Source organism: Corella eumyota, chromosome 1, assembly GCF_963082875.1.
Source record: "Corella eumyota chromosome 1, kaCorEumy4.1, whole genome shotgun sequence".
Taxonomy (NCBI): domain Eukaryota; kingdom Metazoa; phylum Chordata; class Ascidiacea; order Phlebobranchia; family Corellidae; genus Corella; species Corella eumyota.
Genome location: NC_137490.1, coordinates 16,397,913 through 16,860,825, shown reverse-complemented (window position 1 = coordinate 16,860,825; position 462,913 = coordinate 16,397,913). Strand labels below are relative to the sequence as shown.

At 29.9% G+C, this 462,913-nt stretch overlaps 98 protein-coding genes, 2 long non-coding RNA genes, 4 other non-coding genes and 2 pseudogenes across 131 annotated transcripts; 67 read left to right on the top strand and 39 right to left on the bottom strand.

Annotated features, from left to right (window-relative positions):
* Nucleotides 1-1,837: 1,837 nt before the first annotated feature.
* On the top strand, nt 1,838-3,693 carry LOC145763605 (uncharacterized). Of its 2 annotated transcripts, none has more exons than XM_082575089.1 (7): nt 1,838-1,954; nt 2,187-2,378; nt 2,532-2,696; nt 2,891-2,997; nt 3,058-3,186; nt 3,271-3,388; nt 3,531-3,693. In XM_082575089.1, exons 2-7 carry the CDS (start codon nt 2,279-2,281, stop codon nt 3,578-3,580), a joined length of 669 nt encoding a protein of 222 aa, XP_082431215.1. In that variant the 5' UTR covers nt 1,838-1,954; nt 2,187-2,278; the 3' UTR covers nt 3,581-3,693. The 2 variants fall into 2 exon arrangements, with proteins under 2 accessions (XP_082431215.1, XP_082431216.1); XM_082575090.1 differs by having other exon boundaries at nt 3,327-3,388; nt 3,531-3,672.
* A 245-nt stretch (nt 3,694-3,938) lies between these two features.
* On the top strand, nt 3,939-10,281 carry LOC145756528 (uncharacterized). Of its 2 annotated transcripts, XM_082572374.1 has the most exons (15): nt 3,939-4,213; nt 5,421-5,578; nt 5,793-5,963; nt 6,249-6,396; nt 6,695-6,807; nt 6,977-7,082; nt 7,247-7,392; nt 7,499-7,581; nt 7,747-7,842; nt 7,993-8,240; nt 8,377-8,541; nt 8,969-9,075; nt 9,242-9,382; nt 9,493-9,607; nt 9,751-10,281. In XM_082572374.1, the coding sequence occupies exons 1-15, from the start codon at nt 4,153-4,155 to the stop codon at nt 9,810-9,812; spliced, it is 1,920 nt and encodes a 639-aa protein (XP_082428500.1). In that variant the 5' UTR covers nt 3,939-4,152; the 3' UTR covers nt 9,813-10,281. The 2 variants fall into 2 exon arrangements, with proteins under 2 accessions (XP_082428500.1, XP_082428501.1); XM_082572375.1 differs by lacking the exon at nt 3,939-4,213 and having other exon boundaries at nt 5,465-5,578; nt 5,787-5,963.
* Nucleotides 10,282-11,352: 1,071 nt separating this feature from the next.
* Nucleotides 11,353-15,438, top strand: LOC145759811 (solute carrier family 22 member 4-like). Its single transcript, XM_082573666.1, has 11 exons — nt 11,353-11,563; nt 11,713-11,833; nt 12,107-12,198; nt 12,530-12,633; nt 12,812-12,966; nt 13,329-13,497; nt 13,910-14,143; nt 14,287-14,501; nt 14,715-14,897; nt 14,973-15,111; nt 15,210-15,438. The coding sequence occupies exons 1-11, from the start codon at nt 11,390-11,392 to the stop codon at nt 15,286-15,288; spliced, it is 1,665 nt and encodes a 554-aa protein (XP_082429792.1). The 5' UTR covers nt 11,353-11,389; the 3' UTR covers nt 15,289-15,438.
* A 1,094-nt stretch (nt 15,439-16,532) lies between these two features.
* Nucleotides 16,533-17,729, top strand: LOC145745170 (basic phospholipase A2 homolog 1-like). Its single transcript, XM_082563179.1, has 4 exons — nt 16,533-16,638; nt 16,854-17,026; nt 17,219-17,340; nt 17,534-17,729. Exons 1-4 carry the CDS (start codon nt 16,549-16,551, stop codon nt 17,674-17,676), a joined length of 528 nt encoding a protein of 175 aa, XP_082419305.1. The 5' UTR covers nt 16,533-16,548; the 3' UTR covers nt 17,677-17,729.
* LOC145745154 (zinc finger C3HC-type protein 1-like) lies at nt 17,214-19,861 on the bottom strand. The gene is made up of 7 exons (XM_082563157.1): nt 19,631-19,861; nt 19,391-19,538; nt 19,077-19,306; nt 18,851-19,002; nt 18,514-18,709; nt 18,272-18,379; nt 17,214-18,134 (listed from the first exon to the last, which is right to left on the bottom strand). Exons 1-7 carry the CDS (start codon nt 19,859-19,861, stop codon nt 17,889-17,891), a joined length of 1,311 nt encoding a protein of 436 aa, XP_082419283.1. The 3' UTR covers nt 17,214-17,888.
* On the bottom strand, nt 19,852-20,516 carry LOC145745181 (ragulator complex protein LAMTOR3-like). Its single transcript, XM_082563190.1, has 3 exons — nt 20,341-20,516; nt 20,057-20,208; nt 19,852-19,989 (listed from the first exon to the last, which is right to left on the bottom strand). Exons 1-3 carry the CDS (start codon nt 20,440-20,442, stop codon nt 19,866-19,868), a joined length of 378 nt encoding a protein of 125 aa, XP_082419316.1. The 5' UTR covers nt 20,443-20,516; the 3' UTR covers nt 19,852-19,865.
* Nucleotides 20,517-20,519: 3 nt separating this feature from the next.
* On the bottom strand, nt 20,520-22,081 carry LOC145745163 (osteopetrosis-associated transmembrane protein 1-like). The gene has a single exon (XM_082563168.1). It carries the CDS (start codon nt 21,888-21,890, stop codon nt 21,036-21,038), a length of 855 nt encoding a protein of 284 aa, XP_082419294.1. The 5' UTR covers nt 21,891-22,081; the 3' UTR covers nt 20,520-21,035.
* A 568-nt stretch (nt 22,082-22,649) lies between these two features.
* On the bottom strand, nt 22,650-33,585 carry LOC145763946 (leupaxin-like). Of its 3 annotated transcripts, none has more exons than XM_082575503.1 (11): nt 33,433-33,585; nt 29,313-29,431; nt 28,032-28,137; nt 27,778-27,904; nt 27,479-27,599; nt 26,726-26,858; nt 25,573-25,685; nt 24,946-25,119; nt 24,415-24,645; nt 23,914-24,034; nt 22,650-23,735 (listed from the first exon to the last, which is right to left on the bottom strand). In XM_082575503.1, exons 1-11 carry the CDS (start codon nt 33,443-33,445, stop codon nt 23,581-23,583), a joined length of 1,413 nt encoding a protein of 470 aa, XP_082431629.1. In that variant the 5' UTR covers nt 33,446-33,585; the 3' UTR covers nt 22,650-23,580. The 3 variants fall into 3 exon arrangements, with proteins under 3 accessions (XP_082431629.1, XP_082431627.1, XP_082431628.1); XM_082575501.1 differs by lacking the exon at nt 33,433-33,585 and adding an exon at nt 31,289-31,435; XM_082575502.1 differs by lacking the exon at nt 33,433-33,585 and adding an exon at nt 29,833-30,008.
* Nucleotides 33,586-34,344: 759 nt separating this feature from the next.
* On the top strand, nt 34,345-37,670 carry LOC145763947 (uncharacterized). The gene is made up of 3 exons (XR_014288471.1): nt 34,345-34,530; nt 34,884-35,020; nt 37,284-37,670. It is a non-coding gene; the product is annotated as an uncharacterized LOC145763947 (long non-coding RNA).
* Nucleotides 34,379-38,586, bottom strand: LOC145763945 (condensin-2 complex subunit H2-like). The gene is made up of 14 exons (XM_082575499.1): nt 38,419-38,586; nt 38,072-38,229; nt 37,804-37,879; nt 37,278-37,417; nt 37,006-37,154; nt 36,784-36,926; nt 36,622-36,675; nt 36,272-36,473; nt 36,091-36,164; nt 35,911-35,965; nt 35,538-35,669; nt 35,257-35,441; nt 34,881-35,030; nt 34,379-34,621 (listed from the first exon to the last, which is right to left on the bottom strand). Exons 1-14 carry the CDS (start codon nt 38,533-38,535, stop codon nt 34,493-34,495), a joined length of 1,764 nt encoding a protein of 587 aa, XP_082431625.1. The 5' UTR covers nt 38,536-38,586; the 3' UTR covers nt 34,379-34,492.
* A 98-nt stretch (nt 38,587-38,684) lies between these two features.
* Nucleotides 38,685-42,133, bottom strand: LOC145750850 (importin-9-like). The gene has a single exon (XM_082566926.1). It carries the CDS (start codon nt 42,050-42,052, stop codon nt 38,984-38,986), a length of 3,069 nt encoding a protein of 1,022 aa, XP_082423052.1. The 5' UTR covers nt 42,053-42,133; the 3' UTR covers nt 38,685-38,983.
* A 1,310-nt stretch (nt 42,134-43,443) lies between these two features.
* Nucleotides 43,444-49,211, top strand: LOC145757127 (uncharacterized). The gene is made up of 22 exons (XM_082572418.1): nt 43,444-43,565; nt 43,629-43,713; nt 43,851-44,031; nt 44,121-44,279; nt 44,400-44,489; nt 44,577-44,747; nt 44,916-45,026; nt 45,150-45,359; nt 45,494-45,597; nt 45,712-45,934; nt 46,023-46,140; nt 46,209-46,381; nt 46,521-46,734; nt 46,972-47,057; nt 47,193-47,316; nt 47,450-47,569; nt 47,672-47,803; nt 47,874-48,013; nt 48,095-48,147; nt 48,218-48,352; nt 48,506-48,620; nt 48,763-49,211. Exons 1-22 carry the CDS (start codon nt 43,466-43,468, stop codon nt 48,820-48,822), a joined length of 2,904 nt encoding a protein of 967 aa, XP_082428544.1. The 5' UTR covers nt 43,444-43,465; the 3' UTR covers nt 48,823-49,211.
* Nucleotides 49,212-49,443: 232 nt separating this feature from the next.
* LOC145741531 (kelch-like protein 9) lies at nt 49,444-54,344 on the top strand. The gene is made up of 18 exons (XM_082559165.1): nt 49,444-49,548; nt 49,706-49,900; nt 50,004-50,156; nt 50,247-50,393; nt 50,489-50,601; nt 50,812-50,995; nt 51,143-51,279; nt 51,342-51,449; nt 51,546-51,634; nt 51,763-51,955; nt 52,106-52,233; nt 52,324-52,430; nt 52,519-52,603; nt 52,716-52,867; nt 53,021-53,154; nt 53,284-53,421; nt 53,591-53,794; nt 53,980-54,344. The coding sequence occupies exons 1-18, from the start codon at nt 49,474-49,476 to the stop codon at nt 54,068-54,070; spliced, it is 2,433 nt and encodes an 810-aa protein (XP_082415291.1). The 5' UTR covers nt 49,444-49,473; the 3' UTR covers nt 54,071-54,344.
* Nucleotides 54,345-55,966: 1,622 nt separating this feature from the next.
* On the top strand, nt 55,967-59,815 carry LOC145763987 (neuronal acetylcholine receptor subunit alpha-7-like). The gene is made up of 13 exons (XM_082575547.1): nt 55,967-56,078; nt 56,397-56,509; nt 56,582-56,682; nt 56,977-57,080; nt 57,321-57,487; nt 57,732-57,818; nt 58,174-58,286; nt 58,370-58,499; nt 58,585-58,688; nt 58,766-58,836; nt 59,109-59,164; nt 59,221-59,364; nt 59,473-59,815. Exons 2-13 carry the CDS (start codon nt 56,398-56,400, stop codon nt 59,694-59,696), a joined length of 1,413 nt encoding a protein of 470 aa, XP_082431673.1. The 5' UTR covers nt 55,967-56,078; nt 56,397; the 3' UTR covers nt 59,697-59,815.
* Nucleotides 58,966-59,037, top strand: Trnaw-cca (transfer RNA tryptophan (anticodon CCA)). Its single transcript has one exon. It is a non-coding gene; the product is annotated as a tRNA-Trp (tRNA).
* A 61-nt stretch (nt 59,816-59,876) lies between the features above and the next one.
* On the bottom strand, nt 59,877-63,859 carry LOC145763986 (C4b-binding protein-like). Of its 2 annotated transcripts, XM_082575546.1 has the most exons (12): nt 63,189-63,859; nt 62,952-63,122; nt 62,788-62,830; nt 62,509-62,643; nt 62,126-62,323; nt 61,849-62,022; nt 61,587-61,766; nt 61,176-61,352; nt 60,852-61,031; nt 60,426-60,599; nt 60,099-60,279; nt 59,877-60,013 (listed from the first exon to the last, which is right to left on the bottom strand). In XM_082575546.1, exons 2-12 carry the CDS (start codon nt 63,093-63,095, stop codon nt 60,004-60,006), a joined length of 1,596 nt encoding a protein of 531 aa, XP_082431672.1. In that variant the 5' UTR covers nt 63,096-63,122; nt 63,189-63,859; the 3' UTR covers nt 59,877-60,003. The 2 variants fall into 2 exon arrangements, with proteins under 2 accessions (XP_082431672.1, XP_082431671.1); XM_082575545.1 differs by having other exon boundaries at nt 62,952-63,859.
* A 20-nt stretch (nt 63,860-63,879) lies between these two features.
* Nucleotides 63,880-66,411, bottom strand: LOC145763988 (chondroitin sulfate synthase 1-like). Its single transcript, XM_082575548.1, has 8 exons — nt 66,068-66,411; nt 65,864-65,965; nt 65,420-65,556; nt 65,063-65,216; nt 64,720-64,903; nt 64,555-64,636; nt 64,216-64,378; nt 63,880-64,071 (listed from the first exon to the last, which is right to left on the bottom strand). The coding sequence occupies exons 1-8, from the start codon at nt 66,217-66,219 to the stop codon at nt 63,885-63,887; spliced, it is 1,161 nt and encodes a 386-aa protein (XP_082431674.1). The 5' UTR covers nt 66,220-66,411; the 3' UTR covers nt 63,880-63,884.
* Nucleotides 66,412-66,706: 295 nt separating this feature from the next.
* On the bottom strand, nt 66,707-70,879 carry LOC145763989 (bifunctional methylenetetrahydrofolate dehydrogenase/cyclohydrolase, mitochondrial-like). The gene is made up of 8 exons (XM_082575549.1): nt 70,671-70,879; nt 70,280-70,464; nt 69,872-70,003; nt 69,368-69,511; nt 69,104-69,211; nt 68,792-68,884; nt 68,443-68,568; nt 66,707-67,814 (listed from the first exon to the last, which is right to left on the bottom strand). Exons 1-8 carry the CDS (start codon nt 70,796-70,798, stop codon nt 67,699-67,701), a joined length of 1,032 nt encoding a protein of 343 aa, XP_082431675.1. The 5' UTR covers nt 70,799-70,879; the 3' UTR covers nt 66,707-67,698.
* A 283-nt stretch (nt 70,880-71,162) lies between these two features.
* Nucleotides 71,163-79,718, top strand: LOC145745239 (uncharacterized). 2 transcript variants are annotated; one of them, XM_082563261.1, is made up of 23 exons: nt 71,163-71,490; nt 71,579-71,692; nt 71,793-72,265; nt 72,393-72,616; nt 73,250-73,980; nt 74,116-74,241; nt 74,369-74,497; nt 74,707-74,773; nt 74,936-75,576; nt 75,689-76,083; nt 76,188-76,350; nt 76,444-76,563; nt 76,658-76,848; nt 76,921-77,072; nt 77,233-77,313; nt 77,447-77,509; nt 77,587-77,701; nt 77,782-77,877; nt 77,975-78,133; nt 78,280-78,383; nt 78,576-78,728; nt 78,895-79,034; nt 79,189-79,718. In XM_082563261.1, the coding sequence occupies exons 1-23, from the start codon at nt 71,376-71,378 to the stop codon at nt 79,305-79,307; spliced, it is 4,671 nt and encodes a 1,556-aa protein (XP_082419387.1). In that variant the 5' UTR covers nt 71,163-71,375; the 3' UTR covers nt 79,308-79,718. The 2 variants fall into 2 exon arrangements, with proteins under 2 accessions (XP_082419387.1, XP_082419379.1); XM_082563253.1 differs by having other exon boundaries at nt 74,110-74,241.
* A 343-nt stretch (nt 79,719-80,061) lies between these two features.
* On the bottom strand, nt 80,062-83,585 carry LOC145755390 (uncharacterized). 2 transcript variants are annotated; one of them, XM_082571626.1, is made up of 6 exons: nt 83,370-83,585; nt 83,096-83,261; nt 81,407-82,010; nt 81,068-81,231; nt 80,743-80,856; nt 80,062-80,659 (listed from the first exon to the last, which is right to left on the bottom strand). In XM_082571626.1, the coding sequence occupies exons 2-6, from the start codon at nt 83,181-83,183 to the stop codon at nt 80,577-80,579; spliced, it is 1,053 nt and encodes a 350-aa protein (XP_082427752.1). In that variant the 5' UTR covers nt 83,184-83,261; nt 83,370-83,585; the 3' UTR covers nt 80,062-80,576. The 2 variants fall into 2 exon arrangements, with proteins under 2 accessions (XP_082427752.1, XP_082427744.1); XM_082571618.1 differs by having other exon boundaries at nt 83,096-83,585.
* A 1,127-nt stretch (nt 83,586-84,712) lies between these two features.
* Nucleotides 84,713-86,464, bottom strand: LOC145741104 (lambda-crystallin-like). The gene is made up of 8 exons (XM_082558670.1): nt 86,409-86,464; nt 86,192-86,299; nt 85,938-86,064; nt 85,696-85,860; nt 85,403-85,597; nt 85,149-85,254; nt 84,983-85,089; nt 84,713-84,820 (listed from the first exon to the last, which is right to left on the bottom strand). Exons 1-8 carry the CDS (start codon nt 86,462-86,464, stop codon nt 84,713-84,715), a joined length of 972 nt encoding a protein of 323 aa, XP_082414796.1.
* Nucleotides 86,465-87,185: 721 nt separating this feature from the next.
* On the bottom strand, nt 87,186-89,202 carry LOC145755161 (lambda-crystallin-like). Its single transcript, XM_082571388.1, has 8 exons — nt 89,046-89,202; nt 88,871-88,978; nt 88,624-88,750; nt 88,308-88,472; nt 87,945-88,139; nt 87,768-87,873; nt 87,586-87,692; nt 87,186-87,480 (listed from the first exon to the last, which is right to left on the bottom strand). Exons 1-8 carry the CDS (start codon nt 89,099-89,101, stop codon nt 87,373-87,375), a joined length of 972 nt encoding a protein of 323 aa, XP_082427514.1. The 5' UTR covers nt 89,102-89,202; the 3' UTR covers nt 87,186-87,372.
* LOC145755170 (uncharacterized) lies at nt 89,137-90,115 on the bottom strand. Its single transcript, XM_082571399.1, has one exon. The coding sequence runs from the start codon at nt 89,753-89,755 to the stop codon at nt 89,291-89,293; it is 465 nt and encodes a 154-aa protein (XP_082427525.1). The 5' UTR covers nt 89,756-90,115; the 3' UTR covers nt 89,137-89,290.
* A 308-nt stretch (nt 90,116-90,423) lies between these two features.
* On the top strand, nt 90,424-91,918 carry LOC145748865 (NEDD8-activating enzyme E1 catalytic subunit-like). The gene has a single exon (XM_082564991.1). The coding sequence runs from the start codon at nt 90,438-90,440 to the stop codon at nt 91,761-91,763; it is 1,326 nt and encodes a 441-aa protein (XP_082421117.1). The 5' UTR covers nt 90,424-90,437; the 3' UTR covers nt 91,764-91,918.
* Nucleotides 91,919-91,989: 71 nt separating this feature from the next.
* LOC145741088 (peptide chain release factor 2-like) lies at nt 91,990-92,469 on the top strand. The gene has a single exon (XM_082558669.1). The coding sequence runs from the start codon at nt 91,990-91,992 to the stop codon at nt 92,467-92,469; it is 480 nt and encodes a 159-aa protein (XP_082414795.1).
* Nucleotides 92,470-92,613: 144 nt separating this feature from the next.
* On the top strand, nt 92,614-95,256 carry LOC145748849 (polycomb protein suz12-like). Its single transcript, XM_082564990.1, is given in 2 exon segments — nt 92,614-93,308; nt 93,311-95,256. Coding segments are annotated over 2 exon segments (2,301 nt in total). The 5' UTR covers nt 92,614-92,626; the 3' UTR covers nt 94,930-95,256.
* Nucleotides 95,257-95,284: 28 nt separating this feature from the next.
* Nucleotides 95,285-97,477, top strand: LOC145748833 (dihydrofolate reductase-like). The gene is made up of 5 exons (XM_082564989.1): nt 95,285-95,407; nt 95,542-95,716; nt 96,391-96,498; nt 96,816-96,934; nt 97,019-97,477. Exons 1-5 carry the CDS (start codon nt 95,313-95,315, stop codon nt 97,101-97,103), a joined length of 582 nt encoding a protein of 193 aa, XP_082421115.1. The 5' UTR covers nt 95,285-95,312; the 3' UTR covers nt 97,104-97,477.
* A 247-nt stretch (nt 97,478-97,724) lies between these two features.
* Nucleotides 97,725-113,764, bottom strand: LOC145741072 (uncharacterized). Its single transcript, XM_082558667.1, has 53 exons — nt 113,758-113,764; nt 113,626-113,685; nt 113,200-113,262; nt 112,454-112,552; nt 112,154-112,326; nt 111,905-112,053; nt 111,611-111,819; nt 111,369-111,493; nt 111,085-111,301; nt 110,848-110,967; nt 110,638-110,749; nt 110,234-110,489; nt 110,072-110,141; nt 109,877-109,999; nt 109,595-109,771; nt 109,251-109,436; nt 108,934-109,080; nt 108,769-108,859; nt 108,479-108,657; nt 108,276-108,402; nt 107,993-108,131; nt 107,749-107,856; nt 107,454-107,642; nt 107,072-107,323; nt 106,814-106,970; nt 106,563-106,728; nt 106,347-106,465; nt 106,076-106,215; nt 105,712-105,910; nt 105,495-105,629; nt 105,229-105,386; nt 104,940-105,092; nt 104,577-104,766; nt 104,372-104,497; nt 104,223-104,263; nt 103,889-104,078; nt 103,654-103,761; nt 103,473-103,510; nt 103,199-103,382; nt 103,050-103,087; nt 102,696-102,882; nt 102,457-102,552; nt 102,211-102,302; nt 101,962-102,117; nt 101,652-101,886; nt 101,337-101,561; nt 100,970-101,170; nt 100,751-100,833; nt 100,493-100,598; nt 100,282-100,383; nt 98,383-100,119; nt 98,033-98,165; nt 97,725-97,881 (listed from the first exon to the last, which is right to left on the bottom strand). Exons 1-53 carry the CDS (start codon nt 113,762-113,764, stop codon nt 97,725-97,727), a joined length of 9,030 nt encoding a protein of 3,009 aa, XP_082414793.1.
* Nucleotides 113,765-114,254: 490 nt separating this feature from the next.
* LOC145763503 (pyridoxal kinase-like) lies at nt 114,255-117,014 on the top strand. The gene is given in 7 exon segments (XM_082574961.1): nt 114,255-114,459; nt 115,232-115,391; nt 115,483-115,566; nt 115,656-115,799; nt 115,914-116,041; nt 116,166-116,352; nt 116,438-117,014. Coding segments are annotated over 7 exon segments (906 nt in total). The 5' UTR covers nt 114,255-114,378; the 3' UTR covers nt 116,560-117,014.
* LOC145763498 (T-complex protein 1 subunit theta-like) lies at nt 116,954-120,126 on the bottom strand. Its single transcript, XM_082574955.1, has 12 exons — nt 119,876-120,126; nt 119,712-119,802; nt 119,499-119,578; nt 119,321-119,414; nt 119,068-119,175; nt 118,839-118,967; nt 118,617-118,742; nt 118,389-118,537; nt 118,138-118,311; nt 117,819-118,025; nt 117,531-117,734; nt 116,954-117,444 (listed from the first exon to the last, which is right to left on the bottom strand). The coding sequence occupies exons 1-12, from the start codon at nt 119,933-119,935 to the stop codon at nt 117,223-117,225; spliced, it is 1,644 nt and encodes a 547-aa protein (XP_082431081.1). The 5' UTR covers nt 119,936-120,126; the 3' UTR covers nt 116,954-117,222.
* A 988-nt stretch (nt 120,127-121,114) lies between these two features.
* LOC145741056 (uncharacterized) lies at nt 121,115-122,049 on the top strand (annotated as a pseudogene).
* A 297-nt stretch (nt 122,050-122,346) lies between these two features.
* LOC145741040 (uncharacterized) lies at nt 122,347-122,811 on the bottom strand. Its single transcript, XM_082558666.1, has one exon. It carries the CDS (start codon nt 122,809-122,811, stop codon nt 122,347-122,349), a length of 465 nt encoding a protein of 154 aa, XP_082414792.1.
* Nucleotides 122,812-123,479: 668 nt separating this feature from the next.
* On the top strand, nt 123,480-124,974 carry LOC145763501 (NEDD8-activating enzyme E1 catalytic subunit-like). The gene has a single exon (XM_082574959.1). It carries the CDS (start codon nt 123,494-123,496, stop codon nt 124,817-124,819), a length of 1,326 nt encoding a protein of 441 aa, XP_082431085.1. The 5' UTR covers nt 123,480-123,493; the 3' UTR covers nt 124,820-124,974.
* Nucleotides 124,975-125,045: 71 nt separating this feature from the next.
* LOC145741024 (peptide chain release factor 2-like) lies at nt 125,046-125,525 on the top strand. The gene has a single exon (XM_082558664.1). It carries the CDS (start codon nt 125,046-125,048, stop codon nt 125,523-125,525), a length of 480 nt encoding a protein of 159 aa, XP_082414790.1.
* Nucleotides 125,526-125,669: 144 nt separating this feature from the next.
* On the top strand, nt 125,670-130,205 carry LOC145763495 (polycomb protein suz12-like). 2 transcript variants are annotated; one of them, XM_082574953.1, is made up of 4 exons: nt 125,837-125,916; nt 126,005-129,556; nt 129,691-129,865; nt 130,130-130,205. In XM_082574953.1, the coding sequence occupies exon 2, from the start codon at nt 126,043-126,045 to the stop codon at nt 127,984-127,986; it is 1,944 nt and encodes a 647-aa protein (XP_082431079.1). In that variant the 5' UTR covers nt 125,837-125,916; nt 126,005-126,042; the 3' UTR covers nt 127,987-129,556; nt 129,691-129,865; nt 130,130-130,205. The 2 variants fall into 2 exon arrangements, with proteins under 2 accessions (XP_082431078.1, XP_082431079.1); XM_082574952.1 differs by having other exon boundaries at nt 125,670-129,556.
* LOC145741008 (dihydrofolate reductase-like) lies at nt 129,683-131,538 on the top strand. The gene is made up of 5 exons (XM_082558663.1): nt 129,683-129,854; nt 130,093-130,301; nt 130,540-130,647; nt 130,965-131,083; nt 131,168-131,538. The coding sequence occupies exons 1-5, from the start codon at nt 129,683-129,685 to the stop codon at nt 131,250-131,252; spliced, it is 693 nt and encodes a 230-aa protein (XP_082414789.1). The 3' UTR covers nt 131,253-131,538.
* A 335-nt stretch (nt 131,539-131,873) lies between these two features.
* Nucleotides 131,874-148,416, bottom strand: LOC145740992 (uncharacterized). The gene is made up of 52 exons (XM_082558662.1): nt 148,410-148,416; nt 148,278-148,337; nt 147,852-147,914; nt 146,302-146,474; nt 146,059-146,207; nt 145,765-145,973; nt 145,525-145,649; nt 145,241-145,457; nt 145,004-145,123; nt 144,794-144,905; nt 144,390-144,645; nt 144,228-144,297; nt 144,033-144,155; nt 143,751-143,927; nt 143,407-143,592; nt 143,090-143,236; nt 142,925-143,015; nt 142,635-142,813; nt 142,432-142,558; nt 142,149-142,287; nt 141,905-142,012; nt 141,610-141,798; nt 141,228-141,479; nt 140,970-141,126; nt 140,719-140,884; nt 140,503-140,621; nt 140,237-140,376; nt 139,860-140,058; nt 139,643-139,777; nt 139,377-139,534; nt 139,088-139,240; nt 138,725-138,914; nt 138,520-138,645; nt 138,372-138,412; nt 138,038-138,227; nt 137,803-137,910; nt 137,622-137,659; nt 137,348-137,531; nt 137,199-137,236; nt 136,845-137,031; nt 136,606-136,701; nt 136,360-136,451; nt 136,111-136,266; nt 135,801-136,035; nt 135,486-135,710; nt 135,119-135,319; nt 134,900-134,982; nt 134,642-134,747; nt 134,431-134,532; nt 132,532-134,268; nt 132,182-132,314; nt 131,874-132,030 (listed from the first exon to the last, which is right to left on the bottom strand). Exons 1-52 carry the CDS (start codon nt 148,414-148,416, stop codon nt 131,874-131,876), a joined length of 8,931 nt encoding a protein of 2,976 aa, XP_082414788.1.
* Nucleotides 148,417-148,933: 517 nt separating this feature from the next.
* On the top strand, nt 148,934-151,596 carry LOC145763502 (pyridoxal kinase-like). The gene is made up of 7 exons (XM_082574960.1): nt 148,934-149,110; nt 149,883-150,042; nt 150,155-150,238; nt 150,328-150,471; nt 150,586-150,723; nt 150,828-151,025; nt 151,111-151,596. Exons 1-7 carry the CDS (start codon nt 149,030-149,032, stop codon nt 151,230-151,232), a joined length of 927 nt encoding a protein of 308 aa, XP_082431086.1. The 5' UTR covers nt 148,934-149,029; the 3' UTR covers nt 151,233-151,596.
* Nucleotides 151,597-151,632: 36 nt separating this feature from the next.
* LOC145763499 (T-complex protein 1 subunit theta-like) lies at nt 151,633-154,828 on the bottom strand. Its single transcript, XM_082574956.1, has 12 exons — nt 154,544-154,828; nt 154,380-154,470; nt 154,167-154,246; nt 153,989-154,082; nt 153,736-153,843; nt 153,507-153,635; nt 153,285-153,410; nt 153,057-153,205; nt 152,807-152,980; nt 152,475-152,695; nt 152,206-152,401; nt 151,633-152,118 (listed from the first exon to the last, which is right to left on the bottom strand). The coding sequence occupies exons 1-12, from the start codon at nt 154,601-154,603 to the stop codon at nt 151,897-151,899; spliced, it is 1,650 nt and encodes a 549-aa protein (XP_082431082.1). The 5' UTR covers nt 154,604-154,828; the 3' UTR covers nt 151,633-151,896.
* Nucleotides 154,829-155,773: 945 nt separating this feature from the next.
* LOC145740975 (uncharacterized) lies at nt 155,774-156,708 on the top strand (annotated as a pseudogene).
* Nucleotides 156,709-156,851: 143 nt separating this feature from the next.
* On the bottom strand, nt 156,852-157,830 carry LOC145763507 (uncharacterized). Its single transcript, XM_082574966.1, has one exon. It carries the CDS (start codon nt 157,468-157,470, stop codon nt 157,006-157,008), a length of 465 nt encoding a protein of 154 aa, XP_082431092.1. The 5' UTR covers nt 157,471-157,830; the 3' UTR covers nt 156,852-157,005.
* Nucleotides 157,831-158,138: 308 nt separating this feature from the next.
* On the top strand, nt 158,139-159,633 carry LOC145763500 (NEDD8-activating enzyme E1 catalytic subunit-like). Its single transcript, XM_082574958.1, has one exon. It carries the CDS (start codon nt 158,153-158,155, stop codon nt 159,476-159,478), a length of 1,326 nt encoding a protein of 441 aa, XP_082431084.1. The 5' UTR covers nt 158,139-158,152; the 3' UTR covers nt 159,479-159,633.
* Nucleotides 159,634-159,704: 71 nt separating this feature from the next.
* LOC145763505 (peptide chain release factor 2-like) lies at nt 159,705-160,338 on the top strand. The gene has a single exon (XM_082574965.1). It carries the CDS (start codon nt 159,705-159,707, stop codon nt 160,182-160,184), a length of 480 nt encoding a protein of 159 aa, XP_082431091.1. The 3' UTR covers nt 160,185-160,338.
* On the top strand, nt 160,188-162,969 carry LOC145763497 (polycomb protein suz12-like). The gene has a single exon (XM_082574954.1). The coding sequence runs from the start codon at nt 160,342-160,344 to the stop codon at nt 162,640-162,642; it is 2,301 nt and encodes a 766-aa protein (XP_082431080.1). The 5' UTR covers nt 160,188-160,341; the 3' UTR covers nt 162,643-162,969.
* Nucleotides 162,970-162,972: 3 nt separating this feature from the next.
* LOC145763504 (dihydrofolate reductase-like) lies at nt 162,973-165,159 on the top strand. 3 transcript variants are annotated; one of them, XM_082574963.1, is made up of 5 exons: nt 162,973-163,120; nt 163,255-163,429; nt 164,073-164,180; nt 164,498-164,616; nt 164,701-165,159. In XM_082574963.1, exons 1-5 carry the CDS (start codon nt 163,026-163,028, stop codon nt 164,783-164,785), a joined length of 582 nt encoding a protein of 193 aa, XP_082431089.1. In that variant the 5' UTR covers nt 162,973-163,025; the 3' UTR covers nt 164,786-165,159. The 3 variants fall into 3 exon arrangements, with proteins under 3 accessions (XP_082431089.1, XP_082431090.1, XP_082431088.1); XM_082574964.1 differs by lacking the exon at nt 163,255-163,429 and adding an exon at nt 163,663-163,834 and having other exon boundaries at nt 162,978-163,120; XM_082574962.1 differs by lacking the exon at nt 163,255-163,429 and adding an exon at nt 163,663-163,843 and having other exon boundaries at nt 162,978-163,120.
* A 247-nt stretch (nt 165,160-165,406) lies between these two features.
* Nucleotides 165,407-183,445, bottom strand: LOC145740959 (uncharacterized). Its single transcript, XM_082558661.1, has 54 exons — nt 183,439-183,445; nt 183,307-183,366; nt 182,881-182,943; nt 182,815-182,835; nt 182,511-182,711; nt 179,846-180,018; nt 179,597-179,745; nt 179,303-179,511; nt 179,063-179,187; nt 178,779-178,995; nt 178,542-178,661; nt 178,332-178,443; nt 177,928-178,183; nt 177,766-177,835; nt 177,571-177,693; nt 177,289-177,465; nt 176,945-177,130; nt 176,628-176,774; nt 176,463-176,553; nt 176,173-176,351; nt 175,970-176,096; nt 175,687-175,825; nt 175,443-175,550; nt 175,148-175,336; nt 174,766-175,017; nt 174,508-174,664; nt 174,257-174,422; nt 174,041-174,159; nt 173,770-173,909; nt 173,393-173,591; nt 173,176-173,310; nt 172,910-173,067; nt 172,621-172,773; nt 172,258-172,447; nt 172,053-172,178; nt 171,903-171,943; nt 171,569-171,758; nt 171,334-171,441; nt 171,153-171,190; nt 170,879-171,062; nt 170,730-170,767; nt 170,376-170,562; nt 170,137-170,232; nt 169,893-169,984; nt 169,644-169,799; nt 169,334-169,568; nt 169,019-169,243; nt 168,652-168,852; nt 168,433-168,515; nt 168,175-168,280; nt 167,964-168,065; nt 166,065-167,801; nt 165,715-165,847; nt 165,407-165,563 (listed from the first exon to the last, which is right to left on the bottom strand). Exons 1-54 carry the CDS (start codon nt 183,443-183,445, stop codon nt 165,407-165,409), a joined length of 9,153 nt encoding a protein of 3,050 aa, XP_082414787.1.
* Nucleotides 183,446-184,052: 607 nt separating this feature from the next.
* Nucleotides 184,053-189,976, top strand: LOC145740943 (pyridoxal kinase-like). The gene is made up of 8 exons (XM_082558660.1): nt 184,053-184,104; nt 184,675-184,731; nt 184,823-184,906; nt 184,996-185,139; nt 185,254-185,386; nt 185,500-185,649; nt 189,362-189,405; nt 189,491-189,976. Exons 1-8 carry the CDS (start codon nt 184,053-184,055, stop codon nt 189,610-189,612), a joined length of 786 nt encoding a protein of 261 aa, XP_082414786.1. The 3' UTR covers nt 189,613-189,976.
* Nucleotides 189,977-189,992: 16 nt separating this feature from the next.
* LOC145763543 (T-complex protein 1 subunit theta-like) lies at nt 189,993-193,176 on the bottom strand. Its single transcript, XM_082575011.1, has 12 exons — nt 192,893-193,176; nt 192,720-192,810; nt 192,510-192,586; nt 192,367-192,460; nt 192,117-192,224; nt 191,886-192,014; nt 191,664-191,789; nt 191,436-191,584; nt 191,186-191,359; nt 190,869-191,073; nt 190,584-190,789; nt 189,993-190,497 (listed from the first exon to the last, which is right to left on the bottom strand). Exons 1-12 carry the CDS (start codon nt 192,950-192,952, stop codon nt 190,276-190,278), a joined length of 1,641 nt encoding a protein of 546 aa, XP_082431137.1. The 5' UTR covers nt 192,953-193,176; the 3' UTR covers nt 189,993-190,275.
* Nucleotides 193,177-193,896: 720 nt separating this feature from the next.
* On the top strand, nt 193,897-195,096 carry LOC145740927 (uncharacterized). Its single transcript, XM_082558659.1, has 6 exons — nt 193,897-193,942; nt 194,029-194,163; nt 194,237-194,398; nt 194,468-194,595; nt 194,673-194,823; nt 194,921-195,096. Exons 1-6 carry the CDS (start codon nt 193,897-193,899, stop codon nt 195,094-195,096), a joined length of 798 nt encoding a protein of 265 aa, XP_082414785.1.
* A 552-nt stretch (nt 195,097-195,648) lies between these two features.
* LOC145763621 (zeta-crystallin-like) lies at nt 195,649-197,111 on the top strand. The gene has a single exon (XM_082575107.1). The coding sequence runs from the start codon at nt 195,760-195,762 to the stop codon at nt 196,768-196,770; it is 1,011 nt and encodes a 336-aa protein (XP_082431233.1). The 5' UTR covers nt 195,649-195,759; the 3' UTR covers nt 196,771-197,111.
* On the bottom strand, nt 197,034-201,323 carry LOC145763619 (ribosome biogenesis protein bop1-A-like). The gene is made up of 17 exons (XM_082575105.1): nt 201,203-201,323; nt 201,015-201,072; nt 200,781-200,887; nt 200,556-200,675; nt 200,321-200,475; nt 200,105-200,222; nt 199,915-200,016; nt 199,715-199,834; nt 199,478-199,591; nt 199,234-199,395; nt 198,946-199,096; nt 198,671-198,812; nt 198,336-198,549; nt 198,015-198,200; nt 197,784-197,886; nt 197,513-197,705; nt 197,034-197,295 (listed from the first exon to the last, which is right to left on the bottom strand). The coding sequence occupies exons 1-17, from the start codon at nt 201,257-201,259 to the stop codon at nt 197,142-197,144; spliced, it is 2,256 nt and encodes a 751-aa protein (XP_082431231.1). The 5' UTR covers nt 201,260-201,323; the 3' UTR covers nt 197,034-197,141.
* Nucleotides 201,324-201,939: 616 nt separating this feature from the next.
* On the top strand, nt 201,940-208,189 carry LOC145763620 (mannosyl-oligosaccharide 1,2-alpha-mannosidase IA-like). The gene is given in 13 exon segments (XM_082575106.1): nt 201,940-202,111; nt 202,201-202,331; nt 202,470-202,658; nt 202,815-202,915; nt 203,033-203,174; nt 203,406-203,581; nt 203,875-203,975; nt 204,456-204,572; nt 204,762-204,877; nt 205,654-205,867; nt 206,028-206,200; nt 206,611-206,726; nt 206,928-208,189. Coding segments are annotated over 13 exon segments (1,836 nt in total). The 5' UTR covers nt 201,940-201,948; the 3' UTR covers nt 207,025-208,189.
* An 849-nt stretch (nt 208,190-209,038) lies between these two features.
* Nucleotides 209,039-212,186, bottom strand: LOC145743977 (partitioning defective protein 6-like). Its single transcript, XM_082562065.1, has 5 exons — nt 212,072-212,186; nt 211,740-211,965; nt 211,351-211,536; nt 211,048-211,229; nt 209,039-210,932 (listed from the first exon to the last, which is right to left on the bottom strand). Exons 1-5 carry the CDS (start codon nt 212,147-212,149, stop codon nt 210,477-210,479), a joined length of 1,128 nt encoding a protein of 375 aa, XP_082418191.1. The 5' UTR covers nt 212,150-212,186; the 3' UTR covers nt 209,039-210,476.
* Nucleotides 212,187-215,821: 3,635 nt separating this feature from the next.
* LOC145753338 (uncharacterized) lies at nt 215,822-217,826 on the top strand. 5 transcript variants are annotated; one of them, XM_082569772.1, is made up of 3 exons: nt 215,822-216,799; nt 216,929-216,981; nt 217,060-217,826. In XM_082569772.1, exon 1 carries the CDS (start codon nt 216,001-216,003, stop codon nt 216,724-216,726), a length of 726 nt encoding a protein of 241 aa, XP_082425898.1. In that variant the 5' UTR covers nt 215,822-216,000; the 3' UTR covers nt 216,727-216,799; nt 216,929-216,981; nt 217,060-217,826. The 5 variants fall into 5 exon arrangements, with proteins under 5 accessions (XP_082425898.1, XP_082425906.1, XP_082425891.1 ...); XM_082569780.1 differs by having other exon boundaries at nt 216,929-216,992; XM_082569765.1 differs by having other exon boundaries at nt 216,929-217,825.
* Nucleotides 217,827-218,371: 545 nt separating this feature from the next.
* Nucleotides 218,372-219,461, top strand: LOC145743921 (RISC-loading complex subunit tarbp2-like). The gene has a single exon (XM_082561997.1). It carries the CDS (start codon nt 218,511-218,513, stop codon nt 219,459-219,461), a length of 951 nt encoding a protein of 316 aa, XP_082418123.1. The 5' UTR covers nt 218,372-218,510.
* A 61-nt stretch (nt 219,462-219,522) lies between these two features.
* LOC145743931 (serine/threonine-protein kinase 16-like) lies at nt 219,523-221,655 on the top strand. Its single transcript, XM_082562008.1, has 8 exons — nt 219,523-219,793; nt 219,923-220,028; nt 220,128-220,241; nt 220,335-220,477; nt 220,576-220,696; nt 220,810-220,905; nt 221,060-221,184; nt 221,299-221,655. The coding sequence occupies exons 1-8, from the start codon at nt 219,690-219,692 to the stop codon at nt 221,411-221,413; spliced, it is 924 nt and encodes a 307-aa protein (XP_082418134.1). The 5' UTR covers nt 219,523-219,689; the 3' UTR covers nt 221,414-221,655.
* Nucleotides 221,656-221,775: 120 nt separating this feature from the next.
* LOC145745718 (uncharacterized) lies at nt 221,776-226,177 on the top strand. The gene is made up of 4 exons (XM_082563873.1): nt 221,776-222,018; nt 222,117-222,239; nt 222,786-222,902; nt 223,466-226,177. The coding sequence occupies exons 1-4, from the start codon at nt 221,872-221,874 to the stop codon at nt 225,683-225,685; spliced, it is 2,607 nt and encodes an 868-aa protein (XP_082419999.1). The 5' UTR covers nt 221,776-221,871; the 3' UTR covers nt 225,686-226,177.
* Nucleotides 226,178-227,059: 882 nt separating this feature from the next.
* LOC145745729 (kelch-like protein 12) lies at nt 227,060-230,867 on the top strand. Its single transcript, XM_082563883.1, has 13 exons — nt 227,060-227,314; nt 227,438-227,570; nt 227,651-227,807; nt 227,918-228,044; nt 228,246-228,456; nt 228,533-228,682; nt 228,834-228,930; nt 229,086-229,183; nt 229,302-229,485; nt 229,642-229,785; nt 229,860-230,021; nt 230,151-230,301; nt 230,384-230,867. The coding sequence occupies exons 1-13, from the start codon at nt 227,199-227,201 to the stop codon at nt 230,481-230,483; spliced, it is 1,830 nt and encodes a 609-aa protein (XP_082420009.1). The 5' UTR covers nt 227,060-227,198; the 3' UTR covers nt 230,484-230,867.
* A 1,364-nt stretch (nt 230,868-232,231) lies between these two features.
* Nucleotides 232,232-263,219, top strand: LOC145763772 (transcription factor 7-like 2). 3 transcript variants are annotated; one of them, XM_082575287.1, is made up of 13 exons: nt 232,232-232,604; nt 235,983-236,043; nt 236,514-236,638; nt 257,327-257,414; nt 258,009-258,099; nt 258,333-258,581; nt 258,655-258,844; nt 259,381-259,488; nt 259,568-259,613; nt 260,395-260,449; nt 261,162-261,234; nt 261,407-261,661; nt 261,749-263,219. In XM_082575287.1, the coding sequence occupies exons 1-13, from the start codon at nt 232,425-232,427 to the stop codon at nt 262,268-262,270; spliced, it is 2,043 nt and encodes a 680-aa protein (XP_082431413.1). In that variant the 5' UTR covers nt 232,232-232,424; the 3' UTR covers nt 262,271-263,219. The 3 variants fall into 3 exon arrangements, with proteins under 3 accessions (XP_082431413.1, XP_082431412.1, XP_082431414.1); XM_082575286.1 differs by having other exon boundaries at nt 260,395-260,464; XM_082575288.1 differs by having other exon boundaries at nt 232,232-232,625; nt 258,676-258,844; nt 260,395-260,464.
* Nucleotides 263,220-265,955: 2,736 nt separating this feature from the next.
* Nucleotides 265,956-269,893, top strand: LOC145755909 (uncharacterized). Its single transcript, XM_082572146.1, has 5 exons — nt 265,956-266,263; nt 268,079-268,263; nt 268,428-268,662; nt 268,774-268,874; nt 268,967-269,893. Exons 1-5 carry the CDS (start codon nt 265,985-265,987, stop codon nt 269,553-269,555), a joined length of 1,389 nt encoding a protein of 462 aa, XP_082428272.1. The 5' UTR covers nt 265,956-265,984; the 3' UTR covers nt 269,556-269,893.
* Nucleotides 269,894-290,965: 21,072 nt separating this feature from the next.
* On the top strand, nt 290,966-294,031 carry LOC145740911 (protein unc-93 homolog A-like). The gene is made up of 10 exons (XM_082558658.1): nt 290,966-291,056; nt 291,141-291,248; nt 291,421-291,615; nt 291,790-292,160; nt 292,240-292,392; nt 292,649-292,832; nt 292,993-293,270; nt 293,376-293,509; nt 293,653-293,753; nt 293,814-294,031. Exons 1-10 carry the CDS (start codon nt 290,966-290,968, stop codon nt 294,029-294,031), a joined length of 1,833 nt encoding a protein of 610 aa, XP_082414784.1.
* Nucleotides 294,032-294,223: 192 nt separating this feature from the next.
* On the bottom strand, nt 294,224-298,064 carry LOC145760689 (ADP-ribosylation factor GTPase-activating protein 3-like). Of its 2 annotated transcripts, XM_082574528.1 has the most exons (8): nt 297,922-298,064; nt 297,688-297,827; nt 297,235-297,366; nt 296,679-296,795; nt 296,074-296,295; nt 295,285-295,384; nt 294,884-295,078; nt 294,224-294,598 (listed from the first exon to the last, which is right to left on the bottom strand). In XM_082574528.1, the coding sequence occupies exons 1-8, from the start codon at nt 298,021-298,023 to the stop codon at nt 294,584-294,586; spliced, it is 1,023 nt and encodes a 340-aa protein (XP_082430654.1). In that variant the 5' UTR covers nt 298,024-298,064; the 3' UTR covers nt 294,224-294,583. The 2 variants fall into 2 exon arrangements, with proteins under 2 accessions (XP_082430654.1, XP_082430655.1); XM_082574529.1 differs by lacking the exon at nt 294,224-294,598 and having other exon boundaries at nt 294,986-295,121.
* A 1,096-nt stretch (nt 298,065-299,160) lies between these two features.
* Nucleotides 299,161-302,918, bottom strand: LOC145763776 (uncharacterized). The gene is made up of 5 exons (XR_014288452.1): nt 302,583-302,918; nt 302,373-302,497; nt 301,689-301,898; nt 299,755-299,855; nt 299,161-299,295 (listed from the first exon to the last, which is right to left on the bottom strand). It is a non-coding gene; the product is annotated as an uncharacterized LOC145763776 (long non-coding RNA).
* On the top strand, nt 300,133-301,880 carry LOC145763775 (uncharacterized). Its single transcript, XM_082575294.1, has 4 exons — nt 300,133-300,258; nt 300,389-300,528; nt 300,762-300,912; nt 301,100-301,880. Exons 1-4 carry the CDS (start codon nt 300,190-300,192, stop codon nt 301,337-301,339), a joined length of 600 nt encoding a protein of 199 aa, XP_082431420.1. The 5' UTR covers nt 300,133-300,189; the 3' UTR covers nt 301,340-301,880.
* Nucleotides 302,919-303,182: 264 nt separating the features above from the next.
* LOC145763773 (2-aminomuconic semialdehyde dehydrogenase-like) lies at nt 303,183-310,052 on the bottom strand. The gene is made up of 10 exons (XM_082575290.1): nt 309,627-310,052; nt 309,196-309,287; nt 308,904-308,982; nt 308,491-308,663; nt 308,076-308,268; nt 307,679-307,879; nt 307,227-307,388; nt 306,789-306,998; nt 304,497-304,596; nt 303,183-303,895 (listed from the first exon to the last, which is right to left on the bottom strand). Exons 1-10 carry the CDS (start codon nt 309,744-309,746, stop codon nt 303,753-303,755), a joined length of 1,473 nt encoding a protein of 490 aa, XP_082431416.1. The 5' UTR covers nt 309,747-310,052; the 3' UTR covers nt 303,183-303,752.
* LOC145763774 (uncharacterized) lies at nt 304,162-306,544 on the top strand. Of its 3 annotated transcripts, none has more exons than XM_082575293.1 (5): nt 304,162-304,871; nt 305,035-305,174; nt 305,465-305,597; nt 305,811-306,057; nt 306,260-306,544. In XM_082575293.1, the coding sequence occupies exons 1-5, from the start codon at nt 304,803-304,805 to the stop codon at nt 306,265-306,267; spliced, it is 597 nt and encodes a 198-aa protein (XP_082431419.1). In that variant the 5' UTR covers nt 304,162-304,802; the 3' UTR covers nt 306,268-306,544. The 3 variants fall into 3 exon arrangements, with proteins under 3 accessions (XP_082431419.1, XP_082431418.1, XP_082431417.1); XM_082575292.1 differs by having other exon boundaries at nt 306,155-306,544; XM_082575291.1 differs by having other exon boundaries at nt 305,811-306,544.
* Nucleotides 310,053-310,969: 917 nt separating the features above from the next.
* Nucleotides 310,970-315,710, bottom strand: LOC145747682 (uncharacterized). Of its 4 annotated transcripts, XM_082564903.1 has the most exons (14): nt 315,624-315,710; nt 315,438-315,533; nt 315,168-315,311; nt 314,774-314,890; nt 314,555-314,646; nt 314,279-314,453; nt 313,989-314,077; nt 313,801-313,891; nt 313,570-313,689; nt 313,273-313,411; nt 312,923-313,093; nt 312,626-312,809; nt 312,416-312,560; nt 310,970-312,337 (listed from the first exon to the last, which is right to left on the bottom strand). In XM_082564903.1, the coding sequence occupies exons 2-14, from the start codon at nt 315,513-315,515 to the stop codon at nt 311,639-311,641; spliced, it is 2,244 nt and encodes a 747-aa protein (XP_082421029.1). In that variant the 5' UTR covers nt 315,516-315,533; nt 315,624-315,710; the 3' UTR covers nt 310,970-311,638. The 4 variants fall into 4 exon arrangements, with proteins under 4 accessions (XP_082421029.1, XP_082421028.1, XP_082421031.1 ...); XM_082564902.1 differs by having other exon boundaries at nt 315,438-315,631; XM_082564905.1 differs by lacking the exon at nt 313,989-314,077 and having other exon boundaries at nt 313,853-313,891; nt 315,438-315,631.
* Nucleotides 315,711-316,194: 484 nt separating this feature from the next.
* On the bottom strand, nt 316,195-320,131 carry LOC145747728 (uncharacterized). 2 transcript variants are annotated; one of them, XM_082564906.1, is made up of 13 exons: nt 319,881-320,131; nt 319,545-319,715; nt 319,357-319,473; nt 319,191-319,282; nt 318,852-319,026; nt 318,707-318,795; nt 318,515-318,605; nt 318,302-318,418; nt 318,082-318,220; nt 317,731-317,901; nt 317,392-317,584; nt 317,107-317,251; nt 316,195-317,022 (listed from the first exon to the last, which is right to left on the bottom strand). In XM_082564906.1, exons 1-13 carry the CDS (start codon nt 319,956-319,958, stop codon nt 316,528-316,530), a joined length of 2,073 nt encoding a protein of 690 aa, XP_082421032.1. In that variant the 5' UTR covers nt 319,959-320,131; the 3' UTR covers nt 316,195-316,527. The 2 variants fall into 2 exon arrangements, with proteins under 2 accessions (XP_082421032.1, XP_082421033.1); XM_082564907.1 differs by having other exon boundaries at nt 319,257-319,282.
* Nucleotides 320,132-320,755: 624 nt separating this feature from the next.
* LOC145740895 (tyrosinase-like) lies at nt 320,756-323,801 on the top strand. Its single transcript, XM_082558657.1, has 9 exons — nt 320,756-320,989; nt 321,128-321,322; nt 321,394-321,581; nt 321,677-321,785; nt 321,875-322,065; nt 322,219-322,490; nt 322,681-322,845; nt 322,923-323,363; nt 323,479-323,801. The coding sequence occupies exons 1-9, from the start codon at nt 320,756-320,758 to the stop codon at nt 323,799-323,801; spliced, it is 2,118 nt and encodes a 705-aa protein (XP_082414783.1).
* A 211-nt stretch (nt 323,802-324,012) lies between these two features.
* On the bottom strand, nt 324,013-327,288 carry LOC145748881 (large ribosomal subunit protein uL3-like). The gene is made up of 8 exons (XM_082564992.1): nt 327,241-327,288; nt 326,392-326,584; nt 326,021-326,189; nt 325,542-325,677; nt 325,098-325,284; nt 324,907-325,026; nt 324,546-324,688; nt 324,013-324,348 (listed from the first exon to the last, which is right to left on the bottom strand). Exons 1-8 carry the CDS (start codon nt 327,241-327,243, stop codon nt 324,070-324,072), a joined length of 1,230 nt encoding a protein of 409 aa, XP_082421118.1. The 5' UTR covers nt 327,244-327,288; the 3' UTR covers nt 324,013-324,069.
* Nucleotides 327,289-327,672: 384 nt separating this feature from the next.
* LOC145746408 (protein phosphatase 1A-like) lies at nt 327,673-331,755 on the bottom strand. The gene is made up of 5 exons (XM_082564695.1): nt 330,857-331,755; nt 330,644-330,761; nt 330,272-330,398; nt 329,806-329,947; nt 327,673-329,628 (listed from the first exon to the last, which is right to left on the bottom strand). Exons 1-5 carry the CDS (start codon nt 331,697-331,699, stop codon nt 329,626-329,628), a joined length of 1,233 nt encoding a protein of 410 aa, XP_082420821.1. The 5' UTR covers nt 331,700-331,755; the 3' UTR covers nt 327,673-329,625.
* Nucleotides 331,756-333,066: 1,311 nt separating this feature from the next.
* On the bottom strand, nt 333,067-334,754 carry LOC145746419 (protein lin-7 homolog C-like). The gene is made up of 4 exons (XM_082564704.1): nt 334,584-334,754; nt 334,298-334,450; nt 333,928-334,137; nt 333,067-333,651 (listed from the first exon to the last, which is right to left on the bottom strand). The coding sequence occupies exons 1-4, from the start codon at nt 334,656-334,658 to the stop codon at nt 333,487-333,489; spliced, it is 603 nt and encodes a 200-aa protein (XP_082420830.1). The 5' UTR covers nt 334,659-334,754; the 3' UTR covers nt 333,067-333,486.
* Nucleotides 334,755-335,029: 275 nt separating this feature from the next.
* LOC145748946 (oxaloacetate tautomerase FAHD1, mitochondrial-like) lies at nt 335,030-335,925 on the top strand. Its single transcript, XM_082564996.1, has one exon. The coding sequence runs from the start codon at nt 335,123-335,125 to the stop codon at nt 335,780-335,782; it is 660 nt and encodes a 219-aa protein (XP_082421122.1). The 5' UTR covers nt 335,030-335,122; the 3' UTR covers nt 335,783-335,925.
* LOC145748930 (uncharacterized) lies at nt 335,856-337,766 on the top strand. The gene is made up of 2 exons (XM_082564995.1): nt 335,856-336,144; nt 336,281-337,766. The coding sequence occupies exons 1-2, from the start codon at nt 335,980-335,982 to the stop codon at nt 337,124-337,126; spliced, it is 1,011 nt and encodes a 336-aa protein (XP_082421121.1). The 5' UTR covers nt 335,856-335,979; the 3' UTR covers nt 337,127-337,766.
* Nucleotides 337,767-338,910: 1,144 nt separating this feature from the next.
* LOC145750973 (uncharacterized) lies at nt 338,911-345,413 on the top strand. Its single transcript, XM_082567045.1, has 5 exons — nt 338,911-339,696; nt 342,087-342,271; nt 342,709-342,836; nt 343,092-343,233; nt 343,394-345,413. The coding sequence occupies exons 1-5, from the start codon at nt 339,528-339,530 to the stop codon at nt 344,291-344,293; spliced, it is 1,524 nt and encodes a 507-aa protein (XP_082423171.1). The 5' UTR covers nt 338,911-339,527; the 3' UTR covers nt 344,294-345,413.
* An 8,627-nt stretch (nt 345,414-354,040) lies between these two features.
* Nucleotides 354,041-360,540, bottom strand: LOC145756988 (uncharacterized). Its single transcript, XM_082572408.1, has 24 exons — nt 360,478-360,540; nt 359,888-359,959; nt 359,685-359,768; nt 359,426-359,519; nt 359,110-359,274; nt 358,841-358,931; nt 358,620-358,750; nt 358,361-358,487; nt 358,209-358,279; nt 357,967-358,111; nt 357,796-357,868; nt 357,540-357,691; nt 357,247-357,416; nt 356,944-357,152; nt 356,657-356,820; nt 356,289-356,414; nt 355,998-356,137; nt 355,819-355,894; nt 355,676-355,736; nt 355,495-355,599; nt 355,034-355,396; nt 354,741-354,878; nt 354,444-354,665; nt 354,041-354,294 (listed from the first exon to the last, which is right to left on the bottom strand). The coding sequence occupies exons 1-24, from the start codon at nt 360,478-360,480 to the stop codon at nt 354,208-354,210; spliced, it is 3,069 nt and encodes a 1,022-aa protein (XP_082428534.1). The 5' UTR covers nt 360,481-360,540; the 3' UTR covers nt 354,041-354,207.
* Nucleotides 360,541-360,878: 338 nt separating this feature from the next.
* LOC145745677 (BOS complex subunit NOMO1-like) lies at nt 360,879-368,299 on the bottom strand. The gene is made up of 25 exons (XM_082563819.1): nt 368,139-368,299; nt 367,798-367,887; nt 367,680-367,725; nt 367,491-367,591; nt 367,228-367,401; nt 366,951-367,109; nt 366,638-366,807; nt 366,299-366,432; nt 366,008-366,141; nt 365,694-365,895; nt 365,545-365,621; nt 365,156-365,343; nt 364,835-365,009; nt 364,428-364,701; nt 364,290-364,324; nt 363,814-363,940; nt 363,495-363,651; nt 363,257-363,383; nt 363,040-363,156; nt 362,877-362,939; nt 362,733-362,797; nt 362,294-362,639; nt 361,875-362,105; nt 361,627-361,719; nt 360,879-361,517 (listed from the first exon to the last, which is right to left on the bottom strand). Exons 1-25 carry the CDS (start codon nt 368,271-368,273, stop codon nt 361,428-361,430), a joined length of 3,510 nt encoding a protein of 1,169 aa, XP_082419945.1. The 5' UTR covers nt 368,274-368,299; the 3' UTR covers nt 360,879-361,427.
* Nucleotides 368,300-375,560: 7,261 nt separating this feature from the next.
* Nucleotides 375,561-378,883, top strand: LOC145763418 (fatty acyl-CoA reductase 1-like). The gene is made up of 13 exons (XM_082574862.1): nt 375,561-375,702; nt 375,807-375,992; nt 376,123-376,298; nt 376,407-376,501; nt 376,600-376,738; nt 376,803-376,926; nt 376,999-377,155; nt 377,273-377,353; nt 377,720-377,831; nt 377,932-378,027; nt 378,113-378,242; nt 378,333-378,451; nt 378,560-378,883. The coding sequence occupies exons 1-13, from the start codon at nt 375,688-375,690 to the stop codon at nt 378,723-378,725; spliced, it is 1,596 nt and encodes a 531-aa protein (XP_082430988.1). The 5' UTR covers nt 375,561-375,687; the 3' UTR covers nt 378,726-378,883.
* A 464-nt stretch (nt 378,884-379,347) lies between these two features.
* On the top strand, nt 379,348-380,033 carry LOC145746081 (biogenesis of lysosome-related organelles complex 1 subunit 2-like). Its single transcript, XM_082564271.1, has one exon. It carries the CDS (start codon nt 379,437-379,439, stop codon nt 380,031-380,033), a length of 597 nt encoding a protein of 198 aa, XP_082420397.1. The 5' UTR covers nt 379,348-379,436.
* Nucleotides 380,034-380,196: 163 nt separating this feature from the next.
* LOC145746072 (ethanolamine kinase 1-like) lies at nt 380,197-382,879 on the top strand. The gene is made up of 9 exons (XM_082564259.1): nt 380,197-380,326; nt 380,523-380,645; nt 380,751-380,887; nt 380,959-381,075; nt 381,367-381,512; nt 381,604-381,687; nt 381,892-382,058; nt 382,239-382,312; nt 382,407-382,879. Exons 1-9 carry the CDS (start codon nt 380,213-380,215, stop codon nt 382,465-382,467), a joined length of 1,023 nt encoding a protein of 340 aa, XP_082420385.1. The 5' UTR covers nt 380,197-380,212; the 3' UTR covers nt 382,468-382,879.
* Nucleotides 382,880-384,707: 1,828 nt separating this feature from the next.
* Nucleotides 384,708-388,086, bottom strand: LOC145740879 (fatty acyl-CoA reductase 1-like). The gene is made up of 13 exons (XM_082558656.1): nt 387,970-388,086; nt 387,639-387,827; nt 387,372-387,547; nt 387,152-387,246; nt 386,918-387,062; nt 386,651-386,774; nt 386,254-386,479; nt 386,026-386,172; nt 385,761-385,839; nt 385,439-385,528; nt 385,234-385,363; nt 384,989-385,122; nt 384,708-384,843 (listed from the first exon to the last, which is right to left on the bottom strand). Exons 1-13 carry the CDS (start codon nt 388,084-388,086, stop codon nt 384,708-384,710), a joined length of 1,788 nt encoding a protein of 595 aa, XP_082414782.1.
* A 1,176-nt stretch (nt 388,087-389,262) lies between these two features.
* LOC145757195 (fatty acyl-CoA reductase 1-like) lies at nt 389,263-393,452 on the top strand. The gene is made up of 14 exons (XM_082572424.1): nt 389,263-389,584; nt 390,121-390,184; nt 390,277-390,465; nt 390,529-390,704; nt 390,777-390,871; nt 390,960-391,098; nt 391,250-391,373; nt 391,500-391,713; nt 391,932-392,033; nt 392,115-392,193; nt 392,359-392,448; nt 392,554-392,683; nt 392,853-392,980; nt 393,125-393,452. Exons 2-14 carry the CDS (start codon nt 390,125-390,127, stop codon nt 393,258-393,260), a joined length of 1,662 nt encoding a protein of 553 aa, XP_082428550.1. The 5' UTR covers nt 389,263-389,584; nt 390,121-390,124; the 3' UTR covers nt 393,261-393,452.
* Nucleotides 393,453-393,675: 223 nt separating this feature from the next.
* On the bottom strand, nt 393,676-398,304 carry LOC145757211 (glutaminase kidney isoform, mitochondrial-like). The gene is made up of 13 exons (XM_082572425.1): nt 398,178-398,304; nt 397,594-397,725; nt 397,341-397,503; nt 397,125-397,243; nt 396,841-396,979; nt 396,668-396,747; nt 396,319-396,482; nt 396,006-396,097; nt 395,304-395,429; nt 394,870-395,103; nt 394,661-394,760; nt 394,463-394,587; nt 393,676-394,392 (listed from the first exon to the last, which is right to left on the bottom strand). The coding sequence occupies exons 2-13, from the start codon at nt 397,719-397,721 to the stop codon at nt 394,318-394,320; spliced, it is 1,545 nt and encodes a 514-aa protein (XP_082428551.1). The 5' UTR covers nt 397,722-397,725; nt 398,178-398,304; the 3' UTR covers nt 393,676-394,317.
* A 64-nt stretch (nt 398,305-398,368) lies between these two features.
* On the bottom strand, nt 398,369-401,524 carry LOC145751387 (synapse-associated protein 1-like). The gene is made up of 10 exons (XM_082567522.1): nt 401,222-401,524; nt 400,955-401,144; nt 400,740-400,834; nt 400,556-400,619; nt 400,405-400,481; nt 400,139-400,278; nt 399,528-399,731; nt 399,319-399,382; nt 399,085-399,240; nt 398,369-399,001 (listed from the first exon to the last, which is right to left on the bottom strand). Exons 1-10 carry the CDS (start codon nt 401,342-401,344, stop codon nt 398,915-398,917), a joined length of 1,200 nt encoding a protein of 399 aa, XP_082423648.1. The 5' UTR covers nt 401,345-401,524; the 3' UTR covers nt 398,369-398,914.
* Nucleotides 401,525-401,949: 425 nt separating this feature from the next.
* On the top strand, nt 401,950-404,181 carry LOC145740711 (small ribosomal subunit protein eS4-like). 2 transcript variants are annotated; one of them, XM_082558541.1, is made up of 7 exons: nt 401,950-402,007; nt 402,213-402,290; nt 402,562-402,742; nt 402,968-403,065; nt 403,189-403,360; nt 403,732-403,889; nt 404,066-404,181. In XM_082558541.1, the coding sequence occupies exons 1-7, from the start codon at nt 402,005-402,007 to the stop codon at nt 404,150-404,152; spliced, it is 777 nt and encodes a 258-aa protein (XP_082414667.1). In that variant the 5' UTR covers nt 401,950-402,004; the 3' UTR covers nt 404,153-404,181. The 2 variants fall into 2 exon arrangements, with proteins under 2 accessions (XP_082414667.1, XP_082414668.1); XM_082558542.1 differs by lacking the exon at nt 401,950-402,007 and adding an exon at nt 402,078-402,100.
* On the top strand, nt 402,375-402,441 carry LOC145740805 (small nucleolar RNA SNORD18). The gene has a single exon (XR_014280915.1). It is a non-coding gene; the product is annotated as a small nucleolar RNA SNORD18 (small nucleolar RNA).
* Nucleotides 402,823-402,889, top strand: LOC145740804 (small nucleolar RNA SNORD18). The gene has a single exon (XR_014280914.1). It is a non-coding gene; the product is annotated as a small nucleolar RNA SNORD18 (small nucleolar RNA).
* Nucleotides 403,500-403,566, top strand: LOC145740806 (small nucleolar RNA SNORD18). Its single transcript, XR_014280916.1, has one exon. It is a non-coding gene; the product is annotated as a small nucleolar RNA SNORD18 (small nucleolar RNA).
* A 192-nt stretch (nt 404,182-404,373) lies between the features above and the next one.
* On the bottom strand, nt 404,374-410,325 carry LOC145740710 (E3 ubiquitin-protein ligase listerin-like). The gene is made up of 2 exons (XM_082558540.1): nt 405,814-410,325; nt 404,374-405,677 (listed from the first exon to the last, which is right to left on the bottom strand). The coding sequence occupies exons 1-2, from the start codon at nt 410,174-410,176 to the stop codon at nt 404,785-404,787; spliced, it is 5,256 nt and encodes a 1,751-aa protein (XP_082414666.1). The 5' UTR covers nt 410,177-410,325; the 3' UTR covers nt 404,374-404,784.
* Nucleotides 410,326-411,043: 718 nt separating this feature from the next.
* On the top strand, nt 411,044-412,796 carry LOC145751242 (sorting nexin-12-like). Its single transcript, XM_082567350.1, has 4 exons — nt 411,044-411,263; nt 411,400-411,495; nt 411,699-411,826; nt 412,084-412,796. The coding sequence occupies exons 1-4, from the start codon at nt 411,096-411,098 to the stop codon at nt 412,187-412,189; spliced, it is 498 nt and encodes a 165-aa protein (XP_082423476.1). The 5' UTR covers nt 411,044-411,095; the 3' UTR covers nt 412,190-412,796.
* A 380-nt stretch (nt 412,797-413,176) lies between these two features.
* LOC145753700 (protein DGCR6-like) lies at nt 413,177-417,605 on the bottom strand. Its single transcript, XM_082570128.1, has 6 exons — nt 417,470-417,605; nt 417,301-417,383; nt 417,117-417,194; nt 414,110-414,231; nt 413,820-413,939; nt 413,177-413,637 (listed from the first exon to the last, which is right to left on the bottom strand). The coding sequence occupies exons 1-6, from the start codon at nt 417,571-417,573 to the stop codon at nt 413,581-413,583; spliced, it is 564 nt and encodes a 187-aa protein (XP_082426254.1). The 5' UTR covers nt 417,574-417,605; the 3' UTR covers nt 413,177-413,580.
* Nucleotides 414,524-417,232, top strand: LOC145753684 (uncharacterized). Of its 2 annotated transcripts, none has more exons than XM_082570117.1 (6): nt 414,524-414,771; nt 415,073-415,253; nt 415,394-415,579; nt 415,707-415,861; nt 416,054-416,232; nt 416,298-417,232. In XM_082570117.1, the coding sequence occupies exons 1-6, from the start codon at nt 414,572-414,574 to the stop codon at nt 417,041-417,043; spliced, it is 1,647 nt and encodes a 548-aa protein (XP_082426243.1). In that variant the 5' UTR covers nt 414,524-414,571; the 3' UTR covers nt 417,044-417,232. The 2 variants fall into 2 exon arrangements, with proteins under 2 accessions (XP_082426243.1, XP_082426235.1); XM_082570109.1 differs by having other exon boundaries at nt 416,051-416,232.
* Nucleotides 417,606-417,873: 268 nt separating the features above from the next.
* Nucleotides 417,874-418,831, top strand: LOC145740863 (ADP-sugar pyrophosphatase-like). Its single transcript, XM_082558654.1, has 2 exons — nt 417,874-417,955; nt 418,110-418,831. The coding sequence occupies exon 2, from the start codon at nt 418,112-418,114 to the stop codon at nt 418,829-418,831; it is 720 nt and encodes a 239-aa protein (XP_082414780.1). The 5' UTR covers nt 417,874-417,955; nt 418,110-418,111.
* A 2,116-nt stretch (nt 418,832-420,947) lies between these two features.
* On the top strand, nt 420,948-422,781 carry LOC145743245 (uncharacterized). The gene is made up of 5 exons (XM_082561168.1): nt 420,948-421,055; nt 421,210-421,316; nt 421,467-421,600; nt 421,733-421,917; nt 422,003-422,781. The coding sequence occupies exons 1-5, from the start codon at nt 421,041-421,043 to the stop codon at nt 422,615-422,617; spliced, it is 1,056 nt and encodes a 351-aa protein (XP_082417294.1). The 5' UTR covers nt 420,948-421,040; the 3' UTR covers nt 422,618-422,781.
* Nucleotides 422,782-422,992: 211 nt separating this feature from the next.
* On the top strand, nt 422,993-425,097 carry LOC145743229 (uncharacterized). Of its 2 annotated transcripts, XM_082561156.1 has the most exons (6): nt 422,993-423,095; nt 423,667-423,884; nt 423,974-424,104; nt 424,213-424,367; nt 424,488-424,830; nt 424,932-425,097. In XM_082561156.1, the coding sequence occupies exons 1-6, from the start codon at nt 423,078-423,080 to the stop codon at nt 424,985-424,987; spliced, it is 921 nt and encodes a 306-aa protein (XP_082417282.1). In that variant the 5' UTR covers nt 422,993-423,077; the 3' UTR covers nt 424,988-425,097. The 2 variants fall into 2 exon arrangements, with proteins under 2 accessions (XP_082417282.1, XP_082417275.1); XM_082561149.1 differs by having other exon boundaries at nt 424,488-425,097.
* A 175-nt stretch (nt 425,098-425,272) lies between these two features.
* LOC145743264 (large ribosomal subunit protein bL9m-like) lies at nt 425,273-426,240 on the top strand. The gene has a single exon (XM_082561191.1). It carries the CDS (start codon nt 425,374-425,376, stop codon nt 426,037-426,039), a length of 666 nt encoding a protein of 221 aa, XP_082417317.1. The 5' UTR covers nt 425,273-425,373; the 3' UTR covers nt 426,040-426,240.
* On the top strand, nt 426,240-427,846 carry LOC145743210 (tRNA (guanine(6)-N(2))-methyltransferase THUMP3-like). Its single transcript, XM_082561129.1, has one exon. The coding sequence runs from the start codon at nt 426,260-426,262 to the stop codon at nt 427,712-427,714; it is 1,455 nt and encodes a 484-aa protein (XP_082417255.1). The 5' UTR covers nt 426,240-426,259; the 3' UTR covers nt 427,715-427,846.
* On the top strand, nt 427,813-430,631 carry LOC145743255 (uncharacterized). Its single transcript, XM_082561180.1, has 6 exons — nt 427,813-428,069; nt 428,296-428,378; nt 428,513-428,586; nt 428,705-428,882; nt 429,050-429,197; nt 429,682-430,631. The coding sequence occupies exons 1-6, from the start codon at nt 427,898-427,900 to the stop codon at nt 429,840-429,842; spliced, it is 816 nt and encodes a 271-aa protein (XP_082417306.1). The 5' UTR covers nt 427,813-427,897; the 3' UTR covers nt 429,843-430,631.
* Nucleotides 430,631-432,990, top strand: LOC145743220 (bile acid-CoA:amino acid N-acyltransferase-like). Its single transcript, XM_082561139.1, has 6 exons — nt 430,631-430,721; nt 430,928-431,014; nt 431,192-431,290; nt 431,461-431,561; nt 431,637-431,898; nt 432,029-432,990. Exons 2-6 carry the CDS (start codon nt 430,933-430,935, stop codon nt 432,841-432,843), a joined length of 1,359 nt encoding a protein of 452 aa, XP_082417265.1. The 5' UTR covers nt 430,631-430,721; nt 430,928-430,932; the 3' UTR covers nt 432,844-432,990.
* A 613-nt stretch (nt 432,991-433,603) lies between these two features.
* LOC145753294 (acyl-coenzyme A amino acid N-acyltransferase 1-like) lies at nt 433,604-436,502 on the top strand. Its single transcript, XM_082569707.1, has 6 exons — nt 433,604-433,638; nt 434,573-434,661; nt 434,770-434,868; nt 434,969-435,069; nt 435,155-435,416; nt 435,554-436,502. Exons 1-6 carry the CDS (start codon nt 433,631-433,633, stop codon nt 436,336-436,338), a joined length of 1,344 nt encoding a protein of 447 aa, XP_082425833.1. The 5' UTR covers nt 433,604-433,630; the 3' UTR covers nt 436,339-436,502.
* Nucleotides 436,503-437,842: 1,340 nt separating this feature from the next.
* On the top strand, nt 437,843-438,534 carry LOC145740847 (uncharacterized). Its single transcript, XM_082558653.1, has one exon. The coding sequence runs from the start codon at nt 437,843-437,845 to the stop codon at nt 438,479-438,481; it is 639 nt and encodes a 212-aa protein (XP_082414779.1). The 3' UTR covers nt 438,482-438,534.
* A 3,182-nt stretch (nt 438,535-441,716) lies between these two features.
* Nucleotides 441,717-443,022, top strand: LOC145740815 (acyl-coenzyme A amino acid N-acyltransferase 1-like; the record flags this gene model as incomplete). The annotated part of the gene is made up of 3 exons (XM_082558652.1): nt 441,717-441,788; nt 441,878-442,136; nt 442,232-443,022. Coding segments are annotated over 3 exons (1,122 nt in total), but the record flags the coding sequence as incomplete, so codon positions are not given.
* Nucleotides 443,023-443,243: 221 nt separating this feature from the next.
* Nucleotides 443,244-454,012, top strand: LOC145757169 (exportin-4-like). 2 transcript variants are annotated; one of them, XM_082572422.1, is made up of 23 exons: nt 443,244-443,484; nt 443,962-444,103; nt 444,258-444,402; nt 444,568-444,684; nt 444,841-444,988; nt 445,216-445,331; nt 445,466-445,623; nt 445,800-445,971; nt 446,259-446,424; nt 446,595-446,715; nt 446,895-447,019; nt 447,246-447,399; nt 447,497-447,668; nt 447,875-448,044; nt 448,325-448,496; nt 448,695-448,881; nt 449,049-449,155; nt 452,020-452,200; nt 452,314-452,434; nt 452,604-452,717; nt 452,830-452,947; nt 453,124-453,243; nt 453,610-454,012. In XM_082572422.1, the coding sequence occupies exons 1-23, from the start codon at nt 443,325-443,327 to the stop codon at nt 453,778-453,780; spliced, it is 3,357 nt and encodes a 1,118-aa protein (XP_082428548.1). In that variant the 5' UTR covers nt 443,244-443,324; the 3' UTR covers nt 453,781-454,012. The 2 variants fall into 2 exon arrangements, with proteins under 2 accessions (XP_082428548.1, XP_082428549.1); XM_082572423.1 differs by having other exon boundaries at nt 447,497-447,656; nt 453,610-454,011.
* LOC145763689 (uncharacterized) lies at nt 450,033-451,725 on the top strand. Its single transcript, XM_082575194.1, has 5 exons — nt 450,033-450,058; nt 450,187-450,278; nt 450,345-450,568; nt 450,748-450,984; nt 451,342-451,725. Exons 1-5 carry the CDS (start codon nt 450,033-450,035, stop codon nt 451,531-451,533), a joined length of 771 nt encoding a protein of 256 aa, XP_082431320.1. The 3' UTR covers nt 451,534-451,725.
* A 25-nt stretch (nt 454,013-454,037) lies between the features above and the next one.
* LOC145757227 (small ribosomal subunit protein uS9m-like) lies at nt 454,038-457,238 on the top strand. Its single transcript, XM_082572426.1, has 12 exons — nt 454,038-454,187; nt 454,282-454,415; nt 454,697-454,787; nt 454,967-455,029; nt 455,115-455,145; nt 455,359-455,527; nt 455,652-455,687; nt 455,841-455,922; nt 456,048-456,176; nt 456,284-456,435; nt 456,615-456,838; nt 457,024-457,238. Exons 1-12 carry the CDS (start codon nt 454,116-454,118, stop codon nt 457,113-457,115), a joined length of 1,275 nt encoding a protein of 424 aa, XP_082428552.1. The 5' UTR covers nt 454,038-454,115; the 3' UTR covers nt 457,116-457,238.
* A 452-nt stretch (nt 457,239-457,690) lies between these two features.
* LOC145763544 (prostaglandin E synthase-like) lies at nt 457,691-458,617 on the bottom strand. The gene is made up of 3 exons (XM_082575013.1): nt 458,416-458,617; nt 458,183-458,265; nt 457,691-458,102 (listed from the first exon to the last, which is right to left on the bottom strand). Exons 1-3 carry the CDS (start codon nt 458,536-458,538, stop codon nt 457,856-457,858), a joined length of 453 nt encoding a protein of 150 aa, XP_082431139.1. The 5' UTR covers nt 458,539-458,617; the 3' UTR covers nt 457,691-457,855.
* Nucleotides 458,618-462,913: the final 4,296 nt, after the last annotated feature.

The window sequence follows — 462,913 nt, the reverse complement described above, 5'->3', positions numbered from 1 at the left end:
ATAGATGGTTCATATAATTACTATCTTTTCAACGATTCTTACAACTATTTGTACTACGAATATGAAAACGATTACTATTCAGATCTAAAAGCAAAGGTACGAAGACAAAATTAATCTTTTTTATTAAACGCATTTAAAAATGTTTTCTATTTACAGTGTGTCATTTACGACATTAAACTAAACAGAACACTCTACGAAGGCGACATAAAATTTTTCATTTTTTTTTATTAAAAGCATTTAAAAATGTTTTCTATTTACAGTGTGTCATTTACGACATTAAATTAAACAGAACACTCTACGAAGGCGACATAGAATTTTTCATTTTAAATGTTACAGTGAACTCGTCAACAAAATATCAAATTGTTTTTGAGGTCAGAACTTGTTTGTTTTATAGCTTAAGTTTATAAAAAATTTAAAAACTATATAATTGTGTTTAGAACACTTATAACAGTTCGAAAATATATATTTATTTTTGGTAGATCAGTCAAGAAAATGCTGAAAATTCGGCCTGCTGGACAACGACGATTGAATTGAATGTGACAAATTTAGTTGAACAAACTTGCAAGGAACATGCACTGAGTTATAATGAAAACATTTTGGTTGCTGCAGAATATAATCAACCGTTTATAGTACAGTGTTCAGGCAAAAAAACTTGTTTTATACTAATTTAAATAATATATTTCAATAGATTTATAAGATAATATAAGAATACATACCGTAAAATTACCACTACTATTTTAAACTATTTACCAATTGCCTAATACTTTAGTTTCCGACACAACCATTGAACAACTAAATGTGACTTTTAAATGGAAATTAAACTGCAAGGAATTGCCAGAAAACTTAGATTACAAATTGAACAAAAATGGATTTGAGGTATTTTTTGATAAAATTTGCAAAACAGTTATTTTTTCTGCCATATAATTTTAAACGTGTTATAAATAAACATATTTGTTTGATATATTTTGTTTATTGCAGATAGAAATAAAAAATGTTTCCTTTGAGCATGCTGGCCTATACGACTGCACAGTTATCTACAAGGAAATGACAATTCACTTTCAAAACAAAATTTGTGTCAAGCGTAAGTTGCATTTCACAAAGTAGAGCAATAGGTAATTTAAAGGTACTATGACATCATAATTTTCCCCAAAAAACGTAAATTAAATAAAAAGGGTAATTTTCTATTATCTAACCGTCATTTGACGGCCAGATAAAATAAATTGTAAGATCTAAATCTAATTAAAGCAATACAACTTCTAACCAATCCCTTGGTCATATGCAATTTACCCAAAAACTTGGTCAAAGTTGGACAAGACGTTGAAATAATTTGTTTTGGTTATTTGGGAACTGGAACTTTTAACTCCAATCAACTGATCGCTATATGGGAAAAGGTAATCATAAATTTTTAAACAATTATGCCTTTTTTAATGTTGATAGTTCAAAAAACGGTTTTGGACAAAGTCTTAATAAAAAGATCACCTTTAATATGTAGTTCGCAGATATTGGACAAAAATGGATATTTAGAAATGTTGCTTTTATTTTAGATTGGTTCATCTAATCACGAATGCCAAAATCTTAATACAGGTTTTAGCGGAAACGATCAAGATTTCAGAATTACTTGCAACTAGTAAGAATTTAATTAATGCTAAAGCTTTTAAATAAAATTACTTTAGATTTTCTAAACTCTTTTTAAAGCAACGCTTATTTTACCAGTTCTGTTTTCCTTTATAGCTTTTATGAGGATAATTGTTACACGGAACCACCTACGCCAACAGAAGTGACGTCACTGGAAGGAAGCAATATTCGAACTGAACATCGGTATACAATAAGGTAACAATTACAATACTACTGTAATGTGAGAAATAGATCGCAGAACAGTTTGTGTATTTGTTTAGAAATGCACAACCCGATGATTTTGGTGAATACAGAATAATCTTGGACTTTAACTTAGAAGGTTAGTGACTTCGAATAACTTAATAAAAATATTTATAAGAATAAGCGTTTAATAAAATAATTATAAGAATACAAAAAATAAGGCTATAAAATTTACACGTACAAAATTTTCAACTTTTATTAGCACTGCTTTGCAATTAATAAGCACTGCTTTGCAACTATTAAAATTCTTGTCTGAAAAATATATTTCTTACGTTTTTTAATTCAAAATCTCATAAAGTATAAAATTTTAGACTCTAAGCTCGCTATTGCAAATTTTACGATTGCCCAAAACGTCGCAGTTGCCTATCAACAAATTGTCGTCATTCTCGCTATTTGTATTCCAATGATATTTACCTCGATATTGCTCTTTTTCGCCATCTTGTGGTTGAATCGATTTTATATCCGATTATATTGGAAACGAATAATTCGGAAACCAAAACACGGTAAAAATAGTTAGTTATACTGGTTAGTTATTTAGGCTTAAGTTTGCCAAACTAAAACAGCTTTTTAGTAGCAATTTTTTTTACAACCTAATTATGATTTTGAAAATAAACGTGTTCTTTTTATATTTTTTTATAAATAGTATGTTTATGTAGATGATAAGAAGTATGGGGCTGCCTTATCATATTATTTTTCCAACGTGGAAATGAAAAAGTCTGCGCAAACTGAAACAATTTCGATGGTTCAAGATACAAAAAAAGCCTTAGAAGAACTTGAATTTAATATATTTGACCCTTTTCAAGCATGTGAATCTGGCCAATGCAAGTTTTTTTTTAAGTTTTTAAAAATATTAAAAATTTAAAACTAAAAAAAATTTAAATTTAGAAAATATTCTTTAGCGTATAAATTTTAAAAGTTGGTTAATTTTTTTAATGTTTTTTAAAATTTTTTATCTATGTTTAATTATGGCTTGTTATAAATGTTTTAATCTTTGTTTATCGAAAATACTTTTTAGTCGAAATGGAACAAATCAATGAAGCTACCAAAAACAGTCATCGCGTCGTACTGTTCGTGACGTCACAATATCAAAATAGCGACTCGGACATGGCAAACTTTTTTGAAGTAAAAAAAACCTTTAATGTAACAACATAGCATTAAAAATTACCTTTTTTTTAATTTTAGGCATTTAAAGCTACTATTGAATCTCGTTGTGAGTTAATATTTATTTTGCGGAATAGCGTGAAGCGATCCATCAAACAAAAGGCTAAATCTGGAAAAAAGGAATTCATAACTACTAACCGAGCAATACAGGTTAAAAAAAACAGATTATTTTTAAACATTTAAACATTTTTGTATAAGAAACGCTACCGAAAATTTGAATAAAATTAAATTTAGAACAATACAACTATACGGTGGTCTTCCAAAAAGAAATTTAACCTTAAGAAATTTAGGGACCAATTGGAACTGGCCATGCCAAAATTAAGAAAAAATAATGCCCGACTTTCTAATGCAAGTTAGTACAATTAAATAAATAACAATAAATAGGTTTGTAATAACATTTTAATTAAATCTGTAAAAGTATTTTAAAAATATTGTTTTTTTTTTGTTGAACCATATTTCATTAAAAAGCTAATTTTATTGACTAACATTTTTAGCTGTGAATACAACAGCAGCAAATGAAGAAATAGTGTTGAGACAAGTTTAAAGTTTATGCAAAATGCAAATTTTATTTGTAATACAAAATCACGATCAGTTTTGTTGTATTTTGTTCATGTATATTTTTATTATAATTCTAAAATAAAACACGTTTAAAGTATCGTGTTGGGTGACCTTTACCGGGGTCCAATTAAGAACAAAATTTTCTAATAAAGAAATCTCTTAAAGTCGTTTAGTTTTAAAAAGATTATTTGTTCAATTTTAGACATTTACGTAAATGATGAGTTGGGAAATTCAGCTAAATCGCTAACAAAAAAAATGTTTCCCTGTACGAAGGGAATTTCTCCTTTACCACAAAAACTCAGACATAACTGGTACAACAAAAAGGATTCTTTGTTCAAGGGTTAAGCGAGACGTTTAATATAGATATCTCAGGTATAGGAAAGTACGCGCGCAAGTAAAAAACACACAAAAATAAGAAAGGGAAATTTTTCAGGGTTTCAAAATACCAACTTTTTTATTAATTTTTGTTATGTATTGACTCGCCTTTAAAGCATAGCGCAAGTTATATTTATGTAGAGTTTATTGGAAGCTGTTTAGGTTAAGCTTTAAGTTGGAAATATGAATTTTCGAAAGGTTTTAACATATATTGCATTGATATCAAGTGTTTACATCAGTGCAGGTAAGAATTTAAATTTACAAATATTAAAGTAACATTGAATAACTACAACATTTGATATTATTTTTTCATAATACATGTTAGGTATCTAGTATTGTTATTGTACCACTTAATATCAAATTTCAAAATATTTGGTACTGTTGGTATGAACAAAAAAGCGTTAGTTAAATTTTTATTACATTAAAATATTTTTTTATATATTTTGTTATTAGTTACCTTTTTATAATACTTCATCTTTGTTTAAAATCTAAAAAAGAAAAGTGCTTTTTTTGTCTGTAAACGACAAAGTGCAATTTAAATACCCCGCTATACAATAGCATTTTTTTTAAATGCTGACCGACTTTTTGGGAGTTGAATTGGTATTGTAAAAAAATCTGAAAATCGAAAAGCTTTTGCAAAAATTTAAAAATGCTATTCTGTTCATACGCACATATTAAGCATAATACATCTACCATTTTGTATCTGTTTTTATAATTTTTAAATACTTTTACTTGCTTTAAATCCGATTTCGTTAAAATTAAGATTTCTAAGCAAGGTTAAGTGTTTGGTATGTTTACGCTTTATTGAATCACGCGTGGCTCGATGACGTATTTTGAGTAAGATCTTTTATTGCATATTTGTTAAACGAAAAAGGTTTTGTTACATGTTTGGTAAACGAAAACAACTTTAGAAAGAACTTGTTTGCTTAAATAAGACGTCAGACGTTAAAAGTTATGTAAGTTATAACAATAAAACACGTAAACACATTAGTGAGGTATTTTTGTCACAATGGAATTGTGAAACCCCCATTTATTTGTTCACTTGAATTTGAAATATGATACCACAAAAGATATTTAAAAAAAAACGTGTTTTTAAATAAAATTCTATAAACGGTGCCAGGGGTTTGCCCATCTATTTTTTTTAAATAAATGGTGTAATGTTAAGGCATTTTAGCCAAGTTTTTCTCGATTGGTGGTTGAATGCGTAACAATGTCGGCTTTTGTTACATCACAGTATAAAAAGCACGTGATACAAAGTACAACAACATGGCCTAAATTCCAGTAAGCTCGTATTTTCAGTCAAACAAAAATATTCCATGCATTTATTTCAAAAATTAAAAACATTGTAATCAGTTCTTTGTTTTTTTTTATCAAATACAATACAAAAGTATATTTTTTTAAATTCCTAAACCATTAAAACATGCTTAATGTTACTTGAATTAATATTTTAGATGCAAGTTTAGAAAGATGCACCACTATCACCAATGTGGAAACCATAGTCGAACCAGTTTATTATGGTTGGCCATTCACCCTAGATTTTGATATATTGTTTGATGGTCGCCTGATGTCGGGTGACCATTATACTTTAGAAAATGCGCAAACTATTGAGGTAATATTATTTAATAAATAAAGAATAAAAACAAAAGTTTAGTAATTAAGACTACAATAAATATAAAAAAACTAAACGAAAACTAAGTTTAAATTTACATTTAATCAGAAAGCAATCTCTGTATTTAAATTTTAACTCGTGAAATGCGTAATATGCAAATTACAGCTTTCTCCATTTTTGTGGTTAGTTTTTTTTATGGTTTCTTGAGTTTTAGTTGCTCGTTCTGGCAGGAACCGAAAACACAACTGTTTTTAACCAAAGCGAAATGTATGGTACTTTTCCAGACGACGAATATCCAGTTTACCCTAGCGAGTTACTGAGCAATCACCAATACATCTTCAACGTATCCCAGAGTTCCCCCTCGACGTACTATCTTATTCTTGTCGTGAGTTGTTTTTGTGGCAATAGTTAAAATTCTTGATTTGAACCGTTTGTAACAAAATCACGGGTAATTTTGCTTGGATTGTTTAAAGTAGCAATGAAAAATTTTAGAAAGATACCCAAAAGGATATGAAAAGTTTCAAAAAGTTTAATTTACATAGTATGTGAATACTCGTAATATTTAAGCTACAAAATGTCTACAAGCCTATATGAAAACTTTGATAATTTACTTAACTAAAATTTAGTTTATTGTTTAAACTGTTAAATATAATTTTACACAAACTTTTAGTTCCACGAAACAAATTTCTGTTTATCGATTACCTACAACTTAAATGCAAGTAATTTTATTCCGCGAACCTGCGCTCAGTCCTTGGCTCAAAACATGACAGTATTTATTTCGCATTCTAATGGCGATTCTGTGAATTTACCTTGTCAAGGTTAGTTTAATATATAAAGCGTATATTATATTTGTTGTATTCAAATTGTAAAATCCTGCATAATTTTGGTTAAAATATCATTACTTAAACTGTAAAGTATTTACTTATTAAAGAAAACCTATACAAAAACACATTTGTCATCAAGAGGTTTAGGCTTAAGTTTAATTATAATTCTAACCTGGCCCTCTTAATAAAATATTAAGATATTTCTCAATGAACACTATTAAATATCGTGTTTGACTGTCTGACATCTAGAAAATTGTGAAATTAATTATTTATTTTTATTGGTAAAATTTAGCGCCGGTTAGCCAGCTTCCTAGATTAAATATTCCATCTTCTGCTACTTATAGGTGGACAAGAAATTGTGGGGAATTACAAGAAAACATAAGAGACCAGCACAATAATAGTGTGGTAGGCCAAAAAATTTATCCAACAAAATAGTGATTTTATATAAATTTGTAAAAATTATAAAGTTACTAAAATAGTGATAAAAAATGAGAAGCGTTATAAAACTTTACGAGCAAATTTTTAACATAACAAAAATAATTTTAATTTTATATCCTCAATTTCATTTTTTTAGCTAAATATTGCCCTGGTAAGCTACAATGACTCGGGCATTTACGACTGCGCGATTGAATACAACGGAATAACAAGATATGTCACACATATCGGGATTTGTGTTAGAGGTAAATCAATTTAGTTTTATTTATACGTGATTACAATTAAACAACCCTAAACGTGATACCGCATAAGGTTTACATTCTTAAAATAATAAAAAAACACAACTTATTTCAAGTTTATGTTATTTCACCTAATAAGTGGAAAGTTCAACCATAAAAATATTTTAAAGCTGCCTCGGAATTAACACGACCAGAAGTCACGTGTAATACTCAAACATTGATACAGGAGTTTGGCAATGACGTCATACTCAGATGCGTTGGAACGGTTGGCATAGGAACAACAGATTTTCTGCACCTGACCGCATCATGGAACAAAGTAAAAAAATTGGTTTTTGATAATAATGCTAACATTTTAAACCCGAAAAATTTAAATTTTTTTTAAATGGTGAAGACTTTAAAATAATAAAATAATTTGCATTTAGTCGGACTCGAGCGATTACGAATGCACTCATGCAGGAGATTTAAATGAAACATTTATCCAGAATAACCGAGTGTCTTGTAGATTGTAAGATTTTTATTTTTATTTTATTTTAAAATTTGAAGGACCAACCACTTTTGCGTTTTAAAAACTATGCTAATAAAAATATAATGCAATTTTTATAGCTAATAACGTATATAAAAGATTCGGTTTTTATAATTTTTTATAAATTTGAATGTTAATAATTTACAGCTTTTATGAAACAAATGAGAATACTTGTTATAACAATCCCCCTTCTTACAACCCAGAAAATTCAATTCGAAGATTGGTGTACGAACTGAAAATAAGGTAAATTTAAAATGTTTTAATAAAATTATTAAATTTCTTGATCAAGTAAAAACTATAATGAGACATACTCAATTATTTTTAAACGCTCTACATTTGATAAAAAGTCCCCACAATTTACAAATTCTTACCAATTTTACTAAATGGTTTCAGAAATACACAGGAAGCAGACATAGGAGTTTACACGTTCACTCTAGAAAGTAATTTACTAGGAACAAACGCGACGAACGGAAGAATTTTTTTGGGTTTGAATCCAACACCAGAACAGGAAAAAATTGCAAAAATTGTTGGTTCTTGCCTTGGCGTTCTCTTTGTGTTATTGCTCTTGGGCGCCGTATTGTGGTGGAAACAATTTTATTTAAAGTTGTTTTGGAAACGGAAATTTGCAAAACCAATCACAGGTAATGTAAAAGTGAAAGCTTAAAACATACTTGAATTAAATAATTTACATCAATCCTTTAAATGTTGCAAATCACACTTTACTTTTATCCGCAATTGGGTTATAAGGAAAGTTAAAATTTAGCTTATAATACTTAGATAATATGACAAATCATGCCTACTTATCCTACCATTACGAAATAAACATGCCATCACAAGAACAAGACATAATACGAGGAGTACGAACGTTAACTGTTGGCGTGTTAAATGATCTCGGGTATGACAAAATATTTGACTCAATTAGACACAGAGAAATAGGAGGTGGTAAGTTTGCTAATTTTATAAAAAGAATTACGTTGAATATTTGTGTATAATGTACATATCTTTATCCTCGATGTGGTAAGGTCGAATGCGCGACCTAAACATAGAGTAAGAACTGTTACCCCGAGCCAATCTTGAGTTGCCTGTGGTAGTTTGGTGCTAGCTTGGCAGAAATTTATACCGTTTATAGCGCCTTAGACATTAGCGCTACAGCATAAGAGCAGTCGGATTGAACCCACAACCTCATCTTGTGTAGCAAGTGTTTCGCACCACTACACTAAGCTGCCGGTTACTACACCAAGTTGTCAGTTAATAACGTTTTTTTATTGCTTAAATTAAATGGCATTAAGAACAAAAACAAAGTTTTAAGTGTGTTGTTTTATATAAATTGTATTGGCACCCTTTATTAACAATTGAAATTGTATTTTAGATAAAGCTCAGGGTATTCGAACTGATATTCGAGAATCTCATCGACTTATTGTAATTTTAACTACAGAATATATGAGAGAGGATCAACACTTATCAGAACTTTACGAAGTATATTAAAATTGGTTTATTCTTTTCCCTAATTAAATTATCTAACACGAAAGATAGAAACCAAAAAAAACTGTAATCGAGTTGTAAATTCGACATTTACTCAAGGGTAAAAAGTAACCGAAATTTGAAAAAAAAGGGTTTGTTCTAAAAACTTTTTTTTATGCAGGGTTTACTTGTATTAGTGCAACTCGGTAAAGAGATCATATTCATTTTACCTCGCGGCGTGAGAAGATTTATCAGGAATCGATCCAGGATTGATACACGACCTGGTCAAACTCAATTTCAAACAATACACCGAGCACTGCAAGTAAATATATTAAACAATAAAATTTACCAATATTTTTTTAAATCATTTTTTTTGTTAATTTTTTTCCAGTAAATTTACTGTAATAATTCAAATTCAAAACTCATTTATAGCAAGGGCATGTAGTTGAATGGTCAAATGGCAGCAATTTTGATGAAAAATTATTTAAGGACAAGTTAGAATATTACATGCCTAAACTTCAACGCAATAGAGTCGAATTAAATGGAGGTAACAGCAACACGTTAATTTATTTGTTATATTTAAGAATCAAATAAATAACATGCATAAAATATAAAAATTAATTTTTTTTTTAAGTTTTAATAACTTAAAAAACTTGCTTGTTTTTAATTAATGGAGACTTTTTTGTTTAGGGTACAACAATCGTTATGCTTATAACAATCAAGCAATGGAAATCGAACTACAGCAAGTTTAGAAACTAACACAAAACAATAAACATTTGTTTAAACTGTAAAAATTTTATAATAACTAAAGTCGTATGTTTATATTAAAATAAATATTACCACTGCCGTTATTGTTTTGACTTGTAGATTTTAACTTAGTTTAATAAGATTAGAATTTTTTTTAATATAAGGCCATCTAAACCCTTTAAATGACTGGCCAATTTATCTTTTTTTTTTTGTATATATCTTTATCCTCGATGTGGAAAAGTTGAATGCACGACTTAAACATAGAGTAACATAAGTTACTCCGATCCAGTGGTGTAGCAAGAGTTCTTACCACTACACCACTCTGCCGGTCTTATAGTCCATATGCCAGACTTTAATAGATAAACTGTTGGTACCATACAAAAAGAGTGTGGTATTTAAATTTTTTAGAAAATTTTACTGGAATACTTTTGCAAAAAAACATAATAGCAATTTATTGCTCTTGGCTATAACTTTTTAATTACCCGGTAAACAATATTTATTAAAAAATTAAATTTTTGAAATACATGCTCGATAAGTAAAAAACATTTTTGTGGTGGTTTTATTCAACAAAATGTTTATTTTATTACATAACAATAGCATTTTAAATTATGACCAAACTTGTTTTTATTTAATTTATAACTAAAAATTATCCAACAAATCAACCTTTGTTTTAATCAGTTGACCTTTTTTTAAAAGTTGTTTTAACAAGTGAACCTTTGTCACAACAAAAAAATTAATATTCAACGTGCATGTGATTTTTAAATGGTAAAAAGGGACGAAAAAGAAAAAAACTACCCTGTATGAAGATGTAAAGAAGGTTGAGTGTTAAACCGATAAGCGTCTTACTATAGCCCTCATTATACGATTCGTAGAAAAATTAATAGCTAAAGAAATTTGTCGTATTTACTACGAAAAAAGTGCCTTTAAAGTGCCTATCCCACAGAAGGTGCATATGTGTTTCAATCAACACATGCATTTAACCCTTAATAATTTTTACACGTAAGTATGGTCAAATACCAATGTTAATCACTCTCAGGTAACAGATAATACAATGATTCCTGTTAATATAAAAATCGTCAAATTATGCATCATATTTAAAAAAAATATAAACAAATCAGGGATTTTACATATTCACTGGAAATCGGAAATGTTTTTATGAATATTGACCAAAGGTTTGCATACAATTTTTTAAACGCATAACGAGAGATAAAAAAAAACGTTGATATTCTCTCTACCGCGTTAACGGCTCTTGAATTGATAAACAGTTTTATTTTTACCGGGTAGAGGGCAGGCAGATTACAGCCATTGTTTATTTTGCTAGGTAGACATGGATAAACACCGCAAATTAAAAAAGAAAAAAAGAACAGTAGCTACTTGGAAAATAAAAAAGAACAGTAGCTATACTTGGTACGATTACTGATATGTTAACAAAAAGATAAAAACATGAAAGCGTAACTTTGCAGAATAGGACCAATTTTACGAAACGTTTCAGTGAAATAGTTATCGATTTTGTTGTTTTAGATTGTCAAAATATTACCCAGCTAACAATAAATTTTCTGAAAAAAAAATATTCTCTAAAATAATGGAAACAAAAAATGACGAATCTAAGAAAAGAACTGACTTTGGGTATTATGAAAAACGACTTTGTCTGCTAATTATGTTGTCTACCATCCCCAATTCTTTATCGACATTTCAAGTATTAATAACACAGTTTACACCACCTTTTCATTGCGACGTTGAAAACATTTATAGTGGGGTAAGATGCCAATAAAATTAAAAACTTAAAATTCCTAAAAAAAACAAGAAATTTTATGTACAATTTTAACTTTATGTATGTAGAAAATATAAACCTACAATTTAAGAAACACAGATTTAGTTAAACAACAGTTCCCAAAAAAATTTTAGTATGAAAATACTTCAAATATTTCAACCGGCGAATTTTTGAACAGAACACTTCCCTATATTCAAAATGAGAATAATGAACTGGTTAGAAGTTCGTGTACATATTACAACATCAGTTTAAAAGGTAGGTCACACGCTATATTAAAACAATATTATAAACAAATAATAATACAGGTTAAAAATACTAAAATAAACCAAATATTATTGCATGTAAAGCGTTTATTGTTGTTATTGCAAAAAAAGGCTTAAATTGGTAAATTTTTGAATGCTTAATAGTAATATTTAATACTTTATAGTAACTAAACTAGTTGTCATAAAAATAAATTTATTTTATCTAAACCGTAAATTTTTATTAAACGATTGCGGGAGGTTTTTACCATAAAAAACATGTTTATAGACTTTGCAAGTTTTAACACATCAGATAATAACGAGGTAGTAAAATGTTCAAAATACAAGTTTTATGGGCCAACAAAATCAGCCACAATGCAGGTAAATGTATTTCAAGTTATAATTTTTATTTAAGTGAAAAGTTAATAATTTTCTACATCATAAATACCGAATATTAAATAAAGTTATTAAGTTTAGGAACTATAACTTACGTTTTATTACAGTATTAGACTTACTTTATGACTTAGTTTGGTTGCTGTACCAACACAATTTCTGCATAACTTACAACATCTGAGACTCATATGACCTTTTATTAATTTCATTAAGTGTTTATTAACAACTTTGGGTGTATAATAAATATTTTAAAATCTACCCAATTTAAATATTTGTGAAAAATGCGAAAAATGGAAGGGTGATCAAATTTTTTTTTTAGTTTAGCATGGTGTGCGATCAAGCACACCTTAAACCAATGATGACGTCACTTTTTATGCTGGGAAAATTGGTGGGTGGTTTAATTGGAGGTGCCATATCCGATAGGTATCTAACTTAACTAAGTCAAACTTCAACAACATAGTTAACGACGACCACTTTTTAACAAAATCTTTATAGATTTGAAGTCCAATAGTGTATAACCTCTTTGGCAAATATGCAAAGTTGTTAAAATTTTACGAAAAATGTAAAATTCCATAACTTGAAGCTTTAAAATATATTTTAGGTTTGGGCGCCGTCCTTGCTTTCTGATCTTTACAGTCTACCAACATGTTGTCTCAATTCTACAAAGCTTTGCTGGTGATTCAATTTCCTACGGAATTTTAATGTTTTTTAATGGGTTTGGGGCTTTAGTCAACTACATGGCAATTGCAATACTTGGTAAAAATTTAACTTTAAAATCAGCAACATTTAACAATAAAATCAACATTTAATTTGCATGCTAATTATGCTTAGCTGCATTTCGTATCATCGCATCTAATTTTTGCAATTTAATCAAATATTAGTCATCTAAATAAGAGTTTTGGAAATTTAACCCCTTGCATTACCTTTAATAAACCATCGCCAACAATCATAAAAAATTAAATATAGTCAGCAGTCTTAAAATTTTACTAGTTACAACATAAAATAATTTTTAAATAACTTTTTTTTAATAAATAAAATTAGTAAAGATATATTTAAACACAATTTTTTTAATAAATAACAATTCAGATATTTAATTGAAATTTGCTTTTTTTATGAAGGGACCGAGTTTTTACCGCCTCGCCTTCGCCACGTGGCTCTCTTTCTTAACACTGCTGGATATGCAACAGGCTACATGATTTTGCCTCTACTTGGTTATTACATTGTCGATTGGAGATGGTTTTTAAGATTCAGTGGATTTATTGGTATCTTTTACCTTCCTTATTTTTGGTAAGTTGCAAAATATGAGGGTGTATTTGTTCAGTTTTATAAAAGTCTTGCCCGCAATTGTAGTTGACTCGGACAAAATATATTGTTTAAACACCAAGTTTAGCGTTAAACTGAAATATTTATAAAATGATATTGATATTTTTGAGTTCTTACGACTCGTTAGTTGTCGTTTTTGGCGTCCAGTCTGCAGCGTTGTTGTTTTAAAATCGTGGTTGTTAACTTAAGGCCTCCACGGTCGATTAACTTTTGTATTTGTACAGAAAACATCGAGAGAGATCTGTCATAGAAAGATCCATAAATATGGTATTCACTTGTTATAAATGTAAAAAACGCTTCTAGTGGCTAGTCTAAAGACGAAACTTTATAATCATAACTTTAAACCACCTTTAACAAACTTTTTTTTATGCATCAGGCTATTGGATGAGACACCCTATTGGCTTTTATCTAAAGGAAGGGTAGATGAAGCCAAAAAAGTTTTATTAAAAGTTGCTAATCTTAACGGTTCAAAACTTGACAATGATGAAAACTGTGACAATTTATTGTCATTAGAAGACCCCAACGAAACTATAGATGTTATAAAGTCTTGGCTTGTACTTTTTAAAACAAGAAAGCTTCTTTTCAGGCTAATCATCATTTCCTACTCGTGGTAAAAAAAGATTCAAAATTTTTTTTTGACTTGCCGCATTTAAATAAATAGTCATAAAACTTAATACTTAATGTCTGTAAAAAAATCAAAAACTAAAACACTTAAGTTTTTGTAGTTTTGTAACCGATTCTTTATATTTCAAGGTTTATGGTAAGCATTGTGTACTATACGATTGCATATGGTACCAACCACTTGAGCGGTAATCGGTTTATGAACATGTTTTATGCATCTTTGATGGAACTATTTTCTGCTTTCGTTTACTTTTTTGCTTCGTTTAGATGCGAACAAAGAAACACTTTTATTATCTTTACAGTAATTTGTGGAGTTTGTGTGACACTCTCACCCATTATCAGAAGTTGTGAGTTTTGGATGTTAAATTAATTGCATTTAATTTAAGATTCTAACGAAATAACCTGACTGTAAGAGGTATTGCATGTATATGACATATTTTCCAAGTCTATTCTCGCGAAGAATAGTGTTGTTAAATAAAGTATTTCTTACACAAATAGTTAAAAAACAAAGTAATAAACATGCTTCTGGTCACAAAAATCAATGTATTTAATTTTTGTAGGGAACCTTAGTGTTTCTATTGCATTGGTCATGATAGGTAAGTTGGGTTCAGCCGTGATATTTCAGGTCGTCTACACCTACACAAGTGAAATATTTCCTACAGCTATCAGGCATTCGGCACTCGCTACTGCCTCCATGTGTTCAAGATTCGGTGGTATTGTGGCACCTTATTTACTATATGCCGGTAAAATTTTGAATTTAACTTGAATAATATTAACTTGCTTTGGACACTGACCAAATTAAATTTACTACTGTTTAGGACAACGTGGACAAGAAGCAACCTCAACTATAAGCATTGGAGTGATGGCATTTATCTCGGCTATTCTTTACCTCAAACTTCCGACAACCAAAAATCTACCTCTTCCAAAAACGATTGAGCAAGCAAAACAGATGAATAGGTAAGAAAGGAACAGTTTAAATTAAATTTGTATTTTTTAAATAATTTATGTAGATTTGTTATATAATATGCATTACAAAACAAGTTTAATATTTTTAGGGGTGTTCTTTTTCAATGTAAGAACAACAAAAACGTTAACGTTTCTGAGGATATAGAAATTAGTAAAGATCTTGAATAAAAATCATCATTTTTCTACCTTATTATTCATATAATCTCTTATTTATATATTTAGACGTAAAGTTAACCTTAATAACAAACAACATTTACTGCATGTTATAATTATTGTTTTGAAGCATGTTAGATAATTCTATAACTAGTTGTTTTTACGAGAGACTAGCATTACTAAATAAAATCAATTCCATCAATGATTTTATGATTGTCAAATAGAAATAATAACAAAAAATAATTCAAAAGTTCATATTTTTGCCTATGTGCTAATGAAAAAATTCCCGCAATTTTACAACAAAAGTTTTAGTAAGATTAGTAATAAATCAAAAACGCTGACATGCGTAAATTACTATAGTGGACTGAAAAAAGGACATATTTGGAAGTCCCTGACCAAAATATACAATGTATGCAACCCTTGGTATAGAAATAGACATTATGCATAGTATGAATTTTTATAATATTTTTAATCAAACTAATTCTTTTTATCTATTCTATAAAATAAACACAATTCTAAAAACAAAGGGTTGTCATTTTGCAAGCTATGCTATTTGAAAGGTACTAAAATAACATTATTATATTCAGCAATTGGAATGTAACGTACCTTTAATTTTATTATGCCTTTATAGCATGTTAGATTTTAGTATTATTGACACGTTTAAAAACAGTTAAGATACCGAGAACACCTGAAACCATAAAATAATAACTTATGTTTCGATACACAATTTAAAAAACTTAGAAAAATAGCCGAAGGTAGTATATAATTTCTGTATTAAAAATACCTTAAAATATACGTAGGCGTATGATATAACGCTTATAAAAGGTCGTTTGGCTTTAAACCACAAAGTTGTAGGTTACCGATGTTAAAATGATATAATTCCAGAAACTTAACTTGACCTTTATGGTATAAAAGTCGCGCGTATGCGTCATTCAAAATCAAAAGTTTTTCCATATTGTTTCTAGATGGCTGCCGAGTGCCAAAGTATAAAAATTAAGGGTTGGAATTTTGTTAAAATAAGACATTAAGCATACAATATAAAATTCGCTGCATTTATATTTTTTAAAAAAAGCAATGATTAATAATATTGCGGACAGTTCAAAAGTTTAACAAAGTGAATAATTTTTAAAATATGTATTTAGTTTATTGTTAAAAAAATATCGGATTTATAGAAATAATATTGACTAACTAACAAAAGCTCTGACTTATAAACTCGACTCAGAAATATGTTAAAATAGTTCTTACTTCCAGGTGTGAAAAGTTAAATACAACAAAATGTTGAGGTTCGGTATTTTAGTGTTAGTTTGTTTAGTTTTGATTACTATTTTACCCAACTTAGCAAGCAGTATGGAAGAATTAAAGACGGTAAATATTTTGCCTAAATTTTATAAATTTACGTTTAGTTTATTAATTTTTTTTACATGTAATGCTATTTTGTTTTCGATATTATTATTTTAAACGGGCATTTTTTTTAGACATTAGTTTAGTCATATAATTAAACTTTACTAAACAGAAAAAATGGGTAAAAAAGGGTATCGTAAAATTAATAAATATTACTGAAAGATTTTCATTTTCAACAGAAAACCAAATTTCTATCCCGACATAAGCGAAACGCATGGCAATTCGGTTTGTTAGTACAATGCGTTGAAGGCATAGATTGCCCTTTACCTTTATGGAGCTATCAACGTTATAATAACTACGGGTGTCACTGTGGAATTGGAGGCCATGGTGACCCCTTAGATGAAATTGACAGGTTAACTCAAAAAAAAAAACGTTTAAAAAAATCGAAATAACATACATATTAAACTGAATATATCTATACTGGATTTATTATAAAAAAATGTCTCATGTTAAATCTGTTTAAATGTAGTAACACTTTCTATTTTTTATTAATTAACGACCTTTAATTTTTTTTTTAAATTATTATATATATACTTTTATTTAGATGCTGTTACAACCACGATATGTGTTACGATGGAATAAAAAACAAATATCAAATATGGCAGTGGATCGTATACTTTACAATATACGAATACACTTGCCACGAGGAAGGAAAAATCCAATGTGGTATAAATTATTACTTTATCTTCATTCTTTTCAAGATTAACAATTCAAAATGCCATTTTCTATATGTAACAGCCTAAAGCAATTTCGTATGCAGGCCAAATTTTAAACCTGAATTATTACATAAGCAAATTTATTTCTGATAATCAAAAAAATTGTTCTAAAGGAAAATCAAATCTATCAAGTATTTTTGTAGATGACGTCACAGAATGGAAAAGAGAACTGTGCGAATGCGACGCACAAGCAGCAAGATGTTTTTCTGTAAACGAAGACTCTTACAACCTTCTGCATATGGACATCGACAAAGATCGTTGTTTTTATGGAGATTCAATCTTGTAACACGTCGGACTTCCACGTCCAACAAAATTTTTATTTTTTAAATAAATAATATCGATATACATCTTTTATTATCATACGTTCGTGTTAATATGGTTAGCCAAAGAAAGATAAGAAATAAGAAGTATATAATGACGTCACTTTCTACAAGAATGACGTCACTATTAAGAAATATGAAATGACTTTCCACAATAGTGACATAGTGACGTCACAATCTACAACGATGACGTAGAAGACCATTCGCGCAACATTCGGCGAGCCTTATGAACGGCAGCACGCGGCAGCGTTTTGATCCTTATCTTGGGAGATTCGTCCTCCCGCTCGCCGGTGACCGAAGGCTTTTCTGCCGCAAAACCTGCTTCTTCTTCCCGGTCTGTCGTCTTGTCGCGAAGTAATAAATCCTTAACAACTTTCCAACCAGGGTCTTTATCATTTCGAGTGGGATTTGTTATTACATTGAACTAATTAGATGTAACAAATTAAAAGTGGTGTTCATAAAAATTAGATAAAGTAGTTTAAACTAACGTTGATATAGACATGAGTGGAAATATATTAACGAAGGGCTGCTTAAAAATAATCATAAAATTTAACTTAATACCTTGATATTTTGTAAATCGGTGGATGCAGGGTGAAGTACAGTTACCCAAGGTGACCAAATATAATGTTGGTTTAAAGGCTCAAAGTATTTCATTTCCTTTATGGGAGACTGTAACAAAAATATAAAAAAAACATTGATAGAGGAAAGAACTACATACCAAAATCATATAAAAAACTACATTAGGTTAAATTTTACAGAGTTGTTCTGAAAGAGTCTTATTAATATAATTGGAAAAAACATACTTGAGAGGTTTTCATTTTTTTAGCTGGGGTTTCATCATTTTCAATTTGTTTATTTTCATCATTTTCTTCCTGCAACACTTCTCCAATGTTTTCCTGTTTTTTTTGTTCGTCAAAAATTGAAATAAAATTCCATAAACCAACATTTCTTCCACTTTCCTCGCAAAACAAACTCAAATTTGTTGCACATTGGTCTGACCTAAAAAGTTTAACTTTATAATTTAATACCTAGGCTAGCAAAAGTTAATCACAGATGTGTTTTTTTGTGTGTGAAATCCTTTGTTAAATATAAAATAATATTTTTTTTTGCAATGTTTTATTTTTTTTAGTTTACTTTTACCTTGTATCCCATCCACATATTGCAAGAACAACTGAAGAACTTTGAATATTTTTATTTAAATTTTCCATTTTATTTTCATCACCATCATCACATTGTTGGGTTAGAAGACAACTTTTCTTTACAATTGCGATAAGGTTTGCAGAAGTTATTTTCTAAACATATAATTTAAAATATATATATGATTATTTTTTTAAATTTTTTTATTTAAAAACTTCACGAAACCTACCAGTTTATCCATAATTTCTTGAGATAGAAAAGGTAACTTTTCCTTTAGAGCATATAACCTCAACATTCTTTCCTGAAATTGTTTGATGATTAATTGCTTGTCATCCACCCCTAGGTAGTCGAGGTCAAAAGGTGAAACACACGAGTTGGGTGAACACGAACTTGGCCAAGAACAGATTTTCATGTGACCATCAACTATTTTTTCCCGTGCTTTCAGGCATTCTGATTGATCTTGAAATAAAACATTTACCAAATTTACTGTTTTCGATTATAAAATTGGAAAATTTTGGCATAAAATATTAAAAGCCTACTTACAGTTAGTAGAATTTGGCCAGGGAAGTCTTATAGTGATTATAGCCGAACAAGAACAGCATTTTATCACATCTTCAGCAATGCACACCCAGCCATATTGTGCTAAGATTGAGGGGCTTAAACAAAGGGGCTTGCCACACCAAAATCTCAACTTCATTTAAAAAGGGTTGTTTAATATTTATTTAATACAAAAAAACACCTTTATGTATGGGTAGAAAATAATAAATATGTAAAAATACTTACAATAAAGCTTTTTACTCTTTGACGAAATGCTTCTTTTGATCTTAATTTTTTTGAATTTCTAAAACTTTTCTGGACAATTCCATTTTCTTGCTCACTTTCATTGTTTTCGCTATCACCCAGTGTTGCACTGATTAAAGTATTTAAAGTTGATTTAACTTGGCCTACCACATTAATTGGGGGCCTCTGATCTGAAGAAATGTCTTTAACAGGAATTCGGTCAATTTCAGTCATGGTTTTAATCTTTCACAATTTTTTTCAGGTCGTCAATAGATCTACAGAATTGAGGATCTGATCCAAGATTCAACAGCAGTCCAGTATTGACACTGCTTGTCGCTATAAAACTTACTGTAAGTGGTTGCCTAAGGAAAAACATAAAACTTTACTAAATAAAACACAAAAAACAACGTCTTATAAAAGATGTTTTACCTGTTAAAATGTATGATAGTGTAGTTACTGTAGGAGCAAATAAAATATTCGTTTTTTCCAAGACCCAACTTTCCACACAGCTCAGAAGCTAAAGGGTAGGTACTTAGATAACCCGATCTAAGCGTGAACTCTGGTGCTTTATCGTTTTGAATCTGTTAGCAAATCAAAAGTTAAAAATTTAGGACACAGACAAAAAATGCCTAAATAGTACTGTTATTGTTATGTGAATTTTAAAATTAAAAAATTCATCTAATAATTAAATTTATTTTTAAAAAAATGTTCACCTTTATAACTGGAACGCCGTCTCTGTCAGATGCAATAATTGCACACAATCCTTTTATACTTGCAAGTTGCCGGTATAAATATTTCACTAAATCTTCAGACATTCTCAAGATTCAAAAATTTGTTGTTGCTATTTCATTACAGACAAAAAAAGCTATGTAATATTTTTACCCTGATACAATCTGTTAAAAACAAAACATAAAATTAGTTTTTGTTCGTAACAACAAAGCAAGTACAATTAGAATAAAATGTTTACAAATTGTAGACAGTTTTTAACACTTCAATAATGAATGTACAAATTAATACAATAAAAATATGAATCATTGAAGAAATAAGAAAATAAAATCATTTATATCAGAACCACAAGTATCTTAAGCCTAAAAATACTAAACAGTAATAACACAATAAAAGTAATTTTAACGTATTCAAACAGGTTTAAACTAAAATGAAACAAGTAAAAACTAGGACCATTATTAAGTACAAGATGCTAACATTATTACAGTAATAAATAAAATAAATCCAAAATATTGTTATCAAGCATTAATTAAAAATTCCTACAAAACCACAAAGTAAAAGGCTTAAGCCTCCATTAAAAAACAAAAATTGCACAATAGTTTAGAAAATGTTTCATTAAATTTATCATTTCCATAATTTTAAAATAAAAAAATAATTGAATTTATTCAGTATCAAACACTATTTATGTCTGTAGACGTGGCCTTATAGCATGAAACCAAACACCTATGTAAAGTATAAGAGGCAGTGCACAAACCACAGCTGCAATCCCCCATATCTCTCCTTCATCTTTTCTTGAAATTGTGCAGTTATATTTCTGACTCCAATCCATTCTTGTGTAGTTCATTGAATCTATTAGATCACTGCATAGTTTTCCATTATCTTTAATCTCAGAATAAAAATCATTTGCACTGCAATATACGTCTGAGCATAAAACACACACTGAAGTATTTGAAATTCTTTCTTTCTTATGTATACATTCTAAAGTTTGATTTACCAGAGTTAGCATTCTCACAGTTGCGTTAGAAGGCTTATAAATTGTCGTGCCATTGATTTCACTGATAATAAAACAGTTGTCGCAAGTCGACTTCCGCCAGACCTCAACTACAAAGTTATAAGTCATTAACACAACTTGAATATTGTCAGCCCTCAATATTTGTTCTTTACAATTAGTTGTTCCATAACCATCGTCTTCAAAAATTATACTGTAAACATTGGTCACAGATAAATATTCGCTAACGCATTTTTCACAATAGTGTAAAGGCCTTGCGTTTAAAATTGTACAGTTAATAAACTTTGATGTGGCAACGCTAAATTGTATTAAATATGCCATGCATATTGGCGATACTTTCCCTTCATCGGTTTTATTGTGGCTTATTAAAGTTGTGGGCCATGATTGTTGAATAAAGGTTGAAGGTAAGCCATCTTTTCCAATATATGTGCTTTTGTGTAAAACTGGTTTAGCGTATTGTGCGTTACTTGGTAAAATATTCCAACATTGAAATAAAAATAAAATAGATAACACAGATTTCTTTATCATTTTAAATTGCCAAACGTCATTCTACTTTACATTCTATGCTAAAAATACGTGAAAAAATCAAATAAACAGCCTACAGGTAATACAAACGTTTAATGGTTAGCACTTTCAGCAAGTAGTACTACTCTACAGTCAACACTAATATAATCTTTAAAATATTTATTGTTTGTTTATAAGATAGAATAAAACTGGCAAAAAATTAACAAACTGTCTGACTGTGAAAGAAAAATATCACATGACTTGTTATTTGCAAAAAAGCAATTTTTGCGTAAGTAGAAGTTGTAACTGAAACATGAAGTAGTTCCAAAATTATAGATTTTAAATTTTTTTTATATAATTTTATCCTCGATGTGGAAAAGTAGACTTTACGACCTAAACATAGAGTAACAACAGTTACCCCAACCCAGTCTTAAGTTGACTTTGGCTGTGGGATATAATAGATTATAATCAATAATTAGCTTCTAATTAGATGCTGGCTCAGCAGGAGTTTATACAGTTATAGTGCCTTACTCAAGGGTGCTACAGCATGGGAGCATTGGGTATAAAACTCAGAACCCCATGTAGTGTAGAAAGTGTTTTGACCACTTCACCCCCTTGTTGGTTAAGTAAGTTATCTTTAGAAATTTTAAATTTGGTTTATGCGATTTTTAATGCAGTACTAGGCTATTTTGTTTCAAATATAGAAACAAGAAAACAAGATAAATGCCTAATCCTGTACCTCTTTAGCCCCCTGTATTACTTATCTACAAACACACATTTTGCAGTATAAGATAATTAATTTAATTGTGGTTAATAAAAATTAAAAAGGCATATTCCACTACACAAGAATCACCATATGCACGATTAGAAAGCGCAACAAAAACAACTTTACATTTCAACAAAACATTAAAGTGTTGCTCAACACAGAAGCACAATAATACAAAACACTCATCTAAAACAAAAATATAAACTTGGATGTTTCAGTTAATATTAGTTCATAATACATTCTTTAGATATTTGATTCTTCCATTTCTAAAATATATTAAGACACTCTTGTGAGATATATTTTAACACTCTTTTGTTGATAATTTAATAATTAGGAATAGTAAAAACAGAAGTATTGTAAGCATGATTAAAAAACTTTTGTGCACCTTTTCTTATGTGCAATTCGCAGTGGGTCTGTTTACATAGTGCATATAATTAAGCAAATTAAAAAGTGAACAACACATAATAATAATATTTACTAAACTAATTAATTTACTGCGACTAACTGAATTCCATACAAATAAAATAGTAAAAAATTAGGATAAAAATTATAAGGCAGTTATTCACAACTTACTGAAAGATTACTAAAATTGAAAATATTTTAATTAAAAAAAGTAAGTCAACTTGCTAAAGTATGCGATTTATCGCTTAAAACATTAGCTTCTTATGCAGTAACGAAATTTACAGCAAAACCTAAGACACAAAAAACACTGAAAAGACACTTTTAAACATTTGAATTTAAAATTTTGGTGAATTTATCTCAAAATACTAACAAAATTTTAAATCCAAGACAGTTATTAAACATATAAAGTAAGGCAGAAGATTGCTACCATTTTAATAGGCATCCCATCTCAGATTTTTTAGGACTAAGCGCCTATGACCCTCTTTAATAAAAGTCAAGCCAATATTTGCAAAGGATTGATGCACATGGTTTTAAACAGTTTTAACCCTAGTGTGGAACTCCGAACAGCTTGGAAAAGCATTGGTGGCAGTAGGGTTTGTCATTTTGTTCCTTAAAGGTACCTTTGTTGAGTTGTTTCAAGCAGAAAGCACAAACAAAATGCTCAGGGTGAAATTTCTTGCCCATGGCGGTAATACATCGTCCTGAAATAAATAAAAACATTAAATCTAAGATCCTAAAATTTAAGACCCAAAATTACCTTTTTTTCTTTTTTTTAAATAGACTTTAGCAGGTTAAGCTTTTTAAATAAATATAAAATAAATATGCATAATACTTACAGAAACAATGATTAAAACTAATACAGTGAAGTGAAAAACTTACCAGTAATTGGTTTTTGGCAACCAGAACAGAGTGAACCTCTAAGTAGATGGTAGTGAGTCTCACAATAAGGTTGACCGTCCATCTCAAAAAAACTTCCATTCGTAAATGGAGCTAAACATTCCTAAAATTAAACACAGGTTCAATTAAATTTACAAATAAAAAGTCATTTTAGCCGATAAAATATGTTTTTATTAAGTGGATTTGAAGTATAAATACAGTATGTTTTAAGATACAATGAAGTCTTTAGAATTTTAGAGTCAGTGTATGCTTGTTTACAAAACAAAGTATGTTATTTCTGGTCTGGACATTTGAAACCTGAGTATATGTGGTCAAAAAAAGTCAAATTAATATTAATTTAAAGTTAAATGACAAACTGTTTATATTTTTAACCATTGTGCTTACAAATTTTTTTTAAAAAAGTCTGTGAAAGAAAGTATTAAAAAATCATGTGTTGTAGGTTAAGCTTTAAAAATTAATAAATACATAAAAATAACTACTTACCCTGCAAACAAAGCATTCAGGATGCCACTGTGCATTGAGAGCTGATATATAGTTGGCCAATATTGGCTTCATACAACCTCCACATTTAGGAGCAAACATGTTGTAGTAATCAGCTCTGCAATAAGGTTTGCCCTCATATTCATGAAATCCTTCATCTCCAAAGAAATTGCTGCACATTGCACAGAAGAAATGCTCTGGGTGCCATGTTTTGTTTAATGCCGTGACACATTGCTGTAAAAAATATTTAATAAATCTTATGTTATTTTATGTAAAAGGTATATATGTTTGCTGACTTAAAATTTGTAATTTTTACCCTGCAAACAAACTTAAAAATTATAATTTTTAAATCTTAATTAAAAGGTAGAAACCTATATGACCAAAAATATAATAGTTTTAACTAAATAACTACAACACTGGACTTGCGCAAAAAAAAATTGTTGATTATTTTTTTAAATTTCAGTTAAAATTACTTCAATGAAAAGTAAAACACTATAGCTTATATTAAAACCACCAAGTAGCACTTTAACATACCCCGAGGACAGGCTGACTGCAGTAAGCACAAGTGGGTGAGAATAGTTTGTGGTAATCAGTTTCACAGTAAGGCTTTCCATCTCTCTCGAAGAAGGTTTTTGTTCCGATTTCTTCATCACAAACCGCACAAACAAAATGTTCGGGATGCCAGACTTTTCCTAATGCTGTGGTAACCTTTAAAAATATAGAAATAATAAAGTAAAAATCAGCAATAATTTTTTGGGGGTTTAAAAATTTATACAGTAAAGGCCAACTAACTTTACCTGAAAATTTTAGGTTAAAAATTATTTAAACTTACAAAAATTTACATAGAAAATCACTTTACAATGGCATTAAATTACAAAACCACATCAACCTAAATATGCCTTGAGCTAAAACTGTATTTAATAAACAAAATAGACCAGATGGTATTTAACTTTAATTTAATAAATTTTATGCCATACTAAGGTTCCTTAAAATGCCTTAAAATAGATTTACAGTAAATAGGGGCTTTGTAGGCCTTTGGTAATGATATGTAAATCTTGGATTTTCTGTAATTTCGGCATCTGCACATATGGTGTCTCGTATTTATATACGTGTATTAATTCATACATTTATTACTGCAAAATTAATTTACATTGTTTTTACCTCTCCCATAACAGGCTTTCCGCATGCTCCACAAATCCCCTTTGATGCTGGAACAATTCCTTGTTTTCCCAAATCAGTGTTCATATCATTCAACATCTTGTCCAAATCACTTGCTACAAGGAAAATTTTAGTATAGTTCAATGACAAAGTTTATTTTAAACTAGAAAAGTATTTAGAAATCGTGTTCATATTTACTTTAAAATCTTCAAGTAACAAAAAATAAGTTTAATCAATCCATTTTAGTTTTTTATTTTTAAGATATATGTTTAATACCAGACTTTCTTGTAATTCAGAAATAAGCTAAATAAAATTTTAATATGCATGGAAAATATACAAGTCGATGCTTAATTATAGTCATTATCAAATAAAATTCAAATGCATTAGTATGTTAATTACTAGGTCCATTACATTTACATATATCATGAATGCCTGGGCTCATACAAAACCATGGTTTAAAAAAACAATCAAAATATATTATGACAATAAAGACATGTTTGTTTAACTTTATAAGGTTGACAAAAAGTACAAAGTTGAAAAGACCACACTAAACTTAACATTAATTCAGTTGTGTCAAAGAAAATTAAATGGGAAAAAATTGCAAAATTAATTCTGCAAAATTTTGCAATCTGTCAATAACCTTTTTAATATTTATGGTAAAAATAATGGTAAAAATAATGATTAACATCATGAAGCGAAGTGTCTAGATTTATTTTGAGTCATTTGATTTAAAATTTCTGAACAGGATAGGAAACAATAATTTCCTTTTTTATACCAATTTGCATCATTTGAACCCATATTTACAAACCAAATGACTAATCCTAATTAGTAAAAATGGTATTCTGTATTTAAAATCTGTGCATGTTATTACAGTTGTGTTGTTATGTGAAAAATACTGAATAATGAACAAAAATTTTGTTACAAATTGCACCTTAAAGAATGTTCAACCACCCCAGAAAATGTTGTATACATTTAAAAATTTGCATGTCAAAAACATTTATTGTAATCTGCACATCAAAGCTCTACAAAATTTACCAAAAATCCAAAACATTTCCAAACTTTACAACGAAAAACTAAATACTAAACCTAAAGATATATAAAACAGTGAATTATAACATTTTCATAACAGATCAAACACTTTTTGATATTTACTTACGATTTGATTTAGGAACAGTTTGAGCAACTGGTTTTGGTTTTGCATCCAATGGAGAAGTCGGTTTGGAACGATTTTTATCTGGTTTGGCGTAAGGTGGATCACTCTTATCACTTGCTATACTTCCTGTGGAGTCCTGAAAATAAATTGTTCAAGTTTAATTGCTTATCAATATGCAAATTTAGTTGATGATGTAATCTGTGTACATTTCGTGTAAGTGAAGGCTTACAATTTTTATTAGAGATTTAATAAAAAATGCAGCTAAATATAAATGTATCAATAATATTAACTTGTTTTACAATTTTTCTATTATTGTTGAGTCTGTTGGTTTGGTATGTATAAATGTTTTAGGTATGCATTAGGTCTTTTAAAATTTTAACTTTACAAACCAATCAAAAAAATACATATATATTTTTATATATACAGAAAGTAATAACCTACACTGGCATACAAAATGTTAAATAGGAAATGACATCATATTTGAATCATATAAGCAACTAGTTACCTAGGCAGGAAATATTAAACACAGAACTTTGCTTCGTTTTCGGTGTAAATAAAAGTTTTAAGCAGTTTAATTAGTTTTTTATTTTAAAAATATTTTCAATTTTTGGCAATGAAAAAAAAACTGTCTTGAAAAAAATTACAAAAAAAATTTGTCTGATACCCAAACCAATGTGACTCGAAAAAACTTTATTTCAGTAAAGTTATAATACACAAAACATAACTAATAATTCTACTAATTACAACCCAACCTACCCTATCTACTTGAAATCCAACCAAAGAGGCCATGAGATCATCAAGTTGTTGGGCAGCAGATGAGGCAGAAGCAGTTGGGGAATGTTGTTGATCGTTGTGAGAATTTGTTCTGACTGATGACCTAAAATAATAAGTAGTAAAATAAAATCAAACCATTAAATCAGGTAATTTCCTGCATAAAAACATTTTTAAACTTATTAACATAACGTTATCAAATTTTAAATAACATTTATTACATACCGTTGAAAAATATTTTTGCATAAAATAAACCATTTTTATTATTATTAATTTAAACTTACAATGGGTTTGGTTCATTACTTTCCTCATCCAGCTCGTTTATTAAATTATCAATGTTGACAAATTTCTTGGGTTCTGCAGGTTTTGGGGGAGCTGAATCAACTGGGGGGAAACTTGCTGGGGGTGGGGCTAAAAAGAAACAAAATATTACCTTGCACAACCAATAACTTAATTTTCAATACAGTTAGTGTTAAACAAAAAATAAAAGTGTAATAAACCGCAAATACCTATATAAATTTTATGGTTACAAAATCACCTTTTTTAGCTGGTGCAGGTTCTTCTGTGTTGTACAAGTCCTCAAGCAAAGAATCCAACTCACTCAAGTTCCCTTGCAAAGCTGACATTGTGTTCGTGGTGTTATTCTAATGATATACAAATTATATTCTTTTATCCCTATTTGAACTACCAGAATATTATTATAAAAGCTAACCCTATCTTAGCCATCTTTTTTTTCTAAAACAAAATCTGTATTTAAAATAAATTTTGCAATCTAACTTTTATACACTATTTTGCATAATTTCTTTAAAAATTACTTAATTAAAATAACAATCATTGTTTATTGCCAAATATAGTCCAATTCTCTTTCTAAAACACAATCGCCAGAAACTGTGCATGTGGCAATTGGCAAATTTTTAAGCTCTTACTCAGATTGGGCTGTAACCACATATCACACACACACATACAAACTCTATTGAAAACTAGTCAACCAGACACCCACATAATGGCAGTATTCGAGCAAGTGGGTGCAAGCGTTGCAAGCCAGGAAGTTGAGGTTATTTAAGAGGTATCTATTTGTAAATGACTGGTCTATAGACACACTGTATAACTTTAAAGAGAAGCAGGCAGAGCATTGTTTAGTCAGTGCAGTTCCAGACATAATAATAGTATGTGATAAAGACATAAAGTTTATATTTACAGATTATGTGGAATTAAAATAGTATGATTTTTTTAACTGGCGATATTATTTTTAATATGTTAAATTTATTTATTAGTGGGTCAGTTTTCTGTAAAAAGCTTAAATAAGGATTTATATACTAATTGTGCCACTACACTTTATGATTCACAAATAAAATTTAAAAAATCAGATCTAAAATGACAGCAATATCAGTAAACAAAAAACCTATTAAATAAGAAAATTATTGTTTGTTTTGGCTACTTATAACCTATTCATAAAATAAACAGGGCAAGTATTTTTTATTTGCACAGCTGTGGTCAAACTTTAGTTAGTCTTTGTTAGGTCTTCTTGTCTACAAAACCTAAAACCTTTTATAGGCTAAACCTTCTTTCATATAACCCATGGAACGAATAAAAAGTTAAAGGTTTAAACTTACTTAATCACCCAAACCACTTGCTAAACTAACTACCTGTATTTTATTTGTCGTTACCAACATTTTAAATTACTTAAAACAAACCTTTAACCCAAACATCACATTATAAATCACAGGCAAACTTTTTAACAACAAACACATGACTTTAACATAATTTGCTAAACACTGACAGCGGATACATTGCTTTTCAAATAAATCACTAAAATTACCTGTTTAATTCCGACGTCAGGTTGAAAAATGACTCCGTCCTGTTGTTGTGCTATAGTAGGTTCGGGTCCATAGTTGACTGGTTGTGGTATTGTGGCCTCTAAGTCCTGAAGTAGGGCATCTAGATAAAAAAATTAAATAATAAATTTGTTATTGTTTTAATAATATTAATGCTTTTGTAATTTGAGTTTTTGTAAAAAGTAAATTTTGTTAATATGGAGTAATGTAGCACAATTATTATTCAATACAAATTAGAAAAAGTTTTATTTTTTTAATGTAAGGTTGTGAATATCACAATGTTAAAGTTAATAGCACAAGTAGATGTAGAAGAGTTTAGTTAACAGGTTAACGTATTATTTTATACAATAGTTTTTAGTAAAAAAGTTTAAATTCAGGTAAAAATTCATTACAACATATTTTACTGAATACCAATTAACATATTAACTTTAGCGATTAATGATATGGCACCAATATTAACAAAACAAAAAAGTTAGTTTAAAAATAGCAACATAAAAAAATTACCAGAAGGTTTGTACATGTTTATATATAGGCACAATTAACCAGCAATTGTTGAAAATTAGAAATATCCAAGAATTATTTTTGGAATAGTAAGTAACAAATTATCGTTGGTAGACCCATTATTACAACAATTAAATCATTATGCTCACAAATTAAAAAAAATTAGCGCTAAACATAGAAACCAATTAACGTTAAAAGGTTTATTGTAATCTAAAAAATTATTTTTTAAAAATAGTACTCCTTTTTTTGTTGACGCGCAAACTGAATAGCCAGGCAAATTTCGCGTTTTTTTGCGCAATAAATAGCAGTTTAACTACACAAAATATACACACACCATTGCTTATTCACTCTCTATTTTCGGAAATAAACAACGTAATAACATCCGCAGTTAACTTAACTTCGAATACATCAAGGTTTAAAATAAATCCCGCGACGTCTCGCTACAATTATTAGCTTAAAAATAAAACCGGGTTCACTATCTTAATCTAAAAAAACTGCGTTGTTCATTTCAAGTTTACAAGAATTGGCTAAAATTTTGCCGATGTACACTAAGATAGGAAACGTATAATAACTACATGTGCTTACCTACAGCGATATTGGATTTTAAACGTCTTGAAAGGCTTTAAACTTTATGCCTTTGATGTATGGTACACAACTACAAATAAATCATCAAAAAGTATTTGAATTTAAAAGTGGATTTTTGTTTGCCGTATTGTATTTACACAAAGTGAAGAATTGTAGATTAAAATTTTTGATACTTAATAGCGTTTAGTCCAAAAAAAAGTTGGATAGAAAAATAGTTTAAGCCAAATAAAAGCAACGCAGAAATTTTTTAACCTTATTTCGCCGAATTTTTTTTTTTAATTATTAATTTTTCTTAGAAATGTCAAAAATTAATTTCTGACAAAAATTCCAATTTTTATTAAAATTTACACCCTTTGGATCGGGTCCAAAAAACAATGACGTAAGAACTTGAAACTATGACGTAACACTATAACGACAATTGACTTGAGCGATGACGTAATCCAATAAGAATTTCAAGTATTTTGATAAATGTGTCTAATAGACTGAAACTAATAAACATGTCTGAGTATGTTTCCTTGTACGTTGAAAATCGCGTTATTTCGAAAGAATCCCATTACCAAAACACGTTCTGGACAAGATATTTATTTAATCTAATTGGGGAAATTTTATTAAAAAAAATAATAATGGAAACATTAAGAAAAAAATTCCGTTAATTTTACGGCGCAGACATTTTTTGTAACAAATTAACAAGATTCTAATTCATAAAATATGTAACAAAGATATCGTTACTGTTTATAGATAAAAACTTTTAAAAATACACACTCTTACTATAAATTAAAGGTGAAATGATAATGACAAAGCAAAAACGATATACAGTTATAAAGAATGACTTAAATTAAACGTGATAAATAATATTAAAAGTCATGATTTATACCTTGCTTAAGTTTCCAGGGGCTTAACTTAACGACATCAACCATTATTGCATTAAATATTCTTAAATTAAATTAAATTTTAAAACAAGCGCGTTATAAAGTCCAAATAAGTTTATAATAGATTTACGGTATATACAATTAATACGTGATCTAAAATCAAAACAATTAAAACTTCCAATTAATTGCCTTAAATCATAACAAACGCTAGGTTAAGAAGTTACTACTTTATTCTTCTTTTTTTTAACTGTGGTTTAGTTTGTCATTTTTTATTTATACAAAATATTAATAAATAATACGCGGGTATATCACTTCGTCTTAAAAAATTAGCGAAAAATAAACTGTTTACATTTCTTAACGTCTACCAGCATCCACTAAAAATACTTTCTGAAAAAACTTTTTTCAAGGCAATTTTACGCGAAAAAAATTGTAAAATGTCATAATGGGCGTAATCAATCACATAGTTTTAAGTCGTGACCGAATCAAATATTTTTACTGGCTCGATTTTCGCATAAAACGAAAGCTTAGCACGTACCTGTACTACCCTTAATTTAACCTTTTAACTATAAGTTTTAAACAAAAACATATAAATATTTTGATGTAACGTTTTTGAAAAAACCTTAATGGTACCTGCTAAAATAAATACCGACTGTAATGGATTTGTTAAAAGAATTCTAACTACATTTAATGCTGACCTATTCCGTTTAATGTAATTCCTATTTTTAGAACTTTATCCAAAACAACGATTTTTGTAAAAAACACATTTTAATGTTAAAACATTTTATCTAAATAACGTCTTGAAAAAATAACGTTTTTTTCGGTCTGCACACCGCGAAAAATACGAAACAATTTTCCACGAAAAATCGAAAACAATACATATAATTACAAGCTGGCAAGTATGTTAAATACTGTCTATGTTTGGGCTGGCTTCTTAGCGTAAAACAACAAAAATGTATGACGCCAAAGGCATCTTTCAAGTATGTTTGGCCTTTCCTTATTAAGATAAAGTTCAACATTTTTTCTCTCGCTCATTTTTGCGCATCGCCTTATTGCAGGTTTTAGATTGAAAATACGTCAAAAAGATATAGGCGCGATACGCTACGCCAATTACTCTTCGAAAATCTTCGGTTAAATATCACCTTTTATGGGTAGATACCTATAGGAAAGTCTGCAAAGGTACGTGCAATACCTAGAAGCCAGTAGCGCGGTAAACTGTGTATAAGCGAAGTTGGTGGTAATTTAGGCTGAACTAAGCTAAGTGCTTAAACAATTGACACTTTTTTGCAACGTATGTCCTCATCTTACATGAAAATGTAACTAATTTATTTTACCAACAATTTTTCTAACTAACTGCTTAATGGTGACTTATTATTTTTTAAATATCAAGAACAGTAAAATGATTGAGCTATTTTAAAATAAAAATCAGTTTATAATTTGTTTACATAATCGCAATTTTAAAATATCTAAAATAACTTAGAATTTAAAAAAATAACCCTGAAACAGCACCTAAAATTATTACTTTTTCTTATACATGTAAGTAGGCAAACTTGCATGAATATGAATTGATTACCAACACAGTAGGCCAAGAAAAACTAATACAGGATATATTAAAAATAAAAAAAGAAATGTAAACGACATTATAAAAGTTGTTACTCATATTCACTTATTCACACACGATCTTTAAATAATTTTTTGAAACTAACAGGACATTTAAAGTAAACTTATTGCCAAAATATGTAAACATGTTTAATAGTTGTTGCTATTCTATAAATAACAAATGGTAATCACTTTTCAGCCGGCAAGATACAAAAGCATGAATGGAATCTATTTTTAAACCCATCACTGAACACAATCTTTCCACATAACTACACTTAAATTAACTGTTTGTGTTTGTGCTTAAATGCGAATTAAAAAAAACCTAAAATATAACTAAATTGATTTTTAACAAAAATATGCATTAACGTATTATTAACTGCTATTTACCCAAAAAATTATGCTATTTATGAAAGAATAGTAATTTAAAAATCGATTAAAAATGTCAAGATTTTGATTTGACAATTAAAATAGTATAGGCTTATACTTTAATTGACATTTTTTATGCTAAAAAATGCGTTAGATTATATAACGAACAATAAATAAAAAAACTAACCTAGATCATCCATTTTAGTAGTAATCCACTCCTCAAAAATTAGAATAGGCTTTCCCCTTAGACAAGAAGTGTTTTCAATAGTGTGATGTTAAACAATTTTCAAAGAATCTAAGATATATTTAATATGTAAAAGATAATTCAGTACAGGTAGTTAATAAACCAGATCACCAACAGTTTTTCCTATTTTCAATATTAATTCTGTAAAAAGATCATAAAAAACAATGTTAGCAGTTTAGTCTATTATGTTTAGTTGGCATTCCTTAGACTAGTAGACAGTTAGATATTCAACAAAACAGTAAGTCTGGCTGCCTACTGCTGACGGCTAACGTACAGAACCTAAGTCAATTTTAAAGGTTACCTACTATAAAATGTATTTTTGCCATTAGACTATTTTAAATTAGTTATTTGTTTTGGTTTTGTAAAACTACTTTTCTCTTTCTTTACAGATTAGCTGTGACTTTAAAAGTGACTTTTATACGTTTGAATAAGTCACAAATTTTATACTATCCCAACAAAACGCAAGCAATCAGACAGTCAAAATATTTATTATTTACCAAACCTCCTTGCCAGTTTGTTATTTTCTAACCATATTGTAACAAAATTAACTTCAGTTAACGTATCAAGGTAAGACGTTTAATAAAAACAAATTTTAACCTAATAAATGAATGAATGGAAAATGATTAAATTCACATTAAAAGATTCAGGGTTGCCAAATATTTAAATCTCAGTTAACATAATTTTATTATTTTCTTAATTATTATTAATAATTAGAATAAGATTATTTATTATAAGCTGTATTTATTAGATATTTTTGTTTGAATTAAGAGCAATTACATCTTTATTTTAAAGCTAGTTAAACGTAATTATACAAACTTTCTGTAAGTGAATTAGTTGCTTTTTTACTAAAACATTTTGTTGTTATTTTATTAGAAAACAAACATTTATATACTTCTTTTTATTAAAAATCAACATATAAAAATAAAACATGATTAGAAAATATTAAGATAGTAAGAAAGAAAATATTTGAAAACAAAGACTGAAAAGTAAAAAGTATTAAGTATCAAGCATGATTGTATTCAGCCAATCGATCTCTTAAACGTAAGTTTGATAAAAGTTTTAAACTAAGAGAATTCACACAACTAACTGTTGTATCACCATCACTTTGTAGAAGGAAATTGCCATCATTTGCCTAAAAAATTTAAAAAAATGTATTTTTTGGATATTAAACTTCAGATGTTGAAAATCTACATATTAAAAAATATTTAAAAGTTATATTAAAAATTATTTATTTAAACAATTGTATTTAGTCTCTGTTACGAAGATGTTAAAAATAACTATTTCACAAAATAACAGATGTGTATCTAACCAAAATTGTTACTAAATCTTATTTTAAACAAAACTTCTGGCAAACATGGTTTTAAAGCAAATTTTAACAATATCATTTTTACCAGTTGTAAGGTAGCAGCAAATCTTCTGCAAATTGACCAAGTTTCCTCCTTGCTGTTGACATCACGAAATAGTTTCTGTTCTCCGACATCATTAAAGTTGGATATTACTTCATCCCCGTATTTGTGGATATCAAACTCAGGTCGTTTGTTCTAAATATTAAATAACATATTTATTACCTAAGTTTTCCTTGTATTTATAATACTTAATTCCACAAAATTTTAAGAAACCTAAAAATGAAATATTATGTAAACTATGCACCACTTTTTTCAAGGTTTTAAAATAAATAAATAAAATCAAAATGTGGTACAGCCATTTAATACAGAACACAAGATGTTTCACAATTTAATTAAAGCAAAAATTGATTAAAGTACATACCTGCACTTCCATATAAGGTGTTATGTCTTTTTCCCATTCTTTAACTCTTTGTGAAAGTTGACTTTCTATTCTTTGTTCATTTGCTATCTTATAATATCTCTGGACATATTGAAGTACTCGATCCTCATATGATAAACCAGTAGGGTCAATGATATCATTTAGATCTTCAATATTATCTTTTTCAGCTACAACATAAAAACAATAAAAAAAATAGAAAAAAAAATAAAATTTAACAACAGATTATAAAGTTATAATTAATGGAAAATGATAGAGTTGTTTACCATTTATTCCAATGTTATCAACAAGATCATTAATATCGTGAAAGTCATCTTCATCAGAATTATTATCATCATTATCATGAAACACATCATCATTATTATTTTCAATATCTTCTCTTTCTTCCATGAACTTACCTGTAAAATATTTAATATTAATCTTATTACTAGTAAAGGATAGGTAAATGATATAAAATAAGCAAACCATTTTTAATTAAAAATTTATTTTATGATCTATATACCATTAAAAGAAGAATTTAACAATCAGAAAGGGGCTTTAACACTAGATTAGTATTTTAAAGGCAGTTAAAAAACTTTACCAAAATTTTAAAGTTAGTTAAATATAACAAAATTAATTAAAACACTTTTAAAAACTTACGTTGTTCCTTTTCTAGGCCATTTTTTCTACAATGCTGTAAGTGGGATAATTTCAACTAAAAAATTTTAAAAAAGATAATAAATCAAATGAAAAAAATTGATGAACAAAATATAAAAAAAATTAAAGTTATATATATTTATATTAAACATTAAATCAAAATACAATAAAAAGTAAAATTACAGCTTTCCATAATTTATCCAGTCTTTTATTTTCTATTTCTATCGCTGATTCTTGATAATTTGCACCTTTTACTTCTAAAGACACAAAAATATACAATTTTTAGGTAAATAATATAAAAAAAATCTAACAAAAAAAAACATTAAGCATCGTTCAAAAAATTTAATTATTTAAAAACACATACTCATTTTCTTAAAAAAATCGGTGATTGATGAAATCTGTATTAATGGGGCTTCTTTTTTTCTCTTTCTTGGGTTAGATTGTAACGAATTTGGTATTCTTATCGTCTTTTTACTCTGGGCTAACATTGGTTTAGGAGTCCACACATCACATAAGCAATGTTCATCTAACAATGCAGTTGGAATGTGACTTTCTTCAACCATAGACTAAAAATGAAATTTAACAAATATTTTAAGAAATTCGAAAAAAAACATTTTTTTAAGAATTGATAAACATAAACAAAAAAATTAACCCTTTAGAATTTAGAGATTTACAAGTTTAGAAAAGTTTTTATTTTTATTTATAAAATCTTACCATTAATTCAGGTGTAGTTGACACTCTTCTTTGTCGTAACTGCCTCTCCTCAACCTAAAAAAGTGATCAATTTTTAGGTATTTATTGCATACCATTTACTACACAGATATGACCGACAAACAAACCCTTTAAAACAAAAAATGTTTAAACTATTAAACTTACTTGTTCTTCAATAATTTCATCGAAAGCTTCCACCCCTTCATCATTATGATGAATATCATCACCAGTGTCATGACAACTATCATCATCATTCATGATGTCATCCACAATGTCATCAGCGTGATCATTATTTCCATCACCATTTTCTAAAATTTTAATACCAAATTTTATATGTTAAAAGCTTTTCGTAGTACTTGTATATAAGTTTTAATTAGGGCAACTTACCTTCGGCTGTTGAAATGACTTTTTCAAATTCAGGGTAGGACATTTTTTCAGTGTTAAAGGGATTTCCGATTATTTTTAAACCATTGGGTAATGCTGAAACTCGATTTGCCCAAAAGTCTAAATAATAATTTACCACCTCTCCCAGGTCACTGCAAAAATAAAATAAAATTTTTAAATTTTTTGCACATAAATGTTGCAATTTTATACAAAATTTAGTCGATATAACACAATTTAAAACAAACTGGCTAGTGGCTATTAAAAATTGTTTATACCAATAGAATAAAGATCCTCGATCAATTGGAGCATCGAATAATTGAATTGCCATCTCCGGAAACAAAACAACATCATCTTCACTATTTTGTGGTGTCATGTACTTTCTAGGACATGCTGTTAAGTCATTCAATTCAATAAACTAAACAAAAATATTAATTACTAGAAAATTTGTTAAAGAAATATTTGGCAACTAATTCGTAAAAATTAAATAACATATTGCCTTCTAATTGTCAACTTTTATTCAAATTCAAAATAAAATTATTTTTATAATACCATTTATTTCAGGGCATAAAAATTATAATCAATAATTTTTTTAGTTTGTTTTTTTTTTAAATATATCCTTTGTTGTAAAAGGCTATAATTGGTATCAAATTATTGCCTATGGGTATAAGCTAACCTACACTTTTGGCAATTACTAAAAATAAATATTGCACTTAACATACTCCACAAAGTTGTTTTTATGTAGTAACAAATTGTATATATATTATTTCTATATGTTTTTTTTTAATTTCTGAAAAAGTAAACCTTGTCTTCACTATCATCAAATTCATCATTTTTTCCTGTTTCCTGATTTTCGTTAGTAGAAGTTTGCTTGTCTTGTCTGCAAACAGAATGGGTATTAGTTCAAGTTATACACAATACTATGTAATCTAAATTTACACATTTGAATTTCATTACAACACAAAATAACTTATTAAAATTTTTAATTTTTTTGTATATATATATATTTTTTGAATAAAAAAAATTATAAAGCAAAGTTACTTTTCAGATATTGAGATCAAGCATTACTTACTTATTTTTAGTAATAATATCCAGCGTTTGGTAAACCAGAGCGTTCAAATATTCCACTTTTCTACTCCAAACACAAGCTGTACCTTGGATTAACATTGAGGCTTCGGCAAAATTTAAACTGGTTTGTCCTTCATTGAAAGTAAAAGTCATTCTGCTCACCTAAAAAGTTAAAAATCAGATTAATTTTACATAGAAAAATCTATAAGCTTTTACATTAACATACAGTTTTACATAATTTGCAATGCTTTAGTTTCTATATATTAGGCATAAAAAAAACAAACTAGCAGAAATAAAATTTAATGTTGTAAAATTAAAAAGCATATATAACAAAATATTCCGTAGATAAACCTCATCTATATAGTCTGTGAGCACCGAAGCTATATCTACATTCCAATTCTTAGTTAAATCTTTGATTGGGTGAAATAAAAAGTCATGTTTTTGATATAAAACACTGCCTTGAGACATATTCCACTAAACTACAATTTGTTTAAAATTTTATAAATTTGCAGCAGTAACTTTCCTAATCTATAAAAAAATAATAATTAACACCAAGCATTGTATATATATTATTATTAATTGATAATAATTTAAAATCAAAAATTTAACATGGTACCAATAAATTTCCTAAATTTTTGTTACATGCGATATGTACACACAGCTACTAATAAACAATTTAAATTTAATTAAACACAGTTTAAAAATTTTTATAAAAGAAAATAAAAATTGTAGTTACGCAGATATAACCATAATAATTTGGCAACCTAATACAGAACTTTATTTCAAAAACTACAGCACAGAGCAAATATTTCACATTAAAAACTTAATTAATATCACAATTTAAAATAAACAATTACATAATTTAACATGCTGGCAATTTATTTTTTAAAATATATAAAAACGTGTTAGTACCAATTTACTTGTACATCTGGGTTAAAAATTCCTTTTCGGATGAACTTAAATGTGAGGCAAAAAAATTGTTATGCATATCAGTCCTTGAGAATTCCAGAACAAACGATTTTAAATATTCCTCAATATTAATCGAATTTAAAGGGTCCTTTGCAGCATCTTCGTCATCCTCACTAAACTCATCATCATCTTCATATCCTGCTTCGATGACAGAGTTCTCATTTAGAAGTTCCTCCAGAGTTTGTCTTCCATCTTCGGAATCAACATCGTCTTCCTCATCTGACCCATCCTCCCACTGAAAAAAATTGTTTTCTTTCGAGTTGGATTCAATTTGATTGCGAAGCTCGCCTAACAAAATTTTGTAGATTTTAATAAAAAGAGGAACTACAGTCCATTTTTCTGGTTCTTTTTGAGTTTTTGAACGAGTTCTTATTCCTTCTCCATGAATTCGATCTCCTCGAACTGTAATTTGTTTAAGAAGTTCGTTATTTGATTGCAGACCATACTGTAGTAGTTTTGCTAATGCTGTAATGCTGACTTTTTTATCGTAACTCCCAAAAAATAAGTTTTGCTTATCACACCATTCACTCATTACAAAAAGCAGAGCAGAATCACCCGAAGGCCCTGGAACCGTCGACAAAAAGGTAACAACATTTTCTATTTTGCTATGCATCAGATGTGCAAAAATTAGAAGAAGTGATTGTGCAACAGTAAGAGTAACACTTTGTTGAAGCTTGCTTAAAACTGCCCTCAAAATTATGTCAATATCATCAATTGATATTTTGTCATTAGCTTGAGAAATGAATACAGAGACCAATCGACCAGCAAACGAAGCACTATACTCTGGCAATTTGTTACTTAACAGAACTGAAATAAGTTGTAAGCAGTAGTAGGCACCTGAATGACCATCACTATCGTGCCATAAAAATAGTTGATCAATTGCAATCGAGATATAAGCTCTCGCACATTCACCTGCACTTTGTAAGATTTCGTTATCGTCTGAATTTATTGCACATTTGATAAGGGCAGGAAAGGCACTGCTCACAAAAACAGGTGAAAGAGGTTTGATCTTACGAACAATACTACATAAAATATCCATTGCACTTGATATTAATCCGGTAGGCACTTTTTCGGGCGGTGAATTTAAAATGCTTACAATAGTTGGTAGTACCTTTGATTGTACTTGTTCACTGCATTGTTCGTGAGAAGCAATTTCTGTTATCAAATCAAATGCAAGTGATGTAATAAGGGGATCGTGAGTGTATTTTAAAAACACTGCAGTTGCAAGAGGTATGACCTGGTCTTGATACTTAGTAGTTATTTCACTATTTTTTGATAAAACAATCTGCAGAGTTTCCAAAAGCAAAGATAAAACCTCAACAGTTGCTCGAGTGGCCATGTATAACAAACCTTCGATAAAACTTGGTAAATAGTGAAACAACAAAGGAGAAATTTGTGAATCTTCTATATGGTCACAGTAAGCAAAAACAGCCCTTACTGCAGAGATTTTAATTACTGGAGACTGTTCTGGCTGAAGACCATGTACAGTGGCTTCAAAAAATTGCTTCATTATTTCCGGAGACATTAAATTAGAAAAACGACTGCCCACCCATAAAGCCCTTCCAGCTACAAATGGTGATTCTTTAAGATCACTTAAAACAACTTGGGTTAAAAATGAGTTAAAGTCAAACTGTAAAATTGATTTTTTGGAATATTCTTCAAGTAACATTCGAACTGATCCCATTGCAAGATAACAAGATTCATGCAACTTCCACCAATGTGGATCGCCGTTGTTCTTTTTAGTTTGGGCTTCATTTAAAAGTCTATGTACAGCACCAACAATGGCTGTTGCACTCTCTTTTTTAAACTCCTTGCAACAAGCCATGAAAAGGTCATGTGCAGAGATACGAACACTAAATGAAAAGCTTTCCTCATCTTCATCTTCTACAAATTGATCTGGGTTTTGCATCCAAACCGAGACCTGATCTTGGGTGATTTGCATGTAGATAATAAGATAATAAATAAGCTCCGACAAAGAATTTTTGACTATCTTTCTCGATCGCCGAGAATCCAATAAACTTTCCACAAAGTCAAAAATTGAGTAAACTAAGTTTCCGAAACTTAAAGATTCACCATCTGAGTCAATTACTGTTTCAGAATCCTCTTCTGAGCAGTTAACCTCACGCGAAACAAAATAACTTGCACCTTGGATTAATTGTTGCCACACCGCAGATAAAACTTGAGGTACAGCTTCACCCATTTGTTGGGGAACAAACCTCATCATATTAACCAAGGTTTTGAGAACTTCTTTTTTTAAACCACAATCAGAAATTGGACCGTTAGGAATCTCAATAGATTTTGCAAATGCATGTGTAAACTGTGTTACAAATTCGGTTTGCAATAAGTTTCGTGTTTTAGTGTCTTCTGTTGAGTACACAAGATACAGACAGGTATTAAATATTTCAACTGCTCTTGAACGAGTTCGAATACTGTAAACATCATGTTGTATAAAAATTTTAAACAACTCTGGTAAAATAATTGGAGCAATTTGTGGCATTTGTTGGTCCGTTAAATCTCTACTAAACTCTGTTAAAACTCGCATAGCACCATGCACCCAATTTCTTTCACCACTGGTTATTGCTTCCATCAGTTGAGGAAAAAGATCTTCCCAATCTTCTGGCCAATCCCAATGTGCAATGGCTGACATGGCATAAGCAACACTGGATCGGATTTTGCTACTATTATCACGCAAAGCAAGAGGAAGCATTTTGCGTATTGCCATTTTCGCAGGCTGTGAAGTGACAGGGGAGATAAACTTAATGCCCAAATTAGACCAGTGAGTTGTTACATATTGCTTTAAAATTAATGAGGCAAGTTGCCGCACAGCCAAATCTCCGCTGCTGTCCACTGTAAGCTCGGCCAAATGCACTCCAATATCTTCAGTCACATCCAGAACCTTTAGTTGTTGCTCAGCAGCAACTCTGGCATTTTGATCAGGAGATAAAATGGCTGAAAGCACAGACAACAAATGTGCTCGGAAGTTTGCTTCGTCAGCATCAGGAATTTGTTGAAACATTGTTGATTGTAAAAGTTGCCAATTTTTGTTTTAAAATATTTTAAAGTTTTAGCTTTAGCTACTTTTTACCAATTAATTACCAGACTGCTGTATATACCCTAAAAAACATTAAATTGTTGCAACAAAAATTTGTGTTTAGCATTCAATTATTTAACTTTAGTCTTAGATAATCAGAGCTCAGAGGTTACTGCATTATTTTTGTATGATTATAAAGTTATGCGTCGTTATAGTAGTATCTGTACTGTACTTCCTGACTTCTGTATGTAGTTATCTTATCTGAGTATCAAAGTACAGAAGTATATGGTTACGTCTGTACGTACAGACGTAACTGAAATGTAACTTTCTTGCCTTTCAAATCTGCCGATCATTGACCACTTCGCCGCGCTGCCGCTGCCAAAGGCTTCTACTCACCTATGCTTTGCTTATTTGTTTGTATGTCGGCTTTTTTGTTAAAACATAACGATTTATACAACATTTTGGTAAAGTAAACACATCGTGAAATTATTGCAAAACATTTCTTTTCTAAAAACGTATTGGCGCGATTTATAGATTTTTGCAATAAAATAAGTTTATCCCCAAATAAATTATAACTTTTTAAAGTACTTACACATGTAAAAGGAAAAATGCGATAAGCATTACCAAATTAATAACAAATAGAAATAAAAGGGCATCTTATATCTCTATACCACACCATTAGTAAATTGACAAATGTAACAAAACATAATTCGCACCACAACTGGTAATTTTTAAGATTGTTTTGTGTGTTTGTATCGGCGAGTCCGTGAATATTAAACTAACAGATTAAATAAAAATTAAATTCGTATAAAACAGCTATTATTCTATAAGCAAAATTAATTAAAACCCGTATAAGAACTTTCAAGCATCTTTTATAAAGTAAATAAGGCAAATCCAACATCCTACTTAACAATGCTTATCATAATTAAATAACCAACAGTTTTTGTTACAATGAATTAAAAAATTAAAACAATAAATAAAACTATTTGCTCATTGTTGGCAAAGAAGGTTTAAATCATTTTACAATTAATTTTATGAATCGCGCTTTCGTTTTCAATGTGTTATCGCAAGTGCTGAGACAATGAAAGCGTCGCGTACTATACATAACCCAGTAAGGCGATATGTTGAATAATATGTCTGCGAAATAATTGAGAAGTCATAAAAGTTTGTATATCAGCACCGGCCTAGTTAAACAATATCGACTTGTTAAGCTTAACTTGTTTAAAAAAAGAGTGATATAAGTTTAGGTTTTTAACATTAATTATTATAGTTTTTATAAAGTTTTTATTTGCAAAAAACTTGACGAACCCTTTTTAGGCGCCTATGATATTGTAAATTTGTGTTGTAACACCTGTTTTTCATGTGTTTCAGTAACTTTGTTTTACTCACAGAAAAATTATGAGACAGTTTAGTTGGTCACCTATCTTATACGTGGGCCTATTTAAAATGCTGCAAAACAGTTTTATTCTGTTCATAGGGTTATTTTTTATTACAAAAGGTAAGTTAAATGTTTTCTTTATCGGCACTTTTATATGTTTTAATGTTTGTTTTTTGGTATTAGGCTGTTACGGTAGACGCGTTTGCGAAACCAGAAATGGAAATTCAGAAAAATTATTCAGCGTTTCGAGTGAAAGTCCAGATAGCAGGTAACCTGAACTTAGAACAACTGTATACCGACCCAAAGCAATGACGTAGTAATTGCCTCTGTTACGTATAAATTTGTGCAAAAATATAATTAATATTGTGTTTTATTATAAAAATTTATAACAGTATTCTTATGTAGTTATATTGGAACATTGGATATAATAGGAGTTTCTTATGAACCACAACAAACAATTTCACTTAGCATTGCACCTAATACACAAATGTGTGGCTCTAAATTATGTAATAAATGGGTTAACTTTAACACCAACACACAGACTCTAACCCTTAACAGAAAAATCAAAGAAGACATAAACACAAAGGTAACTTAATAGCAAAATCACATCTTTGTTTACTTAAAAATACCTCAAATTCAATGCAATAGCCTAAACTTATAATTTGTAAACGACAGGCATCTTTAAGTGACATTGACGCACTAGAAATAGTGATAAATTGTAAGTCAGTGCAATTTTCATACCAAGTTGATATATTAGTTACCATTAAAGTGGAATATAAAGACGACGTAGAGCTAGTTTTTCTTAGACAACCTTACGAAGTTTATTTAAGCGAGGTGAGTAAAATGCAAGAAATTAAAAAATGTTTTGTAAAGCCATTTTCTGTTAATAAGTTGTTCTAATTTATTAATAGATAAAAAAAGAGTTATGACTTAAATCCTGTTTTTGTCACTTAGGTAACAGAAATTGGAGTGTCTGTAATAAATGTTACAGTTGAAGATTTAAAACTTTTAAACCTTGTAACGTATTATATTTTACAAGGATCGGTAAGTTTAATATTTGCTTTAAAAAAAAGGGTATATTTACCAAAAATATAATATTTTAGTTTGTAAGTTTTACAATATTTTATTCAGCTGGGATCGAAATATTTCGAAATTCCCAATCCCCGACGTGGAGATATTCGTGTTAAAAATAAATTTGATTACGAGGAGCTTGCAGAAATAAATCAAACCGAACTCAAACTTGACGTGGAGGTTAGATATCGGGGAAAATATGGCGTAATTACATCACAAACCGTTGTCACAGTGAGTAACAGGACACGTTAGCTCTATATATAAATCTATGTTAAAAATTATAAACATAGGCTATCTAGTTACATAGAGTTATATTGGGACTACTTTCTAGTAGAGGGCCTATTTCGACAATTTTCTTCAACAAACGATCATAAAAAATCAAATTACATTAACATACAGATTAACGTAGAAGATGCGGACGATCAAGCACCAATATTTCAGCCAGATGTAATAAAAGCTGGCGTCCGTGTTAACCCAGTATATGAAGCTTACGTACAACAAAATACCAAGGTGTCCAAATTTAAAAAAAAATTCTAACACCACAATTGAATTTTTTTATTTATCATAATAAACCTTAAGATTTTGTAAAACTTAACAAGCAAAAAATACTAAGAGTAAACAATTTTTTTCTAGGATCTGACTACACTTGACATAAAACCTGGTCCTATAGTTGCTATAGATTATGATCTCGTCGTAAGGGAAAGTATAGTTTATTCATTTAAGGGAGCATTGCCCAGTGAATGTTTAAACTATTTTAGCATTGATCATTTAACTGGCGCAGTTTCAACATTAAAGGCATTGCCTGCCAAAAATATGGTCCCTAAATGTATTTTTAATGTCCAGGTAGGTTGTACTTTTAACTTAAAGTATACGAAACACAGTTAAGTATTAATTTTTAAAAAAATGTGTAAAAATTGATCTAAAACAGAGTTATTTAAGAAAGATAAATTTAGCATGTTGATTTATATTTTACACAGGCAACACAGAAAAACAATGCCAATATGTTTAGCATAGCTAAACTACATGTTAGTGTGGTGCAAAAATTAATAGATTTGTACAAACCAGTAATCATAAGTGACAGGTATTTAATATTACTTAAAAGTTGAAAAAATAATTATAAGTAACCATGGTGTATATAAGTTATGTGTATATAACGTTTAGCGTACAAATAACTTATTTTAAACCAAATTTTCAGAGAAGCATTTTTGGATCCTACAAACCACAATGACGTCCAATTTCTACAAACACAAAACAATGAAGTATTCAAAGTTGTTGCTACTGACAAAGACTACGACATCAACGACCAGCCACTGTTTAAACTGCAAGTGGAACCTTCCAATTTATTTACAATCCTAAAAGGTGGATATATTGCTGTACATGCTAGAACTGCAGATCTTAACTCGGATTTAAATATTCAAGTAGGTTAAAAAATATCAAAGTCATAATTAATCGAAAAATTTTACAAATTTTTAAGAAATTAAAAACACGTTTAAGTTTGTATTTAAGGTTATTGTTGAAAATCTAGACTCGACTGAGCCAAACAACCGATTTAGTGACATCACCTTTATTCGAATTAGCTTTAAAGAAATAGTTCAAGCCAATAAACTTACCAGAAATACAACAAGTATAAACATCGGTTATGCATAACATTTCATAATAATTTTTTTATTTTATTTATTTATTTATTTTAAGATTGCATTTCCGATACAACGATTCCTACGAGTAATGACGTCACGGGGGCATACGTTGCCATGGGAATATTTATTGCACTGTTTTTGGTTAGCTTGATAGTAATAATGATTCTATTTCTTAAACTGCGACGATATAAAAATTCATGCTTAGAGGCCGAAAAAAGAAATTTTGAGGTAAAAACATAACTTTTGGACAATTTGTTAAGCAATATAGTTTAGGGTATATATATAATTTAGGCTGTTGGTAATATTCTTCATTAGACACCATATTCTAAAACAATCAAACTAAACAATTTTTAATTTTGAACATTAGTTAAATCAATCAGTTGGTGACAAATTCGACGAGTTTGGGTATAACAACAAAGCATATAGTGTAGATTCTGTTTCCTTTGCAAATTCTGGAAAAAGTATAGTTGGGTACAAACATACCGTCGACCTTACCAAGCAATATGGAAACGTCATGCGATTACCCTCGATCGAAGATGACGTGTCACACATAACACCACTAGATGTCAACAAACTAAAAGGTAGATTTGTACAACATACGTTTTCTTTTATGTACGTCAGGTAGTGTTAAATATTGGTCATGGCTTCGGATTGCAAGCCGAAAGATTTCACTATTCGTCTTTGACCCTAATCGTTTACAGACAGCACAAACAATTAAGTTAGAAAATGCACTTTCTATAAAATAATACAAAACCTTACACATTAATGTAATACAAAAAAGTATTCACTTAATTATAACCAGTAGAGGTTTATTACAGAGTTCACAGAGTTAAACAACGAAAATATGCACTGCATAGTTCCATACGGTTCTTCTACTTTGCTTCAAGAATGGGAAAACGTGGAGGTAATTTAATGTTGGGGTACATTTTTATTTTTGATTTTAAATTAATATTAGTAAAAACGCATTACTTTTTAATCAAACTCACAAACTTGAACATTTTTTTTAATTTTTAACAAAAATACACTTTTATTTGAAAAGAATTCGCTGGACTTTAATCAGATTAGAGTTGAAAATTGGTTAAGCGAAAACGAAGAGAAAAAATGCGGGGTTGGAGAAATAAAACTTAACACATACAAGCCCTGCTTCGTGAAAATATTAACTGGTATACACTTTAGTATTAATAAATAAAATAACTTAATATTTTAACATAAATACCTTTGCAGTATTCAAATTTTACTATGTCAAAATAATAACCAACATTTCTTGTAATTCGGGACCTAAATTATTATTCGCAGGTGAATATTCTGATAAAGAAAGTGCTTCTGATGACGTCAAAGCAATGAGACAGTTACTGTATTACAAAAATTGCGACAACAAAAATATAATCAAGTTTTATGGATGCTGTGTTGAGGATGGTAAACTGATGCTGTTTTAAATTCAAGCCCTAATTCATTACATTTATTTTTAAACATTAGCTATTCTTATTTCTTTTATCTGTGAGTCCGTTTATGTTGCAGATTGTTTATATATGGTAAGCGAGTTTGTATCGTCACGTGATATGCGCACTGTGTTACTGAGCAGTAGAATGTTGGAGCACTCTGCTGTAATCTCGACTCTATCAGGAACCCAACTAATGAATTTTATTATTGGTTAGTAAAAGTTGATATTGAAGTATGCAAAAGTGTTAAGACATTTTTACAAATTACTTTATTTTTTCAGGAATTGCAAGCGGAGTAGAATACCTCCACAACAACAACTATGTTCATGGAGCGATATCTGCCAGAATAATAAGAGTGAACGACAGACTCGTACCTAAGATCGCGGAATGCTGTGGCAGAAACTCGCAGAGATACAGATTGGTAAACAAACGATATAACAACATATGCTTTAAATTCTATAGTCAACGAAGTAAGGTTAAACATTTTGCGTTTATTTTATAGAAAAGTAATCGGTGGGCTTCACCGGAATACAAATATTCAGAAAAATCGGACGTGTAAGTATCGTGGTATTAAAACTATGAAAAACTATTTTGTTGTGACGTCAGGCTTTTGTTTATGACGCAGGTGGTCATGGGGCGTGGCAGCATGGGAAATTTTATCGTTAGGTGGATTACCCTTCAGTGATTTAGAGGAAAACCAAGTCAAGGGTTTTGTAAAAAGACAACTTCAAACCGGAGGCTCTTTGTTCCCAGTAACCAGGTAACCAGGTAACCAGGTAACCAGGTAACCAGGTAACCAGGTAACCAGGTAAAACGCTCATTTAAAATTACGCAACGTTTTAACTTACTATGCAAGGTGTAACAATCATGCGAAGTTGTGTTTATTCATCCAATCTTTAAATAATTTTTTTAGAAACACCACGAAGAGATTATGGGTACTTCTGCAAAATTGTTGGTCGGAAGATCCACTGGACAGAGTTTCAATGTCCGAAATCGTCCTTAGGTTAAACAAGATGAAAGAAACCTCGGTAAGTTACAATTAAATATATTTACGTCCAGGCTTTGTTGCCAAAAATTCTAAACCTAGAAAGCTATATTAACAACTGGTTTCACATGCCCTTTATGTCGTCGAAATAATAATAAAGTATTTATTATGTTGTTGTTTTTCAGAATCCCATTACAGTAGCAAGAGCGCCTGGATATCATTTCTTTCCTTCAAGTTCACATTAGTTTAACACATGAACGTTAAAAAACTTGAACTATGTTTTTTGTATATAGAATTTAGAATTGTATTCTTTTTAATGTTATTTTTTTGTTAACTGAACGTTAATTTTTGGTGTGGATCAAAAAATAAAGAGCAGCATTTGGTGCATATTGCTATTTCGTTACATATAAACAAGATTAACAATTTTAATTGCAACATTATATTAATTGACTAGAAAAATAATTATCTACAACAAAACACCTTATTTCCTATTATAACTTTAAAAAGATTGCGTCGAAATATACGTGTCTAAATTGCCCAAGGCGCTTAGTATACGTATGTCTCTTGAATAGTTTTTCAATTGAAAAGTTTATTTGCAAAAGTTTTTTTAACTACAAGATTGAAAATATAATAATAAAAAGTATATATTTTGATATTGTTTTAATGTGCACTAATGCAATTTTAAAAAAGTGGTAAGATTTTTTAGACTAGCAAAAATACTGTCGGCACATAAATGTGTAGATGAAGTGGTAGTAAGTTTTAGAATATCAAGTTTCATATATTTTTAAGCGATTTTATATGTTATAGTTTACTATATTATGTATTGTTGTTTTTTATAATTGCCTATCAAGTATTGCGATTTACTTTTTATGTAGAGATCTTGTAGTTGAGTAAGAATGGCAGGTTTAATTCCACAAAGAAGTGTATCAGGCACTATCCCAGGCTCGCTTGGCAGGAGACCAGAATATCAGGTAAGCAAATATCTACCAAAAAAGCAATAATATAAGTAACACTACAAATATTCAAAGTCACAAATCGTTATTCATTTTATGTATTTTATTCTAACCTAAAAGAACGATAGAATAAAAGTTATTGGTACGTGTTTAAAGCCTTTGTAATTTGTTTAAGGTTTACAAATCGAATAGTCACAACAACGCAGTACTTGGTGGACTTAATGATTTGCGACAAGACAAAATCTTGTGTGATGTTACACTTGTAGCCCAGGAACAGCCTTTTTTGGCCCATAAAAACGTCTTGGCTTCGTGCAGTCCCTATTTGAGGAATTTGTTTAACAGCGAAGATGGGATCAAAAACGACCATGAGGTATAAAAACAGAAATTAAATGATTGCAAAGTTAAGCACTATGTAAGTGTCTAAAATATATATTACCTACTGCACAAATTAGTAATTATTTACTTTCTTTAAGGTTGTTGAAATAAGAGGTGTAAGTGCCGAAGGATTACGTCACGTGGTTGGATTTATATACACATCTGAGCTTCAACTTAGCATGAAAAATGTGCACTGCGTTTTGTCGGCTGCTGGACATATGCAACTTAAACAAATTCTCAATTTTTGCAAGGTAGGATATTTTAATAAATGTACAACCAAAATAGGTTTAGCCATTTGTACCCCAAAAAAGTCATAACAATCAAAATGGTTATGTTTTAAGGCCTTCTTAATAGCCGAGATCTCAGTTTACAACTGCGTTGATATTATTCATATTGCTGAGAAATATCAACTGGGTGGGGTCGAAGATAAAGCATATAGTTTTATTGCAGAGCATTTAAACGAACTTGTTAAAACCGAAGAAATACAAGTAAGATTTTATATATTTGAAGTGCAAAATTAACCAATTACCGTAACATATAAAATCGTCATTTTTCACATATTGGACTTTTATTATTTTGGTAGAAACTGACAGTGGACAATATGAGCTTATTGTTGGATTCTTATTCACTTAAAAACGTTTCGGAATTGGAACTTTTCGAAGCAACTCGACAATGGCTTCTATACCAGACAAACAGGTACAATTATATAAAACTTTGATTTATTTTGTTAATGTAGATGCCATTTTATTTAAAGAATTTCAAAATGTAATCGGCTCTGAATGGCCTTCGGCTATAAATTAGTTAGTGGTAAAACAAGTTTTGATTGTACAGGTTGACCTTTCGAAGAATTCGTCTAGAAATTAAAATCAATGACATTGTCGAAATATTGTTATATTTATGTTATAGGTATCAGAATGTCAGAGTTCTTATGGAAAAAATTCACTTTCCCCTTATTCCACCACGTGACTTGCTGAGGTATGTGAACTTTGTGGAGTTCATGAGAGTAGAATGCAACTTTCTGCTTTTGGAAGCTTCCAACTATCACATGTTGCCACATTCACAACCGATTTTGCAATCTGTCAGAACTCAGGTTAGTTAAAGTCAGTTCTTAATTTGCATAGTAAGTAAAAATATTTGATTTAAAGAAATTAATGCATTGAGATAATTTCTTTGTTCCAAAAATAATACCCTGAATAAATATGTTTTATCTAAATCTAATACATTAATAATTTTTTAGGTTCGTTCCAACGACAGGAGAATGGTGATTATTGGTGGTGTCGATCCACATGATAGAGTATCTAATCAATTATTTGCTATCAACAATGACATTTCAAAATCTGATTTTTTACCACCAATGCATGAAGGTTTATGCAGGTAAGTTTACATTTATTTTAAGCTTGAATTTTAGTTTTACTTATTTAATTATTTTACAACAGCCATTGCTCATGCGTGCTTAACAACTTCTTGTACGTTCTTGGAGGTCAAAACATGTTTGACGAACGGGGCACAACTGCTGTTAATACTGTCATTCGTTACGACCCGAGGTAAGAATATTATTACAATAACATTATGACAAAATTATTTAGTTTAAAAACAATCACAAAACTTTATTAATTGGTAATAAAACTTTTTTTTATTAGATTTAATATCTGGATGAGAATTGCTCCAATGAACGACCGAAGAGCTGGATTTACTGTAAGCGTTGTTGACAATCGCCTGTATGCCTTGGGTAAGTAATTAATAGACTTTAAAATTTGCTATGTTACATAAGCATTGTATTTAAAATAAGGAATCATTTTTTATAATATTAGGGGATACAGTTCTAAAACATTGTATTAAAATGATATTTTTTCCCAGGTGGTGTTAACGCCAACGGTCGCATGTCATCTATGGAGTGCTACTCGCTAGAGGATGACAGATGGAGATATGTAGCCTCGGTGCAAACTGGGTTATGTGATCATGCAGAGTCTGTACATGGAAACCTGATCTATATCAGTGGGGGTTTCAAAGAGGGAAGGTTCACCAATCAACTATTGGCTTATAGTCCTAGGTATGTCAACGTGATTTTACAAATATAGGCTAACATTAAAAGGATTTTTGTCGGAAAACAAACAAAAATACTATTTTAAATTTTTTATGATAAAAAACACCAGCCAAAAAAATATTTTAACAATAAGTTTTACTGTAAATAAAAATTTAGACACGACACTTGGCACGAGAGAACGCCAATGCATTTCGCCCGCGGTTGGCACGCCATGGTTGCATTTGGAGACAGTATTTTTGTAACTGGTGGCAACGCAGGACTTAACAAAAGAGTTGATATCCACGGTATGCATCATTCACATTTATAACCAAAATTAAGAGCATTCAAAACAAAACCTTGTTTTTACAAATAACAACAATTTTAACTGTAAACAGAGACGGAAATCTACAATGCAATGAGCGACCAATGGACATTAGTGGCACCTTTGCCACTTCCACATAGTGAAGGAGGTTGTGAATATTATGAGGGAAAACTTGTAGTGGTGAGTTAATCCAACAATTTCAGAACACTGTTTTTTCTAGTCTAAATAGCAACCAAATAAATATGATAACATACATGTTTATATTTAGGTTGGAGGTTATAGCTGGGCACAACAGAAGTGTTTGAGTACAATTCAGTGTTACGACCCATCAAAAGACACTTGGGAGAATTCAGGTAAATATTGTGCAAATAAGTCAAGTGTTAGGTTGTATAGAAATATTTCTATAACAAATTTAAATCAAAAACTCGCTAATATACAAATTTAAACCTTTTTTAATAATTCTAGGAAATCTTCCGATTGAACTATCAGGCGTTCGACTTTCTATCCTTACTATTCCATACACAGTATCTCCTCGAAGCGGATTGGCTCCCGGTAGTCACGTGCCACTTTCGTGGCCACATAACCAGGGACAAGGGCAGGGAAGATTTATTGAACAGGTAAAACATCAATACAGCCTTTAAAAAACAAGAACTGTAAAAATAAAATTTTGGCAATGAAATATTGGCTATACTAAGAATATCCAAATTTTAATTAACACATTTTTTTCGAAAATTTAGTAATAAAATATTTCTTTGATCTTTTTAAACTAGGATCCTCGTATGATGGTAGAAAACTCATTATACAACGCAGGAAGTCAACCTCCGATAATGTCGGGATTTATGGATCCGTTCGCAATGTCAGATATGAGAGACTCCATGTCACATTACTCGCAACCTAGCTCCAAGTATGTAGATTGCAATGTTAACAAAGTTTACGTAAATTTATTTTACTTGATTGGTGAAATTACATTGCGTTTTGCTGTTTTTTATGGTTTGTATAACGATTTAAAGTTAGTTAATTAATTTTTTTTTAGATTTGCACCCCAAATGACAATGGGACGACCAATGGATCCCCGATATATGTCAGCTGGCAAAGATTACAGGGCCCCATTGTCAAGGGACTTGCCTCCTGATTCTAGACTAGAAAGCCAAGATGGTGGAAGTATTTACAGGTAAAGGTTTATGTTTTGTATAAGCTTAAAACAAAGTAGAATTCATTCTTAATAAACGCAAAGGTAATTGTAGGCCCAAACATAAACAAGTAAGGGCACATTTAAAACATCACAAAAAGGCTAAGTTCCGCAACAGGAAAAAAAATAATTTTGTGTAATTTAAATGTAGTCACCCAAGAAGTACAAATATCGACGACACGAGGTCGTTTGCGTCACCTGTACCAAGCAGCAACTACTCGAAAGACGAAACAGACGCATCTGAAACAACTTCCGTGACGTCATCCATTAAGAAGGGTGACTCGCTTAAAAGCGCCAGCTTTCGGCCACAAGACAACGAGAATTGGAAGAAAAATTCGCCCAGTGAAACTTCGAGGTAAAAACTTTGTGACCAATATAATGCTAATAGGTCTTAATAAAATCAAACCAAAGCATATAAACACTGGAATTAATAAACTTTAAATTTGTATATTGATCAAGTCTTCACACAACATTGTTGTACAATATATTAAAACTAAATACTTTTTACAAATATTACAACAAACCTTGTTTTTATTTTAGTGACAACGAAGACGAATTAAAAGCTGGACCAAGTACCATTTTGCAAACAAACCAGGGCGACCAAGACAACGAGATTCGGGCCTACCGTTAATCAGGCACTTTTAATTTCCTTATTCTATTCTTGTTTTAAAAGATTAATAATTCCGTTTTCGATTTTTAATGCTACTTAATGAATGAGTGTTAAATATAGTTGACACTGAATATTGTCTCTTGAGATAATTTTAAAATAAATACACATGTCTTTACTTCCGCGCTTGAATAATTAAGCGCGACTTGAATTAAATTGCTTAACTGATTGATTGCTGTAAAAATATATATGACGCTATCTAAACAAAACAGGTTTATTATATTTAAATGAATAAATAACAAAAATATTATTCTAGTGTTTTATTTCGACTTAATTAAAGTTGTATGGTTTAGTTGACTGAAGTGGTAACTGATAAATAGGATTACTATATTACTTTTATCGATTTTCTATTATTATATGACATCTGAAAATTTAACAATAATAGTTTGTTTTTATAAAAACTTGCAAAACAACCCGATTAAAATATAGTCTTACGCATAAACAAAGCTATTTAGACAGAAGTAGTTTCTTTTAAAAAAGTAAGAAAAAATCTTTACAAAAACAGTAGCAATTTCTGAATTTTAACGTTATCTAAATTGTTTTACAAGACATGTGGAGATAAGAAATAATTTATGCAAAGCTTTATTTTTATCTTAAAATCGAGATTCAAATGCGAAGGAAAACAAATTTCATACATAATTTATCTAACTTCAGGGATTATGTTCAAAAAATGAAAACTTTAAAAAAAATGCTAACGGAAAGTGCAATGTATATTAATTAGATAAAAGGCTAAGTACGTGGCCAAATAAACGTGTTAAAAACGGTCAAAGCGTATTAACTGGCGCAGGTCGATAACTATTATAAAATAGCCGAATACTGTGCAAACGAAAATTGATTAGGTTGAATTAAGAAGACAATTTTCTTATTAGAATTTAGTTGCAGAAAAAAAACATAAAAAACGTAGCTTTTTTATATTTTAGTTAAACGATATTATATGTCAGTAAAAAAAGTAGTGTTTTACAAAAAAATTATTTTCGAAAATAAAATTATAAAATTTATTTTAATACATAGTTAGATCTAAGTTTGGTTTAGAACTAACATAATTAGACAAGCATTTAACATAAAAATTTAAAATAAGATACATTTTAGTATTAGCTAAGAAAAAAATATATGTCAACATGAAATCAAAAATATTAATATATCTGATGTTTTTAACTGCGTTGCATTGTCAAGGTAAATTAAGTTAAATCAAGTATATACTTTTAAAAATTGTATGCAAATACCTCGTATGTAATAATACGTGTTAATGAAATGTATTTTTTATTAAAAACTGTTGTAATCTTTGAAATGTAATCTTTGAAATTGATCAATTATGTCGTTAAGTCTGGAACACAAAAAAGCAAACGATGAGTTTGGCATTAAAAATGCACGAGACCTCTCGTTATTATGCGACAAATTTTGTAAACATACAAGAGGAAAATACTTTTTCCGACAACCTAATTTCAAACACGATATAAAGTTCCTTATTGCCCATTAAAGAGACATTTAGGATATTAATATTTATAATCTCAAATTTTTAATTTGATTTCTTATAATATGACCAAGATTTTACCAACAAACCTTTTTTGTTAATTGTACCAAACAAAATTTATTTAAAAATTGATAAAAAATATTGTTAATAGTTTTAGGAGATCCAGTTGAAAAGAAACTGATCGAAAAAATTCTTTCAAATTATTCTATGCTAGAACGACCTGTTTTACATCACAGCCAACCATTGGTTGTTGATATCAAGTTTACCCTTCAACAAATCGTAGATGTGGTAAATTTGAGCACAAAAATATTGAAGTTAAATTAAATTATCTAAAAGCTATCGATACAATTTTGTTTTTTTAAATAAATATGTTCAACAGGATGAACGAAACCAAATAATTACAACAAACGCTTGGCTTGATCTTAAGTGGCATGATTATCATTGGATTTGGGACAAGAAAGACTATGACAACATTACCAAAATACGAGTACCATACAAATAGTAAGCAAAAGCTGTTAAATGTTTTCAAATAAACTTTTAGTCTGATCAAAATTTTAATTATGTAAAGAAGATGTGGTTTTAACCGCAAATTAAATATTTAAGATAAAACGTAATTGTTTATTAAACAATGCATTTCCATAAACCAATACAACTCAAAACAAAGCACTTGCATAAATATAAACTAATCAATATACTCAAAAAATGCAAATTATAATATATAACTTACAGTAATACAAAGAATAAAATATACATGTCACCACTAATATTTGGCTTATTTGCATTTATATAGTATGTGTTTTATGCAATTTTAATCTACAGCATGTGGACACCGGATATATTATTGTACAACAGCGCAGATAGCAAATTCGATTCTACAACTCACACACCTATTGTAATTGGAAATAAGGGAGACTGTTTATTTGTACCACCTGGTATGTTATTTACAAATTGGTTAAAATTTAAAGTTTGTAAACATACTCTAACAACTATATTTATTGTCCTAGGACTGTTTAAATCAACTTGCAAAATCGATGTAAGCAACTTTCCATTCGACGAACAAAAATGTACGATCAAGTTTGGGGTGTGGAGTTATAATGCCCAGCAGGTAATTATGTTTTAAAATGTTGTTATCAATTTTAACTAATTTTTCAGTATTTTTTTAAAACTGTTATTTTAACCCACCTGACAAATAAATCATCATTACAAAATCTTAAGTTATAGTATGATCGCAACACAACGAATGTTGCGGACCACAACTGGTGATTTTAAAGTTCTTTTTTTGATAAATGTAATTATTATACAGCTCAACAATAAATATTTAGTCTAGTCCTTAATTTATCTGACCCATGTACAAATATAAACGTAATTGCTACTAAAGTAAACATTTGACTTGTTTTAGGTTGACTTACGACTACAGTCTGGTGGTGGAACTGATTTAACGGAATATATTGAGAGTGGGGAATGGAGATTACTGGAGGTGATTGCTACCAGAAATGAACATGAGTGAGTCTTTGTTAGACATGTAACAAATGTTGCGCTTATTCTCTAACAATTAAAAAAAAAGAACCAAAAAAAAAATTTCATTTAACCAATATATATAAAGGATTTTATACAAGTTTAATTAATTGTGTGATTCTAAAGGCTTTGTATAAAAAAAATAAAACGCCATTAAAAGAAAACAAACATATAAATTCTACTGTACCTTCGTGTAATTTTAAATAAGTAAATTAACGTGTCAAACAGGTATGAATGTTGCCCTGAAAGTTACGTCGATGTCACGTTCATCCTTGTCATGCGTCGACGCACAATGTATTACGTCATAAATTTAATCTTACCTTGTATTCTGAATTCCATCTTGACATTGCTGACTTTTTTACTTCCAGCGGCAGCAGCCGAGAAAATTACTTTGGGTAAGCCAAAACATTATGACAAATAACGACCATGTTTTATGAGTGGTACACTCTTTTTAATATTTTATGAAGACCCAATTTACTAAATGTAAAAATGAAATAACGCTAAACAACAAAATATTAAATGCGATGATTCATCAGGAGTAAACAATTATTTATTCATGCAATCTACATGAACATATTTTACTCCTAATAAAACACTTTTTAAAACGCTATAACAAATCACTTTTTGTTGTTCTTACAGCTATTACGGTTCTACTAGCTCAGATTGTTTTTATGTTACTGATAATGGAAACCATGCCACCTACATCAGATGCTATACCTCTTATAAGTAAGTTTATAAAATGTATTACAAAAAACAATGTTTAATCTATAAGGGTAAACTGCACAACTACAAAAACATAAAAGCTAGTTGGCAAACCGTTTGAACCAATTTTTCATTAAGTCAAAACTATTTACAGCAGACTCAGTTAAAGAAGCCTGAGCAATGTTTGGCTTAACCGTATGTTGCCTAAGTCTGTTTCTTGTTTTTTCCATTTTTTAGCAACCAAAGTGCTTATAAATAAAACAAAAATCGCCTAAACATATAATAACGTTAAAGCGTAAAATTGCTTACTTTCCAACAACGTTTTAGTTGAATCTACAGTCCTTTTTTTATACTCTTTTAATATTTTTTGTTTATTTAGGCAAATATTTTGCATGTAGTCTAATGACGGTTTGTGCTTCGGTAGGGGGAACCGTGTGGGTTTTGTCTTTTAATTACATATCCCCTGAAATTGACGGAAGCCTTTCACCAAGGGTTAGCCAACGAAATACATTTTTTTAGTTTAAACTTTACATGTTTTAATATGAGTTTTATCTTTTTTTTATTTGCTATACTAGCTCAAGAAATTTCTTTTGTACACTGCACCTAAGTTTATAAGCATGCCACCTTTTCCTCGCAAACTTACCAACACTAGTATTAACAAAACCGCATCAAACTACGTAAAAACACTTCGAGAAACTGATATAGGTTTGTTCCGACTAAGTTTAATTTTTTGAGCATACCTCCATAATTCTTTATTTTTGTAATATATTAAATATTGTATGTCTCTAAGGTGAGAATGTGCCTTTAAACAACAGTTCGAACAAAGGCTTGATTTCAGAGAAATCCCAACGATTATCGTCGGTGCATAGCAACAACAAAGTTACCAGAAAATTGGTAAATAGTGTATAACTTAATTACAAAGTTTTGTCGACAAGATATGTACTAACGCTATGTAATATTAACGTGTACAGAAACAAAGTTTTAGTCAAAATGAAAGAATATTTTCAGACTCGTCAGTTTCGCCAATAGCAGAGAATGCAAGGTAATCTACATATTATTTATCAAATTTTACCAAAACGCTACAACGCGTCAATAAGAAAAAGGCGAAATAAAACGCGCGATAATTTCCCGCCGAACTATCCCACGCAATGATTGCGTTGTTTTGTCAGCTGACTCCGTGGCGCAACGGTAGCGCGTCCGACTCCAGATCGGAAGGTTGCGTGTTCAAATCACGTCGGGGTCAATTTTTATTTCTTTTCAATTTTGGTTTAATCACACATTTGCGATTCTATAAACCATATTTAATATTTTTAGAAGCACTACTACTGATAACAAAAACTACACCCAAGAATTAAAAGACCTATATTTTAGTAAGTTTTGTGTGTAGAAGCTACAATTTAAGTTTTTAATGAGTTATATTTTTAAGGTATAAACAGTCAACATAGCGTGGAATGTGGTAAAAGTACTTGTAATGGTCAACCAAGAAATGCTGGCCACCACCCGACATTTAATGCACCGTACTGTTCGTGCTCTGTCCGACAAAAGTTGTGCAAAAAACAACTTTCAATAGGTAGTTTTTTTAGAATGATTTAAACAAAATTGTTATAGCCTCTTATAAACTTTAAATAAAAAAGTGTTATTTTTGTATGTCCTTTATTTAAATACTTGTTTCCAACAGAATCAAAAGATATCTCGCACATTCAAGATATATTGCGTGACGTCAGATCAATAAACAGCAAAATGGAAGAAAGTAAACTAAGGGAAGATATGATGTTAGAATGGCAATACGCTTCAAGAGTGTTGGATAAAATTCTGATGTGGGTGTTTTCATTGTTTGTCGTGGGGACAACGTTGGCAACTTTGTGTGCTGTGCCCAACATTTCAGAAGCATTCTCGATGTAAATATTTAAGCAGCCACCTTACTTAAAAGAAACGTTATAAAGACTGATTGTGTAAGCTGTATAAAGATAACTTTTTAAACAATCTGTGACTTGTTGGTTCAACTGACAAATGCTTTAAGAAACTGCAAAATACATATTAACAAACTTCACGCGCGCTGATTGATAAGAATTTCATACAGCCTACATTCACCACGCGAAGCAATTATTTTTTTATACATGACATGAATTTTATTTGAACTTTTCACATATTTGAATAAAAAACTTGGTTATCAACGCAGCCAAACTTTGTGGAATCTTGATATGTATCTTTAGAGCAACCTGAAGATATAAAAATATTGACTAAATATAACTTAAAACCTTATTAGACAAAAATTGTTTTACCAAATTACTTAAAGAAACCTACATGCAAGTTGGTATTTCTTCTGGTTCGAATACGGTACCGGTACAAACAGCGATATCTGAACCCAACAAAGTTGTTGTGTTTGAAACGCAACTGTAGGCAACTGTTTCACCGGGCAACCACATAGTTTGATTAGAAGAAATACTAATAGTTGGTTCAAGAATTATTGGTCTTGAGCAAAACTCTAAATAAAATCAGACAATTTAAATCAACTGTTAGGTATCCCAAGAAGACTGATATTAAATAGAAAAAAGTAAAAAAAATTATACACATCTCTTGTTTAAATGGATTTAAGTAACATTTAAAATTGTATTACAAGTAAAGTTTTACCTAAACAAATCGGAACAAGAGGAAAATAAACCCCAGATGTACAGGTAACTAAACTTTCCCCAATTAAAGTGAATCCGTCATCGCAAGTAAAAGTGGCGGTGTCACCTTCAACCCAAACGTCTCTTGGTGGAGTTAAATTTCCGTTAACAAAATCTCCAGTCGCATTGCACATCTCTATATTTAAAAAAAATAGATTCTTAGTTGTAATAGTACAATAAGACTTAAATACAGAACGTATCATTATAAACAAAGAAGGTCTTCTTATTATTACAAGTTTTTATGATAAGTTAATTCTTTTTAAAACCTTGTTAAAAAATCCAAAGTTTAAAGAGTTCAAGTTAAGCGATATTAAATATTGAAAGAAAAATTGTTATACATTTTTCCTTAATACTGCTTCTTAACTTTAAAATTATTAAACACACTTACCAGCGCATGTTGGAGGTGGAGATGAATAGGTTCCTGATGTTGTACAAGTTGACATTGCATCACCAATCAATGCAAAACCGTCTGAACATTCATATTCGACTGTGTCGTTTACATTCCATACATCTTGTGCTGGTTCATAAGTACCATTAATGGGTGCGGTTGGTTGCTCACACGTTGTTTCTATACACAAAAAATAAATTATTATGTAATAAAAAATAAACCATCAATAGTTTGGGTAACAGTCGAATATGAATGTTCGAAAATGTTTTAACTATAGTTAAAACAACTTGTTTATTATAATGACCTTAAACAAATGTGTTTTACCAATGCATGTTGGAAATGAGGCAGAATAATTTCCTGATGATTCGCACGTGACTGAAGTTTCACCAACGAGTGTATATCCAACATCACAAGTAAAATCAGCAACATCATCGACAACCCATTCCTCTTGGCTTGGTGAATATTGACCGTTCTCCGGGGCTACTGGCTCCATGCAAGAAACTGTCAAAACATAAAAAATTTGTTTTTAAACACAGATTTAAACTACATCGAAGAATTAAAAAAACAAGCTGTTACTGCTACAACGAGACCACATGTTACAATTAAGATTTACGTTTTACTTCAATGTCTATATGTAACATTAAGTTTACTGCATCAGCCTGCTGTGACACTTAAAAGTATGTTAAATGTGCCTTTTATACCGGACCAAATTTAATATATTTATAAAAGACATACCAATACAAGTAGGCTGAGGTGTAGAAAAAGACCCACTGGCCAGACACGTTGCTTCGCCATCCCCTCTCAGTAAATATCCATCGTTGCAGCTATATGTAACTGGGTCGCCTATATTCCAAACCTGTTCCGATGGTGTATAACCACCATTAGAAGGTGCCATTGGTTCCTCACAAGTTGTCACTTTTAGAAAAAAAGGGCGACAAAATTTTAAAATATTAAAAAAACGCAGCAAATCAAGAACAGTTTGAATGTTTAAACATACCAACACATGTGGGTCTAGGTGACGAAAATCCGGATGACTCACACGTAGCAACACTTTCACCAACAATTGTATAACCGTCGTTACAAGAATAAGTTGCAGTCAGACCTCGCCTCCAAAACGGTCGACTTGTTACCTGGCCGTTAGTCGGAGCAACAGGATCACTGCATAACGGTCCTGAATATAAAATTAAAAGAGATTGCGTTAAGGCGAGATTGCGTTATTTTTTAAATCTATGGATTTTAGGTTTATTTACCCAATTTTATAATAAAACACTTACTTTGACAAAATATTGAGCTTCCCGCAAAAAATCCTAATCTACATGTTGCGCTTGTAACACCACGACCTATATCAAAAGGTTTTAAGCCAGATTCACATGAATAAGTTACGGTAGTGCCCCTAGAATAGTGACTACCGCCTACATTGGGTCTAGGCGATATAAGGGTTCCATCTGATAAAAAGGGCGCACTGCATGTCCCTGTATAAATATATATAACTCCTAAAAAAATTGTTTATACCTTTTTCCTGATCAAGCTGGTTTTAAAAAAAATAATAAAATTGGTTCGTAAGTAGGCTATAAGTTCTAAAACAATTATAAGCAAAATTAATTTTACATTACAAGCCTTAAAGAAATAATTGTTATTCTTTATTAACGAAACTTACTTTCACAATTTCCTCTAGTTCCACTACCAGAATATCTTGGACTGTTGCATGTGCATATTGCACGTCCTAGAAAACTAGATCTACATGACGCGTTTATGTCACAAGGCCGCCTCCTTGCGAAACAAGGATTGGCCCCTGCAAAATAATATAAACACTTCACTTTTACTATTTTTGCAATCACCGAATAAGAAAATAGTGTTACGATAATATAAGAGTCATTTAACATAAATTTTTATACAAGAATTAAAAAATTGCTAAAATTTTTTTCGCAAAACATACCGACTTGTTTTTTCAACTTTTTAAAATCATATTTTCGAATAACCTTCAGTCAAAAAGTATTTATTATTAAATAATTACATAACACTATAAGCATAAAAAGTTTAAAAATTTATTATTCGTTATTGCAGAACCTGGAAGTTCCAAAAATAATGCAAGTTACTTACGTTCGCATCTAGGTGGGCTGCTCCACCGTTGGTTTGAACAAGTAATAAAAGAAAGTCCATGTAATTCGTAACCACTGTCGCATGTATATGAAGCAACGCTACTTGGTATACCAAATCTCGAAGAAGTGAACCTAAATCGACCATTGGAAATCCTTGGAGGAACACTACACACTAAATAAATTATTGTTAAGTTAGTATTATTCTATTACGAACAAATATATACTATTTGCTACTTACATCTGCTCGTTAGGATGCTAAAAATATCCAAACTAGGCCTCCTAAATTGGCAATCCACAAAATAAATTTGCAGAATGCAAATCAACAAAAGTGATAAGTACCTCGTCATTTTGATACCCAGCATAAAATGAACCAACTTTTTAAATCAAACGACTTTTATACTAATCTCTTGATGACAAAAAAACGTAGCCGTACTTTCCAAACAGCGCGATCGAAAACAGTTTCTGATTAAATCGGATTGAGCAGTTTCTATTATTGTTTAAAACACATAACAAAAGAAGTATTTTCAGGATTAAAAGTCGCCAACCACCACCAATTAATAGGCTTAAATTTTCCAGTCATCACTTGTTTTGGAAAATAATACCATAATGTATACAGCAACAGCAAAAAAATGTACTTTATTTCAGCTTTAGGCATTATTAAGCTGCAAACAACCTTGTTGTATATTTTAATAACTTATTGCTTATAACCCGCGGTTATAACTGAATAACAAAGGACTTAAACGCGAAAAAAACGTGAGAGAAAAAGTTGGTCAATATGGCAAAGGTAGGAATTAAAGTATGACTCATGAAAAATAACAAAATTTTTTAACGATTACTTTGCAAAATGCGACTACGCTGCAATGTTAACTTAACACAAAAATAAAAACGTTGCGACTGAAATTAAAAATAATAATATTTCAATAAAGAAAATCATTTAATCAAATAAATCAAACTCTTCCGAAAATTTAATTTTTTTAAAGTTTATTCTGTTTTTGAGCGGATTATATTCATGGGAGTTACTATTTTTAAAACCTAATATCACGTTTATTTTGTAAGGTACGGTGGCTTGCAAATACCCAAACTCTAAATTCCATGTTTCGTTGTGAAAATCTTTAATTTTCCTAAACAGTCAACATAAAAATAAAAAAATAAACAAAAAAGGTTGTTGCATATTAAATAAAAAACAAATAAACAATATAACTAATTTAAATTAAATGTTTAATTTTTACAAAAAAATTTCAAATATACCCATTTTTTACACTTACCAAATAATATCAGAATATACACTTGACAACAAACTAGTGCTATCTGTTCTTTGAATAATCCAACTACTGTTTTTAATGAAAATATAATTCCAAACAACATTCTTTCGAAAATGTTTCGCATTTTTTGTTGTAATCGTTTTTGTTTTTAATTTGGGTGGGGAGCCTAAAAAATTAAAAAAAAGTCTTGTATTCTATTTGCCTTGTAAGAGTTAAACACTGTAAAATAAAACAAATAGGCTATAGTAAACAAAATAAGTAAACATGAAATGTAGATATGAAAATTTAATTTATTAAATTTATTTAAATTTTGGATTACCAATATACATTAAATTAACTTACTATAATTCCCAAAAGAAAACTTAAGTACAGTGTCCATATTTCTATAGATAAGATTAAGATTTCGAATTTTTTCCAGTAAATCCTAAATATAACACTAAATGAAAGAACAATAAAAGAAGTATAAAATTGTTTAAACCTAATTTTAAATTAAAATAACTATCTTACCTGTAATTTTAACATGAGTACATTTTTGTGCATACTAAACATAAGTGATGAAATTTTAATAGGGTGAAAAGTGATTGCTTTTTTTAATGTTTTTTCTTTAACTTCTTCAATATTCGATCGCAACCTTGTGATGGGGTCATAGGATTGATAAAATAATTCTAAGGTTTCATATGCTACTGTAAACCTTAACAATAAGTAAATAAATTAATTTATAAAATTAAAATCACTTCATAAAAATATTTTAAAAATTATGCTACAAATGAAATTTTAGTAATTAACAAGCCATTTTTTATAAAACAGACAATTAATTTTTTTTATGTGCCAAATAGTCCTAAATTTTTACCTAGCAGAAGTCTTTTTCCAAATACACCGTCCAATTTCAATATCTTCATGTCTTGACAACATGTTCCGGATGCAGGAGCTTAAATGAGGTCTTGCATCTTGTAAAGCTCTTCGACTAAATATCATACCTAGTCCTCCCTGATAATATGTCATTCCTGGGTTTTGAAAGTTAGTTGTATGTAAAAAAAAACAAATAAAAGTTGTTTTATGTTCAAATTAGTCATTTAAAGCAGTTGATCCATATTAATGACAATTACTTTATTAGGAAAATAAATTTAACTCCCACTTTTTATTTTTTAACAGGTTATATTTACTATATTAAACTACAATTTTACCAATTTTTCCATAATAAAATCACCTAATTGCATAGAATCTGAAGGTTTTACACCGAAACCAGGTTTTCCAATAATATAAGGCAAATTGCAATCTAACCTAGAAATAATTTTGTTTAATTGTTTCCATTGCAAGTAAGAGTCATCATCTAATCTTATGTACCTAAAACAAGTAAATAAATTAGGTTAAAAGTTTTTATATAAAATAAACACAACTGTTTTTTGTAGAAATAATTTAAAACCAAACAATCTAAAAATAACTTAGATTTGTTATTATAAATCCAAAAAAATTGTAAGTGATTCCTAGTGACAAAATTAGGGATTCAAATTGAAACTAAAAATACAATAATGCAACAAAAAAGTGATAATAATTGGCCCACAATAGTTCCACACAAACATTTACACATTGTATACTATTCATAAACAAAAAAACACACATCTTAATTTCCCACATAACAACAACATCCTACCATTCATAAGTATTGGCTGAATCATGCGCATCATGCATATGTCGTAACATCATAAAACTCTTTTTCTGTGGTGGATACCGGTAATCATCAACTCCTGGTAATCTAAATTAAAATTATGTTTTAAAAATATAAAATTATACTTCAGTTGCAAATTTATTTTTAGGCAAAATATATGCAACTTAAATTTTTTTTTAAAAGACTAACCTTACCAACTTAGCATTAACATTTTTGGTCTTAAATCTGTTAAAAACTTCCTCGTTTACATCAGCATAAACCCCTATAGTCCACATGGGGTTTGGTGCCCAAGTGTTAAACAAAGTATGTATTCTTGTTTGCAGAAATTCATCATTGGACATTAAACCTAAAAAAAATTATTTTTAACATAAAATTATTATTGTAATACTTTATTGTTATTAAATCAATGTGTACATTGTATAATAAAAATAGTTAAATTTGTTGCATAGTATCTTACTTACCTATGTACACTTTGGGCCTTTTTTCACTCGAGTTAAATTTTTGTTTAAAACCTGGGTTTATAAGTATATCCATTTTAGAATTACAGTCTTTTAGCAAATACCTTCTACATTCAGGCAATACTATAATCCCAAATAGAAAACCAAAAATGTAGGATAAAACAAAATAAAACAACTCTTGAAATTTCATGTTTCTTTCATGTCATTACTTGTTTATTGTCAATGGTAAAACTTTAATTAATAAAACAAATTCATTGTTTAAACATTAAAAATCTTTAACTTCGTTACTGAAAAAAAGGTTTGGTTTTAATAAATTTTAATTTTTTTAACTTGGTTTTTATGCATTTTAATAAAACAACACCACAAAATATTAAAATTATGTATTTTTTAATTCATTTTACCAGCTCCATTTAAAACAATTACAGCAAAATTAATTAATACAGCAATATAAGAAATTAGGCTAGACTAAGCTAGATATTGACATTTTAAGTAAAAAAAAACAACACTTAATTAACCGAAGTTGTTATGCAAAATATAGTTCTTTAAAACACATAAAAATTTAAAAATGTGCACCATTAAAAATTTAAAAATGCAAAGATTGTTTAAAACAGAAAAAAAACATACGTATCAGTTGGAACAAAATCATAATACTGAAAATTGTGTTAAGTTATAAAATCTTTTACAATTGTGGAACAAAATATAACAAATATATAAATTATATTATTGATTGCAAATACCATTGTCAAAACAGAACTTCTATATACATTGTTTAGATATGTTTCCAATTTGGATATTGATACAGTATTTAAGTTTATAATGGAACTACAGTTAAATGTGCTTTACGTAAATTGATATTACAGAAAACATTAGGCACATATTACTTAACCAGCACTAAGAATAAATATTGATTAAAAACAATTGGCAATTTTCAACATTTTAACAATATTGTTTGTGATTTAACTTTTTTGTGTATAATCGGCATAATGCTGAAAACAAAATATAACACACCAAACAAATTTCATGATAAAAAATATTTAAAAACCTTTACATCCAAAGGTCACGCAAAGGAGCAAAAATAAGGCATTCTTTGATTTTAGTTCTATTTACAGAAATAGTTAAATCTTTAAAAATGTAAAAAAAAAAATTGCAAAATATCTAACTGAAAACAAATTGTACAAAATTGTTGCTGAAGTTTGCTTTTATCAATTAAAAATTAATGAAACATTGAGGTATAATTAAAGAAATTATTTATGCTTAATTTTGTAAAAAAAGCTAAAAAAGATTGACCTAGGATTACCAATAAAGTTCTAAATTTTAAAAAAAATAACACAATTTTGCTACAATACCCTGATGACTGGGGACTTAGTAATGTACACTTTTCTTGGCTGCCATCAAGGTATTTTTACACAACATTGCCACTGTCATTGGTCCAACACCACCCGGCACTGGTGTTATGTGGCCTGCCACCTTCTTTACACCTGACACAAGATTGTCATATCACTTATTTTATTTTAAAATTATGTGGAATAGTGGAAATTTAGCAAAGTTATAAAATGATTTTTTTAACAATATTAAAATTTTGACATTAACATATTTAAAAGCGAATTATAAAACAATTTAGAAGCAATTAAAACTAACTTAGTCCTAAATTATTATTTAAATCTGAACCTGGCAGTAAAAATTAAAATTGATCAAACTATTATCTTTCTATAAATTAAATTTTCTTTTAAGTTGCTTCACAAGACTAAACATAACATTTATGAGACTGGTATAAGGGTAACAACCGTTGTTTAAATAAACTTTATCATATAAACCATATTGTTTCCTGTTGACTATTGTTTTATATCAGACTGTTAGTTGGATATTGTTTACACATCAATGTTGGGTGTTATACATATTAATAAAATATTTGTTTGTAAATTAAGATGTTGTGATAAAAAATAAATATTTGTGTTAAAAAAATATTTTTTAAAAAAACTAATTTTATTAGGTTAAGTTATTTTTTTAAATTTGATCTAATTTCTTTTAACTTTAGTTTTCTTAAAATGCTTTTTATAATATGAAGTTATAGTTTTATGTTTATTTTAAATATTTTTTTATATTTACCTTCAAAGTCAACATCACCAACAAGTTTAAACTTTCCAGTTTTTTCATCTTTCACCCGATTTATTCCAACATCAATCACACATGCTCCATCTTTTATCATATCTGCTGTTATCAAACCTGGAATACCTTAAGCAAAAAAATCACTAGTTTAACATTTAAAAAAATTTAACTACAATTTTTAGTATAATCCATTGAGATTGAAATCCAATAAGTTCAGTATTTATTTAAATTACTATAACAATATGTAAATGGGGTAAATAATTTAATATATGTCGTATTTTTTGCAACAGTACAACATAAACAAATATCCATGAATAAAATAGAAATATGTCAAATGCATTTTAAATACCAGCAGCTGCTATCACAATGTCAGCTGTCTTGGTAAACATTTTCAGTTGTTCCTTAGGTGTATATCTGTGTGTTTGTGTTACGGTAGCATCACCTACACAATATATTGTATTAAATCACTAATTTAATCACTAATTTAATCACTAATAATAAGGACAGTATACATCAAAACACTATCTACACAAGATTGCAAATTGTTTAGGTATAAATGTTTTATCTTTAATCGCTTAAAAAAAATATTTATTATACCTTTTTCAAGTTCAGTGAACTTGACATTACATTGAGAAAAAACTATTAAATTACGTATGCATACCACCAGGTCTTTCATGTCTGTGATCAGTATGTAACAGCATGGCCATTGGCATTCCAACATTTTTAGATCTACCACATACCACAGCAGTTTTCCCAAATGTCTCAATACCTTTAACAAAAATATAAAAAAGGGTTTTAAAAAGATGTTAAATTCAATGTAGTGCCTTTTTTTAACAACGTTGTTAACAATTAAATATTTATTATATCTATTAAAAATTCCCAATGATCAATTTAAATTTATTTTTTGGAAAAAAATTCAACACACCAGTTCTTCTAATCATCTCCCAGACCCCAGCAGGAGTAGCAGGTAACAAACATTGTTGATCAAGACACAATCTTCCAACATTATTGATATGAAATCCATCAACATCTTTGTTAGGTGCAACTGCATTGCATACTGTTCTTTCATCTAATAAGGGCACAATAAAAAATAAAGCAAAGTTTATTTACTTGTGAAAATCATTCATAGATAATCAAACATGTATAGTTCAGTTTTAATAGTAATTTTTACTCCCTTATGACTTTAAATTGTTTAATAAAAAAAGTCTTACAATGGATATTTTAAAATAGAATAAAAAAGTGCAAAAATAACTATTATAACTTAGTTTTAAAACATTTCCTCAGAGAAAATTTGTATTTAATATATTTTACTTTAAAAAGTAAAAAAAAAATTAACACTAGCCATATTATAAAAATTGAATTTTTTTTATCTAGGCCTACACATTTTAATAAAAAAAACTAGATGTATAAATACAATAATTTTAGTTACCTATATGGTCAGGTACTGGCAGTTGTACCAAAATTCCATCAACCTGATCACTTTTATTTAATCCTTCAATTATATCTAACAACTCTTGTTGACTAATATCCTTGGATTTGATCATAGTTTCACTAGTAATTCCTTTAAAATATTGTAATTTTAATTCCTGTTAATTATGCTTTCGGCAAAAATAATTTAAAATTATTATTTGAGACCCTATTAATAAAAAGCAATAAAAAATTTTAGTACCTAACTTTGATTTAATTTAATATGCCTATTCAAGAATTAAATTTTTTTTTGTAAAATAATAATTATAATACCAAATTTAACTATAAAAAGTCATTTCTATTTTACTGTAAATAGTTAATTGCAGCAAAAATAAAAATTTTACAAAAAATAAAGCATTTGATAACATACCCACATTTTTGCATGCCTTCATTTTATTTTTAACATAAGTTTGGCTGGCTGGGTCCTCACCCACTAACACAACTGTTAAATGCGGGGCACGGCCCCCATTATTGACCAGGGTCTCAATGTCAACTTTGACCTCTTTTTGAATATCAGCTGCTAACTTTTTACCACTAATTAATTGGGCTTCTAATCTGTTATTAAAAAAAACATTTAAAAAATAAAATTTTTGCAAAACTGTAAAAAAACGCGATAACATCAAACAAATATGTTAAATATATATTTTTAAGAAGTAATAAATCACAATGGGTAAGTCAAATTTTTAAATTTAGTTTAAACATGCATTTTTACAAATGTTTATTAATATTAATTGAAAAAATAACAACAATTTATTGCTTACCGATTGCAGCTTGTAGCAATTGTTCTAGTTGTTATTAATGCAACCTTCGATACATCCTGAATTAATTTTGCACTACTATTTAGAACTCTTGCCTTACTACAAATTGAAATAAATTGTTTGGACAGCATGCTTTTAAAATTTATTAATTTTGCCAAATTTCCTAAAAAAATCAGTAACCTACAACAAGTAATATATAAAATAATTACTTTAATTAAAAGAATAAATTTAAAAAGCATTTGTACTACCTTACTATATTTATTAAAGCATTTATTATTTCTTGACCTTGAAATAGCTTAACGCCGGTACCACAAGCATAGGAAAATTTTCCAAATATTTCCGTATAAGAAAAAAGTTTCGTAAAAGTAACTCTCGTAACGCTTTTTTCACTCGATAAAACGAGAGAAATGAAGTCATGCGTGAGAGTTTCATTTGTTTACTAACGAACACCTCGTGGCCCAAAAATCTACGTAATCGATTTTTACAAAATATAATAGTATAGCTAACAGGGGGATATTGCATCATTGTTTTTTAGCATTGTTTAAACAATATTGTTGCTTTAATACTAGCGTAGATAACACTGTATTAGGATAGGACGTCCATGCAGTCAGTCTGCCAAAAAGTACACTCCGACGGTATGTAAAATTCATAAATACGGATGTTTATTCCAATATCCTAAAAACCCGAACTGAAATATATGAAGTAGCAATGTCGCAAGATACTCAAGGAAACAATGATTACGTATTTGCTCAACTTCAGGAAATGTTTCCTCAAGTAGAGGCAGATGTGGTTTACATGATTTTGACAGAAACTCAATTTCAAAGTAGGTTTTATATCATCTTAAGTGTATAATATTAAAATCTCATTAAAGTCTTGATTTTACATACTGTTTGACAATATATGTTTTTTAGTAAATGAAGCGATAGAAATGCTTAGAATTTTATCCCAACCTTCTGAAAATTCAATTACGAGTACCAGTAGTAACAATACAACTAATTTTAAATTAACACCAGATATTAAAACCGGTAGGATGAAAATATTTTAAGTAAACTGAAATTTTATTTATTTTGTTTTATATATATAATCTTTTTTTAACTTAAATAATTTATATATAAATAACTTTAGAAACTGAAAATAAGAAATCTACTGAAAAGTTTAAAAAAAAGGATATACAGAAAAGCAATGTAAAACAACAAAACAAAAATGTGAAAATTAGTGACGCAAAAACTGGTAACATCAACAATGCAAACAAAATGGACCATGCAAACCCCAAAAACATTGTAAAACTAGAAAGCATTGACAAATTAGCGGGCACTGTCAATCAAGAAAACAATGCTAAAAGCAACCCGGTTAAAAAATTATCCAAAAGTCAGAGAAAAAGACAAGCTAAACAACGAAGAGCTCAAAATCAACAAAAAACATCCAATTTAACTCAAAATAAACAAAAAACAACCAATATAACAGAAACTCAAAATAAAACTACAAAAATCGATGAATCTGATTTTTCTAAAAGCGCAACACCACCTAGTACGTCTGATAATGATGATAACAAAGACAACAATTTGGTAACTGAAGGACAAAGTGATTCTCCTACAAATGCAAGTACCATGTTTAGTTGTGTACATATATTTAGCTCTATATTAGTAATAAATAAATAATTTTAAAAGGTGTACAAAAACCTCAAATATATAAGTAAGGGTAATGTTTATATTATACATTTTATAGGATGAAACAAACCCCTTTAAAGCTGTGACCAAGTTTGATTTAAAGACACAAAAATTCAATACTAATTGTAACAAAAAATCGTTTGAATTTATTACTGTTTTGTCATATGTTGGTGTTGGTAAATGGAATGGTTTAAGACTCATTTTTGCTGGAAATGGAAATAGGACTCCAGAGGTTCAAGGTTTAAACAATGTCAAACAACCTGTTTCAATTTTTCAAAAAAAGTAATTATGTTATTTTTGTATATGTGGTTGAATGATATGATTAGATGCTTTAGCTTACTAGCATTTACATAGTTATAATTTAAAGTAATTACAGTACATACTTAATTACTAAGATTTTTTATTACTTCTTAATTTAATAACGATTATAATCTTATCATTTAAAAACCAATTTAGTGAGTAGTTTTATTTTGTAGTATGCAATTATCTAAAACAAACTAGCTAACTATATTTTAGATTGTATGAATATGCTGTTAATTCCTAATCTTAAATTTGATCACTTTTAGATTGTAAATTTATTTTCTTTTCAATATGATGTTGTGTTTAGACTGCATGTGCTTGTATTCTTTAAATGTGATTTTTGTTTCTATTTGAACTGTTTAATATCTTCATTACACTAAAGTGTATGTGACTTTTTATTTCTTTTCTTTACCTAAAATTGTAATTTTAAAATGCATATCATATTTAATAGTATAATGAAATTATATATAAGTTATTTATTAGATTATTTAATTTAATTTAGGAATCCTAATGTTATAGAGATTTTGTGTATGTATTTATTTTATTTAAAAAAATAAGATTCTTATCTTATAGTTGAAGATTACATTTACAAAATGCATTATTATATATTTTTAGACAACTTTTGAATTCTAAAGATAAGTTATATGTTAAAACGCAAACCAAAGAAATTACTGAAAATTTACCAAAGGACATTACTTCTGAAAATATAAAAGAACTTCAAGATATAAATAAAGCTGAAACAAACGAAGACATGTCGTCAGAATTTAAATTAAACTCATCCACAAATGAACGACAAAAAATAGTTACAGCCTCATTTTCAACACCTACAGTGACAACCATCCTTAAATCCTCAAGTTTAAATGTAACTGATAGTCCCATATCCACTGTGTTAGGTTCATCTACACCTGTATTTAGCAAATTAACCACCACGAGTAATTCTAGTGTATATTCACCAGAAAATTTAAGTGAGTTTGGCAAAAATAGTGACCCGCCTACCGTTCAGCGCTCAGTAACATCAGCTGACGTGTTAGGTTTTCCAACAAGTCCCCCAGTTCTACTTCAGCAATTTCCAATGTCAGTTCCACCTCCTCCTCTTATGCCAATGTTTCCACCTCAACCATTCCAACAGGTTTTACATCATCCCCCACCGGGTTATGCTGTTCCACCTGGGTTTGCAATGTACCCAATGCCACACTTTCATTCCATGCCAATGTATTACGAAATGAGTCCTGAGCATCGTGTGCACATAGCAACACCTCAGCCTGTTGTTGCCAAGGAAAAGATTATGTATATTTTAAGGGGTCTACCTGGAAGTGGAAAATCTTATTTGGCTCACCAACTAAAAGGTAAAACTTAACTTGTTAAATTTGTGCTACAATATAATGGTTATGCAAAAAAAAGTAATTATTATTATAGTTTTTTTATTTTTGTAAAGTTTTTGTTAAAATGTATGTATTAAATTTTAACATTTTAAGGCAAAGATGGAGTCATCTTAAGTACAGACAATTATTTTATTCAACAAAATGGAAGTTATCAATTTGATCCAACCCAGCTTGGTATTGCTCATCAGTGGAACCAAAATTGGGCAATCAAGTATCTTCAACGAGGTAAAAAATTAAATTTAAATTAATGTAAGTTTTTTTACTGTTATGTAAATCAGTTTGGTCTTTTTATTATGCAATACTTAAAAAAGATGTCACAAAATATAAAACTAGCAAAACATTCGTTTTTTAGAGCGATCACCTATAATCATCGACAACACAAACATAACAGATTGGGAAATAAAACCGTATGTATTAGGTGCCCTTAATCACAACTATAAAATTGAAATAAAAGAACCTGAAACTTGTTGGAAATATAAAGGTTACATTTTTTATTTTTTAACATATTTATAAAACAAATAGGCTATGCTTTGCTAAGATAACTATTTTAGTGTTATTGTGTCATGTTAATATCGTAAAATTCTGTTTTTATTTTTATGATTAAAATTTTAAATTACCTTTATCAGCTAATAGTCGTATACCTACACGAACTTTGTTATTTTGTGTTTAAATTTTCTTTGTGTGTTTTAGTGTCGGAATTGGCTAAAAGAAATTCACATGGGGTCACTAAGTATACAATAGAAAATATGAAACTTAGGTAAATTTAATTTTAAGTTCTTTCTTAAATAATCAGGTTTACTTACGCGCATAAGTGTAATTTGAATGTTAAATTATAGAAGCTTTATGTGGTGCACTTTGTTGTATAGCGTATAAATTTAAAATTAAGAATAGCTATGCAAATAATTCATTATTATTTTAGATTTGAAAAAAATGTCACTGTTGAAAATGTAGTAAAAAATTTTGGATCCAAAGTGCAGATACAAAAATTTCTAAATTTCCAAAAGCAAAATCAAAACAGTGACAATGACCAAGAAACCATCAAAGGCAATGAAAATAATTTTCTTAAATCTCCTGCACAAGAAAAATCAGAAGAAATTTCCCCTTCTTCACAAATTAAAAACTTACTAGGAATTGAGAAAACAAATTTGAAATCGGAATCAGAAAATGAAACCAAAATTGAAGAAAACAATGTTGAAAGTGTCAAATCATCTAGTGATAAGAACCTTAATGCTAATTCCAAATCTAACAATAGTTTTAAACCAAAATCAGCAAATACTACACCGAAAAATCAAAATAATGTTTTTCAAAAAACTTTGAAATCTAAAACTAACAATTTTACCCCGAAAACGGTGAACTCATCTGAAAAATTAAGAAATGAAAATGCTACTCCCAAAAAAGAAATCACCAAACCAACAAAAACACCCAATTCAGGTAAAAACACTGCCAAAAAAGATGTTTACAAAAGTGATGTTGAAAGAAATTTGGCACGAATTAAGTCGCAACTTGCTGCAGATAAAAAGGAGACAGCAGCTTCTACCCAAGCTTTAAACCAAAACAAAGGTTTGTGTTTTTATAAAAGTTAATTTTGCTTGAAGTGTGATTATAAATTATAAAAAATTTTGGATTATTACTTAAAATGTTTTTTATTCTGTAATATTTAAATAAATTTTAGATTCTCCAAAAACCAAAAAGCGTAACAGACCTTCCAAACCACCTGTTCCCAGACTTTTACCTTCACCACCAGGTAATAGTAAAGATCAAAGATCTCCAAATTGGAGTTCATATTTCACTGATGTTATCTCTGAAAAACCTAATGGTAAACCTGTGGAATCTCGGAAAAAAAAAATTCAAGCAAAATCAAAAAATTCAGTTTCGACTTTTACGAGTGAAAATGACTTCGTTATTTTGTTGAAATCTAACAATAATCTAAACTTTAAACCAAAAGGGTTTGTTGTTATTGGAAAGAATGGTGATCGATTTAAGCCAAGTCCATTAAGAGTACAGCAAGGCAACTATGACAACTTGGTTCTGGATAAAGGCACATCTACAAATGATTTAAAAGAAACGGTAAAAAAGTTTATTAAAGAGTTTATTTTTTTTAAATTTATATTGCCTATATGAGTAAAACAACTTGTATAACCAGTTGTTTAGTAAACTTTAATAAATTTTAGACCATAGAAACGGATCAAGATGTTGATACCCTACATCTGCTGTTTCCCGATCTTAAAAGAAATCACTTGATTGATATTTACAAGCAATGTGGAAATAATGTCCACTGGAGTATTGATGTGATTGCCACATCAACTTTATATGGAGATAATGACAGTTTGTCTGGTAAATCTTACTTAAAGTGTCTTTTACAGTTTGATATTTAATTACCAGTTATTTAAAAACTAGGTCCTAAAATTAAACGGAAATGTTTTACAGAAAGTCCAACTAAAGATTCATGGTCACCAGCAAACAAGGAAGAATTTGTAAATGGTTTAGTGGTGACAAGCACAGAAGAAAACTTGAACGATCTTGATAATAATCTGGAATCAGATCATGGTAAACCCAAAATTGTTTAAGTTTTAAATTTTTGTATAAACTAACCTTTTAATATTTTTAAAAACTTTCAATTTATTTCTATGTTCGTTTGTAGGCGAGTATCTTGATAATGATGAAAACGAAGTAGAATGTCTTACTCTCCCCAAAGAATTTCTAGAAACCATTATAAAAATGGCAACTGGGCAAAGTAGAAAAGTTGATCATTGTGAAATTAATGTCTCCCAAAACCTAGCCTTTCAAATTTATTCAGCATGGAAAAATACTAAGCAAGTTTCTACCGAAAAGGTAAATCAGAGTTTGCCAATTTTGTAGAAAAAGGGAGTAGATTTTCTTAGTATTTACTTGTTAATTTTTTAGGTTTTACATTCAAACATTTTAAGCAACGGGGAAAATTCGGGATTAACAGAATTAAAACAAATCTTTGCTAACACTGAAAGTTATCAAGATATTAATGAAAGCAATGACAGCAAAATAAATCAAATGAAAGAAGACGAATTGTTAGCTAGAAGGTAAATAATATTTATTCAAAAAAAATTTTATAACTATTTTTTATTTTCAAAAAAAGGAAAAACAATCTTTGTAGTGGTCAGCCCATTTAAAAGAAGTTTAAATGGTACTTTAGGTAATTAAAATAATATTTAAGTCTTTAATTTTTTTGTATTTACTTAGATTACAAATGGAGGAGGAATGCAGATTAATTGAAATAACAAAACCTTCATTAAACAAAAACAGAAAATCCCAAAAAGAAGGGTAGCAACTTCAAGATATTCCATTTTTATAGATTTAAAAAGTTTTTTTATTAAGTTTATGCTATAAATTACAATGGTTGAATCTTCTTTTAAATAAAGTGTGTTGAATTCTTAGTTTATTTAATTGTTTATAGGTCAAGAAAAGATCCACATTTAGTTGGGGTTTCAACTTCTTTACCTAATCTTAGTAGCAAAAGGTAATTTTTTATTATGTTTTTTATTATGTAAAAACTAAATCACTGTCTGGTGCTTTAAATTCTTTACTTTTTTTAAGTGGTTTGCCAAAAGGTCAATGGGCAACTGGATCACATAAAAAATCACAAAATTTGTTGCAAATAATAAATGAAGAAACAGCTGCTGCCAAGTCGGAAAACCGACAAAAACATTTGGTAAATAATTCTCCAACTAATTTCTATTTTAAAAACTTCTAAAGGCTAGTCTAAAAAACAAATATTATTTTATATTTTAGAATCAGATGAAATACTTAGGTTCACAAATGAAAAGAGAACAACTACATGCTTTGCATCCAGGTGTTCCCCATACATTACTTGATGATATCTTCATAGTACGTCCATTTTATCATTAATTTTTTAACTTTTTTTTGCCAGATTCTTCAAACAAAAATTGTATATAAATTTTTTTAACTTTTCTTTTGTTTTTAGGCAAATGGATGCAGATTTGATGAGACTCTTCACATTGTAAACTCAATGTTTTCTGACAACGATGATGACTTTTACACCACTGTCAAATCACTTTCTTCCTCCGAAGATAACAAATTGCTCGAAAGAATTAAAAATCAGAGTTTTAATAAAATAAAAAAGGTGCCAGTTTTGTATGCGAATTTAAGTTAAACCTGTTTAAACAAAGACATTGTTACTAGAATGATTTACAAATGTTTAATTAGTGTAAAATATTGGTTTATTTGGAAAAAGGTTTTTCGGTCTTTTTATTTTTGACTTTTTAACAGAAAAATCTTGAAAAGTCAGATATGGACTCGATTGAACAAATTGATTTAGAAAGTGAAGCAAAATGGAGTTACGAAAAAATAAGACTAGAAGCTGAAACACAAAGGTTCATATTCAAAATCTTTATTTGTATAATATATCCTTTGTTGTTGGTGATGTTTATTCAAGCATATTTTAAATTAACTATTAAATTTTTTTATAATATCTTGTTTAAAACTATTGGTGTTTTCATAATTGCAAGGAGTTATTCTATAAGTTTTCTAATTATTACTTTTACGCCTTAAACAATGTCCAAAAGAAAACAAATGTACGAGAGTTATCGGAAAGCAACACTTGCCAACCACCAGAAAAAGGGTCACTTGGCAATGTATTATGCACAACAAGCCCAACTTCATAAAACTAAATTAAGGGAAGCCAATAAAAGGGCTGCATCATTGACCTTTTCACGCATGTAAGTCTCAGTTAAAGTGATCAAGATATTTTCCGTTAAAAAAAATTATTGCAAAAATTTTAAATAAATTGATAATCGGTATTAAAAAAAGTTTTTATTGGAATTAAATGTTTTGCTTAGAATGGTTTAAAAGAAATTATTTTTTTTTGTAATTTGATTTCTATAGGAATGAAAGCAGGTCAGCAGATGAATTGGACTTACATGGTTTACATGTTGATGAAGCAATTGACACCCTAAAAGATGTTACAGCAAAGAAACAAGCACAAAAGAATGGATCAAAACATCTTTATGTTATAACAGGCAGAGGTAAATACAAATCCTTTTTAGCAGATTTTACATCAAAATTTAATCCTCTATTTTTTGCAAAGTTTTAATAGAATTGGTTACCTTTAGCGGTGGTTTAAATTTTATAAACCTGAAACCTTTAGTTTTTATAACTATTTTAAAATCTTATTTTTAGGTGTAAACAGTGCAGCTGGTGTACCAAGAGTAAAAAATGCTGTAATGCATTGGCTTGAAACTAAAAACATGAGGTACACACTTGTTAATGATGGCTATCTTAAGATTAATCTTCATTAATTATCTGGTAAATACAGTTAAACAAACTTTTAAGTTGTAGATATAAGTTCTCTGATTTTAAAAACTTGTTTTTAATTCTTTAGTTCAGATGTTTTTAATTTTGTTATTTGATTGTATTGTGCTCATGTAATATTTGTAAATATTCCTAAAAATATTTGTTTGTCATTCAGGTTTTGTATGTATTTCGTTCATTGTAAATATGTTTGTTTTTTAACTGGTTTAGTGGTCTATGATATTGTGTTACTCATAAGGGTAGTTAAAAAGTTGTGGCATCTATATATTTTACACTCTAAGGTTTTTTTATCTCTGCCTTATTAGTGCTTCAGAGATTTGTTATTAGAGTATTGTTGCCTTTCCATTAGAGTATTGTTGCCTTTAATTCTATGCACAATTTAATTAATTTTAGTTGGTATGCCAAATTGTTTTTTGAAAATTCTTGTAAATAGTAATTTCTTGTTTGTTTGTGTTAATTAAACTTTTTTAGTCAATATTTAAAATGGTTTGTGAATATTTGTATATGGTTAATAGGGTGAACTAGATAGGGCCCCACCCAGTTGACTAAATTAACATTTTTGGTTGATTACTTTTAAAGGCATATGTATGGGACATTAGATATACCAACTTAACTATTAGGTTTTGCTATATATAAAGTTGCTAACCTTAATCATTGTTCTAAAATAACTGCAACAATTTGCAAAATTAGGTTTGCTATATTCTAGTATAAATTACAATTTAAATTAGCATAAATGTTATAAGGGTATTTCCGAACTAATAGGATTAGATATGAAACGAAATATGATTTTACTGCATAAAAAATGAAATTGCATAAATTGGGAACAAAAATTGGTATAATAATGGAACAATAGAAATACTATTGAAGAAAAATGTATTATATACAATAAAACTTTAAAAAGGCTCTGCAAAGAAAAAAACAAAAAAATTGTCATAAATAGCAAAATAGTGTTTTAAAATAATTGAACTAAAACACTTTTGACACATTATTTTAAAGTTTGCAATCATAAACATTAAAAAACCTATTTATATAAAAAGCAAGTTGTTAAGATTTTTTCGAATTAATGAAGTATTTAAAATATTAATCATGGCTGTATTATAAGATTAAGTAGTACCAATATAATCTAGTAAAAAAGTGATTAATTCTAATTGAGTTAGACGTTTATAACTTGCACAGTCAGTAGGGTTAACACATGAAAGCAATATGAAAGAAAATATAAAAGGTTTAAAATTTAATACTTTTGCACTGATAATTTGTTACTGGGAAGAATGAGGGACTTCCCCAAACACAGAATTGTTATCAGCGTCTTCAGATGTCTGTTGTCTTTCCCTTGCCAATTCTACACAATAACAAAAAAAACAGAATTAACATAAACCAACCTTTATAAAAACCCAAATTAGGCTAGTTCTTTAAACAAATTACCTAATTCCATAAGTTCTTTAAATTTGACAGCGTCATCGTAAGTGGGTGGGGCAATACCGCCAAATGCTGAATATGAGCTTACTCGAGAGACTGTTTGATTTTCTGTAACTTCAACTGTAAAAATATGCGTTTTAAAATAGGAGTAAGTTTGGTAATATTTTAATACAGGCCAAATAATAGCACAAGTGTTATTATTTAGTGTGATATTTTGTTGACATTGGAAGATATATACGGTCTTAGATACTAAGTGGTTAAACGGTATACCTGTATTTTTTGACCATATAACAATTGCCGCCTATATTTGAAATAAATAAAAATAACTTACCTTCAAAACCCAAATTATTATATGCGGGAGGAAGGTCGGGTCCAGGTAGAGTTGTTCTTCTGTGAGCTGACCCTTCATCAGCACTTCGATGTCGTCGACGAATGGCGTTTAGGCGCTCTAATGCTTGTTGCTGTTGGTTACGAGCCATTCGCGCATACCTCCATCTATATAATCAGTTTTAATTGGTAATATATGAACAACTTCGTTTGTTACAAGTCTCTTTTTTTTGTAACTTTTTCCAGAATATATCCTAATGACTTAGCTATTAGAAACATAATAACAATTTTCAAAGATTAATGGTCGTTTAACAAGGGTTTATAATTTCAATAAAGTTCTTACCTGTTTATGGCCATACAGCAAGGAGGGAAACTGACAAGTAAAAACAAAACTCCAATATAAGTCGGAAGGTTGGTAAAATGTACTACAAATACCACCCCTATCGCGAAAAACACCAATCCGGTAAAAATACCGGACACAAACTGCCACATCCAGTGATGGCCTGTATTTCTGGCGCCAATTGCGTTTAACTGTTCCACTTCGCGTCGTCGGCGTCTTCTGCGCGCTCTGTTGCGCCGATGGGAAGCTGAGTCACGTGACTCGGGCCCCGAATCGTTCCCGTGGAACACGTGCTCTGGAAACTCGTAATCCAAGGTCACCCCTATTTCATCTTCCGGTGACAGACGAGGGGCTTCCCCGTCACTGTCCTTATTGCTTTCGTCCGACGACTCAGCGCTTACAACGTCATTTCCGTTTGTATTCGAGTTGTCGTTGGGAGGGGATGTGGCCTCGGGTATGTCATCGTTCGACTGCGTGATGACGTCATCAGTGTTTGTGTTCACTTCAGAAGCACCGTTGGTGCTCGAACTTGTGACATCAACTTCGTCAATGTCGTTCATGACGTTGTTGTTGCTGGATTGTGAGGCTGTTTGTAGATTTGTTATTTCTAATACAAGAAAGTTGTTACAAAAAACATTAACCTAAGATCCATGTTACAAAACACAACACCTAATTCTCTAAAAATGAACAATTTAGTTTTGTAAAAGCTCTGTTTGGTATAAATTTAAACTAATCTCGGACAGGTTGTTTTAGCATAATATCGTTTCCTTTAATTGTAATGCAGTCAACTAATAGAATTAAAACATTACTGTGGTGGAAACATTTTTAACAATTAATCTGCGTTTGACAGGTTTGCTTCATTGTTAGGTGACCATACCATAATGTACTATAAAATCTTTGTGTAAACATTATTACTTTTGGCATGTTTTAAATCATTAAATTGATTTTGTCATTTTTTTCCGTCGCATTGTTGTAATATTAATTGTATATCGTATTTATTATTTACTTTTATCAATGCGCGAAAAATCAAAAAAAAAAATATATATATTGGTAACATAGAATTTATAAAAATCACTGCGTTTTTTGCTTATATATGTTTATACTAGTTGAAATTTCTATCTGTTTAGTTTTGACAGTTTAAATCTCTGTTTAGAATCTGACCTATGCCTATGTACTAGTTCACTATATCAACACACCAGAGTTAGTTCCGTTGTTTATGTTAAATTTCCAACCCGTTTAAATTGGCAAATGACAGATACTTAACTTCCTTTTTAAAAATTTAACTTTAATTTAACCAGTTAAACATTTTAAAGGGCATTTATAAATGTTTATTTAAATATGCCTTAAAATCTATATTTTGAATGTCAAATACTGATTCTTTTGTTTTCCATTTAAATTTGATCTAGTATACTCTCCATACAAACTTATGGGCAGAAATATTTTAGGTAATATACGTCATTAGTCGTGTTAAAACATCCAGTACGCAGAAACCCAACCAAAGCGTGACTTGCCAAATATAAATAACATTCACACTATGTTTAACAGCACTGGTTACTTTTTTAAAAGTGCGTCAATCTAAAAAATATGTTAGGTAAAGCAAAGACCTACTTTTTATACCGAACGATAAGCAATTCTTGTTTATGAGATTAATTGAAAAAACTCCCTTACTTTGCTATTAGGTAATAAACACACCTTGTTCAATTTGTAGATTTTGTTGTCGCGTATTAGACCGCACTGCCGCCAAATGTAGATTTACTAAGGTGATGTCACGCATAGCCATGTTTAAATATATTTTACATTGAATTCAAATTTTAGTGGACAAAAATCACTCTAGAAAATCTAAGTTTCTTACTTTTACCTGTAAAATGTTAATAAAAATACATGTAAAAACTAAGTTAAAAAATATTCTGGCTATGGTTGGATAGTTTAAAAAGTATAGTAATAAACATATTGCTGCTATACTGACCTAATATATTGGCAATGACCTATCTTTACCCCTAAGTTAAAATTAAATTCAAACTATTGGTCTTTTAATAAAACAGCTTGTACTATTAGCATATCCGGTTGACTGATTCCTATAAGCCAAATAGTAAAACATTTTAACTTTTTTATGCTTCAGTAATGGGGTGTCTGAAATAACTATAAAAATAAGATAAAATTCATGGTCAGGTAGAATATCTTTATGCAAACGATATTTCACTTCTAAACTGCCAAGTCTTCAAAACTTATGTTAAAAGCTTTGCATTTTACGCCTGGCTTGTTTATCTAAAACGATCTGCTGTGTGGCTTACCTAATGGAAGTAATACGCTTGGTTACCCTATTATTTAAACATTAACGTCACAGCAATAACGAATTGTTTTCATAAGATCATTTACTAGCAAAACATGTAAATACTATAAGTCTATAGTTTTTCTATTACTAATGCTGTTTAAAGTCAAAACTGCCTAACTTTTAAAAAGATCAGTATATTTCGCTAATACATGGAATTAGGCCTATCTAAACAAAGACAACGTGACAAAGACAGCAATTCCCTTATCAGAAAATTTTCTAAAGAAAAAAAAACATAATAGACGAAAGAAATTTTAATAACAAACAACACAGGTTTTCTTTGTGTATCTGCCTATTTTACAGTTAATAAAAATACTGTACTATTGGCTGTTGCTCGTCAAGCGAAATTAAAAAAGGAAAAAGTTAATCATTTACAGTAAAGCCATGAAACTATCAACTATAAACTCGAAAACACGATCGTTACATAACTGTTTATTTTACAGCCGTGTTTATTTATAACTCTAGTATAGCCTACTCTTAACGAAATTGACTTAAAATCTTTTTAACAAACTTGTGCAATAAACTTACTAAGCATATTATTATATATTGCATACAATTGGCACAAACCTTCTCTAAACACTAAGAAAGCGTAAATATTAGACATTTCGATACTGTATTGATGTAGGTTTTATTGTTGTAGATTGTTGAAACTACATAGGGTAACTTTTCTCGTTCTCTCATTCTTTTTATACGATCCTCGCCTATTGTGAAATTACAATCGCAACAACGCTACCTTGTTTCTTTTCTTCTTAATATTGTATAAGTTAAAATCTCTATTTTTAAAGTCAAACTTTAAAATTAAATTGACACCTGTAAGAAATCATATTATGATCTTCATATATTCAATGTACATAAAAAAGGACATTTAATTATGGACAAACTGTCTTGTCCGTGTTAAAACCTAAATGACGATATCACAATTATTTTCTGTGATGGATATAAGATGACAAATTACACAAAACAATTTCAAATAATTCGTTTTAGTTCATTTGTTTTTTAAGTTTTGACAGAGCAACAAGTCGTTGGTCTCGCCATTGTCTTCTTTTGTTTAGTTCTTCGGGCGTGGAAGCTATACGCGATGACATTTGCTAAAATTAAAAAAGGTCATTTTTAGCCGCTTTTATTAAAATGACCACTTAAATTGCAATGACCGTTATGTCAATAAAGGTGCTTTTTATAAAAAAATGTTTTTTTTTGTTAAAATTTTGATGAAAAATGATGAAGAAGGTTGAGTTTAAATGTTAGTTTACCCTGTCAACAACTTCAAGCCCTTCACCCTCAAAAGTAGGGACTTCGCCAAACGTGCGACTCACTCGCTTGATTGATTCTTTGTATCGGGTCATATAATTACGGGTACCTGTTGTTCATAAAACATTTTTGTTACCTAATTAAATTAATTGCATACATATATTTTACCCTCAGCGTTAAGGTGAATAGTTTCAAACGGGCCAATGAAAGCATATCTCATTCCGAAACCGCTCGTGAATATTTTGTCAACACCTTCAGTCGATATTACTCCATCCTTTTAAAAATATAAACTGTATATACAATTATTTAAAAAAAAAAACTTATCCAAAAATTTGTTAAATTTGGCTTTGGAAATGTAATGAATGTGTTTAAGTAGACAAGAGTTTAAATATGTAGCGTTAAATTTAAATTGTTTAACTTACAGTGACTAATCTCCATGCCTCGTTAATCAAGGCATACTGCAATCTGTTAGCCGCAAACCCCTCTATTTCTCTAGTTACCATAACAGTTGTTTGACCAATTTCCGTAAAAAAATCTTCAGTTTTTTTGATAGTTACTGGGTCAGTTTTGGAATGGGGAATGATCTCAGTTAATGGACAATAATATGGCGGGTTGCACTAAAACATATTTGATTAATATTATAATAAAAGCAATACATATCTTGTTTGTGATAAGCAAAACCAAATTTAAGTCCTTTAGAATGTTGACATCTTACCGGGTGACCGATAATGCATTGTGCTACTCTTGACAAACCAGTAAATATTTTGGAAGGAAGAATACAAGAAGTTGAACTACACAAAATCGTGTCATCACTTGTGCATGCGTTATTTATTTGCTGAAACACGTTTTTCTTTAACTCCAAATCTTCTGGAACACATTCCTAAAAACACATCTAGATTTGTGATTTAACTTTACTGGAAAATATAAATAGAACCAGGCAACTGAAATATTAAGTACTTGAACATGTATAGCTCCTTCTACAACATCTGATAGTTGGTTAGTTGTACTTATCAGACCGTATTGTAACTGTGCAGAAAGTGTACCTCGTAGTAACCCTTGACTTTCCAAATCATGCAACTGTTCTCTGGTAAACAAAGAATAAATGGCACACTTTATAGATTGAGTCATGAAAATATAAAAAAAACAGCAAATGCAAATCAAATCAAACATAGTTAACCAGAAAAACCAAGTTTTATAGGGTCGTATATTACTTGATTGATGTCATTGCTCCATCTAATTGTGTTTGAACAACGTCGTACATAACAACTTTATACCCAGCCCCTGCAAATAGCATTGCCCAACTTCTTCCTATGAGACCACTGTTAAAACACGTTGTGATAAATTATTGTAAACATGATATTTATTAATAAAAAGCATTGTTAAAATAATTAAATTAATTCAAAAATATAGTCGTAAATTTGTTCTTGCCTTCCTATAACTCCAACTTTTTTAAGTTTAGTTATTTTGCCAATTTGTGCGGACATTTTGATTTTATTTTATGCAAATAACAATAGCCTAGGTTTCCTTTTTAAAATTACTAATTTACTGAAAAATTTATAATATATGCTGATAAAGAAAAGGCAATTAATTTACTTTTTTGTTTCATAAAAATATGTTAAATTTGCTTTAATATTCTACTATCCTAACCTAATTTAGTCTAACATTCTTTCCGTAACTTTAAAAAAAAAATAATAAAATTTTCTTGGAGCTATAAATCCTTTAATTTTTCAAATAGGCATTGAAAACGTCCTTACACTTCGGAAAAAAGATCTTGTGATTGTGCATTTACGTCATTTGGAAGCAAACCAAAACGTGCCATGTTAAAAATAGCTAGACTTAGTCTTAATTAGTAATGATTTAATATAAATTTTCTAACCTAATATATTTTGGGTTACATACAAATACTGCCAACCTTAAAATGTTTTGAAATTTTTATTTTAGCCTTAAGACAAATTGTCATCTTTTGGGCACTGCTTATTAGCCTAAATATTTTTAATACCCTTACCTACCTAACCCATTTAACAAACATGGCTTTGATTTTTGCTCAATCAACAAAAATTTAACGTTTTTCAAGCACAAGTTAATATTTATCATCTTATAAATCTGCATATTTTAAAAATCCTTTTAAATCAAATTAAACCAGCAGTATTATGATTTATATTTGTATTTGCAAATTAAATAAAAACAGTACAAACAATTGCAGCCTTATATGATACGATTAATACATAATTGTAAAATTCGAGTAATTTTTAAAAGTAAAAACACTGTGAAGTTACAAAAAAGTTATGAATAAAATTAAACTAGCAAAAATGGCATAGGTAGGTATAATTATAAATAGGTAGAATTAAAACAGTAATGCCTTTAATTAACTAAGGTCATAAGAATTGAATGTTTAATCCATTTCTTTTTTCAGTTTTGAAAGAGCAATGAGTCGTTGGTCTCTCCATTGTCTTCTTTTGTTTAATTCCTCTGGGGTAGCGGGTATACGTGATGACATTTCCTGCAAAAAATGAAAATTAACTACAAGCTTTTTATTAGTTCTTATTTATTTTTAGATAAAAAAGTAATAGCCAAAAACAAAAACAAGTAAAAGTTATAAATTTACCTTGTCCACTATTTCAAGTGTTTCACCATCATATGTAGGAATATCCCCAAACGTGCTAGTCACTCGCTTGATTGATTCCTTGTATCGATCCATATAATTACGAGTCCCTGTATAATTAAAATTATTTTAAAAGTCTGTCAATAAGATGGTTTACAGTTTTGTTAAAGGATATAACTGTTTACCCTCAGCGTTAAGTTGAATAGTTTCAAATGGGCCGATAAAAGCATATCTCATTCCTAACCCACTCGTGAATATTTTATCAACATCCTCCGGCGACATTATTCCATCCTAAAAATAGGTTGATAATGTACATAAGAATAAATATGTAAATTTACTTTTTATGTGACATTAAAACTTACAGAAACTAATCTCCAAGCTTCATTGATTATAGCATACTGCAGCCTGTTTAACGCAAATCCGTCGACTTCTTTGGTCAAAACCACTGCAGTTTGTCCAATTTCTGTGAGTAACTCTTTTGTTTTTTGAACCACTGCTGGGTTAGTTTTAGGGTGAGGAATAATCTCAGTTAGAGGACAGTGATATGGAGGGTTGCACTAAAAATGTATTTTTTTTAGTTAAATATATAAAATTAAATGTTTGTGTTACTCTAATACCGTAGTTGATGTCTTCCAATCTACATTGCTAACTCTACATTGTAAAGTGTAGGCATTGTGTAACAAAAGCATTATTAAAAATTTAATTTGAAATTATTTACAACTTACTGGGTGAGCAATAATGCATTGTGCTACCCGTGGTAACTCAGTAAATATCTTAGAAGGAAGAATACAAGAAGTTGAACTGCACAAAACAGTTTCATCACTCGTGCATGCGTCATTCATTTGCTGAAACACTTTGAGCTTTAACTCCAAATTTTCTGGAACACACTCCTAAAATTAGAAAAAAAGTTACATTTATACATGAGGTTAAAATTTTAAATGACTACCAAACTAAGGATACTTAAACTTAGTTTACTTAAAAGCACCAAATTTCATTTCAAAAAAACTGTTAAAAAATGTTGGCAAAATCGCTTCAAGCTACCTGTACATGCTTGGCATCTTTTACAGCATCGGTTAAATTATTTGTTGTACTAATTAAACCAAATTGTAACTCAGCTGAAAGAGTACCTCTTAGTAATCCTTGTTTTTCCAAATCAAATAACTGATCTCTGTAAAATATTCAATAAATAAGTTGACCAATAACTTACATTTTCACCAAACCTATACACAATAAATAAAAAATTGTTAAAATTTATAAATTTATTAACGTTATGTTTTTATTTAATTACCTGATTGATGCCATTGCTCCATCTAATTGTGTTTGAACAACATCGTACATAACAACATTATACCCAGCCCCTGCATATAACATTGACCAACTTCTTCCAATAAGACCACTGTTAAAAATGTAAGGGATTAATATGGGTTTGATATTGAGTTAGTTTCATGTGGAAGTTATTTTACCTTCCAATAATTCCCACTTTTTCGGTTTTAGTTCGTTTAGCTACCTGTTCAGACATTTTGATATTTTTACTAAACTGATAAATTTAAAAAATCTAAAGACAAAATGCAAGTTACAAAAAGTTGAATTTATATCTAGATGATAATAATTGCAACATTTTAAATAATTAAATATTTAATATTAGTTAAACCCAAAACACATTTAAAAGCTATTTTAATGATGGGTTAAAATATGAACAGGTAAACTTTTAGATTTTTTTAAATGATCTTCCCATATCGTTGTTGGGAATTTTAACTCTTTTGACTGGAGAAAAAGAAATCAAATTGTTTTTCTTAATATTATAAGTCTTTTTATGCACAGGATTTGGGTAACTTTTTAACAAATCCCTTGCTTCATCAAATTTTAAATTTCCTTTTGGAAGCTTAACCTGAACTTCTTGTCTTTGAAAGTTGGCTTTAACTTTTTTATCACATTCCAGATAATTTTTTAACTCTGGCTTACAATTCGCATCCAAATAATTATTTTCTTTTAGGCATAGGAACAAAGCTGCCACTTGATCGCTGCATGAAATTTTATTTCTCTCTTGTCGAACGTTTACAAATTTAGTGTCCTCATTAATTATAATAGGTCGTTTTACTTTAAGTATTGGTCCAGTTTTCCGGTTTGTGATGTAAGATATTTTAGCATTTATATCTGAAAATCGTTTTGACATTTCTGATATTGCTTCTTTCAGTCTTTTACATAGAATAACAGACAGTGATGAATTATAAATTTTTCCTACTATTTTTCCAAGATTGTAACTTCATAAGTTATTTTATTAATAAACGAACTGTATTTTACGCAACAAATGTAAAACAAAAGTGAACAAATCTTAACTAAAACTATGCAATGCTTAGCGCTGATTTCGTTTTACCGGTGGAGCAAGTTGGCAACGTGCGCATAGTAAGCACATCGTCATTACGTTATTACTATCTGACGATCCCGATAGTAAGCAAAGTGACACACTGGAACTGCCGTTTAAAAACCGCTAATTGTTCTAAACTGAAAAAAAACTTTTGTTTGTAAAAAGTCTTTTCAATTTTCAGATTGATTTAAAAAGGTCTTTATTTTTGTTGAGGATAACGTTTTGAGATCGTAAATCATAAAAATGAGCATGGTGCAGTCATGCGTATAAAATATCTTCTACAAAGTAAACTTTTTAAAAAGATTAAGCAGTTTTGAGGTTATTTATTAATTAAAAAACATTGTTAGATTGTTACAAATTTTTTAAATTAATCCATGAATGATAAAGTATATAGTAGTAAAGTTACACAACTTATCCATGAAAATAATTTTTCCCGCGTTTAGTAATTTTTCTATTGTTTAATACGTTTTAGAAAAATATTTGGGGTAAAATGGACATTTCTTCACCAAGAGAAACAACTACGTGGCCTGGAAGATGGAAAAACTTAGAAAATATTGTTGGGCGTCCTAGTCCATTTGCTCACCCTGATTTTGAGCCAAGTCTCGATATACTTCAGTTTATGTTAAACAATTGTAAAATCCTTGTAATTGGGGCTGGTGGTCTAGGTTGCGAACTCCTTAAGGACTTAACCTTAAGTGGATTTCGTCATATTCATGTTATTGATATGGATACAATAGATCTGTCAAATCTAAATCGTCAATTTTTGTTTCGTCATAAAGACATTGGTAAGGGAAAAGCAAAGGTTGCAGCTGAGTTTATTAACAATCGAGTCAAAGGTGCGCAAGTTGTACCTCACTTTTGCAGAATTGAAGATTATGATGAACAATTTTACAAGCAGTTTCATGTTGTTGTTTGTGGTCTTGATTCCATCGTGGCACGGAGATGGATCAACGGGATGATAATTAGTTTATTAGAGTACAATGATGATGGTTCATTAGATCAAAGTTCTATTATTCCCATTGTAGATGGCGGCACAGAAGGGTTTAAAGGAAATGCCAGAGTAATATTACCAGGCATGTCTGCATGTATAGAATGCACATTGGACTTATACCCCCCTCAAATTAACTTTCCCATGTGTACAATAGCTCATACACCACGGCAACCTGAACACTGTGTTGAGTATGTCAAAATGTTTGGATGGGAAAAGGAAAAACCATTTGGAGATGTACCTATAGATGGTGATGATCCTGACCATATTAAATGGATTTGTAATTTGGCAAGTGAAAGAGCAAATGAATTTGGAATAGAGGGTGTAACATATCGGCTCACACAAGGTGTTGTTAAGCGGATCATACCAGCTGTTGCTTCCACAAATGCTGTCATTGCTGCAGCATGTGCAACTGAGGTTTTTAAGCTTGCTAGTAGTTGTTGTGTTCCTTTAAACAACTACATGGTATTTAATGATGTGGATGGTGTTTATACTTACACTTTTGAGGCCCAAAGAAATGCAAATTGTTTGGCATGTAGTCAGAAGCCCCAAGTTTTAAAGTTTTCTTCTGGATCCACACTTCGAGATATTTTAGATTATTTGCGCGACTCAAATTTATTACAAATGAAAAGTCCTGGTATAACTGCAGTTATTAAAGGGATGAGCAAAACTTTATACATGAAAACAGTTGCTTCAATTGAAGTTGCTACTAGACCTAATTTATCAAAAACTTTAAAAGAACTCGGTATTGAGAATAATCAAGAGTTGATTGTTGCGGATGTAACTTCCCCCAATTCTCTTTTGTTTACTGTAAAAATAACAGAATAATTTAGACTTTAAAAAAGTTGCTTGTATTTAACAATCAATGGTATAGTTAAACTGATTAAATAATGTAAAACATGTCAGAGTTATATTTGATGTTGTTTATTAAAAATGTAAAGTTCAATTTTAATATATATAATCTATTTTTTGTTTTATTTTAGTTCTATACAATAAGCGAATTGGTTAACACACATTTAAATAACTTAATCATAACTAACATGTTAAAAAATAAATGTTAAAGGCATTTCAGTTTGGTTTAATACCACAAGCAAACAGTTCGAGTCATCATAATGTCAACAAAGTACGGGAATATATGAAATACTTTAACAAAATTGACAAAATTGGAAAAGTAATTCAAATTGAGAAAAAGGATCTAAGAGTTATTTATATGCCACCAGGCACCAAAGGAGGCCAAAAAGCGAATAAAAAGAAATGTAGAGTCCACATCACTCATGTACCTACAAAGACTATAGTGGATTGCAATGAAACACGAGTTCAACTAAAAAATTATGAAATTGCTTTGGCAAGAGTTCGTGAGGCAGTTGACATTAAACTGAAAAAAGAAGAAAGTATTTTTGTTCAAATCGAAAAAGAGAGAGTCAAAAAAAAACAAGAAGAAAGAAAAATGTCACAAGAAAAACATGCCATATTAAAAGAACGTATGCAAAAATTTGCAGAGATAATTAAAGAGCCAGATACACTTAAATATTAATTTGTTAAGTAAACAAAATGGTTTTACACATAGTATACATATCAATAAATTTATTTGTTTTTTGTGATCATTTTTGAATTTTATTTTTTATTTCTTTTGCAGCATTAAGAATAAATTAACACAGTAATTTAGGTTGACTTGTTAAAAATCCACCAAAATGCCAAGGCCAAAAAAAGAGAAGCCTGAAAATAATGAAGTCATTCTTAATTTGCAACAAGACCGAGAAGAATTTATGTCTGCATTTGAAAAACCAACTCAAATTTATAGATTTTTGTATGCCAGACATTTATTTTCTCCCATCTTTCTGCATAGGTCAACATCCTACATGCTTCATCGCTGTTCCAGAAATAATAAACGCCGAAATCTTTTCAAAGTTGATGACATGCTTGAGGTGGCAAAACTTTCTCGATCCAAATTAAATGGAAAATCGAAAAAGATATTTGATGAACTTAAACTAGAAATTATTGGGTTTTTTACAGATCCCGGTGTAGACTCGGACAATTCTTCTCCAAAAAGAATGCAAAATGTTGAAGTTACAATATCTCTGCATAACACCTCACAAAGTCGCAGAAAAAGTGGTCAAAGTGTTGAATCTGAAAATATTGTTGGGTCGACAGAAGTAGCGGTTAACCCAAGAACGGTTAATTATCATTCTGTGGTTTCTTTGTCCATGTCTGATATCCAGCAGCCCGATGATAGTCTTCTGATCAAAAACTACACTCTTGTTTTTCGTGTGTACGAAACAAGAGACAGCTGCAGTGAAAGTAATTCAGAATATTCTGATGAAGAATCAAGTGCTGAAAGTGACAATGATGATTATGATGGAAGAAAAAAAAAAAACTAGAGCAAAATCCTGCCGCAATTTCTTTGCATAACCTTACCAGTGGCCCCCGAAAACGAAAAAACCTTGCAGATGACAGTTCTGAAAAAAGTAATTCTACCACAAGAGAAAATCCTCCAAAATTTGGAAAAAATTCAAGAAAATATCTTTCAGATCAATCCATGCCTGGAGTTGGAGTCATATATGAGGCAGAATTAGCATTATTTAATAACGACCATGAAACTTGCTTGTTAAATGGAGAATATGAGCTAGCTATGGCACGACAGACTACAGACTCTATTAAAAATAAAAAGAACTCAACCTGGGAAGCTTTGGATGGTGGAAGAGATATCAAAGTTTTAAGTTCCATGAATGGCACTGCAAACTTAAAGATGAAACTTACTTGGATTGACTCGAAAAATTCTGATTCTCTTGATAACAATGGTAGAAAATCTGTAGAAAGAAATGACATTGAATCAATGGAATCAGAGCCAAAAAGACTATGCAGAAAGAATAGTTTGGTCAAAAGCTACAGCGAAGAAAAAGACCCAGAAGCTGTTGTTTCAGAAGAAAAAACTGAAAAAATGATTGACAAATCTCTTTTACCTTACCAAAAAGTTGAATATCGAAAAATCTTTAAAAAAGATACAACATCTTCTAACATATTTTATCAGTTTATTTATAGCACCGAAACACACCAGCAAACCGAAGCAAGAGAAGACTGTCTATGTCCTTGGTGTTTACTTAATTGCATGAATCTATATGGCTTGTTTAAACATTTAAGATATTGTCATCCTAGGTTTAATTTTGTTTATTCAATACAAACACATGGGGTTGTCGTTGAGGTTTCAGTAAATGAATGTTATGATGGGTCTTACAGTGGTAACCCTCAGTTTATATTTGCCCAACCTGGAATGGTGTTCAGCAGAAGAGGTCCTGTGCATCGAATCCCAGCAACTGATCTCCTTGTTTACAGATCACAAAAGGCTAAGCAATGTGCTAAGATGGATATCAACGAAATGCTAGAAAAGGAGGATAATTTAGAGTCAAGTGCCGCCCAATATACAGATGGTCATCATCGTCTGTATTTTCACAGTAGAACGGCTGTACCCATCCGACCATGTGAATTTGACAATGATTCTGAGGACGAGACCGATCCTGATTGGCTGAGATCTCACATTCGGCACATGCTTGACGAATTCACTGATGTCAATGAAGGGGAGAAACCCATTATGAAAATGTGGAATTTGTATGTAATTAAACATTATTGCATTTCTGATTCCCAGGTTAATGTCAAGTGCAGATTGTTTATAAACCTGCATGCTCCTTTAATAGCTCAACATTCCCTAAGACGAAATCTACTTCTACATCTTGTCACCTTGGTTGATTTTGGGGTTCTTAAAGCTTCAGCACTTTTGTCCTTGATGGAATATTATGACAAAATTGTAAAAGACCTGAACTTGCCAAGCAATACCGAAAGTAATATAGACTTCGAAGGTGAGAAAATGTCAAATGGCGATGGAGATAAAGAAAAAGTTAAAACTAAACCTAAAATATGGGATGTTACTGACATGGATACAAGTTTACAACTTTTGCAGAATATGATTGATGATGGGCAAAATGCAGAAAGCCAAGACTAATCATTTGTTTTAAATAAAGTAATACTTTTAAATAATAATCTGCATTTTCTATACATGTTTCAAAACTGTTACTTAGAATTTATTTTTAGTTGGACCAAATATTTTTAAATTTGTTCAGCAAGCACTTTATCTTTTAGATATGTTGATTAGATGGTAACAGCCTGCCTACGCATTAAAAGAAAATTATTTTTCTTTACTTTTTGTTGTTTTTAACATTACGCAGAATCAGATTTTTTTGTTTGCAAAAATAACTTGGTTTCATTGTTAATATTATTTTACTGCCACAGTTTTTGTAAAATTCAGACAAATTATTATTGTTTGTACATAACTTACCTTTTGTACTCTATTTAGAAATAATTTTTTGTAATATCTGTTACTTTAAAATGGGTGTTGAAAAGGAGTTAAAAATTCACACAGTTGTTGCCTGCTGCAAAAGTTGGGGAATAGGAAATAAAGGAAATCTACCATGGCATTTACCGTAAGTTTACCAAAAATTAAACTTTGATTTGTACAACTTTTATAATTTCACAGTGTGTTTATATTTTTCCCCCTGTCTATTATTGCAAAAATTTAAAATTTTTTAATAAAATTTGTTAAACAAAACATGTCTAGAAAAGAAGGCAAACATTTTTCTGCACTGTCAACGGGTAACCCCCCAGAAGGAAAAAGAAATGTTGTTATTATTGGTCGAAAAACCTGGGACTCAATTCCCCAAAAGTTACGCCCACTAAAAAATCGAATAAATATTGTGTTAAGTAGATCTAACATGGAAGCAAGTAAAGGCATGGTATGAATTTCGGAAGCTTTTTTTTTATTTAAAAAAAATTTAAATCTGGCTGAAACTTAAAAATTTGAAATGGACATATTAAGAAACTTTAGCATTTTTATATCACAAAAACAATATTGTTCATTTCTAGAGTTTGCATAACCCATGTATAAAACCCTACCCTGATAAAAATACAAACATACTGCGGATTATAAAAAAAAAGTGTCCAATAAATAAATTGTTTCAAGATTTATGTCGACATTTAAAACCTTATGATAATTTTAGAAACGAATATCAATATTTTAACTCATTTGTAAATGGAAATCCCTCTCATGGAAAATTAAATGTTGTTATTTCCGGCCGAAAATCTTGGTGTTCAGTGCCCAGAAAAATTCAAAAAGATCGTATTAGTGTTGTCTTAAGTAGTTCTAAGACTTTTAAAGATTTTAAAGAAGCTGTAAGACATGTATAGTATACCTAAGGGGTGTTGCTTTCCATTTGCCCTTTTGTTATCTAATTATTTTTACAAAAAAGCAACTCTATTAAAAAATCATGCCAAATTACATGATAATTCAAAATACATTAATTTTTATGCTTAATTTAAAGTGTAACATATAAATTTTGTTTTTGAATCAACTTTAATTAAAAAAAGCTAACAAGGGTTTTTTACTTACCTTAATTTTTTTTTAAATTAGGATGCCGTAGTAGGATCTCTTGAGGAATTGGTTCAACTATTACAACAAGATAGTTGGAAAGAAAAAGTTCATGAAGTATTTAATGCGGGTGGAGTTTCTATTTACAATGTAAAGTGTTACCCTTTTTATTTTTAATCAATAAATTTATTTAAATCGACTTAAGTACTAGAAAGTTTATAATAGTATGTCCCTTATTGCCTGTTCAACATACACCAGTGTTGTTCCAGAATATCAAAATGGGTGCTGCCTTAGTATGTGACCAAATAATCATACTATTATACTTAAAATGCAAGCAGTTTGGTGCACCTAAAGCTCTCAGACATGAAAAGTTATTTACAAATTTAATTCACACATTGTTATATATACCTCTATAAAAACAACTGGATTATCATCATATATTTAAATAATTACAATTTAATGTTAAGCTTGTTCATAACTCACCATATTGTGGAACAGTATACCTTACAAGGGTATTGGGTGATTTTGAATGTGACACCTTCTTACCTCCACTTGATGATACATTTTATCAAGTCCCAACAGAAGAGTAAGTTATCAAATTTCAATTACTTTTTTGTTTCTTTTATGTTATGGCAATATATTAAAATTTATTTTTATGATTTTATTTAAGTTATGCAAATGTACCTCAAGGAATACAGGAGGAAAAGGGAATCCAGTGGAAAGTTGAAGTTTACAAAAAGAGAACTTTAAGCTAACACTGGGGTTAAATAAACAGATTTACCATTCAGCCTTACAATGCGCTTTTTTAACTCTTCACTGCTTCTTATGCTTCTTATACCTTTTATTTTAATGTGTTTTTTTAAGTAAGGATGTTGACATGTAGATGTACAGTTTTTTAAGTAAGAATGTTGACATGTAGATGTACAGTTTGGGTAAATTATTCACTTGACAATGTGCAATTAACTTTTCCATGCCAAATGTTTTGCTCGCTTTTTTACCATAATGCTAATCCGGTTGCCATTAATATTATATAAATTATTACCAAAAAACGATATTTTTCTTTTTGATTGCTAAGAGAAAGTTTGTTTTTTGTTAAATTTTTAATAGAAGAGTACATAAAAATACACATTGTATGATATAGAGGATATTTATAATATAAAACAAAGATTATAAAATAGAAGCACCATTAAATTAGAACTTTAGGTATGTAAGAATATTTTTGGCCACATTTAGGTAATATGAAAGCATACAACTGTAATTTATGTTGTAGCTAACATACATTTTTAATTTAGTAAATATTTTTTTAATAGCACCAAAAAAGATTTTTTTGTGGATAGATATAATAAAGTGCAGAATATTTAAATAAGATTAAAGTATTACTCTACACACTCTGTCTCAACACAAGCGCAAGTAGTTGCGTAATCGTATTTCTGTTGGAAAGTGGTTCCATTGGAACAAAGAAGATTTGCTAGTCTTACTTCAAAAGTTTTCATCTGGCAACATCGACATTGAGACACAAATGTTTTGGTAATGCTAAAAATAGGAATTTTTTAAAGAATTTACGAGTTTACCAATTTTTTTATATTCTATTTTAAAGATGCTCATAACTATTTTAATACTTTTTGCTAAATATAAAAACAAATTGTTTGCTCTACTAATACAAATTTTTACAGTTTTTGATTACATGTTAAATCTCGAGGAAGTAATACAAGCTCCTTCACAAGTTGGTATATTAACTTCGTTTTCAGCTGTGCAGTTTATTCCGTTGTCACTTACAGTCAACTTTCGCATGATGGGTGATTGAGAACAAGTTGTACCTGAAATTACAAAAAAAGTATGATTTAGGTAAATAAAATAGTTTATAAATTAATCAAAACAATATGTTTTGTGATAAATTGGGTTACTGCACGTCTTTGTTTTATGTGTTTAAAATAATTATGGGCGTTGTTTTTAAAATTTTAAAAACTAACTTGTGTCGCAATAGCAGTACTCTACAGGGCAACAATCAGAATAAGTTCCATTTTGAAAACTAACCTGGTCCACAAGTTTGCATATATGCTGCACAAATGGATGAGGATTCCACTTCATAATCGCACACAATTTTGTATGGTTGACAACATTCAACTGTTGGTCCATCTTCAACAACTATTTCACCAAATTTTAATTCACTTTCCCAATCAGATTTTTTCTTGTAATCAACAGAGCAAGTGGGACAAACACAGGTTGTATTTGGACAGCACAAGTAATCGAGGGGATTTTCTGGCAATGGTGAGACAGATAATATTTTTGAGGAATTACAACCATCAATTAATGTCTGATATTGAATAACACATGATGGGTTACATACACATTCATATTCTGGGCAACATTCATCAAATGAGTTTGTCCTATTTTTGAAATAATTTTCTCCACAAGCAAAGTTCCATTGAGGACATTCAGTTCGTAATTCGTTGTCGGGTTTACATTCACAATCATAATTTGGACAACAATTCTCGGTATCAGTTGGAGAAAATGAGGTAGAAACTTTTTGATAAGTAGGACATGATATATTTGGATCTGTACTAGGCCCTGGACATACATTTCTTTGACATTCATATTTTGAACAAGTGGAATTGCAATCCCCAACAATAAATTCTGTGCTAACTTCCACAGAATAATAACATACAGCGCAAGAGGGTTCCTGTTCACACGGTGATGGATCAGCAACACAAGTAGCATTTATAACACAACCACATTCATCTCTTTCTTCAGCGACTGGTCGACATCCAGGCTTACTCGTACAGTTAATAACTGGATCCAATGGACAATTGTCAGGACATTTGCAATACTTAGTTGGACAGATAGTTGTAGTATAATCTGGTACTTTAGGTGACACACAAACCAGGCTATTATTAGATGGTGGACATACACACTCATATGTATTACAACATGAATCTGTACTTGATGTAATGTCTAGATACTTTGGTAGTGTACAAGTTGGAGGGCTGTCACATGAACTTGTATCACAATAACAGTACTCTACAGGGCAACAACCAGAATAAGTTCCATTTTGAAAACTGCTGTAACCTGGTCCACAAGTTTGCTTATATGCTGCACAAATGGGTGAGGATTCAACATCATAATCGCACACAATTTTGTATGGTTGACAACATTCAACTGTTGGTCCATCTTCAACAACTATCTCACCGAGTTTTAATTCACTTTCCCAAACAGATTTTTCCTTGTAATCGATAGAACAAGTGGGACAAACACAGGTTGTATTTGGACAGCACAAGTAATCAAAGGTATTTTTTGGCAATGGCGAAACAGATAATATTTTTGGGGAATTACAACCATCAATTAAAGTCTGATATTGAATCAAACATGATGGGTTACATACACATTCATATTCTGGGCAACATTTATCAAATGAGTTTGTCCTGTTTTTGGAATAATTTTCTTCACAAGCAAAGTTCCATTGTTGACATTCATTTTGTAATTCGCTATCAGGGTTACATTCGCATGAATAAATAGGGCAGCAGTTATTGGAATCAAATGATGAATAAGTTGATATTCTTCTCTGATAATCAGGACAAATCAAATCTGGGTCTGTATGGGGTGGTAGACATGTTGCTTTTTCAAAAAAAGCCTGCAGAAATTCACAGTTTGCTTCTTGGTCGGAGGAATTGAATGCAGGGCACTGGTATCCACCACATATTTCTGGAGCGGATACAAATTGCCCAGGAGTCATTAACATTTCAGTGACAGGATGTTTACAAGTGGGAGAACATACTGTTTAAAAAAGATGCGATATTATAATAATTTATTCTTTAAATCCGAGCTTTATATAGAAATTGATAAAGGTGTATGCTTGTATTTGTAACGCTTCATTAAGATATTACCAATACCCAGTATACTTTTCATCAATGATAAGAATGGAATTAGAAAACTTACCACATCGGTTTGTATAAATGATGCATCCACAATTATCTGTACCATTTTGGACTGGTTGGTAATTGATTCCCTCCTCACAAACAGGTGGGTCAGAACAACAACCTAAATTTACATATTTTTAATTTTTTATATATTTTATGTCAAACCCAGTTTTATTTCTAAATTTAGTAATGTTCTGGTTTTTAAATAATATAGTGTCTAGCAAACATACATTTTTCAAGGATGCAAGTCCTGTTATCTGATGATTGCAACACATATCCACTTGGACAAGTACATCCTGAAACTAGAGTACCTCCACATTTTACTGGTGCCCCAGACTAAAATAACAAAAGTTTTTAAATATCAGATTCTATGTTAAACAATTATGAAACTTCAGATAACATGACCAGACTTTACTCTAGATAACATAAACAGATACTGAAAATCTTTTTTAGTCAAAATTTTGCTAAAACAATTATGTTTAAAATACTTTAATGTCATCACAGGTTCTGTCCATCAAGCAATAATCAACACAAAGCCCGTACTCTTGAATACCCTCACATTCTTCATTACCTTGCAAATTAAAAAAAAAATGTTATCCCTGATATTTAATTTTCAGCAGCTATCATATAACTTTAATTTCACAGATTTCAAAGCTGTGACCAAGTATCTATTACAAAATAATTCTTCCACATTTTACTTCACTTACCGTTGTTACAAGAAAAAGGATTTGTGTAATCATTACAAAACCCTTCCTGTTGGCAAGATATAACATGTTTTAAAAAAAAAGATGATGTACATGTATCACATTGTTCTTCTACAATAGATCTGCTCTCGTTTTGTTGAAAACATTGTTCAGCTTGACAAAGTCTTGCAAGTTCAGCAAAGTTTTTGTTAAAGTGACAAGAATCTGTGAATCAAAATATTTAAAATAATGAAAATTGCTTGTTATCAGTAAACCATTACAATAAATATCATTGCTGCATAATAGTATAGAAAATACAAAAAAGGTTCAGCAACATAAAAAAATTAAGTGAAAAGTAAATCTTTAAAATTTATTTTTTATGGATTTTTACCAAAAACCGAATTGCTTAGTGCATCACATGGATCAGGTAAATTAAAATAGGAGCAATTATGGCATACACCACAAGAACCAATTCCTTTACAACGTGTTTCATCGCAGGTATTATTGTTTCCACATGGAATGGGACAAGTTACATCTTCAATGTACTCTTCTTGGTAAATGGGTATTAATTCAGGGCAAACTGTCTCATTTTGGCTTTGATTCAAATGACAATTACCTACAAACAGAAATGTTTTATAAAGGTCTGTTACATTGTAAACAAGGTATTATCATAATACAAAGCAGAAAATTTTTATTTAAAACCCACCACACAATCCATAAGTTCCTTGTTCGCTAGATGCTGATACTTCAACATTATAAATTCCAATTGTGTCAGGGTTATTTAAAACATCTGGATGAGTGTAAGTTATAACCAAACCAACAAGATCTAATTCAAAGCGTATTGATGAAACATATTTTAGTGGTTCAATACCAACATGAATAACTTGCAGTTGCACTCCACCAGTATTGCTGTGTTGAACTATAAAATCGTCAACTTTAACCTAAATTATGTAAGAACATTAAAAATTGTATTAATTTTTAATATAACTGTTTTACAACTATAAATACAACTATACCTCTCCATTTTCAGAGCAAATTGTATAGGTTTTATTGTTGTACCAAATAATCAGCTTTTTTATACACATTTGGTTGATGGCATAATTCCAATTCGGAAATATTTCTGTGCAGAATTTTTGCTCTGCTGAAACCTGATATAAGTCACTTCCGATTGTCTGCAAAAAAGCTCTTTTAAACCTTAATGACTTAATTTAAAAGTTCTAAATCAAAAAAATTTAGAAATCTGTTAAAATAATGCAAAAAATTACCTTGGTAACAAGATATGTACAATTTCCAGTAAAGTCAACATTTTCACTACATTGAAAAGTGTTGATATTAAGCTGGCCCAAATCACACGAACCTAAATTTTACCATGTTGTTTTATATAAATAGTGTGTACACATCAAAATTTCAAAAATTGTAATTTAACAGACATAAAAAAATCAAAGTTTAACTTAAAAAAATTGCTTAAAAATGTAACCTAAAAAAATGCTCTCTTTAAATTAATAACTTACATATACAATCATAAGTGGTACAACATGTTGTATTGGATACAACTACTCTTTTTTGACCAGCTCCACATTGAACTGGTGTTGGACAGTATTTTGGTTCTGTTAAAATATATGAGTGATATTTTTAAATTTGGGACTGTTAAATTAAATTCTTTATATTTATTGCTTTTATTTGAACCCTAAACTAATCATAAATAAGATGACTTCTCATAGCTTAAAATATAAGAAAGTGAATATCCTACCACATCTGGTTATGTTGCCACAACAAAGTGTTTCATTAACAAACACAGTTTCCTCACATTCTCCACACACATCATTACTGGCACATGGTGGTGTATAGGGTTCAACCTCTGGACATAGCTTATTTGTTTTTATAACACGCATTGTTGAACATAGCGGGTTCAATGGGTTTGGGTACTCGTAACCAATCTTTAACAAACAATGTTTAGTTAGTCCAAGTTCTAGTTTGGTATTTATTGTCATAAATTGAAAATTTAACCCAATAGGCTACACTTATTAATGCATATTTCTGTTAAATTTAAATAAATGATCCTTTACAATTCAAAACTTTTTTTTTATTAAAATATTTTTCTTACTGCTTTGTTTTGACCATCAACTTTAGCATATTTACAATCTGAAATAAACAGTTAAAATTTTTATTATTATTTTAACTTAACAAACATGCCTATCCATTAAGTTGTAACAATAATTGTTAATTTTTTTAAATTTAAATCCTAAAAGTTACCGCAATAATGATTTATGCAACACCCAGCATTATCAGTTCCATTCTCAATTCTAACATATTGGTCATTCGGACATGTAATAGGAACACATTCGGTTGTTATTATCACCGTAGCATCGTATAAGTAAGTAGATTCGTTGTAAAAACAGCTGTAAGTCTCACGTCCATCAATCCATGTTTCATTGGGCTGTTGGTAAAAATAGAAGTTTACTTACTGCAAAAAGTATATGACTTTAGACTAAAATTTACAAAGACTAATAATGGTGAGTGAAAATACCTGAAAAAATTCTCCTTTATAGGAACATCTAACACTATCTAAAAACATAAAAAATATATCTAGTAACACTGGAATAATTTAAAGCAATTTTTTTGTAAGATAATCTCTTTTACTACTAGCACTAAAAAAACTATTTTTATATTTATTTAGCATCAAAAGTTTTTTAGTTTTCAAAACTTACTGCAAACATAGGTGGCACAACAATTGTAAAAGTTATCAGCCGGTTGGACCAAAACCAAAGACTCAACTTCAGTACATGTTGGTACAGCACAAGTCCTGTTGTCACATACTTAAAACGACAATTAAATTTTTTTCAATACGAACCAAGATAGTTTTTAAAAACAATTAAAAAGTAAACATTTTTGTTACAAATATAGCTATGTAAAAAGAATATTAACAAAATTTAAAAAACTCACCGCAATCAAATTCATAACAGCATGGTTTGTTGGGATTCTTAGTTACTTTCATAAGAGATTTGTGTTGTGCATGAGAACAAGTATAATTACAAGTTGACTGATGACAAGTATCTGTCACATGCACAGGATCTTCATCATCAAAACACTCCCGCTCACAACATTTGCCTTCTAACTGGTAATGCACTATGCCCTTAATAGAAACACAGCAATTTTATATTCAAGGTTTAATAGGTAAATTTTAAACAAATAGTAACTTAATTTTTAAATATTAAATTAGAATTTACATTATGCACCCATTTACTTCTATAAAAATAAGAAATTGTTAAAAACTTACTGTAAAAGGCAGCCCTTCTGGAGTAAGACATAACTGTGGTACTGAATAATAAAAAAAAACAATTTTAACACACAATAACACTATTTAAACATTAAAAACATTTCGCAACACTGTTTAAACATTGAAAATATTAAGCAATAAAAACTTACTACACTGAAAAGAGGGACAACACAGGTCGCTTTCGTTGGTGTATCCAAGAAATTTCTTTGTATAGTTTGCCTGGCAAGAAAAGTCAGTCCATTGTGCACAAATTTCTGATACATTTTGCTTGCATACTACAATAAATGTAAAAGAAAATTAAAACAACAAAAATTGCTTTAAAACTACAAACAAAGTCTATGTTGTAACACTAACCGCATGAATAAACTGGGCAGCATTCAGAACTGTCATGAAAAAATGATTCAACTTGTATTTCTTGATATTCTGAACATTCCATAGTTTTAAAAGATTGTGGGCATTGTTTTCCTGGTAGAGAAACATTGCATTGGCATTTAAATTCTGGACAGCATGTGTCAGGGTCATCAGTAGGATTAGTATAATAAACCTGTAATGAAGGCAAATATACATATGCATATATTATTTTATTGCAAGTATAGTAAAATGTATTTTCTTTTAACACAAGTCTAAAACTGGTAGACTACTTTTTACATGATTAAACTTTATTGTGCATCTTCAAACATAAAATAAACCTAACAATTTAAATTTAATTAAAATTACTTCCTGAAGTTCTTCATGTGAAGTACAAATGTTAGGATTTGGTGAGGTACAAGCATCATATTTGTTAACCAATATCTTTACTGTTGGACAAGGTGAATTGGGTTGACAGTGTTTAGTAATGCACCCATCATTTGTACTCCACGTACCACCAGTCTGTTTAAATATTAGTGCTAGTTGTTGTTGTTTTAACAAATTACAGGATCAAAAAAAATATTGTTTTTGGAATTACTAAAAACGTCCATTTTAAAATCCTTCTTTAAAAGAAAACGATTTTTAAAATTATACATACCAACTGTGTAGAGTTATCAGGTAAAACACAATCTTTACATGGACAAGTATAAACAGGACAACAATTTAAGGTAGAGTTTAATATTCTTTCTTCTCCGATACCACACTGCAAGTCCCAATTTGGACAGTTCAGAGCAAGATAAGTATCATTTTTACAAACTGCAAAATTTAAACTAAATATTAGGCTTAACTTTATATTGCGTTAAGAAAATGAGCCTAGCGAAGTATTTTATTGATTTACAAATGTTAAAAAATGATACTACTTACCACAGGAAAGATCAGGGCAACAACCATCGCTGTCAGGATAAATACCAACTTGCTGAATTTCCTGGGTTGACTCACAAGTAAATGTGGTTGGCCATTCAGGACAGGATGATGCAAGTTTAGTGTCATTATTGCATACTAAAAGTTAAAGCATGAACTATAACTACTTTAAGGCTTAAAAACAACTTTTCTTATAAATTAAATATTTTAAACCACTTACTACAATGCATCTCATCACAACATGGATCTGGGTCCAATGATGCATTTGCATAAACAATTACACCTGAGTGTTGGTATAGGGAACAGTGGATGCTAAATACGCAAGATGAGTTGGACGTCTTTTTTACAGAAGGGCAGTCTGTTTCAAAAAATGCACATTGCTGTTCATCACAAAATTCATCAAACCAAATTTCACCTGGCTGTATAATAAATATAAACAAGATTACCCATCAAAACCTTATTCTAAAAAAAGATAAAAAGAACTACTTTTTAAACAATAAGTTTAACAGAGTTCAAAAGCATAATTTATTTTTCTCGAAAAAGTTAACTCGAGCATAAATCTTATTTAACAACAATTACTTTACCGGTCTAGCATCTCCATTACGATCAATGCAATATGTCGGACAAAAAGAAGGAATTGTAGGTCCTACTACTGGTAAAACAGCAGTTACTGCTACAGTAGTGGTAGGCTGAATAGTTGCATTGGTTGCAGAAATAGTAGTAGCTGATGTATTAAATAATAAAATGTATTAGACATTTTTTAAAAATAAATTTATAATTTTTACCAAATAAAACATATATTGTTTTAAACAAAAATAGTTGCATTTTTAAAATGTCTTTGAAATATTTACATACCTGTTGTTACGGTAGTTTGAGTAACCACAGTTGTTGGAGACACAGTAGTTACAACTGCTGTTGTTGTTGCTGCACAAGTTGGACAGCTTTCCTCTGGAATACATGTTTGCAAATCCGGACTAAAAACAATTTATAGTTATTTTCTACCAAACAAATTAAACGCAAAAATTTATCTTGGATTAATTGGGTTGATTTTATTTAGAAATTTTTTTTTACCTAAAAACATGCCCAAATTGGCATTTAGGATGACATCCTTCCAAACATGGCAGGTGGCAGTTATATTGATTATTTCTATTGCAACAAGTATCAGGACAAGATGTACCACAAGGCTCAAATTCCCATTCACAAGTGTCATTTTGATTGTATTGCTCACACATTGTAGCTAAATTAAAAGTAATTCCTAAAAATCTACTTCAATTTTAGTACAACTAAGTAATGTTTTTAGTAAGTTTGTGAATTTTACTTACGACAAACAGAAGGTGACCTCCAACTAACTAGTATTCCATGATGGGCACAAGTATGAGCATAACTTGCTACTGATGTACAAAAACACTCACAATCACCACCGGCTTCACATCCACATGTGTCTGACATACAATGTTGGTAATATTTCTCATAATCAACCTACAATACACAATTTTATAACATGAATGTATACTATGTATGGCAAATATGAGAAACTACTTGTTTATAATTAAATTTAACAGTTTAAAAGTAAATATTACTTCTTGTCGACATTCTGTAAATGCAGGTCCTTTCATAATATTACATTGCCTTGTTGCCCATGACTTTCTGTTTGGATATAACTCACACAAATCAACATTGTTTGTTTGATTTCCGCTACTAACAGGACATGATGCTTTTAATCTCCAATTGTTTCCGAAAGCGACGCTACTGGTTACAATATCCAAATTTCTCAACAAAAAGTCATTGTTTTCATCTCCATTGAAGTCGCCACAAAGACCACAAACCTTCCCCTGTAATAACAAAATAATTTATTATTAATGGATAAAAAACCAATTCGTTTTGTCCAACATTTTTATATATTGATTCAGTTTTTACAATTTCAGTTTAAAAATCTTTGGATATTATTTAAAAAATCATTACCATGTGAAAATTTGCAAGTTCCAAATAAATCCTAGTTCCATGATCCCACATAAGAGTAATACCGGTAGCAGTTGATACAACGGTAAAAAATCCACTTTTGGTTATCTCATAAGGTATATCATCATCTGTAGAGTCAGCTATTGATGTTTCTTCTGGAGGTAATCCAGAATCAAGTTGAATCTGGTTTCGCTAAAAAATAAAAACAAATATTTATATGGCTAAAATAACCTTAACAAGTTATTGAGAAATTAACAACTTTTAAAAGTAGTAGTTATCTTTGATAGGATGAGCTTACCCCAAGAATTATAGTGATTGTTCTGGTACAAATATAACCAAGTGTTTCGCATGGGTTGGATTTAAAATAGATCATAAAATGACTATCACTATTTAATCCACATTCATCCTTTAAAATAAAAAAAGTTATTTAAAAAGGAAAAAACATTGAAAGATTCTGAATGGGGTAAACTGATACATCAATACTTTGTCATTAATTTCTTTGGTGATGTATTGACACCATTTCAAACATTTTTATAACTTACAGTTGCAAGTATGTATTCACAATCCCCATTGAAATCAAACCACTTTTGATCGAATGTTAAAAAATGAGATTCTCCAGTTAAACTACATTCACCTCCACAATGATTACCAGTACAAGACCACTGGCCTTTATTACATGTGCTAAAAATGTATAAATATATGCTTAATCTTAAAAGCTAAATTGACTTAAAGATATTAGCAATTTTAAAATACAACATTTTAAAGTGATTCAATCTGAAATGTTTCTTACCAAACATTGCAATTTTTTTTATAAGTGTTTCTTACCAAACATTGCACTCAACATTTAAAGTTTGAGTGTCGTTGTAGGCCTTATTATTATGTAAGCAAGGGCAATAATCTGGATCAATGCAACTATCTTCATACCAAACATAACCGATAGGACATGTGCAACCTAAACAATAAAATCAGCAGAGTAACTTACAATAAAGCATTTTAAATGGCTATTAAAAAAAGTCACTTAATTTTACCTGGTTGGCATAATGTTTCTGGACATGGCAAATCTCTATTTTGGCAAGTTTTTGAACACTCGGCTCCATATTTTTCGCCATCATACCCCTCTGAACAGTTGTGGTACACTTGCCCAATTGGACAGCTTGATGGAAGGGTGCCTTCACCTTCACATTCCAACCTTCCTCTTACACATTGACTTAAATAAAAAGTACAAACATCTTAACTAATGGTTTAAGCTGAACAAAATGTTTTTTTATTTTTGCTCTATTTAAATCGAAATCAGGAAACTTTTTTTTAAAGCACCTACCATAAAACTCCTGGTGTGTGAATAGTTTGTCCAGGATTGTACCAAGTACCAAGGTGGTAGCACGGACACATTTTATCCTTAACACAAACACCTGCACATATTTTGCAATGTTACCTTAATCCATATTAAATTATGTAATATTTCCTTAACGTTAACTAAACTTACCCATTGGATCAAGATAAAGCCCTTTGGGACAGTTACATCCCTCACAACATTGATTTTCACAGGTCTCTGGCACTGACAATGATCGACAGTTTTTTCCACAACCCGAAGCACATCGAGCATATTCTTGCCCCCCTTTACATATCATTTCTAATACAAACAACAAAAATACAACCCTTAATTATAAGTGATAAAAAACTATTAAAAAAAGGGATAAATTAAGTTTGTTGTATTTATGTTACATTAAAGTAGTTATTAAATTAAAACCATATGCAGCAACTTACCACAGAAATCTGGTGATCTCCAATTTAATAAAATACCTTCTTCAGAACATTTATGAACATATACAGTTAATGAATCACACATACACTCTGAGTTTAAAGCCTTTGTGCATTCACAAAACTCATATCTACAGTTCTTATAATATTGATCAGGATCAACAACATTATGACAAGCTACAAACTTTGAACTATAGATATTTTCACAGGCCTCGGTAGCATAACTTGCTGTTGTCCAAAAATAAACATAACAGTTATTCCTATTTAAATGGTTTAACATAAACTATTTTATTAAATAGAATTGGCAATAGTAATATTAAAAAATTGGGTCAAAAGTGCCAAGCATAGAAACAAACAAAACAATGTAATGCTTATTTAAAATTTACCTTTATCACTGTGTACTTCACATGGATGTGTTTCCTCTACAGGAACATTCGGGCAATCTTGGTTTAACTTCCAGGAATTTCCAAATGAGGCAGCTGTGCTTTCAATCATATTTTGTGATGAAATGAAATCATCTGCAGCATTTCCATTGTAATTTCCAGCAACTCCACAGACTTTACCTGCTCATTTATAAAGGTTACATTTCGTTTTTTTTTTGGTTTTTTTTATGGTTACATTTCGTTTTTATATGTTTTACAATATAAAAATGTAAATTTAAAAGCGACCTCTATATTTTTGTGGAATCGTAAGAAAGATGGTTTTATGTCCATCCCAAATTACTTGAATTCCTGTAGCTTCATGTTTAACTTCCACATACAAGGATGAAAGTTGAAATATGTGTAAGTCACCTAAAATAATGTTTTTTTATTTATATGGTTGTGACATATTTCCTTATGGGTTTTTAGAAAAATTTTACTTACCAGATTTGTAAGGTAAATGAACTTCATATCTGTTAATGTTTACAACATAATCATCATTCAACGAAATTTCCTAAAAATCAAAGTGCAATTTGTGAATTAAATATATCACATAATAAATGTAAATTTTTATTTAATAAATAAAATTAACACTAATAAAATTACCTGAGTTCTTCCATGAATATGAAGTAAAATGGTAAAAGCTTTTACACAACTGACACCAGCATCTACACCACATTCACAATTTTCCAAATAAGTTGAAAATGTGTTGTCCACACAATCTTTTGCAAAAATATACTGACACCGCCCATTAAATGTGTAGGATTTTTTGTCAAATGTTTCAATATGACCATAACCTTGAACAGTAGCTGTTCCAGGGCACATAGATTCAACGCAATTCCACTGGCCAGATGAGCAAGTGCTAATATCAATACATTTTAATAAGTAAAGATTTTTTTGCAATTAAGAATAATATGTAAAGGTTTTTATGCAATTAAGATTAATATGTAAAGATTTTTGTGTAATTATTAATAAAATAAATATTTATTCACTAAAATGATATAGTTTACCAGTTATTGCATTGATGTATACTGGCCTCACTACCAGGTCTGTATTCTATATCTCTGTGGATACAAGGACAGTTTGACAGCACAGTGCATTCTCTTCCATTTGCATAAAGATCTGGGATAAAAATTTGAATTCAATTAAACTGTTTGAGTACCACCTATTTTGTTAAACATACAAATAAACGCTACTGATAACTAAAGCACATATCTTACCACTTGAACATTGACAACGATCAAAACAGTTTTGGTTAGGAACTAAATGTTGCATCATACAAGTTGGAGGAGATTCGACTCCACATTCATGCCAATCTTGAGCTCCTGTACATGTTCTTACTGTAAACATTAAGTTGTTATACACAATGGAAAGCAAAAATTCTTTTAGTATAACCGAATAAGGGAACATGTAATGAATAAAATTACAATTTTATATATACACTATGTGTAACTTACAGCAATGAGTTTCTGATCTCCAGTTTGGTGTATGCCCCCCAGCTACAGCACACTGCCTTGAATAAAGGGACACGACATCACACTGACAATCAGGTCTAGTTTTGTAGCCACACAAACACAGCTCAGTTTTACATAACTCATAAAATTTGCTCGGGTTTAAGTAGTTATGGCAATCAAGGAAATAGGCCCAAAGAATGTTGCAAATCAAAGCAACCTCCTAAAAAACAAAAGTTGCAAAATAGTTTGTGACATTTAAGTTTAGTTTGATATGTTTAACAATTTACATCTGTTGCTATGCAATCTGTGATATTTTGGTGAATCATGGCAATATCGTAACACGTTTCATCCACATCTTTTTCAATCCAGGTCTTTGCAACAATATGACCTTCAGACCATACCACTGTTTCTCCTAAATATAAAAAAATTTTTTAGCAATGGATGCTTGTAAGAAATATATATATATAGATATCTCTTGTCAATTCCAATGCTATTGTTGTTTATGTAAAAAATGTTGAGGTTATTTTACCTTGCCTAGAAACTAAATCGTCTGAACTCAACCCGTTGTAGTTGCCACAAAGACCTGTAGTCTTATTTTGGTAAAGGTCAGGCGATAAGATAATATTAACTGATGATGACACAACATCATATCGAAGAGTCATGCCTCCGAGTGTCATTATCACATAGGGATTGATACGAGAAACCATAATACCATATCCATCATATGGAAGTGAGATTCTGAAAACAACTGGTAATTATTCAAAAAAATTAATGTTTACTTTATATATCTTACAAAACACCTTTTAAATACAGTATAACTTACGGTGCATCATTAATTGCAACTGATAATTCAGAGATTGTGATCTTTATATTTGCGGAAGACACATAAACAGTCACTAGACTGATGCAGTTACCATTGGAGTACACATATTTATTGTTTTGGGTACAATTCGGGTTCTTACGTACCAAAACCTATTAAACAATAATGGTTTACAATTTTTTTAAATTTAAATTAAAATAATTTTTCATTCACAGCCATTTTTTTATTTGTTTAAAACCTGGTAGGGCATACCTTGAAATCTACTACATCTGTTACTGATACCATTTCATATTGACACTTTCCTGGAAAATCATACACCAAACCATCAAATGTAATAACATTACCAGGACCAAACATGGTACAAATTGAACCTGATGTTTCAACTGTTGTGTCTACAACATCACTTTGGTTTTTGTCATAACCATCTAAAAAAATGTTGCTTCTTGTTTATTTTACAAAGAAAAAACTTGCAATAAATTACTGTAGTATGTAACGAACGTAACAAATATATTTAAGTTAATGTTAAAAGTACAACGTTATACATTTGCTTACTATATTGACACCGAAAGCCGAAAAACATTGGGGAACAACGACATTCGTTTATTTCTATACAGGTGCCGCCGTTCAGACACGGTTGTTGATCGCAAGAACCTGTTAAAAATGTAAAATCAGCTCAAATATGTTAAAAACAGTTCAGGTTATTAACATGTGCTAAAATCTTAACTTTTTAAACAGGGAAATCCCCCAGTTTGGTTTCTTTTATAGCTCTTGTTTTAACCTTTTACAATCTTTGTGGGCCTATGTAAAAGGTGGAGTGCTTGTGCGGAGTGCGGAGTACTTTTTGCCTATGTAAAAGGTGGAGTGCATGTGCAGAGTGCGGAATGTTTTATTTTTTAATGACGTCACGATCTGCGTGGGGGACGTCATTAAAATATTATTTCATTGTGTTTATAGCATAAAATAAATATTAAAACAACCGTGATATTCAAAATGTAAAAACACATTCGAAGCAGTTTATGACTTATTATAAAAGTTTTTGAGCGGAAATGACGTCATAACCCCTCTGTGCCACATTTTTATTGCCCCAATCTTAAAGTAAATTTAATTTTCAATCGAATTTTGCTAACTAAAAGTTGGCACAAAGGGGATAAAGGGGTCAACGGGAGCAATATTTGACGAAAATACGTATTTCGATTATCAGTTTTTGAGCGGAAATGAAGTCATAACCCCTCTGTGCCACATTTTTATTGCCCCCAATCTTAAAAAACGTTTTTTAGTCTAATTTAAAATACACTTACTTGGCGGTTCAGATGTAACAGAGGATGGGTTAGCAGTTGTTGCTTCATTTATTTGTCGCTTTTCTAATCATATATCCAATTTTAATACATTTTATTTTAAAGTATATAAAAAAAGTTACTTTACCAATCTTTTTTTAGATGTGAATAACATCGTTATGTTAGTTGTTGGTGAAAAAAACTTACCTACATCAACAATTAGATCTGTTTGAGCTCCGATTCTAAAATAAAGACAAATGTGCAGCGACATTTAAAAAATATAAACATTTTGTTTAATTTTAAAATTAAGATATACGTACTTATTTAAATATTCATCTAGAGTCGAAGCTCCATTTTGAATAACACTTGCTACAAAATAAACAATGGCTTGTAAAGAAATACTCTTAAGATAGCAAATTATACCGCACTAAAAAATATCTCGAATTGTACCTGTTAGTATAATCAGCAACCCACTTAATCGAAATTCGTTTACCATAATGTGATTATTTTCTAAAAAAATGTTAAAAATTTAACAAATTTGGTTAACAATGCGCTATTTTAGAAAATTAATTTATTTCATACTAACCATTTTAGTCTTAAACACCTTTAAAATAATTTGCTACTTTGCATAACGTCCTAAAAATTGGTTTAAAAGTTATTCATATCCAGGAACTAAGCTAAATTAGCCAGATTCGTAGTAATTATTTCCGTACATTACGAATAAAGTTCAAAAATCCAAAGTTTGCACGCAAAAACAAGCGGTTTATTGCGTGATAGATAATTTTATAAAAAACGATATTCAAACCTTTTGCAATAAAATAATGTTAAATCTTTAAAATTTTTGTTACAATAACTGTTATTATAACAATTTTAGTACCACTCAATTCCTTTTATTATTTTTTTATAGTAACTTATATGTTGGGGATAAAAATCATTCACGTGATTTGGCAAATCATGCGTAACAACGTGTCAATGATTTATTGATTTCAGTTTGTTTTGTTTTTGTCTTAAGTGACGAATTATAGTTTTAAGTTGTGTTGATTAAAGTTTGTAGGTCAAGTTTTTGCTGAGTTAACTTATTGCGTTTTGTAGTCTTGTTGTTTAAATATTTTTGTTAATTTACGTCTACTCTTCTTTAAATAGCTGAATAGAGTTTAAATAACAAATTTAAAAAAGACAAAGTTTAAAATTTCTTTCACAAAAATGACGACTCGGGTCTTGTCCATTCAAAGTCACGTCGTTCGTGGATATGTTGGTAATAGATCTGCTGTATTTCCACTTCAGGTATAGTTATTTGTTATGATAATTTGTAATAAAAAGTGTTGAAATTTATTGTTTAAATTTCAATATGTTCGGTCTAATAAGCTAACATAGCCGACAGCGTGGTGTAGTGGTAAGAACACTTGCTACACCACACATGAGGTCGTGGGTTCAATCCCCACTGATCTCATGCTGTAGCACCCTTGAGTAAGGCGCTATAAACGGTATAAACTCCTGCTGAGCCAGCACTTAATCAGCAGCATAATTACCGGGCAATTATAGTCTCTATAATATCCCAAACTGCCACAGGCAACTCGAGACTGGGTCGGAGTAACTTATGTTGCTCTATGTTTAAGTCGCGCATTCGACTTTCCCACATCGAGGATAAAGATATATACAAAAAAATAAAATAAAAATAAAGAAATGCACATGAACTTTATTAACATACTTCCATAACAACAAATAAAATTTAATATTATACTTTTGTGATATTTTAATTTTTAATAAAAATTCTTTTTTAAATGTGATTTATTATAAAATGCAACATTTCTTGTTTTACAAAAAGGCCCATATGCTTTTTGTTTCCTGTTTGTCTGAGTTGTAAATTTAAACTTATTAAAAATAGCTAAAATAAGTAAGCTACGAAAACCTGCTAAAATTATTTATTTATGTATATTTTTAAATATATTTACTCTGTGTGTTTATAGCTTATACATTCTATATATAATTAAATTTTAAAATAATAATATTAAAACTATATACCAATTATTTATTAAAATTCTTACTTGCATTGTAGTTATTGGGTTTTGAGGTCGATTTTATAAACTCAGTTCAGTTTTCAAACCACACTGGATATCCACATTGGAAGGGACAAATTTTACACTGTGATGAAATTGAGGAATTATATGAAACTTTAAAACTAAATGATGTCATTCGTTACGATTATGTATTAACAGGTTTGTTCTAAAATCTTTTGAATACTTTATGCCTTTTCTTTTTTGAATGAATGAGTAGTTTAATTAATATCTTAAACTTATTCAATTTTAGGTTACTGTAGAGACAAATTAATGTTACGAAAGATGGTAGAAATTATTAAGGAGTTAAAAGAAAGAAACCCTAATTTAATTTATGGTAAGATTTATGTGTAATTTTGTTTTTGAACTAGTCTTTAAAATAGTTACGTAAAATTATCCTATTTTTTATTTTTATCCGATTTTTAGTGTGTGACCCTGTGATGGGGGATACTTGGGATGGAGAGGGAAAAATGTATGTTCCTGAGGAACTTTTACCAGTATAAAGAGAAGAAGTTGTTCCAATTGCTGATGTGTTGGTTCCAAACCAATTTGAAGCTGAACTTCTGACAGGTAAATTGTAAACTATTATTTACGAATTATAGTTACACATTTTTCATGATTTGTTTATTTTTTGTTTTAAATTTTTTTTATTTAGTAACTTAGTTGTTTTTACGTTGTTTTTAGGAAAACCTATTACAACAGAAAAAGAAGCTATACAGGCAATAGATCATTTACATTCCTTAGGACCAAATCTTGTTGTGATAAGTAGTTCAACTTTAGGTGGAAAAGACTCTCTTATCGGTTATGGAAGCAAACAATTATGTAAGATTTACAAACATAAATTATGTATTTAGAATCTAAAGCAGTTGTGCCTTGGGTTCTTAAAAATGATTATGTATTTGTGACAAATTTTTGTTTTTTATCAGTAACTAATGGACATACATGTCAAAAATAAAACTTGAAATGCCACTGATTGGTGCAGCATTTGTAGGGTCAGGTGACCTCTTTGCTGCCCTCCTTTTGGCTTGGACACACCAGCATCCTGATGACCTGAAACTTGCTCTAGAAAAAGTTATTTCAACTATGCACAATGTTTTAATACGAACCCAAAAAGCTGCTGAAGGTAAGTTTACCGAAAATCAATAAATTAGAAGGTTATTCTACTAAAAATCAATGAATTAGTTAAATCTTTTTAATTTATTTATTAGATGAAGTACCTAGTGGTACAAAACCAACTTTTTCAAACCTTGAACTAAGAATGATTCAAAGCAAGCGAGATATCGAAAACCCAAAAATGTGCATTAAAGGTTCTCATATAGAAAACGGTTAATGTATAATTTGAACATGCTATTTTAAAATAATTCTCTTGTCTGGAAAATTATGCAATGTTTAATCTAAAAAGCATTTCTAATTGTACATTTTATCAATTATTTTTGTAGTAGTTAATTTTAATTTAATGTTTTTATATAAAACTTCTTATTTGTTTAACATATATTAAGATGCTCTTGGACCAAGTTTTTTTCTTTTAGTTTAAATTTTATTGAATAATGTTAATAAATCCTAAAATGCCAGCATACAAACATATTTACTAGCTTGTGTATTGTATGTTTATGCAAGGCTAAAAAATACAGGTGATATCTTTTTGTTACTGACTACCTTGTATTAAATTAATCTATAGCACCTTTTTTCTTATAAATAAGAATATATTTCAATTAATCAAAAAGTCATTGCAAACAAGGAATTTTTATTTTCTTATTGTGGAACTCTGATGTAATTCCAACAATTCTGAACAGCAACAAAAAATCTACGAAAGGAAAACTTCCTGGTTACAATATGTACAAGAAATTTTTAACATGCAAAACAGTAAATATGTGAATTTAAGAGCAGCAAAAATTTTGCCGTTATTAAATTTAAACTTAAACGCCTTTAATCTCGAACAGTTTTGAATTTTGACCAAATTTTTTTTATTTGCCTAATTTTTATGAAAAAAAGCTTATTCATCATCGTCTTTATCCCAGTCTCCTCCCTGTTTAGGGGGCTTTGGGCCTCCTGCTGGTTTTGCCATAATAATTTGATCCACCCTAAGAACAGTGACTGCTGCGTTGGTGGCCAGTCTTAAAGCCCAGTGCTTAACCAAGTAGGAATCTGTTATACCAGCTTCTACAGAATTAAGAACTTCACCTTCTTCAATATCAACTCCATTTGATGCACCATCCTGAAAATAAGTATTCATAATAAAGTAACACCAAAAAGATTATTTTGCAGGTTGCTAGAATAGATACTTGGTAATCAATAGTTTACCTGGTGAGCTGCATACAGTTTGGATACAATTTCAGTTGGGTTAAGCCCTGCATTTTCAGCTAATGCCCTGGGGACAACTTCCAGTGCTTGTGCATACTTCTTGATAGCATATTGCTCCAAACCGGGTTGGGATTCACCGAATTTCTGGATTTGTCTTGCGAGTTCAATTTCTGTAGCTCCAGCTCCTGGGACCAGTCTGTTGTCCTATAAAAATTGTTTTTTTTTTTAAACATAGAAGCTTTGTAGTGGGTTGTTAAATTCTTGCTAGATTAACACTCTAATACTTACTCTAGTTAGAACTTTGAAATTGTTGACGCCATCATCAACTGCACGTTCCAAATCATCCATAATATTAGGTGTAGCTGCACGGAGAGCTAGAGTGCATATCTTGTTTCCCTCATTAGACAAATGCTCGAAGATGACCACACTTCGGTCACCAACCTCATCTTGGCGAACAATTGCACAGTGACCTATTTCATCTGCTGTGGGTGGGGTCTATACAAAACAATGCAAATTATTAAAAATTATGTACATGACAAAAAAAGTTTGTCTTCATTTTTGCAACAAAAGTGCACAAAAATTAACATATTTTTTTTTAAATTATTACCAGTCTTGGAAGAGGAGTGGCATTGATGGTTTTACACAATCTTCTAATATCCCATTTTGAGTTGAGGCGAACGACCATCAATTTATATTTATTGGAGAAATGGAGAGCAAGATCTGAAACTTTGCCTCCAGATACAATCACGTTTACACCAGTGTCCACGATGGCTTTAATTTGCTAAAAGTAACAGAAATATTATAAAATATATTTAAAGTTGTATACTTCATGATTTGTTTTTTTCAGCTCAAACTTACAGCATCCAACATATTTTCTTCTCCAGTGCTGAACTCTTTAAGTTCTTTGGCGTTTTTGATCAAAACTGTGCCCTTGGTTTCAGTGTTGAGCATGTCAAAAGGGCAAGAAAATACCGCCACCTTGGCATCTTTCATCATGTTTAAGTCACCTATTATCAAAAAAAATATGAATAATTTCTGATGTAAGGGATACCTTAAAGAAAAATTACTGTTTTTGTAAAAAATTACTTTCACATTCCCGCAAGAAAACCATTCCATTAATAACTTTTGAAGAGTGAACTCCTGCTCCCATTAATTTGGCAACTCTGACACTATCCACACTAAATGACAATTTGGTTGGTGGAAGAATTGAAGCTACAAAATAGAAAAAAGCGTTCTGAGTAAACCTGTTTTTGTTGGTTAGTGAGGAAATCTCTTTTTAGTTTACTAGTAATTAAAATATAAACTTACTACACGCTTTAGTAATCAACTTGGAAAGAAAATCTTCATTTCCATATTGTTTACTTGCGATACAAGTTCTTAAAGCTTTTGTTACCATTTCTTCATTCCTTAGGTCTTCTACGCTTGAACATACTAGGTCTAAATATCAACCAAATTCAGGTTTAGTTGGTAAATAAGCTAAAGAGAGTTTTTTAACATTTACAAAAAAGTGGGAATAATAGACGCTAAATTTATTTACCAGGTAATATTTCAATTGCTTTTTCACAAGCCTGTTCATATCCTTCAATTACTTCAGTAACAGATAAACCCAATCTTAACAATTCTTCTGCTTGGCTTAACATAGCTCCTATAAATAAAAATTGGAGAAGTAAACATTAGATTTTATTTAGAGATATGTCATGAATTAAATTTGCAAGCTCAGATGATATCACCACCTTAAATTATCCATCACATACTGCAATTTTTATTTAAAATTTATAACTAATTTTTACCTGCAAGGATAAGAACGAGATTGGTTCCATCTCCAACTTCTTGTTCACACATTTGCGATGCAATGACCACCATCTTTGCTGCTGGATGTTGAACCTAAAAAGGTTATACAAATAAAAATAACACAGAAAAATAAACCATATTAGTTTAATTGTTGAAAATTTAAGAAAAAATAAATACCTCCAACTCCTTTAAAATTGTAGCTGCATCATTTGTAACAAACAGTTTTTCAATATGGTTAATGACCATTTTGTTCATTCCTAAACACAACTATATTGTAAATCCTATTTATTTGGCATATTTAAAGCTTGGTATTAAATTACAAATAATTACACCATTAAGCATTCTTTTGTTTTAACACCATTTATATATTATATTTTACATAAAACTTACCATGGGGACCAAATGCCGTTTTGGTGGTTTTTGCTAATTCTTTGCAAGCATTAATGTTTCTGTATACTGCTTCATCTAAACCTTGGTAATGCTAAAAATTAAATTAAAACATTAAGTATTTTTTTCAAAAATGTTAAAGTTAGAAGTAACGCAATTTAACTTACTCTTGCCCCATCTTTAAGCATTTGTGAGAATCCTGGTGCTTTAGGTACATGGAAAGCCATTTTGTGTAATTTTTAGATTTTAATAATTAAAAAATATTGATCCTGAAATATAATTTTTTTAAATACAAATACCTAAAACGTTATAAATATTAACAACTAGCTTAACTTAATATACAATAAAAAAATTAAATTAAAAATAATGTATTAATGAACAGCTTGATTGCATACACACCCTGGGTTTAAATATATCACATTGACTGATAGATAACTAGAATTTATTTTCGAACATTCTAGCAAAAGCATGCCTAACAACGATTCAAATAGATTCCGTTCGATTTCCCTTTTTTTCATCAACCATGTGAGACTTGTTCCGCTTGAATAAATCTTAACGTCAACCGCTAAAGTTACTCATTTTCCATTATAAATTTAGCTCGTTTTTAAAAAAAAGTAATTTGATCAGTCAATTTTTTTTAATGTTGTTCTTAGTCAAACAAGTTTTTTTTTTTATTTAAATTTTTGCCTTTACTTTAACAAAATAGTGCACTTTTACATAAATTTTGGCTTTGAGGTAAAGATTGTTAACATTTTTAAATTTGTACTTTAGAATTCTGCTGCTTTTATTATTTTTTGTAATTATGGAAAAATAAAAGGTCGAAATGAACAGAATTGGCCGTAGGCCTAATATACAAATAAAATTTCCATTATATATTTTGCCAAAAAATGTTTTTTTCGTGGTATGACAGCGAGTTTTCAGTTTTGCAAACTACTTGCATTGCTGATTGGTTTTAAGAGGTATAGCCAGCCGGGTAGTTGTTATAAAACAAATTGGTACAATTATATTATAACAAAAATACATGACAATGTCCTACTATACATGGGTAAAAGTTATTTGATGCTGTTTTTGTTTTTATTTGTGAAGTGCCTTATATCAATAAGTCAATTTAGTTTTATTACACGCTAACGCTGTTTTAAAAGCAAACATATTATTTATTTTTGAGTTAAATTTTAGAAAGTGTTAATGTTGATCTTCCGACGCATAACACCAAGCCAGGTTTACCGTATTAAGTTTAGTTATAGTTAGACAGTGTGTTTAATTAGCAAGCAACGAATTTATTTTTAAATTTAATGTAAGTATTCACACATGTTCATTCACACGCATGTATTTACTATATATAGGGTAACGTTTGCAAGTTCAGTAATTTTACAAATAGGTTACGTTTCTGCACAGCATTAGCAAAAATGATTTCGCGTTTGGTTCTTATTTTTCTAGCGACGGGAGCTTTAGGTAAAACATGTCAATTAGTTTAACACAAAAATTACAAAATTTATCAAAATCTGATTTAATGTAGCATTACGCATTTGCAATTTTAGCTTCCGATTTCCAGTGCACATCTAAAGGCGGAACATGCGTCGACTATAGATACTACGTTTGTAATGCTGGAGTCGAACAAGGAAAATGCGATGGAGATTCTAACCGTCGTTGCTGTTTAAACTGCGACGCCATATGTAACTTTTAAGCGTTTTACAGTAAAATTTATATTTGACGTAAAGCTAATTATTTTATTTATCTGTTATCCAGGTCAAGCAAACGAAAATATTTGGTCCAGTTCCGATTCAGCGTGCGATAGTGTGTGCGGAAATTGCTAAGACAACAGCAACTACTGCTCAGGCTCGTATTCTAGTGGAAAATGTGGCGGACCCTCAGAAAGACAGTGTTGTGCAAGTGGGACTTCATCAGGAAGTAACAGTTCAATGAAATATACTTAAAAATATATTTACACTTCAGTTGTTTAATGATATCTGCGTTTAGGCTGCTCACTTATGACATATAGTTCCACCAGGATAAAGGGATACAATGGCCTCACTGTTGAGGTAGAACCATCTTTTTATTCCAAAATGGATACGATACACGTATTAGCGGCCCAGTGCGGTGTGACGGTAAAATTTTTTTATTTTTTTATTTAAAATAATAACAATTTAACACACTGTAAAAGATAAATTAAATAATGTTACAGGTTTGGGTTACGCATGCTTACCGAAAAGAAGGACAAAACTTGGGCGGTACCGTTGTTCCACCAGCTTCAAACTCAGAATCGTACATAACAACGTTATACCCAGCCCCTGCATATAACATTGACCAACTTCTTCCAATAAGACCACTGTTAAAAATGTAAGGGATTAATATGGGTTTGATATTGAGTTAGTTTCATGTGGAATTTATTTTACCTTCCAATAATTTCCACTTTTTCGGTTTTAGTTCGTTTAGCTACCTGTTCAGACATTTTGATATTTTTACTAAACTGATAAATTTAAAAAATCTAAAGACAAAATGCAAGTTACAAAAAGTTGAATTTATATCTAGATGATAATAATTGCAACATTTTAAATAATTAAATATTTAATATTAGTTAAACCCAAAACACATTTAAAAGCTATTTTAATGATGGGTTAAAATATGAACAGGTAAACTTTTAGATTTTTTTAAATGATCTTCCCATATCGTTGTTGGGAATTTTAACTCTTTTGACTGGAGAAAAAGAAATCAAATTGTTTTTCTTAATATTATAAGTCTTTTTATGCACAGGATTTGGGTAACTTTTTAACAAATCCCTTGCTTCATCAAATTTTAAATTTCCTTTTGGAAGCTTAACCTGAACTTCTTGTCTTTGAAAGTTGGCTTTAACTTTTTTATCACATTCCAGATAATTTTTTAACTCTGGCTTACAATTCGCATCCAAATAATTATTTTCTTTTAGGCATAGGAACAAAGCTGCCACTTGATCGCTGCATGAAATTTTATTTCTCTCTTGTCGAACGTTTACAAATTTAGTGTCCTCATTAATTATAATAGGTCGTTTTACTTTAAGTATTGGTCCAGTTTTCCGGTTTGTGATGTAAGATATTTTAGCATTTATATCTGAAAATCGTTTTGACATTTCTGATATTGCTTCTTTCAGTCTTTTACATAGAATAACAGACAGTGATGAATTATAAATTTTTCCTACTATTTTTCCAAGATTGTAACTTCATAAGTTATTTTATTAATAAACGAACTGTATTTTACGCAACAAATGTAAAACAAAAGTGAACAAATCTTAACTAAAACTATGCAATGCTTAGCGCTGATTTCGTTTTACCGGTGGAGCAAGTTGGCAACGTGCGCATAGTAAGCACATCGTCATTACGTTATTACTATCTGACGATCCCGATAGTAAGCAAAGTGACACACTGGAACTGCCGTTTAAAAACCGCTAATTGTTCTAAACTGAAAAAAAACTTTTGTTTGTAAAAAGTCTTTTCAATTTTCAGATTGATTTAAAAAGGTCTTTATTTTTGTTGAGGATAACGTTTTGAGATCGTAAATCATAAAAATGAGCATGGTGCAGTCATGCGTATAAAATATCTTCTACAAAGTAAACTTTTTAAAAAGATTAAGCAGTTTTGAGGTTATTTATTAATTAAAAAACATTGTTAGATTGTTACAAATTTTTTAAATTAATCCATGAATGATAAAGTATATAGTAGTAAAGTTACACAACTTATCCATGAAAATAATTTTTCCCGCGTTTAGTAATTTTTCTATTGTTTAATACGTTTTAGAAAAATATTTGGGGTAAAATGGACATTTCTTCACCAAGAGAAACAACTACGTGGCCTGGAAGATGGAAAAACTTAGAAAATATTGTTGGGCGTCCTAGTCCATTTGCTCACCCTGATTTTGAGCCAAGTCTCGATATACTTCAGTTTATGTTAAACAATTGTAAAATCCTTGTAATTGGGGCTGGTGGTCTAGGTTGCGAACTCCTTAAGGACTTAACCTTAAGTGGATTTCGTCATATTCATGTTATTGATATGGATACAATAGATCTGTCAAATCTAAATCGTCAATTTTTGTTTCGTCATAAAGACATTGGTAAGGGAAAAGCAAAGGTTGCAGCTGAGTTTATTAACAATCGAGTCAAAGGTGCGCAAGTTGTACCTCACTTTTGCAGAATTGAAGATTATGATGAACAATTTTACAAGCAGTTTCATGTTGTTGTTTGTGGTCTTGATTCCATCGTGGCACGGAGATGGATCAATGGGATGATAATTAGTTTATTAGAGTACAATGATGATGGTTCATTAGATCAAAGTTCTATTATTCCCATTGTAGATGGCGGCACAGAAGGGTTTAAAGGAAATGCCAGAGTAATATTACCAGGCATGTCTGCATGTATAGAATGCACATTGGACTTATACCCCCCTCAAATTAACTTTCCCATGTGTACAATAGCTCATACACCACGGCAACCTGAACACTGTGTTGAGTATGTCAAAATGTTTGGATGGGAAAAGGAAAAACCATTTGGAGATGTACCTATAGATGGTGATGATCCTGACCATATTAAATGGATTTGTAATTTGGCAAGTGAAAGAGCAAATGAATTTGGAATAGAGGGTGTAACATATCGGCTCACACAAGGTGTTGTTAAGCGGATCATACCAGCTGTTGCTTCCACAAATGCTGTCATTGCTGCAGCATGTGCAACTGAGGTTTTTAAGCTTGCTAGTAGTTGTTGTGTTCCTTTAAACAACTACATGGTATTTAATGATGTGGATGGTGTTTATACTTACACTTTTGAGGCCCAAAGAAATGCAAATTGTTTGGCATGTAGTCAGAAGCCCCAAGTTTTAAAGTTTTCTTCTGGATCCACACTTCGAGATATTTTAGATTATTTGCGCGACTCAAATTTATTACAAATGAAAAGTCCTGGTATAACTGCAGTTATTAAAGGGATGAGCAAAACTTTATACATGAAAACAGTTGCTTCAATTGAAGTTGCTACTAGACCTAATTTATCAAAAACTTTAAAAGAACTCGGTATTGAGAATAATCAAGAGTTGATTGTTGCGGATGTAACTTCCCCCAATTCTCTTTTGTTTACTGTAAAAATAACAGAATAATTTAGACTTTAAAAAAGTTGCTTGTATTTAACAATCAATGGTATAGTTAAACTGATTAAATAATGTAAAACATGTCAGAGTTATATTTGATGTTGTTTATTAAAAATGTAAAGTTCAATTTTAATATATATAATCTATTTTTTGTTTTATTTTAGTTCTATACAATAAGCGAATTGGTTAACACACATTTAAATAACTTAATCATAACTAACATGTTAAAAAATAAATGTTAAAGGCATTTCAGTTTGGTTTAATACCACAAGCAAACAGTTCGAGTCATCATAATGTCAACAAAGTACGGGAATATATGAAATACTTTAACAAAATTGACAAAATTGGAAAAGTAATTCAAATTGAGAAAAAGGATCTAAGAGTTATTTATATGCCACCAGGCACCAAAGGAGGCCAAAAAGCGAATAAAAAGAAATGTAGAGTCCACATCACTCATGTACCTACAAAGACTATAGTGGATTGCAATGAAACACGAGTTCAACTAAAAAATTATGAAATTGCTTTGGCAAGAGTTCGTGAGGCAGTTGACATTAAACTGAAAAAAGAAGAAAGTATTTTTGTTCAAATCGAAAAAGAGAGAGTCAAAAAAAAACAAGAAGAAAGAAAAATGTCACAAGAAAAACATGCCATATTAAAAGAACGTATGCAAAAATTTGCAGAGATAATTAAAGAGCCAGATACACTTAAATATTAATTTGTTAAGTAAACAAAATGGTTTTACACATAGTATACATATCAATAAATTTATTTGTTTTTTGTGATCATTTTTGAATTTTATTTTTTATTTCTTTTGCAGCATTAAGAATAAATTAACACAGTAATTTAGGTTGACTTGTTAAAAATCCACCAAAATGCCAAGGCCAAAAAAAGAGAAGCCTGAAAATAATGAAGTCATTCTTAATTTGCAACAAGACCGAGAAGAATTTATGTCTGCATTTGAAAAACCAACTCAAATTTATAGATTTTTGTATGCCAGACATTTATTTTCTCCCATCTTTCTGCATAGGTCAACATCCTACATGCTTCATCGCTGTTCCAGAAATAATAAACGCCGAAATCTTTTCAAAGTTGATGACATGCTTGAGGTGGCAAAACTTTCTCGATCCAAATTAAATGGAAAATCGAAAAAGATATTTGATGAACTTAAACTAGAAATTATTGGGTTTTTTACAGATCCCGGTGTAGACTCGGACAATTCTTCTCCAAAAAGAATGCAAAATGTTGAAGTTACAATATCTCTGCATAACACCTCACAAAGTCGCAGAAAAAGTGGTCAAAGTGTTGAATCTGAAAATATTGTTGGGTCGACAGAAGTAGCGGTTAACCCAAGAACGGTTAATTATCATTCTGTGGTTTCTTTGTCCATGTCTGATATCCAGCAGCCCGATGATAGTCTTCTGATCAAAAACTACACTCTTGTTTTTCGTGTGTACGAAACAAGAGACAGCTGCAGTGAAAGTAATTCAGAATATTCTGATGAAGAATCAAGTGCTGAAAGTGACAATGATGATTATGATGGAAGAAAAAAAAAAAAACTAGAGCAAGATCCTGCCGCAATTTCTTTGCATAACCTTACCAGTGGCCCCCGAAAACGAAAAAACCTTGCAGATGACAGTTCTGAAAAAAGTAATTCTACCACAAGAGAAAATCCTCCAAAATTTGGAAAAAATTCAAGAAAATATCTTTCAGATCAATCCAAGCCTGGAGTTGGAGTCATATATGAGGCAGAATTAGCATTATTTAATAACGACCATGAAACTTGCTTGTTAAATGGAGAATATGAGCTAGCTATGGCACGACATACTACAGACTCTATTAAAAATAAAAAGAACTCAACCTGGGAAGCTTTGGATGGTGGAAGAGATATCAAAGTTTTAAGTTCCATGAATGGCACTGCAAACTTAAAGATGAAACTTACTTGGGCTGACTCGAAAAATTCTGATTCTCTTGATAACAATGGTAGAAAATCTGTGGAAAGAAATGACATTGAATCAATGGAATCAGAGCCAAAAAGACTACGCAGAAAGAATAGTTTGGTCAAAAGCTACAGCGAAGAAAAAGACCCAGAAGCTGTTGTTTCAGAAGAAAAAACTGAAAAAATGATTGACAAATCTCTTTTACCTTACCAAAAAGTTGAATATCGAAAAATCTTTAAAAAAGATACAACATCTTCTAACATATTTTATCAGTTTATTTATAGCACTGAAACACACCAGCAAACCGAAGCAAGAGAAGACTGTCTTTGTCCTTGGTGTTTACTTAATTGCATGAATCTATATGGCTTGTTTAAACATTTAAGATATTGTCATCCTAGGTTTAATTTTGTTTATTCAATACAAACACATGGGGTTGTCGTTGAGGTTTCAGTAAATGAATGTTATGATGGGTCTTACAGTGGTAACCCTCAGTTTATATTTGCCCAACCTGGAATGGTGTTCAGCAGAAGAGGTCCTGTGCATCGAATCCCAGCAACTGATCTTCTTGTTTACAGATCACAAAAGGCTAAGCAATGTGCTAAGATGGATATCAACGAAATGCTAGAAAAGGAGGATAATTTAGAGTCAAGTGCCGCCCAATATACAGATGGTCATCATCGTCTGTATTTTCACAGTAGAACGGCTGTACCCATCCGACCATGTGAATTTGACAATGATTCTGAGGACGAGACCGATCCTGATTGGCTGAGATCCCACATTCGGCACATGCTTGACGAATTCACTGATGTCAATGAAGGGGAGAAACCCATTATGAAAATGTGGAATTTGTATGTAATTAAACATTATTGCATTTCTGATTCCCAGGTTAATGTCAAGTGCAGATCGTTTATAAACCTGCACGCTCCTTTAATAGCTCAACATTCCCTAAGACGAAATCTACTTCTACATCTTGTCACCTTGGTTGATTTTGGGGTTCTTAAAGCTTCAACACTTTTGTCCTTGATGGAATATTATGACAAAATTGTAAAAGACCTGAACTTGCCAAGCAATACCGAAAGTAATATAGACTTCGAAGGTGAGAAAATGTCAAATGGCGATGGAGATAAAGAAAAAGTTAAAACTAAACCTAAAATATGGGATGTTACTGACATGGATACAAGTTTACAACTTTTGCAGAATATGATTGATGATGGGCAAAATGCAGAAAGCCAAGACTAATCATTTGTTTTAAATAAAGTAATACTTTTAAATAATAATCTACATTTTAGGGATGGGCCAATCGAATCCGAGTCCGAGTACTCGGCCCGAGTATTAAGCATATTTTAATACTCGTGCTCGTCGAGCATTTTTTAGTACTCGGACGCCGAGTAATAATTTGTCATTTAAGATCGTATACGATTTACTAAACATAAAAAACACGAGGTTTGCCTTTTTCTAATAATTTATAATCTACTCTCAATTGTATTACGTTTTCTAAGCAACAATTGCGCAACTAATACACTTTTTACTACACTTTTTTTACTAAATTTTACGCATAATAAATTTGAGACTTAAACATTTTTGTTTGGACTTAAAATGATATTGCTATCAGCGGTAAGTAGTTTTGCCAACGTTAAACCTTTTATAATCCATAAGTACGTGTTTTTTGGCAAATTTTGCAGTTTGAAAATTATGCGGGAAAGATTCTCGTGAACAGTTATATACGTTTAAATGACGTCATAACCGAGTACTCGGACTCGGTCGAGTATCGCGACAAAATACTCGGGCTCGTCGAATCCGAGTAATTTGGATTTCAGCCCATCCCTACTACATTTTCTATACATGTTTCAAAACTGTTACTTAGAATTTATTTTTAGTTGGACCAAATATTTTTAAATTTGTTCAGCAAGCACTTTATCTTTTAGATATGTTGATTAGATGGTAACAGCCTGCCTACGCATTAAAAGAAAATTATTTTTCTTTACTTTTTGTTGTTTTTAACATTACGCAGAATCAGATTTTTTTGTTTGCAAAAATAACTTGGTTTCATTGTTAATATTATTTTTAGGGATGGGCCAATCGAATCCGAGTCCGAGTACTCGGCCCGAGTATTAGGAATATTTTAATACTCGTGCTCGTCGAGCATTTTTTAGTACTCGGACGCCGAGTAATAATTTGTCATTTAAGATCGTATACGAATTACTAAACATAAAAAACACGAGTTTTGCCTTCTTCTAATAATTTATAATCTACTCTCAATTATATTACGTTATTTAAGCAACGATTGCGCAACAAATACACTTTTACTTGGTAAAATTTTACGCATAATGAGTTTGAGACTTTTACATTTTCGTTTGGACTTTAAATGATATTGCTATCAGCGGTAAGTAGTTTTGCCAACGTTAAACACTTTATAATCCATAAATACGTGTTTTTTGGCAAATTTAGCCGTTTTAAAATTATGCGGAAAAGATTCTCGTGAAAAGTTATATACGTTTAAATGACGTCATAACCGAGTACTCGGACTCGGCCGAGTATCCCGACAAAATACTCGGGCTCGTCGAATCCGAGTAATTTGGATTTCAGCCCATCCCTAATTATTTTACTGCCACAGTTTTTGTAAAATTCAGACAAATTATTATTGTTTGTACATAACTTACCTTTTGTACTCTATTTAGTAATAATTTTTTGTAATATCTGTTACTTTAAAATGGGTGTTGAAAAGGAGTTAAAAATTCACACAGTTGTTGCCTGCTGCAAAAGTTGGGGAATAGGAAAGAAAGGAAATCAATCTACCATGGCATTTACCGTAAGTTTACCAAAAATTAAACTTTGATTTGTACAACTTTTATAATTTCACAGTGTGTTTATATTTTCCCCCCTGTCTATTATTGCAAAAATTTAAAATTTTTTAATAAAATTTGTTAAACAAAACATGTCTAGAAAAGAAGGCAAACATTTTTCTGCACTGTCAACGGGTAACCCCCCAGAAGGAAAAAGAAATGTTGTTATTATTGGTCGAAAAACCTGGGACTCAATTCCCCAAAAGTTACGCCCACTAAAAAATCGAATAAATATTGTGTTAAGTAGATCTAACATGGAAGCAAGTAAAGGCATGGTATGAATTTCGGAAGCTTTTTTTTTATTTAAAAAAAATTTAAATCTGGCTGAAACTTAAAAACTTAAAATGGACATATTAAAAAACTTTAGCATTTTTATATCACAAAAACAATATTGTTCATTTCTAGAGTTTGCATAACTCATGTATAAAACCCTACCCTGATAAAAATACAAACATACTGCGGATTATAAAAAAAAAGTGTCCAATAAATAAATTGTTTCAAGATTTATGTCGACATTTAAAACCTTATGATAATTTTAGAAACGAATATCAATATTTTAACTCATTTGTAAATGGAAATCCCTCTCATGGAAAATTAAATGTTGTTATTTCCGGCCGAAAATCTTGGTGTTCAGTGCCCAGAAAAATTCAAAAAGATCGTATTAGTGTTGTCTTAAGTAGTTCTAAGACTTTTAAAGATTTTAAAGAAGCTGTAAGACATGTATAGTATACCTAAGGGGTGTTGCTTTCCATTTGCCCTTTTGTTATCTAATTATTTTTACAAAAAAGCAACTCTATTAAAAAATCATGCCAAATTACATGATAATTCAAAATACATTAATTTTTATGCTTAATTTAAAGTGTAACATATAAATTTTGTTTTTGAATCAACTTTAATTAAAAAAAGCTAACAAGGGCTTTTTACTTACCTTAATTTTTTTTTAAATTAGGATGCCGTAGTAGGATCTCTTGAGGAATTGGTTCAACTATTACAACAAGATAGTTGGAAAGAAAAAGTTCATGAAGTATTTAATGCGGGTGGAGTTTCTATTTACAATGTAAAGTGTTACCCTTTTTATTTTTAATCAATAAATTTATTTAAGTCGACTTAAGTACTAGAAAGTTTATAATAGTATGTCCCTTATTGCCTGTTCAACATACACCAGTGTTGTTCCAGAATATCAAAATGGGTGCTGCCTTAGTATGTGACCAAATAATCATACTATTATACTTAAAATGCAAGCAGTTTGGTGCACCTAAAGCTCTCAGACATGAAAAGTTATTTACAAATTTAATTCACACATTGTTATGTATACCTCTATAAAAACAACTGGATTATCATCATATATTTAAATAATTACAATTTAATGTTAAGCTTGTTCATAACTCACCATATTGTGGAACAGTATACCTTACAAGGGTATTGGGTGATTTTGAATGTGACACCTTCTTACCTCCACTTGATGATACATTTTATCAAGTCCCAACAGAAGAGTAAGTTATCAAATTTCAATTACTTTTTTGTTTCTTTTATGTTATGGCAATATATTAAAATTTATTTTTATGATTTTATTTAAGTTATGCAAATGTACCTCAAGGAATACAGGAGGAAAAGGGAATCCAGTGGAAAGTTGAAGTTTACAAAAAGAGAACTTTAAACTAACACTGGGGTTAAATAAACAGATTTACCATTCAGCCTTACAATGCGCTTTTTTAACTCTTCACTGCTTCTTATGCTTCTTATACCTTTTATTTTAATGTGTTTTTTTAAGTAAGGATGTTGACATGTAGATGTACAGTTTTTTAAGTAAGAATGTTGACATGTAGATGTACAGTTTGGGTAAATTATTCACTTGACAATGTGCAATTAACTTTTCCATGCCAAATGTTTTGCTCGCTTTTTTACCATAATGCTAATCCGGTTGCCATTAATATTATATAAATTATTACCAAAAAACGATATTTTTCTTTTTGATTGCTAAGAGAAGGTTTGTTTTTTGTTAAATTTTTAATAGAAGAGTACATAAAAATACACATTGTATGATATAGAGGATATTTATAATATAAAACAAAGATTATAAAATAGAAACACCATTAAATTAGAACTTTAGGTATGTAAGAATATTTTTGGCCACATTTAGGTAATATGAAAGCATGCAATTGTAATTTATGTTGTAGCTAACATACATTTTTAATTTAGTAAATATTTTTTTAATAGCACCAAAAAAGATTTTTTTGTGGATAGATATAATAAAGTGCAGAATATTTAAATAAGATTAAAGTATTACTCTACACACTCTGTCTCAACACAAGCGCAAGTAGTTGCGTAATCGTATTTCTGTTGGAAAGTGGTTCCATTGGAACAAAGAAGATTTGCTAGTCTTACTTCAAAAGTTTTCATCTGGCAACATCGACATTGAGACACAAATGTTTTGGTAATGCTAAAAATAGGAATTTTTTAAAGAATTTACGAGTTTACCAATTTTTTTATATTCTATTTTAAAGATGCTCATAACTATTTTAATACTTTTTGCTAAATATAAAAACAAATTGTTTGCTCTACTAATACAAATTTTTACAGTTTTTGATTACATGTTAAATCTCGAGGAAGTAATACAAGCTCCTTCACAAGTTGGTATATTAACTTCGTTTTCAGCTGTGCAGTTTATTCCGTTGTCACTTACAGTCAACTTTCGCATGATGGGTGATTGAGAACAAGTTGTACCTGAAATTACAAAAAAAGTATGATTTAGGTAAATAACATAGTTTATAAATTAATCAAAACAATATGTTTTGTGATAAATTGGGTTACTGCACGTCTTTGTTTTATGTGTTTAAAATAATTATGGGCGTTGTTTTTAAAATTTTAAAAACTAACTTGTGTCGCAATAGCAGTACTCTACAGGGCAACAATCAGAATAAGTTCCATTTTGAAAACTAACCTGGTCCACAAGTTTGCATATATGCTGCACAAATGGATGAGGATTCCACTTCATAATCGCACACAATTTTGTATGGTTGACAACATTCAACTGTTGGTCCATCTTCAACAACTATTTCACCAAATTTTAATTCACTTTCCCAATCAGATTTTTTCTTGTAATCAACAGAGCAAGTGGGACAAACACAGGTTGTATTTGGACAGCACAAGTAATCGAGGGGATTTTCTGGCAATGGTGAGACAGATAATATTTTTGAGGAATTACAACCATCAATTAATGTCTGATATTGAATAACACATGATGGGTTACATACACATTCATATTCTGGGCAACATTCATCAAATGAGTTTGTCCTATTTTTGAAATAATTTTCTCCACAAGCAAAGTTCCATTGAGGACATTCAGTTCGTAATTCGTTGTCGGGTTTACATTCACAATCATAATTTGGACAACAATTCTCGGTATCAGTTGGAGAAAATGAGGTAGAAACTTTTTGATAAGTAGGACATGATATATTTGGATCTGTACTAGGCCCTGGACATACATTTCTTTGACATTCATATTTTGAACAAGTGGAATTGCAATCCCCAACAATAAATTCTGTGCTAACTTCCACAGAATAATAACATACAGCGCAAGAGGGTTCCTGTTCACACGGTGATGGATCAGCAACACAAGTAGCATTTATAACACAACCACATTCATCTCTTTCTTCAGCGACTGGTCGACATCCAGGCTTACTCGTACAGTTAATAACTGGATCCAATGGACAATTGTCAGGACATTTGCAATACTTAGTTGGACAGATAGTTGTAGTATAATCTGGTACTTTAGGTGACACACAAACCAGGCTATTATTAGATGGTGGACATACACACTCATATGTATTACAACATGAATCTGTACTTGATGTAATGTCTAGATACTTTGGTAGTGTACAAGTTGGAGGGCTGTCACATGAACTTGTATCACAATAACAGTACTCTACAGGGCAACAACCAGAATAAGTTCCATTTTGAAAACTGCTGTAACCTGGTCCACAAGTTTGCTTATATGCTGCACAAATGGGTGAGGATTCAACATCATAATCGCACACAATTTTGTATGGTTGACAACATTCAACTGTTGGTCCATCTTCAACAACTATCTCACCGAGTTTTAATTCACTTTCCCAAACAGATTTTTCCTTGTAATCGATAGAACAAGTGGGACAAACACAGGTTGTATTTGGACAGCACAAGTAATCAAAGGTATTTTTTGGCAATGGCGAAACAGATAATATTTTTGGGGAATTACAACCATCAATTAAAGTCTGATATTGAATCAAACATGATGGGTTACATACACATTCATATTCTGGGCAACATTTATCAAATGAGTTTGTCCTGTTTTTGGAATAATTTTCTTCACAAGCAAAGTTCCATTGTTGACATTCATTTTGTAATTCGCTATCAGGGTTACATTCGCATGAATAAATAGGGCAGCAGTTATTGGAATCAAATGATGAATAAGTTGATATTCTTCTCTGATAATCAGGACAAATCAAATCTGGGTCTGTATGGGGTGGTAGACATGTTGCTTTTTCAAAAAAAGCCTGCAGAAATTCACAGTTTGCTTCTTGGTCGGAGGAATTGAATGCAGGGCACTGGTATCCACCACATATTTCTGGAGCGGATACAAATTGCCCAGGAGTCATTAACATTTCAGTGACAGGATGTTTACAAGTGGGAGAACATACTGTTTAAAAAAGATGCGATATTATAATAATTTATTTTTTAAATCCGAGCTTTATATAGAAATTGATAAAGGTGTATGCTTGTATTTGTAACGCTTCATTAAGATTTTACCAATACCCAGTATACTTTTCATCAATGATAAGAATGGAATTAGAAAACTTACCACATCGGTTTGTATAAATGATGCATCCACAATTATCTGTACCATTTTGGACTGGTTGGTAATTGATTCCCTCCTCACAAACAGGTGGGTCAGAACAACAACCTAAATTTACATATTTTTAATTTTTTATATATTTTATGTCAAACCCAGTTTTATTTCTAAATTTAGTAATGTTCTGGTTTTTAAATAATATAGTGTCTAGCAAACATACATTTTTCAAGGATGCAAGTCCTGTTATCTGATGATTGCAACACGTATCCACTTGGACAAGTACATCCTGAAACTAGAGTACCTCCACATTTTACTGGTGCCCCAGACTAAAATAACAAAAGTTTTTAAATATCAGATTCTATGTTAAACAATTATGAAACTTCAGATAACATGACCAGACTTTACTCTAGATAACATAAACAGATACTGAAAATCTTTTTTAGTCAAAATTTTGCTAAAACAATTATGTTTAAAATACTTTAATGTCATCACAGGTTCTGTCCATCAAGCAATAATCAACACAAAGCCCGTACTCTTGAATACCCTCACATTCTTCATTACCTTGCAAATTAAAAAAAAAATGTTATCCCTGATATTTAATTTTCAGCAGCTATCATATAACTTTAATTTCACAGATTTCAAAGCTGTGACCAAGTATCTATTACAAAATAATTCTTCCACATTTTACTTCACTTACCGTTGTTACAAGAAAAAGGATTTGTGTAATCATTACAAAACCCTTCCTGTTGGCAAGATATAACATGTTTTAAAAAAAAAGATGATGTACATGTATCACATTGTTCTTCTACAATAGATCTGCTCTCGTTTTGTTGAAAACATTGTTCAGCTTGACAAAGTCTTGCAAGTTCAGCAAAGTTTTTGTTAAAGTGACAAGAATCTGTGAATCAAAATATTTAAAATAATGAAAATTGCTTGTTATCAGTAAACCATTACAATAAATATCATTGCTGCATAATAGTATAGAAAATACAAAAAAGGTTCAGCAACATAAAAAAATTAAGTGAAAAGTAAATCTTTAAAATTTATTTTTTATGGATTTTTACCAAAAACCGAATTGCTTAGTGCATCACATGGATCAGGTAAATTAAAATAGGAGCAATTATGGCATACACCACAAGAACCAATTCCTTTACAACGTGTTTCATCGCAGGTATTATTGTTTCCACATGGAATGGGACAAGTTACATCTTCAATGTACTCTTCTTGGTAAATGGGTATTAATTCAGGGCAAACTGTCTCATTTTGGCTTTGATTCAAATGACAATTACCTACAAACAGAAATGTTTTATAAAGGTCTGTTACATTGTAAACAAGGTATTATCATAATACAAAGCAGAAAATTTTTATTTAAAACCCACCACACAATCCATAAGTTCCTTGTTCGCTAGATGCTGATACTTCAACATTATAAATTCCAATTGTGTCAGGGTTATTTAAAACATCTGGATGAGTGTAAGTTATAACCAAACCAACAAGATCTAATTCAAAGCGTATTGATGAAACATATTTTAGTGGTTCAATACCAACATGAATAACTTGCAGTTGCACTCCACCAGTATTGCTGTGTTGAACTATAAAATCGTCAACTTTAACCTAAATTATGTAAGAACATTAAAAATTGTATTAATTTTTAATATAACTGTTTTACAACTATAAATACAACTATACCTCTCCATTTTCAGAGCAAATTGTATAGGTTTTATTGTTGTACCAAATAATCAGCTTTTTTATACACATTTGGTTGATGGCATAATTCCAATTCGGAAATATTTCTGTGCAGAATTTTTGCTCTGCTGAAACCTGATATAAGTCACTTCCGATTGTCTGCAAAAAAGCTCTTTTAAACCTTAATGTCTTAATTTAAAAGTTCTAAATCAAAAAAATTTAGAAATCTGTTAAAATAATGCAAAAAATTACCTTGGTAACAAGATATGTACAATTTCCAGTAAAGTCAACATTTTCACTACATTGAAAAGTGTTGATATTAAGCTGGCCCAAATCACACGAACCTAAATTTTACCATGTTGTTTTATATAAATAGTGTGTACACATCAAAATTTCAAAAATTGTAATTTAACAGACATAAAAAAATCAAAGTTTAACTTAAAACAATTGCTTAAAAATGTAACCTAAAAAAATGCTCTCTTTAAATTAATAACTTACATATACAATCATAAGTGGTACAACATGTTGTATTGGATACAACTACTCTTTTTTGACCAGCTCCACATTGAACTGGTGTTGGACAGTATTTTGGTTCTGTTAAAATATATGAGTGATATTTTTAAATTTGGGACTGTTAAATTAAATTCTTTATATTTATTGCTTTTATTTGAACCCTAAACTAGTCATAAATAAGATGACTTCTCATAGCTTAAAATATAAGAAAGTGAATATCCTACCACATCTGGTTATGTTGCCACAACAAAGTGTTTCATTAACAAACACAGTTTCCTCACATTCTCCACACACATCATTACTGGCACATGGTGGTGTATAGGGTTCAACCTCTGGACATAGCTTATTTGTTTTTATAACACGCATTGTTGAACATAGCGGGTTCAATGGGTTTGGGTACTCGTAACCAATCTTTAACAAACAATGTTTAGTTAGTCCAAGTTCTAGTTTGGTATTTATTGTCATAAATTGAAAATTTAACCCAATAGGCTACACTTATTAATGAATATTTCTGTTAAATTTAAATAAATGATCCTTTACAATTCAAAACTTTTTTTTTATTAAAATATTTTTCTTACCGCTTTGTTTTGACCATCAACTTTAGCATATTTACAATCTGAAATAAACAGTTAAAATTTTTATTATTATTTTAACTTAACAAACATGCCTATCCATTAAGTTGTAACAATAATTGTTAATTTTTTAAAATTTAAATCCTAAAAGTTACCGCAATAATGATTTATGCAACACCCAGCATTATCAGTTCCATTCTCAATTCTAACATATTGGTCATTTGGACATGTAATAGGAACACATTCGGTTGTTAATATCACCGTAGCAACGTATAAGTAAGTAGATTCGTTGTAAAGACAGCTGTAAGTCTCACATCCATCAATCCATGTTTCATTGGGCTGTTGGTAAAAATAGAAGTTTACTTACTGCAAAAAGTATATGACTTTAGACTAAAATTTACAAAGACTAATAATGGTGAGTGAAAATACCTGAAAAAATTCTCCTTTATAGGAACATCTAACACTATCTAAAAACATAAAAAATATATCTAGTAACACTGGAATAATTTAAAGCAATTTTTTTGTAAGATAATCTCTTTTACTACTAGCACTAAAAAAACTATTTTTATATTTATTTAGCATCAAAAGTTTTTTAGTTTTCAAAACTTACTGCAAACATAGGTGGCACAACAATTGTAAAAGTTATCAGCCGGTTGGACCAAAACCAAAGACTCAACTTCAGTACATGTTGGTACAGCACAAGTCCTGTTGTCACATACTTAAAACGACAATTAAATTTTTTTCAATACGAACCAAGATAGTTTTTAAAAACAATTAAAAAGTAAACATTTTTGTTACAAATATAGCTATGTAAAAAGAATATTAACAAAATTTAAAAAACTCACCGCAATCAAATTCATAACAGCATGGTTTGTTGGGATTCTTAGTTACTTTCATAAGAGATTTGTGTTGTGCATGAGAACAAGTATAATTACAAGTTGACTGATGACAAGTATCTGTCACATGCACAGGATCTTCATCATCAAAACACTCCCGCTCACAACATTTGCCTTCTAACTGGTAATGCACTATGCCCTTAATAGAAACACAGCAATTTTATATTCAAGGTTTAATAGGTAAATTTTAAACAAATAGTAACTTAATTTTTAAATATTAAATTAGAATTTACATTATGCACCCATTTACTTCTATAAAAATAAGAAATTGTTAAAAACTTACTGTAAAAGGCAGCCCTTCTGGAGTAAGACATAACTGTGGTACTGAATAATAAAAAAAACAATTTTAACACACAATAACACTATTTAAACATTAAAAACATTTCGCAACACTGTTTAAACATTGAAAATATTAAGCAATAAAAACTTACTACACTGAAAAGAGGGACAACACAGGTCGCTTTCGTTGGTGTATCCAAGAAATTTCTTTGTATAGTTTGCCTGGCAAGAAAAGTCAGTCCATTGTGCACAAATTTCTGATACATTTTGCTTGCATACTACAATAAATGTAAAAGAAAATTAAAACAACAAAAATTGCTTTAAAACTACAAACAAAGTCTATGTTGTAACACTAACCGCATGAATAAACTGGGCAGCATTCAGAACTGTCATGAAAAAATGATTCAACTTGTATTTCTTGATATTCTGAACATTCCATAGTTTTAAAAGATTGTGGGCATTGTTTTCCTGGTAGAGAAACATTGCATTGGCATTTAAATTCTGGACAGCATGTGTCAGGGTCATCAGTAGGATTAGTATAATAAACCTGTAATGAAGGCAAATATACATATGCATATATTATTTTATTGCAAGTATAGTAAAATGTATTTTCTTTTAACACAAGTCTAAAACTGGTAGGCTACTTTTTACATGATTAAACTTTATTGTGCATCTTCAAACATAAAATAAACCTAACAATTTAAATTTAATTAAAATTACTTCCTGAAGTTCTTCATGTGAAGTACAAATGTTAGGATTTGGTGAGGTACAAGCATCATATTTGTTAACCAATATCTTTACTGTTGGACAAGGTGAATTGGGTTGACAGTGTTTAGTAATGCACCCATCATTTGTACTCCACGTACCACCAGTCTGTTTAAATATTAGTGATAGTTGTTGTTGTTTTAACAAATTACAGGATCAAAAAAAATATTGTTTTTGGAATTACTAAAAACGTCCATTTTAAAATCCTTCTTTAAAAGAAAACGATTTTTAAAATTATACATACCAACTGTGTAGAGTTATCAGGTAAAACACAATCTTTACATGGACAAGTATAAACAGGACAACAATTTAAGGTAGAGTTTAATATTCTTTCTTCTCCGATACCACACTGCAAGTCCCAATTTGGACAGTTCAGAGCAAGATAAGTATCATTTTTACAAACTGCAAAATTTAAACTAAATATTAGGCTTAACTTTATATTGCGTTAAGAAAATGAGCCTAGCGAAGTATTTTATTGATTTACAAATGTTAAAAAATGATACTACTTACCACAGGAAAGATCAGGGCAACAACCATCGCTGTCAGGATAAATATCAACTTGCTGAATTTCCTGGGTTGACTCACAAGTAAATGTGGTTGGCCATTCAGGACAGGATGATGCAAGTTTAGTGTCATTATTGCATACTAAAAGTTAAAGCATGAACTATAACTACTTTAAGGCTTAAAAACAACTTTTCTTATAAATTAAATATTTTAAACCACTTACTACAATGCATCTCATCACAACATGGATCTGGGTCCAATGATGCATTTGCATAAACAATTACATCTGAGTGTTGGTATAGGGAACAGTGAATGCTAAATACGCAAGATGAGTTGGACGTCTTTTTTACAGAAGGGCAGTCTGTTTCAAAAAATGCACATTGCTGTTCATTACAAAATTCATCAAACCAAATTTCACCTGGCTGTATAATAAATATAAAACAAGATTACCCATCAAAACCTTATTCTAAACCTTATTCTAAAAAAAGATAAAAAGAACTACTTTTTAAACAATAAGTTTAACAGAGTTCAAAAGCATAATTTATTTTTCTCGAAAAAGTTAACTCGAGCATAAATCTTATTTAACAACAATTACTTTACCTGTCTAGCATCTCCATTACGATCAGTGCAATATGTCGGACAAAAAGAAGGAATTGTAGGTCCTGCTACTGGTAAAACAGTAGTTACTGCTACAGTAGTGGTAGGCTGAATAGTTGCATTGGTTGCAGAAATAGTAGTAGCTGATGTATTAAATAATAAAATGTATTACACATTTTTTTTAAATAAATTTATAATTTTTACCAAATAAAACATATATTGTTTTAAACAAAAATAGTTTAAACAAAAAAATAGAAATATTTACATACCTGTTGTTACGGTAGTTTGAGTAACCACAGTTGTCGGAGACACAGTAGTTACAACTGCTGTTGTTGTTGCTGCACAAGTTGGACAGCTTTCCTCTGGAATACATGTTTGCAAATCCGGACTAAAAACAATTTATAGTTATTTTCTACCAAACAAATTAAACGCAAAAATTTATCTTGGATTAATTGGGTTGATTTTATTTAGAAATTTTTTTTTACCTAAAAACATGCCCAAATTGGCATTTAGGATGACATCCTTCCAAACATGGCAGGTGGCAGTTATATTGATTATTTCTATTGCAACAAGTATCAGGACAAGATGTACCACAAGGCTCAAATTCCCATTCACAAGTGTCATTTTGATTGTATTGCTCACACATTGTAGCTAAATTAAAAGTAATTCCTAAAAATCTACTTAAATGTTAGTACAACTAGGTAATGTTTTTAGTAAGTTTGTGAATTTTACTTACGACAAACAGAAGGTGACCTCCAACTAACTAGAATTCCATGATGGGCACAAGTATGAGCATAACTTGCTACTGATGTACAAAAACACTCACAATCACCACCGGCTTCACATCCACATGTGTCTGACATACAATGTTGGTAATATTTCTCATAATCAACCTACAATACACAATTTTATAACATGAATGTATACTATGTATGGCAAATATGAGAAACTACTTGTTTATAATTAAATTTAACAGTTTAAAAGTAAATATTACTTCTTGTCGACATTCTGTAAATGCAGGTCCTTTCATAATATTACACTGCCTTGTTGCCCATGACTTTCTGTTTGGATATAACTCACACGAATCAACATTGTTTGTTTGATTTCCGCTACTAACAGGACATGATGCTTTTAATCTCCAATTGTTTCCGAAAGCGACGCTACTGGTTACAATATCCAAATTTCTCAACAAAAAGTCATTGTTTTCATCTCCATTGAAGTCGCCACAAAGACCACAAACCTTCCCCTGTAATAACAAAATAATTTATTATTAATGGATAAAAAACCAATTCGTTTTGTCCAACATTTTTATATATTGATTCAGTTTTTACAATTTCAGTTTAAAAATCTTTGGATATTATTTAAAAAATCATTACCATGTGAAAATTTGCAAGTTCCAAATAAATCCTAGTTCCATGATCCCACATAAGAGTAATACCGGTAGCAGTTGATACAACGGTAAAAAATCCACTTTTGGTTATCTCATAAGGTATATCCTCATCTGTAGAGTCAGCTATTGATGTTTCTTCTGGAGGTAATCCAGAATCAAGTTGAATCTGGTTTCGCTAAAAAATAAAAACAAATATTTATATGGCTAAAATAACCTTAACAAGTTATTGAGAAATTAACAACTTTTAAAAGTAGTAGTTATCTTTGATAGGATGAGCTTACCCCAAGAATTATAGTGATTGTTCTGGTACAAATATAACCAAGTGTTTCGCATGGGTTGGATTTAAAATAGATCATAAAATGACTATCACTATTTAATCCACATTCATCCTTTAAAATAAAAAAAGTTATTTAAAAAGGAAAAAACATTAAAAGATTCTGAATGGGGTAAACTGATACATCAATACTTTGTCATTAATTTCTTTGGTGATGTATTGACACCATTTCAAACATTTTTATAACTTACAGTTGCAAGTATGTATTCACAATCCCCACTGAAATCAAACCACTTTTGATCGAATGTTAAAAAATGAGATTCTCCAGTTAAACTACATTCACCTCCACAATAATCACCAGTACAAGACCACTGGCCTTTATTACATGTGCTAAAAATGTATAAATATATGCTTAATCTTAAAAGCTAAATTGACTTAAAGATATTAGCAATTTTAAAATACAACATTTTAAAGTGATTCAATCTGAAATGTTTCTTACCAAACATTGCAATTTTTTTTATAAGTGTTTCTTACCAAACATTGCACTCAACATTTAAAGTTTGAGTGTCGTTGTAGGCCTTGTTATTATGTAAGCAAGGGCAATAATCTGGATCAATGCAACTATCTTCATACCAAACATAACCGATAGGACATGTGCAACCTAAACAATAAAATCAGCAGAGTAACTTACAATAAAGCATTTTAAATGGCTATTAAAAAAAGTCACTTAATTTTACCTGGTTGGCATAATGTTTCTGGACATGGCAAATCTCTATTTTGGCAAGTTTTTGAACACTCGGCTCCATATTTTTCGCCATCATACCCCTCTGAACAGTTGTGGTACACTTGCCCAATTGGACAGCTTGATGGAAGGGTGCCTTCACCTTCACATTCCAACTTTCCTCTTACACATTGACTTAAATAAAAAGTACAAACATCTTAACTAATGGTTTAAGCTGAACAAAATGTTTTTTTATTTTTGCTCTATTTAAATCGAAATCAGGAAACTTTTTTTTAAAGCACCTACCATAAAACTCCTGGTGTGTGAATAGTTTGTCCAGGATTGTACCAAGTACCAAGGTGGTAGCACGGACACATTTTATCCTTAACACAAACACCTGCACATATTTTGCAATGTTACCTTAATCCATATTAAATTAAGTAATATTTCCTTAACGTTAACTAAACTTACCCAATGGATCAAGATAAAGCCCTTTGGGACAGTTACATCCCTCACAACATTGATTTTCACAGGTCTCTGGCACTGACAATGATCGACAGTTTTTTCCACAACCCGAAGCACATCGAGCATATTCTTGCCCCCCTTTACATATCATTTCTAATACAAACAACAAAAATACAACCCTTAATTATAAGTGATAAAAAACTATTAAAAAAAGGGATAAATTAAGTTTGTTGTATTTATGTTACATTAAAGTAGTTATTAAATTAAAACCATATGCAGCAACTTACCACAGAAATCTGGTGATCTCCAATTTAATAAAATACCTTCTTCAGAACATTTATGAACATATACAGTTAATGAATCACACATACACTCTGAGTTTAAAGCCTTTGTGCATTCACAAAACTCATATCTACAGTTCTTATAATATTGATCAGGATCAACAACATTATGACAAGCTACAAACTTTGAACTATAGATATTTTCACAGGCCTCGGTAGCATAACTTGCTGTTGTCCAAAAATAAACATAACAGTTATTCCTATTTAAATGGTTTAACATAAACTATTTTATTAAATAGAATTGGCAATAGTAATATTAAAAAATTGGGTCAAAAGTGCCAAGCATAGAAACAAACAAAACAATGTAATGCTTATTTAAAATTTACCTTTATCATTGTGTACTTCACATGGATGTGTTTCCTCTACAGGAACATTCGGGCAATCTTGGTTTAACTTCCAGGAATTTCCAAATGAGGCAGCTGTGCTTTCAATCATATTTTGTGATGAAATGAAATCATCTGCAGCATTTCCATTGTAATTTCCAGCAACTCCACAGACTTTACCTGCTCATTTATAAAGGTTACATTTCGTTTTTTTTTTGGTTTTTTTTATGGTTACATTTCGTTTTTATATGTTTTACAATATAAAAATGTAAATTTAAAAGCGACCTCTATATTTTTGTGGAATCGTAAGAAAGATGGTTTTATGTCCATCCCAAATTACTTGAATTCCTGTAGCTTCATGTTTAACTTCCACATACAAGGATGAAAGTTGAAATATGTGTAAGTCACCTAAAATAATGTTTTTTTATTTATATGGTTGTGACATATTTCCTTATGGGTTTTTAGAAAAATTTTACTTACCAGATTTGTAAGGTAAATGAACTTCATATCTGTTAATGTTTACAACATAATCATCATTCAACGAAATTTCCTAAAAATCAAAGTGCAATTTGTGAATTAAATATATCACATAATAAATGTAAATTTTTATTTAATAAATAAAATTAACACTAATAAAATTACCTGAGTTCTTCCATGAATATGAAGTAAAATGGTAAAAGCTTTTACACAACTGACACCAGCATCTACACCACATTCACAATTTTCCAAATAAGTTGAAAATGTGTTGTCCACACAATCTTTTGCAAAAATATACTGACACCGCCCATTAAATGTGTAGGATTTTTTGTCAAATGTTTCAATATGACCATAACCTTGAACAGTAGCTGTTCCAGGGCACATAGATTCAACGCAATTCCACTGGCCAGATGAGCAAGTGCTAATATCAATACATTTTAATAAGTAAAGATTTTTTTGCAATTAAGAATAATATGTAAAGGTTTTTATGCAATTAAGATTAATATGTAAAGATTTTTGTGTAATTATTAATAAAATAAATATTTATTCACTAAAATGATATAGTTTACCAGTTATTGCATTGATGTATACTGGCCTCACTACCAGGTCTGTATTCTATATCTCTGTGGATACAAGGACAGTTTGACAGCACAGTGCATTCTCTTCCATTTGCATAAAGATCTGGGATAAAAATTTGAATTCAATTAAACTGTTTGAGTACCACCTATTTTGTTAAACATACAAATAAACGCTACTGATAACTAAAGCACATATCTTACCACTTGAACATTGACAACGATCAAAACAGTTTTGGTTAGGAACTAAATGTTGCATCATACAAGTTGGAGGAGATTCGACTCCACATTCATGCCAATCTTGAGCTCCTGTACATGTTCTTACTGTAAACATTAAGTTGTTATACACAATGGAAAGCAAAAATTCTTTTAGTATAACCGAATAAGGGAACATGTAATGAATAAAATTACAATTTTATATATACACTATGTGTAACTTACAGCAATGAGTTTCTGATCTCCAGTTTGGTGTATGCCCCCCAGCTACAGCACACTGCCTTGAATAAAGGGACACGACATCACACTGACAATCAGGTCTAGTTTTGTAGCCACACAAACACAGCTCAGTTTTACATAACTCATAAAATTTGCTCGGGTTTAAGTAGTTATGGCAATCAAGGAAATAGGCCCAAAGAATGTTGCAAATCAAAGCAACCTCCTAAAAAACAAAAGTTGCAAAATAGTTTGTGACATTTAAGTTTAGTTTGATATGTTTAAAAATTTACATCTGTTGCTATGCAATCTGTGATATTTTGGTGAATCATGGCAATATCGTAACACGTTTCATCCACATCTTTTTCAATCCAGGTCTTTGCAACAATATGACCTTCAGACCCTACCACTGTTTCTCCTAAATATAAAAAAAAATTTTAGCAATGGATGCTTGTAAGAAATATATATATAGATATCTCTTGTCAATTCCAATGCTATTGTTGTTTATGTAAAAAATGTTGAGGTCATTTTACCTTGCCTAGAAACTAAGTCGTCTGAACTCAACCCGTTGTAGTTGCCACAAAGACCTGTAGTCTTATTTTGGTAAAGGTCAGGCGATAAGATAATATTAACTGATGATGACACAACATCATATCGAAGAGTCATGCCTCCGAGTGTCATTATCACATAGGGATTGATACGAGAAACCATAATACCATATCCATCATATGGAAGTGAGATTCTGAAAACAACTGGTAATTATTCAAAAAAATTAATGTTTACTTTATATATCTTACAAAACACCTTTTAAATACAGTATAACTTACGGTGCATCATTAATTGCAACTGATAATTCAGAGATTGTGATCTTTATATTTGCGGAAGACACATAAACAGTCACTAGACTGATGCAGTTACCATTGGAGTACACATATTTATTGTTTTGGGTACAATTCGGGTTCTTACGTACCAAAACCTATTAAACAATAATGGTTTACAATTTTTTTAAATTAAAATAATTTTTCATTCACAGCCATTTTTTTATTTGTTTAAAACCTGGTAGGGCATACCTTGAAATCTACTACATCTGTTACTGATACCATTTCATATTGACACTTTCCTGGAAAATCATACACCAAACCATCAAATGTAATAACATTACCAGGACCAAACATGGTACAAATTGAACCTGTTGTTTCAACTGTTGTGTCTACAACATCACTTGGGTTTTTGTCATAACCATCTAAAAAAATGTTGCTTCTTGTTTATTTTACAAAGAAAAAACTTGCAATAAATTACTGTAGTATGTAACGAACGTAACAAATATATTTAAGTTAATGTTAAAAGTACAACGTTATACATTTGCTTACTATATTGACACCGAAAGCCGAAAAACATTGGGGAACAACGACATTCGTTTATTTCTATACAGGTGCCGCCGTTCAGACACGGTTGTTGATCGCAAGAACCTGTTAAAAATGTAAAATCAGCTCAAATATGTTAAAAACAGTTCAGGTTATTAACATGTGCTAAAATCTTAACTTTTTAAACAGGGAAATCCCCCAGTTTGATTTCTTTTATAGCTCTTGTTTTAACCTTTTACAATCTTTGTGGGCCTATGTAAAAGGTGGAGTGCTTGTGCGGAGTGCGGAGTACTTTTTGCCTATGTAAAAGGTGGAGTGCATGTGCAGAGTGCGGAATGTTTTATTTTTTATTGACGTCACGATCTGCGTGGGGGACGTCATTAAAATATTATTTCATTGTGTTTATAGCATAAAATAAATATTAAAACAACCGTGATATTTAAAATGTAAAAAAACATTCGAAGCAGTTTATGACTTATTATAAAAGTTTTTGAGCGGAAATGACGTCATAACCCCTCTGTGCCACATTTTTATTGCCCCAATCTTAAAGTAAATTCAATTTTCAATCGAATTTTGCTAACTAAAAGTTGGCACAAAGGGGATAGGGGGGTCAACGGGAGCAATATTTGACGAAAATACGTATTTCGATTATCAGTTTTTGAGCGGAAATGACGTCATAACCCCTCTGTGCCACAATTTTATTGCCCCAATCTTAAAGTAAATTCAATTTTCAATCGAATGATACTAACTAGAAGTTGGCACAAAGGGGCTAAAGGGGTCAACGGGAGCAATATTTGACAAAAATACGTATTTCGATTATCAGTTTTTGAGCGGAAATGACGTCATAACCCCTTTGTGCCACATTTTTATTGCCCCAATCTTAAAGTAAATTCAATTTGCAATCGAATGATACTAACTAGAAGTTGGCACAAAGGGGATAAAGGGGTAAACGGGAGCAATATTTGACAAAAATACGTATTTCGATTATCAGTTTTTGAGCGGAAATGACGTCATAACCCCTCTGTGCCACATTTTTATTGCCCCAATCTTAAAGTAAATTCAATTTTCAATCGAATTTTGCTAACTAAAAGTTGGCACAAAGGGGATAAAGGGGTCAACGGGAGCAATATTTGACGAAAATACGTATTTCGATTATCAGTTTTTGAGCGGAAATGAAGTCATAACCCCTCTGTGCCACATTTTTATTGCCCCCAATCTTAAAAAACGTTTTTTAGTCTAATTTAAAATACACTTACTTGGCGGTTCAGATGTAACAGAGGATGGGTTAGCAGTTGTTGCTTCATTTATTTGTCGCTTTTCTAATCATATATCCAATTTTAATACATTTTATTTTAAAGTATATAAAAAAAGTTACTTTACCAATCTTTTTTTAAATGTGAATAACATCGTTATGTTAGTTGTTGGTGAAAAAAACTTACCTACATCAACAATTAGATCTGTTTGAGCTCCGATTCTAAAATAAAGACAAATGTGCAGCGACATTTAAAAAATATAAACATTTTGTTTAATTTTAAAATTAAGATATACGTACTTATTTAAATATTCATCTAGAGTCGAAGCTCCATTTTGAATAACACTTGCTACAAAATAAACAATGGCTTGTAAAGAAATACTCTTAAGATAGCAAATTATACCGCACTAAAAAATATCTCGAATTGTACCTGTTAGTATAATCAGCAACCCACTTAATCGAAATTCGTTTACCATAATGTGATTATTTTCTAAAAAAATGTTAAAAATTTAACAAATTTGGTTAACAATGCGCTATTTTAGAAAATTAATTTATTTCATACTAACCATTTTAGTCTTAAACACCTTTAAAATAATTTGCTACTTTGCATAACGTCCTAAAAATTGGTTTAAAAGTTATTCATATCCAGGAACTAAGCTAAATTAGTCAGATTCGTAGTAATTATTTCCGTACATTACGAATAAAGTTCAAAAATCCAAAGTTTGCACAAAAACAAGCGGTTTTTTGCGTGATAGATAATTTTATAAAAAAACGATATTCAAACCTTTTGCAATAAAATAATGTTAAATCTTTAAATTTTTTGTTACAATAACTGTTATTATAACCATTTTAGTACCACTCAATTCCTTTTATTATTTTTTTATAGTAACTTATATGTTGGGGATAAAAATCATTCACGTGATTTGGCAAATCATGCGTAACAACGTGTCAATGATTTATCGATTTCAGTTTGTTTTGTTTTTGTCTTAAGTGACGAAATATAGTTTTAAGTTGTGTTGATTAAAGTTTGTAGGTCAAGTTTTTGCTGAGTTAACTTATTGCGTTTTGTAGTCTTGTTGTTTAAATATTTTTGTTAATTTACGTCTACTCTTCTTTAAATAGCTGAATAGAGTTTAAATAACAAATTTAAAAAAGACAAAGTTTAAAATTTCTTTCACAAAAATGACGACTCGGGTCTTGTCCATTCAAAGTCACGTCGTTCGTGGATATGTTGGTAATAGATCTGCTGTATTTCCACTTCAGGTATAGTTATTTGTTATGATAATTTGTAATAAAAAGTGTTGAAATTTATTGTTTAAATTTCAATATGTTCGGTCTAATAAGCTAACATAGCCGACAGCGTGGTGTAGTGGTAAGAACACTTGCTACACCACACATGAGGTCGTGGGTTCAATCCCCACTGATCTCATGCTGTAGCGCCCTTGAGTAAGGCGCTATAAACGGTATAAACTCCTGCTGAGCCAGCACTTAATCAGCAGCATAATTACCGGGCAATTATAGTCTCTATAATATCCCAAACTGCCACAGGCAACTCGAGACTGGGTCGGAGTAACTTATGTTACTCTATGTTTAAGTCGCGCATTCGACTTTCCCTCATCGAGGATAAAGATATATACAAAAAAATAAAATAAAAATAAAGAAATGCACATGAACTTTATTAACATACTTCCATAACAACAAATAAAATTTAATATTATACTTTTGTGATATTTTAATTTTTAATAAAAATTCTTTTTTAAATGTGATTTATTATAAAATGCAACATTTCTTGTTTTACAAAAAGGCCCATATGCTTTTTGTTTCCTGTTTGTCTGAGTTGTAAATTTAAACTTATTAAAAATAGCTAAAATAAGTATGCTACGAAAACCTGCTAAAATTATTTATTTATGTATATTTTTAAATATATTTACTCTGTGTGTTTATAGCTTATACATTCTATATATAATTAAATTTTAAAATAATAATATTAAAACTATATACCAATTATTTATTAAAATTCTTACTTGCATTGTAGTTATTGGGTTTTGAGGTCGATTTTATAAACTCAGTTCAGTTTTCAAACCACACTGGATATCCACATTGGAAGGGACAAATTTTACACTGTGATGAAATTGAGGAATTATATGAAACTTTAAAACTAAATGATGTCATTCGTTACGATTATGTATTAACAGGTTTGTTCTAAAATCTTTTGAATACTTTATGCCTTGGTTATGCTAAAAAAAATGTTTTCTTTTTTGAATGAATGAGTAGTTTAATTAATATCTTAAACTTATTCAATTTTAGGTTACTGTAGAGACAAATTAATGTTACGAAAGATGGTAGAAATTATTAAGGAGTTAAAAGAAAGAAACCCTAATTTAATTTATGGTAAGATTTATGTGTAATTTTGTTTTTGAACTAGTCTTTAAAATAGTTACGTAAAATTATCCTATTTTTTATTTTTATCCGATTTTTAGTGTGTGACCCTGTGATGGGGGATACTTGGGATGGAGAGGGAAAAATGTATGTTCCTGAGGAACTTTTACCAGTATACAGAGAAGAAGTTGTTCCGATTGCTGATGTGTTGGTTCCAAACCAATTTGAAGCTGAACTTCTGACAGGTAAATTGTAAACTATTATTTACGAATTATAGTTACACATTTTTCATGATTTGTTTATTTTTTGTTTTAAATTTTTTTTATTTAGTAACTTAGTTGTTTTTACGTTGTTTTTAGGAAAACCTATTACAACAGAAAAAGAAGCTATACAGGCAATAGATCATTTACATTCCTTAGGACCAAATCTTGTTGTGATAAGTAGTTCAACTTTAGGTGGAAAAGACTCTCTTGTCGGTTATGGAAGCAAACAATTATGTAAGATTTACAAACATAAATTATGTATTTAGAATCTAAAGCAGTTGTGCCTTGGGTTCTTAAAAATGATTATGTATTTGTGACAAATTTTTGTTTTTTATCAGTAACTAATGGACATACATGTCAAAAAATAAAACTTGAAATGCCACTGATTGGTGCAGCATTTGTTGGGTCAGGTGACCTCTTTGCTGCCCTCCTTTTGGCTTGGACACACCAGCATCCTGATGACCTGAAACTTGCTCTAGAAAAAGTTATTTCAACTATGCACAATGTTTTAATACGAACCCAAAAAGCTGCTGAAGGTAAGTTTACCGAAAATCAATAAATTAGAAGGTTATTCTACTAAAAATCAATGAATTAGTTAAATCTTTTTAATTTATTTATTAGATGAAGTACCTAGTGGTACAAAACCAACTTTTTCAAACCTTGAACTAAGAATGATTCAAAGCAAGCGAGATATCGAAAACCCAAAAATGTGCATTAAAGGTTCTCATATAGAAAACAGTTAATGTATAATTTGAACATGCTATTTTAAAATAATTCTCTTGTCTGGAAAATTATGCAATGTTTAATCTAAAAAGCATTTCTAATTGTACATTTTATAAATTATTTTTGTAGTAGTTAATTTTAATTTAATGTTTTTATATAAAACTTCTTATTTGTTTAACATATATTAAGATGCTCTTGGACCAAGTTTTTTTCTTTTAGTTTAAATTTTATTGAATAATGTTAATAAATCCTAAAATGCCAGCATACAAACATATTTACTAGCTTGTGTATTGTATGTTTATGCAAGGCTAAAAAATACAGGTGATATCTTTTTGTTACTGACTACCTTGTATTAAATTAATCTATAGCACCTTTTTTCTTATAAATAAGAATATATTTCAATTAATCAAAAAGTCATTGCAAACAAGGAATTTTTATTTTCTTATTGTGGAACTCTGATGTAATTCCAACAATTGCACAACAGCAACAAAAAATCTACGAAAGGAAAACTTCCTGGTTACAACATGTACAAGAAATTTTTAACATGCAAAACAGTAAATATGTGAATTTAAGAGCAGCAAAAATTTTGCCGTTATTAAATTTAAACTTAAACGCCTTTAATCTCGAACAGTTTTGAATTTTGACCAAATTTTTTTTATTTGCCTAATTTTTATGAAAAAAAGCTTATTCATCATCGTCTTTATCCCAGTCTCCTCCCTGTTTAGTGGGCTTTGGGCCTCCTGCTGGTTTTGCCATAATAATTTGATCCACCCTAAGAACAGTGACTGCTGCGTTGGTGGCCAGTCTTAAAGCCCAGTGCTTAACCAAGTAGGAATCTGTTATACCAGCTTCTACAGAATTAAGAACTTCACCTTCTTCAATATCAACTCCATTTGATGCACCATCCTGAAAATAAGTATTCATAATTAAAGTAACACCAAAATGATTATTTTGCAAGTTGCTAGAATAGATACTTGGTAATCAATAGTTTACCTGGTGAGCTGCATACAGTTTGGATACAATTTCAGTTGGGTTAAGCCCTGCATTTTCAGCTAATGCCCTGGGGACAACTTCTAGTGCCTGTGCATACTTCTTGATGGCATATTGCTCCAAACCGGGTTGGGATTCACCGAATTTCTGGATTTGTCTTGCGAGTTCAATTTCTGTAGCTCCAGCTCCTGGGACCAGTCTGTTGTCCCATAAAAAAATTTTTTTAAACATAGAAGCTTTGTAGTGGGTTGTTAAATTCTTGCTAGATTAACACTCTAATACTTACTCTAGTTAGAACTTTGAAATTGTTGACGCCATCATCAACTGCACGTTCCAAATCATCCATAATATTTGGTGTAGCTGCACGGAGAGCTAGAGTGCATATCTTGTTTCCCTCATTAGACAAATGCTCGAAGATGACCACACTTCGGTCACCAACCTCATCTTGGCGAACAATTGCACAGTGACCTATTTCATCTGCTGTGGGTGGGGTCTATACAAAACAATGCAAATTATTAAAAATTATGTACATGACAAAAAAGTTTGTCTTTATTTTTGCAACAAAAGTGCACAAAAATTAACATATTTTTTTTTAAATTATTACCAGTCTTGGAAGAGGAGTGGCATTGATGGTTTTACACAATCTTCTAATATCCCATTTTGAGTTGAGGCGAACGACCATCAATTTATATTTATTGGAAAAATGGAGAGCAAGATCTGAAACTTTGCCTCCAGATACAATAACGTTTACACCAGTGTCCACGATGGCTTTAATTTGCTAAAAGTAACAGAAATATTATAAAATATATTTAAAGTTGTATACTTCATGATTTGTTTTCTCAGCTCAAACTTACAGCATCCAACATATTTTCTTCTCCAGTGCTGAACTCTTTAAGTTCTTTGGCATTCTTGATCAAAACTGTGCCCTTGGTTTCAGTGTTGAGCATGTCAAAAGGACAAGAAAATACCGCCACCTTGGCATCTTTCATCATGTTTAAGTCACCTATTATCAAAAAAAATATGAATAATTTCTGATGTAAGGGATACCTTGAAGAAAAATTACTGTTTTTGTAAAAAATTACTTTCACATTCCCGCAAGAAAACCATTCCATTAATAACTTTTGAAGAGTGAACTCCTGCTCCCATTAATTTGGCAACTCTGACACTATCCACACTAAATGACAATTTGGTTGGTGGAAGAATTGAAGCTACAAAATAGAAAAAAGCGTTCTGAGTAAACCTGTTTTTGTTGGTTAGTGAGGAAATCTCTTTTTAGTTTACTAGTAATTAAAATATAAACTTACTACACGCTTTAGTAATCAACTTGGAAAGAAAATCTTCATTTCCATATTGTTTACTTGCAATACAAGTTCTTAAAGCTTTTGTTACCATTTCTTCATTCCTAAGGTCTTCTACACTTGAACATACTAGGTCTAAATATCAACCAAATTCAGGTTTAGTTGGTAAATAAGCTAAAGAGAGTTTTTTAACATTTACGAAAAAGTGGGAATAATAGACGCTAAATTTATTTACCAGGTAATATTTCAATTGCTTTTTCACAAGCCTGTTCATATCCTTCAATTACTTCAGTAACAGATAAACCCAATCTTAACAATTCTTCTGCTTGGCTTAACATAGCTCCTATAAATAAAAATTGCAGAAGTAAACATTAGATTTTATTTAGAGATATGTCATGAATTAAATTTGCGAGCTCAGATGATATCACCACCTTAAATTATCCATCACATACTGCAATTTTTATTTAAAATTTATAACTAATTTTTACCTGCAAGGATAAGAACGAGATTGGTTCCATCTCCAACTTCTTGTTCACACATTTGCGATGCAATCACCACCATCTTTGCTGCTGGATGTTGAACCTAAAAAGGTTATACAAATAAAAATAACACAGAAAAATAAACCATATTAGTTTAATTGTTGAAAATTTAAGAAAAAATAAATACCTCCAACTCTTTTAAAATTGTAGCTGCATCATTTGTAACAAACAGTTTTTCAATATGGTTAATGACCATTTTGTTTATTCCTAAACACAACTATATTGTAAATCCTATTTATTTGGCATATTTAAAGCTTGGTATTAAATTACAAATAATTACACCATTAAGCATTCTTTTGTTTTAACACCATTTATATATTATATTTTACATAAAACTTACCATGGGGACCAAATGCCGTTTTGGTGGTTTTTGCTAATTCTTTGCAAGCATTAATGTTTCTGTATACTGCTTCATCTAAACCTTGGTAATGCTAAAAATTAAATTAAAACATTAAGTATTTTTTTCAAAAATGTTAAAGTTAGAAGTAACGCAATTTAACTTACTCTTGCCCCATCTTTAAGCATTTGTGAGAATCCTGGTGCTTTAGGTACATGGAAAGCCATTTTGTGTAATTTTTAGATTTTAATAATTAAAAAATATTGATCCTGAAATATAATTTTTTTAAATACAAATACCTAAAACGTTATAAATATTAACAACTAGCTTAACTTAATATACAATAAAAAAATTAAATTAAAAATAATGTATTAATGAACAGCTTGATTGCATACACACCCTGGGTTTAAATATATCACATTGACTGATAGATAACTAGAATTTATTTTCGAACATTCTAGCAAAAGCATGCCTAACAACGATTCAAATAGATTCCGTTCGATTTCCCTTTTTTTCATCAACCATGTGAGACTTGTTCCGCTTGAATAAATCTTAACGTCAACCGCTAAAGTTACTCATTTTCCATTATAAATTTAGCTCGTTTTTAAAAAAAAGTAATTTGATCAGTCAATTTTTTTTAATGTTGTTCTTAGTCAAACAAGTTTTTTTTTTTATTTAAATTTTTGCCTTTACTTTAACAAAATAGTGCACTTTTACATAAATTTTGGCTTTGAGGTAAAGATTGTTAACATTTTTAAATTTGTACTTTAGAATTCTGCTGCTTTTATTATTTTTTGTAATTATGGAAAAATAAAAGGTCGAAATGAACAGAATTGGCCGTAGGCCTAATATACAAATAAAATTTCCATTATATATTTTGCCAAAAAATGTTTTTTTCGTGGTATGACAGCGAGTTTTCAGTTTTGCAAACTACTTGCATTGCTGATTGGTTTTAAGAGGTATAGCCGGGTAGTTGTTATAAAACAAATTGGTACAATTATATTATAACAAAAATACATGACAATGTCCTACTATACATGGGTAAAAGTTATTTGATGCTGTTTTTGTTTTTATTTGTGAAGTGCCTTATATCAATAAGTCAATTTAGTTTTATTACACGCTAACGCTGTTTTAAAAGCAAACATATTATTTATTTTTGAGTTAAATTTTAGAAAGTGTTAATGTTGATCTTCCGACGCATAACACCAAGCCAGGTTTACCGTATTAAGTTTAGTTATAGTTAGACAGTGTGTTAGCAAGCAACGAATTTATTTTTAAATTTAATGTAAGTATTCACACATGTTCATTCACACGCATGTATTTACTATATATAGGGTAACGTTTGCAAGTTCAGTAATTTTACAAATAGGTTACGTTTCTGCACAGCATTAGCAAAAATGATTTCGCGTTTGGTTCTTATTTTTCTAGCGACGGGAGCTTTAGGTAAAACATGTCAATTAGTTTAACACAAAAATTACAAAATTTATCAAAATCTGATTTAATGTAGCATTACGCATTTGCAATTTTAGCTTCCGATTTCCAGTGCACATCTAAAGGCGGAACATGCGTCGACTATAGATACTACGTTTGTAATGCTGGAGTTGAACAAGGAAAATGCGATGGAGATTCTAACCGTCGTTGCTGTTTAAACTGCGACGCCATATGTAACTTTTAAGCGTTTTACAGTAAAATTTATATTTGACGTAAAGCTAATTATTTTATTTATCTGTTATCCAGGTCAAGCAAACGAAAATATTTGGTCCAGTTCCGATTCAGCGTGCGATAGTGTGTGCGGAAATTGCTAAGACAACAGCAACTACTGCTCAGGCTCGTATTCTAGTGGAAAATGTGGCGGACCCTCAGAAAGACAGTGTTGTGCAAGTGGGACTTCATCAGGAAGTAACAGTTCAATGAAATATACTTAAAAATATATTTACACTTCAGTTGTTTAATGATATCTGCGTTTAGGCTGCTCACTTATGACATATAGTTCCACCAGGATAAAGGGATACAATGGCCTCACTGTTGAGGTAGAACCATCTTTTTATTCCAAAATGGATACGATACACGTATTAGCGGCCCAGTGCGGTGTGACGGTAAAATTTTTTTATTTTTTTATTTAAAATAATAACAATTTAACACACTGTAAAAGATAAATTAAATAATGTTACAGGTTTGGGTTACGCATGCTTACCGAAAAGAAGGACAAAACTTGGGCGGTACCGTTGTTCCACCAGCTTCAAACTCAGAATCGTACATAACAACGTTATACCCAGCCCCTGCATATAACATTGACCAACTTCTTCCAATAAGACCACTGTTAAAAATGTAAGGGATTAATATGGGTTTGATATTGAGTTAGTTTCATGTGGAATTTATTTTACCTTCCAATAATTCCCACTTTTTCGGTTTTAGTTCGTTTAGCTACCTGTTCAGACATTTTGATATTTTTACTATACTGATAAATTTAAAAAATCTAAAGACAAAATGCAAGTTACAAAAAGTTGAATTTATATCTAGATGATAATAATTGCAACATTTTAAATAATTAAATATTTAATATTAGTTAAACCCAAAACACATTTAAAAGCTATTTTAATGATGGGTTAAAATATGAACAGGTAAACTTTTAGATTTTTTTAAATGATCTTCCCATATCGTTGTTGGGAATTTTAACTCTTTTGACTGGAGAAAAAGAAATCAAATTGTTTTTCTTAATATTATAAGTCTTTTTATGCACAGGATTTGGGTAACTTTTTAACAAATCCCTTGCTTCATCAAATTTTAAATTTCCTTTTGGAAGCTTAACCTGAACTTCTTGTCTTTGAAAGTTGGCTTTAACTTTTTTATCACATTCCAGATAATTTTTTAACTCTGGCTTACAATTCGCATCCAAATAATTATTTTCTTTTAGGCATAGGAACAAAGCTGCCACTTGATCGCTGCATGAAATTTTATTTCTCTCTTGTCGAACGTTTACAAATTTAGTGTCCTCATTAATTATAATGGGTCGTTTTACTTTAAGTATTGGTCCAGTTTTCCGGTTTGTGATGTAAGATATTTTAGCATTTATATCTGAAAATCGTTTTGACATTTCTGATATTGCTTCTTTCAGTCTTTTACATAGAATAACAGACAGTGATGAATTATAAATTTTTCCTACTATTTTTCCAAGATTGTAACTTCATAAGTTATTTTATTAATAAACGAACTGTATTTTACGCAACAAATGTAAAACAAAAGTGAACAAATCTTAACTAAAACTATGCAATGCTTAGCGCTGATTTCGTTTTACCGGTGGAGCAAGTTGGCAACGTGCGCATAGTAAGCACATCGTCATTACGTTATTACTATCTGACGATCCCGATAGTAAGCAAAGTGACACACTGGAACTGCCGTTTAAAAACCGCTAATTGTTCTAAACTGAAAAAAAACTTTTGTTTGTAAAAAGTCTTTTCAATTTTCAGATTGATTTAAAAAGGTCTTTATTTTTGTTGAGGATAACGTTTTGAGATCGTAAATCATAAAAATGAGCATGGTGCAGTCATGCGTATAAAATATCTTCTACAAAGTAAACTTTTTAAAAAGATTAAGCAGTTTTGAGGTTATTTATTAATTAAAAAACATTGTTAGATTGTTACAAATTTTTTAAATTAATCCATGAATGATAAAGTATATAGTAGTAAAGTTACACAACTTATCCATGAAAATAATTTTTCCCGCGTTTAGTAATTTTTCTATTGTTTAATACGTTTTAGAAAAATATTTGGGGTAAAATGGACATTTCTTCACCAAGAGAAACAACTACGTGGCCTGGAAGATGGAAAAACTTAGAAAATATTGTTGGGCGTCCTAGTCCATTTGCTCACCCTGATTTTGAGCCAAGTCTCGATATACTTCAGTTTATGTTAAACAATTGTAAAATCCTTGTAATTGGGGCTGGTGGTCTAGGTTGCGAACTCCTTAAGGACTTAACCTTAAGTGGATTTCGTCATATTCATGTTATTGATATGGATACAATAGATCTGTCAAATCTAAATCGTCAATTTTTGTTTCGTCATAAAGACATTGGTAAGGGAAAAGCAAAGGTTGCAGCTGAGTTTATTAACAATCGAGTCAAAGGTGCGCAAGTTGTACCTCACTTTTGCAGAATTGAAGATTATGATGAACAATTTTACAAGCAGTTTCATGTTGTTGTTTGTGGTCTTGATTCCATCGTGGCACGGAGATGGATCAACGGGATGATAATTAGTTTATTAGAGTACAATGATGATGGTTCATTAGATCAAAGTTCTATTATTCCCATTGTAGATGGCGGCACAGAAGGGTTTAAAGGAAATGCCAGAGTAATATTACCAGGCATGTCTGCATGTATAGAATGCACATTGGACTTATACCCCCCTCAAATTAACTTTCCCATGTGTACAATAGCTCATACACCACGTCAACCTGAACACTGTGTTGAGTATGTCAAAATGTTTGGATGGGAAAAGGAAAAACCATTTGGAGATGTACCTATAGATGGTGATGATCCTGACCATATTAAATGGATTTGTAATTTGGCAAGTGAAAGAGCAAATGAATTTGGAATAGAGGGTGTAACATATCGGCTCACACAAGGTGTTGTTAAGCGGATCATACCAGCTGTTGCTTCCACAAATGCTGTCATTGCTGCAGCATGTGCAACTGAGGTTTTTAAGCTTGCTAGTAGTTGTTGTGTTCCTTTAAACAACTACATGGTATTTAATGATGTGGATGGTGTTTATACTTACACTTTTGAGGCCCAAAGAAATGCAAATTGTTTGGCATGTAGTCAGAAGCCCCAAGTTTTAAAGTTTTCTTCTGGATCCACACTTCGAGATATTTTAGATTATTTGCGCGACTCAAATTTATTACAAATGAAAAGTCCTGGTATAACTGCAGTTATTAAAGGGATGAGCAAAACTTTATACATGAAAACAGTTGCTTCAATTGAAGTTGCTACTAGACCTAATTTATCAAAAACTTTAAAAGAACTCGGTATTGAGAATAATCAAGAGTTGATTGTTGCGGATGTAACTTCCCCCAATTCTCTTTTGTTTACTGTAAAAATAACAGAATAATTTAGACTTTAAAAAAGTTGCTTGTATTTAACAATCAATGGTATAGTTAAACTGATTAAATAATGTAAAACATGTCAGAGTTATATTTGATGTTGTTTATTAAAAATGTAAAGTTCAATTTTAATATATATAATCTATTTTTTGTTTTATTTTAGTTCTATACAATAAGCGAATTGGTTAACACACATTTAAATAACTTAATCATAAATAACATGTTAAAAAATAAATGTTAAAGGCATTTCAGTTTGGTTTAATACCACAAGCAAACAGTTCGAATCATTATAATGTCAACAAAGTACGGGAATATATGAAATACTTTAACAAAATTGACCAAATTGGAAAAGTAATTCAAATTGAGAAAAAGGATCTAAGAGTTATTTATATGCCACCAGGCACCAAAGGAGGCCAAAAAGCGAATAAAAAGAAATGTAGAGTCCACATCACTCATGTACCTACAAAGACTATAGTGGATTGCAATGAAACACGAGTTCAACTAAAAAATTATGAAATTGCTTTGGCAAGAGTTCGTGAGGCAGTTGACATTAAACTGAAAAAAGAAGAAAGTATTTTTGTTCAAATCGAAAAAGAGAGAGTCAAAAAAAAACAAGAAGAAAGAAAAATGTCACAAGAAAAACATGCCATATTAAGAGAACGTATGCAAAAATTTGCAGAGATAATTAAAGAGCCAGATACACTTAAATATTAATTTGTTAAGTAAACAAAATGGTTTTACACATAGTATACATATCAATAAATTTATTTGTTTTTTGTGATCATTTTTGAATTTTATTTTTTATTTCTTTTGCACCATTAAGAATAAATTAACACAGTAATTTAGGTTGACTTGTTAAAAATCCACCAAAATGCCAAGGCCAAAAAAAGAGAAGCCTGAAAATAATGAAGTCATTCTTAATTTGCAACAAGACCGAGAAGAATTTATGTCTGCATTTGAAAAACCAACTCAAATTTATAGATTTTTGTATGCCAGACATTTATTTTCTCCCATCTTTCTGCATAGGTCAACATCCTACATGCTTCATCGCTGTTCCAGAAATAATAAACGCCGAAATCTTTTCAAAGTTGATGACATGCTTGAGGTGGCAAAACTTTCTCGATCCAAATTAAATGGAAAATCGAAAAAGATATTTGATGAACTTAAACTAGAAATTATTGGGTTTTTTACAGATCCCGGTGTAGACTCGGACAATTCTTCTCCAAAAAGAATGCAAAATGTTGAAGTTACAATATCTCTGCATAACACCTCACAAAGTCGCAGAAAAAGTGGTCAAAGTGTTGAATCTGAAAATATTGTTGGGTCGACAGAAGTAGCGGTTAACCCAAGAACGGTTAATTATCATTCTGTGGTTTCTTTGTCCATGTCTGATATCCAACAGCCCGATGATAGCCTTCTGATCAAAAACTACACTCTTGTTTTTCGTGTGTACGAAACAAGAGACAGCTGCAGTGAAAGTAATTCAGAATATTCTGATGAAGAATCAAGTGCTGAAAGTGACAATGATGATTATGATGGAAGAAAAAAAAAAAAACTAGAGCAAGATCCTGCCGCAATTTCTTTGCATAACCTTACCAGTGGCCCCCGAAAACGAAAAAACCTTGCAGATGACAGTTCTGAAAAAAGTAATTCTACCACAAGAGAAAATCCTCCAAAATTTGGAAAAAATTCAAGAAAATATCTTTCAGATCAATCCAAGCCTGGAGTTGGAGTCATATATGAGGCAGAATTAGCATTATTTAATAACGACCATGAAACTTGCTTGTTAAATGGAGAATATGAGCTAGCTATGGCACGACAGACTACAGACTCTATTAAAAATAAAAAGAACTCAACCTGGGAAGCTTTGGATGGTGGAAGAGATATCAAAGTTTTAAGTTCCATGAATGGCACTGCAAACTTAAAGATGAAACTTACTTGGGTTGACTCGAAAAATTCTGATTCTCTTGATAACAATGGTAGAAAATCTGTGGAAAGAAATGACATTGAATCAATGGAATCAGAGCCAAAAAGACTACGCAGAAAGAATAGTTTGGTCAAAAGCTACAGCGAAGAAAAAGACCCAGAAGCTGTTGTTTCAGAAGAAAAAACTGAAAAAATGATTGACAAATCTCTTTTACCTTACCAAAAAGTTGATCGAAAAATCTTTAAAAAAGATACAACATCTTCTAACATATTTTATCAGTTTATTTATAGCACCGAAACACACCAGCAAACCGAAGCAAGAGTAGACTGTCTATGTCCTTGGTGTTTACTTAATTGCATGAATCTATATGGCTTGTTTAAACATTTAAGATATTGTCATCCTAGGTTTAATTTTGTTTATTCAATACAAACACATGGGGTTGTCGTTGAGGTTTCAGTAAATGAATGTTATGATGGGTCTTACAGTGGTAACCCTCAGTTTATATTTGCCCAACCTGGAATGGTGTTCAGCAGAAGAGGTCCTGTGCATCGAATCCCAGCAACTGATCTTCTTGTTTACAGATCACAAAAGGCTAAGCAATGTGCTAAGATGGATATCAACGAAATGCTAGAAAAGGAGGATAATTTAGAGTCAAGTGCCGCCCAATATACAGATGGTCATCATCGTCTGTATTTTCACAGTAGAACGGCTGTACCCATCCGACCATGTGAATTTGACAATGATTCTGAGGACGATACCGATCCTGATTGGCTGAGATCCCACATTCGGCACATGCTTGACGAATTCACTGATGTCAATGAAGGGGAGAAACCCATTATGAAAATGTGGAATTTGTATGTAATTAAACATTATTGCATTTCTGATTCCCAGGTTAATGTCAAGTGCAGATCGTTTATAAACCTGCACGCTCCTTTAATAGCTCAACATTCCCTAAGACGAAATCTACTTCTACATCTTGTCACCTTGGTTGATTTTGGGGTTCTTAAAGCTTCAACACTTTTGTCCTTGATGGAATATTATGACAAAATTGTAAAAGACCTGAACTTGCCAAGCAATACCGAAAGTAATATAGACTTCGAAGGTGAGAAAATGTCAAATGGCGATGGAGATAAAGAAAAAGTTAAAACTAAACCTAAAATATGGGATGTTACTGACATGGATACAAGTTTACAACTTTTGCAGAATATGATTGATGATGGGCAAAATGCAGAAAGCCAAGACTAATCATTTGTTTTAAATAAAGTAATACTTTTAAATAATAATCTGCATTTTCTATACATGTTTCAAAACTGTTACTTAGAATTTATTTTTAGTTGGACCAAATATTTTTAAATTTGTTCAGCAAGCACTTTATCTTTTAGATATGTTGATTAGATGGTAACAGCCTGCCTACGCATTAAAAGAAAATTATTTTTCTTTACTTTTTGTTGTTTTTAACATTACGCAGAATCAGATTTTTTTGTTTGCAAAAATAACTTGGTTTCATTGTTAATATTATTTTACTGCCACAGTTTTTGTAAAATTCAGACAAATTATTATTGTTTGTACATAACTTACCTTTTGTACTCTATTTAGAAATAATTTTTTGTAATATCTGTTACTTTAAAATGGGTGTTGAAAAGGAGTTAAAAATTCACACAGTTGTTGCCTGCTGCAAAAGTTGGGGAATAGGAAAGAAAGGAAATCTACCATGGCATTTACCGTAAGTTTACCAAAAATTAAACTTTGATTTGTACAACTTTTATAATTTCACAGTGTGTTTATATTTTTCCCCCTGTCTATTATTGCAAAAATTTAAAATTTTTTAATAAAATTTGTTAAACAAAACATGTCTAGAAAAGAAGGTAAACATTTTTCTGCACTGTCAACGGGTAACCCCCCAGAAGGAAAAAGAAATGTTGTTATTATTGGTCGAAAAACCTGGGACTCAATTCCCCAAAAGTTACGCCCACTAAAAAATCGAATAAATATTGTGTTAAGTAGATCTAACATGGAAGCAAGTAAAGACATGGTATGAATTTCGGAAGCCTTTTTTTTATTTAAAAAAAATTTAAATCTGGCTGAAACTTAAAAACTTGAAATGGACAAAAACAATATTGTTCATTTCTAGAGTTTGCATAACCCATATATAAAACCCTACCCTGATAAAAATACAAACATACTGCGGATTATAAAAAAAAAGTGTCCAATAAATAAATTGTTTCAAGATTTATGTCGACATTTAAAACCTTATGATAATTTTAGAAACGAATATCAATATTTTAACTCACTTGTAAATGGAAATCCCTCTCATGGAAAATTAAATGTTGTTATTTCCGGCCGAAAATCTTGGTGTTCAGTGCCCAGAAAATTTCGAAAAGATCGTATTAGTGTTGTCTTAAGTAGTTCTAAGACTTTTAAAGATTTTAAAGAAGCTGTAAGACATGTATAGTATACCTAAGGGGTGTTGCTTTTCATTTGCCTTTTTGTTATCTAATTATTTTTACAAAAAAGCAACTCTATTAAAAAATCATGCCAAATTACATGATAATTCAAAATACATTAATTTTTATGCTTAATTTAAAGTGTAACATATAAATTTTGTTTTTGAATCAACTTTAATTAAAAAAAGCTAACAAGGGCTTTTTACTTACCTTAATTTTTTTTTAAATTAGGATGCCGTAGTAGGATCTCTTGAGGAATTGGTTCAACTATTACAACAAGATAGTTGGAAAGAAAAAGTTCATGAAGTATTTAATGCGGGTGGAGTTTCTATTTACAATGTAAAGTGTTACCCTTTTTATTTTTAATCAATAAATTTATTTAAATCGACTTAAGTACTAGAAAGTTTATAATAGTATGTCCCTTATTGCCTGTTCAACATACACCAGTGTTGTTCCAGAATATCAAAATGGGTGCTGCCTTAGTATGTGACCAAATAATCATACTATTATACTTAAAATGCAAGCAGTTTGGTGCACCTAAAGCTCTCAGACATGAAAAGTTATTTACAAATTTAATTCACACATTGTTATATATACCTCTATAAAAACAACTGGATTATCATCATATATTTAAATAATTACAATTTAATGTTAAGCTTGTTCATAACTCACCATATTGTGGAACAGTATACCTTACAAGGGTATTGGGTGATTTTGAATGTGACACCTTCTTACCTCCACTTGATGATACATTTTATCAAGTCCCAACAGAAGAGTAAGTTATCAAATTTCAATTACTTTTTTGTTTCTTTTATGTTATGGCAATATATTAAAATTTATTTTTATGATTTTATTTAAGTTATGCAAATGTACCTCAAGGAATACAGGAGGAAAAGGGAATCCAGTGGAAAGTTGAAGTTTACAAAAAGAGAACTTTAAGCTAACACTGGGGTTAAATAAACAGATTTACCATTCAGCCTTACAATGCGCTTTTTTAACTCTTCACTGCTTCTTATGCTTCTTATACCTTTTATTTTAATGTGTTTTTTTAAGTAAGGATGTTGACATGTAGATGTACAGTTTTTTAAGTAAGAATGTTGACATGTAGATGTACAGTTTGGGTAAATTATTCACTTGACAATGTGCAATTAACTTTTCCATGCCAAATGTTTTGCTCGCTTTTTTACCATAATGCTAATCCGGTTGCCATTAATATTATATAAATTATTACCAAAAAACGATATTTTTCTTTTTGATTGCTAAGAGAAAGTTTGTTTTTTGTTAAATTTTTAATAGAAGAGTACATAAAAATACACATTGTATGATATAGAGGATATTTATAATATAAAACAAAGATTATAAAATAGAAGCACCATTAAATTAGAACTTTAGGTATGTAAGAATATTTTTGGCCACATTTAGGTAATATGAAAGCATACAACTGTAATTTATGTTGTAGCTAACATACATTTTTAATTTAGTAAATATTTTTTTAATAGCACCAAAAAAGATTTTTTTGTGGATAGATATAATAAAGTGCAGAATATTTAAATAAGATTAAAGTATTACTCTACACACTCTGTCTCAACACAAGCGCAAGTAGTTGCGTAATCGTATTTCTGTTGGAAAGTGGTTCCATTGGAACAAAGAAGATTTGCTAGTCTTACTTCAAAAGTTTTCATCTGGCAACATCGACATTGAGACACAAATGTTTTGGTAATGCTAAAAATAGGAATTTTTTAAAGAATTTACGAGTTTACCAATTTTTTTATATTCTATTTTAAAGATGCTCATAACTATTTTAATACTTTTTGCTAAATATAAAAACAAATTGTTTGCTCTACTAATACAAATTTTTACAGTTTTTGATTACATGTTAAATCTCGAGGAAGTAATACAAGCTCCTTCACAAGTTGGTATATTAACTTCGTTTTCAGCTGTGCAGTTTATTCCGTTGTCACTTACAGTCAACTTTCGCATGATGGGTGATTGAGAACAAGTTGTACCTGAAATTACAAAAAAAGTATGATTTAGGTAAATAAAATAGTTTATAAATTAATCAAAACAATATGTTTTGTGATAAATTGGGTTACTGCACGTCTTTGTTTTATGTGTTTAAAATAATTATGGGCGTTGTTTTTAAAATTTTAAAAACTAACTTGTGTCGCAATAGCAGTACTCTACAGGGCAACAATCAGAATAAGTTCCATTTTGAAAACTAACCTGGTCCACAAGTTTGCATATATGCTGCACAAATGGATGAGGATTCCACTTCATAATCGCACACAATTTTGTATGGTTGACAACATTCAACTGTTGGTCCATCTTCAACAACTATTTCACCAAATTTTAATTCACTTTCCCAATCAGATTTTTTCTTGTAATCAACAGAGCAAGTGGGACAAACACAGGTTGTATTTGGACAGCACAAGTAATCGAGGGGATTTTCTGGCAATGGTGAGACAGATAATATTTTTGAGGAATTACAACCATCAATTAATGTCTGATATTGAATAACACATGATGGGTTACATACACATTCATATTCTGGGCAACATTCATCAAATGAGTTTGTCCTATTTTTGAAATAATTTTCTCCACAAGCAAAGTTCCATTGAGGACATTCAGTTCGTAATTCGTTGTCGGGTTTACATTCACAATCATAATTTGGACAACAATTCTCGGTATCAGTTGGAGAAAATGAGGTAGAAACTTTTTGATAAGTAGGACATGATATATTTGGATCTGTACTAGGCCCTGGACATACATTTCTTTGACATTCATATTTTGAACAAGTGGAATTGCAATCCCCAACAATAAATTCTGTGCTAACTTCCACAGAATAATAACATACAGCGCAAGAGGGTTCCTGTTCACACGGTGATGGATCAGCAACACAAGTAGCATTTATAACACAACCACATTCATCTCTTTCTTCAGCGACTGGTCGACATCCAGGCTTACTCGTACAGTTAATAACTGGATCCAATGGACAATTGTCAGGACATTTGCAATACTTAGTTGGACAGATAGTTGTAGTATAATCTGGTACTTTAGGTGACACACAAACCAGGCTATTATTAGATGGTGGACATACACACTCATATGTATTACAACATGAATCTGTACTTGATGTAATGTCTAGATACTTTGGTAGTGTACAAGTTGGAGGGCTGTCACATGAACTTGTATCACAATAACAGTACTCTACAGGGCAACAACCAGAATAAGTTCCATTTTGAAAACTGCTGTAACCTGGTCCACAAGTTTGCTTATATGCTGCACAAATGGGTGAGGATTCAACATCATAATCGCACACAATTTTGTATGGTTGACAACATTCAACTGTTGGTCCATCTTCAACAACTATCTCACCGAGTTTTAATTCACTTTCCCAAACAGATTTTTCCTTGTAATCGATAGAACAAGTGGGACAAACACAGGTTGTATTTGGACAGCACAAGTAATCAAAGGTATTTTTTGGCAATGGCGAAACAGATAATATTTTTGGGGAATTACAACCATCAATTAAAGTCTGATATTGAATCAAACATGATGGGTTACATACACATTCATATTCTGGGCAACATTTATCAAATGAGTTTGTCCTGTTTTTGGAATAATTTTCTTCACAAGCAAAGTTCCATTGTTGACATTCATTTTGTAATTCGCTATCAGGGTTACATTCGCATGAATAAATAGGGCAGCAGTTATTGGAATCAAATGATGAATAAGTTGATATTCTTCTCTGATAATCAGGACAAATCAAATCTGGGTCTGTATGGGGTGGTAGACATGTTGCTTTTTCAAAAAAAGCCTGCAGAAATTCACAGTTTGCTTCTTGGTCGGAGGAATTGAATGCAGGGCACTGGTATCCACCACATATTTCTGGAGCGGATACAAATTGCCCAGGAGTCATTAACATTTCAGTGACAGGATGTTTACAAGTGGGAGAACATACTGTTTAAAAAAGATGCGATATTATAATAATTTATTTTTTAAATCCGAGCTTTATATAGAAATTGATAAAGGTGTATGCTTGTATTTGTAACGCTTCATTAAGATATTACCAATACCCAGTATACTTTTCATCAATGATAAGAATGGAATTAGAAAACTTACCACATCGGTTTGTATAAATGATGCATCCACAATTATCTGTACCATTTTGGACTGGTTGGTAATTGATTCCCTCCTCACAAACAGGTGGGTCAGAACAACAACCTAAATTTACATATTTTTAATTTTTTATATATTTTATGTCAAACCCAGTTTTATTTCTAAATTTAGTAATGTTCTGGTTTTTAAATAATATAGTGTCTAGCAAACATACATTTTTCAAGGATGCAAGTCCTGTTATCTGATGATTGCAACACGTATCCACTTGGACAAGTACATCCTGAAACTAGAGTACCTCCACATTTTACTGGTGCCCCAGACTAAAATAACAAAAGTTTTTAAATATCAGATTCTATGTTAAACAATTATGAAACTTCAGATAACATGACCAGACTTTACTCTAGATAACATAAACAGATACTGAAAATCTTTTTTAGTCAAAATTTTGCTAAAACAATTATGTTTAAAATACTTTAATGTCATCACAGGTTCTGTCCATCAAGCAATAATCAACACAAAGCCCGTACTCTTGAATACCCTCACATTCTTCATTACCTTGCAAATTAAAAAAAAAATGTTATCCCTGATATTTAATTTTCAGCAGCTATCATATAACTTTAATTTCACAGATTTCAAAGCTGTGACCAAGTATCTATTACAAAATAATTCTTCCACATTTTACTTCACTTACCGTTGTTACAAGAAAAAGGATTTGTGTAATCATTACAAAACCCTTCCTGTTGGCAAGATATAACATGTTTTAAAAAAAAAGATGATGTACATGTATCACATTGTTCTTCTACAATAGATCTGCTCTCGTTTTGTTGAAAACATTGTTCAGCTTGACAAAGTCTTGCAAGTTCAGCAAAGTTTTTGTTAAAGTGACAAGAATCTGTGAATCAAAATATTTAAAATAATGAAAATTGCTTGTTATCAGTAAACCATTACAATAAATATCATTGCTGCATAATAGTATAGAAAATACAAAAAAGGTTCAGCAACATAAAAAAATTAAGTGAAAAGTAAATCTTTAAAATTTATTTTTTATGGATTTTTACCAAAAACCGAATTGCTTAGTGCATCACATGGATCAGGTAAATTAAAATAGGAGCAATTATGGCATACACCACAAGAACCAATTCCTTTACAACGTGTTTCATCGCAGGTATTATTGTTTCCACATGGAATGGGACAAGTTACATCTTCAATGTACTCTTCTTGGTAAATGGGTATTAATTCAGGGCAAACTGTCTCATTTTGGCTTTGATTCAAATGACAATTACCTACAAACAGAAATGTTTTATAAAGGTCTGTTACATTGTAAACAAGGTATTATCATAATACAAAGCAGAAAATTTTTATTTAAAACCCACCACACAATCCATAAGTTCCTTGTTCGCTAGATGCTGATACTTCAACATTATAAATTCCAATTGTGTCAGGGTTATTTAAAACATCTGGATGAGTGTAAGTTATAACCAAACCAACAAGATCTAATTCAAAGCGTATTGATGAAACATATTTTAGTGGTTCAATACCAACATGAATAACTTGCAGTTGCACTCCACCAGTATTGCTGTGTTGAACTATAAAATCGTCAACTTTAACCTAAATTATGTAAGAACATTAAAAATTGTATTAATTTTTAATATAACTGTTTTACAACTATAAATACAACTATACCTCTCCATTTTCAGAGCAAATTGTATAGGTTTTATTGTTGTACCAAATAATCAGCTTTTTTATACACATTTGGTTGATGGCATAATTCCAATTTGGAAATATTTCTGTGCAGAATTTTTGCTCTGCTGAAACCTGATATAAGTCACTTCCGATTGTCTGCAAAAAAGCTCTTTTAAACCTTAATGTCTTAATTTAAAAGTTCTAAATCAAAAAAATTTAGAAATCTGTTAAAATAATGCAAAAAATTACCTTGGTAACAAGATATGTACAATTTCCAGTAAAGTCAACATTTTCACTACATTGAAAAGTGTTGATATTAAGCTGGCCCAAATCACACGAACCTAAATTTTACCATGTTGTTTTATATAAATAGTGTGTACACATCAAAATTTCAAAAATTGTAATTTAACAGACATAAAAAAATCAAAGTTTAACTTAAAACAATTGCTTAAAAATGTAACCTAAAAAAATGCTCTTTAAATTAATAACTTACATATACAATCATAAGTGGTACAACATGTTGTATTGGATACAACTACTCTTTTTTGACCAGCTCCACATTGAACTGGTGTTGGACAGTATTTTGGTTCTGTTAAAATATATGAGTGATATTTTTAAATTTGGGACTGTTAAATTAAATTCTTTATATTTATTGCTTTTATTTGAACCCTAAACTAGTCATAAATAAGATGACTTCTCATAGCTTAAAATATAAGAAAGTGAATATCCTACCACATCTGGTTATGTTGCCACAACAAAGTGTTTCATTAACAAACACAGTTTCCTCACATTCTCCACACACATCATTACTGGCACATGGTGGTGTATAGGGTTCAACCTCTGGACATAGCTTATTTGTTTTTATAACACGCATTGTTGAACATAGCGGGTTCAATGGGTTTGGGTACTCGTAACCAATCTTTAACAAACAATGTTTAGTTAGTCCAAGTTCTAGTTTGGTATTTATTGTCATAAATTGAAAATTTAACCCAATAGGCTACACTTATTAATGAATATTTCTGTTAAATTTAAATAAATGATCCTTTACAATTCAAAACTTTTTTTTTATTAAAATATTTTTCTTACCGCTTTGTTTTGACCATCAACTTTAGCATATTTACAATCTGAAATAAACAGTTAAAATTTTTATTATTATTTTAACTTAACAAACATGCCTATCCATTAAGTTGTAACAATAATTGTTAATTTTTTAAAATTTAAATCCTAAAAGTTACCGCAATAATGATTTATGCAACACCCAGCATTATCAGTTCCATTCTCAATTCTAACATATTGGTCATTTGGACATGTAATAGGAACACATTCGGTTGTTAATATCACCGTAGCAACGTATAAGTAAGTAGATTCGTTGTAAAGACAGCTGTAAGTCTCACATCCATCAATCCATGTTTCATTGGGCTGTTGGTAAAAATAGAAGTTTACTTACTGCAAAAAGTATATGACTTTAGACTAAAATTTACAAAGACTAATAATGGTGAGTGAAAATACCTGAAAAAATTCTCCTTTATAGGAACATCTAACACTATCTAAAAACATAAAAAATATATCTAGTAACACTGGAATAATTTAAAGCAATTTTTTTGTAAGATAATCTCTTTTACTACTAGCACTAAAAAAACTATTTTTATATTTATTTAGCATCAAAAGTTTTTTAGTTTTCAAAACTTACTGCAAACATAGGTGGCACAACAATTGTAAAAGTTATCAGCCGGTTGGACCAAAACCAAAGACTCAACTTCAGTACATGTTGGTACAGCACAAGTCCTGTTGTCACATACTTAAAACGACAATTAAATTTTTTTCAATACGAACCAAGATAGTTTTTAAAAACAATTAAAAAGTAAACATTTTTGTTACAAATATAGCTATGTAAAAAGAATATTAACAAAATTTAAAAAACTCACCGCAATCAAATTCATAACAGCATGGTTTGTTGGGATTCTTAGTTACTTTCATAAAAGATTTGTGTTGTGCATGAGAACAAGTATAATTACAAGTTGACTGATGACAAGTATCTGTCACATGCACAGGATCTTCATCATCAAAACACTCCCGCTCACAACATTTGCCTTCTAACTGGTAATGCACTATGCCCTTAATAGAAACACAGCAATTTTATATTCAAGGTTTAATAGGTAAATTTTAAACAAATAGTAACTTAATTTTTAAATATTAAATTAGAATTTACATTATGCACCCATTTACTTCTATAAAAATAAGAAATTGTTAAAAACTTACTGTAAAAGGCAGCCCTTCTGGAGTAAGACATAACTGTGGTACTGAATAATAAAAAAAAAACAATTTTAACACACAATAACACTATTTAAACATTAAAAACATTTCGCAACACTGTTTAAACATTGAAAATATTAAGCAATAAAAACTTACTACACTGAAAAGAGGGACAACACAGGTCGCTTTCGTTGGTGTATCCAAGAAATTTCTTTGTATAGTTTGCCTGGCAAGAAAAGTCAGTCCATTGTGCACAAATTTCTGATACATTTTGCTTGCATACTACAATAAATGTAAAAGAAAATTAAAACAACAAAAATTGCTTTAAAACTACAAACAAAGTCTATGTTGTAACACTAACCGCATGAATAAACTGGGCAGCATTCAGAACTGTCATGAAAAAATGATTCAACTTGTATTTCTTGATATTCTGAACATTCCATAGTTTTAAAAGATTGTGGGCATTGTTTTCCTGGTAGAGAAACATTGCATTGGCATTTAAATTCTGGACAGCATGTGTCAGGGTCATCAGTAGGATTAGTATAATAAACCTGTAATGAAGGCAAATATACATATGCATATATTATTTTATTGCAAGTATAGTAAAATGTATTTTCTTTTAACACAAGTCTAAAACTGGTAGGCTACTTTTTACATGATTAAACTTTATTGCGCATCTTCAAACATAAAATAAACCTAACAATTTAAATTTAATTAAAATTACTTCCTGAAGTTCTTCATGTGAAGTACAAATGTTAGGATTTGGTGAGGTACAAGCATCATATTTGTTAACCAATATCTTTACTGTTGGACAAGGTGAATTGGGTTGACAGTGTTTAGTAATGCACCCATCATTTGTACTCCACGTACCACCAGTCTGTTTAAATATTAGTGATAGTTGTTGTTGTTTTAACAAATTACAGGATCAAAAAAAATATTGTTTTTGGAATTACTAAAAACGTTCATTTTAAAATCCTTCTTTAAAAGAAAACGATTTTTAAAATTATACATACCAACTGTGTAGAGTTATCAGGTAAAACACAATCTTTACATGGACAAGTATAAACAGGACAACAATTTAAGGTAGAGTTTAATATTCTTTCTTCTCCGATACCACACTGCAAGTCCCAATTTGGACAGTTCAGAGCAAGATAAGTATCATTTTTACAAACTGCAAAATTTAAACTAAATATTAGGCTTAACTTTATATTGCGTTAAGAAAATGAGCCTAGCGAAGTATTTTATTGATTTACAAATGTTAAAAAATGATACTACTTACCACAGGAAAGATCAGGGCAACAACCATCGCTGTCAGGATAAATACCAACTTGCTGAATTTCCTGGGTTGACTCACAAGTAAATGTGGTTGGCCATTCAGGACAGGATGATGCAAGTTTAGTGTCATTATTGCATACTAAAAGTTAAAGCATGAACTATAACTACTTTAAGGCTTAAAAACAACTTTTCTTATAAATTAAATATTTTAAACCACTTACTACAATGCATCTCATCACAACATGGATCTGGGTCCAATGATGCATTTGCATAAACAATTACATCTGAGTGTTGGTATAGGGAACAGTGAATGCTAAATACGCAAGATGAGTTGGACGTCTTTTTTACAGAAGGGCAGTCTGTTTCAAAAAATGCACATTGCTGTTCATTACAAAATTCATCAAACCAAATTTCACCTGGCTGTATAATAAATATAAAACAAGATTACCCATCAAAACCTTATTCTAAACCTTATTCTAAAAAAAGATAAAAAGAACTACTTTTTAAACAATAAGTTTAACAGAGTTCAAAAGCATAATTTATTTTTCTCGAAAAAGTTAACTCGAGCATAAATCTTATTTAACAACAATTACTTTACCTGTCTAGCATCTCCATTACGATCAGTGCAATTTGTCGGACAAAAAGAAGGAATTGTAGGTCCTGCTACTGGTAAAACAGTAGTTACTGCTACAGTAGTGGTAGGCTGAATAGTTGCATTGGTTGCAGAAATAGTAGTAGCTGATGTATTAAATAATAAAATGTATTACACATTTTTTTAAAATAAATTTATAATTTTTACCAAATAAAACATATATTGTTTTAAACAAAAATAGTTGCATTTTTAAAATGTCTTTGAAATATTTACATACCTGTTGTTACGGTAGTTTGAGTAACCACAGTTGTCGGAGACACAGTAGTTACAACTGCTGTTGTTGTTGCTGCACAAGTTGGACAGCTTTCCTCTGGAATACATGTTTGCAAATCCGGACTAAAAACAATTTATAGTTATTTTCTACCAAACAAATTAAACGCAAAAATTTATCTTGGATTAATTGGGTTGATTTTATTTAGAAATTTTTTTTTACCTAAAAACATGCCCAAATTGGCATTTAGGATGACATCCTTCCAAACATGGCAGGTGGCAGTTATATTGATTATTTCTATTGCAACAAGTATCAGGACAAGATGTACCACAAGGCTCAAATTCCCATTCACAAGTGTCATTTTGATTGTATTGCTCACACATTGTAGCTAAATTAAAAGTAATTCCTAAAAATCTACTTCAATTTTAGTACAACTAAGTAATGTTTTTAGTAAGTTTGTGAATTTTACTTACGACAAACAGAAGGTGACCTCCAACTAACTAGTATTCCATGATGGGCACAAGTATGAGCATAACTTGCTACTGATGTACAAAAACACTCACAATCACCACCGGCTTCACATCCACATGTGTCTGACATACAATGTTGGTAATATTTCTCATAATCAACCTACAATACACAATTTTATAACATGAATGTATACTATGTATGGCAAATATGAGAAACTACTTGTTTATAATTCAATTTAACAGTTTAAAAGTAAATATTACTTCTTGTCGACATTCTGTAAATGCAGGTCCTTTCATAATATTACATTGCCTTGTTGCCCATGACTTTCTGTTTGGATATAACTCACACAAATCAACATTGTTTGTTTGATTTCCGCTACTAACAGGACATGATGCTTTTAATCTCCAATTGTTTCCGAAAGCGACGCTACTGGTTACAATATCCAAATTTCTCAACAAAAAGTCATTGTTTTCATCTCCATTGAAGTCGCCACAAAGACCACAAACCTTCCCCTGTAATAACAAAATAATTTATTATTAATGGATAAAAAACCAATTCGTTTTGTCCAACATTTTTATATATTGATTCAGTTTTTACAATTTCAGTTTAAAAATCTTTGGATATTATTTAAAAAATCATTACCATGTGAAAATTTGCAAGTTCCAAATAAATCCTAGTTCCATGATCCCACATAAGAGTAATACCGGTAGCAGTTGATACAACGGTAAAAAATCCACTTTTGGTTATCTCATAAGGTATATCCTCATCTGTAGAGTCAGCTATTGATGTTTCTTCTGGAGGTAATCCAGAATCAAGTTGAATCTGGTTTCGCTAAAAAATAAAAACAAATATTTATATGGCTAAAATAACCTTAACAAGTTATTGAGAAATTAACAACTTTTAAAAGTAGTAGTTATCTTTGATAGGATGAGCTTACCCCAAGAATTATAGTGATTGTTCTGGTACAAATATAACCAAGTGTTTCGCATGGGTTGGATTTAAAATAGATCATAAAATGACTATCACTATTTAATCCACATTCATCCTTTAAAATAAAAAAAGTTATTTAAAAAGGAAAAAACATTAAAAGATTCTGAATGGGGTAAACTGATACATCAATACTTTGTCATTAATTTCTTTGGTGATGTATTGACACCATTTCAAACATTTTTATAACTTACAGTTGCAAGTATGTATTCACAATCCCCACTGAAATCAAACCACTTTTGATCGAATGTTAAAAAATGAGATTCTCCAGTTAAACTACATTCACCTCCACAATAATCACCAGTACAAGACCACTGGCCTTTATTACATGTGCTAAAAATGTATAAATATATGCTTAATCTTAAAAGCTAAATTGACTTAAAGATATTAGCAATTTTAAAATACAACATTTTAAAGTGATTCAATCTGAAATGTTTCTTACCAAACATTGCAATTTTTTTTATAAGTGTTTCTTACCAAACATTGCACTCAACATTTAAAGTTTGAGTGTCGTTGTAGGCCTTGTTATTATGTAAGCAAGGGCAATAATCTGGATCAATGCAACTATCTTCATACCAAACATAACCGATAGGACATGTGCAACCTAAACAATAAAATCAGCAGAGTAACTTACAATAAAGCATTTTAAATGGCTATTAAAAAAAGTCACTTAATTTTACCTGGTTGGCATAATGTTTCTGGACATGGCAAATCTCTATTTTGGCAAGTTTTTGAACACTCGGCTCCATATTTTTCGCCATCATACCCCTCTGAACAGTTGTGGTACACTTGCCCAATTGGACAGCTTGATGGAAGGGTGCCTTCACCTTCACATTCCAACTTTCCTCTTACACATTGACTTAAATAAAAAGTACAAACATCTTAACTAATGGTTTAAGCTGAACAAAATGTTTTTTTATTTTTGCTCTATTTAAATCGAAATCAGGAAACTTTTTTTTAAAGCACCTACCATAAAACTCCTGGTGTGTGAATAGTTTGTCCAGGATTGTACCAAGTACCAAGGTGGTAGCACGGACACATTTTATCCTTAACACAAACACCTGCACATATTTTGCAATGTTACCTTAATCCATATTAAATTAAGTAATATTTCCTTAACGTTAACTAAACTTACCCAATGGATCAAGATAAAGCCCTTTGGGACAGTTACATCCCTCACAACATTGATTTTCACAGGTCTCTGGCACTGACAATGATCGACAGTTTTTTCCACAACCCGAAGCACATTGAGCATATTCTTGCCCCCCTTTACATATCATTTCTAATACAAACAACAAAAATACAACCCTTAATTATAAGTGATAAAAAACTATTAAAAAAAGGGATAAATTAAGTTTGTTGTATTTATGTTACATTAAAGTAGTTATTAAATTAAAACCATATGCAGCAACTTACCACAGAAATCTGGTGATCTCCAATTTAATAAAATACCTTCTTCAGAACATTTATGAACATATACAGTTAATGAATCACACATACACTCTGAGTTTAAAGCCTTTGTGCATTCACAAAACTCATATCTACAGTTCTTATAATATTGATCAGGATCAACAACATTATGACAAGCTACAAACTTTGAACTATAGATATTTTCACAGGCCTCGGTAGCATAACTTGCTGTTGTCCAAAAATAAACATAACAGTTATTCCTATTTAAATGGTTTAACATAAACTATTTTATTAAATAGAATTGGCAATAGTAATATTAAAAAATTGGGTCAAAAGTGCCAAGCATAGAAACAAACAAAACAATGTAATGCTTATTTAAAATTTACCTTTATCACTGTGTACTTCACATGGATGTGTTTCCTCTACAGGAACATTCGGGCAATCTTGGTTTAACTTCCAGGAATTTCCAAATGAGGCAGCTGTGCTTTCAATCATATTTTGTGATGAAATGAAATCATCTGCAGCATTTCCATTGTAATTTCCAGCAACTCCACAGACTTTACCTGCTCATTTATAAAGGTTACATTTCGTTTTTTTTTGTTTTTTTTTTATGGTTACATTTCGTTTTTATATGTTTTACAATATAAAAATGTAAATTTAAAAGCGACCTCTATATTTTTGTGGAATCGTAAGAAAGATGGTTTTATGTCCATCCCAAATTACTTGAATTCCTGTAGCTTCATGTTTAACTTCCACATACAAGGATGAAAGTTGAAATATGTGTAAGTCACCTAAAATAATGTTTTTTTATTTATATGGTTGTGACATATTTCCTTATGGGTTTTTAGAAAAATTTTACTTACCAGATTTGTAAGGTAAATGAACTTCATATCTGTTAATGTTTACAACATAATTATCATTCAACGAAATTTCCTAAAAATCAAAGTGCAATTTGTGAATTAAATATATCACATAATAAATGTAAATTTTTATTTAATAAATAAAATTAACACTAATAAAATTACCTGAGTTCTTCCATGAATATGAAGTAAAATGGTAAAAGCTTTTACACAACTGACACCAGCATCTACACCACATTCACCATTTTCCAAATAAGTTGAAAATGTGTTGTCCACACAATCTTTTGCAAAAATATACTGACACCGCCCATTAAATGTGTAGGATTTTTTGTCAAATGTTTCAATATGAGCATAACCTTGAACAGTAGCTGTTCCAGGGCACATAGATTCAACGCAATTCCACTGGCCAGATGAGCAAGTGCTAATATCAATACATTTTAATATGTAAAGATTTTTTTGCAATTAAGAATAATATGTAAAGGTTTTTATGCAATTAAGATTAATATGTAAAGATTTTTGTGTAATTATTAATAAAATAAATATTTATTCACTAAAATGATATAGTTTACCAGTTATTGCATTGATGTATACTGGCCTCACTACCAGGTCTGTATTCTATATCTCTGTGGATACAAGGACAGTTTGACAGCACAGTGCATTCTCTTCCATTTGCATAAAGATCTGGGATAAAAATTTGAATTCAATTAAACTGTTTGAGTACCACCTATTTTGTTAAACATACAAATAAACGCTATTGATAACTAAAGCACATATCTTACCACTTGAACATTGACAACGATCAAAACAGTTTTGGTTAGGAACTAAATGTTGCATCATACAAGTTGGAGGAGATTCGACTCCACATTCATGCCAATCTTGAGCTCCTGTACATGTTCTTACTGTAAACATTAAGTTGTTATACACAATGGAAAGCAAAAATTCTTTTAGTATAACCGAATAAGGGAACATGTAATGAATAAAATTACAATTTTATATATACACTATGTGTAACTTACAGCAATGAGTTTCTGATCTCCAGTTTGGTGTATGCCCCCCAGCTACAGCACACTGCCTTGAATAAAGGGACACGACATCACACTGACAATCAGGTCTAGTTTTGTAGCCACACAAACACAGCTCAGTTTTACATAACTCATAAAATTTGCTCGGGTTTAAGTAGTTATGGCAATCAAGGAAATAGGCCCAAAGAATGTTGCAAATCAAAGCAACCTCCTAAAAAACAAAAGTTGCAAAATAGTTTGTGACATTTAAGTTTAGTTTGATATGTTTAAAAATTTACATCTGTTGCTATGCAATCTGTGATATTTTGGTGAATCATGGCAATATCGTAACACGTTTCATCCACATCTTTTTCAATCCAGGTCTTTGCAACAATATGACCTTCAGACCCTACCACTGTTTCTCCTAAATATAAAAAAAATTTTTAGCAATGGATGCTTGTAAGAAATATATATATAGATATCTCTTGTCAATTCCAATGCTATTGTTGTTTATGTAAAAAATGTTGAGGTCATTTTACCTTGCCTAGAAACTAAGTCGTCTGAACTCAACCCGTTGTAGTTGCCACAAAGACCTGTAGTCTTATTTTGGTAAAGGTCAGGCGATAAGATAATATTAACTGATGATGACACAACATCATATCGAAGAGTCATGCCTCCGAGTGTCATTATCACATAGGGATTGATACGAGAAACCATAATACCATATCCATCATATGGAAGTGAGATTCTGAAAACAACTGGTAATTATTCAAAAAAATTAATGTTTACTTTATATATCTTACAAAACACCTTTTAAATACAGTATAACTTACGGTGCATCATTAATTGCAACTGATAATTCAGAGATTGTGATCTTTATATTTGCGGAAGACACATAAACAGTCACTAGACTGATGCAGTTACCATTGGAGTACACATATTTATTGTTTTGGGTACAATTCGGGTTCTTACGTACCAAAACCTATTAAACAATAATGGTTTACAATTTTTTTAAATTTAAATTAAAATAATTTTTCATTCACAGCCATTTTTTTATTTGTTTAAAACCTGGTAGGGCATACCTTGAAATCTACTACATCTGTTACTGATACCATTTCATATTGACACTTTCCTGGAAAATCATACACCAAACCATCAAATGTAATAACATTACCAGGACCAAACATGGTACAAATTGAACCTGATGTTTCAACTGTTGTGTCTACAACATCACTTGGGTTTTTGTCATAACCATCTAAAAAAATGTTGCTTCTTGTTTATTTTACAAAGAAAAAACTTGCAATAAATTACTGTAGTATGTAACGAACGTAACAAATATATTTAAGTTAATGTTAAAAGTACAACGTTATACATTTGCTTACTATATTGACACCGAAAGCCGAAAAACATTGGGGAACAACGACATTCGTTTATTTCTATACAGGTGCCGCCGTTCAGACACGGTTGTTGATCGCAAGAACCTGTTAAAAATGTAAAATCAGCTCAAATATGTTAAAAACAGTTCAGGTTATTAACATGTGCTAAAATCTTAACTTTTTAAACAGGGAAATCCCCCAGTTTGGTTTCTTTTATAGCTCTTGTTTTAACCTTTTACAATCTTTGTGGGCCTATGTAAAAGGTGGAGTGCTTGTGCGGAGTGCGGAGTACTTTTTGCCTATGTAAAAGGTGGAGTGCATGTGCAGAGTGCGGAATGTTTTATTTTTTAATGACGTCACGATCTGCGTGGGGGACGTCATTAAAATATTATTTCATTGTGTTTATAGCATAAAATAAATATTAAAACAACCGTGATATTCAAAATGTAAAAAAACATTCGAAGCAGTTTATGACTTATTATAAAAGTTTTTGAGCGGAAATGACGTCATAACCCCTCTGTGCCACATTTTTATTGCCCCAATCTTAAAGTAAATTCAATTTTCAATCGAATTTTGCTAACTAAAAGTTAGCACAAAGGGGATAAAGGGGTCAACGGGAGCAATATTTGACGAAAATACGTATTTCGATTATCAGTTTTTGAGCGGAAATGACGTCATAACCCCTCTGTGCCACATTTTTATTGCCCCAATCTTAAAGTAAATTCAATTTGCAATCGAATGATACTAACTAGAAGTTGGCACAAAGGGGCTAAAGGGGTCAACGGGAGCAATATTTGACAAAAATACGTATTTCGATTATCAGTTTTTGAGCGGAAATGACGTCATAACCCCTCTGTGCCACATTTTTATTGCCCCAATCTTAAAGTAAATTCAATTTGCAATCGAATGATACTAACTAGAAGTTGGCACAAAGGGGATAAAGGGGTAAACGGGAGCAATATTTGACAAAAATACGTATTTCGATTATCAGTTTTTGAGCGAAAATGACGTCATAACCCCTCTGTGCCACATTTTTATTGCCCCAATCTTAAAGTAAATTCAATTTTCAATCGAATTTTGCTAACTAAAAGTTGGCACAAAGGGGATAAAGGGGTCAACGGGAGCAATATTTGACAAAAATACGTTATTCGATTATCAGTTTTTGAGCGGAAATGACGTCATAACTCCTCTGTGCCACATTTTTATTGCCCCAATCTTAAAGTAAATTCAATTTGCAATCGAATGATACTAACTAGAAGTTGGCACAAAGGGGATAAAGGGGTCAACGGGAGCAATATTTGACAAAAATACGTATTTCGATTATCAGTTTTTGAGCGGAAATGACGTCATAACCCCTCTGTGCCACATTTTTATTGCCCCAATCTTAAAGTAAATTCAATTTGCAATCGAATGATACTAACTAGAAGTTGGCACAAAGGGGATAAAGGGGTCAACGGGAGCAATATTTGACAAAAATACGTATTTCGATTATCAGTTTTTGAGCGGAAATGACGTCATAACCCCTCTGTGCCACATTTTTATTGCCCCGATTGCAAATTAAATTTACTTTAAGATTGGGGCAATAAAAATGTGGCACAGAGGGGTTATGACGTCATTTCCGCTCAAAAACTGATAATCGAAATACGTATTTTCGTCGAATATTGCTCCCGTTGACCCCTTTATACCCTTTGTGCCAACTTTTAGTTAGCATCACTCGATTGCAAATTAAATTTACTTTAAGATTGGGGTAATAAAAATGTGGCACAGAGGGGTTATGACGTCATTTCCGCTCAAAAACTGATAATTAAAATACGTATTTTTGTTAAATATTGCTCCCGCTGACCCCTTTATCCCCTTTGTGCCAACTTTTAGTTAGTATCATTCGATTGCAAATTAAATTTGCTTTAGGATTGGGGCAATAAAAATGTGGCAGAAAGGGGTTATGACGTCATTTCCGCTCAAAAACTGATAATCGAAATACGTATTTTTGTCAAATATTGCTCCCGTTGACCCCTTTATCCCCTTTGTGCCAACTTTTAGTTAGCATCATTCGATTGCAAATTGAATTTACTTTAAGATTGGGGCAATAAAAAGGTGGCAGAAAGGGGTTATGACGTCATTTCCGCTCAAACACTGATAATCGAAATACGTATTTTCGTCGAATATTGCTCCCGTTGACCCCTTTATCCCCTTTGTGCCAACTTTTAGATAGTATCAATCGATTGCAAATTGAATTTACTTTAAGATTGGGGCAATAAAAATGTGGCACAAAGGGGTTATGACGTCATTTTATTAAAAAAAAATCTATGAAATTCTGTAAAACCTAGTCTTCCCGTAAATTGCTGATAAAAAATAAAGAAATAATACTTACGCGCGTGAGGTTCATGCTCGCATCCCGGAACTTCGTTTGCAGGTTTGCAAATACGATCTCCTTTGTGAAAAGCATTACCTTCCTGACATTCAGCTATGTATACTTGACCCATCAAGCAAATATGAAACTTCTTGCAAGACCCCTCAAGTTCAAATACATAAAACTGTTTGGCGACACCATTTTCATCGAAACATTGCGCACCTGTAAATTAAAATGGCTTTCTTCTTATATTTTATCGATTAATTTGTCTAATAATTTTACAAAACATGACATCGTACTTAAACTGATATTACGCAAATTTTACCTACAACCTTGTGCAGTAAAACTTGAAAAAAAAAACGTTTTTTAGTCTAATTTAAAATACACTTACTTGGCGGTTCAGATGTAACAGAGGATGGGTTAGCAGTTGTTGCTTCATTTATTTGTCGCTTTTCTAATCATATATCCAATTTTAATACATTTTATTTTAAAGTATATAAAAAAAGTTACTTTACCAATCTTTTTTTAAATGTGAATAACATCGTTATGTTAGTTGTTGGTGAAAAAAACTTACCTACATCAACAATTAGATCTGTTTGAGCTCCGATTCTAAAATAAAGACAAATGTGCAGCGACATTTAAAAAATATAAACATTTTGTTTAATTTTAAAATTAAGATATACGTACTTATTTAAATATTCATCTAGAGTCGAAGCTCCATTTTGAATAACACTTGCTACAAAATAAACAATAGCTTGTAAAGAAATACTCTTAAGATAGCAAATTATACCGCACTAAAAAATATCTCGAATTGTACCTGTTAGTATAATCAGCAACCCACTTAATCGAAATTCGTTTACCATAATGTGATTATTTTCTAAAAAAATGTTAAAAATTTAACAAATTTGGTTAACAATGCGCTATTTTAGAAAATTAATTTATTTCATACTAACCATTTTAGTCTTAAACACCTTTAAAATAATTTGCTACTTTGCATAACGTCCTAAAAATTGGTTTAAAAGTTATTCATATCCAGGAACTAAGCTAAATTAGTCAGATTCGTAGTAATTATTTCCGTACATTACGAATAAAGTTCAAAAATCCAAAGTTTGCACGCAAAAACAAGCGGTTTATTGCGTGATAGATAATTTTATAAAAAAACGATATTCAAACCTTTTGCAATAAAATAATGTTAAATCTTTAAAATTTTTGTTACAATAACTGTTATTATAACCATTTTAGTACCACTCAATTCCTTTTATTATTTTTTTATAGTAACTTATATGTTGGGGATAAAAATCATTCACGTGATTTGGCAAATCATGCGTAACAACGTGTCATTGATTTCAGTTTGTTTTGTTTTTGTCTTGAGTGACGAAATATAGTTTTAAGTTGTGTTGATTAAAGTTTGTAGGTCAAGTTTTTGCTGAGTTAACTTATTGCGTTTTGTAGTCTTGTTGTTTAAATATTTTTGTTAATTTACGTCTACTCTTCTTTAAATAGCTGAATAGAGTTTAAATAACAAATTTAAAAAAGACAAAGTTTAAAATTTCTTTCACAAAAATGACGACTCGGGTCTTGTCCATTCAAAGTCACGTCGTTCGTGGATATGTTGGTAATAGATCTGCTGTATTTCCACTTCAGGTATAGTTATTTGTTATGATAATTTGTAATAAAAAGTGTTGAAATTTATTGTTTAAATTTCAATATGTTCGGTCTAATAAGCTAACATAGCTGACAGCGTGGTGTAGTGGTAAGAATACTTGCTACACTACACATGAGGTCGTGGGTTCAATCCCCACTGATCTCATGCTGTAGCGCCCTTGAGTAAGGCGCTATAAACGATATAAACTCCTGCTGAGCCAGCACTTAATCAGCAGCATAATTACCGGGCAATTATAGTCTCTATAATATCCCAAACTGCCACAGGCAACTCGAGACTGGGTCGGAGTAACTTATGTTGCTCTATGTTTAAGTCGCGCATTCGACTTTCCCACATCGAGGATAAAGATATATACAAAAAAATAAAATAAAAATAAAGAAATGCACATGAACTTTATTAACATACTTCCATAACAACAAATAAAATTTAATATTATACTTTTGTGATATTTTAATTTTTAATAAAAATTCTTTTTTAAATGTGATTTATTATAAAATGCAACATTTCTTGTTTTACAAAAAGGCCCATATGAAACTTTAAAACTAAATGATGTCATTCGTTACGATTATGTATTAACAGGTTTGTTCTAAAATCTTTTGAATACTTTATGCCTTTTCTTTTTTGAATGAATGAGTAGTTTAATTAATATCTTAAACTTATTCAATTTTAGGTTACTGTAGAGACAAATTAATGTTACGAAAGATGGTAGAAATTATTAAGGAGTTAAAAGAAAGAAACCCTAATTTAATTTATGGTAAGATTTATGTGTAATTTTGTTTTTGAACTAGTCTTTAAAATAGTTACGTAAAATTATCCTATTTTTTATTTTTATCCGATTTTTAGTGTGTGACCCTGTGATGGGGGATACTTGGGATGGAGAGGGAAAAATGTATGTTCCTGAGGAACTTTTACCAGTATACAGAGAAGAAGTTGTTCCGATTGCTGATGTGTTGGTTCCAAACCAATTTGAAGCTGAACTTCTGACAGGTAAATTGTAAACTATTATTTACGAATTATAGTTACACATTTTTCATGATTTGTTTATTTTTTGTTTTAAATTTTTTTTATTTAGTAACTTAGTTGTTTTTACGTTGTTTTTAGGAAAACCTATTACAACAGAAAAAGAAGCTATACAGGCAATAGATCATTTACATTCCTTAGGACCAAATCTTGTTGTGATAAGTAGTTCAACTTTAGGTGGAAAAGACTCTCTTGTCGGTTATGGAAGCAAACAATTATGTAAGATTTACAAACATAAATTATGTATTTAGAATCTAAAGCAGTTGTGCCTTGGGTTCTTAAAAATGATTATGTATTTGTGACAAATTTTTGTTTTTTATCAATAACTAATGGACATACATGTCAAAAAATAAAACTTGAAATGCCACTGATTGGTGCAGCATTTGTTGGGTCAGGTGACCTCTTTGCTGCCCTCCTTTTGGCTTGGACACACCAGCATCCTGATGACCTGAAACTTGCTCTAGAAAAAGTTATTTCAACTATATTGTCGATGGCATTTCAGATCACTTTCCAGTAGTTCAATGTACAAACATAACTAGAAACCAAAACCCAACTATTAATACTGAAACCTACAGATGCTATAATCCAACAAATCTGGCCAAATTTAATACTAACCTTGAAAATCTAAAAACAGACCAAATATACTCATTTGAAGACCCAAATGAAGCCTATAAAGAATTTATAACATCCTATAAAAAAACTTTTGACCAAAATTTTCCTTTAAAATCTAAAAAAAAATTAAAACAAGACAATCCCTGGTTTTCTAATATTCTAAAAGAACTTAACAAAACAAAACAACTGGCTTATAAAAAATGGCTTCGAAAACGAAACTCTAAAAATAAACTGGATTATAACCTCAAAAGAAATAAATATGAAAAATCAATGAAATCTGCCAAATTTGAGTATTACAAAGGTCTGTTTAATAAATTTAGGTTTAATATGAAAAAAACTTGGACTACTATTAACTCTCTTATTGGTAAATCTAAAAGAAAAAAACATCAAGTCAAATTTAATATCAACAACAGTCCAACCTCGGACAACAAGATAATATCCAATCATTTTAATACTTACTTCACATCAATAGCAGAAAAACTGGTTAAATCTATACCCTCTACCAACCTGACCTTTAATTCCTTCCTCAAAAAACCTATATTGAAATCAATTTTTATTAAACCCACCTGTCCAAGAGAGATTGAACTTATTTTGGCATCAATGAAACCCAAAACTAGTTATGGATTGGATGAAATACCATCAAAAATTGTTAAATCAACTCCTCAAAAAATTATAGAAATACTAAGTCATATTTTCAACCTTTCGATTGCAACTGGCATATCAATAAATGAATTTAAAACTGCCAAAGTAATTCCTATTTACAAAAAGGGTGACCTCAAAGAAACTAAAAACTATAGACCCATTAGCCTTCTACCCTGTTTTTCAAAAATACTAGAAAGAATTATGCATAAAAGGGTATCATTCTTTCTTGAACAAAATAATTTTTTTTTAAACAACAATTTGGATTTCGAAAACTTCATTCAACTAACTTAGCTGCAGCCCTGTTAATAAGTAAAATTACTGATGCTTTTGAACAAAAAAAAGCAGCACTTGGAATATTTTTGGACTTTTCGAAGGCTTTTGACACTATAGATCATACAATACTACTGCACAAACTACAATACTATGGAATAAGAGGAATTGCCCAAAACTGGTTTAAACATTATCTGACAAATAGATCTCAAGTCGTCGAATTTAATGGCCAGTTATCAACCAATAAGAATAGAATTACTTATGGTGTACCTCAAGGCTCAATACTGGGACCTTTACTTTTTTTAATTTACATAAATGACCTTCCCAACTCCCTGCTAAAATCTTCCCCTGTAATGTTTGCAGATGACACCACCCTTCTTTTAACCGATAAAAACCCTGAGAACTTAATTTTAAATGGTAATAATGAACTAGCCAATTTACAGCACTGGCTCTCTGCAAACAAACTATCCCTCAATATTGGAAAAACCAAATATATAATTTTTAAACCAAGTAACAACCAATCCATCAAACAACTTAAAAATCTGACAATAAGTAAAACAGTCATTGAAAAAGTTCATGAAATTAAATTTCTTGGACTTACCATCAGCCAAAATCTCTCTTGGAAATCACATATGAAAAACATACTTAAAAAAATTCGACAAAACCTTGGAGTTATTCGAAGAATTCGGCCAAATCTAAACCAAAATGCAATAATCTCCTTATACCATACTCTAATTTTAAGTCATATCCGTTATTGTATCCCCATTTGGAAACATGGTAGTTTGAAAATTCAATCCCAAATTCAACATGTTTGCAAAAAATACCTTACTTTGATTTCTTATTCTTATAATACCAACCAAGATAAAACTTCTTTGCCCACACATTTACTATCTCTTGAAGATCTTTTTACCCTTGAAACTAGCTCTATAGTTTTTCAATACCTAAAAAACTCCCTCCCATCTTGTTTTGATAATTTCTTCTCTAACCCAAGCAACATTCACTCCCAAAATACCCGATACAAATCTAAACTGTCAACCCCATATTTTAGCAAAACCTTGACACAACAATCAATTAAGTACATTGGTGTTAAAATCTGGAATAAATTACCTGATAAAATTATTAAGCTAAACTGTTCAAACAAAACCTTCAATAAAAAACTCAAAAACCATCTATTGTCCGAAATTATTCATCCTAACCTTAAATAATAATTCACACACAGATAAGCACCTATACTTATTTGTGCATGCTAACCACCATTTCTCTTACTACATATTCACTGTTAGATTTGCTTGTGATGTTTTTATTCTTTCAACAAAAAAAAACACATTATTTTATTCTTTATTGTATTTATTTTGTACTTAAAATATTCACTTTTAAACAAGGCAGTCCATGTATTTAAACAGGTCATGCCTATGCCACCGTAATTTTCACTGTAAGTGTGCTGTGAAATAGTTTGTTGTTCCAAAAGGCAGTCCATGCTGATAACAGGTCATGCCAAACTTGTGAAACAGTTTTATTTCCTAATTTATTTTTTACTAACCTTTTCACTAAATTTGTAATTGCATTATTCCTTGACTGCACCTCAGTACTCACAATAAATGTATCTATTTTTTTTTGTTTTTTTTTATGTATTTTTTATATATTTTTTTTCTGTTACACTGTGTGCTACAATTCCAGAACTCCTCTGCTTAATTACCCTTTAAAATTTTGCCAAACCCAATGTCAAAACACCAAAGTAGCATCGTTTTCAATAAATTACCAGTAAATTATCCTTATAAATACATTAACTAAGAACTTATTACTGCCGAGAATTTTTTTGTTTTTTCAGACTGGGCTCTCAGACCATATACTTCAAAAAGCAACACCAACCTTACCATATTCCTCCAACCACCCTGAACAAATAATTTGGACCATACAAAGCTACTTATTCATTCAGCTACTCTAACACTTTGCGTCACAAACTTAACTTAATTATGCAATCTTTCTTTAAACTATCGATGTAATATATTTTAATTTATCAAGTTTCCTCTTTCTTTTCTACTATTAACTAGTTTTAAACATTTATATTTACTTACTCTATTTACGTGAACCCCCACTAGTTGGTGGGTTGTTTAATATTTTTGTGCGTTGTATGTGATATACGTTGTGAAAGGCCATTCTGGGACGTTCTTTCTTTAGGTAGGTTTATTTCGGTTAGTCCCTTTATCACATGCAATTTATCGTGACCAGTTCGTGCTTTCCTACTAGAGCCATACTGGGTTATATTAAATGTAATTATTATTTTCTTTAAGTCATTTTTTACACTGTAACTACCATCGACAGTGATTGCTCTACTATTATAAATCAAATGTGTCGTAACTTTCTTTTTTTTTCGTTCAATTTTATTTTGTTATTTCGTCACTCCTTTGTTATAGTTTTATTTTTTTGGTGTATTTTGTAAAATGTATTTTATATATCGCATTTATTAATAATATAATCTATACTGGGTTTGGTGACCATGCCATAAAATAATTAAAATCTTCATGTAAACATTAATACTTTTGACATGTTTTAAATCATTAAATTGATTTTGTTATTTTTTCCCGTCGCATTGTTGTAATATTAATTGTATATCGTATTTATTATTTACTTTTATCAAGGCGCGAAAAAAAAAAAAAAAAAAAAAAACTATGCACAATGTTTTAATACGAACCCAAAAAGCTGCTGAAGGTAAGTTTACCGAAAATCAATAAATTAGAAGGTTATTCTACTAAAAATCAATGAATTAGTTAAATCTTTTTAATTTATTTATTAGATGAAGTACCTAGTGGTACAAAACCAACTTTTTCAAACCTTGAACTAAGAATGATTCAAAGCAAGCGAGATATCGAAAACCCAAAAATGTGCATTAAAGGTTCTCATATAGAAAACGGTTAATGTATAATTTGAACATGCTATTTTAAAATAATTCTCTTGTCTGGAAAATTATGCAATGTTTAATCTAAAAAGCATTTCTAATTGTACATTTTATAAATTATTTTTGTAGTAGTTAATTTTAATTTAATGTTTTTATATAAAACTTCTTATTTGTTTAACATATATTAAGATGCTCTTGGACCAAGTTTTTTTCTTTTAGTTTAAATTTTATTGAATAATGTTAATAAATCCTAAAATGCCAGCATACAAACATATTTACTAGCTTGTGTATTGTATGTTTATGCAAGGCTAAAAAATACAGGTGATATCTTTTTGTTACTGACTACCTTGTATTAAATTAATCTATAGCACCTTTTTTCTTATAAATAAGAATATATTTCAATTAATCAAAAAGTCATTGCAAACAAGGAATTTTTATTTTCTTATTGTGGAACTCTGATGTAATTCCAACAATTGTGAACAGCAACAAAAAATCTACGAAAGGAAAACTTCCTGGTTACAACATGTACAAGAAATTTTTAACATGCAAAACAGTAAATATGTGAATTTAAGAGCAGCAAAAATTTTGCCGTTATTAAATTTAAACTTAAACGCCTTTAATCTCGAACAGTTTTGAATTTTGACCAAATTTTTTTTATTTGCCTAATTTTTATGAAAAAAAGCTTATTCATCATCGTCTTTATCCCAGTCTCCTCCCTGTTTAGTGGGCTTTGGGCCTCCTGCTGGTTTTGCCATAATAATTTGATCCACCCTAAGAACAGTGACTGCTGCGTTGGTGGCCAGTCTTAAAGCCCAGTGCTTAACCAAGTAGGAATCTGTTATACCAGCTTCTACAGAATTAAGAACTTCACCTTCTTCAATATCAACTCCATTTGATGCACCATCCTGAAAATAAGTATTCATAATAAAGTAACACCAAAATGATTATTTTGCAAGTTGCTAGAATAGATACTTGGTAATCAATAGTTTACCTGGTGAGCTGCATACAGTTTGGATACAATTTCAGTTGGGTTAAGCCCTGCATTTTCAGCTAATGCCCTGGGGACAACTTCTAGTGCCTGTGCATACTTCTTGATGGCATATTGCTCCAAACCGGGTTGGGATTCACCGAATTTCTGGATTTGTCTTGCGAGTTCAATTTCTGTAGCTCCAGCTCCTGGGACCAGTCTGTTGTCCCATAAAAAATTTTTTTTAAACATAGAAGCTTTGTAGTGGGTTGTTAAATTCTTGCTAGATTAACACTCTAATACTTACTCTAGTTAGAACTTTGAAATTGTTGACGCCATCATCAACTGCACGTTCCAAATCATCCATAATATTTAGTGTAGCTGCACGGAGAGCTAGGGTGCATATCTTGTTTCCCTCATTAGACAAATGCTCGAAGATGACCACACTTCGGTCACCAACCTCATCTTGGCGAACAATTGCACAGTGACCTATTTCATCTGCTGTGGGTGGGGTCTATACAAAACAATGCAAATTATTAAAAATTATGTACATGACAAAAAAAGTTTGTCTTTATTTTTGCAACAAAAGTGCACAAAAATTAACATATTTATTTTAAAATTATTACCAGTCTTGGAAGAGGAGTGGCATTGATGGTTTTACACAATCTTCTAATATCCCATTTTGAGTTGAGGCGAACGACCATCAATTTATATTTATTGGAAAAATGGAGAGCAAGATCTGAAACTTTGCCTCCAGATACAATAACGTTTACACCAGTGTCCACGATGGCTTTAATTTGCTAAAAGTAACAGAAATATTATAAAATATATTTAAAGTTGTATACTTCATGATTTGTTTTCTCAGCTCAAACTTACAGCATCCAACATATTTTCTTCTCCAGTGCTGAACTCTTTAAGTTCTTTTGCATTCTTGATCAAAACTGTGCCCTTGGTTTCAGTGTTGAGCATGTCAAAAGGACAAGAAAATACCGCCACCTTGGCATCTTTCATCATGTTTAAGTCACCTATTATCAAAAAAAATATGAATAATTTCTGATGTAAGGGATACCTTAAAGAAAAATTACTGTTTTTGTAAAAAATTACTTTCACATTCCCGCAAGAAAACCATTCCATTAATAACTTTTGAAGAGTGAACTCCTGCTCCCATTAATTTGGCAACTCTGACACTATCCACACTAAATGACAATTTGGTTGGTGGAAGAATTGAAGCTACAAAATAGAAAAAAGCGTTCTGAGTAAACCTGTTTTTGTTGGTTAGTGAGGAAATCTCTTTTTAGTTTACTAGTAATTAAAATATAAACTTACTACACGCTTTAGTAATCAACTTGGAAAGAAAATCTTCATTTCCATATTGTTTACTTGCAATACAAGTTCTTAAAGCTTTTGTTACCATTTCTTCATTCCTTAGGTCTTCTACGCTTGAACACACTAGGTCTACATATCAACCAAATTCAGGTTTAGTTGGTAAATAAGCTAAAGAGTTTTTTTTTTAACATTTACAAAAAAGTGGGAATAATAGACGCTAAATTTATTTACAAGGTAATATTTCAATTGCTTTTTCACAAGCCTGTTCATATCCTTCAATTACTTCAGTAACAGATAAACCCAATCTTAACAATTCTTCTGCTTGGCTTAACATAGCTCCTATAAATAAAAATTGGAGAAGTAAACATTAGATTTTATTTAGAGATATGTCATGAATTAAATTTGCAAGCTCAGATGATATCACCTTAAATTATCCATCATATACTGCAATTTTTATTTAAAATTTATAACTAATTTTTACCTGCAAGGATAAGAACGAGATTGGTTCCATCTCCAACTTCTTGTTCACACATTTGCGATGCAATCACCACCATCTTTGCTGCTGGATGTTGAACCTAAAAAGGTTATACAAATAAAAATAACACAGAAAAATAAACCATATTAGTTTAATTGTTGAATTGTAGCTGCATCATTTGTAACAAACAGTTTTTCAATATGGTTAATGACCATTTTGTTCATTCCTAAACACAACTATATTGTAAATCCTATTTATTTGGCATATTTAAAGCTTGGTATTGAATTACAAATAATTACACCATTAAGCATTCTTTTGTTTTAACACCATTTATATATTATATTTTACATAAAACTTACCATGGGGACCAAATGCAGTTTTGGTGGTTTTTGCTAATTCTTTGCAAGCATTAATGTTTCTGTATACTGCTTCATCTAAACCTTGGTAATGCTAAAAATTAAATTAAAACAGTAAGTATTTTTTTTTTGAAATGTTAAAGTTATATGTACTGATGTAACGCAATTTAACTTACTCTTGCCCCATCTTTAAGCATTTGTGAGAATCCTGGTGCTTTAGGTACATGGAAAGCCATTTTGTGTAACTTTTAGAATTTAATATTTAATAATTAAAAAATATTGATCCTGAAATATAATTTTTTTTAAATACAAATACCTCAACAGCCTGACAGCTAAAGCTGTAAAGCGTTATAAATATTAACAACTAGCTTAACTTAATAAACACTAAAAAAATTAAATTAAAAATAATGTATTAACAAACAGCTTAATTTCATACACACCCTGGGTTTAAAATTATCACATAAACTGATAGATAACTAGAATTTATTTTCGAACATTCTAGCAAAAGCATGCCTAACAACGATTCAAATAGATTCCGTTCGATTTCCCTTTTTTTCATCAACCATGTGAGACTAGTTCCGCTTGAATAAATCTTTAACCGCTAAAGCTACTCATTTTCCATTATAAATTTAGCTCGTTTTTAAAAAAAAGTAATTTGACCAGTCAATTTTTTTAAATGTTGTTCTTAGTCAAACAAGTTTATTTTTGCCTTTACTTTAACAAAATAGTGCATTTTTACATAAATTTTGGCTTTGAGGTAAAGATTGTTAACATTTTTAAATTTGTACTTTAGAATTCTGCTGCTTTTATTATTTTTTTAGCGCACCTAAACTTAGTCTTAATGTTGTTGTTTATTAATTAATTACGACTATCAATAAGTCAATTTAGTTTTATTACACGCTAACGCTGTTTTAAAAGCAAACATATTATTTATTTTTGAGTTAAATTTTAGAAAGTGTTAATGTTGATCTTCCGACGCATAACACCAAGCCAGGTTTACCGTATTAAGTTTAGTTATAGTTAGACAGTGTGTTTAATTAGCAAGCAACGAATTTATTTTTAAATTTAATGTAAGTATTCACACATGTTCATTCACACGCATGTATTCTCTATATAGGGTAACGTTTGCAAGTTCAGTAATTTTACAAATAGGTTACGTTTCTGCACAGCATTAGCAAAAATGATTTCGTGTTTGGTTCTTATTTTTCTAGCGACGGGAGCTTTAGGTAAAACATGTCAATTAGTTTAACACAAAAATTACAAAATTTATCAAAATCTGATTTAATGTAGCATTACGCATTTGCAATTTTAGCTTCCGATTTCCAGTGCACATCTAAAGGCGGAACATGCGTCGACTATAGATACTACGTTTGTAATGCTGGAGTCGAACAAGGAAAATGCGATGGAGATTCTAACCGTCGTTGCTGTTTAAACTGCGACGCCATATGTAACTTTTAAGCGTTTTACAGTAAAATTTATATTTGACGTAAAGCTAATTATTTTATTTATCTGTTATCCAGGTCAAGCAAACGAAAATATTTGGTCCAGTTCCGATTCAGCGTGCGATAGTGTGGGCGGAAATTGCCAAGACAACAGCAACTACTGCTCAGGCTCGTATTCTAGTGGAAAATGTGGCGGACCCTCAGAAAGACAGTGTTGTGCAAGTGGGACTTCATCAGGAAGTAACAGTTCAATGAAATATACTTAAAAATATATTTACACTTCAGTTGTTTAATGATATCTGCGTTTAGGCTGCTCACTTATGACATATAGTTCCACCAGGATAAAGGGATACAATGGCCTCACTGTTGAGGTAGAACCATCTTTTTATTCCAAAATGGATACGATACACGGATTAGCGGCCCAGTGCGGTGTGACGGTAAAATTTTTTTATTTTTTTATTTAAAATAATAACAATTTAACACACTGTAAAAGATAAATTAAATAATGTTACAGGTTTGGGTTACGCATGCTTACCGAAAAGAAGGACAAAACTTGGGCGGTATCGTTGTTCCACCAGCTTCAAACTCTAACCATCTCGTTGGCCATGCAATTGATATGAACGTGGATACTCCAAATGGCTGGTGCAATGGTGATTGCTTGTACGGTAAGCTGTGTTTTTTATTTGATCAATTGTATTTTATAGTTTTAACCGGTATTTCATTACTGCTAAACTTTTCAAAAAAAAATATTTTTTTTAACAGCGGGATACAACTCAAACGCAGAGTGTTTTGTTACCGCAGTTATGAATGCCGGACTTCGATGGGGTGGTGTTTGGGGTACACCTGACCCAGTTCATATTGATGACGGGCTTAACGTGTACAACTACAATCAGTGGGAATCATTGTACTACGAAGTTCAAGGAAGTTGCAACAATTAGGCCACTTTCTTAATGTCTTAAATTGTCAGTAATTATAACGGCAGTGGTGATTTTATTAATTTAAAACGAAATAAATAATTCATAAATTCTGTATATTTTGGTTTTCTCACGTTTTCTTACGTTCACCGGCAGCGTGGTGTAGTGGTAAGAACACTTGCTACACCACACATGAGGTCGTGGGTTCAATCCCCACTGTTTTCATGCTGTAGCGCCCTTGAATAAGGCGCTATAAACGGTGTGAACTCCTGCTGAGCCAGCACTTAATCAGCAGCATAATTACCGGGCAATTATAGTCTCTATAATATCCCAAACTGCCACAGGCAACTCGAGACTGGGTCGGAGTAACTGATGTTACTCTATGTTTAAGTCGCGCATTCGACTTTCCCACATCGAGGATAAAGATATATATACAAAAAAAAACAAAAAAAAAAAAACATCCAAAGTTCTGTAAAGAGGATAAACATCAAAATCATAAGTGTTTACGCTTTGATGCGCAGCAAAATATTCTTTTTTAGTCAATCTCTCAAACTTTCACATGGGATCTAACATAGAACATATGATCACTTTCTGTTTATAAATAAATATTAGATTGCAGCTTGTGCAAAGCAAAGTTATTGCAGTTGTCCTTAAGATTTATAAAAAAGTTTAGATTAAATTTAAAATATGCTGTCCTCTAAAGGCCCATTGTTATCAACGAAAATCATGCGTGCGATCGTTGTATCGAAATTTGGCGATCCCGATGTTTTAGAATTACGCCGAGATGTGCCAATTCCGGTACCTGGCGCTGACGAAGTTCTTGTAAAAGTTGGAGCTGTAGGAATAAATCCTGTTGACACCTACATAAGGTCAGGTCACTATGCACGTTTGCCAGAGTTGCCATATATTCCAGGTAATGATGTAGCTGGTATTATTATGGTTGCTGGTTCAAATGTAAAGCGTTTTAATGAAGGCGATAGGGTAGCTTCCTTTATGCATGTAAAAAGTGGAGGTTATGCTGAGTATTGTGTAGTTCACAAGGACTGGTTAGTAAGACTACCTGATAAATATGATTTAAGAAAAGGAGCTGCAGTGGGAACACCATATTTTACGGCATATAGAGCTTTGTTTCAGAAAGGGAATGCAAATCCTAAAGATCTTGTATTAATTCACGGAGCTAGTGGTGGTGTTGGTATGGCTGCTATTCAGTTAGCTGCATCTAGAGGGATTATGGTAATTGGAACAGCCGGTTCTCCTGAAGGAGTGGAAGCAGTTAAAAATCAGGGAGTTGCTAATGTATTTAATCACAAAGAAGAAGGATATACAGAATTAATTAAAAAATGCATGAATGGTCGAAGGCCCGATTTAATTCTAGAAATGCTTTCTAATGTGAACCTTAATGTTGATCTTGAATTGCTTGCACAAAATGGAAGAGTTGTAGTCATTGGTTGCAGGGGGAAAATAGATATCAACCCAAGACTTATGATGGGCAAAGAAACATCAATTCAAGGAGTTGGGTTATTTGCTGCTACAAAGGATGAATTTTCTGAAATGACGAGAGTTATTGCAGCGGGGCTACACTTGGGTTATCTTAATCCAAACATTGGGGTGGAAATGTCCTTAAATAGTATTCAAAAAGCTCATAATGATATTATTCACAACACTGGTGCAAGGGGAAAAATGATAGCTATAGTTTAAATTATGTAATTGTCAATGTATGTAATATTAACACATTTAAATGATTACCAAATTAACGGATAAATTTTGATATTTATTTTGGTTAATGTATCAAGCCATTACTTTTAGATTTAATGTAACATGCTGTCATATTTTAATTTTAACATTTAATTCTGCTTAATTATGCAATATTTAATTTTTAATAAATTTTTATGTTACTGTTCTCACACTGTATATATATGTTATTATTAAAAAATTGTTAAAATGTTTTAAGATTGTATTGCAAATTTTTATAATACAGATTGGTTAGTAACGCTATAACTGATACCTTGATTTACAAATTAATCATACTTATTTTCTTTGTACAGGGGATTTATTTAACACAATATTAGTTAAGTAAAAAGTCTGATAGTGTTGTCAGCAGCGGATGAAAATATCCATGGTTGGTGTGGATGGAAGCAACAATCCAAAACACCAAGATTCTTTTCAACTCGATGACCTTTAAGCACTTTTACTGGCACTATAAGTGGGTTTTGCATGAGGTCCCTGCAAATATAAAAAATTGTTAATTAAGGTAAGTTTATTAATTATACCAATTTATGCTAATTTAAAAAAGCTTCAATGTGCATTACCCAGCCTTCTTCACATCTCGAAATGTATATACTAAGTTAAAAATCTTAACGTATATACCCCATAACAACTAAAACATATATTAATCTTTTTCCAAAACAAGCAAATTATAAATTTTAACTTAGCCTCTTACCCATACACCATTCCATGGCTTACAACCACTGTCCCATCATCAGCCCCCGATGCAAAAAGTGGATACTTTCTGTGGAAACAACAAGCTCTTATTGCCCTTTTGTGATACCTCATCGTTCTATACGGTTTAGTTGACAAGTCCATATCAAACCAGGATAATCTGCAATCGTAACTTCCTACAATCACATTATCCCCTGCAAAAACATACATTTTATTAGTAAAATCTTACTTGTCAAAAATTTAAATTATTAATAAAAAATGATCTGTGATACCTCCAGGATGAATAGCAATGCTCGAGATCCACTTGGCATTGGTCATAAGCTTTTTCGATAATTCTTGCTTTACAAGATTGTACATTCGAACATATCGTTGCGTCTAAAAAAAGATTTAGTTTTTACCATGGTCTTGAATGCAGGTATATAATAAATAATAATAAAGACATAATTTAATCTCTTACACGTAAGATATTTGTTACAAATTTATTTCCACAATGTAATTCTTACCGCAACTAAGAAATAAGGCCGAGATGGATGGAACAAAACACATTGAACAGCTCCCTTGCACTTGGTGAAAGGACATTGAGATCTCCTCTTAGTAAGTTGGTGTAACAAAACTTGTGTGTTTCCATTTCCTGGTAGTGTAGATGCAAAGTAATCTCCCTTTCCATGCCATGTCACTTTTGTTACAGCCTGTCAAATTTAAAATGTTTTTTTTTTTACTTTTCATTTAACTGTTTGGTCCCAAAACATCTCTTCAACAAAATTTTGCAAAAAAAATCCTGAAGAATACTTAAGGTGAAAACTACAAAAAAAAGTTAGCCTTACCTTGGGATGAGTTATCACCAGTCTTTGGCCATCATAATATTCTGGACCAGACTCTACAGTCTTCCAAGGATCTAAAACTTTCTTTTCGGTTTTTGATGTTTCTTCTTCACCATCCTCTTCATTTGGAGCTTCATAGGATTCTATGAGGTTGTCGGTAGCTTGATACACCAGGCGATCTCCAATACTCGGATTTAATATGACTACTGTTGTGCCACTAAAATGAACAGCAACATACATTAGAAAATGCTTTGCCACAATTTTTATGCTTATTATTTCAGGTTCTTATAAGTTAAATTAATAAAGTGCATTTCTTCCAATATTGCAAAGTCTCTTACCTAGCAATGGCAAGTAAACACACATTAACATTCGGACACCATGCAACACATTTGATTGGGTTACCATTCCCAACAGTTCTAAACTCTCTTAAACATCTTCCAGATGCTACCTCCCATACTCTTACTATTCCATCATCAGCACCTGTTGCCAAAAAAAATTAGTTTAAAATGAAGCTAATGAACATTTTCAAAATTATTTTCTCTTGAATTTATTTTTTAGCATCATAAAATTATTTTTTTTAGCAGTATATACAATAAAAATGTGGTAATTTTACCTGATGCAAGCCATTGTCCCGTGGAATCAACTGAAATGGTTCTTATTAAAGCCTTATGTCCTCTGTAGCATAATGACTGTACGGTTGGAAAGGGTTTTAAGTCACTCGGCTTGGGAAGATTAGGAATTAAATCTTCTGGATTAACATTAACCTAAAAAATTGAAATTAAATTTTGTAATCTGAAAATGGATTTCGTGATTTTTAAATTCGAAATTTAATTTGACTTTGTATAGAAAAATAAATAAGTTGGTTAAAAAATCTATTCTTCTAGCTAAATCAAAAATTTACCTTCATTTTTCGTTGTCGTGGACACAAGTAAAGATCAAGACATCTAGCAAATCGCTCTTGAATAAATTGCGGATATTGTGGTACTTTTCTTAAACAGTCATACTTTTTAGGAATAAAATCAAGTTTTCTGTCTTCTGGGTGATCGCTCTCCCATTCATCTATCTATTTACCAACAACAATTAATTGAACATGCCATATAATATCTTATGATGTGATCTGTGATAACTTTAATTTAATATTATACCTCTTCTTGTGTTGGTAAATACTCAGGAGGTGGGTTAAAGGATGCTTCATGACCCGGTAATTTGGCTTTTGGGGCTGGTATGTGCATCTTCTGACGTGCTAGTTCACTATGAGTCTGTAAAAAGTTTAAAAAAAGATAATTTTTTTTATTGTAAACGTAAGAATACTTGGACCACTTTACTTTAAAATGTTTAAGCGAAACAACAATCAGAAATTGTTAAATCTTTAATATTTTTACCTTTTTTTCATCTTTAGTGTCAGCCCATAGATCATAAAATTTTACTTCTTCATCCTCTTCAGTTTTAGGTTTACGGGGTTTCAACCAACCCATTTTGATAGCATGAACCAGTTTACCAACCTTAGTTTTTTACAATTTTTTATAAAAATTTAATAAGCAATTATGCATTTATTATATATAACTTAAAACAAAATAATAACCTTTCTTTTTTCTAAAACAGATGGAATGAAACTCCTTTTGTGTTCTGGGATGTTGTTAACCGGATGAATCATTTTTTCATGCGTAAAAAAGTCAACGTACGGCTAAAATTACACGAAATTTTTTAAACATTGTTGTCTTTAGCATCATAACTTTATAACATTTTAAAATTTAAAATAAAATGAAATTTACCTCATATGGGTCGTAGTTTGAATTAGAAAACTGTCCTTGTTTCAAGCGATTAATAAGCTGCACTTCATCTTCCGTTAACACATGATCCCTACCAGTTGATTTGTCATAAATCGTTTTCCTTTAAGGAAACAAAGTTGGATAACATTAATTAAATACAACAGGTAAGTTTGATTTGACATATTATTTTTCCACATGGTTTTACATTTGATTTATTACCAGTGGTCAGGATTTTCCATTTTATCCAGAAATTTATCAAGTTCATCTTGATTTCTGATTGGTTTTAGAATAGTTTTTCCATCTAGATCATAACCGATATGTGGAAAGTCATCGTACCATTGCATTGGTATATTTCCAACTGTGTTCCGAAGGTCCTAAACATAAATCATAAAAAAAATTTATATTCTATTAAGAAATTTAAAAAAATATTTACTAAAAATTATGTTTAATTTACTTCTTCATCTGATGAATCCACATCATCTTTGTTGTTAAAGGTAATAATTTTTCCGATTAAATCTGTATCTAGTGATTCTTTTTTGTTAGCAGAGGGTGTTTTTTCGGTTGCTTGTGAAACCTGTTTTTGAAACAAATTGAAATCATTTCTTAAAATTGTTTTTTCTATATAATAATGAAACTCGATTTTATTACGTAATAAATAAAGTATTAAAAAAACACAAACTTCTTCGTCTTGCTCAATTTCATCTTCGTTTCCGGAGGAGATTCCAGTGTCACTTCCAGAATCTTCATCTTCCCCCAATCCAGAATATTCACTCGCAGTTTCATCATCTGTTTAAAATTAAATAATTGTCATTTTTTCAATTTTTTGTGTTAAAGTTATTGTTACTTGTCACTTCAGTCTGTCAGTACTGTTATATTTTAATTTAAAATTATAGGCTATTCAAAATGCCCAAACCTTCAACTTCTTCATCAGAAACGTCATCATTTATCGGGAGATTTGTGAAAAGAATTTCCTAAACATTAATTTGACTGTTTAACATAAGTTTATATGTTGAAAGTAACATAAACTTTCAGACAACGTATAGCTGTATAGCATGAATCTTAACCAGATCAGTACACGTTAACTGTCTTGTTATATCTTACTTCGTCACCAACAGGTTTTGTTTCCACTCCTTGCCATGGCCGTTTCTTTTCCTTCATTTTAGTGGTTAAAGTATTGTAAAAATTAATTTCTTGTGTTAAAAAATTATTTACATCTACAAGATTTTACGCATGAAAGCACCACGCGTGTTTAACAAGCTTTTTTCTTTTTTTGTAAATTCTCTCGTATTAAAAAGTGTTATTATTGAGTCGCTAGACGGTGTACGTGAGCTTAATTCAATAAAAATATCATTTTTATATTTTAGAATTGTTAACGCTACAAATAAGTTTTTAAAATTGTATAATTTTTACATTAAAACGTAAAATGTTATGTTTACGTAAGGGTGTTTACTAAAGTTATTTTAAAGTTACAACTTTAGTTTATATTTACGTAGTTTTTTGTTGCCACGACACAAATGAGTCAGAAATAGTAATTTTTGATTGATCGCGAAACAGCAAAAAGCTGAAACAAAAGTATACGTGTAACGTAATTTATGTTTTAAAAAAATTTCTGTAATAAACTGCTATAATACAGGAAAAGCCTTTGTAACTTTTTGCGGTTAATTTGTCTTACATGCCTGTCCCTGTCAGCTTGTCTTTAAACAAAATGTAATTAAAATACGTACAGTACGTAAGGCAGTCACAATTTACATATGACTGTATGATAAAATGTGAATATGACGTTGCCGTACTTTCTGTACGTTTGCTTACATTTTATCATATTTTACTTATCAGATTATTTAATAAGAATGGCTCTGCTCAAAATTAAGAAATTAATATTTTCACTTGGATTGTTTACAATTGGATTATTTTGCTACACGATAGTATTTTTGCTTCCAAAAAATGAAAATTTGGATATAAGGCCATTGTTTGAACATAGCCATGACAACCTTCCCCATCTTGAGAAACACGGTAAGATTAACAATTTATTACTTTGGTTAGTTATTTAAAATGACTATTCATAAAATTAACATTTTAAATTTTTTTGTTCATTTTTTCAGACGAATTTATCAAATCCAATTTGGATGGATCAAATGAACCAATATTGTTTAATCCTAAAGATGCAAATCAAAGAGCTCAGTTAGATGGGTTTCAAGATTCGCACAGAGAAGCTATTGATAAAGCAAATGAGGTATTTTTATATAAATATGAATATTTTTTTAAATTAAGTAAAAAATGTAAAGTAATATTTGGTTTTTAATAACAAAAATTGCAACCAAATCAATTTAAGATTGTTTTGCTTATTTGGATTTTTTAAATATTTTTTTAGATGATTAAAATCAAGAAAGAAATTGATGATGAGAAAAAAAGATTAGAAGCTGAAAGGGAGAAAGAAGAACAAGAAAAACATCTTGCCCAACTTCAACAAGGAGTTGGAAGCAAAGTTCAACCTTATGATAGCTCCCGGGGAGCTCCAAGTGATCCGGATGTTAAATTGAAAAGGGACACAGTCAAAGAGGTATGTTTTTTATTTACAATCCTGTTTTTTTAAATATTTTTAGTTTAGCTAAAACTGTAAATTGTGTTAGAGTTGGTTTATTAATAGTATGATTATTATGTTTTGGTTTATATTATGTAGGTTGGTAATAATAATTATTATTTGTTGTTGTTTAAGATGATGAAAAAAGCATGGAATGGATATCATCAATATGCATGGGGTGCAAATGAGCTAAAACCTATTGCTAAAACTAAGCACTCAGCTAACATATTTGGAAGGTAACTGTGGATTTTTTTTTAATTTAAATTAAAACTTAAATTATTAATGTTTGTTCTATTAAAAAAAAAATTAATTTTTTTTACAAAGATGTTAATAATTTTCATGTTAAATGTTAGTTTTTAAACAAATGTCTTAAATATTAACAGTGCAGACACAGGGGCCACTATTATAGATGCACTTGACACACTTTATATAATGGGACTTCATGATGAATTCAATCAAGCTGTCGAATGGGTTCCTAGCTTAAACATGAACTCGGTGAGTGATCATTAAATTTGGTGTTTATATAAATTAGTCATGTATTTACGGAAAAGTTAGCATAATGGTTTATTATTGATATTGTATTTATCTACTATTATTAATTGTGTTTGTGTTTTTAAAACTAAAAAAACTTTAAAATATATTACAAATATGATTAACTGAAAAAAAATTCATGATTCTCCTTTATAAAAAAAATTGTAAAAAATATTTAAATATTTATATTTTCAGAGAACAGATATTTCTGTGTTTGAAGTAAATATCAGATTTGTTGGCGGTTTATTATCTGCTTATTTTTTGTCTGGAAACGATGTTTTAATTTCACAAGCGAGAAATATAGCTGACAAATTGTTGCCGGCCTTTAATACAAAAACTGGCATTCCTTACGCCCTTGTTAACCCAGTAACGTAAGTTCATGTGATATATATTGAAGTGTTTTTTTAAATGTTTGAGTATTTTTTTAGATTTATTTTAAATAAAGTATTAACGTTAGTTAAATTAATTTTTTATAATTGTAGATAATTTATTAAGTGATTATGCTAGTTAGGTAATGTTAAGTTATAATCGAATGACCTAATTATAGGTCACAAAAATGTTAAAAATCTATTTCAGATATAAAGTTGATAAAGTAAAAGAATTTGTAAAAAAGAGTAATTTAAAACTAGGGAATTAATAAATAAATAAAACACTTGTTATTTAGTGGAAATGTACGAAATTGGGGATGGGCTTCAGGGGGAAGTTCCATTTTGTCTGAATTTGGAACCATACATTTGGAGTTTTCTATGCTTAGCAAATATACTGGTAAATTAAAACACCCAAAATATTTATCAAATAAAATTTTATAAAAAATCTGCTAATAAGTTTTTGTTGCCACCCCATTACTAGATTTTTTTAAAATAATTTAATTTCAAATATTATTTAGTTTTAAAAGTGTTACATTTTTTTACTTATTATCTTAACTCTTGTCCTGTTAAGGCTTTTAAACGGAAATCACCAATGAACCATGTATTATGTATGGTTTGCCTGCCTAGTGTTTAGTACTGAATAAATTTTATTAAATTTGAAAAGAGAAACGACCATAGTGGAATTTTTATTATCGATTTATAATTAAATGCATTAAACATTTATTGGAAAAATGTTCTTAAACAAAATATTGTATAGATTGCTTTTAAAAACTTGTTTTAATAACATAAAAAAAACTATTAATAAAATTAGGTTGTAAAGCTGCATTCATTTACTGCTTTTATAACTTTTTTTAAAATTATTTTTGATTATTTTTAGGGGATGAAAAATATCTTCAAAAAGTTATGGAGATTCGAAAAGTGTTAAAGAATGCAGATAAACCGAATGGATTGTATCCAAATTATATGAACCCACAGACTGGTGCTTGGGGACAAAGTAAATTTAATTTTAAAGTGTTTTTAAAATTTTTAATTTTATTTGTTAAATTATGGACTAAAACAGAAGGTATACATTATTGTCATAGTATAGATCAATTCTATACAATAAGCCCTGTCAAGTTAATTTACCAACTTTTAAAATTTTTTTTTTTTTCCAAGTTGTATTAACTTTTAAAAATTTGTTTAGGACATGTATCAATGGGAGCACTGGGTGATAGTTTTTATGAATATTTGCTCAAAGCTTGGTTGTTGTCTGGCAAAACCGACACGGAAGCAAGAACGATGTATGATGAAGCTATGGAGGTAATTAACCTTTGTAATTTATTTAAAACCAAATTTATGTTGACTTCCTATGTAACTATACCTAAAGTATTCAACCTGTTGGTGGTAGCATCAATATCAGCATAAATTATATTGTGGCTGTGTTATAGCAACCATATTTTATTGTGGTAAAAAAATATTTTATTATGGTTTTTGTTATTATAACATTGTTAATATTTGTTATTTTAATAATTATAAACACTATATATTGACATCAGTGTTAAAAAAAGAAGTTTGTTTGTTTTAAACAGCTGGCTAGAAGCTGTTTCTTGTTTTTGTTTATTTAAAAACTTAAAAAAAAGATAAGCCTATATTTAGCAGGCTAATATTTGGTAATAAAGAGAACAATAAGTTTTTTTGTCTGTATTTGTCTGATGAGGAAGTAAGTATAACTGCTATGCATAAAATAATAAAAAAGCAATAAAGTTTTTATTGATAAAGTTCCATTTTATAATAGGTCGATTTAAAAAATTTTTAAACTATCAACTGATACGAATAAGTTACTTGATGCTACAAAATAATAAAATATTTGAAAATAATAAAATATTAAATTATTTTGTTAATTTTCTGTTTTGAAAGCCACTTCTTTTATTCAAAAGGGACATTACTGAATCTTTAAATCTTCCAGAAACATTATTAGTCATTTTCCGGCTTAACAATTTCAAATTACACTTACACTACATCAACTATCTTATCAAGATATCATGTTACCAATATTTGAAGAAACCTTAATGTGTATTCATATCCATTTATCACAGGCTGTTGAAAAGCACTTGATTGGCCATTCTAGCAGTGGAATGACATACCTCGGTGAATGGAGGTCAGGAAGGTTGGAAGCAAAGATGGGACATTTAACTTGCTTTGCTGGTGGAATGTTGGCACTTGGAGCTGAAGGCTCAAAAGACAAACAACATTATATGGACCTTGGAGCTGAAATTGCCCACACTTGTCACGAGTCTTATGATAGATCGTGTAAGTGTACAAAAAGTCTATTTGTAACTTATGGGTTAATTTATTAAAATTGTTGTTTTAATAATATATTTTCCTGAATTTAAATTCATATTTGGTTGATTAAAGAATATGTTATTTTTTACCATTTACCCACAATTAAAATCTTTATTTTTGAATGTAGCCACAAAGTTGGGCCCAGAGGCTTTCCATTTCTCAGGGGCAAGTGAAGCGGTAGCAATGAGAGCCAACGAAAAGTATTACATTCTTAGACCAGAAGTAATCGAGACATATTTTGTGATGTGGAGACTTACCAAAGATCAGAAATATAGAGATTGGGGCTGGGAAGCTGTTCAGGTAAAATCTTTTTTAAGTTTAATTAAAACTTTTGGTTTTTAACACATGTGATTGTAAAATTGTAAATATTTGTTTTGTTTTTATATCACTTAGCTTACTGCTTGTTTAATATTTATAAGTGCTAAACACCCATAAAAAAGGATTAAATAGTAAATGGTTGTTCAAATCTTTATGGTTTTTGTCTGAGCAATTTTCAAGTGTACCTTTTTTTGACAAACAATTGGTTTATTTTCCAATTGTGATATTTGTCTTAAATTAGCAAATTTCTTATTATTTCCATTGCTAAATTCTTTGAAATTTGATGTTGAAATAATAATATATATAATACTATGTTGGAATTTTAGATAAAGAAAATTTATACTGAATGAAATGTTAAAATTGTTAATTAATTTGTGTGTTATATATTTTAGGCGTTAAAGAAGAATTGTGAAGTAGAGAATGGTTTTAGTGGAGTGAAAGATGTTTATGCTCCCAAACCACAGTATGATGATGTACAACAAAGTTTTTTCCTTGCTGAAACCTTAAAGTATGTTGTTGTTTTTTTGTATTTTTATTTAGACAATATAATGGCAAAATTAGACTAATATTTTTTTAAATTTATATTATTTTAATAATAAACTTAAGGTTTATTTTCAAGTTAGGTTTTAATATCAAAAGTTTTAAATTTTGCGTAATTTTTTTGTCTGCAACTAAAACTTTAATAAATAACCAATATTGTAATATTTAGATATTTATATCTTCTTTTCTCTGATGATGATTTAATAAGCTTGGATGATTGGGTATTTAACACAGAAGCTCATCCTTTTCCAGTTACTAAGTCTTAAAAATCCAATTTCTAACTTCTCTAAAAAACTAATAAGAGAAAATTACAAAACACAAATGCATAGGCAATTGGCTCAGTTAAGCTGCCTAGACTAAATTTTTTTGACGAAAAAGTCAAAAAAGTTTAAAATTCTTTGTCTAAAATATCTTAAAAAACTGAGTTTTTTAAGTTTTTCAAACTATTCCTAGAGAGCAATATGTGAAGTATGCTGATAACTTCATTAAAATTTTCTATGCAGAACTTAGGCATTGTGCTGTCAGTCTATTTTCTTGATCTAGGGTTTGTAATGATTTCTTCTAACAAATTTATTACAAACATAAAAGATGATATATGTTTATTTCATTTTTTACTTAAACACATCTTTTAATGTTTAGCTTGAAGATTTCCGATTTTTGGAAAACTTCGGTTTTCTCATTTTTTTCTTTTTTATAACAACCTATGATTATTTTATTTTTTCTCTAGTAGGAAATTACTATTTGTTAATTGTTTTTCAGTTAAACTTAAAATCAGCCTTTTTTTTAAATTTTTTTTTTTTTAATTATTTTGACTATGGCATTAGGGCTTATGCCAAATATACCTTTGCTTCAAAAAAGAAGCAAAAATATATATTTTATAAATGTAATCAGATTTAGTACATTTTTTTGAAGTGTATTTTATTGACCCAAACATAATAAGTGCCAAATTACCCTTTATTGTAACATCTTAGAGTATATATTTATATATGAATTTAAAGTTACTAAATTGTTTTTTAAATTCTTGCGATCTTACATTCAAAATATTGTTTTAATTGGTTGTATGTGAGAGTTATTGTATCAGCATTTTACCAGTATTATTATTATTCAAAACTTTATAAATATTTTAGGTTATGTGGTCACTTAGATTTAAAAAAAACAGGTTTACTATCATTGACATTTAAGTCTACCTATTTTAATTTCTATATATCAACGGAATATAATTTTTTTTTGGTCAAGTAGTTTTCTTTTTCCAGTAGGACATTAGGTTTAATTTGATGCCTCACATGCGCTTAATTGAATCTATCTGAATTTACAACTTTCTCTCTTTCCTTGTTTTATTATGACTGTGTTGAAATGAGCAGTAGACTGTTTGTTGTTATACTGATGTGGGTTGATTTTTTTAATATGTAAAATAATAAACAACTTTTTTTATTTAAGAAAACATTATAACACGTCAACAATTATTAGAGTTTTATTTAAGTTTTATTAATATGTGATTATTTATTTCAATAAAATATTTGTATATACCAGTGCTAATATAAATGATACCAAATATTAAATTGTGCATAGGTTGCTATCACACTATTTTTACTCTCAGTTTGTATTTATTTATCATGTAATATTTTTAGCTGTGTTGAAAGTTTAAAGACAAAGAATATTTTGGTTAAAATAGTTAAGTAAAACTAATATTTACTTAGCAACTAGCCAGTTTTTTTTGTTTAAGTAATGGTCAATTACCTATCAATGAACTGTGATAGCTGTATGTATAAAGCAATTTTATTTGGGTACCCATAAACTATACAGGATCGAATGGAACAAAAATATTGCATAAATTAAACCCTAACCCCGACCCTCAACCATTCAGAATAAGCATAATGTATGTGATCCATTCGATCCATTTCGTTTATTCGAAAACCATTTGTGTTCGAGTACATTCTATTTATTCGATCCATTCGATCCTGTATAGTTATAGGTACCGATTTTATTTTACAATCAATTTGTGGTGATTTATTAAGAGCCATAAAAAAGTTACACTAAGTGTTTTAAAATTTAATTATGTTAGGGTATATAATATGTATGTGGTTTTATTATCAAATTAACTAGCAATGTTTAAGTTTTGCAAAGTGCAATTTCTCCAATACATATATAACCCTTTAATATAATTTAATTAGTTAAATTTACAAGATCTCTTGCTATTATTAATATTTATTAGATATGTTAGTTGGAGCGATAAACAACTTTTAACACGATAAAAACTACAACAATTTTTAAAATCATCTCATGAAAAAATAAACACAAAAATACGTTTGTTCGATTAATAGTAATATTGAAAATAAAATAGGACTTTCCCCAAAACATTTATTTATTACTAAGGCACTGTTATTATTTTGAATTATTTGTATAGCTAACTTACAAAATTAAAAAAAAACATTACCGCGATTTATTTGATAGGTTAAACGAAAAGAAAAACTAAACACAATGTGAAAGAAAAAAACAGAATTCGGTTTCTATTTGCACCGACTTTAAACTAATATGTCACGATGAAAAAATTTTATAATTCTAAACTATAAATTATCTACGAGGTATAAAACAATGAAAATTATTGTTATGCATGCGATCTCTAAACGTAAATAAAAAAAAATTATTTTAAAAGTAACCAATGGCTCTTAACAAAACAAATACTTATCGTATTTGGGTTAACACTAATAGAAAATACTAAAAGTTTTTATTAGTAAGCTTGAATAGAAATATTAAACATTATTTCAATAGCACAATGTGTCAGTACAGGAGTAAATACAATGATTAAAATGTTGTCTTATACCTTTGTTAGATTGCAATGTAAATTATAAAACATAATATAAAAACATAAGGTTGGTGCTAGCATAACTTTGTTACAACAGAGAATTAAATTTTTGTATCAAATTAAATGTTGAATTTTATATTAGTTGATGCACCGCTTTTTCTGATTTAATATACGTAAAATTATGTAACTACAAAGTATCGCTTTTGATATGGTTTTATAATAATTTTCACAATATATACCATACAATAAAAGTAGAAGAATGTAAATTGCAAATGCCTTGAACTGCAATATACACATTAATGGATGTTCCATTATAAAAAAAAACACACACAAAAAATTGGTTACATAAAATTTTAGCACATGCTCTATAACATGTTAGTTCATCATTCACATAAACATTGGTAATGTGTTAAATTTGTTTTTGCTTAGAAAAATATATACATAACAGGAAATTCTTGAAAAGTGCACTTAAAGCTGCAGAATAATCATAAAACCATATATAGACCATCATTAGTTTTGTTATGGCAATATTGAATAAAAACAACTCAGTGGAAAATTAAATCACATTAACCAAAACCAAAAAAGTTATCTAAAAACATTTTTTTTTATTGGTGTACAAAAATATAGAGGAAAATTGAAGAATTAAGTATAAGAAGGGCCCTTTGTTTTCAAATTTCACAATTTCATTTTAAAAAAAAACCTGACACATTTATTGCTAAGCAAAAACAATATGCTGTTTAAAGCACAAGTCTTGTTATTTAAAAACGGTAAAAGCATTATTTCAGTGATGGGTTTTGTTACTTAGCAAAATACCAACACGACAGCAAGCTTATTTAATATAAGCACAAACAGGTTTAAGCACCATTTTGTAAAAAGATAAAAGAAGATAGAAAAAGCACAGCGGTTAATTAGCATTTAGAAAGTTATTGTGGAAGTATTATTACTCTGGTTAGAGTCATTGCTGTGTTTGGCTCGGAGCGAGTCGCGACCTTGTTTTCCCTTGTGGCCACTGCTACGAGCAGGTGATGCTGCAACCTGATGAATCGGAGAGTTTTTGGTTGATAGTTCGCTGGCTCGTTGCAACTTGGGAGAGGCTTGATTGCGGGGGGACATATGCGGCGATTGCTTTAGCCTGCGACCACTATCACTACTTTTTGCTGATCGATCCGAGGACCTTGATTTTGTTGAGGAAAGATCCTTAACAATGTCCGAATCATCGTCTTCTTCATCAGAGTCATAAGCTTGGTGATGTGCAGAAGTAGCAAGACGCTCCTGGGGTCGGGACTTGGTTGCTGACAGAGCGTTTCGCATACTTGCTGGTTTAACCGTTATTATCAGATTTGAACTATTTGCTACCATCATGTCAGTTACCTGTGTAACAAAGATAAGATTACCTACAAATTGCCTCAAATTATTTGATCAAGCCTTATAGCTAATTGGCATCGGCATAAAAACAGATTTTAGACAGTGTATAAAAGCTACATACTTGGTCAAGAGATTTTCCGCCAACTTCAATACTGTTTACTTCCAGAACTTCATCGTTTACAGCAAGCAATCCAGTCATTTCAGCCAAACCTCCGTGTACCAACCTTGATATAAATATTCCTGGCACCTTCTCTAATCCATTGTCCGACATTCGAAGACTTACACCATCCCGAATAAAAAATCCTATAAAATTGAAAATAAATCTTATCATTTGCACTTTGTTGAAAAGTCATACCTACTTTTACCAGAATACTAAAAAAGTGAAATTTAGTTTGTACAATTGTAAAAAAATTGAAAGACCTACCCAATGGTTTGTTTATTCCATGATTATGCAAGCGCACACGCCTTAAAGTTTCTGGTAGAATATCAACATCAATTATGGCAGAAACTGGCCGGAAATCTTCAGGAAAACTTATTTTAGGAACAGATTTCTTTCCTTTTTTTCTACGAACAGTTGACTGACCAAAGCCATTCATTACACTAAGATTATCTAAAACAAAGTGAAAAAGAAAATGACACTACTGCAACCTTTTTTTAGTGCAATAAATCTAAATTTTGAAATAAAAGACAGCTAAAATGTGCACAATTATATTTTCATCAACTTTCAAGTAACAAAAACTTCACCTAAAACACAAAACAAGAACAAGAATTTTATAACTAGTTGCAACAACCCTTGGTTTTACAAATATTCACCTTTTCTGTGAAGGTAAACTCTCATTAATGAGTTCACACATGACATTTTGGCTTTCGCAAAGTTTTCTTCATTGTTTATTGGCAGCAAATCTCCGTGAACCGGATCCGTGTAAGTTATAACAAATTCAAATTGTGTAATGTGATGCAATGACTCTAAGCGATGAAAGAAATCTTCAAAATGATCTCGATCGACATTTACAGGAAATCTTCTGAACTCGGCTTGGTACTAGATGACAACATAAAACAAATTTAACGTTGACAAAGTAATATTATAACAATTACTTAAAAATCAAGTTTAAATCAAACAAACAAAGTGAAATGTTCACACCCACCTTGCTTTTAACCTGGAGTAAAGGTCCATGGTTTATTGAAGGTGAAGAGGACCTGGATCCAGTTGAAGACTTATCCATTAAATATTTAACAAGCAGGCAATACTTACTGGTGATTTCTCTATTAAAAAAGTTAATGTATGGTCAGATTTTGTCGTTTTACAATGGAATGTTAACTGCCTGACTGCGTTGCTAAACTGCGCCCTTTCGCTTGTAAGCATACTGTCAATCGCCTACATGCCCTTAATCATTATATATTGTAGTTAAAATTTAAAAAGAATGCATTAAAAAAAGTGCTTTTTATTTCAATAAAGGATTCTTACTATTTAACTAACTATAATTTTATGAACAAACACCGTTTATTATAACTCAATATTTAAGAGATAAGCCCAAAACAGGAACAGGCGTTATATCTGAAAAATTCTCAATAATGGCAGTTTTATAGCTAAAAATAAATTTATTAATAATTTTATTTTAAAAATTAAAATTTATTTATCAATAGTTGAAAAATATTTTTGGCATTTTTAAAAAGAAAAAAAAGTTAAAGAAAAAAATATTGCGACATCACTCACAAAAAAATAAAATTAGGTGTTTCCCCTTATGATTTCTTTGTTTACGTTTTAGTTGCGCATGTGTTTGACTTGTGTAAAGTTACCTGGACATAACATAGCAATAAAAAAAGTGATAGCTCATTCAATAGTTTGCCTATGATAGCTCTTGGGTAGTATATAAGTATATTATTTTGTTAAGCTTGTGTGTTTATAAATCACAATACAAATAGCTACGAATAATAAAAATTAACACAGCTTTAGCTGATTTAACTATAAGTCGCCATAATTTTTCAAAATTGTTTACAAACTAAAAAATTGTTTGGCGGTAAATTCAGTATGCAGTCAAATGACAATTCTGATGTCATGGATCTTTTATTTTCTGAAAGCAACAGTCGAATTTCTGAATCTGGGGCTGGATCAGAAACTGACAACAACACAAATAAACTTGTATCTGTTTTTGATTGTGAAAATACGAATCATCGTGTTACTAAGAAGCAAACTCAACCCAAACGAATTATTCGACCACATGCTAATTATAATACTCAATTCCGTGCAAAAAGAAAAAATCTAATTAAAAAAATGGAACATGATCTTAAATCCAAAAAATTAAATATTTATGAATTAAGACTTCGATATAATTCTATGACAAAAATTGTACATGACTTAAAGAATGAAGTTAAATTTTATCAACAAACTTTAAAAAACCAAAAGCAGTATGTACAAGTTGTTAAGGAAGCTAGTTTAATTGAAGGAGTGGAACTAAAGACCTCATTTTTTAATAAAGAATATAATGATGAAGTACCTTTAACTTTTTATTATAATCAATGGGAAAGTAAAATTAAAAACAGCAGTTTTCCCAAAATTTGTTTGCATAGATTGGGTTGATTGACTTTTACAATTTCATTTACCTGATTTGATTTCTTTTTTTTGTTAAATGTTTAATTATACTAAACAGTAAGTTAGCATGTTTTATTAATATTTTTTGTTTGTTTTAGTATTTATTTTAATGTAAGTATGTTCATCATTTAAAAAAATAATTTTAAACACTAGAATTCAACAATGAAACCTATATCAATGCTGAAAAAGGAATCTGAATTTCCTGATTTGGAAAACATTTCGCATGAAAAAGATGGTCCAATAAAGTTGGATGATTGCCAAATTAAAGCACCCTGTATGTCATACAATGCTATTCAATGTCGTAAAAAGCGGTTAAGAAAAAAAAAAACTTTTAAAAAATTGCAAAAAGATCTTTGTTCTGCAACAAAAGAAGAAAACCGATTAAATAATTTAAATACTAAACTTCAAAAAATGATTAAAAATCTAGCAAAAGAGGTTATTGTTTTAAAAAACAAAATCTCAAATAACAGTGAACTATCAACAACTATTGCCTGTTTAAAATTAAGTAATAATAATATTGACATTAACAACAATTCCAATTTGATTTTACAAACATTTACTGATAGCTAATCAATTTAATTTAGTCTAAAAATAAATTTAATGTAATAATATTTTCTTTTTATGTGTTAGTTATTTATATTATTTTGTTGTCATGTAAATTTTTAAGTTGTAATATGTTCGTTTTTTACTAGATATTGCATTTACAAGTTCAAGTTTATTTATTTTTACCATACACATTTTTGGTTATTTTAAATAAAGATTAAGTTTACTTCATATTTTTAAGATTTAATTACTTTTAAATTATAGTGCAAGTAAGGCGACGAAAAATACAATGCTTTATTTTTAAGAAAATATCTCAAACTAGATTTATTTGATAAATAAATGATGGTTCGAAATTATTTGATTATGTTTAGCATAAATTTTTATAAATAAAAAAAGATATGCATAAACATTAACTAATAATATTACATATCTTTGATTTTTAATAAACAAACAAGCATTTAAATATATTGTACATACAAAAATTATTATTTTAATCCAGTTTTAAGTTGTTAATATTAGGATATACATTATACTAAATTTTAAATTTATAAAATTGATTTTTGATTTTTATTAAATAAACAAGCATTTAAATATGATAAATATACGCAAATAAATTGTCAAATATGTTTTTCACTTACTTATATTATAAAATACATTATACTAAATTTTTAATGCTTATTATCAAACTTTTTTTTAATAAACAAACAAGTATTTAAATATAATAAATAAGAATTAATTTTTAATTTATTTTTTAATTATAAATATTATAATATATAACTGACCAAAATCTAAAAACCTTATAACAATATTTAAATTTCAATAAACAAACACCAATTAATTAGTAGTCATTCATAAAAATTAAAATTTCAATTCATATTTAAGTTACTAATATCATGATATATAATTGACCAGGATTTGAAAAATTTTTAATGTAACAAATCCGCCAAATTGTTGTTTACTAAGGTCGACCTCTTAAGTCATATCTATTCTATGTCACATGTTTACACCTAGAGTCTCGTCTTTACACCTTATCATTATCACGTGTTTTGTATCACGTGACTTCTTGCTTTAACTGTTTAATTGTATTGTATTACAATAGTATTCGTGTCGTATTACGAGTTTGTGGACGGTTGCTTAAAATGTTACGCAGTAAAATGCTATAAAATATTTTAATACGGCTTACTTTACAAAAGACTATCAGGCAAAATCGTAACAATAACAACTTTTAAATTTTAATAAACAAACACTTATTAATAAGTAGTTAGTGATAATTAAATGTCGTTAATAGGAGGTTTGCGACACATTAGGATAATAACATCCATAATGAAAATTTAGAACTTTTAATTTTAAAGAACAGAAGTACTTTATCGTCTTTCAAAATTCTGACTAAAAAGATAAAAAAAAAATAATGAACACGTTATAACGATGTTTCAAAATCTAAAATTTCGAACCATAAATAAGATTTCGGACCATAATAAGTTCACGACAAACGGAGTATATGAATATTCGATAACAACCAATAACCAAAAAAACTTTATGCCATTCTTGTACCACTCACTCTTAGGTAGTTTAATTAGTTTGTAAGTACTAAAGTATTAAATATATGAGTAATAAAGCAAATCACGGTGTTATAATATTTTGTTTAGAAATATAACATATTTACAAAAATTATGATATCTATGGAGAATTGCGCAACGTCTGCGCAAGCGCAGTAAATTTCTGCCATACCCAAAACGTTTTCACTACGTAGTTAATTCTTTTGTTTTGGTGTTCACTTTTGTTTTTGTTTATTTAGTTATTTTGAATAATATAGGATTGCTTAATATTTAATTAGTTATTTGCAAAGGTCGACTTCAAACAGTTTTTGTAGAATTTTCACGTATTTTTGATAATTTTACAATATTATTGAGCGTTTAAATATAAATCATCAGCTTAAAAGCTATGGAACTTAATTGCAAAAATTTTAATATGAACAGTTTCGATTATGATTTTACTTCTATTTTAAACAGCGAGGAAATGTGGTCTCCTAGTAACGTATTTGTGTCTGGATGTACACCACCTTATGATGGTAGTGAAGTAGAAGAAGATAATAGAGAAGAAAATGACTTTGGGTTGTTTGCAGATTTGAAAAATGTCAATGCCGATGTTATGGATTTGGAACAGTGCATAACACTTAATCAAAGTCACCTTAATGCAACAGATGAAACACCAAAGCCAGTTAAAAAATGTAAATCACAAAATGCTATCTCTGCAAAAATATTTCGTGAAAGAAAAAAGGAGCGCATGTTGAAACTAGAAAATGATCTTAAAGCCGCCAACAAAAAAGTTAAAATGCTTATAAAAAACGAGCTTGCTTTAAAAACAATGACTATGGAATTACGAAAAGAGGTTGTATATTTAAAAAGTGTCTTGTCAAATGAAAGTCAGTTGTGCAAAGTTGTTAATGCTGTTTCTAAAGTTCCGGGAATAAAAGTCAAACGTGAAATTCTGCACAAAGATCACACTTATCATGTGAAACCTGTTGAACCCGAAACCTTAGAAGAGGAAGAAAATGATTTAAAATCATTGGAGTCAAATCTGGATGGTGGCATTTGTTTACATGTTTCTGATGGCAATTTGTCGATTGAATTATGTTGCAAATGTAACGAGCAAACTAAATCCGCTTAAGCAATTGCACGAGCAGACAGGGCACAAACTAGTATGGATTGGACAAATCAGTCTAATTATTATCAAAAAAATGGTCGGTTACTTTTCTACTAAAGAATTATCGTTTTGCATAAATAACTGTGTTGATGAAGTTCTTTAAACTCTGTAATGTTCAATTGAGTGTCTTTTTTACTTTTGTTATGCTATTGTTTTATTTTACCAGGTTGGAAGATGATCATGGCCGACAAAATTCATTCTGCGCACCACCTTTAAAATGTTGGTTAATTGTATGTTACTAAATACTGTATTTTCTGATATTCGAACATTTTTCATAACATTATTTGTTTGAAACAGGTAGTTTCTTCTTCTGTTTCAAATTAACAATAACATTTTCAAGCAAATTGTAAAGCTATATCAGGGAAGTATAACTGTATCACATGCCCCTTAACCACAATTAGTCTATAATTCAAAGTAAATCTTAGTGTATCATCTTTTTTAATAATTACTAATATGAACCCTGAAACAATTCTAATTTCTTTATCAAGTTATTTTGCAGAGTATTGGGAGTTCAGCATTTTGTCAAGATGTTCAAGTCCAAGCTATGGTATGTGATGTGGTTAGTCACATGTGCCATTTCATTGGATCAATGTATATATGTACTGCCTTTTTTGTATATATATTTTTCATAGACAGCAGATTTTTGGCAAGCAGTTCACACCATGCCTGCCAAAATGTGTTGGCTATGATTTCTTTTATCGTGTGTTTGATGCTTTGTATATATAGTAGATTATGTTTAACATTTTACATCTCAAATAGGTGTGTAATGTGTTTAAATTGGTTATATAAAAATTTCCTTTTAAAATATTTTCATTTACTTTTAAACTATTTTTTGAACTTAAAAAGAACAACCAATACTCATTATTTTGGGGTGTAAAATAACTTGTAGTTTTGCAATCCCTTTGTTTATTATTTCAAATACATTTTTTAAAGAATCTTTAACTTAACAATCTATTTAATCTAGTAAGTTTATTAACCAAAGTAGGTATGGAGGAATACAATTTAAGGTACATGCTTCTGGAAAGTTGGCAATATACAACTACACTTGAAAAATTGTTCTCTTTTTGTATAAAGAACGATCTTTAGGAAGGTTTTTTTCGTATATGTCTTTATCCTCGATGTGGGAAAGTCGAATGTGCTACTTCAACATAAAGTAACATCAGTACTCCCACCCACTCTCGAGTTGCCTGTGGCAGTTTGGAATATTTTAGATTATAATTGCCCGATAATTAAGCTGCTAATTAAGTGCTGGCTCAGCAGGAGTTCATACCGTTTATAGCGCCTTACTCGAGGGCGCTACAGCATGAGATCAGTGGGAATTGAACGAACGACCTCATGTGTGGTGTAGCAAGTGTTCTTACCACTACACCACGCTGCCGGTTCAAGGTTATGTGTTAAGGCAATTTCGTTAATAATTTGCACATGTCAAGTGATTACTTCAATACGGATTTTATAAATAGATCTTTGGTTTGGCTTCTTTTATTGGTATTAAAATTTATGGAGGATAAATAATAAAAAAAATCACGCTAATTTAATGTTACGCTTGATACTACTTGTGACGTCATTTTTATAAAATCCCCTGACAAAAGCCCTTTTAGGTTATGTATAATGTTTATGGGTACAGATTAGCGTTTTTAAGGTACTAAAAGTTTAACAAACATAACAAATTTTTCTAGTAAAGTTGTGCATTAAGAGGTGGGGCTAAATATAACATCCTGATAGTGGTATTTTTTTTTCGACCCCAAAAAATGAGCAATTCCGATACTGAAAGTGTGTCGGGTTTAGGCGGAGCCGACATTGACGAACAGGAACAAACATTTAAAACCCCCATTTCAACGTTACAAGAGTATTGTCAAAAGTTAGGAAAAACACCACAGTACGACCTTACTGCGTTAGAAGGTCGTGCACATCAACCCCAATTTGTTTATAGGTGTATTGTTGGCGACGTCATTTCAACTGGGCAAGGAGGTAGCAAGAAACAAGCAAAACATGCAGCTGCTGAGTCTGCTTTAAGGGCACTTACAGCTGGTTTGTTACCTGAAGGGGAAAAACAGAACATTTCAAATCAAGTTGTTAATGAAAATGTGCCTGAAGTTCTGCAAGAACCAATTGATGATAATCCTGTAGGTTCACTTCAAGAACTTGTTGTGGCTCGCGGTTGGAGATTACCAGAATATTCTTTAGCACATGAGACTGGTCCTGCTCATAAAAAAGAATTTATTATCTGTTGTACTGTTGAAACATTTAAGGAATATGGTTCAGGTTCTGCAAAAAAACATGCAAAGAGGCTTTCGGCTTCAAAAATGTATCACAAAATTGTCGGATTGCCACTTGAAACGAAAGAAAGTGTCACCAGTCAAAGTCGTGAATCAAAAAACAAGATATCATTAGATGAAATTTGTAACTCTTTGGGTGAAAAAATAACAGATTTAAAATTATCTGATGACAATTCCAAAGTTACACAGTGTAAAATGTTAGACGAAATTGCTAAAAACAATAACTTTGAAGCAATCTATAAAGACTTTGATTGTAAAACGTCAACAGGTCTAGTTCAATGTATACTAGAACTTACAACACAACCAATAAGTATTTTCCATGGCTCTGGTGAATCTAAAACTATAGCATATGACAAGGCAGCTTATAATGCTTTGCAGTTTTTGTATTTATTTTGCAAAGATTCTGAAATACACAATGATTAACTTTTGTTTGTACTATTTAAATTAATGTTATACAATCTATGCAAATAGTTGTTTACTATTTTATTGTATCACCTTTACGTGGTAAGTAGAAGTGTTAACACAAAATTGTTAGTAAATTTAAAATAAATCATAACAAAATTGCATTGTCGACATTTTACAGAAATTTAATGCAACAGAACCAATTTATTTAAATTTATAAAAGTTTAATGTACTGAAGCTTATAATGCCATGATGGGAGCTGCGTTATCATCCTTTAATGCATGTGTTTGTGGACGGGGTTTATTAAATGTTAACAACAAGCGTTATATTTTTCAGGAGAATATCGGTGAAGGGTTAGTGTAAAATAATCAATTCTATTTTATTATCAAAAAGTCTTTTAAAAAAAAGTTTTGTAAAAATTTATACAAATTAAAAGAAGTTTGTAAAAAAATTATAAAATAAAACATTTTTTTTAATTGCAGTGGATTCAGTTATGTTGATTTATTAGAAGAAGTAAAATCAGGAGAATTCATTGCCTTGAAACGAATTATTTGCCATGACAAAAAGGCAGAAAATGAAGCTTTAGAGGTAAAAATCATAAATTTATTTGATAAGTAAACAAATAATCTTAATTATACCTAATAAATAATAGCTATTGTAATTTTGTATATATTTTAATTTATACAGGAGGCAGAATATTGTAGAAAATTTCAACATGAAAATATAATTCCATTGATTGACAGTTGTGTTAAACAAAAGAGGAACTTAACTGAAGTTTGGCTATTATTTCCATTTTATAAGGTAAGTTATTTTAACAAGCAATTGCACAAAACATTAGGTTAAAAAATCTCCTGACTTGTTCCATATGAACTTTTGTGTTATTTTAAATTATAGAAGGGAACTTTATTTGATGAATATCAACGATTGACAACAAAAAAAGAAGTAATGCCCAAGGAAAGGGTGGCCTCAATATTTTTAGGTGTTTGTAAAGCTATTCAAGTTTTTCATAGTTTTGTACCGGAACCATTAGCACATAGGTAACTATAATTACATTCAATTAACAAATATAGTTGGAATAACTAATTTATACTTGTCATAAAACAATATAAAATGTTTTTATCATATAACGTTTTAGGGATATAAAGCCAGCAAATGTGTTATTAACAAATGGTGATGTTCCTGTTTTAATGGATTTGGGTTCAGTTGCACCAGCAAAGGTTGAAATTAGAAGTCACAAAGATGCACAAACTTTGCAGGTGTTTATATGATGAGAAAAACATTTTTTTTTATTATTGCCCTCGAAAAACGTATTTTACACTTAAGTATTTCCATTTAAATTTAGTGATGTTACTCTGTTTTTTAATTGTAGGATCTGGCAGCTGAGCGATGTACAATGCCATTTCGAGCTCCTGAGTTATTTCAAGTACCAATTCATACCACAATCGATGAAAAAGTTGACATTTGGGTGATTGGATAAGTTTTATTATTAACAAATCCTTGAAACTTATAGAATATTGTAACTAATTTAAAAAAAATATGTACCAAAGTGTTAAAACTAATAATTTTTTTTGTGTTTTTATAATTTTTAGTTTTATTTAATTAAAAAAAAAATTTTGCAGTCTTTAGGTTGCATATTGTACAGTCTAATGCATTTAGAAGGTCCCTTTGATCAAGTGTGGTTAAAAAAGGACTCGGTTGCTCTTGCTGTTCAAAACAAAAATATACCACTACCAAACAAAAATAGGTATGTATCATGAATTATACCATTGTAACAATTTGTTTAAATATGAAAATGTAATAGCTATATCTTTTTTTTTTACTATGGTATGAACTTTTAGTTTGATAATTATTTTTTTAGTTACCCAGAATCTTACAGCCTTTTGGTAAAATCAATGATGGAGATTGAACCATCTGTTAGACCAAATATAAGATGGGTTCTAAATGAAGTGGAAAAAATGAATCAAGACACTTGAAAATTTAAAATTTTAATAAACATCTTTATTGTGGGTGTTTCGAGAAATTTGATTTGAAAATTCAAGAGTTTTTTTAAAGAACCTGTGTTGGTGAAAAGTGAAGACAAATATTTTTATTTAGTTACTTTTTTTATAATACATTTTTAATTATGTTTTAAATCCCTTTTTGTTGTTGTGCAATAAAGTGCTTTAAATATCTAATGAAATGCAATTTTGTATGATTATTTATCCACTGCTTTTTCAAAAATAAATTAAATTATTTACGGATGTTTGTCCTCAATAATTTTAAAAATTCCGCTAAGTTAACAAACTGTTGCCATGGTGACAAACTACTTGTTATTATTTTCGAGATTAACTTTTCGTAAATGTTCGGTATTGATTTTGAAAGCCTATCGAGTATTGTTAATACATTCAAAATTTTAGGTTTTTAAGGTTATAGCTTATCAAATAAAATTAAAATGGATTCAGAATATCTTAAAAAACAACTCGGATTTTGTCTAACCGAAGCACTGGCAGAGGTGGCAGAGAAGAGACCAATGGATCCCATTGAATACATTGCGCACTTTCTTTACAAATTTAAGGAAAACGAAAGTTTTAACAAAAAGGTAAATAAATCATGTGCAACTAATAAAGGAGCGTTTTAAATTATGTACAAATACACGAAGAAAATGCCTATCACAATTATCTAATTATTTATTTTTAGTTATCCGAAGAACGAAAGATAAACGACCATGAGTTACAAGCAGCCGACCAGGAAATTTCAACAACAGCGAAACTTGAGGAAGAAGCTAAACTTATTAAACAAAGGGAAGAGGATGCTATTAAGGTCTAAATTTATTCTCTTTTTTCGACGTTTTATCAAGAAGAAAGTTATTTTAGTTTTCTAGTTCGAAAAGAATTGCAAAATAAAATGACTTAGTTCAGTTTACCAAAAATAATTTTAGCATTTCTCGTAAATGTAAACAAATTTTATTTAAAGATATGGGTTATTTTCATAAATTATTTCAAAAAAGTGCAGTTTTCTACTTTTTATAATATATACAGAAAAAATAATTAAAAACAGACAAAGTGTATATAAAAAAACAGTATATGCTTAATTTAAAAAATAAAAAGAGGCAAATCATGTAAAAAATTGCTTGGCTGTAAAATGTATTGGTAGTCCTAATAATCTGCAAACAAAGAATATGAATTCAGCAATCAAAAGAAAGAATACAGAAAGATATTTAGTAAAGACACAAACTTATTTTAAGGTATTATGAGGTTAACAATTCGATTTCACACAGGTCTTTTTTTAAGTCTAATGTTTATTTTAAGTTATGTTAAAGTAACAATCGGTCAAAACATTCTAAAGTTATTTATGTACAAATTTTAGGCACGTAGAATAGAAGACAAATCACCTGAACCTACGCTAAAGGATTTAAGCAATAAACCAGGTGCTCCTAGTTTAACTTCAGTTGTAGAAGCTGAAGAAACAACTTCTCCTGTTGGGGTAAGTGTATTTTTATTTGCATGAAAGGCTAATTCGTCACACATTGTATGCACTTTATCGCTTATTATAAATTGGCTTGTCCAATTATGCATAGAATGCAAAAACTGTTTTATAAATAATCATCGAAATTTACTCATTTGTCAGACTGTTAATTAGTTATGAAACTGGTGGTTTATGTTTGTTGTAGCCTAGCTTTTAGATTTTGATTTGTTATCAGAAAAACTTTTTATAAGAAAAAAATTATAAAAAATCCTAATTTACAAGCAAACGTAGGACCACTGAAGAAATCGAAGTTAGATAGAGACAATAAAAATTGTTCATTAATGATTACTGGTTACTTGTAAAACATTATTTCAATCATTGCTGCATGATAGTAGTATTTGTAAAGCATGAACTATAAAGATATCAACATCGCATGGCTTATGGTAAGTAAATAATTTATCTTCTTGCATGATCTATAGAGTTATAATCAATAAATTTTATATTTGAGATTGGTTTTAAATTATGTTTTTTACAACCAGCTGAAAATTGCTGCTTAATTAAAATAATATATGATTTTATAGATGCCAAAGAGGCAGGTAGTTTTGATAGCAACTCGTTTAACAGAAGAAGATGTAGAAGATAATCTTCAACATAGCGATATTCCAACTCTAAGGATCACTGCTAACACCCCTACTGTGGAGGAACTGGCTCTACAACTAGAAAAGGAAAGTGAGCCTGAAATAACTGGTGAGAAAAAAACAACTAATGAAGAAGGAACAACTGATGAAAAGGAACCTGAAACTGAAGATGTTATATCACCTTACCCCAAACTTTATCCTGATTTGCCCAGCTTAGAAACCACTTCTGACACCAAGAGTGATAAAGATGATGTTGATGCTGTTAGTATTACTGACACCACTGTTTCAAGCCTTGATTACTCAGCACCATCTACTTCAAATTTTCAAGAAAAAACAGAGGACGTTAAAATTGATGCAGATATTGCAAAAGAAGATGCTCAAGTATCGCTTCGGACTGTCACTTTTTCACCTAATGTTCATCAGCGCGAGATTCCACCAGTCGGGTTTGAAGAAAGTTTATTCGCTGAAGATATTGGAGTCAAACCAATGAAAGCAGGAGATGATGAGGAACATGAACCAGAAGTTATGACTATCCCAGAAGCAGAAAACTCAAATACGAAGGATGATTTAGAGTTGGATAACAGTGATAAACCAGAAGTTGAACAGAAAGAAGATGACTATCTTTTAAATGAAGCGACTGAGCAAGTAGGTTCCAATGTAGACATACCCGAAAAATCTGAAGTTGATAATGCCCACAATGAAATTTATCAAAATGAAAAAACAGCTCAAGATCAAGAAGCCTATATTGAACCTGTAGCTCCAGTTAGTGAAAATATTACTGCTGGCTCTGACCAAAAAAACATGCACAAAAAGCAGTCCAACGAATCCTCAATAGACACAGATATACAAAAAGCAGTCTCTCCTGTTGCTTTCGATAAATTAGAACCAGAGGAGATAAAAGAATTTGAAGAAACTCAAAGTACTGAGGAAATTTCTTCTTTTGCTCATGCTTCTTATTTACACAACACAGCTAACCTGGAGAAAACATCTGATGTTAATTCGGAGCAACAAAAGCTTGAAGAAATACCACATCAAGAAAGCACAATAACCATGATATCTGAGCACACTTCCAAAAACATTGGAGAAGAAGTTGTTCGTAAAGGAGAAGGCAGTCCTAGTCCTGAGGTTGCACAAAATATCAAGATACCAGAGTCGAATTATGAATCCAATAATATTGAGGAGGAGGGTTTTCCTAAAAAAGAAGACAGTTCTAGTCCAGTGGTTCCACAAAATAACAAGAAACCAGACCCTAATTATGAATCCAATGTTGTTAACTATACACCAGAAAATGATACAGAGACTTTTACAGCAGAGGAATATAATGAAGATAAGGTTAGCAGTTTGATTGTAAAAGATTCTGAAGCAAGTCAGGATTCAGAAGCTAAAGTTAAAGAGAAAGAGCTTAAGGATGATGAACAAAAAGATTCTGATTTAAAAACATATTTGGACTTTACTGCTACCAAGTCTCTTACCCCTTCAGCTCCATCCATGGAGGTTATTAATATTGATAAAGATCTTCTTCAGGATAAAAAATCAGATAATCTCAAGGAAGAGCCCCGATTAGTACCTTCGCCACCTTTATACCCAAAACCTGATAAAGTGAATGTACTGGAACAACAACCCACAAATTTGCCAAATGAATCTTATGACTCGGAAATGAATGTAGAAAAAGGTCAACAACTAAACTTAAGTTCTTTTGCACCGATTCCCCCACCTATGGGCTACAGCTCTGCAGAAGAGGTGCCACATAACAGTGTTGTTACAAGTGACGTGGCACAACTAACACAACAAAAAGAAAATGATGTTGTAGAGAAAACTACAGATATAAACTCTACCTTAGAAAACCAAGGTAATCCAAAAATACAAGATTCCTTTTATTTTGCAGCTCCGTTTTCACCTGAAAATGTTAGTAATGTTGCTTCTTCTGCAACTTCATCATATGCTCCAGTTCCAACTAAATATGTTGCACCTTCATCACCTAAGGAGACAATTTCATCAATGGCACCAGTCATTGATGTCCCATCAGAACAACCTTTACGTGAGAGTGCTGATGAACCTGCAACTTACAACAGTTTAGCTTCGTTTGAGTTTAATGAAGAAATGTTGGAACAAATGATTCACCAAGAAGATGAAACTGAAGATGTACAGCAAGATCAAGTTTGAATTTATTTTATTGAGGATTTTATTGTTTGTAGTATTTGTTTTGTTAATCTTGGTTTAATGTATATACCTTTTATATAATTTCTATATCCACCCAGCTTTATGTATAGTTACATAGGTGTAGTTATTAGTTTTACATACTATACATTTTTATTAATTTTGCAGTATTATTCTTACTTTATTTTGTATATTTATAATTATAATAAAACTTCTGTGTTGTTCTATTACCATTTTAAAACTGCTTTTAAAAGTATTGTAAATATAAACACATAAGTATTTTCCAATCTTCCACAATAAATAGTTAAAAACGGTATTTTAAGTATTTAATAAAATCATCTAATCGCTTTAAAGTGACATCCAAACGAGCATTTTATGTAGACTTAGTGCAGTGCTAGTCTTAAAATATATTTAACGCTGCTCTAATGCAAACGTTCGAAGTGTGACTAATTAGCCTCTTTTAAATCCAGAGTTGTGTATTTATTTTATGATCTTGTCAATATTAGAATGAAACATCGGTCAATAAAAACGAAGCCGCCGCCGATTCCGAAGATTTACCACAAACCGCGGTAGATCCTGAAGAAACTCCTCCGAAAGTAGAAGAAACAACTCCCGCTGCTCCAGCAGAAGAAGAAACTCCCGCTGAAACAACTGAGGCACCTTCAGCAGAAACAACGGAAGAACCTTCTACAGAAACTTAACAAACTCTAAATTTAGTTTTAGATCATTACCATTATTAATATATATACCCTAGGAAGTTAACTACAAGACCCAATCTTAACAACAAAGCCCTAAATTTTAAGTGGACCTAGTGTATATAATAATATGTTTTTTATGTTAAATAATGCTTTTTATAAAGTTTAAAGCCATATTAATTACATTAGCAGTATTGTACTGTTGGTTGAAAATTTATAAGCGGTAAATCTGTTTGAATACCGTATTGGTATCTATACTTGAATGAATAAATATTTGTAGTTTATTAAACATGCATATACCATGTCTTACGTTTTTTTACGTGTTCAAAAAATTTATGTAACCATAAAAAAGACTTTTCAATAAAGGGTTAGCAACAAATATACTTTTGCATTTTCCTTTGGTGATAGGAAACGTTTACTATAAAACATTGGAAAGAATAACTCTTACAGCCCTAACACACGATATAAATTGGATAATTTGGATGTAACTTATTATTTATGTTAACTTATTATAAATGGTTATAACCTTTTAAGTATTAATTAAAAAATACATGAAGACCTGCTACATAGCGAGTGTAAGCAAATTGTAAAAAAATAACAAGACGTATATATTTCGGGAAAGTACCCTTTAAAAAATTGTTCTTGTTAAATATTTTCTCTTTACGTTGTTGTTGTTATAGAATTGATGAAAGTGAAAATTGAAACTTATTGAATGTGTGTCTACAGTTGTTAGTTTATAATCTTATTTAGAATTTTACTGAAAGGTTAGAAGCATAGTTCATTACTTTTTTTATTTCAAATGTTGACTATTTACGATTGTTTCAATGGAAAACCATCAAGTTCTTTGTTCTGCTTTAAAATTAGGTATCACCAAATCAATTCCACCAATTGTTGCTACAACAAGCCACCATTTTTCATGGATTATACACTCACTTAATCTGTAAGTTTAACTTCAAACTAACATAATTTTAATTTAAAAACTTAACCTTAATGTAATTTGAGATTAAATTCTAAATTGTAATTTTTATGTCATCATAAAACTCTAGTATTTATTATGTTTTAGAGACCGACTTACAAAACAAACGTATTGTGATGTGTTCATATATGCAGATAAGCTCATATTTCCTGTCCACAGATGCATTGTGGGAATGTTCACCGATTTTCATGGGGCTTTGTTGCCTAATCCACTAACACCAGTAAACTTCTGAACTATATTTTGTTCATCTTTTTTTGTGTCATTTTTCACAATTTTTTTAAAAGCTTTTTTGTTTTGCAGCCAATTTATCTTTCCAACAAGCTTGTAATTAACACAGTTGGAATTCAACAATCAACGATGGGTGTTATTCTTGACTTCATTTATACATCGCTAATAACAATTACCAAAGAAAATGTATACAATGTTCTGCATGCTTCTGATTTTTTATCTATTGCTCGTATGTATTCATATTTGTTTGTTTACAAATTTTATTTGTTATATTAAACACCTATCATTATAAACTATATTAATAATATATACCTGTTCTTGTGCATACTATTTTTTTAGCCCTGAAAAAGACCTGTATGGATTATCTTATCCAAAATTCTTTGGAAATAACTTTTATTAATCCTTTGAATATGGAACAAGTTGATGAAAGCACAAATGAACAAAATACTTCAGCCCAACCAGTAGGGTAAATATTTTATTTAAATATTGTTATTTTTTGTATTTACTTATCTTTTGGGTTTGGGTTTTACAGTATGGAAGAATTGGGTATCAAACCTGGTGCCTTATTTATAAAAGCCTAGTGTAGTTGTAAAGCTAATTGCAGTACCTTAGTTTATGGTACATCATTAACTAATAAATTAACACATGTTTTGAATTCTTTTTAAAGATCCACTTCGGATATTCAGTCAGTTTCTACAACACCTGGACAATCACCTGATAGAATCCAATCTTTAAATAACTCAGATTTTGTTGACTCTAATACTAGACCTGAAATCAACAACACAGTGAAAAAAATCACAATTTGTAGTAGTTGTTCACCACACAAAACCTTGAACTTGGATGTGATAAAAGTGTTTAAGGATATTCAAAAGAAAACGGTAAATATTTTAACAACCTGTAATTTTGGTTTTATTTTTTAATATGTTATTTATTTAAGTTTTAAAATTTTTACAGGAAAATGATAATAAAAAAATGTTTAAAGAAATAATTTCCTGGGTTAAAGTTGATGAAAATGAACGCAAAAATGATTTTTGTTTGCTCTTTTCCGAAATTAATTTAAAAAGGCTTGGCAAATCTTTTATTCAGAATTATGTTATGAATGAGGTACATTAATATTTTTTTTGTTTTGTTGAAAACGTCATTCGATATGTTTAGGTAATATTATACCTTTTGTTTTTTTTTGTTTCCTGGAATTACCAATTATAATACTGGGGTACAACTAAACCACATTTTGAATAAAAAAATCTATTAATAGAAACTAATTCAAAACTGTGATCAATGTCAAAAATTAGTTCTGCCACTGATACAAGATGATATTCCATCTCCAGAAAAAAAACTTAACAAAAAACTAGGTATCCTATTTTCTATTTTTATTGTTATTCTTTTATTAAATATAGTTATAAATTTCAATATATTTTTAAATTTTTTTGTATGAAATTAAGTCAAGTAATTTTAAATTTGTGATTTAAATATTAATTGTTGCTTTTTTAATACTTTTTTGTTGTAGAAAATCCTTATGAATTCATAGTTTATGGAGGTGGGTTTTCGAAAGAAAAATCGGTGCAAAAATATGATATTATCACAAAAAAATGGACTACTATGGAGGTTTTTGTAAATTCTAATAGGCCTATATTAGATGTTATTTAAATTATACCTGCGATCAATTAAACAAATATTTTTTAACAAAGGTAAACTTAAAAGCAATTGTTGTTTACAATAACAGAATTTGCCAGAGGGTCATTACGGTTCAACTGCTGCAAAAATAGGTGATCATATTTACTTGTTGGGTGGTGAACATTTTCTTAAATATGTTACTCGTACCAATGTAACAGATCCAGAGAAAAGATGGAAAGCAGTTTGTTCAATGAATGTTGAAAAACAATGTACTGCTTGTGCTGTTTTAAATGGTATTTTTTCTTTGTACTTTTTTTTTTTTTTTAGCTCAATATTTTACCTTCCAAGTTATTAAAAAAATAAATTTAGGATACTTGTATTACAATTTACTGTGGTTTACCTGCAATAAGCTGATACATTGCTGTTGTAATTTTTAAAAATTTTCTTAGATTGCATTTATGTTGTTGGTGGGCATGATAAAGAAGGAACTGCAATATCATGTGGAGAATTTTATGACCCAAAAGTAAATGAATGGGTGAACATTGATGATATGAACTGTAAGAGAAGTGGATTGGGTTTTGCAAAGGCTGGAGGTAACATCACAGACTGTAGGCAGTTTATATAAGCCTATCCTTTTTCACTAACTTAACATTGTTTCTTTAATTAGGATTACTTTATGCTATTGGTGGAATAGACAACAATAAAAATGAACTTAGTTCTGTTGAATGTTACAATCCATCCAATGGGAAGTGGATAAATGTGGCGTCAATGACATTTCCTCGTCACAGATTTGCTGCAGTTGGATATAATAACATGATTTATGCGACTGGTATGTAGTTCATATTAAATTTATTGTATTCAAAACTACAGTGCAATAGGTGCATTTCAAACATAGAATATTCAATGGGGAATCTTCGTTCAAACAACGATATAGGTAAAAAATTAAACAAATTTTTAGGTGGACTTCACAACAGCAAACGCACCAACTTAGTGGAGTTGTATGACACGGCAGCTGATATATGGGAACAAGTGGCCCCAATGACCCATCCACGTGCTTATCATTGTGCTTGTGTGTTAAACAACACAATTTATGTTGTTGGAGGAGCAGAGTTAGTAAAGTTAACCATAAAATTTTATTATATAAAAGTAAAATCATAGTTGTGCTAATTACTTACAAATAACTTTTTTTAGGTCTTTGGCCATTGAATTGTACGATCCAAAAAGAGATCAGTGGAAAATTGAGAAAGAAAAAATTAGTCCTAGATTCGGGTCTGCGCTTGTTGTTATTTAACTTTCATGAATTTATTTTTGGACTGATATGTGTTTAGCTTGTTTGCACTTTCCTTCTCTTTAAAAACCTATGCTTTGTTAGGGGTTAATTATTTTTTTTTACTTATTTTTATTCTACATAAAATTGTAAAGTTTTAGAAGCCAAAAGTTTTTTTTTACTATTTTTATAAATTCTTTTTATAACTTCCTTAATTGTGCTTTATTCTTAGTTCCTCATTGTATTTGTAATAAATATAAATAGAAATTTTCTCTTTTGGCTTGCATGAAGCACCGATAAGGTGGTGTAGTGAATAAAAACTTGGATTCACTACTTAAAGTACATGGTTTAATTTGAACTGCTTCTACGTGATGGCGCTCTTAGGTAAGGTCTTAATAAACCGTGTCAACTGTTATCAAACAAATACTCATTTTCCTAACAAAAATAAAACCTAACACGTTTAGATTAAAATAAAAACAAATACTCATTTTCCTAACAAAAATAAAACCTAACACGGTAATTAGATTAAAATAAAATTATTTCTTATTGAATAACGTTGTAATTAGCATTGATTCCAATGGTATAAAATATTACTGTAGTTATTTAACAATAATGAACTACTGATTTGCAAAATAAATTTGTACTTATTTCGTTATAAGTAGGAAGCTTATTGTTTTTTTAGTTATATTAACTTTATTAGGCCGACGATATTCATACATCAAAACAGAAGATTAAAATAAACATTGTCGTCATTCCTTGTAGTCACGTGACTAAACCACGTGATGTTAAAGTCTGAACTGTTTGTAAAAGAGATAAGTGATCGGCGTTCTTTATTTTTTATTTAAATAAAATTAAAACGGAATCATTAATGAGGTCAGTTACATTGTCTTTAATTGAGATTACTATTACTCTTTTGTTTAGAGTTTGAGCCTAGGGTGTAACTAGTTCGATGAAACAGGTGGTCATATTGACAGTGTTATTGCTGTTTTCACACTTGTGTTTTGTTTGCAGTCGATCTTGAAGTTCGAGTGGATAGCCTTTGTTGTTAAATGTTTAATTTTTTTATATTACGCTTTTAGTTAATGTTATTTAAAAATTTATAGGACGTGATCAATTTTAAAATGTAAGCCTACGCTAATACAAAAAAGTTAAAGTCAGCAACTTTTCTAGATTAAAGTGAAAATTTAAAAAGGTTTGGATTTTGTAAGATGTAATAAATTTAAGCTGCTGGACAGAAGCGTGCCGTATAATGTAAATTTATTGTCAGGAAAGATTAAACTCTGTAAGGATTCTTTAAATATTAGGATAGGATATTAAAGAGGTTAAAATGGTCTGAACTGCGTGATTCGGATTAAAAGTTATTAAATTAAGTGTGTATCCACAGAATTAAACCCAGAAAGTGTTTTACACATTTTTTCTTCAACTCTTGATGAGATGTAAATCAGAAGGCGTGATACAGTAAACAGACTTATATCGAGTTTTGTGAAGAGTAGACAATTAAACAGACGTTAACTTTAAGTATGAACTAAAAAATTACTGTAACTTTTGAAATGAAATAAAAATTTCTAATTTTTACGGGGTTTAAAGAAATGGGGTTTGTTAAATCTTGTAAAAACGTCATTGTTAAGATTTTCCACCTGTTTTCGCGAGTATTTCAAACAACGAATTTCCTTTATTCGTTTAAATTTTATCAAATAAACATCTGGAACTATGTTGTAATATTCCATACGTAAATAGTGATTCGGAAATGCTTTTATTACAGAGTGTATGTCAACTACCGGCAATTTGTGAGCGCAATCGTTGTGAATAGCTTCCGGTATAGGGCGCTGTTGCTGTCTCTCGTATTTGATAGACGCTCGGCATTCGTATTGATGAGAACGACAGTCTGGTTGTGTGATCATTTCCAGCACTAGCTTTTACTTTGATAGCGCAGAGATTAAGTGAGATCGCTGGATAGTCGTAAATATGCCTCAATTAAACTCGGATGAGGCTGCAAATGATGAGCCAAAGACTTATAATGATGAAGCAATAGGCGAAGATGATTGTAGAGGTTGGAATAGTGTTGAAGCTGAACTTGCAGATTTAAAAGGCGATTTGGTTAAAGATGATGACGTTGAAGGCGTGCAAAGGCGCCGTTCTTATGACGTAAGTACCAAAGTTATAATTGTTTTTTTTTAACATTTCTTCAACGATTTGCTTTTGTTGTGCAAATGTTTTAACATAAGCGCCATATTTGCATGTCTTGACCTCGGGGTATTTTTTGCACAGCTGCCCGGAAATTTGCGTTCGTTATACCGCAGAATAGTTTCAATTTAGTGATGCTTTTTTTTCTCAGACACCGTTTTGGATAATAATATTAATTAAACCAGGACATTTTTGAAAGTAAACATTTAAATAATCTGTTTTCTACATGTACTAATGTTTGGTGCTTCTACAAATTAATAAGCTCTATTAAACCACATTAAATTTTTTTACTTAAAAGTAAGATTAAAATCTTTTATAAAAACTTGACATTTTTAAATTTAATAAATTATCCAAGTTAGTGCAATTATATCCAATATATCCAATGCATATTTATGGGTATTAAATTAATAGGTAAACCATGTGTCAACTGCAATGATAATGTTTTTGCAGCTTAACACTATGTGACTGGATTGTCATATTTTCACACATTCATTAACCCATTCTCACACCTTTAATTAAGTAACAACACTGCTTAATGTATCATGGTTAGCAATCTGTTTACATGGGACAAGTTATGCTAACACAATGACAGATATTTTAATCTTGATATGCATTTGTGTATTCAATTTAACTAGAACTAAAAGTGTTAAAAAGTAATTTTTATTGGTTTGTGGTATTTGACAATTTTGTCTTTTAACTAAGTATTATTGAATTGCTCACGAAAGTGGCCCTTTTTATCAAATCAATCATATTTTATTTAATACTGATTTGTGACAATTTTATGGCATATTAAATATGATATTATATACCTCACTGATCATCAATTTTTTATAATGGTTTTCATTTGATAACCCGGTTCATATTTTAGTGGCCAATTTGTTTGTTCAAATTTTAACCCCCAATATAAACCCAGAGAGTCATCAATATTACTAATGCCTGTCATTGGCTTTATATGCTATAAAACGTGGTCATATCATGAGGCCAATGCACATAGTTTTTTTTATATAAAAATGATGAATAGCCTGTTGACATAAGAGTTTTACATTCATATAGTTATTTACAACAGTAGGTTTATAGTGATTCTGTCATTAAAGGCAGCATAAAGGCTGTCCCTTTTAGAGAAAAAACCTTTTATATCAAGAAACACAATTGAGTTGGGCAAACATAACAGGGGTGTATTTATTTGAGCAGCTTATCTCGTCATGGTTGGCTGGTCGTGTGTTATCAGTGTTTTGTGCTGAAGTAAGGCAGTTCACTAATAACCGAAAAAACTAGAGCCTCATGACATTATTCGAGATAATATAAACTTTGACATAAAACAAAGTTCCTAAAATTTTTGGCTAATTTTCAAAGCGAATTAATTATTTTGTTGAAATGCTAACTTAAGTCATCTTAAATTGTTTTGTTATTTCTGTGTGTAAAATGTTTCAAATCCATCATAATAAAGAAGGTGTGAATAGTGATTGATTGCATTTTCTTGGGTTTGCCAACAAATTAATTTTCCTAATCTCACAACTGCAAAAAAAGTAAAATAACATTACCCAGAAACTGAAACTGAATTCTCCAGATTAAAAATATTAAATAAATTAAACGGTATCATTTTGGGTTAAATTTGTAATTGAAAACTGTCTAATATCAATAGCTATATGTGTCCAGTAAGGTGCATATTTAAGTGTCAAAAGTGTATCGTTTCACAGTTAAATTGCAGCGTCGATTATCATTCTTAGTAACTAAAGAGCATATTTTAATGGTTGAGTGGCTTTTTGGAAGACATTTATAGCCCGGGGTCACAACGAAACTATTGGCCATCTGACTTTGAGTTATTTTTCGGTGTCCTATTACGTCAAAAACCTTGTCTGTATGTCATCGAGTCTCTCTTTTTTTTAAAAAAGTTATCTAGTGGGTAATCAAGATTAATGTGGTTCATTGTTTTTAAAAATATTCTGCAAATATTGTTTTAAAATTGATACATAACTGTTATTTTTAAGTAATAATTTAGCATGCGTTATTTAGTAGAAATAAAATTTAAAATAAAATTTTAAAATTTATATATATACTTGAATTTAAAGTTTGTTATTGTTTGGTTTTAATATCACAAAACCAATGCTATTTCCCACTTTTTAATTATTCATTTATTTTATGAAAAATTTGTATTAACCCAATCTCTTTAAACACAAAATGGAACTCAGTGAGTAAACTTACCTGAGATTTAACGGCTTTTAGGTTGTTCATTCTTGTGTTACCTTCACATTCTCGGTCTCTACTCGGCCATAAAGTGTGTTGTAGCTTGTAAAAACGGCCCAAAACTAGCATAAAAACAACTAATTGAGCCATTTTTTACCTGAGCATACAGTAATGCTTTTAACACAGAGACTCCGCTCTTTGAGTTAAATGTTATTACATAAACAAAGGAAATCTTAAAAGTTTTTAAGCCCATAAAAGCCTTTTTTGTATATTTTTATTAAATTTACAATATGTGTTTGTGAAACAATGTAAAGTAATTTAAATTATGAACATAGTTAAAAAAAATATGAACTTTGTTTTTTTTGGCATAATACCTCTGGCTTAAAAGAAAATCATTATGTTTAGCGTAAAAAAATATTTTTTGTATAAAAAAATAAGCTATCTAAGCTATAGTCTAAACAGCCTTGTGTGTTTTCAAGATAACCACTTGGCAAGCCATTTTTATTATAATAATAATCTAAGCATGTTATAAGTGTAGGTATATTTATTACAACATAAGTCCAGTCCCATGGGACTAAGTCTTAGTCGGTCCTCGATTTAGTTTCAATTACTCTATGTGGGTTTCCTGTAAACTCTATGCATCAACTTTTATTGCCGTGGTAGGGCCTTAACTAGACTGCAAACAGCTGATTGACAGCAATATGCTACAGCTGATTTGAACTCTTATTAAAAATTAGATTTTTATAGCAGTTTTGGGATTTTTTTAAATTGTATTTAAGATGAAATTTAAATAAGTTTTTTCTTAATTTTCACTACAACAGAATTTGTTAATTTCTTTTCCTGTGACATTAAATAAAAGGTTGTGTTTGTTTTTGGTTGAAATATAGAGCAAACTTTGTGATTAAAACCATGGTGCTATTAAATCTTAGTTTGTATAGCTGTCTGATTGTCTAGAATCATAATTTACAACTTCACAAACAGAACAAAATTTTACAAAAGTTTCATTTGGGGAAATTCTTAATTAAATTTCAAGTTTTTGACATTTTACTTGACCCGTTTTTCGTATTTAGAATATTTTAAAATTATATATTTCATTCTGTATAGGTTTAATTTTTATTGCAATCATAAACTCATAAATTCTTTTGTTTTTTTTAGAGCAAAGGCAATTCACATCATAATGATACAAACCATCGACATAAAGATGATTTGGATAGAGGTATTTTTTGTTATTAAACTAAAACTATAATTTATGTAAGATAATATTTTAAAAGTTTTTCTTGCAATATTCTAAACTTTTTAGATACAATAGAAGCATTGATATATAAGTGATATTTTTTTGTTTATCAGTCTTAGTCATCGTCTAGTACATTGTTTTGTACTTAAACTATTATACTTTAAAACTTTAAACTACATGTATATACCTTCTTTAAATAAAACCATGTGAAAAAAATATAAACTCAAAATTTTTATTTTTTATTTTACACTCTGTTAACTTAAGTCGAAACCAGATTAAATTTATTTATATTTCTTAAACCATGGACAAAGCTTTTTGACATTTTATCTTAGCCTTGCCTTTATCCTGGTTTATCCCTACCCTAGCCTATCCTATCCACTAATGAAAGATCAGCAATTTTTTTTGAATTAAATCGAAAAGTATTAGCTAAATTGTTGATTGATGGTTTTCAGATCTGAACAATGATTCGTCTCGGCTAGGGGGCTTTCCCTATGCTCAACAAGAAATAGGAAGAGTACCCAGTGTCTCAGGGATTAGCAATCCTCTCTTCCCAAACGTGATCCTTCCTCCGTCATCTGTAAGTTTCAATTAATTTGAAAAATTTTAAAATAAATTTAACTGTTAATAGTTGTAATATATAACGGTATTGGTTAAATTGTACACCCTAATTGATAAAAATGAAAAGATTATTGATTGATTTTTTAAGTTATTTTAACTAGTGCTTGATGGTATACCAATTAGTTTAATTTTATTAATTTTGTATAATTTTAAATGTGGGACCTTTAAACTGGTAAAACATACCATTATTGTAGTTGATTGATTTTTATTATTGCTGGGTATGTGTTATAACAGTTCAAGGCGTTAACATATTAACCTTGTGGTCTGTGGGCTTCATTTCTATTTGCAAAGAACTAGATATAAATTCTGAATCTGCTAAAAGATCGGTCGAGTTTTAATTACGTTTTCTTAGGTACACATTAAACTTTTGTTTGCTTAGAAACTACCGTACAGTTCAGCCATTGATAGTGTATTTAGTGTCATGTATTCGAACCCACGATAATAACATTTTTCTTTGTCATTTTTATAGTTTTCCATTAAAAATATATCAAATATTTTGTTGACTTCGTAGTTTTTTTGCTGTTTTTAGCCTGGTTAGGGTTATATTTGCTAATTATTTATTGTTTTGTCTTACGCTCACTTGTGGTTGTGTTAAGAAATGATTTGTGAATAACTTGCTTATAACTGACACATTTTCATTCCTTTTTAATGACCCTCCAAACAATAATAACAACGTCGTAAAAACAGTGCTACGCGATAAAATCTCGCCATTAGCACATGTAGAGCGATCGAAATTAATCGTCTAGCCAAAATTTTCGAACCAGATTTGCGCTCGAAAATTGACCTAGCCATGTGCTTTTGTCCGGTTGGGAGTTAAGCTAAGCCGTTGTTTAGTATATCCACGCCGCACTCGTGTTTTAATGAGGCAAATATGTTTCGACTTTGATAGAGGAGGTAAATGATTCGACCGCCGCTCTATCTTTCTACCTCTGATATTTACTGTTTAAATTTCGGCGAAAATTAGCGAGGTGTTATGACATTCCAGTTAATTTATCACTTTATTTTTGTATAAATATACGCCTAAAATTATTGTTTCTCCAGTATTTAAACTGTGACCATTCTGTACCAATATCTAAACTGAAAAAATATATATCTTGACTGGGTAAATAGATCTGACTTACAAATTTGTTTAAAATAGTTAATTGTATTTGATTTATTGTCCATAAGTTGACAAAATGATTAAATAATTGTTTTCTGTGCCCATATTTTGTCGTTGAAGCAGCGAGTCTCCAAATGTATAAGTGCGTCTATTTTGTATAAATGGACTAAAGCAGTGGCGATAACTCATAATCCCCATGGGTAAGCAAAAATACTACGCAAAATGGATTTTAACAAAAAAAAATGTGGCTAAGGCGAATATGTTAAAGTTTAAACCGTTTCAGGTACATTAATTTTATACAAATTTGTATAAATTTGTTAGTTTTTAGAGACGCTTAAATGTATTTGCCTTCCATTTATTTTACGCCTATGCTTTAAACTGAGAGGTCCCGTTAAGCCTTAACGCACCCGTTCTTCGTTAATCTACCGTGTCGGGCCGTCTATTTACCAATTTAAACAAAGCTACAAGCCTGTGTTGGCTTATCAAGACAAAAATTTGTCTTTTCTGGCTATTATATCCCGCAGTGAATGTGTGAGTAGGAATTTTTTTCTGAATTTGTCTCGTTTTTGTATGTGTTTGATTTTTAAACGTTTTAAAAATTGGTTATATTTCGTAAAATTTTAGTTATGTAATTTTTAGTAAAATTGATACCTTATAAATTAAATAAACGTTAAAATTTAAATGTGAAAAAATTATGTTAAATTCTGTAATAGTTTGCTTTTTTATTAAAAAATTGTCAAGATATTCTTCAATGATTTTAAACGGTCTTTACATACAATTACCCAATACAGGCAATCATATAAGTAACCCGATCTCTCTTTAACAAGTCTTACCGTTTTACACCAAGGATCGTTTACACACAGTATACTGTTATTGGGGGTGGGATATCTTCCCTTTATTGTTGCGTAACAATGGCTGCTGGCATCGCGGGATCGAGTTAAGATCAAACTAAACTTGTACAAAAACAAGAGTTGATCACAGGCAGCGATGTAGCTAGGCGGTACAATGGTATTTGGCATTTAGACAATTGAGTTTTTCGCTGTATTCGTTGCTGTCAATCCTTAAAAAGTTTGCCCTTCGTGGGCATTAGTGTATAAGGCGCCTGTATAATATGGTTATTAATATTGCGTTAACAAAAACTTTGCTGTGTTCGTTAATTATTCCTTAATTTGACGTTATTTCAAGTGGTTACTTTAACCTCTCGCTTGACTATGCATAAATACGACCCACTCGGTTCTCGTTTTTATTGTGACGTCATAGAGCGTGGTCGTCGAAGCGAGGCTAAAATCTAATTACAGCGTTCGCACCTAGCCAAAAAATGGAATTCGATAAAACCGTCAATTTTCGGATTCGTAAATAATATTTTTAGAAGCCCGTCGTTGTATCGGGCCTTGCTAGAGTAGCTGTGACGTCACAATGTCCATTGTTCACGTCTTACACAAAGTTAATGACGGGTTTTCGTATACAAGTAGCAGATTGATGAATACCTAAAATACAACAATTTTTGAGTAATTTACAAACTTTTTTGTTTTGTTGATTTTTTTACCCATTTTCGGGGTAGGTCTGCAATTCTTGCAATTTCAAAAAGCCTAGGTTTTTAAGGAAAAAACGTCTAGATGCCCTGTAAAAAGTCTGCTGCGAATAAAATTTTACAACTTGACGAATGTTTACGATTTGTGGCGTCGTTTGTCTCTCGAATACAAGCAATAAAATATTTCAAACTGGGTTCGGAATTTCTATTTAAACTCTGACAATTGTTACCAAAATATTTTCAAATTTATATTTGTGGATTGGAATTTTGTTATTTGACCTTTTTATAGAGATTTATCTATAGTTGGTATCGCTGAATTTAGCATTGCAAATCATATCTATTTAATTTTACACCTAAAATTTCGATTTTTTATATTTTTGCAATTCAAAGTTTATTTTAACCTAAAAGTGAATGTATGTGAATATACTAAATTTATTTTATGTGTAAGCTAATGTCAGCAGAAAGAATTTCTGTTAAAATAAGTTTGTGAATGATTTACTCACACTTGAAAGTTATTATTTAAACAATACTCTTCTCATATACATAGGCGCCCAAGAAACAACCTTAGTTGAATATAACTTTATTTTTCATTAATAACTTTAATAATTTTTTGTTTTTACTGCGATTCACGTTTGCAAATCGGACATTTTATGTCACTTTTATTGCCCTTAAGTTAACACTTAAAAAAATGGCAGAACCAAATTTAAAACAAACACGTTACATTCCTATATGTCAGTTTTCAAATGATTTATTTAATTGAACCGGTTGTTTTAATAATTTAGTTTCACTTTATTAAGTTTTTGGCGCTTTCGGATGATATTTTATGGAAAATTCTACGATTGCTTAACCCATATTTTAACGACATTGCGCTATATAAATAATTGTTTTGGAAAACTCATAAAAAAAATTGTAAGATTAAAATGTTTTACGTTTTTGGCATTTTTTGTTAAATTAAATTCTTGTGAATTAGCATTTGAAAGCATTTACAATGAGCTTAAAAATTTACAAATTTGTTATTTTTGCTAAAAAAATCTCTTTCGTTCAAACAAAAAGTAAATCCGTTAAGTCCAAAGTCAAATTTCAATCGTCCAACTTTTAAAAGATCTACGGTTTAATGATGGGAAATCCTTTGCAACAATTACAACCCTTTTCAGATCACAATTTTTCACTTCAGAAAGCGATTAACCCGACTTGACGTGGTGTCAAAGTTACCCGCACCTGTCAATCAAACTCGGGGGCAGACCCGGGTTTCCGACTTAAAGAAATGACTCAACTTTTTAGCAGACATTGACGCCTGATTCGCATTTTGGGGGCGTTGGTAGAAAAATTAGGCTTTAATATAAAATTTTGGATATTTTTTAAAGTAAAAAATTTTTTATTTTTTATTTTTTTTGTAGGGGGGGTAGGAAAGATAGGCATTAATTATTAAATTTAAAACTTCGACTTAACGTTTTTTTAATTCAAAGTTAGATAATTTTATAAGATTTTATCTTTATAAACTGAATAAACAGCGCAATATCTATTCCTAAATCGCTGAATCATTCCGTTTATAAATTTAATAAACACGCGCCTTCATTTCTTGACGTTAATTACCATCGCAAATATACAATTACGTAAATATTTCTCTTCAGAGCAATTTGTTTAAGTTTTTAAATAGTCTAAACATCACCGAAAACCGTTTAATTTTCCGCGCAATTAATCGTTCGGTCTCAACGTAAACATACAAAGTGGTTTGTTAGCACGAATCTGTTATTGTAACTTGTGTGTTTATTTCTTCTAATTGACGTAAACAAATCGACAAAATGGCGTAAAAGCATTTGCTCGTTAAATAATCACGTTTTTTTAAATTAAAAAAAAAATAAATTCATTTTTTTGGATTTTAAACATCATTAATTTTGTAAATGACGTAATCTTTTTTTGAAACATTAATGATGTCAGCCGTCACTATAAATTCCACTCTATTGAATTGAGCAGTTTCAAATCGCATTATAATCCTCTTTATAACGACGCCAAATCAATTGAGTGCTTTCATATCAATTCTGTATCGAATCTGGTGGTTTCCCGGTTTAACCTAGATAGCTAAGCGTCGTAAAGAGCAGTGTGTATTTCGCTTCACACGTTAAAACACCGGTGAGAAATTCCACAATAGGCTTGCTCTAATTAGGGATCGAAAACTTGTGAAACCCTTACCGACGAAAACGTACATTTTCCCGCTTTTAACACTCGAGAAATTCACTCAGGTGGTCGTGAAAGGGTTACCGTTAATAGACCAGCACACATTGCAAAGTGCTTAAAAGTTGCCAAGTCCTTTACAACAATGGGACGTTTTCTATTATGTTACAGTTTGAAGTGTCATCGAGGGAAACTAGTCGTTACTTTTTGCTGGCTTGTCTAACCGTATACACGCGTTTCTTTTGTTTTCTTAGCCGGTTTTCGTAGGGTTTCTTCAATTAGGACGAACCCTCGAAACTTTTTCGTGTCAATTGGATCCTAGCAAGAAGTAGTTGTTTTAAGGGATTAAATTTTTGTTCGATTTAAATTGTTTTGTAAAAGTGTCAATAGGTTTTTTATGTTTTTTTTTTCATTTTATTTTATTTTTTTTAAATGAAAAAAATGCTGTTTTTTTTAATTTTGGTTTTGCGCACACAAAAATTTCAAATTTTTAAGGTTTATTTTTTTCGTCTATTAAAATATTATTTGACCGCCATAACAACCATTAATCAACTTTAACACATACTTAAATTGATTCTGTTCATTCTGGCAACCACAACTCCACACGATTTTTATGAGGTTTTCTCAATTTCCGCTTGTAGGAGGTGGATTGGCAGCGGGTAATATGCAAAAAATATGGCGTATTGTTAACAAAAATGGTTAAATTTTTGTCTTTGGTAGGGACAAAGCGGTTAAATGTAGTTTGTAATAATTTTTGGATAAAATTGCTTTATTTATAATTTTTTTTTGAAAATTTTTTTTTGGCGTTTTTAGATTTTCCCTTACTCTGATGCTTGTCACTCCTTACGTTATTTTAATTGACTCATACACTCTTGTGACGTCATAAAAGACTTCGTATAAGTCGCAAGACAATAGGGGCGCGGGGTTATTTGGGTGCATTCGAGCATGTAATGTCACGTGGTAATTAATTGACGGGCGCTAAACTGTGATTTGAATTGAACTTTATTCTTTGTTCAGAATTTTTTTTATAAATTTTTTTTATTGAAAAATTCAAAAATAGAATCTAAAAAAAAATTGTTTGTGTTCTTAAGCTAAAAATAAATAAATAAAAATAATTTTCAGGCCCCAAATAGCTTTAGATATCGTGCTTCAATATAATACGCAAAAACGGAAAAACCTCTAACTTCAATTACATATAAGATCGAAATACACAGCATTTAAACTCGTTATTCGTACTCTTATACGATTGCTATTTCAAGTCACTTATAAACACTCTTCACATTAAATTCCTATTTATTCTCGCTCAGATATCCGCCCATATTGTACACAACGTTCGTAGATAAGTACTTCGCAATAACGTCGTAGTTATGATTAATATTAGGTATTGTGGTGTAGCATATTGGCCATTCTGGCTTTGTAAGTGATTAAATTAACGATAAGGTAAACCGATTTGAACTTTGTTTTTTGTGTTGTTAAATTTTCTTAATCTGTCGTTTGAGTAACGACCTTTTACCGCATATTCTTTTCGGGCCTAATGAAACTTTGGCGTTTTTCTTGAAGAGTATTTACGTAAACGGCGTTTTAATCCACTTGTAGGTTCGTATAAACTTGATATACTGGTGCCATTTACACTTGAACCCTGAACTTTATACGTGGAAGTGTAGATTAATTTGGTTATATATCCTAACCATATGCACTTTAAATTTATAAACATGTTTTAGTTTACTAAAGGTAAAAATTAATTTTTTTTTTTTAAAAGTCTTATAAATATAGTATTTAAATAAATTCTGGTTTGTACTTTAAAAAGTAAAAAAGTATATTTTAGTAGTTTGCTAATGATAAATTACGTTTTTAAAAAACGCCCTATATAAATAGTTAAAATAAGTTCTGGATTGCATTTTTTTGGTCGCTATTATGATTTATTTTTGTAAATAATTTTGTTTTGACGTTTTCGTTTTAGCGCATCGAATTTGAAAATAAAGTTTCATCGGAATTTCGTGAATCAATTTTACGGCAAATTCCATGAACGATTGATTAACTTTAAGACGTTCAAATTTTGCCATTAAACTCCTACTTAAGTTACAGTCGAAACTTTATAAACACTGCCTTGGGCTCAAACTGTGTGCCTGTGTTTTTTTATCGAGTAAATGTAGCAGATTTTTTTCAACTCGTTGCACATTTCTCTTAGGACGTTTTTGGTTTGCAGTGTTGATTTCGTGACAGTTTTGATTGTTTTTGGTTCCAAATCGGTAACTTAATTCCGTGTTTTGTTGGTGTATAAGTAACTCAATGTTTATTATGTTAAATATATACAACCTGCACACGTATAGCACAGCGAACTTAACCTTTATCGTTATAAACATAAACATAACAAACGCACATATAGTGTGGGTAGGCATAGGCGCCTAACCTAAACCTGTTTAGTTGTCCGCCATTTTTACTATTCAAGAAAACACTTATTTAAATTGCTAGACTTATCAATACGCCTATGCGTGTCATTTATCGTAAGCGGTATTCAAATAACGCAGGATATGTAAGTTAAGTAAACGACATTAATACAACTTGTAATTGTGACAAATTTACAACGACAGCAACCAACACAGGCCGTCAAGTCAAGTTTCTTTAACATGTTATCTCCGGTTTCGGTTGCTTGTATTTATTTTATAATTAGCCAAATTATTTATTTTGAGCGTGAAATTGAATTAAACACGTTTTAGATAACATTATCTAAATTTATAAACAAATATTTTTGCTTTTAAAGGGCAACGAAATTTAAATATAAAAATTTATTTTCGTTTTTAATATTTATCAATTCTGGTTTAAAAACATGTTGCAAAAATATGGTGTTTTGTAAAAAAAATGGCTACACAAAATCTTTAATCCAATTTAATCCCAAGTTAAGTCGGTTGTATTTGAAAGCAGTGTTGTTAATGATATATGGGCTTTAAAAGAGTAAGTGTGTGTTGTATGTTAACAAAGTGGATGGAATCGTGAATTTTGTACGGGATTAGGTACAGGTGGTATAAATATAAGTAACGACACTTAACCTAATTATTTGGGTTCAACCCGACTTAATGACTTTGGGCCAAAATATCAAATTCTTTCTCCTTAATCAATAATAAAATATTTTTAAAATAATTTGAATCTTAAAGCTTAATCTGTCATTGTTTTTTCGGAAAATAATTTTTGAAGTGATTTTGGCGCCAGAATTATATTTTATATTTTTCTTTAATTGCAGATTTTCTTAAAGTGAAGTGATTGTTTAATTGCAATTTATAGAAAAATTGAATTTTAAATTTGTCCGTTTCCGTTAATAATTGTCGACATTAAAACACTTACGGCCTACACACAACATACTCATATTAATTTCAATCCTAAATTTTATAAACCTAATTATTTAAAAAAAATATTACAAAAATATAATACCTCTTTAAAAGACAATATCATAATCTTTTTAAAAATTTATAAACGAAGCGGTTAAGTAAGAAAAATAATAAATTGTTGATAATTTTCTATAAAAACAATGATATTGATTGATAAATTGCATAAGTGCGTGGTCACATTCGTTTAACCTTGAAGATTTTAACTTCCGTACTTCAACCTTAATCGAGCCAGGCCTAAGACAACAATTCTAATCAAGCAAATCGCCTCTATGAGTAATCATAGGCACCTATGAAAAACCACAAAAGGCAGGTCATTGGATAATTTTGAATATAGACAATTAATATTTTGTATTGAAATTCAGATTTTGTTTGCATTTTTCAACGTTTTAAAGTACCAGTAAAAGTGTTTTGCATGAGATTTACAGTTTCTGTCAATAAGGTATGACAATTGCTTTGGTCGCGGTGTGCCTATAAGATTATATACGGATAATACTTTAATTTATTTTACATACCGGTAAAATACAATCACTTCAGAACGAGCCATAAACTATTGTGGTATAAGCCATATCACTTGCAATTCAGCATTCAAACCTGCCTACGGTTGCCATATTTTATCAAAATAAATTTTTCAATTGGACTATATATTTTTTTTTTATAAATAATGTCTCACGTGGCCAATCACAAAGTTGGCATTGTTTGATTGATGTGACGTAACAACGTAAATATTCACGTGACTATTTGAGTGACAGTTCTAATCTTTTCCGGTCATATCCGACCACGTGACAACTCGCAAGTAATTAATATGTTTACAAGAGTATTTAAAGTTGTTATTAATAAATAAATAAAAAAGTCAAAAATACCTTTTTAAGCATAGGTATATGTAGCTATGGTACAAAGCAATATAAAACATGTGCAGTCTCAAAAAAACTAAGTATTTTGATAATGGTGTTTGGGATAGTTAAGTTATTTTACTAAGTCAGTTGTCGTCTACTTAACTATTGGCCTGGAAATAAACAAGGATTGTCTTAAATTTAGCGAATCGTTATTCCCCGATTACTTTAAATCCCTAGGATTTTGAATACGAGTACATTTAATAATTTCCATTAAAAGATTGTTTATGTTATTAGTGTTCTGGTGCATAAAACAAGATCAAAAAAAGTGTTTTTTGGATAGATAATAATTACAAGTAATAACAATAGCTTATACATTGTTTAATTAAATTATTTTTTTTAGCGTTTACGTGGCAACTATAACGTTGGTCAAAAATAAAGTTAAATTCCCACGGTTAAATTGCTTGTTTGTTTATAGTATAATACAGTTAGTTTATTTTTGTTCTAATTTTTAAATATTTTTTTTTCATTTTGCAAAAAACATTGCGATATTGAGTTAAAAATCAATGCGTTAAAATACCAGTGATTTTTTTCTTGAATTTAAGTAAAAATAAACCCGTCAAGAGTAAGAGACGTTAAAATAACTCCCGCCCTTTTTCGCCGCACCGAAACACGTGGCATATTTATCTTTGCATTAAACACTCGAGAAAAAATTTTGCTCCGACGATTCGGCAACAATCGAAATTATTCGGCAAACACTTGACGCAATTTGTTTGCGTTAATCTTTTCAGCTTTCCGCTCGTCGCGCATGGCAAACAAACAAGTGACGTCATCAGTTTTTTTATTATTGTGACGTCGCCGCGTTATCTGTATGTCAATTGTGAATTCAATGAATTGTAATGATGGGTTGCGATAAAAAATTTCGGGATTTTTCGAAATATAAACCTATATTAAAAACGGAAAAAATTTAAAAAAAGAAGAAAAAAATCGTCTTTCCAACTATTAGTATTTAAAATGGCTTATGTGCTCGTAAAGCTGTAAAATCGTACCAAATTTTGCAGAACGAATTCTCGTAATGTTTTATTACTCCAGTAACATTATCTTTTCTAGTCAGTAGCCTTGTAATAAGGCTGTTAACACAGTCTCTTATACAAACCAATAAAATACTTGTTTGTTGGCATTGTTAATTAAAAAGGAATGCGATAATTTATTGGGTATAAATTTTTAATTTTAAACTTTGTATACATTTAATTATTCTATTAAAATACTATATTTGTGTATCTGAACTTGTGAATTATTTAAAATTTAACAACATTCTTTTTATATAATAAAACATATATGCAAAGTTTTAACATTTTTTACCTAATAAATTAGGCCATTGTGTTAAAAACAGTTTGTTTTATTGGCTTTAAATTTTTTGTGATAGCATTGTAACTTTGGAAGTAAATTCGAAATCGAGTGTTAAAGTTATGTATTCTACCAATTTAAATGCAATCGTTAGACTAACGTGATGTTTTTAATGACATTTATTTGATTTTAAATAGCAGTAATCTTTAGAAATTGCGGCCTGAACGATTATTAAATTTCTCATTTGAATTTTACAATAACTGAGCGCACCTAACCAAATAAACGTTATCATTGGATATTAAATTTAAGTATAGAATTATGTAAATATTAATTCAAGGTCGAATAGGATCACTTTTTAACGAAATAAAAATAATTTAAAAACAATGATTAAACAATTTTGTAACATAGTTTTTTTTTCTTAAATTTTCTGTATTTTAATTTTGCAAAATATTTCAAAAAAAATGCCTGAAAAAGCTAAAAATAGAAACTTTTGACCTTAGAATGGGATTGTTGCTTTCAATTAACAATGCCGTTTAAGTTTGTGTTATTTTTGTTAATCTAATTAGTAACGCCTTGTAAAAGTTCAGGTTTTGTTAAGTATTAACACATTGTCAATCAACGTGTATAAGTAAAGTGCGAATTTCTTTGTTTAGAATATTATTTACACGTATATTGGACACCTATTAGGTCACGTGATTTCATGACGTTGTCATTATACCAAATTTGGTGTTAGCTTGTTTTTTTGGGGGATAAATTTTTATTCGAAAACATTAAAAATATTTATAGGTATGTACAATCGCCCTTTTTCTTTTTTTTGTTAGTTGTTAAATATGCTGTTTAGAAAAAAAATACAGAGATCAATAATAACTGCAAGTCGCCAATTCTTTTGACTTTTTTCAACTTTAAATGTCGCTTATTCTTTTATAAACATTTTGTGTTTAAAATTTTTAAAGACCGGGTTGGGTTTCTATCTTAAAAAAGTTTTTTTTAAACTTTGTTTTAAATGTGATTCCGCCGTTTACGATAAAATGTATCACATCACGATCTTATGTTTACGTAAATTTTCCCAACCAACAATCGAAATAAATGTCTCGTATACCTTTTACCCATCACTCTATTTATAACACACGGTCGAGATACGCGGCCACATCAAAGCCGTAATCCCGCTGGGTCATGGTTACTTGTGTGTGAATAAGATTGCTTAATGTTCCAAGATCAAACGAAGCTCGTCTCGCGAGCGTAACATGCGTCATTTTGTTGCAAAACTTGGAGATTTTTATCGTGTTTTCGTTGCCGGCAAATTTCGGGCCCGGTTTTCAGACTCTCGTGACGTCACCTTTTTTCTCGCGGCGTGTCGTGTGCTGGCCGACGTGACGTCATTTGCAGATTGGATTACCTGGTTGATTTGCATTGAAATTGTACACGAAAATTACGATTTTGTGATCTTGAAAAACCCTGTTTTTTTTACTTGGATTTTTCTAAAGGTTTTTAAACTAATATGGACAGAAAAATGTTTATATTACAAAAAATTCTCCTCTCATTTTATTCTTAAAATAAAAAAAGATCTTGGCTCCAATCAGCTATGATGTAATTGTTATGGTTCCATTTTTCACATCAAGGTGATGATCAAAACCAGAATTCAATTTCCCTCCAAATTTGCTTGTTGTTTAAATGAATCATTCGTTTATACCTGGTCCAATTAAATTTGAACTTTCGGCTAATTTTGAAATTGACTTAAACGCCACGAGGGCAATTGAAGTCACGTGACTTAAGGTGATTGACAGAAAAACGTAGCCAACACCTACTCTTTAAAATAAACGATAAAATTAATAAAAATTCCTGAGGATATTTTGTAATAATTAAATATTTACGAATTTCTTTAAAAGTGTAAAATAAATTGTTTAGAGTTTTGTTTTTATTAATAGTTTGCTTCCACCCACCTTGTAATTAGTTGTAAGTTGTTCTTAGAAACAAATTAACAGTGTCATTAAATCATTAAAATATTTGCCTTAATCACTGTCATTTTCCTATCACAATTTACTTCAATGCTATCTTAAGATTGTAGATGCTATCTGACCATCTTACTGAAAACCATTTCACCAAATGGACATTAATAACTTAAATTTTGGGGACAAAGTTATTACCGAATATTGGTTCAAACTTTTTTTTACAAACTAAAGGCATTTTTTATAGGAAAGTTAGGCTAAGAAGTCAAAGAAAAATTTATTAGTCGGTAAAGTCGTTTTTTGGGGGCATATATTTTGGTAATATGTCAGTAATTTATCATTTTAAAAAATTTACTTTTTTATTTGTCGATATTTAAATTAAAAATTTTACTTTTTCTTTCTAAAATGTTAATTTGCTGCGTTAATTTAAATCCGTTATTCCGGTGTATAACCGCTTTGTTTTTGTTGCACTTTAGTTCAAAGGAAAGGTGCTATCCGTTAATTAAATTTAAAAAACAATTATCACTTTCTGTTAATTGGACGGATGTTTGTTTATTGATTCAACTTAATTTTCTTCCGACCTGAACCAATTAACAACTCGTCGTAAATCTGTGTTTATGTTGTTGTTGTTATTATTTTATTAGTTTTCGTTTTTGAATTTAATTAATTAAAAAAATCGGTAAAATCGTTTTCCTTTTCAATTTTTTTTGCCTTTTAAAATGGTCTTTTTCTGATCCCAAATTTTTTTAAATCTTTTTTTGATTTTCACATCGTCAAAACATGTGAAAAAGTTGCCTCGAATTTCGACAAAATTAGCGGCCAAGTAGCAATATAAGGTCCAGGGTTGTATGAAATAATCATGAAACAGGAAACTAGATAGTTCTATATTTAACTTGTTTATATTAGGAACGTGATACCGTGTTCTTTTTTGGGACCAAATTATGGCACTTGTTCTTTAAACAGGAAAAGGTTATGGAATATTAGGTAAATTATGAATTGAATTTGAAACAATCTTAAGGTTGTAAATTTGAATAGAGTTTGTTATTATAATCTTGAATATATTTTTTTATGCGTTTTTTGTACCAACTCGATTATTTTACTGTCTCGTTTTTTCCATAAAAATGGCGTGGGATTTTCTTGTCAATTTCGAACAAAAACTTCTCGTTTTCCTTCCCCACATATCCTTCCATGTTGTGTTGTCAACAGAATTAAACCTACCCATTCGCGTATCGGTTAATGAGTTTAAATGGGAAATAACCGCATTGTGTTATTCCATACCCCTTCGTCAATTAAGAGATCTGTTTTGCCCCAAAAGTCTCGGATTTCTGCCCCTTTCAAAAAGCTTAGACAATGAATCAATGCTTAAAGAACCCTTTAACCCCATCAATTTTCTATAAACACGTTAAACGTTACCAAAACGCGCGCCCTTGTATGTAAAGGGTTTTTAAATAATTGCGTAAGTATCGAGGATTACAGGCTCGGCTTGATTGCTTGTTTATTTACTTTTAAGCAATGATCTCATTCACAGATTTCGTCGAAAAGTTGATCGTTACTTTCGATTCGTATTCTCTTTTTTGTATGGCAATTCGTCTTAAAAGTCAAAATTGTAAAGGCTGTTGGGTCCCCGGGTTTTTGTATTGTTCTCTGAAACTTAATGCTTAAATAGGGGTTTCTTAATATGGGTTCCTGTTGTGGTTAAGAATGAAGGGAACATTCCATAAACATTACAAGTCTTTTATGTGTAATTATATACATCTGTAGCACACTTCTGTAAGAAATGCATTTTTAGAAGAATTATTTTTTGTTATCATTTTTAAAAAAAGTTTTGCGTCGACTAAAATAACAATATATGTATTTCCTATATTATATATAAACACAAACACATGCTTATTTTGTGCCACAATTTCTACCATCGTTTAACTAAATTGAGGCACGCGATTTGAATAAAACACGACTTACAACGGGAAGGGTTTGTGAAGTTTGTTGATATTTTTAACTTTTAAACACTCTTAGACCTCTAGCTTTTCGGTATGTCATAGTTTTTAAGCATATCAAAACAGGGCCGTTCTGTTTTTCGCGTGCTCACCCTATAAGTATGTGTGTGGTTTCGACTTGTAGATTTTGTGCTGGCTTTTGTTTTTATATCTTTTGTAGTGGAAAGCCGGTTTTAACATAACAGCCTTGACTTTCAACATTAGAAATTAAAATGTTGTACCCTAAACGCGATTTCTAATACCTGCTTTCAATTGAGTATTACGTGTTTATTTGTATGTTTGATTAGTACAGTTTATTTAATGTAAATTTACCTATCCATCAAAATTAAACTCTATAACCCTAACACAGGGAAATCAAACCACCCACCCTTTTTTTAGCACCACACCCTTTTTATATTATCACGTCGGAATAAATCATGCCCCACTGCTATTGTAAAGCCATTTCGATGTGGCGTCTATAGAAAAAATTGCGCCTAAATTAATTGCCGATAAAGGAGCCTAGGCGTTTCGCTAATCGTTCAATCAGGTTTTTGTTAACGAAACAGGACACTGGGTTAGGATGCTTTATGCGTTGCCTAATCGTACGTGTATAGTTACCAATAATTGAAAGGCGTGGAAAAGGGAAAATTGATTACGGACACTGGTTTTACAACGTCTTTTTACCCCTATTTTGTGTTGTAAGCACGCGTTTTTCGTGTAGTGTTAAGATGGTATAACTATATACGGGTAGCCGATTTCAAAATTTGCCTGAGGTTTTATACTTTTTTAAAAAATATTGTTATTTTTGTACGAACTTTATTTTTAAATATTTTTCTTTATTGTTGATTAAGCGTTTCATTTTAGTTATTCACGTTAGGTTAGCGTGATGGGGTTATACATTTACTTTAAAGTGTAAAAGGATGTTGTTTCAAAACACCTACGCGATCACTTGACACGCCTTGAAAGCATATTGCGCGTAGGTATTGGGATTGTGTGCTTGAGGTCGTGGGTTCGATTCCTATCCAAAATATTTTTTTATAAAAATGTAAAAATAAGCGTTTTTGTTTTTAAATTAAAAATTTAAGTTTGTTTAAGTTAGATTTGAAAACTAGTTATTTAGTAAAACTTTTAATGATTTAAAATTTGATTGTTTTGATAAAATTTTTTGTTGTTTTCGTATCGTCGCTTTTGGCCCTCGTAATATTTTGCCCCCGGCGGGAACGGAAGGTCACAGTTACCTCCCTCTCATGGCATCTGCCGATTAAGCCTCATAACTGCTCGTTAACATTGCGTTGTTTTTAAGCTCATCTCACACATCGAATTTTTGTCCTTACAGTTTATGAACTTTTTTAAGTCCTTACTTGGAGTTTGTCATTTAACGCCAAATTTTACGAAAAAGGCCAAAACTTACCATTTGTAAAAAAGTTGACTTAAATTTTATTTTCGCGGTCCCGACGTCAAAATCCTTGTTTTTTCGCGTCGAGAACGCCGGGAGAGGTTTGTTGTATTAGCGGGCAACGCGTGGGTCCCGAGGGAGGTAAATAATCCGTAAAAAGTTGAAAAGAAGTGTTTTGATAGCTCGGCTCAAGCATTTTAAGTTACGCCTTCTGTTTGATTGTTACATTTGCTCGGCGACTCTATTGAGATTTAGGCTGTACCATTGTCCCCATATTAGGCTGTTAGCGTGCCAAGTAGTAGCTAATAACTGTATAATGTAACGCGCAGTGTATGGAGGTATCAATCACTTGAATTAAATAGTAGTTTTGTGTGTACGCATTGTCGAAGACTTAAAAATCGCATTGTCGAAGCGTGTATTTATTTCGCCATTTTGATATTTTGAACAAATATGTAAAGCCACACTCTTTCTATAGATGCCACACGTTTGTTAATAAATCATTTTTTAGATACCACACATACATACATAAGTTGCAAAAATTTAAATATTTTTCGATATTTTAATTTTAAAAAAGTCACGTAAAACCAATCGACACTTTTCTCCCCAATTTGTTCTCCGTTGACCCCAACCAATTAGATTATCGCACTCTGAATCGCGGTTAAAGTCAACTGCGCTGTAGATCCAACCTAGTCTATAACAACAACAAGTTTATTCCGTAGACAAGTTAAAAATAAAAAAACTTTATCACGCGTTAGACGATTTTGTAAACAATTGTGTTTGTTTTATAAAATTTTATCGAGTTAAATAATCAAAGATTAGTGTGCGAAGATTAAAGTTGACATTTAAGAAAAAAAATTTACAAACCCCAATTTTTTATTTTTAAATTTTAAAAATTTAAATTTTATCCCAAAAAATTAAAAAAACTTTAAAATAAAAAAATTAATTTTCCATGCTATATAGTTGAAAATGGTTTAGAATTATGCAAGAAATTCCGCTTTTATTTTGAAAAACACAAAGACTACGTAAAATGTTTTATCATCCAAGATCTACGACCAACAACTTAACTTAACGGGTTTTGATAAAATCTTCGTTTCGCTGCCGTTTGTTTAATTTAAGGCAAACTTTTACCTGATTCATTACGTTTAAATCGGGAGTAAAATCAGTGAAAGTAATATTTTGAGGATCGATAAACAATTGACGTGACGTATCGTCGCCAATACTCGTGTTAAGTTGTCTGATAGTTGACCGCATTTTTATAAATATAAATTTTATTTCTTTACCCCGCAGTAAAAATTCACATTTTTTTGCATTTATGTTTCTTTTGAAATGTTTAATGTTGTGTGTTTGGCGGTCAAGTTAATACCGGTAACACGTTTTTTTTTTATTTACATTTGATCTTTAAAATTAGTTTAACATTTTTGCTTACCCTTTTTCTGTATTTACATCAACGTGAATAACACCATAAGGAAAAAATATTAATAAAGTACACAATCAAATTTGCGCAAACTGGCGTAAAAATCGTTAGGAAACAATAACACTAACAAAATCTTCCCGATAATTCGACCGTGTTATTTTCACACCGTTTCGAGCGCGCTCGTCAATTAACGCCTTCACCTCGTGCATGGGCTGGTGTCAATTTGATCATTGACAGCTTATCACTGTTGCTTGTCTTGTTTAATATAGCAAGAAATGTAGCAAAGTGTTTAAGCCTGTCACTTAGGCATAGACAGACCGACGTTGCTGCTGCTTATAGGCGCCAAGCAGCTACTGCAGATTGGGCGTAGACAAAAAATAGGCTCATTCTTATCTTAAAAATATGTTTTTAGATAAACACGTGCATAGATTGTTAATACACATTTGACTTTTTATTTTCCAAGTTTTGCCTAATAATTGTCTAGTGTGTATCCTTTTACTGTAATTTAAACAACATTTATTGCATTTGGCTTAGCGGTGTGCTTCGCCTGTGGACGACTTAATTCAGTCACGTGATCCACCTTGTTCGCTGTAGCGTGAAATCTGTTATCTAGCGTTTTCTTGCCAGGTTTCCGGTTAAGCGAATATCCTTAACCTAACATGTGGACGTTTGTTGGCTTTTATCGTGGTGTTAAAGTGCGTTGACACTTGTTTTCAACCACCTTGCTTGTTTTAAAATCATTTTGTTCACCCGACCGAATAATTGTGTTTTTATTTTACCTTGTAACCACGGAGTCGGATTTGTAGAAGGTTGTTTCAGAGATTTAGATGATCTGGGATTATGCTGATTCACTTAATAAGTAAATAGATGTTTTCCGGCTTATTCCTAAATAACAATTTTTCTGAACTAAACCTAATTTAAATAAACATTTTAATACAGTTTTAAGATAAAAAAAATCGATTTTTCAAGACGGAGATTTTTTCTTTATTACGTCATCATGTTCGTTTGTTGTCGGTTGTTTAAAGCACTTGTGTCACTAATTAGCAAGTTTCATTGTTACATTTGACAACTTTTTTTGCTCTTGATCATAGGGGGTCATAGGCGCTGCTTAAGAAACAAAATATAAAAACTGCCAAAAATTTGAAATTTGGGAAATTTGCTGGACAAATTCGAATAGCAAAGAGCTAATCTTTTTAAGAAATAAATTATCAATTCATTTTACATATTTGTAAATTTTTTTATTTTAAATAATTATGGTAAATTAAGCGTCCCATTCAATATATGTTTTAGTGCCTATGTGCTTTTATTTAATGTTTACTTTTTGGCTTTTGTTGGCGCGAGTTCTTTTCAACATAGGGATACAGTGAAGCATGCTTGAAAGTTTAAGGTTAATTTCCTAATTGTGTTCAACACCCTTACCTTAAACCTGAACTAACAATGTTTTGTAGTCAATAAATGGTCTGTTCTTGCAGCGTGCTTTTAAAAGACAATTTTGGTGATTTTTAGCTATTTAAAAATATGTATTTTTACATTTACTTTAAAGATTTTTATTTTAATTTAATTTTATTAATATTCGATAAAAATTTTGACGCTCTGTACTTACCGCCAGTGCACTGTGACTAACACATCGTAATTAAGCGGTCGTAACACACCATGCAACCTCGCACCTGTATACTGTACAAACATTTGTGACGTCACTCTTGTTGTTAACCAAACAACTTGCATTTTAAACCACTCGAGGTGGCGTAATTCGACTCTTAATTGACCACTGATATTTAAGTTTTTGTTAGTTAATTGGCCAATTAATTTCTAAATTTTTATGATTTTTAGTTTTAAATGAAAAAAATATTTTAAAATTAGGCAACTTTTTTTTTTTAATTGAGCATCTACAGGTTATTAACCTTAACTTAACACGTGACTTGTATATTTATGCAAATCCAGTGCAGAAATTGCAGCAAAGAAAAATCAGGAAGTTTCATTTTCGAGGATTTTTTAGCGAAATTTAGAGCTTTTCTGGTCGAGTTAGAAGAAAGAGAACATTGTAGTGAAACCATAAGATTAATTCTAGATTTTATTGCAGTCTACCAGGACAGTTTAAAGGTGGTATAATAAGAAAATTTTAAGCATTTTAGTTATAATATAAAGTTGTTTATAAGAAGCTAGTTGTTTAGGCATTTAGATTTAAGATTAGATATTTAGACTTTGCCAAAGAAATACTTTAGAAATACATATTTAGCAATTCAATTCAGCAAATGGTAAAAACTGGATTAGCATATTTCGTAAAAGTGGGTGGTTAGTTGTTAAGGAAACGCTTAGGTGTAAATTGACAGGAAATTAAGACCACCAATGATGTGAATTAATTGCCACCTATAGGACTTAAACCGGTGTCATAAAACCTGCCTATTATAAGCTCACGTTCTCACCTTTTTACTTAAAGGTGACTTATTTATTGGATTATTAAACTAATTGTTTTTTTTATATAGTGGATTTTTTATAGTCTTTTTGTTCAATTTTGTATTTTTTTTTCTAGCATAATTTATAATACGTATAATTCCTCAGTTAAATCATTTTACATTTAATTGTTTTTAGTGTTTTTATATTTATAAAATTGAACTTTCAATTTACAGTTGATTTAAAAATTAATTTTACCTGTATTAATTAAAGAAAAATTCGCTCAGTTTTATTTAGATTTAACTTGCTCGCATGCGACGCTAGTGTTAAATATGCTCAACACTTAAAATGCCTGCTTAGGCTAATTCAAATATAATGAGCGCTGTAGCTTTGATTGACAGCTTAATTCGCGCCTGTCAATTTTACTCTTACTGGCTTACTTGCTGGTCTATAACGCTTAGCCATGCAGCATTTTTGACGCCGAGAATGGAAGAAAAGTGTAAACACGAATTATCGGATTCCGTCGTGTTAAATGAATGTAATTTTGTCGGATTATATTGGACCCGCGAAAATATATTTACCATGACGAATCGACATTGTAATACTGTTGTTAAATGCCAAATAAAATACAAATATTTCAATTTAGATTTTTTTTTATTAACTTAAGAATTTTTGCACCAAATGATGTTATATTTTGATTCACTACATGGCTATATATACCTGTATATATAAAAGAGCATTACTTGCTATTAGGGTTGATCTCTTTTAATAAATGCCATCGATTTCTAATCTGTTTACAAGCAATTACGCCGTCATAACGTTGTAGAATAAGATTTAAGCCAAACCACTGGGGATTATTCAACTAAGTCGCATCACCTCCTTGTATGGCGCTTATTGCTTGACTTAACGTCGAGTTTGCTTTGAATAAATTGTAAATTTGTTAAGGATTTTGTAAAATGTTATTTTGTGTGGTTGGCTAGTAAAAAAAAGCTTTACAAAGTTGATAATTTTTCATTTATAATGATAATATTTTTTTAATTTATGGGAATACAATTTAATCATTACCATATGTTTCAATTTCCTGTGTTTTTACATTTTTAAAAATATCTTAGTTTTGAGAAACTTAATTGGGTCCACATTTTAAACTATTGTTTTGTTTAAACAGAGTCAAGTCCCATTCAACCCCTATCATGCTGCTATTCACCCACTTTTATATGGGGCTTCTTCACCCACTGATATGGAGGGAAAACTGGGTAAGATATTTAAATATTTTATTAAATCATAATTATCTGTAACATTGTTGTCCAAAAAAAAAATTTGTGATTTATTTGAAATACAAACTAAGTCACTGGTAAATTTTATACTTTGCTATATTGAAGAATTAAATTTACTTTTTAAATGTCTGTGGGTATTGAAAGTATTTTTCAGTTTCAACAATACTACTATTCATTATTTGCAATCTATGTTATAGCATATTAATCAAATGACATTTGATTATATTTGTGTAGACCTTAAAATAAATTTTCCATTAATTTTCCTTAAAATAATATTTGATCAAACGTTAAGAAATAAAGCCCGTATGTTGACTTATAAAATACTGAAGGCTTGATATGAGTAATGTTTGAGTAATGTGTACATTCTTCCTAGCGGTGGTCATTATATAACTATTGTTATCAATTTCTCTCGAGTATTAACTATGCGGTGAATTCCAGCTTAAACTTTTAATAAAAGTTAATGAATAATAAATTGCTAGTTTGTAAATACATTTGTAGGAGAATTGTTTTTATTTTTTATTAGTAAATCAAATTCTTAAAGATTTATAAAAAAAATTTTTGTTGTTGTTGAAGGAATCTCACGTGGTGGTCATCCAGATATCCCAACCATGTATTCTCTACCTGGACAACTTGGCCAAATTCCCAATCCCTTAGCTCCACACTGGTATGTTGTTGATAAAAAAACTATTGTTTATTTACCCTTATTAACTACCAATTAATGAAGTGCAAATCATCTATTTTCTACTTCAACACTACTTTCAATTAAGAGTCCCTGTTAAATTTTAAAAACATTAAACTAATTATATTATATTGAAGTATAGGATTTTATATTTAAATTTATGATTTTTAATTTAGGTTTTATTAAAAAATTATCTAAAAGTTTAATTTTTAATTAAGGTCATCAGGAGTTGGGCCCATGTACCCAATGTGTACAGCCAGTGCAATGGCATCCATGTTAAGATACCCTTACCCCTTCGGGAGTTATTCTACTACATCTGGGGCTATGAGTAATGTGTCTCCCTTCCCGTTGGTCCCACCACACCCTGGCGGCCTTCACCCAAGCATGTTGCAACACAGGGGAATACCCGGATTGCCACCTCATCTTGCTAATGGGCAGAATGGCCCTAAATCTATGCCAGAGAAAAAGTAAGTTTGAAAGTTTTTCAACATTGTTTAAATAGTTTTAACTTATTTTATTTAAAATATTTTATCAACTTAGGGGTAATGAATCCAATGAAAGAGAGAGAGGGGGTGGAAAAAGGAGAGAAAAGGGAGAAAAAGGTGGGCACCCCTATGTAAAGAAACCTTTGAATGCGTTTATGTTGTACATGAAAGAACAAAGAGCAAAGGTTGTGGCTGAATGTACGCTGAAGGAAAGTGCTGCAATCAACCAAATACTTGGTCGCAAGGTAAAAAAAAAATAATTTTTTAGTTTTTTTTTTAATTCTTGCTACTTCATCATATTTTAGACCATATAAAGTATTGGTGACAATGAGTAATATATTGGTATTGTAAAGGTGTTGCAATCTATCAGTACTTGATACTAAAGTAAAACTAATTACCCAATTAAACACACACAAAACAATTCCCTACTTATCAAAACATATATTTCGATTTGTTGGTATTATTCATAACCAACATGAGCATTACGTCATTTTTGTTTAAACAATCTAGTGCAGAGGGTTTGATGAGATATGCTCAAGTGTCAGTAAAAGATGTTTTGATGCTTACTTTTTATTGATCACACATATGAAAGTAGTTGTTCACTTTTAATGAAGTTTTCAGTTTTCATGCTTTGATGAAAATATTTGGGGATTTTTTTCAATGAATTTTTTTGGAATTTCATATTTATTTTTCTTATATCCTTTTTTTGTATATAAACATAAAGTTTTATATACATACTGTAGTTATTTTATTTATATAAAATTTAATTTATTTTTCACAGTGGCATAGTTTGAACAGAGATGAACAGCAGAAATATTATGAGCTTGCAAGAAAAGAAAGACAACTTCATATGCAAATGTTTCCTGGATGGAGTGCTAGAGATAATTATGTAAGATTATTTAAAAAAAATTATTTTACTGTTATTTTTATTTTTTGAGAATATTTTTATAATTTTTTTTATTTTTTAGGGAAAGCGCAAAAAGAGAAAAAAGGAAAAGACCCAAGACTGTACGGGTAAGAAAAAAATTATTAAAACATTTTTCTAAATATAGTTTTAATATCCCAAACCTTAGTTGGCTGATATGTTTTGATTTCGTAGTCAGTCTGTGACGTTTGTTATTATACTGTCATAATCCTTTTTTGTTTTCGGCCATTATTTAACCAAACTATGTTTACCCCAATGCTAAGTTTGTTTCATAACATAAGAACGACCTTGTAAATTCAATCAGGTGGTTGATTATAATCCTATTAGTACATCACACCACTTAACCCTTTCAATTCCGTTTGGCATATTTTGTATTAAGTTTTGGATAGGTTTCTAGGATTTTAGGTCTATAAGGTTAATTGTTTGTCTTTGTTTTTCTTCTTTTTTAAACAACTCCATTAATCATTAATCAGATTTATAAAAAAAAATCACGATTAATTTTTTATTTCTTGCTTTATTTTTTATTTCATTATAATATATTTTTATTATATTTTTCTTAAAACTTTTAGCTTCTTATTATGGCCGAATTGGCCCCCCTTTTGCCTCTTTCTATCCTCCTACCTTGTCTTTACCTAAAAGGTAAAAATTACTTAATTTTTGTTTTTTCTTGCATCTTTTTTGTTCTTTTTTGCTTCTTCTCTGCATCTTGTATTTTTCATATTTCAATATTTTTCCAAATAATTTATTTTTTTTTTTTTTATTTTTTTTTTGCGTTTTACGAATCACTTGCACCGCTACGACAACAACACCATTGCGCACGCATGACTTTGATGACGTCATAATCAAACATATGTGACGTCACGAATACAGCCCAGAACCCGAAGAAGTGCCGAGCCGTGTTTGGATTGGAACAACAGCAATTATGGTGCGCACCATGCAGGTAGAGGGTCGTTTAAGTCCCGCCCCTCGTCGCTGTCAATCAAACTAACGCGCGTTTCTCATTGGTTTTGATTTTCGGTTGTAATAATGTGCAGTATAATTAAGACTAACGTGTAAATTCGCATGTTTAATGCTTTAACCAAAGCAAATTAACCATAATCAATAAAAAATGTCTTGAATTTTACATAAGAAGTTAATCTTAATTTGGAAATTTAATTTTAAATTTTACTTTTAAAAATCTAGATAAAGGTTGTTACTGCACATTTTACAACTTTTAACATTGCCTTAAAATTTCAATTTTGTTTAAATTCACACTGACAGCGGCTTGGTTGGTATGGGCAGAATAGATGTGCTGTGTTGAATTGCAGTGAAAATAAGGGGTTGTTGCACAGTTTTGATTTTGAGTGTCACACTTTTAATTGCATGATTTAAATTAAAAAGTTTTGCGCCTAAAATTTTTTTTTACTTTGAGCTTAAAAGTCGAAAAAGAAATTAAATTATTGTAATTTTTTGCCATATTTTTTAGATTTAATAACTTTTTAGCGAATTTTACAATTTTTAAGTAATAATTTAAATTAAAAAAAAAAATCTTATTTTTTTTCAGTATAACCACATAGTCAATAAATAATTCGTGCATGCACAATATAAAAATGTACTTTAAAGTAATTACAATATACAAACCATGACATTTTATTTAGGAGGAAAAAGAAGTGTGTAAGATATCAACATGACGACGATTCAGACGATGATTCAGATGGATCTCCATATCAGGTTTGTACAAAATTAGTTTTTGTCATAACGCCACTGTTATAAAATCTTTAAATATAAAATATTTTAGAGTTTACAATTTTATTTTATCATTGTGATAGTTTGGAAGTTTATTTATTTTACTTCAAAAATTAAAATGCTAAATGATTTAAAATTGAAACAATATTTTTTTCAGGCTTCTCCGGATGGTTCTTACGCACAACCCAACTCAGTCGGAAATCACTCAACCGTGTTTGATGCGAACGAGCATTCTGTTCTATCTGGTGGAGCAAGTAGCAACAGTTCTAACCAATCAGGATCATCGTTGCTATGCGACCGATTGAGCCCACCACAAGGTGTAGTAGGAAGCGAGGGGATTAAGAGGGAAAATGGAACACCACCTAATAATAATAACAGCGGGGACGGAAAAACGAATAACAATAATAATATGGTAAGTTAGGCAACAAAATTAGAAAAAGTTATTCTGTTGTTAATTTTTTTTTTACTATATAAAATAACAATATTCTATAAAAAACAGGAAATGTTTCATCCTTCCTCTTCGTCCACTTCCTCCCACACCGCTTCTTCGTTTTCCTCCACGCACTCCTCCGAGAGCATCCCGAAGAGGTCGCGCAAGGAGCCCAGCAAATCTTACTCGGATACCAACTCGTTTCGTCCCGTGCCGAATCATCACCCTAACCCCGGCAAAAATAACACAGAACCTCGGGCCAAGAGGTCGCACTCGCAGACCCTTCCCTCACCTATGCACCCTAATTTATTCAACCCCATGTTGTCCCCGACAAGTATGGGGCTCAATTCGCCCCACGGAAATCCCCATCCAGCCTTTTTTCCGCACATGCCACCTTACTTGCAGATGAGCACCCTAGCGGCCGCTGCCAGTATGCCAGCTTCACCCCTAGGTGGGTTAATGGGTTTCACGGGGCTGGGTTTATCCTCCCCAATGAGTATGGGTATGAGTGGTGCCGGAGCCACGCCCGGGGTTCATTCCGGGTCGAACCCATCCCGACACGCGACCTCAGCTTTAGAAGGAAAATCCTGAATTTTTTAATAGAAAAATTTAGGAAAATAATTTTTTATTTTCTTTGTTGACGGCGTAACCCGCGCGGGCAGCGGAGTGGAACGATCACGTGGTTTTCTCCGAATGACGTATTTCGGTGCAATGACGTCACTGGAAAAAATACTTTGTGCTACTTTTTAGACTTTCTAGAACGTTTTTAATATTTTTGTTGCTTTGAAATCGGTGCCAACGTTTTTAATTGCTAGTTTGCCAAGACTTTTAACGGATCACAAACGTGCCTACCTTTTTACTTCCCGTTTAACTAATTTGATTGAAAGGTGCTTGATAATTTCTACGCAATAATTTGTTCACCTCCTTTGTCGTTTTTACCAGTTTTTATCATTTTCTATTGAACTCAAATTACTTTGTTTTAGACCGACGGTCGTTTTAGGACTTTTAATTTCACTCCCAAACTTTATTGAAATTGCTTTATTTTTTTTAAGATGAATCGTATAAACTTTAATAAATTTAGAAAATAATGTCGGACATGCTCAGCACAGGAAATTTTGCTGATTTTTTCTGCTAGATAACCATTTTCCTTTTTGTTCCATGAGGCGAATGTCCACTTTTAATCGGGTTTTGTATTTTTGATGTTATTTTAGATAGTTACTTTTTATGTCTTGCTGCTGTTGTTTTTTGTGTATTTTTTGCCTTTGTCAATTTTCTTGACGAATAATAATAATTTAAATCAATTCTTGTAATTATAAAATTAATTTTGTTATTTCAAGTGATAACAAATTGATAATACGTCCATTTTTAATTGAAAAAAATGTTGATTTTTGCAGTATTTTTAACTTCTTGTTTAGTTGTAGCAAGAAAACTGACAGAATACTGTTAACCGAAGTAAACAAAAATTGATTTTTTTCTTTTATCGTTTTACGTTTTTGCTCATTCATTGCAGTTCTTTAAATACAAAAAGATCTTAAATTGGCTCTAAAGTAACTTTAGACAATATCAAATATATTTTCATTTTATTTAAATATATGTTTCTCCAAAATATGGTTTTAACTTTTAAACAAAGGTTACTCTTTGATTTAATATCTAAAGCCGTGATTAACATAGACTTAGAATTTTCTACTTTTTTATATTCAAATCTTACTACAATGCATTTGTTTTTAAACAACGAAAAGTAATTCAAAAAGAAAATCAAAAAATTAAGCCTTCCACGTCCAAACAAAATGCAATCTGATTGTAACATTTTTTTTAATAATAAATGTCCTACAAATATATATTTTTGCATTTCTTCAAAGGCTACAATTTGTTATTTTCACAACGTTTAATGCACTGTAGGCAAACGTCAACATCGTTAATTGATTTTTGTTGAAAAACGCATTGAGGACATTTTCCTTTTCCTGCGTCGATCGCACAAAGAGCAAGCTCCAAGTACAGGTTTGTTCCACTTGAACCTTCTATAACACAAAACATATGTTTAAAACAAATTTTGGACATCTGACAAGTGAATATCTATCTGAGGTAGGTGCCGCCATACTAAAGCACAAATAGGAAAAATACTTAAAAAACTTAATGATCTTACCACATGTGTCTAAAATGCATCTTCTACACTCAACAGTTAACCAGAATGCTACTCTTCCCATTTCTTTGACAGAAGGGCATTGTAAGTTACAAGAAACTGCGCAGTTCCACGATAATTCGTAACCTAAGAATATTAAGAAATTTCATATTTTGGAAAAAAATTTTACTTAAAAATATTAAGGTAACATAAATGTAATTTTTATTCATAGTTTAACTTAACTCACTAATTTTTTCTACCTAAAGATTTCTGTATATATAGAAACCCAATAAGTATATATATGCAATTGACTTTACTAAGAAAATAACTCATAATTTAAGTTCCGATCTCAAGTTTATTTGCTTTTTTGTATTTTCTTCCAAACTTGACCGTCTGGTTGAGAGAATATCAACCAATTTTTTAATATGAAATGTTTCTATTTTAACAGTGGACGGCGACAAATATATCAATGTTTATTGTTTTTTGGGGTAAACGTAACCTAATTTTGTTTCCGTGGTGACGTCATTAATATTTACTCAACAGTTATGAATATTAAAAGTAAACAAAAAAGGATTTCGATGCATTTTGCAACCAATTCAATTTATGAAAATTATGTCTAGAATATTTTTATACCTTATAAAACCTTCAAATTTGATTCTTATGACATAAAATATCTAATTTATTACAATTAGTTGAATGGCTTGGTTAAAATATTTGTCAAAATTAATTTATTTTAATTTGAGCATTTATTACACGTCGGAAACGTCACAATAACTTAATAGAACCGCACATTTTAATGTCTGCATTTAACTAAAATTGACATTTTGCTATTTAAGGTAAATGTCGTATTGGTTAAAAAAAGTTGACGTCTACCTTTAAAAATATTTGGTTTAACGCAACTTTTTTTTTTATTGAACAAAAATGCAAAAAAGCTGTGTTTTTTTTATCGGAAATTTGCATCGTAAAAAATGTAAGAAAATTTAGTTTGTGGTTTATAACGTCACAGTTTTTAAGCATTTGATGCTCAATTATATAAACATAACAGTTTTATATAGTGATTATTAATTACTTCTATTGTAAGTTGTTATGCCATTAAATAGGCTAAAATATACTGTGGTTGATTTTATTAAATCGTGTTGTATGTCATATCCTATTTTCGACACAAATTCAGAATATAAGGATACAAGTTGCCCTTTTCAGTTATTTGATTAGTGAAACCAAGTAATAAAACGTGATATTGGCAGGGTTAAAAAAATTCAAAGGGTTTATTTCGTTACATTTAATAAGCAAAAACAGGCCAAATATTAGTTACAAAAGAAGGTTGTATTTGAGTTTTGCTACTAAAGTTTGTGTCTAATACTTTTGACAAATAATTTTTTTGTATATTTAGTCAAGCTATTTTTTTAAGTTGATAGGGTTGATTTTCTTACTTTTTTAGGCTAGACTCGCATTTAGTGCTTTTTTAGAATGTAAACATGTCAGACGGACGGATGCGGAAATTTTTATTGTGTCAATGTAGAGACAGTTGTCACACGCCTTCTTTATTACGTCATCAAAATTTCCGCCTTTTTCTTAAAATAGCTTTTTGGGTGCAACAACAAAAATATTAAGTTTCAGTAAAATAGAGTTTTTGTTCGGTTCAGACTTCGCTGTATACAGGAAACAATTTTAAATTTCTAATTATCAAATACCACCGCCTTCTGGCCAATAATGACTAGTTATGACGTCACAAAATGCACAGTCTGTGATGAAATAAATGTGACTCGCCAGAATTTAGAAATAGGCAAATTTTTGGCTTTAGGTTTTTGTTTTCAAAACTCAGAGAGCTTATCAAGCTGTGGTTTTCAATATACTTAGTGAAGTAAAATGCACGTCAACAGCATAGTCTTTAAACATTATATAAAAAATGCAATGTTTTGTTTTAATTGTCTATACGGTTAATATAGCAGTCTTTCAAATTCGTCATTTCAGGAAATAAAAGTCAGGACTTTAATGTTTTAAAGAATATTGGACGTTATTGCTAACATTCTAAAAAAGGCCCTTTATTTGTTCATGTTATATTCGCGTTTTACTATTAATTTTTTTTTAGTTTTAAATTTTTTAATATCAAGTATTTTCAGTTTTAAATTTTTTAATATCAATATTTTAACAGAAAAAGTTAAGTTAAGTTGAGACAAAAGTTTAAAATGTCTGGAAATTTTTCCGATGACCTTGAACTACGTTGTGCTACTGAATCAGCAGATTGGAAGACTCTATTGGTGTTACCTTTACCAGTTGGATCCCTACTTTTAAATATTCTTCTGTTCGTGGCTGCCTCTATAAATCGTCGTAAACTCCAAAGGCAGAACTACATATATGCTTGCGTTACCAGCACCCTATTGAGCAATGTACTTTATCTGTTTTTCCAAGTTTGGATTTTGATTGATCATTTTGTTGCTCCTGTTTACGGGCCTAACATTGGAGAAGTATGTTTATTATTGTTTAAAAAATTCTTAATTTTAACTAAAACAAAACTGTTGAATAAATTTAAAGCCATACAGGTTTATAATGTTTAAGAAACATAGTGATATTTTATCACAATTTTAACGTTAGAGCCACTCTTTTTAAAAAAAAATAGATTTCCTTAACTATGTTATAAATATTTAACGAAATACAAATAAGTATGCGGTTTGGTATATTTCGTTTTGGGTTGTTGTTAGTTGTACTCTAAGTGTTAAAAATATAACGAAAACATATGGACTGCTTAAATTTTCTCCTTGTAAACATCGTTTGCGGTCGCGCAACCCGACGTAAGCTTCAATTATTTCCTTTTCTTTATCTGATAAACGTTGATGCGGTTTATAATATGGGGCGTTCACAAATTTAGAAATTACGAATCAGGTTATTTAAGAGTGTATTAGAGTTTTTTGTTCCTGATTTTAATGGAAAAAATGTTTTAAGTCTAATGTTATGCTGGTATTATTTACGTGTATAATAAGCTGCGTGAACTTTTTATGATTGTTGCTTTAAAGTAACAATTTTCTATGGTTTGGTGGACAAGAAAAACTTTAAGTAGTTTGTGTAACTCAGCGTAAATTTTTTGCTAAAAACAAGTTAAATTATATAAACTACCCTTTTTATGCGGCCACGTTGCCATAAAAATTTAAACAAAAGATATAAACAAAACATATAAATTTTAATGAGTTTTTGGATTTTGACAAAGTTATTGCAAAACGCTGTTAACTGACCCATGGCTTTAGTAGGCTATACAGTGATTTTCTTATTACATCGATAGGCGTATTATCCCCAATTTCATTTGGCATTTGCAAATATAGTTTTGTTTTTATGACACATTCATTGAGCACATGTTTTTATTTTTAACATATCGGTTTTATATATGGAAGTCCCAGTACATTTTTTCCGAAAATTTTTAACAGCAAAAATCAGATCAATATCACAACAGATTTTGATCACTTTTAGCAAACGTGACCTGCGACCTGCGTTATGACGTCACAATTGCCTTCCTGTTTCGTCACAATAAGGAAATATCAACTGTACTCGATACCGAGATTGTGAAAACGCAACACAATTACCAAAGTTCAAATTAACAAAATTGTGATTTAAAATGTAGATATGCATTACTAAAAAATTGCAATATATATATAATACTTTTTAGACTGTAAAATTTTCCAACATAAAATTTCGTGGAAAAATGGAAAAAAAATTCAAATCGTTTAATATCACGAGTTCGCCAAGTTTTGAGAGTGACGTTTACATGCAACTTCCGCTTAATTAAAAATAAATCAAAAAAAAATAATAATAATTTTTCTTATTTTTTTATGTAAAAAAAATTAATTAAAAATTAAATGCGAAAAAAAGAGATTACTCACAATAAAAATTACGTAAGTCCGTTGTTATTACTCATAAAATACTTATGTTTTTCTGATATAGTAAGAAAATTAAATTTGACGTCAATTTGTGACTTACAAACAATAAAACATGACAAAGCATAATCAATGTTTATTAGAGTCAGAATGATATGAAAATTTGCTTGCAAATATTTTTGATGGTTTTACGTCATACTGCTTTATTTGATTTAGTTTCACGTGATAATTTTAAAGAAGATATATTTTACCAATCATGATTATTTGCATATTGTTAATGTTAAAAAAAAGAAAATAAACATTAAACTAAAATTTTTATATATCACACTTGAATTGTATTAGCTTCAAAAATATACCGCCAAATTTTTAAAAATAATTTTTAAAATTCTCACTTTTTATTACAATTATATTTCATAGAAAATTTGGATTGTATGCCAAACTGCTGTGGTGTCCACCCAGTTTGTAATGTGTGGGAACATATGTGCTCTGTTGTTTGTTGTACTGGATAGCACTTATTTTGTGGGTAGAAGTGTGAACAGAAAAGCTTCTGAATTCGCAAAGGAATTCGTCTCCGATATTGAAGGGGTTAGAAAGCGTAAATGGTAAGTTTTCCTGATACAAAGTATACTTTGTTGTGTTTATTTTTTAATATTTGTGCAAAAAATCACAAAGATTTAAGTAAAACAAAGTAAGATCTGTCTGCGTTTTAAGTATTTAAAAACTGACATCTAATATATGAAAGTTTTTAATGTAAAATGATTTCCAGGTTGTTAAGTGCCAAGCGACGACGTGCCATCCTACTTATAACTCTCTCGTGGCTAATTCCATTTTGTTTAACTATTGTCGCTGCCGTATGGTGGAATTGCTTGGATCAGTGTATTTTTTGTTCTGGGGGATACCCCGTCGGTGACGTATGCATAGCTGGAAGTAAATGTTCGAGAATTTGGCCGCCAGTCAGCAATCAATACTTAGCAGTCAATTTTACGCTTTGGGCTTTGGAGGTACAACTTTTTTTATTAACATTTTGTTTGTTATCTCGTATGATTTTAAATAATGGTATGCAGAATTTAAGTGAAACAAAATTGAGGTATAAGTTTACCTGTTTTATTTAGTTGCTGGGATTAGTTTGGATCATTATATCTGGAATTCGTTCGTTTATAGAAGTTATGTCACCAGCTCTTCAAAAGAAAAGTGATCCAAGCAAGACTGACGAGTAATATTCGTAAACAGTTATTTTGGTTTTAAACTTTCGACTGAATATATTGTTAGATTATTTTTTTATTTAAATTTTTTTACCTTGTATAGTAAAAGTCAAGAGGTAAAAACGATCGATTTAGACATTTCTGCAAAGAATAACAATGGGTCTGAATCTAACATCAATGAAAACAATGCATATAGCGATAGCAATGATGCAAAGAAAGCAGACGTTGAAGACAGCGAGGTTCAAAAGGCAACAAAGGGCGAAGAAACTGGAGATTTTTTTGATCTGGGATCAGCTCCAAGGAGTCGCACTCTTACATTTGAGAACACTTTTCAAGATCATGAAGCAATGAAAAAACGTCGTTTTGCCATTTTTAAAATTCACTCACGAATTAAGTTCATGATTGTTATTACTGTTACATTCTTTGTCTGTACCGTGCCTATGCTTATAAGCTTTTTGTTAGACGCTGCTGGACAATTTGTTATTCTGTACAATGCAGCCTTGATCAGTTCAACTGTAGCCTTGTTCATCTACACAATAGCATGTCCAATTATTTTGATGAAGTATTTACCAAATTTAAGATCAGCTATGATTGTCATGTTTCGAAATTGCTCTTGTTCAAGAGTTAAGAAATATAACAAAAGCACAAATCGGAAAATAACGAGCCCGCCAGGAACATGTCCAACAAAATAAAGATGGTCCTCACATGTAAAAGCTAAAAAAATTGTATTCAATTTTTACGTTTATCCGAATATAATATACAGAAACTTAAACCTAATTGATTTTTTTACCTGAATTGAAGGGATTAGTAAAATACACACGTTTTATACTTTTTTTCAAATTCGTTTTACTTTTACTATATATTTAGTTGTTTGTAGGTGTTTTTTTAGTTGTATTTGTTTTTTAACTAAGTTTTATTTTATATAATAAAACTTTTTTTATTTCGACTTTATTTGTATTTTTACGTTTATTTGTTTTGTCATAAACCATTCTAAAACAACAGAACAAAGTGCTATTTTTTGAAATATAATAAAAATGTAAATATTATTTAAATCTTTATTTTCAAATGGGCTTAAAAGAAAAAATTAGAAGGTCGTCTGTAGGTCGAGTTCTTAGACGCCACAAAAACGAATATTATGATCCTGATGATGACGAAAAAGTAGTAGTCAAAACTGTATATCTGAAAGCCAAAATATTGTGGGATAGTATTGAGCCTAAATATATAGCTCATTTGTTGGGAATTTCTTTAGATGGCTTGAGTGGTAAAGAAGCAAAGCAAATGCTATACAAGAAAAAGGCAATTCCGTTTGACATTTTACAGTCTACCAACTATGCTAAGCTTTTAACTGACTAAAGTTATTTATTTATTTGGAGTTTTAAAATTACTAAAATATAATTAATTACCAGGTATGGCCATATTACTACCCCGATCTGTCTGCTTATAAAAAGTTAAAATTTGACAAGTATCCCTTGGACTTAATGCTGCCCGAATTTGAACCCTTACCCAAAAAAGAAAATTCTGCAAAATTAAAAAGAAAATCTAAAATATTAAAAATTAATAAAAAGTAATAAAACAATTAATAAACTACTGTTCGTGCATATCAATAAGCGAATAAAACAACATTTAAAACTAGATTTATTTGATAAATAAGCTATGGTTCGAAATCATTTGATTATTATGGTTCGAAATCTTAGATTTCGAAACATATTGTTATTGTCAGTGTATTTATTGTTATTATTGTTTTTATTCTTTCTAGTCAGAATTTCGAAAGACGATAACTTTTGTTCTTTAAAACTAAAAGTTCTAAATTTTTGGTATGTTTGTTATTATTCCAACGAATCGCAAACCTCCTATTTACGACATTTAATTATCACTAGTTACTAATTAATAGGTGTTTGTTTATTAAAATTTAAAGGTTGTTATTAATTTTTTAAATCTTGGTCAATTGTATATTATGATATTACTAACTCAAAAATAAATTAAAATTTTAATTTTTATCACTAATTACTTAATAATAGGTGTTTGTTTATTAAAATTTAAAGGTTGTTATTAATTTTTTAAATTTTTGTCAATTGTATATCATGATATTAGTAACTCAAAAACGAATTTAATTTTTATTACTAATTACTAATTAATAGGTGTTTGTTTATTTAAATTTAAAGATTGTTATTAGGTTTTTAAATTTTGGTCGGTTTTATCTTATAATATTTATAATTTGAAAATAAATTAAAAAATAATTCTTGTTTGTTTTTTATATTTGAATGCTGGTTTGTTCATTAAAAATTAAAGTTCGACATTAAGCATTAAACATTTGGTATGATGTATTTTATAATATAAGTAATTAAAAAACATATTAGAAAAATAATTTTCGTTTATTTATCATATTTAAATGCTTGTTTATTCAATAAAAATCAATTTTATGAATTTAAAATTTACTATAATTTATATCCTAATATCACCAACTTAAAACTGTGTTAAATATTAGTTTTTGTTTGTATTATATATATAAATGCTTGTTTGTTTATTAAAAATCAAAGGTTTGTAATATTCTTAGTTAATGTTTATGCATATCTTTTTTTATTTATAAAAATTTATGTTAAAAATAATCAAATATTTTCGAACCATATTTTATTTATCAAATAAATCTATTTTTTTATTAATACAAGTGCTTACTTAAGCTATGTATACAATTTTGCATCATTGAAAGGAAGTGGCAGTTAGCTCAGTGCGAAAGGCCCACAACTCTCAGTACTGAGTTCCGAGGTTTGGTTCCCAACTTAGACTCCTCAAAATATTCAACTTACCAATTTTTTGTATTTTGCGTACATAGAACCGGTCATATGATCACGTGACCTAGCACCCGAGTAAAAAAGTTTTAAAAATTTTTTTTTTTTTTTTAAATCAAAAGATAACTATACCAATAAAACCGCACTGTTCTAACAGCCGTGCTTGCAAAATTTTTTTAGCAAACATGAATATTTCCGAGAGTTATGACAAATTTATGACATTGATTTTTAAATTTTTTTAGAACTGTTTTGGTATAACTAATGCACAAGATAAAGAAATTTTCGAAAATAATTAAAAGAACAAAAAAACATTTTTTTATTTCGCGTACATTGAATTGTTCGCGCGACCTTTTGACCTAATTTAACCCAAAATAAAAATTACCTCAAACTTTTGTTTTACTGAAAATTTTCGCGAAATGTTTTATCTTGAATGTTAGTTAGGCCAATGCGCGTCTAATAAAATACAAAATTTTAGGTTTTGAGATTTCATAAATTTTTAATAAAAGTTTCATAACTTTTATGAATACTAATATTTTTGAAAAATATTTTGTAAACACGGTAATTGGACCTGTGCGGTTCTAACACAACAATTATTTTTCGATTTAAAATTTTAAATTTTTTTTCAAAAAATTTGTATGCAATATCATTGGCCAAAAATATCACGTGACCTAATTAAACCCAAAATAAAAATTACCTCAAACTTTTGTTTTACTGAAAATTTTCGCGAAATGTTTTATCTTGAATGTTAGTTAGGCCAATGCGCGTCTAATAAAATACAAAATTTTAGGTTTTGAGATTTCATAAATTTTTAATAAAAGTTTCATAACTTTTATGAATATTAATATTTTCGAAAAATATTTTGTAAACACGGTAAATGGACCTGTGCGGTTCTAACACAACAATTATTTTTCGATTTAAAATTTTTTATTTTTTTTCAAAAAATTTGTATGCAATCTCATTGGCCAAATATATCACGTGACCTAATTTAACCCAAAATAAAAATTATCTCAAACTTTTGTTCTACTCAAAATTTTCGCGAAATGTTTTATCTTGAATGTTAGTTAGGCCAATGCGCGCCTAATTAAATATAAAATTTCAGATTTTGAGATTTAATAAATTTTTAATAAAAGTTTCATAACTTTTATGAATATTAATATTTTCGAAAAATATTTGTAAACACAGTAATTGGACCTGTGCGGTTCTAACACAACAATTATTTTTCGATTTAAAATTTTTTATTTATTTTTTTTAAATTGTATGCAATATCATTGGCCAAAAATATCACGTGACCTAATTAAACCCAAAATAAAAATTACCTCAAACTTTTGTTTTACTGAAAATTTTCGCGAAATGTTTTATCTTGAATGTTAGTTAGGCCAATGCGCTTCTAATAAAATACAAAATTTTAGGTTTTGAGATTTCATAAACTTTTAATAAAAGTTTCATAACTTTTATAAATATTATTATTTTCGAAAAATATTTTGTAAACACGGTAATTGGACCTGTGCGGTTCTAACACAACGATTATTTTTCGATGTAAAATTTTTTATTTTTTTTTTTAAATTTGTATGCAATATCATTGGCCAAAAATATCACGTGACCTGATTAAATCCAAAATAAAAATTACCTCAAACTTTTGTTTTACTGAAAATTTTCGCGAATTGTTTTATCTTGAATGTTAGTTAGGCCAATGCGCGCATAATTAATATAAAATTTCAGATTTTGAGATTTCATAAAATTTTAATAAAAGTTTCATAACTTTTATGAATATTAATATTTTCGAAAAATATTTGTAAACACAGTAATTGGACCTGTGCGGTTCTAACACAACAATTATTTTTCGATTTAAAATTTTTTATTTATTTTTTTTAAATTTGTATGCAATATAATTGGCCAAAAATATGACGTGACCTAATTAAACCCAAAATAAAAATTACCTCAAACTTTTGTTTTACTGAAAATTTTTGCGAAATGTTTTATCTTGAATGTTAGTTAGGCCAATGCGCGTCTAATAAAATACAAAATTTTAGGTTTTAAAATTTCATAAATTTTTAATAAAAGTTTCATAACTTTTATGAATATTAATATTTTCGAAAAATATTTTGTAAACACGGTAATTGGACCTGTGCGGTTCTAACACAACAATTATTTTTCGATTTAAAATTTTTAATTTTTTTTTTTTAAATTTGTATGCAATATCATTGGCCAAAAATATCACGTGACCGAACTAAACCCAAAATAAAAATTACCTCAAACTTTTGTTTTACTGAAAATTTTTGCGAAATGTTTTAACTTGAATGTTAGTTAGGCCAATGCGCGTCTAATAAAATACAAAATTTTAGGTTTTGAGATTTCATAAATTTTTAATAAAAGTATCATAGCTTTTATGAATATTAATATTTTCGAAAAATATTATGTAAACACGGTAATCGGACCTGTGCGGTTCTAACACAACAATTATTTTTCGATTTAAAATTTTTAATTTTTTTTAAAGATATTTGTATGCAATCTCATTGGCCAAAAATATCACGTGACCTAATGAAAACCAAAATAAAAATTACCTCAAACTTTTGTTTTACTAAAAATTTTTGCGAAATGCGTTATCTTGAATGTTAGTTAGGCCAATGCGCGTCTAATAAAATACAAAATTTTAGGTTTTGAGATTTCATAAAATTTTAATAAAAGTTTCATAACTTTTATAAATATTAATATTTTCGAAAAATATTTTGTAAACACGGTAATTGGACCTGTGCGGTTCTAACACAACAATTATTTTTCGATTTAAAATTTTTTATTTTTTTAAAAATTTGTATGCAATATCATTGGCCAAAAATATCACGTGACCTAATGAAAACCAAAATAAAAATTACCTCAAACTTTTGTTTTACTAAAAATTTTTGCGAAATGTTTTATCTTGAATGTTAGTTAGGCCAATGCGCGTCTAATAAAATACAAAATTTTAGGTTTTAAGATTTCATAAATTTTTAATAAAAGTTTCATAACTTTTATGAATATTAATATTTTCGAAAAATATTTTGTAAACACAGTAATTGGACCTGTGCGGTTCTAACACAACAATTATTTTTTGATTTAAAATTTTTTATTTTTTTTTTTAAATTTGTATGCAATATCATTGGCCAAAAATATCACGTGACCTAAATAAACCCAAAATAAAAATTACCTCAAACTTTTGTTTTACTGCAAATTTTTGCGAAACGTTTTATCATGTATGTTAGTTAGGCCAATGCGCGTCTAATAAAATACAAAATTTTAGGTTTTAAGATTTCAAAAATTTTTAATAAAAGTTTCATAACTTTTATGAATACTAATATTTTCGAAAAATATTTTGTAAACACAGTAATTTGACCTGTGCGGTTCTAACACAACAATTATTTTTCGATTTAAAATTTTTTATTTTTTTTCAAAAAATTTGTATGCAATCTCATTGGCCAAAAATATCACGTGACCTAATGAAAACCAAAATAAAAATTACCTCAAACTTTTGTTTTACTAAACATTTTTGCGAAATGTTTTATCTTGAATGTTAGTTAGGCCAATGCGCGTCTAATAAAATACAAAATTTTAGGTTTTGAGATTTCATAAAATTTTAATAAAAGTTTCATAACTTTTATAAATATTAATATTTTCGAAAAATATTTTGTAAACACGGTAATTGGACCTGTGCGGTTCTAACACAACAATTATTTTTCGATTTAAAATTTTTTATTTTTTTTTTTTAAATTTGTATGCAATATCATTGGCCAAAAATATCACGTGATCTAATGAAAACCAAAATAAAAATTACCTCAAACTTTTGTTTTACTAAAAATTTTTGCGAAATGTTTTATCTTGAATGTTAGTTAGGCCAATGCGCGTCTAATAAAATACAAAATTTTAGGTTTTGAGATTTCATAAATTTTTAATAAAAGTTTCATAACTTTTATGAATATTAATATTTTCAAAAAATATTTTGTAAACACAGTAATTTGACCTGTGCGGTTCTAACACAACAATTATTTTTCGATTTAAAATTTTTTATTTTTTTTCAAAAAATTTGTATGCAATATCATTGGCCAAAAATATCACGTGACCTAATTAAACCCAAAATAAAAATTATCTCAAACTTTTGTTCTACTCAAAATTTTTGCAAAATGTTTTATCTTGAATGTTAGTTAGGCCAATGCGCGCCTAATTAAATATAAAATTTCAGATTTTGAGATTTCATAAATTTTTAATAAAAGTTTCATAACTTTTATGAATATCAATATTTTCGAAAAATATTTTGTAAACACGGTAATTGGACCTGTGCGGTTCTAGCACAACAATTATTTTTCGATTTAAATTTTTTTATTTTTTTTTTAAATTTGTATGCAATATCATTGGCCAAAAATATCACGTGACCTAATTAAACCCAAAATAAAAATTACCTCAAACTTTTGTTTTACTGAAAATTTTTGCGAAATGTTTTATCTTGAATGTTAGTTAGGCCAATGCGCGTCTAATAAAATACAAAATTTTAAGTTTTAAGATTTCATAAATTTTTAATAAAAGTTTCATAACTTTTATGAATATTAATATTTTCGAAAAATATTTTGTAATCACAGTAATTTGACCTGTGCGGTTCTAACCCCTCAATTATTTTTCGATTTAAAATTTTTTATTTTTTTTCAAAAAATTTGTATGCAATATCATTGGCCAAAAATATCACGTGACCTAATTAAACCCAAAATAAAAATTACCTCAAACTTTTGTTTTACTGAAAATTTTCGCGAAATGTTTTATCTTGAATGTTAGTTAGGCCAATGCGCGTCTAATAAAATACAAAATTTTAGGTTTTGAGATTTCATAAATTTTTAATAAAAGTTTCATAACTTTTATGAATACTAATATTTTTGAAAAATATTTTGTAAACACGGTAATTGGACCTGTGCGGTTCTAACACAACAATTATTTTTCGATTTAAAATTTTAAATTTTTTTTCAAAAAATTTGTATGCAATATCATTGGCCAAAAATATCACGTGACCTAATTAAACCCAAAATAAAAATTACCTCAAACTTTTGTTTTACTGAAAATTTTCGCGAAATGTTTTATCTTGAATGTTAGTTAGGCCAATGCGCGTCTAATAAAATACAAAATTTTAGGTTTTGAGATTTCATAAACTTTTAATAAAAGTTTCATAACTTTTATAAATATTATTATTTTCGAAAAATATTTTGTAAACACGGTAATTGGACCTGTGCGGTTCTAACACAACGATTATTTTTCGATGTAAAATTTTTTATTTTTTTTTTTAAATTTGTATGCAATATCATTGGCCAAAAATATCACGTGACCTGATTAAATCCAAAATAAAAATTACCTCAAACTTTTGTTTTACTGAAAATTTTCGCGAATTGTTTTATCTTGAATGTTAGTTAGGCCAATGCGCGCATAATTAATATAAAATTTCAGATTTTGAGATTTCATAAAATTTTAATAAAAGTTTCATAACTTTTATGAATATTAATATTTTCGAAAAATATTTGTAAACACAGTAATTGGACCTGTGCGGTTCTAACACAACAATTATTTTTCGATTTAAAATTTTTTATTTATTTTTTTTAAATTTGTATGCAATATAATTGGCCAAAAATATGACGTGACCTAATTAAACCCAAAATAAAAATTACCTCAAACTTTTGTTTTACTGAAAATTTTTGCGAAATGTTTTATCTTGAATGTTAGTTAGGCCAATGCGCGTCTAATAAAATACAAAATTTTAGGTTTTAAAATTTCATAAATTTTTAATAAAAGTTTCATAACTTTTATGAATATTAATATTTTCGAAAAATATTTTGTAAACACGGTAATTGGACCTGTGCGGTTCTAACACAACAATTATTTTTCGATTTAAAATTTTTAATTTTTTTTTTTTAAATTTGTATGCAATATCATTGGCCAAAAATATCACGTGACCGAACTAAACCCAAAATAAAAATTACCTCAAACTTTTGTTTTACTGAAAATTTTTGCGAAATGTTTTAACTTGAATGTTAGTTAGGCCAATGCGCGTCTAATAAAATACAAAATTTTAGGTTTTGAGATTTCATAAATTTTTAATAAAAGTATCATAGCTTTTATGAATATTAATATTTTCGAAAAATATTATGTAAACACGGTAATCGGACCTGTGCGGTTCTAACACAACAATTATTTTTCGATTTAAAATTTTTAATTTTTTTTAAAGATATTTGTATGCAATCTCATTGGCCAAAAATATCACGTGACCTAATGAAAACCAAAATAAAAATTACCTCAAACTTTTGTTTTACTAAAAATTTTTGCGAAATGCGTTATCTTGAATGTTAGTTAGGCCAATGCGCGTCTAATAAAATACAAAATTTTAGGTTTTGAGATTTCATAAAATTTTAATAAAAGTTTCATAACTTTTATAAATATTAATATTTTCGAAAAATATTTTGTAAACACGGTAATTGGACCTGTGCGGTTCTAACACAACAATTATTTTTCGATTTAAAATTTTTTATTTTTTTAAAAATTTGTATGCAATATCATTGGCCAAAAATATCACGTGACCTAATGAAAACCAAAATAAAAATTACCTCAAACTTTTGTTTTACTAAAAATTTTTGCGAAATGTTTTATCTTGAATGTTAGTTAGGCCAATGCGCGTCTAATAAAATACAAAATTTTAGGTTTTAAGATTTCATAAATTTTTAATAAAAGTTTCATAACTTTTATGAATATTAATATTTTCGAAAAATATTTTGTAAACACAGTAATTGGACCTGTGCGGTTCTAACACAACAATTATTTTTTGATTTAAAATTTTTTATTTTTTTTTTTTAAATTTGTATGCAATATCATTGGCCAAAAATATCACGTGACCTAAATAAACCCAAAATAAAAATTACCTCAAACTTTTGTTTTACTGCAAATTTTTGCGAAACGTTTTATCATGTATGTTAGTTAGGCCAATGCGCGTCTAATAAAATACAAAATTTTAGGTTTTAAGATTTCAAAAATTTTTAATAAAAGTTTCATAACTTTTATGAATACTAATATTTTCGAAAAATATTTTGTAAACACAGTAATTTGACCTGTGCGGTTCTAACACAACAATTATTTTTCGATTTAAAATTTTTTATTTTTTTTCAAAAAATTTGTATGCAATCTCATTGGCCAAAAATATCACGTGACCTAATGAAAACCAAAATAAAAATTACCTCAAACTTTTGTTTTACTAAACATTTTTGCGAAATGTTTTATCTTGAATGTTAGTTAGGCCAATGCGCGTCTAATAAAATACAAAATTTTAGGTTTTGAGATTTCATAAAATTTTAATAAAAGTTTCATAACTTTTATAAATATTAATATTTTCGAAAAATATTTTGTAAACACGGTAATTGGACCTGTGCGGTTCTAACACAACAATTATTTTTCGATTTAAAATTTTTTATTTTTTTTTTTTAAATTTGTATGCAATATCATTGGCCAAAAATATCACGTGATCTAATGAAAACCAAAATAAAAATTACCTCAAACTTTTGTTTTACTAAAAATTTTTGCGAAATGTTTTATCTTGAATGTTAGTTAGGCCAATGCGCGTCTAATAAAATACAAAATTTTAGGTTTTGAGATTTCATAAATTTTTAATAAAAGTTTCATAACTTTTATGAATATTAATATTTTCAAAAAATATTTTGTAAACACAGTAATTTGACCTGTGCGGTTCTAACACAACAATTATTTTTCGATTTAAAATTTTTTATTTTTTTTCAAAAAATTTGTATGCAATATCATTGGCCAAAAATATCACGTGACCTAATTAAACCCAAAATAAAAATTATCTCAAACTTTTGTTCTACTCAAAATTTTTGCAAAATGTTTTATCTTGAATGTTAGTTAGGCCAATGCGCGCCTAATTAAATATAAAATTTCAGATTTTGAGATTTCATAAATTTTTAATAAAAGTTTCATAACTTTTATGAATATCAATATTTTCGAAAAATATTTTGTAAACACGGTAATTGGACCTGTGCGGTTCTAGCACAACAATTATTTTTCGATTTAAATTTTTTTATTTTTTTTTAAAATTTGTATGCAATATCATTGGCCAAAAATATCACGTGACCTAATTAAACCCAAAATAAAAATTACCTCAAACTTTTGTTTTACTGAAAATTTTTGCGAAATGTTTTATCTTGAATGTTAGTTAGGCCAATGCGCGTCTAATAAAATACAAAATTTTAAGTTTTAAGATTTCATAAATTTTTAATAAAAGTTTCATAACTTTTATGAATATTAATATTTTCGAAAAATATTTTGTAATCACAGTAATTTGACCTGTGCGGTTCTAACCCCTCAATTATTTTTCGATTTAAAATTTTTTATTTTTTTTCAAAAAATTTGTATGCAATATCATTGGCCAAAAATATCACGTGACCTAATTAAACCCAAAATAAAAATTACCTCAAACTTTTGTTTTACTGAAAATTTTCGCGAAATGTTTTATCTTGAATGTTAGTTAGGCCAATGCGCGTCTAATAAAATACAAAATTTTAGGTTTTGAGATTTCATAAATTTTTAATAAAAGTTTCATAACTTTTATGAATACTAATATTTTTGAAAAATATTTTGTAAACACGGTAATTGGACCTGTGCGGTTCTAACACAACAATTATTTTTCGATTTAAAATTTTAAATTTTTTTTCAAAAAATTTGTATGCAATATCATTGGCCAAAAATATCACGTGACCTAATTAAACCCAAAATAAAAATTACCTCAAACTTTTGTTTTACTGAAAATTTTCGCGAAATGTTTTATCTTGAATGTTAGTTAGGCCAATGCGCGTCTAATAAAATACAAAATTTTAGGTTTTGAGATTTCATAAATTTTTAATAAAAGTTTCATAACTTTTATGAATATTAATATTTTCGAAAAATATTTTGTAAACACGGTAAATGGACCTGTGCGGTTCTAACACAACAATTATTTTTCGATTTAAAATTTTTTATTTTTTTTCAAAAAATTTGTATGCAATCTCATTGGCCAAATATATCACGTGACCTAATTTAACCCAAAATAAAAATTATCTCAAACTTTTGTTCTACTCAAAATTTTCGCGAAATGTTTTATCTTGAATGTTAGTTAGGCCAATGCGCGCCTAATTAAATATAAAATTTCAGATTTTGAGATTTAATAAATTTTTAATAAAAGTTTCATAACTTTTATGAATATTAATATTTTCGAAAAATATTTGTAAACACAGTAATTGGACCTGTGCGGTTCTAACACAACAATTATTTTTCGATTTAAAATTTTTTATTTATTTTTTTTAAATTGTATGCAATATCATTGGCCAAAAATATCACGTGACCTAATTAAACCCAAAATAAAAATTACCTCAAACTTTTGTTTTACTGAAAATTTTCGCGAAATGTTTTATCTTGAATGTTAGTTAGGCCAATGCGCTTCTAATAAAATACAAAATTTTAGGTTTTGAGATTTCATAAACTTTTAATAAAAGTTTCATAACTTTTATAAATATTATTATTTTCGAAAAATATTTTGTAAACACGGTAATTGGACCTGTGCGGTTCTAACACAACGATTATTTTTCGATGTAAAATTTTTTATTTTTTTTTTTAAATTTGTATGCAATATCATTGGCCAAAAATATCACGTGACCTGATTAAATCCAAAATAAAAATTACCTCAAACTTTTGTTTTACTGAAAATTTTCGCGAATTGTTTTATCTTGAATGTTAGTTAGGCCAATGCGCGCATAATTAATATAAAATTTCAGATTTTGAGATTTCATAAAATTTTAATAAAAGTTTCATAACTTTTATGAATATTAATATTTTCGAAAAATATTTGTAAACACAGTAATTGGACCTGTGCGGTTCTAACACAACAATTATTTTTCGATTTAAAATTTTTTATTTATTTTTTTTAAATTTGTATGCAATATAATTGGCCAAAAATATGACGTGACCTAATTAAACCCAAAATAAAAATTACCTCAAACTTTTGTTTTACTGAAAATTTTTGCGAAATGTTTTAACTTGAATGTTAGTTAGGCTAATGCGCGTCTAATAAAATACAAAATTTTAGGTTTTGAGATTTCATAAATTTTTAATAAAAGTATCATAACTTTTATGAATATTAATATTTTCGAAAAATATTTTGTAAACACAGTAATTGGACCTGTGCGGTTCTAACACAACAATTATTTTTTGATTTAAAATTTTTTATTTTTTTTTTTTAAATTTGTATGCAATATCATTGGCCAAAAATATCACGTGACCTAAATAAACCCAAAATAAAAATTACCTCAAACTTTTGTTTTACTGCAAATTTTTGCGAAACGTTTTATCATGTATGTTAGTTAGGCCAATGCGCGTCTAATAAAATACAAAATTTTAGGTTTTAAGATTTCAAAAATTTTTAATAAAAGTTTCATAACTTTTATGAATATTAATATTTTCGAAAAATATTTTGTAAACACAGTAATTTGACCTGTGCGGTTCTAACACAACAATTATTTTTCGATTTAAAATTTTTTATTTTTTTTCAAAAAATTTGTATGCAATCTCATTGGCCAAAAATATCACGTGACCTAATGAAAACCAAAATAAAAATTACCTCAAACTTTTGTTTTACTAAACATTTTTGCGAAATGTTTTATCTTGAATGTTAGTTAGGCCAATGCGCGTCTAATAAAATACAAAATTTTAGGTTTTGAGATTTCATAAAATTTTAATAAAAGTTTCATAACTTTTATAAATATTAATATTTTCGAAAAATATTTTGTAAACACGGTAATTGGACCTGTGCGGTTCTAACACAACAATTATTTTTCGATTTAAAATTTTTTATTTTTTTTTTTTAAATTTGTATGCAATATCATTGGCCAAAAATATCACGTGATCTAATGAAAACCAAAATAAAAATTACCTCAAACTTTTGTTTTACTAAACATTTTTGCGAAATGTTTTATCTTGAATGTTAGTTAGGCCAATGCGCGTCTAATAAAATACAAAATTTTAGGTTTTGAGATTTCATAAATTTTTAATAAAAGTTTCATAACTTTTATGAATATTAATATTTTCAAAAAATATTTTGTAAACACAGTAATTTGACCTGTGCGGTTCTAACACAACAATTATTTTTCGATTTAAAATTTTTTATTTTTTTTCAAAAAATTTGTATGCAATATCATTGGCCAAAAATATCACGTGACCTAATTAAACCCAAAATAAAAATTATCTCAAACTTTTGTTCTACTCAAAATTTTTGCAAAATGTTTTATCTTGAATGTTAGTTAGGCCAATGCGCGCCTAATTAAATATAAAATTTCAGATTTTGAGATTTCATAAATTTTTAATAAAAGTTTCATAACTTTTATGAATATCAATATTTTCGAAAAATATTTTGTAAACACGGTAATTGGACCTGTGCGGTTCTAGCACAACAATTATTTTTCGATTTAAATTTTTTTATTTTTTTTTAAAATTTGTATGCAATATCATTGGCCAAAAATATCACGTGACCTAATTAAACCCAAAATAAAAATTACCTCAAACTTTTGTTTTACTGAAAATTTTTGCGAAATGTTTTATCTTGAATGTTAGTTAGGCCAATGCGCGTCTAATAAAATACAAAATTTTAAGTTTTAAGATTTCATAAATTTTTAATAAAAGTTTCATAACTTTTATGAATATTAATATTTTCGAAAAATATTTTGTAATCACAGTAATTTGACCTGTGCGGTTCTAACCCCTCAATTATTTTTCGATTTAAAATTTTTTATTTTTTTTCAAAAAATTTGTATGCAATATCATTGGCCAAAAATATGACGTGACCTTAATTAAACCCAAAATAAAAATTACCTCAAAATTTTGTTTTACTGAAAATTTTTGCGAAATGTTTTATCTTGAATGTTAGTTAGGCCAATGCGCGTCTAATAAAATACAAAATTTTAGGTTTTAAGATTTCATAAATTTTTAATAAAAGTTTCATAACTTTTATGAATATTAATATTTTCGAAAAATGTTTTGTAAACACAGTAATTGGACCTGTGCGGTTCTAACACAACAATTATTTTTTGATTTAAAATTTTTTATTTTTTTTCAAAAAATTTGTATGCAATATCATTCATTGGCCAAAAATATTACGTGACCTAATTAAACCCAAAATAAAAATTACCTCAAACTTTTGTTTTACTGAAGATTTTTGCAAAATGTTTTATCTTGAATGTTAGTTAGGCCAATGCGCGTCTAATAAAATACAAAATTTTAGGTTTTAAGATTTCATAAATTTTTAATAAAAGTTTTATAACTTTTATGAATATTAATATTTTCGAAAAATATTTTGTAAACACAGTAATTGGACCTGTGTGGTTCTAACACAACAATTATTTTTTGATTTAAAATTTTTTATTTTTTTTCAAAAAATTTGTATGCAATATCATTGGCCAAAAATATGACGTGACCTAATTAAACCCAAAATAAAAATTACCTCAAACTTTTGTTTTACTGAAAATTTTTGCGAAATGTTTTATCTTGAATGTTAGTTAGGCCAATGCGCGTCTAATAAAATACAAAATTTTAGGTTTTAAAATTTCATAAATTTTTAATAAAAGTTTCATAACTTTTATGAATATTAATATTTTCGAAAAATATTTTGTAAACACGGTAATTGGACCTGTGCGGTTCTAACACAACAATTATTTTTCGATTTAAAATTTTTTATTTTTTTTTTTTAAATTTGTATGCAATATCATTGGCCAAAAATATGACGTGACCGAACTAAACCCAAAATAAAAATTACCTCAAACTTTTGTTTTACTGAAAATTTTTGCGAAATGTTTTAACTTGAATGTTAGTTAGGCCAATGCGCGTCTAATAAAATACAAAATTTTAGGTTTTGAGATTTCATAAATTTTTAATAAAAGTTTCATAACTTTTATGAATATTAATATTTTCAAAAAATATTTTGTAAACACAGTAATTTGACCTGTGCGGTTCTAACACAACAATTATTTTTCGATTTAAAGTTTTTTATTTTTTTTCAAAAAATTTGTATGCAATATCATTGGCCAAAAATATCACGTGACCTAATTAAACCCAAAATAAAAATTATCTCAAACTTTTGTTCTACTCAAAATTTTTGCAAAATGTTCTATCTTGAATGTTAGTTAGGCCAATGCGCGTCTAATAAAATACAAAATTTTAGGTTTTAAGATTTCATAAATTTTTAATAAAAGTTTTATAACTTTTATGAATATTAATATTTTCGAAAAATATTTTGTAAACACAGTAATTTGACCTGTGCGGTTCTAACACAACAATTATTTTTTGATTTAAAATTTTTTATTTTTTTTCAAAAAATTTGTATGCAATATCATTGGCCAAATATATCACGTGACCTAATTAAACCCAAAATAAAAATTACCTCAAAATTTTGTTTTACTGAAAATTTTTGCGAAATGTTTTATCTTGAATGTTAGTTAGGCCAATGCGCGTCTAATAAAATACAAAATTTTAGGTTTTAAGATTTCATAAATTTTTAATAAAAGTTTCATAACTTTTATGAATATTAATATTTTCGAAAAATATTTTGTAAACACAGTAATTTGACCTGTGCGGTTCTAACACAACAATTATTTTTTGATTTAAAATTATTTATTTTTTTTTTTTAAATTTGTATGCAATATCATTGGCCAAAAATATCACGTGACCTAAATAAACCCAAAATAAAAATTACCTCAAACTTTTGTTTTACTGCAAATTTTTGCGAAACGTTTTATCATGTATGTTAGTTAGGCCAATGCGCGTCTAATAAAATACAAAATTTTAGGTTTTAAGATTTCAAAAATTTTTAATAAAAGTTTCATAACTTTTATGAATACTAATATTTTCGAAAAATATTTTGTAAACACAGTAATTTGACTTGTGCGGTTCTAACACAACAATTATTTTTCGATTTAAAATTTTTTATTTTTTTTCAAAAAATTTGTATGCAATCTCATTGGCCAAAAATATCACGTGACCTAATGAAAACCAAAATAAAAATTACCTCAAACTTTTGTTTTACTAAAAATTTTTGCGAAATGTTTTATCTTGAATGTTAGTTAGGCCAATGCGCGTCTAATAAAATACAAAATTTTAGGTTTTGAGATTTCATAAATTTTTAATAAAAGTTTCATAACTTTTATGAATATTAATATTTTCAAAAAATATTTTGTAAACACAGTAATTTGACCTGTGCGGTTCTAACACAACAATTATTTTTCGATTTAAAGTTTTTTATTTTTTTTCAAAAAATTTGTATGCAATATCATTGGCCAAAAATATCACGTGACCTAATTAAACCCAAAATAAAAATTATCTCAAACTTTTGTTCTACTCAAAATTTTTGCAAAATGTTCTATCTTGAATGTTAGTTAGGCCAATGCGCGTCTAATAAAATACAAAATTTTAGGTTTTAAGATTTCATAAATTTTTAATAAAAGTTTTATAACTTTTATGAATATTAATATTTTCGAAAAATATTTTGTAAACACAGTAATTTGACCTGTGCGGTTCTAACACAACAATTATTTTTTGATTTAAAATTTTTTATTTTTTTTCAAAAAATTTGTATGCAATATCATTGGCCAAATATATCACGTGACCTAATTAAACCCAAAATAAAAATTACCTCAAAATTTTGTTTTACTGAAAATTTTTGCGAAATGTTTTATCTTGAATGTTAGTTAGGCCAATGCGCGTCTAATAAAATACAAAATTTTAGGTTTTAAGATTTCATAAATTTTTAATAAAAGTTTCATAACTTTTATGAATATTAATATTTTCGAAAAATATTTTGTAAACACAGTAATTGGACCTGTGTGGTTCTAACACAACAATTATTTTTTGATTTAAAATTTTTTATTTTTTTTCAAAAAATTTGTATGCAATATCATTGGCCAAAAATATGACGTGACCTAATTAAACCCAAAATAAAAATTACCTCAAACTTTTGTTTTACTGAAAATTTTTGCGAAATGTTTTATCTTGAATGTTAGTTAGGCCAATGCGCGTCTAATAAAATACAAAATTTTAGGTTTTAAAATTTCATAAATTTTTAATAAAAGTTTCATAACTTTTATGAATATTAATATTTTCGAAAAATATTTTGTAAACACGGGTAATTGGACCTGTGCGGTTCTAACACAACAATTATTTTTCGATTTAAAATTTTTAATTTTTTTTTTTTAAATTTGTATGCAATATCATTGGCCAAAAATATGACGTGACCGAACTAAACCCAAAATAAAAATTACCTCAAACTTTTGTTTTACTGAAAATTTTTGCGAAATGTTTTAACTTGAATGTTAGTTAGGCCAATGCGCGTCTAATAAAATACAAAATTTTAGGTTTTGAGATTTCATAAATTTTTAATAAAAGTTTCATAACTTTTATGAATATTAATATTTTCAAAAAATATTTTGTAAACACAGTAATTTGACCTGTGCGGTTCTAACACAACAATTATTTTTCGATTTAAAGTTTTTTATTTTTTTTCAAAAAATTTGTATGCAATATCATTGGCCAAAAATATCACGTGACCTAATTAAACCCAAAATAAAAATTATCTCAAACTTTTGTTCTACTCAAAATTTTTGCAAAATGTTCTATCTTGAATGTTAGTTAGGCCAATGCGCGTCTAATAAAATACAAAATTTTAGGTTTTAAGATTTCATAAATTTTTAATAAAAGTTTTATAACTTTTATGAATATTAATATTTTCGAAAAATATTTTGTAAACACAGTAATTTGACCTGTGCGGTTCTAACACAACAATTATTTTTTGATTTAAAATTTTTTATTTTTTTTCAAAAAATTTGTATGCAATATCATTGGCCAAATATATCACGTGACCTAATTAAACCCAAAATAAAAATTACCTCAAAATTTTGTTTTACTGAAAATTTTTGCGAAATGTTTTATCTTGAATGTTAGTTAGGCCAAGGCGCGTCTAATAAAATACAAAATTTTAGGTTTTAAGATTTCATAAATTTTTAATAAAAGTTTCATAACTTTTATGAATATTAATATTTTCGAAAAATATTTTGTAAACACAGTAATTTGACCTGTGCGGTTCTAACACAACAATTATTTTTTGATTTAAAATTTTTTATTTTTTTTTTTTAAATTTGTATGCAATATCATTGGCCAAAAATATCACGTGACCTAAATAAACCCAAAATAAAAATTACCTCAAACTTTTGTTTTACTGCAAATTTTTGCGAAACGTTTTATCATGTATGTTAGTTAGGCCAATGCGCGTCTAATAAAATACAAAATTTTAGGTTTTAAGATTTCAAAAATTTTTAATAAAAGTTTCATAACTTTTATGAATACTAATATTTTCGAAAAATATTTTGTAAACACAGTAATTTGACCTGTGCGGTTCTAACACAACAATTATTTTTCGATTTAAAATTTTTTATTTTTTTTCAAAAAATTTGTATGCAATCTCATTGGCCAAAAATATCACGTGACCTAATGAAAACCAAAATAAAAATTACCTCAAACTTTTGTTTTACTAAAAATTTTTGCGAAATGTTTTATCTTGAATGTTAGTTAGGCCAATGCGCGTCTAATAAAATACAAAATTTTAGGTTTTGAGATTTCATAAATTTTTAATAAAAGTTTCATAACTTTTATGAATATTAATATTTTCAAAAAATATTTTGTAAACACAGTAATTTGACCTGTGCGGTTCTAACACAACAATTATTTTTTGATTTAAAATTTTTTATTTTTTTTCAAAAAATTTGTATGCAATATCATTGGCCAAAAATATCACGTGACCTAATTAAACCCAAAATAAAAATTATCTCAAACTTTTGTTCTACTCAAAATTTTTGCAAAATGTTTTATCTTGAATGTTAGTTAGGCCAATGCGCGCCTAATTAAATATAAAATTTCAGATTTTGAGATTTCATAAATTTTTAATAAAAGTTTCATAACTTTTATGAATATCAATATTTTCGAAAAATATTTTGTAAACACGGTAATTGGACCTGTGCGGTTCTAACACAACAATTATTTTTTGATTTAAAATTTTTTATTTATTTTTTTTAAATTTGTATGCAATATCATTAGCCAAAAATATCACGTGACCTAAATAAACCCAAAATAAAAATTACCTCAAACTTTTGTTTTACTGCAAATTTTTGCGAAACGTTTTATCATGTATGTTAGTTAGGCCAATGCGCGTCTAATAAAATACAAAATTTTAGGTTTTAAGATTTCAAAAATTTTTAATAAAAGTTTCATAACTTTTATGAATACTAATATTTTCGAAAAATATTTTGTAAACACAGTAATTTGACCTGTGCGGTTCTAACACAACAATTATTTTTCGATTTAAAATTTTTTATTTTTTTTTTTTAAATTTGTATGCAATAGGCCAAAAATATGACGTGACCTTAATAAACCCAAAATAAAAATTACCTCAAACTTTTGTTTTACTGAAAATTTTTGCGAAATGTTTTATCTTGAATGTTAGTTAGGCCAATGCGCGTCTAATAAAATACAAAATTAATTTTTATGTACGTAAAAATGCAACACCTGATTGTGATGTCGTAATGGTAAAATGGTTAGGGTGTTTGCGTTTAAATCCATTTACTTGGGTTCGAAACCAGCTGGCGTCAGTAACTTTGCATTAAGTTAAATAACAAAATATAATTTTAAATATTCCAATTAACTTCTTTAAATAAACTAATTACTGTCACGTGACCAATCAACGAACCAATTTGTTTTAATATAAAGAAATTAAACAATGAGTTTAGAAATTAAACAAAAAAACATGAATGCATGAATTTATTTATGTGAAAAAAATAATCGATATGTTTAACAACAGGCAGTTTCAAATTTGTCTTAAAGCACTGTTTTCGTGTTAAAAACCTGTAAAAGTAAAGTAATATTTTATTATTATATTTTTAATGTAAATTAGTAGAAATAAAAAGTGTACTAATTTTTGATCTAATAAATATTTACAAAAAATGTTTTATTTTTAATCTTAGTTACACCAATAATGTTTCAAAAAAATGTGAAATATGAAATTTCACGATTTTGCATAAATTTGATAAATTTGTCATAACTCAAGTAGATATTAACGTTTTGTAAAAAGGGTGTGTTTATATGGGGCGATTATAATAAAATAATTATTTTATTAAATTTAAAAAAAAAAAATTTTTTCAAATTTTTTGTTGTATTTGCTATTGCCAGCCAACCAAGTAGTTCGTAAGGTCGCCATCGGCAAAGTGATACACGAGTTATACAAGTGCTCAGGTACGCTTTGATAAACACACGGTTTTTATGTTTTTTTTAATGAATAAAAATTCTTTCTTTTTTACTGCTTAAATATTTTAGTCAAAATATTTCAAAATATATTTTTTATGTAATAATTTAGAATTTTAAATACAGTTTTTTAAATGTGATATGCAGTAAGTAAAACAAATTACTGTCATTTGATTAAAAACATAATTATAGAGAGTTTTTATTAGTTACTATTACTTCAGCATTGTCATTTGTAGTAATCCATAATAACAAATACTTCGTAATATTAAGTTTTGTACATTTCTGTCGTTTTGTTTTGTACTTTGATTTGTTTCTTTTTCAAGTACAACTTTGATTGCATTTTTTTTAACTAAAAAGAACTGATGTGATAACATGTTCGTTGTTTACATTTTTTCTTAAAACCGAAAAGTCAATAGTGTGGAACCAAAATAAAAATAATTTTTCTTTTTCTTTTTTGCATTGTATTTGGTACATAAAAACTTACGTATGTAAAATTAATGAAATTCGATAAACATAAAATATATATTTTTACCCACATTTTTTTAATGTTAGATTTGTTAAATTGATTTTACACGTTTGAGCTAAAACATAAACCAAGTCAGCATAAACATTTCTTGACGTACGACAGCGATTAAGAAAATAGGAAATCAAACTTCTTTGTCGTTTACATTTCCCGATCAAATATAAACACAACATTAAAACTATTTAAAAAAAAAATTGAGCATATTCTCATTCTAAAACCTATAGTAAGTAATGTGTCGAATACATGGCAATAATCGATATGTCAGTCCTGTCAATAAAAGCAGCTATAATTATTTTTAATCAGTAATTAGCAAATAAGCCGTCTTAAACAAAATCAGCATTTGTAGGAAATTTTATTTACAAAATTTTTTCATTTTATTTATAAAATTAGTTTAATCGAACTTAGTTAAAATATTTTGTTAAATAACATGGATGTGGATATTAACGAAAATACGGAACGGACAAGTCCGTACTTGAAATACTTTCGGCCACGTCAAATAAGTATTGAACCGAAGAAGGGTAAATATTAAAACGACGACTAAGTTAAATTTATGTATTAAATTTCATTATTTTTACTAGTCGTAATTAAAAACAAAATTTCAGAAAAGAACACGGAAAACGCAGCGCCGATAGAAGATACGGGATATAAGATATACAGACAACTTCATATTGCTTCTTTAGGAATACTTTTAAATATATCAGCTTATTACGGTAAAAACAGTTAGACTATATTAAACACAAACATTTTAAATCAACTTATCATTGTTTTAATATGAAATTTTTTTTCTAATTCTTAGCAGGTGTTCAAATGTTAAATATATAGTTTTATATTAAAACATATTAATATCATACGCCACATACATTTATTGTTTTAATGCTTTAGGTTTAATCAATCTTCAAAGCAGTATTAATATACGAGATAGTCTCGGGACAATTGGCCTTACCGTTGGTTATGTGTCTTCCGTTTTGTGGGCCTTATTTTTGACACCAATTGCGATTGATTATTTTGGAGCAAAGACCTCGTTGATTATAAGTGAAATGACTTACCTGATATATTGTGCGGCAAATTTCTACCCAAGTATGCTTCATAGCTATATACACACCTAAAATTATGTACTGACTTGTATATATAAAATAGCGTGGCAATTTTGCAGATATTTGAAAAGCGGTTTTTCCTAAGTAATATCAATTTCATTCCTAAATATATCGCCTGTTTAACCGAATATGTAAAACAGATGTTGATGTTTTAAAGGTTTTTACACTCTCATTCCATCAGCTGTGATTTTGGGCTTCGGCGAAGCTTGCTGCTGGGCCTCCATGTCTGTACTAGTGACTTACTACGGTGAAAAATACTGGAAACTCAAGCAGTTAAAACAATCGCAGGCCACCTTTTCGATTACGTCATACATGACGTCATCGCACAATCCGGAACACGCAAATTCCGTGTCAACATACGGAGGAATGAACCTAAGTTCTGTGACGTCACCCGCCGATTCGGCTATGGCTTGGGTGAATAGGAAAAAACACGCAAACGAATCTTATGTGAACAACATACCGAAAGGCAAAAGCGCGATTCTAAGTCGGTTCTTTGGAAGATATTTTTCGATTGTCAAAGCTAGTCAGGTTAAATAAACAGCTTAAATTTATTTAAACAAGTAAGTTTGTTAAAAATGCTATGCTAATGTAACAAGTATGTATACAGGTTGTTGGAAATGTGCTGTCTTTTGTGGCATTGGGAGATCGGTCATTTCTAATGGGTACCGAATCTTTAAATATAACATATCTTAACGAAACCAATGAGTTTTCCGCAAAGAATTTTACTGACATGAGCATGTGTGGAATCGCTGAATGTGTGGTAAATATTACGTAATTAAGATCATTACGTCATATAAAATCTGCGGATGACGGTAAAACGGATTTAAAATCGCTATTTACAAAGTATTAATAACAAAACTCTTCAGTTATGGTGGGAAATAATAACACCAACTCTAAACACATAATTTAGTATCATTTAAGCTTTAGAACTCGTATTAACCCAAACACAATTTTTATTTGACTATAAACAAAGTAATTTCCTATCCGTTTGTGTTTATCTTGAACGCGTATTTAAGGTTCGAATGGACAACATGCCCACCTCAGAGTTGTCCCGATATACTGTTAAGAATACGCTAGGTGTTTATTTATTATTTGGCGGATTTATTGTGATGCATATTACAGCCATGCTTATACATTATTACCTTTTGGATCCCATGCCACGTCAAACCCAAAGCATCAACAAAAAGCAACAACGAAAAGGTTTGTAAAATTAACTTGTTTATTTATCGTTTTCCTATACGTCATTGTACGATTTGGTGTTATGCCTTTACAAAATATACTTTTATCACTTAACATTAATTGGACCAACCGAAAGTTTAAGACGTGTAAAAAAGTAGTAAAAAGTTTGTTTTTTTGTTAGAAAATGGATCTTTCAAAAGTCGATATGGATTTCCTAATGCAAATAACAAAACGAACCCATTTCTTATTGAAACTTCACTTGAAAATAACAACGGCCAAAAACGTAAACCTGAAAATCGTCCAAAAGTTATTAAGAGTCTTTCTGCAGTATTTAAGCAAATGATATCAATTCAACAACTTTTAATATCCCCAATTTCGCTTTATTTTGGAGTGTTTCTCTCTTACTGCTTATCCGAGTTTACCAGAGCGTTTATATCATGCACAATGGGTGTGTCTAGCGTAAGTTATATTAATTCTATTACCATTGAATGAGAAAATATATATTTTAGCCGTAATTTAAAATATAAGATTTTAATTTTTTTAATCATGAACAAAATGTTTCAGGTTGGATTGGTTATGATAGTTTTCGGCACATCGAGTATGACGTCATCTTTTTTATTGGGGAAAGTTATGCCGAAATCCGGACCGCATTTATTGTACATGGTTGCTGCGATAATCGACATTGCTAACTATATTTGGTAAATTTGGGATTTCTGTTAAAACGTTAACTAGCTTGTTAGTTATTAAAGTATATTGTTTTCACACTTAAATTGTCTTTAAATATGATAATAAAAAAACGTATGGGATTTTGCGTTTTGTCTAACCTTATGTACTTTTGCAGGACTTTTAAATGGACTCCTGATCAAAATGATTTGATTTCAGTATACGTAATGGCAATTTTGCTTGGCTTTAACGCTGGATTATGGGAGCCACTAATTAACAGTAAGTGGTAAAATAAAATATCATTTTACAAACTATTTATTTAACAATATTTTTTCCCAGGTACTTATGCGAAGTACTTTCCACGTAATACAGCGGCAGCATTTAGTTTATGGAACTTCTGGGCGGCGTGCGGAATATTTATCGGATTCGCTCTCAGTGCATCAGTATGCTTGATCTTTAAACTTTATTTGTTGATTGGTACATTGATATGTGGTATACTGTGTTATATTGGGGCCGAATACCGATTTCACAATAACTGTGTTCACATAAAGAACTGACCGGCAAAAAAGTTAAAGAAATAAAATTTTGTGTAAATATGAATTGGGAATAATAAAATTAAATAAAATTTCCATTTGAACTTTTTCAACGTAATCACAATTTTTTTTAAATAATTTAAAAAGAATTTGCAATGCACCCTTTGCAACTTACAATAAAACACTCATTTTAATCTCTGAAAAACTTGTATTATATCAAAGCAACAGATATAATAAACATCTTTTTTTCTCTTTTAAAGAATAACAACTGTATGAATTTTAATAAAGGAACTACAATAAGGCTTTAACAAACACTGTTTGACCTCTCAAAAAAACAATGCATAAAATAAAGTTCATTTACACAACAACCAAACAGGTAACAAAAAAATAAACTTAAATAAATAAATCTTAATTTCATTTAAACAGTACAACCACCAAATTTAAAACAAAAAAACTGTATCACCTCACCATTTTTAAACACTAAATTGCAGAAAAAAAGCAGTACTAGAGACAGTATACTAATTGCAATGTTTTAAACTGCATGCTGGGTAGTAGTAGAACACGTACTGCAAAAGATTAACCATAGCGGTCCTGTGATAATAAATTTAAAGCTTGTTTATTTTAAATGTTGAAATAGTAAGGTACTTAAACATCAGTAACACCCTTGTACTTTTAAACCAGTACAACATTTAATACGAAAACATTATTTGAGTAACCAATTGGATTTTTTTTACCATTACTAAACTAACAAAAGAAAACTTCTAAGTTTATATTTCTAATCTACATTCTAAAATGCCGCTACATATATTTATTAATCTAAAAAAAAATTTTACTAATTTTTAACCATAAAGTATTTTAAAAATTTTTAAAACTAACCTGAATAGTGTTAGCAATCCCTGAAGCCAAAGACGATAATTTTCCGGCAACACTTCTGACCCCTTCTTTTACCCCATCTCTTACCTCACCTACCCCAGGGACATGGTTTGTTGATCGTGTGTCCCTCCCATAAAAATCATCACTCGATATCGAGCTACTACCCTCAAACCTTCGCATGTTAGCTTGGTTAGAATACTAGAAACATTTTTTAGTGGGAATTTAGTTTCGAAGATTATTTCTAAATGATAGAAACAAAAAAAAATTTTTTTAATAACACTTTAACTAAAAAGCATATTCCACACTGATTTAGTAGTGACTTTAATTAAATTAAAAAAAAATTTTATTCAAAAATTAAACCAAAATGTAAATAAGTTTAGAACCAAAAAAAAATTGCAATTTACGTTTTCGCTGTTGTCTCCAAACAGCATATCAGAAGAAATCGATTTTGCACCTTTATATTTTTCCCCAAATGATTCCTCATTTTTAGAAGTTGCTTTAACGCTGTTAAATAAACAAAAACATTTTTTTTAGTAAAAATCAAGTTTCACCTACCATTTTCTTATCATAAATTAAAATAGTTTGCCATTAAATTTTAAAGAAAATTTTAAACTTTTCAAAAAACATTTCTAATGCAAGTAGTAACAAAAATATTTAAAGCATAAGAGATATATGCCATACAAAGGTCAAGTTCTATGTAAATAAAACAGCTCAAAGTCCAATTTAAATTACATGATTTGACTCTGACCAATTAGTTAGTTTACACAAAGAAAAAAACGAAAACAAATGTTTTTTTGAATGCTGTTTTATTGACATATATATGACTTTTAACAAATTTCAAATAAAATCAACAATGCAAATAATATGGAACAATCTAACCTGACATATTCTATTTAATAAAAAAAAACACAAGGTGTATATAAAAAAATTATGTGTAGGTTGTATGGTTATATGATGCAATTAGACATTTGAGCATATTAGGTAGTTAATTATACTGTTAATTAAATGACCTATGATATTATTAAGTCTTATAAAAGTTTAAAAAAAAATAGGCCTTAGCACTCTATATGATTATAATAAATTCAAAGTTAACTAAATCATACAACAAAAGGGTTCCAAGTGCCTTGCTCATACAAAAAGATAAGTAGTACATTTATTAATGGATAATTAAGTATAAAAATATTCAAACCTACTTTCTATGCCTATTGTTTTTAGGTTCAGCGGTTTTGGTAGAGGATAGAAAGACATTGTTTCCTGAATTCATGTGTGATTCAATTGGAGTTATTGAGCTGTAAGAAGGAACTTTGTGATCGACTTTAGAGCCCTCCGAGTAGGAGAAATCGGATCTTTTAGATGTTGATTTAATGTCCGAGTCTGAGTCACTCTCACTTTCCTCCCACCGATTTTTTCGACTTCTAATCATGCAGTTTAAAATTTAATAATTTAAAAATAAATAGTACAAGATTTAAATTTAAAATTTTTCTAATTTAAATTTAAAACGTTTAATTTTTGTTAGTAGCCTACCATACATAACAAAAAAAATATTTTATTGTGTGTTATAAATACTACCTTCTTAAGTATAAAATTAAGGTCAACGAGTTTGATAGTAAAACAATAAAGAAGCAAATAAAAGTGTTGCTTTATAGCTGTACAATTTTAAATAAACAACTTTTTCAATCTTGCAGTCAGTTTACAAATTTGGTTGCAAACATCAAACAAAATATCAAAAACATAAAAGGTTAATCTGCTAACGTCTAATAATCTAAATAAACAAATTATTTTATAGAATTTGAATTACCTAGAAGAAAAAGAATCATAAAAAGTATCTTCATCATGTTTGTATCTTCCTTTTCTTGAAGATTTTGTTGGATTTATTTGGTCGATTGTCACCATGCTTAACATATGTGATACATCCCTGTTAAATATAAACATAAAGTTGTTTTAAATTTTTCTAAATTAATAAAAGTTTTATGAGAACACAATTTCTTATATATACAATTATTCCCTACTGCCCTTACAATGATAAAATATTTAAAAAAAATTTTTTGTGGTTAACATTAAAAAAATAGATTTTCCTACTGCATATGTAACACTTAAATGTGATTTTAGTCAACTACAGTACTCTTACACAGTAGGTAAAATGATTTTTTTCAATAGGTAAAATGATTTTTTTTTTCTGATTTCTGAAAGGAAGTAATTAATTTTACAGTTTGTTGAACTGCTTTTAAAAACAAATCGGGATTTTAAGATTGAAAAAAATCAAACTATTAATAAAGTTTAAAGTGTACCGCATTGAATATTGCAATAACATTTATTAAATCTTAAATAAAATAACAAAGTTTTAATTAAATTACTCTGTTTTTCCCATGCCCATTCCTAAGCGTTCAGCCTGATGTTTTTTGCTACTGTCCATTTTGTTAAGTTTCATGTTGTCATTTTTTTCCTTGTTTGATATATCCTGGTAAGCTAACCTTAGTGACTCAGTACTGCGAAAATATATTAATAAAAAAGTTAGCACATTCTTATAAATAACACAAGTACTGTAACTAACACCTTAAAATAAATTGATCATGTTAGGTGGGCTATAAAAATCATAATTATTCATCTCAGCCAAACAAATTTAAATTAAAAATTTAGGTGCCAATATCTAACAAAATTGTATAAATTTTATTTAACTCTTTTAGTTTTTGGGTTTTGATTTATTCTTAATTCAAAAAACTGACAATATAGATTAAAAACGAGATAAAAACAATTCTGTTTTAAACCAGGTTAGATATTTTAAATTTTAAACCAGGTTAGATATTTACTTTTCTATAGAAGATGATGATTTTCTTTCATGTCCAAGGTTCGGGTTTAAAGATGTCTGATCTGCTTCCTCAGCATTTTTTTCCAATAGCGCAAAGTCAGCTTTCGATACTTTCTGTGATCCTAGTTTTTTGGTTCCAAGCTACATTTATGAAAATTAAAGTTTAAAATAATTTTTTTTAAATCAAAGTTTGTAATACAAGTTTTCTGAAAAATATTGGTAATTGGCTGCTTACCCCTTTTTTAGGTTTTGGATTTCTCTTTTTAGTGATAGTGGATTTGGGAGCACTTGTTTGTATCGAACTTGCTGGGACGGCATGAACAGTTAGATCACTCATTTTGTTTTATTTACAAATTCTTTAATTTACTTTTAACCTTCTTAACCTAATCAAATAAAAAATTTATACGTTTAAATCTACCGTTTAGTTTAACACTGTAGTCTTAAGCACTAGAATTATTTTAATACTAATTTACTTAAATAATTTTATTATCATCTTAGGCAAGCTAAATTTACTAAGAAAAATATAATAAGTTTTTCGTTATACAACTATATGCTACGTCGATGACTGTTGATCAGTCAGTTCACAGCTGACTGTTAACTCTAAAGCGCCAACATGCGATTAAAATTATATTTTAAAAAAGGTAAAATAAATTAGTTGGGTCAATGGTCATAAAACCATAATCATTGTTTTTTTATAATCATTGGCTGGGTGCAGTTTAAGCGCATGCTTATATGTTGGTCTAAAGAGGTTTTTTTAATGCGACTTAAAACATTAATTAGCTTAAATAAAATATTATCATACTTCCATAAATTACTTGACATTTGTTACAAAACCCCAATTAGCGCTATTAAATAACGTTTGGATTACCTTTAAAATACTTAATGAGAATTTCTTTCATAACTTGTATAACAAAAACAGTTTACTGTTATTGCAGATTTATTGGCGATGTAGGTAATTACGAACTTGAAGAAAATTGCATAAGTAATACATATGAACGTATTTATATAATTTTTCGAACGTAAAACACACACTTTTTTTTAAAAACCAGTATAAAAGAATGCAAAAAAGTGATTGCTGACATGATAAATTGTGTAACTGTTAAGTACTCTTTGTTATTGCGAGTTAAATAAGTGTTAAATAAAAAGCTTGTTATATAATTAGAAACTATACCGCTAATCTAAAGAGACTACGCACACTTTGTTAGTTGGCTATATCCGACGAATAATAAATCAACTTTAGTAATATAGAGTAGTATACTATTAAAGCGAAAAATACACTAAATTGAAATTTAACTAACAAAAAGTCAACCTAGAATATAAAACACCTAACCCAATGTTTAATAATGACTATAAAAATTTTTTCCCCCAAGTTATATTTGACTAATTAAAACCCTGCACAAATTACACCATACATTTTATTGAGTTATAATTAAAGGTACACAGTCTCTAAATTTGTTCACCATGGTTTAGTATTTAATACAAATACATTTCGCCTCGGTAAAGAATTCATGCGAATCCTTGGCACTTTCCCGTCCCATTCCGGATAATTTCATCCCACCAAACGGCATACGTAAGTCCCTTACTAGCCAGCAGTTAGTCCATATAGTTCCTTGACAAAAAAAGGTAAGTTATATATTATATTCAGTAATTCACTGATGACGAAAGTTATATATTATATTCAGTAATTCACTGATGAACCAAACAAAATATTACGCTATCTTAAGTAGTTATGCAAGGCGAAGTAAGGTCTGTGATAAAAATTTTTAAAAATTTCCATGCTATTATGGCATGGTGTGGAAAGTTATTTTAAATATTTGAAGAAAATGATTTCTAATTTATAAAGCTACACATATAAAATTATAGTTTTTTAAAAACAAAAGTTTTAGTTTATCAGCTAGTCCATTAGTCAAAACAGTACAATGTTTAAATATTTTTAAAATGACAAAGAAAGTTTGTTACGACTAATACAAGATCTCCCAACTTGTTAAACAAATAAAATCAACGATTGCGCCACTGCTTTGTGAGTGTGCAAACAAAGTTTAATAATATTACAAAGACAGTCACCTACCTAAAATTGAATTAACGTGCTACTCAATGAGCTTTTGACAAATTTTGGGTCCAGAGCGTTGCACAAAGTTCATATTTCACATTTTTAGGTCGCGAAATTACCTGTAATATAAAAAAAACTTAAAGTTTATAGGCATGATTAAAAAAAAAATCAAAAAATGTATATACTTTATATTATTTGATCTGGCCGTAAATTTATGTGTATTACATCTTGTTAAGTTTATTTATTAAATACATATTTAATATTTTAACCTTTTATGTTTGTTGCCCTTTTTCAATGGCTAAGTTCAATTTAAAAAAAATAAAATGGGAGGGGGAGATAAAAGGGAAAAACCCTAAAATAATTATAGGGAAAAAAAGTTCATTCAGGGAATTCATTCCCTGCTTCTTTGTTTTAAAGTGAATGAAAAGACCCATTAGCTAGATTTATGTTAACATGAAGTTGGGTATAGTTCTTATTGTATTAGCTGGAATTATAAAATATGGTTACTGCAGCAGAGTTAAGGTAATTTCTGTTTAGCTAGTTTACTAAAAATAAGTTTATGTCATTGAAAAAAAGCAGAAAATAAAAACTAAGTCTTGGTATATATGCCATACAGAATAACAAATAAGCAGTTGTTATATCATTTTTACAGTGTTTAGTGGAGAATGAAAAAGGGGTGATTGAACCGGGTTATTGCCCAGCTGATCATTTCAGAAGAAATACCAAGTGTTTAAAATGTTTTGGCAAGTACACAAACTGGAAACCCTCGTGCCGCAGAAGATGCTTAGACAGGTTAGTTTAATAAAAAGCCCTATTGTTCAAAATACGCCTTAAATTATTGGACTTAATTATATAGTTATTTATCAAGTAGCTGTTACAGTAAGTCTTAGAAAAATATACCTAAGTTGGTATAAAAATACACTTAAAACATTTTTTGTTAAAGTAAAATGTGTATTTATATTTATAAAAGAAACACATTTAATAACAGATAAATAGGTATAAAATATATGTTTTTATCTCTTTAGAATTTACCAAAATGAGACCAGCCCAACAGATCCGACAACTACAACTAACACTGCCATACATACTACTTTGAATCTGGACACTGAACAGACTGAGAATGCACAGAATGAATATACAACAATGACACATTTCACATTTGCTTCAACTTGTCTGGTAAGTTAAGAAAAGTGGTAATGTTTTTTTTGCATAGCAGTAAACTTTAAAACTGTTGGCTAACACTTTTTTGTTGGCTAACAAAAATTAATGGTAAATTTTTATCAAAAATGGCAATTTAAATTAATAATAATTTGTAAAATTTATTATTTAAGTAAAAATTCTATTATGGAATGTTTTTTCTTAGCGAACAACTAACATTTACTCAACAAACCCTACACCAACCATTAAGCGTATAAAAACCACAACAGCCACAAAGCCAAGCACAAAACCTACAAGTAGTCCAATAAAACTTAATTTAAATCACCGAACTATGAAAAAATGGAATGTTAATTCTTTTAATGCACATTCAATTTGGATTTTACTCTTACCCATTTCTTTACTACTGTGCATTATTATTTATGCTAAAATTTTTAAAAAAGCATAAAAAAAAACTGAAATACTATAGTTTAATGTCTCACTTTTACCAGTTTTTAATTTTAATTTAAAAAAAACATCAATTTACAAAAAAAAAAGTTTGTTTTAAATTAACATGTTTTTTTTGTAAAAATTTTTTTGTAAAAATTTTAACATAATTAAATTGGTAGCCTCTTGTTATGTAGCCTAAGCATGTACACATTAGTTTTATGATGGAATGTAAACTTTAAAAAGTGATTTTGTGTTTTGCTATAATAATTTTTCTCAATTAATTAGACTGAACTTAAGTGCAAAAACCTTAAATAAAAATCTGTTGTTGTTCTTTTTTTTTTCGTTTAATATTTAACCACTGGACATACCTTGTTCTCTGTTTTAAAAGATGATAAGCAGACACCAGGGCCAATAATTTCTTCTTGATTACATGCACAGTTATCATTGAGGCTGGTTATAACATTGGGTAAAATATAATATCCTGATTTGCAGTGTTCTGGTAAGTTTAAAGCATCAACACCATCTCCACATTCGATATTTCCACCACTTTTAACAGCTAGGTCATTATATCCCTTAACCTGAAAAATTAAAAGAATTTTAAAATTTTTTAATAAATCTTTGATAGGCTAACTTGTTAAAGTGTTGTTCGAATATTTAAAAGTTGTAACAAATTGGTTAAATAAATCAAAAACCAGGCTAGTTATATCAATAGAAGAATTTATACATATTTTGGTCATAGAATATCAAAGTAGTAGAGTCAAAACATCAATTTCAAGCATTCAGCCTGATGTTTTTCGCTACTGTCCATTTTGTTAAGTTTCATGTTGTCATTTTTTTTCTTGTTAAATATTTATTTATAAATAACATTTTATTACATAACTAAGACCTTAAAATAAATTGGTTAAGTAGGCATAGGCGCAAATATCTAACAAAATTGTATAAACTCTATGTGAGTTTTGATTTACTTTCGAAACATAGGGTTGGCAATATAACCTTAACATTAGATAAAAACTATTCTGCTATAAAAGTTTTATACCAAGTTGGATATTTACTTTTCTAAAGAAGATGATGATTTTCTTTCATGTCCAAAAAAAACTAGTACTAAAGATGTTTGATCAATAATGCAAAGTCAGCTTTTGATACTTTTTGTGATCCTAATTTTTTAGTTCCAAGCTACCTACATTTATGAAAAAATTTTATATTTTAAAATTCCAAAGTTTGTATTATAAGTTTCTGAAAAATATTGATAATTGACTGCTTACCCCTTTTTTAATGTTTGGATTTTTTTTTAGTAATAGTGGAGATGGGAGCACTTGTCTATATTGAACTTGCTGGGACGGCATAATAGTTAGATCGCTCATTTTTTATTTTTTTTTTATTTTGGTTTTTCGCTTGATAAAAGTAAATAATAAATATGATATACAATTAATATTACAACAATGCGACAGGCAAAAATGACAAAATCAATTTAATGATTTAAAACATGCCAAAAGTAATAATGTTTACATAAAGATTTTAACTACGTTATGGCATGGTCACCAAACTTAATATAAATTGAATCAATATTAATTACGATAAAAAATGTACAAAATAAAATTGCTGACTGTACCTTTCAAGCGCCAACGTGCGGTTGATAGTTTTTAATTTAAAAAAATATCTTCACTGGTTAAGTTAAAGCGCACGCTTATATTTCGGCCTAAACAAGGTTTCACAATGGACCTTAACGACTATTTAGTGTAAAAAAAAATTACATGACTTTCGTAACAAAACCATAATTAGCGATGTTACAAACCACAGAGATAAAGCAATAAATACGTTTCAATACCATTTAAATAATTTAAAAATACTGAACGAGAATTCTACCGTGACTGTATAACAAACACAGTTTGCTGTTATTGCAGATTTATTGGCGAAGTAGGTAATTATTAACTTGAAGAAATTGCATAAAAAATACACATGAATGTTTGCATAATATGATCTAAAAATTTTTAAACATATAAACATACAGTTTTTTTTAAAACCAGTATAAAAAATTTCAAAAATGATTGCTGACATGAAAAATTGTGTAACTGTATAGAACTTTCTGTTATTGCAAGTTAATTAAGTGTTAAATAAAAAGCATGTGATACAAATAAACACCACACCGCTAATCTAAAGAAACTACGCACGCTATGTTAGTTAGGTGATATCCAACCACTAATAAACCAACTTTAGTAATTAGTATAAAACTAACGCAAAAAAATATAAAAAACTTTAACCAACAAAAAGTCAACTATGAATGTAGAACACATAACTTTATTTGTTTAATGCTTTTACGAATTAATTTTTACTTAAAGTTGTATTTGACCAATTAAAACCCTGCACAAATTACACCATACATTTTATTGAGTTATGATTAAAGGTACACAATCTCTAAATTTGTTCACCACTATTTAGTTTTTAATACAAATACATTTCGCCTCGGTAAAGAACTCATGCGAATCCTTGGCACTTTCTCTTCCCACACCCGATAATTTCATTCCACCAAACGGCATATGTAAGTCCCTCACTAGCCAGCAGTTAGTCCATATAGTTCCTTGACAAACAAAATTTAAATTCATTGTTATACAATGTAAGAAATTGTTTCTTGGTTGTGTTAATTAAAATGATATTTTACAGTTAACACCTGTCTTATTACGCAATGGCTTACTACCAACGGAGCATAACATTGGGAATAGAGTAAGCAATATAAGATGGAATAAGACTTGTCATGGAATTTTTTAGAAAATTTTCCATATGGTACGGCAGACACGAATAGTATAAAAGACGTTTCAAAATAAACAGAACTTTAAAATACAAACGCTTAAGAGTTAAACAGTAATTAATTTAAGTAAATACATTTTGGACAAGTTTGTAAATTAAAGTATAGTGTAGGACAATTATTCAGAAAAAATATTAGTTAACATTTATGTAAAGAAAGAAAATTGTACAAATAACAAAGTTCAGCGTGCATACGAGTTAAGTAATTCATACGTATACGGCGTTGTTAAGGTTTTCGGCTAACAAAAGAGAGTGATTCAATAAATAAAATTGCACGACTTTCGAAATAATGGCGTAATAAAGTTAAAATCCGTAACCAATACATATTATTTATCTAAAATTATTTTAATTATAATAATAATTAAACAACTAAATACCTGCTTTCAATTTACTAGCGACTCGATGAGCTATTGATAAATTTGTAGTAAACAAAGTTGCACACAAACCGTACCGCACATTGTTTGCTCTAGCTATAACCTGGGGATAAAATAGGGGAATTTATAGGGAAAGTGCATGAGGCTTTAATGAAAACGTCCTAATCTAATTGAAATCTGTTTTGAAACCACACCTTTGATTATTCAGTTTGCAGTTCATCATTATCAAAGCGAAAAAATAGAAAAATCTATTAAAAAAAATTAACAGAATCTACTTGAGTATAAACAGAAAGATAGAATATCTACTCAATGAGAGTTCGGATTACTGTGAAAATACTTATTACAATAATAGCTATTAATCTTTACTGCTGTCAAGCTGTAAGTAACATTTTGACTACATTTATTAGCCAATGTTTATTTTTGGTCTAGTTTGCATAGCATTAAAAACTGTAGTTAAAGCCATATAATCAAGAGAGTAATAGTATTTGGGGTTTAAAATATCAGTTACAAACCAAAAAATTAAAAAATATAAACTTAACAGTGCCTTGTGGAAAATGAAAATGGAAAAGTTCAGCCGGGAACTTGCCCGATAAATTACAGAAGAAAAGGGGTAAAGTGTATTGAATGTATTGGAAATTACACGAATCGGAGAAGGTCGTGTCGTAGTAGGTGTTTGGATAAGTATGTATTATCTTTATATTTGTTATGTTAATTTAATCAACTTTCAATAAATTCCACATAAAAAATCAATTTTTTGACACAGTAATAACTAATGCCAAACTTTTTTTTAAACCTTACTGCCTTTATTTAACTTATGTTGGTATAGTAAATTAAAAATTGGGGCAGGTTTGTAAGGGTAAAACAAAAATTAGTGTAGGATAAGGTAACAGCTCTAATAAGTACAATGTCTCACAACAAAAACTTTAAGTACTGCTGCATTATGTTACAACTACTTTTTCCAATTTGTATAGAAAATTTCAAAACCACATAATCGAAGATAACCCCGCAAAACAAACTACAACCATTGCACCTACTACTGATAAATATACACCCCCGACCGACCCCTTTACATCAACATCCATAACTTTCACTACCATTTCAACAGTAAGTTTTTAAAAATATATTGAACAGAGTTATAATTTAAGTTATAAAATTGTATTGCTAGCTTGTATAATTTTATAAGTTATACTGTAATGATAAAAATCTTGCTGTAGAATGTTTTCCTTATGAAGCATGTGATATTTAAAATTTTTAGATAAATATATATATACCAAAAATGAGCAATCATTTTAAATTTTTGTACTCTTCTGTTATCAGACGACTACTAAACATGACACAACCACTGTGAATGTAGAATCGAAAACTATTCCAACAACACGACAGCATTACACTACTGTTATTGCAAAGCCATTCACGACACATGCAGCTAAGAAAAAGGATGCCTCATCTGAATCCGATATAACATCATTTAATGCAAGTGCAATAATAATGTTACTGTCAGGATTAGCAATTATCTCTATAGCTTTTCTAATTGCCAAATTGTATTCAAAATGCCGCAAATCAGGTAAAACTAATGCTGCTAGTTGCTCGGTTTTAAAAACGATCAGAATTATTAAAATTTAAAAAAAGTTAAACCCAATAAAAAAATTTTTGCATTTTAGGTTCCAATACAACTGTTTAATCTTAAATAGTATTAAATAGTAAGTTACAAATTATTAAAAAATATAGTTTTCATTTTACCAAAATTCGTATTAACTAATTTACAGACACATAGACACCATAAACAATTGGTTATTCAAGTGGGATTTTTAATTACAAAATATATATACACAAGGTACTTATTATAATTGTAATACAACTGTTTTGTTCAACCATTAGCGGTACCATAACAAAAAATCATGAGACATACAAACAATTTATATGTTTAAATATTCCGCTATCAAAAAATGAACAACACCATTACTAGTTTTGTAATTTGAACTGTTCAAATAATGCAATTCCAAATTTTTATTGCAATTGGATGTGTTGTCTACTCGTAATTAAATAATTTTAAAATACAGGTTGGGGTTGTTTTTTTTTGCTCTTACATATAGGCTTTTTAAATAAATGTTTAAACATAGCTTAGCTGAATACTTAAATTAAAGTTGCTTATAAAAAAACAGGTTCTTATGTTATAGGCATATATAAAAAAAAGTCCAATGAATTACAATTTAAAAAAAAAAAAGTCCAATAAATTACAACTTTTTTAAAAAACAACGGACTTTTATTTTAAATTAATTATATTATTGCACATACCTCATTCTCTGTTTTAAAAGAAGATATGCACACCACAGGCCCAAAAATTTCTTCTTGATTACAGGCACAGTCATCATCGAGGCCAGTAACAACTGTGGGTAAAATATAATATCCCGATTTGCAATGGTCTGGTAAGTTCAGAGCATCAACTCCATCTCCACATTCGATATTTCCACCACTTTTAATAGCTAGATCAATATATCCCTTAACCTAAAAATAAGTAGGAAATATTTAAAAAGCCTTATCTTAAAATTGTAAAAAAATTAAATAAATCAAATAACAAATCATGTAAATTACATTAACCGCAAAATTTTTTAATTTTTTTGGAAGATACTTAAAACAAAATATCAAGAAAATAAATAACAATTTTTTCATTTGAAATAAATAGCTAAAAACTTCAACACTGAAATTGTGTGCTAATTTTATTAATTTACCGACCTTTTTGAAGTGTTGAAGACTGATAAGAGCTCCCATGTTAGTTTTCGAATCTTTCGGATCTCCTACTTTAATGAGTTTAGTTTGACGAACGAATTCTTTTAAAAATTTATCGTAAATATTCTCCTGAACATACAGGCGACTCGTACACAAACAAATTTCACCCTGAAATACAAAAATTATTGTTTTATTATGTACAGTTTAACCCTATATTATTTAACAAACTTGTATTTAAAATCATATATTTCAACAAAAATAACAGTAAAAAAAATGTAGCATATTCTAACTACTACTCATTTCACAATTTTATTTAAGTCTAATAAATAAGAAACAAAGATGTTTTAGAGCACTATTAGACTAGGCCTTGAATGAATTCAAAGGCAATGCTTTTAATAACATTTCCTAGACACAAATTCGAAAACAAATTAAAAAGTAAATATTTTATAAATACAAACCTGATTGGCAAAACTAGATGTTATGCAAGTCGCAACACAATTTTCAAAATCAGCATCATCAAAAATAACCCCAGCATTTTTACCACCAAGTTCAAGAGATAATTTCTTAACAAAGGGTGCAGATTTGGCTGAAATGTTCTGACCAATCAGAGTGCTTCCAGTAAATGATATTAATGGAACATCGGGATGAACAACAATTGCCTAAAAATAATTTTTAGTTTAAAAGCCTTTGAACATACTTTGAATTAATAGAAATAAATTTTAAAAAACAGAGGGCGTACAGAAATAAATACAATTTACCAAAAAAAAATTTTTTTTGCAACAAATTTAAAAAAATTCAAGTTTAAAATGCAAAGTGGAATATTTGTTAAAATATATATCTTTTTTTTAATGATACCTCTCCCACTTCTGCTCCATATCCAAACACAACATTAACCACCCCAGCTGGCAAACCTGCCTCCTTCATCACCTCACATAACATAAATGCAGTCACACTTGTGAACTCTGATGGTTTTGCAACACAAGTGTTTCCAAATGCGATGGCTGGCGCTATTTTCCATGTAAGTAGATATAAAGGCAGGTTCCAGGCACTGAGATAAAAAAATAGGATTAATTATTAAAACTTAACATTTCTGAAATTTGCCTTCAAACTTTATTATAAAATTATGCTTGATAAGAAATATAATTTTGCACAAAATAAAGTTAATATTTTTAGAAAAAAAATTAAAAAAAGCAAATTTAATCTCAAATTGTCCCACAGTACCTCTTAAGCAACTTAATATTATTCAAAATTTAAATAATTAGTTCTGTACCTTATTAAACCAGCCACTCCAACTGGGACATGTTGAACATAATTTAATGCTTTGGTAGGTTCATAAAGTTGAGTACAATCAGATACAGTGTGCAAGATTGTGGAAGCAAAAAATCGAAAATTCAGGACACATCTTGGAATGTCAACCCTTTTTGCCAATGAAACTGGTTTACCCTATAAAACAAAATCAAAATTACTAAACCAAACAGTTCATCAATTCTACTATATTTACATTATGCATGTTTTTCATTGTCAATGGAAACGTACCATCTTAAAGTATAGAGTTTAAACTACTATATACATAAAGCATTTATTACGGTTGTTGGATGATTTCGGATATATGTAATAAGTAGTATATAATTGCTACAATATTGTGCCTGTATTTATATTATTTTATTTGAATTAAAAATTTACTTGATCTTCAGACTCAGCAACAGCAAATTCATCCGATCGAGATTCTAAAACATCAGCAATCTTCATCATAATTTTAGATCTGTTTCAAAAAAATTGATCATAAAATAACTAAAAGTATTATAGGTTTAAAAAAAGTTATATGTATCTATTTAACATAAAATGATATATAATTCATTGTACAACTTTAGTGCCCCATCGCAATTAAATAAACTAAAAGCTATGCTTAAGAATATATATACATACTCTTTTTATTTACCATAAACAAAAACGTTTTAGAATTAACATTTTATACCTATGTTGAGGGCTTGATTGGGACCAACTTTCAAATGCATTTTGGGCAGATCGGACAGCTTTGTTGACATCATCTTCCGTGCTCGACGGAATCTATGAAAACAACATTTATAAATTATGACACAATGCATATAAACAAAAAACAACATGTTACAGCAAAATATAAAGAGCCACATGAACTAAAATTCACTTCTGCAAAGCCAAACTCTGATAGTTTTGGAAATGTCGATTCCCTAATATTTACAAAAGAGGGGGGCAAGGACCAGCGAGGGGAAAATGTAATTCAATTCAGGCTTGGTTTTCATTTTCGCTTTATATAGCCAAATGTAGGTCCTGTGCATTTTACATGCATGCTAATATAAATTATATTTACACCCGCATATTTAAAGCGTCAAACTATATCAACATTCATATAGTAAAAAATGAACGTACCTTGGCATATAGCTGACCAGTAGAAGGATTTAAACTGTCAATGTAGTTCCCCAAAATTGGGCAAACAAATTCACCATCTATGTAATTTCTAACATGTTTTAAGTCATCTTTAGTGGACATTTTAACTTTTATTAAACCTTAACACAATATAAGAATTCATAGTTTAATTCTTTATAGAAAACTGTTTTTGGCTATCTATCTTCAGATCTTAGAATTGCCTTAAAAATAATAATAAAATGTTAGCTATGCTAAACACTTATCTGCTTATTATTAACCATTATGTACACACAAATTAAAATTGTTCAAATGTTTAGCTTTTAAATAAAAACATGACAGTACTCGAACTACAACACTTAACCAGCAGCATGGTCAAAAAACTTGGCTTCACTACATGAGGTATATGATCCCACTGCTCTCATGTTTAAGCAGTAAGAAAGGCGCTGTAAAATGTGTAAATTTCTGATAACCCGACAAAGCAGCTTATATTCACAAGGCAAGTAAAATGTATAATATTCCTAACTGCCAAAAGCAACTCAAAACTGGGTCGGGGTCAAAGTATAAACATATATGCTTCAAAGTGTATACTTTGGTCGGGGTAACTCATGTTAATTTATGTATTATATCTCTTTTGTCAAATATGTCGTGAAGTCAATCTAACCCATATCGGGGATAAATTAACATAAAAAAAAACTTTAGATTAATTTACATACTATTTATATGTAGGTAATTGTATAAAAAACGGGGGAAATGGTAATATAAATGTTAGGTAATCAATTCAGGTGGCTGATTAACGGAATAAAACGCGTCTGTTTATTAATGTAACATAAACAAAAATGTGCTAATAGAAGACTACGTTTATACACTAACACTACGATATTAAGCTACTACATCCTGCGACTATTTTAAAACTTTTAAACTAAATAGTATTCAAACTAAAAAGCCAACAATATTATAATAACTGCAAAACCGACAGGAAGTCAGTTTGCGTTTTTTACATTAAATTCAAAGTTCAGTTCTGTATTGGGCACAATATTTAACCGTTAAAGTCAAAATTTAAGTTGGTTAGAAAGTTATTAACGTTTTGTTCTCCTTGCGAAATGGTACAGTACAACCGTTTGGCTAAGAAAGCCTTTGCTATTGCAGTGCGCTTTCCTTCATATGTTACGAAGTTTGTTTTGTCCCGGTTTCCAAAACGAAGGCATTTATACTCGTTAATGATTATCCAACCGTTTGGAATTTAAGTTGATTAAACTCATAAAATTCATTAACAGTTTTGAACTCCGGTAATTATTAAGCAAATCCGAGAATTTTGACTGACAATAATTAACATACCAGAAGTAAAATAATCTTGTACGTCGTATACTTTACAGGCAAGAAATACACATTAATTTTTAATATACGTTGACGAGTCAATACGCAAAACACACACTATAATACGGTTTAATTATGATTTGTAACAAATTTAGTCGTGGTTATTTGCTTGGGTTAGGGTTGGGTTAGCTTAAGACTTGTAGATTATCCCAAGATATATTAATGCCAAAAAACTATTAAAAAAATGCTTTGTAAAAGGCAAATACTTGAAGAAAGGGTTGCGTCATATGGTTAAAACAAACAAATCCAATTTAGGTTTAAAGGCGAGCAAGACCAAAAGTCTGGTTAAAAAATAAGCATCTTCCAAACATTGTTCATGACATCTTTGTAAGGTTTCCAGATAGATTGAAGCTGAGATGGGATAATATCCAAATTCCCCTGCCATGGCACTTTTTTTTCAATTTCCCCACGTTTTAGAAGTTTGACCGCCTTTTCCTTGTAGTTATGGTTAGTTTGGAGTTCCTTTAACTGTTTTTTTCTGTGTTAAAGCTCATGTACAAGAAATAATTACAAATTTTAACAACTAAATTCGATAAACAATTTGTTTTAACCCATACGATTAACGAAAACCACTACAATACCATCAAAAAAATGCTATTTTTAAGTTTGTTAACGTATTATGTTGCAAAAGATTGTTTTTTTTAGAGCTTGCTCAAGCTTTCTTCCAATTTTGCTACATTTAGTTCACGGCGTTCAAGGGCGTTTTCTCTGTAGCTTAAGTCAAGCTGAAGTTCCATCAGTTGTTGTTTAAGTTCATTCTCTTTCACTGTAAGAGACATTTCACGCATTTCCAACTCACGTTCTTTGCGCTTCATTTCGTTAGCTCTGCTCAAAGCCAGTTGTATTTTAGTAATTTTCTGCATTTTTTCTTCAATCTCCAAATACAACCTCTTTATTTTATCTTCTTTGCTGGTACGCCATGCTTCATCTTCTTTTCTTTCTTCCTCCTTTCTTTTTTCCTCGTCTTTTTGCTTTCTTATTTCCTCCTTAACTTTTTTGGCCCTTACTTCTATTAAAATTTCTTCTTCTTTTTGTTTTAATTCCCTTTCTTTCCTTTTTAATGCTTCTTCTTGTAGCTTTATTTTTTGTCTCCTTTCTTCCTCTTTTCTCTTCTCTTCAAGGCGTTTCATCTCTTTTTTTATATCTTCTACTTTTCTTAATTTTTCTTCCTCCTGTCGTTTCATTTCTTGTCTTCTTTCTTCCTCCTTTCTTAATCTTTTGATTTCGCGCTGTTTTGCTTCTTGTGCTAATCTTTTTTCCTCATTAAGCCGTTCTTGCTCTTTCTTTTTTTCTTCTTCTTTAAGTTTTTGCAGAAGAATGCGTTCTTCTTCTGGAAGATTCTAAAATTTTAAATCTTTTAAAAATGTTAAATTTCTTTAATAAATTCTGCCTTTAAACAACTTTCTAGAAATTCATACCTGAACTTTAATTTCCTCCATTTGTTCCTTGATCTCAGATGGCATAAAAAGTTGAACAACATTAGAACCAAACACACTCGGAGCGGTGGGCATTTCTGTCTCGATCGATGACGTCACAGCATTGATGAGAGAGAGCCCAGCTTCGCTAACAATGCAATTATTCCCAAATTAAGTTTAAAATTCTCATGCCGAACACACAGTTATAAATACCTGTCCATATCTGTTTGGGTCACCAATTCTTTGCTGACTTCCAAGGTTTTGACCAAAAAATTTACTTTTTTGTCAAAATTTCGTTTTACCCGTTGGTTATCTTCAATAACAGTTTCGATAGTTTTTATTGCTTTTAAAATTTCTAATTTTGAATTTTCAAAATCTTCGACTTGGGTTTCGTCATCTAGAATTAACTTTTTTAGTTTAAATAAAATTAAATGCATAGGTTAAAGAATATCTAAAACCAAAAAAAAAATTATTGTAAATGTAAATATACAAATAAAATAGTTGAATTACCAAAATTTTTTTGAGATTTGTTCAGAGTTTCGATAACTTTAGTCCTACACTCTTCTTGTGTTACACTTGCAAACGACTCTTGTGCAGCTTTCCAACTTTGTTGAACCTTCTCCCCAATCATTGAATATGCTGCTACACTTTTTAGAAGTTGTACTGCGTTACTATGAATACCTGAAAAACTTATAATTTGTAAGTTTCTTTCTATGGTAACTAGATTTACTAATATTTTTTGCTTGTAAATTTATTTTAGTAGTATAAGAAACTAACATTTGTATGTTTGAATTAAGCATATTGGGCTATAATTTTCTACTAAAATGTAAAAATAAGATTATCAAAAATATTTATACTACCTTGCGTTGTTCCTTTTTCCTTAAATCTTACTTCTTCCATAGTTGTAAAATGAAGTTCAATGTAATCAGTTGTTTCTTGTCGCTTGTTAAAGGAATTTTGAAATGAACGCTGGATTTTTAGTACATGAGTATCTCGGGACTGTAATATAACACTTTTAAATAGGCTACCTACAAGATGTCTGTATAAATAAGATTATACTGCTTTACTTTACATGAATATAACCAATTTAAAAATAAGTACGTTTTAGATTTAAGGCCAACGTTTATAAACCTGCCATATAATTGTAATTCACATACCCTATACTCTTTCTGTTGTGGTAGTTTTATCACAAATGGAATATTTTTTTCGGTATTCTTTGGAATGTAATGAATAAAATATTCCAATCCAACTAATTTACCCAATTCTGAAGTCGTATCCTTTTTAAAATATTAAATAATTAATATTGGAAAAAAATTACTGCACTCTTTTACTTACAATATATAAAAGTGAACTTATTTTAACAATTTATCTAATTTTTTTTAGTTTACTTTTAAAAATTTTGATTGTTTTTTTGTTATGTACACTCCGTCATACAAGCACCTTATGTTTAGGTATATGTCTGTCAATGGAGACGAAGTTCTGTAAAAATAAAATAAAAAAAAGTAGAAAAGTTTAGATTTAGCGTTTTTATCAATTCCAAAGCGTTCTTTAATATAAATATAAGATTTATGTTCACCTTAACAACATTGGTAGGTGCATGACACTTTCAAAATCATTATTTTCTTTGATGACGTAAATAGCGTCACTGCCAAGCTCTTTTATTACCTTTAAATAATTACTGGTAATATTTGACTAAATAAACAACACTACAAAAACATTTTTTCGAGTATGTAATTGTAGGGTGCTAATAAAACACGAATTATATTCTGTGAATTTCTGACGCAGTAGATGCCAAAAAAACTGTAAAGTCTTTTTTTAAAATCACACTTCTTTGTCTGAAATTTTTAATTTAAATTGAGTGTCCACCTCATTTAAAAAATCTGATCCACAACCTTCTATTGTAATTGCTGAAATCGGAATGTTACAGATACGATTCAGGTCTTTCATTTTACTTTTAAACTCCGAGATAAATTGAACTGGATTTTCAGTTGTTTCTCCGTCAGTGAACACTACAATAAAGTCACGTACATTGGCTGGTGCTCTAAAACATAATTAAAAAATTGCAACCTTAGTTTGTAACGTATTTTTCAACATTTTTACACCAATTTTTTGACACAAAGTTTTTAAATTAATATTAATTACCCTTCCGTAGAGTCAAGACCAATAAGCAAACCATTCGAAATGTTAGTCCCACCTTTAATTGATAAGCCCTGTATTGCAGATTTTGCTGCGTTCTAAAAAAATTATTGTACCAAACTTGAAACAAAAAACGCTAAATAAATAAAAATCAAATTAGGTTTGAATACAGGCTTTTATTTAAAATTGTGGTGTCGTAATATTGCAATACCAAGTTTATCATACCTTTCCCCTGCTATTAAGCTTTGTACATGGAAGCGTAACCTCACCAAAACTACTAAATTTGACCAATGTAAAAAAGTCATCGCTTTTGGCATTTTCTACAATGGATTCAGAAAAATTCTAATTTCAAATTAAAAAACAGTAAAACAAATTTCGTAGTGGTAAGAATTTTAATACGACCGATATTCACAAAATCGATTATTTTTTAAAACAACATTCACTTGTTGTATAGCTTTCTGCTTCATTTGCATAGTTATTTTAATTTTTCTAAATAAAAAAAAACAATGTAAACTATTGCCAAAAAAAAAATAAATAAAAGACAATTTTTTGTTAAATTGTATATTTATGCAATACACTATAGGCAATATGCAATACACTATCTTTAAACAGTCTTTACCTTAACTCTATCTAAACGGGTCTGAGATGGTGAAGATAATGTTCCCATACTAACACTAGTATCCATAACAAATATATAATTGTTCTGAATATTGCTTGCATCTAGTCGATCATCCAAACTTAGCGCTATATTGACATCAAGTTTCTAAAAAAAAGAAGGTAATGAAAAAATGTATAGAAGATGTTTTTTTAAGATATATTTTTATTTTTAACATTACAATATATAAATGCAATAATTTTTTATTGCATAAAAATTAAATTTACTTCTAACCGTTTCGTCCGTTATTTTACAGTAATATTTTGCTTTTAAAGGGGTTTCCACTTCATCTTCGATTATACTTAAACTCATTTTGCGTTTTTATCTGTACTGATGGGTATAGTAAATTTATTTTGTTAGTTTTATTATTTCACTACATGCTAATGTTTGTATAGCATTTATCGACTTTAACAAACATACCTATAGCAAAAGTAAGTAGCGAATAAAATGTTTCATCTACATCTGTCTTTATTTATACTTTTGAGAATAAAAACAATCTCATTAAACGCATTCCATAGGAATAAAGATTTTTACAATTTCCAATGAGGAACAGAAACATATTTTAATTGTTTTGATATTTGTGTACGTACCCCAGTACGTCAAAGAATACTTGTAACAAAAAGTTGAAATATTAAAAAACACCATTTGAATGGCGTTAAGTCATTGAGTAGCAAAATTTGAACGTCAGCCTACATTGTTTTGTGTTTTTGAATTTATTTTAAACATCTTGTACAGTGTTAAATACGAGACTTTTAACAAGGAAAAGAATGTGACCCGTTGATCTACTCAGAACCGATATGTTGTTTTGATTTTTTGACTTTGATAAAACAATAAGTTTGACCTTTCATACGTGGAAAAATTCTATTGTCGTTTTCACCACATTGAAAAAAGAACATGGCGAACAGTTTTCTGCAAATAGGGAAAATTACCTTCAATTATCAAACGAAGCATTCTTCATTTTTGTAATTAAAGATGTAGTTAATAAGCACATTTTCTACCCCAACCGATAAGCGTAAAACTGATTTAAGTTTCTTATAAAATAATATGGTAATTAAGGTTTATATCTTAACAACTATTTTGTTCTGGAATCGTGTAAAAAACGACGCCAACATGTTATAAAAAGAATAATTAATCTGTCTAATGTAATTAATTAAAACAATGAGTTAGATTTAAACAGAAATATATGTTTAATTAGACAATAAGATTGTATTTTGTTGATTAGTATATTTTGTGTAATAACTTTATTCAGAAAAAGCTGTTACATCGTAATTCTATAAAAAAAACATAGTCCAAAATAGTCATAATATACTACTATGCTTTGCCTTTAAATGTCTATATACAAAGCCTTTTCTAACTTTTCTATTTCGACTTCTCTTAGTTTGAGAGCATTTTCTCTGCGGTTAAGACTACGTTCAAACCCTTGCAGTTTCTTCTGTTCTTTTCGAAGGTCATCTTCTTTCATTATCAGAGTTAATTCACGAGATTCCAGCTCCTTTTCTTTGCGTTTTCTTTCCTCTGCTCTGCTGATGTCAAGTTGAATCTCTACAGTCTCCGCGTTCCGCTCCTCAATTTCCGCAGCCAATTTTTTTAGCTTTTCTTCTTGACGCTTTCTCTGCGCTTCATCTTTCTTCCTCTCTTCTTCTTTTCTTAATCTTTCTTCTTCCTGTCTTTTAAGTTCCTCCTTAATTCTTTTCATCTCTTCTTCGTGTCGTCTCAACTCCTCTGCTAACCTTCTTTCTTCTTCTAATCTTTCCCGCTCTTTTCTTAATTCCTCATCTTTAAGTCTTTGTAAGCGAAGACGTTCCTCCTCCGGTAGATTCTAAAATAAATGTACAAAAACACATTAATACATATCCATATGTACATTGTTTATTACTATCTATATATAAATCTAGAGTTATACCTGGCGTTTGATTTCTTCAAGTTGGCTCATGACTTCAGGGGGCATGAAAGGTTGAACTACGTCAGAACCGAACACACTTGGCGCTGTTGGCATCTCCGCCTCAACGGATGACGTCACAGCATTGATAAGCGAAAGAGCTGCGTCCCTAAAAAAATGTCCTAGTCGAATGCATTGTTTGGAAATTATATTTATTTAACGGTTAACATTTTTCTAATACAAACCAATTTAATTTAATGACTAATCTACATACTATGCATAGCATATTTAAATGATAAACCAGCTGACCTGTCTTTTGTTTCGGATTGTGTCGCCAGATCTTGGCTGATATCCAAAGTCTGCACGTAAAATTTTACTTTTTTTTCGAATTGTTTTTTCAGTCGTTCGTTGTCTTCCATCACCGATTCTAAAGTCTTCATCACACTTAAAATTTCTGACTTTGAATCCTCGAAATGTTCCACCTGTTCGCCTTTTCTATCACCTAAATTGTAATTTTTTAGGTTTAATATTTAAGAAATCGACTTTGTACTAAATTAATGCTTAAATGCGCTTTCAGTTGGCATATAACCCAAAGCTTTTAAAATAAAACATAAGTTTTGATAGGCACGCATGTTTTGTACATCTTACCCAGATTTTTCTGCGTTTCATTCAAGGTTTCGATAACTTGAGTTCTACATTCTTCCTGCGCAACATTCATGAAAGCCTCTTGGGCGTCTTCCCAAGATTGCTGGACTTTTTCACCGACCATAAAGTAGGCAGAAACACCTCGGAAGAGTTCATTCGTAGCATCATTGGTTTCTTAAAAACATCCACAAATATTTTTCAGTTTTGAGCTTTTTGTGTAGTTTTTTAAAGAGTAAAAAAATTAAGTCTGTGAACTTTCTAAAACACTTGAGGCTGCTAAAGTGCACATGCTTCTAATATACAACGTATAGCATAAAGAATTATATAGATTAATATAACAACATTAGGTTTTACCATCTAAAGATCCCATTTCCATTGATCTTAGTTCTCCCATAGTTGTAAAATGAAGTTCAATAAAATCAGTTGTTTCTTGTCGTTCGTTTAAAGCGTTTCGAAATGAGCGCTGAATTTTAAGAACACGGGTTCCAAGTAACTAAAAAAAGTAACCAAATATATTTCAATTATTTTAAAAAGTATGCTTAAATTTACAATTTTTTTTAGTTTAACCATCTACCCATTGATCATAGTTAGGCAGTTTTATCACAAGAGGAATATTCTTTTCTGTTTCCTTTGGAATATGATGAATAAAATATTCCAATCCAACTATTTCACCAAATTGCAAGTTTGTTTCCTTTCCAAAAAGAAACAAAAAGTGAATTAATTTGTTTATAAATGTCACAAGATGCTTTTTATAAAAAATAACAATATTCAATATGATATTTGATACCTTTAGAAACTGGGTAGGCCTTTTCTTAATAGAAACACCATCATGTAAGCAAGTGATGTTTACATGTATATCAATTAATGGAGAAGAAGTTCTGTTATAAAAGGATGTAAATTTAGAACTTGTATAAATCTTACTTTTTTATTTAAAGTAACTGTTTATCACCAATTTTTTTTGTATTATTTATTATACAACCTTAGCAATACTGGCAAATGCATGTCGCTTTCAAAATCTTCATTTTCCTTTATGACGTAAATAGCGTCACTACCCAGGACTTTTGTTACCTAAGAAAATGAACAATGTCTTATTTGTAATTTTAGCCCGAGATTTAGACTGTTACCTCGCTTAGAAAATTTGACCCACAGCCTTCGATAGTAATTGCTGATATTGGAATATTACAAACGCGATTCAAAAGCGTCAGTTGCTTTTTATATTCTGGAATAAAATCATCGGGACTCTCCCCTGTATCACCGTCGGTAAACAACACAATAAAGTCTCGCACATTAGTTGGTGCTCTAATACAATAAAATACAGAGTTTTGACTTAGCTATTTCGAAAAAGCCGTACGGTTACTCTGCTACCACTACTTTGTTTTTTTTTTTAACGTTCTAGTATGAAAAAATATTTTTGAGTATGCTTTTATAGTTAAGCTAGTTTGTTCTATTAAACTTAGACTTGCCCAGCTGCTGATCCAAGACCAGCGAGCAACCCGTTTGAAATATTAGTTCCACCTTCGACTTCTAACCTTTTAATCGCAATTTCGGCAGATTGCTGAAACAAACGCATGTATACACTTTTAATGTGGTCTTACAAGTAAAAATGCAACATCGTCAAAAGGGCAATACCTTTCCAAAGGAATCCAGTTCTGTACAAGGAAGTACAACAGTTGCAAAAGAATGAAACTTCACCAGGGTAAAAAAGTCGTCGCTTTTTGCATTTTGTACAATCGATTTAGCAAAATTCTGGATATAGAAATATGTTGTTAAATAGGATCCTACGCAAGCTCTTTAATGGCATTGTTCAGTTAACTTACTTTTACTCTGTCAAGGCGAGTTTTACGTGGGTAACGAAATCGGTTTTCTCCTTCAGATGAGGAGCTAGTTGACATACTACCACTAACATCAACCACGAATATGTAGTTATTTGGAATACCGCTCGATTTTAAACGCCCGTCCAATGATAACGCCACATTTACATCAAGTTTCTATAAACAGAGTAACAGTAACGTTAATTTAAAACTCTTGACAATTAAAAAATGTTTAGTCGTTTAAACGAAAATGTATAAGGTAAACACACAAGTAAAGTTTAAAATGTGCATACCTGTTATGGAAATCAAAGTAAAAAAAATTGATTTTGTAAACAGACTTACCGTTTTATCGGTCAACTTGCAGTGGTATTTCGCTTTTAACGGAGTTTTAACCGTGTCCTCAACTATACTAATACTCATTTTAATTTTAAATTTATACCATCAACAAAATGCACCAACACTCTATATTTAGGTTTAAACAATTTATGTTAAACGGCATCTAATAAATGTCTAATTTAGGTATATTATAAACGCACTATAAAGTATATTAAACGTACATTTGAAGCATACAAATATACTTTACTTAAAAAGGTTCTTGGGGTTACCGTTTTTGATTGTTTTTTGACTTTGATGATACGATATGATTGCCCTTTTTTACGTAGCAAGGATACGCGCCTGTTATAATATCAAAACACGTGTACAGTTATTATGGAATGTCATAGATTAATCCATCCTTTGTTTTAAATATATGTTTTAATCATATCAGTGTAATTTGATTGTGTGTGATATAAAACGTTTGATGTTTTATATAAAGTAAATTTACACCAAAACAATAATGTGGCGAAATAATTGAATTCAAAAGTATTAAATTACAAAATAATTCGTTAGTGCAAAGTTTATAGAAAGATATATACACGAACGAATTTAAATACGGGGTTACCTTAAAAGTTATTTTTAACTTTTTTATCCTGTTTAATTAAATTAATAAAATTAAATGTTAATATCCAACTGGCAATTTCCCTTATCCAGCAAAGACATATTTGCTGGTAGGATACAGTTTGTGTAAATCTATCAAAATTTAAGGGCGGATTAATACATATAAAATGCGATTAGCATGACCCTTTTAATATCACGCTAATACCAATAAAAAATCTCCCATATATAAGGCAGAAAAATAATAAAACTACATTCATTAATTTTGAAGTCAAACATTCAAGATGTGTATATGTGAAGGCAAAATTCTTACTGGTCTTAGTTTGGTACTAACGTTTTTGATTATAGTTCAAAGTCCAGCACGAGCGCAATACCCTCGAAAATGTGCTACGTCATCAGCTTTACTAGACAGAGAATGTTGTCCGATAGCGATGGATGGTTCGAAATGTGGTGAAAAAAGTGGAAGGGGTTTTTGTCAGTTAATTACACCACCATCAACGAACTTTTTAGCAAACGAGGTAATCATGTTGAAACTTTTATAGTGTTATGTTTTAATATAGCTTGTAAAAAAAATACATCTAGAATGTAAATTCATATTTGTTACACCCTAATTTAAATATTTGAGCAATTTTTAAAATGGTATTTGTTACCTACAGACCCTCCTCTATTTACTGGATGAAAGGTATCTGTGGCCATCAGCTTTTTACGATAAAGTTTGCCAATGTTCTGAAAACTTCGATGGAGTAGATTGCTCAAAATGTAAATACGGATTCGAGGGCGAGAAATGTAATATGAATTCACCTTTGCTTGTAAGAAGAAATCTGACTACAATGTCACGTGATGAAGTACAGGTAGGCTAACACTTAAAATGGTAGTTAAGTAACTTATACTTTTACATTTAAACATAACTTCTTTTTTTTAGAAATTTATTCAAACTTTGGATCAAGCCAAAGGGACAACTAGCGAAGAATACGTAATCTTGTCAAACTCCTACGACCGTATCTTAAATGGGGAAGCACCAACTTTTAGAAACATCTCAGTTTACAACTTGTTCGTGTGGATGCATTATTACGTATCACGTGATAACTTGGTGTTCAGTGATCCAGAACGGTAACTAAATATTGAAAAAAATATTTTTCGAGTTTTTATTAAAATATTGCGTAGAAATCACTTTTTATTTAACTATTTTTTATTTTAATCTTTAGGTTGTTATCACAAGATATAAATGGAAAAAGTCAAGTGCAAGTTGTACAAGAACTTTTAACCCAAAACAGTCCACTTGTAATGAATCCAAACGTCGACTACGCCCATGAGGTAATATCTCTGTTTATTTAAATATGATGTTTAAAGCATACGACATCAATTGCTATCTTGATAAATTTTCTAATTTTCTAAATATTTAGGCACCAGCATTTTTGCCTTGGCATCGATATTTTCTTCTTAAATGGGAAGCTGAGATCAGAGAGTTGGTCGCCGAGGATCCGACATTTGCGCTCCCATACTGGGACTGGAGAGACCGGGAATCTTGTGACGTATGCAATGACCTCATGTTCGGAGCTAGAAACCCAAACAACGAAACTTTGTTAAGCGAAGGGTAGGTAGCAATTTTTTTTAAGGTTTTAACGACACGCAATTCTGTTTAATTTCCACAGGTTGCGAAAGCATATTTATATAACTATGCCCACATGGAATTTGAATGCAAGGCAACAATATTGCATAATATGAAGTCTATATTATATTTGTTTAGGTCTCCATTTTCCCGCTGGCAAATTACATGCTCTCACGCCAGTGATTATCTTTTTGATGGGCAACAGTGCTTAGGTGAAGATGAAGGCCCATTGTTAAGAAACCCTGGTAATCATGATCCAGAAACCAGCAATGGTTTGCCGACTTTCGCCGAAGTAGAAGATTTATTGATTTTAGGAGAAAAATACGACACTCCCGCTTATGACATAACAGCCAACATGAGTTACAGGAATTTGTTGGAAGGATTCGCAGACACAAAAACTGGAATTTATGGTATACTTAATCATATTTACATAGTGACTTTTTATATAAAGACTTATAATTTTAATCATATTTAAAAAATTAAAACAGTGCCGTAAAATCAGATATAAATTAACTCAATAATCTAATTCCAAATTATTTATAAATCGGTCTTATTATAAGAGCCAAAACCATACTTTTAACTATACCGCATTTTAATTAGATCCAACAACGAGTTATATGCACAATGCTGTCCACCTGTTCATGAACGGAACAATGTCGTCAGTAGACAGTTCAGCAAATGATCCAATCTTCGTCGTTCATCATGCTTTTATTGATAGTTTATACGAAGTATGGCTTCAGAAGACCAAGTCGGCAACTGTACCAAGTAAATGATTTTTCAAAACTATTTTGGCAAATTTTATTTTTTCCATGTGAGCTTTTTTAACTCAAAATAATTTTCAGATGTTATGACAAATGAAGAAGAGCCAAGTGTAGGGCACAGGCCACAAGATTATATGGTGCCATTCTTTCCATTAGTCCAAAACAGAGAAGGATTTGCTAGAAGCAGACAACTCGGCTATATATACGATTATATTAACGACATGCAAAAGGATGACGTTAATGAAGATTTTAACGGAAGTGGCGACTTTGTTGACAATAAAATTCAACAGATCGAGATGATTATGGCAAATGCTGGACTTATCAGCGAGGAAGAAGAAGATAGTGCCCTGATACTTAAAAGAAGTAAGAAACAAAAGCAAGGGGGAATTCGAAGTAAGATAAACCGTCGACAAAAGCTTAATTCACGACGTAGGGGTGAAGGCGGTTTCTCATTGGACACTAACAAAAATGTCGTCGAAGTTTTTGGAGAAACTGAACTCTTGGTGGGAAATTCAAACGGAGGTAAGAAAATATACCCAATTTATTAGCCAAAACATATATTTCTTTTATTACAAGATGTTTGAACAAAAAACAGAAGCTATGTTAAAGATTAGTAATGGAAGTTTTTATATTACAGGCTTTGAAAATGTTGACACTGCTGCTAGAACTAGTCAAACGATTTGGCAAAAAATCAAATCAGCTTTCGCATCTGCAAACGTATACCTACGAAACTTACCGCGGGGAGACGCTGTTTTGCTGATACTCTTATGTGTATTGGTCGTTCTCTTTGTACTTACCTGCACGTGTGATTGTAAATCAAGAAGAAACACAATCAAAATACGAAAGCAACGTAGAGGATGTTGTTGTTCTAAAAAATATGATGACGATGAATCGGTTGCTCTGCTGGAGACCAAAAGCGAGGTTATAGTCAAGGGGAAAGTCGTGAAATCGGATTATTAACGTTAAACTGAAAATCATTTATGCTTAATTTTTAAAATACATTCCGTACCGTTTAAAATTAAATATTTCTTGTTACCACTTATTATGACAATAAAATCAAAGTAACTCTGATACTCAGGTTTTTAAAATACCAGAGTTTGGCCGACAAGCCATAAAAACAAGAATTGTCAAATATCAGCATTAGAAAAGTAGGCTCTAAACAAACTGTAAGAATCTTTAATTTTTAGATTTTATTCCACAACCAAAACTACATAAATAGAGCAGTAATTTAGGAAGTGGCTGCAGCAGCAGCAGCAGCCGCAGCTGCCAATCGATCCTTCTTGAGAGGCCCCATAAAAGCTCTCTTCTCTTCTGCTGTCTGGAAACGGCCGTGACCAAATTTAGAAGACGTATCGATCCATTTGAGGTTGATCTTTTCAAGAGCAACTCGTTTAGTGTGAGTGATCAGTGATTTACGAAGAGTAAGGACTCTCTTTTTGGGTCCAATACAACATCCCTTGATCATGACAAAGTCGTTCTTCACTTCACCATAATGAGGAAATCCTCCCTAAATCGAGAAAGCTAAAAGTTGACTTTTTTGTAAGGTTGATAAAAAATAAATTTTAATTTTCTAGAAATGTTTTATCAGAAGGAAGGCAGCATTGGTTGTTTCAACATTAAATTCAGGTTACCCGCGCAACGGGTAAAACAATGCGTCTCATCATAATCACTTTCAAGAAAATTAAAAAAAATATAAATATTTACCATTGGGGTGATGCTCTTGTCTGTAATATCAGTCTCAGTCGAAGCGTTGTTCTTGATCAGTTTTCCACCTTCCTTGTGAATTCCAGCCCCGATTCTGTAGATCTTCTTGTTGATCTCGGTTCTGTGATGATAACCTTTCTGACCTGTGATTAACAAAAAATATTGTAAAAATCTAAAAAATTTGTTGGTTGCAACATGAAAAGAAAAATTTAAATGTTTTATCAGAAGGAAGGCAGCATTGGTTGTTTCAACATTTATTTCAGGTTACCCGCGCAACGGGTAAAACAATGCGTTTCATCATATTTCAACGATTGTCAAAAATCTGCTATTTTAACAGTTTGCCTAAAATAACAATTCAAACCTGATCTAGCAACCGAGTAAGCTACTCTAGCGGGATGCCAAGCTCCAATACAAGCAACCTTTCTTAAACCTTTGTGGGTTTTTCGGGGCAACTTCTTGGTATGCCAACGAGAGGTAACACCTAAAAATTAAACTTCAGTAAATAAAAAAACTATGAAGTTTGTTATCAAAGTAATAAAAATCTTAGTTTACCTTTTTCTCCATGTCCCTTATTGACACCAATAACATCAATCATCTCATCTTTGCCAAACACACTTGCCACTGTGATGGGTTTTTCCAATAAATCACGTGCAAAATCAACCTTTTCGGGAACACTTCCTCCGTTTACTTGGATTTCCATGATGTGAGATCTCTTCTGCTTGAGAGGCAAAAGTTTCATCTATAAAAGAATAAGAATTTTTTGTAAAAATAATTGTTAATTTTTTTTGAAGTGTTTAAAGATTTTTATTTTTTTAACATCAGTGAAATGCAATATGCGTTCAGTGCATTAGAATAGTTAGTAATAATGCTCGTACAAGAGGTGTCAGTGCAAATCATCACTTGAAAAAAATCACAATAAATAACAATCCATTTCAGGTTCAATTCTAGTGGAAACCTGTAAAATCAATCATTAAAATATAAATTTGAAACACAAACCTGGGTATGAGCAATAACTCGAACGACTGAGCAGTATTTTTTGATTTGGTTAAAATCGCGATCAATCTGCTTCTTACCATCCTCGTCTTGCCACTTGCGGCACGATTTGGTGAAAGCCTTCTTCTTGCACGAATACCTAAGCAAACAAATCGTAAACCAAAATTGTCTCTTCGATATCAACCGAGAGGAGACAGATTTTGGAAAAATGCAGGCAAAGTGGATGGGTTTATGACAAATGCAAGTTTTTACCACTTATATTCCTGCCATTGTATAGCTCATCAGCTTTGCTATAACATGATAGCTATACACCGAGAGGAGCAAAGGGTAATTTAATTAAAAAATAAATAATAATAACCTAAGTTACATTTTATAAAGTTGTCAGATAAATATTAAGACAATCAACATTATTATTTCTGACCGCCCGTCTGGTTTATCATCATTCAAATTAAAAATTTAACCACGTATAACAACGAACATACCAGTTCTTGTAGAATCGACGTTTGCACTCGTCACTCAAATGCTCAGCAAAAATTGTTTTAAGGGTTCTTAAACCACGTGGGGTGTCGATGTAACCAATCACACCAACAGCAATCATGGGTGGAGCCTCAAGGATGGTAACAGCATCAACAACCTCTTTCTTGTTAATCTCTAAAAGTCAAGTTGACCAAGTTAAGATAGTAAAATTATTTTAGGTTTTTATAAATAATAATCAAATAAGCCCCATACTGTTGTATTTGAAAAGATTACAATGTATTTAAAAAGATTACCGAACATGCTAAGTGGGTATACATATAAATATAAAAAAAACATAAAATGCAATATTAAAGACTTTATAGACATTTTAGCTTACTTGAACCAGGTCGGTCAGCTTCCCTAACAATGTGAGTCATACCGGCTTTGTATGAAATAAAAGCGGTTAAATGACAAGGTTTTGATGGATTGTCCTTGGGGAAAGACTTAACTTTTCCACGATGACGGGCAGACCTTTTTCGAGGCAGAAATCCCAAAGACCCATGCCTGGGGGCCGAAAACTTTCTGTGTGACTAAAATAAATTTAGGGTTAATAGTTTTTTATGTAACAACTACCAAATGTAAGTAAAACTTGCAAAAAAATGCTGCAAATAAATATTAGCATTTTTTAATTCCCATATTAAAATAGTTCTTAAATGCCATGTTGGATCAGTATTGTATTTGTATTAAATAAAAAATTCTTGTGCGTTCACACTGTCCAGACCAAAACATTTAGGTGTTTTGTTTTTTATACTCTATATTTGTGATTGCCATAAAATTTTTCTAAACCCCAAATTATTTGCATGAAATCTACAGGTTAAATTAGAACATGTAAGAATATTAGTTAATAAATTCCAATAAAAACCTTTTAAATCGCATTAAATACACGTATATAACCTATAAAGGAAACTACATCCCTAAACTCTGTTTTTGCAATTAATAAAATGTTGCAATTAGGTGCGATTTAACATCTCCTAATTGAATTATTATTATTATTGACAATTAATTTACAATTTTTTTTTACACATAAAACGTTCCTACAAAATCAGTTAAACAGTATGTTTATGTGGTTAAGTGGTATAACAATGTATTGCTTTTAGTATTGGATAAATAGTAAAATTAATATAAACTACATCGTAATTTAACAAAAATGTTTAATTAAGTTTTATAGCAAGTAATATTAACTCACCATGTTCGCCGCCAAGTATTATCCAAAAGAAGGAACACGTGAATTCTATGCCGTTTTACGTCAAGTTTTTAAACTCACAGCAGTCGTTATTTGTTATCCTCGATTCAAATTCTCATGTTGTTTTACAAATAAATAAATAAAATTACATTTTTTTATCAAACTGGTTATTTTTGTAATGGGTTAAATTTCCATATTTAATAAAATGAACTGTTACTTTTGCTTGATAACATTTTGAACGTTCTCGTTTTCAACCTCAACCATTTATACTATAACAAAACTTTAAAACCTTACAATTTCGTAAAACTTCAATCGTTTATGTTTGACTTTATTTAAAAAAGTCTTGTTTATTGCTTTGACTATCATTTGCCTAAGCTTTTTTCTAAAGAACAAATACTTCTTTTCTGTATCAGACAAAAAAACACTCCAAGGTGATAGTGATTTCCAGTGGATTTTTTTAAAATCGTAAAGCGTCATCAGAAATCACACAAAAAACACGCTAAATAGTAATTTCTATAAGTATCAAAGACTGTCGGTTATTTGGTAACGATATTATTGTGTACAAGCGCATAATACACTAACAATTGGCATTTAAAAAATTATGTTAAATAAAAAAACAATTAAAGATAAATGAAAACAAAATTTGAAATGCAACAATCAGAATGATTTTTACAATTAGAAGTGAAATAGTTTTTAAGCAAAATAAGAAAACTAATTTAACCGACAGCTTTGTGAATTACAGTTTCTAAAATTGCGCTAATAAACAATAATCACACTTGCGCCAATTGCGTTATAAAACAACACAAACTGAAAAAGAATTAATTGTAAAAAAATTAGCAAGTAAATAAGAAAAGTTAAAGACGTTGTAGAATTTTGAACAGAAGACTTTAGAGTGTTCAAATATACTTAAAATGTCAAATAAATCTGGTTTAACGATTTCTTTATATTACATTGCGACAGAAATAAATTTAAAAGTGTAGACATAAGGGGGTAGAGTAAACAAATCTTAATGAGAATTTAACAAACTTTTTTATATATAATACCAAAGATTGAAAATTTACCAACGAGCAATATCCGTTTCAAGTGCTAAGTATAATGCATAAATTTTGACTGCTTTTATGCTCAAAAAGGTTACAAAAGTTAAGTTGCTGTTTTTATGGGGGTTATTTTTGCTTGTCATGTGACATTTTTGTATGGAGAAAGGTGAGCAATACACAACTGCACAGGTATATTACAATTGATTATAAAATGTCACTTTTTATATTAAATTGTTTTGCGCAGTTGGTCAATAAATGTGCCAAAGCAAAGTTTTTTGTTAGGTTCTTTCCCAAATTGTGAATAAAAAAGGAAATTTAAAGTCAGTTTCAAAAAATTTAAATTTTAAATTACATACATAGCGGACCAGAAGTATATAAAACTATAGCAAAAATATAACAAACTATAAACACCGTCATTATTTGGATATCAATCCACATGAATTTTAGTAATTATTTCCATGCAAAAGAAAACAAAACAACAATTATTACAACATTGAAATGGGCCCAAAACAGAGGCCAATACCAGAGGTTATCAAGCCGTAAAATTTTTTTGAAAAACGACACAAAAATAGAATTAGGATAGAACTTAATTAATCATCCTATATTATACAGTGACAACAACATTTATGTGCTTACTAAAATTAACCACGACCTTTGTATGCCTAATCATTAATTAGCATTGCATACAAATATGTCATGTTGCCCACATGAATAAAAGTTGGTCAGCCTATTCAAAATGTAGATTGATTTTTGATAGCGGATCTTTTATGTTTTGATTAACAAAATTAGTATTTGTTTTTTAAAGGTATAACAAGAATTAAAACAACATGGTTGTTATGATATGTGGCATAATTTGAAATCATAATATATATAAACCTAAATCCCAAAGCCTGAATGCCAAATTATTTTTAACAAAATAAAGAAGTTAAATTTTCATTACTTACACAATCTATGTAAGTGATTTTATGCCAACAAAAAAGAAGAGGTATTAAATTAAGTTATTAAATTTTGATTACCTGCTTAAAAGTTTTTTTTCAACTCAAAAAACACAAAAATGTCACTGTGACAGTGTTTTTAATTTTCAAAAAAACTCATTACTTAAAGATAGGCACATGAAAAAATAGAACTACTAAACCTGCTCGATTTTAATTAAAGTTGATCACAGCATTTACACAAAACACTTAAAAACATGGAACTGCAAGCTTTTCATTTCTCCAAGATGATGTGGCTCAGAGAGTAATTTTAGGCATAAAGGTATGGGCTAAGTGCATCAAGCACAAATGCCACAAAATTTCATGTTTTTTAGAGTCCGAGCTAGATTGGCCATGCTTTGCAGCAAATAAATCCAATGTTACTAAAATAAATTAGAACCGAAATTAATTTAAAAACTTTATAAAAATGTAAAAAAATTCATAAAAGTTAATAAAACAAAATTTAAATAAAGATCTAGTAAAAAAGTTAATTTATATATTAACATGATATAGAACTGTTTTTTTAATTTTTAGGATTTCTTATTAAAAGCATTTCTTACCTCCATAATATCTTCTTCTTGTTTTTCTTGCTGTTGTTGTTGTTCAGAAAAAGAAGATGTATCTATATCATTTCCTATTGAGCCTCCATTCATGGCATCATCAGGACAAATTTCATTGTAAATCTTTTCTAAAAAACCCCGCCTACAACAAAATCGACATTGGTAAGTTTTGATTTGTATGTTTAAATTTTTTTGTTACAACAACCCAAGTAAACCTGTTGTGTTTAAAAACTTTAAATAGAATAAATAATTTATAACTGTAGCGAGGACTTATATAATATTTTTGTATTGGAGAGAACTAAACAGATACATTAAAAAGTTGACAACCAGAAACCTATTTGTGAATTAATCAGAAATTCTCTAAGTAACAAAACTATTTTTTTTTCAAATTGTCCATGTATAACCAAGTGTCTTCTTTTGTGCTTTTTTAAGGTACATAATTTTAACCTAAAAAGATGCAACCTACTTTGAGTATATTCCACCACCAGGGGGAAGTCCAGTTATTTCTTCTTCCCGGCCGATTAAAGTTTGTAAAACATAGGAAAACTCCATTTCTTCCTCTCCTCTATTAGTCTTAATTTCCGTACAAATTTCTACAAAAAAATTTTAAAAGCAAACAAAATTTAAAAAAAGTAATTTTAAAAACTAAATATATATATATATATAAACATTCAATAAAACAATGAACACAAGCTGGAAGTATTTAAACAAATATATATGAACTTAAATATGTCGTTCAGCAAGGTTTTCTTTAAAGTAACTAATGAATACAGTTAAGCTTATCTAAAGGCAACTATTTCTTGACTAACTCAAAAACCTAAAAATTATTAGCATTTACCTTTCATTAAATTTGTTAGATCGCTGTCCAATTTGGCTTCAGCTTTTTTTGCAACTTCAGTCGGTTTTTTGATGCAAGGAAGACCCAGTAGAACAAGAGTCATATTATCCCTACTTCCCTGGTGACACAAAAAAATGAAATATATAAGTCAAGTAAATCATTTTTACAACAACACAATTTTAAGATTATTTGTTCTATTTAAAAGTTATTTACCTTATTTAAACTCATATCCACAACATCGTTGCAAATATCTGTTAAATTTTCAGAGAGTTGTAACCTTGAACATAAATAATCACATAATTCGCCATTTGTTGAAACATCAAAGATGCCGTCGCAGGCTAAGACAATAAATTCATCTTCTTTTGGAATTCGCTCAACAGCATCAACATCAGGAAGAGGTGAAACTAACTGTTCCACTGGCCCCATATTCTCAACATTTTTGTATTCATAGTCACCTAGGGCTCTCGATACAGCAAGAGATCCATTTACCCTCTGGATCATTACACTTCCCCCGGCTTTTTGAATACGATCCTTCTCTAATGGATTATTTGGTTTATGGTCAGCTGTGGCAAAATGCACTTTACTTTGCCTACATAAAAACGCCCTAGAATCCCCGCAGTTAATAAAATAGTACCGCGTTGGCGAAATTAAAACGCACACCGATGTTGAACCACTTCGATCAACACCATTTTTTGAGTTAATGTTTGAACGCATATGAGAATCTAAACTTAAAAAAGACTCCTGGATGGCAGACTTAATATCCTCCACTTTTTCAACCTCATCTTTGTTTTCTATAAGTTTTTTAAAGGTTGTATGTTCAAGGATAACTTTTAAAAGGTTTTGCGAGGCGTACTCGGCTACTTTTGCACCAGCATGGCCATCAAATACTGCAAAAAATGACCATTTTTGTAGACCCGACAGAGTCAGTTCTGCAGTGTGACTGTCTTCCATGTCCACTCTCCATCCCTGCATGCTACTAACTGCATACTCCAGATTGTTCCCATTACCTTTCTCATTTTGTTTTTCAGTCTTCGGTTTGTCAAGAAAGGCCCCCATTAGGTTACAATACAGATTTTAAAAATGTGAATCTAAAATAATTTGTAAAACCACATTTAATTAGTGATTAGAATAAAGTAGAATGAATAATTTGTTAAGGATACAAGAAATCATAAAAAAATACCAAAAATTAAAACTGAAACAGAGTGCTTGATAAACTGCAGATCCCACACTTGACGTTTAGTATCATACACACTGTGCCACATTAACCTTAGGTTGTAATATTATTTACTATTATAATTTCCAAGTCTATTAATTTTTCAGTTCCTATTAGTAAAACATTAACTGGTCTGGTCATAAAACAACAACGTTTGTCAGAACAAAAAAGAGTATACGCCTAGCTATGTGTAACTATTACAATAATCTTACGAAACCATATATCCCAATAAAACTGTTTTGTTTAAAATAGGAAGGATTCAATGCTTGATTAGGTAATTAGGTTGTTAGAGCGAGAGACGTTTAGTTCTTCTTTTTTATTACAAATAAAATTTCGACTCGACAACAACGAAAAATATTTCAACAGATACGAATTGTAGCAATTTAATACGTTTGTTGATTGCACAACTACGTGAAACTCGAAACTTTTGATTTTTAGCCTAAAACTTAACGTCATTTTAAATTTAACTGAGATCAAAACAATGAGTGATACATTACGTCATGCTCCAATAATTAAATTGTGTAAATTGCGCATGCCCAAACGGTTTTTTGTTGGGTATCCCGGATGTTAATGATGTAATGTATGGTATTATATAAATAGATTCCACAAAATAGAAAAACATATTCAAAAGAATACGTTTTGTTGAATTGTATTACAACTTACTTGTTATTTTCCTTATAATACATTATAAGAATTTACAACCATCGAAATCAAAGGCCACAATCGTTTAAACACTAAAATTTGTGAATTAAAAGTAAAACGCGGTTATCGAAAAATTCACGAGCACGATGCGTTAGCATAACAAGGTTGATTACCATAACAAAAAATTTTAAACTACATGACAACAAATAACCTGTATAAAAATAAGTGATATACTTTGATTAAGCAAAAATTAAGATGAGCTAACAACGCAATGGAAAATTAGTGGAATTTTACATCACATAACCTACCCAAATAATAAAAGCATGTAGCCCTTTAATTATATACTATTAAAAAGATCTTGAATTACATCGTAAATGTTGTATGTTAACTTTTTAAGTTGATTAATTAAAAATTAAAATTTAACTATATGTTAAAACGTTTTTTTTTAACTTTACAACCTAGAGGTAGGCCTACAATTGTGTTATTTAGCATTGTAAAATTAGTTTTTGTGTAATAAGTTTTAATACAAAAAAATCATTAAATTTAATATGTTTGGCAACAAACTAACATGTTTTATTACCCACACAAATTTATAAAAGGAAAGTAGATTAATAAAAAAAAACAAAACACATAAAATGTAATTTTTTAAATCAGTTCAAAGTTGCACTTACTTGTCATTAAGCATATTTAGGCATACAAATATAGATTATTTTAAAATAGCTTTACTGTAATATAGCAGAATATATACACCATTAAAAAGTATGATTATTTAAACATAATATATACACAGAAATATAATATAACTTTAACTTAATTAAGCACCATTCATAAAATAAGTTTCGTACCAACGAAAGTAACAGAATAACAGGATTATTATTGACAAACTACTGTCCATAAAAGGAAGTCTATTTCAATTTTTTTTATTTGAAACATGTCACTTTGAAAATTAAATTGCAGAAATATTTTCAAAAGGGTTTTAAAAAAGTTTTCAACCAGAGCTATGCTGCTGTTGCCTTCTCGACAATCTCATTCTTTCGAATCGATTTTCCATTTCTTCTAAAACTTTCGGGGTGTATCGAACAACTAGTTTTACATTATTTTCTGCAGCTTTAAGTAAGTCAACAGCTTTTTCGTGGCATTCACCTTCAACTGACTGAAAAAATTTAATTAAGAATTATAGAATGTGACAATAAGAAATAAATAAACTTTAAAAAATCATATTGACTTACATGCCATTTAAATTTAAAAACAACAAAAATGTTGGTAGGCTGGTAATAAAATATAATAAGTTAATATTCTCAAATATTTCATTTTACGATTTAGTAAAATTATTCAAACATTGGGCTTTTATATTGGCCATTTAGTAAAATAATAATTGTGCAAAGTTATAGTCAAGCTTTAATAAACAATTGATTACAATTATACTTACGACTCCATTAACGGAAAGTAACTGATCTCCACGTTTCAATGCACCATGTCTATCAGCCACACCACCAGGAATAATGCGAGATATATAAATTGGAGAGTTTTGCTCCTTGCCCCCCATAACATTAAATCCCAAACCTTCCTGAGTTTTAGGTAGTTCAATAACACGAGGATGGGCGTGCCCTTCACTAGCTGCAAAGGCAGCTACAGTTGCCTTAACATATAAAATATATTAAAGTAAAATGCATGTGTATGTGATTAAATAATAAATAGAAGAATATTGCACTGCTTAATATTAAGTTTTTTTAAAGTAGTGCAAAGAAAAATTGATTTTAAATAACAACAGTATAATGACTTAAAAATATAAGTTTTACTTTAGCAGTTGCATTGGCAGCAATTTCAGGACTACCAGTTATGTCGACAGTTTCGTAAACATGCTCATAAACTTCACGAACTGCTTGTAGAAAATCACTTTGCAACACAGCTTGTAGTTGCTCTAATTTTTGTGTAGGTACTTGACCACCAGCCTAAAAATGTTACAATAAATAATATTAAGAATTTAAAAACTATTTTTTTGCAATAAAAAATATAACTTTTTATATTTAAAAAAAATATATAACTTTTTTTTATATTTAACTAGAAAAAAAATGTAACATGTACCTTCAAGTTTTCTATAAGTTCACATGCCCTGGATATGTCCCGTTCTAAAGTTAAGGGCTCTGAAGCTGTTGCCATTTTACAAAGCACTTTTATTTTATGCCTAATTAACGATCGTAATTTTTAACAACGCCAACGCCTGTTGTGAACTTACGAAGTTAAACTAACGAAAACAATCTTAGTTAACAGCTGACCGAAAACCTAACCCGTGACCTAACTGTAACTTTTTTAATTTTGCAAACTTCTAAAAATAAAATAAAAACAATTTATTATATTATTTCATTGCATACATTGCATTTGTTTATAATAATTAAATCTATTGCGATAATAATAGAATAATAAATTTCATTTTAAAATATAAAGACTGAAAAGGTACCGGATATTTCCAGTAAGGGCCCGGAATACCTATTTTTGTTTTGTTTTTGTTTATTTCTTTTGCCGGTGTATGACTTATTTGTAAATATATTGTAAGCCTGTTTAAAAGTTTTTGTTTAGCTAGATTATTGTTATTAAAATTAAAAGTTTTGTGATAAAACAACAAAATGTCTGTTACAAAAAGTCTTCCAAAGTTTTGGGAATGGGGCAGAAAGGTGGTGTGCGTTGGTCGCAATTTTAAAGATCACTGCGCCGAATTAAAGAATCCTATTCCCAAAGAACCACTCATATTTCTTAAACCAACATCGGCCTATGTACGCGAAGGTCAAGATATTAAGATACCAAATGGTTGCTCCAATGTTCATCATGAAGTTGAATTGGGAGTTGTAATAGTGCATGGAGGATCTAATATTGAAGAGGACAAAGCGATGAATCATGTTGGAGGATACGTGTTGGCTCTAGACATGACTGCAAGAGATTGGCAAGATAAGGCAAAAAAGGCTGGAAAACCATGGTCATTAGCAAAGGGATTTGATACATCTTGTCCAATTAGCTCCTTTATATCAAAAGATCTCATTAAAGATCCACATGATGTTACATTATGGCTTAAAGTTAATGGAGAAAGTCGACAAAATGGCTCCACCAATAACATGATATTTTCCATTCCCTTTCTTATTAATTACATAAGTCAAATTATGACGTTGGAACCAGGGGATGTTATATTAACTGGGACTCCTGAGGGTGTGGGACCAGTTGTGGTGGGGGATGTTGTAAACTGTGGGATTGAGTCTATTGTTGATATGAAATTTAATGTTTCAGGATCTTAAAACAAAACATTTAAAAAAAACTTTTCATTTCATGTAACTAATGAGGTAATTTTTAAAAAAGTGCCAAATTTTTTCCACTAACTTTAGTGCACAATGCTTAATTTAAATTTTTGTATTCAACATACTAACTAAATCTTTATTCTATAAAAGGGATAATGTATGAATAGGTTATAAATGTTGTTTAACTTTCATGCAACATGACTTACAATCCATATGAAGGAAGGGAAAATGTTTCAGAGACAAAATTTAAATTGAATCTTCCCCCTGATCTAAAAGTAACGAAAACCGAGTTGGAAATTAATGAACCAGAGCTTTCAAAACTTTTCCAAGAATTTTACATCACAACACCCACAACTAAACAGGTATTAACATATTTATGATTTATACATAAAGAGGTGGATTAGTCATTTTGTTTTTTATTGTAGGTCAGTTCAAAATAAACTTATTCGTTTGAAATATATACTTTTTAATTCGTATTAATACAAAATTGTGTTACAGGTAAAGAAAAGTTACCACATCACTGCTCCAAAAAAAGCCAGCAATAAATTTACTTTGAAAGTTGGAGACCCAATCAAACAAGAAAGCAAAGAAGAGTTTTCGTGGGAAACTCCCGAGTCATGCAACCACCCAAGCCGGACGAAATTACAAATTTCCAAACCACAACTAGTTCAGAATCCAAAAAATGTCACATTTTCAAAATCCATACCAAAAATTAAAAACAATCCTAAGAATATAACTATCAGTAAGGAAGGCCAGGCCGCATTTTCATCAAAGAAGGCTAAGATTTCGTTTATGTGGTCCAAGCCCATGCTTGCAACTCATACAGAAACTAAATTTAACAAATCAAATCCAGTGTTGTCAAATAAATTATCTTCAATTTTAGAGAAAAGTTGCCCCGAGTTATCAAACAAAATTGAATCTACATTGCTAGCTACCATTCCAATTCTATCCAACGAAATTGAAAGCACTTTGGAACATTCAAAGCCTGAGTTATCTGCAAAGATACCTGTTATTTTTATCCATAACAAACCTGATTATTTTAACACTCCAACCACGTTGAAACATTCCATTCCTTTGATTGACCTAAGAACAGTTGAGATTGAGCATAGTCTTCCTATTATGAAGGTCTTGTATGAAATACTAGAACAAAGTGTTCCAGAGATTGACATTCGCTACACTGATATTATTCACCCTCAAATAGAAATGGCATCAAGAGAGTTTGAGTTAATTAATCCCAAACCACTTCTGGATGCGCGAGAGGAAGTTTTCGAAATTGCTGTACCAGAACTCTTGGATGTGCCTCAAGAATTTATCATTAACCCTCCGGAGTTATTTGTAGAATAAAAAATTGTCATTGGTTAAATATATTATTATTTTAAATGTTGTGTTATTATGTTGAATTTGGCAATATTTTAAAACCGAAATAGCATTTAAAATTTATATTGTAAAAATTGCTTATTATACTAATTTAAAAACAAATCTAGCTCATTGTTCACTAACTATTGCTTTCATTTTTCCGATTAAAATTTCTTTAATGTTTTGTATCTTTTATGTGAGTAGTGTAGTCAGTGCCTTTTGTGTAGTTTAAATAAATGTTATAATATGTAGTATTGCATTTTTAATATTGCCATTTTGCCTTTAAAAAGTGATCATGATATACTTTTAGTTGAACTCAATCCTTAAGATAAGAAACTATGTTATAATAGTATATCAATTGATTCATGTTATCGAATCTATTTTATTGCATATCAAGTTTTTTTTAACTTAGCATTCTATGCAAGATATATCCTTAAAAATAATGTTTTTTTCTTAAAAATATACAAAGATATATGTGAAGATTGAATTTTTTATATATTTGTTAATTAATATTAATATGATTGTTTTCCTAATGCCTTAATAATAAAGCCATTTTTACTAAGGGTAATATAAGCATTTTTGATTGAAGTGTTATTTTATGATTAATAGTGCACTTTTTAATGTATAGGTAGCTAATGTATAAGAATTGCATTTTAATATGTGCTTTTAAATTTAATGTGCTTGTGATTAGGAGTTTCATATTAAAAATATATTTTACTAATATATCGCAATATCTTTATTTTGTTGATTTCCCGTTTCAGTATTATTCATAAATAAAATCAAGACACAACCTTTTTTGTGAGGCAAATTAAACAAAAAGTTTGTTTAACAAAATCGAATAGCTTTTTTTAATTATTAAATCTTTGGGTAATACTAAAATTCTATAACCAAAAAATGTTATTATGCAAAAAGAATTTAAAATAAATTGCCTTATCGCATTATTAATTAAATGTAATTAGTTTAACGTAAAAACACAGATTCTAATAAAGAATATATTTAAATGGGTTTGGTGACCATGCCAGAATATACTATAAAATTTTTGTGCAAACATTAATACTTTTGGCATGTTTTAAATCATTAATTTGATTTTGTCATTTTTTCCCGTCGCATTGTTGTAATATTAATTGTATATCGTATTTATTATTTACTTTTATCAATGCGCAAAAAATCAAAAAAAAATGACATAATATGAAATATAAAAATAAATCCCAATACCCAGCAGGCTTCCGGCGACTTTTTTGTGCCCTTTTGCATCAAAATTTAATAACCAATTCAGAGGATATCAATATTGCCCCCGCGTATTCTACTTTCCGTGACGTCATCAAGAAGATTTCTAAACTAAGCGACTATTTTCTTTAACGGTTTATTTAGCCCACAATTTCTCTGGAAGTGCGTATATCCGCGCAAGGGGTTTAGCTTGGGGACATGGGCTTAAAAAAGATCGCCTCATGCCGAAAAAATAATTTGATTAAATGTAAAATAAATTTGGTACTCAAAATCATCAGCTTAAGTAAATGTGTATTAAATTAGCATCGTAAAATAACATAACCGCATGAAACATAACCGCATGTTGGTGGTAGAGTGCTGCGCTCTTATTTTGCAGATTCTGCTGTTTAAACTTATAACGGAACAGGCACAAATCAGTGGGACGATTTTTTTCAAGAATATATCCCAGTCGTGGAAGTATTTAACGCAGGGTTGTAGGCAGTTTGTCGGTATAAAGATAGATCCTTCAGTTAGGCAATAACGAGTAACTAACTTCACAATAAAAACGTTCACCAAAATTTTCAGCGCATGAACATAGTGTGACTTTTTTCACACAACTTTCTTATTTTAAAACAAAAGGGTAATTAATGTTCGATAATACTGAAAGTTAGATCATTGCCAGGGGATTATGCAGCGTTAGTTTGTTATGTCAACATTTTAGTTTGTTCGTGTGAAACTGCATTCGTTCGCAGGTGTAGTTAGGCACGTGGCGTACTAAATGTTGTCAAAATAAAGTTGTTCTATTGCCTCATTAGCGGCATTGTCTCATCGTTTGTAAGTTGTTTGGATTATAGAGCGTCGTCAACTAGCGCGCATGCCCCTTTTCGCGTTTGATTTTTTTTCTTCGATTTTTTTTTACATAGGTCAAGAAAAGTTCGACGGGCTAAAATGAACAGTAGCAGAGGCGTAGGCAACCAGTATCAACATGCAATCAAAACAACAACTTGTTTTTGCGACAAATTCGTACTGTAAATCGGCAGTGTTAAAAGGAAATAGTTTTATTTAGTTTCGTTACACTTAGTCCTATAAAAACCAGCAATAAGTGTTATGAGAGTTATAGTGTAACTGTTTTTGCAGAGCGGTATTCACAACATAGTGCTGTTTAGTTAATACCTTGTTAAATATGACAATGCAAATTCGTTACCAAACCCCTTCGCACCCCGGGCCGAACGGTGATCTTCTACCGGGAGTCGGAGCAACAAATGCCGCCAGCATGTATTCAGGACACCCTGCACACCCAGACGATTACAACAACTACTATCATTCTTCGGGCTACGCTAACAGCGTGTCACGTGAGTAAAAAACTTTCGATTTAAAAATAATGAAACTTGTCTGAATATTGATTAATTAAGTAAGGAGTATACCGTGACTTATTATTGTCAAATGAGGTTGACAGGAAAAATGGTACGTCACCCTTTTGTGAAGAATATATAGGCAAGACTCTGTTTTTAACGTTTCTAAACAGAGAAATCAATTTCCGTTTGTGTTATATTAAGTCAAGCCTGGTAAGTTGCTTTTTGACTTGTGGTTACGCTCGAAATGCTCACACATAAAAAATTTTAGAATTTTCTATTCGTGTTAATATTCTACGGATAATTATTAGTTTTAGGCAGAAAGACTGTAGTTGGAAAAATCGAACTACAGTAACTAGTTGGCAAAATACCGTCAATTTAAAATTTACAACTTAAACTTTTTCGAAAAACTGATTTGTGTATATTTTTGTTTTAGTAAATATGTTAGAATTTAACTTTTAAACTCCCTTTAAATTTCGCAACATGGCTACCACATTATAAGTTCATTGCCGCCTTGTTATGAATTCTCATCACTTTTCCTTTGATATTTTGGCATGTTTTGTTTAATATACAGGCAGATAACGAAAATCCATTTTTCTGTGTTTTTATGTGATGTTTTTAAAGTGTTACATGCATTAATTTTCCTTTTTGAAAAAGCTTTAAATGTAAGTGAAGATTCAAAACACATTATTGCAAAATTAGAAAAATATTAATCATGATATAATGTAACAGAAAATACTTTTAGAAAAATTAAAATTTGGTTAAAGTATATGCCTCAACTCTTTACCCGAAAAAGATTTAACCGGGTCTTACGTCATCGGAAAAACGCCATTTTCCGACACCAACGCTTTTCGTTGTCTGCTCCATTGTAAAAAGCAGTCTATATTAAGACCAACCTATTATACATAAGCTAGGTATTTTTTTTCAATATAGGCAACGTTATATAGTTGATATGTCAATCACATGTTAATTTTCCTGGTAGGTATGTGAAATGTTTAATATCATAAAACCAATGGAATGTGCATTACAAACTGTTATCACGTGGTGTAGGCCTAATTGCGGCACATAAACATATTGCTAACAATCAGTAAAATTTGAAAGCTTTCGATCTTGTTTTGATCGGCCAATTCGTCACACCTTCATTACAAATTCGAAGCGTAACTTTCGCGAGCCTGACTAACATGGGCACAATAACACCAATTATGATGTCATAATCAACGTATCACTGTCAAGTTTAATACCAAAATTAAATTAGTGATTTTTTGTGAACGTGATTTCTTAAGCTATGAGTAAATTTTGAGGGTTTACATATTTGGGATTAAATTTATAGTTTATCAATATTCACGCGGATTATAATCAGTATGACTCACTTTAAGTGATAGTATATTCAAAATACAATATAAAGCTAAAGGCTCGTATAATAGCCCAATTAACTAAACGTCGTCCCGAATTTCTGACTCTAAAAATATTCAACTAAAATTCCGAAAAAACGTTGTCCGCCATTTTGTAAAACGCGTCGGCCAAGGTTAAAAAAATTGATAAACATAGAAAAAATCAACCTAAAGTTATTTTTATGAATACAAAAGTTATAAATAGTATTTTAATATTTTTAGTTATTTTTATTTAAACTATTTTGTGATTTTTATCAAAAATACTGTAAAAAAACGACATGTTACCCTATTAGTATTACTTATTGTTTTTATTTACATTTTTTTTCACACCGTTTGCGTAAACAAACAACTTCGTGTTATTATCAATCAGCGACATCGTAACACACGTATATCTCAAATTAATCGCATATAAGAGAACAAAAAAACGAAAATTAAGTAGAAGTGTAAATATCTTGTAATTCTATTCACAGTGGTAATGTAATCTCTGGATTAAGTTAACGCAAATGTTGGGTGTGTATTATATTTTATACCACGCGTATACTGATAAAAGTTAACCTTATAAAAAAACTTTGCGTTTTAAATAAACTAATTTAAATAAATTAAGCAAAAGAATTTAACAAAAAAATTTTGGCCAAAATGAAAATAGTTTTTTAAAGTTTAAGGCTTTGTTATACAAAAATATTTTTAAAACCAGGTTTAAATTTGGTTGTAAATATTAATTGTAAACATTGATTGGCAGCTTTTTATACCAACTTTGAATAGTAAAATTACGCGGTTGTATTTTATTTTTTAATTTCACAAATAGCAGCTCGAAAGGAATTTAAAAAAATTAAATAAAATATAAAGAAGTTTTTTTCTGTGTAAAATTATAAAAATATTTTATGCATATTTCTATAAAAAATAGGAATAATAACTTGCCTGGAAAATACTCTAGATACTAATGTCAATTTAAAAATCTTTACTAAAAATATTAATAAATTTTTTTATTTATATATTTAGGCATGCATCAGGTGACTTGCTCAGACCAGTACAACGGTGTCCCGCATGGAAGTTTTACATCAGGTTATTCCCCCTCGCATCACGGGGTACACGGGCACCATCACCAAAACAAGGATATGGTTAAGCCGCCTTATTCGTACATCGCTCTCATTGCAATGGCCATCCAAAATGCACCAGATAAGAAGGTAAGATATAACGGTAAAAAATTTAAACAACTTTTAAGTTACTTAATTGGCTATATACTAAGAAGTAGGAATAAAAATGATAAATTTTTATTTTGAATCATTCGATGAGAAAAGTTAGGATAAACAATACTCTTTTCCACCTTGAATCATTCGATTCAAAGTTGTCTAAATATTATTTTAAAACTTGATTTTCGTGAATTTAATTTACCAAAGGCGACGAAACGTTAGTGCGAAAAAAAATTAACAAAAAATAGTTAACAAAAGTTTTTTGAACAAAAAAATAATAATAATAAAGATTCAATTGTTATAACTTTTATCACAAGTTAGTTTGTAGCGTTGTTTTTATGAGCTTATGACGACGACGATTCATTTCACAACTGACAATAAAATTCGTTAAAAAAACATAACAAATAAATTTTCATTTTTTTCATTGGCAGATTACATTGAACGGAATTTATCAATGGGTAATGGACAGGTTCCCGTTCTATAGAGAAAACAAGCAAGGCTGGCAAAATTCTATTCGCCATAACCTTTCGCTGAACGAATGCTTTGAGAAAATCGCAAGGTAACAAACACTTTATGTTGATTAGAAAAATCGATGCCATTTTGTAACACGCCCTTTGTAATAACCAAACAAACGAGATAAAAACGTTTTAGATTATCTAAACTTCACATCAAAAACTTAATAATAAAAACAACTACTAAAAAATATGCAGTTTTAAAGTCACAAACAGATTTATGTATATATAAGGACTGTAAAAGAAAGTTATTACTTGTATCTCTATTTTATTTTGATGTATAACACTTTATTTTTATTTAGAGACGATAAGAAGCCAGGTAAAGGTAGTAATTGGACAATGCATCCAGATGCTTACAATATGTTTGAAAACGGAAGTTACTTGCGACGTAGAAAACGTTTCAAAAAGAAAAATGAAGGAGGTCCGAAGGAAAAGAAGGGAAAGGTAAATAGTAAAAAAACGTTAATGTTTTCCTGTTTTAAATAACTGTTAACATATTAATAGCTTACTTCTATTATGTTTTAGCTGTGATAAAATATAAGTGAAAAGTAAAAAATCATTACAAGTAAGTTTGCATGTGTCTTACTAATTCTTTCTGTTTTAGATTGATTCCAAAAACTTATCTAGTGAAAATTCTGACGGTTTGTCAAACGACATAGATTGCGAACTCTCGCCACCAAAACAATCTAAAAGCGATTCTTGTGACGACACTTCCATTACAGGCGAAGAGGAACCTGTGCACTTATCCAAACGCCACTCCAAAGAAACATCGGCTTTCCAAAAACCAGTCACCAAAATTGAGCCAATCGATTCGTCTCCCTATTCAGCGGAACAACCATCCGATCTTTCCATGCCAATTCAACTAACCTACAATAGCAACCCTCTTAATGTTCCAATGATAAGTCTTACTAAAGAGGCCCCTGCCATGCCGAGATCGGATTCGCCAAGGACGAACGGTATTACGGGCCTAGTGTGCGAGCCAGGTTATGATGTCACAATTTCAAGGCCGTACAGTTTGCATCAGTATCACTTGACACCAGGATACCAGCCGTTACTTCAGCCCACAGCGTCGCCAACAAGCACAGATTTCGGAGGTCACATGAGCAGTTTCACCCCGGAGACAACCCCAGGAGCAGATAACCCGTCAGGCGGGAATTATAACAGTTCACCCTCGCCAAATGCTGAAACCGTACCAGTGGAATCTTGGTATCCGGGTGCTATTCCAACAGTGTCAATTCCATCGCTAGCACCGCCTTCTATAGCACAGCAAACTACGAATGTGTCTTCTCCTTTACAATATAACAATCACGAACAACAACAGCAGCAAGCGGGAGCAGCTTATTATCATTTTCATACCGACATTTCCAATCCGTCTGAAACCGGTCAAGATTTTTCGGTCCATGGCTACCCGAGTTCAGCACAAATGCAAGCAAATTATTATTGCCCGCCCTACCCTTTTCCTAATCCGCGTCGAGCGTTTCCCGCCTATGATTACTCTAAATGATCGTGATTTGCGACCCCATTAAGCAAGCCGTAGAAGCATACGTGATGTGCCCAGGGCCAAAATCTAAGTAGGCGAGAGTGAAGCCAAAAACGATTTCAATTATATGACGTCACATATTGACTGAAAATGTGTGATATAGCATATTAGGATAATTTTCTATAGTAGACAATGCTTTTTGATTCTATTTAGTCGATGTGTGCGCCATTTTATGCGGGTTAATGTTATAGTTTTTGCGTAGATTTATAACTCATAGATTTTCCGGCTGTATTCCAGATGAAAGACAAATACGTCATTTGTTGTTATCAGATGTATAATGGCCGTCCCGAATCGAGTTAATCTAAAGTTGACATCGGGAAATTACGAGGTTCGACGCCTTCTTATTTCTCCCAAATTCGATTCGGCGCCCATTTGCTTAACAGTTCGATCATATCACAATTAAAATGCTTTATCATTTGCTAAGAGCGTTTGAACGGCGTTCAGGAGCAGCTTATGACATTATCATGGCCGCAGAAACACGGGAATTCAAAGTGACCTTGTAATTTCACTTACATAACTTTATTAAAACATATTGTTGTCATCTTTAGAATTAAGCTCGTGTACCCAGCCTAATTGCTGACGTTGTGTAATAAACATGGGTTTTCAATTAGATAAAAACTAATAAACATTAAGCTTTGACCTATTTATTTAAAATTACCTTTCAGTTTAAGACGAAGCAAGTTAATTTTTTTTTGTAATTTACAATTTTTTTAAATAACAGTTGAACTTATATCACATGCTACGCATGAATTTTATTTTTCTTTATTGCTTGCACAGAAATATTGCTCATGAAAACCCTTCCTTATACATTTAATTTATTCCAACGAGAAATGACGTACTTTTTCTAATTACAAACTTATACTCAAGCATCTTTTGTGTTCATAAACTTGACTGTGTGTGTGTATATGTTAGTCGGCTGTTATACTATTCGCATTGTTTTTTTTTTCTTAAATTCACTGTGTTTCTTATTTTATGAAAGGAAAATCGCACTATATAGATAACCTATAAAGTAACGGTGGCGTACCAAATATTGATCAAGTGTCGTGTATGCTGTAATAAATTATCGTATGTGTTTTCATCCATTTTCAACCAAATGTGCTAAGAAATTATTAAAAATATTCAAATTAAAAACTTTGTGGTATTTTTCTCTATTTGAGTGACCAATTTAAATTAGACTTTAACAAACAGGCTTTTTTCCATGAAGTAGTAAAAAATATTTTCAGCCAAATGGGTTTGGAAAATATAAACCAATTTCACACAAAATACCACATAGAAAATATTTTAAATTTCTGTTGATGTTGAAAAATATTGAGCCAAACAAACTTTAGTATATAGTTTGGAAAACTGTTAAAATACAAACTCAACAAAGCAGGCGTTGATTTGATTAACTTTTCCCGATACACGCTTCAGTTCCAATGTTAAAAACGCCGTGAAATGGCGAGAGAATATTTATATTTATGTTTATTTAATATATTGTCGCCGTATAATAGAACGAAGTAACGTTTTTGTAACTTTTCCAAAGCCAACGGAGAATAGAACACAATGCCATATTGGCAGCATTTCAAGCATGGATCAACAGAAGAAAATAAATTACAGCTCTATAGAAATTTACGGACTCTGTTTAAATTCTAAACCGTATTCCATTAGACGAAGATTCAAAAACTGTCGTTCCAAAACTTTACAATTTTTTGTGCCTACTTTAGGTTAGTTTCTTTGTCCTAGTTTTTGATATATTATAAATGACTACATGTAGAAAAAATACGATTTATTAACCCTTTTGGCCTCACTTAAAATTTGATACCCGCCTACATGGGGATTTAAGCTTTTAAAACAAACGTTAGTTGCATTTGGAAAGACTTGAAAAAAAGATGACGTCACTGATCGAAACCAAATACAAGGTCAAGTACTTGGAGGCAGGTGCAATGAAAAACAAACCTGGTGAACAATAAAAAAGGATATCCGAAACAAATTGTGCATTGTGGTTAAATCTGATCCTTTAGTTGCTTAAAAGTTTACCCGAAAACGGAAGGATTTGCTTAGAAATAACACAAAAACCTTCTGAGATATATATATCTTTTTAAACCGGCGAAAAATAAACTAAAATTGAGTTTTGGTAAAAAAGAAGTCGGTAAGGCGTTTATAATATGGTTCCAAGAAGACATTTGGATTCCATAGATTGCATAAAAAACTATTTATAACCTACAAAAGTTTGCAAGCGAATTGCATAATCGCAAAATAACGACGGCACAAGTAACCTTTTGACATAAACGGAAATACAAGTTCTTTGTCAAAACATCCAAAAAAGATGGCACAATCGCGAGTAAAACCAAGGTATAGGCATTGCTGTGTTAAAATTACAGGCACTTGTATACAAATAAAGGCCACTAATCGCGTCAGGTATGCCTCACCATGCCAGAGGTTTCAGTTTGACAAGAGCATATACAAAAACGCATATAAGGTAAAGGAGAAAATCGCCATTAAAGTGCAAAAAGATTTTTAGGTGTTTTATCGCGCCATGGCATCACGCGGTTATTATTTGATCGCGAAACAAAATGAACAGTTATTAGCATCTCAGTTTAATCTTGTCCGCACGTGACATCACCTCGGTTAAAGCAAAATACCAGGTGCTTACGCTAAATCTCTGCACAAGTTTTCGGGTGACAAAACAATATATATACTGTTTTAAAAAGCATTTTAAGTCCAAAAGCATCAGCAATTTAAAGGTCAAATTTTGATTTTCAACACTTTTTAATATCTCATATTTATCTAAAGTTGGTTTAAAAATCTCTAAAGTTTGGCCTAATAAAAAGTTGCGAAAATTTGAAATAGAAATTAATATTTAAGATATCGACTTCCACCTGCCCAAAGCGACGGCGATTAAAACTTGACCTAGCACGGGTTAGATTGATTGAGTTCATTTTCAAACCGAGACTCTATTTGTTTATTTATATCGATATGTCACCTGCAGAGTCGACTCATAGTAAATGAGGATGATATACTCGTGAGAATAAGTTAGTAATGAAGCGAAAAATGCGATCAAATAAACTAATATTTTGACCACAAGTTTAATTGATGCGTTTGCCATAATTTAGTTTTTAAACACGAGTAAAAATTTGCAACCGCATTAACATTTCAAAAAATAAATTTATTTAAAATAGAAAAAAGGATACATTTAAAATTAAAAAAAAATGTTTGCAATAATTGCAAAGTAGCATGCTTCAGTTACCAACAATTTGAGTATTTTTATAGAATATGTAATAAATCAAACAAAATTAGTTTGGTTTTTCGAATAAAAACCTATTTCAGATATCATGTCATATCTTGCATGATGTATTAGTAAGTCCCCAATTAGATTCTTATTCAAATTTTCAAAGTCGAATTCGCTTGGTAGGGAGATGAGCGATAACCTCGACCGCGTAACTTCTCGCTAAAGCTCTTTGCACGATGTCAGAACCTAGGCTTTGGGCTTCGATAATTGTTTACGGGTGAGACATTTTCTTTATCGTTTTGATAAAATCAAATCCGGGTCGAGGTAGCCTTTGATCAAACAGCGAACCTGTTTCCAGTGCCGTAAACGAAATTACAAATTGAAGTTTTATCACTTCGAGGCCCAGCGAGTAAAAGTCAAAATGTTCATAACTCAAAATTGATGAGGACAATTTGATATGAAATTTCGAAACTCTTTTGTGGTTTCAAACAAATTATATGTGAACAAAATGCACTATGCAGACGCCGGCTTCAGATATACAAAATCAAGCAAGGGAAATTTCGAGGAAAAACGTGTTAAATATTTATAACTAGATGTAAATGGACAAATAGGAATTTTTCTACTTTGGTAATGAAAAACTACATACGCTAAGTTCTTCTTTAAATCGTTTCACGTATTTCACATCGCTGGTTAATCTTGAGGTTAGGGCAAGTGGAGTAAAATAAGGTTGAAAATATCACGAACAAATTCACTTTGATGCTAGTACGATACAAGCTGCTGTATCTGAAGATTGTTATCGAATGTTCGGCTTTATTACTATAAGCATATTTCTCCCTCATATGCACAGGTTATAACGGCAAGCCTTACAGATTATTGTAATGATCTGTTTTGCCCAATGATTGCAAAATCACATTCCAAAATATTATCAGTAAATTCGACCACTTATGTTAAAAAAATTGACACATTGTAACAACTTAGAAAGAAAGCTACGTTTTGTAATATCCGTTTAAAGTTTGTTGTTGTCGATAGTTACATAAATTTTGAAGCAATCTCTTCTTAAACATTTAAATTAAATTTTTTTTTAGAAGACGCGTGATATCTACAATAAATAATAGTAAATAGATAAACCTTTTTAACACTCAGAAATTGTGATCCAAATTTAGACACATCAAAACAAAAACAACGTAGTAAAAATCAAGACTGGGCAATATCATAATATTTTGATTTTTCGAAACCCAAAATAATCCCAAAGTAAATAAGGCAATGACGTATGCGCCAAATTCCGGAAGAAAAATTACTCGTTTTTTCTTGTTCTTTCTGGAACAGAAGTCGTAGGATTTTTCGTTAAAATCTTCAAACAAATAAACATTAACTTCCTCTGTCGTTGGTAGTAAACAGAACACTGCAAGTATGTGCAAACTGGGATCTTAACTGCAATTTCTTTCCAAAAATAGACAGAAGATTTCTGCCCACGTTGGTTGGCAATGTTGTCGAATAAATTTCCGTGAAATTAAAACGACTTAATTGTTGTTGTCGTCGAGTAAATGTCGTGTGGAATTTTAACAAGGCTCGCACCGTTAAACACATCCGCGTCAAACGGTTTAAATTTAGATCGCTAACTAGGGGTTTAGCTGGCTGGGTTTACATTAAAAAACGATCCGGTTTGTAGTGCAAGTTCAATTAGAGTGGCGCTACAACAAATTTCGAACACTGGCTAAGCCTCCAGGAAGCTTAATACCGAAAATTGTGAAGTTCCCACGTAAAAATTGCCAACAATTATTATTGGCATGACCCGTACCGAATTACGGGCTAGTCTTACCTGCCCCAATTCTATGATGTTTACTTTAAAATGGTTGCTCTACCGAAAAAGCAAATGATACGACGGTAACAATTTGTAGCCATCAAATGATTTGTTTGTTGTTTTTTGGTCGAATTTCGAAAAAAATCCTTGACAGAAAATCTTCGAATTGCGAATCGTTGTCGACTTAAAGCTCGTTAGAAATTGATCAATTATGAAAATATGTGGAAAGGCGAAAATTGTGCAAATTCGAAGTGGTATTAAAATTTACAGGTTACAATATAGGTTAAAGATGAATTTTTAGGATCACATTAAAAAAATATAATTAAGAACAAAATTAAGTCACTAAAACTTTTTAAACAGTTACTGTATTATTCTAAAATAAAATTTCACAGAAAAAAACAAGACTAGCAACAATTTAGAACAAATTAATAATATTTTAAGAGGTATGTGATTATGTAATTTCTTCTTAATGAAATAAAGTTTGTCTAGGAAAATGATGTGTCCATGTCATTAGCGGGTATTAGGCAGCCACAAGATAAGATTAACGGATCAAAATACATGAGTATCACAACAACTAAATACGTGTTTTTACAAGCAAACTAAGCTATGTTAAACTAGAAGCATCACACAGGCTCAAATTTACTAAAAAAACAGCCGAAAGGCGGCGTTTATTTGGATAAGAATCCGGCCTTATTTACAATCACAAGCAGTTTCCGATCAACCTGTTAAGACGTCATAATTAGATGCGATAATACACTTCTTAGGTTACTGCTGTAACAACATTGCCACGCGACTAGCGAAATCAAAACATAAGTGACTGTTTAGCCGGTCTAGAAAGTAGCTAGTAGTGTTATTGTTGTCGTAGGATTATGTTGTGACTGTGCTACAAGGTAGGAGTACAGATGTTTGCTGAAAAAGCATGCATAGATAAAACTACAACTTCATCCTGTTTATAAACTAAACAATTTTAGTACAGTGTAGTAGGAGGTATTTCGGTGTCATTTGGAGCCATACTGAAAGCATAACGGCGGTTTAAGTGGCAATAAAAATGGATGTTTAATGAAAATAAATTTACATATAAATATATATATATAAAAAAGTTGAATGAAGTATTTGATAGATTTTACTTCTAACTAAATATAAATTTTAGGTAAATTACTGAACTCATTTATCATAATATCCATAAACGATTTGATTGAGATATAATTTGTTCTTGATTTTCAAACGTGAGTTGATGCCAAGAATAATTGGCCTTCAGACACACGCGAATAAAAACGTCAACCTTTTAACCTGTACATGCTGCAAAGCGTAGGCCCGCTTTTAAATTATAAGCAAATTTCCCGAGAACTGCGCGCATGTCGCCTAGCCTAACCGGGTGACGACATTTTCAGTTAGAAGCAAGGCGAGAAGATAACATCGGGAAATTACAGCAAGCAATATTCGCTTATCCACTAAAAATCAGTGACCAAGTAGACAGAAGGACTGGTCATTTTAGTCTGATCAAACGCTGGTTTCAATTACCCTTTGCCTAAATGCCCGTAGGGATTGTATCCCAAACTGTACCTTGGCATGTACACACATGCAAACTTGACAGCCATAACATGATTTGCCAACTACATTACTCATTCATAAGCTTCTGATATAATATTCTAAGAATAAAATCGTCTTGAAGCATAGCGTTAGTGTGACCACAAAATAGCTCCATTTAACAACATCTGCTTTTAGACACAATTCATCTTTTGTGAACTGACAAAAATGTTTTTGTATAAACCCAAATCTTTTGACCAATGTTTATGGACAAAACAGATTTAATTTATTTGTTTATGCCGTTTACATAACAGGGTAAAATAATATAAAAACAGGTGTCATAATTGCCCGTTTGCTGATACTTAAAAATGAAAACCAGAAACGATTTATACTTCGCAGTACACAAACGCGCGCCATTTTGGCTTTTGATGTCGCTGTAAAGGCTAGGGTTTGAATCAAAAAACATCGTTTGTCAATTAGTGTAATGCCACTGGTACAATTTTCTTTGTTCAAGGCCGCCATTAAAGCGGACAGGCACGGAAAAAAATGAGATAAGACTTTTGTATACGATTATTAGGCTCGACAATCGAGATATAAACCCAAGTCGTAATTGCTTGAGAGGAGTGCATATTATTAAATGAGTATTGGAAATAAAGACAGAACGCCTTCTTGAATGTGACGTCATAATTAAAGTTTATAGATTCTTTATGACGCTGCGGCTTCCAAAGAATTCGTAAAAGCACAACAAAATACATTTCGTTGAGCTATAAAATTGATTGTTGCTACGATATTAAAATGATACTTAACAGACAAAATATAAAACTTCGAATTAATATCTTCTAAACACCGAACAACAACGGGTCCTTATAGATCGATGACGTTATTAAAAAATTGGCAAATATTTCACATGGCCGAGTATTAGCTGATACGAGATTTAGGGTTGAATTTCATTTAAGAAATTTGATATTTCGAGCTAATAGGATCTGTAAGCGAAAAGCAAGATCCAGCCTAAAGGCAAACTAGCAAACTTTTCTGCTCGGTTTTACTCATAATTTAACACATGTGCAAATTAGGACAATTTTACAAAAAACACAACTCGTAATTTTATTTAAAAATTTATTTACAATAAAAAATTTGAAATCTACAAAACGACCAACTACCAAATTTATATAATATTCATAAATTTGCACCAACACAAAAGTTTACAAATGGTTTTACTAACAATTTACTATTATTTATAAAAATAAGCATGTAGCTATATGGGTAAATTAGATTTTAAGTACAGAATAAAGCCTGAGATTAGTTTAATTCGAAAATTAAGCGACCTTTCACAGGTTTTACCGGCTATCGATTTTCAGCGGAAAACGAAAGCCAGAAAAGAAATCAAATCCTTAAGGCCCTCCCCCCAAAACCCATTTCAATTCACCGAGAATTTAGCCCCGCCCAGCAGCTTTGTTTCTATTCGGTCACAATATATGTGATTGTGATGTAAAGACGATTAAATTAGGTTTGGCGAGTGTTTGTGTGTACGGTAAACATGTAAGGTATACAAAAACCTATTTGTACTATAAACTTTTTATTTTAAAAACAAAAATAAATTCAACTCCTTGGCACCATCAAGCGGCGGTTTAAAATTAAAAATGATCCTAATTTAGACCAAATTGTTTTAGTTCAAATAATTCGCTGGAAATGAAATTGTAAAACGGTTATTTTAGTAGAATGCCTTTAGAGATCGGTCGGAAACAAAAAATAGTTATGTAAATATTAAATCAGTAATCACCAATATACTAGGTGCAGAAAGACAAAATATTTGAGAATCGGGGTTAAGATTTTACGCCCTCCAAAACGTCACAACGGCTTAACACCATCCATCGCCAAACAAATAAAACCCACGTGTTACCTTAAACAAAAACCCAAAGCCTCGGTTTCCGACGGTATTTGACAACAAAGCGTCCGAGCAAATTTTGAAGGATATAATGTAAGTGGAAAACTTTCACAAATCGTACGGGTCGTGACGACGGTCAATTAGAAGCGTGTGTGACCCGAGTACCGACTTGCGACATTTTCGATACAGTTGAAACGAACCACGTCACCTTAACGCACGAGCGCAACACAATATAATAGGGTGGGGGTGTAGGAAGTAGGGGATAATGATTTAAAAAATAAATTAGTTCCCTTCGGCTACTACTGTTTGTTTTAAAAAAGGGGTTTTTGTAAATTTTAATTAACGGTTTAAAATGGTCCCAACTAAAAAAATATTAAAATAAAGACTATTCAGGATATATAAACTTTAACTTCTAAGGCATTTAAATAGGATTTGTTGTAAACATAAAAATATATTTGCTAGTTAATTTAAAATGACACGAAAAGTTTAACTTGTCAATCAGATTCCTGCTAATTTGACATTTTTTGTTAACTTATGGACTTGTTAAGACCAGTTTCGTGTTAGTTATAACCAACCGGATGGAAATTTTTAACCAATAAAAGAAAAAAAAAAGAGAAAACTCATTTATTAGATAGCAGCCAAGTCGGCACCATAGCGTTACCAAAACTAAAAAAGATTCTATTAATACCAATAACCCCGATTCCAAACACTGTATTGTGTGAAAGTCCTCATTTATTTTTGTTAACCCTTAAAGCAACACAGGGTTAGCAAAATAGCCTAAACAGGTACGGATGATAAAGGAAAATGGGGAAAGGGTGAAAACGTTTCGATCCCCGGCGAAACGAATTTTGCATTGTTATATTCGGACCCAATTCTTTCATCGCTACACTTCCAACTGATCTGTCAGACCTTCATTACGTCACAATGGGTAAATGTGTTTCGTCACAATGTAGCTTTTCACGAATAGGTCGATCATCAATCAATACCAGGGGTCGAAGAAAGTTTTTTCAAATTAATTTTTAACGTTAAAATGAGTGGGACAGAAAAAAAGATAATTCCTTTATATAACCCATAGACAGTACAATATATCTTAACGCTTACTCACTTACCGTTGATAAATAAGAAGTAATGTAGTAAAATACTTACCGCCAAATGATAATTTGAATTGTATATGGCATGTTTATCATTAAAAACAGTTGCCATATTTACCATGTTTATTTTATAAAAACTGGTAAATAATACTTACCTTCTACCATAACTATCGTTTTAAGATGCCACAAAAATTTCCAATAAAAATATATGTCTTTTAATAATAATAATAATAATAGTTTGGCACAGTTAAATAAATGGAGCTACCACAGTTACTACAAAAATATATGAAAATATAATACTACACAATTTTATAAAAATCTATAAAAATAAATTGATACAAAAACCCAAACTACAAAGACGTTGAATTATGACGTAGAACTATGGGTCACGTGATAGGGGGTGTGTTTCAGGGCTTCCAAGAAATGTTGTTCGTCTTCCAAGAAATCGTGGTCCTAAAACAAAAAAATAAAATTATATAAAACATCGAAGACAATCTAAAAACCAATTAAATTAAATAAATTCACCCAAAAACTGATAAAATTATATTATTCTTATTAAAGTTTAAATATAATTAGAAATTTTAAACAAACTAAAATTTTACTTTTTGTGCTGAATGTTGCCATAGAACTGTCCCAGCATCAGTTTTCTTTTGTGATGTTGAGCCCCTTAAATCTGACACCAATAACTTGGTCGGGGTCATGTCATATTGGGGGCGAAAATTAGGTTGGGTGGGGGCATTGTAGGGGCCAGGTGATGCCCCTGATGATGGGAGAAATGCTTGCTTGGTAGATTCTAATCGGTCTTCAACTAATAATTTTCTTTCCTGTATGTTTAATAAGTAAAAAAAATAATTTAATGTTTAAGAAATTACAAAAAAACATAAAATTTAAAATTGTACCTCAGCTAGTAGTTGTCGCTGTCGAGCAAGTTCCTCAGTTTGTGCATGAAGTTCACTCATGCGTGACTTGTGTTGTTGTTTGACATGATTCACTTCATCCATGGCATGACCAGCATCACTGATAGCTTTTGCATTTCTCTGTTCAAATATTTTCCCAAATTTTGAAAATAAGAAAAAGAAAAATTAAAATAAGATATATAATAAGTAAGCATACCTTCTATGCTAGTAAATGAAAACTTTAATAATTTCTGTATATTGTAAACTTTTTAAAACAAAAAAATAACATCCCAAACCTCCTCTGTTTCTTTAACTTCTTTTTCCCTTCTGTTTAGAATGTTTAATCTATCCTCATAATCTCGTTCATTTTTAATCAAAACCGAATTCTTACGATTAAACTCGTCCTGAAGAACATTCAACCTTGCTTCAGAACTCGCCATTTTTTCTGATCTCTCGGCAAGTGAAGATCGATCCCAACTCAAAGATTCAGTAACATTGAGTCGCTCCCTTTCCCTCTGAGCCGCTCTCTCCTCTTCAGCACTTCTAGCATCCTCCAGTGCACGCTGTGAAACTCGTTGCTCCTCCTCTTTTCGTTGAAACCGCTGCCGGTCTTCACGAGCTTCCCGCTGAAGAGTTTGTTGTAAGTCCATTGCTTCATTCTATGATCAAAATACAAAAGCATATAAAAATGCATTAAGGTATAAGACCATTCCCATTCTTATATCACATATCAAGATTTTAAACTTAAGTTACTAACATGAGCTTTTCTTGCCGAATCTCTTTCAGATGCCACCTGATGCATCATTTGTTTCTTTTCATTTTCCATCGAGGTTTGTAAGCTTTGAAGTCTGTTTTGTTCCGCCTGGTATATTAAAAAATAACTATTTAAGGTTTAATTCTCAAAGTTAAAACAGTTCACAGTTGCAAAGTTATATCACCTGCATAGTATATTGTTGTTGTTCAAACCTTTGGTTCATTTGAGATATCGTTCCTTCTAATCTAAAACAAAAGTGATTTTTGTATATTATAAGTATAAAATATTTTATAGAGACAAACATATAAGAAAGTGTTTTAGTTCTACCTTGATATGGTTTGCTGTAACGAAGATTGAGATAGTTCATTACTTCTTTGAATTTGACTTAATTGATTTTCAACAACTACAAAAAGTTAATATATTTACAAGTTACATTTCCTGAACTAATTTTTTTCGTTACAAAATTTATTAAATATTCAAAATTATTAAATTAATTGTAGACTGACCAGATAACATTTGTTTATGTGCTTGTGTCGTTGTCTCAGTTTGCTGGGTCATGTTGTTGAATGCTGACTCATATTTGAATGAAAGTTGTTGAATCAGTTGAGTTGAACTTTCAACTTTCTCCATCATATTTTCCATATTTCTAAAAAAACAAAACCATAAAATATTTCAACTATTCAATTAAATAAAATATCTAAAACACTCAATATAAAAATCCAATTTTAATTTTTAATATAACCATACCATTTTAAGTTAACTTGGCTGAATTTTTTTATAATTATTTTTAAATATACCTAACATAAGTAGTAGATGTTTTAAGAGCTTCAATATCATCTTTATGTCGTTGTTTTAATCTTTTAATTTGTTGATCGTAATCCAATCTTGTGTCTTCAATTGCTGACAGGTGAAGTTCACGAAGCCTGAAGTTTTAAAGAAAAAAATAAATGGTTACATTTTATTAAGAAGTATATAAATTTAAAAACTGCAAAAGAAACTCTAAATATGTGTAACTATGCTAATATTTGCAAGAAATATAATCTTTTTATTTCTAACAATCTTTATAATTACACCACCATAAGTATTCTTATTTTATTTTTAGAAAAAAACAGTTTTATTACATGAAGTATAATAAAAGCTTTTATTTTTGGATTTTAAATCCAACCTTTTAATTTCATCTTGTTCCACCAAATCTCTTCCAGCAGCCTCTAATGCAGCATCTCTGGATTGCTCTCTTACTGCATCCAACCTTGCATTGTACGACTCCTTGATGCTCTCAATTTCTCGCTCACTTCGGGATCGAATGTCCACCATTGATTGTTGAAGGATCTAAAAGGAATCATATTAAAAGCTTTAATAAATATTTTTCATTTATAAATCATTTGCTGTGAATAAAGAAAACAAATAGCATTTAAGTTTTAGAGAAAACAAGTTTAAAATTCATAAATCTACCTTGACTCTTCCATCATAAGTGGTTTGAGAAATTTCCAAATCTCTTTGAAATCCGAGTTGAGTTTCATGCAACAAAGCTTTGGTGTGATCCAATTCCGCTTGCAAGGTTTGAAATGTTGGATTGAATTGTTGATTGGATGGTGTTTGTGGTTGCTGGTAAGATGGTGTTTGTGCTTGGTTGTAACCAACATTTATTGCTGGTGTGGTTGCTAAAAAAATTAACAAAAACTCCAAATTAGTTTTTTTAAGAGAAATATTTAATTTTAACATTGTCACAGAAAATCCATAAAGATTATATTCTACCTTGCCTACTTCTGCCCATAACAGTTGGTTCCCTTATTGGAGTTGAAACTTGAAATGGTTGTTCCTCTGGAATCATTCTCCGTGGTGTGCGAGTTTGTCTGGTAGTTGGTTCTTCTGTGTTTTTAGATGGTTGGAGAACGATAGAAGGTGGGTTGAGTGGTCCACTTGCCCTTAAATTAATTTTAAAATGTAGATTAAAAAACAAAATTACTGTACAATTAATATTAATATTAACAATGAAAATTCCTATGCTAATCAGAAAATAAAAAACTATAAAATTAAACAAGGTTTACCCTAACACATCTTGTTCAAAATTGTCACTATCTTGTAAGGTTGTATTTCTTGATGAAGGTAAGTTAAGGGGAGCAGATCGTAATCTGGGAGGTCGCTTTGAGACTGGAGAGGGAAGTGGGGAAAGTTGAGGTTTGAGATCATCATCAAGATTCTGAGTTAAAAAACAAAATTAGTTAAACAATTTTTTAGGTGTAAAAGAATAAATATTTTGTAAAAAAATGTTAGGTTGATTTTTTCTTTACAACACAAATGAACCTTAGTTGAGGTCATGAAAGCATCAGTTTGAGGTTGTGGGGTTACTGGTGTTCCAATTACACTTCCCTGTTGACTGTTAATATTTATAAAATAAATTAATATTTATAAAATAAAAAGTAATATTAAATTAATATTTATAAAATAAGTTAATATTAAATTGTTTGGACCAACCTATCTCCTAGTAAAGAGTCAAGATCCACTTCGCCTCCCAACCCCAGAAAATCAGCTGATTTTGGTCGAGTTGTGGTAGATTTACCGGAAGTATGTCGAGAGTTTCGTGCACTTTGTGGTTTCATATTTGACGTTTGTTTCTCAGCTAAAATAAAATCAAAATTATGTTTTTTATTAAATGCCAAAACAACAAAAACTTTTTATTAAATGCCAAAACAACAAAATAAAACATCAACACCTACATTTAGTTTTTGTAGTGGGTGTGTCTATATCCTTGTTTAAGAAATCAAAAAAATTGTTGTCATCAGATTTTCTAAAACAAAAAAAAAATGATTTGTAAATTTGAATATTAAACTTAAAATCGAGGATTAAAACTGTGTAAGTTTATAATTACTTGTTGTCTTGAGATCTTCCATTAGTTTTATTAGATCCAACTGAAGGCATATAACTTCCAAAGCTAACATCTTTAACGTTATTTGAAGTATTTGATTCGCTCATTAAAGCAGACTTGTTAAAGGAATCTAAAAATTTTTTTTAAATTAAAAAATGGCCCATTTAAGAATGTTCAAGCATACAATAGACATTTAACAGCACTTTCACTTAATACAGTAAAAAGTTTTTTTTTCATTGCAAGTTTTTTTTTCATAATTTACCTTTAATAAAATTGCCATCCTTGTCAAATTTTAAACCTCTTCTACTTTCTCCACTGTTTGGTCGTTTTGTTCCAAGTTTATTTGTTGAAGGTTTTAACAAATCATCCAACCTTGCCATCGAAGTTTTAGTGCTTTAAATAAAATTTAATTAACATTATTTAATTTCAAACAAAATAACCAAACACATAAAAAGTAAGAATTTTTTTCAAAAATTTAGTTACCTGTTGTTTGTTGTTGGATTGTCGTCATCAATTCCCAAAGCTCCTAATCCTCCGTCTTCATCATCTCCAAACAAACTATCTTCCTTCTCATCTAAAAAATATTTTTTTGTTTAAAACAATTTCAAAATTAAAAAAAAATTTAAAAATAAATACATCTTTTAGGCAGGCTGTATAAAAAAGAGCATTTTGAAATTAATCCTTAACAAAATTACAAGTTCTTTTTAAAATAGATAATGATACTATAAACTCAAAAACACAAATAACCATACCATTTATTGGAGTTTGTTTTACTAGTGAGGTCTTTTTATTCTTCGAGGATGAATATTTGTCAGTGAGGTTGGAAGGTTGTTTCATTTTTGTCATAACCTCTTCAAACGAATCATCTCCATCTGATAAAATATCTCCAAGAGGATCATCCATATCAAAGCCAAGTTCTACTCAGAAATAAAGTTTTTTTAAAGACTTTATGTAAAATAAAAGCAGATTCTGAAATAAAAGCACAAAAATTAAAGCAGATTTTTACAACAGCTTAAAAAAAATATATATATAATATAATAGTCTATAAATTTTATCACAAAAAATTACCATCATTTTTAACATCAGTGCTTTCATGAAAACTAACTTTTTTCTTGTCAAGTCGATTTGTGCTTTTCCTGTTCAATGAAGAATCAGAAACTTTCTAAATATTAAAAAGAAATTAATGGAAAAAAATGGTTTACAAAATATATTTAAATTGTGTAAACTAAACAAAAATGCAAGATTTTAATTTAGGTGATCAAAATTAATATATACTTAGCAATGTTAGCATTTAATTTCATCACAAATTGCTCAAATAAATATTTACCAGGTTTGGATTACTATTTTTAGATGTAGCTTTTGGATTTGCTTTTTTGCTCCCGAATAAATCCGCATCCATGTCATCCATTCCCTGAAAGAAAAGTTAAAATAATTTAAAAATACAAAATTAAAGTAATTTAAATATAATTTTTCAATTACAGAAAACTAGACCACCTAAAAAAATTACTGAAAAACAAGAAAAATGTTTACCTTTAGTGAATCGATTAAATCTTGTGGATCAACATCAGAAAAAGGTTCAGATTCTTCATCACTTTGATTATCCTACACATAATATATAAAAAACTAAAATACTGCATTACGATTTGTTGATTAAAAAACAGTAATAAAAATTATAGCGTAGTCATAGTGTAAAGGCTGAAAGGTAGCATGGTGTAGTGGTAAGAACATTTGCTACACCACACATGAGGTTGTGGGTTCAACCCCCACCGATCTCCTGCTGTTGCACCCTTGAGTAAGGCGCTATAAACGATATGAACTCCTGCTGAGCCAGCCCTCAATCAGCAGCTTAATTATCGGGCAATTATAATCTATAATATCCCGAACTGCCACTGGCAACTCGAGACTGGTTCAGAGTAACTGATGTTACTCTATGTTTAAGTCGCGCATTCAACTTTCCTACATCAAGAATAAAGATATATTTTTGCCAGTCAGTCTGTCTGTCTGCAAAATTAAGCAACAAAAAAGTGATTTAGATACAGTACAAATACAGACAAACAACACAATTTATGTATAACAATAATTTTTTTTTAATTTAACAAATAGATTTTAAAATATTTTACCATTTTGATTTCGTCTTGACTTTTTATCTTCTAATATAAACTTTGTTTTCGTGAGCACGTTTCAGTTAAAAATTTAAATATTTTTTACAATTTGTGTACAAATTATACGGCTCACTAACTTTATTTATTTTTAGTAAATAAGTTTATCCTCGATTAAAAATTTTCCAAATAAAGAAACTTCTTTTTAACTTAGCTAGGTTGTCTTAACACTTTAGGATGTAATTAACTATAGTTTCCCTACTCATTTATTTTTTTTAGTTGGATTCCAAATCGCCTTCATAGCCTTAATCAAGGGCACGACAGAATCAGTGGAAATTTTAACCTTGAACATTTCTGTAATAATATACAATAAGGCATACAAAACTCATATCTTTTTATCTTCCAATATAAACCATTTGGCTTTACTTAGATGTATTTTTGCTCCAGGATATTCCAAACAACAGTAGACTTTATATTTTTTAGAAATTAACATAGTTCACAAACAACAATTTTCAAAAGCACAAAACCTTTTTCAAATATGTTAAATGCAACAACAACTGGGTTTTTAAGTGGAACAGTAAGTGAAGAGTTTCTAATGATTGTTAAAAAAAGAGTGGAGTAAAAATCTGTATAAAACATACACAAACATATAAAACAAACAATATTAGCACAAAATAACTACACTGATAATTTTTTTTGGAATAGTATTACCAAGGTTTAGTACCACACAAAAATACACACTATATTGCCTAAACTTAACATTATGACAGTAAATGTTCATTAAAATTTTTATGCATAATAAATACTAAATTAATTTACACTAATTTTTTTGGAATACATTGAAAAAATTATTAAGTAAAAAGAATATTTGTTCATCATCAATTCATATAATTTAACCTAATCACAAACTAACTGCATAGCTTATCAAGGTGCTTTATGTTGATAAATAACACCAAATAAAAATTAGCGATTTATTTTTTTGATTTTCTACTAGTTTTTTGATTATTTTCCGGTTCTTTCTTCGTAAAAGATTGAAACATTTGTTGCAAATAACTAAAAACCTAAACATAAATAAATGTACAACTATAAAAATTTGACCAAATATTTTAAATCTTAGTAATTTTATTTTAAATATTATATTTTTATGTTGATTAGAAATAATATATTTACCAGCTGATGGTTGTAAGCCAATAATATAACAATCAAAGTAAATGGAAGACTTAATAAGGAACCTTGTGTGGTATCATGCACAATCGGCTTCAACTAAATACAAATATCAACGTTAAGCAAAAGCTAAACTCGAAAAAGCCATGTTAAAATTTAAAGTATTCTGTATAAAAATCACCATACAAATTTTGCAAAAAAATAATATAATGAAATTAAATAAAATAAATAAGTTTCACAAGTAACTTTTTTACCTTGGGTTCGAACCTCAAGGTCACATGTTTGTGAGGTCCAGAGGTGAAGAAACTAGCTCCAGGTCCCGTATACTCGTACATGGAAGTTGCCAGTGTACTTTCAAGTACAATTCTGTATTCTTTTTCATCACGAGGTATGGTGGGAAAGTAAAAGAAAGGAGTTGCTTTGGTAAGAGTTAAGGTATGTATTGGAGTGGAAGAGGCAGAATCACCAGCTGGATATAAAGCAACCTAAAATATTAAATCAAAAAGTAAAAAATAGTTGAAAATTTTTTTTATTTCAAATTTCACAGAATTTTACCAAAGTGCTTACTGATAGTTATAAAGTTGTTAACTTTCAACAATTCGCACAAAAATGTTTAAAACTGCATCAACATTTAAAAAAGATATTTACCTTTACAAATACATTTATATTTTACCTTGATAAATGGCAAAAATTCATTCTCAGTGATCACTCGTCCGGACAACTCAAACCCAGTAAGTTGTCTAAAAGCAATGAACCTCACATTATGGACATCCTGTTCCATGGCCAACAACTCAACTTTTGGGGGTTCAACTCGACTGAACAAATTATCCGAGTCTCTTACTGTGATGTCATAAGTACACCCAGGGTGAAGTCCTCTTAATCTAAATGTTCCATCGTTTGAGGATGCAACTTCTTCACCAAGACCTTTACATTGCTCATTGTTGTCAGCTTTTGCCAGTGATCGAACCCAGATTTTTGGCTCAGGTTCGCCGTTAAGAGATGTCACACTTCCAAATACGCTAAAAATAATTTTTAATCTCAAATCCTTCTATATTTTTTGAAAAATAAAACTTTTTAAATTTAACACAAATTTTTTAAATTTTGAGTCTAACCTGAATGCAACACGTCTTCCCAAAATATTTATTTCTGTTTTTTCTCCTTCAATAATTTCAATCACCTATTAATATAATAACAAATATAACATTTTTTTAAAATTATTAAACAAAAATTAACTAATATTTAGGTGAAAAGCATACCTGTGAAGGTGGAGTAAATTGATATTCTTTCATCATTGCTTTAAAGTAATATTGACCTGGTTCCTAAAAAAACAAACACATTAAACCAAAACTATTAAAATTAAATTTATTATATCATAAGTTCAGTACATTTAAGATTGGTATAAAATTTAGTCAGACATACCAGTTTAGAAAGTGTAAGCATCCCATTGCTTTCGGTTAAGTTGTTGCTTCTATAATCACCACCGCTTATACTTAACAACACCCCAGATAGAGGTAAGTTGCTTTCCTCAAGAGTTATCTAGAGTTTGGAAAAATTTAACAATATAAAAATAGAACTTTATGTTAAATTTTCTATTAAAGATTTTTTCTTTTTTTGTAATATAAAACATAATGTCTACCTTGAACACAAGCTTGCTAAGTTTTTTGGCAAGAAAATGACCTTCCTTATTTGGAACAGGAGACATTGCATAATCTTCCATGCTGGCTGCAATTTTGTATTCTCTATTAGGATATAATGGCCCAACTCTAAAATATGCAAAAATAAAAAGTTTTAAATAGATATAATAAAAAGTTTTAACACAATTTCCGTAAAAAAACATAATTCATTTTTGATAATTTTGTATAAAAAATGTTTACCGGTATCGTCCATATTTGTCAGTTTTTAATTCCAAAACCTCCTCTTCACCAACAGTGTTAATAGTAATATCAATATTTGAAATAGGTGGAGTTATTTGACCATCTATAAACTTTCCAATTATTCCTTTAAATCTCACAATTTCCGATGAACATTCCGCTAAAAGTAAAAACTTTGTATACCAGCGAAACTAAGTATTAAATATTGAATAAAAGACGAAAAAAACTTTAATTATATTACCACATTTGAAAATTAACATTATCTTGAGATTGTTTTTTTTTTATGTTATAAAGCATATCACAAAACATTAATGGTAATAACCTGCATGCATAGTAACAGTAGTGGATTCAGGTTCAAATAATAAAGTTTTTGAAACCGGTTTGATCTCAAGTTTTTCTCCATCTGCTGCCCAGAACGATAATTTATACAAAATTTTGCCACCTTCAATCTATCAACATTAAACAAAATAGAAATTTAAGTTTTTTTTTTTGTATATATCTTTATCCTCGATGTGGGAAAGTCGAATGCGCGACTTAAACATAGAGTAACATCAGTTACTCCGACCCAGTCTCGAGTTGCCTGTGGCAGTTTGGGATATTATAGATTATAATTGCCCGGTAATTATACTGCTAATTAAGTGCTGGCTCAGCAGGAGATCATACCGTTTATAGCGCCTTACTCAAGTGCGCTACAGCAAGAGATCAGTGGGGATTAAACCCACGACCCCATGTGTGGTGTAGCAAGTGTTTATTATCCAAACTTCTGAATTAAATTATTTTTTTACCAAATAAATTTACCTGTTTATCAGTAGGCTTCATAAATTCTTTGTTTACTAAAAAAATATCAATTAACAATTGAGTGCAAAAATTTTAAACATAGTTTACTCAATTAGAAAAAACAATTTTTTTTAATAACAAGCAATAAAAAATACATACATTTTCCTTTGGATGATTGAATCATAACTTGAACTTCGGCCTTGTCAGGTTTAAAATCTTTGTCCGTTTCCATGGTGATTACAGCCTCATGTGCTACAGCATGTAAAGTGATAGGTTTGGGGTGAGCAGTATTATAAGTTAGTGGAACGTTGGCATCAAATTTATGACAAGATCGTGGTTCGAGTTGGTATTCACCGAGAAGAGATAAACACAATCGATTGCGACCCTTTTTTAGGGAAAATGTGTCCACCATTTCACCAGCATGATGTATCACCTAATTTTCATTACAAAAATAATAAATTAACACCTACTTAACTGAGAGGTAAAGTTGTATCTAAAATTAGGTTATTTAGTAATTAAATATACATGAATTACTCTTACTGTGTAGAATATAATAAATTTGTTACCATTTCAATATCATGAGATATAGAGCAGACCAAAACAAATCCAGATTGTTGAAATTTGGCAAGTTGAGGGACAGTTTCTTGCTGTTTGCCTTCCATGTTTACTTTAATACTTTCACTGACCCAACACCAGTCGTTATGGGATGCTTTTATGCTGTATTCACCAGGTAGAACATCACTGTAAAAAAAAAGGAAAATATATGAGATATAACAATAATAAGAAGCTAGAAAGTTTATTATGCAACCGCTAATTCTAAAGTGGACATCAGTATATTATCAAAACATAATTTTTTCTTCGAAAACCATAAACAATAAAATAAAAACCTGAATGTTGCATGAGTTGAATTTTTTGTTGAGGTAACTTTTTGTTTTAAGGTTTTTCTTCCAGCTTGATTTGAAACGAGTTCTAATACAACTTCCTCACATACATGTATGCAAGTTAAACCAACTTTAAATGAAGCTCTGTATTGAGTAAAGGTTAGAGATTTGACCGGTGTGCTTGCTACTGTGACCTATTAAAATATACAAAAGGTTTAATAAAATCTCGAAGCAAATAGGTATAAATACATCAAACCCCATTTTAAAGGGGGTTAATATAAAGCATACACAAATTATTCAATACTAAAAAAGATAATTTTAGTAATAAAAAATACGTAAAACATTTAGTTTATGAAATAAAAGTAATGACATGAATGAAAAAGTCAATACCTTACCTCTAACAAGTTGGGATTTAAAACAAGACCACTTTCTTCCATAGATTTTGATAATATTGGTTTCACATTGTATTTTCCTATTAAAAAAGTTCTTTTTTATAAAAACAATGCAGAAAACATCTTTTAATTAATTAAACAATTTTATTTACCTGGTTGGACCATGAAACAAAATTCTCCTTCGTTATTTAGATTCATTTTTATGACATCACCCTTGGAATCAACTACCTGGACTTGAACTTTATTTAACTTGAAACTGGTGCTTGGTGCTTCTGCAACATTGATGACACCACACATTGAAAACTTGTCAGCAATTATGATTGGTAAAATTGGAGTGTCAGGTCCAACTCTAGTCTACAAAAAATTATTAATTTTAGAACAAAATAATTTTCTTTTTTATTAGCATTTAAAAATAATCCCCTTATTAAATTTGCGACTTAAAATTTGTGTTAAAAAATATGTTTACCTTAGTAATTGGGAATTCCATGTCTTGCTTTTTAACAGCAACGTTATACATCCCATCGTGCATATGTTTTAGTGTGTAATATCCCTTGTTATCTGTTGTGTCCTGTAACTTGCTGTCTATAAATACCTCAGCACCTAGAATTACACATTACAATTTGTTAATAATTATTAAAAACTTAAAATAATATTTTACAGCATCTAATGCAAGTTTTAACTTTTTAGCAGTATAGATTGGGCTATACAATAATGCACTTAAAACATTAAAAAAAATTTTATTTAAAAACATTTAAACCTTCTACAGGTTGTCCATCCTTTGAATTTAAAATTTTTCCTTGTACAGAAAACCCAGTGACCTTAAACCCAGTATCCTGGTTGATTCTGCTATTTTCAACAACAAACTTTAAAGATTGTGGCTCCACATCAAACCTAGTACAAGAAATAAAAATGAATTTTTATTGCACAATACCTAATAGATAAATATAAAAAATTTTAAAATCCCATTTTATCAGTTAAAATGACAAATTCTAAATACCATAGTTCAACTGCAATAATAGCAAAATAAAATAGCTGTAGCTCTTTTTATTATTGCTAAATACTAAAATTCAAACATCGAATTATTAACAATACTTACTGTATTCTCTCTCCCCTATGAAATGGAATAATAAGATATTGTGATGGAGGTAAACTGGGAAAAGTATATTTTCCATCAGCAGCTGATGTAGTCAAACATACAAAGTTGGGGTACTCGGTTGACTTAACATCACCTGAATTGGCTGGACGTGTGGTTGAACAACCGGTTATCTAAAATAAAGTTATATAATTTCAAACAGTTTTTAATATCAAAAATTTTTGCACAAAAATTTATATATGTATAATATAGCCTATATATAAAAAATCATTATTTCAAAAAAAAATTGTGAAAGAACATTGGTGTTTCTTTTTACCTTATAAGAGGCAAGGTCATCTTTAGAGAAGAGTAATAAATGTACACCAGCAACTGGTAGGGACTGTGCAGTTACATGGCCATGCACATCATAACCCGACACTACAATATTTTCTTTACATTGTGCATTTCCATTTGTAACTTTAATATTAACTTTATTCTGCAGAAAATTTATCAACGGTTTATCACACTGTAATTATTATTTATTTTCACAACTTAATTTTATTGCTTTAAATGCTAAATATGTAATTAAAAATAAAATTAGATTATATTCTCACATTCTTAAATGTATAGCTTTCATGAGAAGCAACTATTTCATAATCCCCAGTTGGAACTCCATTAAACTCATAAGATCCAGTTTTTATTGAGGTTGTTTTCGACACAAGTTTTCCTGATGTTTTTAGTTCCAATGTTACTCCTTCTGGGCCAGAACTACCACCTTGGCTTGACACCTGCAAGTTATTTATGAACATTTATTGCAACGAAAAAATTTAATGTAATAGTCCAGATATGTCAAGCTTATTTAAAACGTCTGATTTACCTGACCAGATAGAGTAAAACCTTTAAACAAGAAGTTGATATCTTTTCCTTTTGTGCAGTCATCATTAACACCATCAACATGTAAGTCTACTGACATTGGATCTAGTACACAAAGCCAAAAATTTTAATATTATTCAGAATCAATTTAATCTAGTTATCTAAGTACCTTAAATCATTATTTTAAACTCACCAAATAACCAGCCTTTTGGAGGTGAAACTTTTAAAATAAAATCCCCCTAAAATATTAAATTTTTTTTTAATAATCAGTCCCCTTTTTAAAAAAAAAAATTTACACTCTTATTTATTACCTTGTCTACAAAAGGCACCATGTAGTAACCATTATTGGGAGCGCATTCAGTTTGATATTTTAACATTCCTTCTTTAGTGAAAAGTTGAACCTTAAGTTGACGAAAATGTTTTAATAACAAACCAGTTGATGACGACCGAGAATTTTATTATATTTAAAAGGTAAATGATAATTTAAGTGTGCTAAATTTAACTAGTCAATAACATCATATAGTTGTCCGTTGTACAATCAACTCACACCTTTGACAAATTGTAAAAAGGAATAGCCTATACTTTTTAGTTTTAAAGTAAAATTACACACATTCATGTGATAACTATGCAATACAAAAATGTTAAAAATTACCTCAATTTTTGAGAAGTCAAGAGAAACATCTGATTTTACAAAACCACCACATCCCAAAATTCCTGCATCTTCAGAATTAATTTCACCAATGTAAAGTCCAAAAACAAATACCGAAATAATATAAAAAGACTTCATAGTTTTACAGTTAATTTATTTATATACAAAACCACTGAAAAAAAAAATATGTTTAAATAATTATAATATACTATCTGAATTTGACTTTGCTATACAAATTAAGACAAACGTCTTACAATTTGAAAAATAAATTTAGTTTAGTCTACCTACTACTGCCTGACTTTGAAAAGTGAAATATAATTTTTTGTTGTACAGACCATTTAAATATATAGATTTCGTTTCACAAAACGATAAATAATAGTTAAAACAGCAACGCTTTTCATCCACAAGCGAACCGCAAGTATTCATAGAACTGTCTTAACCCAAAGTCATGTGGAGCTTTTCGAAAAACACGAGCGCCCCATAGTGAAAAATGAATATCTATATAATACAAGTAGATGGAGCTAGAATTCAATTATTATTATTATTACGTCACTGTAAAAATTTTGAACATCTTATTTGTTTTTAAAAAATTAACTTACTGTGGCACAACTTGTAAAAATCTCATTAGTTTGTATTAACTCTCATAAAAGCATACGTCGTAAATGCCCACAACTTTAATAACACAGTTTCGATGAAGAATATTTTAATTTATGTGTTTCTGCTTGGATGTTGCTTTAAATCATTAACTGTATGTAGGTAAGGTAAGTTAACGTGTGCTGTAAAATTTCATTTTTCAAGTTAAAAATAGTTTATTAACCATGCTTTTAGCACAGAAGATGTGACGTTACAAGTTGGAACGACGGGAGAAGAAGTGGTTTTAACTGTCGTCAACAAAATCGATTACTATTTTGACTTTATAAACGATTTTCATTTTTTGGAAAGATTAGCTTATGCTGAAACACATTATGGAGACATCAAAGATAATTTTAATTTTAAAGGAGGGATTTGGAATGTGGGCAAACCTTTTTTTATTAGATAAAAACTAAACTTTAACAAAATACTCAACAATTTAGTTTTACAAAAACCTATTTCTTATAGATTTCTCTCGCTATTCATAACGAGTTGTATAACTTTGAGCAATTGGGTGATACCTCCGATACATGTTTACCACAAATACAAGAGTATTTTAACACTACATGTTATTTCTGCAATACAAACTATAGGTATGATAAAATAAAACATAACTAAAACAGTTTATGCAGACTACATACGTAAATTTTCAAAGAATTGAAATTAACCAAATATTAGTATTTAAAATTTAACGGAGCAATTAGGCTATAAATCTTAAACATGTTTATTTAGTGAGCCATTTAAATCTGGTATTGCAGCTCGACTTTACTTGGAAATAAAACTTGGTCGACTTGGAGTTCCGGTCGCATTAGATCACCAAGCCCAAATTTGGTCCGAAATTTATCACGTGGGAAATAACACAATTAATTATATGACACAAATATCCATTTTACAGGGCCGTTTTCGTAAGTTATGCATAAAGAACCTATGTACTTTTACCAAAAAAAGGTGTTTTGCTTAGGCTAGTTTAAACCTATTTATCGTTAGGTTGTAACAAGAAAATTGATCTCTGGTTTCTTCTGGACGCTTCAAACGCTGTTACTAAAAACCAATTTATCTCAAACAAAGAAAGCATTAAATGGATTGCAAGTCGATTCCATTTTACGCGGGTTCATTTTGGTTTTTCTGTATTTGCAAATGAACACAAGGCTTACTTACACTTTAAAGATTCACCCGAAACTCTTATTCAATTGATTTCTGTCATTGACTCTGTTACTCAGCCAGGAACCAGTACTTAATTTAAATAATTTTATTTGTAAAATAATTACAAATTACAAGCCTTTAGGTTAAATAAAACGACAAGCCTTTAGGGGATAAAAAACACTACTTGAGTAGCAAAACAAAAAAAAATTCATAGCTATTTTTTAGACGAATCTAATCTGGACTGGGCACTTTATGATATTGTCCAAAACGAATTTAATGAAGCCGAAGGTGGACGTAAATTAGAAGAAGTAGCACGTGTTCTTCTAATCGTTACAAATAGCGAAACGAGAAAAGATGTAGATGCTGCTATAAGATTAGTAAGAACTTACTTGAACAAAATTCAAGCCTTCTTTAAATTGTAAATGTTTTATGTACCCTTATGCCTAAAAAATTTAACAGGCTGCCGATTCCAAAATAGCCATTCTAGCAATCGGATTGGACGAAAATGTATCAATAGAAACTTTGAACAAACTTGCCACTGACCCAAACAGTAGAAACGTGTACAAGTTTAACGAAAATACAGATCTTCAAACCTTTGATTTTCAATCAATATTATTCAAAGATATTTGCACTGCTTCAATTGAACCCTACAACCCGGTACAGTCATTTTTTTATTTTACCTATTTACTGTTTAATGTTGAAACTTATTATAAAAGGTAACAGGTGAAATCACAGAAGAAATTATTACCAAGATTCCTATTTATCCAACTCAAATCGTTGAATGCACAAAATCAGTTGTAGACCCGACCATAGCTGCTGTTGCGGGGATTTGCACTTTTATTGTGATATTTGGTATCGGTTTTATTTATCTCAGAAGATTACAAATTCGCCGTGGTAGATCACCAGCAGAGGTAGGCTGTACGTTTAAATAGGCAAAAAAATAAGTTTTAAAATAAGAAAATAAGTTGTAAAAACCCTCTAGTTTTGTCCATTTTGTTGCTGTGTTGTTCCGTTTTTTGTCGTGATTTGCAACTTAAAATTATTTAAACAAAATGCAAATGAATAAAGTTATAGAATGGTCATACAAATTAAAATTGAATTTTTATAGATTCAAGAGGAAGAAAATCGGAAAAAGAGAAAAATCGCGGCTAAAGAGTTAAAAAGATTGACAGCTTTGGCTCGAAAATCGCCTTCATCAGAATCTACTTTGTTATTATTAGAAAACCAATTAGACATTTCTGAACAACTAGAGGTCAATGATAAAGACATAGACAATGGAAGAGACGTAGCAGATGGAATTCGAAAAACCAAAGCCGAGGTAAACAATTCATCTTCAGAAAAAATAAAAACAATTATTTTAATAATAATCAACAGACTTTTATAATTTCTTCTGTTGATATTTTTAGAGAGCAAAAGTATCTGAAGAGTTATTGAGACTTATACAGCTGGGCGAATCTCCAAATCCACCGTCTAACATCGTACAATTATTAGAAGACCAGTTAATACTTGCTAACAAATCTAAAGTTAAAGATGCTGATATTGCTAGAGGTCGACAAATTCTTGAAGTTTTGAAAAAGAAAGATCAGCACGTAAAATCTTTTATTTCATTTTTGTAAGTAAAGCGTAAAAAGTAAATTGCTATACCTATTTTTTAGAAAGCTACCGTACTTGACGATCTAAGAAAAGCTACTGCATCAGCAAACCTTCCAACTGCATCTAAATCTACCCTTGAATTATTACAAAAACAAATACACTTGGCAGAAACTGAAGAAATTGATTCTGATGATATAAACAAGGCAAAGGAAGCACTAGACTCGTTAGAAAAAAAACTTGACCAGGTAAGCATTGCATTTTTTCTATTTTGGTTTGATAAGTATTAAATTTATACATTAATAGATAAGGCAAATTGAAAACGAGTTGGAAAGGCTAACTACTATTGCTAAGCAACCAGATCCCTCCAGTGACACAGTACAGTTACTGGAAGATCAAATACGACTAGCTAACAACGTTAACGCAAATCCAGAGTTAATCAAATCCGGAAAAAATGCACTTAATGCACTGAAAGGCAAATTGTCAAAGGTGAAGTTAAAATATAAAAAACACATGTCATAAAAAAATTGTGAACGGTATAATATTTACTATAGAAAGAAGGTGTAGCCGCTGAATTAAAAAGATTAACTGAAATTGCAAACCAACCGAATTCCCCACTTACAACAATACAACTACTAGAGGATCAGTTGGAAATAGCAGTAAAGGAAAATGTTAACGAAGAAGATATAAACCGTGGAAAAGAAGCATTACAAACATTAAAAGACAGAGCAGACGAGGTACTAATTAATATATTTAAAGCAATATATCCTTTGTCATTATCAAATAATTGCTTCTTTTTTTAGAGAAATAAAATTGTTGAAGAATTAAGAAAGCTAACTCAAGTTGCTACGGAATCAAACCCGCCTATAAATACGGTTCAACTTTTAGAAAATCAAATTTCTTTGGCTTGTGATGTAAATGCTGATACTGATGACGTAAACAATGGAACCAATGCGTTAAACAAATTAAAAGAATGGCTTTCGCAGGTAAAATCCTCTGTAAATTTATTGTTATTCATTTCACTTTATTTAAAATAAAAAACGCGATGTTATTTTTAATAGAAAGAAAAAGTAACTGCAGAGTTGCAAAGACTTACTAGTGTAGCTAGTGAAGACGATCCTCCATTTGTTACCATTGAACTTTTAGAAAAACAACTGTCATCTGCAAATTCGTTTTACGTTGATTCACTACATATAAGCAATGGAAAACAGGCGCTTGATCTACTCAAGTTAAAGTATGCAAAGGTAAGTCTATGGTCTATGTTATAACAATCGGTGTGTATATCCACATATTTGAATATTCAATAAATTGTTCATAGTGAAAAATAAATGAATGAATATCTTTCTAATAAAACCAAATATTGGCTTAGTAATATTTTATTAATCTAATTTATCGACCCCCTCTGAGGATTGGTGAATATACTCAATATTGATTCTATAAAAGTAAATACACTTTTCGTATTAATAATTAGTTTGCTTAACATACGGTAATATAATTGACTTAATTTCTTAACATTTAATACATTTGAGTTAATATCAATGGTAAGAGGGTAAATACAATTCAGTGGGCTTAATATATCTGTCAACAACCTGTATTATACTCTATTACAATGGATAAATCACAAATTAAAATAGTGTCACTGTCATACACTAAAATACGTACGACAAGATGTGTGATATCTTTTAAGAAAGACGAGGTGAAAAAGGAGTTGCAGAGAGTAGAAAAAATCGCCAGAGAATCTGACCCTTCAGATGAAATTGTAGAATTGTTAAATAATCAAATCGCTCTTGCCATCCAGGCAAACGTAAACATCGAAGCCATTAACAGTGCAAAAGAAGCAATAATGGAATTACAAGAAAAACTAGCTCAAGTAAAAATACTAACATAATTTAGTTATTACTTTTATTAAAATACAATTAAATTAAAAATATTAACGTCAGTTACCTGTTTTCAGAAAGAACAGATTGCAACAGAATTGCGAAGGTTGACAGACGTTGCTAAGCAACCTAATGCGCCATTTGAAACTATTGACTTACTCGAAAAGCAATTAGAAATAGGTATTAGAGTAAAGGTCGACGAATCAGACATAATTAATGGAAGACAAGCGCTAGAATCTTTAAAACAAAGAGAAGCTGAGGTAATAGTTTTGTTTTGGTAAACGATAAAATTATCAAAATTTAAGAATTTAATTTGCTAATGACAATTTTGTTCTAAATAAAAAAAATTAATTTAGCGACAAAGTGTTGCTGAAGAGTTGATTAGACTTACGCACCTTGCTTTTAAACCAGCGGTGGCTTCAATATCTACCCTTAACTTATTGGAGAATCAGATCGAGTTGGCATCTGAGAAGAAAGTGGATACAAACACAATAACTAATGGAGAAAAGGCTTTGGAAATGCTTAAAGAAAAAGATCAAATGGTGAATTTACCTAGCTTATTTATAAAACAATTGTTGTAAAAAGAATTGCAAGCAATAACACAAAATCTGTAGCCTATATACAAGTTTAGATAATTTTCAGAAAAAGGGTGAAAAGCACTTTTAAGAACTGTTTTATGTTTACAGGTTAAACAACTCAAGCTCGAGTTAGAAAGCGCCCTTACTACCATGACTCATGAAAAGATTCAGGATGCAGTGGACAAAGCAGATACCATTGAAAATCTTTTTGGTTGGAATTCTAAAGATACGGAGTTGGAAGATCTGATGACTCGAGCACGAAAGGCATTGGAAGGGGAAGATCAAGAAACTGTAAATCGTCGAAACGAACTAAGAGAAAAACTAATTGCAGCCAAATCAAGTGGAGCGGAAAGGTAAGTTTAAAATTTAATGTTGTTTCGTTTAAAGCATTTCGAATTAGTGGGTATCAGTTTAAAGATAAGCCAAATAATTGTATCGTTAATACTTCTGTATTATTATTAAGGATGGTGCTAAAGCAGCTGATAATTGATTTCGAAGGGACTTACACAAGTCGACCGATTGAGCCAAATGATAAAAAACTTATTGCCGAATCAAAAGAGCTGTTTGTTGCTAAAACCAAATCCTTTCTACTTTCTCAACTTAAACCAGCTATTATCGATAGAGATTTAGATGCCTTAATACCTGCAGTAAAAGCAGCGGATAAAGCTCTTAGTGAAGATCTAACGGAGGATCAGGTAGATGACGAATTGCGTGAGAACATCGAAAGGGCAAAAAGTTTAGTTGCACTTTACACCGAGCTACAACGAATGAGAGATTTAGTGGCAACAATGAGACAAACTCAAATCTCTGAAATTCATAGTTATTCAAGTCCGCCCGAACTTATCAAAAAAGTAATGAAAGCGACATTGCTACTACTTGGGGAAAAGGCAAGCGAGTTGAAGGTAAAGAAAATTATTTTTAATTACTTTATAATCAACAACAATATTTTAAGTTCATAATTTGGTTTTTATACTTCAATACACTAAATTCAATATATACGTATAGTCGTGGAAGCAAATGAATATATTAATCGGAAAGTTGGGAGCAAAATCAATTAGAAATCGGGTTACAACACGAAAAACAGAAGATATTACACCACGAGAGGCTCTAAGAGCTAAGGAAGAGATTGAAGGACTTGTTACGGACGAGATTGAGGCAATAAGTCATGCCACTGCCGTGTTTTTTGCTTGGGTAAGTTTTAGAACTTTTTTTATTAGAATGGACCAATTTAAACCCATAGCTGAAAAATAATTTAATTACAATAAATTTATCAAATGATCCTAAAAACTGTTAGTACGTATTAAGGGTTTAACCTTTTTTTGTAGTCGGGCTGCATTATTCAAGAGGTTTTGGAAACAAACAGATAAATGACGTGATGCTATTTTGAATTCAATTTATAATTTTTAATATTTGTTTTGTGTTTAGTAATAAACAAACCTTTTTAATTTTTTACATTTTGTATGAAACTATATTATTGATTGATTATATTTGCTTTAATAAAAGTTGTGCAAATAATTAATTAGCGTCCATTTATCACCATAGAAATGCCATAATATTTTTATTTTTTGAATGGGGAAGTCCCACTTTGTTTCCTATTTCCTGTGCAGCAGAGATAGGATTGACAGTTGGGAAATTAAATTTACTCGGTTGTTAATTACGGTTTAGATAGCACGCGCAAAATTGTTGCATAAAAAGAGTATTTTGACAAACTACGACAAAAGTTCAATAAATTAAATGTTAAAAAGCATGGTAAGTTATTTATACTTAAAAACGAAAAATTAAAAAAAAATTGTTTTGTTTATATACTGATATACAAATATTCCTAAAATAAAAAGTAAAATATGTTGTTTTAGGAAACTGTGGCTCAATTTTATGAAGGAAAATGTATTGCTATAACTGGTGGTACAAGTTTTGTTGGCTTGTGTGTGATTGAGAAACTAATAAGATCATGTTCAAACATAACAACAATTTTTGTTTTGTTAAACAAAAAAAGCGACAATTGTCCTGAAGAGAGATTAAGTGACATAACAAGTTCACAGGTGAATTGTATTTAATTTTTCTTATTTATGATCATCAATACCTTTTAACTAAGATTTTTACTAAAAATCTAAAGCAACATTTGTTTTATCATTTTGAGAGTAATAAACAATTTAAAACTTTTATTTTTAGGCATTTCAGAGTTTAAGAAATAACCAGGTAAATATTACAGCAAAACTTGTTCCAGTTCCTTACAATTTAACTATGACTGAGCTTGAAATTGATGATTGTCTGTTGGAAAAAATTAAAAATGAAGTGAATGTATTTTTTCACTGTGCCTCCGCAGTCAAATTTGATGAGAACTTAAGGTAAAGTGATGATGGTACATAACATAATTTTTTTTTAAACATGGCTTGATATAAAGTATTTCTATCATTAAATCTAATTTAAAGTTAAATGATTTGTTTTTTGTTTAGGAAAGCATTTCAAATAAATTGCATTGGCGTTCGCAATATACTTCTTCTCTGTAAAAAGATTATTAACATTGAAGCAATATGTCATTTATCAACAGGTATTAAAGTTACAATTGTAACCTAACTAAGTGTACCCTTTTGTTGTATTATAGATAACAGTTAAATATTTCAAATTTTAATTGGACATTTTTTTAAGCTTATGCATTTTGTGACCGAAGTTTAATTGGAGAAAGGATTTATCCGACTGGTTGGGACTACAACAAAGTAAATGAGACATTAGAATGGTTAAAAGATGAAATGGTTACAGATATAACCCCATCTATTCTTAACAAAAGGTAGTATTTTTAATGTTTCTAAAAACTGTAATACATAATTGTAATAATTTTGTTACTTTGCCAGGCCTAATTCATATACATTAACGAAAGCATTTTCTGAAGAAATAATCTTAAATGAAGGAGCAAATTTGCCTGTTTGTATTGTAAGGCCTGGAAATGTTGGTGTGACTGTCAAAGAACCATTACCAGTGAGTTGTTTAAATTAAAAAAATATATTTTTATATATATATGTGGTATGCAAAAATGGTTTTTGTTTTCAGGGTTGGTGCCCAAATACAAGTGATGCATCTAGCTTGCTGTATGCATTTGGAAATGGTTTAATAAAACCCATGTGGTGTGCTAATGAGTTGGTCAAATTTGAAATAACACCAGTTGATTATGTTGTGAATGCTATGATTGCCTCGGCATGGAAAACAGGTAAAAAAAAATTGTAAAACCTAAAATTCATTTTTTAAATATTTTTTTAAATGCAGTTTGAATTATTAACAAGTGTATTTGTGGTTTTTAAATTTAATTAATATATTTTGGGGGAAGGTTTGATGCCGGAATCTAGCATACGAATCTACAATTTGTTAGTTAGCAGTGAAACTGGCAACTTGGATTTTAATTTGGCTGGTAAGAACTAAGAATTATATAAATTGAATATAAAAAAGGGACAAAAGATATTCTTAAATTTAGTATTCAATTTTAAAATTTGACAAATTTTATTGTTGGTAAAATAAATTAACAGGATACACTGTAAGGAAGTGATTAAGTTAGTGTCATATAACAACTGATCGATGTAGCTTGAGTGATAGCATCCAAAGGTTGCTTTTTATAAAAGAAATGCAGCTTTTAAATTCCCTACTAGGTTTTGACCAAAATACTATTATTTATGTTTGTTGGCCTATCGAATATATGCCTTTAAACTTGTAAAATATTATAGATTATTGGACTTTACAATTTGGAATTGTTTAAATTAATTTCATATTTATATTTTAGATTCACAAAATAGAAAATCATGCCGATCTATTAAAACTCATGCTGAAATGTTTATAAATTACCCAGTGGATAGTGTCAACCTTATTTCAAACCTAGATGTTCTAACCTTGAAGTAAATAAAAAATAAATATTCTAGAATTGGATTTATTTTTCTATTAATTTAGTTGGTTGTTTGATTATTTTCTTTTAAGTTTAATATTTTGTATTTTTAGGTCAAGCACTTGTATATCAAGTTATTTTATGCAGTTTACCCCCAACTTATGTTTAGATGTACTCATAAGAATATGTGGATTACAACACTATAAAGGGTGAACATATAAAATACATTTTCATCTTTTAAATTTTTATGTCAATAATTCAGTTTCATGATAAATATTTTTATATTTTTTCCAGGTCCATGGAATTGCAAACTGACATTGTATCCTCCATGAAAATGTTAAAATATTTATCAGAAAATCATTGGATTTGGAATGTGAACAACACTGCTGAATTGCGAAATGAAATGAACAACAAAGATCAAAAGGTATTGTATAAAAATATGTCATATAAAATTGCATATTTCACTACTGATTACAATGTAGCATTTTAGTTTAAATCCTTTTCTTTTCTTTAGATGTTTAATTTTGATCCAAAACATATAGACTGGAATGATTATGTAAAATTATATGCAAATGGGACAAAGAAATTTAAATACAGTGATCATCCTTGCAGAAAAATTCAGTTTAGAAATAGGTTCGTTGACTTTTTTGGTTGTTTTTTATAATAGTGCCTTGCTAGTTTGTATAAAGTATCTATTTAATTTTTTCCTGCAAATAAATTTTTTGCCTTATTTTTTTTCAGGCTTAAACTTTTGAAATTTCTTTTAAATGGAGCAGCACTAGTATTTCTGTGGAAATTTTTATACAAATCTAAAAGGCTTGCTAACATGTATAGAACATTATTAAAATATTTGAGTAATACGTTCTTACCCCTTATCACATTTTTACGAGTATATATTAAATTTTAGGATTTCTTTTTTTAAATATAAATTGTTTAAGGCAACAAGCTAAATTTTTGTTTGGCGATGCTTACCTATTTTACCTCAAAACTCAGTTATCACACATTGTTGCAAGAACAAACATAATACCTAAAAACACAATATTATTTTTTCTATTGAATTTTAATAATTGCACTATAATTTATGTGTTATATTTTATCGCAAGAAATAAATTATAAAAATAGTACTTTGTATATGTTTTTAATAGTTTATTTTTTTACATTATCATGATAATGTTAAAAGTTTGATTACTCGTTAGGGCTCCTGAATGGCCATTCTATTAATGTAAAAATGGATATTGTGGAAAAGAATAATAGAAGTATGATTGTAAAAGATTATAAAGTTAGTTTTCTATGGTGAATACACATTCTTATTAAATAACAGGCGTTCACCGAAGCATATCTGTCCAGCCGTGGGTGCTGTTGCGTATGTAAACAAACAAGTACGCTATCTTCAGACTGCAGGTTGTGCTTTTTTGCGGTTTTTACTAACAAAAATTAAGGTGTGTGTGTACTGGCTATATTAGCCTATACGTCGATAAAGATAATATTGATATAATTGAAGTAAGTTTGTAAGTGGCAAAAACAGTCGACAAGTTTTTGATATAAAATCCTTATCGGATTGCCTAATTTAAATACGTTATAATTGGCAGGTTGAAAATTTGTCTAGTCTATTGTAGTTATGGATACAAATAGTGATATTGATCATGCTGCTGCCATAACTACAGACAATTCAAGTAACGAAAGTACTTCAAATGAGACAAACAATTCTAATGACTTAATTACTGATGATACAAAACCATTAGATGACAATTTTTACCAGGAAACAAGCCATACAGAAAGCAATGAAGATAGCACTGAGCCAAATGATACCAATGTTAAACAATTAGAAGATATTGTTAGGTGTGAAATACGAAAATTGTCAATTAACACTGACAATAATCAAAACACTTCAAAATTACAAGGTTTATGCGACAATATGTTCACCAAAGTTGGAACTTATTTAAATGGGGAGGTAGACTCTACCTGTGCAGACTATCAGTTAATTATTGACATGAACAGAGCTACTTCAGCTCGGTATACAACAATGTTTGATACTGCAAAATCAGTTGGAGACCATTTAGTTGCAATAAACCAACAGCTTTCGCAGTTACACCCTTACTTGGATCAAATAGAAAATATAGAAAAAAGTGTGTTGGGTTTAGAACAAGCAGCCTACAAGCTTGATCTTTATTCAAAACAATTGGAAGACCGATTTAAATTAGCTTGTAAAAAATAACTGTTTTTTAATTTTGTTGATTAACTTATTTATTTTTTTGTTTTGTCTATCAACATGAAGTTTTTTGATAATTGTGTTTTGATCGTTATTTGCCCAGCTTAACGTTTTTTAAAAGGATGTCCACGTAAAATGATATGTTATAATTTTATGTATCTTAGATTAAAATAAATTACTACACCATGTCCATTTTAAAAGTAGACAAAACTGTGGACACTGAAAATGCTCAACAAGGTGCTTTGGAGATATTGAAGCTTGTGAGGCCAAAATGGGATGACAGCAAAATTACAACTAAAGTAAGTAAAACTGAAATACATACCTGCAATATTAAATTTGTGTTATTCATAAAGATGGTAATCATGTAAAACATAACGTTATTTATACAATAAACAGTGTTACGTAAAATTTTGTTTCCTGTGCCATTAAAACTGTCAATCACCAATTCATTAAGCATATTATTTACCATAACGCTATTCTTTATTTTTTTTAAAGATTTTTACTAACGGAATTACGAACAAAATGTTTGGATTTCATCATGATGGTAATACAGAAGACACTGTTTTGGTACGAGTAAATGGAAATGGAACGGAAAAGTTTTTGGACAGAAATTCTGAGGCAAAATATAACATAATTTTATTAATTATTAACTATTAGAGTAAACAGTTTAGGAATGTTCCCATATGCTTAAGTTACTTAATCTTAGTTTGTTTTATTTTGCAGATTAAGAACTTTGAATTGCTGCACAATCACCAATGTGCACCGTTGTTATACTGTGTGTTTAACAATGGTTTATCTTATCAATATATTAAGGGAGTAACATTAACACCCGAAACTATACGAAAGCCAAAAATTTTTAAGTATGTATAATTACAAGACACATATAATCCATGTTAATTAACAATCAAATTAACAAATTAATTAATTTTAGTTGTGTAGCCACTGAAATGGCCAGACTACATTCAATTCCACCTTCAGAAGAATTTCCTTGTAAACCTAGTCTATTTGTAATTATGCGAAAGTTTTTAAAATTGGCTTTTACAGAAAAGTAAGTTTTGCTTACCTGAATTTTTAAAATCAAAAAAAAAATTATTATATAATTTGCAAAATTGTACTTTTCCAAAAAAAAAAATTTAATTATCATTGTCCCAAAACAATGTTTTTTCTTAAGATGCATCCCCATATCTTCCCCCTTCCCAATAACGTTTTCTTTGGAAAATAGAAATTCCTAAAAAAATAAGCAAAGTTTACTGTAGAGTACATTCGTCATATGCTGACAGTTTATTGCTTAAGATAAATGGTAACTTTTTTACTTAAATATTTTGTTATATTTTTACAGCAACAATAATGGCAAAAACGCTGCTAAGTCAAAATTTCAACAAGAAATTGACTTCTTAGAAGAAGCTTTATCAAAACTAAATAGTCCCGTGGTTTTTTGTCATAATGATATCCTACTACACAACATTATATACAATGAACAAAAAGGTAAATGAACCAGATTCACATGTTTTATAGTTGGTGCCTCAAAATCTTTAGTTTTATTGTGTATATAACTTTGTTTAATGCATGTTTACAGAGAAAGCAAATTTTATTGATTATGAATATGCTGGTTTTAACTATCAAGCACTCGATATAGGAAATCACTTTTGCGAATTTGCAGGTTAGTTTATCTTTTTAAGATTACACAATTATCATGAAACAGTTGCACAATAGTACTATACAAAATACCACTCTTATTTAGTTTTTAAATATGTCATATAAAGTTTTATGATTATAATAAATTAAAAAAGCAATCAAGTTGTAAATTATCCAATCAAAACAAACACAAAAAATTTTCAACCAGTAAAATAAAATTTATTTTAAGGAATTGATGAGGTCGATTATAAATTATATCCTGATAAAGCTCTACAAAAAGAATGGCTTAGATGTTATTTAACTCAATTTTACAAGATAAAGAATCAAACGCTTATGCCCGAGCAGCTGGATATTGAAATAGAAAACCTGTATAAACTGTCAAACAAGTTTGCTTTGGTAACCAGTTAAAAATAACTTATTTTAATAGGTTAACCTCGCTTGACTTGACTTTATGATTCAAGAAAGTACTTTAAACCTTTTTTTAATATGTATATATTTTAATGTTTTTATGACTTAATATTCAACCTTGTACTACATGTGATTTGGCAATAAATTTTGGTTTTTATAATGTTTTAGGCTGCACATTTGTTTTGGGGAGTTTGGGCGTTAGTCCAGGATAAATTTTCTTTGATTGATTTCGACTACAAAGAGTGAGTACAATTTTTTTGTTGTGTAATATATATTTAAACTTTAGGAAATTATAATCAATTGTACTTGCACTTGCTTTAATTCTAACTTTTTTAGGTATTCGGCTTTAAGGCTGTCAGAGTACTTTAAAAGAAAGGAAGAATTCTTAGCCTTGTAAAATTTTTTTGCACTTAATAAATAAGTTAGAAATTTAATGTGTGCTATTTAGGTACAATTTAATTGGGACGTGTTACTGCTGTATTGTGTGTGTTCTTCATATATTAGAGCCTATTCTTTTGTTGACTTTATTAAGGTCATTTTATTGTTTTAGTGTTTTTTAGTATATCTGTTTTAATTGTTTTTACTCGTTTGCATTACTTACATATTGTCAGTTTTAATTAAAGGTATTCTTAATTAAAGTAAAGTCTAAAATAAGATGGTTTTAAATATATGTAGTCAAGTTAATTGTGTGAAACAACCAACATTTGCTACTAAAATTAGTTAAAAAGTTGGGATATTTTTCTTAAAACCTCAATACAATTTTAAAATTTACTAGAGTAGTATTTGTACAGTGCTTTATATTTTCAATAAGCGGGCAATAAATACAAAAGGTAAAGTAAAAAAGTTACCGCGGAGCGATGATATTAATACTGAACTAGATTTATTTGATAAATAAAATATGGTTCGAAATTATTTGATTCTTTTTTATAAATATAATTTATTTAGTAGGTTTATTAATTAAATTATAAATTTAAATATAAACTTTTGTATATTTAAACCTAATTTTAACAAGCGAACACGCACTTATTGATATTGTAATATAAAAGTAAACTAAATTTAAAAGCAAAATACCGATCTTAATTTTTTAGTAATCAAACAAGTATTAAAATATAATAATAACAAAACAATTAAAACAAAAATTTTACACATTTTTTACTTATATTTTAACATTTTACTTAAATTTTCAACCAATATTTTTTACTTTAATGGACAGCGAAAAGGACGATTTTTGACGGCGACCAGAACGCTATTAAATTATTCAAGCGTTAAACTCACACTGATTCATTATTTTATAAAAAACAAAAATAATGATTAAACGATATTTAGCTAGAGTTAAATCTTCATTTTAAATAGCAACATACAAAATAATAATACCAACAACATATTAAAATTTCAGCAAATTTAATCTTTAAATTTTAATAATAAAATATATTAATTAGTAATTAGTGATAATTAAATGTCGTTAATAGGAGGTTTGCGATTCGTTGGGATAATAACAAACATACTAAAAATTCAGAACTTTTAGTTTTAAAGAACAAAAGTTATCGTCTTTCAAAATTCGTCAAATAAGAATAAAAACAATAATAATAATAACTAGATTTATTTGATAAATAAAATATGGTTCGAAATCATTTGATTCTTTTTTATGAATATAATTTATTTAGTAGGTTTATTAATTAAATTATAGATTTAAATATGAACTTTTTTATATTTAAACCTAATTTTAACAAACGAACACGCATTCATTGATATTGTAATAGAAAAGTAAACTAAATTTAAAAGCAAAATACCGATCTTAATTTTTTAGTAATTAAACGAGTATTAAAATATAATAATAACAAAACAATTAAAAAAAAATTTTACACATTTTTGACTTATCCTTTAACATTTTACTTAAATTTTCAACCAATATTTTTTACTTCAATTGACAGCGAAAAGGACGATTTTTGACGGCGACCAGAACGCTATTAAATTATTCAAGCGTTAAACTCACACTGATTCGTTATTTTATAAAAAAACTAAAATAATGATTAAACGATATTTAGCTAGAGTTAAATCTTCATTTTAAACAGCAACATACAAAATAATAATATCTACAACATATTAAAATTTCAGAAAATTTAATCTTTAAATTTTAATAATAAAATATATTAATTAGTAATTAGTGACATTTAAATGTCGTAAATAGGAGGTTTGCGATTCGTTAGGATAATAACAAACATACTAAAAATTTAGAACTTTTACTTTTAAAGAACAAAAGTTATCGTCTTTCAAAATTCGTCAAATAAGAATAAAAACAATAATAATAATAATAATAATAAATATAATGACAATAACAATATGTTTCGAAATCTAAGATTTCGAACCATAATAATAATAATAATAAATATAATGACAATAACAATATGTTTCGAAATCTAAGATTTCGAACCATAATTAAACAACCGGCAACGAAGCACAGTTATTACTTACAAAATAAATCATAAGAAAAAATAGTAAGGCTATGACAATCAAGAATGCGTAAACAGTTTAATTAGGTACAAGTAAATAATTTTAATATCGAAACAAAAGATTGTTTGGATTTTTAACTATACAACAAATAAAAACAATAAAAGTTGCTACCTTACAAAGCCTTAATTAGAAGGCATAACTCAATCCTTCGACGACAGTCGAACTGATGTCCCACAATGCACCCGTCATGCCGGAAAATGCTGCTACGCCGACGACGCCCAAAGCTGCAGCTGCATTAAGACAGTTTTCCCAGGTTTGCATTCTAAAGGATTAAAAAATGTTTTAACAACTGCATACAAGTATTCTTGTTACATTAAAAGCGTTAACTATTTTTTGTTTAGCTTCGTATATCAAACACCTATTCGAATTTCAACTTTAGTAACAGATTAACTATCAAGATTACTTACGTTTGTACACGTTGTCGAGACTTAACGTAATCAATTTTACTTATATCTTCTTTTAAGATATGTTCACTCACTCCTTGGATGTAAAACTGCATATACTCCGTCCAGTCAAAGCAATTTCCCAGTGTGTAGAATGTCTGTTTATATTAAAAAAGAATTCACGTTAAAATTTATTATCAGCAACTAAATACAAATTGGTACGACTTAAATTGTTGTTAATCTTTGTTGCATTTAAGATATAAATTTACCTTTTTATCTTTTTCGGATAATATATCTCTTAATTCAATTGATTTGTCAATGTTCCATTTAAACGAATGGGTAAAGAAATATTCCATGACTTCGGTACCAGCTTCAATTTTCTGATTTGCAATAGACATTCTGAGAAAAATTTATAATGGATAAAATTTGTTTTATGAGATTACATGCACCTTTACTTTAAGCTATTTGCCCTACCTGAATTTTTGTTTTTTTAGTTTCAATCCAACATCCATAAAATAAGCTGGTAATTTTTGCTGATACAATACTGTAGCATTATGCTTCCACCTGTTAACACAATAATGTTTAATTAACAAGCTGTGTAAGTGATTGCAACATACAAGAAAGTTATGTAGCCAAACATCGGAATGTGGTAATCAACGCATACGAAAAACCTGCGAGTTTAAAAAGCGTTTTACGTAGTAAGCGTTTGTTGGAAATAGAATTTAAGCATTTCACTTAAAGTTGCCTTAAATAACTTTGAATAAGCATAGTTCCACATAGGTTAAAAAAATTATACCTGTTTGTTGTAATGGAAAGGCGTGGGGCTCGAATAGGCGAAGATGGAAATTCTCTTACCCAACTTTCTGTTAACTGATCTATAAAATATTAATATTTAAAATTAAAAAAAAAAAACTTCGTAATTTAATAATGTCCGCTAATATTCTCATAGTCTAGTCTACACTCTGTAACATCACTACCCAAAAACAACTTTCTTGTTTTTATTAAGACAGGTTAACCTTATATTAACCACAAACCAACATTTGAATTTTCTAACAACTTACGTAGAAATAATATGGATAGTGGGTTGAGAGTGCCAGTATTAAAAGTGTAGACGGGAACATGTTTAATGGCTGGCGTGATCTTTCGGCAATTTTGACAAACTTTGTTGGTTGGTTCGTAAACTTCGTCTTCAGATGAAGATGTTTTGGCTGAAAAAAACAACATTTTTATTATTTGTTTTAAATACAATACATTATATAAGGTTAATTAACATTTTAATATATCCTTACATGATGGATAATCGCTTATACTGCCTCGCCCACTTTCATATCCGTTTGATCTTTTGTTCTCGTAGTCAGTGCCGGTTTTCATTGCCGATATGATGACTCCGTTTGTTACCAAATCCACAGGCACCAAGTCGGCAATAACATCGTAATCTGCGTACATGGAACGTAAAACTCCTTTGGCGTATGCTGCAATAAATGCAGTGGGTCCGTAAGCATTTGTACACCATCCCTGCAAGAAAATAAAGTACATTTTAAATGTGAAAAGATTTCGAATGCGAGGGTCAAAAAAAAAGCTGTATAGTCAACATTTTTTTGCTGTCTAGTAAAGGCGTAATAATATACGTATTATATTTGTTATGACTGCCTTTAACAAAATGCTAACATAAGTTTAAAATTTTACCGGTGCAGGTTCAGCCAAGGCTGGTATAATCATGCTGGGTCGAACAATACAAACAGGCATATTTCCACTTTCTCGCAAAACTACATCTTCGGCTAAAGCCTTGGTCAAAGTATAAGTGTTTGGTCTAAAAATAAAACAATGTGCATGAGTTAGTTTGTGCATAGAGTCTAGCTAGAGAAAATTAAAAAAAATAAAAACATTTTAAAAAATTTTATAGTGCTAAAATATTTAACAATCGTGTAATCGTTTAATTTTCAAAAGCTTTACCGTTTTTCCAAAATTTCTGGAGTAATTTTGGTTATAGTTTCATCATCCATCCACTTCAATGTACCTTCTAAGTCGACGTAATCAATTTTTTGGTCATAGATTTTTTCTTGGATAATTTCTGGCTCTTGGTCGGTGTTGGTGTAAGCTTAAAATATAAATCAAATATTAAAGTAAGATTTTTTTTAAAATATATATTCTGTTAAGTTATTTTAGTATATTAAAAATTATCTTTACCTGTGGAAATGTGAACAAAAACGGAAAAATCGCGAAATCTGCGACAGAAAGCGATTAATCTACGAACACATTGAACATTCATCTCAAAAGCCAGTCTGTAAAATATAGAAATATAAATATTAAAAATGGCGAATTATTTTAATTAAATAAAAAAATAAAATTTAACGTACGTAGTAATCAGTTTGAATAAAAGAACATTAAAATAATTAAATATACTTGCCTCAAATGTTCGTTAAATTTTACCGCAGCTGCGCAGTGAATAAAAACGTTTACTTCCCGACATAACATCCTTATCGAATCCTTACTCAAGCCCAAATTCTCCGCAGACAAATCACAATTGACGAAGGTCAGTTTTTTGGAAAAATTCGGGTCCGTTTTCCGAAGAACGTCAAAGGCCTGTATATCATTAAAAAAAGTGTTATATAATTTTTTTAATTTGCAATATTTAAAAAAATGGCGAAGTTATTTTTTGCATTTAAAAAATCACCGGTAGTTTAGCCAAATCCCGAATTCTTTGAGCTGGACTGACATCCTTCTTTGTTCTTATAAAAAGAATTATCTTTTTAATTTTCGGGCATGTTCTTAAAAGTTTTTCGGTGATAGCTTGTCCCAAAAACCCAGTTCCACCAGTTAATGCAACGGTCTTGTTTGCATAAAAATCTTCTACTGAGTACTCCTAAAATAGTAATATTCATAAAATATTTTATTTTTTTTTAATTTTTAATTAATTAAAAAAAAGTAATTACTTTTAGCTACATACCATGTTAATTTAGTTTGATAATTGTTCTTCAAACTTATGTTCACAATATATGTGTTACTTTTTTATGAAATGCTGATTTAAAATTGCTGCCCAATATATAGGTTCCATTGACGTCAGTTGAGTCATAAAACACAAATTTAAAATAAGTTTCGAGGTCCTCTTTTTTCAAGTTCATATTATTAAAAAAAAGCCGTAATTTGGGCATCGTAAAATGCTCGACGACAACTTTGCGTGGTAAGATAGATATTTCATTTCAAGGTTTCCTGAAAAATCGCGTTTTATGACGTTACAACGGCACGCAAGGTCATTTTCCGATAACCCATAATTTGCCGCGTTTGTTTAAAAAGTTAACAAACATTGGCAATAGTTAGAAAGTACAGCATTTGTTCGCCAGCAAATACCGGCGCTTATCAAAGTACAAATATCAAGGCGTGTTCCTGATGTGGTTGCTTGCGCAATATGACCTAGATAAAGTTTCTGGAATTAATAAAAAATTACCGTAAACTTGCAACATTGAGTTTTATTTTTTTTTATTTAATTTTAAGCTTTTGACGTCAGTCGGATGAAACGAAGAGTGACAAGAAAAAAATGTATAAACAAAACGAACAGTTCTTTTAATTGAGTCAAATCATTTGCAGAATTATTTTATTTTGCTGCATTCGAGCACAGAAATACAAAGACGATATACTTTTTTACTAAAGTAAATATAATCGTTATAATTTGTGTTTTACGAAATAAACATTACAAAAAAATGATTTTTTTTGTTAAAGTTTACATTAAAAGCATATTATTATGCAACGTGTAATTAGACCCCGAAAATTAAATATTCTTCTAATTTGAAGATATAAACATTTTTTACCAAATGTAAATTGTATTTTTTTTCGACGAAGTATTTCTTCTTTTAGATATTTTATTGTTGCATCACACTTATGTAACTGGTGATACATTATACCCATAAAGTAAGAAAAAAGTAACCAATATAAGTTTCTGAACAAAAGAATAGATTAATTCACGTTTCTAATATTGTAAGCTTTAATTCACGTTTTTTTTATCGAAATCACAAAAAAAGTAACAAAGGATAACAACAATTTATTAGGCTATACATAAAAAGGCTTCAATTTATAAAATAAAAAGATAACCTGGTTTTAGCTATACCTTCTATTTATATTTTGAAAAAGTAAAATTGGAAGTTTTACGTTAACAAAACAAAGGTTATTTAAAAAAAATGATAAACGAGTAAATGAAAATATGTGAGTACTAACAATATCAATAAGTTTCTTTATTTAAAATTTTGACCGATTGGGCGTAAGCTATAAGGGGATTTCCATCTAACATGTTTTGTGCAGGTTCACCCTTGAAATCAACACAAGAAATATTTTGTTCAGATTTGATGAACCGCCTTAAGCAAATAGCACGTGCGTTTCGTAGCAAAATGAAAATATTTAGAAAGTTAAATTTCCCTTTTTCACCATTGTTTGGTAGTTTATTCAAGGAAACAATTCAGTATCAAAGGATGTGTGACATCATAAAGCGCTGACATTTGATCGTTTACTACCGTTTTTTTACAATATGGGCACGCAGCAAATAAACGAATATCTATGATATTACGGTGCTGTTACTGCAAGTTATGGGAACGAAAATTATAACAGGAAACCCTTGTACCGGTAATTAAGGTAATTATTTATGTAGTAATGACTGAATGACTAAATGAATGATGATAGTTTTGTAGTTGTCAATGTGGATCAACTAGTATTTTTATTATTTTGTGCTACATTAAATATGTTATATGTTAACGTAAGAAGACTACCTTAAGTTATTTTTATTAGTAAAAAATAAAAAAATAGTAGCTAACAAGCCTTATACTTTGGTGAGTTGTAAGCTTTGTGAGGTTAAGTTTTAAATAGTTTTGATCAATATTAATCATTAAATTTATAGTGGTTTAGCCCTGAATAATACCATGACCATTTATACCTTTTTACTAAATTGTATGACTAATATAATGCATTTAGAACTCAAAGAAAGTCGATTAAATAAAGTTGTTTTAAATTTAAAATCCTATTCCAGAAGAAAGAGTCTTAGCTGTATTTTATTAGGCAAAAAAAATAAGATTTTAAAATATATTTTTACTTAAAATATGCTAATGTTTGGCATTGATTATGTTAGAACTGTATTGTATATAAAATACCTAACTTGAATTTAAATGTTGTAGAAAAATGCTAGCAAGTCATGACTTGTTTTCCTTTGCTGAAAATACAGAACCACCTTCGCCCAATGTAAGTAAAACTATATATATTATGAAAAAATAAATAAAAACATAGTGCTAAATATTAACTGTTGGATTATTTAAATTTTACCCTTTTTTTAGTTTAATTCGGTAAAAGAATTTTATGCTGGCAAAACAATTGCATTAACCGGGGGAACAGGATTTTTGGGACAAGGAATAATCGAAAAACTATTAAGATGTTGCCCAGATGTGAAAAAAATTATACTGTTTATAAGATCAAAAAAAGAAAAACAACCAACTGAAAGATTAGCAAAACTAGCTGAACTAGCAGTAAGTTCTTAAATTAATTTTAAAATTTACCTCCTGTACTAAAATTACATTGCTTGTTTTTAGGCATTTGAAAATTTACGAGAAATTAATCCGAAGTTTGTAGAAAAACTGTCGTGTGTTTCGTGTGATTTGCAAGCTGAAGATTTAGGAATCGATTATGAATCAAAAATTTTGTTAAAAAATGAAGTCAACGTTTTTATTCACTGTGCAGCAACTCTAAAGTTCAATGAAAATCTGAGGTAAAATTAATTTTGAAATCAATAAAAAATTGTCATTTTTTAAATTTTTAGCTGATATAATTCTGTTTTTAGATTATCATTTGACATAAATGTTCAATGTGTGCGAAGAATCATCCAACTATGCAAATCCATGAAAAATTTTAACTCATTTGTTCACATTTCAACAGGTAATTTGCAATTTAACTGCTTTTAATTTGCCGTGCAATCGACAATCAAGTTTTTATATTTAATTTTTTTCCAATCATTTTTAATTAGCGTATTCTCACTGCAATCAAAAAGTAATCGAAGAAAAACTTTATGAAAATAATATCGACTATAGAGACCTTGAAAGTGCTTTAAGATGGATGACTGATGAGAATGTGGAAAAAGTGACTGAACAGTTATTAGCAGACAGGTTTAAACGCATCCAGTTTACTTAGTATTAAATTAAATCGAGTAAAGTCGTAATTTATATTTTTGATTCAGTTGATTTTTGTTTGTTTTGTTGTATGAGCGGTATTGTTTGATATTTGTCTTACAAATTTTATTAAGACTTTGTTTTATAGACCCAACACGTACACACTTACCAAGGCACTAGCAGAAGATGCCATTGTTAACGAAAGCGGAAATTTGCCTGTTTGTATTGTTAGACCAAGTATGGTGATACCTGCTTTGGCTGAACCTGCGCCAGTATGTCAATTTTTTAACACTACTTTTTAAATTTATTTGCAAAACTAACTTAAATTTTAAAATTTTATTGCACAAAAATTTGTGAAAATTTTGTAACCATTCAATCTAACCACAAGCATTTTCCAGGGATGGTGCACCAATATTTATGGACCAACTGCATTTGTAGTTGCATATGGTAAAGGTTGTCTAAGGTCAATTGTGGCAAATGGTTCAGTTGTAGCCGACCTCATTCCAGTTGATTTAGTAGTAAATGGAGTTCTTGCAGCTGGAATGAAAACTGCTCATGATCATTTCTTAAGTAGAACTAAAACAACCACAACGTTTGCTGAGGAAGTAACAGGTTAAATTTCAGTTCCTCTTTTCCTTAAATTTTTTAATATTAACTGTGTAAATTCGTGCAAACATAAAATTTCTCTTTAAAATAACTTCCTGTTTAATTTTTTGCAACCTGATAGTTACCATAATGAGTAATAATGCGTTATAAATAAATAATATTTTACCATTTCTAAAACCTTAATTTTTATATATATAAATAAAATATTTTTATTAAATTGTCAGGTGATTCTGACAGTGAAGCTACAATTGTAAACATCAAAAAAACAATTCCAATTTATAATCTAACAACTGGAAATCGAAATCCTCTTTTAATTGAAGATTTAAGTTAGTAAACACATTCTGATACTTTTAAGTTTTAAAAAAATTCTTAAATAATGGTAAAAAAATACATTTGATTTATTTTAGTTAGACTGGGAAGGTTATGGGTAGAAGTGTATCCCCTTGATCCATTAAGATCAGTAAATGCATCATATACAACAAACAAGTAAGTTTTTTTTTCAAATTTTATTGTTAATAGATAGGCTATAAAACCTGTTGTTATAAATTATGCATATTGTTTTCTAAAGGCTATTTATGTTTTCTTACATAATGGTACCCTTGGATGAAATTTAAAATGTATTTACATTTAATGTTGGTGATTATTTTCAAGGTATCTTCATGAAACCACTCAGTTTTTTCAGCAAACCCTTCCCGCTTATTTGTTTGATGCAATTTTAACAATATGTAACCAAAAACCACAGTAAGTATTTTATTACTATTTAACCACTACACAATTGCCTTAATTAATTTTAAATATATTTTTTTATGCCTCTTCTTCAATATAAAAAATAAATTCTGTTTTTAGAATGATTCGAATAAATTCCAAACTGATTGCAGGAATGACTGTACTTGAATATTTTTTTGTTAATGGATGGACATGGACTTCAGAAAATGCGATGAAGCTTCAGGCTTACTTGTCAAAAGAAGATCAAAAAGTAAACTATTTTTTACATTGCAAACATCTTTAAAACTAGTAGCATTCTAAAAAAATTAGTTAAAATTTATTCTTCACCAATATAACATATTTAATTGCATTAATAGTTGTGCCAGATCCTGAAGTGACAATTATTTTTTGAAATGGTATTATGTTTTTTTTTTTAATAGATATTTAATTTTGACCCCACCTCATTCGAATGGACAGATCAAATGAAGAACTATGTAATCGGAGCTCGAAAATATATTTTAAAAGAGGACATGACAAAATATGAACAAGCACGAAAAACAGTTCAAAGGTAAATAAATTTTGACCATTTTTTGGGATTGCAAAAAACTGGTAGTGAAGTATATGATGTTAAATTAGGAGGTAATTTAAAGTCTAAAACAAAAACTACAAAAAATGAGTGTAACTAACAACCTTTTTTTTTCTTATTTTACAGATTACGTATTATTAGTAATTGTGTCGACTCAGCAGCAGTGGTAGGCATGTTGGGGTTAGCTTCTGTCACCGGCGTTACTCAGACTGCTTTTAATTTAGCAACATCAACTTGGTCAACACTTTCTAATTTTATTTAATCATTTCTACCCAGTGCCTTTTTTTTCGAAGTATTTCAATTTTTTAGTGAATATGTTTTCTTGGCATTTTGCAAACTCAGTACTTTTTATTTTTATGCTAGCACTAAGTGTTTTAACCCTATATATATATATATATATGTATATAGCGTAGTACAAATTTAAAATACATAAGTTTATTTTTTATTTCTTTATTATTTAAAATACAAAAGACTTGATTACCGTTTTTATTTATTTAGGTGTTATTTGTTTATTTATTCTTATATTGTTATCAAATGTCAAGTACTATTATTTTAAATGAGCAAGCACAAAATAAATTATTATATATGTAGTATTATTAAACTCCTAGTTGATTTTTATTCATCTGACTTATTAAAAAATCACAACTTAGGTTTTATAGTTAGTATTTCTATTCAATATTAAATATAAAGATATTATGGCTTTAGAAAAATTAGGCAAAAATACAGGCTAATAGCAAAGAAAAAACAATTAAAATTCAACTAACATGCATATACTACAATAGTCTAAAAATTAAAAAAAATTTGTATCGACCTTTGCAGTTTAACACAAGAAAAAAATTAGGGCAAAACAAAAGCAAGAAATTGGTAGTTTGGTGCAAGAATAAAAATTTTTGTACAATATCTACATTAAAATACCCTTCAAGATAATTTTGAAAAATTTTAAGGTAATAGTTTGAGAGGATAATTGTAAGTATCAGAAATTTTGTGTTACAAGGTGTATTTTGATTTTTGTATATCTGTATATAATGTTAAGATCAATTTATCAACATTATATATTTACAGTGATTGTTGACTAAAAAATAAAAGTCGCTAAAATATATATGTAAGATAATTAAAATTATGAAAACAAAAAAACTAGAGGTAAAAGTAAATTAGAAAATATAAATAGTGTTTGGTAAGTAACAAACATAATTGTGTATTTATAACTTGAATAAGCTGGCTGGTGCAAAAACTAAACAAAAAGAAAAAAATGGATAAAGCTGTATGTATAAAAACTAAACAAAAAGCCTTTCTAGTTGACCCACAAAAGAAAATCAAACTCAAATTAGGTCTTCTTGTAGATGAACATTATTAAACAGATCCTTGGCAATTTCTTGCAACATTATTTCATTTTCCTTCAAAAAAAAATATATATATATTTTTTACAAACATTAAAAAGTTTTTATTGATTAAACAAATATTTACTGTCAGGTGTCGAGTCATTTTTCTTGGGTTTTTCTTTTTGACTGAATATCGAAGATTGTCATAAATGTGAAAATTAAAATACTCGACTAATTGACGACAAAATTGAATGCCACGAACAGGATTTCCTGTAAAAAACAAGTAGGCCAATCAGTGGCAGACTTAAAAATATATACATAGTAAATAAAGTGGTAGTGTTACCTTTTTCATCAAGCAAGGGACTTCTGCACATTATTCCCATTACGTTTGGAATAACAACCAGTAAGCCACCAGCTACACCAGATTTAGCTGGTAGGCCCACCTGTAATTTCACCAACATCATTCAACATTAAAAAATTCAAAAAGACAAGGTAGCAATATGAAAAGTAAAGAGTTAGATTCTGAATCTTGCAGTTTTATAAAAAACTTACATGAAAAGCAAATTTTCCAGAGTAATCATACATTCCACAGGAATGCATCAAAGACAAAGTATTCCTTACTGCACCGGGTGCAAGTAGCCTTTCCTTGTTTGGAAACAAGGGACTCACTCCACCATTAGCAAGTGTTGATGCGGCTACTGAAGCACTTTTACAAGTTGTTTTAATGGCACAAAGTTGAAGGTAAAAATCAAGAGTGGGCTCCAGTTTCGTGTTTGGTGGAAAACACTAAAGATTTTGATTTAGTAGTGAAAATACAATTATTAGGGAATTTTTAATAAACTATACTGTAAATTGCCATGTGTTTACAAAAAAGTGTGCTATTAAAGTTAAATACAATAGATAAAAAAGGATGTATTTGAACAATCATATAAATATACTTTTTTATATGTAAAAATCAAATTTATATTTCTACAATAGTTGCTTACTTTTTTTTCTTTTAAATAATAAAGAAGAGAAAGATTTCTGTACGATGTTTCTTTTTCAGATAAAAATACTGGATTGTCAAACGAAATATACTCATCACCACATAACTTTTTCATGGAGTGTTGCATCTATACATTCAAAATATTTATATAAGACCCATGCACTTAAAAACAAAAAAAAGCGAAATGTAATTTGAGAATGTCATGGTCTGGGTTTGACCTAACCTACATAGCTAAGCCTATTGTATTACAAGTAAACAAGGTATTTTTAGTGCTTAATACACACAGCACAACTATTCAGTTCACACTACCATTAATTTGTTGTCAACATATTAATCAACCAGGTTGCATAATAATAAAAACAGATATTAATATGAAATTTCAAAGAAATAGTTGTGATGTACCGGTAGTACATATGTCATACCATAATTAATAAGGGGAAACAAAGGTTAAAATTAAATAGTTATATCGTCATTACCAATTTATTACATTTGAAAAAGCAACTATTATTCAAAACAATTTCGTCATCAAAGGGTGATTTGGTTTTTTAGAATGACGTTAACACATGTCATAGATTCATTATTAATGTCAATGTTGTTACCTATGTTTACTAATATTTGTAATAACATTGGTTTAAAAATACAAAAAAGAATATTTTATTCGTTTTAGTTTATATAAATTTCTTTTCATCTTAAATTTACTTACAAAGTTGAAGCGATCTGCCAAATTTTCTTCTGGTTTAAGCAAAGATGATACAACCAGCATTCCAGCATTTATAAGTGGATTGTGCGGTTTATCTAAAAATAAAAATGAATACTTTAAACAACTCGTTAAAATTAAGAACAGTTTTTAATAAATATGATTTACAGAAAACTACAACAAAATTTTAACATTAAATATACTAATTGACCAGTTTAAAAAGTCGATGACAACTACTTTAAACTAGATTAAAATTTTCAACACCAATTAGACATTTAAATACCTAATTAACCAAAATTAACCTTGTGACCCCACTTACCATCATCACCAAGCGAAATAGCATTAAAGTAAAGACCACTTGGTTCAGTACCCATGTATTGGTGAATTTCCTTGGAATTTAACTCTGAAACAGCTATGGCATATGCCAATGGTTTCATACATGATTGAAAGCAGAAAGTATCACCAGCATCTCCCAAAGACAACCTTGTTAAAGCAATATTTAGTTTATTAAATATTTACATGTTTAAAAGTTGTTTAAATTTTATTAAAAAATGTTATACATTAAGAGTGTTATGAATCACAATTTATATTATGACCTGATTTCCTGTTAACAAAATAATCAGTAAATAAAGAAAAAACAAAAGCAAAATATAATTATTAATCGTTACCTTTGTCCATCTACAGTGCATATTGACAAACCCCATAAATTAGGATCTACCTTTTCAAGTTGAGGAATATAATCTGCAAGCTAGACAAAAAATTAACAAACATTAAAATTAGTAACTTAACCTACTTTAATTTAAAAAAGCATTGCTATTAAATTTTAAAAGCTTTTACTTACCTCTCCCTTATTATTTAATTTTACAGAGTTGAAAATATCTGTGACAACATTTGAAAACTTGCTAAAGTCAGGAATAACCATCGATTTTGAATATATCTTGCATAGCATTTCAAGTACAATATCGTCATTTTCTGTCAATCTGTAAAAAAAGGTCTATTGAAGTCTTATAATAATAATATTAATAAGTGTGTTATTTTGAGTTTTAAATGTATATACTTCATTGGTTATAGTCAAAAAACAAGACCAATTTCATAAATTAATTTTAAATTTTAGAGTTTTCTAACTTTGCAAAATCTTGAAAATTAATTGAACCAATTTTAGAATTCAATTGTAAATCTTTTGCTGTAATCACAAAATCTTTTATGCGCATATCTTTAAGTTCAATTCCAGAGTTTGTAATATCCTAAAACAAAAATATTTTTTTAGATCTAATAAGTACACGACTTTGTAAATATCAACCTATACATTCATGCAGGATGATAGAAATAGACAAAACATACATTCAGAAGCTCTTGCACAAGAAATGTTGTATTTCCATCGCTTATAATTTCAAAAATTATGTTGACAGCTTGGGATCTTAGTTCACTGTAGCCAAGAATTGGTTTGTGGGTGAAATCAGTAAACTTTCGAGTTGACAAAATTGGGTATTGTTTTGAGAGAACCCTTGTTATACATAATTTAAAAAGATTATTAGTTAAAAAAGTTTCTTTTATGTAACTTCCCAAATAAATTTAAAACACAATTTTTGCTTACCTTAAATTTGTTTTGTTTTCTTGTTGTTGGAAAACGAGTGTATGAAATTTTGTTGAACATAACTTCTCTTTTGATAGTTTTTGGTTTATTAACAATTTTTGTGTGCCACTTCTTAAATTTTTCCACATTTTGCTAAAAAAAACAAACAGTTTACTACTATTAGATTTCTCAGATAAAAATACCAACCCAACAGACCAAGCTGTCTTGTTGTGTATAGTATATACATAAATAGATTAAGTATTAAAATAATTGATAGTTAATATTCTGGCCTAAGGGAAAGCCGTTCACGTTCTGATACGATAAACTCCTAATCTTTATAATTTATCTCTGACATAGTACTTCATATGCCAATAAGCGAAATATAATTTGATTAGACTATGTGACACCGTATTTACATACTAATTACAAAACAACACATTATATTCATTCATTAATTAACGCAAGGAAATAATCAACAAACGAGCTTTAATTTACTACGTTTTAACGCATGACTGCATTCGATTTTTATTAATTATATAATAAATTAATATTAAACAATAATATTGGTATTAACCTACTCAAATGTATTCGATTTTGTGACTTACTTTTTGCAAGCACCTTTAAAAAGAAGCAACAAGTGGTAATTTTTTTCTTGTCTTATATTCGGCTTTAGTGCCGATTATTTTAAAGCGGATGTCCTGCCAAAAAAATCTGCAAAGAACAATTTTTCTAACATACTATTAATTAAACTACTAATATTTTAGAAAGACGAAACTGAATCTCCTTTGTGTAAGTGCGCTATGTAATTCTAGGTTTATTATTGTACACCATACAATGTCAGCAACATTACACGTAAAGGACAAACGAAAATGTAAAACATAAACTAAACTGCAACAAATAACTTCACTAAATATTTTAATATGCCATCTATTTATATATCACAACATCCAATGAAAAGCTAATTTACACACGGAGTATGCTAATAGTTGTACTAGATGATGGTTTAGATTGTAATACAAATGATAAGCAAAACACACCACACTTTCTACTAAAATTTGTGTGAAACTTTTAGAACTCTGTTAAATTACCGAATAAAATTCAAAAAAACTTAGATATAATAATACTTTTTCTGTAATGTAAAAAATGCAGACCTATTTTAGTCAATTGATAATCATGTAAAAGGGAACACAACAAATCTCAAAAAAACATGTGCATTATTTGTATATTCCTTTGCAAGCCACCAAATTTAAATGAAAGCTGTTTGGTCCATATACTGAGCAAATAAAACAATCTAGTTTAAGAGATAGGGTAGATGTATTGTAGTGTAAGGGAAAGTGAATAATTATGAGGCTTCTCCTGTTGTCAACATGTCATCAATCTCTTTTTCCCACATTTCATTTTTGCCTTGCTCATCAACTACCTCATATTCCTAGAAAAGAAACAAAAAAAAAATTATTTCGAACAAATCATTATTAAAAAATCAACAACAAGATAAATTAGGAAAAGGACAACCTGTAGTTCTTTTTGCAATTCCTGTTCCCACTCAGGGATTTCCCCACCAGGTTCCTCATTTCCATCCATTCCAAGTTCTCTCATTTCACGCTCGAGGTCATCAGGGTTCAAAGTTGAAGGGTCAAATGCATCAGAAGCAAATTCAGCTGGTAGGTCCTGGATATAAAAAACAGGAAAATAATTTATAAATGAAGTTTATGCTGTTATTTTAAAATATCTGGTATTTATGCTCACATCTTGGTCAATGTCAGTATTGTTAATTTCTGTATTCTCCTTTGTCTTAGATTCCTGATCATTTCTGTTCAAAAAAAAAAACTTTAAAAATAAACTTTAAAAACAATATATTTTATAAGTTTAACTGTGCACAGTACCAAGTACCACCAAATAAATGCATGCCTATTGAGAATTTAACAGCTTGAGAACTAAAAAAACAAAGCACATACCGAGTCAAGGACTTTGCGCTATCAGATCTGCTTAAAGTTGTCCCAACAGCTGTGCTTCCAACCATTACTATAGAGGAGGCAGAGGAAGTTGATCCATTGTCAGAACCCATCTTGTTCATCTCTGATAAGGTGGAGAGTTGGGCTGATTGTTTAATAAGAGAAACACGGTAGAAATAATTGTGCCAGAATTGTTCTTCCTTAATCCTAAAAAAATGGCATTTAATATTTTAGTTAATTATTGCAAAAAAATATGAAGTTTTGTAATTTAACAAAAAAAAATAACAAACCAACATTAAGGTTAAATTGAGTTACTAAAAAAATACGATTACATTTATTTTAAAAAACTAAGTTGACAATGTATATGTTATGATATGTAATACCATATTTGTGTACACATAAACACAAAGCTTTATTTAAGTCTTATAGTGACACTATTAGAATCATACCGGAAATGAGATAAAGTGTAGGCTAAACTGTTACATGTAGTTTTGATGACTAAACAATATTAGGGTCTTTGAAAAGTCTATTAACTAACTGCAAATTAGTAAAAATTGTTAGCTAAAATTTCGACTTACCAATATTAAAAATTAAAACAGATTTTAAATACATACTTTGTGGGAACAAGTTTAAATCTCATCTTTTTCAAGTTGTCATCTTCCTTTAAAGTTGCCAGAGCAACCGGGAACATTTGATCAAACTCAAAGTTAAACTGAACACCAGATGGTGGGCTTCTGAGAAAATTTCGTGAATCCTATAACACAATATGACACAAATTTAAATAAGACTTACTTAAAATTAAGAAAGGAAATAATGTATTTATAAATTTAAAAAAACAAAATTTATAGCTAAATAAATATCAACAGTATAGTGTTCTTACTGTGGATAGAGCTAATATTTGTAGCTTCATAGTTTCTTCCTCTTTATATCCATACCATGGTGGAACAGCTCCATGACCTGAAACAAAGTTAAAATTAAAAAAAAAATAAGAAAATTGGGGATCTATTTGAAAATCAAAAGCAAAATGTTACCTTCTTTTTCACGCTTTTTTTCAATGAACTCTTGCTGCTCCCTATTTAAATCCCCCAAAATAGTCTAAATGTTAATTTACATGAAGTTTAAAGTATAAATAAAAATCAATAAACTAATTTAAATAAGTGGGTGGTACAGAGTTATAAACCAAAAATGTTGGTTAAATATAAAATATCATTTCACCTGTTCTTCCATTGTTTTTTTGAGATTTATTGCAGTTTCATTTACAGTTGATGAGACCTTTTTTGATGCTTCAGTTGCTACTCCAAACAAATAATCTAAACAATAAAACTTAGGTTAAGAAATTTTAAATATAAACTTTAACTCTAAATCTTAATCTAATTAAACAAAACCTTTTACAAAATATGTTGTTTTTAAATAATTCATTTTAGACTTACTTCCAAACAGCTTAGCTGAAGTTACCATCTTTTGGGTTTCTTCCGTCAATTTCTTTTGAACTTCGTCAGCATTTAAGTCAAGCACTGATTTATTCATTTCTCCAGATTCATTACTTTCCTCTTCTTTCACTTGTTCCTTTTCTGGATGGGAATCATCATCCGGTTGGTTGTCACTTGTAGTGAGTTTTTCCTGACGCAAAACATTTTTATTTTAGATAACATAAACAAAACAACCAACAACATTAGATTTTATTTAAAATACAATACCTCTTTTGTTTCTTCAATATCTTTGTTTTCTGTCACCTCGTTTTCATCTTCTGGTTTTGGTTGAAACGTGTTTGAAAACCAACCAGAAATACTTGTTGTTAGGTTTGAGTTAAATAACGCCATATTTATTATCGCATTCACTCAGTATTTAGTTTGTATATTCGACAATGGGTTGCTGCTTTCTAGACCTTAACGGCTTGAAGTTTTGCAATCTAAAATATTGTTTATTCTGAAATAACGAAGATAATATAATTACGAAGAGCTTACAAAAACAATAACAAAAGAAAACGTAATCAGCTGATGAATAAAGTAGTGATCTCATAATATACGTCACAAATGGTAGATACTTTACTAGTTTATTAATTTAGTCAGTGTTAAATTGCAAACTCAGGTTAAATTAAATATTAGTTTTATTTTATCAAGATTAATGATTTCTAATTAAAAATTGTGGAAAAAACATGCTTTTTGACTTCCTTTCTTATGTGAAAATCCATATATTATAAGCTTTTACATATTTTTATTATAAATGTGTTTTTATTAAATGTAACCATAGATATTACATTAATGTAATATCTATGATGTAACTAACAAACAATGTTGTTTTAAATACTGTGTTTATTTAAAAATAAAATTAAAAATACTAAAATTTTAAATTTAACAATTTTAAAAAAATTTAAATTTAATATGATCTCTATGTAAGATTTTCTAAAGATATTTAGACACGAATTACCACGTGGTGTCTCTCAAAATAAAACTCTTGCTGGTCCTTTTTACGAAACCAAGATGGTGTGTACTTTATGTTAATCTGTATAAATCGGTTATTGTAAATTTGGTATTTAATTAACTTTATATTTGTTAAAAACAGTACTAAAGTTTATGGTAATAATCAAAGTTTCCTTTTTGTAAATATGTTTCGATTAATAGTTACGGTTGTGATTAGATATGGTTTAAAAATACTTTTTTTAGTTCAGACTTTTTTCGTTTTTTTTAGGCTCGGGGACCGAAAAAGCATCTGAAGCGCTTAAACGCGCCCAAACATTGGATGCTGGATAAACTCACTGGTGTATTTGTAAGTTATTTTAATATTTTTTGAGTTTTTTGGTCGAATTTATGTAAAACATGTGTGTTTCATATTGCCCATATGTATAATTGGAGTTGATGATGAGCTTACCTTCAGGTCCGTGTTTTTGAATCCTGATAACAATTGAAGTTCTGAAACTATCTATTTAAATTATAGTTTATGTTTGTGTAAATATCATATCTTTTTAAGAAAGATGATTACTATCAGAATATACTAGTTTATTTTTTTCTCATACAATATGGATTATTTCTTAATACAGGCACCTCGTCCTTCCACTGGACCACACAAGTTAAGAGAATGTCTTCCTCTTTGTCTTTTTTTGCGTAACCGACTTCACTACGCTTTGACATTGGTCGAAACTAAAAAGATTCTTATGCAGAGATTGGTCAAAGTTGACGGCAAAGTCCGAACTGATACCACTTACCCAGCTGGATTTATGGGTATGTTCTTTTTGAATGTATAAGTTTATTTTAAAAAAAATATAAAGCAGTAGTGTTTTTAATTTAATATTTTGTGACATTTTTTATGATGAGTAAAACTTCAGGTCCGTGTTTTTGAAACCTGATAACAATTGAAGTTCTGAAATAAATTAAAAAGCTTTCTTTTTTGTGGGACTAAAACTATTTTATCATAATATATAATACTAACAACACCGTTTAATTAAGATGTGATTAGCATCGAAAAAACTGGAGAAAACTTTCGTTTAATCTACGATGTTAAAGGAAGATTTGCTGTTCACAGAATTACAAATGATGAAGCAAAGGTAGAAATTATTAATTTTAAGATTCAAAATTTTTTGATTATTCACTTGTCTTTAAAATTTATTACCTATGATAGTTATAAAAAATTTAAGTGATGCACAATTTGGTATTTTTAAAAATTTTAGTACAAGCTTTGCAAAGTTAAGAAGATTGGAACTGCACAACGGGGAATTCCCTACCTTGTCACTCACGATGCAAGAACGATCCGTTATCCCAACCCAGACATCCATGTAAATGACTCGGCCATTGTTGATATTGCAACTGGTAAAATCACTGGACATGTGAAATTCGACAATGGTAAGCATAATTTAAGTCAAACAAGTAACTAATATAACACCCTGATTGCATTACTAAAAGGTTGTTTGTAGTATAAGAACTGTTTTGTACACGCTTAACTTATAATATACAGTTTATTGATTTTTAAATATTGTACCAGTGTCAATGATGAGTTTTACTTTGTCCGTGTTTTTGAAAACTAATGATAACCATAAAGTTCTGAGAACTGGTATTTAACAAAGATATTTCCCTTCTAACTATTTTTACTGCTAGGGGAAGAACTTACTTCGTGGCATGAACTAAACCTAACGTCCACTTACTTAATCCAGTGGTGTACTTTACTTATTGTTTATTGTCAAACTTTTACTCAAAAGTATATTTTTTATATTCAGGGCAAATGTGCATGATCACAGGAGGTCACAACTTGGGTCGAGTTGGAACTGTGATGCACAGAGAACGTCATCCTGGATCATTCGATATCGTTCACGTCAAGGACAGTATTGGTCACACTTTCGCCACCAGATTGTCTAACGTCTTCATTATCGGACAGGTAAAATTTTGCCCACTATTATTTAGATATAATTATGATAGTATTTTTTAACTGCAGTGCATGTATATGCTACTGTTGTTTGTTTACATATATATATATAAATTAATATGTATTGTACTTTTTGATTATTTGATTTATGATTTTTTTAAACACTGTTGAATTTTGTCTGTTTTCAGGCAAACAAGCCAATGATTTCTCTCCCAAGAGGAAAAGGAATCAGGTTGTCAATTGCTGAGGAGCGTGACAAACGACTTGGAAAGTAATTGTTACAATAAATTGAAAACAAATTTCATTTTTGTCTTTGTTTTAGTTCAAGTCCAAGATAAAGAACTGCATAGACTTTAGTCTTAAGCTATTAAAAGTACAGTATGATTAAGTTAAGTTTCCTAATAATGCATCAAAACTACAATCTTGTTCCGAAATAGTTTTAACTATAACTTTTTTTAACTAGAAGTTGTTTATTGCAACAATTTTAAAACCCGAACAAAATTAACAAAGACACCAGGCCCAAATTTTTCAACGTTCAATCAATTAACAAAATTTGTATATACCACAAATCTGAAAACTGTTAAAATTAGTAAAAAATTACATAGTTAATTATGAAACTTTTAGGGGAAAAACACAAATAATTCCTATGTAAGCAAGTTAAAATGTAAAATGAAGTAAACGATTTTTAGTAAAGTTAAAAAAAATATATATATTTGATTTTTAAATTAATATTGTTTTAATATCTTATTCTGCATGAATTCTTAGTAGTACACTAAAGTAGCAAGTTTATGATTTTAAAAGTAATTTTTAGGATTTAAACGGTATTACAATTTATTTTTAAAACCGTTATAAATATGTCTATAGAATGGATTATATGCAATTAAACATTATTTCACAACAAAAAAAATTATTTAAACATCATTGGTGTTCTACAAAGTGGACATGTAGATTGGTTGCTAGTATCAAACCACTTGTAAAGGCATTCGGCATGATATTTCTTGTGACAAGTCTTGCATTCTAATTTGGGCAGTGATTGGGTGTTGCTCCCATGTACAACAGAAAAACATATCATACATTCCTCCAACCCATCCAACCTCTTGTCCACTTTTTCTTTCCATAAAAGCAAGGCATCAAGGATGCTGCCGTTCTGATGCTGTAACAGCATTGTCATTTGTAAAATCCAATATCTCCACTGGGAGGCAGCAACACCGATCCGACGCACTGTATTCACTTGGACTGGGGTCAATGGATGATTTAAAGATAGATGAACAGAAATCTCGAAATCGGCATCGGATACTTCATACGTTGCCACAACTTCTCTTGTACTTGGTCTTGCCTTTACTAACAGACCTTCAGAGTGTTTTGCTTGAGATACAATACTCAGTTCTTTTTTGCATAAGCCAGGTGTCACATATGCAGAAGTGTAGTCGTCTATTTCTGCACGGGCAAGCTTGGTAAGGTTATTAAACCAGGTTCTTACAATTGCAGGAGTATTTTTTAATAAATCATTGTATAATAAACAAGCAAGATGTTGCACAGTGAGGAAATCTGCCTTCGATCCTTCAACTTCTAAGTTTGTTTCAAACATATTCAACTTTCTGGTTTTACCTTCGTTATTAGTTTTAAAAAACAGTGGTATTTTTGGTAACAGTTTAACCAGTTTTGGCAGTAAAGTGTTCTGAATTGAGAGAAAGGAGGCGTCGTTGAATGTTGAAATATAACCAGATCTTCTGTTTGATGGAATGTGTTGAAGTAGTCCCAAAATTAACCTCCATGCAAACATGTATCCAATTGCAGCACCTGAAAAACATTTTTATATTTAAAAAAATTAAATTTTGTTTAAAAAAATTAAAGGCAATTTGCTAGTTTAAAAAAACCTAAACAAAATATAAAATTGGTCTTTTATTAATATATTATAACATTAAATGTTTCTTACCTATATTTTCGGGAGTTGGAAGGTGCTCATGAACAGGAGAAAGTGGTGCAGGACTTAAAGGAAGTTCTTCATCAGAATCAGTGTTCTCCTCACTCGAAGAATCCACATCACTAGGTTTTGTCTTAACATGTTGTTTCTTTGATGGAACAAAAGTTATAATTTCATCCATTGCACTTGTCAGCAGTTGCACTATATCTTTCAATTTTAAAGGTATTTTGATATCAAAAATATAATCTTCAGAGCCATCCTTTTTGTACACCACTTCTTTGATTTTTTTTAGTAAATTATATGCAATAACTTGTCTATCTGATGAACCATTTGGACCTGGAACGAGCATAACACTAAAGTTGTAAATAAGGGATTGAACAGCATCAGAAATTTGGGAATCTGGCACTAGATATGGAGTCAATCTTGTTGATACAGAAACCAAAGTTTCAGTTGCAATGTTTATAAAACATTTCTTCAAAGTTGGAAGGATAACATCAATGGCATTATGGGTATGATCTCGCAGTTGCACAAATATGTAAACTAATTCCGAGTGGGCAGCAGGCTCAAAAAATTCCTTCCATTCGTTTGTTAAAGAACTAGGCAGAAGTGGATCATTTATTGCCTCAGTAGAGGATAAGTAGCCAGATAAAGCAACCATTAGTGAACATGTAGCATTTAGGAAAGTTAACTGTTGCCAAGTAGAAATAGATGGAGTGTGCGATAAACTTTCCAAATATGAAACTAAACAAATTTGAGTAAAATCCCATCCTTCTTTTTCAAAAATTTGTGGTCGAAATACGAGTACACTTTGTAGAAATTTAGTTAAAAAGACATTGAACAAAATCATTGAGTTATCAGATTGGGATAGATCGACATCGAATAAAAACACTTTATTTCCTGAGGAACTTCGTAGTTCAAGCAAGTTTTTTACAACCTCACTGCAAATTATAACAAGGGCATCAGGATCTAACAAGTTGATTTTTTCAAGCAGCTTGGATAATAAAAACAAACACAAAGAATAGTCGTTAAATTTAACCGAATTAGATTCATCTTCCAAGTTTTCCATAAATTGACTCTGACATTCCAACACCATATTTGTTGTCCACTCCAATACCTTAGACAAGATTTCCGGATCTTCGCAGAAGTTGACAAATGTAATTAATGTGTTGCATAAAGCCTCGGTCAGGGTAGTTTTTTCAGTAACAATCTCTTGTAAAAATACTTCAGACACCTGTTTTGTTCCCACATCTTGCAAAACTTCGTTAAAGCACAAGCACCATCCATGCCCAATGGAAGCTGATTGCCTTACAATATCCGCAGCAAGTATTTTTACAAAGTGTGTATAATTTAAATACCACATATTACTGGTTGAATTCATATTTGGTGAATTAGCCTTTGCTAAAAAGTATTCCACAAATAATATTTTTACTTTATCCAAATCAAGCAATTGCACCAAAACTTCGGGGTTAGAAGTTGAAACTAAGTTTTCGATGGAACTAATTAACTGTGTCAAACATACAGACATATTAAGATATTCCGGTTTTGCTTCGTGGTCAGAAGACAACACTTTATTATCAAAACATATAACATCACAGTTAACAACCGATTGAGTGTCGAACCAAGTTGATGCAGTTTTTGATGGTCGATAGCTTAACCAAGAAGTTTGATCTGGTATAAAAGCATTGAACCACTGGACCACAAAATCTAAAGACTGATCAAGCAGCTCGGTTAAAAATGTCGTAACGAGATTAATGTTAAAAGACACTGAGGATAAAAGAATGGTGCGTAATGTGTGAGCACAACTCATTAATATATCTTGCACTTCCATTACAGCATCTTCGATATTTAAAAGGGTGTTCAAAATTTGCTGTAAACCCTCTAAACCAACCTCCATATCAGAAACAACAGTTAGTAAATGAGTCAATAGACTAATTAAAATGGGTTTTGTTTCTTTGATAAATGACAAGTTACTTGAATAGTTAGAAAAGGTAGAAAAACATATTGAATTAATTTTTACCAAAAAACCAGCATCTAGTTTTGTTGAAATCTTTTCTAAGCCAACCAATATCGAAATAATTGAATTAGGATGAAGAAGGGAAGATGAGTTGTCACAGCATTTTGATGTCATAGCTGTTTGTAATAATTCTGTGTAAGCATAATTTTCTATGTAGTCATTAGTAAGGCGTTCTAAAAATTTTCCAAAAGAATTTTCTTCTGTTTTAAACCAATCTAAATACCACACATCACATGCAACGGCATTGTCAATAAGATGTTGGGTTAATTGAATGCAAGCTTTTATGTCAACATTATATTTGTCAGGGTGGTTCAAAATGTTATCTAAAAATGGTTGAGCATTCTTGGTGCATATTTTTAAACACTCATACAGCAGATTTGGGATAGATTCTTGTGCTTCAGTATTATCTTTGTCATTTTCGGTTAACAATTTAATAAGATGTGCAATATCATTTTCAAGAAAAAATAAAGCTACATCATCACTCTTGTAGTCCACATGAAGATCTTGCACTACTAATTTAATTAAATCAACAGATGAGAATGTAGAGAGAAACTTATTTAGTAGAATGACTTTGTTGGCAGGTTGTAAATCTATTTTAAAAATTTCTAATATTAAATTTTTGACTACGGTGTTTAGTTTTTCTTCATATTCCTTATTTTGGTATTGTGTAGTAATGGCCTTGGGTTTGGAAGGTATAAATCCTGGTTCTGCAAATTGTACATAGGGTTTTAATTTTTTATTGGTATTTAACCCAGTGCCTCTTGCAATTTTTAAAAACCCCAGAAGGCTTTTAATTTTTTCTGGCCCGATTTTCTTTTCTTCGTATTGCAATACAATTGCTTGACCAATTAAAAAACATTTATCCCAAATCATAACACAAATTTTTTGGAAGCTGTTTGCAGTGCTGCTGGATAACAAAGCCTTGTTTGAAAACATTTGCAGAGTGGAAACAATAAGTTGATGCAGAGGGACAGTTAAATAACTTTTTTCTTGAATGGAATTTTCTAACAGAGGAAGCAGTTGTTTTTCTATCACCAAATCAATGATATTCCAATCAGGATCTTCACAGGTTTCTATGGTTTGTTGTAACACAAATTGCATGCATTCAACTATTGTAGTCACAATTGCTTTTGTTTCTCCAGCACTTTTTTGGGTTCTTTCATTTTCCAACCCTTGCTGAAGACATTTAAAAAGCTCTTGGTATACTGGTAAGACTGCTAAGGAAGGTGGAAACTGTTTTATCAATGGAAGCACATAGGGGGACACAATTTTTGCATTTCCATGAAATCCAGATTTTAAAGCATTCCACAACTGGGGGAGAAATCCCTTTCTAATATCGACATGGGTGTGCCAATCTGGAAAAACCTTGGTTAAGTTATTAGAAGTTTCCCAGAGAACTTTGCAAACCTGGTAATGTGGATCGTCAAGTTTATTTAAAACACATTTGCATATATAAGGTAAGTGGTCATTTAGTAGGTCTGGGTTACTGACACACATAGATGACAGAGTGCTATAAAATGCAGCTCTAACACTTGGAGATTTATGTTTAGACAACTTCCAAAACTTTTGATTTGCTAAAAATTTTCCAAGCTCAGTATTGATTTCACTTATTACATTGCTTTTATTTAATTTCAGTACATTAACAAATAAAGCAAAACTATTTAAACTGGATGTAATTATTCGTTCATCATTATGTTCACGATCAGTTGCGCTTAATGACTTTTGATCATTTGCATTCAAAGAAGGTTGGGATTTAGTGTTCATGAACACATAAGAATAGATTGTATTTAAAATTTCTTGATAGCAAAACAAAACTACTTTTACTTGTTTTTCTTCGGTTGGAAAGGCCTGTGAAAAAGCATCATTAGCTGCCATTAATGCAGGAGAATAAGGATCGCATCTTGAAATCCACCAAAGACCCATGACATTTTTTAAATGAGGAGCTATTTCCTTTCCGACAGTACTTAATAAAGATTTAAATGCAACATGACTAGCTTCTCTTACCCTTCGATCACTGGATTCACATAATCGATTGTAAATTCTGGGCCAATAGGGAAGAATACTGATTGCTTGTCCTGCCTCACAAGATTGACAATATTCGGAAAATTCATTTAATGCTTTCAATTTTGTGGTTACATCTTTTTTCGTGAGTTTACTTAAAATAACACGAAACTGTGCATCAACCGAGGCATCTGTGTCGTCTTCTAATGATTTTAATATAGGAACATATCCAAGATTTCCAGATAGGGATTCGAAGCCAGTTATTCCCTGAGTTTCAGACAGAAATGCTGCTGCCCTTCCGCTGTTAGAGGGTTGTAAATTACCTTTGGTCCTTTTGCTTTGACCCTTTTGTCTTCCCATACCTAAGTGCCTACAATCTTCCCATACAAAGTCTGAAAGTGCCTACAATCAGACAGCGCCCAGAGCTAAGAATTTTGAAAAAAATTAGCTAGTTAATATTGCATGGGTTAATAAACGTTACAAAATCCTTAAAAATTGCCTTAGTGTCAATTGTGTAAGCATGTCGCAATTCTATATTAACAAACGTACACTGTTGACGACTGATTAATACGCATGACTAACTTCTAGGAAAGCCGTGTATAAGAAATTTTATTATTTATCTTTTTGAATACACTTCGAAGGTTTAAGTTATATTTCTACCAAAATTAAAACAATATATTGATAAAAGAAATACATATCTGATTCGATAAGAATATTGCGACCCTACTTGTCATTTTCTGTCACGTTAGTCGTCTGACTTTTGTACCTGCAGTGGGCTGGTACCGGCGTTAGCGTTACGAAAAAACAAAAATTTGCTAAGTCTTTTAAATATTTTCTTTAACTGCTTGTGTATTTGCGCTTCAAAAGTTTTTGTAAAAATTAAACTAGTTGATTGTTTAACTTGTTAATTAATTGGCAGTTTAATTAGTTGTTAAGTTAAAAGCGTATCAAATTCCCCGTTCATTTCCGCTTGTCGTTCCTACGTCTGCGTTTGCGTGTATCTAGTTGTAAATTAAACATTAGAAATTTATTTACACCTTGTTTTTTTGCTGTTTTGCGAATTTAGTCAAATAAAATAATAATTTCGTTAGGTAGACTTGTAAAAATTGGTTTTAGAGGTTTAAATATTTTTACTTTTTAGTCAAAAAAAATACAAACTTTATAAATTTTATATTTTCAACCTTTTTAGGCATTTTATATATAATAATTTTTTATTTCATTTAAGGTGTTAAGTTGTTTTAATATACATTGCTGTTAATTTATCACATAATTAAACAAAATGTCATCAGATCAACTATACACAAAGAGATTGGATGGCCCACGTCAGGATATATCAGATGCATACAGCTTACCGGCCAATTTTCTAGAAATTGAAGTCATTAATCCTGAAACTCACATGAATCCAGGCTGGAGACAAAAATATACCGACTATGAAGTCAAACTTAAAGTAAAACAACTTTAATCTGTTTATCATAATTACTTTTTTATAATATGCTTATCTTTATTTATTTGTTCATATTATAGTTATTGCATTAATATAGTTAATCCATTTAATGTTGTTTTATATTTGAATTATATTTTAGACCAATTTACCAGTATTCAAAGCAAAGGACTCAAGTGTTCGGAGAAGATATAGTGAGTTTGAATGGCTTGCAATGGAATTAGAAAGAGATAGCAAGGTAAGTTGTGTATGCTTATTTTATGTTTTAAAACCCAATAGTTTAATTAAAGTATTTATTAAATGAACTTAAATTTGGCTTAAACTTATTTTAAAACAAAGTTCAACTATCACTCTGGTAAATATCTGAAAATTGATGTGACTTTTTTAAATCTGACTCCCTAACAGTATTTTTATCAATTTAATTCTGTATATTAAAATCAGATTGTTGTCCCACCACTCCCAAGCAAAGGCTTAAAGAAGCAAATTCCATTTTTTAGTAACGACGAGGGAATTTTCGCTGAGGAATTTATTGAGGAAAGAAGAAAAGGATTAGAAGTTTTTATTAACAAGTAAGTTTTGGCTTTTAAGCCCATTAAGCTTAACAGCTACATTTATTTTTAGTTTAAATTTACTATTATTTTTCTGTTTATTATTGTTTATAACTTTTCTGGGTACCATACACATTTTGTTAGTTTTTAGTAAAATGATGTCATGCTGACTCATAAATCATGGTAATACTTGCATGATCAAAAATGCTATATTATTTTGGTTAGTCAATAAAGCAAGATTTTTATTAGTTTGTTAATCGTAAGTGTTTATTTTTTAGAGTTGCTGGCCACCCTCTTGCTCAGAATGAAAAATGTTTGCATATGTTTCTACAAGACCAAGAATTAAACAAAAGCTACATCCCTGGCAAAGTAAGAACCACTTAAACAAGTACTTGGCAGTTGCAGTAAGGTCGTTGTTTAAGTTATATTTGAGACTTTGCAGGTCGCGTTACATAATTATTTGACAGCAATTTTTTTCTGATTATGTTGATAACTATACTCCCATTTGTTTAATTTAAAAAAAAAATCATACTGAATGTGTTTAAAAATCCTTTTATTCCCATGTACAAAATTTAAACACTCATGTTATTCTGTATTAAATTCATTGTAAGACCAATATCACTTGAAAATTTAACAGAACGATATAAGTTTTATTATAAAATAAAAACCAATTGTGAAACTTATTTCTAGAAAAGAAACCGTTTTTGTGCCATTTGATTTGCTATGTATAGTTTATGTTTATATAAACAAACAATTGAACATTAAAATACTTATTTGTAATATATAAATATTGTAGAGTAATGTTTGTTAAGAATTTTCTGTTGTTAGTTTTTGTTTTTTATGATTTACTTTGAACAGCTAATAAGTACAAAATGTTTTAAATATGGGATAAAAGCATTTTGATTTATTCTTTTATTTAAAAATATTCCTTTTAAATGCAGTGGTATTTCCAGTTAAAAATACTGTATTTTTAACAAAATTATGACCTTTTTTAAAAACTAATATAATATGTTCTGATAACTTTTTTATTTTATATACTATTAATATTACTTTTCAATAAGAAATAAATTAAATTTTGTGATTTTAAATCAAACTTGATTTTAAATTGTTGTTTTTTTCATTAACCTATACTCAATATATTTGTAAGATTTGTATCTCAATCAATATATAACTACACTTCATTTGTTCCCAAATTAATTTACACTATTAACTTTAGAATATAGGTAAGTCAAATTAATTACAGTATTTTGTTGTCAAATTAAGTCTAAAGTTTTCCAAATCATAGATTTTATGTCATGTGAATATAAAAAACAACAGTATAAGCAAATCTATTTCAAACAAGTTATTTTTTGTTTACCTAATTGGCTGATTTTTTGTTAACAAAATTGTGCAATTAAATACATTATATATATTCATTGTTACAGTTGTTGTGTGTTTGGGATTTATAGTTGTAAAAACAAGGATTAATTGGGCTTAGTAGGTTAAAATATGGAAATTACCTTGTGGTGTTATGTGTTAAAATGATGCAGCATAGTTTAAATTAATTACAAAAATTTTCAATATTAACTTAAAGCAATATACTTCCTCAACTGTACATTTATATAGGATTTTATTATCATAACATGATTGTATTATTTAAAAAGTAAAGTAAGCAAAAACAAATTCAAAAATACAGCAAATACACAAGATGATGATGTAGCATAATAAGTTAATAACACTAACATGGTCTTCCTTCTAGTAAAAATATATGAAATTTAAATTGGTTAGTGTGTTATTTACACTAACAAAACTTCTCTTATAAGCTGAAGTACAACCATTTGTAACTTGACTTCCTAAATAAAATTTTAATTTATAAATTAGTTTTTTGGTTTTTCCATCATGCTATCTCAGTTTTAGATGAGAAGGTATTGTAAACCAATTTATATTTGATTTACTATTTAATATAAGTATTTAATTATTTTAGATTTAACTATTACATATATTTGTTTATTATTAAAATTCTTTTGCAATTTACCTTTTTATCAGTTGTTACAAAAAATCCAGGCACTCCAGCACTTTGAAGTGTTGCTTGCTGTCCAGCTACTTTCAGATCCAGCTCATTTATCAATTTTTGGTCATACTGTTCAAGTTCAAGCTAAAAAAATCTTTTTTTTTATGGTATTATTTTTGAATCTTAATGTATTAGTCAAGAGTCTTCTAGTATTTAAGTTAAGATTGGATCTCGGTTAGAAAATACACAACTTTTTATAAAAGAAAACTATTAATACCATAGAAAATATTATTAATCAAAAAAATTATTTAAACCTGTATTCTTTTATCAAGATTTGTTGTTTGTTGTTCATGTTCGCTCTTTAATAAGGTCATATTATGTGGACGACATATTTGCATTTCTTCTTTTTGTTTTATCCTTAAATTTTGCTTCAGGTCTACAAAAAAGAGTATTAACTACAATAACCATAAAATATAAACTTTGCGAATTCCCAGTATTTAAAAAGGTTTGTACGTTATAGCTTTTTTCGACTTGCACAAATTAGGAGTTTTTTTCAGGTAGACAATTACAATGAGTAATGTCCACTCATGATAAAACGCGTAAGAAGACTATTGTAAAACTTATTTTAAGCTTCAAAATTTCATTGTCTATCCAAACAGTTGGTTATTTATTATACACCTTGTTTTTGCCAGCATGCACTTTTTAAAAACCTTTAAAAATAAGGTTTACACCCTTATTGTGAAAAACACTCTGTATGTGATAGATTGAAATTTAAAATGTTCAAAAACTTTTGCTTTTTTTTTATTTTGGCAACATTTTGTTGGTTAAAATGTGTTGCAAACAATCAAGAAATTCAAGATTTGCCTAAGGAGGAAACAAAAGAAATTGTTCAACAAACAAGTGCAATAATTAAAGATGATAATACTTTGTATTATTCAGATGGGGATATTAGTCAAATTATTCAGATAACTAACAAGTAAATGCAATCACTTAATTAATGTATATATTTTTTAAACCTAATCATAAATTCTATGATTAAGTGTTGGCTTACTAACACTATATACCGGCTTACTAACACTGTATATTAAAATGGGCTTTATTGTCTAAATTAAATTGTTTAAAATTATTAATAACTTCCTTGTTGGTAAGTTACTGTTTAACATCACCGCAAAAAGGACAATAAAAAATATGATTTTAAAGAAAAAAAAACAATTACAGTCGACTAAAAGTCACGGAACCTAACTAAAAAAATTAAAATATAACACCCATTATTTTAGCTCGATCTCAGGTAGTACTATGCAATGTCCACTAAGTGATAACTGTAAGGTTGAATGGGGGTCACCTGGGGAATGGAGTGATTGTGTGGTGGGTATACCACCTTCAAGCCTCCCTCAGTGTTACAGAAGTGTTCATTGGAGGGTGGTGCCCTGCATGAATGATTCCCAGTGTCTCATGTTTGTAAGTTATTAGAACATTTTGACAGATCAAATTGAACTAATATTTAAATTTTCGTGGATAAATAAAAAATTGTAAAAAAAATATTAAATTACAAACTTTTAAAATAAAAATTGTAAATTATTGTTAAATTGTTTATACAGCAATGGGAATTATGCCTTAATAATATGACCTGTTTGGGTCAATGGGCAGAATGGTCGGAATATAATAGCAACTGTGACTCAAATTGTAGAGGAAATAGAACAAGGCAAAGGTTTTGTTATAAAGATGGTGACAAGGTAGAAGATTTATGTTTAGGATCGCCAGGAAACAACCAAACCGAATATAAAGTAAGTAAACAATTTAAAAAATAATTATTTTTGAATAATGTTACAGACAATGCCTATCATTTAATATAAAAAGTATATACGTTTTCAAAACTTAAAATTTTAATGATATACCTATTTTTTTATGTAGACATGCAACTTAGATGATTGTATAGATGGACGGGCAGCTGGAACACCACCATCGACCACCAACATGATTTGGTCGTACACATTTTATGGAACTATCTGTTTAAGCATCTTAATCATATTTTTACTTATTGGGTTTGCCATTTACAAAATAAAGAGGTAACTAACTACCTTTTATTCTATCGGCATTTAGTATCATTAAAATTGTTATTACTGGTTTAATGAACTATCAAAAGGGCTAAAGTTAATCAGGGTAAGTCTGTTATATACCCTTATTAAAATTATATGGGCTTGTTGGAGTAAGGTGTTATTTAACTTTTAAAATCTAACCACACCTTATTTATTCAGTAGAAAGCCAGGCAGAAACAACAATGAGTCACATGTGCCTTCTCGTTCATTCATGGTTGCTGGTGCCACGGCACGTCACCAAACTCAAAATTTAACATCTGATTTTCCACCTCCAGATGAAATACAGATCAACCCTGCATTTCCTGCTGCCAGGATTAATCAATATCAGACTATAAACTTGGGTAGGTAGAATATATATAAGAATTGGTTGTTTTTTAGTATTAGGCTAATTTTTAAATATTTTTAGAAAGAGATAGCAACAGCATGCCTCGCCCTCCACCATCAAACCCCTTTCCAAAAAAATGGAGTAAAAAAAACCTTTTCTCTCGAAAATTACCCTCTCTACCCAGACAAGATCGTCAAAGTTGTTCTAATCATGATCAACCAAATCATCATGACATTGTCACAAGGTCACAAACCAGCGTGTCTACACTCAGTAACCCAGATTTTTTACCACAACGTACAGAAACCATGAATTCTAACTCTGTTGAAACTTACACAAGAATGGAGTCGTTTTCTAGTAACCACTCTCAGTTTTATAACAACAATCGCTCCCAATCACTAGCAGGAATTAAGGCCCAAAGATATCGAAGATCTGCAAAACGAAGCAGGGACTTACATAAGCAAAGAGGGATATCAGATGGAGTGCTGCTATCCAGCCACAGAAGCTCACCAATCTCTGGCACCTCAGCAAAGGTCACAAAGCGTAAACTTTCCCAAAAGCGAGTGCACCAGGTAGGCAGTATTAATTCACAATCAAGTTATGGAAAAATGTACTACAATGAAGTCTACATGCCAACCGAAATCAACACAATTAGAAACATCACAACACACGTCAATGATGACTATTTAAAACCAATCAAAAGCGTGAAACAGACAAGACCTCAACTTCCTTCTTATGAGGAAATATCCTTTAAGGAAAGCGGCTCAAGCAGTCAGCAAGAAAACAAGAACGTTGATGAGTATGTTACCATCAAAGTTAACAGAAAGTAAAGCATCAAAATAATGAAAAAATTGTTTATGTAAATTGTACATATGATATGTCATAAACATTTTTCTTTGTTACCTTTATGGTCTTTAAGTAAGGATTGTCGCTGCGTAAACCAATTCTTTTCAGTTAAATGCTGTATTTCTTCTAAATCAGCTAGAAAGTTAATTTAAAAAAAATATTTGTATTGAACTAATCTTGTAGATAACACAATAAAACAATATATTAACCTTGTTAAAGGAAATATTTATTTAATACTCACATACAATAGTAAATATAGCACTATCCAATAGGCAGGAAGCAATCTTTGACAAAAAATTATACGAAAGTCTTTGTTGAACTTTACTAAAAAGCAAAAAAACATTGACACTAAAACTCTATTTGACTATATTTAAAAAATAATATCTCAATATACGAGAAACATGGTTCACCTTGGAAATTTTTTGACAGCCTTCTGAAGAGATTCTAACATAACATATTGTCGTTGTTGATTATCACTGTTAGGGTTAAATGGAATGTAACCGCCCTCTCCCATTTTATAATTACTTAAAATCTGAAAATAGGAAAACGTTACTTCCAAAACTATTACAAACAGGGAAATTCCCACGCATGTTTCCCTACGCTAATAACCACATACTTTTACTTTAGAATTTTCCTGTATCTTACCAAAATTTTAACCTAAAATAAATTTTGAAAAACTTATATAATCAAAAATATTTAAGTTAAATTTAAAATATTATAATAGGTTTTTTATGTTAAGCCATTGATCATACAGTCTGATTAAGCATATTAAGCAAAAATTATTAAGTGGAAACACAGCGTCATGTGAAAATGTTTTGGCATGTAGTGCGAAATACAAACTAGCAAATATTGGTTTGTGAAAGTTTGAACTTGAAGAATCCTTAAAAAGCGAGTAGGTATGATAGAAATTCAAATTTTATATTTAGTTTATGTATATCAGTTTTTAAATTATTAGGATTAACGGTTTTTTAACGTGTTAACTCTTCAATTTTGTTTTATTAAACTCACAACTCTAAACCATACTATATTTCAAAAAATTGTTTATTGTAGTCATGGATATTAATGCCAACAAACCAGATTCTACGTCTAGTGGAGATTTAAATAGGTACAACTGTATTGAAGGTGTGGAAGTTACTCATACAGGAGACTGGCTTGAAACAAGACAAATAAGCTACCGAGATCCTTTAGGTAAATTAAGAAAATGGGAATCAATTGGCTATACAGTTACACCAAAACACGAAGGAGCAATCGACTGCGTTTCAGTTGTTGCCACTTTGAAGCGAAATCTTCACCATAACTGCATTGTTTTAGTTAGACAATTTAGACCTCCTATTGGATGTTACTCAATTGAGCTTCCTGCAGGTTTATGTGACAAATCTGATGAAAGTCCTCAGTCCACTGCTCTTAGGGAGCTTTACGAAGAAACTGGGTACACTGGAAAAGTCACTCATACTGAAACATCAGTCCTGCCTAATGCCATTGACCCAGGCACTGAAAGTACACTACAAGCCTTTGTACATGTTACAATAAATGGTGATGATCATGTTAATATTAACTGTGACCAACATTTAGATGATGGGGAATTTATCGAGGTAATTATCATGCCTAAACGAAGCCTTTTGCAGCGTATTACAAGATTGGTTACTGATGCCAAACATAAAACAATCATAGATTCAAGGTTGTATGCTCTTGCACTTGGAATGAGCATGGGAGAAGATTTAAACAATAAAAATTTTGATCCAAATTCTAACAAAGGTTCTGTTGTAACTTGAAGTGTCAATAAAATATTTCGGTTAATATTTATTGTTATATTTTGTAAAACAGAATGATTTTTTAGGTAAGCCAACTGGTTTTTTAAATACTATTTATTTTTATAATACTGATTTTGTGGTAGGAAATAAGAAATATACACGTTTTACTTTATAACATATAAAAGAAAAAAATTGTAGGTCGATTAAAACTACTTTAAAATGCAAAGTGTGCCAAATTAACAAAAGTATGTCATTTAGCTTCACAACAAGTCGATTCGAAAATTTCCAACTGCAATCAAGTATTCAATTTTTAAACCCTTTAAAGTCAAATAAAAACACCAAACACGTCGCAAGTCTTGTATAATTATAATTCTATTTTGTCATTTACACATGCTTAAATATATAATAACAGACAATTATGTAAAAAAAACTGTGTGCGATGTCCGTATTTATCAAACGTATATTCTGAATTTACAAATATCTCTCGTACACCAAGGCACCGTGCTGTATACACATTACGCAACCTAATGTTTTTATCAGTTTAGACTAAGTCGTATGTATGATCGTTAATATTTACCAATTTGTTCTTGACTTTATTTGTCGTTAGTCGAATATGCTGTTTATTGAATAGAATGTTTTTTAATGCGGGTTACTATTTTTAAGGCATATGCTACAGGTATTATGCTGCTAAATTGAATTACTATTTTATTTGCACGCAATATGCGTGTTTATTAGTCATCTAAACTTAAAGCTGGGACGTTTTGTAAATGATTTATTAATATTGATTATGGCTCAAGAAAATTTTGGTTATGTCTCGAATGAAATTCAACTAACTTCTTTTTCACAACTCTCGGTTTCCATATCTTCAAATTTTCCACTCGGATTAAACAAGAATTTACCAAGCGAATCGTGTGGTAATAATGACATCACTTTGTATCAGGTATGTTGAATAAGTGTTTGTTTTTATATTTGTTGTATAGTGTTTACATATATTTTAAAAACACATAGGTAAAGCGGTGACTGTCAAGTCACTCAACGTAAACGGGTTTGGCTTTCATTTTTAAAAAGATTGTTAACATCTAATTTTGCTAATTTTTTTTCTCATGCAAAAATTAAATAGGCAAATTTTAAACCTCTTAAAACAATATTAAAAGGTCATAAACAAGGATTAGTTTCCAATTTCTTTTATCTGTTGATCAGAATATAAATTGTCCTTACCTGACATGTCTACGAGATTATATTTGACTAACAATTGGTTTTCTTTGCACGCAGACACATTCTCTGGTCTAGTCAACCTAAACAACTTGACTTTAGCTTGTTTTAATAATATGATGTGGCCCTTTCTTAAATTATTTCTCCTTTTGAAGCATGTTCTTATAACATATTAACATGTATATGCCTTGAGAACTGCTAGCGGCATATATGGCAGAGAAAAACAATCGGTGGTGAGCTGGCGAGATTGGAAAGCGAAGTGACTATACTTAAAACTGGAATAAACCATAAACAATCGTCTTGTTATTAGCATGTTCGATTACCACCTGTTCTAAGCCCAAATACTCAAACACTCACCCTGACATTCTCTTAAAGCCTTGCTTTTTGCTGCAAACAGTATGTTGAATATTCTCTTGGGAGATTACTCTCTATTGACCATTTTACGACTTTTAATTGTTTGTTTTTTTGTAATCAATGACATTAAAATTACAATTTAAAGAAATATGTAATCCCATAGAAAATTTTCATTAAATTTGGATTAAATTTGGTTTCAAAACCACCGAGTCTAATCCCCGATACGTGTCAAAAATTACCGATTATCATTCTGTCGAGTACACTTTTATGTAACTTTAAATTAACGAGCGCTGGATCGTTAATCAATCAAAACCTTCATGCAATTTCATCTATTTTTAATCTTGATCGAATGACCTCAGCGGACATTAATTAATTTTATAAATAGAAATAGTTTAGACTTGTTTATAAGATGTGCTGTTGTTGGGTGTATCTGTAGGCTATAGTTTTTTTATTGAGTTTGCAGAGAATATTGAGAAAGAGTTATTTTAAAAATTATTTTTAGATTTTCTTTATTGTGTTGTACATTTTTTGTACGTAAGTTGCAGACTGGTTAAATTAATTTTATTAGTTTGAAAGATTTATAATTAATTTATAAGAATTTTAAATAGATTTTACAACTACTTTAGTTTTAGTAAAGTTTTTTAGGGCAGTATTACCAATAAAAATGTCGGATCAAAAGGTGGTTGTTTATTCATTTAAAATTTTTCAATTGTTGATAAAAAAAAATACAATTTTTAGTTCGGGTTACGACGTTTTAACAAGTTTTATAATTTATTTATACAAATAACCTACGCTATTTTAATTTTTGATTTTAAATTTGCAAATTTTTGTAGTTACATGAAAACGGACGAACGGAGAATGGTCACGTGACCAAAAAGCAAGAAAGCAAAATTAAAACCACCAAACCACCGCACCAGCTACTTTTTTACATTAATATTTCGTAAGTAATCCAAAACTAACAAAAATCAAAATGTCACATTAAAATGAAATATATTCTGCACGTTAACGCTAATTAAAACAAACATAATTTTATTCTGCTCCAAAAATATTTGCATAAAAAGATTTTAGTTTTAGTAATTTAAATTTTTAGTTTTTTTGCGATGTGTGGTTGTATGGCCAGAATTGCGGTCGATCGACTTTTTGGAAGTTTGTTCAATCTTGAAGAAAGTGGAGGAATTGTGAACCTATCATTTTTCTCCAATATTATTGGATGTTTCGTACTAGGTACGGTATATAATACATTTTACCCATTTCATTTTTTTTTGCATAATTTAAACATTTCGAAATTTCAATTCAATCATTTTTGATGACTTACAATGGCGTAAAACTTAGAAATATAATAACAATTGTTTATAGGAGCTCTTAATGCATCACCAATGGGTAAGATTAAGCTAGCGGCGTTGACCAAGGGACTGACGACCGGATTTTGTGGTTCTTTTACAACTTGGTCGAAATGGAATCAACAATTGAGTTTAATGTTAGTGGGTGAGGGCGATAGTCTTAATTTTATTGGAGGGGAACTTGCATCCACTCAAACTCAAGTGAGTTTTTTTCTTTTTTTTGTAGCATTACACATACTTATTTTTTATTAAGTTAAGTTGCTGAAAATGTTTTTTAATATTTAAGGTTCTTTCGATAGCTGGTTGGTTTATTGGGTTTTACACCTTCATTGGTTCATATTGCGTTGGCTGGGACTTTGGCAGAGATTTGGGACCAAGAATTAAAATGTTTAAAATTACTAAAAAAGTTGCAAAAATCTCAGAATATTGCATAACTTTTCTCTTATTTTTATGTGTAGTTGGGTTTATTATCGGTGTAACAGTCGATCCTACTGAAACAGGAAAGAAGATTTGGCTCGCAATTTTATTGGCACCGTTCGGAGCTTGTTTGAGAAGTTGGTTTTCTCAGTTTAAGATAGACCGCATCAAGTTACCTCTTGGTACTCTACTTGCAAATTCCATAGGTGCAATCGTGTTAGCAACGTTACATGTCGTTGATGTGCGTTCCGTTTCTGGTACTTGCTCAGGAAAACCTTTTTGCTGGGGCTCCATAGTTTTGTATGCTGTCGGTACGGGATTTTGTGCCTGCCTAACCACAGTGTCTACTTTTATGAGTGAAATAGTTAAACTCAGACCTGAGCACCCGAGATTTGCGTACATATATACAATACTCACAGTAGTGGTCTGCCAAGTATTTTGTGGTGTTATTAATGGAGTCAACTTACATTATCCCTATGCTTAAAATTTATCTAGGGTATACGAACTTTATAATTAACGATTGTATAAACTACATTGTGTGTGTGTCTTTAAACGACAAATTAATATGCTAGTTTTAAGCGTATGCTTCTTAAACATATTTGTACATTTTAATGTTTTTCTTTTTTTGTTTCTATATCTATTTTTGGGAATTTTCATATCTAATTTTAAAAATTAAAATTATTACTTTGTTCCTTTTGTTAAATAAGTTAAAACTGTAATGATAGTATAAAGAATTGCTTTGTTATTAAAAAATTAACTAAAACCCACAACAATAAAAACTATTTGATTTCTATTAACACGAAATTTAACACCACACAGAAGTTATTTTGTTCAGACTTTCGTAACTAAAACGGTTTGACAAAAAACACTGAGTCTATGCTAAGTCATATAGTTAGGTATAAAAAAGTAAATTAAGGTAAATATATTACTGAAACTACAGCAAAATGAGTGGTACAGTAGAGGTGAGCTTAATTTTATATTAATTTATTATTTTTTTATTAAAATTATATTACATGACAACGACATTACATCAAGATAATTGATGATTGGTAATACAAAATCTTTTTTTATTTAAACAAAACTAAAGCAAAGTTATTTATTTTTAATACATTAAGTAATTATCTAACCAATTAGCAAAAAAAAATTTAGTTTTTCGTACACCTAAATTTAAATTTAGCAGATAATAATTTAATTAAAATTTTTATATCTTACCTATTATTAATTTTATCGTTTTTTTTTTGTATATGAATTTGTTAAATATTAAAAAAGAAAATGTATAATTAAAAAAGATAAACGTTGGATCCTTTGTTATTAAGTTTAACTATAAACATACAAAACTCTTTATTTCTTGATTGTGCTGTTGTTGTAATTAAACACCTAACAAGTTAAAACAACAAACCTTGTAATACAAATCGTATTGGTACTAATTTTGTTTGACCTTTTTTTTATAAGACAAAAACACTATTTTGCTAAAAAAACGTGAAAAATTCTTAACATTATTTATTACTAAATTTTTTAATATTTTATTTAAAGGAAACTTCTATGGTTTATCACCCTGGAATTATTTCGGAAGCTTACGAGGTAAAATCGGCACCGTTTACGCTAATGTACGCGGGTGAAGAGGAAACCATAGAAAAAGAAATGGCTCAATTTGACGACAGGCAACTGGTGGAAGTGCCACAACGCGGGGTTAAATATGTTTATGTTCGCTCGTGGGAGTCGACCATCGTTTTCTTTTACATTCAAGTTGTGTGAGTTGAAAATTAGTGTTGTTTGATAATTTAATCTAAATGGAATCTAAACCAAGTAGAGAAAATAAATTCAGTTTTTATTTATTTAGGCTGTTTTCGGTCCTTGGTTGCCTTGTTAGAATAGGAATTGACGAAATGTTCTTGTTTCTTCAAATAGAACATTCGGAAACAGTTATTACTAATTCGTTTATCTCAAACACTTTAGGCTGCTTTATTTTAGGTAACTGAATAAATGACCATGTCAAATGGTAATGTAAAAAGCAACGCACAGCATACACATTTTTAGCTGTAGCCTACGCAATAACTAAAACTATTTTTAATTTGAAAGGAATTGTTAATGGCTCTCCTTTAAGTAAAACGACCTTGTCAACGTTAGTTGTTGGGTTGTCTGTTGGATTCTGTGGATCGTTAACCACGTGGTCTTGGCATCAACAAATTAGTTTAATGACCGTTGGAAATCATACAATGCCATCACACTCGCAGGTAACCTTTAAGAAAATCGTAGTCTTTAGTTTTAAAGTGATCTATATAACAGCAGCTACCACAGGGTATATGCCATTTAAAATTTTCTCTTTATTTAATGTTTAATTGTTATATACTTAGGTCATGAGTGTTGTAGCTTGGGTGGTTGGTTTCCATGTTTTTATTGGATCTTATATTATCGGCCAAGACATCGGTAAATTAATCGGCAGAAGAACCACTTGTCCTATCATAGAACGTGGCCCAATGATCTCTGACATTACTGCAACAGTTTTAAGCATTGTTATATACAGTGGACTTACCGTTTTTGCGTTGCATCACGTCCCAGAAAAATCGAGATCTATACTTTTGTCACTGTTATTGGCACCTCCCGGAGCTTGTCTACGATTTTGGTTGTCCAAATACAACGATATTAAAATAAAAGGGCACGTTGTTCCATTAGGCACTTATATAGTAAATGTATCAGGTGCTGTTTTTCTAGCTATTATAAGTGTCGTCAAAGAAAAGGCTGTGGATTGTTCAACTGTAGATTATTGCTGGTCAGAAATAATTTTATTTGCATTACAGGTCGGGTTTTTCGGTTGCTTAACCACAGTTTCTACGCTGATAAAAGAACTCTATGAATTAAAACGAACAAACCAGTTTTTGGCATACATGTATGCATTATTCACGTTACTTTCTTGTTTACTATTTGGTGGAATTATAAATGGAATTAATTACAACTTTAGATAACTGCAACACAAAAAATAAAAAACTATAATCTTCATTTAATTTTTAAAATTTATTTAATTTTTAAAACGACGTTTGCTGTAATTTGTTGTTTATAATGTTGATGTTTATTAATTTAACAAACGTTGTAAAATAATGAGGATAAAATTAAAAAAAAATTATTATGCGGAAGTAAACTATTTTTTTCACACGTTTATTTATCTCGATGGATGGCGTTTGTGCACTGGTTACCTTAAAAAATCGTGATAGGTTGGTTGCATAAACTGCTGGTTTAAAAAATATGCTGCGAAATAAATTATTTAACAATTTGTTGAGAATATGCGATAGAAGACGTCCTGAGATAACATGCCGAGTGTTGTCTCACACACTTATGATGGAAAGGTGGTGGGAGATTCTAACTCCTAGATTAAATACTGCTCCAAGGCTTAAAAGAAAACACGACATTTACAAGGTTAAAAGAATTGAGTATGGCTTACCAAATCTTACCATTGTTTTAACTAAAGACTCAATGAATTATGGCGTATTCGGAGAGAAAATCACCTTATCAAAACCAATTGCAAGAGAACTTTTAATTAAAAAAGAAGCAATATATGCTTCTCCTGATAATATTAAAGAGTTGAAAAAAATTGAGAGAGTAATGCAAACTCAGAGTGGTAGAAGAATGATATTTTGGATTCAGTCCCAGTCGGTTTTAAATTGTCCGTTTCAAATTTCTAACAACAAAGACTGGGTTCTTACTAAAGAAAATCTTTCCAGATGTTTGCAAAGGCAGCACAAATTCCATGTATCACCTTCTTGTATAACCTTACCAGATTATCCCATAAATTCTCAAACTGAAATGAATAATCATGAAGAAAAAAGCCATACCATTCAAATAAGTGTTAACAAAGATCCACCAGTTTCTTTATCAATTAAAATTGAGAATTGGGATCCCACACAGACTTAAAGTGATCGAAAATATGAAAACATAAGTTTACATTAACTTAAATCAGTAATATATTATCATTTTTGTTGTTCAGAAATGTGTCTTACTTGCAAATTATTTTTATTTTGTTAAGTGTGGTACTTTTATACTTGTGTATGAATTCGTAAATTAACATTTTTTTGTTGGAATTTCTATCATTAAGTAATATATCTTGTTTCTAAGGATATAGTGTTTTTAAAATATGTTAATTCGTGATTTAACTTCAGCTGATGGAATTTTAACTTTTGGTGCAACAGTTGCCACTGGATTTGAATCAACTGCTGTTGAAGAAATCAAAGAAAAAATAGAGATTGAGAATAGTCAATGTGATTCAAAGAGAGGAAAAGTGTATTTTCAAACAAAGCTAGAGTGTATCGGGAATATACATAATTTGCGATCAGTTGACAGGCTGTTCCTGGTGATAAAAAATTTTGAGAATTATGTTTACCATGAAGATAGAGAAGAAGAAATTAAAAAACTTTTTAAATTACCCCAAACTATAAATTGGGATGAAGTTGTTACTGTTTGGAGAGAAAACTTAAAATTTCAAAAGCCGCCATACAAAAAGAAGAAGTTTGGTAAGAATTCAAGATCAAAGGGTAAAAATACAAAAACTGCATTAAAGAAAGATAATGACAAGGAAAAATTAACAAACGGTGAAAAAAAACAAGATGAAGTGTTGGATAAAGATTGTGATAAGTTAGATGCCCTAACTTTAGATAAAGACCAAGTCATAAATACAATATTGAATGATAAAGAGGCTCATGTTATTGAAAATAAAGCAGATAATGGAATTTTTAAAGAAGTTGGTAATGGTATTGATGATCCAAAAAATCCTACTATAAGGTATCGGGTCACAGCTAACAGAGTTGGAAAACAACAATCTGTAACTTCAGTTGATGCAGAGCAACATTTTGGAGGGTCGCTACAAGACGTAACTTTATGGAAAGTTGATCTTACAACTTACAACCTCGAAGTTCTAGTAAATTTAGATTTTGAATCAGTTATGGTCTCTTTGTCACTTACACCAACCAGTTTACACCATCGAAACATTTCACATTTTGGGATAACTACTTTAAGGGCCACACTTGCTTATAACATGCTAAGAATGTGTAAATTACAACCAGGGGAAATAGTAGTAGACCCAATGTGTGGGTGTGCAGCAATCTCAATCGAAGCTTGTCATGATTTTAATAACTGTTTTCACATAGCTGCTGACATTGCAAGTGCAGCCGTAGTAAGAGCCAGGAGTAATGCAAAGTTCCTAAACCAAGTTAAACACCAATGTTCTGTAGAAGTTTTACAACTAGATGCAACCAACCTACCTTGGCGTGATGATTTTATTGATGTGATTGTAACTGATTTGCCATTTGGTAAACGTCATGGCTCAAAACAAGATAATCGTAGTTTGTATCCTTCTATGTTATTTGAATTGGCCAGGGTGTCACGTTTGGGTATAGCAAGGGCTTGTTTATTAACTTATGACAGACGTTCAATGATGAAAGCATTGGGTCTGACTAAGACCTTCTGGAAGCTAAAGCTTTCGACTATTATAAACATTGGTGGTTTGAGGGCCGAAGTATTTTTACTAAATAGGTCAAATAATAAATTTGTCCGAGAAGATAAAGAAATGTTAAGCACTGTTTCTGCTGCCTAATTTTAAATTTTAAGGTTTTTAATTTTATAGCGCTCTAACTTTGTCTGTATAAAAAAAATGGTGCTTAAAAATTGATTTTAGGGATTTAAAAAAAATTAAGAATTTTATTCCAACTTTAAAAATGATTGTATTTGCAGACTATTATTTAAAATAACTTAAAGTCAATTAATAATAAACACAACTATGAGCAACTTAGTGACTATTAACCACAAGAATGGAGATAGTGCAACAATCCATTTGTTTGGAGCTACAGTCACATCCTGGATTGCAAATGGAAAGGAAAGATTATTTTTGAGCTCAACTTCGAAAATGGATGGAAGTAAGGCTGTACGAGGAGGAATTCCTGTTGTTTTTCGTAAGTTATTAGGAATATTGATAATCAGTAATTATTTTATTACTCTTTAAATAAATTTATTTCCTGATTGTAATTATCTATTACGCTTTATTAAAATCTTAATCTTGATGAAATAAGGGTTAATTATAATAACATCATTTTAAATATCAATAAGAAGGCACTGGTTATTTATAATGAGTATAACACAAATTATAAAAGCCAGTTTTTATAAGCAAATAATTTTTAGCAAACTTTGGAGCTTGGGAATTTGGTCCACAACATGGATTTGCCAGAATTTCATGGTGGAAAGTCATTAAACAACCTTGTGTTGTAAGAAAAAGGAATATTATTTGTTTATTGTGTTTCTTTATATACTATGGTAGACTTCTTAATTACCAACCTATATAATGATTGCCTTTGCTTGAACATATTTTTTGAAGGTACAACATTTAACATTTTTTTAGTTGGAAAATGGAAATGCCGAAGTGATCTTGGAACTAAGAGATTCTGATGAAACAAGAAAAATGTGGGATTTTAAGTGAGTATTATAACTTCTAAACATACAAAAACAACAAAATGGAATTGCCTTTAAATCTGTTTATTTAGTATAACATCAATCGAAATAAAGTAATATAACAAGCATACCCTTTTTTTAGTTTTATTTTATTATACAAAGTCACACTTGGAGAAAATTCTTTGACCAGTGAACTTACAATTCAAAATACAGGATCAAAATCTTTTGATTTTACAACATTGCTTCACACTTACGTTAGAGTACCTGACATCACTAAAACTACAATGACAGGTTTTGGTGGCTGTTTTTATGATGACAAGGTAAAATAAATATAATCTTAAATGTTGTATATACTTAAAATCCAACAATAAAAAAGTAACATATTATTTGAATTTTTACATAAATATTATTTCTGTATCTTGAAAAGTTATATTTTTACATACTAACAGGCAATTAAATAACCTTTTATTTCTTTAATTGTGTTTAGGTTGCAAAAACTCATAATGTGGAAGAAAAACGTAAACTGGTTTCAATTAGCAAACTAGTAGATAACGTCTACAAAAAAACTGACGGTCATGTGATAAACATGCCAGGTTGTAATATCACTGTGAAAAAATCAAACTTGCCTGACACAGGTAGTTTAATAAATATTTTTAGTATAAATTATGTCTTAAATTTTTTTGGGGGGAATTGTCATATTAGTATTTTAACTATTCTAATAACAAAATATATTTAAATTAAACATTAACTTCATATTGAATACCATATTTCGAAGTTGGTTAATTTTCTAACCAAGAGATCATATCACTGTAGATTAAATTGCATTCTAACCTTTGTACCCTTATTTGCTATGTTTCTGTGGTTTTTATGTCTGACATAGTTTTAGAAGTTAATATTTAATTTACTGACCTGTAACATTCTAAGTAAGCCGATGTGGCACAATTTAAATGGGTTTTATAGCTAGATTATTATCATCATGCAGTCAGTATAAACTAAATCTAAACAAAATAAACAATTTAATTCATGAGGGTTAAATAGTCAGTGTACAGTTCTTTGTTTCACATAGATTTTATTAGAAGTTTTTTCTGTTAACTTTAAACACACCTTGTTTAAATGTAGTATTATGGAACCCCTGGATAGAGAAGGCAGCAGGAATGTCAGATTTTGAAAACGAGGGTTACAAGTTTATGGTTTGTGTTGAACCAGGTTATGTTGCTGAAAGAAAAGTATTGGAAGCGGGAGCCTCATTTGTTTGTGACCAGAAATTAATTGTTTCCTAAAATTATAAATTTTGATTTAATCATTGCCAATTATCATGTTATCTTGATAATAATACAATCATGCTAGGCCATATTTAATTTTAAAAGGTATATATATATATGTTATAACGGATTATATTTGCTCTATGAAATATTTATGCATATGCTTGGAATTGTATTATAAACTATTGAAGATGTGTATATTCGTTATTTTATTACTATTATTCTATACTAGTAATAGTCTTTACCAATCAGATCTATGGTTTTATTAGGTTTGTGTATCATATTTATGTTATCAGTTTAGTTTATTTACACCATTATTTTACAAAAAATTATAATGTATACATTTTGTTATTGTAAATTGCTGCTTACAATTGTTAACCATTGTTCACTTAAGTTTTTGTACACCAATTAATTATCGGTTGCCAAAAAATTTTGATTTTTTATGCTCAATGTGCACTTTTCTTTCTTATAATTTTAATTTGCAAGTTGTTTATAATACCAATTATTCTTTAACTAGTAACTTACTTGTAAAACTTTTTATGTGCAGCAGTTTTGTTTTATTCATTTTTAATATATTTATTGTGGGCACGAGATCAAAAATGTAAAAATTTAATATAGTTATGCACATTAGCACTTCTACATTTACATTATAACAAAGAACCTATATATTTCTATGCATCTGTTTTCAAACTACGTATATGTATATTTGGTATACCATTTTTTATTTCAAAATAACATAACCTTCTCGTTTTAAAGAAATTATATATTTTGTCATGCTTTGTAATCACCATCATTTTTTCATTCAGATATTATTTAACAGTAGGGTTATATATTAATGTAATAAACAAGCTTTGCAATAAACGGAAAATTGGAAGTAATTACAACAGATTTAGTTATGTAAGTTGATTTAATGTACTTTTACATTGCTTAACTTGTTACAGATTTATAAGATGTTGTTTTCTGTTAAAAAGAAAGTTTAACAAATTTGTAAGGTGCAAATACTGCTAGAAAATTTACCTTACTTGGTATATCTCAAGTTAATATTATTTGTGTTAACTTTTTAACATGATAAACATTAAAAGTAAAATTTTATCATGTCACAGACAAGATGTCTACTCAATATGAAGCATTTATAAAAGTTACCCCAAAAAATTCAATGGCTGACCGAAGGGTCGATGTTGTAATAAAAGGTTTGTGATAAATTTTTTTTGTAAATATTCTAGATTTTGTCTTACAATCTGTTACTTTAAAAAGTCTGTAAAAAAATTACTAAACAGTTATTAAAATACTTTTCTATGTAAATTGAATGTATGATGTCTATTTTTTAATATTTGAAGTTGTTTAAAATCACATAATTGAACATGTAGGATTGCTATGTAATAAGGTAGTCACCATTCACTCCAGCTGTGCCATTGATAATGGAGCGAGATTTGAATGTGTTGCCAAATATGACACTGGTTGCCATGGTAAGTTAATGCAATAATTACAAAAAAATGGTATTTTTATGTTAGCCTATTTATTTCATTTAATGTCCAATGATTTGTCATTCAGCCTCTTTTTTATTAGAAATTTTTTTAAATACAGTTAAACATCACCATAAAAATTTTGATAAAACCATCAATTTGATATGTTTCAGGGGTTATTGACTTGAGCAAAGATTGTTCGATAGGTGGAAGTTACACAGGAGTTGAACATGGGGGAATATTGTGGGCCATGGGCCCATCGTTACAAAATAGGGTAACCCATATTTACAAGTAATGAAAATATGAAAATAAATTATATATAAAGTGTTAACTAATCACATTTTTCCAGAGTCAGTATTCGAGATTCTCCAAAGTAGATGTCACTACACCATTAGTGGTTCATTTGTGTGTTTACAGCGAGGTTATAGATTCTATTGAGGATTTACACAAATTAAGACTAATCTCTGGCAAGTTGAATTCGGTAAAAATAGCAGAGACTACTTTCAATCGCTGGTATATGGCTCCAGGAACAAAGAGAACTGAGTTAAATAGAAAAGAACATGGGATCATAGGAACAATGTTTTTGCCACCTGGCGAAGGACCTTTTCCAGGTAACTTTTAAATCAAATTACTAAATTTGATTAACATTTTATGTGTAAAAATCTTCAATTATTAGTTTTTTTTTTTTGTAGTTTTTTGTTTAACTATATGACATGTTTGAAAACATTAAAACATTTTTAGGTGTTATGGTTTTGTTCGGTGGTGTTGAAGGAAAAGTTGAGTTTAAATCTGCTTTACTGGCTTCTCATGGATTTGCCTCCATTGTACTAAGTTTTTTTAATGTAACCGGCGCTGTTGAGTTGCCAGAAACCTTTTCATTCACTGGGGGAAATTCTACTCATTTTTCCATTAACTTTGATTATTTTCGAAACGCTGTTGAATATTTGACTAATCATAAAAGTGTATTGGGTTCTGGAATTGGCCTGATTTGCATTTCATTTAGCACTGGACTATCATTAATGATGACAGAAGTTTTTCCTGAGATCAAAAGTTTGGTTTGGATTAATGGTTTTACTCAATCATGCTGGACAGAATACAAGTACAAAAACATAGAGTACAAACTAGCACCATACCACTTGGAGAATGTGATAATAAATTCCAACGAAATTGGCATTTTGAGAAACACATACCACCTGAAAGAAATGCCAGAATTGACCTTTAAATTTTACAATCAGCGCAATGTTGCATTTTTGTTTATAGCTGGAATGGATGATGCTAACACACCATCTGATTACTACATTGCTGAGGCTGAGCGCTTGCTTAAAAACGCCGATCACCCGAACTACAAAATACTTAGGTATTATGGGGCTGGTCATTTACTTGAACCAGCCTATGCGATCCATAACAGGTTAAGCCCACAAAAAAGAATGCCATTTAAGTCAATGGATTGGGGTGGTAATAGAATTGATCATTGCAAGGCACAAAACCACTCTTGGCCTGAGCAGTTATCTTTTCTTAGAAATTCGTTAGGTGCTAAAATTACCTCAAAAATTTAATGTATATATCTGTATTTAAACATGAACAAATTTTTTAATAATTGTGCATACATTTAATTGCTGTTTAGCAACTGTTGTAACCTTATTGTTGTTTTTGTCATATATTTTTCTGCTTCTGGATTATAATTATTGTAGCAGTTTTAGAAATTATCCCTTCGTTAGTAAAATGTTATAACTCTATAAAGTGTAATAAAGTTTTTTAAACATTTTAAGGAAATTTTATTTTTCTTGATCTATTTTTCTTTAATCATGATAGTTTAGTTCTTATGCAAAGTAATCTTTTTTTTTATATATTTTTTTTTACGTTTGTTCTTTTTTTAATAGAGAAAAGTACTTTAATTTGAATGGTGGATAAAATCTTTTATATGTATTAAAATAATTATTTTTTACTCCTCAACCATTTTTTATAATCTGTTTTTGATTATGTTACTTTTTATAACAGAAATCTAGCAACTTATAAGTTAAATAAATAAATCAAAATGAATGCTTCAAAAATTATGGTGGATTGTACATCCAAAATGTTTGACCAATCTGTTCATATTACTGCTTCAGGTATTTTAAAATATGCATTTTAGCATTTTGTTTATTGGTTTTGTTGTATTATTGCACATTACAGAACTGATAAAAATGGTAAAATATGTATAGATAATAAATATTTTAAAATATTTATGCTAAACATGTTTTTTGTTTTTAGGTTGATTTAGTTCAAAAACAGATTCATCTATTGGTGGGGATTACACCTGAGTTGAACCAATGGGATTGTTTTGGTCTATGAAGCAATCCAAGCATGATAGGGTAAATCTAACAAATGTTGATATATATTTGTTTGATGCCATTCCAAGACTTGTAGACTACAAGGCATCTTTGTTGAAAAATTATAGTTTTGCTATTTTGGCATGCCTGGATTGCTGTCTACTCTAGATGAAAAGGAGTATTTTGACAAAGTCCTTGGGTTTTTTTAAAACTGTAAATCAATAGACTCGAATATACAAACTGGAATTATTTCTTTTTCCTTGGGAACATCGTTAGGTTTGAATTTGCCAAAATATTTTTCTGAAATTGGGGCTGTTATTTGGATAAATGGCAACATTTACTGTGATCATGTTGGCATTAATTATGGTAGTGACTATTTTTCAATTGCATAAATTTCCATTTAACACAAATGTAATAAAGTCGGTTTTTTCTTTTTACAAGCAAAGTAAAGTGGCTTATCTGTTTATAGCTTTAATTTATGAATTATCTATTGCTTCAGATTTTTTTATTGACCAAGCTGAAAAACTTTTATTAGCTAACCAACATCCAAAGTTTAAAATAATCAGATACCCTAACACAGGTCATGTTATTGATCTACCTAATTTTATGCACTTACAAAAAACTAAGCTTACTTTTAGTAATGAAATTCGCTATGTTAATATGGGTGGCAAAAAATATCATCACTGTAAAGCACATGAACGCGCTTGGGCAGAACAAATATTATTTTTAAAGAACAATCTAACTGCATCACCCAATCTCTAATTGCTTTGTTTTGTAATGAAATACAAAATTTGTGTATTGCAATGGATTTCAGTTTTGTAGTTTCTATTTTCTGTTAAATATTAATATATATAATAATATTTGTAAAATACAGTTTTTATTGTTGTTGTTTTTTAAACCAAAAAATTATTAATTTTTTTAGTAATTTGCATATTGATTTTTATCACTATTTTAATGTAACCTTGTATTTTTTAAGTTTTAGGTTTTTAAAAATGTCTAACGTAAGAATTGAGTGTAGTGGTTTAAATAGCTATGTTGATGAAAAAATCACGATTAAGATTAAAGGTAAAAAAATACATATATATATACTCTTTCGTAAGATTTTAAAAGTGGTAAACGAAATATCAAAATTAAAACATTTTTATGTAAAGTTGTTATTATATTAATTTTTAGGATTAACTCCTGGAAAAAATTATGCACTGCATTCTTATACAACAATTGACAATGGAAATCAATTTGAAAGTATAGCTAGATATATTGCTGACCAAACTGGTAAGAGGTGGTATCATATTATACAATTTTCTTTTTATTTATGATAAGAAAGCATATTCTTAGTTGTTTTAAAATTTTTAACTATACTATTTCCATTTAGGTCAAATTGATTTAACTAAACAGAAATCTGTTGGTGGACAATATATTGGTCTTGAACCAATGGGATTATTTTGGTCAATGCAATCTTCTCCAAAGAATAAAGTATGTAATTTAAAATTAAGACTTAAACCACAAATGGGGTTATTTATCAAACTTCATACTATTAAAAATGTAAATTAATTTTTAGTTTAGATTTACAATAAGATTTGTCAAAGTTGATGTTACAACACCACTTGTTGTAAATATAGCTGTGTATGACGATGCAAATCTCAGTTCAGTGGAGGATGTATGTTCCCTTAATCCCAAAGAATTAGAAAAGAAGGTAGTAACAACAGTTGCAATAAACAGGTGGTTTATGGACAGATCAGCAAAAAGAATAAAGCTTACAATGGAAAATGATGGTGTACATGGAACTGTATTTTTACCTCCAGGAAAAGGACCTTTTCCAGGTTAAAATTACTGTTTTTTGCACTTTTGTTAACATTTTATGCCAAACTATAATTAAACACAATTATAAAAAACAATTAAAATTGCATTATTAAAATATTTTACTTAAATTTTAATTCTGAAATTTTTTTAAATTTAGGGGTGGTATCAATGTTTGGACGGGCTTTGGGTGAACTTGAATACAGAGCGTCCTTACTATCAACACATGGATTTGCAACATTAGCCTTATCTTACTTTGGTGTTCCTGGTCTTCACAATAACCTCAAGGAAATAATGCCAAAGCAACTTGATTTAGAATATTTTGAAAAAGCTGTTAATACTTTTAGTGAAATTCCATCAGTAAGTAAGGAAGGAGTTGGTGTAACTGGCAGCTCCACTGCAGGTTTTCTATCCTTGGCTATGGCCAACTACATTAGCAAAGTTTCTTGTGCTGTTGCTGTTAATGGGCTTTTATACCCTGTGTTTTCTGATATCAAATATAAAAACAAAATAATGAAATCTGTTCCGCTAACTGATATCTCGAATGTGAAGGAGGTCATGATTCCTGTAAACCATGTTCAAAAAATTCCAGGAACTTCAGTTGATTTTCACAAGCTTGACAAAAAAGCTTTGATGTTTGCTGCAAGCTTGGATGACAAAAACACCCCTTCTGATTTTGTTATTGACGAAGTTGAGAAGCTTTTGAAACAAGAAAATCATCCCAACAATAGATTGTTAAGATACCCTGGTGCTGGGCATTTACTGGAACCACCTTTTACAATTTTAAGCAAAACCCTTCGTACTAAAGGAGAACCATTTGCTTTTGAATTTGGAGGAGAAATGTATGCACATGCTAGAGCACAAGAGCATTGTTGGAAGGAACAAATCGAATTTTTTAATTTGTATCTCAAACCAGCACGAAAGCTGATGCGATGTTTAAAATAAACTAACATTATAATCATTTTGGTTTTGTTATCAAGTAAAAATTTGTGTTTCGTGTTTGTCTTATATCTCTGCATTATATCAATATTTTTTATATTTTTTCCCTATTAAAATCTTAACCTTAATAGCCTATGTGTTTGTTTTTTTATCAGGGTAAATAAATTACGTTTTTGCAAACATGTTTACATTTCTTATACATAAAATCATTAACATGAGAATAACTAAATTTTTTCAGTTAAATTGTTTTTTTCAGTTAAACTATTTTAACTTTGCCTAATTTGAGACTGCGCTTAAAAACGTCGTTTATTTTTAAATTTACCCACACGTTTCTTTAGTATTTATTTATTCTAAAATTTTGCCGACCATGTCATTTGGTCGTTAATAAGACTTATTTAAAGCAAACAAAGATGAGTAGTGTGACCAAACACAAAACAGGTTAGGCTAACAAATGTACTTTGTAGTTGTAAAGGCTACATGTTAAACTATTACGTAAAATCGAAATTAAATGGTGTGCAAGTTGTTAAACAGCGTTTACCTGAGCGCACAGATGTTAGTTATTGATGTCCCAAAAAAATGACACGCTGTAAATGTACAAAGCTTTTTGTATTTAATTTGTAGGCTTCTAACTATTAGTGTGGTTTGTTGACATGTCTGATGATTGGTGTTAAAACTGCAGCATAATGATGGTGTTATACCGTTAAATTTTTTAATTTCCTTTTTTATTTTATTACAATTTTGTTACATATAGCTCTTTTAAACCAGGTAGTTAGGTTATGTTTATGCTAATATATATATATATATAAATATATATATAGAAAAAGAGTATTGATAAAATGAGTACAACCAAAATATACTGTGACAAGTTAAACAGTTATGTAGACGAGGAAATTGCCATTAAAGTCACAGGTGAGAGGTTCAACAATACAATTAAATTGTTTACAGCCATTTAAATAAATATCTATCGTAAGCTACTAAAAAATCGTTTTTTACTAGAATTAATCCCAGAAAAACATTATGCATTACATTCTTATACAACTATTGATAATGGAAGTTCATTTGAAAGCATAGCTATATACATTGCCAGTCAAGACGGTTAGTTATTTAAATGTTAATAATTAACAGTAAGTATTTTGGTATTCCTGTAAGTAATATAAAGATTGCCTTAATTTTGATGTACAAAACTGTAATTGGCATTTATTAAAAGGATTAAAGAAGGGTCATATACGTCTAAATATACTTATATTAACGCATCTTTTTCGTTAAGGAACAATTAATCTAACGAAACAAAAATCTGTTGGTTGTAGCGCACTACTTTATTGACATACGAAGCTAGTATGTGTGTTTACGTTATACGCATGTTGTTATTACCTTTTTCCTAATTACTTAAGCGTCCCGCTGTTATCTTATCTTTCATTCTGTAATTCACCGTTAAACTAGTAAGACGCTTTCTCACTGCTATTTAACTGCTACATTGGTGACCCCGACATCTAGAAACGACATTTCTAGAATGATTAAAGAAGAGAATTCTGTTTCTTTAAAATTGCCAAGCTTTTGGTCAGCTCATCCGAGAGTTTGGTATCAACAAGCAGAAGCTCAGTTTGAGTTAAGAAAAATAAATGTTGACCAGACGAAATACTTGTATGTGGTTGCTGCCTTAGATCAAGATACTGCCCTTCGGGTCATTGATTTATTGGAAAACCCTCCAAGCAATGACAAGTATGAAACACTCAAACAAAGATTGCTAGGAACATTCACGCTTTCCGCACAAGAAAGGGCTTCTCGGTTGCTAAACATGCCTGGTTTGGGAGACCGCAAACCGTCCGAATTAATGGATGAAATGCTGGCACTGTTAGGCGATCACAAATCGTGTTTTATTTTTCAACACCTTTTTTTGCAACATCTACCAGAGGATGTACGTTTAGTTCTTGCCCATGATTCATTCGCAAACATGCGTGCACTTGCGCAACGTGCCGATGCTGTATGGATGGCAAGAAATGCTCCATCACCTTACGCCATTTCTCGAGTTAATCGGACACTAACTGAGCGAAAACCCGATAAGAATGGCGATTCTCTATGTTTCTATCATCGCCGGTTTGGAAACAGGGCCAGAAAATGCGTTCCTCCTTGTAATTTTTCGGAAAACTAAATGGCCGGTTGCTGTCAGCGGCAGCAACCGGTAAACAAAACAATTTATTTTTTGTGCACGACATCAATTCCAAAATTAGATTTCTCATCGACACTGGTGCTGAAGTAAGTGTTATCCCGCCGACCAGTTATGAGCGACGAACAAGAACCAAACAACAACCACTTCTTTCCGCTAATGGAGGCAAAATATGCACATATGGGACTAAAATGACAAAAATTTGCTTACCTGTTGGTACATTTTTATGCAAGTTCGTTATTGCGGATGTTCTTAGGCCACTTCTTGGTGCAGATTTTTTGCGTAAAAACTCCTTCCTAGTAGACATAAACGGCCAAAAGCTTTTGCAAAAACCAGTTTTAAAAAACGACCCTCCACAAAAATTGGTATTGCAAGTCAATTCAACATATACATCGTTATTGCATCAGTTTCCAGGGCTTACGTTGCCACGTTTTGATCAAAAGACCACTAAGCACAATATCATGCATTACATTCCCACCATCGGTCCACCTGTTCACGCACGAGCTCGTCGATTGCCACCCGAGAAGCTTATTATTGCCAAAACGGAGTTTACAAAGATGTTGGAAATGGGCATAATTCAACGCTCCTCTAGTCCTTGGTCTTCACCCCTTCATTTGGTGCCCAAAGCTTCTGGAGGTTGGAGACCGTGCGGTGATTATCGCCGTCTAAATGCATTCACAGAACCGGATCGTTATCCGATACCCAATATACAAGATTTTACATCGCATTTAGACGGTTGTTGCCTATTTTCTAAAATAGATTTAGTCAGAGGATATCACCAAGTGCCAGTGGCCCCTGAAGATATACCGAAGACCGCTGTCATAACTCCATTTGGCCTTTTTGAATTCAGGCGCATGCCGTTCGGGTTAAAAAATGCTGCACAAGCTTTCCAGCGACTCATGGACAGTGTGTGTCAAGGTCTTAATTTCGTGTTCGTCTATCTGGATGACATATTGGTAGCAAGCAAATCTGAGAAAGAGCACCTTGAACACTTAAAAAGTCTTTTTGAAGTTCTGTCACTAAACGGCTTAGTCGTTAACATTGACAAATGTCGATTTGGCAAATCAGAACTCAACTTTCTAGGGCATTTGGTTAACAAAGCTGGAATAATTCCTTTACCGGATAAAGTAAAAGCTATTACGCAAATGCAGCCCCCTAAAACTGTTAAAGGACTACAGGAGTTTGCCGGAATGATAAATTTTTATTTTCGTTTTATTCCTGATGCCGCACGCATAATGACGCCAATTTATAAAAGTTTGTCAGGAAAGCCAAAAAAGTTGATCTGGAATAAGGACACGCAATTCGCTTTTGACAAGGCAAAATTGTCACTTGCTAATTGTACCATGCTTCATCACCCCCAGGCGCATGCTACAACAGCCTTAACGGTTGACGCATCACAACAGGCGGTTGGTGCCGTTTTGCAACAAGTAATTAATGGAAAGTGGACACCTCTTGCTTTCTTCAGCAAATATTTACGACCTGCCGAAATAAAATATAGCGCATTCGATCGGGAACTGCTGGCAATGTATCTAGCTGTTCGCCATTTTCGTTATTTTCTCCAAGGTAGAGTATTTACCATCTACACAGATCACAAACCACTTACTTTTGCTTTTTCTAAAGCCACTGATCCTTGGTCTAATCGACAACAACGACATCTGTCGGCTATTTCCGAATATACGACTGATATTCAACATATTAATGGAAAAGAAAATTATGTCGCAGACGCATTGTCACGGGCTAACATTTCCTGCATTAAAAATAACGTTATCGATCTCGATTTTGAGATTTTTGCCGCAGACCAACTTGTACCGGAAGTACAAGCATATCGTACCGCAGAAACTAATCTGAAAATTGCTGATATAAATATGGGCATCAAGGGCGCAACTGTTTTGTGTGATGTCTCAACTGGTAAGCCTCGTCCCATTGTTCCTTTGTCATGGAGAAAGAAAATATTTCATACTTTGCACGACTTATCACATCCTTCAATCCGAACTACCCGCAAATTAATTGCTTCAAAATTTGTTTGGTCGGGTCTCAACAAGGATGTTGGCACATGGGCAAGACAATGTTTTCCTTGTCAGAAATCAAAAATTCAACGGCATGTGCAAACTCCCTTATCTACATATCCAGACGCAAAAGCTCGTTTTACCGATATAAATATCGATATTGTCGGCCCTCTTCTCCCATCAGACGGTTACACGTATTTGCTAACCATAGTCGATCGTTTTACCAGATGGCCAGAAGCAATTCCGATGAGAAATTCAACAACAGATACATGTGCAAAAGCTTTTTTATACAATTGGATATCGCGATTTGGTATTCCTTTAAATATGTCGTCTGATCGAGGATCGCAATTTACCTCTAGTGTCTGGAGATCTATAAACGCCTCACTCGGCATTCAGTTACACCACACGTGTGCTTTCAGGCCGCAATCCAATGGTTTGGTTGAGCGATTACATCGCCACCTTAAAAGTTCGTTAATGGCGCGGTTGACTGGACCTAACTGGACGAATCAACTTCCATGGGTGCTTTTAGGTATAAGAACCGTTCCTAAAGAAGATTTAAAGGTGTCGTCGGCGGAGCTAGTATACGGCGCCCCAATTACTGTCCCAGGGGATTTCATTTTTCATGACCCTGACAAAACAAACAGCGAACAAAAATTAAAGCTTATACGCGAAAAAATCAGCCAGTTTATGCCACAACCCATGTCACGCCACGCAAATCAAACTACATATGTCCCTCAAACTTTAAAAACTTGTAAATATGTTTTTATTCGAAAAGATGCTCATCGCCCTCCACTGACAGCACCTTATGAAGGACCATATTATGTAATAAAGCGTGATATAAAAACTTTTATTTTGGATATTGGTGGTACCAAACAAACTTTGTCCGTTGATCGTTTGAAACCAGCCAACGTTGATTTGACGCAGCCTGTTCAAGTGGCAATACCCAAAAAACGTGGAAGACCAAAAACGAAACAAAATTAACTGTTTTTTTTTGTAATTTTTAATTTTCTTATAATTTTTACTACGCTTCTGGGGGGGGAATTGTGTAGCGCACTACTTTATTGACATACGAAGCTAGTATGTGTGTTTACGTTATACGCATGTTGTTATTACCTTTTTCCTAATTACTTAAGCGTCCCGCTGTTATCTTATCTTTCATTCTGTAATTCACCGTTAAACTAGTAAGACGCTTTCTCACTGCTATTTAACTGCTACATGGTGGACAATATATGGGTATTGAACCAATGGGATTATTCTGGTCTATGCAATCTTCTCCAAAAAATAAGGTTTGTTTTGCAAAGTCGAATGTAAGTAAAATTTAAAGGAAAAACCATCTTTATTTAAAACAAGATTTTAAAATTGCAAACGTTTTTAGTGCAAATACCAGAGGTTCGTAAAAGTTGATGTTACTACGCCACTTATTGTTAATATATCCGTGTACAAAGATTTAAGAATAAATTCCGTCGAAGAATTATATTTAATTGAGCCAGAAGAGTTAAAAAACAAAAAAATTGCAAATGTTGCGATAAATAAATGGTTTATGGACACATCGGCAAAAAGAATTAAACTTACAATGAAGAAAGATGGCGTACACGGAACTGTATTTTTACCTCCAGGGGAAGGGCCGTTTCCAGGTAATTAAAATGTTTTATATATGTAAAATTAAGTTGTTTATATTTTTATAATTACTATTCAACGCCCAGGTTAAATAAAACATTTGTTGTGTTAGGGGTTGTGACAATGTTTGGACGGGCACTTGGAGAACTCGAATACAGAGCTTCTTTGCTGTCATCACATGGATTTGCAACTTTAGCTTTATCATATTTCGGCCTCCCCGGTCTTCACAATAACCTTAACAAAATAGCCCTAATGCCAAAGCAACTTGACTTAGAGTACTTTGAGAAAGCAGTTAATAAGTTAAGTAACCTTTCAACTGTAAGTAACGAAGGAGTTGGAGTAATTGGCAGCTCTACTGCCGGTTTTATATCATTTGCAATGGCAAATTATATTAACAAAGTTTTGTGTGCTATTTCGATTAATGGTCTTACTTACCCACTGTTTTCAAATATTAAATACGAAAACACAATTTTAAAAGCATTTCAGTTTACTGATATGTCTGATGTGAAAGATACAATGGCTCCAAGAAATTATATCGAAAAATTCCCTGGACTCGCTTTGGAATTTCACAAATTTGACAAAAAAGCTTTAATGTACGTGGCTAGGTTGGATGATCATAGCGCTCCTTTTGAATTTTTTGTTGATGAAATAGAAAAAGTTTTTAAAAAAAATAATCATTCTAACTATAAGTTGTTAAGATACCCTGATGCTGGACACTTGTTGGAACCACCTTTTACTATATTAAACAAGTCATTTCGTACAAAGGAAGAATCATTCACTATAGAATTTGGTGGAAAAATGTATGCACATGCCAGAGCACAAGAACACTGCTGGAAAGAAAAAATAAAATTTCTAAGAAAATATCTTAAACCTGCAGGGAAAATATTGCGGATTCTAAAATAGTTTATTTAATTCACATTATAGATTTTCTTAGACCTATTTAACAAATTTTTATTAATGCATAATTTTTAAATTAGTCTCTGTGGTGCAAAAGCAATATTATGGATGTTTTTAGTTTTGTCTTTGCAATAATTTTCTGAGTTGATTACTGGTCATATTAAAGTCACAACTATTGTTGAACTCATGTGTGTTGTATTTACGGTTTTTCTGTGTTTTTATTTGTGATTAAATAAATAAAGCCAATAACGAGTTTTATCAGTTTTCTACATAATTAAATAAACAAAGATTAGGTCAAAAAATAATAAATGGACCAGGAAACTTTCGTTCGCCGTCTTGAAGCAGCAACAGCAGCATCTTTAGCACCTCCAAATCTTGTTAAAGCTGAACAACGTCATGAGGCAGAAAAATTTCTTCTTAATTTTCGCAAATCAAAGTCACCGTTTAACACCTGTAAAGCTGTACTAGGTAAAATTAATGTCAAATAATCACTTATGGAGTTTAATAAGCATAAGCAAATCATAAGGAAAGCATGTACCGACAGTGTGGTGTAGTGGTAAGAACTCTTGCTACACCACACATGAGGTCGTGGTTCAATTCCCACTGATCTCATGCTGTAGCGCCCTTGAGTAAGGCGCTATAAACGGTATGAACTCCTGCTGAGCCAGCACTTAATCAGCAGCATAATTACCGGGCAATTATAGTTTCTATAATATCCCAAACTGCCACAGGCAACTCGAGACTAGGTCGGAGTAACTGATGTTACTCTATGTTTAAGTCGCGCAGTCGACTTTCCCACATCGAGGATAAAGATATATACAAAAAAAAATGTCAAAATATATAAACTTTAACAAGCATACACTAAAGTAACTGATTTATAACATTGGTAATATTTCAAAAAAATTGTTTTCTGCCTAAATGCCTAACCAACTAACAAACTTCTAGAAATGAGCAAGATCGACTCTGTTCAGTTTCAAGCAACGTCCACTTTAAAAGAAGCAATAATTCGTGAATGGGATAGTATAGATCCTGCTTTTAAAGTGTCAATTCAAGAATTTATTTTTAGTTTTGTTACGGAACACACCACGTGAGTATTTTTAAAAGTTTTCAAATGCAAAAATTTACAACTTGTTACAGTTTTATTTAAACTTGAAAAATGTTTTTTTCAGGTCTTAAATAAAAGAACTTTAGTAAAAGCTTTTTGATTTCTAAAGTTAGTTTTATTTTGGTAAATTTAATAGGTTAAGTGGTTTTGTTCGTGAATCTTTATCAAATGTGTTAGCGGTTATGATCAAACGGGGAAGTATCGGTTTAAAAGATTCCACACACAGAATTCCATTTTATCAACATTTAGCTTTGTTAATATCTTCTGGGAATGTTATTCCGGTAAATTTTTTTATTTAAGTGATTTTATGCTTAAATATTTAATTTAAAAAAATTGATTTTGTTATGATGTTCTTTAACTATTATGTTTTTTACGGTATTAGTTATATAAGTTGCTAATACCTTACATCACACAATTGTGGTTTAATCATTTTAGTTTCTTTTTAGGCAATGACAGCATGTTCTATATTAGCAGCATTATGTGTTGAGTTTTCTGCTTCTGATAAATCAAGTAATGTTGGAATAGCTTGGGAACAACATGCTTCAATAAAACGAAAATTTGAGGTTTCTGAAATTGTTAATATATATATGCATTAACACCCTAAAACTTACATTTATTTTTGTTAAAAAGATTTAATAGTTGTTAATGTAAAAAAAAAAAATGTATTATTTTTTTACAAATTTTTTATTATTTTTTTAAGACATTTTTTTTTTCTATAGGCGACTGATTTGTTGCGAATATTTGAGCTTACAATTGAGGTTCTACATCATATTGTACTTATCGATGTATCTCAAAACGTTCAACTTTGTGAAAAAGTTTTTCTTATTCTTGAACAAATTTTTAACTGGCAGTTTGCATCTGATCGCTGTAAGTCTTTAAACTACCATATTTTATAGGCCATATTTTATTTGCCTATGTAGAAAAAAATATTTTTTTTAAAGAAAACTAAAATTTTTTTAATGGTTAAGTTTTTTCTAATAGTTTTGTAAATTAAAATTTTTAATTGAACTTTACAAAACAATGTTTTATTCTTTGATAATGCTTACTAGTAATAATAGAAGTTTTTTTGGCAAATTAATGTATTTTTATTGTAGTTATAACAAAAAGATCTCTCCTATCTCGAGATTGTACGATTGTAATCGCTTTTAAACCTTTACCTTTGTGGAGTAAAGTGTTGTTTGAACCCACTGTCATGCAGTTATTCTTTAAGGTATAAATAAGGATTTTTTGGTATTGTCAGTTTTTTAAATTAAAAAAAACTTTTTTTTTAAAAAAATTTACAAACAATAAAATAATAAAATTGAATTAAAAAAAAAAAATTAAAAAAATGTTTTAATTTTTTAGCTTCACTCGGTAGTTAGAGGGAATTCAAGTTTGTGTGTTGGATCAATGATGTGCTTGTCCCAGCTAGCCTCACTTGAGGGAAGAATTTTTTCTAGCAACATTCTATCTGCTAGCTACCTTCATAATTACATGCAACATTTTCTACATCTATTTTCAAGGTAAATCAAAAAATTAACAAAAATCTTTAAACACAATGGATAAATAGCTCATGTGTTCAATTTTTCAAGGTATAAATGTAACTGTATTATATTTACAGTTGAACTAAAACAGTTGTTTTGTAATGCTTTTTCTATTTTAAAGATTTTTTCTTTTTTAATTTTTTTTTTGAATCTAGATCGGATATGACTGGAAACGAAGCACTAGGGACATCTCAAATTATTCATAATTTAATTGGAGCTCATAAACTTGAAGTTTGGTCTGCACTACCTCATTCTTTTTTTATTACTTTTCTGCAAACTATCAGTCATCTTACCTGCCTTTTTGGAAAGAAGGCAATGGATGAATCAGTAAGAAATTATAGTCAATTTACTAAGCTAAGCAATTGATAATTTAAATACTTTAGAGTAATTTTAAATCATTAAACTCACGGTTTTTGGTAGTTGAAAATTGGATAATATTTTTTCCATAATTTAAAATACTTAGCTATTATTTTTTAATTGTTTAAAAAAAATGACTGGATATTTTGAAGGGGGTAAAATTTACAAATACATAAAAAGTGGGTAGGTGTTATAAATATATTTGTTTTGTGCGCTACAGTATTACTTTTAAAGTCTCAGTAACTATTTTATTTTAGTCAGAAGATTGTGATGAGTATATGGAAGCCTATGAGAACATTTTAGATTGTTGGACAACTTTCATAGAAAAAATGGATGAAAACGACATCAAAACTTTTATTTCTCCATGTGCTGTGCATATAGTGGAGGGTTTTGTGCAATGCCATGTCAATGGAAATCAACAAGGTAACATAAATAATTTCTAATAAAGCTACATAAAAGCAACAAACCCATAATTTTAATGGAATTATTATACCTTGTTCTGACCTATAGAATAATTCAAAAGTAAACACTATTATTGTTATATGAATTTAATTGTAAAGTTTTGTTTAATTTTTTTCTAATGTTTTATTTAGATGACAGTGATGAATTTGATGAGTTAGATGAAGATGATCGAGTTAAATTTTTGTGTCAACTTTTATCAATATCAAGTCTTGCCAGAACCACTCTTCATACTGTACTACCCATGCTTACAGGGTAGGCATTCAATTTTGTCAATGAATAATATTAGGTTAAAATTTTACTTAATTAAAAAAATTGATACAGATTTTTGTATTTTACAATTGAATGTCTTTTTAAATATATGCATTTGTTTAAATTCGGCGAAATAAGATTTATGTTTAAACCATCTTTTAATTTGTTTTTATTTTATTTAGATTATTGCAAGATAGAATCAACAAACTGCAAGGCCAATTAGAAAAATTACACAACGACAAAAGTTCAAGTTGTTCAGATTTAAATAATGTTTTTGAAGATATTCACTGGCTTATACTTTTGTCAGGTATATATATCCTTTCTACTTAATTTAGCTTTACATTAAAGTTACTATAAACCTAAATAAAAATTAGTGTTTTATAATAAAAAATAAACCAATAAAGTAATAATCTTTAAAACAAAGAAAAAGTAACTAACAATTTACTATTGTTTTACGATGATTAATAAATAAGTTATGATCATAGAATTTTAATTTTTTTATTAGTTTTATTTATTTTTTAATTTTTTTTTAGGTCATATATTAGCAGATGAATGTGAAGGGGAAACCCCCTTAATACCACCTGAAATTTTACAACATTCGATTGGACAAAAATCAACATCTAACCACGTGTTCACCCAACCAAATCTCACTGAAATTATAAGCAAGTCTTCGGATGACGTCATTCGGTATTCTATTACTCTTTTAAAAAAGACTTTAAATTTTTTTTTATCGTGTAAGTAATATTTTTTTTTCATTGTGTAAAATATTTTTTTTATTTTTTAGATTGAGTTTTATGATTGTGGGTGTGAGCAGTATAGAGTCAAATGCTTTAAAACTTGGATTGCTTGATATATTAAGTCCACAATTAACTACCGATTTAATGTGGTTTTTTAATATTTGGGGATCAACTTACCTAGTTTTTCCTGAAGAATATTACAAAGAGGTATTATTTATGGTAAATAAAAAAATAGTTCAAATTTATTTGGATAATAAATTTGTTTTTATACTTTTTTTAATTTGTTATATTTTTTCATTTATGTTAAATCAAACCATTCTTTGTTTTAGTGTTTTTTTTTTATAAATAAGCTACTAAAAGTAACCAAATAATCTAACATTTTTTTTTTATCATTTGTTTTATTCTTTTTTTTTTTATTTTTTCAGCTGAGTCCAGCACTTACCTCTTCATTTGGTTTAAACAGTGAAGGATCAAGTTGGTTGGTAAATTATATAACCACTAAAATTTGTGAGGTTTTTCATTATTGGGTGGCAGAAGAAAATGTTTTAAGTGAAGCAGTAGAAACTCTACATATGTTGTTAGAAAATCAAAACAGGTAAATTTTTTTTTTGGTATGAGTAAGTTTAGCATTTATTTTCTGCATTTGGGTATTTTTTTTTTTTGTTTACGAAGAAGGTTTAAATTCTGTTTGTAATAAAAAAATGTCAAACTAATGGTTTTAACATAACAGTTTGTGTTATACTACGCTACGACTAAATATTAAAAAATAAAAAAATATTCAAATATTATAAACTATTTGTTCTTTGGTAAGGAACGTATACCTTTCAAACTTTAAATTAAATTATTTTATTTAACAAATATCATTGATGATTTAGGTTAAATTTGGTTGTTGAAAATGATGATTTCTGGAGTTTAAGTCATCAGTTTTGTTTAAACGACAAATCATTGGCATCCATTCCACTTTCAATACAACAAGCATTAATGACTGCCATTGTACTAACTGGATCAGCTAACATGAATATTTACAAGGACAAGTTTTTCCAACAAGTTAGTTTTATAAATTAATTTATTTGTGATATAAATATGGAATCAAAATATAATAAAAACATTCAGGTAATGTGATATAAACTTAACAAAAAATTTGACTGATTTTTGTTAATATTAACGGTACATTTTTACACAGGCAAACAACTAATTTAATACAAGCAGTTGTAATTATTTTTGTAAAAATAATTATTTTTTTAGACACTTGAACCTTTACAACTAAGATACAAACAATTAGTTGGTAGTGAACAATTTTCAACATCATTTCAACAACAAAACACACAAACTGAAGTAAATAATTTACTTTCCCTATTTCGGGGAGTTGCTAGTGCGTCAAAACCTGCTAATTCTGTTGCCTTGTTTAAGTATTTATCCAATGTACTACAAGGTAAATTATTTTTTAGTTTTTTATAAAATCATAAATTGTTCTATGTCTTATATTTTATGTGGTTTTTATTGTTTGGGTTATATACTATTTAGAAATTTTAATTTGCTTGTTTTTTCATAGGAATTGTAAAAAAGTTGTTAATTTATTTTTTCCATTTTTTATTACAGATTGTTCAAATTTACTTGATCTCTTTCATTTGTATGAGCAAATTGTTGCAACTATTTTGGAACTTTTTGTTGAAGTCATCCACAAACAAATCTGCTTTCTTAATAATGTAAGTAAATTTATATACCAAAATGTATTTTAACAATAAATTAAATTATAAAATTTGAGGACAAATTATGTTTGCAATTTGGTATTATAAACAAAAGGTAACTATCATACTATATTCATTCATACCTGTACTTTTAGCTGTGCTATTTTGTATAGGCCTATTTAATTAAACAACTATGTTTAATTTTATATCTTGAAAATAAGACTAATATTTACATACAGTATCGATTAATATGATTTTAAAATATTATTTATTAAATATACAAAAAAATTTTAAACTTGATGTAAAGCTAATAAAATGTGACTAGCTAAGTTATGATGAAACATTGTGATTTCAGGACACGCACTTTTCAATGTTTACTTTTACTTTCGGTTAGATGACTAAGTGTAATGTGAAATTTTTCTCTAAGTTAAGATAATGTTGGTTAGTAGAGGGTATTGTTGTGTTATACAATAGGTAGACAAAAATGTTATACAGGGTATATTTTAATTAAAACCAAATTTGACATAAAATAAACAGTAATTTGCGTATAAAAAAAATTAGGAAAGATTGAATATTTACTTAAATAATAAAAAATAATGTTAAAAAAATATATACCAGTATAGTAATTAAAAATATATAGCAAGTAATTAAAAAAAAGCGTTTAAAAGTAAAAGTTAGTTATTTGTTACTTTTCATTTTTTTACACAGATATGCCTTATGTAATGGTGTACCCTTATGCTTTTTATTGACTTAGTGGTTATTAGCTTATAAGTTGATTAAAGAGCTTGTCGTTCGTGTTTGCTCATTTTCCTTCAACTTCTAGTAGCGTTTAGTAAAGTAATTTTTGTTCTTTTGTAACTTACTACCCTGTTGGACATAGGATGATAAATGAAATATGAAGTTTGTAAGCCTTTGTAAAAGGTAAGTGTTATTTTAGTTTTGCTTTGGTTTTTGTTATAAGTGTGATTTTATTTAATTTAATAATTTAATTTATTTCTAAATTTTTGTATATGTAGTATTTTTATGATCAGTATTTTTTTACTTCGTAGGACGCAGATATTAAGAATTATAGTTTTGGCTGGAGTTTTATTCATGGTTGTTTTATTTTTAACACAATTTAGTTCAAGAAAGCAATTACAAGGTAGGTCTTAAATTACACATATATAAGTGTTATATATTTTTTTTGATACATTTGCTTAATTTTTAGAACCTATATCAATATTTGATATAGCCGTTAAGAAGCCATATTTATCAATATCAAAACTGAACAGCTTTGAAATTTTTACCGACTGTACAAATTCTGGGTATTTAAATATCGATGCTTATCCATTAATTGATGCAAGTGCTGTTTTTTGTGGTTTTTATACCGAAAATTTAGTAGATGGACTTATTTCTCTAAGAAATGCAAACCCATGCGAAAGTAATAAAAAGGTAGTAACAAATTTTATATTGCCCATAAAATTACTTTTAACGACATAAAAAATTTCAAAAATTTAAGAAAAATGGGAGTTTGTTTATTTCTGTAACAACCAAAACAAATACGTGCTTCTTTGATTTTTTAAGTAATGTTTTACATAAATAACTTAATTTTTACATTTTCTTGTTTTTAGGAGTGTGATTACTTTATTGAATTGCCGATGGAAAACATTTTACTTATCAGAATTTCAAAAAAGAATGCAAATTCAAATTTAGTTCAAGCTTTGCTTAGTCTAAAAGACACCAACAACCGAATACAACCACTACAGAGAATTGGTTCCAAGCATCATTATTATTTTCTACCTCCACTATTGTCAGAATATCACGTCTTAAAATTTTTAAGGGAAATATATGTCATTTGTTCACATCAGGTATGTAATTTAAATAAATTTATACTGAACATTAGGTTTAATTAAAAACCAATCAGATTATTTTGCAAAGTTTGACACATAACGAGGTGTGTTAAATACACAACTTCGAATAAACTCGTATATCAAGGAGAGTTTTTTAAATTTATTGCAAGGTCAAGAAGACCTTTAGTACCTGTAACAGCTTTATTGTTGCTTTTGTAATTAAATCCTTCTTTACCAAATCAGTAAATTACATATTAAAGTTACGATTTGCTCTTAGGCATGTTATTTGATGTCATACATTTTTAAAACATTGTAAATGTTTGTCCATAAACTCGTTGACGTCATATGTCATTAAATTTATTGATTTTTCTGCAGAGCCCAATGACTGAAAGTCGGTTTTATGCGAGTTTATATTCAGCACACCTGGCGCAATATCATTTCAAAAATGTTTGTATTTTTATGAAAATAAAAGGGAGCAGCATCATCAATGCTTATATTACTGCAATGTCTTTGTGCAATGGCGATCATAAACCAATGTGTTCTGTTATCCATATTAAAATTCCTTGACAAATCTTTAGAACATTAAAAAATTATTTTTTAAAAATAAGATAAAATATGAAAAAGTTTATTTTTATCTTTGTAAACCAATACAATTGTATGGAAATGTTGCTAAATAAATTGAAATACAGTTTTTTTTTGCAATCATAATTATGCAGTAATAAGTTGTTTCAAATAGTAAATGTTTCCTTGTTTTTTTGCAAAGCCTTTTTTTTTTTTTGAAAATTTATTTTTTATTTTTTATCAAAATATCGCTGCTTTTTGTTGTTTTTCAGCTATTTCACTGTACTATTATTTGTTGCTGCAATATTTAATAAATAAAACAATTTATTGGTGTATTAGCAGTTTTAAAACAAAGAAGAAAAGTGTATATCATGTAGACAAGTTTCCAAATACAGTTTTACTTTTTGTTTAGAAAAAAAAACAAAAAAACTTGGGACTTAATACTTTATTTGCCTTCATACTTTTTTATATATTTTTATCTTTTTATTTTAGTCACATTCTAATCAACTGTACGAATGGTCAATGTCAATTCTGAAATCTTACAGTAAACATAATTTGGGAAAAAAAAAAATGAAAAACAATGACGAAGATTGTTTTAACGAGCTTTCCTTAATCATGGAACTTCTAACTAATATTTTAAACAAGGATTTTATTGATTTTGGGGAGCAAGATGGTAAATTTATTAATTGTTTTTATGAATATACTCTTGCATTAGTATTGCAAGCACATCAATAGTTTTTGTATAAAAAATAATTTAAAATGTTTAAATTTAAAATTGTTTTGTAGAACCTGAAATCTTGGTGCAGGAACCTGATAATGTGAATGCAGCAGATGTTGTTTTGTTTGGATTTTCTGTGATTGTTCCTCATATTACTGAAGAGTTATTATTGTATCCCTCACTTTGCAGGTAACATTTTAAGTTTTCAAAAAAAATTTCATTTTGAAAGTTTTTAAAAAAATTTAATGTGGGAACTAAAGGATTTACTTTTTTAATAAATGGCCTTAAAAAGTGTTTCTAAAATGATTTGATAACTTTCAAATTAACTTTTTTTCTAAAGATTTTTTTTAACTTTTAGTCAGTATTTTAAGTTGGTGACATTCTTGTGCGAAATATATCCAGAAAAAATTGAAAAGTTACCTTCTTCCTTGCTTCAGTCTTTTGTTTATTCCTTACAACTTGGTCTTACTGCGTAAGTTCTACACATTTTTATTTGGTTTATAAGTCATAATTTTCTTAAAAAATTTAGGTATAATTTTCCTTTTTTATATTAGAAATGTTTTAAAAATTTATAACTTGAACAGATATGGTACTGATGTTTGTAAATTATGCCTGGAAGCAGTAGAGGGTTTGGCATTACAATGTATCAGAACCAAGGACACAGAAAATATTTTACATCAAGCAACCTTACCTTTTATGAAGGTAATATTTTAATTTTATTTTGCTTAATAATTGTGTCTTAAAACCTAAAACTAAATATTTATTTTCTATAAAATTCTGTGAACAATTATTAAATTCATTAGTTTAAAACATTTTGTTCAACAACTTAAGAATTGTATTTCTAATTACAAAAAAACATTAATTAAATTTGATTTTAGCATGTTTTTGATGCGATAATAGTTCATGCAAATGACTTAGAACTACTTAGAAGTGCAGGGGAAACTTTTTACACAATTTTGTGTTTTAAACCTGATCAAGTGAACCATGTTTTTAACCAGGTATTTTTTTGTTTTTTAGAGTTTTATTATTAATATAAAAATCACATTGTAAAAATGATTTTTTTGTTTAGTGTTATACTAATTGATAGCCCACCCTACAGTTGGGATTTTAACTTTAAAAATGTAGTCACAAGTCTCAACTAATATTTACCTCAAATAATTTACACATGCACCTCAAATGGCAGTTTTTTTATTTTTTAGGCGTATAAATTGAACATATGTATACGATACATTATACTTCATTATATATATTTATAAAACCCAAAGACAGATCAACATACAAATTTTGTGAAAAAGATTTTTTGAAATATGTGTGATTTAAATATTCTTCAAAAAATTTTACATCATTTAATAATATTTGTGCAGGTTGTTGAGGGCCAGCCAGACCCAGTTTTAAAACAAAGACTTTCAGAAGGTTTTCATGCTTTAATACCAGATTTACAAAACCTTTCAACAGAACGATCACATCGAACCAATTTTCTTAAAAATTTGGAACGAGTCATTTTTAATATAAGAGGAATTTTATTTATTAAATAAGAAATTTGCGCTGATTAACAATAGTTTTACCTTCATGGTATTGTATTATTTATCTATACTGGAGAAAATCCTTATTTTTAAAATGAAAAAATATTTGTAAAATGAAAAACTAATGGTTTAATACATATCCACTTATTATTTTATTTAAGTATTTTATTTATTTCGTTATAGGAAATATATGTTTTTATATACTTTTCTTGCTATTTTATTGTGCCTTAACTGTATGGTACTTGCCTAATATTATTTTATAACATTTTTTTAAATCATATTATTTTGCATTAGTATATGAAAGTAATATTTTATTGTTTTATGATTTAGATACTTTAAGTATAAAAATGGCTAAAAATTGTTTAAAATGTGTTATACTTCAAAATGAAGCTAAGTTGTTACTTCAGCCATTGAGACAGGTATATTTTGTACAAAATATATATTTTTTAAATTTACTTTTTTAAAATATTTTATTTAAAAAAGTTTTATTGTAAGTTGTAATTATTTTTTTAGAATTTCAACATTTTAACTTATCGGAATATATCAACATCGAATGCATGTTTCAAACTATATAAACTCAACTTGACATCTTCTAAATCAAATCGACAAAAAGAATTACAAACTCAATACTCTAAAGATTATGTAGAGTAAGTTTTACTTTTTTATATTTATACTTTAAAAATTTAACTAATTGCATGACCAACTTACTTTACTTATATATATAAATTTTTGATTTTGTGAATATTAAAGTTAACCAAGTTTAATAATCTTTTAAATAATTGTTTGTAAATAATTACAAATTAATTTTAATTTTATAAATAATTACAAATTAATTTTAAAAACAGTTTTTTTAAAGTTTGGTTTTGCTTTTAAGAGTTTATGTTAATAATTATATAAACTGAACCTTTGTCATTTGAAATTATTGTAGTGCGAAAATAGAAGAATATGATTTAGGAGTAAAAAGGTTAGCTAGAATAATGGGACACGATCCTGAAACCTTTACTGCCATTGATGTTAAGGTAAGACTTTTTTATTTATATTTAAAAAACAGATTTGTAAAAAAAAGTTTTCTTATTTTGATTCCATTAGGTAAAGTTTGCAACTAATCAAAGTTAGGCAGTTTTTTTTTGTACAGCTCTAACTAGTATAACGAGTTTTTTATTTATTTTAAATTAATTATTTTTTAAATTTTCTTTAGAAAGCGATAAAGTATTTGTTTCCTTCTGGATTAGATGACGAAGGATCAAGACCTCAAATGTTGGTTAGTTTAACAATTTATCATAATTTTTTTTAGCTATTTCGTACAAATATTTATTGGTAAAATTTTATATTTTTTTGTGTTTTAGCACCCACATGAAGTATTTCCACAAAGACTTAGTAAGTATAAAAAAATTTTAAATATGTTTTAGTTATTTTAAATAAAATGCACTTGAAAAAAAGTATAATATTATTTATTTAAAATTAAAATAGGTAATTTTCTTAATTAATATTAAATAAATATAGTCAAAAAATTTGGAGCAAAGGTGTTTTTGGATTTTGTTTGTTATTCAGAATAAAACCTAAAAATCATATTTTGCTTAATTGCTTCAGAATCTCAAGTCGCTAAAGATGGTCGTCCATTTCATTATTTATTCTACACATTGAACCAACAGTTTTATCAACTACTTCATGATGCTTATCAACACTTGTTAGATGCAAGAAATAAATTAAACATACAAAAAGCAATGAAATCTACTGCAGATAAACAAAAGGGTGTCATGTAAGTATGGTTCAATTTTTTATTTTTTTAAATTAAAAAAAAAATTTTTTTTTGGAAAGGAGAAAAAATTTATAATTTTTTTTAACTTATTTTGAAGTGTTTTAAATGTAAGTTTTTTTAATAGAGGCTTCAGGAGTCCAGATATTACTCCAGATCCAATGTAAGTATTTTTTTAATATTGTTGTTATGAAATCAGTATTTATTCAGAAATACTCATTAAAAAAAATTATTTTGGCTTGATGTATTTGTTTAAATTTGTTTGAATATTACATGAATTTAAAAACTATTGTTTAAACTAAAAACATTTAAATAGCAATCTGCAGAGAACGAAATGGATTTCTAAAGAAGATTTGGAAATAAAATTTCTAACTGGGATTAAACTTAATGAACATCAAGTATGAAATGGTTTAAATAAAATAGCAATTAATATATTTTAAAATAAATACATATTTTATTTTACTTAAGTAATTTTAAGTGCCAGATTGATTATAAACTCCATTTATTTACATAAAAATTTTAGTATGTTCAATTTATCAACCAAATGGAAAGACTTACAGAAGAACCATATGCAAATGACAGCAAAGATTTTATTATGCAATTTCGTCAAAATATTGTGAAGGAACAAAACATTGACGATAATATTAAAAAGGTAAAAATAGGATAGGGGGGGATTCTAGCGTCGAAAAAAAAGATTGTTGTTGCTCAATTTACAATTTTCAAATACAACTTTTGTTTTTCAATTATGATAATTTTTAGATTCAAATTGATGATAAGGGAAGACAATTTGTTATAGAAAAAGGTGCAAAAAAGACAGCTTTAGCAGAAGTGAAATTAATTCACGGTGGAAATGGAATAATTACTGTCAACGGGGAAGATTTTGATTTATTTTTTTCTGTGCTTGCAGACAGGTAATTATTAAAAATGTGATTAATAATTTTTTGAATGAACATTATTGTTTTGTTTTTCTATATTGTAATCAGATGTATTTTGATGCCTATATTCTGTAAATCACTGGTTCTATGATGCATTGCTTATTAACAAAATTTTACTGGTGCATGTTAAACAACACAAAAGTTTTTTGTTACAGGCAGGCCATTATTTCTCCTTTTTCATTTCTTCGAATTCCGTTAACATTCGACGTGGAAGTGACAGTGGATGGTGGTTTTAGTGGTGCATGGTCTGTGTTAAATGGTTCCAAAAACATTAACCCAAACACGCCCAAATCGTCAATGGCCGTTGCAATAAGGCATGCCATTTCACGTGGCTTGCGGTCGTTTTTGGACGAAGATAAGATCGAGTTAATGAGACGAGGTATTTCAATCAAATTAATTATTAGTTTCGATTTATGTTTATAAGGAAAATATGCAGAGGTTATTAAAAATATTTTAAATACTATTCTGTCGTTTTTTACTTGTAGATGTTTAGGGCACATATTATATATAAAGTATTTTTCGGCTGGGTTACCGACAATGTATTAAAAAAAAGTAACTTTTTAGGTGGTTTGTTAACCTTAGACATCAGAACTCGAGAACGTAAAATGTTTGGCCAAGTGGGTGCCAGACGAAAATACACATGGAAAAAAAGATAATTTTTTAGGAATTTTGTTGTTGCCTAGTTTTGTAAGATCTTGGTTTGGCCTTGAGTGCTGCTTTTTTTCTTTTTTTAAGGCGTTGTGAAAGTGTCTTGAAAATAAACGAAGCGTTTAAAAGTGTTTTGTTTGTCATTTAAAAGTCAGTTATGGTGGTCAAACCTATAATAAATAGAACCTACTTTTGCGATTCACCCAACTGGCATTTTATTTTAGGCAAAGTTGTGGCTATATGAACCTTGAAAGAAAAACGATTCTACCTTTTTAAGCCATCATCCCATTTGATCTAACGGTTCATTTAAACACAAAGCGAAATTTTTCGCAGGCAATTTAACACTACCAAAGTAAGCTGTTTGGTTTCTGTTTACCTTTTGTGATAATTAGTTCAAATTGCAACGTGCGTTAGGCATCAAAACCTTTTCATACGCGAGTAAACACTAAAATTGAGAGATTTTAAATTCAGCATTTATAACGTACGGCCGGTTTAATCGAATGCAAATGTTTTAAATTCTTGTAATATTTTTTAACTGCAGGGTTAATAACTAAAGTAAATAAACAAACCATATTTTACCACATGAAGTTTTTGATTATTATAATTTGTTTAAAACCACTAAAATACGCGTATGTACATAAGCAAAACAAACCACATTACAACATGTAATAATCACATATAGAAAGGAATTCACGTTTTACAAAAAGATGCAATAAATCGCAAATTACTAAACAAATATTCGAAATATTTAGATTATGGAGTAATACACAACTGTTACGGTCGCAGGCACGTGGACAAAATACAATGCTAAAGAATATATCACAGAACGTGAGGGTGCAGGGAATTTGTAGGCGTAGGCAATTGAATACAATATTCTTAGAAAAGTATAGGATCGCATTGTCCAGCTGTACCAGAATATACTAACTGGTGTACATGCAAGTATAAGTGTCACGAACAAAAACATAGGGACGCATTCTAAATCATTTTGTGCGATTCTAAACAAAAAACGATTAATTTAAAAAACAATAAACATTTAAAACATCAACCGCTTTGTTTATTTAACTTAATAAATTACCTTCGAATGCGCTCGACTTCATCGTTTTCCCGGCAAAACTGAATTCCGCCGTGTTTAAGTGCATCTTCGGGGTTTGCAAACGACTAAAAATGAAATAATACATTTTTTCATTAATTTTTTTTAAAATACAAAATAAAAATTAAAAATTTTTTTTTTTAAATAAATAAAAATTTCTCTTTTTAATGTTGTTTACACCGAAGACGAAACGCTTAAAATGTTAGGATAATACTTACTTTGGTTTTTAATCTTACTTGCCCAGTCACGAAACTAATTACTACAAACTCGAAAGCTAAAATGGCGCAATAAAACCCAAAATAATCCAAATGCTCATCGGTAGCTAAGTTATACGATATCATTTTAAACTATAAACTGGATTTTTAACAACAAAAGTTAAATTATAATGTCATTCGAGTCGCGATTAAACTAGCTTTTTGCACCTTAGTTAAAAAAAAAAGTTGCATTAATTTATTTTCTATATTTTAGTTAAATCTAACTCATGGTAAATAACTTATTTTGATTGAATATCGTAAGTTGTCTTACACGACTTTCTTCTGCAAATTTTAGAAGTACAATTTCTACGTCTTTAAAAAGCATTAAATTTGTATTTTGTTATAACTCCAAACTTTAAATACATAACCCGATTATACATAAAAATGTCAAACAAACAAAAAACGATCAATCAAGCATAAACACTAAAAAAATCAATCTCAAATCAAGATCAATTAAGCATAAACACTTAGAAATTTGCCGTTTGTTTTTAAATACATAACCCGATTATACATAAAAGTGTCAAACCAGCAAAAAACGATCAATCAAGCACAAACACTAAAAAAATCAAGATCAATCAAGCATAAACACTAAAAAAAGGGAACATATTCCACCTTCTTTTTTTAGGGCCTATAAGGTTTAGGGCGAATGAATAAATGATAACTACTACATCGTTAAAGTACATTGAAAAAAATGAACGGCAATAGTATTAAAACATTTTAACAAAAAACAAAATTTTTTTCTTTATGTATAAACAACTACTTAAAATGTAACAGAAAATTTATTTGATAAATAAAAAATGTTTTGAAATTACTTGATTATTTTTAAAAGTTATCTTTATTGTGAATAAAGATATGCATGAACATTAAATATGTTCAGTAAAACAAAAGTTAGAGCATTTTTATATTTTGCGTTTTGGTCTGCTTATATTTCTTATCAGCGCCTAGTCACGTGACATTGTGACGTCAGTCATTACAATTTGTTGGTAAAAAAATATTTTTTTTAATTAGAAATTTACTGTGCCGTTTGAACTGCAATACACTAAAGAAATTGTAAATAAAATATTTTTGAAAATTATTTTTATCACAGAAAATTATACGGTGGCCCACAAGGGCAAAACATTTAAAAAAGTAAAAACATTTTAAAAACTAAAAACATTTAAAAAATTAAAAACATTAGTTTAAAAAACATTTAAAAATTTGAAAACATTTTAAAAATTGAAAACATTTTAAAAATTGAAAACATTTTAAAAATTGAAAACATTTTAAAAATTAAAAACATTTCAAAAATTGAAAACATTTAAAAAATTAAAAACATTTTAAAAATTGAAAACATTTTAACAATTAAAAACATTTTAAAAATTGAAAACATTTTGAAAATTAAAAACATTTTAAAAATTGAAAACATTTTGAAAATTGAAAACATTTAAATTTTTGAAAACATTTCAAAAATCGAAAACATTTTTCCGGCGCCAACCAGACCTTACGCGGTCCCAAGACAGAGTTACGCGGTCCCAAGACAGACCGGAACTCTAAAGATATTAAAAGTCGACCACGAGGCGCTACCTGTGCCGCTGAATGCAAGTTACCAATAGTTTTGGACGGTTTTTCTATATTTATTTAGTGTAAAATAGGAATATGGGCATACATAATTAAATGAATTAGTCAGTGTCAGTTTGACATAGTGACAGCGGTAGCCTGTGGTAAAGTACATGGCGTACCGGTTTAGTGACCTTTTGGCTGGTGGCCTGCAGAACTAACCCTTTGCTAAATTTTAGCGAATTAATCCGCTTTATATTAACCTAAAAATACAATAACTTTAATATATAGATATTTAAATTGCAGTTGGGTATAACTGTATTCGTTGTGGCAATAGAATTCCGACTTCTGTACTGTGGGCTACTGGGCTACCCTGACTGTTAATACATTTTTTTTTAAATTTTGGCATTATTTAGAATTTTGATGTTGTTTGATTTGTTATTAATAAAGTCAAGTAGCAGTCAGAATAGTTGCTAGTAAAGCAGGCACCTTCAAACCAGATTGCAGAACTTGGTTTTGCAGTACACACATGGCATACATGTATACTTGTGACTAGACATTTTACCTATGTATACGGAGTGTTTTTTGTACAAGGTTAATAAGTTTAAAAAATAAAAATTGTTATAAGAATTAATTGCTAACATTGTGAAGAATACATGCAAGAAAGTTTTAAATATTGTCCTAATTGCTCAAGGCTCTGAGGTAATCTTTATACCAGGAAAAAGCATATTCCATTTACCCTTAAGCAAACAAAGACGAGCTTGGAATAACCTATGGAAGAATTGTGTTGTATATTTGTTTTACCACAGAAGTTACTGATAATAGGATTCAAGAAACAGTTGTTAATATGGAACCTAAATGTTCACACAATACTGAAACCATTCCTAATCAACGTAAACTGTAGTCATTTGATTGAAAAAAAACTTTTATGACAATGAGAGTAAGTCTTTTAAAAATGCAACCTTGTGTGTGAGTTAAGTAAAATTTGTGGTTTGATGAGGTTCACTTGTTTTTGAAACACTTAATATTTCATTTTTTTATAATGATATTATTTTTAACTTTAACTAAACAATGTTAAACATAATTTGTGTCAGTTTATTTATTATTTAAGTAATCTTTTGAAAAAATTGTACCATGTACCTACTGTATTTTATTAGAAGTTGTAAATAGCAGCCTATGGTATATGGATGGTATTTTATGTTAGTTTTACCCATTAAAGTTTTAAGGTTCTAAACTGTGTAATTTTTCCTTATTAATAAATCTTTGTTGTTTTACCATTTGTGATAAATCAAATTATTATATATACTTAAATAAACAAAATTATAACACAGCCCGGATTATTTATTGTACAATCAAAGTATTTCAAAAAGTAATAAGAGTTAAATTTTACCAACATGCAACCTTAAGCAAGTTTTTGTACAAATTTAAAGCACTGTCCCAATCCTTGGGTAAGGAAATCCCATTAGCCGATTCCAAAACATCAGCAAAGTATCTTTGATAAATTGAATTGTCATCACAACTTTCTGGTAAATTTTGGGTAACATGTTCGTATTGACTGTTTAACATCATTGCCAATTTATTTTCCCCATCATGCAAATGTGGCAAATAATATAACTCATCCAGACGTCCAGCTACAGTTTCATAGCCAGATTTTCAAATATAGTGTGAGTTCCACCTTTGAACAACATCATCAATTTCATACAGTAGCAAGGTTGAAAAACAAAACCACAAACATTCCTCTTGCATTTTGGTATAAAGTCTTGTTGTGCAATTAAATCTTTACAAAAATTCATCCACCAGGTGGTACTTGTTCTTCGCAGAATAGACCACCAGGCCTCAATTCTTTGGTTATGCGGAGATGTACCGTATATGTGCCCATTTTTATCATTACAAAAATAACATTGCATGGTAGCAACAAGGCCATTTTCTGTTCCACAATCAGACATAACTTTATGTGGATAACCACCCAATTCAACTACCTTGTTGAAATAGAGATTGCCGATAATTACAGGATTATTATTGGATCTTAGTACCTTCAACCATAATATTTTACGACTCCAGCCATCAATGCATCCATGCAATGCAAAGCCGTAAGGCTTAAGTTTGTCATATCCGTCAATATGCCATCAAGTTAGGACCAGGAGAACAATAATTTCTTCGTGCTTGACTTTATTAATAACAAATCAAACAACATCAAGATTCTAAATAATGCCAAAATTAATAAAAAAAACATTTATTAACAGTCAGGCAGTAGCCCACAGTACTCAGAACTCACAGTACTCAGAAATATCACGTGACCTAATGAAAACCAAAATAAAAATTACCTCAAACTTTGGTTTTACTAAAAATTTTCGCGAAATGTTTTATCTTGAATGTTAGTTAGGCCAATGCGCGTCTAATAAAATACAAAATTTTAGGTTTTGAGATTTCATAAATTTTTAATAAAAGTTTCATAACTTTTATGAATATTAATATTTTCGAAAAATATTTTGTAAACACGGTAATTGGACCTGTGCGGTTCTAACACAACAATTATTTTTCGATTTAAAATTTTTCATTTTTAAATTTGTATGCAATATCATTGACCAAAAATATCACGTGACCTAATTAAACCCAAAATAAAAATTACTTTAAACTTTTGTTTTACTGAAAATTTTCGCGAAATGTTTTATCTTGAATGTTAGTTAGGCCAATGCGCGTCTAATAGAATACAAAATTTTAGGTTTTGAGATTTCATAAATTTTTAATAAAAGTTTCATAACTTTTATGAATATTAATATTTTTGAAAAATATTTTGTAAACACGGTAATTGAACCTGTGCGGTTCTAACACAAAAATAATTTTTCGATTTAAAATTTTTTATTTTTTTTCAAAAAATTTGTATGCAATATCATTGGCCAAAAATATCACGTGACCTAATGAAAAC

Bases quoted from the DNA above. Each gene is read 5' to 3' on its own strand.
- LOC145763605 (XM_082575089.1), top strand. From the start codon at position 2,279: ATGATATTTACCTCGATATTGCTCTTTTTCGCCATCTTGTGGTTGAAT. The intron at 2,998-3,057 runs GTAAAAAAAACC...TTTTAATTTTAG, and splicing joins ACATGGCAAACTTTTTTGAA to GCATTTAAAGCTACTATTGA. The intron at 3,389-3,530 runs GTTAGTACAATT...TAACATTTTTAG, and splicing joins TGCCCGACTTTCTAATGCAA to CTGTGAATACAACAGCAGCA.
- LOC145756528 (XM_082572374.1), top strand. From the start codon at position 4,153: ATGAATTTTCGAAAGGTTTTAACATATATTGCATTGATATCAAGTGTT. The intron at 6,808-6,976 runs GTAGGCCAAAAA...TCATTTTTTTAG, and splicing joins ACCAGCACAATAATAGTGTG to CTAAATATTGCCCTGGTAAG. The intron at 8,241-8,376 runs GTAATGTAAAAG...TATAATACTTAG, and splicing joins ATTTGCAAAACCAATCACAG to ATAATATGACAAATCATGCC.
- LOC145759811 (XM_082573666.1), top strand. From the start codon at position 11,390: ATGGAAACAAAAAATGACGAATCTAAGAAAAGAACTGACTTTGGGTAT. The intron at 13,498-13,909 runs GTAAGTTGCAAA...TTTATGCATCAG, and splicing joins TTTTACCTTCCTTATTTTTG to GCTATTGGATGAGACACCCT. The intron at 15,112-15,209 runs GTAAGAAAGGAA...TAATATTTTTAG, and splicing joins CAAGCAAAACAGATGAATAG to GGGTGTTCTTTTTCAATGTA.
- LOC145745170 (XM_082563179.1), top strand. From the start codon at position 16,549: ATGTTGAGGTTCGGTATTTTAGTGTTAGTTTGTTTAGTTTTGATTACT. The intron at 17,027-17,218 runs GTTAACTCAAAA...ACTTTTATTTAG, and splicing joins CCCTTAGATGAAATTGACAG to ATGCTGTTACAACCACGATA. The intron at 17,341-17,533 runs GTATAAATTATT...GTATTTTTGTAG, and splicing joins GGAAGGAAAAATCCAATGTG to ATGACGTCACAGAATGGAAA.
- LOC145745154 (XM_082563157.1), bottom strand. From the start codon at position 19,861: ATGACTGAAATTGACCGAATTCCTGTTAAAGACATTTCTTCAGATCAG. The intron at 18,710-18,850 runs GTAAAAGTAAAC...TAAACTTTTTAG, and splicing joins ATATGTGGATGGGATACAAG to GTCAGACCAATGTGCAACAA. The intron at 18,380-18,513 runs GTATGTTTTTTC...TTTTTGTTACAG, and splicing joins AAAAAATGAAAACCTCTCAA to TCTCCCATAAAGGAAATGAA.
- LOC145745181 (XM_082563190.1), bottom strand. From the start codon at position 20,442: ATGTCTGAAGATTTAGTGAAATATTTATACCGGCAACTTGCAAGTATA. The intron at 20,209-20,340 runs GTGAACATTTTT...ATTTGCTAACAG, and splicing joins ACGGCGTTCCAGTTATAAAG to ATTCAAAACGATAAAGCACC. The intron at 19,990-20,056 runs GTAAAACATCTT...GTTTTTCCTTAG, and splicing joins ACTATCATACATTTTAACAG to GCAACCACTTACAGTAAGTT.
- LOC145745163 (XM_082563168.1), bottom strand. From the start codon at position 21,890: ATGATAAAGAAATCTGTGTTATCTATTTTATTTTTATTTCAATGTTGG.
- LOC145763946 (XM_082575501.1), bottom strand. From the start codon at position 31,331: ATGGTTGATGTCGTTAAGTTAAGCCCCTGGAAACTTAAGCAAG. The intron at 27,600-27,777 runs GTAAGTTTAAAT...TTATTATTTTAG, and splicing joins AGTAATGAACCAAACCCATT to GTCATCAGTCAGAACAAATT. The intron at 24,646-24,945 runs GTATGTTAAAGT...TATTTTTTACAG, and splicing joins GCAGTCAGCCTGTCCTCGGG to CAATGTGTCACGGCATTAAA.
- LOC145763945 (XM_082575499.1), bottom strand. From the start codon at position 38,535: ATGTCTCAAGGCAGTGTTTTATATCAAAAACATGACTTTTTATTTCAC. The intron at 36,474-36,621 runs GTAAGATTTTAT...TTTCATTTTTAG, and splicing joins CAACTACACCTGAATTAATG to TCTATGGTTGAAGAAAGTCA. The intron at 35,966-36,090 runs GTAATTTTACTT...AAAATTTTTTAG, and splicing joins TGGATAAATTATGGAAAGCT to TTGAAATTATCCCACTTACA.
- LOC145750850 (XM_082566926.1), bottom strand. From the start codon at position 42,052: ATGTTTCAACAAATTCCTGATGCTGACGAAGCAAACTTCCGAGCACAT.
- LOC145757127 (XM_082572418.1), top strand. From the start codon at position 43,466: ATGAGACAGTTTAGTTGGTCACCTATCTTATACGTGGGCCTATTTAAA. The intron at 44,490-44,576 runs GTAAGTTTAATA...TATTTTATTCAG, and splicing joins ATTATATTTTACAAGGATCG to CTGGGATCGAAATATTTCGA. The intron at 47,570-47,671 runs GTAAACTGATGC...TTTATGTTGCAG, and splicing joins TGGATGCTGTGTTGAGGATG to ATTGTTTATATATGGTAAGC.
- LOC145741531 (XM_082559165.1), top strand. From the start codon at position 49,474: ATGGCAGGTTTAATTCCACAAAGAAGTGTATCAGGCACTATCCCAGGC. The intron at 49,549-49,705 runs GTAAGCAAATAT...AATTTGTTTAAG, and splicing joins GCAGGAGACCAGAATATCAG to GTTTACAAATCGAATAGTCA. The intron at 51,450-51,545 runs GTAAGAATATTA...TTTTTTTATTAG, and splicing joins GTCATTCGTTACGACCCGAG to ATTTAATATCTGGATGAGAA.
- LOC145763987 (XM_082575547.1), top strand. From the start codon at position 56,398: ATGTGGACACCGGATATATTATTGTACAACAGCGCAGATAGCAAATTC. The intron at 56,510-56,581 runs GTATGTTATTTA...TTATTGTCCTAG, and splicing joins CTGTTTATTTGTACCACCTG to GACTGTTTAAATCAACTTGC. The intron at 57,488-57,731 runs GTAAGCCAAAAC...TTGTTCTTACAG, and splicing joins AGCCGAGAAAATTACTTTGG to CTATTACGGTTCTACTAGCT.
- LOC145763986 (XM_082575545.1), bottom strand. From the start codon at position 63,095: ATGGTCGATTTAGGTTCACTTCTTCGAGATTTGGTATACCAAGTAGCG. The intron at 61,032-61,175 runs GTAAAACACATT...TTTTGTGTATAG, and splicing joins CTCATTTCCAACATGCATTG to AAACAACGTGTGAGCAACCA. The intron at 60,280-60,425 runs GTAAAACTTTAC...GATTTTATTTAG, and splicing joins TCTTGTTCCGATTTGTTTAG to AGTTTTGCTCAAGACCAATA.
- LOC145763988 (XM_082575548.1), bottom strand. From the start codon at position 66,219: ATGTCCAATGATGAATTTCTGCAAACAAGAATACATACTTTGTTTAAC. The intron at 64,637-64,719 runs GTAAGATAGTTA...TGTTATATTTAG, and splicing joins TACTCATGTTAAAATTACAG to GATTTACTGGAAAAAATTCG. The intron at 64,379-64,554 runs GTAAGTTAATTT...TTAATTTTTTAG, and splicing joins GTTTTCTTTTGGGAATTATA to GCTCCCCACCCAAATTAAAA.
- LOC145763989 (XM_082575549.1), bottom strand. From the start codon at position 70,798: ATGCTGTCCAAACAATTTATTTCAATTTGTAGTAAGGCAAGAGTTCTA. The intron at 70,465-70,670 runs GTAAGCAATAAA...TTTTAATAACAG, and splicing joins ATTGCTACAAGCTGCAATCG to ATTAGAAGCCCAATTAATTA. The intron at 69,212-69,367 runs GTGTGTTGAATT...TTTTTGTTAAAG, and splicing joins GGAGATGATTAGAAGAACTG to GTATTGAGACATTTGGGAAA.
- LOC145745239 (XM_082563253.1), top strand. From the start codon at position 71,376: ATGTCGCAAGATACTCAAGGAAACAATGATTACGTATTTGCTCAACTT. The intron at 77,073-77,232 runs GTAAATAATATT...GTATTTACTTAG, and splicing joins GACGAATTGTTAGCTAGAAG to ATTACAAATGGAGGAGGAAT. The intron at 77,510-77,586 runs GTAATTTTTTAT...ACTTTTTTTAAG, and splicing joins CCTAATCTTAGTAGCAAAAG to TGGTTTGCCAAAAGGTCAAT.
- LOC145755390 (XM_082571618.1), bottom strand. From the start codon at position 83,183: ATGGCTATGCGTGACATCACCTTAGTAAATCTACATTTGGCGGCAGTG. The intron at 80,857-81,067 runs GTAAGTTATTTT...ATATTTTTACAG, and splicing joins TAATAATTTGGGTTTTGAAG to TTGAAGTTACAGAAAATCAA. The intron at 80,660-80,742 runs GTAATTTGTTTA...GTTATTGTGTAG, and splicing joins TAAAGAACTTATGGAATTAG to AATTGGCAAGGGAAAGACAA.
- LOC145741104 (XM_082558670.1), bottom strand. From the start codon at position 86,464: ATGTCCGCACAAATTGGCAAAATAACTAAACTTAAAAAAGTTGGAGTT. The intron at 85,861-85,937 runs GTACTTAATATT...ATGTGTTTTTAG, and splicing joins AAGGAGCTATACATGTTCAA to GAATGTGTTCCAGAAGATTT. The intron at 85,090-85,148 runs GTAAAATATATG...TATGAACAACAG, and splicing joins TATTCACCTTAACGCTGAGG to GTACCCGTAATTATATGACC.
- LOC145755161 (XM_082571388.1), bottom strand. From the start codon at position 89,101: ATGTCTGAACAGGTAGCTAAACGAACTAAAACCGAAAAAGTGGGAATT. The intron at 88,473-88,623 runs GTAGCTTGAAGC...TTCTAATTTTAG, and splicing joins AAGATGCCAAGCATGTACAG to GAGTGTGTTCCAGAAAATTT. The intron at 87,693-87,767 runs GTAAACAGTTAT...TTAATTATACAG, and splicing joins TATTCAACTTAACGCTGAGG to GGACTCGTAATTATATGGAT.
- LOC145755170 (XM_082571399.1), bottom strand. From the start codon at position 89,755: ATGTCAAAACGATTTTCAGATATAAATGCTAAAATATCTTACATCACA.
- LOC145748865 (XM_082564991.1), top strand. From the start codon at position 90,438: ATGGACATTTCTTCACCAAGAGAAACAACTACGTGGCCTGGAAGATGG.
- LOC145741088 (XM_082558669.1), top strand. From the start codon at position 91,990: ATGTTAAAGGCATTTCAGTTTGGTTTAATACCACAAGCAAACAGTTCG.
- LOC145748833 (XM_082564989.1), top strand. From the start codon at position 95,313: ATGGGTGTTGAAAAGGAGTTAAAAATTCACACAGTTGTTGCCTGCTGC. The intron at 96,499-96,815 runs GTAAAGTGTTAC...TTTAATGTTAAG, and splicing joins GTGGAGTTTCTATTTACAAT to CTTGTTCATAACTCACCATA. The intron at 96,935-97,018 runs GTAAGTTATCAA...ATTTTATTTAAG, and splicing joins TATCAAGTCCCAACAGAAGA to TTATGCAAATGTACCTCAAG.
- LOC145741072 (XM_082558667.1), bottom strand. The intron at 110,142-110,233 runs GTAATTTTATTA...TTTGATTTTTAG, and splicing joins ATATTCATGGAAGAACTCAG to GAAATTTCGTTGAATGATGA. The intron at 105,093-105,228 runs GTATGTATAATT...ATATTTAAACAG, and splicing joins CTGATAACTCTACACAGTTG to ACTGGTGGTACGTGGAGTAC.
- LOC145763498 (XM_082574955.1), bottom strand. From the start codon at position 119,935: ATGGCTTTCCATGTACCTAAAGCACCAGGATTCTCACAAATGCTTAAA. The intron at 119,176-119,320 runs GTAAAAATTAGT...TTTTATTTATAG, and splicing joins TCTCGTTCTTATCCTTGCAG to GAGCTATGTTAAGCCAAGCA. The intron at 118,743-118,838 runs GTAAGTTTATAT...TCTATTTTGTAG, and splicing joins GTTGATTACTAAAGCGTGTA to CTTCAATTCTTCCACCAACC.
- LOC145741040 (XM_082558666.1), bottom strand. From the start codon at position 122,811: ATGTCAAAACGATTTTCAGATATAAATGCTAAAATATCTTACATCACA.
- LOC145763501 (XM_082574959.1), top strand. From the start codon at position 123,494: ATGGACATTTCTTCACCAAGAGAAACAACTACGTGGCCTGGAAGATGG.
- LOC145741024 (XM_082558664.1), top strand. From the start codon at position 125,046: ATGTTAAAGGCATTTCAGTTTGGTTTAATACCACAAGCAAACAGTTCG.
- LOC145763495 (XM_082574952.1), top strand. From the start codon at position 125,683: ATGCCAAGGCCAAAAAAAGAGAAGCCTGAAAATAATGAAGTCATTCTT.
- LOC145741008 (XM_082558663.1), top strand. From the start codon at position 129,683: ATGTCTAGAAAAGAAGGCAAACATTTTTCTGCACTGTCAACGGGTAAC. The intron at 130,648-130,964 runs GTAAAGTGTTAC...TTTAATGTTAAG, and splicing joins GTGGAGTTTCTATTTACAAT to CTTGTTCATAACTCACCATA. The intron at 131,084-131,167 runs GTAAGTTATCAA...ATTTTATTTAAG, and splicing joins TATCAAGTCCCAACAGAAGA to TTATGCAAATGTACCTCAAG.
- LOC145740992 (XM_082558662.1), bottom strand. The intron at 146,208-146,301 runs GTATGCCCTACC...ATTGTTTAATAG, and splicing joins CAGATGTAGTAGATTTCAAG to GTTTTGGTACGTAAGAACCC. The intron at 137,532-137,621 runs GTATTTTCACTC...TTTTACCAACAG, and splicing joins ATAAAGGAGAATTTTTTCAG to CCCAATGAAACATGGATTGA.
- LOC145763502 (XM_082574960.1), top strand. From the start codon at position 149,030: ATGACGACTCGGGTCTTGTCCATTCAAAGTCACGTCGTTCGTGGATAT. The intron at 149,111-149,882 runs GTATAGTTATTT...CTTGCATTGTAG, and splicing joins CTGCTGTATTTCCACTTCAG to TTATTGGGTTTTGAGGTCGA. The intron at 150,472-150,585 runs GTAAATTGTAAA...CGTTGTTTTTAG, and splicing joins TGAAGCTGAACTTCTGACAG to GAAAACCTATTACAACAGAA.
- LOC145763499 (XM_082574956.1), bottom strand. From the start codon at position 154,603: ATGGCTTTCCATGTACCTAAAGCACCAGGATTCTCACAAATGCTTAAA. The intron at 154,247-154,379 runs GTAAGTTTTATG...AGTTGTGTTTAG, and splicing joins AACGGCATTTGGTCCCCATG to GAATAAACAAAATGGTCATT. The intron at 153,844-153,988 runs GTAAAAATTAGT...TTTTATTTATAG, and splicing joins TCTCGTTCTTATCCTTGCAG to GAGCTATGTTAAGCCAAGCA.
- LOC145763507 (XM_082574966.1), bottom strand. From the start codon at position 157,470: ATGTCAAAACGATTTTCAGATATAAATGCTAAAATATCTTACATCACA.
- LOC145763500 (XM_082574958.1), top strand. From the start codon at position 158,153: ATGGACATTTCTTCACCAAGAGAAACAACTACGTGGCCTGGAAGATGG.
- LOC145763505 (XM_082574965.1), top strand. From the start codon at position 159,705: ATGTTAAAGGCATTTCAGTTTGGTTTAATACCACAAGCAAACAGTTCG.
- LOC145763497 (XM_082574954.1), top strand. From the start codon at position 160,342: ATGCCAAGGCCAAAAAAAGAGAAGCCTGAAAATAATGAAGTCATTCTT.
- LOC145763504 (XM_082574962.1), top strand. From the start codon at position 163,026: ATGGGTGTTGAAAAGGAGTTAAAAATTCACACAGTTGTTGCCTGCTGC. The intron at 163,121-163,662 runs GTAAGTTTACCA...TGATAATTTTAG, and splicing joins AATCTACCATGGCATTTACC to AAACGAATATCAATATTTTA. The intron at 164,617-164,700 runs GTAAGTTATCAA...ATTTTATTTAAG, and splicing joins TATCAAGTCCCAACAGAAGA to TTATGCAAATGTACCTCAAG.
- LOC145740959 (XM_082558661.1), bottom strand. The intron at 179,512-179,596 runs GTAAGTTATACT...AGTTGTTTTCAG, and splicing joins GTTGCAATTAATGATGCACC to AATCTCACTTCCATATGATG. The intron at 165,848-166,064 runs GTTAGTTTTCAA...TTGTAATTTCAG, and splicing joins TATGCAAACTTGTGGACCAG to GTACAACTTGTTCTCAATCA.
- LOC145740943 (XM_082558660.1), top strand. From the start codon at position 184,053: ATGACGACTCGGGTCTTGTCCATTCAAAGTCACGTCGTTCGTGGATAT. The intron at 184,907-184,995 runs GTAAGATTTATG...TCCGATTTTTAG, and splicing joins AAACCCTAATTTAATTTATG to TGTGTGACCCTGTGATGGGG. The intron at 185,140-185,253 runs GTAAATTGTAAA...CGTTGTTTTTAG, and splicing joins TGAAGCTGAACTTCTGACAG to GAAAACCTATTACAACAGAA.
- LOC145763543 (XM_082575011.1), bottom strand. From the start codon at position 192,952: ATGGCTTTCCATGTACCTAAAGCACCAGGATTCTCACAAATGCTTAAA. The intron at 192,015-192,116 runs GTAAATAAATTT...GTTGATATGTAG, and splicing joins AGCAATTGAAATATTACCTT to ACCTAGTGTGTTCAAGCGTA. The intron at 190,498-190,583 runs GTAAACTATTGA...ACTTATTTTCAG, and splicing joins AACTGTATGCAGCTCACCAG to GATGGTGCATCAAATGGAGT.
- LOC145740927 (XM_082558659.1), top strand. From the start codon at position 193,897: ATGATTTCGTGTTTGGTTCTTATTTTTCTAGCGACGGGAGCTTTAG. The intron at 194,596-194,672 runs GTAAAATTTTTT...ATAATGTTACAG, and splicing joins CGGCCCAGTGCGGTGTGACG to GTTTGGGTTACGCATGCTTA. The intron at 194,824-194,920 runs GTAAGCTGTGTT...TTTTTTTAACAG, and splicing joins CAATGGTGATTGCTTGTACG to CGGGATACAACTCAAACGCA.
- LOC145763621 (XM_082575107.1), top strand. From the start codon at position 195,760: ATGCTGTCCTCTAAAGGCCCATTGTTATCAACGAAAATCATGCGTGCG.
- LOC145763619 (XM_082575105.1), bottom strand. From the start codon at position 201,259: ATGAAGGAAAAGAAACGGCCATGGCAAGGAGTGGAAACAAAACCTGTT. The intron at 200,476-200,555 runs GTAAATTAAACA...ATTTATGTTTAG, and splicing joins TGGATTCATCAGATGAAGAA to GACCTTCGGAACACAGTTGG. The intron at 197,706-197,783 runs GTATCACAGATC...ATGTTTTTGCAG, and splicing joins CATTGCTATTCATCCTGGAG to GGGATAATGTGATTGTAGGA.
- LOC145743977 (XM_082562065.1), bottom strand. From the start codon at position 212,149: ATGGATAAGTCTTCAACTGGATCCAGGTCCTCTTCACCTTCAATAAAC. The intron at 211,230-211,350 runs GTAGGTCTTTCA...TCAATTTTATAG, and splicing joins TGGAATAAACAAACCATTGG to GATTTTTTATTCGGGATGGT. The intron at 210,933-211,047 runs GTATGTAGCTTT...TTTGTTACACAG, and splicing joins GCGGAAAATCTCTTGACCAA to GTAACTGACATGATGGTAGC.
- LOC145753338 (XM_082569772.1), top strand. From the start codon at position 216,001: ATGGAACTTAATTGCAAAAATTTTAATATGAACAGTTTCGATTATGAT.
- LOC145743921 (XM_082561997.1), top strand. From the start codon at position 218,511: ATGAGCAATTCCGATACTGAAAGTGTGTCGGGTTTAGGCGGAGCCGAC.
- LOC145743931 (XM_082562008.1), top strand. From the start codon at position 219,690: ATGATGGGAGCTGCGTTATCATCCTTTAATGCATGTGTTTGTGGACGG. The intron at 220,242-220,334 runs GTAAGTTATTTT...TTTAAATTATAG, and splicing joins TATTATTTCCATTTTATAAG to AAGGGAACTTTATTTGATGA. The intron at 220,697-220,809 runs GTGTTTATATGA...TTTTAATTGTAG, and splicing joins AAGATGCACAAACTTTGCAG to GATCTGGCAGCTGAGCGATG.
- LOC145745718 (XM_082563873.1), top strand. From the start codon at position 221,872: ATGGATTCAGAATATCTTAAAAAACAACTCGGATTTTGTCTAACCGAA. The intron at 222,019-222,116 runs GTAAATAAATCA...ATTTATTTTTAG, and splicing joins ACGAAAGTTTTAACAAAAAG to TTATCCGAAGAACGAAAGAT. The intron at 222,903-223,465 runs GTAAGTGTATTT...ATGATTTTATAG, and splicing joins AAACAACTTCTCCTGTTGGG to ATGCCAAAGAGGCAGGTAGT.
- LOC145745729 (XM_082563883.1), top strand. From the start codon at position 227,199: ATGGAAAACCATCAAGTTCTTTGTTCTGCTTTAAAATTAGGTATCACC. The intron at 228,457-228,532 runs GTAAATATTTTA...AAATTTTTACAG, and splicing joins AGGATATTCAAAAGAAAACG to GAAAATGATAATAAAAAAAT. The intron at 229,786-229,859 runs GTAACATCACAG...TTCTTTAATTAG, and splicing joins GGGTTTTGCAAAGGCTGGAG to GATTACTTTATGCTATTGGT.
- LOC145763772 (XM_082575286.1), top strand. From the start codon at position 232,425: ATGCCTCAATTAAACTCGGATGAGGCTGCAAATGATGAGCCAAAGACT. The intron at 258,100-258,332 runs GTATGTTGTTGA...TTTTTAATTAAG, and splicing joins AATCCCTTAGCTCCACACTG to GTCATCAGGAGTTGGGCCCA. The intron at 258,582-258,654 runs GTAAGTTTGAAA...TTATCAACTTAG, and splicing joins AAATCTATGCCAGAGAAAAA to GGGTAATGAATCCAATGAAA.
- LOC145755909 (XM_082572146.1), top strand. From the start codon at position 265,985: ATGTCTGGAAATTTTTCCGATGACCTTGAACTACGTTGTGCTACTGAA. The intron at 268,663-268,773 runs GTACAACTTTTT...TGTTTTATTTAG, and splicing joins TTACGCTTTGGGCTTTGGAG to TTGCTGGGATTAGTTTGGAT. The intron at 268,875-268,966 runs GTAATATTCGTA...TACCTTGTATAG, and splicing joins GATCCAAGCAAGACTGACGA to TAAAAGTCAAGAGGTAAAAA.
- LOC145740911 (XM_082558658.1), top strand. From the start codon at position 290,966: ATGGATGTGGATATTAACGAAAATACGGAACGGACAAGTCCGTACTTG. The intron at 293,510-293,652 runs GTAAATTTGGGA...GTACTTTTGCAG, and splicing joins GACATTGCTAACTATATTTG to GACTTTTAAATGGACTCCTG. The intron at 293,754-293,813 runs GTAAGTGGTAAA...ATTTTTTCCCAG, and splicing joins ATGGGAGCCACTAATTAACA to GTACTTATGCGAAGTACTTT.
- LOC145760689 (XM_082574528.1), bottom strand. From the start codon at position 298,023: ATGAGTGATCTAACTGTTCATGCCGTCCCAGCAAGTTCGATACAAACA. The intron at 296,796-297,234 runs GTAATTTAATTA...TATATTTAACAG, and splicing joins ATGGGCATGGGAAAAACAGA to GGATGTATCACATATGTTAA. The intron at 295,385-296,073 runs GTAGGTTTGAAT...TTTATTTAACAG, and splicing joins AAAAACAATAGGCATAGAAA to CGTTAAAGCAACTTCTAAAA.
- LOC145763775 (XM_082575294.1), top strand. From the start codon at position 300,190: ATGAAGTTGGGTATAGTTCTTATTGTATTAGCTGGAATTATAAAATAT. The intron at 300,259-300,388 runs GTAATTTCTGTT...TCATTTTTACAG, and splicing joins GTTACTGCAGCAGAGTTAAG to TGTTTAGTGGAGAATGAAAA. The intron at 300,913-301,099 runs GTAAGTTAAGAA...GTTTTTTCTTAG, and splicing joins CATTTGCTTCAACTTGTCTG to CGAACAACTAACATTTACTC.
- LOC145763774 (XM_082575291.1), top strand. From the start codon at position 304,803: ATGAGAGTTCGGATTACTGTGAAAATACTTATTACAATAATAGCTATT. The intron at 304,872-305,034 runs GTAAGTAACATT...TAAACTTAACAG, and splicing joins ATCTTTACTGCTGTCAAGCT to TGCCTTGTGGAAAATGAAAA. The intron at 305,598-305,810 runs GTAAGTTTTTAA...TTCTGTTATCAG, and splicing joins CTTTCACTACCATTTCAACA to ACGACTACTAAACATGACAC.
- LOC145763773 (XM_082575290.1), bottom strand. From the start codon at position 309,746: ATGTCCACTAAAGATGACTTAAAACATGTTAGAAATTACATAGATGGT. The intron at 308,664-308,903 runs GTAAATTTTTAA...TTTGTTTTATAG, and splicing joins TTGCTGAGTCTGAAGATCAA to GGTAAACCAGTTTCATTGGC. The intron at 306,999-307,226 runs GTCGGTAAATTA...ACTTATTTTTAG, and splicing joins GTCTTCAACACTTCAAAAAG to GTTAAGGGATATATTGATCT.
- LOC145747682 (XM_082564903.1), bottom strand. From the start codon at position 315,515: ATGAGTTTAAGTATAATCGAAGATGAAGTGGAAACCCCTTTAAAAGCA. The intron at 312,561-312,625 runs GTATTTATAACT...TTGCATTGTTAG, and splicing joins ACCCAAACAGATATGGACAG to CGAAGCTGGGCTCTCTCTCA. The intron at 312,338-312,415 runs GTATGAATTTCT...TTAAAATTTTAG, and splicing joins TGGAGGAAATTAAAGTTCAG to AATCTTCCAGAAGAAGAACG.
- LOC145747728 (XM_082564906.1), bottom strand. From the start codon at position 319,958: ATGAGTATTAGTATAGTTGAGGACACGGTTAAAACTCCGTTAAAAGCG. The intron at 319,474-319,544 runs GTAAGTTAACTG...TTCTATATCCAG, and splicing joins CTCGCCTTGACAGAGTAAAA to AATTTTGCTAAATCGATTGT. The intron at 319,027-319,190 runs GCAAGTCTAAGT...TTATTGTATTAG, and splicing joins GGTCTTGGATCAGCAGCTGG to AGCACCAACTAATGTGCGAG.
- LOC145740895 (XM_082558657.1), top strand. From the start codon at position 320,756: ATGTGTATATGTGAAGGCAAAATTCTTACTGGTCTTAGTTTGGTACTA. The intron at 320,990-321,127 runs GTAATCATGTTG...TGTTACCTACAG, and splicing joins CGAACTTTTTAGCAAACGAG to ACCCTCCTCTATTTACTGGA. The intron at 323,364-323,478 runs GTAAGAAAATAT...TTTATATTACAG, and splicing joins GGTGGGAAATTCAAACGGAG to GCTTTGAAAATGTTGACACT.
- LOC145748881 (XM_082564992.1), bottom strand. The intron at 325,678-326,020 runs GTATGTTCGTTG...TTGTTTGCTTAG, and splicing joins CGTCGATTCTACAAGAACTG to GTATTCGTGCAAGAAGAAGG. The intron at 325,285-325,541 runs GTTTGTGTTTCA...ATTCTTTTATAG, and splicing joins GAGTTATTGCTCATACCCAG to ATGAAACTTTTGCCTCTCAA.
- LOC145746408 (XM_082564695.1), bottom strand. From the start codon at position 331,699: ATGGGGGCCTTTCTTGACAAACCGAAGACTGAAAAACAAAATGAGAAA. The intron at 330,762-330,856 runs GTAAATAACTTT...TTGTGTCACCAG, and splicing joins TGGATATGAGTTTAAATAAG to GGAAGTAGGGATAATATGAC. The intron at 330,399-330,643 runs GTAAATGCTAAT...ATTTTTTTGTAG, and splicing joins TCTAACAAATTTAATGAAAG to AAATTTGTACGGAAATTAAG.
- LOC145746419 (XM_082564704.1), bottom strand. From the start codon at position 334,658: ATGGCAACAGCTTCAGAGCCCTTAACTTTAGAACGGGACATATCCAGG. The intron at 334,138-334,297 runs GTAAAACTTATA...TTATATGTTAAG, and splicing joins CTGCCAATGCAACTGCTAAA to GCAACTGTAGCTGCCTTTGC. The intron at 333,652-333,927 runs GTAAGTATAATT...AAATTTTTTCAG, and splicing joins TACTTTCCGTTAATGGAGTC to TCAGTTGAAGGTGAATGCCA.
- LOC145748946 (XM_082564996.1), top strand. From the start codon at position 335,123: ATGTCTGTTACAAAAAGTCTTCCAAAGTTTTGGGAATGGGGCAGAAAG.
- LOC145748930 (XM_082564995.1), top strand. From the start codon at position 335,980: ATGACTTACAATCCATATGAAGGAAGGGAAAATGTTTCAGAGACAAAA. The intron at 336,145-336,280 runs GTATTAACATAT...ATTGTGTTACAG, and splicing joins CAACACCCACAACTAAACAG to GTAAAGAAAAGTTACCACAT.
- LOC145750973 (XM_082567045.1), top strand. From the start codon at position 339,528: ATGACAATGCAAATTCGTTACCAAACCCCTTCGCACCCCGGGCCGAAC. The intron at 339,697-342,086 runs GTGAGTAAAAAA...TTATATATTTAG, and splicing joins CTACGCTAACAGCGTGTCAC to GCATGCATCAGGTGACTTGC. The intron at 342,837-343,091 runs GTAACAAACACT...ATTTTTATTTAG, and splicing joins TGCTTTGAGAAAATCGCAAG to AGACGATAAGAAGCCAGGTA.
- LOC145756988 (XM_082572408.1), bottom strand. The intron at 356,415-356,656 runs GTTGGATTTAAA...TTAAAACTTCAG, and splicing joins GAACAAGATGAAATTAAAAG to GCTTCGTGAACTTCACCTGT. The intron at 355,397-355,494 runs GTTAGTAACTTA...TTTTGATCATAG, and splicing joins ATTCGGCAAGAAAAGCTCAT to AATGAAGCAATGGACTTACA.
- LOC145745677 (XM_082563819.1), bottom strand. From the start codon at position 368,273: ATGAAGTCTTTTTATATTATTTCGGTATTTGTTTTTGGACTTTACATT. The intron at 367,402-367,490 runs GTAAATCAGACG...AATAACTTGCAG, and splicing joins GTTTTACTCTATCTGGTCAG to GTGTCAAGCCAAGGTGGTAG. The intron at 365,896-366,007 runs GTAAACATATTT...AATTTTTTGTAG, and splicing joins TGGAATTCCCAATTACTAAG to ACTAGAGTTGGACCTGACAC.
- LOC145763418 (XM_082574862.1), top strand. The intron at 376,927-376,998 runs GTGAGTTGTTTA...TTTTGTTTTCAG, and splicing joins CTGTCAAAGAACCATTACCA to GGTTGGTGCCCAAATACAAG. The intron at 378,243-378,332 runs GTATTGTATAAA...TCTTTTCTTTAG, and splicing joins TGAACAACAAAGATCAAAAG to ATGTTTAATTTTGATCCAAA.
- LOC145746081 (XM_082564271.1), top strand. From the start codon at position 379,437: ATGGATACAAATAGTGATATTGATCATGCTGCTGCCATAACTACAGAC.
- LOC145746072 (XM_082564259.1), top strand. From the start codon at position 380,213: ATGTCCATTTTAAAAGTAGACAAAACTGTGGACACTGAAAATGCTCAA. The intron at 380,646-380,750 runs GCAAAATATAAC...TTTATTTTGCAG, and splicing joins TTTTGGACAGAAATTCTGAG to ATTAAGAACTTTGAATTGCT. The intron at 381,513-381,603 runs GTAAATGAACCA...GCATGTTTACAG, and splicing joins TATATACAATGAACAAAAAG to AGAAAGCAAATTTTATTGAT.
- LOC145740879 (XM_082558656.1), bottom strand. From the start codon at position 388,086: ATGAACTTGAAAAAAGAGGACCTCGAAACTTATTTTAAATTTGTGTTT. The intron at 386,480-386,650 runs GTAAAATTTTAA...ATTTTCTTGCAG, and splicing joins CCTTGGCTGAACCTGCACCG to GGATGGTGTACAAATGCTTA. The intron at 386,173-386,253 runs GTAAGGATATAT...TGTTTTTTTCAG, and splicing joins TATAAGCGATTATCCATCAT to CCAAAACATCTTCATCTGAA.
- LOC145757195 (XM_082572424.1), top strand. From the start codon at position 390,125: ATGCTAGCAAGTCATGACTTGTTTTCCTTTGCTGAAAATACAGAACCA. The intron at 390,705-390,776 runs GTAAAATTAATT...TTCTGTTTTTAG, and splicing joins AAGTTCAATGAAAATCTGAG to ATTATCATTTGACATAAATG. The intron at 392,034-392,114 runs GTTAGTAAACAC...GATTTATTTTAG, and splicing joins TCTTTTAATTGAAGATTTAA to TTAGACTGGGAAGGTTATGG.
- LOC145757211 (XM_082572425.1), bottom strand. From the start codon at position 397,721: ATGTGGAAAAATTTAAGAAGTGGCACACAAAAATTGTTAATAAACCAA. The intron at 397,244-397,340 runs GTATGTTTTGTC...TTTTTGTTTTAG, and splicing joins TTGTGCAAGAGCTTCTGAAT to GATATTACAAACTCTGGAAT. The intron at 394,393-394,462 runs GTAAATATTTGT...TTTTTTTTGAAG, and splicing joins AAATGACTCGACACCTGACA to GAAAATGAAATAATGTTGCA.
- LOC145751387 (XM_082567522.1), bottom strand. From the start codon at position 401,344: ATGGCGTTATTTAACTCAAACCTAACAACAAGTATTTCTGGTTGGTTT. The intron at 401,145-401,221 runs GTATTGTATTTT...GTTTTGCGTCAG, and splicing joins ATATTGAAGAAACAAAAGAG to GAAAAACTCACTACAAGTGA. The intron at 400,279-400,404 runs GTAAGAACACTA...ATTGTGTTATAG, and splicing joins AAATATTAGCTCTATCCACA to GATTCACGAAATTTTCTCAG.
- LOC145740711 (XM_082558541.1), top strand. The intron at 402,743-402,967 runs GTATGTTCTTTT...CGTTTAATTAAG, and splicing joins TTACCCAGCTGGATTTATGG to ATGTGATTAGCATCGAAAAA. The intron at 403,066-403,188 runs GTAGAAATTATT...TAAAAATTTTAG, and splicing joins TTACAAATGATGAAGCAAAG to TACAAGCTTTGCAAAGTTAA.
- LOC145740710 (XM_082558540.1), bottom strand. From the start codon at position 410,176: ATGGGAAGACAAAAGGGTCAAAGCAAAAGGACCAAAGGTAATTTACAA. The intron at 405,678-405,813 runs GTAAGAAACATT...AATGTTTTTCAG, and splicing joins TCCAACTCCCGAAAATATAG to GTGCTGCAATTGGATACATG.
- LOC145751242 (XM_082567350.1), top strand. From the start codon at position 411,096: ATGTCATCAGATCAACTATACACAAAGAGATTGGATGGCCCACGTCAG. The intron at 411,264-411,399 runs GTAAAACAACTT...ATTATATTTTAG, and splicing joins ACTATGAAGTCAAACTTAAA to ACCAATTTACCAGTATTCAA. The intron at 411,827-412,083 runs GTAAGTTTTGGC...TTTATTTTTTAG, and splicing joins TTAGAAGTTTTTATTAACAA to AGTTGCTGGCCACCCTCTTG.
- LOC145753684 (XM_082570109.1), top strand. From the start codon at position 414,572: ATGTTCAAAAACTTTTGCTTTTTTTTTATTTTGGCAACATTTTGTTGG. The intron at 415,580-415,706 runs GTAAGTAAACAA...TTTTTTATGTAG, and splicing joins ACAACCAAACCGAATATAAA to ACATGCAACTTAGATGATTG. The intron at 416,233-416,297 runs GTAGGTAGAATA...AAATATTTTTAG, and splicing joins ATATCAGACTATAAACTTGG to AAAGAGATAGCAACAGCATG.
- LOC145753700 (XM_082570128.1), bottom strand. From the start codon at position 417,573: ATGGGAGAGGGCGGTTACATTCCATTTAACCCTAACAGTGATAATCAA. The intron at 413,940-414,109 runs GTTTAAATAATT...AGATTTTTTTAG, and splicing joins ATCTTGATAAAAGAATACAG to CTTGAACTTGAACAGTATGA. The intron at 413,638-413,819 runs GTAAATTGCAAA...AATTTTATTTAG, and splicing joins TTGTAACAACTGATAAAAAG to GAAGTCAAGTTACAAATGGT.
- LOC145740863 (XM_082558654.1), top strand. From the start codon at position 418,112: ATGGATATTAATGCCAACAAACCAGATTCTACGTCTAGTGGAGATTTA.
- LOC145743245 (XM_082561168.1), top strand. The intron at 421,601-421,732 runs GTACGGTATATA...AATTGTTTATAG, and splicing joins TATTGGATGTTTCGTACTAG to GAGCTCTTAATGCATCACCA. The intron at 421,918-422,002 runs GTGAGTTTTTTT...TTAATATTTAAG, and splicing joins TTGCATCCACTCAAACTCAA to GTTCTTTCGATAGCTGGTTG.
- LOC145743229 (XM_082561149.1), top strand. The intron at 424,105-424,212 runs GTAACTGAATAA...TTAATTTGAAAG, and splicing joins TTTAGGCTGCTTTATTTTAG to GAATTGTTAATGGCTCTCCT. The intron at 424,368-424,487 runs GTAACCTTTAAG...TTATATACTTAG, and splicing joins CAATGCCATCACACTCGCAG to GTCATGAGTGTTGTAGCTTG.
- LOC145743264 (XM_082561191.1), top strand. From the start codon at position 425,374: ATGCTGCGAAATAAATTATTTAACAATTTGTTGAGAATATGCGATAGA.
- LOC145743210 (XM_082561129.1), top strand. From the start codon at position 426,260: ATGTTAATTCGTGATTTAACTTCAGCTGATGGAATTTTAACTTTTGGT.
- LOC145743255 (XM_082561180.1), top strand. From the start codon at position 427,898: ATGAGCAACTTAGTGACTATTAACCACAAGAATGGAGATAGTGCAACA. The intron at 428,379-428,512 runs GTAAGAAAAAGG...ACATTTTTTTAG, and splicing joins TCATTAAACAACCTTGTGTT to TTGGAAAATGGAAATGCCGA. The intron at 429,198-429,681 runs GTAGTTTAATAA...GTTTAAATGTAG, and splicing joins ATCAAACTTGCCTGACACAG to TATTATGGAACCCCTGGATA.
- LOC145743220 (XM_082561139.1), top strand. From the start codon at position 430,933: ATGTCTACTCAATATGAAGCATTTATAAAAGTTACCCCAAAAAATTCA. The intron at 431,291-431,460 runs GTAAGTTAATGC...GATATGTTTCAG, and splicing joins ATATGACACTGGTTGCCATG to GGGTTATTGACTTGAGCAAA. The intron at 431,899-432,028 runs GTAACTTTTAAA...AAACATTTTTAG, and splicing joins TGGCGAAGGACCTTTTCCAG to GTGTTATGGTTTTGTTCGGT.
- LOC145753294 (XM_082569707.1), top strand. The intron at 434,662-434,769 runs GTAAAAAAATAC...ATTAATTTTTAG, and splicing joins AATCACGATTAAGATTAAAG to GATTAACTCCTGGAAAAAAT. The intron at 435,417-435,553 runs GTTAAAATTACT...TTTTAAATTTAG, and splicing joins AGGAAAAGGACCTTTTCCAG to GGGTGGTATCAATGTTTGGA.
- LOC145740847 (XM_082558653.1), top strand. From the start codon at position 437,843: ATGATTAAAGAAGAGAATTCTGTTTCTTTAAAATTGCCAAGCTTTTGG.
- LOC145757169 (XM_082572422.1), top strand. From the start codon at position 443,325: ATGGACCAGGAAACTTTCGTTCGCCGTCTTGAAGCAGCAACAGCAGCA. The intron at 443,485-443,961 runs GTAAAATTAATG...ACAAACTTCTAG, and splicing joins CACCTGTAAAGCTGTACTAG to AAATGAGCAAGATCGACTCT. The intron at 448,497-448,694 runs GTTAGTTTTATA...TTATTTTTTTAG, and splicing joins AGGACAAGTTTTTCCAACAA to ACACTTGAACCTTTACAACT.
- LOC145763689 (XM_082575194.1), top strand. From the start codon at position 450,033: ATGAAGTTTGTAAGCCTTTGTAAAAG. The intron at 450,059-450,186 runs GTAAGTGTTATT...TTTACTTCGTAG, and splicing joins TTTGTAAGCCTTTGTAAAAG to GACGCAGATATTAAGAATTA. The intron at 450,985-451,341 runs GTATGTAATTTA...ATTTTTCTGCAG, and splicing joins ATGTCATTTGTTCACATCAG to AGCCCAATGACTGAAAGTCG.
- LOC145757227 (XM_082572426.1), top strand. From the start codon at position 454,116: ATGGCTAAAAATTGTTTAAAATGTGTTATACTTCAAAATGAAGCTAAG. The intron at 454,416-454,696 runs GTAAGTTTTACT...AAATTATTGTAG, and splicing joins TACTCTAAAGATTATGTAGA to TGCGAAAATAGAAGAATATG. The intron at 454,788-454,966 runs GTAAGACTTTTT...AATTTTCTTTAG, and splicing joins TTACTGCCATTGATGTTAAG to AAAGCGATAAAGTATTTGTT.
- LOC145763544 (XM_082575013.1), bottom strand. From the start codon at position 458,538: ATGATATCGTATAACTTAGCTACCGATGAGCATTTGGATTATTTTGGG. The intron at 458,266-458,415 runs GTAAGTATTATC...TTTCATTTTTAG, and splicing joins AAGTAAGATTAAAAACCAAA to TCGTTTGCAAACCCCGAAGA. The intron at 458,103-458,182 runs GTAATTTATTAA...TTTTTTGTTTAG, and splicing joins GAAGTCGAGCGCATTCGAAG to AATCGCACAAAATGATTTAG.